This window comes from Fulvia fulva, chromosome 5 (genome assembly GCF_020509005.1).
Source record: "Fulvia fulva chromosome 5, complete sequence".
Lineage (NCBI taxonomy): Eukaryota > Fungi > Ascomycota > Dothideomycetes > Mycosphaerellales > Mycosphaerellaceae > Fulvia > Fulvia fulva.
In genome coordinates, this window is record NC_063016.1 from 425,144 (window position 1) to 945,293 (window position 520,150).

Below are 520,150 nucleotides of genomic sequence, written 5' to 3' on the forward strand. Positions count from 1 at the left end.
CCTACCCTGCTAAGAGACAATCGTCACCACCTCGTAGGAGGTCATCATCACCAAACCTTCGTGATGTCCTCAAGGTGATGACGGACCTTGCAAAGCAGATGAAGGAGAGCCGCAAGCCAAAGGCCTCCTCTAGTAAGAAGCCTGCAAGGGCCCGTGCGACCCAGGAAGACGCATCAGACCCTGAGATACCATCAGAAGATGATGATGTTGATGAGGTTGCCCATTCCACTGTGGAAGCCAAAAGCAAGTACCCCTCCTCAGAGTGGTTGCTTGACTCTTGTGCTTCATCCCATATGACTGACCAGGATTCACTTTTCAGGACCCTGAAACCTCTTCAGAAGAGGAAGTGGATCAAGGTTGGGGGTGGCTACCTACATGCCACACATGAGGGGAGTGCAGTGATGGGTGGTCCTTCTGGGAAGCAGATTGTCTTGAAGAATGTTTTGTTTGTTCCTGGCCTTGGAGTTAGCCTTGTTTCTTGGAATCAGTTCAGCCAACAGTTTGCTGTCCAACCACCCAGTTTCACCCTCAAATCCCTTTCTGGAAAACCTGTTGTCCAGACAAAGCTGAGAGGGGGTGTTCCATTCATTCAAAGTGTTTCAGAGCAGCTTGAAGCTATGCCTCAAGCATATGCCTCAAGCATATGCCTCTCTATAGGAGCATGACTTGGATCTGTCCAAGTTAGGTACACATTTTGAGTGTGAATTGGAACAGGCTATGACTGCCACTGAGCCCCAGGACCAGTGGGAGCTATAGCATAGAAGATGTGCACACCTTAGCAAGGGACTGCTAAGAAACCTGCATAGAGTCACTGACAAGAAAGATCCCATTCCTGTTCCTTCTGAACACCAGAACTGCAAGGTCTGCTCCCTTGCAAACATGAGGAAGTTCAAAGGACCTGCCACAGAGAGGAAAGGAGAGAGGCTGGCCCTCATCTCTATTGACATCTGTGGGCCTTTTCAAGGTGCAGTCTCAAGACTTGGCTTCAAGTACTGGCTTGAGATTGTAGACAACTTCTTAAGGAAGAAGTGGGTAGTCCCTTTGAAGGCTAGGAGTGATGCTCCTACAGCTCTAAAGGAATGGAAGGTTCAGGTAGAGAACAGCTCAAGGTGTTTTCTATCTGCAATCCGTAGTGATGGTGCAAGGGAAATTCTTTCCTTGCTAAAACAGTGGGAGAAGGAGTTTAGCATTCAGATGGACACAACTGATGCCTACAACTCACTTCAGAATGGACCTGTGGAAAGGTCAATCCAAGCCTCTGAGAATACAGTGAGAGCTATGCTTGAGGACTCGAGTATGCCAGTTGAATTCTGGCTAGAGGCCCTTATTGCTCAAACTGTGGTCAGAAATCGACTTCCAAATGGACCAATAATAGATGGTACTACTCTTTTACTAGAAGAAGCCTTCACTGGCCAGGTACCATCAGTTGACCATTTGAGAGTCTAGGGATGTAAAGCAGTGGTCTGTGTAGACCCGAGATCCCAACCTCAAGGCTTGAGAAGTGACGAGCTCATGAATAGGGGTAAAGAAGTTGTCTTTGTTGGCTATGTGGAGGACACCACAAAGCAATGGCTCTTCTGGGAGCCTGACATGAAAGCCATCAAAACACACGGGCAAGTTGACTGGTTTGAGAATGAGAAGGGGGGTGATATGGATCTTGGCATCACCTTCACAAACCAGTTAAGCAGAGCCCTGAAGAGAAACCCCGTTGGAAGACCTCCTGCTCAGGTCTCCAGTTCATCAATGCAGCCACAGCAGCTCCAGGCAAAGCCTCTGTTTGTGCAACTTCCCCAACCTCTAAAAGACATTAGAGTGTACCAGAAGAGTGGAGTAGAGGGGACTCCAAGAAAAGAAAAGGAAGAGGAACTTGTTCAGGAGGATCAACCTCAACAGCCACCTCAGCTTGCAGGCAACAAGAGGTCAAGGGGGATGAAGATGATGGCTTTGCTGAGCATGAAGCCAAGCATCATAGGGCATTGATTGCTCAGATGTTTCATCTTGATCCAACTATGAGCTGGGTTGAGGAAATCCTGAATGATGTGGAGGGATATGCATTTGCTGCTGTTAGGCAGGCCATAGCCTACCGGCAGGAATTGCCAATCCCAAAGTCCTATAAGGAGGCAGTGGGAGACCCCAATTGGGGACATATGTGGAAAGAGGCAATCCAGAAAGAACTTATTGCCTTAGGAAGCAACAACACCTTGGATCCAGTTGTACTACCAAGGGGTGCAAACCTGGTTACATCTAAGTGGGTTTTTGATGTGAAAAGAATGATCAGTGGAGCCATTGAAGAGTTCAAGGCAAGACTGGTTGCAAGAGGGTTTTCACAGAAATATGGTGTTGACTTTGAAGAGACCTTTGCACCTACTGTTAGGCATGATACCCTTAGGGTCTTCATGGCTGTAGTATGTGAGAGAGATCTTGAGATACACCAGGTGGATGTGAACAATGCTTTCACCGAAAGCAGCCTTCTTGAAGACATCTACATGATCCCACCCCCAGGTGTCGAAATTCCACCAAATATGGTCTTCAAGGTCCTTAGAAGCCTGTATGGACTGAAGCAAGCAGCTAGAGATTGGAACAAGCTCTATGTTGCCAAGCTAGAACAGATTGGATCCACCTAGTCCCAGGTGGATCCATGCCTACTCATCTACAGAGGAAGAGACCTCATGGTCCTCACCTATGTGGATGACATCCCCATTGCAGCTCCAAAGCTGTCAGATGTTCAGTGGTTTAAGGCTGAGCTTGGAAAAGTGTTTAAGATTAAAGATCTTGGTGAACCTACGAAGATCCTTGGAATGAGGATTATAAGAGACAGGTCCCAAGGCACTGTAAAGCTTGATCAAGGACACTACATCCAAACTAATCTTGCCAAGATGGGCATCTCTCCAGAGAAGGCCACACCCACACTCTCACCTATAGACAGCTATGAGGATCTGAGACCTTCAGCTACTATGGATGAGAGGTGCAACAAACAGGAGTACCAGGGTTGCAATGGTACCTGGATGTGGCCAATGACAATGACAAGGCCAGACCTTGCTTTCCCCCTTGGAAGAATCAGCTCATATGTTGCTGACCCTCCAAAGCAACATCTTAGAGCTTTGAAGAAACTCTCCAGGTATCTGAGATCATACCCAGACCTGGGCTTGATGTACAGAAGAGGAGGAGGTATTCTCCAGGGATACTCAGATTCTGGTTATGCTATGGACAAGGCAGACAGAGTCTTAATCCTTGGACATATATGGTTCCTTTGTGGATCACCTATGTCCTGGATGAGTAGGAAGCAGAAGTCTGTTGCCACATCAACAATGGAGGCTGAGTTCATGGCCATGAATGCAGCAGCCAAGCAGTCACAGTTTCTTGCTGCAGTCCTTAGGGAGATGAGGTGTCCTGACCTGGTTGGAGAGTGTTCATTCCAACCTAGGATCAAGGCAAGCAGTACTGTTGATGAGCTGAGACCCGTGGAGCTTATAGGTGACAACCAAGCAGCTTTGACCTTTGTCAAAGATGCCCATGTCCATGACAGGTCAAAGCATATTGATGTTGCATACCACTATGTCAGGAATCTCTCGTGGCAAAGGAAGATTGCAGTGGATTACTGCCATATAAAGGACATAGTTGCTGATAGGCTGGCTAAGCCCCTCAATGGCCAGCAGTTTCAAAACTTTGTAAGGCAGCTCCAGCTTGTATAAGGGATTGTTTGAGACCTTCTGACCTGAGTGGGAGTGTTGAGAATATGCAGGTCATAGGGTCAACATTAGGTGCTTAGGGGGATTAGTAATCAGGGCTTGCTAGTCAAGTCCTAAGTACAGCTGTCCCTCCTGAAACACCTACACTAACACCGGCGATACTGTATGTAGATACACGCTATCCTATTGGGTCCTTCTTCGTCTTTCGTGTGATCCGCCGTCTTCCACTGCTACGCAACTCGTACCTGTTTAACAGACTATAAGAACCTCGAATATTTTATAACTACGAAGTAGCTAAATCGCCGATAAGCGCGATAGGCAGAATTTCTATTACAATTTAACTTCTAGATTATATACCGCCTAGGTATATAAGGAACGAAGCTAGATAGCCTAACGAGACGTAGCTAGGACCTTCCGTAGGGGGTGGACGATCCGAGAAATTAGTACTAGTATTAGACATTACTTCCGCTAGAGCGATTCCTTAAGATCGACTCTATATAAGCTACTATCGAAGATACGCCCGAAGAAGAAGAGACGACTCCCCTAAATCCTAAAGTAATCGAGTTTATTCTAGAACTAGAACAGGTACTATAAACATAACTAGTACTAGCTTAGGAAGTATAGACTACGAATAAAGCTAAAGTCGAAGCTGAACTCGAGTACCGTATAACGACTACTTACGCCCTAGACTAAGAACTTAAGGCGGCAATTAAGATACTACGGAAAGATAGTACTATCCCTCTACTCTTATAGAAGGCGAAGATATACCCTATACACTATAAGGTAGATAGTAATATGTTATATATACGAAACTAGTACGATAGTTAGAGCCTATAGGTACCTAATAACTAGCCCCTATAGACTCGGCTTATTAGAATAAATTATAACGCTCTAGTAGTAGGACATCTAGGACGAGCTCGAACCTATAAACTCGTAGCACGAGAATTCTACTGGCCTGGCTTAGTAAGATCAGTACGTAGATATACCGCGAATTGCCGTATATACCGTACGACGAAATCTCTATACTCCTAGCTACCTAGATTATTACACCTACTTTTAGTACCGGACCGACCTTAGAGGTATATCGCGGTAGACTTCGTAGTCGGACTTCCTAATAGCACCCTCGATAGTATGACCTATAACAATATTATGACCGTAATAGATAGGCTAACGAAGGAAGTCGAGCTAATTCCGATCGGAGCGATAACTATATAGAATACGGCAAGACTTTTTTTTAAGTATATATTCTCCCGACGCGGATTTCCTAACACTATTACTTTAGACCGCGGTAAGTAATAGGTTGCTACCTTCTAGAAGAAACTTTATGAGATGCTTCGTATAAGTCGTAAGCTAAGTTCTTTATACTACCTAGAAACTAATAGACAGTCGGAACGTACTAACTAAGTAATAGAATAGTATCTCCGTATATTTACTAACGAGGTATAAGATGACTAGGCAGAATAGCTTTATCTAGCTTAGTTCGCGATCAACAACTACCTTTCTAAAACTACTAGTATGTCGCTATTCTACGCTACTTTAGGCTATAACCCTAAGTTTATAGAGCGCGTAGACCTAAGCGCTAGAAAAGAGGGAGGACTAACTACTCTCTAGCGACTAGATACGCGATCGGCTAAAACCTTTATACGCCGGATTTACGACCTTTATAAGTACCTTTAAGAAAATATACGGATGTTATAAGCTCTCTAAGCTAAAGTAGTAAACCGCTACCGAAGTATCTCGCTAGACTATAAAGTAGGCGACTAGGTATACCTAAGCACTAAGAATATCCGTACGACTCGACTATCTAAGAAGCTCGATAGAAGATACGCTAGCCCGTACTAGATTATAGAAGGTATACTAGCTAAGCTCTTATATAAACTAAGATTGTCGGACGCTATAGTAGGACTCGATAACTACTTTTATACCTTATTACTTTAGCGAGCCGATCATCCCGACTTCCTACTACTCGAAGGCTAGTATCTAGTACTACTACCGCCGATAACTATCGAGCCCGATACTACCGAAGCTAATATAGTCGCTAATATAGTCGTAATACCTATATATATATATATATATATATATAAGGTAGAGAAGATCTTAGATATATATACCTATAAGCGAGTAGGCAAAGTAAAGAAGGGGTAGAAGCGTAAAGTAGACACTTAGTATAAGGTGAAATAGCTTAGATATTATAATAAGGAGGATAGTAAGACCTAGTAACCGGCTAAGAATATATTTGAACACGCGGCCGCCGCTATTATAGACTTTTACTATAACCGGCCGGAGTTGTCTACGCCTATAGGCTTCGTAGCTCTATCTAATTAGGTCCTCCTAAGTAATAGAGTGCTCGGGCTTAATACGATTAGGGTTAATAGTAACACCGTTACGAATAAGTTGTCTCGAGCTATACCTCTAATAGAATCTACTTAGTATATATTTACTACGTACCGCTATACTAGCTAGGTTACGGGAAAGCCTCCTATCTTAACTAAGGACTCCGGTGTTACCTACTACCCTTAGCTCTACGACAGTACTAGTAGTCATACCGATACTCGAGTAAAACCTATAGAGCCTATAATAATACCTAACCTTAGCTATAAGGATTATACGCGAGTACTAGCCGAAGACAGACTTAGGTCTAGGGTAAGCTAGCTAACTAGGTAGTATGTTTCTCGAAGGGAGCCGGTCGCGGATAGGCTAGTTATAGATAGACAGGATATAGATATGTTACTAGACGATAATAAGGCCTTAGAGGATAATTAGACTTTCGTACGGTTATAGAGTAGTACGGGCAAGTAGCCGTATAAGATAGACAACGCTTAGAGGACTAAGACGTGTTTTAGGAGGGGGGGTACTATTACGGGTAGCCCGCGACCCCCTACTATAGCTACGTCGGCCCGGCTGAACCGCGGACCTTCCGTATCGGGTTAGCGCGGCTTAGCTTTGCTTTATAACTTTGCCGCGCCTCGCGCTCCTCTTTCGTAGCTTTATAGAATAATAACTCTCTTATTCGGACCCTATAGTACGCGCGCCCTTATAAGAAGTTAGGTAAGAAGGCGGCCGCTAGAATTAAGAACTTACGTAGTCGTAATATAGATCTAGCTAGTAAACTCGAAGCGACCTAGACTAAGTTAGCTACTAAGTAGAGCTTAGGTAAGCGTACTACCGCGTTTATTACGGATCTATAAGCCTAGCTAAAGGAGCGCGATAACCGTATTACTTAGCTAAAGCCTAAGGAACCGACACCTCTACTACCTCCTACGAGGTAGAAGTCCGCCCTCTAGAAGCTACTTAACGGCGAGGACTCTAGTATTAAGATAGGTATAACGAAGACTAAGAAGGCTACCTCTACCGTAGCTAGCGACAATAATAACGACACTACGGTAGTCTTAGTTAACGCCGCTATCTAGCGTAGTAACGGCGGTACCCGTAACCCGATTAACTCGAGGAAGATTCCTATATTCTTAGCTAATATACCTAATTATAAGGATGAACTAGGATTTATAGAGTAGAAGGAGAAAGTAGAGGACTATATAACTATAGAAGAGTTATATAGCCGATTATCTATAGTATACTTAGTAGTATTTAATAACTTTGCCGTTAGTAATACTAACGCCCGCCTATAGCTATATAAGAAGAAGGTGACCGGTAAGCGTAAGTTTATAACAGTACTAAACGACTCTTACGGCGAGTACTATAAGCTTAAGAAGTATAAGAAGGCTTATAATAACTATATATAAGGTAATCGTATATTTAACGTATTTTATACTAAGTTCCTAGAGTACGGGTACTACCTAGAGAAGATAGATAAGGAACTTATCGACGATATCTAGGACAAGCTAAACGATAAGTTAAAGTAGGTACTAGTATATCGCGACGACTTTAATAACCTCCTAGCCCTTTAGCGATACCTTCGCGATATCGAACTAAAATTAGACAATATTAAGGGTTCCGGCGGAGGCGGTAGCGGCCGTAACAATAGTAGTCGTAGTAACGGTAACGGTAATAATAGTGGCCGTCGCGGTAGTAACGAAGGCAAGCCTAAGTATATCTACTATAACGAGAAGATTTGTAAGGAATATAATCTTAAAGCTACTAAGCGCGATAGTTATACCTTCCGTAATCTTACTAAGGAAGAAGTAGCTAAGCCTAAGGAGGATATATTCTACTACGTATATAAGGCTATAGACTATAAGGGTGCCTAGTCGCCTAAGTGTCTATTTAAGAAGTATAAGAAGACTAGTAGCGACGCTAATAACGCTACGAAGAACGTATTAATCTAGGTCGGCGACGTACTAGTAGAGCTTAAGGCTACCGAGTCGGGGGAAGCCTAGGCTCTAGTCGTATACGTACCGACTAGTAGCCTATACTCGCGCCTAGTACTAATCCTCCGAAGACGGTACTACTAGAACCTCCTAAGGTTACGCCCTTATTATATTACCGTTATAGAAGAAAGAGGAACCCTATATAGTAGGAAATAGTAATTAGTAACATCCCCGTAATCTTTAGTCCGGAGGTTATACTATATACTATAAAGACGATAGACCTTCCGCTAAGAAGCTTATATATTATAGTAGTAGATATAGCGGGTAGTAAGCTAGTATATATTCTAATAGATCCCGGTACCGAGTCGCTATTTTATAATACGAAGTTTGCGAAGAAACATCTATTACGAATACGACTACCTTAGGCTTAGAAGATAGGCCTAGGAGCTAACCCTAAAGTATCTAGTTAAGCTATAGAATATATCAAGACTAAGGTCGACCTAAACGGTTATATCGAGGAAGTTAGTTACTTTGTTACTAACCTCGACTACGACTTTGTATTTAGTATATCCTAGTTCTAGAAGCACTACCCTATACTAGACTAGAGAGCTAATACATTTATATTTACTAAAAAGTACTATACGGATTATTACGATCCTTACCCTACGACTATCGGCGGTATAAAGGTTCGTATATAGTACGCTATCCCTTATCTATAGACTCTAGACCCTAATATCTAGGTGTCTAGTATAACGATTAGTAAAGCCTACGAAGAAAACCTAGATAAAGATTACCTTATTTAGGAAATAGGGACTCTTAACCCTAATAAGCTAGAGCCTACGACTAAGGAACTTATTTACGACATTAGTATACGGCTAAGTGCTATATTAGCTAAAGACAAGGCTATCTATATAAATAAGAAGCAAGCGACTATACGAGAAGTCGAATCCTTACTACCCTAATAGCTAAAGGACCTAAAGTACGGATTTAACCCGTCTATCGCTAGAGGCCTCCCTCCCTATCGCCCCGAATTAGATTTGGCGATTGAATTCGTTAAAGGCGCTAAGCTGCCTTTTAAGCGTCCTTATTCTATATCGAAACTAGAGCTCGATATAACTAAAGCCTACGTAGATAAGGAAGAAGCCGCTAGTAAAATCCGACGCTCTACGTCCTAGATCGCTAGTCCTATTATTATTATTAAGAAGCTAGGTAGAGGACTCCGTGTCTACGTAGACTATAGAGCTATTAACGCTATTACCGTTAAGAATAGGTACCCGATACCTTAAGTCCGTAAGACCCTAGCTTATATAAGCGGTATATAGTAGTTTACTACCTTAGACATTATTATAGTATTTAACGAGCTACGTATCCGTAAAGGCGACAAATAGAAGACAGCCTTTACTACCCGATATAGTACCTACGAATAGCTTATAGTACTATTTAGTCTCTATAACGTACTAAGCGCGTTCTAGGTATATATTAACAAAGTATTATATAGACACCTAGACGACTTCGTGTCTATATACCTAGACGACTACATCGTATTTACGTATAGTTCATTTAAGGAACACGTAAAACACGTACGTACTATTATTAAGTGTCTAATTGACGCTCGACTTCCTATAGACGTCTATAAGTACCGCTTCTTCTAGAAGAGCGTTAAGTTCTTAGGACTAATCATTACTAATAAGAGCATTTAGATAGATAAATCTAAGGTCTAGACTATTGTAGATTAGGCTACTCTATAGAGCTTAAAGGATATACTATCCTTCCTTAGGCTAGCTAACTTCTATAGGAGGTTTATTAATAACTTTTCCGGTATTATTATACCTTCAACCGACCTTATACGCGGTAACGTACTTAAGAATCGTATACCCTTCGTATAGAGCCTAGACTACTAAAGTGCGTTCGAGACCCTAAAGGCAGTATTCTATAAACGCCTAGTATTAGTACATTTTAATATTACTAAGCCCTACATCGTAGAAACTAATTCCTTAGATAGGTATATAGCTAGCGTGTTATCTTAGGTTAGAGAGGACGGTGAAATGTATCCTATTGTATTCTACTCGATAAAGATAAACCTAGTAGAATATAATTACGAGATTTACGATAAGGAGCTAATAGCTATTATTAGAGCGTTCGAGGAATAGAGGCCGGAGCTAATAAGCGCTCCCTCTAAGGTTCTTACCGACTATAAGGGCTTAGAGTAGTTCATAACGACTAAGTAGCTAACCCGCCGACAAGCGCGCTAGAGCGAGTTCTTGTCCGGGTTCGACTTCTAGATAGAATATCGCTCTAGTAAGCTTAGGACAAAGCCCGATAGCCTTATACGCCGTAGACAAGATATAGACGATAAGGATGATATAAAACATAGGTAGTAAGCTATATTAAAGCTACGTAATCTCCCTCCTAATGTACGTAAGCGCTTAAAGCTATTAGCTATAACTACTCCGCGTACTACGGCCGACTAGTATTAGCTAGCACTTTACGTACTTAAAGTAAACGAGGCCTCTATCGAAGAACTTATCGAGGAAGCCTATACTAAAGACGAGCTAGCGTACGGTATTAAGAAGGCCCTAGACGATAATGCTCGTACTTTACTATAAAACCTAGAAGGCTCTAGCTATATCTCGCTTAGCGACTATAAGTTAGACGTTGATTTAATTAAGATCTAAGGACGTATATACGTACCGTATAAGCTTCGTCCGGAGCTAATAGCGAGGCACTATAATATCCTATTAGCTAGGTATCCTAGGCGTAAGAAGACAGTCGACCTACTTAGGCGTACGTACTACTAGCCTAGTCTAGTAGTAGATGTCGCTAAGTACGTTAAGAATTATTACCTATATATACGATCTAAGGCTTTTTATAATACGTACTAAGGTATACTCCGATAGTTACCCGTACCCTCGGGTACCTATAAGGAGGTAGTACTTGATTACGTAGTAGAGCTACTAGATAGTTATAGTACTAAGGGCGTAAAGTATAACGCTATCCTTAACCTAACCTATAGACTTACTAAGAGGAAGTATCTTATACCCGTAGTGGATTTGACCTCTAAGGTAGCGACCGACGCCGTATTAAAGTACGTAATTAAGGATTAGGGCCTATTCGATACGGTAGTATTAGACCGTAGTAGTTAGTAGGTAAGCTAATTCTAGAAGGCTCTAATAGCGCGTCTAGCTATACGTATAAAGATCTCGACTGCCTTTTACCCTTAGACTAATAGGTAGTTAGAACGTACAAACTAAGCTATAGAATAGTACCTACGCGCGTACGTTAACTATATATAGGACGATTAGGTCTAGTAGTTACCTATCGTAGAGCTTGCCCTAAACAATTAATAGAGCGCTACTATAGGTATATTATCGTTCTTTATAACGCTAGACCGTAATCCTCGAATAGAGGTATTACCTTAGGCTACGAGCGGTAACGGTACTAAGCTTCCGAAAGTATAGGCCTTATCGAAGTAGTACGTAGAAGATTTTACGACTTTTATAGAGAACGTTAACGTATACTATATTATATAGCTTAGATATACCTAAGAGCGGTACGTAGATACCGTAGCGAATAAGCGTAAGCCTATACTAAGATACGCGATTAGCGATAAGGTTTAGCTAGATACTAGAAATATCCGTACTCGAAGGCCCTATAAGAAACTTGACTATAAAAATGTAGGTCCCTTTACGATTACCCGTAAGATTAACGTAGACGTATATAGATAGATAGATTTGTTATTCCCCTGTTCTAGGACCCTATCCGGCCTATATAGGTATATATCTATTATTATATATAAAGGGAAACCCGAATAGGTGAAAACCCTTCCCGCCCCCGACTACTCCTTATCTAGATTAGCTTTCCCTCTGAACGTACGTAGTCTATGTCACTACCCCGTTAGCCTCCGCTCCTAGCCGGTCTCGTCGCGCTACGTCGTGTCCTCTCTTCCTACACTACTCCTACTAGGCGGTACTGTTCTAGCCAGCCCTTCTCTAGTATCTAGTTCGTAATGCGCCGTAGGTCTTTAGCGTTGTTAAGAAGTGCCCTAATCGTCCGGTTCCTCGCCTTTGCTATCCACTCCCCCCTTCCTAGCGACTACCTCGGATAGACGAGGAGTGCGTGCCGTACGTTCTAGGAGCGATAGCCGTAGGGGCAGCTAGTATTCGTATATCCTAGAACCTTCCTCTATAATAGGTACCCCTAGAGGCCGATGTGTTCGCTTCGTAGTTAGGTTGCTATGCTACTCTATGCCCTCGTAAGGCGGTAGTAGATAAGCTTCGGGGGGTGCTTAACCGCGGATTTTGTAGCTAACTATTCCTTAGGTTGTCCCGCTAGCTAAGGGCGTCCACTATACCCTACAACCTGGTTGTTCTACCTCTCTTTCTATAGTTGCTCTATAAACGATTTCTTACCTTCCTATTATATTACTAGCTATTCGTCCCTTGCCCGGTAGTTCGGCTCGTTTCCGGGTCGAATGCCCTTATACGCTAGTACTAATTCGCGGGCCCTTACGACTATACTAGCGATAACCTTCTATACTAGGTACTATGCCGACTTGCCTATATAGGAGGTCCGTAGTCCCTAGATGTATAGGTCGATCGGCGGTATAGCGGTCTCGTACTTAAGCATCCTCGTTAGTGTCGACTTATATACCCCGGTGACCTTCCTTAGGCATTAGTTTTAGATCTTCGCTAGCGGCGCGACGAGTCCCTTCGATAGGTAGGCCCTCTCGCCTAAGGACTACACTTGGCTACTATAGGTAAGGACTGGCTATACAATAGCCGTATATAGAAGTCGTGACTACCGGAAGTCCGCCCCCTATATAGACGTAGTGAGCCTCTGGTATAATGCTATATTCTGTTTAGCTTTCCGTAATATTGCCTATACGTGCTTCCTCTACCGTAGCGCCGGGTCTACCTATAGTCCGAGGATCCTAAGCTAATTTGCCGGGTTAGTCGTATGTCCCTATATCTAGATAGAAGCTTATATATTATAGAACCGTGGCCGGCGCGTAAAGTGTATCAGATTGTACTTTTCTAGGGCAAACCGAGCCCCGTGCCTCCTAGCCTAGTCCTCGTAGATCTTGTGCTTCTCTTCTAGTAGCCTATAGTTCTCCTTAGTCGAGGAAGACTACGCTAGAATGTTTATGTCGTCTACGAAGCCGCTCGTAGCGGTGTTCTGGGATTCTAGGGCTGGGAGTAGCGTCGCTATAAAGAAGAGGAACAGAATAGGTACTAGCGTTAAGCCTTACGGGATTCTAGTATAGACTGCTTAAAATAGGCTTCTATACTGGCCGACTAGGATCGACGTACTACGGTTTTAGAGGTAGGACCGTACGAAGTTAACAAGCCACTTAGGGAGTCCTTTCGACCTTAGGATGTAGAGAAGCCGCGGGTATAACACGTAGTCGAAGGCTCCCGATATGTCTAGGCTAAGTAAGGAAGCCACCTTGTCCCTATTCTTATACTAGATAGCCTTTACCTAAGAGGTAATAAGTTCTATCGCGGATAGCGTCGATCGCTATAGGCGCGCACCTATCTAGGTGTCCGGGAGTAGGGAGTGTTCCTCTACCGCCTAGGAGAGTCTCGTTATAACCAGCTTCTTAAGCGCCTTCCTAAGAGTATTAAGGAGCGCAATTAGGCGGTACGACTTCACCTACGTATAGTCTTCCTTCTACGGCTTACGTAGGACCACTGTCGTCGATTGTTTAAAAGCTATCGGGTGGTATCCGGTCTATAGGCAGGCGTTAAAGATCGCTATAACTACTAGGGCTAGTTGATCTCTATACTTCTTTAGTAGCTCGTTTAGGATCCTATCCGGCCCCGGGGCTTTCTTCGCCGGCAACTTCCTTAGCATAGCGGTAACTTCTCCCTCGGACACCTCCTATTAGACCGCGATGCTAGGGGCTAGGGGAGTAGAGCTGTTTATGTCGCTTAGATCAGCCTCGACTAGGGGTGGGAAGAACTTGCTAGCTAGCGTAGACGTATATAAGCTCGACCTTTATAAAAGTATACGTATATACCCGAGGTTCTATACTAGCGTACTACGCCTAGTAAATAACGACCTATTCCCTAATTAAAGCTAAGGTTAACTACTTATCGAGGCCTCCGAAGGCGATAGCGAAGAGCTAGATAAATACGCGGTTAAGGCAATTATAGATAGTAGATAGACTAGTAGAGCTAAGAAGTACGTAAAGTATACCGTCCGTTAGAAAGGTAGTACTATTATAGAAGTACCTTATAGTAAATTAAAAGGTAGTACCGAGGAAGCGATAGTAGATTATTATTATAAGAACCCGTTAGCGGTTAGTCTACTACCTAGATAGCGTAAGCCTAAAGGTTAGATATTAGACGACCTAGACATCGTTACCGATAGTCGACCCTACGATACCCGCGTAATATAGATATAACTTAAGGTAAGTCAAGGCTTAATATATAGTTAGCTTATCTAAGGTATACTACGGTATAATATAGACTCTCGACTTAAGGCTTACTACGGTAAGATATATAGTCTCTCTACGGTTAACCCGACGTAAGCTAGCGCTTCCTAATAGTACGGTTCTTTCTTACAGATATACCCTACGGCGATATATTTCCGCGTACGAGGGCGTACGGCGGTTTAAGAGAGGGGTGATATCACGGTTTACCTCGTAAGGCTATACTTAGTATTACGTAACCTAGTACGCTAGCGCGCCCGGACCCTAGACCCTAACCTCGACGTTTACTTTATCGCGGCTTCGCGACTTTCTTATCTTCTCTTCTTCGTAGAACTTATTCGATTCTAACGTATTAATACGTTTACGCCCTATCTTACGCCTTGTCTATATTAAATAATTAGAGTAGAGGTCGTATTCTAATTAGTAAGATAGTAATATAAGTTAAACGCCTCGAACCTATAAGGGCTTCTTAGCGTTCCTAAATATAAAGGAGACGTTACTATATCTTAGCTCTATAATCGACCGTTCGACTAACCGACCGGTCGTCTAGTCGTCTAGTCGCCTAGCCTTACGTATTCGACTATATAAGCCTACCGTAGTCGTATACGTAATCTATCCGCGTCCGAGGCTAAAGTGATTAGCCCTTGTCTTCCGTTTCCTATATTCCTAGTATATATCCTACGAGACTCTCTCTCTCGTTCTTTAAAAACCGTAATACTCTACGATTACCTCGCCCGCGTCTACGTCCGCCGCGGCCTCTACCGCGTCCTCTACCGCGCGCCGAGCTATCTAAGTCGCTCCGGAGAGCTATAAAGACTTTAGTATCTCCGTCTATAAACTTTTCGACGGCTAATATTATTACGGCTAGCTTCTAGTCTCTTCTATAGCTAAGGTAGAGTCGCTAGTCGGCTATAATAGCCTACTAGAAGTAGACGCGGATATTCGTATTAGTCGCTCGGAAGTTACGATTATCTAGTTTAGCTAGTATATCGGGCTTTAGGCCGGCTAAAAACTTACGTAGGTAGGTAAAGTTATCTAGTAGGGGAGTTATACGGCTTCTAGTTAGCCTAAGCGACCTAATAAAGGTCCTAATACTTCTAGTTTAATAGGTAGTCTCCTACTTACGCTAGATCTACTTCTAATAGTCTAGGTCGACTATAAAGTTATAGATCTACGTAATTATATCGTCGAAATCGCCGTACCTAAGATAAGGGAGCTTTAGGCGCGTTTCTTTAATAGCTTTAAACTATAATTAGTCAAAGTCGCTACTAACAAAGCTACTAACGAGCTCTAGTTTTTCTAGGTCGGAAAGGCGTCGTTTAATAATCTATTTCTTATTTAGGCTAATCTAGGCTCTAATAGACAATATCTAGTTAAGACATTCGTCGTTCTAAGCGTTAGACTTTAGAATAGGGGGATCTCCTATCCTAGGCGCCTTGCCTATACTAGCTAGCTCGTTATATAGGCCGAAGTTATCTTCGTCTAGGTAGTCCGCCCTATCTATCTCCGCGTCGCTATCGCGGTTAGGGCGGCGGTACGACCGAGTAGCTAGGGGTATAGCCTAAGTAGCCCTAAAGGTGTCGTTTAGGCTAGTAGGCTAAGCCGCGTAGTTATTAAGCGTAACGACCTACGAGCGCTAGCTATCTACCGTAGCGACGTATAAGCTTACGAACACTCGAGCGTAGGTAGTAGCGTTAGCGACGAGGGAGTAGAGCTCTATTACTAGCCCTTAACTAGCCTTAGCGCCCGCTCTAATTAGTCAACTTTCAAGTTTTAGGGTTACGTAACCTACCGTACTATACCTATTAGCGAACTCGTAAATATATACTCGTCGCTAACGCCTATATCGTCGTATAATAAGCACTATACGTCGGGTAGCCGTAGCGCGAATTATACGCTACTTTATAGTCTAGAAGGGTTAGTAGAGAGCTCTACTCCGCTACGCTTACCTTTAGAGGTTTATAACCGCGAATAGTACATTTTTGCCTAGGGCGCGACTATAGGCTAGGCCCTCTCCGACTAGATAAGTAGCGGAACCTTGCTAATCCTATAGGTAATAACCGCCTTAATTAGGGTATTAATTAGTGTCCTCTATACTAGAGGTTTAAGTAGCCCGCCCCGTTCGTAGGAGCTACGATAAGGTTAGTAAGGTTACCTCGCTTAGCTTTAGTACTAAGGTCCGACTAAGGCGTAAGTCGGAGACTTATAGCTTAGGAGATTTACTTATAGGCTGATTCAACCTAATAGAAAGGCTGAAAGGAAGGGAAGCTACTAGATGTGAGAACCTTGGCGAGTGTGAATCTGAGATACAGAAAAGCTACCTGAGAAAACTCTAAATATGAAGCTGAGCGCCAAGCCGGCGGTGTGTTCGGATAAGAACGTCACACCCGCCTTGCTGCCTTTCCCGCCCGGTCCGAGCTCCGCGCCGGATGTGAGATGTCTTCTCGCTCGAGTCTAGAGCCTGTTTCTTCCATCAACGTGGCGATACTCTCGTTCTGTCAAGCCAGTTCGATGATAGCCTTGGAGTGGCTGCCGTGGTGCGAGGAAGTTGGCAATAATGGCGGACGAGCTTGCACGGGCATACTTTGAGAAGCTGAAGGCGGCGGAACAACAAATATTCGAGCTGCAGTTAGAGCTTGCGGGAAAGAACAAATCAACAAGCAGTGCGACGACCACCGTGGCCAACAACCATGAGGTGCTTGCGCACAGGATTCAATTGCTTGAGCAGGACAATGCTCGTCTGAGAAATGCTGATGCCTACAACGAGCAGCTGGAAGATGAGGAAGATGAGGATGAAGATGATGATGGGGAACAGGTCATCATGTGCGACTGTGGCATCGACCTTCTTGCGCAACTGCAGGAGAACAAAGCGCTGCAGAATGAGCTCAAGACAGAGAGGCTACAATTTCAGGTCATTCAAGGTCAAGTGAAACATCTTCGCAAGCAGGTATCTGAGCGAGACGAGAGAATCGTCAACTTGACAGCACAAGAGAGTGCCGTGCAGATCAAGAAAGAGCAGACAGGGACTCCTGCTGAAAACCCGTGAGTCACGTTGTACTGATGTCAGTCTTGTGAGCTAACCAGCAGCAGAGCGAAACGGAAGAGGACCGACATGGACATTGATCAACATCCACGGACAGCCAATATTAGCAGCCAAACTGACAGGGCCTTGGCAGCACAAGACTACAGACAGCATCCCGCCCGAGCAGAATGGACTGGACACACTCTTCCACCACGGCCAGGAGGTGGTCTTCCGTTGCCTACACCAGCTCAAACCCCGAACCCTATGGCTCCTGGCAATCCCTTCTACGCCAGCCCTACACCACTGCTGCCTCCTTCTGTCGGTTTGTTTGCCTCCTGTCCAGCGCCAGGGCCGCCATCTCAGTCTGTCCCTATTCAAACCAATGCCGCCCGGGGAACGTCCATTCCCGCGAAAGTGACGAGACCTCCACAGATGTCCCCGTTTGCCAGAGCGCCCAGCAGAGACCCAATTCCAATCACTCATCCTGACCGAGTCAAGTTGGTCCGTGACGAGTCAAGGGTGCTGAGGAAGGTACTGGAGTCGCCCACATCACCACAGGACTCTTCAACCGACTCAGAGTCCGACACCCTGACGGACGTCAAGGTGGACGGCTTTCCCCTGAGTTGGAGACTGCAGAAGATCAAACAATATCTGACAAAGCAAAGACTCTCGCCTTTGTCCGTGCGACGTCCGCAGATGCCATTCGCCCACATGACATTCTCCGACCGACAGGATGCAACACGCGCGATGGATCGTCTCAACGGTCAATCGGTAGGTGGCGATGCAGCTACGACTGGCTTCAAGGCTGACACTTGATAGATTGAAGGCCACATTTTGGCCGGGTCTCTTGCGAACGGCTGAAGGGATGATCGATGGAGGCTTGCACGCATTCAAGGAAGCTGACTGTGTGAGCATTGCGCTCGCCTGCTCGAAATTCAGCGATGCGCTCAGGAGTTTTCAAACCATTGGCTCGTCCGGTGGTCTGTCCAGTCTGGCAAGTCGGATCGCAAGTGCAATCAGCCCTTCTAGTCCAGCTTTGATACAGGGGGAAATAGTTTGCCAAAGTGACTACTGACCACCATCACCCTTTCTGGCCCCGAGATCCAATCTCAAAAGCTCCTCCATAGTCGTAGCCAAGAATATGAAGAACCCAATTGTGCCTGCCAGGATGTTCCTCAGCTTGATTTGGTGTTGCTTTGCATCGTAAGGATCTCTCAGGGGCTGGTGACAAAGTGCGTTGCCGGCTTGGGTCTCGGCTTTGCTTCTTGAAATGCTGTCCAACGAGCATACATGCGGCGACGCGCTGCGAGCTCGACTGCATCGATACGACCTTGCTGCTGAGCTACACGCCAGCGCATTCAAGCAAAGGCCTTGGCCTCAATAGTAAGTCGAAGCGCTCGGCGGCGATCAACTTTGTCACATGCTCTTGTCTGCTTCGACGATAGAGTCGGTACACGGCATGACGCTACGCAGGGTGCCTTCGGGGCAGGCTTGCGAAGCAAAAATGTCGAGCTCTTGTTACAGACAAGGCTGAAGTCCATCGAGCAGGTCGGACCCACATCATGATTGCTGCACCGCAGATCACTAGGGTAAGCACACCATGGTGTTGTTTCCCGCCCGTGTGGTCGAACAGACGGATAACATGGAGGGAAGTCGTGTCATAAGCTCTACCATCAAAGCCGAACGCATGAGCTGTCGTCGGTAGTGCTCATACAACATTTTGATGGCGCTTGCAACAGTCGCCAAACCCAACAGGATCGGCACCGCCAGTGCAAGTCCGCTGTTTGGATCGTGTGTTGTGGAAAGACCATGGCCGACTTCCGACCATTCTCTTGTGGTCTCTCGCAAACAGTGCGCCACGTAGAAGAAGGTCGCCAACGTCAGCATTGTCGACCAGAACACAGCGCCAGGAATGCAAGGTCGATTCTTCATGGTGTGCAACACTGAACGGAGATCTCATCTGGAGAGCTTGTACAGAACAAGGTCCATAAGAGATGAATCAAGGGCTGCGATCATGAATGCTGGTCTGCAGAAAGCCGGCTGTGGCTCCACACAGGAATCAAAGACACCATCTGCGGTTGTGCCTCAGACATGCCAGATCCCAGGGTTCACGGTCCGCCATCTATCATCCGGATCGTACTTCCTCTTGATATTTTTCAGTGTCTTCAGGGTCTGCGGCGTCAAAGACTTGAACGGATTCTGATACCTCGACGCATAATTCGGGTAAATCCAATCTTGAAAGAAACCCAGCTCCGTAAGCTTAACCTCCAGCTCACGTTTGAGCAGTTCCGTCGCTTTGTCGAAGTGATCATCCTTGGAGGGACTGCTCCACCAGAGCTCGACCGAAATCAGTAGGAGAGGTCCATGTGCAGCAGTGAGGTTGGTGAAAATGTTGCCGCCTGTTTCGCGGGACGCTTGTATATGAGGTGTCGTCAGAGGCTGGAGGGATACGCCGAGAGTGCTATCATCGTCGAAGCGGGCTCCTTTCGCAAAGCGGGTGATGATATGGTGCACGGCAGCCATGGCTTTGGTGTCAAGCTTACTGGTATAAGTGAACTTGGACCGACGCAGGCCTGAGGGGTTGCTCTTGTCGATCTCTTTCGCGCTTTCAGATATGTTCATGGTTCTCAAGTTACCGCCCACTCTTGGCAGACTCTCGAAGGCAATGATTCCCTTGCTCTTGGCCTTCCCTTCTGTGTTTAGTAGGTATGCTGTGTAGACGAATTGCTTTTCCGCTTCCACCCACGCAAAGGATAGATAGCCTTGAGTTGCAAGATCGTTCGGTGCATTCAAAGCCATTTCTTCCAGCGCGCCACAGAGCCTTGGGAAATGTCGTGCCTCGTATGACATGGCTCCGCCGTATACTGGAGAGTTGCCAATAACTTTGACCTCGAATTTCGTGACGATACCAAATGCACCAAGCGATCCTTTGAGAGCCCAGAACAGGTCCTCGTGTCTTTTGGCATCAACCCACAACACCTCTGCGGTAGGAGTGACCACCTGAAATTTCAAAACGCTGTCACACGCCCAGCCATATTGATTGGCAAACCAAGAGAAGCCGCCGCCCAGAATATAGCCCCCCGCAGCGACATTCCCGACCCGCCCACCGAACATGGTCAAGCCGTGTCTCTGTTCCAGCGTTTCGTAGACATCCTGCCACCGAGCACCGGGGCCTATCTCAACAGCCAGAGGAACCATACGGACCTGATTCATTTGAGAGAGATCGAAGGTGATGCCTCGATCGATATTCGACGCTCCCTGATTCGACGAGTGACCACCCGATGACACAGCAATGGTTGCATTGCATGGGATGATGATATCAGCCAGCGCCTGCTGGACGTCTCTGGCGTTCCGCGGATAAAAGCGGCATGCTGGCTTCAGTTCTGTTTGCTGAGCTGCCCAGTATCTATGTTGGCTGATGGAGTATTTGTCCTCGCCAGGGAAGAGGACTCTGTTTCGAAAGGTCCCTGCGAGTAAGTGGCATGCTGTGGTCGTTCCAAGAGACTGCGGTAGGCCAGATGTCTGATCGACAAGTTGTGCTGCAGTCAGAGGGGTGAAGATACTGAGGAGGCAGTATACCAGTAGCCATGTCGGCACGTATGCTCCAGCCATGTTGATGTTAGACGGCAGGAGTATTTCTCAAGATCAGGTACCCACGAACATCTGTCCTCGAGGGACACGAGAGATAGCACTCATAGCATGTCGGTAATGATAATGAATGCCGAACACGCCGCACGCGTCCCATGGGGATCGTGAATAATGTCAAAATGTGTAGTGGTCCCGAAGGTTCACGGAGCACGGATACGCAAGGTTGTTGCCGCGCGCCAAGGGCAAGAACGCGCTAGTGACTTAGCTCCGATCGGCCAACGGAGCTCCTTGCTTCTCGTAACGTGGTGCTGCTCAGGTTAGGACATCCACTCCATAGATGGCTATGGACCTGGATTGGAATGACCCGATGGCCATGTTTGGTGGTGGCTTTCCTGCAGAAGCGCAGCAACAGCAACAGTCGCATGACGAAGTAGCAGATGATGACAACGACGACGATTTCTATGGCGAACAGACTCAACAGGACACCTCCATGGGTGGTATGCAACAGCAACAGCAACAGCAACAGCCAACCGCACAAGGAGGTGCGCAGCCAGGTGTACGTATCCTACAATCAGTTGTCGGTGGATGGACTGACTTGGGAGCACGTGTGTAGGCTTCTGACTTTGCCGACCAGAGCAGAACAGCAGTACCCGCTCAGCATGTTCCGACACCAGCACCACCGCCAGCCGCTGCAACACTGTCACCCAAGCAAAAGGCCGACAACGAGCGACAGCTGCAGTTGCTAAAGGCGAAGCTTCTCGCCAAGCGGCAGAACACGCCTTCTCGCCCTGCCTCGACCACGGCACAGGTTGGCACTCCCACACCTGCACTCCCACCGCCCCAGCTTCATACAGCTCCACCAGCTGCTGCGACCAATGTGACTGAGACAAAGGAAGAGGAAGAGGGGAAGATTTCAGATGGCGTGAATGGCATCGACGCGTTGCTTGACCAGGGCAAAGCCATGGCAGAGGCCCGCAGTGCTGCTGAACTGGCCAGTGCCAGCGCGCCTGCACACTCGACACCCAATGGTTTCGCGAGTCAGCATCGCAGCAGCGTCCAGCAGGACAAGCAACCAGTACCGCAACCTCGACCAACACCCCAAGTCGCCCAAACCCCGCAACGTTCTACTAACCTTTCAGATGAGTACTATGCTGATCTCCCAGCTTGGCTGGAGATGACAGGATACCACGACGTCGCTTTCCGCAACTCCAAGTTATCGGTTAACAAGCAGCGCCGTGAACTGGAGCGCCAGGCAGCAGAGATCGCGGAGCAGATTGAGAGGATCAAACAGAAGGAGCAGGAGACTATCATGGAGCTAAGGGCCAGCAGCACACCCATCACCACTAACATGGCTGCACCGCCACTTCCTAAGACGATGCCCACTCCACAGGCCAATGGCACTAAGCGTGGACGTTCGCCGGATCTGTTCGGCTCAGAGAAGGCACGTCGGCAGGAGAACGGTGGCTTCCGCATCAGAGGTGCCAACGAGTCATCGACCGACGCTCGTCCATCTGAGCGACGTTTCTCACGCAGCCCGCCTGGTCTTGATCGTCGCATCAGCTACCCAGACGGTCGCCGCCGCTCGACAGAGGGCAAGAGTCGCGACCCTTCCCTTGAGCGCCGTCAGTCGTACTACCGCCGTGACGACGAAGCAGCACCACCAACACCTCGCTACAACGACCACTGGGCACCACAGTCCCCACGCGATGGTCCACGTCCGAGTCCACGGTACCCTGCTGGACCAGGTAGGCAAAACTCATACACTCGAGCTCCACAGTACAGCGGCAGTGCAAGCTTGAACAATCGTAAGGGAGGTCAGGCGAACGGTCGTCCAAAGCCGAAGTAGCACAGAGGACGAAGACGAAGTGCAAAACACTTGATGTCCTAGAGAGTTTCAGCAATTGTGTAATGAGCAGAACTTGTGCCATACCTGAGCCAGCTTTCCAGCTGACGCCGTTTCTACAACTGTCAGGACTGAGTTCAATCTCCATGTCAGAACAACTCCCGCACCCGTGTGATGTCGACAAGCACACGTCGTCCTCCTGACGAGACACTTCCCCTGGTCAAGGTGGCAAAAGAAACAATATCTGACAGGTGCAGGACATTCTGTTGTTTCCAGCTATGTCGCACTTCACAGGAGTCTTGCTCGACAAGCCTGTGAGACTCCAAATTCTTCACATGCCTCTGACTTTCGAAGCCTGATACATACAGCCCATCCAACTAGACTGTCACCGAGCATATATCCTCCAGTCTACCCAACGTCATCCAAGTACCTCTAAGCACCACACACTCACACCACAGCCACACAGATGGGCTCAAACAACCCCCTCACCCGCATCGACTGGCCGAACCATATAGCTGCAGCTCGACGAGGCTGTGCTGGGAAGAGCAAGAGTGGATCATCAGAGTGGTCTCAGACGGTTCTTGAAGTCAGCTTGGCGAGCGCGAAAGGAAGAGGCTGATTCGGTACCAGTACAATGACATGTGTAGAATGTATAAAGTGTTGACGAAAGCTTTTCCTCAAACCTTCTATACAATCTGCCTCTCCACCCTCTCCACCACCCTCACCAAATCCCTCACAACATGCGGCACTCTCGGCACCTCATGACCCCCTCTATGATCATACACAATCCTCCTCGCTGGATCACTCAGCATCGCGAGCTGTACATGAAACGCACTCATAGGATCCTTGTGCCCGTACACATGCGCCATTGGAATATTCAATCTCGCCTGCTCTGGCAGATTCGACAGATCCAGACCATACACATCCTTCTCGTCCACGGGCGGTAATGTCCAAGGGTCTCGAGTGATGGCTTCCTTCCCGTCCCAGAGGGTAGAGGGCGAGTCCCAGAGGTCGACGCGAGTGCCATTCTGCATCATTGCCTCGATTTTCTTGGCGTTGCGGTCGCTCGCCGTGTCTAGATCCTTGCGTGTTTGCACAACAAGCGCCTTTGCTTTCTCCGAGATGAGCATATACTCCTCCAAGAAACTATACGGCATCCCGCCACATATACATATCGCCGCCTTCCACGGGATTGGGATGCCCTCGTTTTGGCAGTACAGTGTCGTCGCCGCAAGGAGAGCGGTGCCTTGGCTGAAACCTATCACGACGTCGTAGACTTTTCCGCTGTTGGTTATGTGTTGGAGGAGATGTTTGATGGCGAGGATCACGGTTTCTTTGGAGAGGGATTGCCACCAGGAGTAGTAGGGTGGGTCGAAGAAGGGTTTAACGCCGGGACCTGCTGTGGAGGGACAGGGGCCGTCTAGGAAGTCGAAGGTGTGGGAGCCGGGGAGGGAGGATTTGAGGGCGCCTTTGATGTGTTGTTAGTGATGTGGCACTTGTTACAGGATGTTTTGCTGGAGTAGCGTACTGAGTTGGTAGCCTAGGATGTGCCCGCTTGTGCCGGAGCCGTGGAGGCACAGGAATCTCATTGTGCTTGGATAAATTCTCTCAATCGGGAAGAATGTATGTTGAAGAACGTGGGAGATGGTATTCGTGTAGATTGTGAGATCGCTAAGTTCCTGGAATGGGATTACTTCGGAGCCCGGATATGTCGAGAAGGACAGCAATCTTGAAGGCTTCAAGGTGACGTGTCAGCCATACTGGTAAGCATGATGGCGACAGGGAGAGTGGACAGAGTGCACAGCGTCGAACTGCTCGGATGAAGGGCATCTTGTTGGTGAGGTTGAATGTATCTCAGACGCTGACAGCGGCTATGTAATGCACGCTAGACCTATATCATGCCTAAGATCAATGCTTAGCCGGTCTGGGCAGCACGAGATTGTGGAAAGCAGTTCCTCTTTCGTGACCACTTACCTCCTACATTTGACGTCAAGTATCACTTCATTCCTTGTCGCTTCAATGCCCATCTTGTTATGTGGGATAGCATCAGCACTGCCTTCGCGTCATGGACAGCTGCTGTCACATCGATCAGGGTTGAGTATTGTCGCCTTCAGAATCTGCTTGAATACTCCTGGAGTATGACTTGGTTCGCGACTGCATAGCCGCGATCTGAGGACGCCGACTTTGCAACAGAAGCTCCTGCAGATCTGAACGACTGTGCACCTGGCTTGCTGCCCTGCCCTGTGGAAGGCAACACATGCCGCACCTGCTTACCAAAAGACGCAGGACACACTTCGCGACCACTCAGAACGCAGTGCCGTTATGATAGCTCGCCTGAAGCCGCCACACTGTTCATACCTCAGCGGTGTGCTTCTCGAAGATAGCTGCTCCGGCAAATCCTGTAGGATGCTCGTTTTTATGGAGCTGCAGGCACCATTGACATCACGAGACAAATTGGCTCCGCGAGTTGCTATGGTAAGAGCGAGGAGTTGACAGACGCTGGTCCTCGATCAAGCCGAACAACAACAGAAGGTGCACGGCATGCTGAGATGCGACTGCCATTTCACGAACAGCATCAATACTTCCAGACACACCGCCAGCAGGTGCTAGGTCCGACCATGCCCCGCGCTGGCAACATCTTTTCCTCCTTCAACTCAACGACTCAACAGGCATATCAAACAGAACACATTCAATACACTTACCACGATAGGTGACATGGCTGACCAGCTGGAGATATGCTGTTTCAACCTCGAGAGCGCATTGATAGCAGCACGAGAAGGTATACACATGAACGCGTCTTGGCCATTTCCCGGAGCCCGTCATTGACCATGCTTTCTTCCAGGAGCCCACCGTATCGAGCTTTGCCAACACCCTGAATTGCAAGGCACCACACCGCCGAGAGAATGGTTGATAGCAATCAAGGATGAATATCCAGAGATCCCAGTGTTCATCATGATCCGCCCAAGAGGTCGCAACTTCGTCTACGGCCCAAGCGAGATTCAGCAGATGAAGGATTGCATCGAGTCATTCAAAGACATTGCAGACGGCTTCGTCACCGGCTGCTTAACTGAGATGAAGGAAGTCGACATCCCCAAAACGACAGAACTGGTCCAGGCGGCTGCGCCTCTACCTTGCACTTTCCACAAAGCTTTCGATGAGATATATTTCCACCATCGGGCCCTCGAAGATGTCATCTCAACAGGTACGTCTTGGTCCTAAGAGCCCGAGAGCCCACGCTAAGTGACTGCAGGCTGTTCAGCGCTTCTTACCTCAGGAGGGGAAAAGACGGCTGCAGAAGCCACTGACTCGTTGAAAACGCTTGTGGCGAGGGCGATAGGCCGAATCGACATCATTGCTGCAGGAGGTATTCGTGCCGACAATGTCGATCTCATCAAGGACTACAGTGAAGCGCAATGGATTCACTCATCGGCCATTCGCGAGGGCTCCTCGATCGCGGACGCCGATGAAATCAAGGCGATGCTTAAGGTCGTTGATCCGATGGGTCAAGGGGAGAGGGACATGGCGGCGATGGAGAGGGACCTGCTGACATTCCCTAAGAAGGAGTGACGAGTGGTCGAGTCAATGACGTACCGGCGTGTCACGGGGATAAAGCGAATATTGTGAGGTACTCGTTTACATTACTACACATTCGTCCGATATGTAGAAAGCAGCACCAGCAGATTATAATGACACCAGGTCAAGATCGCGAACAGACTTTCTCGCACGGTGTCAGCTTCTCACAAAGTCCAGCCTACGGCGACTCCAACTCTTCAACATGTACCACAGACCGTCCTTGAGCCGACAAGGCTATACAGCTTCTCCCCACGACTCCATGAGGCGGTGCAACAGATATAGTTTCAGACTCCCTAACTGGCACATCGTGGCGACCAAGACAGAGTGCGATGTCTACCCGCAACAGACACCGGCGACGCAAGATGAGCAACACTAGCTGCAGTCGCCAAGCCGGATTCAGAGATGGACTTGCCTCTTAGACTTGCAGGTCCCCCGTCCCTTTGCTTGATACGATGGGCTATTGATTTGTCGTTCTGCTTGTTGTGGTCGCGGAAGAGTATGTGCTGTGTCGAAGCAGTACTAAAAATCGGTATTATTGGGGAGCGTGGCATGATTCGAAACGTCTTCCCTAAAGCTGAGCTCTCGTCGACATTGCATGTGATCAGCTGCAGCCTGAATAAGCGGCGGTCTGATCAAGGAGCATTTCCCGAACATGGATGAAGGCCTTAAAATTCTATTTCTTACACAGAATATGATATCCATACAGCACCATCACAGCTGACTGTGTACATGCTTGCAACGCCAATTCTACTCAGCGACCCAAACCGCCGCCATACCCATACCTGTACCGACACACATGCTCGTCAAGCCAACCTGCTTGCCAGTCCTCTTAAGCTCGTACAGCAACGTGCTAACCTGTCGCGCACCAGTGCAACCAAGAGGGTGTCCAAACGCAATCGCACCACCCTTCGGGTTGATCTTCTCGGACGGAATCTTAAGCTCCTTGGCACACCACAGACATTGCGATGCGAAAGCTTCGTTGATCTCGAAGATGTCGACATCATCGATTGTAATGCCGGACTTCTCCAGCGCGACGGGGATCGCTTTCCATGGTCCGATACCCATCAGAAGCGGCGGCACACCGACGATTGAGGCTTGCACGAACTTGCCGATGATCTGTTGTCCGAGCTTCTCTGCTGTGCTTCTCTTCATGAGCAGCACTGCTGCGGCGCCGTCTGACACTTGCGAGGCATTACCAGCGTGGATTGTGCCGTCCTTGGCGAACGCAGCGCGGATCTTGCCCAGGGACTCCTTCGTCACCTCGCGAACACCATCGTCCCGCGAGACTGTGATTTCGCTGACTTTCTCCGTCTTGGGATCCTCCCACTTGACCTTCAGAGGCGCAATTTCCTGGTCAAAGAGCCCTGCCTTCTGTGCCTTGATGGCTTTCTGGTAGCTGCTAGCCGCAAACTCGTCCTGGTCCGATCTGCTGATGCCGTACTCTTTCGCCATGTCCTCGCTGAGCTTGCCCATGGGCACCTTGCACTCGGCGGCATCCTTGTGGTTCTCAAGAAGCTCGCTGAATTCCGTTACTGCGCCTGGGCCGTATTGTGTGCTCATGCTTTCCACCCCGGCGCCGATGCCGATGTCGATCATGCCGGACTTGATGGCGTTGGCGATTTCGGCACATGCTTGTAGCCCTGAGCTGCATTGTCGGTTCAAGCTCTTGACACCGGTGGTGTTGGGGAATCCAGCTGCCAATGCTGCTGCGCGGAACTCTGTAGCGCCGCCGCCGGGGGCGAGCACACATCCGACGGAGATGTCTTCGACGAGCCTGGGGTCGATGCCAGAACGCTGGATCAGGTTGGTGAAGGCGCCGTGCAGGAGGTCTGCGCCGGCTGTGTCCTTGAAGCCGCCCTTTCCACCTCTTGTGATTGGGGTGCGGAGGGCGCAGGTGACTACGACATCGTCTGGGCGTTTCTCGAGGAGACCTGGTCGGCCTGATGGACCTAGCTGGCCTTGCACTTGGGAAAGGCGAGCCTGAGCGGCCGCGTTGGTTCCTGCTTGGTTGGCCATGATTGTGGTGGGGTGCTAGTGGTGTGGAGGTGGGTTGAGGAAGATGGAGAGATGTTAGTAGTGAAGGAAGTTTTACGTGTGGTTAACCAACCCGAGGCCAGATCCTCGTCAAGTGTCCTTGTGAGCACTGCATCAACAAAGTCACGATCATTGACCGAGGCATGTGAAAGAAGCCATTCCAGCCAGTCAGACGCGAGGGCTGGACCGAGGCGTGAGGTCATGGTTGCTGTGCTGACCTCGCGTTTTCTCTGCTGTGTGTCTGCCTCTGCAGTGCGACGTGATCGAGACCATAGCCCAGTATGTCAATGCATTCGTGTACAGGTCGACGGGGTGAATAGGAGCATGCACTTCGTTCCAACACCGTGAGAGAGAAAGATCAGTGGCCCGTGCTGTCGGGGAAGTGTTCGCCGAATATTCCGCATCGCACTTCACGGTACATCCCGCCATCCTACATTCACATCATGCTGTTGACACCTGCACGTGAGCTTGGCCAGAGCATGGACGTTGCTTCCCTCACAGGGCCCAGCACGCGGATATACCACGGCCGCGCAAACCTGCCCAAGTCCAAGATCGCGGCGCCTGAGCGCCATCATTCACATACGACACCTGTTTGCTCGCTACGTGGCTGCTAGCACATCGTTCTGTTAACATGATCAAGCAGATTTGGAGGACTTTGTTCACGTCGCACACCTTCAAGCTGCTCAGATGGCAGATGGCAGATGGCATTCTCCCGTCAGAGATTGTGAAGTTCTTTCCGTCAGTAGTCACCATGGAGGCGAGGGCGACTTAGCAAGCCATCTGATGGATCAGGCAAGAAGATGTGTTACAAGTGCCTATCTTTTTGAGTCTTCGGTGCATCTTACCTTACTGTTTCCACGCGCAAGGACAGCGTCCCTGCCATCGGGGCAAAGCAGGTACCCCGAGTCTTGCGAGCGAATTCGCATTGGCCTAAGAGCTTTGAGAACCACAAGCCAGGTGAATGGAGATACGACTGGCTCAAAGCATGTGATTCGACGCCTGCATTCACTGCATCTACGTGGAATGCAACTTAGCGGCAAAGACACGCGTGGTGCCATTTCTAACCCCTTCAGGACACATCCGCAAACAAATTATTACAGCCAGTGACTGCATCAGACAACCTCGCACATTACACGCCGCAGCAAAGATGGTCTACCATATGCCAGAGTGCCGGGACTTTTCAAGGTAAGACATCAGGCATTCTCTACGCAGAACAAAATTAATTCTAGTAGTTTTTTGCTCTCGGCCGAGCTCAGCGATGTCACCATCCAATACGAAGACGGTCTATTACCCGTTCACAAGATCATCCTAGCGCAGGCCTCCGAATACTTCAAAACGCTTCTAACGGGTCCGTTCGCTGAAGCAGGTATGTGCTATGATCTTCGGACACACGCTCCGTGAATGCATTCAGGAGATGACTAACGCCTCGCCTTCTGTGAGTTAGGCCAACGCATTGTCGAGCTCATAGATGATCCACCCATGGCTATCGAAGGCATGATAGCATGGATCTACGGCATGCAATTCAACCCACGAGATCGCTACAACAAGTACATCGAAAACTTCCATTTCGTCACAAGCGACGAGACTGGAGTCGAGTTCGTAAAATATCAGGTGGACCTGTTCTTCACGGCTGAGAAGTATCTGCTATCTCGACTTGCGACAAGCGTCGAAGGCTACTTCTTCCACATGCTGTTGGATGTATCGCGACAAGTGGAGTTCTTGCACGTCATCGCCAAGCACGTGTACATCGCTCGTGCTGAGGAAGCAGTGGCACTGCGTGTACACGTGGCTAATGCGTACTTGGAGAGGATACGTTCTATTAAGGATACCGAGGAGTTGAAGCAGCTGCTCTTGGACATCCCGGAGCTGGCGTTCGATATCATTCGAGCGGGCGCTACATTACCTGCTGCTGAGGAGGAAGACGATAAGCCAAGAAAGGTTTCATCTGGAAGCGGTGCGTTTCCACCACTGCCTAGATCGCGTTAAGCGTGTATGCCACTCTCTGCAGCCGAGGAGCGATATCATAAATAGCGATCGCTTCGGGTCTTTCGTGGATTATGGACATTCGATGAAGAGGGGAATAGTCCAGCTACTGGCTGCGCTGCGGAAAGGGTGTGACACATTCGAGTCACTCACGAGTCAGAAGCAACGGCACTTCGAAAGCTTGTGGTGAGATATTGTGTGAAAAGGCTGAGGGCTATCAATGACAGACCAGAATCCAACGACATACTGCTCAGCATGATGGAGATGGTGTATAATACAAGCGGGCGCCTCGACGCTGTCATTCAGTTTTAAGGTCGAAAGATGAGAAAATGGTCTGGCTGCTGAGTCCGTGGTAGAGCCAGTGGAGACTGATCGAGTTGCTTCAATGGCGCGCGAGGATGGGACCAAAGGCTCGTCCACCATCTTCCGCGATCTACACGGCGCAACATGCATTGTACGCCATGAGTGTTGCATTTGACTCCTGCTACAACTCATTCGCCAAATCATCCAAGTCTATCTCAGGCTTACAAGCTCTCTTCCGTATCTTTGCTCCTCGCTTCTAGGCCAGCAATTCCCGGCTGATGGTGTTGATGAAATCGATAGCTTCCTTCCTCCACGTATCATCCTCCACCCAACTTCCATTCGCATTGAGCACCACATTCTTCGGCTCTTCAACGTCGTACTTGGGCCACTCCGGCAGTCCCACTACGCCGTTGGGGTTATGCATCGCCACGAAGTTCGCGTAAGCTCTCCCAATGTCTGTACTCAACTCACGATAATGCTCGTATTGAGGCAAAGGTCCCAATACACCGGAGATATTCTGGAAGGAGAACATTACATTGTCGAAGTGCTTCGCTCCAATCGGAGCACTCGCGTTCCAGAGGGGAGTGTCGAAGCGGTAGCTGTAGACGTCCTGAACACCGGCGGAGACGTATTGCTCGCACATTTTGCGGCGGCCAGAGATCATGACCATGTCTCCGCCAATAGCTGCGCTGCGTCGCCACTGCGAGCCGTAACTGGCGTATGTCGTGTTGGAGGTGTCATTATATGGGACGCCTTCACTTGGGACATTGGGATATAGTTCCAAGAGCTTACGGATTGACGGTGGAGATAGAGCGTAATTCCGCCACGTGAGCAGCGAGTTGAAAAGCGCCGTCTCGTTCTCCAGACCTCGAACACTGAAGCTTATGCCCTCGTCAGTGTTGGCGCCGATCAGGAGTGGTACCTTGACAAAGGAACCCGCAGCCGCGAGCTGAGAAGGATAAGCTGTGAGGAATGTTCCGTCCACAATGGGGTTCCAGGTGAGGCTGTAGCGGCTGTTGTAGAGAGCTTCGCTGCTCAGATCTCGAAGACAGGAGAGGCGGTCGATAGCGGACCAGCAGCCTACTGTGCGGGTCAGGTTCTCGAAAGCGACGTTGTAGAAAGGAAGTGGTTCAAGTTGTGCGCCGACAGTACTGCCACTTTCCAGGATAGCGGCATGATACAGATCATCATTGCGGCCGTCGAATGAATGCATATGGTAGGCTATGCTTTGGGCACCAGCACTTTCGCCCCAGAGGGTTATTCGTGAGGCATCACCGCCGAACGAAGCTATGTTTTCTTTGATCCACTGCATTGCCATCCTTTGATCGAGCAGGCCGGCGTTGGAAGAGCCTTCGACGAGGACTTGAGCGTTCTGGAGGAAACCCCAGACTCCTGGCCTGTAGTTGATCGAGACCCCGATGAAGGGCTGGCCAGAGCTTGATGCCGTGTTGACAATACCGGAGAGGTTGTACTGGGGGTCAGCGCTAGAACCCCAGTAGAGACCGCCACCGTAGATCCAGACAAGGACTGGGAGGGATTGATTGGAGTAGCCTGCAGGTCTCACAACTCGATTGATGTCAGCGCAGTACATGGAATGGGCAACGTGATAGCCTACCGTTGAGTGTCAAGCAGTCTTCACTCATGTTGAAATTGTAGCCATATTGATAACAGCTGTAGCCGTACTTTGTAGCATCTTGCTCCCCACTGTATGGCTGGTCGATGGGCTGTGGCCACCGAAATCGAAGGTTATCCAAGGGCGGCTGAGCGTAAGGTATGCCCAGGAAGAAATCTTGGTCCCATTCTGCGCTGTGTATACCGCGTAGAGTACCATTGTGAACAGTCACTGTCGGCGATGCCGCGACTGTGGCAAGGTACAAAGATACCACCGAAAGGAGTCTGAACGCCATGGCTGGCATGACACGGGACGAAAGCTTGGGCGGACGACATACTTAACAGTCTTTTGCAGGATCTTTGACTGACGTTTGACGACGACGGCTGCGCAGCTACAGGACTGACCACCATTGGAAGGAACAATTCTCCGCAACGAAATTGGCCAGCCAGCATATGTCGGTAGATCTCCTTCGTGCGGAGTGCATGTTAGCGAAGGTCATGTGCCCGCTTGAAGCTCTGATATATCGCTCCGCGTCGTCGTCCGGTGCTCGCAATCAATTGTATCCAGCCGACTTCCAGCGCAGCTCGTCAGTACCAGGCCCGCAGTGCCTTGAATCCTTTTGCCAACTTGCTTAGGATTTCGTGGTGTCTTGAACACGATCCGAGGTTAGCATAGGTGGGTGGTGGACTTCTTCGTTGATATACGTAGCCGCAGCGTTTTTGACCATGATGGTCCTACCGCACACATCGATGCCCTGACCTTGAGCATGGTTGTATCTCTTTTGAGTCGGTAGATGAGGCGCTCAAGGTACTCGGGCAAGACTGTGCGCCAGAGTGGTTTCCTGCGTGGCATTTACCGTTAGTATCATGATAGATAGTCGCAGCTTGATGAAGAGGCCTTTCTCCCTGGGCTCCGGAGACCTTCACTCACGACGTTGATGGGAAAAAGATCGTCTTGCACGAAGTATGAGCTGGCGCGTTGATGATCGGGTTCGGACTCGGGTTCGGCTCGGAATTGCCGCTGTGGTCACTACCAGGAGCCTCGGAGGAATGTTTCCATCTTCTCTTCCTGCATCACATACGGCAACTCGATCTACTTGACACTTTCACTTTCCCTGGCCAATGGATCTCAAGAATGCCCGGGTACTCTACACAAATGGTCAAACCCGGCAGCATACATAGCCTGTAACGAAAGAGGCCGAGGCTGGTTGCGGCAGTCACTGCTTCCATAACAACGAAACGAGATGATTCACCGCAAGTTGCGGCCAACGCCCTCGAAGCCTGGGGAGATGCTCATTCGACTGGCGGTTATACGGAGGTCATGTGCTAATCATGCTCGCCGACACCAGGCTCATTTCAACAGCAGAGGAGTCCTATTCTCGGTCCACTGTTCGAAGGATCGAAGCTCATGATGCACCCACAAGACAGGGTGTCTAGGCAGATATACGCCTCCTCAACATCTGGAACTCGATTACTTCTGCATAATGGGCTGTGTGGATTGCCCAATACTTGAGTGATCTCACGCCGACCCACTGAGCTTGGTTGTCAAGATGGGCATACAATTGCCGGCTGTGGTACTACTGGCGGTCATGATCATGGTGCTTATTCTTGCATGCATGCGATGCTCCCCACCGAAGTAACCGGTCTTGGCACTCGCTGCTTGCGCGGATATGGACCTGCTACATCTCCGCCTGCGCGGAAAAGCTCGTTCGGTCGCTTCGACTTCTGCAGCCAAGCCCGAGTATCTCAGTCAATATCACAACACCACATCGTTGACAACATGTGGCAGGGTGCGGGGAGTGTATGTGGATCGTGCGGGGAGACACGATGGAGATTTATATATAGTGCGGCTTGGACGTACTCATGTCCATCAAGGTAGCCGCTAGGGGTTTCTTGCAAGAGCTCAATATGTTGACCCACTTCCTGTCTGTCGCTACCGCGATCACCACAGTAACAGCACAAAGAGGTCGACCTACCAACTTCTCCGAGCTCTGGAACATCACAACATACCCTGACGCTCAGCCGGCAAATGTCTCGCAGTATCTCAACGAAGCCTCCCACCTCGCCGGCCAGGACTTGGACGACCACTTCCAGCGTCGCTGCATAGTCTCTCAGCTCTACGACGACATCGCCTCGTATGCCCAGGCTCCGGGCTTTGTGCCACCAATTGAGGTCTTCGATGGAGTATACTTCGTTGGGCAGAGCGCTGTCTCCGCTTGGGCAATTGCCACTTCAAAGGGCCTGGTCGTCATCGATGCCCTGAACAATGCGGAGGAAGCGGAGCAGATCTTGATATCAGGCCTGCAAGCCTTTGGCTACAATGGAAGCGACATCGTTGCTGTTGTCATCACGCACGAACACTTCGATCATTATGGGGGTGCGCTCTGGCTGCAAGACACCTACGACGCGCCCGTCTATGCCAGTGAGCTTGCGTGGCAGGCCATGGAGGTGGCAGATGGAGGACCGAGGCGAGATCAGGTTGTAGATGACGGGCAGACTCTGGACTTCGGCAACTTCTCCATGCAATTTGTTGCCACTCCAGGCCACACACCTGGCGCCATGAGCCTTATTTTCCCTGTCCAGGATCATGGTGCCAAGCATCTCGCAGGAATGAACGGCGGGGCTGGTATTGCCTCCAACACTACAGCCAAAGCCAACCAGGTTGAATCGTATGCAAAGCTCGCATCCATCTCAGCGGAAGCTGGTGTGGACACTCTGATGGCGAATCACCAAACACAAGATCGCTCCTTGACAAATTTTGATTTGTTGAATGCTAGAGAGTGTGACGAGTCTGGCTGTAAGCAAGAGAATCCGTATGTGATTGGAACGGATGCCTTCGTCAGATATTTGCAGGTACAATCGCTGTGTGTGCGAGTGGAGGCCGCGAGGGATGGACAGACTCTGTTGTCATGAGGTTCAAGATTCAGGCTACGGCGAATCTGAAGTTCGAACGTGAGTGAAGTGCAATCTCTCTGCCTCGTGGCCGCCTGATTGCTTGACACCCCTTGCGTGGCGCATTTACATATCTATACATGGCAAGAACCTCAATACATATGCATCCAAGTCAATCTGCAACACAAATCTACATCGAATTCCACAACATGTCCTGCGCTACTCGTTGCTGGCAAGCTCCTTTGGCATACCTCGATGAACCGCTCTGGGAGAAGCTACAGTTCGGCATACGGCAGACCTTCGGCCGCCAATTTTCTTTGGACTTCTTCGACGAGCAGCATCTCAGACTTCAGCGTGGCTTACTGTGCTACTGGCTGTGCTCTGAACACGAGCTCGGGTGGTTTGTCCAAAGCAGACGACTCGAGTTGCAAGGAATTTTCGGTATCAACGACATACCTCAGAGCCTACGACTACGATCCAGAAGCCTCCCCGATCACGAACGATCAGCAAAGAGCACCGCTCGAACACACCCTCAGGTACATAGAGCACGTAGCTGCTCAAGGCGGCCGTCCACGAGTAAGCGCGACCAAGCTGGCATATATCAAGCTTCTGGAGAGGGCAGACGACCTGAGGACTTTCCCAACTTTCTCTGCGTTGCCTGCAGTCGTACGCATGAGGATATATGGCCTTGCTATGCAGCCGAATGCGGCTACGGAGGGCATGGATGCCGTGCCGCAGCCACCCATCAGCATGGTCTCGCGTCTTCTGAGGTACGAGACTCTACCACTCTTCTACCAAAACCAAAAGATCGGGGTCCAGCTTCGTCATCAAGGTCCAACGCCTCAACTCCCTAACGGCGGCTTCATCATGGATCAGAGGATCGCTCGCTATCTCGCCAGTCAGGCTAGAGAGAGCCTGATGCGCGCAAATTAGGCGTCTCGCAGTGTCTGCGTCACTGCCAGTCGGACTGAAAGGCTCCAAGCCTTGCAAGGAATGTCCACTCTTCCTATGTTGTGACATTAACCTCGATGCACGTATGGTCGAGCAGCACCTTGTGGTGACTGTCGAGAGCAGGTTGGGACACGACCGCGGCCGCATTCTTGTTGCTGCTCAAGGGGTCCTGCGCACCATCAACAGTCGCATCGATGGTAGACTGCGACCTGAGGATGTCTTCGCTCTGAATCGAGTCTTCGAGGAGGCCTGCTTCTCTGGCGCTCGACCCATGGCTTTGCAGTGTTGCAACAGCTGCCTGAAGGTGCGTATGGGCAAGGAATAGCAGTCGGGAAGCTTTGGATCCGGGCTCGGGCGGTGCATGTGTCCAGACACGCCAAGAGATTTTACTTCGAGCTGAAGGTCGAACACGAGGAAGCAATAGTTGAATGGTACAAGAGTCTTGTGCGGTCACCTACCGAAAATGCTAGCTAGCGTTCTCATCATTTATAAGGATCAAACCCCTCATAGAACCCCTTATCAGTGCCTCCTTGACCTCGAAGCTCATGAGGGCAGGAGGGGACTTTTAGGTACATAAGCAACAAATTTGCTACCTACTGTCGGCGGTCCATAGCGTAGCATTGAAAGGGCTAGGCCAAGGCTGAGATTCCACGATTGTACTGTACTGTCTGGCGGTATGCTGAAAGGGAGATATGGAGCTCCGTAGGCGAATGAACCGCCATGTCTGAAGCCAGTGTCTTTGTCCAATATCGGTTCGCAGACCTCCAGGAGACGGCTTGAGATACGAAGGTGGGTGCCGGGATCCTGTGATACAGGAGTAAAGCGAGTAGCCTCGAGAGTCTTGCGCGTAGGTGCCAATGTCAGTGGCATCGTGACGCGATAGGAGGTCGACCACTAGCTCCTGGGATTGTACAGGGAGACATCATCGGTGTAAGGTGCCGTCTCGGTTGCTCGGAGCTTTCGTGAGTGTGCAGGCTTTTGATGGCGACCGAGCTGAGGTGATCGCATAGCAGGCGTCGCGGAAGAGCTTCCATTTATTGCTAGTCGTGTACTCATGGTATCCAGTCTTGTGCTTATAATATACCCAATTGTACTGTCGGGAAAGCTTGTTGCGCCTCGAAGTGCGGACGAGATGTCGAAGAAACGGCAAGAACGACCGAGACGCGTCGTGCTTGGCATCGAATCTCTGGTATTACGTGAGATCTCTCAATCGATGCTATAACAACATCAAGTCCATCAAATACATCAACATGGAATTGGCTTGAGCGAGACTCACCAACGTCCAACCAACTCAAATCATGAAGTCGCAGCATGAAGAAGCATAAGCAGCCAGAGCTTTCTCCATCCCATTGATCAAGGTTGCTAACACATTGAAACATCCATAAAACAGCAAGGGTATCATCGACCGTCTTCAAGAGGCTCCGCACCGCTCCACCACTATCCTCTCGCGACGCCTCCCGCACCATCCGTCAAAATCTCGAACTCGCCAGCAGCCGCATCCTGCTTCCTCCAACCCCCAGGACCTGTGAAGTACCCCTTCGCGAACCGTTCATTGCCGTAGTAACAGTACGGCTGCGCATGCACCTGCGTCGACTTCTAGACCTTCGCACGACCCGTATGCATTGTCCTGCCGTGCCTTCCCTTGAAGAATATAAGCGTCGCATAAATCGCCGAGACCAACCACAGCAGCATGTTCACCAAATCCACCCACACCGCATTCTTCATCCGCTGCTGTCCATGCTGTTCTGGCGAGGGATCTGCGTGGATGTAGATGCTGCCGAAGAGACCAAACACAGCAGTCCACAAGATAAACAGAACCCAATCCCAGCCGAAGAGTTTCTCAGACAAGGTCGGCATGCAGCAGCCGAGCGAGGCGTAGAGGATGATGGTGAAGGCTGCGAGGCCTGCGACGACTTCGGCGAAGACCCATTTGCTGTCTGCGTAGCCGTTGGGAGCTTGTGAGGCGTGGTGGAGGTCGACGCCGTAGAGGCCGCAGACTGTGAGGGCGAGGACGAATTGGAAGAAGCGTAAGAGGCCGCGAAGGATGCCACCTACGAGACCGCCGTGGGAGTCTGATGCGCGGGAGCGGAGAGTGTCTGTGATGGCCATGGTCGTGAGGTGTGAATGGTGGTCGGTGGGTGGGTATCGATATGGCGCGTGTTGAGGAGCAGTCGGACAATGCCTGATTGTGGATTATGGATTAGAAGGTCGTTGAGTGTGCCAGACACTGTATGTTCTTTGCGCGCGATGTGGAAGGCGGATATGACAATCGTCGCAATCGTGAAGAGTGACCAGCACCCAAAAAAGCAAGCAGTAGCAGTAAGGTAGTGGAAGAATGACCTCTTGCAGTAGCTCCAGCCAGAAACTGGGAAAGCAGGAATGTACTCACCTATTGTACCTTCTCGCTAACGATCACACCACTCTTTCACTTCTGTACCGTTGACATGCTGTGCAACGCAAGAAGCATTGCTGTCGCGCGGTTATGTGCATGCCAGAAATATCTGAGACGAGATAAATGTCTCCTGTCGCAGTTCCGCGACGGTACAGAGTTCATTGGCGTGCGTTGTTCCTGCTTTCGAGCTGCTGCGGGATCCCTGCCGCCGTTGAATCGCGGCTACTTGGACGGCTATATTGATTGGCGGGAGGTGCTTCGATATTTGAAGCTCGACTTCATCCTGTTTTTCTATCAGGGGTCTGCATCTTGCGGCCAGGTCAGGTGTTGGTGAAGGTCGGGTGTGAGGAGATGACCGGCTCAGAGCTGTTGATGGAAATGCCGGACGATATCATCAACGAGCGAGGATGAAGCTGGAACGTTACGGATCTGCGACCATTGCTTTTCTGTCTATCATTGAAACCACCGTGTTCACGATCGCGACTACCTGAGTTTCTTGTACACTGAGTGACAGGGCGTGTCGAAAAAAGCATCGTAATGCCTTCAGTGCGCTCTTGCCCTACAACCTGGAAGGAAGTAACGCATCTGCGCGTTGGCTCGGCCATGCGGGAGGAGGCATGGCGAGGCATCGAGAACGGTGCCTTTGTATCGACCTACATCAGTGAATGATGCGTGGCTGACCTGCGAAAAGTTCACGAGTGCATGTAAGTAGAACTGACTGTTCAAGTGAGATCTCAAGCCTGTTCGAGACGGGAGGAAGGACTACGCCATCAAACGCTCGAAGCCCAACAAGCAACTACGAGATGGGTGCTCCTTCTGCAACATGCAACCACAACAGCCGACTGCGACTACCCTCACACCTTCCCTTGGCAACATCCTCACATCTCGCCTGTAACAATTCCCTGCGAGCACTCCCGCACGCCTTGACAAGGATCAGCCTCAAGCTTACAGCGCCATGGCAGACACCCACATCGCTCTCGTGATCTGCAGCCTCTCTTCAGATTCGATAGCTGTTCTTCAAGAAGACGTACGAATAAGACGCATGCACGTCGCGCAAGGAGAAACGTTCAATATCACGATCGAAGGGTACCGGACCGCCAACAATGGGCCACTGACAGCCACGTTGCGCGCATACAGTGCCGCAAAAACAAGAAAGATGATCAAGGCATACGCTTGTGGTGCAGCTCACCCGATACGTGAGTTGCAAGAAACCCCGTTTGATCTTCACGGGGACCTCGATACCGCACATGTCAAGCTGAGACCGCGCATCATCCACCGCCACAGCAGCTCATCCTTCACACCGTGCTTCGGTGGAGCTTGCAGACTGCTGCACCCCGACCATCGAACTCGCACATGGAGGCAGGGAAACACGCAATACAGGGACAGCTGCTCTTTCCCCGAGGTGTGAGTGCGGCTTCACTGCCGCGTTCTACAGCAGAGTGCGACCGTAGCTGTGTGATCTAGGAATCGACTAACCACCAACTGCAGACATGTCAACACTGAGGCCAGTGCATGGACGGTTGCGGCTGGTCTTTTGGACACAATGGAATACTCCTGTTCCCGGGGAACATGATGGTCTATTGAGTGTGGCCAATTGCTGCGGTATCGAGATATCTGGGAAGGTCGTTCAGTACACTGAGGGTTGCTTCGACCAGACTCTACAACGATATGTGGTTCCCACAGGTGCTTTCCACCAAAACAGACACTGTGTGTGTGGGTCACATGGGTCACAGACGATGCGGCGCGGAGTGTGGAGAATTCCGCGAGAATTCGAAGACCATGAGTATCTCTCATGTGCTGAGGGATATCTGTTCCTGGCATTTGTAAGCCGTTGGACGTGTAAGCTAACCATAAGTCACGAGCGATCATATTCTCTGGCTCTTGTGGTACTGTGGCACTGAGGCACTGAGGCACTGATTATTGGCAGCTTTCAAACCCCAACACAGCTTGGTGGGGACCGAGCTACGGGCACCGTATCATGAGATGTCGACTTTGGAACCTAATAGGGGACTTCAAGTGCAAGTATAAAGTATGGTCTGAGGATGAAGATGTGTCTTCGTTGGCACTGCCTCAAGATGGTGACGAAGATCCGTGCGAGACGTTCCCTTTCAATGCCAAGAAAGCCCATCGTCACATGTTGAGAGTGCTCGGCAAGAGGAGGATCACGCTTGTGTGATGCTCGTCAAGTACAGTAGCAGAGTCGCGAAACGGCAGGATGGTAGCCATTGTTCCCCGGCTATCATTATCTTGCCGGACTGTGCGAATCATGCTCCCTCGTGATGCGACGGATCCTGTTTCTCCAGGTAGTGGAAAGCCGAAGCTGTTGGAGATGGTATCAGCTCCTGTCGCCGTCATAACAGACAAACAGGCTGCATGAGCTTGGGGCATGCTATCAGGCACCTTGAGGATCATCTCGACCGGGGCCGCCACGATGTTCTGATGCGAGCCATACTTTCTGGGTCTGCCTACGCCTGTGGGGGTATAGCAGCGACTATGTCTCCGGCCTTGTAGTTGGTTCCTGATGGTGCTTGGAGTACTCGCCCGCAGAAGTCGTAGCCGAGATGTGTATCCACAACACCTAAAGTTTTGTGCTTGACATCTGCTGGATTGATACCGGAATACAAGACCCCGACAAGAACTTCGTCTTTAGCTGGGACCGGGAGTACCAGTGATCGTTCGACGGTGAGGACATGACCCCGATCTATGGATAGAGCGACGTTCTCTTATGGGCGTTCCATAATGGCTGTTCACTGTCTCGGTTTGTGGGGCTTGTTCGTCCTACATCTGAGGGCTTGCAACATATACTATGACAGCTTGCAGTCTTCATAGCAGGAGACAGAGATCGGATGCTATCAGAAGCCTTGTTCCGCAGAAGGAGTATGGGCGACTGATCCGCGCTGGAGTGTGGTCGGCAGGTGGCATCGGCTTTGCGAACTAGCGCCAGTTCACGCCGAGCACGGAAGTGTGAAGGCATGAGCTCCGGGATAGACGATGCTTCTGAACACGACCGGAAGATAGAAGTGTTGATAGTGCTCTGAGCGCGTCTATATGATGAAGCTGCTTCTTTTTGATCTGTCGGTGGTTTGGCTTTACGTCAATTTTGACCACATCGGTGGTTCCTGCAGCATTAGCATGTCCATACGCTCCAATTAGCAAGAATCAAGCTACATCTTGGACAGCTGACGAACACTCTCAACAGGGCCTCCGTATGGTTGAGTCACCGTTGTTGACCCACCGATTGGCCGTGACAAACATCACATGACCGTAATGTCATGCGCGACATACAATTGCTAGCCCAATGATCGCGTGCTACGTGCCGTAGAACAGCCCAGGCCAGGCGCTGTTGTTCAATCGGCCTTGACTTCCTTGCTCCAGCATTACACACGATTGGCCACAAATAGGAACAGCAGTGCCCCGTCAGCAACCGTCATGGCATATGATGTGGTGGAACGTTCTTTAGACACGTGTTCGGAGTCCAGGTATCTGTGGTTGCACTGTGACGGAGTTTCCTGGTCGATTGTGGCGGAAGGTGAATTCAGGCTTCTTCGAGGTGTGTAGTTCTGTAGCATTTGCATTCATCTGCCGCGGCCGTTGGGCGAAGAGTCGATTGAACGGTGTTGCTTGACCAGTCATCAGTAGTGTCGTTCATAGGCGATAGGCGCGAGACGAGTGGCTGTCCGATATGCATGTCGACCCAATGTTATATCGCACCTATCATGATGGGTCGGCAGAGGTTTGAGCGAACATCATGTCCGGTGTCCCGATCCAAACGTGGTGCCAGCAGTGCCGACCCGACGTATGCTGATCGCCAGCGCATCCTGTATCCTCCGTAGGGATGCACAGTGAGTGCAATATCGTTTCCTGGAAAGTCCAAGTCGCAATATGCATTTAGGTCGTGGTGCGCCGGCAGACGATGGGCAGCCATGCATCGGCAAGTCTAGATTCGGGTTGACAGATCCAAAGGTACTTCGGAGAACCTCGATGCCTTGCGAACGACATGGGTGGACATGCACATGGTAGCTACCACGCTGTCACCTCACGTCCAGGGATGCCCTAGGACAGTCAGTGACAGGAGAGAGACGGAGATTAGCGGACTGCCGTCATCTGGTTGCGGCTGTTACGTGGGGTCGATTCTGACGGCGTGAAGTGGTGATGCTGCAGGGTATATTGCAAGTGGACATGTCGGTTGGTGGTGTTCAAGGTCAAGCTGGTGGGAGCAGGCCAAGTTTCCTGCCGCGTGTTGTTCTCCTCGCAGTCCACGATTACCATGTTGCCAGGGTGGTGCCATCTTGTGCGCGTGATGGTGTGCTGCTGCACGTGTGCTGCTCCTTCTGCTCGGTTGCAGCAGTGGTGATGACGTCGGCCAGTCACTTGTTGCCTGGTGCTGGTCAGCACGAACGACATGTGATCTGGCACTATGAGCTGCGACTTGGTGGCGAGGGAATGGTTCGCATGAGAAGTGGAAGCAGCTGGCGTAGAGGACCACAGAACGAATCTGAAACCCGTCACCGAAGTAGAACTAAAGTTCAAACATCTCTGGAGACTGGCAGTGGGGACGAGCCCCCTGAAAGTGTGTTCACGGCAGCCTCGGTGGACGTGTGGCGAATGAGAGTGTCGCTGCAGCGGAAACAAGTCGCTGAAGTCAGGCACTGTCAGGCTAAATTCTGATTGCGACGTCCGATGAGATCATCTTGCATACGAGGCAGGCCAGACACCAGTTGACGCCAGAGTCGAGCAGCCCCCTCGGCATACTGATACCAGTGCATGCGCCCAATGCAGCCATCTTCGAATCACCGCGCAGCATGACCACGGCAAGTCGTACATTGCATTAGCTGCAGAGCCTGTCGAGAGAACCGCCGCTGCCCACGGAGAGCAAGCCGAAAAACAAGACGGACGCAGATTCTTGGACGCATTGACACTTTACCTGCAGCCGGCCGACCTGGCTGTGGATCTGGCCGTCGAGTGTGGCAGCCCAGCCGGACTGACGATACGGTAGCGAAGTGCTGAGATACGGGGCGCAGGCAAGACACGCCGGATGACATAGTTGGAGCTCTCTTGCTGCTGCGGCTTTGCCTAGCGATATTTCTAGTTGCAGTCTACAGCACTGCACGCACGCACGCACGCACGCACGCACCGGAGAACAATCTGTCAGCCCTATCGAGCAAGCCCACCACACCTCACATACCATACCATACACCGGTCCCGCCCGTCAGCAACAAGTACCGTACCGCGCGATACGATCCCACGATCCTTCGGAAAGAGCTACGACGACAACATTCTTAAGCAAGGCGGCGTGCCTAGCGTCTTTATCGACGGACGGGCCTGGAAGTATTTGACGCCCAAAAAAGGCGCGCTGTTGGCTTGCTCGAAGAATGTGAGCGAGGGTAACCCGGTCCGTCGCGCAGTTATCAGGCATCAAGCACTACACTTCCCAGCACAAAGGCGAGAAAGCGTCTTGGACTCCAGGTAAGAGCCCCACTCCCTCTGGTTGAAGACAGCGGCAGCCCTGTCGGTATAGCCGCAACTTTTGCTGCGCTGTACGGCCTGCCCGCTGTTTTCGCAAGCACCACCTCATTCGCCAGCACTCCCCGATCATGGTTATGCCCACAGCCGGCGAGCAGCGAGACTAAGATCGCCTGCGGTTGACTTGTCCCGCCTGCGAGCCGTGCGAGCGAGTATCACTACCGCACCACTCTACTGCACCTCTGCTACACAGAGCCCTCCCATAGCCACACTGGCCTCGTTACACAGCAGCGGGCATCAATCTGCCGCCAAGAAGGGAAACAGTCACTGACCACCGCCATGGAGCAGTCACAGGCAAACTTGAAGCGACTGCGACCAGTCTCGCTCTCCATACACGTCCCGCGAGTCAAGCCCGTTGCTGAGATCATTCTCCCTCGAGCCATGTCATACAACCACCGTCCACTCTCGCCTGGCGGGCGCCGTGTGCACAACGTTGGCCGCGTGTCCGACCAGGCGCTCAACAACCCATACTACGACCAACGGCACAACTCATATGCTTCACCGCGAAGCAGCGGAACCACCTTCAGCGGCGGCACCAGCGGCGTCATACCGATTTCCACGCAGACATTCGTCAATGTTCCACCACCAACTCAGGCTCGACCAGAGCAGCGATATGACTCCTACTCAGGCCGACCGCTTGACTCTAGTGGCAGACCACGAAAGTCCTCGCTGGTGGACGTGAACCGAGCAAGCAGCTCGACCACACAGCTGCCAAGCCGAAGCCGACCGACCGTCATCCAGCAGGACTATGGTCGTCCGGCCTCCCCCAAGAAACCCGTGCGAGAAACGACTTCCACCACGAGCGACTACTACATCACACCCGCTTCTTCCATATCGCACAACTCTCACAACACCTCTACAGCAACGCACAAGAAGCTTTACGCCGTAGATGATGGGACCGCCAAGCTGGTAGCTGACGTCAACATGCCTGCCCCCGTCCATGCAGGGGGAGAGAGGCACCACAGGAGAAAAGAAAGTGTCGAGCGTGGATACGCAAAGCCTGGTGCGGAGCGTGAGCGTGGTAGGAAGCACTACTATACGAACGGCACGCTCAATCGGCCAAGAGATAAGAGCATTGACGATGAAGGTGCATACGAATACACCGATCCTGCTGCCATGTATAGAGACACAGAGCCACGGTGGAGGCCTGAAGCCCGGCAACGACGAGGCAGCTTGGACCGTGGAGGTGCCGCGAGCCGTGAACGTCCAGTCAGTGTACTCGACCCAACATTTGGCACCCGAACGAGCACCAAGGAAGTCGGCCCGCCGCCAAGCACTCGAGGATGGGATAAGATCAATGACAACCTTGGCCGCACGTCTAGCGTCAGAGACCCTCCTCGAATTGCGCAATCGCCCACCAGAGGGAGGACTCACCAGGATTCGGCGTATGCAGACCCTCGTGACCAATACTACGTGCCGCCAAGGACCAACTCCATCGACCGCAGGCAAACGATCCACAATTACGACAACGCTTACGACTATGAGGACTTTCGAGAGCCAAGGCGGGAACGCAGGCAGAGCATCACGCGCGAAGGTGGTCGTACCGGCGATAGGAGTCTCGAACGCCGAGGCTTTGGAATCAACCGAGCGTTGTATCGCCCAGAGAGCCAGACAAGGTATGGCGGACGAGATGCAAGAGCTAGCGATGAGAGCATCGACTACGCACGACAGCCCCAAGCCTCTGGCTTCGTGGCGCCAGTATATGTTGCACCGGTGGAACCTCATCGCCGCGAGACCGCTCCAGCCTTCCCAAGCCATGATAGTGCTCGCCTAGAGCAGGAGAAGCGGGACCGGGAGTCTTCTTACCTGCAGCCTGAAGGCCATAGAAGGACTCGGGAGCGTGGTAGCTCCGACGTTCGCGATTACTCCAAAATACGTGACCGAGACATCTCCAGAGAGCCTCGACGTCGCGATGACACAGCGTACACGGATGATTACGATCGTCCACGCGATCGAGATTATGAACGTGATCGTGAACGGGAGCGGGAGCGAGCTCGTCAAATGGATCCTCCTTCAAACCGCGAACACGAACGTCACCACGAAAGGAGGTCAACTGCAGATCGTAGAGAGCAAGATCGTGAGAGAGATCGCGACTATGGTCGAAAGGAGAGCTCCCGCAAGGAGGACAGCCCTCGACAAAGCACTGACGCTGGTAACTCGAAGCCTGGTCTTGCACAAGCTGCAACTGGTGGTCTTGCCGGAGCTGCAGCGGCTTTCGGGCTCAAAGGTTTGCTAAACAAGGTGACTGAAAAGCGTGACAAGGATAAAGAAGACGATCGAGACCAGGACAGGGACGACCGCAAAGACCGAAGCGATCGCAAAGAACGCGATGAACGCAGGGAACGTGACGAACGCAAAGAACGTGATGAGCGAAAGGAACGCGATGAGCGAAAAGAGCGCGAGGACCGTCGTAGTGGCGAAGACCGCGACTCCGACACACGCACACGTGAGAGGCGGCCTGCGAAAACGGCCAGTGATGAAGGACGAAATCCCGAACTTGACCGTCAGCGAGACAATGATCGCGGTCTTGGCTTTGCTTTCGAAGCTCCCCCAGAGCCGCCTCGCAGCGCTCCTCCAAATGCGGCTGAATGGAACATGAGCCAGGAACGTCAAAACGAACGTATTCCTGGAGAGTATCCCACGCAAGAGCGCAAGCCAGACAGAGCAGCTGAGTGGAGTCAGCCCTCCAACAATGAGCGCATCCATGACAGCAGGCCGGTCCAGGATCGTGACCAGGATCGTGCTGGAACGCGGGACTTTGCCGATCGCGAGCCATCAAATGCTGGCGCTAAAGTGCAAATGCCTAGCGCACCACTTGATCCTGCAGAGGAAGACTACCGCCGCCGCATGGAACAAGTTCAACGAGAGCTGGGACGTACTAATGCCGAAGATCCACGTGGTTCCGACTCTGATCCCGACCGCGAACGCCGTAGGAGAGAAAGAGAGTCGCGCCAACGAGAGCGCGAGGCACGCAACGGCGGTCCAGGATCCAGCTTGTCCAGTGGTATCACTGACATGCCTCCGTATCCGTCAGCAAAGACAAGCTTCGAGCCAGACAATCAGTCCACAATGACAGGCCAGACTGGCACGAACACAGCCTCATCCTTGGGAGGCGAGTTGAGGAGGAAGCCGAGCATTCTCGACCAGCCTATGACTGATGAGCCAGCGCAAATGGCGCAGATCATCGATAACACCCAAAGTGATCGGCGCGAGAACCGCGTCCGCATTGTTGATCCTCCTACGGATGAGGAAGAGAGAAATAACAAGCCGAAGGGTATCCTCAAGAGGCCAACCCAGAAGTTCCCGGAAGACCCGAACGCCGTTCGTGAAGGTGTTGCACCACTTAAGGATGTAAGCCATTCCACATCATAATTGACAACGACAATAAGCTGACCACAGATGCTATCCAGGCTACAAAGAAGGGCATACCTCCCGGCGCCAGGTGGACCAAGATCGATCGTCGCCTTGTCAACCCTGAGGCATTGGAAGCTGCACATGAACGCTTCGAAGAGCGTCTTGACTGCGTCATTGTACTTCGAGTGTTGACGAAGGAGGAGATCCAGAAACTCGCTGACCGCACGCGCGAGATCAGAGGTAAATATCGCCACCCGTCTCATTTACACACCCCTCAGTCTATAGAGAATCAACAGTACAGCACGGAGGGAACACAACCTGATGATTGGCATCAGAACAGAAGCAGGAGCAGATTGCCGAGCTTAAGCAGGCCCCTACCCTCGCCTCTGCAACGTAACGACTCTGATACTGCAGCTTTCACTGCGCAAGAAGAGCGTACGGCCCAGGGGCGTCGGGAAGGACTGGGAAAGCGTCGTGCGTGGACATATCATCTGGGACAAGGTCTGCGCGATATTCTTGTCCATTCACTAACACAACTTGAAGACAAGCGACACGAGGAAGACAAACATGAGCGAAAGTCATCACGCCGACCCGACCGCAACCGCGAACGACGAGACCGAGGCGAGTACGAGTACAGCGATAGTGAAGACGAATTCAAGGAGAAACAACCCAAGATGCTCGAAGCGCCTTCCACAGTTGGTTCCACGAGCAACGCGGACTTTATCCGTGATAGCCGCGACCGAAGACACGAGCGCGATCGAGAGGCTGAGCCAGCCTACATGAGCGGCGGCAATGGCAGGAAGGACGAGTCACAGAGTCGCTACTGATGAGGCGGCGCAGGAACGTCGGTCGATTGGGTGTGATCAGGCATCGGCATTGCAAGGATTTGGCGTTATCGTGACGTGATTTAGCATACGAAGCGATCAGGCGAGAGGCTTACGCACCAGGTAGTGAGGCGTCCTACTTTTGCTACACAGCGCAAATACCCATTTGATGACTTTACGACTATATCAGTACCTTTACCAGCACAAGTAGACGGAAGAAGGAAGAACAAGCTTACCATATAGACTTCGAGACCGTCTTGGTCCTCTTGATCTGCATTTGACATTGACAAAGCGCGGAACTGAGAACGCGCGGGGTTTCCTGCTGAGCGAGCTCCAACTACACAGCTCAGAAGCGGCGCCAGACATCATGACAAACAGCACCTCGGACCACTACTATAATAAACGCAACGACGTCCTCATCGGCGAAATCTTCCACTCCCAACTCGCCGACCTCCAAAATTTCACATCAAGCTCAAGCTCCCAACGCCCTCACGCAACCGCTACGAAATCTTCACCAGCCGCCCTTGGCCAAACCCCTCCGAGCATGTCCGGCCATACCACCCAACCCGACGGCGAACCTAAACCAGGTTCAGGCGTCCCAACCCACGCCCACGCCGACAAGGACGGCCACTTCCGCCGGAAAGATAGTGCCTTCCGCGACCGCATCTCGAGGGATTCTAACGCCAAGTTTCCCGCGGAGGGGGGGCGGTATGCGTTGTATATGAATTATGGGTGTCCGTGGGCACATCGGGCTGTGCTTGTTAGGGCGTTGAAGGGGTTGGGGGATGGGGCGACGGGGAGGGAGGGGGTGGTGGAGATGATTGCTACGGTATGTATTTGTGCATGTTTGTGGTCGTGGGTTTTTGGGGGAGGGCGTGGATGGAGGGGTGTGGGTTGTGATTTTTTGGGGGGGGGGGGCTGATGATTGAGTTGATAGGATTTCGATTTGACGGAGAATGGATGGTTGTTCACGGGGAAGAATGGGAGTGAGGAGAAGGATCCGTTGTATGGGTTCAAGGGTCTGAGGGAGTTGTAAGTTTGACGGCGAGGTGGTGGGGCGCGGTGATGGGTAGGGCTGACGTGTGGGCTCTGCAGGTATATCAAAGTTGATCCGGAGTATACTGGACGATATACTGTGCCTTGTCTCTTTGACAAGAAGACGGAGACGATTGTGAATAACGAGAGTAGTGAGATTATCAGGATGCTCTATACGGAGTTTGACGATTTGCTGCCGGCGGAGTTAAGGGAGGAGAATAAAGAGGGTGGAGGATTTTATCCGGAGCATTTGAGGAAGGAGATTGATGAGATGAATGAATGGGGTGAGTTGAGAGCATGGTGAAATCTTGCAACGGCCGAGAAGGAAGCTGATTTGTGACAGTCTACAACACCATCAACAACGGCGTCTACAAATGCGGCTTCGCCACAACCCAAGAAGCTTACAACACCAACATCCACCCCCTCTTCGCCTCCCTCGACCGCATCGAATCGCACCTCTCCTCCCCCTCCCATCAACCCTTCCTCTTCGGCCCCTACATAACCGAAGCCGACATCCGCCTCTACACCACCTTGATCCGCTTCGACTCAGCGTACTACACCATCTTCCAATGCAACCTCAGGTCGATCCGACACGATTATCCCAACATTCACCTGTGGCTGAGGAGGTTGTATTGGGATGAGACGGAGAGGACGAAGGGGGTGTTCAGGGAGACGAGCTTTTTGGAGGCGTATCGGTACGGGTATGCTAGGGCCAGGGGGAGGATGTTGAGGGGTGGCAAGGACCTGGAGGATGGGAGGGAGATTGTTGTGCCGGGTGGGCCGGAGGTGGGGGTGGAGGAGTTGAAGGATGGGCAGAGGTTGGAGTAGTGAACGTAGCACCTGGTCCGTGGCGAGGCTGGTAGATAGAATCCATCAGCTCCGAGCATTGCCGGTAAAAAAACTAGGCAGATCCTCCTGTGTCAGAGAATGTACACGAGGCCCCGAGCCTTGCCGCACAAGTATAGTCTCGACCTTCAAACTAGATGTATCGATGGCGGCTGATGCAGGTACCACCATGTCTGGGAGTAATCTTGCGAACTGATTCGTACCGGACAGCAGGCGGATAATATAGATAGCAGCTCGATGAGTAGCACCACCTCGTCCTACCAAGCGACAGTCGAGCAGCCCGAGGTAAATATTGCGAGAGAATTGAATCAATGGCAGGGTAATCTGGAGTCCTTTATTGGTCATTGAATAAGGCTGTGCCTGTGCACAATTTTGAGGACGCGCAGCCATGATGGTTGGAGCAATCGAGCTGAAGTGCGAAGGCTCGTCAGCTAACAGTCCTGAGAGCTGGATTCGGCCCGCGCGCTCTTCTCGTGCGCTGCTGGTCCAGCAGAAGATGGAGGAATCGTCAGACTGGTCTAGTAGTGTCTGCTGGAGTCTGCGAAATGCTTTGCGGCCCTCTCCGTACAACAAAGGCATGTTGACATTAAAGATCCCGAGCAGACTGTACGCAATGTCTTCCTCGCGAGTCGTGATTCTGGTGGCAGCCCAGCTCATACGTGTTGCGATACTTCGCTCGTGAATGACTCCAGGCCCAGCAGCTATGATATCCTCGGCAAAGTTCGTAGCGCTGGTTATCTCAGCCACAAGTGAACGCCGATCATCGTGCGCACTTGTTGTAGAAAAAGGCCACAAAGGTTTCCCAGACGAAACGAAGAATTGAACGCTTCTTGGTACCAACGACTCTTGCAAAGTCCAGCCTCGTGAGAACCATCTGCTGCTGCGAAACTGACAACGGAATATGTCAAAATCCACGTGAGTTGGAGTGTTGACGTCCTTAAGATAGACATAGCATGTTTCGGCTCTGTACATGGAATTGATGGCTTCTTGTAGCTCAGCACTGCTGGACTTATTAATGCAGCAGGTGTCAATCCAGACGTGTTCCGTCTATGCGATCGGGCTTGAGACACTGTGAAGTGAATCTTGCGCAGTCCGTCCCTCGCATGTGCTCTCCCGGATGCGATATCGCTGTACAAAACCTCATCGTGCCCCCAGGTATGGGATAGAATGGCATAGCTCGGCACATCAGATCCGATGAACTCCTCGAGCTCTAGCCGGCCAGACTCGAGCAAGGCTGCAACATGGAGAAGCCTCATGGCTAGGGCCGTCAGCCTCCGGTGTAGCAGTAAGTTGCTCGATATCTCGATGCGGCGGCAGTGCTCATATGCTGTACCACGATACCGCAAGACCAAGCTGGTCATGTTGAGCTTGGTGAAGCTCGTGGGCCCACACCAGCTGGAGACGCAGTAGAACATAGCGCGCAGGACACTACTGCGAACAGCTTGAGTGATCAAGTCCGATTGGTTCGGTAGCCGTTTGGAGTCGCAATACGCGATTGACCATAGACAAGTGAGCCCTCCATGTGCTCCAATGTCCGAGGCAGTAGAGAGTCGCTGGTTGATATCAAACGAATATTTACCAGTCACTAGTCGATCTCGTCGAGGAAAAGACCGCTCCGCTGTTGATCCGTTGAAGTATTCCTCAACAGCTTGTCTATGTCATCAACTGCGGCTTGAGACGCAACATCAGAAGCTGCAGCAGTGTGGTCTCCTGGGTGAAGTTGCATCGTAGGTGGTGCTGGATGCGATGTCGCTGGCACACGCCCTTCTTCATCAGAGCCTGCAGAAGGGTACTTGTCAGAGTCAGAAGCTTGATCATGGTTTTGAGTGCCATTCTCTGATGAGATGGCGTTCTCAGCTCCTGCTGTCGCTTGCTCTGGCTCAAGCTGACCCTCCTCTTGTGCTTTGCGTAGCTGCTCGCCCCACAGCAGAGTGAAGTTGACGTTGAAGTAGATGTCTCCAGTCTCTCTATTTTTGAAGACGTAACGTAGACAATGGGTCTTCTCTCCGATGTACTTGATGACCTTGAGGCTGAAGCCCGGGAGCTTCAAGGCGAAGTTGGCAAAGTCCAGGTAAGGATTATAGAAATCTCCCTGATACAGCCTTCCCTTCTCGAAGACCAGCGACTCGCGGTTTTTGGCGTCTAGGAAGAACTTCCTCCGCTTCTCGTTGTTGTCTGGAATACCAAGCCTCTCCCTCACTGCTGTTCCAGATCCATCGGAGCCATCACTCAGCACGCCGGGGGCCGGAAAATCTTGACCTTCTTGGTACGTATCACCAATGCGAAAAGCAAACCAGCAGCTCAGACTTGGCCCATATAGCCAAGGCTCATCCGCGTACACATCACAACTCAGACCGGGATCAATGAATTCCTTCACGATTCGAAAAGCAGTGTTGAAGCCTGGCGGTATGCGATCTCGAATCGGATGATCTAGATCATTGCCCCAGACAGTATCGACCGAAGGAAGGTCTTGCTTCGGGACGAAGCTGAAGCCCAAAGAGTATTGATCCTTCTGATGCATAGGATGCTCTAAGTAGCTCGCCGTCGATGGACTAGTATCTGGAAGGCCTCGAAATCCCCGAACGCGAACGTTGATCTTCACAGTGAGGAACTCATTTTCGATTGTTGTCGGGGTGTCAGTATTGACATGGATGATCTTGTGTTGCTTCAAGTCATATGATGGTCCAGCTGTAACTAAGAGTCGATATTGCTCGGCCTCTTGGGAGTCAACTGAATCGGTGCCGCCACGGCCTGCTGCACGTGCTATCTTCGACTTCACTGAAGTCATGACTCGGATGTCTCTTTGATACCTGCTGAAATCGTGATGATGATGGTTGCTCATGTCTATCATGCAAGCATTGCTGTTTGCCTTGAAATGCACTAGTACTAGCTCAGATGACGTAGATGTCAAGGTGAAGCCCATTGGCTCTCAACCGTGCAGCAATGCAGCATGTGATGAAGTGGGGTCAAAGCACCAGCTAGGGTTCGGCCCGGTGATAAGCTTGCCTGAGCTGTGATTGAAGTCAAGCACAAAAGCGGTACCGGTAGCTGCCAAAAGATCATACTGGTAGCACGTCTCATCAAGCACAAATGGCTGAGTGGACCTGTACCAGCTCATACCACAAGAACATGGCGTCTCTTGCGCTCAGCGACTCGTTCTGGTTTCGCGCGTTGGGTTCGATAAGAGAGGAGTAGATACATCGAGGCAAGAGTGACTACGTTCGGTTGAATGTAAGCATTGAGATCGTTCGTCTGCATGATACAAACATCGAGTCCAGAGAGTAGGCAATCTTCAGCAATAGAGCGGCATAACCATGTATGCTGAATTTTCCGGTCAGCGTGTGCGTGACCTTACTATGATGTTATCACAGTGTCCTCTGAGCATTGTATGTGTAGTAAGTTCCGCCTTGTTAAGTCTCGTCGTCCTCTTGCGCTTTTGTCCTTTCATCCTGGAGTACATGGAGTCATAATGCGCTTCCGCGGAACCAGCAGAGTTGTCCTCGTGACCAAAGGCGCGTCCTGACTTGTCTTACCTCGATGGCGGAGATCCGACTCCGCAGTTGATCAACATATTGGAAGAACATGAGTACAGCGCGTGGGGTCTACAACTCCGTCCTTCCCTTGGCTGCACTCTGGCCAGCAGCAGAGTCAGACAGGTGATTGCTGTAGCGTCGCCGCTTGTTGAACGCTGTGTGCCCTTTTGCCGGCGGTGCAGGGCAGGCGATAACGCGTAATCGAGCACAGAAAGACATAGGTCCGAAGCTTTCAGTGGCAAGTAGCCAGTACGTTCGCAGGGTAACATGGTCGTCCCTCGCAATGCGCAGCATCAAGGCAAGGTTGGCTGTCACAATACTGTGAGATCTATGAGCTAGATCCGACCTCACAGTCGGATTTACTGGAAAGGTTGGCAACGGCCAAATGGGGTATGTCGTCCGGGAGCATTTGCGTTCTTGTCGAGTCGTTATAACCGACAAAGTATCGTGCACCAGGCCGAGCATTGTTTCGAAGATGCCATGACACACCACGGACCCTGCATGTTTCGATAAGCGAAGGAGTGTGATGCTGGCATACAACCTCCTGCTGGTTGACATGTGTCAGCTCTCTTGGCTAGACCCTGCCAGCTATGCATCTGGTTCCATCGATCTCGCCACGGCTGAGCGACTCATCGTCTTCGAACGGAGTGCGCTGCATAGTTGATCCAAACCGGATGGCTTGATCGGTCCGTGCAGAGAGTGATCCAGCAGGTGATGCAAACTTGCTCCCTAAGTTGAGCAGACAAGGCCAAGCACGATCCTGCGAGCCAGCACTCATCAGCCGAGTCAGTCAATGTACTCGCGTATAACGACATCCGACAGGCATATCTTGCGCAATAAGCGTGCACATCACCAAGGTGGCAAGGCCAGAAGGATGAAGGCAAACATGTGAAGTGTCAGAAAACACGAGGTCTATTTTGGGATGAGCCTGCTGAAACAACGCCGAGGCCCCGGTGGGGGCTTGGCAGTTGCGTGCCTTCCAACAAACTTTTCGGCTCCACCAAGCTGGCAGCGACTTCCTGGTCGACGTTGACAGTCCAACCCTGTGCTGTTGCCAACGACATCTCGTCATGTTAACGGTCGACAATTCATCACGACAACAGCTATATCTCCTTTGATGGTCATCATGCCGTACAACGACAGCAGGACAAAGAACATATGTATCCGCCACGCCTGAAGGAAGGCGTAGCCACTCCACTTTTAGCAGCGCGGCGATTACGAGTACACGAGGCAGGTCCTCAGCACTGCCTGTGTGATGAGAGCCAGTGGACAAGACAAAGCGCTGTAGAAGGCAAGTGCTGATGATGAGTTCTCTTGAGTGTACTTTCACCATCTCTATTTCTTCCAGTACACAGCGATTTCTGTTCCTTCCTGTCCATACTGTTGGTTTGCCTTCACCTTTACCCCGTCGTTCGCTACAACATCGCACCAGCCGAAGAGAAGGGAACGAGGAAGCCATGGCCAGTTTGGCGCCTGAACCATGTTTCGAACGTATTTGAGCAGCTTTCTTGTCCTGGCAGCTGGACTGCAGAGCGTGTTAGCGCAAAGCTCTTCGACTGCATGCAACAATTCTCCGGAACTTTGCAGCCGACAGTACAACAACGTCACCTACCTTGGTGCCCGTAATAGTCCCTTCCTTAGAGATGACACGACCGACTTTTCAACGTCAGGGAATCAGGTATGTATTCGAAGTGCCACCAGTCGTTTGGGTATGGCTGACACGACAAGTTCTACAACACCACCAGACAGCTTGCTTCGGGTGTCCGTCTGTTGACTGGCCAAGTACAGTATCCAAATGGTACTATTGATCCTCATGTCTGCCATACTAGTTGTGAGCTGTTAGATGCTGGCACGCTGAGTAGCTGGCTGTCCGAGATCAAGACCTGGATGGACAGCAACCCGAATGACGTGGTGACGATCCTGCTCGTCAATGGAGCTGGAGCAACAGCCAGCGAACTGGCTTCTGCATACACGAGATCTGGTCTGTCAGACTATGCGTACATGCCAGCCTCTTCAGCAGCTACCACCACGTGGCCTACCCTCCAAGAACTCATCAGCAACGGTACAAGAGCGATGAACTTTGTCGCCACCCTGGCCGACAACACTGGCGCCACTTACCTGATGAACGAGTTCGATTACATCTTCGAGAACGACTATGACAACAGTGAGGTCAGCGATTTCTCCTGCGATGTCAACAGACCTTCGAATCTAGCCAACGACACATCCACGGCAATCTCGTCTGGATACATGCCTCTAATGAACCACTTCCTTTATGAGAATCAGCTTTTTGGAATCCAGTCACCTAATGAGTCGTATGCGAACGTGACGAATGGCGCCAGCGGTGCAGGCAACCTCGCTTCAGCTGCTGCGACGTGTGCTTCGACGTACGGCAAGGCACCGAACTTCTTGCTTGTTGACTTTACCAACATGGGTCCTGCGATAGACACCGTTGACAGCCTCAACGGTGTCTCCAATCCAACCGGGAGGACGACGCTCCCAACGGCGGCTTTGAGCGAGACATCCGCCGCAGCAATCTTGCTTCCTGGGTCATCTTCGCTCTGGATGAGTCTGGGTGCGGCCTTGCTTGTCGTGTTGTCGCTGTGAAACGACACGTTTCGCACCGAGTCGGCCTGACGTTACGATGTTCATGAGAAACGATTGGATCCAATGCACAGCGTGTTTATAGACTACAATAGTCGGTCAGTAAGAAGATATCATCCAAATAGACTCAGACGACGCAAGTGCATTATAACAGTACTCAACCTCGTACCGTACGCGAGCGATTGGCTCCAAAGTCCAGACTTGAGACCGGCACTGTGGTTGATGTTGCCTCGTGAATCCCGCCCGCGCGCCCTTGCGACACCACAACGTAGCATCGCCTTATGCGCATCGCCAAACGTCGAAGGAATGACAAGGCGCTACGTGAGACGACATTGAAGCGACCGGTTGCACAGACAAGGACCGGTGCCGCGCTCATGGGACATGGCAAGCAGGACCAGTCGGAACACGACAATGTCCAAGGCGCCTGGTTCCTGGTAATTTTGTGATCTGGTGACAATGACAACCTGGAGAGGTTCCTCCGAACCAAGATGGACCTCTCGCGGTGCGATGCGAACCACGCAGAAGATGCATGTCAGTTCGGCGCTGCCCGACATTGAATAGATTAAGTCCATTTTCGTGGCACATAATCGCGCAATCGGTCTTGGGCGAAAGTAGAATGTGCACCATTTCTGTTGAGTATTGCTGAGGTAGGCGCGTTGCGGAGCAAGTGTTTGAGCTCCCTGTCGACCGGTGCGCTGCCAATATGTCGCAACCGTGGTGCGCTGTAGGGCAATATGATCGCACATGACGTCCAATCGTTGCCTGCGCGAATAAATTGCCCGGCAGCGAAGCATTTGGCTCGAAATAAGCCACTTTCAGCACAGCATGGCGAAGCTGTAGCATTCTCGTTCCCAGCGAAGTGGAGAGCTATATATGCATCCCGCATCTCGCAGAAGCTCGGTCGAGCGATTGTTGGTCAAGCTTGTTGCGGAATGCAGCTTGTTGTATGGTCTGGTTGGAATCTGTGCTCGTGGGAGTGTGCAAGCGCCGGCCTGGTGACTGGCAGTTGACATGGCCAAGCATCTCACATGCCTTACCAGATGCCCTTGCCACGTTTGCACCGCGCGGCCCAGGGAAGGGATCGCGCAAGTAGCCATGGGTGGTGAGCTCTCTTCATGGTAAGGCCCGATGCAGAGCCCCAGCCGTGCGAAAGATGAGGCCGACCGCAGGACTGGGAGCGCGATTACACATTGATCCTGGTGCGAATCACGGGGTGTGCGATTGATGAGCAAACCAGTGTCACACAACGCAGCACAGAGGCATCCAAGATCGCCACCGACAGGGCCGTGCCATGCCCGCTCCCGCAATGTGCACTCGGTGTGGTAGAGGGTGGCACAAGGATCCAACCACTTTGAGCGACGAGCACTCATGATGCCACTCCCGAGCTGTCAGGCACGCGCTGTGTCCTGTCAACAGCATTAGTGCCGGTCCCGTGGTCTGCGAGGCGTCAACCAAAGGGCGGCAGCTGGCTGATCGACGAGCAATGTCGACGGCGATGGTCGCTCTGCGTGCGTGTGTGCGTGGCTGCCATAGCCAAGCACGTTCTCCGCCTCCTCCTGAGAGAGGTAGATAAAGGACGCGCACAAGTCATTGCTGCGCGGCGGTGATCCCAGCAGACTCCGTTATCCGTGGTCGTGGTCGTGCAAACCCTGGCAACGTGTCAAACCTCTCAGGTTCGGGCATTCCGCAGACGGACGGGATGTGTTGGAGAGAGTCGCTGGGAGTGGGCCCGAGGACGAGGAGGGCACTTGCGTATTTCCTCGAGACGGCAGGGATGCTGCTGCTGGTCGCGCCCCACCCCACCGAGCCGAGCGCCCGGTTTGCCGGTTCTGCGAGCAAGGATGCGGCGGGCCTCCAGGCACTGCAGCCGAATCTGCGGAGTTCGAGTGGACGACCTCACGGTGGGTGGGAGGGTGGAAGCAGCACGGTATGGATGTACATCAATCTGCAACGCACTTCGCGATTGGCAAGGTCTCATGCGCCGTGCAAAAGGCGGGCCATCAACAAGCTTAGATGGCATTTGCAAGACGGGTCCTCAGCGCCGACGCAGCATGCACGCACGAATCATTGCGGGCCGCACCATCTGGCAGACGCGCCAGACACCGTCGACACCCACCGTGACCCAGCCGATGCTGCCCGTCCTGTGGCCTGCTCTGGCGCTGGCACGAGTCGCTGTCAGGTTAGGCCAAGAGAACGGTGCTCAAGGGGGTCTCAAGTGCACGCGACGGAAGGGCGGTAGTAGTAGTCGTCGTCGTCACAGTTCACCGCCGGCACCTGCTACTCACCGCGCGGGGCTCTGCCCCAAGAGGTCGACGACCTGTCAGCGTGTTAAGGTTGGTCTCAGAGACTCTGCTGTCTGCTGGGCACTCCCTGGCAGCCTGCATCGCCCACCACACGTTTATGCTGGCACTGCTAACACGCCGCGCGCGGGCGGTGCATCTGCGCTCTTCGCCGTCGACGCTGTCCGTCGTCCTGCTGGCGCGCGCTCGCCCCAGCCAAGGGATACAAGAGGATTCGCCTCGTCGATGCGCTACATCGATTCTGCAATTTTGCATTACCCCAAACGGGCGTCGAGCCATCGCCACGGGTCTGCAAAGCATGGACGCCCGGAGCGTGTGTCAAAAAGCTCACCAGGCTGCTTTGGGTAATGGTGTATGGCGGTCGCCGCTGCATGGTACAAGCGCTGAACGGGCCGTTGGAGCTGGAAGCTGGGTCTGTTCACCACTGGCATCTGGGCACGCACGGGAACGCAGAGGGGACTTTATCTCGAGCATCCTTGAAAGTCTGCACCCTTGCCTGCATCATCGCGCAGTGTTTCGATGTTGCATAAGTGCAACGAGGTATATCCGTCAAGCAGTCTCTGATCACCTGCAGGACCCGCTTTATTTGAGGCCCATGCAGGACTCTCGACGCCAATATCTCGGGTCTTGGTTCATGCTCAATGGATCTGATTGTCAAGGCTTGCCCCATTGTGTACTCCCAGTCGAGCTATCCTGCACGAGGATCAATCGCTAGTCGCTCGAACCACTACCCTGCTGATTCAGTTCAGCGTCAAAGTATTTCTGTTCTTAATAACAACGTCTGCCAATCTGACGACGATCAGAGCAACCTTAAGGCTGAGAGGATCCAGAGCTAGCGTGCACCAGTCGTCAGTCATAAAGCTATCGTTCTCCTTGCATGCTTAGCCTGCGGGCCTAGGGACTTCATCACTCGACTCTGGGCCGTCTTTCCTCCTCATCACGGCTCTACCGTGTGCAAAGCTGGTGATATCGTCAACTGTCTGAGCTACATCCACGACCATCGACAACACTCTCGCTGTAGGTCACTTCAGCAGCATCTGGATAATGGAGAGCCTCACCTTGGACGATGGTCGGCCATATGCACGGCGCCCAGAACACTATCGGCTGAAAGATCGTCGGAATCGCTCGTCGCGTTTACCCACTCCAGAGGACTCGCAAAGCAGCAACGAAGGACTGGATGGACGGAGCCCTCCCGAGACAGAACCACCCGTTCGGGATCTTAACATGCGATCGCTTCCCGTCGAACGGTATGCTGCATATGGCATGTCCAGCGGAGCGAACCACGATCGTCGAGACAGTCGCAATACCGGAGCGCCATACTCTCCTCCATACCGGTCTTCAGAGTCACAAAAGCCATCTTTGCCTCCGTTGAAGACTGTAAGTAGCCCGAATGGCGTTGTCGGCTCCCGTTAACATGCTATAGGTTCTTGGTACCAGCATTTCAAGTCCACCTCGGACACCCAGCCCTCATGACATGTCAATGCAGCTTTGTGCCCGAGAGCCATCGTACACAGCCTCAACATACAAGCCACCTTCACTGTATCCCAACAAGAAGCAAAGGACAGAACCATTTCCTACGTTGCAGTATGGCAGGCCCGATACTGCTCGTCCTACGTTTGCGCCCTCAGCTGTGCTCGAACCCAGAACGAACGGAAGCTCCATGCGTCCCAGCCTTCAGTTCCCTGCTCTGGCTGCTTCCGTCGATAGTCTCGAGGTACGGCGCAATTCTGTCATGGCCAGTCCACCATGGGACACACAACAGCCGCCAAAGCACGGCACAAGATCCACGAACGACAATCCAGCAAACCACTACCAGACTCCTGAGCAAACTCCCACATCTGCAATTCTTGAACCTTCATTTCCCAGGCCAAACGGCTACCAAGGCTCTGCCACAGATCCCTTTGCTCGCGAAATGCGTGACAGTTTCGGACAGTCAGATGATCGCGCATATTCTCGCAGACCCTCAGTGGGAGCATACGCAGCATACCCTGGACGGCCTTACGAACACAACGATCCTCGCATTCCTCCATTTGCTCGGGACCCGCGCTATGCAGGACACATGAGAGAGCCATACGGCGAGCACAGAGACTATGCGCGATCATCACGAGTAGAGGGTGCATTCGGGCAAGCACCGTACCCTGGTCAGGGAACTGCATTTTTTATGCCCAGTCATTACGAATATCAGCATGGAAAGGCGCGCAAGCGAAGTAATTTGCCCAAGCAATCGACCGAAATAATGAAGACATGGTTTGATCAGGTGTGTTACTGACTCCTGTCGACCCTTCGCCGCCTGCTGTTGCTGATCTGTGCACAGAATATTACGAATCCTTACCCAAGTGAAGAGCAAAAAGCAGTATTTTCCAACGTAAGTGCTCCCATCCAGCTGCCGACGCAATAAGCAGCGCTAACCAGCACCACAGGCGACAGGTATTAGCATGACCCAAGTCAGCAACTGGTTCATCAACCACAGAAGACGCTGCCCGGAGCTGCGCGACAGACGCGAGCGTGGCCGTGGCGGCAGCGAAGCTTAACCACTCATCAGTTTCACAACTCCTTTTGTACAACAACATCTCACAATACGCAACAAAAGTTCGGCAAAAGCGTAGATCAAAGGACAGACAGAGAGCACACGCAACGACGGCAACGAATGATAGATGGGAAGGCTGGCGCCAACTGGACAGGACAGGACAGGACAGGACAGCTGAAACGAAACACGAAGGCATGCTACACACTGTAATTCTTTTGGAGACCGTGCGAGACTTTTGTTGTGTGCGCTATCGATACCAGAATACTTCTAACGAATGTGATGGTGTCGCGTTCGAAGAGTCACTATCACCCCCTTCTCCTTCTCCTCTCACCCCTCGCGCTTTGATACCGAGTGTGCCAGCCAGCACATGACCATGGCTGACGACGTCAAGGAAGATCCAGGCACGCGATGTCTATTCTCGTATGTGAACGTCCCTAAATGGTAGTCACGCCGAGACAGTCGCTGGGCGTTTCATCTTCGTTGATTCAGATATCCGATTGGGCAGCTGGCCGCGCTGTGATACAACGGCAAGTGAGTCGACGCTGCACTGTCAAAAGGCTCGCTGAACATGCGACTAGGTCATGGCAGTTTGCCATGTTTCATAGCGTGTGTAATTGATGCACCATGCATCAGGTCCGTGGAAACGGGCGAATACGGGACGGCAGGGAGATATGCCACGTGGCTCGATGGGATGGCTGGCCTTGTTGACAAGATTCGCGAATCGCAAGTCAAAAAGGTACAGTAGCGCAATCGTATCTTCTGCCGTTGTTAACAGGTGCAAATAATCTCGGGACAGTGCCGATCTTGCTTCCGCCATGGGTTGACTACTTTGCAGACCTTTGCTTTAAGAACCTTTTACGAGCGTGGAATCTGGATTACTGATGATAATACACATCCGCCATCGTCCTTCCCCAATGACACATTCTAGCATGCCAAGCAGCGTGATGCATCACATCCATCTATAGCCCTCGTTCCAGAATCCGTTTTGAACGTGTCGGCGGTATTTTAGGCTCTGTGCTCTATGAGTCAAGCTCCAGTCAGATCTTTGGTCGAAGAAGTCGGGGATCGTGCTTCATCATGGTCATGGCATGGAGTCTTTGACCTGACAGGCATTAGAAGACGCCGCGCCGACGGGCTGAACTCTCGTGTCGCGCGGAGATCCCTGTCAGCACAGAAAAGGTAAAGCGCTGCAAGTCACCTTCCCAGCAGACATTGTCCTTTGAGCCCTAGAAGTTAAAGTCCAGCTTGGGAACATCATCTCGTGGCGGCGATTGGTCTTTCGCCGTATCGTAATAGTGACCACGCCAGGAGAAATCGGTCGTTCGAGCGCAGTCTGGGCCTTGCGAGCGGCAGCTCACCAGCGCAGGGAGGATGCCGGCAGCGAAGAAGGGCTCGGCATGGATCTTGCAGTGTGTTCAAATCCTTCAACACGTGAATGCACTGGTCCTTTTATGCCACAAGCTTCGCCGCACCCCAGCAATCGCCGCACCCCAGCTCGGATTCTCGCGTTCCGACACATGGTGTTGCTGGCTTGTATCAATTGCCACACACGCTCAAAATACACGATATGTAGCTCAAATTGCTCAGAATAGCATCGCGAATACAGAATTTGAGAGCCTGTGGGCACTATAGTGGGCTCCATGGTGTGTTGTTGTATGTGGTGAGGTGGTGAGAAAGCAAGAAACGCGTGAATCTCGACACGGGCGCATGAAGCTTTGGTGGGGCTCTCACCAAAATCCCATGCCGAAGCGTCAACACCAACCTCTCGGCAACACAACGTGTTTTTACGCGATATGAGTATGCAGAATGTGGAAACAGATAGCTGCGAACACATTGGGAAAAGAATCAAGTTGATATGAGCAATATTGGTGGTGTTGATGATAAAAAGTCACTGGGGTGCGGCGATTGCTGGGGTGCGGCGAAGCTTGTGGCTCCTTTTATTGATGGACCGGCACACAGCTTGGCAACGTCGAGAAAGTCCCGCCTCCATGAGAAAGCGATCTGCCACTTTGATGCTAAGACGAGTCAAGAAGCTTTGCCGGCGCTGAATGTGTCCGGTGGGAATGCACAAATGCCGGCGTCTCTCGCATTTTGTCCGGAGGGGGCTTGTAGATGCCCTGGCAGAAACTGTCATGTCATGTCAAGACTCAGAAACCTGGGAGTTGTCAATAATAAATGCATCTCAGTCGTGACTGCGTGGACACATCGCCCCATGTGACATCGACCATCTCATGAGTCATGACCTCGGACATTGCGACAGCTCGAGATCAACACTCCATAATCGAAGAATGCTGAGCAGTTGACCATGCATCACCAAACATTGCAGTGGCGTGCACGCCACGGAGAACCAATTTGAAAGCACTCCTGAAACACAACGTGCTCACCTTGCACAAATTCCGAACGCCACAAGCGCCAGATTGTCTTCAGCCATGGCTGCCATGCTGCTCCAGACGGCAACGGCTACACCACTGTTGTACTAGGCGCTGTTAGCTGCCAACCTCATGTACACTATTCGTGATCACTGTTCACGCATCAATCATGAAAAAGGCGCTGTCTTCCACGTCAGCGCGACGTACGGCCAGATTTCACCGGATAGTGCTGACCAGAATGACATGGTATACTGAACGTGTGCCCATGGCTGAATAGATGACTCTGGTATGTCGGGCGTAACTCATAGTGAAGTGTTATCGGATCATTGGGTTCCCAAGTTCTGCCGATGTAGTAGGCTCGCTCGACGTACCAGAGAAGTCGCCAATGCTCCAGAGGTCATACAGATGGCGTGACCGCAGCCAAGGGTAGTCGTATGTCCATGCACTCCACTGCCAGAGTCGATCGATGGCGTCCGCCCCGCCCAGCCAGCGACTCCGAGAGAAGCGCCGACCAAGACTCCAGATGTTGACATGTTCCCGTCCTGGCATAAATTCTTGGTATTGTCGAGGTCTCATAATCAGTACATACGACCCAAGTCGAAGAGATGTCGACTTTGCTGCATAGTCGAGGCGCTAGAACTATTTGAAATAGCAAATATGCCCAGTCCAGTCATGGATGTACACGATGCAGAAGAAATACTTTTCCATGTCGTGGCTGCAGAGTCCAGCTGGTCCTCCCGTCAACCTGACTTGATAGTTGTTCCCCTAGAATCGACATCGACCTATGTCGACAGTCACAGCGGGCGGTCTGGTGGATGATAAGATGATGGCTAGTGTACGAGTGGCAGTCGTGCAGTCAAATTGCCCATGCTATGGGAAACCATGCTAGCGGCGGATCTATCCGAATGCATGGACATCGCGTCTCGATGACGCGCCGCGAACCATTCGATCGGCGGAGCTCGAAGAGAGCTCCAGATCTTAACAACATCACTTCTTCGGGTACGTACGGGACTATGCCATATCATCCACTTGGCTTCTCACACCATGTCGTCCATCCTGGCAGTGTTTGATGTGTCAAAACTACTCAGCTTCTACAAGACTGACCCATCACAGCAACATTCGCGAGACGAGCTATCGAACACCAACAAAAGTCAGGATATGGCTGCACCGGGAGCCGCGGCGGCAGCGAAGAAGAAGCTCATAGTATGCGGAGGTAATGGCTTCCTTGGGAGTAGGATATGTAAAGCTGCGGTAGCACGAGATTGGGACGTCGTTTCCATAAGGTAGGCACTATGCACCTCAGCCTGATCACAATGCAGTGCACTAACCATGACACAGTCGATCCGGCGAACCGAATTGGCCATCAGTATCCTCCCATCAGACTGCACCTCCCTGGTCGAAATCAGTAACATGGCGATCCGCCAACATCCTCCACCCCGAAACCTACAAAGCCGACCTTGAAGGCGCCAACGCGGTGGTGCACTCAATGGGTATCCTGCTAGAGGCAGACTACAAAGGCGTCCTAACAGGCAAGGAGTCTCCAATATCGGGCTTACGGCGGGCATTCTCAGCAACAAAGCAGGGTGGGAGTACGAATCCAATGGACAGGCAACCTGGCCAACAGATTGAGCCAGGAGAGAAGGACGGACAACTCACATATGAGCTGATGAACCGAGACTCTGCGATTGCTTTGGCGAAAGAGGCGAACAATGCCGGAGTGCAGAGCTTTGCGTACATTTCGGCTGCGGCAGGAGCGCCGGTCTTGCCGGGAAGGTACATCAGCACGAAGCGTGAGGCGGAAAGTACGATCGCGAGTGCGTTCCCGAAGATGCGGAATCTATTCATACGGCCTGGCTTCTTGTATGATTCGTCGAGGACATTCACGATGCCGATGGCCGCCGTAACATATGGAGGCTTCATGGCGAATTCGCTGACTGGAGGTAATTTGACGTGGTTGATGGGTGCAGGTGGAGCAAAGCCGTTGAAGGCGGATCTGGTTGCGGAGGCGGTGGTGGAAGGACTGTCAGATGATGCTGTGAAGGGACCTGTTGAGGTGAAGGAGATCGAAGAACTTGCGAATAGAGCTTGGAGGAGAGGCATGCTGTGAGAAGACACTTTTTTCGTATCTTGAAACGCGTTGCAGCGACATGCCTGCCCGTGCACTTTGGCCTGCGGTGACTACAGATCGCTGGACAATCGCTTGGACAATCGCTCGAAGCCGAGATAGCTCCTCTGGCGCGCTGCAGTCTTAACGCGACATCTCCAAAGATAGGCTACCATCCATGGCGTTGAGGTTGGTGCATGTTCCAGGACCGCACCGGCTCTGGCATGAAGCGTGGTTCCTTGCCCGCCTCCTCCGCCAATGTCACAGCCAGCTCCGCATCTTCTGCGTTGATGCCCGGCAATGGCTTGGTTGCGCGACGGGGCCTCTTCTTGATAGCTTCTCTGAGCAGCTCTTGTGCCTCTGCGACGTCAACATAGCTGGCCAGCTCGGCTACCCATTCTTGCAGTCCCTTTGTCCAGCTCTCGAATTCGACCTGCTCGTACTGTCCCTCTTCATTGCGCATTTTCGGGATCAGCTCCTCATCCAATACATCATTTGCGATATGTCCCCAGAAATTCACGATGATCTTCGCCTGGCGTTTTTCAGGAGTAACCTTAGGACGGGTTGTTAGTCGGGCCGCTAGAATATACGAATGCCGACTTACCCAGTTGGTGGCCGTGCTTGTGAAGTTCGAGCCTATGTCGAAGTCTCGATCATCAGTGTAGAATTCCCCCTCCTCCTCCTCCTCCTCCTCCTCTTCGCTGCTGTCGGCTTCTTCGTCACTGCCTTCCCGAACTTGCTGACCTGTCTCCTCGCCGATGTCGCTCCTGATTCGGCCCTCATCCTCGCTCGAGTCTTCGCCGTCATGGTCAGAGGGCCCAGAGGCCTCTGCAGCGCCGTAGACACTGGTCACTGCATGGATATGGACGGCGCGACACGATGCTGACGCTGTCGTCTTGCGCTTCGACCTCTCTAGCGTCAGGCTCATGTTCTGTGGTACTGGTTACTGGCACTGGAGTATGTCAGCCGTCGTCACCTTCGAAGCAAGTAGAACCTTCATTTTTACCTTCATATGCTGCCCACTCGCTGTCATCTTGCGCTTCGACCACTCCAGCGAAAGTCTCACGTTCTGTGGTACTGGCTTCTTGCACTGTAGTATATGAGCCGTCATCGCCTCTGAAACCAACAGAAGCGTCATTCCTACCATCATATGCTGATACTGACTCACTCTCGCGGTCGTCCAACCTTTGAGTCTTTCCCGCCGATAACTTCGGGTCTGCTGCACTATCGAGTGCACTTGAGCGCCGCTTTCTCGCCATGCTGGCGGTGTCTGCTCAGTGATGGTAATGACTGTTGTGAGGCGCTAATAGCTGCACACGAGAGAGGAACTGAGATTATGCACTAGCACGGATGCAGCGGAAAGTGCCGCCTTCCGACATCCCTGAGGCCAAAAATGAAGTGAATGTGAGGACGAAGCTTGCAGTCAGCTGTCTTTGTTTTCTACACAGGCAGACTGGTCAACCTCACTTGCGCCATCACTTGTGTACGCCGTGATACTCACCAGGCCATGCCAAAAAGCAGATACTTGATACAGAAGTGCCAAAAACCGCCCCCGCAAGGAACAAAAAAAAGGTGGGCCGGGGGGAGGGGGGGGCAAAACTTACGCAGGCCTTGGTCTTGGGCCGATGTAAGAAGCTGGCGAATGCTTTTTTGTACCATGTAGTGAGCATGGTATGGGGTCACATGTGGTGCACCACATGAGGTTCTGGAGTCATCGTAGTCTGGTGGCATTCAGGCCCACGACTTCCTCCGAGCAAAGTGTCCCTACGTGGTCACCCATAGTAGTACGAACTCCGTACAATGTTCCAACATTCCCAACGCGTAACCACTCGACCACGGAGCCACCGGGTCGAGACCGAAGGTGGTCAGAATTCCGCCTATTAATACAATTGGTCTCCAGCGACTGACAGGCGTAGACAGGCCCGAGCTTCACAAGCGGCAAAGTGACGAACACCTCGAATGTTTGATCCCTCACTCGTTGAGGTCGCGTTTGAACACCTTCCCACCAAACAATGGCGCGCGACATCGTCAAGCCGCATCGCACCAACCATGTCAGACGTGCTCGCAAGATCGTGACACGAAGTGCGGCTGCACGTGCTGAGGGCACTGGAGGTAATTTGCCTGATGCACCTCACTCGGAGCCAGATAACATGTCCACGGACAGTGAGGGAGGCGTCCTACTCGAGGTAAGACCCAGACAGAGGTATTATCGGACCATGGTCACTGATGTTTGCTTAGACAGCCACGCACTCACAAGCTTTGAGCGATAGTAAGAGAGGTCCCAGAGTCGTTGAGTCGTCGAGCGATGACATGTCGAAGAATGAAGACCTCGGAAATACGCGCACCATCGAGGGCCAACGCGACTACGCAGATAAATGCTCACGGTGGATGGGGGATCAGCGCAGGAGCGAGAACGCTGCGGAAGCCGCGCAGCCTGCTGTTCCGGTAGATCTCGAGGTTCGTCGTCCAGCATTCCTGGCTGAGCCCTTTCTGACCGTATCTTAGGATGAACGCCGAACGCGATATCTTGACATGATCGAGGCCAGCTGGGGCGCCTCCTGGTCGGGTAAGTTCTGCAAAGCCCAATTCTTGCCGCAATTCGAGAACGACGCCGAAACTTCTCGACACCACCTGGTCAGAGATATGTCACTGACATTGGTCAAGCATTTCGCCGTCGTATCTGCTTGGGCAACTCTGAATGAGACTGCTCGATTGCTCAAGGACCGAGTGGTGCGGCGGCGGCGGGATCAGGTAGCTCGCGCCAGCGGGCAACCTCCCCACATCACACCTGCCGATATCAAAGGTGTCTTGCTCGAGGAGGTCAAGCTACCCGAAGATGGAATGACCTGGGATCGGCTAGCGAGGGACGGCCTTGTAGAGAGACCGTCGAGTGGGGAGGACTGTTGGAAATACCAAAGGACCAGCGATCAGAGCGAGCAGCATAGTCGAGATAGGAGACGAAGCTTGGCACTTTCTGGGAGCATGGCTCGACGCGTTGGCAGCTTCTCGCTGTAGAGGCCTTCAGCATCGTCCAGCACGTATGAAAGACACACATGCGGGCGACCGGTTGCGTAATACCCACCGGCCATTCCTTGTGTGAACGACATCATATGAAGAGTCGTGTGTGAGCTGTCTTTCACTTCCGTCTCTTGTTCCCCGTTGTGGTCTGCTCGGCCACCTGCGGTAAGACTCATCGATCGAATAGAGTGAATGCCATCGTGTTAGTCAGTCGTTCGTCCAGGTGGAGTTCAGCGCGGTAGGAATGTCCACCGGTTGTTGCAATGCAGGACGGAAAGGCCGTGACCACCTGCACTCTTTACGTTTCCCGCGCACGGACTGTTTCGACCTCACCTCGTCTTTCGTCACTGTTAGCTTCCTACATCAACCTCAACATCGACATCCATCCCCTCCAGACTGCGGCATGATGCCAGTAACTACGTGACGACAATAATCTCAACAGCACCTTCGCTCCAATGAAGGGCGCCATGATGGCCACCGCCCCATGAATCGTTACTGAGGAAACCCATCAATTCTGCCGCAGGTCCCCGGAAGACGGTCATGCTTACAAGGAGGACAAACCCACCCCACGAGTTACGCGCGATTCTTGAAATTCTCCAAGTCCTCTAGCGGAACTTGGAAGGCGACGTAGATTTGAGGTGTCTACGGCTACAACATAGTGGAACAAGTCTAACGATTCTAGGGCAACCTTGACCGCTCTTCAAGATACGCTTATTCAATTATCGATACGATACACGGGGAGGACGACAAGTTGTACTTAAGATTAGAGCCCGGACCACCAAGCTTTGTTGGTGCTGAGAAATACGCGTACCAAGTTTGTCCTCCTTACAAACACAACCAAGAAGACACCTAGCGCCCAGCCGGGATTCGCTGCAACATTAACGCGATGTCGCTCGTGGTGCACAATTCCCCGCTCTATAGACTCTGTTCAGTCTAAGTGCAACACAACTAGTAACGATACTGACAATGGCATTGGCATCGAGACTAGCGATATTGGTCGGTGGCATAGGTTCGTTCAAAGTCATCGATCCCACATCCACTCCTTCTCACAGCACATCCCAGGCGGTCTCGGCTCCGTTACAGGCAAACTCCTCCACTCCCAAGGCGCCAAACTCGCCCTCCTATACGCCCCCTTCGAAAAACAAAAAGTCACCCCAACCCTCCAAGAAATCTACAACCAAGACGGCCCCTCCCCTGACATCAGTACCTACGAATGCGACATAACCTCAGCAGACTCCGTCACTGCAGCCTTCGCCTCCATCTCCAAAGACAATCATGCCTTTCCCAGCATCCTCGTCAATACAGCCGGCTATGTGAACCTCCAACCCTTGGAATCATTCCCTGTAGATGATATTCTTAGGCATTACATGGTCAACCTCCATGGCCCAACATTGACAGGTCAAGCCTTTGCGAAGCTCTACTTCGCCGCTTCCAAGATCGCTTCTGATGCCAACCGTCCCGTCCCAGGAGGCCGTATCGTGAACATCGCCTCGCAAGCCGCTCACATTGCCCTCCGCCACCACGGGCCTTACTGTGCCTCGAAAGCTGGCTTGATTGGGCTGACGAAATGTATGGCGTCTGAGTGGGGTCCTAGGGGTATCACTGCGAACTCCATCTCGCCAGGACCTGTAATGACAGAGTTGGGGAAGAAAGCTTGGGGTGATCCGCAAGTCGCTGCTGATTATCTGGCTGCTGTGCCGACAGGACAGTTCGCTGAGCCGGAGGAGGTGGCGAGGATTGTGGACTTTTTGGTCAAGGATGAGGCGAGGAATACCAATGGGGCTGATGTCAGATTAGATGGGGGGTTTACGGTGAGGTAGTGGTTGCTTATGATCGAGAGTGCTATCGATGATTGCGAGTACCACGAAATGAGACATATGTCCGCACTGGCTTCCGTCTCATCAGCGAGCCTCGATGTCGTGAGGTCACGGTGAATGGGTTCCGTCCTGCTCAAGGTACCAAGTCCGCGGTATCACGATACACAGAACGTGCTAGAAGTTCATCGCCCGCCGCTTCGTCATCGTCATGGACAAAAGAACTATGCTCAGCAGCACAGACGTAGATTATTGTCACTTCGATTCTAGTTTCGTACGATCTAAGCGATCGGCCTCTCCAGCGCCTTAACATTAACCCCCTTCTTAACCACAATCCTCGGCTTCGTCATCCTCTGATGCACCTCCTTCGTAGTCCACTCAGGCCCCATAGGCAAGCGTCTCGACCTCTCATACTGCTCCTTCGTCTCATACTGATGAGGCAGAACCGGCGCTAGGTACTTCTTCCCCTTACGATCCGCCTTCTCACTGACGATGACATTGGCCAGCCTAGCATCTTTTCGATCGGCTTGCTTGACGCCATCGAGCTTTGTCTTCCACAAGGGGTTGTGGGCGGCTTTCTTGTTGGCTTTGCGGATTGAGCGAGACAGGCCGTCGCCGGTCCAGGAGCCCCAGCCGGGGAGGTGGGTTGAGACTTCCTTTTCGTCTTCGGAGGCGATTTGGTCGGCTTTTTCGGCTTCGAAGGCGGCTTGGACGTCGTCTCCGGCGAATGCGCGCTGTTGGATGGAGAGTTGTTGCTCTTTGGCGGTGAGGATAGGGTTCGATGGCTCTTCTTCCTCGGCATCGCTGTCGCCATCGTTCTTGTAAGTCACGGTCGTCCAGCCATATGTGTTGCCTGATGTGCTTGCTGAGGTAGGCTGGGGCTCGGCTGCTGCTTTGCCTTTGCTCGGCGCCGCTGGAGATATTGGGTCTGCGTTCGTGATGATGATGCTATCATCATTGGTCGACCTTGGTTTCTTTGACTTGTTCTTCGGGGCTTGCAACCAAGCATTCGTCGCGCTGGAAGGTTGTTGCTTGGCCTCGTCCTCTTTCAGTAGACCTTTTGCTAAAGGTCCACTAGCCGCATTGGCTTTCTTGAGGGTACCTTTCGGTGTAGTCTTCTCAGCAGTCTTTGGCTGTTCTGTCACGATCCTGGCTTCGTCATCATCGTCCTCATCTGAGCCTTCAGGTGCCTCGAACTCAAGCCTCTGCTCCTTCGGAACCGGCTTGTTCTCTTTCGACTGGGGTCCAAAGATGGCACGACCCAGATCTTGGCCTTCGGCATCACTCTCTTCTTCATCGCCGTCGGCGACAGCGAGCTCTCTTCGAAGGCGCTCGACGTCCTCATCGTTCGCTTTTCGTTTTCGTTCCTCAGCATTGCGCATGAACTTGAGCGCAGACAAGCCTTTCTTCTCGGCAGCGCTGTCCTTTGCCGAAGCCAGTTGACGCAGGACATCCGCTTCGTCGTCATCTTCGTCTTCGTCCGCAGACGGAAGACTGCCATCTTCGTCAGACGAAACATCTTGCCCAGCCATGCGCTTCTTGAGCTCTTCATTGCGCCTAGCCTGCTCAACAACACCATCTCTTGCACCTTCATCCCAAGCAGTTCTGTTGGTCTGCTTGAGCGTTTTCGCCCACTTCGAATCTTTGTGCTTCGTACCCATTCGCGCTTCTGCTCTCTTGCGATCGAATTGCTCTTCGGCAGTCTCGTCCATTCCACTCATACCCATACCCTCAAGTTCCAGCCGCTCTTGTTCAGCTTGGCGCTCTCTCTCCTTGCGATGAACACGTCTGTAGCTCTTGCTTTTGATCTTTGCAATGCGCTTCGCCTTGATCTCCTCTCTGAACAGAAGCTCTCGCTGTCTGCGCAATTCAGCTCGCCTAGCCATGACCTCTTCGACAGGCATCTTCTTTTCCGCGAGACCCTCCGCCTTGAGCAATGCAGACTCTTCGCCTCCCAGATGATCACCATCTTGATCCTGCTTCGCAGCCAAGCCCGACTCCTCCATGATCCGCTGGATGCTCTCCTCGAGCTCAGTCTGCGGCTTCTGCTGTGTTGCTGGCTGGAACTTCTCTCTGCCCAAAGTAACTCCCTGATCTGCGGGATCTTGTAATGGAAAGCTCAAGTGCTCTGCTCGGCGATTCCTTGTGACAGTGTCTCGCCACTTATCGAGCTCTTGCTTTGCCTTCTCTGTTGCAATCTCGCGATCAATGCGATCCTGTTGCCGCTTGGGTAGGGGTGCAGCGATCGGTCCTGTCTTCACCTGCTTCTTCTTGCCCTTGGTTGTCGTCTTCTCTGGAGCCAGACCGATGTCCTCCATGAAGTCGTCCAAGGTTACATCTTCAAGAGGTTCAACGGCGGGAGCCTCACGACTCGATCCGCTCATAGCCTCTATCCGATCTCGCATGCGTGCTACTCGCTCCTCGTCGGCCATATCGTCGTCTTCTTCCTCTGACTCTTCCTCCGATTCTTCATCGTCTCCTGCGCTTACGTCGTCCGATTCTTCACCGTCATCATCCTCGCCACCATCCATATCCTCATCTTCATTATCCAGCATTGCAGCCAAATCGACCGCATCGTCTCCAAACCCAAGTCCTTCGTCGTCCTCGCTTTCGCCATCGTCATCTTCGCTTTCCTCTCTCTCGTTCAAGTCTAGTTTCCTCGACGATGCGCTGGGTGTAGGCTTCTTCTTCGACTTGGTTTTTTTGCTAGAGGATCCTCGGAAAGTGAAGCCTTGCTGGAACTCGTCATCTGACTCCCCAAAAGCCTCGTCGGAGTCCAGATCGCTTTCGTCGTCGTCCTCGGCAATAGCACCCATGGTCCACTCATTGCCTGAACTGTCGCTGCCATAGCCGAGGTTGTCGTCCTGGCCAGTCGCACGTCGCTGCTTTGGCTTCCGAGTCCTCTGATCCAAATCCTCCTCTACATCTACTAGCTCGTCTTCCTCCTCGTCATCCTCCGCCCTTCGTCTCTTCTGTCGCGGCTCGTCATCTATGTCTTCACCAAGTCGATGCTTCGGGATAAGGCGCTTTTCAGTGATCTGTTTCTGTGCAGCGGAATATGCGTCGAATGATCGCTTCTTGTTTTTATTGCGCGCAGTCTTCGGTGCCGCTGCAGTGTTCGATCGTGCGACTCGACCCGGCATGATCGTAGACTCGTGTATGTACAGATGCTGATGCTCGTGCTTACTCTCAAATTTCTGGAGGCAACTTCCGAAATCTTGGCTTTCGAGCTTGAAGCTGCCGATCGCTGGTCTGTGCTCATCCCCGAGATCTCCGTCGACATGAACATTGACATCGAGAGCCTCCACCATTTGCCATTGTGGTACCGTGTCGTGACAAGTCGACCAACACATCAAGATGCAGCCAACACCGATCCTACAACGCGCCATCAGGCGACTTGCGCTCACGACGAAGCAAGGACCGCACAACTACTACAAGGGTAACCGCGTGGGAGCAATGGGAAGGCATACAAAGTGGGGAGGATACGTTATGGACTGGAAGAAGGTCCGCACATATGTCTGCCCGGATCTGTCAGAGTTCAACGTAAGAGATACATATCATGTACTCAGCATGTGATGCAGTATGGTCGCTAACGATAGGCAGCTTACACCATTTGTCGCAAAACGAATCGAACCTCGACGAGACAACTTTTCGCATACTGAGACTGGCAGCCCCATGGATCCGAAGGAGTACATCAGGAAGTGGAAGGAAGAGGGTGGGAACATGTGATGAGGATGAGTCAGAGATAAGAATATAATCACTCCAAGCAAGGCAGAACGACCCTCATATTGTCTACGCCCACAGCCCTGAATCGCTCTTGCTCAGAGTACACTCGATGAGGGCCGAGGAATACCTGAATGACCAACGTCGTGGAAGCAAAGCCGCATAGAACATGGTCTCTTTCCAGCTACCGGACATACTCGGATGCGAAGGACGCGGCGGCAATATCAGGAGAAGATGGTATTGGAGTAAAGAGAGACAGAGAGAGAGAGAGAGCTCAAATCAGCTACAGTGAAGGCGGCAGGATCTGAAGCAGAACGATGTAACGCTGCTAGTGAGAGTGAACGTCAAGTATTTAACAGCCTCACTTCTCTCGACAAAAGGATTGCTCTTTTCTCATCCACCACACGCTCCACAATCCGCCAACAGCTCCTTGACTACCAACTACTCGCCGACCAACCACATCTACAACAGCAGCAACACAAATCATTCAAGCACTAGGCCGTGAAAGACGCCTCGAATGACTCCAGCAACCAGGTACGCAACGCAAGATAATGACCCGCCACCCACTTACCAGTGAACAGTCATTCGGCCTCCTCGACCTCGCCCCAGAAATCTGGTCGACAATCGGCAAACTAGCCGTCGACGACCACCCACGACCGCACGAGCTCTTCCATCCCTATCGCGGCCGAGGAGCACCCCATCAGCCACCCATCACCAGAGTCTGCCGCATCCTACGCGGCGAACTCTTACCATACTTCTACCGTACTTGGGGTTCGCACATGATCCACTGGGGCAACGCCGGAAGCACTGGACGATGGCTTCGAGCAATAGGGGTCGAGAATAGACGCCACGTGAGAGGCGCTTTCTTCCTAGCGAGCTCGGCGCACGAGGCTGTTCACGGGAAGAAAGATCTCCAGAGAAGACTCAAGAGAACATGGGCGTTTGATTTGAGGGTACAGGCGAATGACAGCGCCAGTCGGGATAGTAGTGATCGCGTGATTTATTACGATATCGCGTTCATCGGATGGCCGTGGCAGTGGCAAGACCCGTGTGGTGTAGATGGACGGCTTGAGTGATATGGAGTTGGTTGGCTTGGTGTTGAGCATGTTACGACTTTATGCCGACTCACTCGCTATCTTGCACATGGTTGAGGCAGATATTGGCACGAGCAGGAGCCTTTCGAGTTTCATCATTAGTAGATGCGTTGAGGATATTCACAAGACTGGGACGATTCGGAACTCGATGGGACAGCTCCATACGAGGGACTGGCGGGGCTCAGTGATCATGGCGTGTCATTATGTGATCTGGTATCACACTCATGTAAAGAGAAGCACTGTGGCAAACTGCTTCATTCAAATGAGGAGAGGGCTTTGTGAGCACAGCTGCGACACTGTAGTTCTCGGTACTATGCCGTATCATCTACCTGCGCTCTCTGCGGCTGATGTCTTCCATCATCTCCTGTCATTCTGATGACCGGTGTCATGCCTGTATGCGCTTCAGCACCTTGGTCATGTCTCATGTTCTCCCGTCTTTCTACACCCGCCTAGTATCTTCCACGTCCGCCTCCACGGCCTCCTCTGCCACCACCGCCTCGACCACCACCCTGTCCGCCACCACGACCAGCGAAGAAGCTGAACCGACCAAGTCGCGGCTCCTGTGCTCTCATACCCTCCGGACGCTCCACCTGCGGCTCCTTCTTCTGACGGTAGTACAGCGCCTCTGGCTGAGTGAGCGCCCACTTGCTGTACCCCTTGTCCATACTCGCCTTGACAGTATCGCGCAAGAAAGTGGTAAAGTTCGACGCAGATGGAGGTCGGATCCCCATATTTGTCAAGAAGTTCGGGAAGTCATTCACCTTCTGGATCTCCTGGACACGCTTCGCAAGGACCGCAGCAGCACCATTTGGCGGTGCACCATGTCGATCGAAGAGCGCGGTGCGGAGCTCGGCAAGGTTGAGCTTCTTGATAGTGCCGTCCTTCTGCTTCTCGTGGCGGACGGTGTGGACCACCTTGCGCATCAGGTTAAGGAACATGATGAGGCGGTAGCTGGTCTTGCTGGCTTCGAAGGTCTTGGCGAGACGGTACATCGAGATGGTAGACGTCTCCATGAAGCTCAGCTCGACCATGCCGCGACCCTTGGGTTCAGGCTCGAGCATCCAGACCACGTTGCGGGTGATGGCCTCCTTGATGATAGCACGATTGAGCTCCTCAGAATCTTCGGCGTCGCTGATGAGGGTCATGATCAAGAGGTAGCCGAGATTTGGACAGTCCTGTTTGCCGCAGCGACCTGCCAGAAAGTTCTTGATAGCGTCGTTGGCGCGGGTGGCCCAGAGGTTGCGTTCTGTAGCGAGGCAGACAAGCAGGTGGAAGAGGTGAAAGTAGCTCTCGATCGCCTTTTCTGAAGCATGTGTCAAGGTCGATTTGGGTGCTTCTCCGTCACCGAAGAGGCGAACGCGAGGCTGTTCATAGTCTCCAGCAGTGTGTGAGAGGCGCACGACGATGTCGTTCATGAAAGCATAGATGACATTGTCGAGTGTTCCGTTGATGTTCTTTGCTTTCGCGATCGCCTGGAGTCTCTCGTCCACCTCTCCACGCACACGGTTCCAGTGGCTGTGTGCAAGAGGAAGTGGTAGCCAGTAGTCGAAGCGAAGGCCTTGTATCGACTGACGCACTCCATGTTGTTCGTAAGCCATGCGCGAGAGGATGTCGAACTCAGAGGCGATGGGTTGACCTTGACGGGTGTGATCGATGGTGACGCCGATGCCCAAGTCGAGCTCCTGGTAGCCCTGCTTGAAGGTGAAGCACTGCAGCTCTCGATTGCGCATGATGTTGTAAGCGCGCATCAAACGACCAAAGCCGTTCCATGCTCGAGCCGCCAGAAGGAGTGATTGCTCGTCAAGGCGATCGCAGAAAAGGAGGAGGATGTCAGGTGGTAGGTTGACCAGGAAGAGCGTCTGTTCTTTCTTCTTCTCTGCTGGCTCGTCGTTCGCACCCTCCGGCTCGATCCCCGCCACGGCAGCGATCTCGGTAGTAGCATGATCCGCGTCGTCCTGTGGTGGCGTGCTGTTGGGTTGGGGACTCGCGTCATGCCCAAAGCCACACTGGTCGCACTTGAAGTTGTCCTCCTCCTCACGTCGACGGTAGGGATCGCTCTTCCACCCGCCCGCTTGCCACTGCTTCCGATCCACGATTCCGCCGTTCTCACCATACATCTGCTCCACATGGTCGCTGGCGAAGAAGCTCAGCATCTGTATGCAGATTCCCTTCAGTGAGTAAGCAGGTGTGTAAGCTTCTCTGTCATCCAGGATGTTGATGCAAATGAAGTCGTCGAAGACATTCGGGTGAGTGACTGCGCTCTCGATCCTGATACGAGGTGGGCTGAGTGGGTAGGATGCTGGAAAGTGTATTGTGAGGTGAAGTGGCGGTTCGCCTTCTGGAGAGAGCACCAGGCATGCTTTGGTGAGCTGGTCATTTTGGAGGTGGACGGCGATACCTGGGTATGGGCTCTCTTGGATCTCGCGGATATCTTGCAGGAGACGCTTCCGGAGCGCAGGTGTGTCGGCCATCTCTGCGGTGTGTGATGTGGTGGTGGGTTACACAGCAGTACCGGTTGGCGCGGTTTTATGTGCGACGAGGTGGTCAGGCGGTGGTTGTGTCGCGTGCCGTTCAGCAGTTTCGGAGTTGATCTGTCATTGTTTGAAAGTGTTGGCCGTCATGCGCAGTCACTTTGGAGGTGCTGGCGCAAACGCGGGAAGCTGCGCAGTGAGTGCAAGCATTTTATGCAAGAAGCCGTCCGGTGAAGCAGACGCGCTCGAAAGCGGTCGCTGTCTTCTTTCGCTCAATGACTCCAACCAAACCCGCCTGTGACAAGAGAAGAGTGAATTGAGGTAGATGCACGCCGGACGTCTGTCTCGACGACATAGTCGGCATCATCGTCGTCGATGTGGCGTTTCACCACGAGCGCATGTGCCCAGATAGATAGATGAGTCTCACAGCTCTTGTTCATTCATGGCCAATGTTTGCACTGTTGTACATGAGCGTCGTTTCTTCGCAATGGCCACCGTCGTGTCCACGCATGTCTGTCGAGATCGCTTCAAAACCAGGTTCCAAGCAGACTCGTGACTATCCCTTATGGCGGTACATGTGCCCCAGGCAGGAGACATGCCATTGCTTGAAGCGATATGTGTGTGCTCTACAGTCATCGGCAGCCAACGATCACGTTTTGCACTCATGTGTGTACCTTCAAGAGAACTCGAGGGTCGTACCTGATCGGTCTCGGAGGGTGCCCTTGCATCTCAGTGGTACGTGTAAAGCAAAAGCACCTTCTCAGATACCGGTAGGTATGTCGGGAACTAGAGGTCATTTGCGCAGATCAAAGATCAAAGATCCATATGTGAAAGTCGGTGGGATCTTTTTGATGGCAAGACAAAGCACCGACGTCCTTACCACCTGCATATGCGATCCACTTCGACCACCCGACTCGTCCGACCACTATGGATCATACCGGCGAGATGAGCGGATCCTCAAATCTGGTGTCACCTGTCGATATGGTGGCTGTGCGGCGCGCTCCACAACACCGGCCAGAAGCTGTGGGTTTATTACCACATGAAGTTGCGGCATACTTGGATGCGCCAGCCAAGGCGTCTCTCAATGTGTAGCTGCTCCTGTGTTACAGGCCGCCCAGGCGTTCATACTGTATGGCAGGTCTGCCAAGGAGATAACGTCAGGTCCAGATTTACCACGCGATAAAGCAGGCTTCGTGTCTGTTGTGCGCCACTCAGCCAAAGCCTTCGCGAGCATCACAGTCCGATCTAGTGCTTTGCTTGAAGTGAGGAAGGTCGAAGGCAACATTACCTCTACGACTCAGTAGGACCGGCTGAAGGTCCTTGAAACACGCCGACCATGCTGAAGCCTCCACGGGATCTCTGATCCGGATGTCACTCCCCTTTCGAGGTCATGGTAGCGCAGTGGCCAGACAAGTCTTGGAGCTTCATGGCAGGTAGGCAGGTCTTAGTGTGATATTCCTCTAACATGTGCTTAGGCCTGCTCAGGATGTCGGCAAAGGTGGGCCTCGCTTGGAACAGACTGAACCGCCAGAGAGGCCAGATGCTCTGCGTGATGAGTGATCCGAAGCCCTCGCGCCTCCGCGTGTTGCTTAGCCTAAGTCCAGGAGGGCAAGGCCTGCCATATGGCCAGCTTGTTGGCATCAAGAGCTTCGACGGTCCTGAGATTCCGTTGAACCGTCTCCATAACTTTGCGGATCCGTCGTCATGGAGTACGTAGCAGGTGGGACCGAGCCCAAGATCCGGTGAGCGCTCTCCCTTCGCGAAGCTGCAAGGAAGTGCAACGATGCATTGATTAGCACAGCCATTGTGTACCTCATTGACACTGCGAGGTGAAGCTAACAGAAGATTTTGATATCCCGTGACAGAGTGAGGACGCGTGATGACATGAAACACGCACACACATTGGGCAGCAACGAACAAAAGTGGCAAAGCCCTATGCTTCGTCCATTCACAGTTGCAGAACCTCCTGCAGAGCTCAACCGCAACATGAGCTGTGCACGTGTTGCCCCGACGTGATCTTCAATCTTGTCCGTACGGGTTCAGCCGGTGAACGCCTTCTCAGCTCGGCGCGGCACTTTGGTCCTGAAACTCGCGCTCAAAAGGAAGGTATCTCCTGGTGTCCGAGGTATACACGAAACTCGAAGGATATGTTGCTGCCCAGCGGCTGCACTTCCTGGGAATGATGTTTGTTAAGGGTGTCCTTCGTTTTGACAGCTTTGTGCTACAGCCGTTGATACTGGAAACCGTGTTCGATAGAGAGAGGTAGTAGTATTGATTAATGTAGTCGTTTGATACTGATTAATCCGCCTGATGAGATAAGCAGATCTGTCGACTGCGAAAGCGTGATGACTGGCAAACATCTTGTGCCGTACCGACGGCAAGCCTGGTGTTTACTCATCGGCAGGCGAGAAGGCCATGCATCTGAAACTGTCGCTGGTGCGTCGCACAGTCGTAGTCGAGTCACCTGGGCGAGAGCATGCTTCCAGTTGAGTAGTCTTCCAGCAGAAGTTGTGATTGGTACAAGCTGTCCCGACTTGGTCCTGGTGATCTTTGGGCACCAGCCATAAGAGCAGCAAACATGTTTTCCAACATCACAAGTTCCACAATGGCAGCATCTGGGCAGGTCATTCGACCCCGTCGATAGGATCCAGCAATGGCCATTGCGCTCATGTTTGCAGCGGCTCCATATTCTGGTCCTGTGCTGACATCTGCAGGTAGCCATTGCCAGGGGTGCCAGCCCAGTGTAGCACATTGTTGTCGCATCACGGGATGTGCAGCCATCCGTTGCTGTCCTTTCGTCATGTCTCGGACAGAAAGCATACCATTATCCGCCCCGGTGGCACCATCAATCCACTCTCGCTGATCAAGCTGCGGTCCGCGACGTAGAGCTTTGTCGCTTGAAAGTGTCAATCACAGCATGCGACAGAGGACTGCATGGTGGTTCTATCATTTGTATTGCGGGGCCATCCTAGTCCGCTCCGTTGATCGCCGGTATCGACAATGGGCGGGCATCTTGAGCAGCTACCTCGAAGAGCTTGCTGAAGCGTTCGATGGCTTGTTTTCTCTCTTACTCGGCAGCGTCGAAGCCTTCTTCCTGAGTTTTGGGAGACTGTATAACTTCGGCGCTTCCCTGCAGTCGCCTACACATAACAGTCAGAGATCGTGCAGTCACTGGGCATGTATTTAAAAGTCCTTACCGCACTTCTCGTCCAATCGATACTCCACTGCGACGACGTTCGCCGGACAACGTCGATGTGACTCCTGATACTTGATACCTAGCGTTTGTTAGCGACCGAACTTCAAGCCGTAAGAACGTGATTGACCAACACCAGGCGCGCACAGTGTACCGCAGGTGGCCACATGCGTACTCGACTTTGGTGTATTCGCACATATCGACAAGCTGACAAGACCTGATGCTTGATGCTGATCGCTGATGCTTGAGGCTGATCGATGAATCTGATGGCGTACGGAAGGTCGACGGTCTAGTCGAACTGGTACAGGAGTCGTGCGATGCGGTCGAAGGGTCTCGAGGTCGTAGAAGTATGCCATGCATTCAGCAAACTGAATACAGCGATTGTGTACCGGATGTCTGCATGTCGGCACTTCTGAGACGGCCCAGTGGCACGATCGAGGGCCGCGGCTCTAGCTGACACACCCTTGAAGAAGAGCACGTCGGTGTAACCAGGAATGATCTCTACATGAGGTCGATAAGATGCACAAAGTGCTCTCGAGTTGTCGCAATGCAAGTCGGCATTGGAGTAGAGGGTGGTGTGGGGTATGTTCACAATAAGTGATGGCTACGTACTAGGCTTGATAGCCAGTAGTGCCCGCGAATGAGAGCGCAGGAATGGCAATGGAGCCTTCGATTCGCTCGCCGTCGCGCGGCCTGCTGCTTATACGCAGAGCAAACTGACCTGTCCGAAAGATGAGAAGGCCCCACAAGAAGAGGAGCTAGCTAGTGAGTGCCGATATCCTAGACTGCTGATGAAGCTGCAGCTGCGTTGGAGTGAACGTAGCGTCGAAAGCCATCGTGGCCATTTGACATGCGGTGCCTTGTGCAGACGTGTGGATGAGCCCGGCTTACTGGATCTTCTACCGGGAAGGCCGTTTTGGCCTAGGAGCAAGGGTCGGGAGAACGAAGAACGAGATTCGAGTCCGATCAAAGACCCGATTATGGTTCTAGCGTGTCGCCTGGTGGATTGACTCTCGTGCTGCAGCATTGACCACCGTCTCCCTCAGTCGTCGAGCACTTGACATATCCCTCGAACTCATCAAGTCCGAATCATCAGGTCGTTGCGACCATCTCACAATCCTTGTCGATACTGCAGCTCCCATATTATCGGTCAGCACGATCATACCTCGTACCTCCCGATTCGCCCCAACTTGCGAGCCGTAACTTCGTAAGCGGTGGACGACCGTTGCGCAACGCCACAAAGCCTCTCGCACGGTCTTCATGCACTGTCTTCCCGGCCCACCGTTCCGGGTTGGCATCATTGAGTCTAGCGATGAAGGAGTCGATGAGATCACCTATCGCAGCGATGAAAAGCATTGTCCGGAACCGTCTGCCGCCGCCATCGCAGCAACGACATGTTGCGCGAGTCGTTCAAGCCACCTCATAGTCCAGCCTCTCTCCCCCGGCACTGGCGAGTTCCATCCACTATAGACGGTGCAGACCACATGGATGACAAGGCCAGTGGTGAGCGTGGTGGCATTCTCGGTGGCCACTTGCATATGATCAGACTGTCGTGGGCTGTGTATCTCGTACAGCATGAGTGGCCATGCAAGAGGTCCCAGGGTAGTCTACTAAGTCATGCGGATGCGCATGCATATGCATTGTTTGCCTGCAGCTAGCATTGTCGGTCTCAGGAGGCGCGGCAGGCCATGTCCTTGCTGTCGGCAGCTCATGGCAGCATCCGAGTCACCGGGACAGATCTGCGCCACGAGCGGCACGTCGTCGAGCCGACCCTCTACATTGGTCTGTGTTGTTCTATGCATCGGGGTCAGCGCAGTGAGCATGTTAATGGAATATGACTTGGAGAACAGCCTGTTCTGACCGCAGTTCTTTCCCCGCAGAGACACCCTTACAGAGGTGACTGTGCAGGAAGCCACGTAGAAGCTACATTGCCGCAACGTAAAGGCCAGCACAGTCGGGGTGGCAAACTGCAAACAATCATGTACGTGGCAGGGCAGATATTTTACGTGTTGTGCGACCTACTACGACCAGGATGACGACCGAGCGGAGCCGTCGGGAGCAGCCGAGACACCACGAGCACATCTCTCCAAGATCTGGAACAATAAGATTGATCAGATACGCCACGAACAAAGTGATATATTGCAAGGCAGCTATCCGGTGACGGGAGGCGACCGACAGCCTGGTAGACTGGTGGACCTTCAATATAATGTAATCGTCAGCTCGGCGAAGACTGACGTACGCACGACACCTTCAGAGGCGTACTGTGCATCATGCATTTCGTCTTGCACAGTATTAAAATGCTGTCGAGAGAGTCCATCGTCGACATGGTTAGCAGAAACTGATGCTCCGTGGCGACATAGCCCACGGCGATGGCACGGCCGATGCCAGTGATGCCTTCTGTCATTGCCGCAGGCTTGCTTACCAGAAGAGCGGCTATGTTCGCAAAGCATGTAGGAAGTGAGAGAAACTCTAGGTTGATCTTTCACGATCAATACCTAGCTGGGACCTGCAAAGCATAGTCCGGACCGCAAGTTGTGAAAGGGTTATTTTGACGGCAAGTGCATCGCTCTCTGGTGTCTGGCTGTCAGAACCCGACCACTGCCGACGTGAGCTCGATACGAGCGCATCCAATCGAAGCGAATGTCGCTAACATAGCCTAACACCGAAGACGCCGTTCGTCACAATGTCAAAACATCGTTCAAGAGAGGTCGAAAGTAACATACATGCAGGACTCTGACTGTGAAATTCGCTGAAAGACTTGTGCAATGGCAGCAGGAGCACCCGACCTGAGTTCCAACAAGACAGTTCGCATACTGAAAGATGCAGAGGCACGCGGATATGGCGTCCAAGCCTCCATTGTGTAAGTCTTCGAGATACGATAGCGCTTAGCTGGAGATCGCCTGACATACCTCACAGCTACAACATCGAACACATCCTCGGCGTCGTCCGCGCAGCAGAACTCAAGCAGTCTCCCCTGATCATCCAACTCTTTCCCTGGGCCATCACCTTCTCCGACGGACTCCTCGTCCGAACAGCCGCAGAAGCCGCCTCTCGCACATCTGTACCAATAGCAGTGCATCTAGACCACTGCCAGGATGAGAACTTGCTTCGTATAGCAGCCGAAACGCTCCCATTTGACTCGATAATGGTTGACATGTCGCATCACGAGAAATGCGAGAACTTGCGCCTCACGAAGCAGTATGTGGATCTATGCCACTCCCGTGGGATTGCTACAGAGGCAGAGCCTGGACGACTTGAAGGTGGCGAGGACGGCGTAGCTGATCTCGTAGACATAGAGGGCGTTCTCACTACTCCAGAAGAAGTTGATGAGTTTATCGCTACTGGTGTAGACTTTTTGGCTCCAGCGTTCGGCAATTTGCATGGAGAAGATGGGTACACCAATGCTCGTCTCGATTTCGAGAGATTGGAAGCGATCAGGAGGAGAGCAGATGGCAGAGTCAGGATCGTGTTGCATGGCACGAACGGGTACCCGCCGGAGCTTCTCCAGCGATGCATCCAAGCCGGGGTGAGCAAGATCAATGTCAACAAGTTAGTACTGGACGGATACACGAAGCACTTGCATGCAAATGCTGCAAAGATGCCATTGACGGAGCTGATGGAGAAAGGTGTTGCCGAAGTTGCCAGATTGCAGGGAGAGCAAATGGATATATGTGGCTCAAGTGGCAAGGCGAGCGGGATTGCATGATGGCGGTGCAGGATGTCGCATCGGGGTGGTCTTCGCGAGATCACCAAGAAGTCGCGCGTGACCATTTCGAGCAGAGGCATCATGGTGAGCTCGACACGAGATACCTGTTCCCTGGCTACAGAGTCCAGCTGGAATGCTCGAGGGACAAGGGCCAAAGTAGAAGGGCACGTCACGATATGAACACTGCGCTTCGTCCAGTAAACAATACCAGACCCGGAACCTAAAATATTATCATTGTTGGAAGGCTTCACCTAACATCAAGATGAATATCGCCATTCGGCCAGCCCGTCTGCTTCTGATGTGACAGCAACAGCTCATTGACTGCATCCACCTCATGAGACGCATTGAGATGTGGCCGAGCAGCATATAGACATTGAGTAGATGTGAGCATAGCCGCGGACTCCGTGGTGCAGTACGCAATGCCACAGATGGCAGCCACTGACTCACGCACGTTCTCAGCACGCTTCGTTAGCTCCGCTAGACCTCCAATCGCTGGCATCAGGTCTAATAGCAGTAAGCGAGCAAAGTGATGTACTTGCACAGCAAGACTTGCGGCAGGAGGGTTGATCCAGATTGGCGTGAATGGAAAGTTGTTTGTTGGTAGTGTCGGCAGGCGTCGATCGAAGGGAGCGAAGCATGAATTCCACTCCTCCAAGCTCGCCCATAGACTTCGGCCGCGAGCTATGCGTGCTTGGGTATTGACTGCTCCAGCCTGTATCTCTTTGTCGCTGGCATAGTTGACGCATTGACCAAGGAGGAAGACAGATCGATTGACGAGTTCCCAGAAATCTAACTCTGAACATGGCCGCTTCAGCACATAGAAGCTGAGAATTTTGCGTCGTTCTTTGAACGCGGCCCATATATCTTGCCGCAGCCACGCCCACCAGATGCATCGCTTCAAACCTTCTGACTCGCCATGTATGAGCTGGGAACGCTGTATCCAGAAGACACCTTTGAGATGTCGCTCCCAATCGCGACCTTCTGTGTCAAGCATTTCGTATGCTGATATCACCAGAACGGTTGCCAACAGTTCATCGCTCGTTAGATAGGGAGCATGCTGCATGGCGCGTTGAAGGTACTGTAGTGTATGAGAGTAGTACTTGACAGCTAGCGTCTCAGGAGGGGCTTCGCTACCATTGATGCTGGTGTCTGTCGGACAGATTGAGAGGTGACGAGCGGAGAGTGCCAGGATGGCACACATGACACCCCGGTTCCTCAAAGCCATATCAGTGACCACTACTGCGAAAGACCTTTCAGGATCAGTGATATCGAGCCATGTGCTGAGGATAAGGACAAAATGTCGGAAGAGGACAACTTCATCGGGATCGAGAGTGATCGCTTCCTCTGGGAAACTGAGAATGGTCTGACTGCGAATCCCGCCAGACTTTAACGCAGCACCTTCGACCCAATTCTGCGCAACGGCACTGGTAGTTTCGCTGGTTGGCGCACATGTCGCTGCTGCCGAAGGGTCATCACTGAAGTTGCCGGTAGCACTCGTGGTAGCATCATTTGCTAAGAGACCGAACCATAGACGAGAGGCTGTCTCTGCCGTGTATCCAGGTGGGTTGCTCCAGGAAGATTCAGGGCTGGCTGCCCATATTTGCCAACCTTCCGGATCTGACTCAATGTTCTGGTCAAGACTCTGGTACCAGGCTGGCGGTGTAGGCAGTGCTCCCGTTGCGTTATGTTGCAAGACAGGTTGGTCGACCAGTACTACCGTATCTTGGAATCGATCGCTGGGATCAAGCGACAGTGCAGACTTTGGCTGCGAAGGAACTGGTATGTCTGACTCTGCCGACCTTGCAGAACAATCTTCTTGCCCTTCGCCGGTCGTACTTCGTGGCGTGGCAGCACTACGATTACCCGATGCGTTAGAGCCACTGTTGACTTCGATCTTCCGCTCGGGGACAGTTGGTCGACTTGCTGCCGTTTTAGAGGCTCCTCGATTGGACCCATTCTGTCGTTGCGAAGCTGTTTCATCGACGCTCGGATAAACACAATCATCATCCCTCCTCACGCATGCAGCACAAATGGGCTTCGCCTCATCACACTTCACTCTTCGCGTACGACAGCTAGTACACCCAGATCGCGTGCGGAGTCCTTTCCCTCGCGTGGTACGCTGTCGCTTGGCATTGTCGCCATTGGGGGTGCCTTCGAGGCTGCCACTTCGCTGTCGTCGTGGAGCCTGCTGATCCGCGGCATCGCCCATTCCGATCGTTGCGAGCGCGAAGAAAGATGCCTGGTGATGTGACACTCAACTGCACGATGCGAGCATACATACAGTGACGTCGCAACGAGCTCGACAGGGCAAGAGAAGAGGAGAAGCTATCGTTTCGGGTGGTGGGCCGCTCGGGCCGATGATTCCGCTCGTAACGATCAGGGTTGCAGTTGCCCTTCTGACAGCAGAGGCGACGGCCCCCATGACAGGACTGAGGGAAAAGACGCCTGGCCATGGCGGTCGCGAATGCAAGCGTCTACCCCTTTGCGGAAGCGATGGACTGCACAGAAGACAGCCGAGCGAAGGACTATTGCGTGAACTCCAATAGCGTGATGTGGACAGCACAAGAAGTGGGCGCTTTCTCAGCGGCAGCACAGCATGCGATATGACCATACGACTTTTCAAACAAGAGAATCCTCATGATGAATCGATTTTGCGTCCTTATGTGAGCTGATGGAGTTCTGCCTGTGCGTTAGACTCATCTCAGTACATGTATGCTGCTGCTCCTGGGAGTTCTTGAAGTTACGCTCAGCATCCCATGCTCAGGGAGTGTCCGCTGAGAACAGTGCCTTCGTCTCTTCCAGTGTGCGTTGTACGTTGGTCCGACTTTGGGTACATTCCGCATATTACACAATGGTCAGTGAAGTATCCCTTGATGCAGGAACAACAATGTGACTTACCAACAGGGAGGCCGATAACACTACAGGCGTCAACGACGGAACACCAGCATCTCGTTGATTCACACGGCAATGTATAGTAGTGCGAGCGTCAGCTCTTTGCGTGGTAGCAGCTAGCAATGCTATGTCAGATGATGCGCTTCATGCTCTGTCGTTCCAGCAGGCCAATTCTAGGAAGACATATTCGACATTGGCCTGATCGAGGGCAAAGGGTGCTTGTGGTTCTCCAAGGTGGATGCTCAAGCTCCGAGAGCTGATGATAAAGATGGTTGCCGTCGAGCGCTCCGCCTTAACTTCGAAGTACACCCTTTTACTCGAATACGCTGGTGCATGTCTGCGTCGTGCATGCTTGCGTCGTGAAGTTGCTAGCAATACACACGAGGATGAAGCGCTTCACCAGATGCCCGAAAGGTTCGATGTCGCCTTCTCTAGCGACTGTTGGAGACTTTATGTGCAAGAGTTCGAGCAAGCAATACCGCTTCTCAACAGGTAGCAATCGTGCTCTGCTACCCCCAAGGGCTCTTGACAAAAAAAGGTGGCCGCTGTACAATCACAGACTGGCCTCTTGTTAGCGGCGACTAATGTACCGCAGCGCAGCAAACGCCGTAAACATAGAAGCGGAAGCGTTACACGACGCGCCCCTCTACAGAATTGCTTAGGCCGACGGTGCTTAGATCCTTTCGCACACGCTTTAATTACTGTCGCTGCTTAAAGCACGGCGGCCACCTCTTTTGTCAGGGGCCCTCGCCCGTTGCGGAAGACGTGCGCTTGTCCAATGACAATTCCAGCCGAAGATGTGTCTGTGGCCCGTAATACGCAGATAGATCCTAGCACAGCGTAGGCAAAAGTGACCACCGACTTGAGCTTTGCATGGAGTACTTGTGTTCCTCAACAAATAGATGTGTTTATCGACTGGCGTGTCCCAAGCTTCCGTTGTCGTGCCGTGCTCTTTGATTTCTGCAGCGGCTCACTAAGCGTGGGCCTACTGTTGTACCATCTCAGCTTGTTCTTGTCCCTGCAAGAATGGTATTGCTGTGTGCACGTGCTTTATCTTCGTGCTCTGAAGACCGGTCGTTTCTACTCGTTCTCGGTCGCGCAGACGTAGCACAATGGTAAGCCATTGCAACGAGTGCACAGGGTCCCCATGACAGAGAGTCACTTCATCTTGTCAGATCCATACGTGTCGTGGTCCTCGCTGCTTTGTCCATCTCTTCTAGCACCAATTATGGATCGAGAAGCTACCAGGCGGCGCTCGGGGTCAAGGGCTGCTCAGGTCCACAAGCTGAGATCGTCGGCGCGGTAGATGCGATGTCCTGCTGATGTCGCGATGTAGTTTCGATAGGTCACGCTTGGAACATGTTGTGAGAGTGAGAAAGGAGAAGTCACAGATTGCGCCCGTCCTGCATTGGTCGAGAAATTTCCCTTTTCGTCTTAGCGTCATTTCTCAACATCGCTTCTTGAATGCAACTGCCACGATCAATGCACTTACAGAGCGACTGAACGAACATGACTGTCGGGTATTGTAATCAACTGGTTTTATTTGATCAGGTTGTGTGTCGCGGCAAGGGGTGAAATGGCGTCGTGGTTGTGAACTTGGACACCTCCGCTTGTGGGGTGGCACCTCTCTCTGAAGATGTCACAGCAAACAGTGCCATTGTAGCAACGATGGCACGCACAAACTGTATCGTGGTCTTCGAATTCTTGCGTGATATCTAGAGTTAGCGTCAAACATCTGTGTTCTTGCGGCAAGTCCATCTCCAAAAGCATTCATCCAACTTCAACAACTTAAGCAAAAGATTGATCATGAACTTGACCCACGACGATCGACTCACGGCAACGATCGATATACAATACACACTACCAAGAACCTTCTGGCAAGGTAGATAAAAGTGACCTGAACCAAACTCTAGCGTTAGTAACTGAGGAAAAGGCAAAAAGATAGTAGATTGTAGCTGAGCTACAAATTGCAGGGTGTACAACGACACCTGTGTGATTCGAACACTGCGGTATAATTAGGACGAGGGAGGGCTGAAATCGCTGAAGTTGAACTTACCACGCTCCCGACTGAGCCATTGTTAGGTTGAACCATATGCTGCATGGGGATATGAACTAACGGGAACTGGCTATTCAGCTTGCTCGTAAGAGGTAGCAGGCCAGCGCGTTAACTAGTATAATGTTAGAGGCAACTCCCGACGACTTGAAGTCGAAGTTGAACGTACCCACTCCGCTGATGGGAAGTCAGCAACCGTCGTTGAAGCAGTTGGGATTGATTCAACTCACCCAAAGTGCCAATTCATGGGGAATCACTCTAATTAGCCGTAAATGTAGCTCCGCCACAGGTCACCGCAACGAGAGCTTTGCTTTGCAGAGGTGCTGCCTCAAGTGTCGGGCTTACTTTTCCAGATGGGGCTTGGCATGTCACGTGCCAGCCGGGCAGGATCATCACAGGAGCGTGATAAGACTCATCCACACGATACAGAATCCTTTTACACAAACAGTAGTCTTTCGAGAACACTTCGATTGAAGAGGGTCCGTTGATTTCATCACGTTGCGACTCTGCAGCACAGAATCCCTGCGGGGAAGACGGAGCTCATCTCCGCGGACGATAACGATACTTGGCTCTGCATGAAGCTTCCTTTTCTTTCTTCACACATCGACCACGAACGATATCGTACCAGGCATGTGGTCCTTGGGCAGCGAACCGATCGGTTAGTGGAGAGCCTATACCGACACCGAACGCGTCCGCTCTCGAGGCTTCTGATACGGTGAACGCCTGGCCGAAGAAACAACGACAGTGCCTGCATCGCCTGGACCATTTCATCTCTCTTACCGCTGCTGTTCTGGATGTTTTATCAAAGTCCACGGCTATGAATTTGCTTGATGCTGACGATGGACACACAACAAAATGGTCCTCCACGTGTTGGCCGTATCTATGCCCCACAGGAAAGCAACGACAGTGGGGAGTGTGGACCTTTGGCATCAATGTCACCATCCCTCCGATGTTTTAGCACTTCGTCACGCGCCTCTCATGAGCGCTTATGACGGATTCCAGAAAGAGCCTGAAGGCCATTAATTCTTGGAAGACCCTCTCCTGGCTCGCGGGTTACTCACGCTGGTAAGAATCGCCATACTTTTCTTTCGGCCTCTCTCGGCGCAACCATTACCACTTCAACCACTTTCGCAAAGTTGCTTCCTACCGTCAAGTTTTGCCCGAGTATTTGGCTGTTCCTTCCGTCTGCGCATCGCAACGCCCGCTTGGCTTTACACACTCCACTAACTCGGGACCATCGCTCCTGTGAGAATGGTCAACTTTGAGGAAGCATCGAAAGCGCTACCGACGAACATGCCTAGCGCGGATGGCAATATTCTGCAAGATGCCGCAGCCGCGACACAAAAGGTCGAAAGAACACCGTCGATCAGCAGTCGGCCTCAAAGGCCAGGCCTTCCACGATTTACAACCAGCAAGGAAAACGTTCTCGCGCAGTTCTTCATTGGTGCTATCGATCAAGGAACCACCAGTTCCCGATTCATCATTTTTGATGGCACCGGAGTACCGGTCGCAAGCCATCAGCATGAGTTCACGCAACACTACCCCCAATCAGGCTGGCACGAACACGACCCGATCGAGCTTGTGAAGAGCGTGCAAGCATGCATCAAAAGAGGTACTGCATCGTTCATCGAGCAGGGCTACGATATCGATGATATCAGAGCTGTGGGCATCACGAACCAGCGAGAAACGGTCTTGGTGTGGGATGTTGAGACTGGCCAGCCACTGCACAATGCAATCGCGTGGCCCGACACTCGTACGAAAGGACTTGTCAGAGACCTGAAAGAGAAGGAGAAGGCAGAGGGGCTTAACTTGTCGGGGATGACGGGTATGCCACTATCCACATACCCTTCGGCGGTCAAGTTGGTGTGGTTGCTTCAGAATGTGCCAAAGGTGAAAGAGGCATACGATGAGGGTCGTCTGGCATTCGGAACTGTTGACACTTGGTTACTCTACAACCTCAACGGCAAGGACAAGCGCTACTTTGTCACGGACAGCACGAACGCTTCGAGAACCATGTTCATGAATCTACACACTGTCAAGTATGACGAGAAGTTGCTCGAGTTCTTCGATTTGGACATCAATAAACTGCACCTGGCCCGCATCGTCCCGTCTTCTGATCCGGAGGCATACGGCAGGCTTGCGACCGGACCGCTCGGTGGACTCAAGATCGCAGGGTGTCTAGGTGACCAGTCTGCGGCATTGGTCGGACAGCAAGGCTTCACACCTGGAAGCGCAAAGAACACATACGGTACAGGTTGTTTCTTGCTGTACAATGTTGGTGAGAAGCCAGTCATATCTACGCACGGTCTGCTGGCTACCATTGCATACGACTTTGGCGGCAATCGAAAGCCAGTCTATGCACTGGAGGGTTCAATCGCCGTGGCAGGATCTGGTAAGCAGTACATGATCCAACGATAACACAAAAGCTGACAGAATACCAGGTGTCAAGTTCCTCATGAACAACATGGGCTTCATTACCCACTCCCACAAAATCTCGGACTTGGCAGCTTCCGTCGATGACAACGGAGGCCTCGTCTTCGTGACTGCATTCTCCGGTCTCTTCGCTCCCTACTGGATTGACGACGCCAAGGGCACAATCTTCGGTATCACCCAGCACACGCAGCGAGGCCACATCGCACGAGCAACCCTGGAGGCAACCTGCTTCCAGACCAAGGCCATTCTCAACGCCATGGAGAAAGACAGTGGCCACGCCCTTGGCGACTTGGCTGTGGACGGTGGCATGTCGAACTCCGACCTGTGCATGCAAACCCAGGCCAACATTATCGGCATCCCAGTTAACCGACCTGCTATGCGCGAGACGACTGCGCTCGGTGCGGCTATCGCGGCAGGCTTCGCTGTTGATATCTGGAAGGAGTTTAATGAGTTGAAGGCAATCAACCAGAAGGATCGTGCTGTATTTGATCCTGATATCACGCCCGAGCAGTCGCAGAAGATGTACAAGAAGTGGTCGCGTGCTGTGGAGATGTGCCGTGGATGGCTCGACCCAGAGGAAGGTGGTGAGGACTTCTAGACGCTACGGGCTACGTGAGTATGTAAATGCCAATACTCTATCTGCAACTGCATGTTTACTGCATTATTAGTCTGCACTCTGGAGCCGCGCAAGCGGTCATATCTGGGAGCATTTAGCAGCACGCGACTGAACGTGCCTGTCTTGTCATGATTTGTCTCATTGTACATCATCTGTACATCACCATACCCCTATCAAGAAGAGAGGTCACAGCGGCGTCCGAACATCAAAATAGCTAAGCACGATACAATGTCATTGCATTGACAAGACAAGAGAACGCCTAGCTCTGCTCTTAATACAGTACGCTACAACGTGTCGCCCAGACGAGACTAGACAGCCTACAGATTCCATGGGCGCATGCGATTGTTCGACCCCTGCCTAGTAGCCCAGCCATGACGACCATACTCTGGGACGCCGTAGCTCAGTGGCGACATTTGCTGGTATGCGCTCCCAAGGCCCGAACCAAAAGCCCCAGCTTGGAAATTTGGAGTCCAACCTGATCCTCCCCACCCCAAGTTATCAAGAGTCGGGGCGCGATTTCTTGAAGGGTCGTAAGGAATGTACATCCCGCCCCTATTGGCATTCAAGCTCCCATAGGGGTTGAAGGAGGATTGGGGGGATGCCCAGGTGGGGTACATGATTGTCAGGAGTCGAAGGTCAGAAGGATTAGTATGGCCGATCTTGGTGTGCTAGTTGCAAGGAAGGTGTGGGTAGATGTTGTGGTAGGAGTGTGGGTCACTGTTAGAGGATGTGGTCCACGTTTGATATACCTGTCAGCATCGTTGCAGTGCATGTTGCGTCTGTAGTCAGTAGTGAACGAGCGACTACCTTCGGTATGTGACGATCACTAATGCTGGCGCAAAGGCAGTGAGTAAAGGGTACTACATGATCTTGTACTTGCCAGACAGCTACAATGATGCATCAGTGAATGTGGTGAGTCGAGAACGAAACCTTGAAGATAAGCAGATTCTTACATCAAACAGAGGGGACTTCCGGTATCGTCGACAGGCGCCTGCAACATTTTGGTATGCGCACGTAGCTTGACGGACGCGCCAGAACCCTGAAACCAGGGCGAGGAGGAAAGCAGTACGAGAGGGCGGATGTCGACTGGAGATATGAGAGGACAAGTACGCCGCGATGAATGGGGTGTACGAGAGTCAGTCATGATAATAGTACATTCTGTGGTCGCAAGAATAATTTTGCACGAGGTCTCTCGCTCGTGGAAGTAAGCGCCCAACGCCTCGCTAAGTCGTCAAATCCCACATCCAGTGAACCATGTTCGCAGAATCAGACATCCTCAAAGTCCATCTCGTCTTCGTCCTCATCGCTTGCAGCAGGCGTATCAGCAGCAGGCTTAGCCGCTCCATTCGCACCATTCGACACCTGGTCGACCCGCGGCCTCTTCGCATCTCGCTCGTCGTCAGTAGCATTACTACTCTCAGCATTGAGAGGCGTATTCATGCCCGTCGAAGTCGCAGCTGCACCATTCGCAGGCGTAGCATTGCCAGTTGCCAGCGTATCTTCAAACTCAAACTCGTCCTCATCATCGTCGTCTTCCTCTTCCTCTTCACGAGTCTGCTGAGCCTCCTTCTCCTTCTCCGCTGCCAATTGAGCCCAGTAGTCCGCCATGACGTCGTCTTGCTTGCCAGCGTCGGGCTTCTTCTCGCCGCCTTCTTCCTTGATCGCTCCGCCTGCGTGCACCTCACGCGCCCTCCGTTCTGCAGCTTCTTTCGCGCCTACGACTGTCATGTTGTCGGTAATGGTACTCTTAGAGATCCACTCGGGTAGCGCGTTCTGTCTGGCCTCCCGCTCCTTCTTCGCAGCTTCGTCCTTGGCGGCAGCCTCTCTCTTAACGTCCTCATCGTCTTGCACCTGCACTGCAATCTTCTCTGGCTGAATCTCGATACCCTTCGCGCTTTGTAGGCTGCCGCCCTTGGGTACATCGACAGTCTCGGTCCTGGCACCAGGGTTGGCGTCTGTCCGCGCGATCTTGATCTGCTTGCTGAGTGCTGTTTGAAAGTCGTTCTCAGGCACAACTGCAGCATCGATCTGCTGCATGAGGCTGGTGAGTTTCTGCATCTGCAAATTAAGCCGTTTCATGCTCTCGTTCTCGTTGGCGCGCTCCTCCTGGTCGATATCCTCCAGCGTGGCATTGCAGCGCTTGCATATAAATGCGCCGGTCTCTGCATCCAGGGAGTCGGAGGCCTCTAGATATGTATACGCCGACTTGCACCTCAAGCAGGTAAGATCTTTCTTCTCGGTTGTCGGCGCGCCCATGCTCTCGATGTGCTTGTCGAGCCTGTACATGCGATACTTGATGCTGTCTATAGCGCGGTGGTAGTTGAGGTAGTACCAGTCCCTATTCGTCATACGCTCCTTGCCCGGCTGCATCATGTATCCGCTTGTACCGTCGGTCCGCTTCTCCTGCCGTGTCTGAACGCTGAGCAGGCCATCTTCCTTCAGGCGACCACATGACCGTCGCAGCTGCTTGGGCTGTACCCCAAGGATGGAAGCAAGATCTTGGTCGGAGGCGGTGGAGAGAACGGCGAGCGCATCGATGACGAGGACGTGCTCTGTCGGGTAGAAGGCGCGCACGGTGGTGCGGATCAGCTCAAGCGCGAGTTCTGCCATATCTGCGGTATGCGATGTCGAGAAATGTCGGCGCAAGGTGTGCTAAGGATGGGTGCGACGATGCGATGTTGGAGGTGCGGTGGAGGATGCGGCGAGGCGCACTACCAGGGGATGGGTGAGAGGTGTCGTGTGCGGTGCGGTTGTCGAGCACACACAGTGAAGTGGTGCTGATGAAGGAGGACAAAGGCAGTCACAAAGGCAGTGATGCTTATTACAAGCTTGCTCTTTCCTCGACGCCCATGCGCAGATCGGGCGGAGCTGAGTCCGTGACGTGGGGTCGAGATCCAGAAGCTTGAATTTGCATATGACCTTCACTTAGTTACATACACACTTTCATATCAATACACCCTCTCCACACGCATGTCACTGGCAATATGGACCACTCCACCGCGATACTCGATGATGCTGGCAAGAAGATCGACAATGCTGCGAAGGCTTCATCAAGCGACCGGAATGGCGAATCCAGCCGCTCGAACAACGACCGCGGTGAGAAGAGGCACGACAAGCCATATCAGTCACGTCACAACCAGGGCAATGATCGCAAGAGGAAAGGCAACTTCAACGACAGCAGCATGCACCACGGATCGCGACGAGGCGGACGTAACGACAATAAGCGCCATAAGAAAGGCGATATGGGAAGAGGAGAGTACTTGTAAGTGGACATTGATCGCCGGGCTGTGATCACTGAACTGACGTCTGACCAAGTGCCACAAATCCAGACAAGCGTCGACGTAATGAAGAAGCATCCGAGAAACGACTTCGCGAAGGTGCCAAGGGCCAGGGCGTAGAGTTCTCCAAGGACGAAATCGATGCCGAAGAGCGACGACCAAAACGTAAAGTCGCTGTCTTGATCGGATACTCTGGAACTGGCTACAAAGGCATGCAGATATCGGGTACCGAGAAGACCATTGAAGGAGACCTCTTTCAGGCTTTCATCAAAGCTGGTGCAATCAGCAAAGCCAATGCCGAGGATCCCAAAAAGAGCAGCTTGGTACGATGTGCGAGAACGGACAAGGGCGTGCATGCGGCAGGAAACATGATCAGTCTGAAGCTGATTGTGGAGGACGATGACATTGTGGAGAAGATCAACGAAGCATTGAGCCCGCAGATCAGAGTCTGGGGTATCGAGAGGACAATCGGCAGCTTCTCCTGCTATCAAGCTTGCGACAGTCGTTGGTACGAGTATCTGATTCCATCATATGCTTTCCTACCGCCACATCCGAGCAGCTGGCTGGCCAAGCAGATAGAAGCTGCAGCAGATGCCGTAGGCGATCGAGAAGGCTATGAGGCGAGGCAAGCGGAGGTCAAAGGCTTCTGGCAGAATGTGGATGAGACCGACATCAAGCCAATACTGGAGACGATCGACGAGGACATCAGATGGGACGTGATCAGAGCACTGCAAGGTGAAGAAGAGGCTAGCGCGAAGACGGCCAAACCAGAACCCGATGACGAGCAGCCTGAGAAGGAGGGCAAGAAGAAGATCAAGCAGGAGCCCAAGGATGAAAAGACCGAAGAAGCTGCCATAATCATCAATGACCCGAAGCTTAGCGAAGAAGTGAAGATTGAGGCCAACGCGAAGACTGAACCGGACATGAAGGTGGAAGCAGATGTGAAGAGTGGAGCCCAGGACGAAACAGCACCGAAGAAGGTGGTGAACTCCGGAATCGGCCTCCCAGAGATCAAAACAGAAGAAGATGCCGTCAAAACAGAGGTATCAACCACAGAAGCCATCGCAACTGCACAACCAGCCGCAGACCCCGAAATGGAACGCACCCTACGCCTTCGCGCCGCCACAAAGCGACTCCGAAACGCCTACATCCAAGCAAAACGCCGCTACCGCATCCCCCAACAACGCATCGCCCGCATCCAAGACGCCCTAAACCGATATCTCGGCACCCGCAACTACCACAACTACACTATCCAGAAAACCTTCAAAGATCCCAGCGCCAAGCGCCACATCAAATCCTTCCAAGTCAACACCACCCCCGTCCTCATCGGCGACGGCCCCGAAGACGACAAAACCGAATGGCTCAGCATGAAAGTCCACGGCCAATCCTTCATGATGCACCAAATCCGCAAAATGGTCGGCATGGTCACCATCCTCGTCCGCTCCGGCGGCCAACTCGACCAAATGGACAAATCTTTCACAGAAGCGCGCTACAGTATCCCCAAAGTACCAGGTCTCGGCCTACTTCTGGAACGACCCGTCTTCGACAGCTACAACACCCAGCAAGCATCAAAGCACGATCGCCCCACGCTGGAGTTCAGCAAGTATGATGCTAAGCTGCAGGATTTCAAGGAGAGGGAGATTTATCAGAGGATCTTCAGGGAGGAGGAGGAGAAGAATGAGTTTGCGAGGTTTTTCAATCATGTGGATAATTTCAAGGAGTCGTATTTTTTGTTTGTGACGAGTAAGGGGTTGGATGCGACCAAGGATATTGAGAGGAGGTCTTGAAAGCGTCCTGACTGCAGTACATCTCGATCTCCGTAGCAGGTCATCATTACTGAAAGTCTGCAGATCATCCACGACAAATTCCAATTCACCAGATTCTTCATCTTGCCCTATATCGATCGTCACGCTGCACGCCGGGAGGTTGGCACGACAACTTCTCGCGGTGGATGCTTGAAGCGCTCGGCCGGGACGACATGTTGAGAGCCCTCGAGCGTGACGCCACGCAAGTTAGTCAAGGCACGTGTCTGTCTCTTTCATTCCTACACGAGGAAACAAGATCTCATCGATGCAGTGAAGTATTATGCACTATGGTCCTCATCAGACACTATTCCACAAATGCAGCAGCCCAAGCTAAGAGCTAAAAGTAAACTCAACAACAACACTGGTACCGTTTCACTCCAGCCCAATCATTTTACAGCAGATCCCGTTACGGCTTTGGTATATCCTTCCCGTTCCGATCCCCATCTTCTCACAAAACGCCAACGCTAAACGCAAGAAGTGCCTCACCTCACAACTCGGGCAAAATAGTCTTCCCCACAACATATTCACAAAGAACAACCCTCCCCTCTTCAAATCCATCCACCCTGTACAAGTTCCCTCCCAATCAACTCAAGCTGTCCCTGCTCACTCGTCCTCCTCCTCTCAAGCACCCAACGCTCCTTCCCATTCCGCTCCGGATCCGGCTCGCGGACATATGTAACCGAATCCGCCCCGCTGCCTGATCGTGAATGACTTTGTGCATTATGCGCAATCTTCCTCGCCGTGGTTGGTTCCGCCAGCTTCGGGATGGAGTTCTTCCTAGGTGTAGCGTCCAGATCCCCGCCGAACGGCAGGCTGTTGTTCGAAGCCGCGCTTTGCGGGCTATCGCTGAACTGGAAGCCGAGGCCGGAGGCTACGGGTTGGGCGCTGTTTGGGATGCTGGAGTTGCGGGAGGCGTTGGTGCTGTCGGTGTTGTAGCCGTAGTGCATTGGTAGTGGGACACCGAAGTAGCCGGAACCGTGCGGTCCGGGCTTGAGCTCGGCGCTGGGACTGAGAGCTTGCAGGGATTGGAAACTTGAGCGGTTGCTGTCACTCCTGGCGCTGCCGTTGCTACTGCGAGGTCCGCCACCGCCACCGAAGGCTTGACCTCGTAGTCTTCGTAGTTCGTCGAAGGATGTTGGCGCGTGTCCATCTATTGGAGAATGGGGGAAGCGTGCCAAAGCCGGGGACAGAGTTCCAAATTGGCCGGGACCAAAGGAACCCGAGCCTACGAAGCTGTTGCGAGTGCTGAACTCGGACCGCTCTGTAATGGGAGTGAGGCTGGGCTCTTTCAAGCTCTTGTTACGTGTCAAGCCGTCGTCACCATCTTCGCCGAAGTAGCCGCCGTTGATGGCTCGCAGTTCATCGGAATTGCTGCGAGGCCTTCCATAAAAGCCAAACTCTTGTCCGTAGAACCCTCCATCATCGCTAGCAAGTACCTCGGCATTCGCAGCAGCCACGAGATCGTCGTCGTTTTCAAACATGTCATCATCGGTGAATGCATTATCGTTGATGTCGTCCGTAATCGCATCCTGGTCGAAACCAAAGTCGAAGCTGAATTTGGTAGGGCTGTAGCTCGTCAAGTGAGTAGCACGCGAGGCGGTAGAGCCGTTACGATCCGGGCCTTTGCCAGTGCTGAGATATGGCATGTGAATCTCACCGCCGTCTTCGCCGTTCGAGTAGATGCTCCTGTCATCCCCAATGCTGCTTGCGGCATATACGCTTCTGTCATCACTCATCGGGCCATCGTTGATCTGCAGTGACAGGCCGTTGTCCGTGTTGTGCACTGCAGAGATGCTTGGCGCTCGCACAAAGCGACCCTCGGCTGCAGCTTTATTGGCGGCAGCAGCAAGCGCAGAGTGATAGTTTTGCAAACTCTGCTGCATTCGAGTGAAAGCTTTCCTGTCTGTCTCTGGCACGGGTGCTGGCGGCACTCTGCTACCCATGCCTAGTCGCTTTGCATCCTCCGAGGGGTTGCGCTGAGGGACATATCTGGGATCGACTGGTGCTTGCAGTGGCAGATCCTCCAGCATCATCTGCGAATAGCGTTGACTTAATCTTTGCGCATTCGCTATGGGAAATGTGGGATAAGGCCCATCACTTCCAGCGCTGAGTGCAGATAAACCGCTGTGATCGCGACTGTGCATGTAGCGATTCATAAATCCTGGCCGAGAGAGAAACCTGTCGTCATCGAACGCGTCTTCGTCAATGCTGCTACGATCCACCCCATTGATATCTTGATCAAAGTTGCCATCGTCGAAATACATGTCATCCGCAGTGATGTCGACATGAGATCGAACACCTTCCGGAGAGGTAACATCTTGCCGCGTAGGTTGCGTGTCCTGGCTCGTCACGGATTCTCGGGGGTCTGCTTCACCCAGACTTCCATCGCTGCCGCTCGTCTGCATAGTCACAGCTTGAGTGGTAGGGGCAACGATGGTCGGCAACACAGCACTGGCAGAATTAGAACGGGGAGATGTGTGATTCGACAGCGCGCTCGAGTCTGCGCGAGGTGCCGCAGGACTCTGCTGCCCTTGTTCGCTGCCCGCGGCGGGGAGACCAGTGTTGGCAGAAGTCGTGCGAGTGTAGGCAGTGCTCGTCGTCTCTTGGTCGGTTGACGACTGGTCGTCGAAGTCAAATCCTGCGAACATATTCAGGCCAAGGCCAGAAGGCAAAGTCGGGGAGCCAGTGGTCTTGCTCGATGGACTGAGCGCGCCTTTATTACCGTACCCTCGCGTCAGCGCTAGTGATGCTGCTTGACTGGGCATCTTGCCTTGAGCTTGATCAATTTCGTGGCTCGGCAACACTGGACTGGTTGCTTGAGAGAATCCGCCTCTCGCGAACTCCTCGAAGCTCATGCCACTACCATTGGAGTGGTAGCCCAGTCGGCTTTTGTCTGGCGAGTCGCTGAAGCTGAAGCTGAGAGCGCATATCGAGCCATTGCGCCGACCATCACTATACGGACTGCGCTTGGGATATCCAAAATGGAATTGGTCTTCGGCTGTGCTTTGATTCACCTCGGACCTGCCTGAAATATGCTGTCCCTCTGGACCAGCCTGTTCCCGGTCCTCGTCGCTTCCATCGGTATCTGAAGAGCTGGTGCGCGTCCGGCTATTCGCTTCGAGACCGACCAACGCGGCTTCGCGCTGCGGACTCTGCGGAGGAGACGCGAGGCGCCCACTCATGACACGATCGCTGTCGTTGAGCCAGCTGTCATGTTCATCTGGGAACGATGGACTGAAAGGCTCCGAGGCGATATGGGGCGATGACTTCGCAGACTCGGCTTGCTTGTAGAATGTGCTCTGCAATGGTGACTTGACCGATTCGCTGATGCTGGAGTAGCTCATCCCGCTGACAATATGTTCTCGGTCTATCGTTGCAGTGCTTGCACCAGCTGATGCACCTCGCTCGGTACTCGAACCCGTGGTACTCGCTTGACCAAAGCTCATGCCGCTTGCTGCACGATTGCGTTCGCTGTTGCCACTGTCTCTCGCTGGTAGCGTCGGCCTTTTGCCAGATTCAGACAGTATGGGGGAAAGCACAATCTGCGATCGTTCCGTGCCAACCACACTTTGGCCAGAGGTGCTCTCCATCCCGAAGTTGAAGCTATGGCTCGCGGCGGGCGCCTGGTCTGCCTGGCTGCTGTCGTCCTGCATGTAGCTGTCAATGGTGCTATCACGCCAATAGCCTCCAGGACCGCCCTGGGAGACGTATGAGTCGGGTCGTGAACAGTTGTTGAACACTGCTGATAGTGTCCGAAAGGCAGGATGATCCGGATAGGGCAGGTCGCCTTCACCCGTGATTTCAGCAACCTCCTCCCCGTAGTGAGACTCATCATCACTGTCCTGCTGTCGAAGGACCTGTCGCGCTTGCTGCAAATAGTTTGCACTCTGGGCAGCCTTGGGCGGCGGCTCGACGGCTGGTTCGTCCTGGCTATGCTCCAATTCCATTTCATCCATGTCATACATGGCATCCTCATCGAAATCGTCTTCATCATCCTCGTCTGGACTACGCCCTCTGGGCATCGATTGTGCGATCTGGCTACTACGCATTTTGCGGTGCTTCTCTTCCAGCGCTTGCTCCTGAGCTGCACTTTCGTTGCCACCGAACTGGAACGAGAATCTCGACGCCGTGCTCGCATGTCTTGGCACGTTTGAGCATTTTCGTGAATGACCGACAGCAGACGCTCGTTTCTCCACCAACTTCGGTTGTTGCTCGCTGTCTGGCTTGAACTGTATCGACGCCACAGCCTCAGGCTCTGGGGTCATCTCAGGCGTAGGGATGCCATTAGTGCGTTCAATTGATGACTGCTCGCCAGGCGAATTGTCGCCACTGTGCGAGCCTGGCGTTGAAGGTGGTGGCAGAGATGCAATGCCCAGACCTTCACGGCTTTCTGACTGCCGAATGGAGACTCCTCGCATTATGACTTGGGGTTGTTGTTCGCTGAAGTCTTGCGGATGGCCTTGAACCGGGGAGCTCTCGTTCGAGCCTTCGGAAACAGTATATATCGCTGGTGGTGCGATTACCACAGAGTATGGCCGTGAGGTCATTTCGTTAGTGCCCCGCCTTTTCTCACTGGGTGCCTGTGGTGCAAGTTGAGACACGGAATGCGCATGATCACTGGACGGCGGCGTTGGACTAAGCCCGGAGACTGGTCGAAAAGTGTCGCCGGGTCTGCCAGGGCTTGCCGGAGACACTGGACTCTGACTCTGGCGAACATCGGCCTGCTGGAGCTGCTGCACAATCTGGCTGCTTCTCGCAGTCACCGGACTTATTTGATTGATGGAGCCAAGACTGGAGCTACGCTCCTGATCGCTGGAGGTCGATGTTTTGGATGACTCGTCGTTGTAAAAGGCGGCCTGGCCTGGATCCAATATTTGACTTCTCCTAGCAAAAGGCGGCAGAGTCGCGCTTTCCTGCGAGAAGTTCGTCAGCGCGGAATTGTGCTTGCTAGCCCGTTGCAGAAAGTCCTTATTTTCGAGGCTCTCAGCTTGTATCGAGCTGATTCGGTTGGAAGATTCCGGGGCTTCATCCAGGTGCTCTCTGAAAGCCGGCGTGTGCACACTTCGTTGCTCATTCTGCTCGCCGTCGGACCCGCGATGTGGAAGAGAAGTCCGGCGGGGCGGGTGGCTTGAAAGCGTTGGCACAATGGGCGAGCTCTGAGTGCCCTCTGCGACAGGGTCGTCCATCATCGACGCCATCATCACCTCGTCGAACGTATTGCGTTTGCCTCTTGGGGCACTGAAATCATGGATCAACCTACCCTTGATCCGTGGATCAAAATCAGGCGGTGGCTTATTCACTCCAGACACCAAGAGGTCACGTTGCCTCTGCAGTGCCTGCTCTTGCTCCTGACGCTGTTTGAGCAGCTCGTCGGGAAGCTGGCTCGTCTGCCGTCGTTGCAGCAGTGCCATCGGATTGAGTGTCAGCCGCCGTTTCTTTTTGGGTTCTTTCGTTTCCACAGGTCTGGCGCCGTTTGCTGTCCTAGAGGATGAAGTGTGGTGGGTAGGCACAGACACTCCCCCGATTCTCGCAGCTGCGCCTGGAGTCTTAGGTCTTGTCATGACATGCTGTGGTAGAGGGAAAGAGGCGGCAGTATCTTGATACGGAGTACCAATAGTGGTCACCGAAGAAGTCGCCTGTGCAGTCTGCGTAGAAGCTCGTGTGCTTGGTCTCGCAGTGGAGCCACTCAGATTGGTCCGTTGAGATAAGTTCTGCAGGCTCGGCTGCGGACTTATGAAGTTCTTGGAAGAGCTATAGACTGGCGTCGGTCCACGAGCAATGGCGGGCGATTGAGGCTGATACAGGTTGGGCGTGCTATGGTTGTGCTGTGTCATGATCGGCCTCAGCGGCGGCTGACTGTAGGGCTTGTCTCGGCTGTCGATGAACTGTCTGTTCATGGCAGGCACATTCGGCGATATAGAAGACAGCGGTATCTCCTGCTTTGGGGGAATCGATGGGAAGAGCGATGCAGTGGCCTTGGTCGGAAACAGTGAAGCCTCCATTTTTGGTGTGCTGGAGGTAGGTATGCCGCCAGCGGTCTTGGGCCTCGATGCGGAGCTTGGATCCCTCGAGAAGGACGGCAGCATGTCGATTGGGCAATCGAAGCTCAGGCGTGCCTTCATGGCGCTGTCGCTGCCGTTGTGGGCCATAGCCTCCCCGCCTTGTGGTATCTTGCTACTATGCGGTCCATGCTTGAGATTCTCGTTCAGGTGCGAGCTCATGTAGCCACTAGCCACTCTCGGTATGGGAGGCAGCATCGGCGGTGACTGCGATTGCGCTCCAGGAGAACCAAGCCCAGCGTGTCTGCCATGCTGATCCTGATTACGTATACTGCCAAGTCCAGTGCTGGTCTGCGGTCTGGGGGCTGGTGCTGACGGCGAACTTTCGAAGATGGGGGAGAAGGGCGACAGCTGCGGGTAGCCGTCGGCGATGGTGGAGGAGGGCGACGGGAGCTCGAAGTCGAATGTCATCTGGAGCGGGCTCACGAGCGGTGTTTCCACCGCGTTGCTCCTGGGTGGCTCGCGCTCGCGATCAGGCGTGGCATTGGTATCGGTGGAGCGTGAGGCTGCGCGCGGTTGGGGATGGCGTATTCTGGCGAACATGTCGCGCCAGTAGGCTCTTCAGCAGCACTTCGGCGGCGGCAGGCTGTGCTCACGTTGCACATGGACGCCCGCGACTGGGGTGCGCTGCGATGTGCCGTACTTCGACTTCGATTCCTCGACCCCTGCGACTGCGATTGGCCAGGTTATCTTGTTAGTTCTATCTCCTGCGAAACATCCTCTTCGATTGCCTGGTTGGAGTTATGCCCCTCCGTGTACTACAGTGTACACCGACAGAAACACGTCTTCCACGGCTGCGCGCTGTCGTTTCCAGAAGCACAGCTGCTCTCCTGCCTCTCCCACCATTCATGTCCCTCCACAGCTCTCGTTGGAACTATGTCTCCCCTCAATGCGATTGTAGAACTAGCCAGCGTTTCTGTTTCCGAGCTGCCGTCCCGTTCGGTATTGCGACCTCTCGACGTCCAGCTGTAGAACTACGCGTGCTTAACACGAAGAAGGAGGTCTAAGAAAGCGTTGATCGCCAATTTACACTCTGCGCGCCATGCGCTTCTGGCTATTCCTGTCTGGAAACATTATTTTGCACATCAACTTCATCAAGACTAGCATTCTTTGCACAAGGACGACCCATCACGACCATGTCACCTTCTCCTCTACGGACACGTTTTGGACCACACAGACATCTCACTCCCTACGAGCCTCCTCATCAACATCTGCTCACCACGACCCACATACCGGTGTTAATGGACGCCGTTTAGGGGGAGATCGTCCCAAACCATATCTGGAAGGTGGGTTGCTTAATTATAAGCCGAACCAGCAGAACACTGTCACGATCTTCTTCTTCCTCTTTCACATCAGTCTCACTCTCGCAGCATGGAGTCTTCGAGCGAACAGTCACGTTGATGTAAAGACCGCAGGCAACCGTACTGCCGCGCGACAAACTCATGCAGGGCATGCAAAGCCTCGCACAGCTGGCTGCACTCACATCTGAGGAATACTCACAAGAATCTGCTGAAGAGGTCAACGTAGGCAAGGAGTCCAATCACCTCGTAGTTTTTTGAGATGAATGCTAGAGCATCGAACCGTCTATCGAAAAAATCATGATCTTACCATTGCCGACTTCTTCCAATCTTCGTCACCCTGTTAATGTGCCAGAGATGACTCGCGGACACACTCCCGCACATTGAACTCTTATCCTACGCCTTAAATCCTCGTGGCGGATGTGCTACGAAAGAGCACTTCCTTATCGCATAGAACATGACTTACACTTCGCAGGCTGTAATCTCGAGGTGGTTCTTAATGAATTCTGAACTCTCCATGCTGAGTCAGTGGCCCAATATCGACACAACTCTACTTCATATCAACAACTTCCGCAACTACATACCGACGGACATTGGTTTGGGTGAGCCCTTCCGCAGACCTTCGAGGCATGGCAGTAATTAACTCCCACTTGGTTTTTTCGACTTCCGCAACATCGCGCCTTGCGGACTTGTGTCTTTCGCGTAGATTTTACCTTGCAAAACTATACGGGTTGCGACTACCTCGCTACCTCGCGTCGCCGAAGTAACCTATTTTACCTAGGTTGTCGCGTCGCTATTAGACTTACTTCTATATATATAACCAACTTATAACCTATAAAAATTACTATTAGTTATATAAGTGTCTAACTATAAGTTATAGTTAGCGAAAAATTATAAGTTGAATCTAAAATTTTAGGAAAATCTGATAATAAGTTATTCTTTAATTAATGTTCTAACTATATATTACTTCAATACGAAAGTACTCTAGCTAAGTTTTACATCATATCGAAGTTCTAGATTTAGTATTTCGGAACTCTAAGCAATACTTAGGCGGGACTTGCTCAAAGTTTAATAAGCTATTACTTACGTTTATAGAGTTCGATACTTCGAAACACGGAAGAAACTATAAATATATGTCACGGCTACGCAAGCGGCCCGCTGAGACCCGCGCTACCGGCTCACCTAAACAGGCAAAAGACGAGGTCGTGAAGCTCGTAAGCTTCACACTAGCGGATATCACGTTAGAAGTGTGGGAAGTTATTGTACGGGCTCATATAGGGTGTTTCAAAAGCAGGTTGTGTATTGCATGTGTCTATCTAGAATGGACAAGTGTTGCTCTTGAAGAGGCTGCAGGTGACTAATCAGTCACCTGATTCTTAGCGTACGTGGCCTCAAGTTTTGATGATGGGATGTTGCCCATGTGCACGCTCGGATCGCGACAGCGGAGCCTTATCTAGGCTCACTTCGGATAATAGACTACCCTAAGTGCCGCCATGACAATATAGGTACTACGATTAAAAATATATATCGAGGTTACGACATCTTACGATAACTTACGACAATAGCAACCTATACAGCGAACGAAGGCATAAAGTAGACGATTAAACGTTCGAAATTTACGGGAGAAACACAAGTCCGCAGCGTGCGATGTTGCGGAAGTCGAAAAAAACCAAGTAGGAGTTAATTCCTGCCGTCGAGGGCCTGGTACCACTCAGGAGCAATGGAGAGTGACAGGCTGCGTAGCCTGACCACGCCACACACCTTGCAATAATTTCCAACAACCTTCAACCCCTGCGAGCACGAGATGAATCTTGCGCTCCGGATTGGGCAGTCATGGAGGCAAGTTCTGATATGCACAACCGTGTAATAAGTTACGCGCGAGGGAAATAAACGCAGACTGGAGCGCGGGGAAATACACACGAACGTCGTTTTTGTGAGCCATCATGCTCCGACGCCTGAGAAGACGCCTCATCCGCAGCGTCGTAGCGATGAGTCGAAGTTGATCGCCGCCGAGCGCGTGCACCACCTATCGAAGCGGAGGCCGTTGCTTCAACACGCTGGCATGCAGCTAGGTAGCGAGGTCCGACTGATGCATTCGAGGGAACAGCGCGGCATGCGTTCGTTCAGCAGCCCTCTAGAACGCACTTCCGATCGAACTACACGTAGGCTCTCTGGAAACAAGGACTACCAAAGGAGCAATTCATTCTGAGCGTGGAGAAAATGCGAACCACGGTCGTAGGTCACACGATACGCAATACTTGGTCTGGACTGAAAACGATTGTGATCCCTATATGTACAACTTCCCGCTCGTCTATCGCTACTCATACACTAATACCTCCCACTCCAATCGAGTCCCAGATGATATCGTACACCTAGAACCTATGGAATGCTTGTTGCGTGGGTGCCGGCATGCAATCACGTCCGAACAAGCTCCTGCCACCATGAGTACTACCGTAGTCGGTCAGGGGTCTCTTGACACGTGCGAGTCTCGCCTTGAGGTCCTTGATCTCCATCTTGAGCTCTTCTGGGGACTGATTCTCTTCATCGTCGTCAGAGGATTCGTCATCAGAAGAGTGGTCATCGTCAGGATTGTGCTCGTCTACGGTCGGTGGCTGCGTCGCCTTAACGAGTGTGGTGTTGCTGGGACTGATCTGGGTGGGAGTACCTGGAGCCATAGCGAATCCGTTTTTCATGGCTGAGATGGAGAGTGCGGGCTCCGGCATAGCTGGCGGAGCCATTGCAGTGTTCGTTGTCGTTGGCGCTGCCTGTGTCGGGCTTGGTCTTGTCTCGCCGATTTGACCGGTGAAGTGTGACACGTTACGGCCCTGAGCCTTGGTCTCGATCAGGGTTTCGGCCCAGGCCTTGGCTTTCTCGACAGCGTTAACAGGGGAAGCCCGGTGCATTAGCAAGAAGTTCTGGAGCTCGGCAGGTGTGAGCTTGTCCTCCGGAATGCTCGCTGCGAAGGCTTGGGAGAGCTTCGGGATGTCGTACTGTGAGCTGATCGTAGAATCGCCTGGAAGGTCAGCAAAGATCTTTGCAAACATCTGCTGCATGATCTCGTGATTTGCGTTGGCGAAGAGAACGGGCATGTCAATTCTTCCAGGGCAAACAAGAGCGGGGTCTAGGGAGTCTGGTGTGTTAGACGTCATGCAAAGCACTCTATGCTCAGAGCTTGCTACACCGTCGATGCAATTGAGTAGGCCCGCAAGTGTAATGCCCCTTCTTCTTGACTTACCTGACTTCTTGTCTGACTTGCCTTTCGCGTCTGGCGTCGATCGCTCAATGCCAGCACTGTCGACGTCCTCGAGTAGTACTAGACTTCTGTCAGGAAGCTGAGCAAATAGCGCTTCGAGTGCATCATCTGTCAATGCTGGATTGGACACTGCTATACTGAACACTTGAAGTTTGAAGTCGCCTGCGAGAGCTGATGCCACGGAAGATTTGCCACAGCCAGGTGGACCGTAGAAGAGGTACCCTCGGCGATGGGGAATACCGACCGAAGCGTACCAAGCCTTGGACTCCTCGCTGAGGTATGATTTGACGTCCTTCACCAGGTCTTCTTTCGTCTGTGTTGCCATCGCAATTGAGTTCATGCTTCGAGGAACCTTTCCAACAGGCTGTGTCCAGCCCATGCCGTCTTGGTCGACGCGGTGGAAGAGGGTCTCTTTGCTCTTGGTGGAGTTGGAATGTACCATTGCGAGGAATTCCTTGATAGGTGTGATGTTGTTGGTGCCCCAGAATGACGTGTACGAGATCTTCATGTCCTTGGCAGGTCTCACCAGCTTCTCTTCCTCGTAGACCGGCCCTGAACCTCGGGTAACATAGAAAGTCCGGCCATTGAAGCGCAATGAAGTCTCATCCATGTGTGAGATGTATTCGAGAGTGTTCCTGGGACTCGTATGCTCGTAGAGGCTACCTGATGTCTGCAATGCCATCGATTTGGGAGACGCTTTAGAATTGTTCGCCAACCAAGCAAGCACAACGAATCTCATAGGGTGCGAAAATTGGATGGTGACCGACGGGGAGAAAAAGGTCTTGAGTTGGCGCAAGCTCTGGAAAGCTCTGAAGACCGCCCCAAGCTTGTCGTAGATAGCGTACGCAAGTACGGCGAGAGGTATAGTGGTGCCGAGGAAGATAGCAAGCCGTGAATGTCGTTGCTGAAGCAGGGTGATGGCGTTTCGGAAGATTCCTTCTGGGCTTAGATCAAGGATGCTGCTGTCTGCACGTATGCCTGCTGCGATTGCGACAAGACTGCCCGCCATCTGCTGCCATCTGGTGTCAATCTGTGGAGCTGACATGATGTTTCCGGTGCTTGGTGTTGTTGGTGTGTTGATGATCAGTGTGCGTGGTACTTGTGTCAAACCTCTTGTTACTCAATAGTATTCGAACGTCCGGCGTTCTGTGATAGCAATCGAGGTAGTAAACTTGGTCCACTGATGCCCTTCCAAGACGATGCCCCGCGCAGTATATATACGATCGAATAACGCATAACAACACACAATTCGTTCACCCATTTTGGACAATGTGTTTGTTCAGAGTGAATGCCAACCAGAGGCAGCGAACAAATGGATGTTGCGAGTTGAATAACCAAAGGCCCCAGACAAAGAATATCGGACCATCCGGAAGCTCAACGCCTTGATGTCGCTCATTCGATGCCCTATGGGAGCCGCAAGCGCTTCATACCTACGCTACAATCTAGACATCGCTTTAGCACTCCGGACGGTTCAAGTAATACTGTTTTTGACGAAGGTAGCCGACGCGCTCGGCGGCAATCAAGTCTGTGAACAACCCTTGGAGGCCTGTCCGCCGCCAGCAGGCCAAGGATAAGCTGTTGTTGACATAGTCTCCAGTATTTTGCTGACAGCCGTCCCTGAGTCTGCGACCATCGATCGAGCTGCAGTGATGGCTGTGCTTCTCGTGAAAGCAGTCTGCTCGCAAGCCGTCCGTGAGGTCTCATCAAGACTGCAGCTGTGAAGTCTCGCGCGATCGAGACACCGCGAAACAGGCCAGGTGCCTAGGCTTCCTCATGATCAGTCGTCATTTACCATTGTGTCCAAGTGTATTGTTTGGCGGACCGGTCTGAGTGACGAAGGTGGTAGGAAGAAGTTCCAGTCTTGGCGATGTCGTGAAAGAGGAAGTCAAGTCTGGTGGGGCCGTGTTGACCAATCACATCCGAGAGTCGGCGTCAATGCAGCAGAATTGAAAGACCGCGTGTGCAACATGCAGTCAAAGGCAGGTGTCCAGGGACGTGCGGGATGTTCTGTTTCTGTTTGTAAGTGCGAGACTACATGTGGTGTCGTGAAAGTCGCCATAGAGGTCGTGGGCGGTAAAGTGGTTGGCAGACATGGAACTAGATGATTGACTCAAATAAACTCAGTGAGACAAGGGCTTGTACTGTATCAAAGGATGACAGTATACATACAGCTCGTAGTCTTCGATGCTATGGGAAACCACACTTTTCTGATGTCATGCATAATATCCCATTCGGCGTCCTGTCGCTCATGCTATCCATTTCAAAGCAGTTCCCCAACGCCGCGCTAAGATGGACAATTTGCACCCCTTCCGTCGAGCCAAGCACTATGAGCGCCTGGGCTTGTCGAAATTCTTGAGAATACCAGTCATGTGTTTATTAGTCACCTTGGTGCCAACTCTGTTAATGCGCTTCCGCTCCTTCTTCTGGGTGTTGGCCTTTCTGATTTCCTTCACCTGGCTAGTGGGAGTGATGCCTGCAGAAGTGGTCAGTACAAATGTCTACTGAGGAAGGTGCTCGTGACTCGAGGAATCATTCACATACCTGCTCTCTCCAGCTCATTGCGAAGATCGGTCTCAGAAGCAGGAAGCTTGGTCTTAGTCCAGAAGTCGCGGAAATCGTCGTCGATGTGGATGTGATAGGAAGGCGAGTCGGCGTAGACCCGGATAGGAGCGTTGTCCTTCTTGTGGCGAGTAGCCAGCACGAAGCCCTCTTTCTCGAGCTGGTCGATCGCTTGAACGCAGTCTGGCCAGCCATCCTTGAGCGCCTTGACCGTGACTCCTGCCGCGGTAAAGGTGGTGCGACGTGCCAGATACTCCTTCAGCTCTTCAGCATTGGTGACTGGGTGCAGAGGTCTGTACTTGAAGCAGTCCTTGCTGTTGCCGCTTTTCGACTTGGGCACGAATTCAACACGCTCGTCGCCCTTCAACGCTTCCTTAATCCGCGGTATGTTCTTCTCTGCGTCGACTGGTAGAGAGAGGTAGGATATGATGTCGTCGAACGTAAGAAGCGCCGGACTCTTAGACTTGAGGTGGTTGCGGGCGTGATGGACGTGGGCGAAAAGCTCGTTACCACTGCCGCTGCTGTTCGCGGCAAAGGCGGTGTCATGACTGCGCTTTGTGGTGTCGGCGGTGGTTGCTGGCTGAGGTGTGGATACTCGAGCGGGAGTGCTAGACGCTGGTCGCGCATGGCCGATGTTGCGTGTGACTGTGTCGGCGCGCTCTTTCTGGAACTTGGCGAGTTGCGCACTGAGAGACATGTCGGTGGTGGTATCGATCTATCGGATATCGAGAAGGTGCGCGGATGTTGCGACGTTGATGTGTGGCCAAGAGTGTTCAGCAAAGAATTCTGGCTTGGGATCGCGGGTGTGTGGGAAGTGGCCGTGAAGAGTCGGCGACAAAATCCGCCTACTGTGCGAGTCTCGTCAGTGTGTGTCGTGGTGCTCCATGTGACAGTGAATAGCTGCAGGTGGTGAACGGCGGTCGAAGTGTCAGTCTTCCGGGCGAATAAGCTCTCGGGAGCGTCATGCGCTTACTAAGGCTTCCCGCTCCGCATTTGGCAGTCGCGACTCTTTGAAGCTGCTCGCCAAACAAAGCGACTGCCACCAGCATCAACGCGACAACTTCCCGCATTGTCTGTGACCACCCACCACCGCTGCTGTTGGGAGGGAACACACACAACTGGCGATGGTCTAACTAATCACAATACACTTCTACCAGGATGCGGACACGTGCGCAGGCCCACGACCCGTCGGCCCTCGATGTGGCCTACCTCGCAACGACATATGGCGTGGAGGAGGCTGAGCTGCACGCATTGATCGATGCACCTACTACCGAGCTGGTTCGCGACTTCCTCGCAACCATCACCGGGAAGGGGGAAGAGTTCGACAAGCTAAATGCCGACAAGCTTAAGGTCGAGGTGGAACTCGAAAACACCGTCCGCACGTCGGACACTAAAGTGAAGGCGCAGAAGGCGGCAGTGACGAGACAGACCAAAGAGATTGACGATCTGCGAACAAAATTGAACGAGGCGGAGACTGCACGTGAGGCACTTGCATCCGAGTTGGAGAAGCTGCGATCTTCGTCCACTGGATCGTCCGCCGAAACGCAGACCCTACGCCAGCGCCTTGAGACACTCGAAGCTTCCAACCGAGATGCTCTCGCTCTGGTGGAGAGCAAGTCGACGGAGAAAGACCGTGTGGCCACTGAACTCTCAGAGCAACACTCCAAGCTGCTAGCACTCCGCCGCGAGATCAGCCAGCTCGAGGAGCGCAACCAGTCATTGGAGAATGCGACTTCTTCACAAAAGTTCAAAGAGCAATCGCTACAACAGGAGATCGACCTACTCAAGCGCAACAACGAATGGCACTCGAACGAGCTCCAGACACGAAACCAGGAGCACGCCAAATTCCGCAAGGAGCGCAATGCTCGTATCTCGACCCTGGAGCGCGAGCTGCAAGATAGCACGTCGAACGTGGAGGGACTGAAGCGCACCGAATCTACCCTGCGACAGCGACTGGACGAAGTGCAAGGCAAGGCAGATGAGGCTTTTGCACGCATTGCGACCCTGCAAGAGGAAGCAGCCAGAAAGGAGCAGGACTTCAGAACCGAGCTGAGTGGCAGTAAGCGGCTTAGCGAGCTTCAAGCTCAGAATGCTGCTACACACAAGGCTCGCCTTGCCGAGGTGCAGAGTGAACTTGAACAAGTCCGAGAGGATACACACGATGAAGTCTCACGTCTGCAGGCTGAGATTGAGACCGAACGCATGGACAAGCAAGATGCCGAGCAAAAGGTCGCCGAGCTTGAGCTGAAGGTGGAAGACTTGGAACAGCAGGTCCGCACTGCTCGTCCGTCCACGCCTGTTCGAAACGGCTCACCGACACCAGGCACACCAAACGCTTTGTCAGGATCTCTGCGCAAGACTGTCAACGGGCTCAGCTTCACTCAGCTCTACACACGGTACACCGAAGCACAGGAGGAGCTGGCCGCCGAACGTCGACGCACAGATAAACTCTCCACTGCGTTGGACGAGATTGTTCATGACATGGAGACCAGGAAGCCGGAGTTCGAGGACCTGCGCGCTGAGCAAACTCGTCTGGAAGGAGAAGTCCTCAACTACTCTGACATGCTCGAATCCGCCAACAAAGAGCGCGACCAAGCCCGCCAGGAGGTCGAAGTATGGCAGGCCAAGGCCAATGCTGCAGAGGTTGAGGGCGATGTCTTGCGCCAGCAACTTCGCGATCTGTCCGCGCAAGTCAAGGTTCTTCTGGTCGAGGTCAGCTCTCGCGATCAGGGACTTGGGGAGCTCTCAGCCGACGAGCGTCTGGAGTTCGAGCGTGCTGCCCGTGGCGAGCTTGAAGAAGGAGTCCTCGAGTCTATGACAGACACCGGTCGCATCATCCAGGAGCGCTTCGTCATATTCCGTAACGTGGACGAGATGTATTCCAAATACAAAGAACAGCTTCAGGCTACGCGGAATTTGGCTGAGCGAATGGAGGGAGCGGAGGCTCTTGAGAAAGCTCGCCAATTTGAGGCCACTGCTGCGGAGGTGGAAGATCTACGTCGACAGGTCGCTCGATACAAGGATGAACTAGAACAGACTGATAAGTCGGTTCAGAGTTTCATGAAGGAACGAGACATGTTCCGGCGCATGCTTCAACATCGCGGCCAGCTCGCGCCCGATGCCGACCTACAGAGCATGTTTGGACAGAGTGTCGGCCCCGGCACACCTTCACGTAACAGCATGGCGCCGCCAGCCACGCCTCGCAGCAAGGAGACAGAAGACCTCAACAAACTGCTCAAGGAGCAACAAACATTCTTTGATCAGTACCGTAACGAATCGTCCACGGATCGACGCATACTCAAGGAGCAAGTGGACGCTCTGGCCCGCGACAAGAGCACCTTGCAAGCCAACATCGCAAGGGCACAATCGCAGCTCACCCTCGCCACCGAGCGTTATGAGATGCTTCAGTCGAACTTCAACGCACTGCGCAGTGAGAACGGCGAGATGCAGAAGCGCTCACAGCAATTGGCAGAGCAGGCCGCCAAGCAAGACTTGCGCACTCAGCAAGTGGCAGAAGAGTTGGTTGAGGCTAGGTCCATGACTGAATCGCTTCGCAACGAAAACGCGAACGCCAGAGCTGAGAAGGAGCTCTGGAAGCGTATTGAAGCTCGACTCACGGACGACAACAGGACTCTCATGGACGAACGCAGTCGGCTCAACAAGTTGGTCACTGACCTGCAGAACCTACAAAATGAGCGTGAGCTCTCGGAATCAGAATCTAGGCGCAGGCTGCAGAGCCGCGTGGAGAGCCTGGAGAACGAGCTCTCGGAAACGAAGAAGAAGTACGAAGCAGAGGTGGAAGAGAGCCGGAAGGCAGCCTTGCGTCGCGAGTACGATGAGAGTCAGAACAGGACACGCATTGACGACCTGGTCAAGAGCCTTGGGAATACTCGTGAAGAGCTCGCAGCCGCGAAGACGGCCCGTGACAGCCTGCAGGTTAGGGTTGATGAAATGAAGATTGAGCTCCGTTCGGCGGAAGAAAAGGTGACTGCTCTCCAGCCTCGGCCAACGCCGCGCCTTGAGCCAAGCCAGAACGGCGAGCAGCGGCTCAACGGGGACGAGGATGTCCCTGCGGAGCAACGACTTGCCTTGGAGGTTGCCGATCTACGTCGCGAACTGGATCTGACCAAGACTGAGCTCGAGAGTGCGAAGCAGCAAGTTGAGGAATACAAGAAGATTGCGCAGAGCGCCGAGGACGAACTAGCCAGCTTCTCTGAAACAGCCGACAAATACAAGGAGGACACAGAGAGTCACCTCGCAGAGAGGAACACCAAGATACGCGAGCTTGAGAAACGTGTCGACGAGCTGAGCACGGAGCTGTCTCAGTCGAATAGCGAGCTCTCTGACCTGCGTGGCAAGATCGAAGACCACACTCGTGTACTCGAGCAGCACAGAACAGCACACGAGTCTGAGCTCAAGCGAGCTCAAGACTATGCCGATGAACAGCGCGCGGCATACGAAGCTGTGACGGAAAATGTTCAAGCACAAGCAGACATCGCCAAAGACGCGCAGGCCAACTACGATGCGGAGCTGATAAAGCATGCTGAAGCCACGAAAGCGCTCACTGCTGTACGCAAGGAGTACAATGATCTGCGTCTGGAAATAGCTGGACTCAAGGCGGAGGCTGAAGTGGCGAAAGCCAGCCTTGAGCGTGGCGAGGAAAGCTGGGCTGAACAGCGTGAGCGGTTTGAGCAGGAGCTCGAGGAAGCCAAGCGCAAGAGACGGGATCTAGACGAGCAGAACAAGATTCTGCACCAGAACCTTGAATCCTTCTCAAACGAGCTGGCTGCACTTCGCCAAGGTCGCGCCGCCGAAGGTGAGGCCCGTGAGTCTGCCCCAACTGGAAGTGGAGAAGGCAACTTTCAGGAGGTCATCAAATTTCTGCGCCGCGAGAAGGAGATCGTCGACGTGCAGTACGAGCTTGTATCGCAAGAGGCTAAGCGATTGCAACAACAGCTGGATTATGCAAATTCTCAGCTTGACGAATCAAGACAAAAGCTGGCCGACGAGCGTCGGCAGACCGCCGACCGTGCGAACGCCGAGGGCAGCACAAACAAACTGATGCAGACAATCAACGAACTCAACACGTACCGCGAATCCAACAGCGTCTTGCGAAACGACTTGGCACAAGTTCGTAACCAGCTGAAAGAGAAGGCCGAGCAAGCCGAGCAGCTTCTTGCAGAGATGGAACCCCTCAAGGGCCGCGTTGGCGAGCTTGAAGGGGAGCTCGAGAACAAGGAGGGCGAGATGAAACTACTTCTGGATGATCGCGATCATTGGCGAGAGCGTACCCAGAATATCATCAGCAAGTATGATCGTGTCGACCCTGCCGAGATCGAGGCCATGAAGAAGCAGATCGAGGATCTGAATGCCGAGAAACAGCGTCTCGAATCAGAGCAAGCACCTCTGCGTGAGAAGGTCGAAGGGATCGATGCTCTTATCGCGGAAGAGCGAGAGAATGCGCAGAAGGACAAGAAGCAGGCGAGGGAAGGCTTCGTTGCTCAAGCAAAGGAACAAGATCGCAAGCGCCGAGTAGAGATCCAAGAGCTCAGGACGCAGAAAGAGGACCTCAGTACTGAACTCACACAGGTAAAAGCAGACCTGGAGGCTTTGAACACGGAGCTGGCATCCACCAAGACACTGCTGGAGGAATCACAGGAAGCTTCTGCTGCAAAGGCACAAACAGGCGATGCTGAGGAAGGTCAAATACAGGAAGACGGTTCGGCCGCTACTGGCGAAGACCATGCCGCCCTGCACAACCGAATCGCTTCAGCCGAAGCGGCCGCCAGCGAACATGCTAGCCGCGCGGAGTTCTTGAACAACCATGTTCAAACGCTCCAGGCTCGCGTCCAAGAGCTTGAAGGCCAAGTGGCTGACCTCCACAAGCAGCTGAGCGATGCCCAAGTTACTACGACTGGGGCTCCCACGGAGAACGCGGCGGCCCTCGAGCAATTGCAGCAAGAGCTCACGAATGCTCAACATGAGGTGCAGACACTTCGCGCCACTGCCCAAGCCGCACCTGCGCAAACACTTGTCAATGCTGAGCCAGCACCAGGGGAGAAATCTGTCGCCGACCAGGTCGCTGAAGAAGTTGCTCAGCTCCGTACCGACATGGAGAAGCAGCACGAGCTTGCGAAGCAGGAAATGGAGAAGACATGTCAGGAACGCATCAACAAGCAGAGGGAAAGTTTCAGCAAGCAGATGCTTGAGAGAAGCAACAAGATTAAGGCAGATATGCAACAAGAGCACACCGCCGAGATTCAGCGCATCAAGGAGGAGCATAATGCGGCGATCGACAAGCTCAAGGCCGATCATCAAGCAGAGCTTGATAGACTGTCTCAGCAGGGCAGCGCTGCCATCGACAAAGCGGACAGCGAGGCTGTAGTGAAGATTGAAGCCATGGCTGCCGAGTCTGACTTCTCTAAGCTCGAGCTCACAGACAAGCAAGTGAAGGATCTGGTCAGAGTTCACGAGGGTATCAAAGCGCTTGTCACGAGAAGCATCAAGAGTAACGTAGAGAAGCAGACTGCCACATTGAACGAGTCTGTGGAGAGCAAGAAAGCTGAAATTGCGGAGCTCAAGCAGAAGATCGAGGCTCTCTCTCCCGGCGAAACTGGCGAAATTACTGAAAGCGACAAGGTATCTCGAGCCGAATTGGAACAGCAGCTCGAATTGTTGAGGAAGGAGAAGGACGAGGCTGTCGCACAGGCACAAGAGCAAGCACGCATCGATCAGGAGGCTGCCGTCAAACAAGCTCGACAGAATGCGGAGCAGACTGCTGAGAAGAAGTCCGTTTTGCAGAAGAGGTTCCTGGCCACTGCCAGTGCGAAGGTCCAGATCGTCCAGCAAGCTGCAGAGAAGACGCCGACCAAGCCGGTGAAGGAAGTCTGGGACGTCGCGTCGAAGGCCCAAGGAGCTCCGCCCACGCAAGCCAAGCAAGATGTGCCGCCATCGCCATCTCAAGCCAAGCCTGCAGGTACCCTTGGACAGCCACAACAGTCCTCGAGCCCAGCACCAAACCCTCAAGCGGCTGCATTCACGCCTTCTTCGAGTATGACCGCGGCCAGCGCACCAACAGCGTCCGCACCAGCGCCGAAGGCTCCCGCAGCCGCTGGAGCTGGTCCAGCAGCTTTGCGTGCCAACGCTCAGTCAGGCATCCCACAACCAGGCAGTGCTGCCTCGGGGAGCAAGCTTCCCCGTGCGGGCGGTCCACCCAGTCGCCAAGCTAGCATCGGCGGCCCCGGCGGTGTGCAAATTCAAGGCGCAGCTGGTGCACAACGTGGTGGAGGCGCGACAGGTCTTCCTCGAGGTGGAGGTCCCTTCACTCGTGGTGGCCGTGGCGGTTCCCGTGGGGCTGCGACTGCTGCCAACGCAGGCCAGAAGCGTCAGCACGATGGTGCATCTCCTGCTGGCGGAGACAACAAGAGAACGAGAGGTGGTCCGCCATCCGGTGGTGCTTCATAGGTCGAGCAACCGATGGCCTCTGGTGGAATGCCATCTTACTATATGTCTCACGTCGTTCGATATCCGTTATCATGGCATGGGTTTAGCGAATGGAGTACAGCGCGGCGTAATGGAGGGTGTGGTGTAAAATGGTATCGCAGCATAGATGGCTCAGCGTACAGTATTACATTAGGGAGGATTTCTTTCATGTGTTACATACAGCATAGCTATGGACAAGGTTGGAGCGAGATTTCTTCGCTGGCGTTCGTTCTTCTTGAGCAAATTCCAAGATTATGGTCAACAAATCGTTTCTTTCTCGCTTTCCTCCGACATGTCACCTGCGATATCAGACGAACGTGATGCCGTCCATGCCGAATTCCCTGGCGAACCATTCTTGTAGTTCCTCGGGTCCGAGCTCTGTGGAGTCTTCTGCTGGCGCGTCCCCTGTGTTGACCACGTTGTCAAACGTGGTAAGGGCTTGCGAATCACCGACGATATCAGGTTCTGGCACTTGGTCATCAGCCTTCTGCTTCTTCGCTTGATAGCCGTAACTTGGCTCGGCTGGATCGTCCTGCAGGTGATGCTTGGTGCCCGTCAACTGCTCCAGGTCCTGCAGTGCTAAAGGATTGGGATCACTGCTACTGCTTGTACTTGTGACGAATATGCCGCCGTTCTTGGGCTGCGTGGGGAGATTCGATTCGTGCCGAGTGAAATGCGAAGTGGATGTTGCCGGGATGGGCGTTGGCTCGATGTTGTCTGCGAATGAAGAAAGGTCGACCTCGCCGTCACCTTCGCCGTAGCTCGGGGTGAGGGTGTACATATTGTTCTCTGGCAAGTCGAGCATGTCATCATCATCCATGGAATGGCTTAGATCTGGTGGACGACTCATGTGCGTGGCGGGCTGTGTGCTCTCAAGGAAGTCATCGGTATCGAGAGAGTCGAGGCCATAGTCGCTTGTTGAGCCGTCGTCGTCGTCCATAGAAGCGATGGGTCGTATCTTGGCAGCACCGGGCTTTGCGGTAGACCTGTGCAGCTCAGCGACTGGAGTGCTCTTCAGCAGATTCACTCTGGGCTTTGAGCTTGGGATGCTGTCGTGTAGACGTGCAAGATTCTGTGCTTCGCGTGAGCTCGTTCGCTTCCGCACAGGTGTCGCCGACGTCACAGAGTGTGCTTGGCTGGTCGACTCCTGCTGGCTGGTGTCAGATTTCTTCTTCTTGCTTAGATCAAGCTGAGTCTGCTTGGGATCAGACTTCTCGGACTTCTTGGGTTCCTTAGGCTTCGGTGGCTTAGGTTTGTTATCGGTACCTTCGCGACAGCACATATGCTTGCATGCTGTCTTGTCTTGACATCGATGGTTGCAGGCCCACTTCCCATTCTCAAGCCGGACTGGCTCACGATACTCAGCTGGCGCTTTCGCCGTGCGACCAGGCTTCTTCTCTGTTTGCGACTGCTCCTTATCAGAGTCATCGAGGTCGTCAATGTTCGCAAAGCCCTCGCCTTCAGCAGCGGCAAGGTCAGCGTCGTCAATGCCCGCATCTCCGAACTCATCCACCTCCTGAGCTCTAGGTTGCTTGACGGCTTCAGCTCGACGTTTTGACGTGTTCGGCGCTTTGACCTGAGCTGCACGCTGCTTGTCGAGATCTTCAGCACTTTTAGCAGTTGGGAACATAAAAAAAGGGATCTCCGGCTTCAAAGTCGCTGTACGTTGTGTACCGGCAATGTTGTCGCACATAATGTAGCCTCGAACAGTCTGACCAGGTGCAGTGAGAGTCGCACTGAACATGACCTCTTGTCCCTTGTTGAGCTTCTTGGCACCGATGCGAGCAAAATGCACCAGATCGCCGTCGGAAGTGTCCACTAGGAGGCACACGTACACTGCTTGGCGGTTAAAAACCTCCGGTACCTTCGCGTTCATGAAGCCCATCTCGGCATTGACCTTCACGGTGACGCCATGGCCCTTCTTGACAGACGGCTCGCCAATGATTTTCATGGCGATACGGAGACGTGGGAACGCTTTAGCTTTCTCCTGCAACTCTGCACCGAACGGTGGATACTTCTTGAGAACCGTCTCAATTCGATGCGATTCGGTCTGCTCCAAGTCCTCGATCGACATGATCCCAATCGATACAAGCTTGCGTACGTAGACAGGACCGATACCTTCAAGCTGATTGATGTGTAATGGCGAGTCGTCCCAGACTTGGCCCCCAAAGCTGCGAGCCAGCATCAAGGCATTCCTGACCGATATGGCATCCTCGAGGTACAGCTGACAGTCGATGATGCATCGGATCAGACGGTGGATGTGTGAAAAGATGAGTGTCTTGTTCTGGAGGTATTCGATCTGATGCTTTCGGTCCTCGGTTGGAAGCTCGATCGCACCTAGTACCGACTGTATAGTAAGGGAGATCTTCTGCGCGGGCAGCTCGACGTTCACCGGTATTGGAAACTTGATGGAACCATTCTTGTTGAGCGCCTTGTATACGAACTTCTCGCCTGCTCGGAAGCGAATATCTTGAAACTCCGCAGCCTGGGATATAGCCGAAAGAATCTCCGACATCTTTGCTTTCGGCGGTAAGGCGAGACAGTTTTTCATGGTGTCAAACTGCAGACAATATCGTGCCATGGCATCACCAAACTCTGTGCACTCTAGCTTGACAGAACCTCGCACGAGGTCATACTGCTCAAGCCTGCTGACTGCTCTTCGGCAAATGTTTTCGAGGCGCTCATCGAGGTTGCTGCCATCTACGTCGTCGCCGATCTTGTAATGTTCCGGGTTGTCCTTGAGTCTGACGTACAGGAAAGTGCCGGATAGCCACTTCTTCGCAGACGAGGCGTTGGTGACCGTGCCAAGACCAATCTCTGCATTGAGATGATCAATCAGATTGAGATGCAGACAGCTCTCAAGAACTTCTTGGCCTGAAACCATCTTCTCGTAGAAGGGAACGCGTGGTACGCGTGTCATTATGACCGCGACAGCATTGTCATCGAATTGCGGTCGGCCAGCACGTCCGAGCATTTGCATGATCTCCAGATCCGAGTACTCCTTTGCGCCAGCAGCCTCGTACTTAACTGTGCCCTTGATGATGACCATGTGGCATGGCAAGTTGACGCCCACGGCGAGTGTCGATGTACAGCAGATGACATTGATCTCTCCCTTCAGGTAGTTCTGTTCCACTTTGCTGCGATCCTGGCTACTCAAACCAGCATGATGAACAGCAACGCCGGCAGGGACCGTTCTCTGCAGATCCTTGTCGTCAACCACGACAGGGGAGCGTGGTCCAGTCCAATAACGATTTTGCGGACCGTTGTTGGACCACCAGTTGGCGAGCAATTGTGCGGTCTCATTACAACTCTTGCGCGTCCAGCAGAACACCATGAGTGGTTTGCGGTGCGACCACTTTGCAATGATGTCAGTCAACTTGTAGTTCAGAGTCTTGTCGAAAGCGAACGCGTTGTTGTTGCTGTCTGAAGCATAACCACAAACATGCTTCTGTAGTCGTACAGGACGGAACTCTTCGCCAAATTTCTCGCGCGGTGCAGGTATGTCAGGATTCTTCAAGTCCTTGCCAAGCCAGGTTGCGATATCTTGCGAATTCGGAACGGTGGCACTTAGAGCGACGAAGCGAATGCTTGAGCCGATCGACTTCATGCGAGAGACTACAGCCTCGAGGGTAGCACCGCGACGTTCTTTCAGGATGTGCACTTCGTCGATGAGGAAGAGCTTGACCATTTGCATTAGCTTCTGATGGTCTTTCCACTTCCTCGTCATGCTGTCCCACTTTTCTGGCGTGGTGACAATGATGCTGGCATTCTGTACATGGCGCATCTGTGAATTGTCCGTGTCTCCGGTCAGCTCGGCGACTTGCAGGCCAAGTGGACCGAATTTGGCCTGCCAGTCACGTTGTCGCTCGCTGCAGAGGGACTTGGTGGGCGCTTGGTACACAATCTTGAAAGAGCCGCTGGACCAGCCATTGATGAGTCGACAGATGGCAAGCTCGAGTATAGCCGTCTTCCCGCTTCCAGTTGGTGCTGACACGACCAGATTGTCATTGGTCTTGTAGACAACGCTGAAGCACTTTGACTGTACAGCGTTGAGAAGTGGGAATGGGAAGATGGCCCTGAAACGATCAGGAAGCTCTCGAGTGGAGATGAGGTTGATACCTTGCACGATCGGAGGAGCGTCTCTGCTGGAACGTGGTACTATTGCACTTCGCGTGTAGTCTGGTCGAAATGCTGGCGCTGGCGGCTCGATGAGGTCGTCTGGCAACATCCCACCATCGGGATCCGGTTCCTCGTATAAATCGATGCCGTGGTTGGCAAAGCTGCCACCAGCTGCGTGCTGAAATTGGCCAGATTCAGCCTCGTGCGGCTGGAACTGCTCCCATGCTCGGTCTGCATGACGCTTCGAGGCACCAAAGGCTGGACTGGAAATGTGCGTCGGTCGACCAGGCGAGGGGCTAGACGGTCTCTGATGAGTGCTTGTCATCGCGAAGCGGGATAGGTTCGGCGATTGCGGAGCAGTAGGAGCAGGCGTCACTTGGCTGTAACGAGGTACTCGCGACTGAACGTGTGCTGATGGCAAGGACAACCTCGCTCGACCAAGCGTCGCTTGAGCATGTCGGGAGTCGTAGTCGGGCTGGTGAAGTAGCTGTTCATCTGCTCTCGTGTCAGAACCGGCTGCCGATCCTCGGACTGCAACTTACCAAACGCATCAAGCTCTTGGGGGCCGTGCAAGTACTCATCCTCCGGAACACTGTAGTAGTCGTTACTATGCTGGTAGTCGTGGGTGTAGTTGTCGTAAGCGTGATGGCCATTGTCGTGCGCCGGTCGGTGTGCTGGCTCTTGGTAGGCTCGGTCAAGGGCGTCAAGCTGGGTGAACGTGTATTCGTCCATGCCCGCGCACGATGCTTCGCAAGCTGTGTTTCGCGATGATCTGTATTGTGAATGTGGAGGTGAAGGCTCGGGAGAAGAAGCAAAAAGAAACAAAGGTGCAAGATGAAAGCAGGGGTGCAAAAACGTGGCTTCGATAGCGGTCTGCTCATGAGGCAGTCGCGCTCGATGCTCCTTCCACAGCAGCGACGCTCACCAGGCATCCAAGCTCTCCATCCCGGGGACGCGTTCGGGAGCAGCAGTTTACAACTCGCTTCAGACGTGCTGTCTGCGAGCAAGCTGCAGGCCAATGCTGTCGACCGGAGCTCTGGTCTCCCTGAAGAGTGCGGTGATGGACTCCTCGTCACGTTTCGCGGAACATTTCCCATGCCTGTTTGCATGTGCTGCGAGACATCAAGGGCTCTCGACAACAGAGGCGGCCGCCTGTACGCGAACTATGGTGTCTTTTGATCGTCGCGATAGCAGTATCGTAGCGTAGCGACGACTTACAACGTGGAAGCGTTCGAGCGTGCGTATCGCTTCGACAATCGTTACGTTCTCTACGCTGCTCGGAGCACCCTGCGCACGTTTTACTCGCTGTGACTGTTGGAGCGCGCTGGCCATCTTTTCTGTCAGGAGCCCTCGTACGCGACGATTTTCAAGGAGCGCCTTATGCTATGTGCCCTGTACCGAATGCATATCGCGTGTCACATCATGCACATCCTTCCTGCCTGGTATCATCCAAATCCATTCCAAACGCCGTTTCCTTGCTCTTTCTACAAATCACTGCCCTCTCTTTGCGCCCTTAGACCGGAAATGCCGTTCCGAAACTGGTGTGCCCGGCCTGCTCGTGACCAAGGCTTCTCGCATCGGATCTCGCAATGGCGACTTGCCTGCCGTAGCCACAGCTTCGATATCGAAATAGCCTTGGCTGCCGTCCTTCTCGTACTGTGTGACGTTGATTGGTGGCGGCCTCGCTCGCTTGTCGTCCGGACTGGAGTTGTATAGAAACGCTGCACCGGTAGTGGCTATCATGCCTAGTAGATACTGCGTTCAAGTTAGCGGCAATAACTGGAGCGGGTTGCGCGAGCCTTACGAACAAAGTCGTGTGGAACTCCAGGAACACCACACTGGTCAGGAACGTGATTACAGTAGACACGCTCATGGCCAGGCTCTTCGTCAAACTGTCGCTGTATTTCAGTGCCACCGCCACCAATATGCCGCCTGCGGCTTGTAAGAAGATCACCACCCATACGATGAGATTGTATCCAGTAAAGAAGCCGGTCTTCGGCAAATGCTCCCCGTCCATGAAGAATACTCCCAGGAACAACGCCGGCCAGATGGAGTAGAAAGAAAGTTGTACGTTGCGTACCCAGATGGATACGCGCGTGTCTCCCTTGGTCTTCAAAGTCCTTTCAAAGTAGACGCATGCCAGCCCTGACAGCACGCAGGCCAAGACAGCTGCAGCAAGACCAATTGATGCATTCATCTTGGGGTTTGCTGCAGCGACATCATCGTCAATTCCTTCGTACGTCGCAGATCGCTTGTTGAGCTGTCCAGCAGCCACGTTGCCCTCTGCCTCCATGTCCCATATAGACCGTGGGGACTTGAATGAAACTCCATCCCTCAAGTCTTTTATGGACAAAACGTGCCCCTGCCTCGACACGTGGGACAGCTGCACGGCCAAGATGCCCACTGCCATCATTCCGAGACTGAGCCACTTCCTCACATTGAGCACGCGACCCATGAGTAGAATGCCGAACATGGCAGCGCTCACGATCTTGAGCTGGTACGTGATGGCGAATGTAGCCGCGTCCAGATTGCTTGCTGCAACATACTGGAGACTGTTTTGTATCGTGAAAAGCACGGCTGGGACCGCCAACTTCCAGCTATCGCCTGTGAACACGGCTTTTGACAGCGCCTCGGCCAGCTCGCTTACGGTGGATGAATCTGGTGTCGAGGGACTCGTAGCTATTTCGTATAGTGCCATGGATATGAAGAAGGAGAATTTGACGACTTCGGAGAGAAATACGGCGGTGGATGCGAAGTATCGGTCGCCGTTGATGAGAGGCATAACCCTCGAATAATGCATGAAAAGCACGAGGGCGGCATTCTGGACGATGAGCTGTTTCTCAATCAGTATAGAGCATGCTGTGCAGCTCACGCTCTCGCCATACCGCTCCCAAGGTCAGATCTCTGACAGGTATGCCGGCCAAGGTGGCCTGACGGCGGGCAGCATCCGTAGCCATGTCGCGATGCTGCTAGGTTTATAATTCGGTATGCTATGTTTGGGATATCCGGACTTCCATGTGTAGCCTGTAGGAATGCTGTCGCTCTCGAGCTCAGTTGTGAATGCAAGAGGTAGCAGCTCAAAGGAATGTCGTGTGACCTTAGCGCTTCCAAGTCAAAGAGTGTACAGCACAGCGGCGTTGCAAGAGGGCAGCTGACGTTGTGCAGGTGGACGCTCAGCACTGGGCAGCCAGAAGTCTTGATGTAGCCCGCGGTCATCCCCAGATTTCCGGTACATGGAGGCGATCGATGCCAAGTGGGTCATCGATCAGGGGAATAGGAGACCCAGTCCTCTCTTGGCTGGACACGTCCTTGGCCTTTCGTATGGAATGTCATCCTGCTGCTAGACACGATGGGCCCCATCAGCACAGCAGCCGCCTCCCATGGGTTGCTTAAACGATTGATGCGGAATGCCAGTATTCAGCTGGTATCAAGGCAACACCACGATAGAGATTCCCCAGCCCGATAGTCTTCTTTACCTCAACATGTCGCGGGAGGTCGACTACACCGACATATCCGGCACAACACGACAAGCACCCAACATCATCCTCAGCCTTTCGCAGCAGGTGCCCACTGCGATACGGAACGGTCGCGTTAGTCATTCGACTTGACGCTGCCCGAAAGCCAGTTTGGCTGGTGCCACTGCTCCTGCACGGCAAGTTGGCAACAATGTTCCGCCGGGCTTTTCGTTGCACATGCAGCTTGCTCCTGCTGTACCGCTGTGATTGAACGCGCGTGAAACGTGAAGCTGTAGGGCAAAGCAAGCCAACAGGTGCAATATCGCTCAATCGCCGCCAAGGTCGTCAATAGCCCAGTCGACCCTTCTCCAGCACAGCACTGTCTAGCAGGAGCGAGAGTCGTTCGATACTGCATCCGCCATCTGCCGACTCAGCTTGGACATCCAGTTCAAGCTGTCGACAACCAGCTCCACACCTAGAAGCTCACCGCTCAGCGCAGTTTACCCGACCGCCACCTAACAATCCTGACACAGAGACAATTCTCAAGTCCTCCCCACATACTACCTACCAATACAATGGCGGGACGTCCACAGAGCTCTATGAGGAACGCTCTGTCCGGTATCGACACGAAGAATACATCACGACGCTTCTCTTCTTCCAGAGCTTCGACCCAAGGTACGTCTGCATTAGGCCGCTTTCACCGCATCGCTTGGCTCTTGGCACAGCACAAGACTCGCGTGACTCGACAACACGGCCGAGAAAGAGCTTGGCTGTTCAACAATCGCTCCACTTGGGTGAATGCACCGAGACTATGTCGGCAATTTTCTGGTTTGGAAGCTGAGCCGGTGGTGGCACGCTTAAGTATACAGTGCTAACTTTGTGTTCAAAGAACTCAACTCTGCCGTGCATCTGCAGTTTCGTGAGGCTCACGAAGGCCACAAGCCTCATGCGTATGTACTACTCTGCTCGTCGTGATGGGTGCACCACTCCTAACACTACAACAGCGGACTCGACCCTTCTCGTGCCTCGACCGGTGTAGTCTGGACCACCGAGCGAGCCTACGAGCATGGCTTCGCAGAGGAACCTCACCTCTGGGCCAACCTGGGTCAAGGTGCTCCCGAAGTCGACGACGAGATCGAGGGCTGCTTCGAGCGACCACATACCATCGACGTCTCCATGACCGGACGAGAGTACGGACCAACCGCCGGAATCAAGCCTCTACGCGAGGCTGTTGCTCATCTCTACAACGAACACCATCGTCAAGGCCAGGAAAGCAAGTATACGTGGGAGAATGTGTGCATCGTCCCAGGAGGCCGCGCCGGCTTGATCCGTATTGCCGCTGTGCTTGGAAACGCTTACCTGGGCTTCTTCATTCCCGACTACACGGCGTACAACGAGATGTTGTCGTTGTTTAGGAATTTCGCTCCGATCCCCATTCCTCTTGATCGTGGAGATCACTTCCAGATTCACGAGGAAAAGATTGAAGATGAGATTCGCCGTGGCACGTCGGTCATCTTGACGTCCAACCCTCGCAATCCGACTGGCCGTATGGTTAGTGTCCCAGAGCTGGCCAAGATCCAGGATATCTGCAGAGACCGTGCCACCTTGATTATGGACGAATTCTACTCTGGGTACAATTACACCACCGAGTGCGATGGAAAGGTGATCAGCGCAGCCGACAACATCGACGATGTGGACGAGGATGATGTATTGATCATTGATGGCTTGACCAAGCGATTCCGCTTGCCAGGATGGCGTGTAGCCTGGATCCTTGGTCCAAAGGAGTTCATCAAAGCACTTGGCAGCTGCGGCTCTTATCTCGATGGCGGAACCAATGTTCCGTTCCAGGAAGGTGAGTTCCCAGTCATTGCTGTCTGCATTGTCTCAAGCGGTACACGAGCAATTGAGATATTGCTGCGCTGCTTCTGACCATAGCTGACTCTCTGTGCGTGTAGCTGCGGTGCCTATGCTCCAGCCTGACAAGGTAAAACACGAGATGAAAGCCCTTCAGGGTCACTTCAGGATGAAGCGCGACTACGTGATCGGCCGCCTTCAGGCAATGGGCTTTCAATTCGATTACAAGCCTGACAGCACTTTCTACATATGGCTCAACCTTGAGCACCTGCCAAAGAGCATCAACGACGGACTGAACTTCTTCCAGGCTTGTTTGAGAGAAAAGGTATGTACGAACAAGGTCACGAATTATGGGGCGCGCGCCTTATTCTATGCATGGAGGCGGCGTCTACCATACTGGCGCACACTCCGAACCTTGCTAACAACTTCGTGTTTATAGGTCATCGTCGTCCCAGGCATCTTCTTCGACCTCAACCCAGCTCGCAGACGTGATCTCTTCGACAGTCCATGTCATCATTTCGTACGATTGTCGTACGGTCCTCGCATGGATACACTGAAGCAGGGTCTTGACGGCTTTGAGCGCATTCTCAAGAAGTATGTCAATGTCCTCGACAGTAGCTCACGATGATACTAAAGTTTGGCTAGGTATAACTGTCTGCCAAAGGACTACGAGCAACACGCCACGGAATTGCCAGTTTGTGAAGGGCAAGGACAACACCCTTGAGCGTGTGACGGGAAACACAGGTGAGCAAGGACGTTCTTTTGAATGCTCCCAAGCCATGACCAAGGTCCGATAAACTAGATACGAGTACATGAGATGTCATTCATCCTGTCCACTAGACTCCGAGGCTCCTCCATTGCACTTCCGGACCCCACTACAACCACTCCGTTCGCTGACCAGTCCTGACGATGTACTCTCAATACGGAGTGGGAGTCGGTGCCGATGTGGCACAAATAGTGGCCGTAGTTGTGTATGAATCGTCCGTCGTCAAAGGCTGGAGGCAAGGGATGGTGCATCGGATCGGATGATTCCTGAGTGTACAGGCGCCGCAGTCGCGCTCCGACGTTGTAGTGCTGACTGGTAAGACGCAGTCGCAGCGAGGTCGTGCTCGAGTTATTGCACATGTCGTCGCAGCTTGGGGAGCGCCGGAGACGACGCAGGTGAACACGGTCAGAAGGAATAGGTTAAGAGGCCGCATGGTGCTTGGAGTGCTGATTGGTGCTGATACGGGTTGTGACTTGTGCTGTGGATGTTGTGGCGGGTCTGCTGTGATGGAGATGCTGCGTAGGCGATGCTGTGTCTGGGCACAACATATTCTATGGTATGGATGTTTTCGGTCTTATATGCAACTTCCCGACTCACGACTCATGACCAGGACCAGTCACACGAGGCATTTCTGAACCCATGCCATCCTTTTTCCTGTCGAGAGGTAGAAGCTGTGGCTACCTCGTCGTGCTACGATTGTTCAGCCTCCTCGACGATGCTTGGCTGTTCGTCAAGTCACCGCGTCCAGCTCTCTCAAGGCAAGTGCATCAGCTGAAAGAGCTCATACCGTAATGTACCACTGTACTCCACGCTTGTACGACGGTTCCTTTCTCCGGGTGACAGGCAGTGCAATGCACATGCAAGCCACGTGTAGTGCGGCATTGAGGTGCCAGGTCACAAAATGCCACACCAGAAAATCACAGTGAAAGAGAGCGTCAAGCACAACTTCCCGCTACAACGAATTAACTGAGCACTTGCACGCACATGCAGCCTTCAGTTCGTGCAATGAACTTGCGGTTGTCTCGACCGTACCCGGCCAGCTGGCCGAATACTCAGATCTAGTCCAAGGGCTCTCGACAAAAGAGGTGGCCGCTTGCACGACTGCAGAGGTATCTGTTATTAGCGACGACGATTCTACCGCGGCGTAGCGACTGCTATACATCGTAGAAACGAGGGCGTTGCACGACGCGTATCTCTCTACAATATTGCTTAGGTCGACGGTGCTCGGAGCGTTTTGTAGATGCTCTAATCACTCTGGCACCTCGAAGCACGACGGCCAGCTTTTTTGCCAGAAGGCCTCGGTCTGCCGAAGCGGGAACTGAGCACTAAGATCATGTTCAAGTGTGTGGCTCCATGAATTACGCTACTGTCTACGCCGAAACCACACACGTTCATCAACTACATTCTTCGTGAATTCGTCTTCCAAGATTAAGTTTAGGCTAGTGCGCTCGGGACGTCACGCTGCTTCCTGACCGCAGTCGCAGCCGGTGACCGAGCTCTACCCTTGTGGAACACATTTTTCTGCCCTTACAATGCCAAGTATCCGGCACCAGCGAACAAGGCAGCAGCGCCAATAGCACCAGTGATCCTAGCAGCACCAGCTGACGAAGTCTCAGAAGCCGCCTCGGCGTTGGACTGGCTGGCGGAGCTGAGGGCACCAGATGGAGCTGGGGTGTAGCCATCAGCAACGGCATCGGTTGTAGCAACGGCGACGGTGGATGTAGCAGTGACGGCAGTGGTGTATGGAACGTCACCCATCGAAGCACCCTCGTAGACTGGTACGCTCTCGTCCTCGTCTGGGTTTGGCAGTGCGGTGCTGTTGGGGTTGAGGACACCGTCGATGAGGTGAACGACACCGTTCGCGACCAGAACATCAGCAGCGACGACACGAGCGCTGTTGACGAAGACTTCGCCGTCGATGATGGTGATGTTCAAGGGCTGGCCGGTGGAAGACTCGACGCTGGAGCCGTTCTCCAACAGGCTGCTGTAGGCGACAGAGCCGTTGATGACGTGGTAGCCTAGGATAGCGGTGGCTTGCTCGGGGGTCAGCTCGCCGAGAGCGCTGCCAATTTGTTCAAATGCTGAGTTGGTTGGGGCGAAGATGGTAACATCTGGGGTCGTGTCGATGGTCTCTACGAGATCTGTCGCGACCAAGGCGCCGGCGAGACCGGTCAGACCAGCAAGAAGGGCGGTGTCAGACACGCTCTGGGGAATGGTGAGGACTGAGTCGATGATGTGCACAACACCGTTCGAGACGGCGACGTCCTGTTACATACGTTAGTTCCCTGTTGTCGACTCTGCTTGTGCGGATACTCACTGCCGTGGTGACGTTGGACCTGCTGCCCAGACCAGAGATGATGGTCGCAGTGCCATCATCACCGCCGACCAGACGGGCACCGACTCTTTGACCGCCAGTGACGTTCGTGTACGTCTCGTTGCTGAGCAGAGAGGCCACGAAGGTTGGTGTCGATGTAATGTTCATTGACATGACGGTTCCGTTGAGAACGTGGTACGAGAGGAGTGCCATGAGTGTGCCATTGTCCGCCGCCGCCGCCTGGTTCTCTGGAGACTGCAAGAATGTACTGAAGGCATCGTTGCTGGGTGCCAGGATGGTGATGTCGGTTGCATTCGCTAGCATGCTAAGCACTGTTTGTTTGATTAGTCTGGGCACGAGCACTACTTCGCATCCAATGCTCACGATCTGGGAATCCGCCGAGAAGAGTGTTCAGCTGGGAGAGCTCCTCGGTGCTGTTAAGAGCGGCGGCGAGCTCTGGGGGAGCATCTTGGGCAAGAGCAACAGCGAATGTCGCCGCGGCGGCGAGGAACGTCTTGGAGAACATGACTGCGGTGCTTGCGCAAGGTTGATGACGGCAGATGAGAGGTGTGTGTGATGGAAGAGGTTGATGCTGACGAAAGGCTCGTACCAACCGCGAGGACCTTGTGCTTATGAAGTCTACCTCAAGTTCGCCTGACGTGGGCCGTGGTGTTGTGGAGCCATGATTAGTACACCTCGTGGAGCTTGAACCGCATCTGCGCGCCGCGATTCGCTTCATGCAGAAGTGCACAGCCCCTGGACGATGGCTTCCACGATGGACGACGCTAGCGGTGACTACGGACGTCCGCCCGCGGCGTGACTGCAGTTACCACCTCAGTCCATGGTTCGTGATACTGTTCTGCTTGTCGGTGCTGAAGCATTGTGTTCCATGATAGCAGCATGCCGTTGCCAAGACCTGTTGGGATATCTTTGTCAAGGCATGAGCTGTTGATACATTGTTGAAGCATCCGCGGCGGACAGGTTGTCCATCTCGCGTTCGGGGTGTTTATTGATAATCCTTCGTGTAGGATGCCCAGCATGTAGGCTGTAGCTCTGGCAGCGTCTGTGCGCGAGCTCTGGATGCGGCATTGACCATCTTCCCCAGATGCGCGATCTTCACGCGAAATGTAGTCACTGTGTACCCCACACATGGCCTTGGCTACGGAAGAGAGTTGTCTTGGCGAGCGAGAGAAGAGCCATTGTCCTGGCGACACGGCCATGGGTTGACGCGTTCTTTGCTTGTATGCACAATTAGCGCTCACATGGAGTGTTGATTCCTTGATCTATTGCATGATCGTGATCCTCCGCAAACTACCTTCCTTGCCAAGCAGCCTTCGTATTGGGTTAGGACGTAGCAGGACTATTGCGACATTTGTACCGCGTAGTACTGGCCAACACATACTGCACGAGGCTGTAGTGAAGCGCGCTCCGTCCGCGGAGGCTTCGCGCGACCTTCTCGTGTTGCCGACTCACTCGTAAGCCCTATGTCGTAGTCCAAGACCTATGGCGTTCTGTAGACATTTGAAAGCTCGAAGAGTCGATGCTTAGATGCTGGCCACCATTGTTGTGCCAGCAGCTCAACTTCGTAACGTCTCCAAGCTCTTGAGCATGTCCAGATTCGTCGGTCTCCGAACGAACACCTCAAGTCTTTCATCCATGTTTGAAGGCTGAAACACATCGAACTCAGATCGATTTCGAGGGACGGGAGCTTGGCGGTTCACGATGCTAGTGGTGATTTGCTTGGTGCGGCCAAAACACTCCGGTCATCCAGATATGGGCGCTTGCAACCATGGCTTGGTGGTGGGTACTTGCGTTCGCAGACGGCGAGCGCACCGAGCACATCTCTTCGATGTACTCGTCATGGCCTCATGAAATAGCCATGCGGATTGCTAGTCGGTGGCTGCTGCACGTTCTGGTCTGCTGCTGGCATTGTCGAAGGATTAGCTTGATATAGGGTTCAACAGTAGCCCGGACCTGACACAATCACAAAGAGGCAGAAGCGAGGAACGCGATGTTCCTGTGTGACTGGCGCAAAATCGAAGACAAATTTACTGAAGAGTTGCAGAGAGAAGAGGTGGAGTGTGTGATAAGGAAGGCGTTCTTATCGCGGCTTCAGATCCTCCGCGAATCCGCCAACTGGTTCTGCCTCGGCAACAATGCTGTGTGACTATCGCAACGACGATGAAGCGACGGCACATTCACGGCGACAAAATCACGATACCGTCGCTTGCGCCATGGAGCGCTTCCGAGCCAAAATCTATGCTACACCACCAGCGACGCCAGGGCCATCTTCATGCCTCTTGGGCCAGCCAAAGTCGAAATGGACAAAGCTACATGCCCTGTCGCGGCGGACAGCATTGATAGTCCTGGCAGCCGTGTGTGCACGCGATTCTCGTTGCACCCAGATCTCGGCCCTACGCTTCTCGACGTCGTAGATGTCTGCGGCTTGGTTGTCAATCCACCAGAGGCCGAGAGGATCAAGATCTTCTAGATAGCGATCCACAAGCTCGCGGTGGGTATGACTCATGGTCTGACGGGGCAGTGCTCGCAGACCTGCTCCTTTGGGAAGCCAACCTTGGCCACAGCGCAGAACTTTCAGGCCTTTCCAATGGTGGGCGAAGATGCTCGCAACGGCCGAGGAATGCGTCTGCGGTAAGTCGCTGTAGTAATTGGTACGAGACCTTGAGAGGTCTTCGTCTGATTCCTGGTAGGCCAGTGCCGGAAGCCACTCAGCACAGCCTTCCAAATCGAGCCATTGTAGACGGAGTAGGTTGCCGCTCAGCTGTCGCAGTATGCTTGCTGGCTCACTGTAGTCCTCGTCTATACCAAAATAGTAGTGGCTGCCCCCAGCTCGGATCGGCAGGCTGTGCTGGCTGGTGACGGTGGTGGTTGCCAGGTTTGGGGCCAAGGTAGGTCGAGGCCAATATGCCAATGACAGGTGCGTCAGATTTGGTGTAAGTTTCGACAAAGCGAGAAGGTCTCGCCACGATGTGCCGGTAGGCGGATGTGACAACGAGAGATGGGTCAGCTGTGAGAAGCGTGACATAGGCAGGCCCGGCGAAAGAGCAGCTTCCAATGCCTCGTCTTGCTCCCAAGACTCTGCCACAGCAGGCTCGACTTCATGATGGGCCGCTGCAGCTGAGGCTCCCTTCAAGTACTTGACCAGTCGATGCAGCGTCAAGGATCCTTCCCCGAACAGGCCGGCCATATCCAGATACGTGACGGGCTCATTGCCTGCAGTGAGAGCATCGAACACTGATATCCCAATGTTGGGGCCATAAAATGCAAGATAGCTCATCAGCTGCAATCGTAGTCGTAATGGAAGTTCCACCAAAGCAGGCAGATCTTCCTCATCGAACATTTCCCACGATTCGGCAGCCGTTTTCAGAGCCAAGTGCATCAAACCGCCTGGCCGTTCACCGCTGCCTCCAGGCCCAGTTCCAGTGAGTTGAGCAAATCGCATCAAGTCACTCGGCCTACTACGGTCATTGTTAGCACGCGATCGTGACGATCTGCCGGTCCTGAATGGTAATATCGGCGTCCATGTCGTTCGTTTGATCCAGCTCGCAGGTGGGGCCGGTCCTGGCGTACGGTTTGGCAGCCTCGTCCGTGGTGTACGCTTGGGTATGGGAGGCGCGGTGTCCGGGACTCCAATCATGGCTCCAATCTGTGGTGGAAGTGCTAACCTTTGGCTGACAGCCTCAGCAAGCTCTCGCTTCTTCTGCGCTGCATCTCTTCCGACTATCTTCCTTGACTCCGCTAGACGCTCGTTGACAGTGGCTGTCTTCTGACTGCCATCTTGGCTATGATTGCCACCTGATGACGACCCTTGTAGTTGCTTGAAGTTGAAGGTGCGTTTCTTGGGCATGAAGCACAAGAACACGACTGTTGACCAAGAGATCCCAGGGTTCCAAGGCCAGCGTCCAGATCATATATCAGCGGCCAGGTATGACTCAGGTGAGGTTGTTGCTATTGTGATGCGTGGTGCAGGTGGTTGTGGCGAAGCTGCAGCCGAGGAGTGTCTTCGAAGTACGCTAACGTCGAATGCGGACGGTGCAGTGTGGTCTGCACCGTGAGACAGCATCTATGACAATGAGCGTTTGATGCCACACAATGCCGAGAATCACAATGCATACGATGCCATGATGTCTGCCTCCAGGTGTTCAGCAATTGTCAATACTCGAGATGGCGCCTATAACAATGCGCCCACCCACGTTCTCGTCGGCCAAAGCAGCGTCTGAGTTTGATCTACCGGGATTGCCCTGGCTAGAAGAGACATGGGTACGTGCAATGCTGGGAAGGAGTCATCTGGAAATGTCCTCAAGGCATCTCATGCTCAGCATCAATTGCTGAGACAACACCTTCGTAGCATGTGACTCACTCATCGCTGCCCATGTGGCGGAGTAAGCGCAACGTCCGAATCCAGTACACACTCCTCGAGCCCTCATCGCCCGAAATAATAAAGACCAACACCGATCGCCTCGACGATCTTGTCACCTACCAGAGTCTCACAGGAGCCAAGGTCTCGACAGTAAAGGGTGTCGACAAAACATCAGGCTCAGGCAACCGCAGAGGCGAGTGGGACTGGCGAGGGAAAGGATGGCTCAAGATTGCCGGGTCACATTGGGAGATCCTAGGTTGGGGCGAAGAGGAGCACAATGGCAATAAGTGGATGGTGACAATGTTCGTAAAGACAATGTTCACGCCAGCTGGTCTTGACGTGTATTCCAAAGCAAGAGAAGGACTGAATGCGAAGACTCTCGCCGACATCAAGGCTGCTCTGTCCAAGGTGGAGGATGGTGACGTGCAGAAGATGGTGGTAGAGCTGTTCGAGATAACGAGTGATGGATCGAGGACAGACTGACGAGGATGGGCGCATAGCCTACATTTCTTGTGGTCAGTAGTGTATGCTCGGGTCGTCGCCGCGAACAGGTGGACACTGCACTGCAACAGAGGCATCTCGCGAACACGCTTCCGCGACCTTTCTCGACCTACCCCAAGGGTGCTCAACAAAAGAGCTTGACGCCGTGAATTCACACCTGCACATTCATGTCTTTTTAGCGACGAAAATCTACTGCGGCGCAGCGACCGCTTGTAAGGCGAAAGCGTACAAACGCGCCCCTCTCTCCACAAATTTACAGAGGCCGACGGTGCTCAGAGTGTCTCGCGCAGACTCTGATCACTGTCGCGCTTTGAAGCAAGCTGGCTGCCTTATTAACAGCCCTCGCCTGCTGTCTTGGTCGCTCCTGTCACGGCAGCTATCTCTCAGTGCCCGCCTGTTGCGAAGGCAGCGCTCCCCTGCAAAAAGCCCCTATAACACGTTAACATGCTGACAATGATGGTAGATCACACTGCGACACGTCGCTTTGCTAAGGACAAAGCATAGAAAGCACACGAAGCATTCGACAGATGTTTCATGCAGCTAAGGGCAAGCACAACACCTTTGTTGCTGCTGTCTCGTCGCAAGAAGAAGCACATGCTGGTCTCTGGCATCATGCATACTGAAGTTTGCCATGTTCTTTTGTTCGTCGATAATATATATTCGTCTGCGGGCGATACTTTCTGTCTTGTCCTGAAGCCAGTCAGCTTCATTTGACTTTCACACTCAGCAGAATCATGGTCCTGTTCAATGAACAAGACCGAAGACGCATCAATGACTCAGAGGTACGTCCCCGAAGCAAGCATCGAGCAGTGGCCAGACTAGTGTATATATATATATATATATCGCCTCGTGTTGTGCATGTGCCATGCGGTCTACTATGGTCTCGGACACTATGCCAAGCCGTCCTCGAGTATGGCTAACAATCTTCCGTTTGTAGGACTTTGCCATGTCCGAGGGCTTTGCTGCAGCCTTAATGCAGAACATCACACTCGCAGAAAGACTCAACGAAGATTTAGCAGGAAGCTCCGTCGAACCAACTCAAGCGCATGATGTCTTTCCGATCGGTTATCTCTACCTCTTCATCCAATGCTGAAACACAGCAAGCAGCAAACTCAAACGCGGACCAGTATCGCGAAATTGGGCAAGGCTCGGTCGGCAAAATATTCGAGCACCCAGGTACCACCAGATGTTACAAACTCCCGCTGCTCAAGAACTCCGACAAGCTCTACAACAACTACATCATGCAAACACAGGTCCGTTGTCGAAGAGTACTGGGCATCGGGCAGTGGCTTAGACCGTAGTGGAGCGTGAGAGACTTGCGCTGCACGGGACGCTATACTCTGGGTCTTACACCACAGTCTGAGCCACTGCCACTCACTTCTCGGTAGTATGGCTAACACCTTTCTTTTTGTAGGTCCAAGCTGCGTTCGACTCCGTGGCCAAGACCGTTCCTGACGTTGCTGTTCAGGTCAGCATTCCTCGGGCATTCTGGTGGGCCAACAAAGACACTGCATCATTCTGGGATGACAACATCGACAGATTCGCGTGGGAGTCTGACCTTGCCAAAGGGCGGATGGATGTACTATGCATGGAGCGGATCTTTCCAGTTCCTCAGCCGCTTCGCAACCTCCTGATACAGAAGTATTGTCGACCAGAGGATCGAGAAACTGCCAAAGCCAACCCAAAGAATAAGCACTGTCTCGTTCGTCCAATGCTGGGCCGCTCGGCACACAGAATGAGTTCGCTACCGCTCAACCTCCGCAATTTTCCAATGACCGTTGACAGGTTTGAGGAACTAGGTCTACCTGCTGAGGAATATACGACGGCTATGGCCGATGCGATGGCCGTTCTTCACTGGAACGCCAAGCTTGATGGCCTGGACATCGAGTTCGTACTTGGCAGCTCACCAACACTGGAGCAGGAGGTGCGTCGTCCGCTCACATACGAAGACATCAAATCCTTGCCCCAAGGCGCCAGCACTTTCGAGATGGTCACCAACCCAGCGGCCGTTTTCAAGAAGCGTATCATGTCACTGTGGATGATCGATTTTGATTCCTGCTCAGCGATCACTGTTGATGCCGCTGGGGTTAAGAAGGCTGTCAAGACTTTCATGGAAACTTATGCCTACTGCCCGCGACCATCCAAGGGCGGCACATTTCGACAAAATCTGTGGGTACGTTTTGGTAGGAGATACATCGACACCAGCCAAAAGTTTCTCTCGGGCCGCGACAAGGATCTGCCGAAAGACTTCCTCGAAGGTGTCACCAGCAATGTCAACGCCAACAGAGCTCGCGAGCGCACAGACTCTGCCCCTTAAACGCCTAGACGAGAACGGTCATCCACAAGTACTTAGCCACCATCTGTTCGTAAATCGCTGCTTGGCTACCAAGGTCGCCTCCTAACTCTATATATCTCAGCAGTACCCCTATGCACCCCCGCTACGTAATCAACCGTTGAAGGTTAACGAGATTCGACGCGCAAATTTCAGGGTCCAAAGGGGCCCTCAGCTCGTCAACAGTATATACTTTATATAATAAGTTAGCTAGTATCGCTCCGAGTAAGTACTTTATATAAATAGATAGATATTTCATTAAGCTGTTGTAGTGCCCTTTGGCCTATACAGCTATACTATCTTGTTTTCGTATATATAGAGGGGAAACCGTATTAGTAAAAACCCCTCCTCCTTCCCGCCTATCTTTTCCCCCTAGCTATCGTCTTAAATTTCCCTTATTAGGGGTACGCTAGTGTTATAGGCCTACCCTAATAACTACCCTATCTATAACCCCTCTAGCTTCCGCCTCTTATCTATCTACTCCTCCGTCTCGCTAGCGAGGCTAAACTACTAGAGGTATCCCTACTATAGTATCTACCGAGAGATTCGGCAAATGTTACCTTTATCCCTAATAATTAACTTATAGTCTCTCCTTCCCGCTTAGTGCCTCTAATTTCCCCTACCTCTCGCCTACTACGGGTATCGTAGTAGTATATATTCTAGGTTTTACGATAGGTAGCTATACTAGTAGGCTAGGCTATAGATATCTAGTACGCGTCTCCTAAATAGGTAGGTCCTTAATCTAATATATTCGGACCTAATTTAGATCGCTATACTTACTTCGGCCCTTATGAGGTCTATATATAGCTAGTAATTGTGTCTCTAGATGGCTCGGAGTACTATCGGGCCTATTGTCTTAGGGGGCTTCCTTTTCTAGTCCTACTCCTATAGGTAGCTCGCTATCTATTCCGCTAGGCTTTATGTCTTAGCCTTGCTCCCGCCGGCCTAGCGAGTCCTACGCTCCTCCTCTTTTTGTGCTAGCTATTCGGTACTTATCTATACGGCCGTAAAGGTAGTAAGGTCATCCTCTTTTTAGCTTATCCTATATCCGGCCCCTCTCCGGTAGCGGCTTTCTATCTTATTCTTTACCTCCTAGATCGTAGTTTATACTAGGTAATCTGTCGTCTTTACCGCGTATTAAATTCTTATTCCCCGGATGTACTAGCCGATTAGTAGTGTTCCTATCTCTATTTCTACCGTACTTATTAACGTTGTCTTATATACGCCTAGTATCCTACGAAGGTTACCTACCTATTTCCTATTTAGGGATTACTCTATCCGTTTTGGGATCGGCTTACCTACGCCTTCTATTCCCTAAATCTATACCCCGTATAACATAGCTAGTCTAACGATCGCCTTATATATTACTCTTGCCTTATCGAATGTTACTCCCTATATAGATGCCGTAAGCCTCTTTATCGAGACTTCGTTAACTTACGCTCGACTCTAGGATTTCTTAATCTATATATTCTAGCTTAGCTTCGGGTCGAGCTAGATCCCTAGTACTCGTAGCTCCGCTAATAGCTTAGTCTCGTAGCCTTAGATTCTTACCGCCGCCCTTATATTATAGTATATTCTCGCTTTACTAAAGTGTATAAGTTAGTACTTTTTAGGGGCGAACCGGGTACTATACTTCTTTACCTACTCCTCGTATTTCTTGTGCCTATCTTTAAGGAGGCGACAGTTCTCTTCTATCGAGTCTAACTAGGCTAGAATGTTTATATCGTCTATAAACCCTAATACTAAGGTTTACGGAGAGGTAAGTAGGGGGATTAGATTAGATATACATTATAAAGGTTTATAATCGTGTTAATATAAAGTAGCTAGGTACGTAGGAAAGAGGAGCGCGAGGTACGCCGAGGTTATATATAGCCGAGGCGCGCTAGTAACGCGTAGCTACGTGACCTATATACTAGCTAACTATTTACTAGGCCTAGAGCAAAACGGATTTTTTGCCGCGCACCTATAGCGGACGAGGACTATTTATTCGATAGCCCTTATTAAGGCGAGCAATCTACTCAAGTAGTAGCGACCCGCCTACGCTAGCGGCGGCGTAATCGTAGTATAAAGAACCCTAAAACTGAGGTTCCGTTCCCCTAAAGGTAGACCCTAGAGTTACGGAGTTGCGGAGGACAACTGCCTAATTAGGAAGCGCGACCCCGAACAGTAGCGAAGGATAGTAACTAACGAGAGCTATAGCCTTACGAACACTCTATACTAAGAGTCAAACCGGGGAATAGACTAAGGAAAAACCTAGGACATAAGCTAAGGCCTACTATATAGAAAGCAGAGGCTAACGATAAACAACATAGCGTAGACGACCCTATATAAGGAGGCGGAAGACTTACTAGGGGATGGCGAACACCTAGCCCGGACATATAAGAACACTATAGTATAGCTACTAGGAGCGCTAAAAGCGCTATCACACCAAATCCCGAAAACAATCTAATAAGCAATATAGAAAGTAGCCTAGAGACTAACTATATAGGCAACAGTAGTAGTAGGCAAGAATTAACCCCCTCCGAAGGTAAGTAAGGCGGTACGCCTATACATTACTAATCCGGCGGAAAAACAAGAAATCGTAGCCCTAATAAGCAAGGAGATTGTCGACAGAATCGGCCAAAAGGAGGTAGTTAGAGCGAGGGTAGAGGCAACAGGCGTAGTGAGACTCTTTACCGTATAAGAGTCTAATAGACGAAAGCTAGAGACCTATAAGGAGTGGACTACTAAAGTCGCGAAGTCGGCACGAGTCTCCTACTAATAGTATACCGTTATCGCCTACGGGGTCCCTAGGACATTTAAGGTCGAAGACCTTCCCTACCTCTAAGTATAGAACTAGAACACCTCCCTAGGAGTACGACTAACGAAGGCGGTATAGCTATATAAGACAGTAGACCGAGAAAAGACACACTTATCGCTTATTATCTAGGTAGAGACAGCGGAACAAGCTAACTAGATACTAGACAATAGGCTATTCTAGAACTACGAGAGAATGGACACGGAGATCTATTAGAGTAGCTATAGGGTACTACAATGCTTCTAATGCTAACAGTACGGTCATATAGCCCTAAAATACGGGGAGAAGACCCTAAGGTGTCCTTACTACGCAGGCCTATACTAGGGAAGGGAATGCCTAAAAAAGGAGAGTAGGTGTATATACTACGGTAGAAGGCACCTAGCGTATTCAAGCCAATGCCTAACTAGAATAGTAGCATAAGAACGAGCGAGGCAAGCAAGGATTTCTACACTAGCTAGGTACCCCTAACGGTAGTAGGAGGGACCTACCGTATATAAGGGCTTCGAACCGAGCAAAAGGAAGAGGGCAGAAGAGACGAACAAGGGAACCTAACCGTAAACGTATCTACCTCCCGGTAGGCCTCGACACCTTAACCGGGCCGCTAACGAACTAGGCTAAATGCGAATCTTTAGGGCGCCCTAGCGGCCCTAGGGCTAGCCGGATAGCGAGATATAGGCTTAGGAGACATAGTAGGTTAGTACGGAAATAGACCTTACGGATAACAAATAATACTATACGACGACATTACTATCGTATAGTATAACGTAAACAAAAGTAGGGACAAGGTCTAGCGCCACTTTCTATAAGAGCTAGACCCGCTACGGCACTACGTTATCGCGGTATAGGAACTATAGGTCAACCCCTACGAAGGACTCCTAGCCACTTATAATGACCGGAGATACTATACCGTAATCGCGGGCTAACGAGGCGTTATCCCGAGGACATATATATACGTAAGCAAGAATATAGACCTTGAGTCGTAGAAGGTTATACTACCGTAGTAGGGTAACCTAGGAGACATAACATTAATCTAGATCGACACGACACAAGGCCCTATCTAGATCTATAACGTTTATAACCCGCTACCGCGGGGTCGGACGAGTAGGGAACTAGGAACCCTCGCCTACCTAGAGCGGACCCTAAGCTAAGATATAAAGCAAGTACTCCTCGGCGACTTTAACCTCTACTACCTACGGTAGGGACTCGAATTCACTCCCCCGTACGCGTTTCTAGGGGAAAAGCTACTAGATATAACCGCACGCTACGGAATGGCCTTAGTAACACTAAAGGGAACAGAGACGTAGAAGGCCCGTTTAAGTATAAGCACGATCGACCTATACTTTCTATTACGAGAACTTGAAGAGAGACTAGTCTAATGCCGACCGAACTACGCGCTAGAAGCCTCCTTAGACTATATCCCTATCTAAACGACGCTAGGGGTGAAGGCGATAGAGGAGCTAGCAAGCGAACCACGCCGTAACTAGAAGAAGGCACGCTAGGACGATATAAGAGGCTTCCTAATAGCGAACCTACTATAGTATAGAGAACTCGAGACGACAGCTTAGCTAGATCAAGTAGCGGAACAGATTACCTCGGTCATATAGCAAGCAGCGGAACAATATACGCCGTTACTCCGGCTCTTAACGTAGTAGAAGGCCTTCTAGACCCCTAAATACTCTACGAAGGTAAGGGAGGCTAGAAGGGCAAGGCGACAGTAGACGAAGGAGCACACCTAAGAGACGTAGGAGCAATACTGTCGCGCGACATAAGAGAAGAAGGCATAGATAAGACGCGATAAGCTATAGGACTAGAGAGCGACGATCGGGCTCGTTATAGAAAACCCGGAACAGATATAGAGACTTACTAAATAGGCACGACTACCTAAAGAGTAGCAAACCCCTTACTTCCCCCTAATCGTAGACCGCGAAGGGATTGCCTAGGCTACGCCCCGGGGCAAGGCAAAAGCATTAGCCGACTATTTCTTTTCGACGTAAGTAGAGGTAGACCTTACGGATATCGACCCGAGTATATACCCGGAACCCCTAGATATAGATTAGGCGGTTAGCTCTAATATAGTAATAGGAGTTATAAGTAAGCTAAAAGGACGGAAAGCCCTAGGCCTAGATAGGATACTAAACATACTGCTAAAAGAGTGTAGAGAAGAGATCGCGCCGAGCCTAGTAAACCTGTTTACCGCGTGCCTACGGCTAGGGTATCACCCGAAGCCGTATAGAGAGTCTATAACAGTAGTACTACGTAAGCTATAGAAAGAGGACTATACTTAGCCTAAGTCGTATAGACCAATCGTACTTCTAAACACGATAGGGAAGGTCCTAGAAAAGATAGTAGCCTAGAGACTTTCGTAGCTAGCCGAGGACAACTACGTACTCCTAGCAACACAGATAGGGGGAAGAAGCTAGCGATCGATACTAATAGTAATAGAGCTAATTACGGAGCAAATTCAGACCCTCTATGTCAGGGCGAGAGCCTGGCCTGTGAGATGCAAGGGTGAAAGCGAGAATGCAGGTGCGAAGTGCAGATGCAAAAGGGTATGGTATGATTGCTACACAAAACAAAAGACGAAGGAAGCAAGAGAGGCCTGGGGAAGGCCAGATATTTATACGCGACCCTCGCGAGTGCGTGTCCCCGCATCAACAGGGCTAACCCGTGCGAAGCCGCGCTCAGCAGCTTTGCTCAAAACCTCATTCCAACCTGCCCTACGTTCCGAGTCTTCCACGTGCTTCTTCCAGGGTCCAGCGCAGTCGCGGGTGCTCGCGGGAGTGCCGTGAGTCACACAGTCACGAGCCGAAGTGAATCTGTCAAGGTTTGGTAGAGGGGTGAATTTGGAGGGCTGGGTCCCGTAGCGAATGTTGCGGGGCATGTGATTCTTGGCGCTCACACACCAAGCTGGACTGTCACTTCTTGACGACTTCTGAGCACTCTGAGGCTCTTCTGTCCCCACCTTCTGTACACTCTGTGGGGAGACCATGACAGTAGCCCCCCCGAACAAAGCTGAGTTCCTACGAAGCCGTAGTAGTTCCACATATCGAGGATGTTCAGCTTCAGTACCAGGCCTAGGCCTGATGTCATGGTCGATACACCATTGGTAAGCCCCGTCGAAAAGCTCAGATTCGAAGAGCCTGCCGATGTTGACTTCTGGGCCGTCTGCGCGGGCGTGGTATTCTTCGATTGCTTGACGATTGAAGATGATATGTTGGATAGGTTCCCATGAGGTATCCCACTCAGGGCAACCTTGCCATTCGACTTCATACTTGATCGGCGGTAGTCCTTCAACGTCGTTGGGCTCTACGCGGATTCCCCGGATCTTGCGGACGGCATAGTCGTCAGAAGGTAGGTTAACAGGCTCGTCGACTTCTACTTCATCGGGAGGACCTGGCATGTCTTGGTTTTGGTTCGGGAATGGGTCCTCAGCCGACGGCCGAAGGCGTACGGGATGGAAGACGTCGTGGATCTTTATGTTCGCAGGAACAGCTAGACGGTAGGCGTGTGAACTGATACGCTCGGTGATCTCAAAAGGACCTAGGTTCTTCCAGTTCAGCTTCTTGGAGGGGCGGTCTGTCTTGATGTTCTTGGAGTTGAGGTAGACCATATCGCCTACTTGGTAGTCGGGAGCTGGCTGGCGACGACGATTGGCTTGATCCTCGTAGATTGCTTGTGCGTACACCATCTCGTCGTGAACTTCTTCATGGATCTGTGAGAGCATAGTAGCGAACTCGTCTGCTGCTTGCTCGTTTGCGTCTTCGGTAGGCGGGAGAGGTTCTTCTGGTTCCATGCCTGTACGAGGGTGGTAACCTCTCGTAGTATAGAAGGGAGAGTAGCCAGTAGTCTCCGAGTCCCAGTTACGAGTAGCGAACTCCACCGCAGGGATATGCTGAGGCCAATCCTTCTGGTGGTAGTCGACGAAGCAACGAAGGACCTGCTCGAGGATAGCGTTCGTAATTTCGGTCTGGCCGTCGGTCTGTGGCTGAAAACTGGTCGAGAGGTTATGCTTGATGCCCAGGATAGCACACAGACGCTTCCAGAAGTGCGAGATGAACTGGGTGCCTCTGTCAGAGGTGATGCTATCCGGGAGGCCTTGAAAGCGCCAGACGAATTCGTAGAACAAGCGAGCAGTCTCCTTTGCGGTCATGCTCCAGCACGGGATCATGTACCGGTCCTTGGAGTGACGGTCCACGATCACTAGAAGGGCCTTTGCTTTCACGCCGCTGAAGGTCTTGCCGTGAGGAAGATCGGTGATAAAGTCCATAGTGATGTGCTTCCACGGACGATCAGGAGCCGGGAGAGGGTGCAAGAGACCGTGGGGACGGTGGCGGTTAGCTTTGGCTCTTCGGCAAGCAGCGCAGTTCAGCACGTAGCGGCGGACGTCCTTCCAGGAATGCGGCCACCAGTAATACCTAGCGAGGAGCTTGTGGGTCTTGGCTACGCCTGGGTGACCCCCAGAGGCGGAGTCGTGGATGATTTGAAGAATCTCAGCTCGGATATTAGAGCCTTCGGGCTGCGGTACGTAAAGCTTCTTACGGAAGTAGACGACACCTCCCTGGAGCTCGCACTCGGACAGCGAGAAGCCCGGGAATGTCCTCGCGCCAGATTCAAGGGCCTGAACTAACTCTTGGGCGTCTATGTCGGCATCGTACGCTGTTCGTACTCGTGCCATGATGCCTTCGGGCTGCTCCTCATTATCAAACCCCTCAAAGTCTGATTCGGATGAGCCGTCGGTCGTTACTGAGCCCTCTTCATCGTCGTTCAAGTCCTCAGCGTCCGAGGCGTATTCTTCAGGCTCGGATTCATCGTCACTCTCGTCAAGGTAGGCAGGAGCGAGCACGAGAGTAGCAAAGGAAGCGGCGAGCGTAGGCTGGCCGTTCGATAGGTACTCTCGAAGCTCGGAAGAGAGGTTGTGCTCTTTGATGACTTGTTGCCCTGCGATTTGCCGGCCCCCTCTTCGATCAACTGGAGAGTCACCAGGGCGGCGGGTAAGGGCGTCGGCCATCGAGTTGGCCTTGCCGGGCGTGTACGAGATCACGAAGTTGAACCGGGAGAGGAACTCGCTCCAGCGGGCCTGGCGACGATTGAGCAGCTTGCTCTTCATAAAGTAGACGAGGTTCTTATGGTCGGAGCTTACTTGGACGGGCATAGCAGAGCCTTCGAGCTCGGGGCGCCACTCTTCGAAAGCTTTGACGATGGCGAGAAGCTCCTTGTCGTAGATCTCGTAGTTACACTCCGTGGCGGTCATCTTCTTGGAGAGGAAGGCGACAGGTAACCAGGGGGATTCAGGCGAGCGGCGTTGTAGCAGGACACCGCCCACCACGCCGTCGGATGCGTCGGTCTCTACACGGGTCTCCAGTTCGAAATCGAAGTGCCGTAGAAGCGGGTTCTCAACAAACTTCGCTTTGAGCAAGTCAAAAGCCTCCTGGCATTCGTCGGTCCAGGCGAACTTCTCACCCTTGCGCGTGAGCTTCGTCAAAGGGCGTACCACGCCCGAAAATGCGTGGATGAAGCGGCGGTAGAAGTTGGCAAAGCCTAGGAAACCCTGGACCTCTTTGACGTTCGTAGGAGCATCCCATTCGACGATAGCGTCGATCTTCTCTTGGTCCATCTTGATGCCGTCTGCGGTAATGATCAAACCAAGGAACTTGACTTCGGTCTTCTCAAACTCGCACTTGTCGATGTCGAGCTGCAAGCCGGCGTCTGCGAGCTTCTGAAGGACCTTACAGACGTGCTCGCGGTGCTCCTCCTTGGTCTCGCTGTAGACTAGGATGTCGTCGATGTAGGCAGTGCAGAACTGATCGAGGAACTCCTGAAGGATGTCGTTAATGAAGTTCTGGAAGGTACTAGGCCCGTTACAAACGCCGAAGGGCATAACGAGCGACTCGAACAGCCCGTAGCGAGTACGGAAGGCTGTGAGATACTCGTGTCCTTCTGCCATTCGTAACTTGTTGAACGCAGCGATGACATCGAGCTTGGTGAAGTACTTGGCCTTAGAGAGGCGCTCGAGCGTCTCCTGAATCAACGGTATTGGGTAGCGGTTCTTCTTTGTAACAGCGTTCAAGCCTCGGTAGTCTACGCAGAAGCGTAGACCACCGCCGGGCTTCTTGACGAACATGACGGGACTGCCAGCGCTGGAACGGCTCGCTCGAATGAACCCCTTCTTTAGGTTCTCTTCGAGGTATCTCTTGAGGACGATAAGCTCTTCTCGGGACATGGAATATAACGGTCCGAACGGTGTCTCTGCACCTTCTTCTAGCTCAATCTTGTGGTCGTGAGGGCGATGAGGAGGTAGCTCGTCTGCGGCTTTAGCATCGAATACGTGGAGGATGTGGTGTGCCCAAGGAGGGACCTTCGTAGCAGGGTCGGTAGGTGTACGCTTCTTGTCGAGCTTCTCGAGGGCGATGTCGATATCGCGGAGAGAGGCGGCGAAGACTTGAGCTTTGGGCTGCTTAGCAGCAGTGGTGAAGGCAGCGGCGTTCACCTGGAAGATCTTGGTATACTCAGGACCGCGCTGAGGCGGCGGAGAAGGCGGAGGTGCCGGAGGAACTTCTGGAGGGAAGCTGACAGTAAGGGAAGTCCAGTCGATGATAGGTCGGTGTCGTCTGAACCAGGGGAGGCCGAGGATAAACTTCTGATGCGGTAGGGACGTAAGGAAGCTGGTGATCGACATACGCTTGCCTCCGAGGGTGATTGACGTGTGTACAACATGAGTAATCTTACCAGTGGTAGTCTCCGTGCCGTCAAAGAGTTCAAGGGTGCGAGGGTACTTCAGTTCCTGGGGTTCGAGGTTGAGAGAGGTCGCGAGTTTATAGTCCATAAAAGACTCGCCTAGTGCGCCAGTGTCCATGAGAGTGAGATTGGAAGAAGAGAGTTTCTTTGAGCCGATATTTACATTCGTGACGAACGGTTTGCAAGCGTGGTCCTTGCCCGTCTCGTCGTACAGGTCTAGCTGTGCTGTATTGATCCTCAACTTCTTTCCTCTCTTCACTTTCGGTAAACGTTGTTCTTGGTCTTCATCGCGTCGATGAGGAAGACCTAGGCTTTTTCCTGCTCAGCGGGAGCAGCAGGAGCAGGCTCGATAGCGCCGACAGCGCCGCGAACCGGGTTGCGGGCGTTACGGGCAGCGAGCTGCGGACAGTTGGCTGCGATGTGGCCTGGACCGCCGCAGTAGGTGCAGAGTCCGGCCTGGCGACGGCGAAGCTTCTCTTCGGGAGTGAGCTTACCGTTGACGAGGCCCTGGACTCGAGGGACGGCGGCACCAGCGCTGAGATCCATAGCGTCACCTACAGAGACGGGAGGGAGAGCCGTAGGAGCGGCGGCGCCTAGTGGAGCAGCGAAGTGGCTTCCGGGACCACGAGGCTGACGACCTTGAGAACGGGAAGCGAGGAGAGAGGCGGTGTGTTTCATGTTGGAGTCGAGGCGCTGGCAGGTCTCGACGAGCTCACGGAAGCTCATAGCACCGACGTCCTTGTCCTCGAGGGCTCGAAGAAGCTCTGCTGACAAACCACGGCGGAGAGTGCTCTTCTTGGTCTCTTCGTTGTAGCCGGTGAACCCGATGTCGCGGTTGAAGGCCGCGAGGTACTCGGCGAAGCTCTTGTTCTTCTGGAGGAGGTTGTGGATGGCGTTCTGGGCGGTGGCTCTACGGTCTGGATCACCAAAGGCAGCACGGAGGTCCTGCATCAAGGTGAGGACGTCCGGGCAGCCGATAGTCTGCGTGGCGTTGTCGATGTAGTGTTGTACCTGAGCCGCGGCGTCTCCCCGAAGGAGGGAGAAGACGTACGTGACTTTGTCCTTCTCTTGCGGAAAGTGGTCGGCATTAGCCAACAGCTTGATGGTGAGCTGTGTCTCAAATGCCTCAAACTTGCTCTTGTTGCCGTCGAACTCGTCTGGGTCGTTGACCTTCTTGGAGAAGTGCTGGCGGCGGTTGTCGTCGGCGTGCGGGGCGAGGTTCTGGAAGGTGTTCACAATACCTTGAAGGTATGTTGCTTGGTTGTTTGCTTGCTCGACCTGCTGGGCGGTCTCGCGGAAAGAGGAGACGGTGCGGTTGATGAGAGCGTAGGCGGTGTCGGGGTTGGCGTTTGCCCAGGCACCGAAGGCAGCGGCGTTCGAGAAGGGGATGTCAGTCCACTCACTGAAGTGGAATGGAGTGTCTTGGTTGTCGAGGTTGACACCTCCATCGGTGGCGTGGTCACCCATGAGGATGACTCGAGTGGTTGACGGTTTGTTGGTCTTTTGTGATGTCAGGGCGAGAGCCTGGCCTGTGAGATGCAAGGGTGAAAGCGAGAATGCAGGTGCGAAGTGCAGATGCAAAAGGGTATGGTATGATTGCTACACAAAACAAAAGACGAAGGAAGCAAGAGAGGCCTGGGGAAGGCCAGATATTTATACGCGACCCTCGCGAGTGCGTGTCCCCGCATCAACAGGGCTAACCCGTGCGAAGCCGCGCTCAGCAGCTTTGCTCAAAACCTCATTCCAACCTGCCCTACGTTCCGAGTCTTCCACGTGCTTCTTCCAGGGTCCAGCGCAGTCGCGGGTGCTCGCGGGAGTGCCGTGAGTCACACAGTCACGAGCCGAAGTGAATCTGTCAAGGTTTGGTAGAGGGGTGAATTTGGAGGGCTGGGTCCCGTAGTGAATGTTGCGGGGTATGTGATTCTTGGCGCTCACACACCAAGCTGGACTGTCACTTCTTGACGACTTCTGAGCACTCTGAGGCTCTTCTGTCCCCACCTTCTGTACTCTCTGTGGGGAGACCATGACACTCTAGCACTACGGTAGGAACCGAGCGGCGTCCTTACTATCCCTCGACATCGTAGGAGCCTTCGACAACGTCTCACACTAAAGGCTAATACATATCCTATAGCAGAAAGGCATCCCCCTATAGGCAACGACGTTCGTCTACTCCTTTCTCTAGGAACGGACGACATACCTAGTCCTAGGAAGGTACACGTCCGACCCGGTAAAGGCAGAGACTAGAATACCTTAGGGATCTACTCTCTCCCCTATCCTGTTTCTGATATTTATGTCTGATCTAATCCCCCTACTCACCTCTCCGCAAACCTTAGTATCGGGGTTCGTAGACGACATAAACATCCTAGCCTAGTCAGACTCGACAGAAGAGAACTGTCGCCTCCTCGAAGATAGGCACAAGAAATACGAGGAGTAGGCAAAGAAGCATAGTGCCTAGTTCGCCCCTAAAAAGTACTAACTTATACACTTTAGTAAAGCGAGAATATACTATAACATAAAGGCGGCGGTAAGAATCTAAGGCTACGAGACAAAGCTATTAGCGGAGCTACGAGTACTAGGGATCTAGCTCGACCCGAAGCTAAGCTAGAATATATAGGTTAAGAAAGCCTAGAGTCGAGCACAAGTTAACGAAGCCTCGATAAAGAGACTTACGGCATCTATATAGGGAGCAATATTCGATAAGGCAAGAGTAATATATAAGGCGATCGTTAGACTAGCTATACTATACGGGGTACAGATTTAGGGAACAGGAGGCGTAGGCAAGCCGATCCCGAAACGGATAGAGCAACCCCTAAACAGGACATAGGTAGGCAACCTACGTAAGGTACTAGGCGTATATAAGACAACGTTAATAAGTACGGTAGAAATGGAGACAGGAACACTACTAATCGGCTAGTACATCCGGGGAATAAGAATTTAATACGCGGTAAGGACGATAGGTTACCTAGTATAAACTACGATCTAGGAGGCAAAGAATAAGATAGAAAGCTACTACCGGAGAGGGGCCGGACATAGGACAAGCTAAAAAGAGGATGACCTTACTACCTTTACGGCTATATAGATAAGCACCGAATAGCTAGCACGAAAAGAGGAGGAGCGTAGGACTCGCTAGGCCGGCGGGAGCAAGGCTAAGACCTAAAGCCTAGCGGAATAGATAGCGAGCTACCTATAGGAGCAGGACTAGAAAAAGAAGCCCCCTAAGACAATAGGCCCGATAGCGCTCCGAGCCTTCTAGAGACACAATTACTAGCTATATAGGGACCTAACAAGGGCCGAGGTAAGCATAGCGATCTAAATCAGGTCCGAACATATTAGGTTAAGGGCCTACCTATTTAGAAGACGCGTACTAGACATCTATAGCCTAGCCTACTAGTATAGCTACCTATCGTAAAACCTAGAACATATGCTACTACGATGCCCGTAGTAGGCGAGAGGCAGGGGAAATTGGAGGCACTAAGCGGGAAGGAGAGACTACAAGTCAATTATTAGGGACAAAGGCAACATTCGCCGAATCTCTCGGTAGATACTATAGTAGGGATACCTCTAGTAGTTTAGCCTCGCTAGCGAGACGGAGGAGTAGATAGATAAGAGGCGGAAGCTAGGGGGTGGCAGATAGGGTAGTCATTAGGGCAGGCCTATAACACTAGCGTACCCCTAATAAGGGAAAATTAAGACAACAACTAGGAGGAAAAGATAGGCGGGAAGGAGGAGGGGTTTTCACTAATACGGTTTCCCCTCTATATATACGAAAACAAGATAGTATAGCTGTATAGGCCAAAGGGCACTATAACAGCTTAATGAAATGTCTATCTATCTATCTATTTACTAGGCCTAGGACCGTAACACTACCCCCCCCTTCAAAATCGCGCTTAGTCCCTTAAGCTCGTATTATTACTACTACGAAAGTAGTGTTATCCTCTATATCGTTATTTCTATTACTTCTATTATCTATTCTATCCGCTATCGTATCGTCGTTACTACCTCGGTCGGTATTATCGTATCCTCCGCGGTAGCTAACCTAGCCTATATAAGTCGTAATTTCGTACTTACCGTAGCGATTTACGAACTCCGCGAAAGAGTCCGTTATAGCTTCTATTACTTATATTAAGGAAGAGCTATAGTACCTATTACTAACTAATATTAGCGGTAGATCTTTTAGGATCACTATATATATTTCACGGATCGATTAAAAGCGATACCGAGGAAATATACGACGACGAAGTCGCCTATTCTACTACCGAAGGTACCTATCTTCGAGGCTATATCCTACTATTAGGGTAGACAGCTTGAAGTTTTCTTCACCCTATTTCTTTAGCTCTAAACGCCGCGGAGGTGCCTAGCTATATTAGGCAACTCCTAGGTAATAGTAGTCTAGGCTACGGTACTAACGGCGCCTACGGCTCTATAGGCGAAGCTCCCCTAAGATAACTAGTAGCAACTTATAGAGGACGCAAAAAGTATAGAAACTAACGATTAGCTCCTATACCGGTCTCTATAGGTAATGATTACTTAGCTACGTACGGCGCTTATACTATCTTATTACCGAGGGTAATAAGAAATAAGGACGACGTCCTAGGCGATTAGTAAGGCCACCCGGAATTAATACTACTATAGCTAGGTATCGGTCGCGGTATCGGTACTAGGCCCCCGCCTAACGTACGATATAGTCACGATCCGTATTATAGTAAAGGAAGACTAGGCCGAAGTTACGAAGCTATCAAATAAGGAGCTCGCCTAACGAATTAACTAACTAGGGGTAGTCGTAGTGAACTAATAGTCTAACGGTACTCTATAGATCTATACTAGCTCTACTACTACTAGGAGGCACCTAGAGGTATAGCTATAGTTAGTATCTAAGGTTACGGTATTAGCGAAGGTCTTAACGAAGTAATTTACGATCCTAGTCCACGATATACCTAAGGAGTTCGACCTAACTAACTAAGGTCACCTACGTACTCTCTAAGAGGACAACCCGGTCACTCTTAACTCTCTAATTTAGAAGGCGACTTAGCTCTATAGAAAATGGCTAGAAGGTAAGAAGGCCTCGGCGCTAATAGTATAGCTATAAGACGCGAAAGCGGCGGATCTAGTGATAGAACAAGGCCTAATCTAGCAATATAGCCTTAAGATAGTAGAAAAGTACTCCTTACTCTTTCGTGTCCTCTAATACTTCAAATGCTAACAGTATAGACACTAAACTTATACGTATATAAACAAGTAGGCCTACTCGAACTATATAGGAGACTATATGTCTAGGGACTATATATCGGCTACGAGACGGTACGCGAACTGTCCGGGGTACTACCTATCGTATAGCGCGGAATGCCTATAGCGGAAACTAGCGAAAAACAAGGCCATCACAAACAGAACCGTCGCCCTAAGATTCTACGGCGACCGTAAGGCTAGCCTATACTAGAACTAGCTAGCGGCGGTCGGGTATAAGCGCCCTAGGGCCGAGAACGATATAAAGGATGCGCAACCTAGGGCGTACGGGAGGCTACGTGCTCTACTAGCTACGGCGAGGGAATCTAACTAGGCCCGGCTCCCCTTTAGTATATAGCCGATAGGCGTAGACTAGGACGTATAAGGTAGTAGGACATAGGACGCTATAGAGGAAATGATTGTCGATGCCGATAACTAGCCTCGATACGCTTAGTATTATCTAGTATAACGTTAACTATAGTAAGGATATAGTCTAGAACCATTTCCTACACGAGGCGGACCCGTACGTCTACTACGTCCTAGTAATCTAGGAGCTATAGATTAACCCGTACTATTAGAGACTAACGACCTATAAGTTACTAGGCTATACGACATGCCTACTAGGCGACGGTAGACCCCGTATATACTTCTATATTAGCAAGGATATACTAGAATCCGACTAGGAGGTAGTGTACTACGTAGATAAAGAAGGCGGGGGCGATATTACCTCCCTCTACGTAGGTAGTACCTAGATACACAACCTATATATACAACCGCTAGCCTCGAGGTCTAGCCGCGACCTAGGGGTCTATAGACACCTAGACAGTACGCTTAAGAGACAAGGGTGCCACATCGTAGTAGGAGACTTTAATATACACTACCCTTCCTAGGAAAGCCTTATATAGCCGTACCCTATAGCCGACGAAGTACTCGACTTAATAGCGAGTAACGTAATTGCCCTTAATACCCCGAAGGACCTAGGTACCTAGAAGTAAGGGGGACTCTAAGGCACGATCGACCTCTCCTAGATCTTAGATAGCTACTACTATACGGTAACCTACTATAGGATCGAATATATACTCGAGGCGTTATTAGACTATATACTAGTTAGGACCTCTATTACGATATAGATATAACGTATACTAGCGAGAACCCCTAAGCTAAACTAGGGGAAGGCCTACTAGGCTAACATCTAGGCGTACCTCGATAACTCCGAGAGGCTAGTCTAGATCGCGTAGTAGCAATATATTAGTAAAGACGAGATAGACGAGGTAGTCTAAGGGTTAATAGACGAAATAAGAAAAGCGACCTTACTTTACGTTCCGCTTACCTAACTAATAATAAAGTCTAAACTATACTAGACGCTAAAGTATACTACGGTAGTAAGAGAAGTAAGGAGAGCCCGCCGGGTATAGACGAGTAGCTATAGCGAGGAGGCCTAGAACGTATATAGGGAGGCATACTAGGAGAAGAAAGCTATAATACGGAGGGAGAAAGTAGTCGGCTAGAGGGCTATAGTAGAAGAAATCGCCGGCAAGCTAGCGAGGATATAGAAGCTAGCGAGGATATAGAAGCTAGCGAGGATATAGAAGCTAGCGAGGATATAGAAGCTAGCGAAATAGGCCCGATAGGACCCTATATAGGGCCCCTCCTTCTCTATCCTAGCGCTATAATCGCCTAGTAGCCCGGTTAGCGACCCCGAGGCTAAGGCGCGCCTACTAGCTAGTAAGTTCTTCCCGCCCCTAGTCGAGGCTGATCTAAGCGACATAAATAGCTCTACTCCCCTAGCCCCTAGTATCGCGGTCCGATAGGAGGTGTCCGAGGGAGAAGTTGCCGCTATACTAAGGAAGTTACCGGCGAAGAAAGCCCCGGGGCCGGATAGGATCCTAAACGAGCTACTAAAGAAGTATAGAGATCAACTAGCCCTAGTAGTCGTAGCAATCTTTAACGCCTACCTATAGACCGGATACTACCCGATAGCATTTAAACAATCGACGATAGTAGCCCTACGTAAGCCGTAAAAGTAAGACTATACGTAGGTAAAGTCGTACCGCCTAATTACGCTCCTTAACACTCTTAGGAAGGCGCTTAAGAAGCTAGTTATAACGAGACTCTCCGAGGCGGTAGAGGAATACTCCCTACTCCCGGACACCTAGATAGGTACGCGCCTATAGTAATCGACGCTATCCGCGATAGAACTTATCACCTCTTAGGTAAAGGCTATCTAGTATAAGAATAGGGACAAGGTAGCTTCCTTACTTAGCCTAGACATATTAGGAGCCTTCGACTACGTGTTATACCCGCGGCTACTCTATATCCCAAGGTCGAAAGGACTCCCTAAGTAGCTTATTAACTTCGTACGGTCCTACCTCTAAAACCGTAGCACGTCGATCCTAGTCGGCTAGTATAGAAGCCTATTTTAAGTAGTCTATACTAGAATCCCGTAAGGCTTAACGCTAGTACCTATTCTATTCCTCTTCTTTATAGCGACGCTACTCCTAGGCCTAGAATTCTAGAACACCGCTACGAGCGGCTTCGTAGACGACACGAACATCCTAGCGTAGTCTTCCTCGACTAAGGAGAACTATAGGCTACTAGAAGAGAAGTATAAGATCTACGAGGACTAGGCTAGGAGGTATAGGGCTCGGTTTGCCCTAGAAAAGTACAATCTAATACACTTTACGCGCCGGCTACGGTTCTATAATATATAAGCTTCTATCTAGATATAGGGGTACACGACTAACCCGGTAGATCAGCTTACGATCCTCGGACTATAGGTAGACCCGGCGCTACGGTAGAGGAAGTACGTATAGGTAATATTACGGAAAGCTAAATAGAATATAGTATTATGCTAGAGGCTCACTACGTCTATATAGGGGGCGGACTTCCGGTAGTTACGACTCCTATATACGGCTATTATACGGCTAGTCCTTACCTATAGTAGCTAAGTATAGTCCTTAGGCGAGAGGGCCTACCTATCGAAGGGACTCGTCGCGCCGTTAGTAAAGATCTAAAACTAATGCCTAAGGAAGGTTACCGGGGTATATAAGTCGATACTAATAAGGATACTTAAGTACGAGACCGCTATACCGCCGATCGACCTATATATCTAGGGACTACGGACCTCCTACTTAGGTAAGTCGGTATAGTACCTAGTATAGAAGGTCATTGCTAGTATAGTCGTAAGGGCCCGCGGGTTAGTACTAGCGTATAAGGGCATTCGACCCGGAAACGAGCCGTACTACCGGGTAAGAGACGAATAGCTAGTAATATAATAGGAAGGTAAGAAATCGTTTATAGAGTAACTATTGAAAGAGAGGTAGAATAACTAGGGTGTAGGGTATAGTAGAGGCCCTTATCTAGCGGGATAACCTAAGGAATAGTTAGCTACAAAATCCGCGGTTAAGTACCCCCTAAAGCTTATCTACTACCGCCTTACGAGGGTATAGAGTAGTATAGTAATCTAACTACGAAGCGAATATATCGGCCTCTAGGGGTACCTATTATAGAGGAAGGTTCTAGGATATACGAATACTAGCTACCCCTACGGCTATCGCTTCTAGAACGTACGGCACGTACTCCTCGTCTATCCGAGGTAGTCGCTAGGAAGGGGGGAGTAGATAGTAAAGGCGAGGAACCGGACGATTAGGGCACTTCTTAATAACGTTAAGGACCTACGGCGTATTACGAACTAGATACTAGAGAAGGGCTAGCTAGAATAGTACCGCCTAGTAGGAGTAGTATAGGAAGAGAGGGCACGACGTAGCGCGAGAAGACCGGCTAGGAGCGGGGGCTAACGGGGTAGTGATATAGACTACGTACGTTTAGGGGGAAAGCTAATCTAGATAAGGAGTAGTCGGGGGCGGGAAGGGTTTTCACCTATTCGGGTTTCCCTTTGTATATAACAATAGATATATACCTATATAGGCCGGATAGGGTCCTAGAACAGGGGAATGACAAATCTATCTATCTATCTATCTAATATTAGCGGTATAGCTATAGTTACTAAGTTAAGGGAAGATTACTATTCGCGTTAACGCTTATCTTATACTTACCTACTATCGGTCATCTTACTTAAAGTAGCCGCCTACGGGTCTTTACTTATACTAGTCTTAGGCTCGTAGCTCTTAACCGGTAGTAGAGCTATAGGCACCTACGTAATTAGTATATATAGCCCTCCTATAGTTACTAGGTTAGACGTAGCTATTAACGAAGCGTTTATAGTATCGCTAATTATAACGTCTTTAGGTATATCCTCGTTCGGAATCTACCCTAGTAGTAGTATAAAGCCGGCTAGCCTATCCTTCGTAGGATAGTTATAGTAGAAGTCCGTAATAGAGGCGGCGGTAGTATCTATTAGCTCCTTAGCGGGCTCCTAAGTAGGCTTACTATAACTAACCTATTATACTAGATACTCGTATCGTCTCTCCTTCCTTCTACTACGTAGCGCTAGTCCCGGCGGTAGTATACTCTTTATATCTAGTATCGTATCTAGTAACTAATACGTACTTATATCGCTATTGTCGTCTTCTACCTCTATAGGCGCTAGTAGTAGTTATACTTAGCCTAGTATCGGTTCGTATACCGGTATTAGTAGGTTAGCGTAGAAGCCGTTATATAAGTTACTTAGCGATCGCGGTAAATCTAGGCGATACGTATCGTATAGTAGTACTTTAGTAATCGTATAAGGTCCGGTATAGCGGTAGTTAAGTTTCTTTAACGGGCGCTTAGTACGCTAGTTACGAGTACTAAGGTATACTATATTACCTACTTCGTATCGTAGTACGATCGTATAGTGTTTATTTGCGTACTCGGTTTACGACGCTTATACTATCTCTATCGAGTCTCTTAGTTTATAGCGAAGCTCTATTATACGCTATACGAAGGTATTTACTAATTCCGCGTCTAGGCGTTGTTTATATAGATAGATAGATAGATTATTTATTCGCCTGTTTTAGTGCCCTATAGCCTATATAGGTCTCTCGCTATTTAGGTCTATTTATGTAGGTAGGAAACCCGATTAACGGATGAAAACCTCCTCGTCTTTGCCCTCCTCGTTCTTTCCTGTCTTGTCCTTTCGTTCTCCTTCCTTTAGGGTACGCTAGTATTATAGTTGTTACCCTATAACTACCTTGCCCGTAACCCTAGTAATGTCCTCCTCTCGATTCCCTTTCTCCCTTCTGTTTCCCCGGCTCTTCTCTCTCTCTCCCTCCTCTCTATCCACCTTTCCGTTTCTACTACTAGGGAGAATTGCTCTAGGTAGTCCTCGTTAAGGATCTATCTTGTCACTCTCCTTATATCTTGTCTGTCCTAGATGATGGCCTAGTATTGCCTATCTCTTGCCTTCGCCCTCTACTAGCTTCTCCCTTTTACCTACTTAGTACAGTTCAGTACTATGTGCTCCGGGTTTTAGGATAGGTAGCCACAGGGGCAACGTTTAGAATCGTATCCTAGGACTCTTCTTTAGTGCAAGTATGCTCTTAGCCTAATGTGCTCAGAGCGAATCTAGATAGCTATACTTGCTTCCGCCCTCTTTAGGTCTTTGTAGATAAGGTAGTTATACCTCCCGAAGGTCCTAGCCGCTAGTAGGGCTCCTGGCCTCACCGGTTTTTAGTTCTAACGCGTTTCCTATAGGTGACCTACGATCCTTTCTACTTGGCTTTGCTTCTTTTTCCCTTTGTCCCCTATGTTAGCTTGCTCCCTCAGAGCTTCTCTCTGTTCAAGGGCTGCTAGGATTTCCTATGATGTTTTTAGGTCTACTTCCTTCTATAGGATTATGTGTGGCCGGTTAGGTCTTCTCCTCCTCTCCTACTAGGTTCTTATCCTTTAAGTAGCTGCTTAGATAGTTCCCTAGGCTAGGTATGCTGATATCTTCTCTACGTATTAACACCTTATGCCCTAGAGGTACTCCCTAATAGGGGCTGTACCTGATTCCATTTCTATTGTCCTATAAGGGGTTGACTTATATGCCCCTAGTACTCTCTTTAGGTAGGCTACCTACGCTCTGTTAAGGGGGTCCTTAATTCTCTTCGGGATGTGTTTTTCCGCTGCCTAAATTGCTGCTCTATATAGCATTACGGGCTTGATAATAGCCTTATATATAGTCTAGGCCTTTATGAAGGTCGCCCCCTAGGTTAACGTAGTAAGTCTCTCGATTAATTGTCTATTAGTGTCCGCTCTCGCTTACGCCTTCTTTACTTGTGGTCCCTAGCTAAGTTTCGGGTCTAGCTATATCCTAAGGACTCTAAGTTCCCTTATAGGATAGGTCTCGAACCCCTAGATTTTTACTAGTGCTACTAAGTTGTGTTTTGTCTTTACCTTACTAAAATAGATAAGTTAGTACTTATCCGGTACGAATTTTGCCCTATACTCTCTTACCCACTTTTCGTATTGTCTATATCTCTCCTCTAGGAGTGCGCAGTTTTTCTCTATAGACCCCGACTACGCTAGGATATTTGTGTTATCTACGAACCCCGATACTAAGGTGTTTACTGTTTCTAGGAGTAGGGTCAGGTCGGCTATAAAGAGGAGGAACAGAATTAGGGAGAGTGTAGAGCCCTATAGGATGCCCGTGTTCGTAATTAGGGTCTACGGGGCTTTAAAGGACCCTAGGAGGATCTAGGTTGTTCTGTCCTTAAGGAATGACTACATAAAGTATACTATCTAGGCTAGGATGCTTTTTATTCTAAGGATGTGTAGGAGCCTTACGTAGGACACATTGTCGAAAGCCCCTAATATATCTAGTAAAAGTAGTAAGGCTACCTTGTTGTTACTATAGTACTAGATGTGTCTGATTTGCTCTATAATTAGTTCGACTACTATAAGGGTAGATCTCTTTTGTCTCCCCCCTATTTACGTTGCCGGGAGGAGGTTGTGTTCTTCTACTATTCCGGTGAGCCTTATAGCTACGACCTTCTCTAGGAGCTTCCCTAGTATATTTAGTAACGCAATTAGTCTATATAACTTCAACTTGGTATAGTCTTCCTTTTAGGGTTTCCTTAGGACGCAAGTCAGTGATTGCCTAAAGGCCTTTAGGCAATACCCCTGCTTTATACACTAGGTAAAGATTAGCGTAAGCACTAGAGTAATAAGGCTACTGCTAGCTTTTAGGTAATAGTTAGGGATCTTGTCTAGGCCTAGGGCTTTATTGTCCTTCAGTTTCTTGATAATGTTTCCGATCTCTATAGTAGACACTTACTAGTTAGCCTCCCTTAGCGGAGGAATGTATGTTCCTAGGATGTTGCTTAGGTCTGCCTCTACCTAAGTCCCGAAGAAGTAGTCTACGAATGCTTTCGCTTTCCCTATCGGAGTGATTTGCGTTTCCCCGTCTTAGTCCTATATTAAGGGAAACTAGGGCGGGGAGTTTCGTTCCTCGTCTAGTTTCCTAGCCCATTCTGCTAGTCTCTAGATTTGTTCCGGGTGTTCTATAATCATCCCTATAGTTGACCTCTACTCCTACGTCTTGTCTCTTCTGATCTACGCCTTCTTTACTTTGTACGCGTTGTTATAGGCTTCCTAGTTTGCTTAGGTACGTCGTTGCTTCTATCTCCTTCTTGCTCTCCTTACCTCCTTGACTTTGGCTATATACTCTAGTGTCTAGTATAGCTTCTGGTATAGCGACTATCTCTTCTTAGGTATATAGGCCTAGGCTGCCCTTTGTATAGCTTCTATTAGCTGCTCTACTACTTGGTCAATCCTATCCGTTATGTATATATTGTTAATGTTCACCTGTTCTAGTTCGCCTTCTAGCCGCTGCTATACTAGTGTCTACTCGGCCTACTTCTAGCAGAGCCTCCTCTTAGGTTCCCTCTCCTCCTTAACTATGAGTTGGATGTCGGTTTAGATTAGATAGTGGTCTAATAAGGACTCTAGTTAGTTATTGACTATACAGCTTTCTACCCGTCGTGTTAAGGCGTAGGATATGAAGTATAGGTCTAGCGTACTAGAACTGTTGTTTCTAGCCCAAGTTTCTGTTCCCTTTAGCGTGATCAAGTCTATTTAGGCTGTTTCTATCTAACTAATAAGCCTCCCTACTAAGAAGTGGTATACTAGGGTGAAGTCCGATCCCTACTTTAGGTAGTAGAGGTTGAAATCTCCTATTACGATGTTATAGTTTTGTTGGTCTATTACTTCCGGGAGCCTTCCTAGCGTATATAGTTGTGTACTGCTTCTGGACTCTAGAGGTAGGTTGTATACGCTATAGATTAGGACTTGGCCTTAAGTTGTTTTGAGCTATACTATAGTAATATCCCTATCGGTTCTCGGCTAGGCCTACTAGTCCTCTACTAGTACCTTCTTACTAACATAGATACAAGTTCGTGGGACTCCCTCGGTTCTGTTTATTACTACGTAGTATCTCGGGTCTCGTATAGTTAATAGAATCCTAGAGTGTAGGTTGATCTATAGTTCCTATATTGCTATAATGTGGTGTTACTCCGGGTCTAAGGCTTGTAGAAAGCTCCTTTGGACCTTGTCTTTACTTCTGTTTATATTATACTGAATGATTGATAGTCTGTTAGTATAAGGCATTAGGACATGTTTATGTCTAGGTCCGTTTAGTCTTGCTATTAGTCTTGCTATTAGTTTTCCCGTCCCTCCTCCTGTTCTTCCCTTTAGGGTTGGCTCCCTATCATTTGGTTGATTCTTATTTGTCTATTGCTCTACGCTACCTTATACAAGAACGTTAGTCTCCCTATTGCTAGCACTATTTATAGCTCCTCTTATAGCCGGGGTCTCTTATTCGGGTGGGTAGTTCTCTCTAGTTGTTTCTGTTTACCTACTAGGAACCTAGTTAGTATTATTACCCTTGCTTCCCGCGCTCTCTACTAGGCTAATAGTCTAACTAGGCATTAGTTTGACTATGCCGGGTGTTTTCTCCTATATGCTACGCATCTTGTGTCCTCCTTCCGTTTTTAGCACTCTTAGGTCGCGTGATCACTAGCACAGTATAAGCAGACTAGTATAGCTTTGCTACACTTTAGGGCAATATGTCCGTACTATTAACAGTTAAAACATTGAAGGATTCTGTAGTTGCTCTAATAGATTTCTACATCTAGCCTCTTAAAGTCCTAGTACAACCCTTAGTCTAAGACCTTGTTCGCTTGCTCTAGTGTTATAACCTATAAGATTAGCGAGGAGGCCCTCTTGCCCTCCTCTATCTTCTTCTTGACCCACGCTGTCTTTATGATCTATAGTCCTAGTGCTGTTACCTAGTTTTGCCTCTAGAGGTTTAGTGTATCCCTTTATATATCAAAGGTTCGTAGGACCCTATACGTAATTACTATATACTGTTGATAGGAGACTTTCGCTATACTCCCGATCTTTAGTGTCTACTCCTTGTTTATTTCGAGGGCCTTCTTGTCCTGTACGTATACTATAAACAGCTTGACCCCTTTATTGTCTGCCCTTGCCCCTACTATTCCCTTTACTCCGATCTTCTCGACTATCTCCCTCCCGGTCATCTTTCCTATCTCTTCCTTCTCTTTCTAGTCCGTAATATAGACTCGTAGTACTATGCTTTAAGGGGGGGTAGGTTGGCTCGCGATTATTACCTAGGTCGTTAGGCCCTAGGTCTGTCTCGGGTCTCTTTAAGGGTTGTTTCTTGCGTTTCGTATTGCTACCTCGATTGCTATGTTGATCGTAGTGCTTGTTTGTCGTTTAAGCGCCTTTAGTCCCCCGAGCAGTTCGCTTATTACTCCTTTTAGTGCTCTCTCCGGAAACCTCCCTTCTTCTACCGCTACTATCTCTTCCGCCTTCTTGTAGAGCGTCCTCTACTCGTCTCCCCCTTGCTCTCGGTCGTCTACTGCCGTCGTCGTCGCCATTTTTCAATCCGTTAAGTAGGTATTACTAAGATATATCGGTAGGGTATATTATATCGTAGGAATTACTAGATAATACTCGACGAAGATACCTAGTAAGGTATGCTATAGGTATATATAAGACGTAAAAGAGCCTAGTAAGGTACTATTAGACTCCGAGTTAGGGAGCCTATACTAATACCTTAGACAAGTAGGCGAGCTTACTAAGAAGAGTCGCTCTCCGGACATCGCGTTCGTATCGACTAACTGTTTATTCTAAGAGAGCCGTAGTGTCTTAGAAACCCCCTCTACTAAGAGAGTTACGCTATAGTATCTTAGTACTAATACGATCCTTACCGACCGACTTTCCTCCTCTTCCCGGCGGATAGCTATCCTCTCCGCTATTAACCTCGCGTTCGGTTTATCCCACTTCGATCCGATCGCGTACGACCGAATATATCCTTTTACCTAAGGGTAGCCAACCTGTCCCTTAACTTACAAAAAATAGAGAACGAGACTAGGTTTATAAGGAAGAGAGTAGCACCTCTTCTAATAAGAGAGAACTACGAAACATAGTTCAAGCTGATAAGAATACACCTAGTATTAAAGCAGGTTAACTAGGCCCTCGAAGACATTATTACGGACATTCCCGCTACAACCCTATCTATAGCGACACCCTCTATATTATCGGAGTTATCCCTTCCTTTAGATTAAGCGATAAGGAAGGCATCGTATAGACGGCACAATATAACGGCCCTATATAAGATGTATATCTATCTGTCGATAGATAACTAAGAGATAATATACGAGATCCGGTATACGAAGGAGTTATAGGAATAGGCTAAAGCTAAATATAAGAGAAGACTTCTCGCTACTAGAAGAAGTTTGCTTTAGTAATACACCAATTTCGTGATGACAGAGGACTAGTCTATAGATGACGCCTAGTAGGAGCTTAGCTTAATTATAAGGAGGGCTGTTTTAATCTCGCCTTAGTTCTAAGACATTAAGACTAAGGACAGAAAGATCTAGTAACTCTTAGTAGCTCTACTAGACTCATTTGGCTCAATTCGCGATACAATTGATGCCTAGGTAAATCTCTTACTATAGGACATTCTTACAATTCTTAGGGAGAAGCAAGAATCAATAATTTACTAAGGGATAGCTATGTTCGCTAAGAAGGGTTTCTAGGGCAAGCTTACGTACTATCTCTACGGTAGTGACCATTTTATAAGCAAGTGCCTACACCTTTCTACAGCTTAGTAGGCTATTAGGAACAAGGACAAACTAGCTAGGGTTACCTACCCTACTAAGAGACAACCGTCACTACCTCGTAGGAGGTCATTATTACTAAACCTTCGTGATGTCCTTAAGGTGATAACGGACCTTATAAAGTAGATAAAGGAGAGCCGTAAGCCAAAGGCCTCCTCTAGTAAGCCTATAAGGGCCTATACGACCTAGGAAGACGTATCAGACCCTAAGATACTATTAGAAGATAATAATGTTAATAAGGTTGCCTATTCTACTATAGAAGCTAAAGGTAAGTACCCCTCGTCTAAGTGGTTACTTGACTCTTATATATCATTATATATAACTGACTAAGATTTACTATTTAGGACACTAAAGCCTCTTTAAAAGAGGAAGTGGATCAAGGTTAGGGGTAGCTATCTACAAGCTATATATATATATAGATAGATAGATGATTCATTTACCCGTTGTGGTGCCCTCCGGCCCATACGGGTTTATGTCTATATATGTTACTACATAAGGTAGGAAACCTATTCCTAGGTAAAAACCTCCTCTCCTTCTCTAATAGCTTCCTTGCCATGAGTTCTCAGTTTTCCTTCCATTAGGGTGCACTAGTGTCATGGTGGTTAGCCTCTGACTACCTTGTCTGCAACCCTAGAGTTGTCCCCCTCTTCCTGCTCTCCTCCTCCTTCTTTCTCTCCTCAATCCATCTCTCTGTTTCCCTAGTAAGAGAGAACTGCTCCAAAAATCCTTGGTGGATGATCCACCTTGTAATTCTCTGGAGGTCTCCCTTATTGCTGATCATGGCTTGGAAGTTTCTGTTCCTTGCCCTTGCCCTCCATTCACCTCTCCCTGTACTCCATTCTTTGCAAACCAGAAGTCTATGTTCGACATTCTGGGACAGGTAGCCGCATGGGCAACTCTTGTCTTCGATACCTGGGACTTTTCTCTGATGCAGGTATGCCCTGACTCCGATGTGTTCAGAGCGGATTTGTATTGCTATGCTTGCTTCTGACCTGGTCAGGTCTGAGTACAGTAGGTAGTTGTGGCTACCAAACTGTTGGAGTGCCTTTGGGGTTCCTGGCCTCTGTGGGGTTCTTGTCCATTCAGTCTTCCAGAGGAGTCCTGCCATCCTTTCAGCTAGAGACTGTTGCTTCTTCCCTTGGCTGGCTGCTGATCCTCTCCCTTGAGCCCTTCTGTCCTGTTCCTGCTGGGCTAGGTGCAGCTGTTCTGTTAGTTCTTTGAACTTCTGCAGGTCCTGCTGCTTCTGTGGGGCTGGATTGGGTCTTGCTTGTCTGTGCCTTCTTGTGCACTGGCTCCTGATTTTGTTGACTGCCTTCTGGATTACTAGCTGGGCTGGGTATGCAGACGTCTTTCCTGCATACTGGTATCTCAACCCTTGAAGGTAGAGCTTGGCTGGTGGGGAGCCAGACTCCATTTCGACCACCCTTGTTGGAGTTGACTTGTATGCTCCAAGCACCTTTTTCAGACAGGAGGCTTGGGCTCTGCTGATGGGATCTGCAATTCTCTTTGGGATCTTGTCTTGGGCTGACCAGATCTGGGCTCCATATAGCATGGCTGGCTTCACAATGGCCTTGTACATAACCTTTGCTTTCGCAAATGTGGCTCCCCATGTGGAGGCTGTAAGCCTGTCAATTGATTGCCTGTTGTTGTCTGCTCTTGCCTGTGCTTTCTTGACCTGTGGTCCCCAGCTGAGCTTTGGATCCATCCATATTCCTAGCACCCTTAATTCACTTGAGGGTTCTGTTGTGTGTCCCTGAATAGTGATTGGGGCTTGCATATTGTGTCTGTTTCTGGCTCTACTGAAGTGGACGAGTTGATACTTCTCTGGGGCAAATCTGGCTCCATGTTTCCTGGCCCATTCCTCACATTCCTTGTGTTTCTTCTGCAAGATTCTGCAGTTCTCTTCTGTGCTGTCTGACCAGGCTAGGATGTTTGTGTCATCTACAAACCCTGAGGCTGATGTGTTTCTGGAGTTTAGCTTTGCTGGCAGGTCTGCCATAAAGAGGAGAAACAGGATTGGAGACATTGTTGATCCCTGTGGGATTCCTGTCTCTGTAGGCATGCTGTCAGATTTGTATCTGCCCAGTCTTAGTCTTGTGGTTCTGCCTCTAAGGAAGGACTGGATGAACTGGACTGTCCAGTTAGGGATAGCCTTCTGTTTTAGGATGTGGATCAGCCTCTGGTGTGAGACATTGTCAAAGGCTCCTGATATGTCTAGTGAGAGGAGTGTGGCTGCTTTGTTGTTCCCAAAGTGCCATAGGGTCTTGATCTGCTCTGTGATAAGTTCCACAGCTGTTAGTGTTGATCTTTGTTTCCTGCCTCCCATCTGTTCTTCAGGGAGGATTCCATGTTCTTCAGCTAGGTTTGTCAGCCTTTCTGCTATGATCTTTTCCAGGAGTTTGCCTAGTGTGTTGAGCAAGGCAATAGGTCTGTATGCCTTTAGCTTTGTGTAGTCCTCTTTCTGTGGTTTTCTCAAGACCACAGTCAGTGACTCCTTGAATTGTTTAGGGCAGTGTCCTTGGGCCATGCACTGTGAAAAGATGTTTGACAGTGCAGGGGAGATCTGGTCCTTGCATGTCTTAATGAACAAGTTTGGAATCCCATCTGGTCCTGGGGCCTTGTTTCCTGAGAGTGTCTTAATGATGCTCTTGATCTCTCCCTCTCCCACTGTGCAGGATTGCTCTAGTGGTGTTGGATACACACTGCCCTCCAGATCCTGCAGGTCAGCTTCTACCTGTGTGCCAAAGAAATGTTTCCCCAATGCCTGTGCCTTTCCTGGGAGAGTGTGTTGGATTACTCCTTCCTGGTCTTCAATGTTTGGAAACTGGGGCAGCATGTTTCTGTCCTGTGTGGGTTGTCTTGCCCACTTTGCTAGTTTCCACATCTTCTCAGGATTCTGGGTAATGGATCCAACTGTTGACCTCCACTCCAGCATCTTGTCCCTCTTGATCTGGGCCTTCTTGTCTCTGGTTGCCTGGTTGTATCTGTCCCATGCTTCCTGGGAGTGGCTCTGGGTAAGGGCTCTCCTGGCCTGCCTGGCTGCCTTGACCTTCTCTGAGCATTCCTTTGTCCAGAATGGCTGCTGGTACAGTGACTGTTTCTTTTCTCTGGTGTGGGCTGCCGCAGTTTCCTGCATTGTTCTAACCAGTTCTGCCACTGCTTGGTCTATGTCTAAGGCTGTTTCCAGTCTCCTGGTCTCTAGTCCAGCTAGCTTCTGTTCCAGGTCTTGTCTGATCTGTTCCCAGTTGGCTGCCTTCCAGGCCAGCTGAGGTTCTAGGTCTCCTTCCTGCTGTGTCTGTGTTTCAAACTCCACCTGAATTGGGAGGTGATCTGATGAGGACTCCAAGTCCTGGTTAACCCAGCATCTGGTGACCTTCTGCTGCAGGTCATGTGATGCAAAGCACAGGTCAATGGTGCTTGAGCTTGCTCTCTGTGACCAGGTAGTTAGGCCCTTTGGGGTAACTAGGTGCATGTTGTTGCTTTGGGTAGTGGAGAGGAGTCTGTTAGCTAGGAAGTGATGGGCAGGTGCAAAGTCTGATCCCCATGTAGGATGGTGCAAGTTGAAGTCTCCCAGCACGATGTGTTGGGAGTCACTCTGCAGGATGTCTGGCAGCTGTTGTAGTGTGCCCAGCTGGGTGCTGCTTCTGGAGCTGGGGGGTGGGTTGTATACACTGTGGATGTGGATGCTGCCTTGGTTGGTGTTGAGTCTGACTGAGGTGATGTCTCCCCCTTCCTGTTGGATTTGTTCCCAGCTGTCTGTTGCCATCTCTTTGCTGATGTACATGCATGTTCTAGGGGTGCCTTGTTTGGCTAGGAGTGTGTGATACCTTGGGTTGTTAGCAGTAGATGGTCTGTTAGATTTGCTGTTGATCCAAGGTTCCTGGACTGCAATAACTAGGTGTTTCTTTGGGTCCAGTGCTTGGAGAAAGCTTCTCTGGACCTTGTGCTGGCTTTTGTTGACGTTGTACTGGATAGTGGTAAGATTAGGTGTCTCAATCATGACTCATCCATGCTGGTCTCCTGCTGGTCTTCTCGTGCTTCCTGCTGCTGGCTGCTATTTGGGATTGTGGTAAGGTTGAGCCTGCTTTGTGACGGGTCTCTTCCTGCAACCACAATTGATTTTGGTCTACCCATAGCAGGGTGGCCTTGGGCCTGTGTGGTCTCTTCTGTTCTGCCTCTTTTCAGAGGGTTGTAGACAGTCCTTAGGGGTTCTTGGGTGATTGTCCCTGTCTGGAATCTGATAGGGGTGTTGATCCTGGCTTCTCTTGCCCTCCTCTTTGCCTCAATCCTAGCTGTGCAGTCTTGGGACCAGGAAGGGTGTTTCTTTCCACAGCATGCACATCTGGCTTCACTCTTTGGGGCTGTGCAATTCTGTACTTTGTGGCTACCAGCACAGTGGGAACAAGTGTCCTTTTGGCTTGGGCATCTAGTAGAGATATGACCATACTGTTGGCACTTGAAGCATTGCAGTAGTCTGTGGGTGCTTCTATGGATTTCTGTGTCCATTCTTTCGCATTCCCAGAAGATGCCCTTGTCAAGCACGGTGTTTGCCTGTTCTACAGTGCCTATCCAGAGCACTAGAGAAGACTCTCTCTTTGTGTCCTTTGTCTTTCTGTTGACCCATGCTGCTTTTGTGATCTGTAGCCCTGGGCATACAGCCTGGTTCTGGTCCTGCAGCCTCTTAAGGTCTCCTTCAATGTCAAACTTTGTGGTCATCCTATGGGCAATAACCATATTTTGTTGGTGTGAGACCTTAGCCGTCTTGCCTAGTTTGGCTGTCCACTCCTTCTGTGTCTCTAGCCTCTTCCTGTCTTGCTCCTGTGCTGTGAACAGCTTAAGGACACCTCCCTTCTCTTTCCTGGCTCCAATGATGCCTTGTATCCCAATCTTCTGTATGATCTCCTTGCCTGACAGGCCCTCAATCTCTTTCTGCTCTTGCTGGTCGGAAATGTAGACCTTGATAGCTGTTTTCTGGGGGGGAGGGTTTTGGGATGCAACTGCTGCCCAGGTTGGTTGGCTTAGTTTCTGGCCTTCCTGTGTCCTCTTCTTTGCTGCTGCTGCTACTGTCCTGTTAATGATCTGTCCTGTTTGGCTCCTTAGTGCCTTTAGCCCTCCAAGGAGCTCCAAAATCATCCCCTTAAGTGCTCTTTCTGGGTGCTCGCCATCTCCTGCCATTGCCATTGTTTCTGCCTTCCTGCAGACCTCCTTCCACTCGTTACTCTCCTGCTCCTGGTCGTTTCCTGCGATCGCTATCATCGTGTCTCTCTGAACCTTATATAGATAGATAAGCTATATATATAGGAAGTATAGTAATAGGTAGTCCTTCTATAAAGTAAATTGTCTTAGAAAATGTCCTATTTGTTCCTAGCCTTAGAGTTAGTCTTGTTTCGTGGAATTAGTTTAGCTAATAGTTTGCTATCTAACTACCTAGTTTCACCCTAAAATCCTTGTCTAGTAAACCCGTTGTCTAGACCAAACTTCGAGGAGGAGTACCGTTTATCTACTCGATCTCGGAAATTCTTAAGCTATAGTATACTAGTATACTCTCTTAAGAACGTGACGGTACCGCTATAGCTAATACTAAGTCCGAAGATCAGTAGGAGCTATAGTATAGAAGATGTATACACCTTAGTAAGGGACTACTAAGAAACCTATATAGAGTCACTAATAAGAAAGATCCTATTCCTATTCCTTCTAAACACTAGAATTGTAAGGTCTGCTCCCTTATAAATATAAGGAAGTTCAAAGGACCTACTATAGAGAGAAATGGGGAGAGGCTAGCCCTTATCTCTATTAACATCTAAAGGCCTTTTTAGGGCGTAGTCTCTAGGCTAGGATACAAATATTGGCTTAAGATTATAGACAACTTCTCTAGGAAGAAGTGGGTAATCCCTTTGAAGGCTAGGAGCGGCGCTCCTATAGCCCTACGGGATTAGAAGGTCTAGGTAGAACGGTAGTCAAGGTGCTTTCTATCTACGATCCGTAGTAATAGTATAAAGGAAATTCTCGCCTTACTAAAAGAGTAGGAGAAGGAGTTTGGCACTTAGATAGACATAACTAATGCCTACAACTCTCTTTAGAATAGACCTATAGAAAGGTCAATTCAAGCCTCTAAGAATATAGTCCGGGCTATACTTAAAGACTCTAGTATACTAGTTAAGTTCTAGCTAGAAGCTTTGTAAGTATAGACTATAATTAGAAACAGACTACCTAATAGTCCGATCATTAATAGTATTACTCTTTTACTAGAAGAAGCCTTTACTAGCTAAGTACCGTCAGTCGACTATTTCCGCGTCTAGGGATACAAAGCTATAGTCTATATAGACCTAAGAGCCTAACCTTAAGGCTTAAGGAGAGACAAGTTGATAAACCGAGGAAAAGAAGCCGTGTTTATAGGCTACTTAGAAAACACTACAAAATAATAGCTGTTCTAGGATCCCGACATAAAAGCTATAAAAGCGTATAGTCACGTCGACTAGTTTAAGAATAAGAAGGGAGGAGATATAGATCTTGGTATTACCTTTACTAACTAGCCGAGTCGAGCGCTATAGCGCAATCCTATTAGGAGGAAGCCCTTTAGGGCGAAATTTTCCGATAGGGGATTATTAGAAACACCGTTACGAAGGCTAGGAGAAAATATTAAGGCGGTTTTAATACTATCGAAGGCCGATAACGGTGGATCTATACAGAACCTATCCGAGTCATTAACACTATAGCAACCGCTATCTATATAACTTCCCCCTCCCCTAAAGGACATTAGGGAATACTAGAAGTTTAGAGATTAGGGTACTCTAATAAAAGAAAAAGAAGATATCGTTTAGTTCGACCTATCTAAACACCTAGCGCTACCTTAGGTTATAGGCAATAAGAGGTTAAGGGGGGACGGAGATAATAACTCTAAAGAGTATAAGGCTAAACACTATAAGGCTCTTATCGCCTAGATGTTCTATCTAGACCCTATAATGAGCTAGGTAGAGGAGATTCTAAACGACGTAGAAGAATATACATTTGCTACTGTTAGGTAGGCCATAGCCTATTAGTAGGAAGTACTAATCCCAAAGTCCTATAAGGTAGCCGTAGGAGACCCTAAATAGGGACATATATAGAGAGAGGCAATCGAGAACGAACTTATTACCTTAGTAAGCAATAACACCTAGGAAGTAGTTATACCGCTAAAGGGTACGAATCTAATTACTTCTAGGTAGGTCTTTAATATAAAAAGAATGATTAGTAGAGCTATTAAGAAGTTCAAGGTAAGACTAGTTATAAGAGGGTTTTTATAGAAATATAGGGTTGACTTCGAAGAGACCTTTATACCTACTATTAGACATAATAGATAGATAGATTTGTCATTCCCCTGTTCTAGGACCCTATCCGGCCTATGCAGGTGTATATCTATTGTTATGTACAAAGGGAAACCCGAATAGGTGAAAACCCTTCCCGCCCCCGATTACTCCTTGTCTAGATTAGCTTTCCCTCTGAACGTACGTAGTCCATGTCACTACCCCGTTAGCCCCCGCTCCTAGCCGGTCTCGTCGCGCTACGTCGTGTCCTCTCTTCCTGCACTGCTCCTACTAGGCGGTACTGTTCTAGCCAGCCCTTCTCTAGTATCTAGTTCGTAATACGCCGTAGGTCTTCAGCGTTGTTAAGAAGTGCCCTAATCGTCCGGTTCCTCGCCTTTGCCATCCACTCCCCCCTTCCTAGCGACCACCTCGGACAGACGAGGAGTGCGTGCCGTACGTTCTGGGAGCGATAGCCGTAGGGGCAGCTAGTATTCGTGTATCCTGGGACCTTCCTCTATAATAGGTACCCCTAGAGGCCGATGTGTTCGCTTCGCAGTTGGGTTGCTATGCTACTCTGTGCCCTCGTAAGGCGGTAGTGGATGAGCTTCGGGGGGTGCTTGACCGCGGATTTTGTAGCTGACCATTCCTTAGGTTGTCCCGCTGGCTAAGGGCGTCCACTATACCCTACAACCTGGTTGTTCCACCTCTCTTTCCATAGTTGCTCTACAAACGATTTCTCACCTTCCTATTATGTTGCTAGCTGTTCGTCCCTTGCCCGGTAGTTCGGCTCGTTTCCGGGTCGACTGCCCTTATGCGCTAGTACTGATTCGCGGGCCCTTGCGACTGCACTAGCGATGACCTTCTATACTAGGTACTGTGCCGACTTGCCTAAGTAGGAGGTCCGTAGTCCCTAGATGTATAGGTCGATCGGCGGTATAGCGGTCTCGTGCTCAAGCATCCTCGTTAGTGTCGACTTATATGCCCCGGTGACCTTCCTTAGGCATTGGTTTTGGATCTTCGCTAGCGGCGCGACGAGTCCCTTCGATAGGCAGGCCCTCTCGCCTAAGGACCACACTTGGCTGCCATAGGTAAGGACTGGCCGTACAATAGCCGTATATAGAAGTCGTGACTGCCGGAAGTCCGCCCCCTATATGGACGTAGTGAGCCTCTGGCATAATACTATATTCTGTTCAGCTTTCCGTAATATTGCCTATACGTGCTTCCTCCACCGTAGCGCCGGGTCCACCTATAGTCCGAGGATCCTGAGCTGATTTGCCGGGTTAGTCGTGTGCCCCTGTATCTGGATAGAAGCTTACATATTGTGGAACCGTGGCCGGCGCGTAAAGTGTATCAGATTGTACTTTTCTGGGGCAAACCGAGCCCCGTGCCTCCTAGCCCAGTCCTCGCAGATCTTGTGCTTCTCTTCTAGTAGCCTACAGTTCTCCTTAGTCGAGGAAGACCACGCTAGGATGTTTGTGTCGTCTACGAAGCCGCTCGCAGCGGTGTTCTGGGATTCTAGGGCTGGGAGCAGCGTCGCTATAAAGAAGAGGAACAGAATAGGTGCTAGCGTTGAGCCTTACGGGATTCTAGTGTGGACTGCTTGAAATGGGCTTCTGTACTGGCCGACCAGGATCGACGTACTGCGGTTTTGGAGGTAGGACCGTACGAAGTTGACAAGCCACTTAGGGAGTCCTTTCGACCTTAGGATGTAGAGAAGCCGCGGGTGTGACACGTAGTCGAAGGCTCCCGATATGTCTAGGCTAAGTAAGGAAGCCACCTTGTCCCTATTCTTATACCAGATGGCCTTTACCTAAGAGGTGATAAGTTCTATCGCGGATAGCGTCGATCGCTGTAGGCGCGTACCTATCTAGGTGTCCGGGAGTAGGGAGTGTTCCTCTACCGCCTCGGAGAGTCTCGTTATAACTAGCTTCTTAAGCGCCTTCCTAAGAGTGTTAAGGAGCGTAATTAGGCGGTACGACTTTACCTGCGTATAGTCTTCCTTCTGCGGCTTGCGTAGGACCACTGTCGTCGATTGTTTAAAAGCTATCGGGTGGTATCCGGTCTGTAGGCAGGCGTTAAAGATCGCTGCAACTACTAGGGCTAGTTGATCTCTACACTTCTTTAGTAGCTCGTTTGGGATCCCATCCGGCCCCGGGGCTTTCTTCGCCGGCAACTTCCTCAGCACAGCGGTAACTTCTCCCTCGGACACCTCCTATTAGACCGCGATGCTAGGGGCTAGGGGAGTAGAGCTGTTTATGTCGCTTAGATTAGCCTCGACTGGGGGTGGGAAGAACTTGCTAGCCAGTAGACGCGCCTTGGCCTCGGGGTCGCTAACCGGGCCACTAGGCGATTGTAGCGCTAGGATGGAGAAGGAGGGGCCCTGTGTAGGGTCCTGTCGGGCCCATTTCGCTAGCTTCCACATCCTCTCTAGCTTGCCGGCGATTTCTTCCACTGTGGCCCTCTAGCCGACTGCTTTCTCCCTCCGTATTATGGCTTTCTTCTGTTGGCATGCCTCCCTGTATACGTTCTAGGCCTCCTCGCTATAGCTGCTCGTCCACACCCGGCGGGCTCTCCTTGCTTCTCTTACTACCGCAGTGCACTCCGGCGTCCAGTATGGTTTGGACCATGTCGTTAGTTAGGCAAGCGGAACGTGAAGTGAGGTCGCTTTTCTTATTTCGTCTGTCAACCCCTAAGCTGCTTCGTCTATCTCGTCTTTGCTGTTGTATTGCTGCTGCGCGATCTGGACTAGCCTCTTGGAGTCATCGAGGTACGCCTGGATGTTGGCCCAGTGGGCCTTTCCCCAGTTTGGCTTAGGGGTTCTCGCTAGTGTGCGTTGTATCTGTGTCGTAATAGAGGTCCTGACTGGCATGTGGTCTGACGACGCCTCGAGTTCATGTTCGATCCTATAGTAGGTTACCGTGTGGTAGTAGCTATCTGAGATCCAGGAGAGGTCGATCGTGCCTTGGAGTCCCCCTCTCTTCTAGGTGCCCAGGTCCTTCGGGGTATTAAGGGCAATTGCGTTGCTCGCCATCAAGTCGAGTACTTCGTCGGCTATAGGGTGCGGCTGCACAAGGCTTTCCTAGGAAGGGTGGTGTATGTTGAAGTCTCCTACTACGATGTGGCACCCTTGTCTCTTAAGCGCACTGTCTAGGTGTCTGCAGACCCCTAGGTCGCGGCTAGACCTCGAGGCCGGCGGTTGTATGTATAGGTTGTGTATCCAGGTGCTACCCACGTGGAGGGAGGTAATATCGCCCCCGCCTTCTTCGTCTGCGTAGTACACTACCTCCCAGTCGGATTCTAGTATGTCCTTGCTAACATAGAAGCACGTGCGGGGTCTGCCGTCGCCTCGTAGGCATGTCGTGTAGCCTGGTGACTTGTAGGTCGTTGGTCTCTTATGGTGCGGGTTAATCTATGGCTCCTGGATTGCAAGGCAAGGAAGGAATCGTATTTAGCAAGCTAGCTACGAGATAAGGTGACAAGTCTTAACCGCGCTTTCCTACTCATCTAGCACTACCGTGTAGCCTCGTTTCGAGAGGTTAGCCCGGAGCAAAAGCTTCCCTCTACGCCCTCCCTCCCTGTTTGCTCCTTAAGCCAATATCCACCTCCATAGGCCTGAGCCCTTTAGTGCTCTCTATTGACCGACATGCGCATCCGTCCTCTCGGGCTGTATAGACAGTGTCAGCCGTCGCTGCCAGTGTACACCACGCCCTAGGTTTTGACGCCCTTCGCGTTACCGCAGCCTATCTCTAGAAAGCGGCCGTCTATGCCTCGCAGGTCTGCTCGGGGCACACACCACGCCGGGCAGCGTACTCCTTGCGTTTCCACCTACTAACCAATATGAAGTTCCTTATCACCCTGCCCTCGATCCTCCCCGATCACAGAACTAATCCACTTGCATTGTACGTCTTTTCCCCGTCCTAACAGCCGTCTTTTCCTTGCTCAGGCTATCGTCTTTTCCTCGTCGCAATCTACCATGTCAGACTAGGTGCGTTGTGTAGCGGGATAGGCAGTGCCTTAGGCAAAACCCTCGTTCCTATACCGGGTGTTCAACAGGCCCTTACAGGCTTCGTCGCGTGTCCACCTACCCACCGCATTGCCCGCTAGCAAACACCAGATTGTTTCGTAGTCCGCTCGACGCCGTTGCATAGTCCGCTCAGTTGTTGTTCTGTAGTCCGCTCGTCTAATGTTCGTCGCTTAGCCCGCTCGGTTTGCGGTCTCCGGAGGTGAAAATTCTGTACTTATACCAGAGGTGTCCCGTCGAGCGTATAGGCCACGGTTCCGCGCCCTTCTTACACGTAGAAAGAAGAGGGACTCGCTCCCGACACGAGTACACGCTCGTCGGATGGTTTTCATACCCGTTTTGCTAGTAGTCCTCTGTTCGCCGCGGCTTCGCCTACGCTACGCGCCCGTCGCGCCTACGACGCTCCAGCGTGAGAATACTTGGCTCTCTCGTAGCTAGACGAGAGGTTCGTAGCCGACACCACGTACAGGTGATTCTCGTCGTCGACCTGTTAGACATAATACTCTCCGAGTATTTATAGTAGTAGTGTGTAAGAGAGATCTCGAGATACACCTAGTAGATATAAATAATGCTTTTACCTAAAGTAGCCTTCTTAAAGACATCTATATAATCCTACCCCTAGGAGTTAAAGCACCTCTAAACATAGTGTTTAAGGTCCTACGAAGCCTTTATAGGCTTAAGCAAGCAGCTAGAGACTAGAACAAGCTCTGTGTTATAAAGCTAGAGAAGATTAGATTTACCTAGTCCTAGGTAGATCTATGCCTACTTATCTATACGGATAGAGACCTTATAGTCCTTACCTATATAGATGACATACCTATTATAGCTCCGAAGCTATTAGATGTTTAGTGGTTTAAGGCTAAGCTTAGAAAAGTGTTTAAGATTAAAGATCTTAGTAAACCTACGAAGATCCTTAGAATAAGGATTATAAGAGACAGGTCCTAAGGCACTTTAAAGCTTGATTAAGGACACTATGTCTACGCTAACTTAGCTAAGATGAATATAGCTAGAGAGAAGGCTACGCTAACCTACTTACCTATAGAGAGCTACGAGCATTTAGTACCTACGGCACCTATAGATAAGAGGTGTAACAAACAGGATTACTAGAGCTATAATAGTACCTAGATGTAGCTAATGATAATAACAAGGCTAGACTTAGTATTCCCCCTTAGAAGAATTAGCTTATTTGTTACTGATCCCTCGTAGTAGTATATAAAGGCTTTAAAGAAGCTCTCCCGATACCTACGGTCGTACCTAGACCTAGGTCTTATATATAGAAAGGGAGGGGGCAATCTCTAGGGATACTCGGACTCTGACTACGCTATAGACAAAGTGGATAGAGTCTTAATTCTAGGATACGTATAGTTCCTTTATAGATTACCTATGTCCTAGATAAGTAGGAAGTAGAAGTCTATTGTAACATTAACAATAGAAGCTAAGTTTATAGCTATAAACGTAGCCGTAAAGTAGTTACAATTTCTTACTGCTGTCCTTAGGGAAATGGGGTGCCTAGAACTAGTAGGAAAGAGCTCTTTCTAGCCGAGTATAAGGGTAAGCAAGGGCACTATTAACGAGCTAAGGCTAGTCAAGCTTATAGGTAACAACTAAGCCGCTTTGACACTTATTAAAGATGCCTATATATATAAAAGGTCAAAGTATATTAATGTTATATATAACTATATTAGACATCTCTAGTAGTAGAAGAAGATTGTAGTAGACTACTACTATATAAAGGACATAGCTACTAATAGGTTAATAAAGCCCCTTAATAGCTAGTAGTTCCAAAACTTTATAAGGTAGCTCTAGCTTACGTAAAGGGATTGTAGGAGACTATATAGCCTAAGTAGGAGTGTTAAGAATATACAGGCCGTAGGACAAGTATGTAAGTGTGGGTATATTATATAACTAGATCACGTAACTAGGGTTTACTAGCCTAGAGGCTAGTAAACATCCGGATACCTAGCATCTACCTATACTAATACCGGCGATACTATATATAGATATACGCTATCCTATTAGGTCCTTCTTCGTCTTTCGTATAATCCGCCGTCTTCTACTACTACGTAACTCGTACCTATTTAATAGTATAGGTCGATCGTACTTATACTTATATAGGCCTTCTACGTCTCTATTCCCTTTAGTATTACTAAGGCTATTCCGTAGCGTACGGTTATATCTAGTAGCTTTCTCCCTAGAAACGCGTACGGGGGAGTAAATTCGAGTCCCTACTATAGGTAGTAGAGGTTAAAGTCGCCGAGGAGTACTTACTTCGTATCTTAGCTTAGGGTCCGCTCTAGGTAGGTAAGGGTTCCTAGTTCCCTACTCGTCCGACCCCGCGGTAGCGGGTTATAAACGTTATAGATCTAGATAGAGCCTTATATCGTATCGATCTAGATTGATATTATGTCTCCTAGGTTACCCTACTACGGTAGTATAACCTTCTACGACTTAAGGTCTATAGTCTTACTTACGTATATATATATCCTCGGGATAACGACTTATTAGCCCGCGATTACGGTATAGTATCTCCGGTTATTATAAGTAGCTAGGAGTCCTACGTAGGAGTTGATCTATAGTTTCTATACCGTAATAATATAGTACCGTAGCGGGTCTAGCTCTTATAGAAAGTAGCGCTAGACCTTGTCTCTACTTTTGTTTACGTTATACTATACGATAGTAATGTCGTCGTATAGTATTATTTGTTATCCGTAGGGTCCATTTCCGTATTAACCTACTATATCTCCTAAGCCTATATCTCGCTATCCGGCTAGCCCTAGGGCCGCTAGGGCGCCCTAAAGATTCGTATTTAGCCTAGTTTGTTAGCGGCCCGGTTAAGGTATCGAGGCCTACCGGGAGGTAGATACGTTTACGGTTAGGTTTCCTTATTCGTCTCTTCTGCCCTCTTCCTTTTACTCGGCTCGAAGCCCTTATATACGGTAGGTCCCTCCTACTATTATTAGGGGTATTCCCTTCCCTAGTATAGGCCTACGTAGTAAGGACACCTTAGGGTCTTCTTCCCGTATTTAAGGGCTATATGACCGTACTAATAGCATTAGAAGCATTATAGTACTCTATAGCTACTCTAATAGATCTCCGTGTCTATTCTTTCGTAGTTCTAGAATAGCCTATTATCTAGTATCTAGTTAGCTTGTTCCGCTGTCTCTACCTAGATAATAAGCAATAAATACGTCTTCTCTCGGTCTACTATCTTATATAGCTATACCGCCTTGGTTAGTCGTACTCCTAGGGAGGTGTTCTAGTTCTATACTTAGAGGTAGGGAAGATCTTCGACCTTAAATGTCCTAGGGACCCCGTAGGCGATAACGGTATACTATTAGTAGGAGACTCGTACCGACTTCGCGACTTTAGTAGTCTACTCCTTATAGGTCTCTAGCTTTCGTCTATTAGACTCTTATACGGTAAAGAGTCTTACTACGCCTATTGCCTCTACCCTCGCTCTAACTACCTCCTTTTAGCCGATTCTATCGATAATCTCCTTACTTATTAGGGCTACGATTTCTTATTTCTCCGCCGGATTAGTAATATATAGGCGTACCGCCTTACTTACCTTTAGAGGGGGTTAATTCTTACCTACTACTACTATTACCTATATAGTTAGTCTCTAGGCTACCTTCTATATTACTTATTAGATTGTCTTGGGGATTTAGTATAATAGCGCTTTTAGCGCTCCTAGTAGCTATACTATAGTGTTCTTATATATCCGGGCTAGGTGTTCGTTATCTCCTAGTAAGTTTTCCGCCTCTATATATAGGGTCGTCTACGCTATATTATTTGTCGTTAGCCTCTACTTTCTATATAGTAGGCCTTAGCTTATATTCTAGGTTTTTTCTTAGTTTGTTCCCCGGTTTAACTCTTAGTATAGAATGCTCGTAAGGCTATAGCTCTTATTAGTTACTATCCTTCGCTACTATTCGGGGTCGCGCTTTCTAATTAGGTAGTTGTCCTCCGTAACTCCGTAACTCGAGAGTCTGCCTTTAGGGGAATAGAACCTTAGTTTTAGGGTTCTTTATACTACGATTACGCCGCCGCTAGCGTAGGCGGGTCGCTACTACTTAAGTAGATTGCTCGTCTTAATAAGGGCTATCGAATAAATAGTCCTCGTTAATAGAAGGGAAATGTAGTTTTAATAGTAGTTATATAGCTATTCTTAAGTACTTTATACAGTACTATAGTATAAGGGCGCGCGTACTATAGGGTCCGAATAAGAGAGTTATTGTTCTACAAAGCTACGAAAGAGGAGCGCGAGGCGCGGCGAAGTTATAAAGTAAAGCTAAGCCGCGCTAACCTAATACGGAAGGTCCGCGGTCCACCCGGGCTAACGTAGCTATAGTAAGGGGTCGCGGGCTACCCGTAATAGTACCCCCCCTCTTAAAATACGTCTTAGTCCTCTAAGCGTGTCAGGGCGAGAGCCTGGCCTGTGAGATGCAAGGGTGAAAGCGAGAATGCAGGTGCGAAGTGCAGATGCAAAAGGGTATAGTATGATTGCTACACAAAACAAAAGACGAAGAAAGCAAGAGAGGCCTGGGGAAGGCCAGATATTTATACGCGACCCTCGCGAGTGCGTGTCCCCGCATCAACAGGGCTAACCCGTGCGAAGCCGCGCTCAGCAGCTTTGCTCAAAACCTTATTACAACCTGCCCTACGTTCCGAGTCTTCCACGTGCTTCTTCCAGGGTCCAGCGCAGTCGCGGGTGCTCGCGGGAGTGCCGTGAGTCACACAGTCACGAGCCGAAGTGAATCTGTCAAGGTTTGGTAGAGGGGTGAATTTGGAGGGCTGGGTCCCGTAGCGAATGTTGCGGGGCATGTGATTCTTGGCGCTCACACACCAAGCTGGACTGTCACTTCTTGACGACTTCTGAGCACTCTGAGGCTCTTCTGTCCCCACCTTCTGTACACTCTGTGGGGAGACCATGACAGTAGCCCCCCCGAACAAAGCTGAGTTCCTACGAAGCCGTAGTAGTTCCACATATCGAGGATGTTCAGCTTCAGTACCAGGCCTAGGCCTGATGTCATGGTCGATACACCATTGGTAAGCCCCGTCGAAAAGCTCAGATTCGAAGAGCCTGCCGATGTTGACTTCTGGGCCGTCTGCGCGGGCGTGGTATTCTTCGATTGCTTGACGATTGAAGATGATATGTTGGATAGGTTCCCATGAGGTATCCCACTCAGGGCAACCTTGCCATTCGACTTCATACTTGATCGGCGGTAGTCCTTCAACGTCGTTGGGCTCTACGCGGATTCCCCGGATCTTGCGGACGGCATAGTCGTCAGAAGGTAGGTTAACAGGCTCGTCGACTTCTACTTCATCGGGAGGACCTGGCATGTCTTGGTTTTGGTTCGGGAATGGGTCCTCAGCCGACGGCCGAAGGCGTACGGGATGGAAGACGTCGTGGATCTTTATGTTCGCAGGAACAGCTAGACGGTAGGCGTGTGAACTGATACGCTCGGTGATCTCAAAAGGACCTAGGTTCTTCCAGTTCAGCTTCTTGGAGGGGCGGTCTGTCTTGATGTTCTTGGAGTTGAGGTAGACCATATCGCCTACTTGGTAGTCGGGAGCTGGCTGGCGACGACGATTGGCTTGATCCTCGTAGATTGCTTGTGCGTACACCATCTCGTCGTGAACTTCTTCATGGATCTGTGAGAGCATAGTAGCGAACTCGTCTGCTGCTTGCTCGTTTGCGTCTTCGGTAGGCGGGAGAGGTTCTTCTGGTTCCATGCCTGTACGAGGGTGGTAACCTCTCGTAGTATAGAAGGGAGAGTAGCCAGTAGTCTCCGAGTCCCAGTTACGAGTAGCGAACTCCACCGCAGGGATATGCTGAGGCCAATCCTTCTGGTGGTAGTCGACGAAGCAACGAAGGACCTGCTCGAGGATAGCGTTCGTAATTTCGGTCTGGCCGTCGGTCTGTGGCTGAAAACTGGTCGAGAGGTTATGCTTGATGCCCAGGATAGCACACAGACGCTTCCAGAAGTGCGAGATGAACTGGGTGCCTCTGTCAGAGGTGATGCTATCCGGGAGGCCTTGAAAGCGCCAGACGAATTCGTAGAACAAGCGAGCAGTCTCCTTTGCGGTCATGCTCCAGCACGGGATCATGTACCGGTCCTTGGAGTGACGGTCCACGATCACTAGAAGGGCCTTTGCTTTCACGCCGCTGAAGGTCTTGCCGTGAGGAAGATCGGTGATAAAGTCCATAGTGATGTGCTTCCACGGACGATCAGGAGCCGGGAGAGGGTGCAAGAGACCGTGGGGACGGTGGCGGTTAGCTTTGGCTCTTCGGCAAGCAGCGCAGTTCAGCACGTAGCGGCGGACGTCCTTCCAGGAATGCGGCCACCAGTAATACCTAGCGAGGAGCTTGTGGGTCTTGGCTACGCCTGGGTGACCCCCAGAGGCGGAGTCGTGGATGATTTGAAGAATCTCAGCTCGGATATTAGAGCCTTCGGGCTGCGGTACGTAAAGCTTCTTACGGAAGTAGACGACACCTTCCTGGAGCTCGCACTCGGACAGCGAGAAGCCCGGGAATGTCCTCGCGCCAGATTCAAGGGCCTGAACTAACTCTTGGGCGTCTATGTCGGCATCGTACGCTGTTCGTACTCGTGCCATGATGCCTTCGGGCTGCTCCTCATTATCAAACCCCTCAAAGTCTGATTCGGATGAGCCGTCGGTCGTTACTGAGCCCTCTTCATCGTCGTTCAAGTCCTCAGCGTCCGAGGCGTATTCTTCAGGCTCGGATTCATCGTCACTCTCGTCAAGGTAGGCAGGAGCGAGCACGAGAGTAGCAAAGGAAGCGGCGAGCGTAGGCTGGCCATTCGATAGGTACTCTCGAAGCTCGGAAGAGAGGTTGTGCTCTTTGATGACTTGTTGCCCTGCGATTTGCCGGCCCCCTCTTCGATCAACTGGAGAGTCACCAGGGCGGCGGGTAAGGGCGTCGGCCATCGAGTTGGCCTTGCCGGGCGTGTACGAGATCACGAAGTTGAACCGGGAGAGGAACTCGCTCCAGCGGGCCTGGCGACGATTGAGCAGCTTGCTCTTCATAAAGTAGACGAGGTTCTTATGGTCGGAGCTTACTTGGACGGGCATAGCAGAGCCTTCGAGCTCGGGGCGCCACTCTTCGAAAGCTTTGACGATGGCGAGAAGCTCCTTGTCGTAGATCTCGTAGTTACACTCCGTGGCGGTCATCTTCTTGGAGAGGAAGGCGACAGGTAACCAGGGGGATTCAGGCGAGCGGCGTTGTAGCAGGACACCGCCCACCACGCCGTCGGATGCGTCGGTCTCTACACGGGTCTCCAGTTCGAAATCGAAGTGCCGTAGAAGCGGGTTCTCAACAAACTTCGCTTTGAGCAAGTCAAAAGCCTCCTGGCATTCGTCGGTCCAGGCGAACTTCTCACCCTTGCGCGTGAGCTTCGTCAAAGGGCGTACCACGCCCGAAAATGCGTGGATGAAGCGGCGGTAGAAGTTGGCAAAGCCTAGGAAACCCTGGACCTCTTTGACGTTCGTAGGAGCATCCCATTCGACGATAGCGTCGATCTTCTCTTGGTCCATCTTGATGCCGTCTGCGGTAATGATCAAACCAAGGAACTTGACTTCGGTCTTCTCAAACTCGCACTTGTCGATGTCGAGCTGCAAGCCGGCGTCTGCGAGCTTCTGAAGGACCTTACAGACGTGCTCGCGGTGCTCCTCCTTGGTCTCGCTATAGACTAGGATGTCGTCGATGTAGGCAGTGCAGAACTGATCGAGGAACTCCTGAAGGATGTCGTTAATGAAGTTCTGGAAGGTACTAGGCCCGTTACAAACGCCGAAGGGCATAACGAGCGACTCGAACAGCCCGTAGCGAGTACGGAAGGCTGTGAGATACTCGTGTCCTTCTGCCATTCGTAACTTGTTGAACGCAGCGATGACATCGAGCTTGGTGAAGTACTTGGCCTTAGAGAGGCGCTCGAGCGTCTCCTGAATCAACGGTATTGGGTAGCGGTTCTTCTTTGTAACAGCGTTCAAGCCTCGGTAGTCTACGCAGAAGCGTAGACCACCGCCGGGCTTCTTGACGAACATGACGGGACTGCCAGCGCTGGAACGGCTCGCTCGAATGAACCCCTTCTTTAGGTTCTCTTCGAGGTATCTCTTGAGGACGATAAGCTCTTCTCGGGACATAGAATATAACGGTCCGAACGGTGTCTCTGCACCTTCTTCTAGCTCAATCTTGTGGTCGTGAGGGCGATGAGGAGGCAGCTCGTCTGCGGCTTTAGCATCGAATACGTGGAGGATGTGGTGTGCCCAAGGAGGGACCTTCGTAGCAGGGTCGGTAGGTGTACGCTTCTTGTCGAGCTTCTCGAGGGCGATGTCGATATCGCGGAGAGAGGCGGCGAAGACTTGAGCTTTGGGCTGCTTAGCAGCAGTGGTGAAGGCAGCGGCGTTCACCTGGAAGATCTTGGTATACTCAGGACCGCGCTGAGGCGGCGGAGAAGGCGGAGGTGCCGGAGGAACTTCTGGAGGGAAGCTGACAGTAAGGGAAGTCCAGTCGATGATAGGTCGGTGTCGTCTGAACCAGGGGAGGCCGAGGATAAACTTCTGATGCGGTAGGGACGTAAGGAAGCTGGTGATCGACATACGCTTGCCTCCGAGGGTGATTGACGTGTGTACAACATGAGTAATCTTACCAGTGGTAGTCTCCGTGCCGTCAAAGAGTTCAAGGGTGCGAGGGTACTTCAGTTCCTGGGGTTCGAGGTTGAGAGAGGTCGCGAGTTTATAGTCCATAAAAGACTCGCCTAGTGCGCCAGTGTCCATGAGAGTGAGATTGGAAGAAGAGAGTTTCTTTGAGCCGATATTTACATTCGTGACGAACGGTTTGCAAGCGTGGTCCTTGCCCGTCTCGTCGTACAGGTCTAGCTGTGCTGTATTGATCCTCAACTTCTTTCCTCTCTTCACTTTCGGTAAACGTTGTTCTTGGTCTTCATCGCGTCGATGAGGAAGACCTAGGCTTTTTCCTGCTCAGCGGGAGCAGCAGGAGCAGGCTCGATAGCGCCGACAGCGCCGCGAACCGGGTTGCGGGCGTTACGAGCAGCGAGCTGCGGACAGTTGGCTGCGATGTGGCCTGGACCGCCGCAGTAGGTGCAGAGTCCGGCCTGGCGACGGCGAAGCTTCTCTTCGGGAGTGAGCTTACCGTTGACGAGGCCCTGGACTCGAGGGACGGCGGCACCAGCGCTGAGATCCATAGCGTCACCTACAGAGACGGGAGGGAGAGCCGTAGGAGCGGCGGCGCCTAGTGGAGCAGCGAAGTGGCTTCCGGGACCACGAGGCTGACGACCTTGAGAACGGGAAGCGAGGAGAGAGGCGGTGTGTTTCATGTTGGAGTCGAGGCGCTGGCAGGTCTCGACGAGCTCACGGAAGCTCATAGCACCGACGTCCTTGTCCTCGAGGGCTCGAAGAAGCTCTGCTGACAAACCACGGCGGAGAGTGCTCTTCTTGGTCTCTTCGTTGTAGCCGGTGAACCCGATGTCGCGGTTGAAGGCCGCGAGGTACTCGGCGAAGCTCTTGTTCTTCTGGAGGAGGTTGTGGATGGCGTTCTGGGCGGTGGCTCTACGGTCTGGATCACCAAAGGCAGCACGGAGGTCCTGCATCAAGGTGAGGACGTCCGGGCAGCCGATAGTCTGCGTGGCGTTGTCGATGTAGTGTTGTACCTGAGCCGCGGCGTCTCCCCGAAGGAGGGAGAAGACGTACGTGACTTTGTCCTTCTCTTGCGGAAAGTGGTCGGCATTAGCCAACAGCTTGATGGTGAGCTGTGTCTCAAATGCCTCAAACTTGCTCTTGTTGCCGTCGAACTCGTCTGGGTCGTTGACCTTCTTGGAGAAGTGCTGGCGGCGGTTGTCGTCGGCGTGCGGGGCGAGGTTCTGGAAGGTGTTCACAATACCTTGAAGGTATGTTGCTTGGTTGTTTGCTTGCTCGACCTGCTGGGCGGTCTCGCGGAAAGAGGAGACGGTGCGGTTGATGAGAGCGTAGGCGGTGTCGGGGTTGGCGTTTGCCCAGGCACCGAAGGCAGCGGCGTTCGAGAAGGGGATGTCAGTCCACTCACTGAAGTGGAATGGAGTGTCTTGGTTGTCGAGGTTGACACCTCTATCGGTGGCGTGGTCACCCATGAGGATGACTCGAGTGGTTGACGGTTTGTTGGTCTTTTGTGATGTCAGGGCGAGAGCCTGGCCTGTGAGATGCAAGGGTGAAAGCGAGAATGCAGGTGCGAAGTGCAGATGCAAAAGGGTATGGTATGATTGCTACACAAAACAAAAGACGAAGAAAGCAAGAGAGGCCTGGGGAAGGCCAGATATTTATACGCGACCCTCGCGAGTGCGTGTCCCCGCATCAACAGGGCTAACCCGTGCGAAGCCGCGCTCAGCAGCTTTGCTCAAAACCTTATTCCAACCTGCCCTACGTTCCGAGTCTTCCACGTGCTTCTTCCAGGGTCCAGCGCAGTCGCGGGTGCTCGCGGGAGTGCCGTGAGTCACACAGTCACGAGCCGAAGTGAATCTGTCAAGGTTTGGTAGAGGGGTGAATTTGGAGGGCTGGGTCCCGTAGCGAATGTTGCGGGGCATGTGATTCTTGGCGCTCACACACCAAGCTGGACTGTCACTTCTTGACGACTTCTGAGCACTCTGAGGCTCTTCTGTCCCCACCTTCTGTACACTCTGTGGGGAGACCATGACAAAGCGTTATCTATCTTATACGGCTACTTACCCGTACTACTCTATAACCGTACGAAAGTCTAATTATCCTCTAATACCTTATTATCGTCTAGTAACATATCTACATCCTGTCTATCTATAACTAGCCTATCCGCGACCGGCTCCCTTCGAGAAATATACTACCTAGTTAGCTAGTTTGCTCTAGACCTAAGTCTATCTTTGGCTAGTACTCGCGTATAATCCTTATAGCTTAGGTTAGGTATTATTATAGGCTCGATAGTTTTATTACGGGTAGCCCGCGACCCCTTACTATAGCTACGTCGGCCCGGCTAAACCGCGGACCTTCCGTATCGGGTTAGCGCGGCTTAGCTTTACTTTATAACTTCGCCGCGCCTCGTGCTCCTCTTTCGTAGCTTCGTAGAATAATAACTATCTCGTTCGGACCCTATAGTACGCGCGCCCTTATAGTTTGTTCTACTACCCTACCTAGATCGCGGATCTAGGTAAGAGACGCGTAATAATAGGAATAGATAGAACTATAGAACTCGAAGAACGCGTAGAGTCGTATTAGAATATAGAATACGGTAAGGCGTATAGCACGTAAATACCTAGAGAACGTAACGCGGCGATATTATTAGTAGGCAGTCGCGCACTCGTAGACAGTTAGGAAATAGGTATCGTTACGCCTCCTCCGAACCTAGATAATATAACTTTATAGACAAACGGCGGTATACTACCGCTACTAAAGCCTAAGGGTAAAGGTAAGTAGCGTATATCTCTTTTCCCCGACCTCTACTCTTTTCCTTAGAGTTAGATATAGGACGACGACCGGCGGGTTATAGTAGACACCGGTATCGCGCTATAATAGGAAATTAATAAAGCTTACTAGAAAGCCTTCGAGCGAGAAGAAGGTAGTAAGATTGACTTTATAGAACTGTTCGAGTTTAAGCTCGAAGAGAACCTAGGCGGCGACCTAGACGAGGTATACCTATTACTCGACGAGGTAGAGCACATTCTCGTATCCGAATACTAGAATGTTATACTAAATAAACTTACGACCCTCCTATCCTAGTACCTAAAGACTACCTACGACTTCGTACTATAGGTAGTAAATATAGCAATCACTAAAGGTAGATAACTCGATATAATAGAGCGGGCTAACAACCTCTAGAACACCTAGTATACTACGCTATATACCGAGTATAACCGTATCTATAAGATACTACTAAGCGAGGAAGCTATAATATAGAAGATAGCCGTAGACCTAAAGAGTAAGAAGGATTATAACCTAGTAAAGTTATAAGAGGTAGAGAAGAAGTATAGGGAGGCTAATAACCTATATAAGCAATTTAGCGAGATTTACGAAAAGGAGAAGAAGAAGGTATAGGATGCTAAAGCTAAGAACTAGGCTCTATAGAAGGAGGTTAACGATCTAAAGACTCGACTCTAAGCTACTAAAGACACTATATAGAATAGAGGTAAGGGCCGCTCTAGTCGCCGACCCTCCTATTCACCTCTGTTGAGAACATACAGGCCGCAGGACAAGCATGTAGGTGTGGGTGTGTCATGTGATTAGATCACGTGACTAGGGTTTGCCAGCCTATAGGCTGGCAAACATCCGGACACCAAGCATCTACCTACACCAACACCGGCGATACTGTATGTAGATACACGCTATCCCATTGGGTCCTTCTTCGTCTTTGGTGTGATCCGCCGTCTTCCACTGCTGCGCAACTCGTACCTGTTTAACAGGTTATGAGCCCGGGTTAGCAACTCGGTGTTTCACCCTCGACAAAGTCGTATTGGAGTTATTCCTCTTCAGAACAAAAGGAAGGCAGACTGGAGGCCGCACCCGCATTGCACAGGAAGCTACAGCCGCGCTGTAGGTGCATATAAGACGTGAAAGAGCCTAGTGAGGCACTGTCAGACTCCGAGTCAGGGAGCCTGTGCCAATACCTCAGACAAGTGGGCGAGCTTACTGAGAAGAGTCGCTCTCCGGACATCGCGTTCGCATCGACTAACTGTTCCATCTGAGAGAGCCGCAGTGTCTCAGAAACCCCCTCTGCTGAGAGAGTTACGCTACAGTGTCTCAGCACTAACACGATCCTTACCGACCGACTTTCCTCCTCTTCCCGGCGGATAGCCATCCTCTCCGCTATCAACCTCGCGTTCGGTTTATCCCATTTCGATCCGATCGCGTACGACCGAATACATCCTTTTACCTGAGGGCAGCCAACCTGTCCCTCAACTTACAAAAAATGGAGAACGAGACTGGGTTCATAAGAAAGAGAGCAGCACCTCTTCTGACAAGAGAGAACCACGAAACATGGTTCAAGCTGATGAGAATACACCTGGTATCAAAGCAGGTTGACTGGGTCCTCGAAGACATCATCACGGACATTCCCGCTGCAACCCCATCTATAGCGACACCCTCTGCATCATCGGAGTCATCCCTTCCTTTGGATCAAGCGATAAGGAAGGCATCGTACAGACGGCACAATGCAACGGCCCTGTATGAGATGTACATCTGTCTGTCGACAGATGACCAAGAGATGACATACGAGATCCGGCATGCGAAGGAGTTGTGGGAATGGGCTGAAGCTAAATATAAGAGAAGACTTCTCGCTACTGGAAGAAGTTTGCTTCAGCAATACACCAATTTCGTGATGACAGAAGACCAGTCTATAGATGACGCCTGGCAGGAGCTTAGCTCAATTGCAAGGAGGGCTGTTTCAATCTCGCCTCAGTTCCAAGACATCAAGACTGAGGACAGAAAGATCCAGCAACTCTTAGCAGCTCTGCCAGACTCATTTGGCTCAATTCGCGATGCAATTGATGCCCAGGTGAATCTCTCACCACAAGACATTCTTGCAATTCTTGGGGAGAAGCAAGAATCAATGATTCATCAAGGGACAGCCATGTTCGCTAAGAAGGGTTTCCAGGGCAAGCTCACGTGCCATCTCTGCGGTGGTGACCATTTTATGAGCAAGTGCCCACACCTTTCTGCAGCTCAGCAGGCTGTTAGGAACAAGGACAAACTAGCTAGGGTTACCTACCCTGCTAAGAGACAACCGTCACCACCTCGTAGGAGGTCATCATCACCAAACCTTCGTGATGTCCTCAAGGTGATGACGGACCTTGCAAAGCAGATGAAGGAGAGCCGCAAGCCAAAGGCCTCCTCTAGTAAGCCTGCAAGGGCCCATGCGACCCAGGAAGACGCATCAGACCCTGAGATACCATCAGAAGATGATGATGTTGATGAGGTTGCCCATTCCACTGTGGAAGCCAAAGGCAAGTACCCCTCGTCCGAGTGGTTGCTTGACTCTTGTGCATCATCACATATGACTGACCAAGATTCACTATTCAGGACACTGAAGCCTCTTCAAAAGAGGAAGTGGATCAAGGTTGGGGGTGGCTATCTACAAGCTACACATATAGGAAGTGCAGTAATGGGTGGTCCTTCTGGAAAGCAAATTGTCTTAGAAAATGTCCTGTTTGTTCCTGGCCTTGGAGTTAGTCTTGTTTCGTGGAATCAGTTCAGCCAACAGTTTGCTGTCCAACCACCCAGTTTCACCCTAGAATCCTTGTCTGGTAAACCCGTTGTCCAGACCAAACTTCGAGGAGGAGTACCGTTTATCCACTCGATCTCGGAAATTCTTGAGCCACAGCATGCTGGCATACTCTCTCAAGAACGTGACGGTACCGCTATGGCTAACACTGAGTCCGAAGATCAGTGGGAGCTATGGCATAGAAGATGTGCACACCTTGGCAAGGGACTGCTAAGAAACCTGCATAGAGTCACTGACAAGAAAGATCCCATTCCTGTTCCTTCTGAACACCAGAATTGCAAGGTCTGCTCCCTTGCAAACATGAGGAAGTTCAAAGGACCTGCCACAGAGAGGAAAGGGGAGAGGCTGGCCCTCATCTCCATTGACATCTGTGGGCCTTTTCAGGGCGCAGTCTCTAGGCTAGGATACAAATATTGGCTTGAGATTGTAGACAACTTCTCTAGGAAGAAGTGGGTAATCCCTTTGAAGGCCAGGAGCGACGCTCCTGCAGCCCTACGGGATTGGAAGGTCCAGGCAGAACGGCAGTCAAGGTGCTTTCTGTCTGCGATCCGCAGTGATGGTGCAAAGGAAATTCTCGCCTTGCTAAAAGAGTGGGAGAAGGAGTTTGGCACTCAGATGGACACAACTGATGCCTACAACTCTCTTCAAAATGGACCTGTGGAAAGGTCAATTCAAGCCTCTGAGAACACAGTCCGGGCTATGCTTGAAGACTCTGGCATGCCAGTTGAGTTCTGGCCAGAAGCTTTGCAAGCACAGACTGTGATCAGAAACAGACTGCCTAATGGTCCGATCATTGATGGTATTGCTCTTTCACCAGAAGAAGCCTTTACTGGCCAAGTACCGTCAGTCGACCATTTCCGCGTCTGGGGATGCAAAGCTGTGGTCTATGTAGACCCAAGAGCCCAACCTCAAGGCTTGAGGAGAGACAAGTTGATGAACCGAGGAAAAGAAGCCGTGTTTGTGGGCTACTCAGAAAACACCACAAAACAATGGCTGTTCTGGGATCCCGACATGAAAGCAATAAAAGCGCATAGTCACGTCGACTGGTTTGAGAATGAGAAGGGGGGAGATATGGATCTTGGTATCACCTTCACTAACCAGCCGAGTCGAGCGCCACAGCGCAATCCTGTTGGGAGGAAGCCCTTTGGGGCGAAATTTTCCGATAGGGGATTATCAGAGACACCGTTACGAAGGCCAGGAGAAAATATTGAGGCGGTTTCAACACTGTCGAAGGCCGATAACGGTGGATCTATACAGAACCTACCCAAGTCATCAACACCACAGCAACCGCTGTTTGTGCAACTTCCCCCTCCCCCAAAGGACATTGGGGAATACCAGAAGTTTGGAGATCAGGGTACTCCAATGAAAGAAAAAGAAGATGTCGTTCAGTTCGACCCACCCGAACACCCAGCGCCACCTCAGGTTGCAGGCAACAAGAGGTCAAGGGGGGACGGAGATGATAACTCTGAAGAGCATGAGGCTAAACACCATAAGGCTCTTATCGCCCAGATGTTCCATCTAGACCCTACAATGAGCTGGGTAGAGGAGATTCTGAACGACGTGGAAGAACATGCATTTGCTGCTGTTGGGCAGGCCATAGCCTATCAGCAGGAAGTGCCAATCCCAAAGTCCTATAAGGCAGCCGTAGGAGACCCCGAATGGGGACATATGTGGAAAGAGGCAATCGAGAACGAACTTATTGCCTTAGCAAGCAACAACACCTGGGAAGCAGTTGTACCGCCAAAGGGTGCGAATCTAATTACTTCTAGGTGGGTCTTTGATGTGAAAAGAATGATTAGTGGAGCCATTGAGAAGTTCAAGGCAAGACTAGTTGCAAGAGGGTTTTCACAGAAATATGGGGTTGACTTCGAAGAGACCTTTGCACCTACTGTTAGACATGATACTCTCCGAGTATTCATGGCAGTAGTATGTGAGAGAGATCTCGAGATGCACCTAGTGGATGTGAATAATGCTTTTACCCAAAGCAGCCTTCTTGAAGACATCTATATGATCCCACCCCCAGGAGTTGAAGCACCTCCAAACATGGTGTTCAAGGTCCTACGAAGCCTTTATGGGCTTAAGCAAGCAGCTAGAGACTGGAACAAGCTCTGTGTTGCGAAGCTAGAGAAGATTGGATTTACCCAGTCCCAGGTAGATCCATGCCTACTTATCCATACGGATAGAGACCTTATGGTCCTTACCCATGTGGATGACATACCCATTGCAGCTCCGAAGCTGTCAGATGTTCAGTGGTTTAAGGCTGAGCTTGGAAAAGTGTTTAAGATTAAAGATCTTGGTGAACCTACGAAGATCCTTGGAATGAGGATTACAAGAGACAGGTCCCAAGGCACTTTGAAGCTTGATCAAGGACACTATGTCCACGCTAACTTAGCCAAGATGAACATGGCTAGAGAGAAGGCTACGCCAACCCACTCACCTATGGAGAGCTACGAGCATTTAGTGCCTACGGCACCTATGGATGAGAGGTGCAACAAACAGGATTACCAGAGCCACAATGGTACCTGGATGTGGCCAATGACAATGACAAGGCCAGACTTAGCATTCCCCCTTGGAAGAATTAGCTCATTTGTTGCTGATCCCTCGCAGCAGCATATGAAGGCTTTGAAGAAGCTCTCCCGATACCTGCGGTCGTACCCAGACCTAGGTCTTATGTATAGAAAGGGAGGGGGCAATCTCCAGGGATACTCGGACTCTGACTACGCTATGGACAAAGTGGATAGAGTCTCAATTCTGGGATACGTGTGGTTCCTTTGTGGATCACCTGTGTCCTGGATGAGTAGGAAGCAAAAGTCTGTTGCAACATCAACAATGGAAGCTGAGTTCATGGCTATGAACGCAGCCGCAAAGCAGTCACAATTTCTTGCTGCTGTCCTCAGGGAAATGGGGTGCCCAGAACTGGTGGGAAAGAGCTCTTTCCAGCCGAGTGTAAGGGCAAGCAAGGGCACTGTTGACGAGCTAAGGCCAGTCAAGCTCATGGGTGACAACCAAGCCGCTTTGACACTTGTCAAAGATGCCCATGTGCATGAAAGGTCAAAGCATATTGATGTTGCATATAACTATGTCAGACATCTCTGGTGGCAGAAGAAGATTGCAGTGGACTACTGCCATACAAAGGACATGGCTGCTGATGGGTTAACAAAGCCCCTCAATGGCCAGCAGTTCCAAAACTTTGTAAGGCAGCTCCAGCTTGCGTAAAGGGATTGTAGGAGACCATGTGGCCTGAGTGGGAGTGTTGAGAACATACAGGCCGCAGGACAAGCATGTAGGTGTGGGTGTGTCATGTGATTAGATCACGTGACTAGGGTTTGCCAGCCTATAGGCTGGCAAACATCCGGACACCAAGCATCTACCTACACCAACACCGGCGATACTGTATGTAGATACACGCTATCCCATTGGGTCCTTCTTCGTCTTTGGTGTGATCCGCCGTCTTCCACTGCTGCGCAACTCGTACCTGTTTAACAACCTCCGCGCGAGACTTTACTCGAGTAGCTAATACGTAAGTATCGTAAAGCTACTAGTAGAGGCGGCGGCGGCGGAGGCGGTAGTAACGATAATAACGGTAATAGTAATAACGACCGAGGACGTAATAGAAACCGTCTACGACCTAATAATAACAACGGTTGCGACTCTCGAGCGCGTAATACCCGTATATAGACTCCCCTAACCGAACTTCTAGAACGCCTATTTACTATTAACCGTACTCTAATACGCGGTATCGAGGTTAGTAAGGGCGTACCTAACCTAAAGTACTTTAAGAACGATAACGACCCTAACTTCGATAGTTAGTATAGTAGCGTGCTTCTTAAGCTAACTATAACTACTTTCCGCTCCGAGGTAGACGGCCTACGTTTTATATATAGATAGACATAGAGTAACCCTTAGAGAAGTATTAGGCCGAGGATCCCCGTACCTAGACAATAATTATTTAACGAGTTTAAGACTAGTAAAGAACTACTAGATTAGATAACGCGCTAGTACGGTACCCGTAACGAAAGAACTAAGGCTATAGTTAACATTACTACCTATAAGTAGGAGTAGGGCGAGACCTTTATTACCTTCTACGCTCGCTACTCGAAGCTACGTACTTAGATAGAGTAGACCGACGAGACTAAGCTAATACTGTTTCGTAACCGCCTAAACCGTAAGTACTTTATTAAGACTTTCGGCAATAGAGAAGTAGATAGACGCTTATATAATATATAGGATATTATTAAGGAATATACAGTATTAGATAAGAGCAACTATCGATTATCGATCGATCTCTGCGCCAAAACACGACACATTCGAAAGCTCTTATCAAGGCCATTCCAACGATATAAAAAGCAGGCCACTGCCCCTAGGACTGAGGGAGTTCTACCCCATTCAATCTGGACAGCTTGAAGCTCTCTTCACCCTGTTTCTTCAGCTCCAAACGCCGCGGAGGTGCCTAGCTACATTAGGCAACTCCTAGGCAATGGCAGCCTAGGCTACGGTACTAACGGCGCCTACGGCCCTATAGGCGAAGCCCCCCCAAGACAACTGGCAGCAACTTATAGAGGACGCAAAAAGCATGGAAACTAACGATCAGCTCCCTTACCGGTCTCTACAGGTAATGATCACTCAGCTACGCACGGCGCTTGTACTGTCGTATCACCGAGGGCAACAAGAAATGAGGACGACGTCCCAGGCGATTAGCAAGGCCACCCGGAATCAACACCCCCATAGCTGGGCATCGGTCGCGGCATCGATACCAGGCCCCCGCCCAACGCACGATGCAGTTACGATCCGCATTGCAGCAAAGGAAGACCAGGCCGAAGTTGCGAAGCTATCGAACAAGGAGCTCGCCCAACGAATTAACCAACCAGGGGTGGTCGCAGTGAACCAACAGTCTAACGGCACTCTACAGATCTATACTAGCTCTGCTACTGCTAGGAGGCACCTAGAGGCACAGCCACAGTGGGCATCTAAGGTTGCGGCATCAGCGAAGGTCTCAACGAAACAATTCACGATCCTAGTCCACGACATGCCTAAGGAGTTTGACCCAACCAACCAGGGTCACCTACGCGCTCTCCAAGAGGACAACCCGGTCACTCTTAACTCTCCAATCCAGAAGGCGACTTGGCTCCATAGGAAATGGCCAGAAGGCAAGAAGGCCTCGGCGCTAATAGTATGGCTACAAGACGCGAAAGCGGCGGATCTAGCGATAGAACAAGGCCTGGTCTGGCAATACAGCCTCAAGACAGTAGAAAAGCACTCCTCATCCTTTCGTGTCCTCCAATGCTTCAAATGCCAACAGTATGGACACCAAACCTACACGTGCACAAACAAGCAGGCCTGCTCGAACTGTGCAGGAGACCATATGTCTAGGGACTGTACATCGACTACGAGACGGTGCGCGAACTGTCCGGGGCACCACCCATCGTATAGTGCGGAATGCCCACAGCGGAAACTAGCGAAAAACAAGGCAATCACAAACAGAACCGTCGCCCCAAGATTCTACGGCGACCGTGAGGCTAGCCCACACCGGAACCAACTAGCGGCGGTCGGGCACAAGCGCCCTAGGGCCGAGAACGATGTAAAGGATGCGCAGCCTAGGGCGTACGGGAGGCCACGTGCTCTGCTAGCTGCGGCGAGGGAATCTAACCAGGCCCGGCTCCCCTTTAGTACACAGCCGATAGGCGTAGACCAGGACGCACAGGGCAGTAGGACACAGGACGATACAGAGGAAATGATTGTCGATGCCGATGACTAGCCTCGACACGCTTAACATCATCCAGTATAACGTCAACCATAGCAAGGATATAGTCCAGAACCATTTCCTACACGAGGCGGACCCGCGCGTCCACCACGTCCTTGCAATCCAGGAGCCATGGATTAACCCGCACCATAAGAGACCAACGACCTGCAAGTCACCAGGCTACACGACATGCCTACGAGGCGACGGCAGACCCCGCACGTGCTTCTATGTTAGTAAGGACATACTAGAATCCGACTGGGAGGTAGTGTACTACGTAGACGAAGAAGGCGGGGGCGATATTACCTCCCTCCACGTGGGTAGCACCTGGATACACAACCTATATATACAACCGCCAGCCTCGAGGTCTAGCCGCGACCTAGGGGTCTGCAGACACCTAGACAGTGCGCTCAAGAGACAAGGGTGCCACATCGTAGTAGGAGACTTCAACATACACCACCCTTCCTGGGAAAGCCTTATGCAGCCGCACCCTATAGCCGACGAAGTACTCGACTTGATGGCGAGCAACGCAATTGCCCTCAATACCCCGAAGGACCTGGGCACCTGGAAGAGAGGGGGACTCCAAGGCACGATCGACCTCTCCTGGATCTCAGATAGCCACTACCACACGGTAACCTACTGTGGGATCGAACATGAACTCGAGGCGTCGTCAGACCACATGCCAGTCAGGACCTCTATTGCGACACAGATACAACGCACACCAGCGAGAACCCCTAAGCCAAACTGGGGAAAGGCCCACTGGGCCAACATCCAGGCGTACCTCGATGACTCCAAGAGGCTAGTCCAGATCGCGCAGCAGCAATACAACAGTAAAGACGAGATAGACGAAGCAGTCCAGGGGTTGACAGACGAAATAAGAAAAGCGACCTCACTTCACGTTCCGCTTGCCCAACCAACGACATGGTCCAAACTATACTGGACGCCGGAGTGCACTGCGGTAGTAAGAGAAGCAAGGAGAGCCCGCCGGGTGTGGACGAGCAGCCATAGCGAGGAGGCCTGGAACGTATATAGGGAGGCATGCCAACAGAAGAAAGCCATAATACGGAGGGAGAAAGCAGTCGGCTAGAGGGCCACAGTGGAAGAAATCGCCGGCAAGCTAGAGAGGATGTGGAAGCTAGCGAAATGGGCCCGACAGGACCCTACACAGGGCCCCTCCTTCTCCATCCTAGCGCTACAATCGCCTAGTGGCCCGGTTAGCGACCCCGAGGCCAAGGCGCGTCTACTAGCTAGCAAGTTCTTCCTACCCCTAGTCGAGGCTGATCTAAGCGACATAAACAGCTCTACTCCCCTAGCCCCTAGCATCGCGGTCCAACAGGAGGTGTCCGAGGGAGAAGTTACCGCTGTGCTAAGGAAGTTGCCGGCGAAGAAAGCCCCGGGGCCGGATGGGATCCCAAACGAGCTACTAAAGAAGTGTAGAGATCAACTAGCCCTAGCAGTTGCAGCGATCTTCAACGCCTGCCTACAGACCGGATACCACCCGATAGCTTTTAAACAATCGACGACAGTAGTCCTACGCAAGCCGCAGAAGGAAGACTATACGTAGGTGAAGTCGTACCGCCCAATTGCGCTCCTTAACACTCTTGGGAAGGCGCTTAAGAAGCTAGTTGTAACGAGACTCTCCGAGGCGGCAGAGGAACACTCCCTACTCCCGGACACCTAGATAGGTGCGCGCCCATAGCGATCGACGCTATCCGCGATGGAACTTATCACCTCTTAGGTAAAGGCCATCTGGTATAAGAATAGGGACAAGGTGGCTTCCTTACTTAGCCTAGACATATCGGGAGCCTTCGACTACGTGTCACACCCGCGGCTTCTCTACATCCTAAGGTCGAAAGGACTCCCTGAGTGGCTTGTCAACTTCGTACGGTCCTACCTCCGAAACCGTAGTACGTCGATCCTAGTCGGCCAGTACAGAAGCCCATTTCAAGCAGTCTACACTAGAATCCCGCAAGGCTCAACGCTAGCACCTATTCTGTTCCTCTTCTTTATGGCGACGCTGCTCCCAGCCCTAGAATCCCAGAACACCGCTGCGAGCGGCTTCGTAGACGACACAAACATCCTAGCGTGGTCTTCCTCGACTGAGGAGAACTGTAGGCTACTAGAAGAGAAGCACAAGATCTGCGAGGACTGGGCTAGGAGGCACGGGGCTCGGTTTGCCCCAGAAAAGTACAATCTGATACACTTTACGCGCCGGCCACGGTTCTACAATATGCAAGCTTCTATCTAGATACAGGGGCACACGACTAACCCGGCAAATCAGCTCAGGATCCTCGGACTATGGGTGGACCCGGCGCTACGGTAGAGGAAGCACGTACAGGCAATATTACGGAAAGCTGAACAGAATATGGCATCATGCCAGAGGCTCACTGCGTCCACATGGGGGGCGGACTTCCGGCAGTCACGACTTCTATATACGGCTATTGTACGGCCAGTCCTTACCTATGGCAGCCAAGTGTGGTCCTTAGGCGAGAGGGCCTGCCCATCGAAGGGACTCGTCGCGCCGCTAGCGAAGATCCAAAACCAATGCCTAAGGAAGGTCACCGGGGCATATAAGTCGACACCAACGAGGATGCTTGAGCACGAGACCGCTATACCGCCGATCGACCTATACATCCAGGGACTACGGACCTCCTACTTAGGCAAGTCGGCACAGTACCCAGTACAGAAGGTCATCGCCAGTGCAGTCGCAAGGGCCCGCGAATCAGTACCAGCGCATAAGGGCATTCGACCCGGAAACGAGCCGAACTACCGGGCAAGGGACGAACAGCTAGCAACACAATGGGAAGGTGAGAAATCGTTTGTAGAGCAACTATGGAAAGAGAGGTGGAACAACCAGGTTGTAGGGCATAGTGGACGCCCTCAGCCAGCGGGACAACCTAAGGAATGGTCAGCTACAAAATCCGCGGTCAAGCACCCCCCGAAGCTCATCCACTACCGCCTTACGAGGGCACAGAGTAGCATAGCAACCCAACTGCGAAGCGAACACATCGGCCTCCAGGGGTACCTATCATGGAGGAAGGTCCCAGGATACACGAATACTAGCTGCCCCTGCGGCTATCGCTCCCAGAACGTACGGCACGCACTCCTCGTCTGTCCGAGGTGGTCGCTAGGAAGGGGGGAGTGGATGGCAAAGGCGAGGAACCGGACGATTGGGGCACTTCTTAACAACGCTGAAGACCTACGGCGCATTACGAACTGGATACTAGAGAAGGGCTGGCTAGAACAGTACCGCCTAGTAGGAGCAGTGCAGGAAGAGAGGACACGACGCAGCGCGACGAGACCGGCTAGGAGCGGGGGCTAACGGGGTAGTGACATGGACTACGTACGTTCAGAGGGAAAGCTAATCTAGACAAGGAGTAGTCGGGGGCGGGAAGGGTTTTCACCTATTCGGGTTTCCCTTTGTACATAACAATAGATATATACCTGCATAGGCCGGATAGGGTCCTAGAACAGGGGAATGACAAATCTATCTATCTATTAGATAAGAGCTTCTACGAGACCGACCGACTATATCTATAGAAGGAGCGCCTACGTAGTAACCCTAATTCGAACAATAACGGCGTATAGGGCGGTAGTAATACCGTAGGCGCCGTAGCTACTAGTACGACCGCTATAATCGTCTAGCGACTACTATAATACGTAGGTACGAAGAAGAAGGAGGACCTACTAGTTCACTTATAGGACCTACCTTTATTAAACCGTAAGTAGCGGGAGGACCTTAAGATATAGGGTAAGTACTACCGCTACCGTATAGGCTCGTACGTATTAACGAACACTAAATACCTAATATATAGTTATAACGGCGACTACTGCCCTCTACGCCTACGGAATAACGCGAACGCTAACCCGAACCTTAGCTCCCTTACTACCGACCTATAGTAATAGGGAAATAGTACGACCGCTACCTAAGCGTAGTAGATAGCGGTTAGTAACCGAACTTTCTAAGATAGAAAGAGTATAAGATTAAGAGATATAGAATATAAGAGATAGACTATAGTAAGGAGCTTAAGATATTAGTATATATACTAGATAAATAATAACTAGCTATACACCCTTATATAGTATTTGTCACGGCCCTAGGCCTAGCGAATGTCTAGCTAGTACGTAGGTCACGTGACCGCGCGTACTAGCGTAGCACCTCGGCTTATATATAGCCTCGGCGTACCTCGCGCTCCTCTTTCCTACGTACCTAGCTACTTTATATCAATACGACTATAAACCGTTATACTTAGCTAGGTCTCTATATCCGTAGAAGAGCTACGACGGGATCTATAAGAGCGTAGATTATTAATAACAACCGTAATAAGAGATTACGGCGTACGATAAAAAAACGCGCGACTCGGTATAAGAGACTACTATAGGCTAAGTAGTACCTAATATAGTACGACTCTAAGGATAGCGAGGCTCGCTACTAGCTATACGACTAGTAGTATAGCGCGAGTCTATATTTAATATATAGACTAAAGGACAAACGTAAGAAGAGTAGTAGACTACCGACGACGCTATATAGTAGAAACTCGAGAACTTATAGCGCCTAGTTACTAACCTACCTAGCAAGTTCAACTTATACGACCTTCTAAACGACGACGAGATCTAAGACGAGAACGGCGTTACTATAGCGGTAGTCGACTACGGCGACGACGGCGCGACCGAGGAAGGTAAGGGCGAGGATATATAATAAGTCGCGAAAACCCTCCGAATTCCCGCGAACGACCTCCTTTAACTCGATATCGACTAGCTCGTTAAGCTCCTAGTAGAGCCCGAGACCGCCGCGGCTATCTACTTTATCCTACGACGCGCCGAGTAAGAGTATAGGAACGTAATATAGATAGCGACTATCCTCTACGAGCAGTTAGGCAAAGTAGGGTAAGAGCTTAGGAGATAGAAGAGTCACGACTAATAGATACGTAATAAATACGATGCCCTAGTTAAGGAACTCGATAACCTAAAGGCCCGACCTAAGGTATTATCGAATGTAGTAATGTCCGTAGAGATTAGTATACTTACCGCGAAGAACGACACCCTAAAGAAGTAAGCTAAGGAGGCACTTTAGTAGTTATCTAATAATAACTTGAAGATTAAGACCCTCAAATTCGATCTCGATACGTATAAGATAGAAGCTTAAACCTACTAGAACGATATTAAGCATCTTAATAAGTCGTAGTAGACTTAGGTAGATGATCTTAAGAAGTAACTCGAAGACCGCCGAGGCCGCTCTCGAGTACGATCCTTACTATCTCGCGCTATATTATAGCGTCGTGCCCTATAGAACGGCCGAACCCTATCTAAGGACAATAATAAGGATAATAATAGAGCTAGTAACAAGGACGAGGAGGACAAGGCAACTCGCCGTACTACTAGAAAGAAGGCTAAGAAGTCTATACGTAAGGATAATAGTAACGACTCCGATCTATTATCTTAGGAGTTAGAGAAGGACTCGGGGTCGGATAGCGATACTCGTGCTTACCGCCGCTCTTCTAAGAAGAAGAAGCTGGTCTACGACTTCGAGTCTCTAGTTAAGTACGATCTAGACCTTAGCCAGCCCTTTAAGACTTAGCGTAGTATAGATAAGCTAGAGAAGTTCGTCGGTACTATTGATAGTAAGCTATCTAGACCCTTCCTCGAGAAGTTCTTCTCCGAGTAAGAGACTATTATCGACTATACGGTCTTTCGCGATAAGAAGGTAGTACTTAAGTTTATATACGACTTACTAGCCTTACTAGGTAATACTTAGGAACTAGTTAGACTAAAGATCCCTACTATCTCGGGCAGCCTAACTAGTAGTAAGAAGACGTATAAGGGTATTAACGACCTTATCTAGGAACTTACTAAGCGATACGGAGACCGTAACCTAATTAGTAGGGCTCGTAATCGCCTAACTAACCTTAAGATAGACAATAAGGACAGCTTCTAGACCTTCTTCCCTAAGTAGCGCTAGAATACTAATATCCTAGGCCTTAAGGGTAAAGATGCGATAGATAACCTATAACGTAAGCTAACTATCCGCTATCTTAATAAGTATCTTAACTTCCGTCCCGAATCGTTATAAGAGATAATCGACAATCTCTATTAGGTAGATAAGGACTTTAGGATCCTCGACGCTCTCTACCTACGCTCCGAGAAGCTAAAGAACGATAAGAAGGACGGTAATAAGGACAATAAGGACGACAAGCTAGTAGGTTTAGGCTCTAATAAGCCGACCCGTAAGGCTTAGTCTACCCGACCTGAACTACTTAAGAGTAGCCTTAGTAACACTATAGACGAAGCTAAGAACACTCGCTATATACGTAAGAGCCTCTATAAGAAGTGTCGTAAGCCCGGTCACCGCCTATAGTAGCGTACTTACGAGCTATTCGAGTACGAGATACTAGTACGTCTAGGTACTAACGCTAGCGGTACTACCGTTATACTACCGGCGGAAAATGCCTAGTCTACTACTTAAGCGTAATAACTAGTAGACATACAAAGAAGAATATAAGACATAACGAAGAGATACTACTAGTAAAGCCACCCGAAGGGCTTAAGCTATTATTATATATTCTTAGAATAGTAGAAATAGAATATAACTCTATTATCGGCTTATACCTCGTAATACTAGGGATAGCTAATAGGCAAAATGCATTTACTTTCCTTAATGACGGTGCTAATTCTAAGTATATCGACTTCTCCTATACGTAGAAATATAATCTACCCTTAATTAAGCTTGATAACCTACTAGCCCTTAGGTTAGCAAACGGCTCGATAGCCGCGGAAATGATAGAATACCGTATAAGTCTAGAACTTATACTCGGTAATAGTTATAAGGAGACTAGAACCTTCTAGGTTATATATCTAGAGTATAACATCGTGCTAGGTAGGCCCTAGCATAATAAACACTAGCTAGGTATCTACTTTACGTTAGGTACTATAACCCTCGACTCGGAGTACTATAAGGAGTATTACCTATAGGATAGCGAGCTAGTCTAGGTATAGAGTATTAACGATAAGTAGGAACCGGTAATTACTAAGCAGACCTTCGAACCTACCCTAAAGACCCGACTAGCGTATTAAGCCACTGTCGAAGAAGATAACGATAGAGATTTTGTCTAGTCTAAAACCTCTAATATAATTATAAAGAAACGCCCGCGAACCGCTAAACTATTATTCGAAAAGAAACTAGCTACGCCGACACTACCGGATATCGATATCTAGGAAGTTAGCGCGGAGACAATTAAGAAGATAGTAAGGCGGAAAGGAGCAGAGGTATACATAATGTTTATCTTTAATAGGAACGAGCTATAGTAACCTAGCGATATACGTACTATAGACCTACTTACTGCCTACGCTATAAGCGCCCGTAATATACGTAATATAGCGATATGCTCGCCTAATACCGGCTATAGGATACTTTCTGATAACAAGACTATCGAGCGACTTGATATACGTATAGCGGCGTTCGTACTAGTAGAGCAACGCGTTAGTCCGACTCTCTCTACCTATAAGATATATATATAAGCCGATATAGACAAATTTATGCGTAAGAAGGAGGAGACTATCGATCCAAAGGACCACCTTCTCCCTATATATCACGAATTTATATATTACTTCTCTAAATAAGATACGAAGGAGCTTCTACTACATAGGCCTAGTATTGACTACGAGATCAAGCTAAAGCTAGGAACTACACCGCCTTTTAGTAGGCCCTACCGGATTTTAAACTAGGAGGACGAAGTCATCGCGTACTAGGTCTAAGAGTAGTTAGCCTAGAAGGGCATTCGTAGATACGAAGGTAGAGTAGATACTTTATCACCCGTACTTATTATCAAGAAACTAGGAGGTAGATTAAGAGTCTATATTGACTATAGATAAGTTAACGAACGTACGATTAAGTCTAGGTATCCTATACCCTTAATATAAGACATACTCAATCGTATTACTAGTAAGAAGTACTTTACTAAGATAGATGTTATTGCCGCTTTCAATCGTATTAGAATAGTAGAGGGCTCCGAATGGCTAACCGCATTTATAATACGATATAGACAGTTTGAATGCCTAGTAATACTATTTGGGTTATATAATGCCTCTAGTACTTTCTAGTCTTATATTAACGACATACTACGAGAGTTCCTTAACGACTTTACGTCGGTATACCTAGATAATATACTCATCTTCAGCGACACTCTTAAGGAGTATATAGAGTATATTAAGAAGGTACTTCGTAAATGTAGTGAAGCCGGCCTATAACTCGACATCACTAAATGTGAGTTTTATACCTAATCTACTAAATACCTAGGCCTTATTATCGGCAAGGACGGAGTCTTAATAGACCTAGCTAAGGTACAAGCTATAAGGGAATAGGGAACACTAGTAAACGTGAAAGATGTCCTTACGTTCAATAGGTTCTCCGGGTTCTATCGGCGCTTTATTAAGGACTATAGCAAGATAGTATTACCTATAGTAAAGCTAACTAAGAAGGACTGCCCTTAGTAATAGACAGATAAATGTCAGAAGGCATTCGACGGACTGAAGCAAGCTTTTACCGATACTAAAGGCACTATATTAGCGATGTTTGTCCTAGGACGTAGAACAGCACTTAAAACGGATACAAGTAACTTTATTACGGCTACGGTCCTATTGTAATACGATAAGGACAACATCCTAAGGCCAATCGTATACCTGTCTAAGAAGATAAGCCCGTAGGAGTATAATTACGACATTTATAACAAGGAACTACTTACTATCGTTAAAGCATTTAAAGAGTAGAAGCCCGAACTTATAGCTAGCGATATCGACGAACTAGACTTTAAGAACTTTACTAATCTAAGCGGCCACCTAGTACTAGTATATAGCGACTATAAGAACCTCGAATACTTTATAACCTCTAAGTAACTAAATAGACGATAAGTAAGATAGGCCGAGTTCCTCTTACAATTCTTCTTTAAGATTGTGTATTGTCTAGGTGTTTAAGGAGCCAAACTAGATAGCCTTACTAGACGTTTATAGGACGCGATTCTATATAATAAATCAGATCCGCGGTACGTATAGTAGGATCGTGTACTGCTTAAACTAGAACACTTCTTATCTATTAGCGCTAGCCAAATCCTACGGCTAAGCGTATCCGAAGTCGAAGGAGTAGTAATAGACAAAGCGCTATTAGCCGACATTAGTAAGCTATACAAACAGGACGATATAATCGAAGCTACAACCTAGTTAGTAGTAGGCGAACCTATTAAACTACTACGAAAGAACAAGATTGACGATAAGCACGCGATACTAGTCGATAGGATAATCTATATTAAGAACAGATATAGCGGTTATAGTCTCTTTATCCTACCTACCGAAGATAAGGGAAACACTATACGTATACGCGTCGTTAAGGCCTTCTACGATATACCTACTATAGGATACCCCGGTAAGACAACTACGAGCCGGTTAGTGTTGCGTTACTATATATAGCTATAAATAACACGATTTATTAGATCTTTCGTACGAGTATACCGTATATACCGTAATAGCCGTAGCATTAACGAGCCTTAATAGATAGATAGATTTGTTATTCCCCTGTTCTAGGACCCTATCCGGCCTATACAGGTATATATCTATTGTTATATATAAAGGGAAACCCGAATAGGTAAAAGCCCTTCCCGCCCCCGACTACTCCTTATCTAGTTTAGCTTTCCCTCTAAACGTACGTAGTCTAATTTACTACCCCGTTAGCCCCCGCTCCTAGCTAGTCTCGTCGCGCTACGTCGTGTCCTCTCTTCCTATACTACTCCTACTAGGCGGTACTGTTCTAGCTAGCCCTTCTCTAGTATCTAGTTCGTAATACGCTATAGGTCCTTAGCGTTGTTAAGAAGTGCCCTAATCGTCCGGTTCCTCGCCTTTACTATCTACTCCCCCCTTCCTAGCGACTACCTCGGATAGACGAGGAGTACGTGCCGTACGTTCTAGAAGCGATAGCCGTAGGGGTAGCTAGTATTCGTGTATCCTAGAACCTTCCTCTATAATAGGTACCCCTAGAGGCCGATATGTTCGCTTCGTAGTTAGGTTACTATACTACTCTATACCCTCGTAAGGCGGTAGTAGATAAGCTTCGGGGGGTGCTTGACCGCGGATTTTGTAGCTAACTATTCCTTAGGTTGTCCCGCTAGCTAAGGGCGTCCACTATGCCCTACAACCTAGTTGTTCCACCTCTCTTTCTATAGTTACTCTATAAACGATTTCTTACCTTCCTATTATATTACTAGCTATTCGTCCCTTACCCGGTAGTTCGGCTCGTTTCCGGGTCGAATACCCCTATACGCTAGTACTAATTCGCGGGCCCTTACGACTATACTAGCGATGACCTTCTATACTAGGTACTATACCGACTTGCCTAAGTAGGAGGTCCGTAGTCCCTAGATATATAGGTCGATCGGCGGTATAGCGGTCTCGTACTTAAGTATCCTCGTTAGTATCGACTTATATACCCCGGTAACCTTCCTTAGGCATTAGTTTTAGATCTTCGCTAGCGGCGTAACGAGTCCCTTCGATAGGTAGGCCCTCTCGCCTAAGGACTACACTTGGCTACTATAGGTAAGGACTAGCCGTATAATAGCCGTATATAGAAGTCGTAACTACCGGAAGTCCGCCCCCTATATAGACGTAGTAAGCCTCTAGTATGATGCTATATTCTGTTTAGCTTTCCGTAATATTGCCTATACGTGCTTCCTCTACCGTAGCGCCGGGTCTACCTATAGTCCGAGGATCCTAAGCTAATTTGCCGGGTTAGTCGTGTGCCCCTATATCTAGATAGAAGCTTATATATTATAGAACCGTAGCCGGCGCGTAAAGTGTATTAGATTATACTTTTCTAGGGCAAACCGAGCCCCGTGCCTCCTAGCCTAGTCCTCGTAGATCTTATGCTTCTCTTCTAGTAGCCTATAGTTCTCCTTAGTCGAGGAAGACTACGCTAGGATATTTATGTCGTCTACGAAGCCGCTCGTAGCGGTGTTCTAGGATTCTAGGGCTGGGAGCAGCGTCGCTATAAAGAAGAGGAACAGAATAGGTGCTAGCGTTGAGCCTTACGGGATTCTAGTGTGGACTGCTTGAAATGGGCTTCTGTACTGGCCGACCAGGATCGACGTACTGCGGTTTTGGAGGTAGGACCGTACGAAGTTGACAAGCCACTTAGGGAGTCCTTTCGACCTTAGGATGTAGAGAAGCCGCGGGTGTGACACGTAGTCGAAGGCTCCCGATATGTCTAGGCTAAGTAAGGAAGCCACCTTGTCCCTATTCTTATACCAGATGGCCTTTACCTAAGAGGTGATAAGTTCTATCGCGGATAGCGTCGATCGCTGTAGGCGCGTACCTATCTAGGTGTCCGGGAGTAGGGAGTGTTCCTCTACCGCCTCGGAGAGTCTCGTTATAACTAGCTTCTTAAGCGCCTTCCTAAGAGTGTTAAGGAGCGTAATTAGGCGGTACGACTTTACCTACGTATAGTCTTCCTTCTACGGCTTACGTAGGACCACTATCGTCGATTGTTTAAAAGCTATCGGGTAGTACCCGGTCTATAGGCAGGCGTTAAAGATCGCTATAACTACTAGGGCTAGTTAATCTCTACACTTCTTTAGTAGCTCGTTTGGGATCCTATCCGGCCCCGGGGCTTTCTTCGCCGGTAACTTCCTTAGTATAGCGGTAACTTCTCCCTCGGACACCTCCTATTAGACCGCGATACTAGGGGCTAGGGGAGTAGAGCTGTTTATGTCTCTTAGATTAGCCTCGACTAGGGGCGGGAAGAACTTGCTAGCTAGTAGACGCGCCTTGGCCTCGGGGTCGCTAACCGGGCTACTAGGCGATTGTAGCGCTAGGATAGAGAAGGAGGGGCCCTATATAGGGTCCTATCGGGCCTATTTCGCTAGCTTCTATATCCTCTCTAGCTTACCGGCGATTTCTTCTACTATAGCCCTCTAGCCGACTGCTTTCTCCCTTCGTATTATAGCTTTCTTCTATTAGTATGCCTTACTATATACGTTCTAGGCCTCCTCGCTATAGCTACTCGTCTATACCCGGCGGGCTCTCCTTACTTCTCTTACTACCGTAGTATACTCCGGCGTCTAGTATAGTTTAGACTATATCGTTAGTTAGTAAGGAAGGAATCGTATTTAGTAAGCTAGCTACGAGATAAGGTAACAAGTCTTAACCGCGCTTTCCTACTCATCTAGTACTACCGTATAGCCTCGTTTCGAGAGGTTAGCCCGGAGCAAAAGCTTCCCTCTACGCCCTCCCTCCCTATTTGCTCCTTAAGCTAATATCTACCTCTATAGGCCTAAGCCCTTTAGTACTCTCTATTGACCGACATACGTATCCGTCCTCTCGGGCTATATAGACAGTATTAGCCGTCGCTACTAGTGTACACTACGCCCTAGGTTTTGACGCCCTTCGCGTTACCGTAGCCTATCTCTAGAAAGCGGCCGTCTATACCTCGTAGGTTTGCTCGGGGCATACACTACGCCGGGTAGCGTACTCCTTGCGTTTCTACCTACTAACTAATATAAAGTTCCTTATTACCCTACCCTCGATCCTCCCCGATTATTAAACTAATCTACTTATATTATACGTCTTTTCCCCGTCCTAATAGCCGTCTTTTCCTTGCTTAGGCTATCGTCTTTTCCTCGTCGCAATCTACTATATTAGACTAGGTGCGTTATATAGCGGGATAGGTAGTACCTTAGGCAAAACCCTCGTTCCTATACCGGGTATTTAATAGGCCCTTATAGGCTTCGTCGCGTGTCTACCTACCTACCGTATTGCCCGCTAGTAAACACTAGATTGTTTCGTAGTCCGCTCGACGCCGTTATATAGTCCGCTCAGTTGTTGTTCTATAGTCCGCTCGTCTAATATTCGTCGCTTAGCCTACTCGGTTTACGGTCTCCGGAGGTGAAAATTCTATACTTATACTAGAGGTGTCCTATCGAGCGTATAGGCTACGGTTCCGCGCCCTTCTTATACGTAGAAAGAAGAGGGACTCGCTCCCGATACGAGTACACGCTCGTCGGATAGTTTTTATACCCGTTTTACTAGTAGTCCTCTACTCGCCGCGGCTTCGCCTACGTTACGCGCCCGTCGCGCCTACGACGCTCTAGCGTAAGAATACTTGGCTCTCTCGTAGCTAGACGAGAGGTTCGTAGCCGACACTACGTATAGGTGATTCTCGTCGTCGACTAACGAACCTTAATATAGACTACTTACTCTACTACTAGTCCTATTCGACACGTAGGACGACGTTGCCTTAGACTTCGTTATCGAACTACTAAGGGCTAAGTATACGGTAGATAGTTAGTACTATAAGAACGTACTTATAGTTATAGACCGTTTGGGTAAGGAGCGGTATTATATTCTAGTGTTAGAAATAATAGCGGAGTATATCGTATATATCTACGTAAAGTATATCTTCTCCCGACATAGTCTACTAAAGACAATTACGTCGGATCGTAGTCCTTAATAGGTATTAGCCTTCTAGGGACGCCTCTACGAGTTACTACAAATTAAGCGTAAGATCTTAACCGGCTATTACCCTAAGACTAATAGTCAAAGCGAGAATACTAATAAGATAATAGAATAGTACCTACGTACGTTTACTAGTTACGCTTAGGATAACTAGCTAGATTAGCTCCTACTTATAGAGTTTACTATAAACGACTACGTCTCCGAAACGACTAGCGTAAGTCCTTTTATAGCGAACATTAGTAAGAACCTACGTTATGTAGATACTAAACTCAATCTCTCTATATAACTACTTCTATATAAATAGCGATTAGACGTAGAGTCTATAAATGTATTCGTATAACGTATAATAGACCTTAGGTATAAGCTACGAGACTCTATAGTAATAGTATAAGTCTCGTAAGCTGAATATACTAATAAGTATAGAACGATTATACTATAATATAAAGTCGGAGACCTAGTACACCTTAGTATACGTAACTAGCGTACTAAGCGCCTATTAAAGAAGCTTAATTACCGCTATACTAGACTATACGTAGTTACTAAGGTGCTACTATACGACACGTACCGTCTAGACCTCCCTTAATCCCTAAGTAACCTCTATAACGGCTTTTACGCTAACTTACTAATGCCTATACACGTACTAATACTAGGACAAGTATAGCTACCTCCGGCCCCGATCGAGGTAGAAGATAATAACGGAGACATAAACACGTATTAGCTTCTAGATATAGTGCTTAACGTAAAGAGCACATTACCGCTAGGCCTAGCGCTACGCGGTAGGAGGAAGGAACGAAGGTATAAATACCTTATATAATAGGTAGGTTATAGTAAGCCTACCTAGGAGCCCGCTAAGGAGTTAATAGATACTACTACCGCCCCTATCGCGGACTTCTACTATAACTATCCTACGAAGGACAGGCTAGCTAGCTTTACGCCGCTACTAGGGTAGATTCCTAACTAGGATACACCCGAAGACGTTATAATCGGCGAAGTAATAAACGCTTTAGCCGTAAACGCTTCGTTAATAGTTACGTCTAACCCGGTAACTATAGGTAGGCTACGTAAGTTATTTGCGTAGGTGCCTATAGCTCTTCCGGTAGTTACGTATTACGAACCTAACACTAGTACTTATAATAGCCCGTAGGCGGCTACTTTAAGAAGGATGACCGTTAGTAGGTAAGTACCGGATATACGTTAATACGGTATAGAGGATAATATAGAGGATAACGCCGCGTTTATAGCGGCTATACTACGAGCTTAAGGGACTAAGCGCGATTTTGAAGGGGGGGTAGTATTACGGCCCTAGGCCTAGCGAATGTCTAGCTAGTACGTAGGTCACGTAACCGCGCGTACTAGCGTAGTACCTCGGCTTATATATAGCCTCGGCGTACCTCGCGCTCCTCTTTCCTACGTACCTAGCTACTTTATATTAACATAACTATAAACCGTCATAGTATTACCCGTAATAACATAATATAAAAAGGCTCGCGGCCTTATAGATTCTACCTCTACCTCTCTCTTTCTTAATTAGAAATTTATACGTAAATATATAACCCCCTTAATCCCTTTGACGAAGAATAGACAATTAACACTAGGAGATAGATCGGCTATAGCGCGTTAGATCATATATATATAGCCCTTATAGACGTAGTTATCGGCGGTTATTACGAGTAAATGCTATACTACGTTACCGACCTCGAATACGACATCGTTATTAGACTACTATAGCTCTCCGCGTACAACCCGAACATCTTCTAGGAAACTAGCGAGGTGGCGTTTAGATCTAACTACTACTTCGGTCACTATCTATATAATAAGACATCGACAATAGTATAATCTCTAAACTATATTAGTAGAACCTAGTAAATGAAATATAGACTAAAGCCCTTTACTAGCGAGTTAGTAGGATTTATAGCCGGAGGGGCGGAGCTAAATATGTCCGCTCTAGAGGTAGAAAAAGAGGTAGATTACTAGGAAGTCTCGTAGCGTGTATAGGAGATATACGCGTACCGGCCTAGGGCCGAGTACTTCTATATTATACCTACGGGGCGTAAGGATAACGATAATAACAATAATAGCCTAAAACTAAGCGCGATAGTAGCTAATGACCTAGATCAGTTCTTAAATAAGCAGTTTAACTACAATCCTAAAGAGAAGCTCCCGCCTATATACTACGACATTATAGATACTTTCTTAGTAAAGGACTACGAAGGACTCCTACCTTACCGACTAGGTATCGACTACGAGATTTATATTAAACCCGGTAGACCTTAAAAACCGCTATATCGAAAGCTATACGGACTAGCCGAGAAGGAGAATAAAGCCGTTAAGAAATAGTTACTCGAATAGACTTTAGAAGGTAAGGTACGTAAGGCCGGTTAGAAAATAAGCTAGTCACCGGCACCGGTATTAGTAGTAAGAAAGCCTAGAGGAGGGCTACGAGTATATATCAACTACCGTAGGCTAAACGCTATTACTATTAAGAGTCGCTATCCTATTCTATTAATATAGGAAACGCTTGACCGTATATACGGAAAGAAGTACTTTATAAAACTAGATATTATAGTAGCCTTTAATAAGTTACGTATCGCGGAAGGGCACGAGTAGCTAATAGCTTTCGTAATACGCTACGGTATATAGATAGATAGATTTGTCATTCCCCTGTTCTAGGACCCTATCCGGCCTATGCAGGTATATATCTATTGTTATGTACAAAGGGAAACCCGAATAGGTGAAAACCCTTCCCGCCCCCGACTACTCCTTGTCTAGATTAGCTTTCCCTCTGAACGTACGTAGTCCATGTCACTACCCCGTTAGCCCCCGCTCCTAGCCGGTCTCGTCGCGCTGCGTCGTGTCCTCTCTTCCTGCACTGCTCCTACTAGGCGGTACTGTTCTAGCCAGCCCTTCTCTAGTATCCAGTTCGTAATGCGCCGTAGGTCTTCAGCGTTGTTAAGAAGTGCCCTAATCGTCCGGTTCCTCGCCTTTGCCATCCACTCCCCCTTCCTAGCGACTACCTCGGACAGACGAGGAGTGCGTGCCGTACGTTCTGGGAGCGATAGCCGCAGGGGCAGCTAGTATTCGTGTATCCTAGGACCTTCCTCTATGATAGGTACCCCTGGAGGCCGATGTGTTCGCTTCGCAGTTGGGTTGCTATGCTACTCTATGCCCTCGTAAGGCGGTAGTGGATGAGCTTCGGGGGGTGCTTGACCGCGGATTTTGTAGCTGACCATTCCTTAGGTTGTCCCGCTGGCTGAGGGCGTCCACTATGCCCTACAACCTGGTTGTTCCACCTCTCTTTCCATAGTTGCTCTACAAACGATTTCTCACCTTCCCATTGTGTTGCTAGCTGTTCGTCCCTTGCCCGGTAGTTCGGCTCGTTTCCGGGTCGAATGCCCTTATGCGCTGGTACTGATTCGCGGGCCCTTGCGACTGCACTGGCGATGACCTTCTATACTAGGTACTGTGCCGACTTGCCTAAGTAGGAGGTCCGTAGTCCCTGGATGTATAGGTCGATCGGCGGTATAGCGGTCTCGTGCTTAAGCATCCTCGTTGGTGTCGACTTATATGCCCCGGTGACCTTCCTTAGGCATTGGTTTTGGATCTTCGCTAGCGGCGCGACGAGTCCCTTCGATGGGCAGGCCCTCTCGCCTAAGGACCACACTTGGCTGCCATAGGTAAGGACTGGCCGTACAATAGCCGTATATAGAAGTCGTGACTGCCGGAAGTCCGCCCCCTATGTGGACGCAGTGAGCCTCTAGCATGATGCCATATTCTGTTCAGCTTTCCGTAATATTGCCTGTACGTGCTTCCTCTACCGTAGCGCCGGGTCCACCCATAGTCCGAGGATCCTGAGCTGATTTGCCGGGTTAGTCGTGTGCCCCTGTATCTAGATAGAAGCTTGCATATTGTAGAACCGTGGCCGGCGCGTAAAGTGTATCAGATTGTACTTTTCTGGGGCAAACCGAGCCCCGTGCCTCCTAGCCCAGTCCTCGCAGATCTTGTGCTTCTCTTCTAGTAGCCTACAGTTCTCCTCAGTCGAGGAAGACCACGCTAGGATGTTTGTGTCGTCTACGAAGCCGCTCGCAGCGGTGTTCTGGGATTCTAGGGCTGGGAGCAGCGTCGCCATAAAGAAGAGGAACAGAATAGGTGCTAGCGTTGAGCCTTGCGGGATTCTAGTGTAGACTGCTTGAAATGGGCTTCTGTACTGGCCGACTAGGATCGACGTACTACGGTTTCGGAGGTAGGACCGTACGAAGTTGACAAGCCACTCAGGGAGTCCTTTCGACCTTAGGATGTAGAGAAGCCGCGGGTGTGACACGTAGTCGAAGGCTCCCGATATGTCTAGGCTAAGTAAGGAAGCCACCTTGTCCCTATTCTTATACCAGATGGCCTTTACCTAAGAGGTGATAAGTTCCATCGCGGATAGCGTCGATCGCTATGGGCGCGCACCTATCTAGGTGTCCGGGAGTAGGGAGTGTTCCTCTGCCGCCTCGGAGAGTCTCGTTACAACTAGCTTCTTAAGCGCCTTCCCAAGAGTGTTAAGGAGCGCAATTGGGCGGTACGACTTCACCTACGTATAGTCTTCCTTCTGCGGCTTGCGTAGGACTACTGTCGTCGATTGTTTAAAAGCTATCGGGTGGTATCCGGTCTGTAGGCAGGCGTTGAAGATCGCTGCAACTGCTAGGGCTAGTTGATCTCTACACTTCTTTAGTAGCTCGTTTGGGATCCCATCCGGCCCCGGGGCTTTCTTCGCCGGCAACTTCCTTAGCACAGCGGTAACTTCTCCCTCGGACACCTCCTGTTGGACCGCGATGCTAGGGGCTAGGGGAGTAGAGCTGTTTATGTCGCTTAGATCAGCCTCGACTAGGGGTAGGAAGAACTTGCTAGCTAGTAGACGCGCCTTGGCCTCGGGGTCGCTAACCGGGCCACTAGGCGATTGTAGCGCTAGGATAGAGAAGGAGGGGCCCTGTGTAGGGTCCTGTCGGGCCCATTTCGCTAGCTTCCACATCCTCTCTGGCTTGCCGGCGATTTCTTCTACTGTGGCCCTCCAGCCGACTGCTTTCTCCCTCCGTATTATGGCTTTCTTCTGTTGGCATGCCTCCCTATATACGTTCCAGGCCTCCTCGCTATGGCTGCTCGTCCACACCCGGCGGGCTCTCCTTGCTTCTCTTACTACCGCAGTGCACTCCGGCGTCCAGTATAGTTTGGACCATGTCGTTGGTTGGGCAAGCGGAACGTGAAGTGAGGTCGCTTTTCTTATTTCGTCTGTCAACCCCTGGACTGCTTCGTCTATCTCGTCTTTACTGTTGTATTGCTGCTGCGCGATCTGGACTAGCCTCTTGGAGTCATCGAGGTACGCCTAGATGTTGGCCCAGTGGGCCTTTCCCCAGTTTGGCTTAGGGGTTCTCGCTAGTGTGCGTTGTATCTGTGTCGCAATAGAGGTCCTGACTGGCATGTGGTCTGACGACGCCTCGAGTTTATGTTCGATCCTACAGTAGGTTACCGTGTGGTAGTGGCTATCTAAGATCTAGGAGAGGTCGATCGTGCCTTGGAGTCCCCCTCTCTTCTAGGTGCCCAGGTCCTTCGGGGTATTAAGGGCAATTGCGTTGCTCGCCATCAAGTCGAGTACTTCGTCGGCTATAGGGTGCGGCTACATAAGGCTTTCCTAGGAAGGGTGGTATATGTTGAAGTCTCCTACTACGATGTGGCACCCTTGTCTCTTGAGCGTACTGTCTAGGTGTCTGCAGACCCCTAGGTCGCGGCTAGACCTCGAGGCTGGCGGTTGTATATATAGGTTGTGTATCCAGGTGCTACCCACGTGGAGGGAGGTAATATCGCCCCCGCCTTCTTCGTCTACGTAGTACACTACCTCCCAGTCGGATTCTAGTATGTCCTTACTAACATAGAAGCACGTGCGGGGTCTGCCGTCGCCTCGTAGGCATGTCGTGTAGCCTAGTGACTTGCAGGTCGTTGGTCTCTTATGGTGCGGGTTAATCTATAGCTCCTGGATTGTAAGGACGTGGTGGACGCGCGGGTCCGCCTCGTGTAGGAAATGGTTCTGGACTATATCCTTGCTATGGTTGACGTTATACTGGATGATGTTAAGCGTGTCGAGGCTAGTCATCGGCATCGACAATCATTTCCTCTATATCGTCCTGTGTCCTACTGCCCTATGCGTCCTGGTCTACGCCTATCGGCTGTGTACTAAAGGGGAGCCGGGCCTAGTTAGATTCCCTCGCCGCAGCTAGCAGAGCACGTGGCCTCCCGTACGCCCTAGGCTGCGCATCCTTTACATCGTTCTCGGCCCTAGGGCGCTTGTGCCCGACCGCCGCTAGTTGGTTCCGGTGTGGGCTAGCCTCACGGTCGCCGTAGAATCTTAGGGCGACGGTTCTGTTTGTGATTGCCTTGTTTTTCGCTAGTTTCCGCTATAGGCATTCCGCACTATACGATAGGTGGTGCCCCGGACAGTTCGCGCACCGTCTCGTAGTCGATGTACAGTCCCTAGACATATAGTCTCCTGCACAGTTCGAGCAGGCCTGCTTATTTGTGCACGTGTAGGTTTGGTGTCTATACTGTTGGCATTTGAAGCATTAGAGGACACGAAAGGATGAGGAGTGCTTTTCTACTGTCTTGAGGCTGTATTGCCAGACCAGGCCTTGTTCTATCGCTAGATCCGCCGCTTTCGCGTCTTGTAGCTATACTATTAGCGCCGAGGCCTTCTTGCCTTCTAGCCATTTCCTATGGAGCCAAGTCGCCTTCTGGATTGGAGAGTTAAGAGTGACCGGGTTGTCCTCTTAGAGAGCGCGTAGGTGACCCTAGTTAGTTAGGTCAAACTCCTTAGGCATGTCGTGGACTAGGATCGTGAATTGTTTCGTTGAGACCTTCGCTAATGCCGTAACCTTAGATGCCCACTGTGGCTGTGCCTCTAGGTGCCTCCTAGCAGTAGCAGAGCTAGTATAGATCTGTAGAGTGCCGTTAGACTGTTGGTTCACTGCGACCACCCCTAGTTGGTTAATTCGTTAGGCGAGCTCCTTGTTCGATAGCTTCGCAACTTCGGCCTAGTCTTCCTTTGCTGCAATGCGGATCGTAACTGCATCGTGCGTTGGGCGGGGGCCTAGTATCGATGCCGCGACCGATGCCCAGCTATAGGGGTGTTGATTCCGGGTGGCCTTGCTAATCGCCTGGGACGTCGTCCTTATTTCTTGTTGCCCTCGGTGATACGACAGTACAAGCGCCGTGCGTAGCTAAGTGATCATTACCTGTAGAGACCGGTAAGGGAGCTGATCGTTAGTTTCTATGCTTTTTGCGTCCTCTATAAGTTGCTGCCAGTTGTCTTAGGGGGGCTTCGCCTATAGGGCCGTAGGCGCCGTTAGTACCGTAGCCTAGGCTGCCATTGCCTAGGAGTTGCCTAATGTAGCTAGGCACCTCCGCGGCGTTTGGAGCTGAAGAAACAGGGTGAAGAGAGCTTCAAGCTGTCCAGATTGAATAGGGTAGAACTCCCTCAGTCCTAGGGGCAGTGGCCTGCTTTTTATATCGTTAGAATGGCCTTGATAAGAGCTTTCGAATGTGTCGTGTTTTGGCGCAGAGATCGATGATTCCGTCAATGCCCGGGTATATTACTCATTATTAGATATAATACTCTCCGAGTATTCATAGTAGTCGCTACGGTATATACAAATGCCTTATATTACCGTTCGGCCTCTATAACGGACCCGTAACCTTTTAGTTATATATTAATAAGGTTCTATAGGAACATCTAGATGACTTTGTATTAGTATATCTAGATAACGTCCTTATCTTTAGCGACACTCTAGAGGAATATATCGAATACGTACGAAAGGTATTAATTAAGCTACGAGATACCGGGCTTACTATTAATATCGATAAGTCCGAGTTCTACTAGGAACGTATAAAATATCTAGGCCTTATTATTATACCCTAGGGCATCGAGATAGACCCGGGGAAATTGGAATGTATATAGACCTAGGAAGTACTAACTAATCTTAAGGATGTCTAAGCCTTCCTAGGATTCGTAAACTTCTACCGTAGATTTATCGAGGCCTTCTCTCGTATTACATCCCTATTAACTAACCTAACGAAGTTAGATAGGCCTAGTAATCATAAGAACCGTAGAATCAACTAGACTAATAATTACTAGAGGGCATTCGAGGCGTTAAAAGTAGCGTTTAGTAAGGCGGGTATACTAGTATACTATATACCGGGTAGGTAGACCGTCGTTAAGACTAACTCCTTAGACTTTATTAATATAGGTATGCTCTTACAATACGACGAGTAGGGAGTGTTACATCCTATAGCTTTCTATTCGAAGAAGCTAAGCCCCTAGGAGTATAATTTTAAGATCTATAACAAGGAACTCCTCGCGATTATTAAAGCATTTGAAGAGTAGCGCCCGGAGCTTACGTACGAAGTAGACGAGAACGGCGATCTAGTCAAAGCGTTTATAGACTATAAGAACCTCGAGTATTTTATGACTACGAAGTAGCTAAATCGCCGATAAGCGCGATAGGCAGAATTTCTATTACAATTTAACTTCTAGATTATATACCGCCTAGATGTATAAGGAACGAAGCTAGATAGCCTAACGAGACGTAGCTAGGACCTTCCGTAGGGGGTAGACGATCCGAGAAATTAGTACTAGTATTAGACATTGCTTCCGCTAGAGCGATTCCTTAAGATCGACTCTATACGAGCTACTATCGAAGATACGCCCGAGGAAGAAGAGACGACTCCCCTAAATCCTAAAGTAATCGAGTTTATTCTAGAACTAGAATAGGTACTATAAACATAGCTAGTACTAGCTTAGGAAGTATAGACTACAAATAAAGCCGAAGTCGAAGCTAAACTCGAGTACCGTATAACGACTACTTACGCCCTAGACTAAGAACTTAAGGCGGTAATTAAGATACTATAGAAAGATAGTACTATCCCTCTACTCTTATAGAAGGCGAAGATACACCCTACGTACTATAAGGTAGATAGTAACATATTGTATATACGAAACTAGTACGATAGTTAGAGCCTATAGGTACCCGATAACTAGGCCCTACGGACTCGGCTTATTAGAATAAATTATAACGCTCTAGTAGTAGGATATTGAGGACGAGCTCAAACCTATAAACTCGTAGTACGAGAATTCTATTGGCCTAGCTTAGTAAGATTAGTACGTAGATATACCGCAAATTACTATATATACCGTACGACGAAATCTCTATACTCCTAGCCACCTAGATTATTATACCTACTTTTAGTACTAGACCGACCTTAGAGGTATATCGCGGTAGACTTCGTAGTCGGACTTCCTAATAGTACCCTCGATAGTATAACCTATAACAATATTATAACCGTAATAGATAGGCTAACGAAGGAAGTCGAGCTGATTCTAATCGGAGCAATAACTATATAGAATGCGGTAAGACTTTTCCTTAAGTATATATTCTCCCGACGCGGATTTCCTAATACTATTACTTTAGACCGCGGTAAGCAATAGGTTGCTACCTTCTAGAAGAAACTTTATAAGATGCTTCGTATAAGTCGTAAGCTAAGTTCTTTATACTACCTAGAAACTAATAGACAGTCGGAACGTACTAACTAAGTAATAGAACAGTATCTCCGTATATTTACTAACGAGGTATAAGATAACTAGGTAGAATGGCTTTATCTAGCTTAGTTTGCGATTAATAACTACCTTTCTAAAACTACTAGTATGTCGCTATTCTACGTTACTTTAGGCTATAACCCTAAGTTTATAGAGCGCGTAGACCTAAGCGCTAGAAAAGAGGGAGGACTAACTACTCTCTAGCGACTAGATACGCGATCGGCTAAAGCCTTTATACGCCGGATTTACGACCTTTATAAGCACCTTTAAGAAAACATACGGATATTATAAGCTCTCTAAGCTAAAGTAGTAAATCGCTACCGAAGCATCCCGCTAGACTATAAAGTAGGCGACTAGGTATACCTAAGTACTAAGAGTATCCGTACGACTCGACTATCTAAGAAGCTCGATAGAAGATATACTAGCCCGTACTAGATTTTAGAAGTTATACTAGCTAAGCTCTTATATAAACTAAGATTATCGGATGCTATAGTAGGGCTCGATAGCTACTTTTATACCTCGTTACTTTAGCGAGCCGATCATCCCGACTTCCTACTACTCGAAGGCTAGTATCTAGTACTACTACCGCTAATAACTATCGAGCCTAATACTACCGAAGCCGATATAGTCGCTAATATAGTCGTAACACCTATATATATATAAGGTAGAGAAGATCTTAGATATATATACCCGTAAGCGAGTAGGTAAAGTAAATAAGGGGTAGAAGCGTAAAGTAGACACTTAGTATAAGGTGAAATAGCTTAGATATTAGAATAAGGAGGATAGTAAGACCTAGTAACCGGCTAAGAATATGTTTAAATACGCGGCCGCCGCTATTATAGACTTTTACTATAACCGGCCGGAGTTGTCTACGCCTATAGGCTTCGTAGCTCTATCTAATTAGGTCCTCCTAAGTAATAAGGTCCTCGGGCTTAATACGATTAGTGTTAATAGTAACACCGTTACGAATAAGTTGTCTCGAGCTATACCTCTAATAGAATCTACTTAGTATATATTTACTACGTACCGCTATACTAGCTAGGTTACGGAAAAGCCTACTATCTTAACTAAGGACTCCGGTATTACCTACTACCCTTAGCTCTACGATAGTATCGGTAGTTATACCAATACTCGAGTAAAACCTATAGAGCCTATAATAATACCTAACCTTAGCTATAAGGATTATACGCGAGTACTAGCCGAAGACAGACTTAGGTCTAGAGTAAACTAGCTAACTAGGTAGTATATTTCTCGAAGGGAGCCGGTCGCGGATAGGCTAGTTATAGATAGACAGGATATAGATATATTACTAGACGATAATAAGGTATTAGAGGATAATTAGACTTTCGTACGGTTATAGAGTAGTACGGGTAAGTAGCCGTATAAGATAGATAACGCTTAGAGGACTAAGACGTATTTTAAGAGGGGGGGTACTATTACGGGTAGCCCGCGACCCCTTACTATAGCTACGTCGGCCTAGGTGAACCGCGGACCTTCTATATCGGGTTAGCGCGGCTTAGCTTTACTTTATAACTTCGCCGCGCCTCGCGCTTCTCTTTCGTAGCTTTATAGAACAATAACTCTCTTATTCGGACCCTATAGTACGCGCGCCCTTATAAGGTTTTACTTAAGTATTGGTATAACTACCGGTACTATCGTAGAGCTAAGGGTAGTAGGTAATATCAGAGTCCTTAGTTAAGATAGTAGGCTTTCCCGTAACCTAGCTAGTATAGCGGTACTATTATAGTTTACTACTACCGTAACGTCGCGCTACGGCTCTTCCCCGCGTACTAGCGCCTTAGCGCTTCCCTTTATATCTCGCGCGCTTCGCGCTTCTCTTTCGTAGCCTTACTAAATAACGCTTGTTTTACGGTAGCTCTATACTATCGTCTTATAGATTACTACCCGTAATAGTTTATTCGGTCTTATAAGCGGCCTATCTAGTTAGGCTAGTAGTTATAATCAAATCGTACTAGTAAAGTACGCGTTAAGGTAGGTTAAGTTTACTATAGTTACTAACTATCGAGTCGCGCGTATAGGCGTATTAATAATAACTATAGTCGCGTAAATAAGCGTATTAGTTAAGTTAATAGATCACCTCTCTCCTTTGCGTAAAACGCGCGCCTCCCTACTCTTATAGGGCCCTTATATACCTACTAAGAGAGTAGTCTTATCTACTACTTAATAGTATAATATAGCTATACCCGGTAGTACTACTAACGGGGTGCTCTTACCTAAGTAACCTCTTTATCTAGATCTTAGTAAGTATAAGCGTTAGTCGCTCGTACGCGCTAAGCTTTTCCTAACCGTATCTACTAAAACGTAGACACTCGATAACCTAGGTATCGATACCGCCCTAGGTGCCTTCCCTTCTAACGACGACTCGAACGTTTTCGCCGCCGAATAATAAGAGATCGAGAAGGACCTACTACCTAAAGAATAGTAGTTTACCTTAACCCCCGACCCTATTAACTTCGTATAGAGAGACTCACTACGTTAACCTAGGGGGCGACCTTTATAAAGGCCTAGACTATATACAAGGCTAATAATTACTAGCTATATAGGGACCTAGATAGAGGAAAGAGGAACCCTATATAGTAGGAAAGAGAGGCGTGACACGATGATAGCGATCGCAGGAAACGACCAGGAGCAGGAGAGTAACGAGTGGAAGGAGGTCTGCAGGAAGGCAGAAACAATGGCAATGGCAGGAGATGGCGAGCACCTAGAAAGAGCACTTAAGGGGATGATTTTGGAGCTCCTTGGAGGGCTAAAGGCACTAAGGAGCCAAACAGGACAGATCATTAACAGGACAGTAGCAGCATCAGCAAAGAAGAGGACACAGGAAGGCCAGAAACTAAGCCAACCAACCTGGGCAGCAGTTGCATCCCAAAACCCTCCCCCCCAGAAAACAGCTATCAAGGTCTACACTTCCGACCAGCAAGAGCAGAAAGAGATTGAGGGCCTGTCAGGCAAGGAGATCATACAGAAGATTGGGATACAAGGCATCATTGGAGCCAGGAAAGAGAAGGGAGGTGTCCTTAAGCTGTTCACAGCACAGGAGCAAGACAGGAAGAGGCTAGAGACACAGAAGGAGTGGACAGCCAAACTAGGCAAGACGGCTAAGGTCTCACACCAACAAAATATGGTTATTGCCCATAGGATGACCACAAAGTTTGACATTGAAGGAGACCTTAAGAGGCTGCAGGACCAGAACCAGGCTGTATGCCCAGGGCTACAGATCACAAAAGCAGCATGGGTCAACAGAAAGACAAAGGACACAAAGAGAGAGTCTTCTCTAGTGCTCTGGATAGGCACTGTAGAACAGGCAAACACCGTGCTTGACAAGGGCATCTTCTGGGAATGCGAAAGAATGGACACAGAAATCCATAGAAGCACCCACAGACTACTGCAATGCTTCAAGTGCCAACAGTATGGTCATATCTCTACTAGATGCCCAAGCCAAAAGGACACTTGTTCCCACTGTGCTGGTAGCCACAAAGTACAGAATTGCACAGCCCCAAAGAGTGAAGCCAGATGTGCATGCTGTGGAAAGAAACACCCTTCCTGGTCCCAAGACTGCACAGCTAGGATTGAGGCAAAGAGGAGGGCAAGAGAAGCCAGGATCAACACCCCTATCAGATTTCAGACAGGGACAATTACCCAAGAACCCCTAAGGACTGTCTACAACCCTCTGAAAAGAGGCAGAACAGAAGAGACCACACAGGCCCAAGGCCACCCTGCTATGGGTAGACCAAAATCAATTGTGGTTGCAGGAAGAGACCCGTCACAAAGCAGGCTCAACCTTACCACAATCCTAAATAGCAGCCAGTAGCAGGAAGCACGAGAAGACCAGCAGGAGACCAGCATAGATGAGTCATAATTGAGACACCTAATCTTACCACTATCCAGTACAATGTCAACAAAAGCCAGCACAAGGTCCAGAGAAGCTTTCTCCAAGCACTGGACCCAAAGAAACACCTAGTTATTGCAGTCCAGGAACCTTGGATCAACAGCAAATCTAACAGACCATCTACTGCTAACGACCCAAGGTATCACACACTCCTAGCCAAACAAGGCACCCCTAGAACATGCATGTACATCAGCAAAGAGATGGCAACAGACAGCTGGGAACAAATCCAACAGGAAGGGGGAGACATCACCTCAGTCAGACTCAACACCAACCAAGGCAGCATCCACATCCATAGTGTATACAACCCACCCCCCAGCTCCAGAAGCAGCACCCAGCTGGGCACACTACAACAGCTGCCAGACATCCTGCAGAGTGACTCCCAACACATCGTGCTGGGAGACTTCAACTTGCACCATCCTACATGGGGATCAGACTTTGCACCTGCCCATCACTTCCTAGCTAACAGACTCCTCTCCACTACCCAAAGCAACAACATGCACCTAGTTACCCCAAAGGGCCTAACTACCTGGTCACAGAGAGCAAGCTCAAGCACCATTGACCTGTGCTTTGCATCACATGACCTGCAGCAGAAGGTCACCAGATGCTGGGTTAACCAGGACTTGGAGTCCTCATCAGATCACCTCCCAATTCAGGTGGAGTTTGAAACACAGACACAGCAGGAAGGAGACCTAGAACCTCAGCTGGCCTGGAAGGCAGCCAACTGGGAACAGATCAGACAAGACCTGGAACAGAAGCTAGCTGGACTAGAGACCAGGAGACTGGAAACAGCCTTAGACATAGACCAAGCAGTGGCAGAACTGGTTAGAACAATGCAGGAAACTGCGGCAGCCCACACCAGAGAAAAGAAACAGTCACTGTACCAGCAGCCATTCTGGACAAAGGAATGCTCAGAGAAGGTCAAGGCAGCCAGGCAGGCCAGGAGAGCCCTTACCCAGAGCCACTCCCAGGAAGCATGGGACAGATACAACCAGGCAACCAGAGACAAGAAGGCCCAGATCAAGAGGGACAAGATGCTGGAGTGGAGGTCAACAGTTGGATCCATTACCCAGAATCCTGAGAAGATGTGGAAACTAGCAAAGTGGGCAAGACAACCCACACAGGACAGAAACATGCTGCCCCAGTTTCCAAACATTGAAGACCAGGAAGGAGTAATCCAACACACTCTCCCAGGAAAGGCACAGGCATTGGGGAAACATTTCTTTGGCACACAGGTAGAAGCTGACCTGCAGGATCTGGAGGGCAGTGTGTATCCAACACCACTAGAGCAATCCTGCACAGTGGGAGAGGGAGAGATCAAGAGCATCATTAAGACACTCTCAGGAAACAAGGCCCCAGGACCAGATGGGATTCCAAACTTGTTCATTAAGACATGCAAGGACCAGATCTCCCCTGCACTGTCAAACATCTTTTCACAGTGCATGGCCCAAGGACACTGCCCTAAACACTTCAAGGAGTCACTGACTGTGGTCTTGAGAAAACCACAGAAAGAGGACTACACAAAGCTAAAGGCATACAGACCTATTGCCTTGCTCAACACACTAGGCAAACTCCTGGAAAAGATCATAGCAGAAAGGCTGACAAACCTAGCTGAAGAACATGGAATCCTTCCTGAAGAACAGATGGGAGGCAGGAAACAAAGATCAACACTAACAGCTGTGGAACTTAGCACAGAGCAGATCAAGACCCTATGGCACTTTGGGAACAACAAAGCAGCCACACTCCTCTCACTAGACATATCAGGAGCCTTTGACAATGTCTCACACCAGAGGCTGATCCACATCCTGAAACAGAAGGCTATCCCTAACTGGACAGTCCAGTTTATCCAGTCCTTCCTCAGAGGCAGAACCACAAGACTAAGACTGGGCAGATACAAATCTGACAGCATGCCTACAGAGACAGGAATCCCACAGGGATCAACAATGTCTCCAATCCTGTTTCTCCTCTTTATGGCAGACCTGCCAGCAAAGCTAAACTCCAGAAACACATCAGCCTCAGGGTTTGTAGATGACACAAACATCCTAGCCTGGACAGACAGCACAGAAGAGAACTGCAGAATCTTGCAGAAGAAACACAAGGAATGTGAGGAATGGGCCAGGAAACATGGAGCCAGATTTGCCCCAGAGAAGTATCAACTCATCCACTTCAGTAGAGCCAGAAACAGACACAATATGCAAGCCCCAATCACTATTCAGGGACACACAACAGAACCCTCAAGTGAATTAAGGGTGCTAGGAATATGGATGGATCCAAAGCTCAGCTGGGGACCACAGGTCAAGAAAGCACAGGCAAGAGCAGACAACAACAGGCAATCAATTGACAGGCTTACAGCCTCCACATGGGGAGCCACATTTGCGAAAGCAAAGGTTATGTACAAGGCCATTGTGAAGCCAGCCATGCTATATGGAGCCCAGATCTGGTCAGCCCAAGACAAGATCCCAAAGAGAATTGCAGATCCCATCAGCAGAGCCCAAGCCTCCTGTCTGAAAAAGGTGCTTGGAGCATACAAGTCAACTCCAACAAGGGTGGTCGAAATGGAGTCTGGCTCCCCACCAGCCAAGCTCTACCTTCAAGGGTTGAGATACCAGTATGCAGGAAAGACGTCTGCATACCCAGCCCAGCTAGTAATCCAGAAGGCAGTCAACAAAATCAGGAGCCAGTGCACAAGAAGGCACAGACAAGCAAGACCCAATCCAGCCCCACAGAAGCAGCAGGACCTGCAGAAGTTCAAAGAGCTAACAGAACAGCTGCACCTAGCCCAGCAGGAACAGGACAGAAGGGCTCAAGGGAGAGGATCAGCAGCTAGCCAAGGGAAGAAGCAACAGTCTCTAGCTGAAAGGATGGCAGGACTCCTCTGGAAGACTGAATGGACAAGAACCCCACAGAGGCCAGGAACCCCAAAGGCACTCCAACAGTTTGGTAGCCACAACTACCTACTGTACTCAGACCTGACCAGGTCAGAAGCAAGCATAGCAATACAAATCCGCTCTGAACACATCGGAGTCAGGGCATACCTGCATCAGAGAAAAGTCCCAGGTATCGAAGACAAGAGTTGCCCATGCGGCTACCTGTCCCAGAATGTCGAACATAGACTTCTGGTTTGCAAAGAATGGAGTACAGGGAGAGGTGAATGGAGGGCAAGGGCAAGGAACAGAAACTTCCAAGCCATGATCAGCAATAAGGGAGACCTCCAGAGAATTACAAGGTGGATCATCCACCAAGGATTTTTGGAGCAGTTCTCTCTTACTAGGGAAACAGAGAGATGGATTGAGGAGAGAAAGAAGGAGGAGGAGAGCAGGAAGAGGGGGACAACTCTAGGGTTGCAGACAAGGTAGTCAGAGGCTAACCACCATGACACTAGTGCACCCTAATGGAAGGAAAACTGAGAACTCATGGCAAGGAAGCTATTAGAGAAGGAGAGGAGGTTTTTACCTAGGAATAGGTTTCCTACCTTATGCAGTAACATATATAGACATAAACCCGCCTAGGCCGGAGGGCACCACAACGGGTAAATGAATCATCTATCTATCTATCTAATACGCTATCTCTCTACTCCCTTTTATAAGCTAATTTACCCCTTCCTATAACGAGTTTAGCGATGAACCTGCCCGGGCACGCATTTTGTTCGTTACTAGTGTCGATTAAGAGTCGAATTCTTTTGTAGTTCGTAGTGTCTTCGACTCCTAAGGGGTAGAGTCCGGAGCTAGAGGGGTCAGCGTACGTAGCTTGATATTAAGCTTGTCTATTACTACCTATAGATTGAATAGAACCAAACTAGCGCCTCTAAAGCTCGATAGGATGTTCTCCTATCTAAATATAGCGTCATAGGCTACCTGGAAGGCGCGTAGGAACTCTACTTTATCGATATAAGTGATACGCTAGCGTACTAAGCCCGAGAGCTAAGTACCGTATACCTTCTTTAAAGGCGAATAGCAACCTATATCTAATAGCTAGAGTAAGTACGAGGCGTGCGATAGTATATATAGGGCCAAGATCTTGTATTCCTTATATAGATTCTAGAATGCCTTCAAGTTATAGCTCTCGTAGCTATCGATAATAAGTAGTCTCTATACCCTAGTCGTACGAGCTATAGTATACTTCTAGAAATACTCTAGCTACTATATACCGAACTTATTGTTAGTCTAGCCGTTCTCTACTAGCCCGATTGTCTAGTCTAGACCTAAGTTGCCGTCTTAGTACTAGGTACTAATATGCTATTTACCTATAAGGATGACGTAGGGTAGGAGCGCTATTCCGTCTATATAGATAGTCTTAATTACTATTGCCTATTCTCTATTACCCTATTAAACGACCTTCCTCTTCCTACTACGCCTTTCTAAACCCGTAACGACGCTCTAAGACGTAATAATACCTATTATAAACCCTGTCTCGTTGAAGTTATAGGTGTCCTAGTTAAGGATACTATACTTCTCCTTTATATTACGTATAAGTAAGAACTACCTCTCGATAACGTCTAGATCTTCTATTAGGGCTCGCTAACGATCGTATCTACGTATTATACGAACCTTTAGCTTACGATGCCGCCTAATAAACCTGTCTGTCTAATTAAGACTAGCGGGCTTAAGACCCTTCTCTTATAGTAATGAATCGGCTATTGCTCGTATACTAGCCTTTAATAGCGGGAAACCTCTAAGATCTAGCTCGAGTATATACTCAAGTATCACCCTCTCTTCTAGCTCTATAAGCTTCTTCGAATTAGGCTCGTAGTCACCCCGAGGAGGTCGTCTATTTAATCGATACCCTAGTATAGTTCGAGACGCGTCGTATACCTTTCTTTATAGTAAGTCGATTCGTAATTATCGCGTCGCGTTTCGTAGCCTAGATAGCTAAGGTCAGTTTGGCCTCGTTTAAAGACAATATACGCTATAATAGTGATTATATAGCTATATCTATAGAAGTGGTACAGTTCTTAGTAAAAGTGGCCCGCTCGGTAGTATAGCACGCTCGGTAGTAAAGTACGTTAGGTTTAGTATCTATACTATTAGTATTTAAAGTATTAGAGGATATAAAAGAATAAGGAGTACTTTTCGACTATCTTAAGGCTATATTACTAGATTAGGCCTTGTTCTATTACTAGATCTGCCGCTTTCGCGTCTTATAGCTATACGATTAGCGCCGAGGCCTTCTTACCTTCTAGCTATTTCCTATAGAGCTAAGTCGCCTTCTAGATTAGAGAGTTAAGAGTGACCGGATTGTCCTCTTAGAGAGTACGTAGGTGACCTTAGTTAGTTAGGTCGAACTCTTTAGGTATGTCGTAGACTAGGATCGTAAATTACTTCGTTAAGACCTTCGCTAATACCGTAACCTTAGATACCTACTATAGCTATACCTCTAGGTACCTCCTAGTAGTACTAGAGCTAGTATAGATCTATAGAGTACCGTTAGACTATTAGTTTACTACGACTACCCCTAGTTACTTAATTCGCTAGGCGAGCTCTTTATTCGATAGCTTCGTAACTTCGGCCTAGTCTTCCTTTACTATAAAACGGATCGTAACTATATCGTACGTTAGGCGGGGGCCTAGTGTCGATACCGCGACCAATGCCTAGCTATAGGGGTGTTGATTCCGGGTAGCCTTGTTAATTGCCTAAGACGTCGTCCTTATTTCTTATTACCCTTAGTAATATAATAGTACTAGCGCTATACGTAGCTAAGTAATTATTACCTAGAGAGACTAGTATAGGAGCTGATCGTTAGTTTCTATACTTTTTGCGCCCTCTATAAGTTGCTGCCAGTTGTCTTAGGGGAGCTTCGCCTGTACAGCCGTAGGCGCCGGTGGTGCCGTAGCCTGGCCTGCCATTGCCTAGGAGTTGCCTAATGCAGCTAGGCACCTCCGCGGCGTTTGGAGCTGAAGAAACAGGGTGAAGAGAACTTCAAGCTGTCCAAATTGGATGAGGTAGAACTCCCTCAAGTCTAGAGGCAGTAGCCTGCTTTGTAGATCGTTGGAATGGCCTTGATAAGGGCTTTCGAATGTGTCGTGTTTAGCGATGGCGCCAAGGCTCATGCGTCTTTTTACTTGAACTTACGATAATAGCAACCTATATAGCGAACAAAGGCATAAAGTAGACGATCGAACGTTCGAAATCTACGCGAGAAACATAAGTCCGTAGCGTGCGATGTTGCGGAAGTCGAAAAAACCAAGTAGGAGTTAATTCCTGCCGTCGGCATCTCTCGAAGTATTACATGGCTGTGCCCTTTCAACTTTTGCTTCTGACACGCACGTGAGGGAAACTGCCCTCAATGACACCTATTCATTTAGGTTAGATGTCAAGGCCTGAGATACGATTTGATTAATCAGCCTCCACATGCCACTAAAGCTTTATGCCCTCAACTCCATTGAACAACACCTCACCAGCACCTCACCAGCACCACCACACGCGGCAGCCATGTCGTCGAAAGTCATCAGCATCACGTCCCAAGCGCACTTCAAAAGCATAGTCGCCTCATCCACCTACGTGGTCGTCGACTTCTACGCCGACTGGTGTGGCCCTTGCAAGCAGATCAGCCCCATCTTCGAACAACTCGCCGCACAAGAAGCCAAACCCGGTCGCCTCGCCTTCGTCAAAGTCAACGTCGACAACCAGCGCGATGTAGCGGCTACCTATGGCATCTCCGCGTGAGTTGGGACATGCCCTCCAACCGATTGAGTCTATGCTTACGAGCGACTAGCATGCCCACCTTCCTCGTCCTCAAAGGCACTAAAGTCGTCGAAACCGTCCGTGGCGCAAATCCTAATGCCCTTCGATCCGCCATTCTGTCAGCAGCAGCCGATGCCGCGAAAGGTCCCGCTAAGCAGAGCGCTGCATTCGGAGGCAGTGGGCAGAAGTTGGGTGGAGAGTCCAGCGCGAGTGGAGGTCGAACTTTGGGCTCGGGAGCTGGAGCTGGAGCTGGAGGAGGACTGCAGATGCCGAATGTGAACTTTGGACAACTATTCTCTGCACCTGCATCTTTTGCTCAAGGGCGAGGACTGCCGGCGCAGATTGTGAGGTTTCTGGGGCTGTATATCTCGACGCTTTTCAGCTTCGATCCCCTCCGGACCGCGCAGGAGAGCCCATTTGCCGTGCAGGGGAGGACGAATGTCAAGACGAGGTAGAGCATGGATGAGACTATGAGTTACGAGGGTGTTTAGGCGTTGGGAATAGCATGGAAGTGAGAGATACCAGACCAGGAGGCGTTCGAGCAGGATGGAATGACGAATGTTTGATGGACACGTACAAGGCTCTATGACGGTTCAGTGGGCCACGTTCCTTTCGCGACCTGATTCCAAGCCATGCCGATGAACGCGGTTCAAGTGTCACCGATGTTCCTATCGAATCTTGAAAAATCTATCCTGCTCACCACGGCTAACATGTTCTCTGAACGCTTCGCCATACATCACGCCATGCAGGTAACATGCCGCAATGATCTTGAACGTCCCATCGTCCAGTGTTCTCAGTAGCAAAGGCCATGGACATCCTCTGATGACCACAACCACAACGTCCATATCGACCTCGGCCATCAACGAGGAGCCTAAACCAAGTCGACCTTCCTTGGTGCAGAACAGACTCCGTCGGATGCAGTGCCTCGCCAAGCCAACAACGTAGTTCTTTGCTCGGCTCTATCTGCGCTGCAGAGTCTCGGGCGTCAGAAGCTCACCAGCCTCAGTACCTGTATCTTGCAGATATGACATAAGACTGCGAAAGTCTGCCACATGCGCTTCATCAGCAGGCTCAGACAGGTAGTTTGCTCCTGCTGTCAACGTGAAAGCAAGGTCATGGGTGGTGTCGTTCTAGTCGTCGCCCTCCCGAGCAGTTTCTTGCGCGCCGTTCAGCCAGTTGAACAGGTACTCCAGATCAGCCGCAGCGTTCTTCTTCAGCATCTCGGTGACGCAAGTGACACGATCGACGACAAACCCGCCGAGTGAGAGTATACTCTCATCAGTGTCTTCTCCGACCGCAGCAAGCGCTTCTTCGCCGCCAGCAGCAAAGAAGACAGGCAGTTGACCGGGCTGGCGCATGGGTGGGCGGTCCCATCTAGGTACCCACGAAGGCCAGCTTCCGATACCACACCCCTCCTCCATGCTACAAACGGTAAAAATCGTGCTGTTGAAAACATTGGTTTTGGAGTCGTCAAGTAGGGACTGACGTGTGACTCGCTGCATCAGAGCCAAGGCAGAAATGCGATAATCAGGTTTGATGGCTTTTGAGACATCCTCTGGTAGTAGTCCGAGTAACGCGAAAAGCCTGTCGCGAGTATCGGAGGTCTTTCTGATCCTGCTGAAGAATAGAACTTCGAGCACGTTGTCAAACGTGGCCTTCTCGCGAGTCCGCTCCGGGCGTAGCTTGTACCACCAATCAAAAAAGACATTGAACTGTATGTTATCCATCTGCGCCCTCCAGTGTTGGTGTTTGTGAAGCATCCAGACGGCGGCGCGAAGTACGTCCAACAACTCCAGCTCGTGAGGACCGCAAAAGCAGCGATTAGAAGGAGCGACTAAAGTCTCCTGAATGACCCAAAGGCGACTATGATAGGTCAGCATACTATGCTACTAAGGACGCTGGAAACACACCTGAACCAAGCTCTGCTGAAGAAGCGATCCAAAGCCGTGTATGACAGCTTCGTGTCGTCGTCAAACCCCGTGGCCGAAAAGTTGAACCCACCGTTGACAATGACCGCATCCCAGAAGCCGCCTGCGTCGTTCGTATGGCGGTCAACTTCGGGCAGAATGTTGTGTATACTCCTCACGGCACTCACGAGTGATGGATCATCCTCGCCAAGGTATACCAGATTACCCCGAGAGTGACGATATATGCCAGCCATTCGAGTGACCTGGTCTGCCCGCTCATCATAGTCTTCCTGGTCGATACAGATGGCATCGATCCACAAGGTCCTGACTTTTGTAGGAAGACGCATCCGGAGTAGTGCTGCAACTGCCGTTGCTGGTGCGGCCAGAGGAAGATCATCGATTACTAGGTTCTCATAGCTAGTATGGTCGCCCCAGCAGTACGATATCGTCTCGTAGGGCGATATACCACCTGAACCGGGCTTTAAATGCCTGAGACAGCACTGCAGAACATGTTTGCCGGTACCAGGGTAGACGTCGAGGACGCGGAATTCGTGCTGCTCACCGTGGAGCGGCTGGTAAGGGTAATTGCAGGCACTGTCAAGGAGGTTCCCATCCATGACCAGATGTCAGACGAGACTCAGTCAAAGCCATGTTGGAGCTGAACATGTTTCCAGGGTGGGTGTAAACTCTCGAAGGAGTATCCCATGCCCTGCGGCTGAGAGGAAGCGCGACGCCTCCGCCAAGGCGTTCGTACTGATGGAAGCCTCAGCTTGCACGATATGTCTGATGGAACCATCGCCGCTAAAGTGGGATGAAAAATGACAGACGATGCCTTGCTGCTGGTATGAAATTGGACCTTGACGTGAAAAGAGGGAGAAGAGAAGAGGACGTTGAAGACTGGAAGTCGTCGAACTGGATGAGTCAGCATGTTGACAACGGTCAACTTCTCCACTCCAATGTTCCTTCTCCATCACCCTTCCGACCTCGAATACGTCCATTGGCAAGGTCTCACATCCTCTCACGCCAAGACTACACATTCACGCGATCCTGTGATCCTCCGTGTAGCACAAACTTGACAGCTGATCGGGTGGGGCAACTTCTGAGCTTACATCGACCTCACACCGTACTCAAGCAGAGAAGAAACCTGAAGCGGTCTGACATTCCTCATCTGTCTTCGCAAGCGCCTCGGGCGAACAAGCCAATACTTCACACCATGGTCACCACTACCACAGTCACCGATGAGACCTATCGTGAGCTGCCAAGCGCAGAGACACTACGTGAGGCCGGCCACCTCCGTGTCAAGAACGAAGGAGGCATAGAGGTTGACTTCAACACTCTCTACACCGTCTCAAATGCCCAAAAGCGCCAGTTCATCATCTTCATTCGACACTTCTTCTGTGGTGTACTTGTCTCCCAGCTATAGAGGACTTCATTCGTACTGACGCTGTTCCAGGCTTGCGAAGAATACATCAAAGCCATTTCGCGCACCCTGACACCAGAAAAGATTGCCGCTGCTTCGACAAGCATCAGCATAATCGGCTGTGGTGGCTCAGATCTCATCGCCGACTATCGCAAGCGCAATGATATATCTTTCCCGGTGTACGCGGATCTCAGCTTGGAACTTTTTGATAAGCTGGGTATGCCCAAGTCCAGCGCGCCCATTTCGGAAGGATGGAACGCGAAACAACCGGATTACCACAGCCGTAGCTTCTTTGACATAGTGTGGAGGAGTACGTACAATGCGTTGAGCTCAGGTCCCAAGGCAATTAGGGGTGGGCCGCCAGGGCAGAATGGTACGTCTTCCCAGGGTGACCACATCGTAAGCTGGCACTGAAAATTGCTATCGCAGGGGGCGCACTGCTTTTTGAAAGTGGCGAGCTGAAGATTTGCCATCGGATGCGGACCACGAGCGACTATCTCCAGATCGGCGAATTGCAGGAGCTTTTGGACATCGTTGCATAACTCATATCATCAAACGCGACACCGCTGGGAGGCACGAGTGGCTTGGGCTGCAGTACCTACCTCAAGTCGCTCAAATGGGACCCTCATCTCATCCTCCGTTGCTTTTGTGCGATATTGATCTGGACTTGGCTTGGCTCGTAGCTTACCTCATGGTAGTAGTGGTTGCGTAGCAGTGTTTCATGCTCGAGACCGATGCTCTCACCTCACGCTGGGCCGAGAAAGAGATGTGTGCTCATCTCAAACATTGTGGGGTTAGCTGATTATTCATGACCAGATCATTCAGATATGGGTGCGACTTGTCACTTCTCACAAAATGGAGGTGAACGAATGCAAGCTCCCATGTCCGTGCTTTTTGCGTTAGCGCGAATTGTCCTCGGGCTCCTGCATATGAGTCATTACTCTAGTTGGAATGCATGATTCCCAGCCACTGCTCATGAGACGACAACTTGCGATTTTTGTGTACACTCACAAACTTGTCGCATCCCGCATGCATTCTCTACGCTCGCACAACAGAAGATTGTATTGACGGATCATCGACCTTCAGCCCAAGACAAGACACGCCCCAGCAACCTCGCATCACCATGGGTAAACGCGAGAGGCGCGCAGCCAATCATAGATCGAAGGAGAGCAGCTTTCTCGACGACACCAGATCTCCATCGACACACACGATGGCCACAGCAGCCACAGCTCGACAGATCAGACTGCCAACCGCATCTTCTCACCCGACTCGATGGGATACCCACCTGACACGCCTCCGGACCACATCACCCAAGAGCACTTTCCGTTCGTCCATCTCGTGTGTCCAGCACACGTTATGGATAACCCTTGCGATGCCTGTGGACGTCGGGTCCACCACATCGACTGCATTGTCATCGCGGTCGATGGCGTCTGTCCAAACAACGGCAAGAGGAACAATCTCATCTTCTCGCCAGCCGGTGTTCACGTCGGACTTGGCAATGAACTGAGCGGTGGATACACCTTGATACACAAGGGCGCGACACATCAGACGGCGGAGCTGCAAGCCGGGATCAAGGGCCTGGAGATTGCGCTCTGCATCGTGTCAGAGGATCTCCCCGACAACACTGCTCGCATGGGCACTCTCGTAATCAAGACAGACTCGAAGTACGTCTTCGAAGGCATTACCGACCACATCAAGAAGTGGAAGCTCAACGGCTGGCAAACTGCCTCGAAGAAGCCAGTGGCGAACAAGGAGCTGTGGCTGCGTTTGGCGAAGACTGTGGAGAAGGTTGAGAACTAAGGCATTCGCGTACTCTTCTGGTGGGTACCGAGAGAGTACAACAAGGATGCTGACTGGTGGGCAAACGTGGGCTACCACGGCGTCAAGTACTACGATGCCGAGAGATGGCTGGACGAGAACCATGACGGGAACCTCGATGAGAAATATGATGCTGTTCAGTGTTGTATCGAGCAAGCCAATGCGCCTTTCATGTGGAACGGTCGAGAATGGCTCTTCCCGATGAAGGATCAGGACCGCAACACTCTGCTATAAGCGCTTCGATCACCTAGTTAGTGCCTTCACTGGATAACCTCGAACACCATACCATCAGCATATTGGGTGCCGTACGACCAGTACCATGCCCTGCCAAGAGGTACAAACATCATCGCAGACCTTCAGCACGATGCGCAGCACGGATATAACTTCTGATGACCCAACCCACCTCGATTCGGACAGACCCTTCATGGCTGCCATCATCACCGCCACCTTCTTGCTAGCAGTATATCGACATGCCGGAAGCCCTTCGCCATCCCCGAGGGCGATCCTCTTCACCGCTTTCACATGAGCGTCGCATTATGCCGACTTTGAGTCATGCACACGGCGTGTGATTGCTACTCATCTCGTGATCGTGGTAGGTGCCTTCGGTTTGCTTGCACATGTAGCGTAGCATGTGTTCAGCGGTGGTGTCTTTGTTGAAGTAGCAGACCTGCATCGTGGAAATGGCGTGCTGATCTTGGATCTCTCCAGCAGAGATCCCATGAATCGGGCATAACCGAGTGCAAGCGTAGCACATCCCGCCGATAGAGCGAGCAAATGGGCTCGTGGGTCGATCAAGGCTCATAATCTTCCTTCTGATGGAACGCATGGGCCAATAGACCAACAGTGTTTGGAGGCGTGGCTTGCACCTCCTGAGCACGACATCAAGGATAGAGCATCCGGCACCGATCCGGACTCGTTGAAAGAAGGGCCGAGACCACGATAAGACTCCTTCGCATGACCTACAGCTACGCCTGATATGTACAACTTTTAACACAGAAACGCGCACCAACGCTGCAGTCCTCGCACTCATGATGATGTTGACGATCCACAACGCAATGCACCGCTAAACCTCTACTCTCCCTTGAGCTTGTCCTGTCTCACGCTCCAAGCCATGTCCAAAAGGTCCTGTTCCTCCTTCAGATGGCTCGACTTCAAACCAGTAGCGACTGACGCACTAGGGTTGCGACCCGCGTACATGACATGCTTCCTGTTGTGGTGCTCGGTGTGGTTGAGCAGAGTCTCGATTCTAGGTTGCGTGAAAGACCATGCACCAGCGTTGAGAGGCTCCTCCTGACACCAGACGATGGTCTCGGCATTAGGGTAGCTGTCTAGGTTCTCCTTGAGCTGTGCCCATGGGAAGGGATTAAGCTGTTCAATACGGGTAATGGCGGTGTCGGTGAGGTTATTCTGTTGTCGGTACTTGAAGAGTGCCGCAAAGACTTGACCAGAGCAGAGGATGACACGCTTGATGTCCTTGTGCTCGTTGATCTTGAACTCGGCGTCTTGGTTGTGCATTGGGTCAGCAATGATCCACTGGAAGTGGCTCTCACCAGTGAAGTCTTCAATGCCCGAGCGCGCGAGAGGATGGCGGAGCAAGCTCTTGCTGAAGAACGAGATCAAAGGCTTGCGGAATTGCCTGTTCATCTGGCGGCGCAAGATGTGGAATGAGTTGGCAGGTGTAGTACAGGTGACGATCTGCATGTTGCAGTCCTGGTGCTGGCGGTCGAGCTTGTCTGGAGATGGGAAGATTCTAGGGTCTTCGTTGCAGAGCTGCAAGAATCGCTCCATGCGACCAGAAGAGTGCTCTGGACCTTGACCATCGTAACCGTGGGGCAGGTTGACAACAAGACCAGATCGCTGGAGCCACTTGACTTCACCAGACGCGATGAATTGATCGATGATACACTGTGCGTTGTTGGCGAAATCACCAAACTGAGCTTCCCAGATGACAAGTGCTGTAGGTGACGAGAGCGAGTAACCGTATTCGAATCCAAGAGTACCAAATTCACTCAAGCTGGAGTTGGTGATGACAAATGATCCTTGATCCTCGCTGATGTGCTTGAGTGGGGTGTAGGTGGCCTCACTCTCCTGGTCGTGGAGCACAGCGTGTCTCTGTGAGAAAGTACCACGCTCGACATCTTGTCCGGATACACGAACGTGATGACCTTCCAAGACGAGGGTACCGAAAGCCAGTGCCTCACCAGTCGACATGTCGATGTTCTTGCCCTCGTTGACAGTCTTGGATCGGTTAGCCAAGATACGCTTCAAGTTCTTGTGCGCGTGGAAGTCCTTTGGCGGGTTGCCGATGACATCTCCGACGTGCTTCAAGGTATCCACAGCGACAGCAGTAGGCTCGTGAGGCAATATCTCAGTGGCCAGCTCCTTCGGAGACTTGAAGCCGTTCCAAGCACTCGTCAGCCACTCTTTCGAGGTTGGCTGGTAGTCCTTGGACTTGGCGAAAGACTCCTCGAGCATACCCCAGACCCACTTCTTGTGCTCCTCAATGTCTTCCTTGGTGAAAGTGTTGGAGTCCAGCAGTTGCTTGGTGTACTTGTCGAGGACAGGTGGCTGCTCGTTGATGCGCTTGTACATCAGTGGCTGGGTGAAGGATGGCTGATCGGTCTCGTTGTGTCCCTGCTTTCGGTAACAGACTATGTCAATGACAACATCCTTCTTGAACTCAGCACGCCAGTCAGAGGCCAGCTGGCAAACGAAGTTCAAGGCCTCGACATCGTCACCGTTGACGTGGAAGACTGGAGCATCCACAAACTTGGCAATATCCGAGCAGTAAGGAGTAGAACGAGCAAAACGTGGGTCAGTAGTGAAGCCAATCTGGTTGTTGACGACAATGTGGACTGTGCCACCAGTGTGGTAAGCTGGGAGCGCGTAGAAACCCATGGTCTCGTACACGATACCTTGAGCGGCGAAAGCGGCGTCACCGTGCAGCAACACTCCCATGGCGGAGAGTGCCTTTTCCTCGTCGTTGTTGTAATGGAGGATGGCACGGGTCTTGCCAAGCACGACAGGGTCTTCGGCTTCCAGATGAGACGGGTTGGCTACCAGAGACAGCTGTACACGCTTGCCGGATGGAGTTGGACGCTCGAAGTTCATACCAAGATGGTACTTGACGTCTCCAGAGCCCTCGTCGGAAGGCTCAGCAGAACCACCAAACTCGGAGAAGATGGACTCGTTGGGTTTGCGGACGACGTTGGAGAGCACGTTCAGACGACCTCTGTGGGGCATGCCAATGACAATGTCCTTGACACCATAGTCGACTGAGCGATCGATGAGCGCCTTCATACCAGGGATGAGAGATTCTCCACCTTCCAGACCGAAACGCTTGTCATTGGGGTACTTGGTAGCCAAGAACGATTCGAACGACGAAGACCAGATAAGACGATCCAAAATGCGGCGCTTCTCATCAACGGAGTATTTGTAGGGCTGTGGAACCTCAAGACGCTGTCGCAACCAGTCGCACTGATCTCTATCCGGAATGTGAATGTACTCAACGCCGTATGGACCACAGTACAGGCGCTCGCAAGCATCAATGATCTCGCGCAAGGTCATCTTGTCGCGCTTGTCCGTCTTGAACCGTGGCAAGATACCCGGACCAAGCGTGAACTCTGACTCCATATCCGATTCGCTGAAGTTATAGGTCTTCAAGTCCAATTCTCTTGGTACAGATTCGGTCTGTGTTCTGATGCCCAATGGATCGATCTTTGCCTTGTGGTGGCCTCGCGCCTGGTATGCTCTGACAAGAAGCTGGACCTTCAGATGGTTCATGACATCGCTGCTCTCTCCTTCCGCGGAAGATGCGGCGAAGGTTGGCGCGGTGACACCACCGGCTGGCTGTGGAACAATGGTGGGTGGAGGAGTGAAAGCGCGGCTCACGGGCATGTCGCCACTGTCCATGTTCTTGAAGTAGGCCTGCCATGAGACGTGCACGGAGGAAGGATCGCGCTTCCACTCTGCGTACATCTCATCGACATAGTTGGCGGTGTTCCCGGAGAGGAAAGAATCGCTGGAGTCGACGCCCTGATCGGTCTTTTCCGCGGCCTGAGCATAGTGGCGGTGCTGTGATGTGAAGGCGTTGTAGCCAGTGAAACCCAGGTCCCTCCTCTTGGCTACCAGAGCTGTGCGAGGGGCGTTGGGCGAGATGGTGGTGAAGTGTCTAGCAGAAGCCAGCCTTTGGCTGCATCGCGAGAGTTGGGAGAGCAGCATGGCTGCGTGTGATGATCGGCCGTCAGCTCAGGGCGAAGTCCAGGGTCGCTGCGCGCAGTGTAGGTCGGGCGTGCAGGGCGGTCACCAGGTGACTTTGGCGAGGTGAGGTAGAGCTGTGAGCCGCGAGCTGAGAGCTGGTGATGATGGATGGCGTTGGGTGTTTCGAGCTGTTCTTTGCTCCCGATCAGCTGGGCAGCCATCATCCTCTCCACGCGAACCTTCCTGCCGGTGCTACCCGCTGCACGCCGTTAGTCAGCCTGTCTTTGCCACAATCCGGAAGCAATCTCACACGAACATCAACCACAACATCAACAAAGGCCACTTCCCCATGGACTCCTTGGAGCAGTCGGTGCTGTCACTGCTCAACCTCAACGAGGAGGGTCTTCTCTGGATGGTCCAAGGCCTCCTTAGCGGGACGCTATGGATGCTGGGAGAATTTGCAGACGTGCCCATCGATGGAGATGAAGAAGAGATGAACGATCTCATGGAACTACTGGCCTACTAGGGCTTGGGAACCTGGGCAATGCGAATATGCTTACTATGAGGCTATCCGAATCTCCTGTACAAAGACTCTGGAGGATTGCATGATCCCGACGATGGCTAGCAAACACTGCGGTGGAAGCTGCATCCTACGGCGTCACACATATATATGGCCAGCGCACTGCCATCAGGCCCTTGATCACAAGCTGAGTACAGACCACACAATGGAGATGCCACTAGCACTGCAACCACTTGTCAATGGCATCAAAAGGTAATGGATTGCATATTCCCCCTTGTGGACCGCGCTAATGGCTTAGCAGCTACCACAAGTCAGGCCTTCATTCAGACATTGATATCGTCTGCGGGACACAGCAGTGGAAAGTTCACAAAGCTATCGTCTGTCCACAATCAGAGTTCTTCGAGGTGGCCGTGGGAAAATTCAAGGTATACTTGACGTAAAGGTGCCGCTGTTCCAAATGCTGACATGCTCACACAGGAGGGACACGAAGGGAAGGTGGAGCTCGAGGGAGACGAACCACAGACCGTGGATGCTTTCATTCATTACCTCTACAACTTCGACTATGGCGACTTCGGCAATAGTCAAGGCGATGTACCTGCTCTGGTTCTCGATGTTCGCATGTTCATCATTGCCGACAAATACAACGTGGCACCGTTGCTTGAATTGGCAGTCACAAAGTTCAAAGAACGCTGCGAGCAGGAGTGGATGAAGCCGGAGTTTGGTGAGGCTGCTCTCGAGCTGTACTCCATCGGACTGGATCATAACACCTCTCTTCGAGATGTCATCGTCGGAACTATCAACAAGCACGCCTCTGAAGTACTTGACCCAGATCGCAAGTCTGAGTTCAGCAAGCTGCACGAAGTTATGGAGCAAACAGAGCTCGGCGCCCACGTTGCGGCACGACTTGCCAGCAGAGTCTGCACTTACAAGTGCCCCAAAACGAATTGTGGCCGGGTGTTTCAGGTGTCTGTGGCAGCGTACTGTAACTTCAGTTGCCCGAACAAGTGTTACAATCAAGATGAGACGTGGTGGGAGCAGCAGCCGAAGCCGGAGTAAATGAGAAGCGGGTAGTCCAGAGGATGGGGTAGCACGCATAGCCATGCTGTACGTACGTACAGTCAACGGTCAAACGCAGACGTCGGACAAGGCAGTAGCCAGAAAGGCGATAAGCCAGCGCCGATGTGAGTCTTGCATCACTATACAACGTGCAATAAAACCCAACGCCCACCCTTGTGACCCAACCAACGTCCAGACTGTCTTCCTTCATCCCACCAGCTGCTCCGGCTTCAACATCCCCTCTTCAACATCGCCACCAAAGCCGCACTAGGATCACTATAGATCTCCGTCCTCTGCAACTTCACACCACTCCCCTCCTTCTCATACTCAAACCTAAGAGCACTAGGAATAGCACCATCCCATTCTTTCGCTTCGCTATCCTTCCCCTTGGCTCCGTCACCAGGAACAGCAAGGTTCCACCATCTACAGACACACTCGTCAGCTGTGTGCCATTGGCGGCTTGATTGATGATGATCTTACAGTGTCGCCAACCCAAACATTCCCCACCCATGCTCTGTCTCCCAGCAGATCAGGAAAAATGCATCATGCCAATTGGGAGGTGAAAGGTGCGTAGATTTCCTTGACAGATGTGAACGCTGCTTCAGCGCCGGAGATGGTCTCGCCAGTGGACGTTTTTTGGAGGCTAAATATCGGACATGTGCCTGACGAGATTTAGCAGGTCAGCATTGCCACGCAAGATAAGTTTGCGCACCACTTCTCGACTGGCTCGTCCCAGGAACGGGTATCGATGATGCCCGCGGTGTAGTCCTCCATGGACTTCATAGCTGGGTGCTGGCGAGTCTCATCGTCCCATCCACCCCGGTGGATGAAGATGGGTTGAGTCGGATGGGACATTGTCGAGGCTGGGAAACCTGGCGAATATGGTGCCTGAGAAGATGCTACGTGCCCTACAAAGGGTATGTAAGGTTCTGCAGGTAGACCGGAAGAGATGTGAGTCTTGAAAGCAGGCATAGGCGGCACTTGGGAAGAATATTCATGTCGAAGAACTCTCTGCAATGGTGTTGTTGTTGTCTGAACTACCAATGTCACAGCATGGTGGAGCTGAGGTATGCGAGATGCTATCGCGAGCCACGATGTAAGCGAGCAACCTCGTGCGCGTGGTATAGGGCGATGCCTCCATGGCCCCAGGTTAGGCGCACGAAGGCGCGGCAGGTAAGCGAGCACCGGCGCATGATAGGGCATGGCATTGGTGGCACACGCCCACCCAGCCTCAAGCCACTCGACATTGAGGCTGAATGTCAGGCCATCGAGTACTAGACCAATGTATGCACCACATGATGTGGAGGTGTAGGATGAAGATGTGGTCAACATTGACGACCACATTGACTTCTATCTTGTAGCAGCAGATCTGCCCTACAGAGCTCGAACGTGGCCATAGCTCCACGCGAGAGGATTGAGGCGTTCATGTCTTCATTGGTCGCATTTCGCGTTGTACTGCCAAGTGATCCGGAGACGGCGATGGTGGCACAGAGTGACTGCTGGTGTCTCCTTCGACTACCATGACCTGGTTAGACCATGTAATTCATCTACTCTTAGCAGTTCAGCTCTAGTCCAACTCCTCGACCTCCTCAACTCGGCCCTGACCAGGCATCTGGTGGGTTCGCTCAATCTCTTCGATTCTCTTTTTGCCTTCTTCGGTCGTCGCATCAATGACCCCTTCCTCCATACTGAGCATGCCGCCGTTACCGAGCAGCTCTACAACTTGCTCGGCCTCATCGACGCTCATCTTACCGAGCACTTCGTTGACCTTGTCTAGGCTACCGCTCTCAAGAGCCCTCTGCATCCCAGGTGGGAAAGTATCGAATATCTCTCGAGCTTGTTTGTCACCTTCAGACTGGCACTGGTCCATCGGCGGCGGGGTTGCGATGTTGCTCTTGGTGTTCGGGTCCACCGCATGTAACTGGATCTGTTCTCTATCCCCAGCTTCTGCTTCAGCTTCGCGAGCAATCTCCGCAGTTCGCGTTCGAATTCGGTCGTATGTGGTGTTGACATCGTCAAGGAATAGCTTCCGTGCTTGATGTCCTGGTGTCTGGACTCGCTGGAAGAAGAGGCCCACGCCATCCTTGCCTAGCTGACGACAGTACTGTAGTAACAAAGCCTGATGTACACATTGGCGGGCATAATCAGAGTCTTTCTGGTTCTTGGCTGTTGACTGGGCTGTGAAGGCTTCGGCCAGCAGGCCATCGGTCTCCCTCTCGATTAAAATTTCGGGGTGTTGGCCTATGAATTGGAGGCTGGTCTTGTAGTCACCAAACTTTATCTTTCCGAACTGCTTCGCCGTGGGAGATGCTTCAAAGTCGTCCTCGTCTTCGCCAGGTGCCGATATCAGCGAGCTGTCCTCGATGTCGGCCTCTGAGCCGGCAGATCGTGGTCCGCCCCCTCCTATCTGCTCAACGAACGTCTCCTGCTTCTTGCCGGTCTTAGTCACTGCCGCCGTAGGTTGCGACGCTGCCTTCGACACATGAGAGCTGTTGAAACCTTCATGGATTGACTCGCTTGTGATCTTGCCGCTGTCCTCCTTCTCCAGCTTCGCGAGCTCTGTATTGAGATCTTTCTGCAATGACTTGACCTTCTCGTCGTGCTTGCTGACTTCTGTGATGTACGCTGAGTATCTCGCGGAGCCCTCTAATTTCTTCTTCTCAATCTCCTCTTTCACCTGGTCAACCAATGCTCCCATCATCTTGCTGTAGCTCGGCTGCTGTTCCTTGGGGTGTACGACTGGAGGAGCGCCGGGAGGCTGGTCCGCTCCCAGACTCGAGTCTCCCACAACATCTGACAGGCTATCGAAGACGACTTCATCGATATCCGAGGCCTCTTTCTTGCCCTCGATCCCTGCCTTGTGGTTGTCCAGTGCCTTAAGCAGGGCGTCGATACGGCTTAGCAACCCCTCGTTGACGACTCTCTCGTACTTCAGTGTTGTGACCCGGTGTTTTCTGTTGATCCGTTCTTGGTGGATCTGGGTCTGTTTTGCGCGGATGAAGGACTTCTTGTCGACATTTGGGTGCACTTCGATATCGCTGTCGTCGCTGAGCTCCAGGGCATCCCACTTGCTGTAGTCAACGGGCATCTTGGCGGCTTGTGATCAAGCTAGACTGTGCTGTTGGTGGTCTCAGAAGTGCTTCAGCAGTGAATACGACTGATATGTCATGCGGCAATTGTTCCCAGAAATGTTTCGACCATCGTCGAAGGAAGCTTGGTGGGGCACATCTCGGGGCCACTTCCGCCCTCTACTCCGCCACGCCACCGCTTGCTCTCGTGTCACCTACCTTCTTCATCCACGAACATTGCTATCTTCACGTGCGACAGTGGGATTAAAAGGATTCGCGCCGAGCATATGCTTCTCTGTCATTTCAGAAAGTCCCCCCCCCCCATCGCATATCATCGGCTGCTGGAGTACATGGTCCAGCATGTCCTTCCAAGCCCCCTGATTCATGCAACGAAGTGAGGCCGACACAATGGACAACGAAAGCATGGACCAAGTTGAGAGCATCACTCGCCTCATCACGACCGCGATCAACACCAGAAACTTCGATGCCACACATCCCTACCATGCCAAGTCATTGAAAACAGCATCGGATTACATAACTCCGTCCAGGTAAAACCTCGAGGTATAACCTTGAAAGCATGGAGCAGCTAACGAAAGCCAATCCGGAGTATCAACTTACCATAGCCGACATGACCACCTACGTTGACCAGACGACCGTGGGATCGCTGCGCAGCGCCAAGGTCTGGGTCGAAGTGGACGTCACTGGTCAGCCTGTAGGAGTCTCATGGAAAGGCCTAAGCATCGTCGAGTTCAGATGCAGACGTGGAAAGTGGCTCTGTGTCGGCTGGGAAGGCGTACGAGGCCGCATGCAAGACTTCATGCCGGATGTCGCCGGCGTTTGACTTGACGGCAATCAGTTCTCGCACGCTGTCACGAGAGGTTGGCGGAGATTGCGTTCGAAGCAACTGCGAAGGTTCAGAGAGGCGAGTCAAATCTGACTGTCGTAGCACGTGTCAAGCGTTCGACAGCTGTAGACAACATCGTCGCCTCAGCTATGACAATAATCTTTGGGCGCTCTTTAGATCCACGATTGCCTTCTCGAAAGACGACCATCCCTCTCAATGCCATCAAACTCGCGTCAGAGAAGTCAATGCTAAAGCAAGCTGGAATGCACATCTGTGTCTGAGCGAAATAGGCGCATCATGCCAACCATGATAGCGACAGGATGCAGTGGTATGGAACAAAGTCACACCCTCGATACTTCCCCGAGCACCACCTTGCCGACCGAGCAACACTTACCAATCAAATCTCAATCAGATCTCATCAATGTCGTCTATCTTGCACGTCGCCGTTGCGCCTCGGGGAGGGCACATCGGCGGGGCCCCTACCCCTGCCTCGTGAGGGCCCCCCTCCCATTCGTTGCCGGCTCGAGTGCGCGGAAATGATAGATGCTAGGGGGCCTTCGAGGTGCGATATGAACTAAAGCTCATCAAAGTGGGCGGCAAATGATAGTGCTCGGTCGGTGCTCGGGGAAGTATCGAGGAAATTCATACTGGCATGTCTCAAACATGACGATGGACAAACGCCCCAATAATGTCGCAAGCGCATCAGTACGTTCGCAGTCGAAATCGAGCTTTATCTCACAGTTCGTACTTGCGACACCGCTGTTCGAGCCTCTAAATTTGTTCATCTAAGAAGTTGCTTCTCTGCCGATGCAGGAAACAGTCGCCGAGTCGGTAGAATGTAACGACGATTCTATTGCTGGACTGGGTGACTTGCCTCCAAGGGGACTTGGCTGTGCAGAATGCCGGCAACCAAATAAAAAACTGGCCCTTGCCCTGGTGTGGCTGCGGAACGGCAGATGCCTGGAACACGACGTGAAGGACGAAAGTAGCGATGCAAATGTGACCTGATCAAGCATGTTCCTGACCATCACGACGAACTCTCACAATTGTGGGACAATATTCCTCAAGGTTGAAAGAGCTTCGTCGCCAGTCAACAAGTCCGGAGCAGCCGTGCCTGGGATGGGTTGAATATTGACTTTTTCCTTTGACAGGGACGACTAAGATTAGACCTCGACATCCAACTCAACGACGGGTATATAGGAGAAGATGACCTGACTCTCAATCTCCCTCTTCGACACGACTCCCTCAGATTACTTCGCACACTACAAGAGCAGTCACTTCAGCGGACGGAATAACTTCAGCTCTATCCACAACACTATCACCTCTTCCCTGCCATGATGCTTTACCGCTCAGCAGCCGTCGTCGCCCTCCTGCCCACCTATGGTGTGGCTACCAAGTTCCTTGCTGGTTCAGGCAAGGCGCAGGCGATTGATGCCTCTCAGTTGAAGCAGTTTGGCGGCGACCTTGGAAGTCCCAATCTCGCCACCACCCTGATGTCTGCCATCGGCTCTGGCAACGTGCTCCCAGCTAGCAACCAAGATTTCCCAAAGGGTGACAGCCCTCAAGGCAATGGCAATGCAGGCATCGCTGATGGGGTCAACGACTGCGGATTCTCGACCTTTGTCCAATTGAATGAGGATGAGGGCTACGCACAGGCATCTGTCGATGACTGCTACGCCCTCATCGACGAAATCGTGAATGACCAGGAATGGATCATCACCCAGGAACTCCAGACCATTGTCGAGAACGGAACCTGTAAGTTGAACAGACAGCTCCAGCACGACTTGACCACAACATGCTGACCTCACACAGGTGCGTTCCAAGCTGTCGTCTCCAAGGGTCAAGGTGACGGTCTCGTTGGAGCGCTCGGCAACGCCGACATCATCGACCTTATCACAGACGCCATCAAACAACTCGGCGGGGATGGCTACATCGGCTGCCACGGTGGCTTTGGCATGTACACCTCGGCCGCCGGCGCCATGCCCTGCGACAGCCCCAACCTCTCAGACGGTGAGCAGGTCTTTGTCGACTGGTTCCTCACTTCCCCAGGCGGCATCGCTGGTGGCGAGAGCGGTTCAAGTGATGGCGGTGACGGCGGTTCAAGCTATGGCGGTAAGAGCGCTTCAAGCTATGGCGGTAAGAGCGCTTCAAGCTATGGCGGTGACGGCGGTTCAAGCGATGGCGGTAAGAGCGCTTCAAGCTATGGCGGTAAGAGCGCTTCAAGCTATGGCGGTAAGAGCGCTTCAAGCTATGGCGGTGACGGCGGTTCAAACGATGGCGGTGACGGCGGTTCAAGCGATGGCGGTAAGAGCGCTTCAAGCTATGGCGGTAAGACCGCTTCAAGCTATGGCGGTGACGGCGGCTCAAGCGATGGCGGTAAGAGCGCTCAAAGCTATGGCCATGACGGCAGTTCCAGCAATAGCGATGACAGCGACCGCCGTGTAGCAAGCCCTAGCTACTACGAGGACACTGCCACTGGCTACTCGGACGAGACTGCCGACGCCTACTAGCTCCAGACCAACCAACAGGGTGGCAATGGTGGTCGCCGCCAGCGCCAGAACCAGAACAACAAGGTGTAGAGCTGTGTCGATGTTTGGAATGCGTGGGCTGTGTACATGGGGTGCTTGGGTAACGGGACCAGAAGGTTATCACAATAGAAGATTAGCGTAATGAGACATCTTACCGCGACACTCGATGCAGTGGGGTTTGTTCTCGCTTCAAGTTCGTACTGAACATCATGTCCTCTCTTGAACCGAGGTTGAAGCGATAACCTCATTCATGGCACTGCGCGACAGTCGTGTTCGTACCTGAGCATTACGGTCGCGATGTGGTGTGCATGTGAACGGAAAGATATGTTTGGAAAACACGACCTGGCGTCAGTTTCGCGCCTGCCTGTTCACCGCGTCGCGTCTCCCTTCCACTTTCGCCTCGACGTCTCTACCACTCGACGTTCGCATATCCAGATATGCCGCTCATACACACAATGCGGCGATGATGTACAGTCCCACAGCTACTTACATGTACGTATCATGACGGCCGCTGTATTCCGCAATACGCCTCCGCTATCCGTCCCTCCAAGGCAGAACACGGCACCGGTCCTCGACTTCAACTGCCTCTACACACGCGATGTCAAGAAGAAGGCCAAGAAATGGCAAGATGGCTTGCTGCGATACCACACCTTCAACAAGCGTGTCATGGTCTACGATGAGGGCCGGAACTTGGTCGGTGATACCCATTGGGCTGGAGATGAAGCGGTGCAGGAAGGCGACGAACTGCGGCTGGAGCGGAACGGGGTCATGGTGCAAGTGGGAGATAACACCGGACAGACCCAGACCGACTTGACCGAGCTTCGAAAGAGCAGGCAGAAGGACTCGGCCACTGTCAGCGCTGCATCTCTGGGAACAGCTACGTCGACAGCGAGGGCAACGCCAACACCATCTGGGTGGCCACTGAGCACCACGCTATCTCGAGCGAATACACAACTGAAGCATAGGTCTCTCAATGCACTTCTTGGGACACCAAAAGGTCCAATTGGCAAAGCGAGCCTGCCGCAGAAGTCGCCCTTTGAGGAGCGACAAGCAGAAGCAGAGAATGATGGATGGGAGGAAGGCAGGCCGCCAAAACGACAGCGAAATACAGCACCAGCCTGGACATTGACGAGAACAACAAAGACACCGACACCAGCCAGCAAAGCGCAAGAGCCATTGTGGGCACGTACAGCAGACGCAGCGAAGCAGAAGAAGAAGAAGGCACCGACACAGACGGGCCAGCAACAGCTTGGAACGAAAGAGATCATCGATCTGTCAGATGATGCAGAGTCATCGAACAAATTCTTTCCCGGGTTCTCGGACGAAGTGCTGGCTCGATCTTCTTCCCCGCCGAAGAGGCAAGAGTCTGCCGTTGAAGTCAGCAACAAGATCGTCGCAAGGTCTAGCTCTTCTGCTTTTCAGACGCAGCAATCAAAGCCTTCTGGAAGGCCGCCAGCCAGCGGGAAGCAGAACCGATCAGCAGCAGCAGCTCCAGAGCAAATCGCTGCGCCAGGCACCACGTATGTGCGCGTGTCTCCAGAAGTGACAGCGAAAGCACTATGCCTCGAAAGTTCCCCAAGCTCAGAGACGGAAGGTCGGACGAGTCCAAAAGTGCAACGTGCCCCGACTGTGGCCTCGAAACCAACAAGCTCGCGGACGGGTCAAACGCTGAGGTTGGCTGCCAGCGCTCCGAAGAAGCGGACACTACTTTGCCAGAATCAGCTGTCGAAGAAGCCGAGAACAGTGGCTTCGACAAATGCAGAAATTCGTGCAAGGTCTACAGTCGGCGACGATGAAAGTGCTCAAGAGCGACCGGCGGCATCGTTGACCAAGCTTCAAGCTCGACTGGCAAGGATAGAGAAGAAGAAAGGGAGCACCAGTAGCGCGAGGCTTGGCCCAGCAAAAGCCAAGCCAGCTCCTATCGAGCTTGACTGCGACACTGACACGGGCAACGGGGCATTTGGCGACTTCTCTGATGATGAGGACGAGGAGGAGGAGGAGGTGGTGGTGGTGGTGGATGCTGAGTCGCCTAGACATCAGACGACACATGAGACCTCCGCTATCGAACTTCGTTGCCTCGATAGCATGATGCTACCGCCTGCTGTGCCGGCCGCTGATAAAGAGGCCAGGCCACGGGCGAAGCCACCAGCACCAGCGCCGACTAGAACGTCAGCGCAGCCTCAGGAGCGCCAGTTCCGGAGAGTTCTTTCAGAGCCAGATACCGGCAAATCGTCGAGAACGAAGCGAGTACCCGGGGCACCCGTACGGTATACGCCCACGCCATCGCCTACGAAGCGATCTCGTGAGTCTACGCCAGTACTTCCAGCTGGAGAGGAATCGAAGCGATCAGTTGCAGAACCCGCTCCTGCGCCGGGGTTCTGCGCTTCGAGACAGAAGAAGCCACTCCAGAAGTTCGTCAGTCTCAACATGACATCGAATGGCACCTCGAAGGTGATGCTCAGCAAGCCGTTCCAAGCAGCTGGCAAGACACCAAAGGCGAGAGCAAAGGAGCCTGAGACGCCGAAAGACATTGGGCCCTGGACTCGCGAGGCCTTTGATCTCTTCACTTGGCGGCCACCGAACTGGGATGAAGAACAGTGGTGTGAAAAGCGGCCTGAGGAGGCAAGCAATGCCAGTGACAAACAGCCCCGACCACCACCTCCAGGGTTGAGTGGAGGTGCTGCGCTACCCTATACTGTGTAAGAGAAGCATGACAGCGCTGCTTAGCGCTGCATATATAGATAGCTGCATTGCATGATGTATAGTTTGTACAGGTATGCATAATGATTTGACGACCACCACCCTCTCATCGAGTCTGAAGCACCAGCGGGAACAGGCAGCCACTGCAGCGGCGACTTCATTGAAAGCGTGTAGTAGCTGCGTCGCGTCGAGTCGGGGTCCAGAAGACCAAGGGATGTTGATTGAACACAAGGACCAAGCTCTGGCAGACTCGAACTGACGGTCTTTCGGGACCCGTGCTTTGTTTAAGGGTGGGAGATTGTACTCCCGAGATGTTTCGCCGTCAAGATAATAGCCCCTTCGTTATAAAATGTAGGAAAGCGGAGAGAAAATACGAGGAGTGGTGGTGCTGGGTGATGCAGGACAATCTCGGCGTGGCCGACCAAGAATCAGGCAGAAGAAAGGGCTGTCATGAAGAGAAGGATGCACTTTGGCACCTGACACGTGGGACAGTCTATACTACACTCCCCCAACGCCACGCTAAACCCACCATGCTTGTATCGTACAGTCGTGATTCGCCATCCTAGTCGGTCTCCATCTTCGTCTCAAAGTAGCTCGTAACGGCATCGACCATATCCTGCTTCTTCGCTCCTGCCCGCAAATTCTTGGACTGCAGCCATGCCTTCAGCTCAGCATTCTTAAACTTGCCAATTTTGTCTCCATCATAGGCACCACGCATTTGCGCATCTGTGACACCTTCGTCATCGTCTTCTTCTTTCACTTTCTTCGTCTTAGGCGCGGACGATGCCGGCGCCGTGCGCTTCGAACCTCCGTTGGTGGCGGGCTTGATGCTCTTTTGGTTGTTGGTCTGCCACTCTTCGAAGGCTTCGTCGAGAGCGCCGCCCCATTCGATCACATAGCCTCCAGCACGCTTGTGAATCTGCTTCCACTTCGGTAGTGTTTTATCGTCGGGCTGTTCCGGCAGATCTTCCTCGAGCGCCAGCGCTTGCAGGATGCGGTAGAACCACTGCAGTGACGGATTCGGGTACTTGTATGGATCGTAGATTGCTTTGGGGAGCTGAAGCTGTTCCACGATGATGCGCATGGCATCCACGACTTTGTCTGGTGCTCTCACTAGGTTCGTCTCCGGTGCTTCTCGAATGTCATCGGCCCATGGGAGTGGTTTGAGCCATAGCCCGGGTGGCATCTTCTGCTCGCCTTCTTCGTTACGTTCTTCCACGCCTGGGATGATCGCCACCAGTTTTGGCACGGCATTCTTGCGAGGTATGTACCATGCGAGTCCCATCTTGTCATCTTGCAGAAGCTTTTGGTGCAGGGCAGAGAACACTCGGGTAGACCCTACCCAGCCATCTTCCGAAGGATAAATGAAAGTGCATTTGTCAACGCTGGCCCACATTGGCAGCAGACTCATTGGCTTGAAGCCGATGATACGAAGTACCGTGTCGCCAAATTTCTTGACCTCTGCAAGTTCCTCCTCGGTGAGTGAGATTGTCTCTCCGCCGAACTTGAAAGCCTTTCTGATCTCAACCTTCTCCACCGTGCGAGCTGTGTCCTCGTCCACCAGCGTGCTGCTACCGACTGCGATCTGCGCCTTGTCACTGTCAGGTGGCAGGTAGACATACGTGGTTCTCTTCGGCTCTTGTCGCTTGATCAAGATGAAGCCCTTGATGCTGATCTTGAGCCCTGGCCCGATTTCGAAAGGCACACTGCTGAAAATTGCCCGGCGAGGAGCGGCACGAGAATTGACGGAAGAGATTAGCGACTGCAGCAGACTGATCCCGTCTTTTGCGACACTGCTCGCTGCTTTGATGTCATCTGATAGTGGCGCAGGCGCGTCCGGGTCAGATGGCGTTGCAGAGTACACAATGTCGTTGTAGAACTTGTTCCTGTCAAAGATGTAGTCCCGATCCGGATGTGATATTGGGAAAAGCTCGATAGTGACTCCAAGATCGTACATATCCTTCGCACGAACAGCAGCACTGTTCCTCGCATTTCTATCCGAAGCATGCGGGTAGTCGTTGTCTGTCACCAGGAACAATCGTCGGGATGAGAAGTTTGGCGCTTTGGTGGTAAAGATCTGATTCGCGCAGAATAAAACATTGGCCATACTGACTTCCTCCTCACTGCTGGCCTGCAACAGGTCGGCAGCTTCTTCCTCGTCATCTACAAGGGTACGAAGCTGTTTGACGTCTGCTGCTGCTGGAACATCCAGATCTGTTAGTAGGTAACAGTGCGGGTACTGCAATCCAGCGCGGTTACCCTCGTCTTCTCCTTCCCGAAATTTGCTCTTTTTCGTGCCGAACAGTAAGATTCCCATCATATCGTTTGGATTGCTAATGATGCGCTGCTGCATCAACGCGTAGGCGCATTTCAGTGCTGCCAACGTTGGGGACAGTGCTGTGTCTAGCTTCTTTGGGTCCGAATCGGATGGCACTGTGAGCATACTCTCACTGACATCGATGGCGAAGAGCACTGCGTCTTTGACAGTCTTGTAGCCAGACTCGCCGACTTCCTCCTCGTCATCCTCATCCTCCTCCGTGGCGTAGGGGTATTTTGAGTCTTCCGCCATTCTGTAGGGAATGTCTGTCATTGCGTGTGGAGTTGTACTGCGGCTCCAAAAGCACAGTGCTACAGAAAATCCCGATGGAACAGAACGACCATCGCGTCGTGTTTGATGTTGAAGTCGGCGCAGGCAGCAATGACTGTCTGCCTGAACGCGTCGCGAGTTCTCGTGACCGCGATCTCAGACCCCTGTCCGGCAAAGATCCGAAGAGCTTATTTACATGTAGCGTGCCTCGGTCGCGATCTCAAGCATCATCGTCGACGTATCACCGTCTAGCTGGATCGCCTGACAGCAGAAACGTTGTCGCCCTCCACTTTCCCTTCTACACTCCTGTAACGACATACACGACGCAATGAGTGTCCAACAACCCCTCAGATCGCTCACACGGCGAGCTCCTGGGTCGCAATGTCTTTCATTGCAACCCCGAGCTCATCAACACAAGCCACGGTTATGGCAGCAGACGTCCGAACGATCGATGGCCACAGCAGTAGGCGGAGCGATACCACCAGTCACCCAGAACTCGCTCAGCAAGAATGGTCCGACTGCAATGGTCTTCATGAACATGGGCGGACCATCAACGACTGATGAAGTGAGCGGCTTTCTCTCGCGTCTGTTTGCTGACGCCGACCTCATCCCCCTTGGACCACTACAGAACTACTTGGGACCATTGATCAGCAGACGGAGAACGCCGAAGATCAAGAAGCAATATGCAGATATTGGCGGTGGTAGCCCGATTCGCAAGTGGAGCGAGTACCAGGCAGAGGAAATGTGCAAGATTTTGGACAAGACGAATCCCGAAAGTGCGCCACACAAGCCATACGTCGCCTTCCGCTATGCAAACCCTCTGACTGAAGAGATGTACAACAAGTTGTTTGAAGATGGCTTTGGAAAGGGAAGAGGTGGCCGTGCAGTCGCTTTCACACAATACCCGCAGTACTCGTGCAGCACAACTGGCAGCTCTCTGAACGAGTTATGGAAGTGGAGGCAACGATTGGAATCTCCCACTCGAAATGCTGATGCGCCAGAGGAAGGCTCTATCCAGTGGAGCGTCATCGATCGCTGGCCAACACAACCTGGCTTGGTCGCTGCGTTCGCCGAGAACATCACGAAAACACTCGAGACGTACCCCGAAGACATTCGGGATTCAGTTGTCATTCTGTACAGCGCACACAGTTTGCCTATGAGCGTGGTCAACCGCGGAGATCCTTACCCGGCAGAAGTCGCTGCAACAGTATGGGCAGTGCAACAGAAGCTCGGTCACCGCAACCCATACCGTCTGGTCTGGCAGTCGCAAGTCGGTCCATCGGCATGGCTTGGAACTCAAACTGCCGACGCTGTACCAAACTTGATCAAGAAGGGTCAGAAGGACATTGTCCTTGTGCCGATCGCCTTCACGTCTGATCACATCGAAACGCTGTACGAGATCGACCAGGAAGTCATCCACGAAGCGAACGAAGCTGGTGCTGACGGTCGAGTACGCAGAGCAGAGTCCTTGAACGGCAGTCCAACGTTCATCTCAGCACTTGCCGATCTTGCAGGCAACCACTTGAAAGCTGGTGAGATCTGCAGCAGGCAGATGGGTCTCAGATGTCCTGGGTGTACGAGTGAGCGATGCATGGAGCAAAAGCGATTCTTCATGAGCGGCGGGAAGCAGGACAATGCCGCTGTGACTTTGTAATGATATGTGTGACTATACTTCGCTTCATGTACAAACGCCTCGACGTGATCACCTGTTTACAAGTACGATAGCTGCGCTCTACAGCCAGAAGGCGTGTGTACAGTACATCGACTGTTCATGTTCAGCTGACGTTAGCCCCGCCCACCCACCACACCTCCACATCTCATGCTACTTCCACCCACAGCATCAAATCTACAATACAACATTAGTACACTGACAAGACACCATCTCAGAAAAGATGCTCAAAAGATTGCGCCGAAGCAGCAAGGCGGAAGTCCAACAACGACCCGAAGACGCATCCTCAGCCGCCACAGTCGCCACCCAAACCAAGCAGATCAACTTCTTTTCCCTCCCAGCAGAGCTACGAAACGACATCTACGAACTCGCAGCCCACGACTCAACACTCCATCTCTTCAACCCATCCACGGCAAAATCCAAACTCAAACCAATCCCAGCCCTCCTCCTCGCCTCTCGCCAAACCCGTATCGAATATCTTCCCATCCTCCTCTCCACTGCAAGCATCAAAGCCACAGTGACAGACTTCAACTTCAAAACTTTGCAGAGTGTGTTGAGCTCGCTATATAGCACCGAGCAGAAAGCGTTGAGATCAAATAACCATTTGACCATTGTCCTGAGGTTCAAGAAATGCAGCGATGATGCTTATGCGAATTTACGCCGCTGGACGACGGATCGCGCCAGCAGCCTTGATAAAATTGCCTGGCGGTATCGGGCGGATCAGACTGCTGAGCCGAAGGTGCATAGATGGTATGCGGAGAGGTGCCGGGTGCTTTATGGGAGGGTTGAGGTATGTCTCAAGTGACCGCTCTTGTTCTTGGGCGGGATGAAAGACCCGGTCGTTGCATGAAGTGTGATAATTATGATGCTGACGTACTCCATCTTTGACAGGCCGAGGGTGTCAAGTGGGAGGTTCGACGTGTTAGTGAGGCGCTGGAAGCGGACCTTAAGCCTTTCATGAGGACTGTGGTGGCGATGGTTGCGCAGGGAGAGCTTGAGAGGGAGCAGGCGGGAGAGGGGTGGGTTAATGGCTTTGGGGACGACTTCATTATGATGGCGGCTACGAGGAGAAGAAGAGAGTAAGAGAAGGATCGCACTTGCGCAGGTATTGCAGCTGTCCGGATTCTGGTCGCATCGTAGGTTGTGAGACGATGTGCTTCGCGCAAGAGTTTGGATTACGACAGAAACTCTGTGCTGTTGCAGTACTTTCGGTCTGTTGAGCAGCCGTTTCCAATCACAGCCGCGCCTGATAGGCGTGACCACATATGACCCCTTCAATGTCCGACCAAGAGCCTGCAAATACCAGCCACCTCTCCCGCCACCGTAGAGAACGCCAGCGCCACCAGAACATAGACCGCGAACAGCATGACCCAAAAATTCTCAACCACATCGGAGCCTTCCTGTCAGTAGTCGTTTGGCATAAGACCTACGCTGACCGCGATGAGCAGTATTGCGCCCGCGAAGATGTTGATTGCCATCAACATACCCTCCTCGGAGTTTGGCCAGAAGAAGCTGAGGAGGTTCCAGGGAAGAAAAAGCAGGATTTGGACGATGAATTGCAGGGTCACGAATGTCATGCAGATGCCAAGCATGCTGAGGATGTAGATGAGGATGTAGCGAAAGGCGGTCTTGAGGAGTAAGGTCGCGTTGGTGGTTGTGTCGGTGGTCGTGCCAGCGGTGGTGTCGGTGGTCGAGGCGGCAGCCATTTCGGTGGGGATGTCGTTGGTGGTATTGGAGGTCATGCTGGTTGACATTTTAGCTGTTATGTTAATAGTTGGTTGATGTATTTGCAGGTGTGCTCCTGCAGCGTCGCAGTAGTCAAGTTCTGAAATATAAATTTGAGGACAGGTGGATTTTTTTGTTGCATCCACTGAGTCAGCCGACACAGTGGACTCTCTGAGGACACATGCCGCGTTAGTGAATCTGTGGATGCTCACCCGCTGAGGTAAGACCCAGAGTTTAATTAATGGCAGATATGTGTTCCGGCCTCACACGAATTTTTGAGATCCTTGTATTGCGCTATTTAGGCCGAAGCAGCGGATGTGCCTCAGTATTGAACACATACTCATCTAGGCTGATCACACTCGGATCGCTGAAGATGAGGTAAAAGTACTTCAATGTCTCCGCCGTCCAAAACGACTCCATGTTATCGAGTAGTTCCCGCTCCGGCTCAAGCTGAGTGACATCCTTCAGCGCGGCATGTGCAATTGAGGTTCTGGTGGCGTTGCTGATAGACTCGAACATTTGCCAAGCCTTTTCTCGCAGCGACTCGTCTCCAGTAATTCTGTATAGAATGAAGACTGACTCTATGGCCTCTGGTCTGAGTATGTATCGAGCATCGTCGATCTGGGTGAAACCGGGCGGCAGTTTCTTGGCTATTATAATTTGCTGCGCTTCGTCAACGAACTGGTCCGGTACGAAGCCCTTGTTGTTCTTCTCGACTACTGTCCTCTTCCACAGCTCTTCATCCCATGTGCAGTTTGCAAAGTCAGCCTCTTGGCAGGGTAAGAAAGAGCTGATTTCGCCCATGATCCCAGCAGGCATGCTTTCATATGCCCAGATGCAGCCATCAACAAGCTCGCGCGCTGTCTCCAAATCATGGGTCTGGTGGAAGATCTTCGCAGCCAGCGCGACCATGCCTCCAGCAAAGCATCCCAGATGTTCGCCCTGTGGCTGCAGCTTGATGTTGTGAGAGGTATAGCGCTTAGCTGTTCCCGATAACAACACCTTTTTGTTGTCTGGAGTCAATGGCCGGAAGAATAGGTGCTTCTTGGCCTTTGGCAAGGCCGTGAAGTACATGTCACGGTATTGGGTGTTCTGACCACCTAGCATGAGGTGTTGCTTGGGCAAATACTCGTACAGCGAGTCAGCCATGCCGCCCATCGTGAAAGTGGTGTCCTTTTTGAAGTCGGCGTTGCGTGCATTGACGAAGGTAGGCCATAGTCCAGGCAGCTTGGTGTGGTTTTGCTGTTCCTCAAAGAGGTTGGTGATGCGAGCGACTGCATCATACCACTTCGGATCGCCAGTAAGCTGCGACAGCCTGGTGAATTCCAGTGTGAGCGAGCCGACCTCAGCGACCAGAGATTGACTTTTGGCTTCTTGGTCTTTGCCCAATGCCGTCTTCTGCCAGTCCCACCTCGTCACAGGCAACCGATTCGGGGTATCAAAAGCGTGGTAAATCATTTCGCCCAGCTCGACCGCTCTCTGTAGCAGAATGTCGTGCTTATGCCCACTGACATCGTATGCACTCAGCAGTCCACCAAGGTAGCGGATCGTCGTCTCAAATACGTTCACCTCTCTCAATGTAGCTGTCGTAAACTCAATCTTTTTAAGTCCAGAGACGGCACTTTTGAACTCCTTCTTCATGCCCATTATCCAAAGAGTGTCTAATGTGTCAACAAGTGTTGCTCCCCATCCTCCGAACGGATTCCTCGATTCTCCGGTAAGAGGAGACACCTCATCTTGCAACCACGCGTTCCTACTGTATCCCTCCCAGCTGTGTCTGAATGCTGCCTCTACCGCGCTCAGCCGTCGCTTCCGCTCGGCTGCCTGCTGCAAGGTCTCTGGCGCAAAATCATGTTGAACTTGGGGAATCGAAACTTTCGGACCACTAGGCAGTGGTGTGAATTCGTGCAGCGGATGCTGCTGGGGTACGTCTCGCCATCGGAACTTCGGTTTCAGGAGACCTGGGTGTATAATGCGATCGATCGCTTGAGGTGGGATTCGTTGTCCATGGGGCACTAAGTTAAGGAGTGTGTTCCAGAGGAGAAGAAACAAAGAGACCGAGAAAATGGTTCCAAGGATCCATCTTCGTAAGGGTGGCAGCATAATACCGCGGAAAGCAGAACAACGAAACAATTAAGCAGCAAAGGAGTGACACATCGCTCGTGAGTAAGCAACGAATGACTGAACACACAGCGAGACAGACAGAGGAAATCGGGGTGTTCTTGTACTCACAGTGGGAGCACTCAGATGCTGGGACAACTCCTTCCTTTCGCATGGATGCTTCAGCCAAGCCCCTTTCGTGTCAAGGATCTGCAAGGAAGCTCGTGCTCAGCAGCATTCCAGCTTTATTGGAGTCCTCATTCGGTGGCAGACACGTCTCGGCGTTGTCGGTCAGGCCTGTGATGGTGGACATGTTGGCTAACGTTTGTGCTTGCGCTGTAGGAAGACAGTCAACGATATGACGGAGTGAAATGGAGGCCGTTCGTTCGTGGTCACGGTCCTTCCGCCGGACGATCCCGCCGTTAGCGTAGCCGCTCCGGCGGCGCCTGCACTTACCCTTGCCATTGCGTCGCGAAAGATTTCTGGCCACAACACGACAATGAGCTGAACAGAAGGTCTTCCGGGACTGCATAATACCCGACATGACAGAATTGTATCCGACAATCCCACAGTGTGCTGTGGTTGCCACCGCACTCAAGGTCTTGCTCTGGCCAGCGTACAAGTCAACGGACTTCGAGGTCCATCGAAACTGGCTCGCCATCACGAATTCATTACCACTCGACAAATGGTACTATGAAGCCACATCAGAATGGACGCTGGACTATCCACCATTCTTTGCATACTTCGAGTGGGCGATGTCACAGGCTGCCAGGCTCATACACCCTCAAATGCTGGAGATCAATAATTTGGAGTACGGCAGTTGGCAAACCGTCTACTTCCAGCGAGCAACAGTCATCCTGACCGAGTTCGTTCTGATCTGTGCGTTGATGCTGTGAGTACTACCGCCAATCGAGTTTATCTTGCAGCACTGATCGCAAGCAGATTCGTGAGGACATCGCCCATTGGCACAAGGAAGCAGTCACATGCGGCCGCGCTTTCGATCCTGCTTTCGCCTGGTCTATTGATCATTGATCATATCCACTTCCAGTATAATGGCTTCATGTATGGAGTTCTGATCCTCTCCATGGTTCTCGCGCGTCGCCAGCAGGGAGGTCTTCTATTGAGCGGTATACTGTTCGCTACGCTGCTCTGCTTGAAGCACATCTATGTTTACCTCGCACCGGCGTACTTCGTCTACTTGTTGCGAGCGTATTGCCTCGGACCACGATCGATCTTCGACATCAGGATCTTCAACTGCATCAAACTGGGAGTCAGCATCGCAGCAATCGTTGCATTGGCCTTCGGACCTTTCATATATCACCAGCAGATCCCACAGCTGCTGAGCCGATTGTTTCCCTTTTCGAGAGGACTCACACATGCATATTGGGCACCCAATGTATGGGCCATGTACTCTTTCACGGACCGAGTACTAATCCACTGTGAGTGTTGATATTCGATTGCATCTTACAGGTCACTGACAGAGCATGTAGTGGCCCCATACTTGAAGCTTCCCATCAATCGGGACGCAGTGGACAGCGTCACTCGAGGCCTGGTGGGCGACACATCTTTCGCGGTGTTGCCCAATGTGTCGAGTGCCATGACATTCGTACTCACCTTGGCCGCCCAATTGGTAAGCGTCTCTGCACGAGTTGCTTTGGAACAGTACTGACCACGGTGCAGCCAGCGCTCGCGAAGCTCTTCGTGCATCCGACATGGGACAACTTTGTGGCGACCACCACACTTTGCGGATATGCGTCATTCCTTTTCGGATATCACGTTCATGAAAAGGCTATACTACTCGTCATTATACCCTTCAGTCTTCTGGCTCTCAAGGATCGACGCTATCTGGGTGCATTCAGACCTCTAGCAGTCGCCGGTCACGTGAGTCTGTTCCCGCTGCTCTTCACGGCCATGGAGTTCCCAGTGAAGGTGGTGTACACTATGCTTTGGCTCATCACGTTCCTTCTTGCGTTTGATCAACTCGCACCAGCGTAAGTCTATCTCAATGGTTTCAGCGCGATATTGAGTTGAAGCTAACATCAAGACAGATCTGAGAAGCCGCGAGTGTTCTTGTTCGACAGATTCTCCTTGCTTTACATTGCGATATCGATACCCCTGATTGCGTACTGCGCTGGATTGCATGGGCTTGTTTTTGGTGCCAAGTACGAGTTCTTGCCTCTGATGTTCATCAGTTCTTATTCGGCAGTCGGCGTGGCTGGGAGCTGGGTGGGGTTTTTGGTCGTGTTCTTCACGTCCTAGGAACAGACTGCTAGATCTGGGCTACAGCGAGTCGATGGCTTGCTAACAACTGTGTACACTTGCCCACATATTCGAGACCTTGCTCCCTGACATTGCGGAGTTCCACCGAGCTTACCATGGACGACGTGGTAAAGACAATGATCAATAGTAGTGTAGTATTGCAAATGTGCCAAATTATATGAGTGCAGCAGTCCAAACGGCTCTCTGACGATGTCTGATAAACGATTGATGCATAGATACGTCGAAATGACGATTTGGCTGACCATGAAGGATGCTTTGGTCTCGAAATGCACTGCCGAGCATGGGAGAGATTTGGGATCGAGGGTGTTTCAACGTCACGTCGAGATACAGCCGCTCGAAGCAGACTACCGAAGGGCATCAATACATCCGAGTTAGTTCTACAGTTCAGGGCGATTCGAAAGAGTACAAATAGGTAAAGGTTGCGCCTGCGTGCAGAGTAGAGCGAAGACGATGGCAGCGGGAAGATGGGCTTGGACAAGCAGGAGGCCAACGGAGTTCTCTGGCAGACGGACCGATCCACGCTAGACGTCCCTTTGGGGTATAGCGGCCTGAGCTTGACGTCTCTGGCGAAGGCTCTCTCACACAGCAGTGCAGCACTGCCAGAGCCTCTAGGACCCCACAAGTAGCAACCATGTTGTTCTCTAAACCCTTTCCTCGATCACATCTTCCTTTCTCCCTCGCCCCATCCACCACGCCACGTCCGCGCACCGTTTCTGTCGCATTCGCGCGTGAACACTCCCGCACATCACCACCTCCGAGCAAGCTACTTTCTACGCGTCTCGGCGACTCTCCTACCCTCAATCCACTCCCGCCCGGCTGATCCTCCTCCCACGCACGCACTCCCGGCCAACAATACTACCAGAGTCGCAACCATCCACCAGTGACCCAAACCATCACCCAACACATCGCCATTGACCATATCGACCATCGACCATTGTGATCGACACCAGAAGAATACGCGCAAAGCGCTGAGTGACCCAGCTACAGGCTGGGGTGACCGCAAATATGGTGCGCAAGCTTGAACAAGACACAGAAGATACAGAGCACGTGGCCAACAAAGAGTCACAGGTCCTCCTCAAGAGAAAGCCAGTACATCTACTGCCGCCGCCTACGAGCATCCCCGATCACGCTGAAGTAAGCCAACACATGAGACAACCTTGATTCGAATCCACTCTGACGCGAGAAATGCAGGTCTTCGTTATGCGAGGCACCGACGAAGTGTTCACGGACTACGAGAAGTACCTCAAGCGGTATGTCCTGGCGATCCATATGACTACAACATACAACGGCTAACATGATGCAGTTTCGATTGGCTCAACCAAGTACGCGCTACGAAAGTCCTATACTCGAGACTCTACTAATACTATACAGAAAAAGTTTGTCGACGCGGTCAATGGCAAATCAGGCCTCACTTACTGGGATGCGCTAGCGTCTGAGGTAAATAATGTTCTACAATCACATGGCTACGTTCGGGCACTCACAATTACCAGACCAAGAGCTCCGCTGCAGTCGAGAGTGTATTCCCAGATCCTCTACGCGATCCCATCCTGCGAAAAGTGCAATTCTCGATCATCTCACGAATGGACGAGCTTGGTGAGGCCAATCTCAACAGTTACGAGGATCGCGGCTAATTACTTGCTGCAGTCAACACGATATATGCAGAGTTCAAGCATGACTTTTTCCCTGGGGAGGAAGTCATCGTGGCGCTCGGCGACGGCGATCAAACACAGTACACCGGTATCATCCGAGAAAAGGCCAAATTTCCTATGATCAGAGGCGCGGATGGGAGCATTCAACGCGCGCCATTCTCGCGATACTTCGTCAGACTAAACAACACACAAGCCGAGGAAGCTCTGCTGGACGACAAGCACTTACGACGTGACCGGAAAGTCTTCACCAAGCAGAACCTACGCGCTTTTCTGAAGAACTCGTTACAACGCGAAGCCTGGACAGGCGCACCCTGGTTGGTAAAGGAGAATCTGGCCATCCAATACCGATTACCCATGGAGATTCCTGCCCACCTCCTGCAGGACGCTCGACTCCTACACAACAAACAGCATATGCTTATGCAAGGACAACCACCGAGGCAGAAGAAGATGACCTCCGCCGACTACAAGCGGGTGCAAGCAGAAGAGTTGCAAATGCTGCACATGCAACAACAGCAGCAACATCCTGGTGCACCGCCGCAACAGCCACATCTCAGCTACCACAGCCAACAACCTCAACCTCGTATAGGTCGACCACCTCAACCACCTCCGATCAAGTATCCAATTGAGGATCTGGACGTCGCGCCAAAGCGAAATGGAGTTACACGACCTGAACTGAAGTTCTTCACTGAGGAAATGGGCCAGTACATCACCAACAAGCGACATACCCCGCCCACAGACATCGAAATAGAGTCGACGGGAATGCTACTGGAAGTATGGAACACACTGAACGTGCAATGCGAAGTTTACGTGCTTGATAGCTTCACCTTCGACGACTTCATCGATGCTATGAGCTTCCAGTCATTGGACACGACCTGCGAGCTGTTCGACGAAGTGCACTGTGCTGTGCTGTCGCAATTCGTGGACGACAAAGGAAAGATACAAGTCAAGGGCTTGCCGAAACAAGTCGAGGACACCCCAATGGATGACTCTGAGGTGCACGATGAAAGCGAGGTTTCGACACCTATTCCGGATGCACCCGCACGGTCTACCCGCAGTCGGCTGAGCCACATGGAATCTGCAGCAGACATTGAGATGACGACTGAAGCGCCGAATCGTGCGTCAGAAATGATGGCCGATCGAGACTGGGCAGCACAGTGTGCGGCACGCGACTATGCGGATGGAGGCTGGCAATTGATCGTTGTCGGCATACTCCACCAGTTGGCAGCATCGCCATCGTTCAAGAGCAGATGCGAAAAGATCCTTGCGCATCTTGCTCCCATGGACGAAGAGCCCACCCGCGAGACAGCTCGCGTACAGTACGCCACCATGGACATCAACCTGAGGGTATCTGCGCTACAGATACTGACCATCCTCACGATTCAGACGGACGCTGTCAAGGACTTCCTGGAACAATGCAGTGAAGACATGACTGATGTGCGAAAGCGTAAGATCGAACATCAACGCGAGAAGAAGGCTGCTATGGAGGAGTTGGCGATCAAGGATCGGGAACGCAAAATCCTACTGCCCGACAACATGCCACCATCGCCAAAGCCAGAGTCTGTCGAGCCAGAGGCCACAGAGGCTACCTTGGACAGCATCGATCTCAACGCGGCCGGTAGTTCCGACGCCGATGACGACGAGGCACCGACCAATGGACGTTCACTACGGCGAGGCAACGATCGCAAGCGGAAGCGTGAAGAAGACAATGCCCGGCGCGAGAAGGAACGAGCAGAGAAAGCCGAAGCTGCAAAGGCACAGAACAAACAAACGAAGGAGTTTAAGAAGCTTTGCAACGAAGTCGAGGCGCTGCACCAGAAGATCAGACAGCTGGAAGAGGAAATTGCCGATTGTGACGGGGACTTGCGCGAGGCTAACGTCCAACGCACAAAGGTACTCGGCAAGGACCGCTTCTGCAACCGCTACTACTGGTTCGAGCGTAATGGACAGCCTTTCGGTGGACTTCCTTCGTCGAGCACCGCTGCCTACGGATACGCGAACGGCAGAATATGGGTGCAAGGCCCCGACCCAATGGAGCGCGAAGGCTTTATCGAACGTACTAAGGAGGACCAGGCTCACTATCAACAGCGATTCCGAATGACTGTACCCGAGCGCCGCAAGCAAGAAGAAGGCACCACCATCCTGGACAATGCCAACCAGTGGGGCTTCTATGATGATCCAGATCGTCTCGACAACTTGATCAGCTGGCTTGATGAGCGTGGCGAGCGCGAGAAGAAGCTACGCAAGGAGCTCTGCGAATGGCGCGACAAGATTGCCCAGTACATGGAGGCGCACAAAAAGTTCAAGGGGGAAGAGGCCGCGAAGAAGATCGACGTCGAAGAGGAACAGATCGCACGTGTTAATACTCGTCACAAGGCGCACGAGGACCAGACCGCGAGTAAGGAGCGCTGCCTCCGATGGACGAACACCATGGCACTCAACGATATGGGCCATCTCCATTCAGAGCCACCGAAGCCTAAGAAAGCGAAACCCGCAGCCAGGGAGGTGAAGGGTTTGGCTGTCACAGTTACCCGTGGTGCTAAGCCGATGACTCGACAGGGCGAGAAGTACAACTTCAGCAAGTAAGCTCACTCACACTTGTGAGATGGGCGATGGTCATTGGCGCGAGACTGTGTTATGCAAGCGGCATTGTGAGGCGTGTTAGGCGTTTCCCAGATGGAACAGTGGATGGCGCGAATCTGATACACTGCGAGTGGCGTGGGGCGTGGGGCGTGTGGCATAGCGATGGCGTTGCGTTGCGTCAAGGCTAAGCAATGCCTTGCTGTGTATGAATCTCAGCTACAAAAAGCCTGACGACTAGGCTTCCCCATTGTGTTTCTAGCTGTGCGGTGTAGACCTAGATATAAAGCTACAACATGCTTCGTAGCTGACCTCCACCAGCTCAACCGCATCATCTGATATTTGGAGTTCTACGGAGTTGATCTTGACGCAGATGATGAAGGATGGATCTGGCACGCGGCGGTGGACTTCGTCGATGATTTCGAAGATGATGCGACTGCGGTTTGTGAGGTCGCCGCACCTTCTTGAAGGCTGCCACTCTTCCATCATGATCGTCTGGCAGGATTGGGTTGCCATATGCTTCTACAGCATCGTACTTGAGCATCGTATTACCAGATACAATGACTCCGATGTCCCCTTCGCCCCATCGTCGATACAGATGTTCGTACACTGGTGTTGGAAAGCCGCGAGCAGATATGTCGTCCGAATCGTGGTTCCATTTACATGGCCGCTTGGTCATGGGCGCTTTGGGAAAGCGATTCTTGGCCGTTCTGCCTGAGAAAGGAAAGGTGATGGTCTCCTTGAGCCTGCTGGTGTCTACCTGTGGTCCTTTGACACGCAGACGGCCATCCTTGCCTCCGACCTTCTGGCTCTCGTGAGGGTATGCCTTGGATTCTGGTTCCCCAGGTGCTGATACTTTGTCGTACTCGATGGCGAGACCGGCGAGTGTACACTAGATCAATGACAAAAAAGGATGTACCTACCTCGACTAAATGCTACGCATGTCGTTGACGTTGGAGTTTGCACGCCGCTTGGGTATCATGTCATCCGATGGCAGTCGCGGTTGCAGGTGGCCGATGTCGGCATCGTGCCTACTTGCAGATAGCATAAATGCAACGGAGGGTTTTGCATGTCTGACGCGGCCCATGAACTTTCTGAAGGACCGCGCTGTCTTTCTCCTCTGTATCTGAACCGGCTCGGCAGTGGAGATGTCGACAACGATCGATGGCGTCAACCGCGCGGTCCACTTCGGATCATGATGCCTGGACTTTTTGCGCCTTCCCTCACACCAAGGCCAGAACAGCAACATTTCTCATCACGGACCGCCTACCGAGATCAGTGGTGCACGCTGTTGTCCTCTTGCAGCCTTGCTGAAGTGGTGTGTAGAGGAGAAAGTAGGTCCTCATCGAGTGGTCTTGCGATATACGACAATCGATATCGACCTTTGACTTGTAGCCGTTTCGAAACTTGTGGAGGCAATTTCGCTGGCGGCGCTGCCATTGCGACTGTCTGGATTGCTCGAGCGACGATGCGATTTCCAGAAGGCCTGTCCCCTCGTTGACGATCACAGCTCGTTGCATCGAGGCGAGATGCACGACCACGGCATTCTGCTCTTGGCCGTGGCACAAGTCTATTGTCTTCGGACCATGGCAGCTTATATCTCTTCTCGTGCGACCGGCGCGTGCATGACTCGCACCTGAGCCAGCGGGACGCGCCTCTTCACCCCGAAAGTGGCAGACGGAAAGTGTGCTCCAACTTGACTCCCTTCGCTCGGCCTGCTGCCATGCACCTGGAATGCCTCGGAATCATCCTCTGCAGGCATGGGCGTCTCCATGGTATTCAATTGTTTCACCAGACAGGGGTCCCATCGGGTCGTGGTCGTGGTCCGCGCATGCATTGATGATTGGTGACAGCGGATCCTTAGCGCGTCTAACTCAGAATCGCTGTGATCCTATGAACTGCGAGTAATCTCGCCCAGCCCTGCATAATTCACCACGTTGTCGTTAAACAGACCTTCATACGCAGACATGCATGACATCTAACTCCAACACCACGTCGTACGTCACGCACCAGCGCAGCATCTACTGGTGTTGTGTACAGCAACGCAGCCATCCGCAGCAAAGAATCTTGCTATTCTGGCGCCGGGCACGCCAAAGAGCCCATACCCAAAACAGAAGGCTTCCAGAATTATGGGATGCCTCCTATTCGGACATCTCATAATTTCCCTGACATGCCGGCCCATGCTCATGCCCGTGATATTTCCTTAGCCAGACTGTTGTCCTTCTTCCACCTCCAAGCGTTGCGCACTGCTCGCTGCATCGTCACTCATTCCCTTTATCTTTCTTCATACATTGCCATTGGCCTCTTGAGCATTTGCTTCCACCCTATTCTACGCCCATTCTTCTTTTCCATCCGGACGGCTATAATATATCCCGCCAGAACGGAGCCCCTGGACTGGTATTGTCGTGGACATTGAGCGAATCTGGGCAACTCCGATCAGCAAGAGATAGTAGTGTACATACCTTGGACACAACCACGAACGCTTTGCCGCTTTGTGCCACGACTCTTGCAATTCTGCTTGATCTACTGTACGCCGGGGATTTGGCCTAGAGCTGTAAGTCGGCTTGCACGCATTCCTATTGTCATGCAGGATCGAGACGTGGTAGAAGTGCATCGTTTTGGGGACTGACATTCGACGGCAAAGAAACTCGCTCGGACACCTTGCGATCACCCTGCCAACTTTCTAATCAACGACTTTCTCCTGTAGAGCTTGCGTCCGGCTTGCGTAGCACCGGACCTCTAATACCATCCAACACGGCCGTGCTATCAGCAAACCCGCGGGACAGCATTTCGCTGCCGCCGCACATGCTCGGCATGCAGTCTGGCGAGACGATGTCTAATGGTGCCAACTATGGGCATCGCCAGACTCAATCATTCGCCGTAAAGCCATCGATCAACTCCGACCTCAATGGGTACGCGAATGGATCTTTCCACTCCCATCAACCCTCCATGGGCGGGTATGGCGACCGACACCCGCAGCGAAACAACGTTCCGAACATCAACACTGGACGAATCCCGAGTAACAACTACAATGGACAAGACATGCAGACGCCCCAAACAGGCTACGACATGAACTTCACACCTCTGCTTCCATCGCAGTTGTTAATGGGAAGCCCTTTCCAGCCCGGCTCGCCTTCGACCTTTCAATCCCCTCAATTCCAGAGCTTCTCTAGCTTCTCTCAGCAGCAAGGTGGGCCACGTCACCAACAGTATCAGAGCAACAATGCTTTCCAGCATCAGCAGACATCGATCTCACCAAGCGCGTACCAGAGTCTGACCTCTCCTGCAGCCATGGGCCCGGGCTCGTACTTTGGTAGCATTCAGTCGCCGACGACTGGTTTCAATGCCCTGACTGGAGCCAGCATGGCAGGGTACGGTGGACCAATGCAGATGGGACCGGGCATGATGTCTGGAACGAGTCGTACTGTATATCTTGGCAACATTCCTCCCGAGACGTCTGCAGAGGAGATCCTGAGCCACGTCCGCAGTGGGCCGATTGAATCCGTTCGTCTGCTCCCTGACAAGAACTGTGCTTTCATCTCGTTCTTGGACGGAAGCTCCGCAACTCATTTCCATTCGGATGCGATCTTGAAGAAGCTGTCGATCAAGGGCCAGGATATCAAGATTGGCTGGGGCAAGCCCTCATCGGTTCCGACTTCTGTTGCACTCGCTGTGCAGCAGTCGGGCGCTTCTCGAAATGTCTACCTGGGAAACCTGGGCGAGGATATGTCTGAAGAAGAGCTTCGCGAGGAATTAAGCAAGTTCGGACCCATTGACACTGTGAAACTTGTCCGGGAGAAGTCGATTGGATTCGTGCACTTCCTTTCGATCGGAAATGCGATCAAGGCGGTCACTTTGCTTCCACAGGAGCCCAAATGGCAGGCACCACGACGTGTGTACTACGGAAAGGATCGATGTGCCTATGTCTCCAAGACCCAGCAGCAAAACGCGGCGCAATACCTTGGAATCGCCCCTGGGTACGCTCACGTCTTGAATGGCGCAGATCGGGATCTGATCACCAACGCTCTGGCACAGCAGTCTGTAGCTGCAGCGGCCGTGGCCACAACCGCTGGTGGTGTGAACAACTTGGGCAACCGCACAGTCTACCTTGGCAACATCCACCCAGAGACGACGATCGAAGAGATTTGCAACGTGGTCCGTGGTGGACTGCTTCACCACATTCGCTACATCCCCGACAAGCACATCTGCTTCGTGACATTCATCGACCCAACGGCAGCCGCATCGTTCTACGCCCTGAGTAACCTGCAGGGACTGATGATCCACAACCGCCGACTCAAGATCGGTTGGGGTAAGCACTCGGGTGCACTCCCACCAGCTATCGCTCTGGCTGTTTCTGGTGGTGCTTCTCGCAATGTGTATGTCGGCAATCTTGACGAGTCGTGGACGGAGGACCGCCTGAGGCAGGACTTCCAGGAGTATGGCGAGATCGAGCTCGTCAACACCTTGCGCGAGAAGAGTTGTGCTTTCGTCAACTTCACCAACATTGCAAATGCCATCAAAGCGATCGAGGCAGTCAGAGGAAAGGAGGAGTACAAGCGCTTCAAGGTCAACTTTGGAAAAGACCGCTGCGGCAACCCACCTCGACAAGTTGTTAACGCGCAGCAGATGCAACAGCGTGAACAACAGCAGCAACATGAGAACGGCCTGAACTCTTCATCACCAGTGAATGGTCTTGCCCCAAGCAGAACCCATAACTCCATCTCCCCCGCGAGTTCTGGTCCCTCGAATGGTGGTTACAACCCAGCACATGGGCCAACTGCATCAACAATCTTCAACAACGGCGGCAACAACCCTCTAACGCTGTACCTAGCAGCCACGCAACAGAGCGCACAAGCAGCCGCGGAGCAACAAGCACACCAAGCCTTCCTCCAGCGCCAAGACACTCTGAGCCCCTCCGACTTCGAGCAGCTGTCCCTACACCCCTCCGCCTACCAGCAGTCTCAGGGCCAATCCTCCCTAATGTCCAGCCAACAAGCTTTCTACGATACCCCGAACGAAGTAACCGCCCCACGATCCGGCGGTCTCGAACCTCCCTCCCAACACTACAGTCACGGCAGCCACCAGTCGGTGAACATCACCAACGGCGCCCCCATGAACTCCTACTCCAACGCCGCAAGCCAGAGCACCCAACAAGCCCAGCACCGCCGCGGTGTCAGTCTGCCAGCTTTCTCACTGCAGCAGGCACAGCAAGCAGAGCAGAGCGGCAACTTGGCCGGTCTAGGCGGCTACAGCCCCGGCGGCTATGGGCTAGGCGTGTCCGAGGGCACATTACCCGGCTGGGCAGAGGAGGAAGTCGCATAGGCTGTGCTGTTGCGCGTAGTCTCATTCTTGTCTTGCATTACTACTGTCATCAAAACCCCCTCTTAGACTAATATCGCGAAAGCGACGGCGGCCGAGCCAGGCGAATTCCCTAGGTCGTGTGTGAGTGTGTACTGTACTGTACGTTGCGATGGGGAACACAATAGCTGGAGTTGGAGAGATATTCGCGTAGCAAATGCGAGCAGCCCTGATTTTGGATGGGGTCAATGTCGAATTGGATGTATGGAGCAGTCATCAGTCGTGTGCAATCTTGTTTTTTATGGCATAGTTGGCACAAGTCGGTCGCAATCGCGATCGAGCAAGATGGGCCTTTTTGGGCAGAATAGCAAGAATGAAAGTTGACAGTGCGACAGATATCCTGGTTGGGAGTGTATTGCTTCATCTGTTATTGAGTTTGGAGTTTGGATGCGGCTGAAATGTATCTTTTCCGCAGTGTGCATCATATGCTTGTCAGTGGACAGTCGAAGGGCCGCAGTATGGCACTTTCTACCTCTGGGTACGGAAATGTCGTTCTTCGTCCTGTCGTCTTGCGACCAGATCGATCACTGCCTTGTCATACACATCTTCTGGTACTCGGCCTTCTTTCAGCACCATCTTTTCGTGCTTGGTCATCTCATCCTTCGTCATGCATACAAGCTCATCGAGTTGAAGCTTATCAGCCTTTTGACCAGGAGTGCTCATGTCTATCCACGCACCTTCAGGCTTTCGCCACCGGACCAAACTTAGCCTGCTGGCGAGACCCGACACCACGCTGCGACCCCGGTACACTTCTTCGACGAGGTACCCAACGTCATCTGAGGTCAAGGGCATTCGTAGACCGATTGGATCTGTGCCTTGATACCTCACCGCTCGTTCTTCGAGACCTTGGAGCTGGGCAAGAATCCCATCGTACATCTTTTCTCGAGCCTTGCTGGGAAGGTAGTCATGAGGGTATCCGGAGATTGCGAGCATGACGTGGTTCGCGACACACAGCCCGAAGACTGCTGGCATGGTGCCGAGAACCGGAAGAATGCGGACACGGAAGTCAGGCAGTACACCAAGCTCATTCACTTTGCCCTTCTGGAACTCGTCCTCAGGTAGTGGGAGCAGCTGCGCCTTGCCAGGACCTGTCTTCTCTGATGAGAAGACGACTGGTATGCCGTCTTTCACTCCGAGCTTACGCAGCTTTCGTCGTGTAGCGCCTGCCAAGGGATCGTCCGTAGACGCCGAGATGTCGCCAATAAAGACTCTGGTAGGATCAGACTTGCAGCCGGCACCCATTGAAGAAATCACGGGCAGTCCTTTCGTGTGACAGTAGTGCAGTAGCGCCACCTTTGAATCGATATTGTCAATAGCGTCGACGACGAAAGTGGGTGCTTGTCCGTCTGCCCAAGGAGCGAGCTGTGCGGCTGCTGATGCCTCGCCGAAGAGCTGGTTGATGGGGTCAAAATTGGTCCATGGCACAATCTGCTCCAGGCGCTTCTGAAGACAGACTACCTTAGGTGTGCCGACATCTGCAAGGGTAGCGACAGCGTGGCGGTTCAGTGAGCTGAGTGTGACTTGGTCGAAGTCAATGAGGCGAAGACGACCACAACCAGAACGAGCTAGTGCTGCGGCAGCATGTGAGCCCACACCACCGCAGCCTACCACCACCACGAATGCTTTCCTCAATTTCCTGAGGCCATCGTCAGTTAGGAAGACACGATTGCGAGCCAGCTGCTCCAGGATAAGATCTAGGACACGTTAGCTCCATGCTTTATGCCGCAGAGCCGTATAGCACACCTTCATCATAGTCTCCTAGTCGCGCCCTTCTTGCTAATGCTGCGCTTCGCTCATCATCTCTATTTTTAAGTGTCTCTTCTGGTACCGCTCCACCAAAATCGTTTATCTAGATCTTCGTCAGTCAGCGCCGTTCCGTCGAATATCACGTATGTGCCATACCTTCCCAACATCGTGCGGCACGCTCAAGTCCGGTATGGAGTCCTTTAGATCGTGAATATCATATCGCCGTCGTGCTTCTTGCAGTCCAACGACCGCGCTTGCCGCTATGCAGCCAGAGACCACCGCCGTCAACCCAAGCTGCACCCGATGCGATGAGACGATGTCCGACCACCACGATGACATCCTCACATCTACGAAGAAGCCATAGAAAGGTAGACGATGTTGATGCTGAAGATCTCAGCTTCACAAGCAATGACGGCCCGCTTGGACCCCTGCAATATCTGGTGGGCTCTCCCGCGGATAGTAGTGGACAGGTATGGACATCTCGAAATAGCTGTCACGAGAGCGCGCAGTCTCCTTTCTCATACAGCAACAGCACTTCCCCACGACTGCTGCAGGCCCTCCTTGCTGTCAGGTCGCACACTCTCCTTTCTCATCAAGCATTGGACGCGTATGAAACGACGATAGACAGCCCAGCATGGCTTTCCATTCCACCTCATGGATTACAGCCATACTGCTGGCAGTATGGAGCTGTTTCGCAACTGCGCAGGAGTCCGATATCAAGTCGATACGGCTGCGAACGCACAGCCTGCAAACAGTGAGCAAAGATGTGCAAAGTGTCTCACCAATTCACCTTTGCTGACGTGACTTATAGCCATATCTTGATACGGACATGCAGTCACGATGGTGGGACTTTGGCGGAAGCGCAGTCATACGAGCAGACCAATACGTCCGCCTCACAGCACAACAGCCTTCGCAGTCTGGCTGGATCTTCAGCCGAGTGCCCATAACAGCTACGAACTGGGAGATCACGGTCGACTTCAAGATTCATGGCACTGGTAGCCTTTTCGGCGATGGTATGACAATGTGGGTTACGAAAGAGCGTGCGGAACAAGGGAACGTCTTTGGCATGAAGGACAACTTCGAAGGTCTGGGCATCTTCTTCGACACGTACAAGAACAACCGCCCGGGCGTAGTGTTCCCTTATGTCATGGCTATGCTGGGAGATGGCAAGACACCTTACGATCAGGCAAACGACGGCAAGGCGAATGAGCTGGCAGGGTGCTCGGCGCGCGGTCTTCGAAACCCAGACTTTCCGACAAAGGCCAAGATTACATACTTCCAGGACAAGCAGTTGACTTTGGAGTTGATGTACAAGAAGGAGGATGAGTGGACAAAGTGCTTCGAGGTGCCGAATGTCAAGCTGCCACCTATAACCTACCTGGGTTTCAGCGCCGAGACAGGAGAGCTCTCGGACAATCACGATATCATCAAGGTCGAGACGAAGAACCTCTACTCTCCGAGCGGCCAGGCTGGCACGGGTGGTGCCTCGGGCAGCAAAGACTACAGCCGTAATAAGGGCAAGCCACAGAAGGTGAAATCAAGCGGTGGCTGGTTGTGGTTCTTTGGCAAGTTCATCATCTTCGGCCTGGTAGTGGCTGCCGCATACATCGGATACACAGCTTATCGAACGCGGAGAAGGGACAGGTTCTAAGCAAAAGTCATGCATTGTAGCTATGTAGACTTGAATCGACGAAGCGATATGATATCCATCTGCAGCAGTGTGATGTCGCGTGTTGTGTGTCCTCAGATTAGCTCTCAGTATGTGGCCATCAGTGACAACCAGGACCCTCTGCAAGCAGAAGCCGGCTGCCTTCATATTTGGCTTATTTTGTCAATGACAATCATCAACGGACGTACGCGACATCGTCACCACCACAGACTGCTGCCACTGCAGAAATCCATGCCTTCCTCAATGCGCGCAGGAATAGCCAGCAAAGACGGAGCAAGTACCCTGCGATTGAAAACTATCTTTGTGATGTGATCCTCATTACAGCGCGAGTCTGCTGGATTGTTGATATTGTCGGTCATGGGCGTACTGTAGTGCTACACGTCTCCGCGCGGTGTCTTCCTGTCGCAGCTCAGCAATAGGAAATCCGAGGGTTGCATGTCGTGTTGTTGGAAGTGTGCGTGTGATGTTGATGCGAAGTTCTGAACGCGAGCTCGAAAGCCCTTAGATTTCTGTTCATGACTCAGCCATACAGCGCGCGGTCCCACATGTGAGAACAGATTGATTCTTGATCAACTGCTTTCGGCTGCTCGCAAGCAAGCTGCGGCTACATGCGGGCGTCCGTCCTGAGAAGCTCTTGTGATTGGTTATCGTCATTGGGATTCGTGCTGTGCACGACCGTTAGCCATTGCGTTGTACCACATAATACACGTCATTATCGGGTGGCACATGTGGTATACTGACCATCGCGTTTGAACTAGGCATTTGTGCATCATGTGAAAGATGACAGGAGGTGAAGTTCACACATGAAGATTTCATGCCGACCACTCCCGAGAGCCGCTAATACCAAGGGGGCTGGATGAGGAAGGCACTACTAATTCCTTGCATGAAGCACGCAACAAAGTGTAAGCACCTACCATTATTGTTTCGGAGAGACTATCGATTGCAGCATGTCGAGCCTCGAGGGGTGCAGCCAGAACGAACGTTTCTCTCTGGTTGCGGCAGCATTCGACGACTGAACATGATGTAGGAGTATCATCATACGGACATGATAGCAGACTACTGCACGAATACAACACACAGCCGTCAGGCTCTGTATAGTGACATCTTCATGCCCGCTTCGTGGCCGGGTCTGCCTCGCACTTTCCCGATCTGGCCCACCTGGACATGCCGGGCTGCAGCCAGGCCAACCAGCGCGCGCTGTTTCTCCTGCCTCATATGCAACCTTCTCCATCACACTTCGCGACTACGATCATCTGACATTCACTCCTGCGTGTGCGCACGTACATTCCTGCTGCCAACTGGCCCTAGGGCCTGGCGCCAGCCAAAGGCTCCTCCACTGAGGGGCCAGGCACGAGCGCGATTGCGCCGCCTCGGTGCAGCTCGCGTGTTGACGGTGGAGGCGGCATGGCGCTGAGATTGCCTTCTGGATTTAGACTTGCCTTTTGGGGCCAGTAAAGGCTTCTGGCGAGCGTTAGAACTATGCGAACCTCGATAGTTCCATGCCCACTGAGCCGGGTCGCGCGCACAGCATAAGTATCAGCCTTTCCTACCGCCCGTAGAGTGCTCCCGCTTGACCCTCCTTTCGTGATCAGTATTGATACCAAGATGTCTCTCACGCTCACTGTTCCCAGAGATTATGGCTATGTAGTCACGACCACGGCCTTGACATTCTTCGTAAGCATGAACTGTGATATTGATGTAGAACTTGCTGACAGCGACCTCAGCTAGGCCTATGGCACGGCGCTCGGGCACGACCATACAGGACGCGAGCTGAGCTCTGGGCTCCTCGAGCATTCGCGGAGACCACCGACTTCGACAAGGCGGACGACAACATGAAGAAAGCATTGCATCTCTTCAACTGCGCACAACGAGCCCATGCCAACTACGTCGAGAATCAGCCTTCGACCGCGATAGCGCTCCTGCTGGCTGGGCTACACTATCCGCAACTCAGCACGATGCTGGGCGTAGGGTGGATGATAGGTCGCATGATCTTCGCCGTGGGATACTCGAGGCCGGGAAAAGAGCATGGTAGTGGTCGGATAGCTGGATTCGCCCTCCAATTCCCTATGCAGATCTTACTCTGGGCACTAGCTGCGTGGAGTGGCATCAAGATGATACAATGAGTCCCGCATGTCCGCGTGTCTCCAGCAGTGACCCCAACACATGCGACTGTGGTATAGCGGAGGAAGGCAGCATTGTTGCTTGGTTGTTTGGATTTGTTCAGTCTGGGGTACGCGATGGACCCAAGACCCTGGCTCCTGGATATGTGTTTCGGCTCTATTCGACCACAACTGAGGGTTCTGGAGGTAACACTGATGTCAGTAGCTCCGCGCATCGGCACTGCTAGGCGGCGCGGAGAGCGATGAGATGGTGGGGCTGGTGTGGGCGATGGATGACTTTACGTGTGAGGTTGGCCGGAATCCTGAGTTGTGATACCCTGTTGGCTGGTGGCGGCGCTGTCTGGTTTGGTCATAAAGCTATAGCAACGGCAATAGCAATCATGTTGAGTGAGGCGCGATCGCGGCTTCGGCGCATGCGCAAAGCACACAAGTAAGGTACGTGCGCGACATCTTTGTTGCGTCTGCATTCACTGCGATTGCTTTAGTAGCAACTTCACGCTGCATCCGTTAGCACGCAGTTCTCAGGCACCAATCGCCTTTCATTCTCAACTGATCCACATGGCAGTATTCCACATATCACTCCAAGGATACCATCGCTATCATTCAGCCCAAGCCAAAGTCATAGCCATGGCACCACTTAAGGATTGGATGGACAAGCGCAGTGAACGCAAGCAAGCAGCAAAAGCTAACAACGATGGCAAGTCACGACCAGATGAAGAGGCGCACGACCCGAAAGTCACGACAACTGAGCCGGAACGCGTCGCTCTCGATGACTTCAGCAACATCCCACCACCTCCGAAAAGCAGAGCGCGCGGTGATCGGCTTGTCCCGCCTACATCAGGACTTTCGCAGAGGAACAAGGGTGGCTCGCAGACTCAAGCTAGACCATCAAGCTCCGCTTCACCAGCACCGAACAAGACTCGGACGCCATCACCAAAAGGTAGCGCCTTCTCAGGTAAGCTGTGACCAAGACACTGCGCGATCATCAGAAAACGTAGCTAACAAGACGCTGGCAGAACACTTCGACCGCCAGTCCCCTAAGACGGTGACTCGCGTCAACGGTGTCGAATTCGAAATGTCGATCACCTCTGAACACGGCCATCGACCGGGCTCGAACAACGAGGGTGACCGCAGCGACATCAAGCCTCGACGCTCGAGCAGATCGCAGACCCGGCGGCAGGAGCGCGCAGACTCTCACCAGATGCTCGATGAAGATGCCGCCAAAATGAACGGCGACCTTGACCTCACGCTCAACATGCCAGACAGCCTCCAAGTCGGCAGAAAATTCAATGCCGGCACCCCTTCGCCACCCGCACAGGACAACGACTCATTACAGCGACCCACCAGCCCACGCAGCGGCCTCGACGAAGCCCTTCGCCAGCTATCATCCATAACATCAGACCCATCAACCACCAACACCGAGCCCCTCCCCTCAACCAACAATAAGAACATCGCCACCGCCGTCACCACCAGCCCCTCCCGCTTCGGTCCCTCCCCCTTCATGCAACGCCTCCGCGGCTCCCTCTCCAAACCAACCACCAACGTCCCACCCAGCTCGCCCTCTCCACCCCTTTTCACCCCACCCGCCGACACCGAGCCCGACTTCACAAAGTTCATCCCAACAGACCACCCCACCGTCGCCGTCCGGCCTCCCGTCTACGACCTCTCAAAGGCCCCAGCGCAGCAGTGGGAGAGTGAGCTCGGCTCGACGAGTTGTCCAGCCAGAGCCTGGGACTGGACGAAGCGGTGGACGTGCTGTCAGTGTCAGGGTCAGACGATTGTGGAGCAGATTGTATGTGGGAATTTGCAGTGTGTGCATGATCGGTGTCCGGAGAAGTGTAGGGTGATTAAGTGGGCGAGGCCGAAGGGGGATTGGGTTATGAAGCCGTAGTATGTGACGTGTAGGGAGTGGGTGGTTGGATGGGTTTGCGGTGGTGAGTAGAGGGAGAGGTTTTGGAGAGATGATGTGGTTTTGGTTGGAGAGTGCGGTACAAGGCAATGGGAGATTCAGGGTTACGTGCTTGATACATTTTGGTCTTGCACAGGCTAGATCTCTAATAAGACTTTCGTCGTACAATGCAATGGATCAGAAGTTCTCAATCCTCGTCCCGATGCCTCTACTCCACGCCAACCCTAACAGCTCATTACCCACGACCACATCCATCAACCCTAAGCCAACAGACTTATAAATCACATCACCCCTAGTCAACCACTCCTTCAGACCACTATTGTCCTGCAAATGACACCCTTCCTCCGACTTCTCCCCCTTACTATGAGATCGTTGCTCCGCGTCCTTCTTCAACATGAGTAGCTCTCCCAATTCTACTGCTTGATCTGGAGTAAGCTTGGCTTGCACGACTTCACCTGCCTCCTTAAGACAACCCGTGACTGTGTCAACCAGTATGGCACCACCTTCCTTCTGCCGCTTGTGGATGTGCTTTTGTTCGTGGTGGGGTGCCACGGCGTATTTGAGAATGTCGGGATGGAGTTCGACCATGTGCGGCTTGAAGGAGCCGATGCAGGCGATGTAGCGTCCTTTCTTTCGACCTTCGGGGTTGGTGAGGTATGTGGCTGGGAATAAGGGAGAGGTTGATGGAGTGCAGCAGAAGATGATGTTGCTGGCGCGGACGTATTCTTTCAGCAGGCGCTGGTACTCTGTGTGCATTGGTGTGAGGAGGTTGACTTTCGTCTTGCTGTTGTACCTTTGGCCAATGTGGTCGACGAAGTTTGGGTCATCGAGCTGAGGGTTGTAGATTCGCATGATGCATTGGCGGGCGCTCTCGAAGTTTCTTGTGACGATGTTGAGGTGGTGGATCTCTGGTCCTCGCAACAGTAAGGCTAGTCGAATGTGCCAATAGGCTTGTCGGCCAGCACCAAATACTGTCAAATCGTGGACCGAATGCCGCTTCTTCAACAGCATCGTCGAGGCCAAGGCAGCCCGGAAAGCAGTCAGTTCCTCGGCATCGATCAAACCTGTGGTATTGCCCTCATTGTCTAGTAGAGTAAGGGTGCCTTTGACGGTGGCTACAGCACTGTTCTCAGACTGAAGCGGTGCTTTGAGGCTGCGATCACTTTCAGGAGAGGTCGTGGCGTGGAGTGACGAATTTGGAGAGTTGGTGTTAGTGCTAGCCATAGAGTCCTGTCGTCTGGTAGAGCTAATGAAGCTCTTAGAGTCGCCATCGGAGCTGAGGCTCATGTTCTCGGCAAGAGCAGGCAGGCCCCTGGCATCATCTGGGCTCGTGATGTTCAAGACCTTGACGCCCTGTCCATACAAGCCGCTAGCCGGCATGAACAAGGTCGTCGAGCCATCTTTCCGCTTGAGCTGTGTCCGTTCAGGTTGAAAGTCGGAGCAGAAATCATTTTCGTCAGCTGAGGTCGAGTACCAGTGCAGCGCATCTGCCAGGGACTGTTGCACTTCCAATATGTCGTCCTTGTTGAGCGAGTGTAGGATGCGGGTGACATCCTGGTTCCCCAGCACCGTGAGAGGCATTTGGAGCAGTCTTCGAGCTCGAGCGCGCTTGTAGCTCCAGTGACACAGACGTTCGGGTTGGTATGGAGAATTCGCGCAAGGTAAACCGGATGTGATTGGGTTCGGAGAATAGGTATGGACTCAGGAAATGGAAGTGTGGTGCTCACATTCGCTTGTTAGAGTCGGATCCTGCTGCACTTCCACTATCTCCTACATCCGAAAGCTCAACAGAGCGCCACAAAGAGCTTCCAGAAGAAGTTGCGACCTGCATGTTTGGTAATTGTTAGTAAGCGTCATTGCGTCATAGCCTCGGTCTCGGTCTAGCAAGCACGGTGCGAGTAATCAAGTGTAGACAAGCAACATTTAGCAGATTTGTGAGGCGCGACAGTACGGTGCTGATGTTGGACGCGACGCTCTTCAACGGAACCGTCGTCTGTGGCGGTATCAGGCCTGTTGACCATCCAGGTGACGCTTGTCTTGTAAAGACACTTTCTGCCAAAGGGACTCCGGTCCTCGTCTTGGTATCGCTGTGATCTTGTCGTCGTGATCGTCGTCTTTTGTACCTGCTGTTTGGTCGACTCGTGCGAGCGATAGGTAGCAGCCGCCAGCGCGACTATTGATTCACGAACAAGCTTGCTTTGCCAATCCTGAGCATTTCGTTGCACTATAGGTGTTGGCTCGTGTTCTCGCACCCACTCAGTCCTTGCTTCGCTTCCTGGCACTGTGCATCGAGTGCAGGCCAGGGATATGTGTGGTAGCTTTCCCAATCGTTGCCGGTGTCATTCGAGTCCAAGCCGATGATCGTTCTGATCCAATGAAGCAAGTTCTGAAAAGTCTCTAGAGCAAGTAGGATTTTGAGTGCTATCGTCCCGAATACGGTGCCATGACTGTGTTCACAGTGCGTTGTGCTGCGTGCGACGACTACGTGGGAATTGTTAGTGTTATCACTTTCAATGATACCCTACCACGGAAGTGCAGTCGCCGTTTTGCTAGGAAGCCTCGCAATGCTGTCTAACGGATCTTCATTATGTCGCGCGACAATGTTCATACTGCACAGCTCGATGTTCGATCCGAACGAGCCACAGATGGTACATGTTGATGCAGACCAATGATCGCACACGTCGTGGGTGCCTGTGACTTCATTACACACTCGTCAATGGTATGACATGTAATCCGAACACCAGGACTGTTGCCATGCTTTACGGTGGACAGAACATGTAAGGTCGCGGCAGGTACAAAGCATGCGTGGAACAGTCTGCCTTGGTTCAGTCGCGTGCACTGACCAGGAACCGGCACCGTGGAACCAACGGCCGAGATAACCCAGCATCTAATCTGATCGGGAGATTCAGGCGATCTTGCGATGAATGCAGCTCTTTGAATACAGAGCAAAGATTGACAGATGAATTAGACACGCAGCCATGAGTGCTGTAGCGAATCACCGCCCAGTGAGATAAGCCGGAGATGTTTCCTTGTATGCAGATAATACTTCAACACCGGCAGCAGCTTCGGAATCAGTTCGAGAGTGACATGTCCGATCACGGCCACTTTGGGAGTAATGTTGGCCCACGGCGCACCGCAGAGCAGGTCGGTTCGTGATTCTTGTGAGATGCATGTACAGAGTGCTCGCTCAGTAGAGCTACACCGAGGAAAAGAATGTGCTGAAGATTCAATGTTGTTCTGCAGCAGTGCATGTGAAGAACGATGACGCGCCGGTGCAGCCGCTCTGGGATTCAGACTGGGAAGAAGAATCCGGCCTCGGCAGCTGCATGGTTCGATGGAGGCCAGCCGAAGTAAAGTGGTGAAATGCTGCTTGCAGCTTGACATGTAAGTCTCCACTCTCCTGAGATAGTTGACACTTCCACTGAACACCATCAATCAACGATACTGCGACGACCTGCAAAGCACTGCGACCGACGCGCACGATCCTCGACCTTGCAATTGTTTGCTCCATCGCCCGTCCTTTGTTCGGTGGCGTACTTGCGCCCGTCATATTCGGCACAGAGTTATCAGATCCGATATCGATTCTGCTTGGTGAGTGCCCGCCCACATTCCCGCACGCACGCAACTGCACTCCTACACTGCAATGGAGTGAGAGGAGACGGACCGCGCAAGACACTGTTGCTTACTCGCCGTCGCCTACAATGCGTCTCCACGGCTGCATTCAACAAGAGTAGGAGGTAACGCGGCAATTCCATTCGGGCACTATCGTGTCTTTCGAGTTCCGCACTCATGTCGATCTGTCCCCTTCTATTACACACACGTTCGACCTCAGCTGTCCTCACATTACCAATGATCTGACAATTCCTTAGAATGCACAGTCCCACCCAGTAACACTCCATCCTCCTCTAATAACCCGTCGACATGTCGACACTACAAAAGACCGGCGCGAGACGTCACTCGTTCTCGTCGTTCGGCGTACGCCACGAAAAGCACACCAACATACCATACAGCGCCACGAGCCACCCTGACAACCCGATACCCATAGAGCCGCTACGGAGCAACGATATGAGCCTACCCATCGATGCGCAAATCAAGTTGAGCAACCTCAGTGCCATGGCAAAGGCAGGTCCCCGGTCGAGCGGCGATAGCATCGCTGGATATAGCGACGATACCAACACCAGCGACTCCGATGCGCCCTCCACCCCACCGACAGAGGCTACAGACGTTGGCGACGTGCCCGTCGACAGGATGAAGCAACTCACGCTTGAACAACCTGCGAAGCCAACACGAAAGAGGCGAGCCAGCACAACATATGCATCCAACGCCGATGACATTAGAAGACTCATTGGATCGGGCGGAGGCACCAAGTTCTTCCAGAAGTACTGCTGTGGTGAGGGATGTTGCATGATCGAGTCGCTACCGCTACATACCGACGAGGCAACCTTCGCACCCATCATCACACCCAGCACCGACGCCTACCGATTTCTGAACCTCGATCTTCGATCACTATCGCTGGACACAGAACTTACCAAAATCGTCGGGCTACCCGAACAAAAGATATCCTTTGGCATGGTCAGAAGACAGTCCATCCGTGAGAAGTTCCCACGGGAGGCGATGCACAAGCACGATGCTGCCGAGGTGCAAGCATACCCGCCGGAGTACATGAAGCCACACCCTCCATACAACATTTTCAATGCGCCACTGTATGCTGCTCGTGAACTTACAAAGCCGGGCGCAGAAAAGCGGACCTACCACTTCGACATCGACGTCACCGACTATCCCGAGGAAGGCGGCGTGGACTTCAAGGTCGGTGGCGCCGTTGGCGTGTGCCCGCCAAATGATCCTGCCGTGGTCGACGACATTATGGAACAGCTCGGTATTCCTCGATTCTCGCGCGACAGAGCTATCCGATTGCACACCACTGGAGGACGCTGGCCGACCATTTGGGGCGATGAGGGAGCCAGAGAACTCGTCACAACGCGAAGAGAGATCCTCACATGGACGGTCGATATCTCATCGACAGCTCCCACCAAGCCTCTCTTGAGACTCTTGGCGGAATATGCTGGCGATCCTAACGAGAAGAAAATCCTCGAGTACATGTGCAGTGCACAAGGTCAGGCGACGTTCTGCGACCTACGGACTGGTCCACACATTACCCTCCAGCAACTACTTCATGCATTCCCCTCGTCTAAGCCGCCGCTTGAGACGTTGTGCTGTGCCTTGACACAGTTGATGCCACGCTTCTACTCACTTTCAAACGACCCGCATGTGTCTTCTGCTAGGGAAGGACTTGCCGGCCGACGATTGATCGAGGTTGCGGTCACAGTTCACGAGACTGATAACTTCAAGGACAATGTGCGATCTGGTGTCGGATCTGGTTTCCTCGAGCGCCTCGCCAAGAGATTCATCGAAGCCGACGAGAAAGGCCAGAAAGAAGCCGAAGCCAACGGTTTCTGTCTACGACCTGGTGTCGCCGGCAGAAGACTCAACCTTCATGTCCCTATGTTCCGAGGCTTGATGGCAAACCCGCTATCGAAGGAGTTCATCAGCGACGGCCCAATGGTTCTGATCGGCGCCGGTGTGGGCATGGCGCCCTTCCGAGGCTTCATCTTAAACCGCCTGAAGAATGCCAATTGCGCCAACAAGATCTGGCTCATTCAGGGTATTCGCGACAGCATGCTGGACGAGATCTATCGCGGCGAGTTAGGCGACCACGAACAAGACATCAAAAAGGTGGTACAGTCCCGAGCACCCTTGCCTCCTGTTGCCGAAGACGAGGCTGGCGTGGTGGAAAACTCCGACGAAGATGTACCATCCCTCGTGAAAGACCCGAAGAAGCAGGACAAGGTCGCGAAGTACGTTCAGGACGAAGTTCGACACCAAGCAGACATAGTATGGTTTGTCATCAACTCCATCGATGGACGCATCTTCGTCTGTGGCTCTAGTAAAGGCATGGGCGAAGGTGTCGAGGAGGCGCTTATGGACGTCGCCATGGACAAGGGTAACCTCGACCACGAGACTGCCAAGCAGTTCTGGGAGAGCAAGAAGTCAGCTGGGCAATATATCGCCGAGACGTGGTAAGTGCTCTCGAGGCAGGTTTTGCTATTTGTTGATTGTATTCTTCTGCTGGCGACGACTGCACAGATCATTTGGCGGCAACGCAACTAGTTTTTGGGTTCGGCGCAAGACTGCACATGGCATGGTGCAAACTGGGAGGCAAACCGGTTGATTCAACAGCGGATAACCATTGATAGCGTTCGCGCGAGCAGGTCAGAAGATCTATTCCAAGTCATTTTTACATACTTCAGAACACGACTTGGACATGAAATAGCGATGAACATCGCTTCGTGGATTTATATCTTTTCGGTCAGGACATTCATTCTCGCCCTGTTGAACACATCCATTTCACCTCCTGTGCTGAACGTTTGATGTGAAAACGACGTGACATGAGATTGGTTGCTTGGCTCTCGGATACTCATACCCAGGCGAAGAGGCACACGCATTGACTAGCGTCATTATGATCATGCACGTGTGCTACCACGTATCACATTCACAGTCACGGTAGCAAGCCGAGCAAGCAAGCAAGGGCACGAAGGACTCGCAATGTGCCATAGCACGGTTTTCAGTGATCAATGCCTCTAAACTCTCTGACCAGCAGAGTCAATCACTGCTCACTAAACACGCATTGAAACCAACCAAAACCTGTCTATAGATACCAGGCGCCTCAGCCCCCAGACAGGGAAGGTTAACACAACCTCTGACGACACCCCACCACACCCAAGCCTCCAGTCCACAACAACCACCCACCCTGAAAATCATGACCGACGAAATCTCCCACGACCATTACCACGAGCGCGGGGATTCCTGCCCGGGCTTGGAGAAGATTGAATGCAACCACACCCACACGCCCCTCCAAACCTCCGAAAACATCGAAGCACACCTGAAAGATCTCGATGCTCGAGTCCAAGCGCTTCTGAAGGAAGTCCAGGTCGCGCATGTGAGTGCGTCCGCCGCTCTCAACGTCGCTGTGAACTTGCGGGACACGGGGGATGAGAGTGATGGGGAGACTGTGAGGCTACTGAAGAAAGAGGGTCAGAGGTTGGATGAGGAGACGGAGAGGTTCGGGAATGTGTATAAAGCGTTGGTGGAGGAAAGTCTAGAGATTAGGGGGAGGGTTGATATGGGGGATCCGAGCGTTATGAGGCATATTAATGTAGAGGAGGATATGGTGGGGGTGTTGAGGGTTAGGCTTGAGGAGTTGGAGTTGGAGGTGGGGAGGGTTGGGGGTGTTGTGGCGGGGTTGATGGTGTTTGTGAAGGATGGGTGATGTGGATGCGGGAGTGAGGGGCGTTTGGTTTTGCGAGATTGGTTTGGTATATTTGGTCTTCGACCATCTCTCTCGCGATGTGGGAGGATGCTGGGTCATGCATCAGCGGTTGCTCGCGTGGGTGCATTGATGCGATCTCGTTCTCGGAGAAGCCCCAAGCGACATCCGACTCCTTTGCTCTATGATCCTCAAGCAATTTGATGCCCTGTCCAGCAGGCGCCTGGCATGTGTACCCAAAGTCCTGTGCTTCATCCAATAGGTTGCTGCTGCGGCCTATCATTCTCCGCGCTCAACTCTGCCATCAGTCCACCCTTGTCCCTCTCCTTCTCATCCTCTTCTAGCTGCGCCTTGACAAGCTTGTCCAGCATCTTTGCCTTCTCCACTGCCATATTCGTGCAAGTCAAAATGCTCAGACCATCCACAGGTGTGCCGCCTAACTTTGCAATCTGGCAGACCTCGCCGAAGCGGTTGACGCTGATGATGATTTCGCCTTCTCTGCACTGCTCTTCCAGTAAGGTGGCATCATGTATCATGACCTCGCCACCTTCGTAGTACGATGTTGTGATGCAGAAGGGCTGATGCTGCATCTGGAGCTTGACTGGTTCTCGTTCTCGTAGTCCGTAGACTGTGACTTCTTCGCCATGGATCTCGTGGTCCGGTCTGCGGAAGTGCATCAATGCGGCTATCAGCGCGATGCAGCAGACGTCTACGATGTTTCCATCGTGGTCGAGGACGTGGATGTCGGCGCGGATGTGCCAGCACTTGGAGCCTGCGATGATGCACAAGCTCTCCGTGTCGAGGGCACCAGATCGTCGGATCGTCTTCTCCAGGATACGCGAGAGCAGGACCTCAGTCTGGTCTTGTCTGCGATATCAGTCAGTCCATCCACGACCTACCTTGATACCGTGTATTGTCTTCACCTACCGGCCTACTTCGAATGCTGGACTGGCGATGGGACTGAGTTCGGTGGAGATGATGAAGACGCCGTCGAACTTCCGGTCTGGGTAGGGGGTCACAACCTCGGCGGAGATGTTGACCATTACTCTCGTCTTGCCCACCCGCACATCTGCGACGCCGTATTCCTCGCCAAACGCCAGCTGCACGTCGCGGAACTGGTCGAAAGCACGTCCATCCAGTCGCACATTCTCGCGCAGCGCCGCGAGCAGGAACTCGCGCTCGTTGTTGGATGGATCTGCTTCGCGTGGCATTGTGGCTGATGTGCTACCGTGTCGACATGGCAGTCTTGTCTCCAAGGCATGGCATTGAAGCTTTCTTCCACGATGGCGACGCTGATTTCTGCTGACTAAGACCGCGCGCTTAGCCTTCCTCGATCGCTCCTTCTCTTCCTCAAACACCCCTCCTGTCTTGTCAAGCAAACTGCTGCAAGTATTGCCCGAGCACGCTCCCGTGCCGAGCTTATCAGGCGTCTTATACGTGCGAACAACCACGACGCTTGCTTGCTAGCTTGCAACGTGGGCCGCCACTGCGTTTCCAATGCCTGACGATCACTGCACACAGCTTCATGACCATCACAGACCGCGCGTGTCGGCAGTCGTCTTCACTGTCCAGTGTGGGAGCACTACGCTGATGGCTCTTCCCACATGACGAGACTTGCAAGCGCTACTCGTCGACGATACAGCAGGCATCTTCTTGGAGAATCCACCACGATCGAGAACGACGCTGCCTTGACTCGCGTCATGCGATCGCCTGTACTTTCCGCTCTATCTTTCTCCCAAACTCGCACCAGGCACGAGTCAAGGCAGGCAATGCTATGGACTACTGCGTGCCAGATGACGCAGGTCCGGAAGTTTATGCACCTCTCCTCGTGCCTTGCCGTCTTGTAGTAGTCTCTGCCGTGTGTGGCAAGGCCTACACGGCGATGCTTGACTCTGCATAGAGTACAGGTAGAAGTGCTGGAGCGAGAGCTCCCTCGTATGCTTCGTAACTGAAGGCTCGCCAAACTGCTAATTTCCCTACTTGCACTTCAGCATTATAGTACAAGCCAGGCGTGTTCGAGCTTGGGTCGAAATACGGTCTAGCGACATGAGGCTTTGTTTTCTTAACTCTATCCCATTCACTTTACTGCGATCTGCAAACATTCTCTGTGCCAAAGAGGTGGTACCTTTGGCCGCAGTGCAGCATCCACACGGCGTAGTCAACCCGAGGCAGGCAGAGAACGTGTCACCCTGCCTGGTAAGCACGAGGTAGTTCAACTACACTAGATGGACTCACGCTAATACGAATTCCAGACGCAATGCTTCCTCAAAGTGTTCCCACAATTCGACTGTCCAGATTTGACAAAGTGTATATGCACAAACAACCCACTTCAAGATGCACTAGCCGCCTGTGCAATCGAGTCGAAATGCTCGATCGAAGACTTGCTTGCCAGCAAGAAAGTCCAGGCTAGCATGTGCGGAGAGCCTGTCAGGAATCGTTCCACGACCTTCTTCGTCACCGCAACAGTACTCTTCGTACTAGCCATCACCTGTGCAATCATCAGAGCCGTGAGTCGAGGCCGGTCTTTTGGCGGCGCTGGTTATGGGTGGGACGACTGCACGCTCTTCATATGCTGCCTACCAATGATCGGTCTGACCGTCTGCGGCTACATGGAGGCGCACTATGGGTTGGGACGAGACACATGGGACCTTTCCATCGATGCAATCGAGAAGTGTCTAATGGTGAGGAAATACGAGACTGTCGCATTCTGAATGTGCTTGCTAACCGCTTCATATCATACAGCTCTTCTACGTCGGCAACACCTTCTATGCACCAGTTGTATTCGGCACGAAGATCGCGTTCGTCTTGCTATACATGCGCATCTGGAACGACAGCGTCGGCTTCCGGCGCATATGCTATGTCACTCTAGCGCTTCTCATAATCGCGCTGATCGGCTTCGAATTCTCGACTATCTTCCTGTGTACGCCGATTGACTACACGTGGAAAGCCATCCGAGGCAAGCAAGGACATTGCATCCACCGGCAAGTCCAGCTATACACTAGCTCCTCGACTAACATTGCTCTGGACCTGATTGTGCTGCTTCTTCCGCTCCCGAAGATTCTTGGCCTGAAGATGAATTCAAGGAGGAAAATTGGTCTTTTGCTTACGTTCGTGGTCGGTTTTGCTACCACCGCTGCCAGCGCAACACAGCTGTACTTCCTGGTCACGAAGCTCAGCGATACGCAGAATCCCACCTGGGACTTTTTCGACATCGGACTTTGGCGCATCACCGAGATGTACCTATCGATCATCTGCTGTTGCATGCCTATGATGGCTGGGCTAGGGATGCGCGGCTGGAAGAGGGTGTCCAGCTGGTCCAGCATACCATCATCCGTCCACTACTTCTTGGAGAAGAGTTTCGGGAGCAGCAGCAGCAAGAGCAAGACAGGGAACACGAGCACTGCAAGAAGTGGTAGCATAAGCGCAGGTCTTGACGATGGCCGCTGGCGCCAACTATCAGCTCAGGAAACAGGACTCGGCGTTGTCGACGTCAAGCGACCTGCGTATGCGCAGCTACAGACATCGAAGGGGTATCTGCAGGTCGCTGACCGGAAGAGGGAAATTGCAGCCGCGAAGATACAGGAGAACGCGATGCTGGATAGGGAATCCTTTGCTGAGCGCGATTTCCAGCAACAACAACCCGATCATCTCATCAAACCCGCCATGATGCGAAGCGGATCCGACAAGTCTGATTCTTGGTTTAAGGGAAGCAGAACCAGAGCGCCTCGACCACCACAGCTGCGGAACTTACGAACGACAATGACCTCACTGTCGCCACCATTGTCGCCGACGAACGAAGATCCACCAGAGATCCAACGCCAGAAAGTCTCACCCAAGTCATGGTACCCTCCCGAATCGCGCACGAGCAGCGACGATTCAGACACCTTGCAGACATCACCTAGCGAGGATACTGGGTCATGCAGTGAAGCAGATGCGTCCCGTAAGCGATGGTCGCCTCCGGACAGTGGCATGGAGCGGCCGCCAGCAATGCGACAAACGAGCTATCCCCTTCGCTCAAACGGCATGTCGGGCGCGTTCGACACAGACTACGAATTGCCGATGCAAGGACAGCGCAGGCTGTACGAGCGAAGAGCTCTGCCTGGTATACCGGCCAAAGCGATGGCGAGGCTGGGGATATGAGATATGTGAGATAGATAGTATGAAGTTATGTATGGATGTGTTAACCACGATTTGTGTTTAGGGTGTTTTTAAGGGAAGTGATAGAACTGCTTTTGAGTGGGTAATCAAGGGCCCAGGACATCGCTCCATGTCGTCACTCACAAGTCTATGCTAAGGATATGTTGATCCTGAGGAGCAATATGCAATCGCATCTGAACATGTGAGATATGGCAAACACCTTGAGACAACCCACTGCCAAGCATACAGCTACAGCTCCACCTGCTTGGAAGCGATATGCGCTAAGAAGATCTACGTTCCACAACGCGCAAGCGGACGCCTCGGCATCCTCAGCGGGATGAGGCGCTCTTCCCCATCCCAAAAAATGGCTCTCCTGTCTTCCTGTTGCATTGTGAAGCACAGGGTATGACAACTTGCTGTCAAGATGGACTCGCTATTGCCATGGCAGAAGGAGTCGAAAGTGCCATCGAAGAAATGGATTTATCTGGTTGTCGCAGTTTTGGCGGTCGGACTCATGGTCCTCGGCATGAGAAGTGGCCCACCACTTGGACCTGCGAGTTTCACAGGCGATGAAGAGTCTACCAAGACGAAGAACAAGGACGCCGGTGGCGATGCAAGACCGACCACTACTCCTCTAACGACGAAGCCTACGAACGCCTCACTGCCCATCGATCTCGATGGCTTCCTATTTGACTCGTTGAGCATTGGTCAATGCAAGGAGGAATTCCCCAAGCTGTTCCACGACATCGGTCAACGCGTGGCATACTGGCATGGAAAGCAACATACGATCTCGTCAGAGGACACAGATGTTTCATGGCGCAACCACGAGTCTAAGGATGGCGGTGGAGGAGCAATGCGTTTGCTCATACACAACAATGAGCTGCGGATCTTGCAGAGCACAAAAGACAACATGGGCCACATGGGAATGCGGCCGCGCTCGATTGCAGTCTTGGGTCTCATGCAGCGAGCTATCGACAGTGCCATTGCAGCGGGAGAGCAGTTACCAACCATTGAATTCGCTACATGTGTTGAAGATATATGCAATGGTGCACCAGCAGGCAGCATGAAGTCGTTCTGGGCCTTTGCGTCAAAGCACTCGGACGAAGATCACAAGAAACGCTGGCTTATGCCGAACTACGACTTCTGGTTTGATCATGGTTCTGGATCATGGAAGGATGCAAGGAGGAGGGCCATTCAGCGCGACTCGCCATTTGCGAGCAAGATACCGAAGATTGTCTGGCGTGGAAATACTGGTTTCAATTCCATCCGACCTGCTTTGCTCGAGGCGACAGCAGGCAAGGACTGGGCAGATATGAAGAATGTGGACTGGTCTGCTGAGAGCCAGGTGAACCGAATCCATCAAGACACGTACTGCAACTATGCCATGACCATCAACACCGAAGGCATCACCTACTCTGGACGCCTAAAGTACCTACTCAATTGCAACTCCCTGACCTTTGCTCACGACATGGAATGGATCACGTACTGGTACCACCTGCTTGAAGCGGAAGGCGAGCATCAGAACTACGTCCAAGTCTCTCGCGACTGGCATGATCTTGAGGAGAAAGTTCTCTATTATCTTGGTCACCCGGACGAAGCCGAGAAGGTCATCAACAACAGCGTATCCACCTTTCGCAGCAAATACTTGACGCGCGCCGCGGAATCATGCTACACGAGACATCTCATCGAAAGCTACGCCTCTGTTGCGTATACACCTGAGATCTACAAGTCTGAGAAGGAAGGGAGTGTCAGCAGGCTTCGTGGTGTTCCATTTGAGCAGTACATGTCGGACTTCAAGGACTTCAATGAAGAGGACTTGAAGGATGGAGAAGATTGATGGTAGCAAGCAACAGCTGGAGATAAAGTATGCCGCCGCTATACGTGTTGGTCTCACTTTCGGAGAGCTTCCAGAGGAACGCATTTCCTGGACTAGACACACGGCGACGCACAACACCCTCGACTGCATTGATCCGGTCCTCGCTACCCAGCTATTACCAGCCTGTTCAAGCGACAGCTTTCGCTTCTGACAGAATCCGAAGCGCTCTGCGGAAATCAAATTTGTCGCCTGCCCTCGACGTTGCGAGACGGCCGTGGAGGGATCGAGGGCAAATCACTCTTAAGAAGAGCCTCCTCCCCGGCTTGATTTCGCTGCGGATGCGGTTGAACAAGTGGTGTAGGGCTGTCTGACTTTCTAGCAGCAAGCCATGTTAGCTACTGGTCCGCGCTGAGGCTTTGCACCGACCACTAGCCCTATGCACATTCCTATTGCTGCTTCTACTGAATGCCACATCGCATCGAGGACATCGAGCGTTCTGTGATCCACGTTCTCGGATGTGGCGCAGATAGTTCTCTCGGCATGAAAATGCTCGACCGTTGCATCCATGTTCAAAGCATCGAAACCTCTGATCGCTGGGACTGGCTTCGACACCAGTTCCAAGGCCTCGTATGACGATGCTGCTTCCTGGATCGAGGCTCGAAGCTCCAGTATTCTGTGATCCACGCTCTCGGATGTGGCGCAGATAGTTCTCTCGGCATGGAAATGCTCGCCCGTTGCATCCATGTTCAAAGCATCGAAACCTTCGATCGCTGGGGCTGGCTTCGCCACCAGTCCCGAGGCCTCGTATGGCGATGCTGCTTCCTGGATCGAGGCCCAAAGCTCCAGCATTCGCTTCCATTGACCTCTGGTAAGATTCGTGCGTTGCCAGATTGCGAGAATTGCAATCGAAGGTGGCCCATTCGAGCTGTTGTTCTAAGTGCAGATCCAGAAGCTCTTCGATATCGGCCATAGACATACTTGAAAAGTCTGTGCTGAATCCTGTACTCCAGGGTGGACTGGCAAGGCTGATGGAATCTCTGCTGTAGCACGACTCTGCTGGCGGTTGCCGTCTATGGGCATACGCCGTGTTTAGGATGGCTGCTGGTCCAGGGTATACGACTTGTCGACCTTGTGAGGCGCCCAAGGGCTGACCATGGTCGTTCGATGCTGGTAGGTGTGCGACTGACCTGGCATCGGACTGGGCTGAGGAGACACCCGGTTGCCTCGATGCATTGTTCATGATCACGACTGAACACTCCAGCATGAATGCGGTGCAGGGCTGGACATTCGGCGCAGATATACAACGCTGTTAACAATCTACCTGCTACCGGACTGCCTCACAACCTCGTGGCACAGCATGGTCTATTCTTGCCATGGCACCTTGGCCTAACCATGCACACGGAGAGCGTGGAGAAAGTAAATGCTTCGAAGCGTGTATCATGCGGCACAGCCTCTGCAAAAGACTCACTGCCTGAATCACGAGCTGTGCCGCAGCAGAGCCACAGCTCGACGTGCCCAGTGTTGTTCTCGCCGACGACGTCTTTTGGTTCAGCGATGCTCGGTAGCGCGTTGTTGTTCATGCGCATGGGATATACGTTTGAACCTCCACCTCTAGGTGTGGTCGTGGACGGAACGGCTTCAAGGCAGTCATATTGAATGCATTAGTACCGAGCGGAAGGTCGCTCGAGCCGCCCGTAAAGACAACGCTCTTGTCTTGGCGGTCAGATACCCACAGCAACTCCTTGAGCTTCACGCGTTCGTGAAGTGGCACAGTCTCATAGAGACGTCCGTTGCAAATCAACTCAGGGTGTCAACTTTCTGTGGATGAGGTGCAGTGAGTCCTTGCAGATCTGTATTCATCTGGGATGGTCGATGTCCTTCGTGTCACAAGCCAGACTAATCTTGACTTAGCCATGATCCGGCGGATGTGGTTCCTTATACGCTGCGCTCGAGGGATCATCAAGCACCACCGGCTGCCGGCAAGAGCTTCTCTTGCCTGTGAGGCTGTGCCTCAGCAAGTCTCTTGGCGAGGCATTTTGTGGACAACAAGGTTGCGGTGCGTCCCGCGGCTGTCTTCATTGCTACGAGCTCGTGTTGGACCTCGACACTTCCCCGAGCCCCAGCTGTCAATCAAGTTTTAATCAAATCTCATCAATATCGACTATCTTGCACGTCACCGTTGCGCCTCGGGGAGGGCACATCGGCGCGGCCCCTACCCCTGCCTCGTGAGGGCCCCCCCTCCCACTCGTTGCCGGCTCGAGTGCGCGCAAACCAATAGATGCTAGGGGGTCTTCGAGGTGCAATGTGCATTGAAGTCAATCAAAGCTCATCAAAGTGGGCGGCAAACGATGGGGCTCGGTCGGCTTACTGGGGCTCGGGGAAGTGTCGAGGTTGGTGGAGCACTCCCCCTACGGAGCATCGCGCCTACAAAAGCTTGATATTCTGATCATCGAGCGGCGGCTAGATGATCAGTGAGCGCATCTTGCATCCTAGAGGATCGTTGGCATGAATGTACTCTGCGAGTTTGGACCATGTTTGCTTCACCATGAGGGAGTGACGACAACCACTTCGAGCGCCACAATAAATGCCAGCGTGACTTCCAACCACAAACGGGGGAAGTTGCAACAAGTACACTCATGGTTTCCGGGGTGGTTAGGCGGCTGTGCCATCGATGGTGCTTCCTGAAAGCACAGTCTTCCCAAATACATAAACTTGACACAACACAAAGACGACGACGAGGACAACGACGACAACGACAACGACAACGGCAACGACAACGACAACGACAACAGCAGCAGCAGCAGCAGCAGAAGAAGAAGAAGACAGCATCACCACCGCCGCCACCACCACCGCACCACCGCACCACCACCATGCCCGAATGGGTGCCTACGGGCGTTCCCGAGAGCGTCATGCTCAAGGCGATCGATCTCGCCTTCAACCTGGTCTTGGACCAAGGTGCTTGCGCTGCTTGGTTTGCCTGGGGCAAAGATGCCACAAAATTGCTTATGTTCACCACCTTGTCGCTCTTCGTGCTCTATATGGGCTTTGTGGATGCGGCCCGTGGCGACCACCGGTAGATTGCATAGCCCTGAAGATGAATTCATGAGTCTCTGTGAGCATAGCTGACATCGCAGGCCGTAGCACGAAGCGCGCCCTCTTCTTCCTCAACACCCTCCCTCTCTTCCTCGACACCCTCTTAGAGGGCTTGTCTTTCCACTGCGCCTCCTCCGCTCCTGGCCCTCTGCAATGGGTCGCGCTCGTGGTTGTGGCCTTGGTGAAGGCCCTTGGCCTGACCCTCGGTTGGCACAGTTGGGTCAAGCGACGACCCTCTTGCTTCCGTTCAATGTGGGCCCGCAAGACCATCCTTATTGGCGACAATTAATTCATTAATACGACTATTCTTCCTGGAGATCTCATGGGACCGCTATTCTTTCCGGGCATGGTCTTCCATATCAATCCAGGGCATGGTCTTCCATATCAATTCAGGGCATGGTCTTCCATATCAATCCAGGGCATGGTCTTCCAGATCAATCCAAGGCATGGGCTCCATATCAATCCAGGGCATGGGGTACGCATCACTCCACGACATCTTCTGCCTTATCGAGCCACCAAGCGTGTACGAACTTCCTCCTGCCACAGCGCTACAAGCATTGCTGTGCGTCAATCAATCACCACAGGAATCCCTCGTTAATTACGGCACCGCGAACAAGGGTACCGCCCATCGGTCAACAAGATACTCATCAGCACAACCTTTGGCAGTCTACCTCACTGCAAGCGTTCGTGACTACAACACTTCACGCACAGAGACCTCTCATGCTTTCGGATCACACCGTCACCAAATGCGATACGAATCTAGACGTGTAAGAGTGTAACCCGAGATGATCTCAGTCCATCCCAGCGTTGTGTGAGCTCTAGGGCCGCTTCCTGGTCAGTGACAAGGTCGACTTCATCACCTTGGACATGAAGTCTTAGCAAATCTGAATACAACGATGCAAGGCCTCGACTGCTGCACACACACACACACACACACACACTACATGGATTTCTGGCGAAGTTGCTTGGCCTCACATGACGTGCGCGAGTTGCAGTCTCCTGAAAGGCACGACCGAGCTTCTTCGGGCTGCTGTTCACCGCCACTCACTTACCCACCGAATCATCGCCGACATGAACGACAAGCATATAACACCCTGGTCAATGTTTTCGAAGGCGCTCGGAACTGAATGCAGCTGCTCAGCGGTGCTTTCAGGCATCGCCCCACGAAGTCGTGCAGCTTCAAGCTATGCACACACCCTTTGCATTCTTGGCCCTGACCGAGCAGACCTTGCTGACTGAATGATGCGGACGTCATGCGTGCTCTCCTTGAGGTCGAAGTCAGTCACGCGCACAAAGCGTGGAAGTCTTGTCGCGCAAAGGAAGATGATGTGACAAAACTGGGGCTGTCTTGTTCCGGCCGCCAAGAAGCAGATGGCCACCCGAGAAGACCAAGGTCTACGCAGCTTGCGGCTTCGTGTAGTGTCAAGGACAGGTAGACAACTCTGGCGTGTGAATGCCACAGATACGGTGCCGTTACTGAAACCAATCTTTGCTCCAACCTTTGCCCAAACTCCACCCTCGACAAAGGCACTTTGTGTGGAATCACCCACGGCGTGATCCTCCTTGACATACCGCAGCCCTACATGCCGTCTCTTCTTATCCAAAGGATGTTGACAAAGAAGGTGGCCGCCTACACAACAGCAGGGACAATTCTTATTGACTACGACAGCAACACCTCAGCCTAGCGACTGCGTGTCTAAGAGAAGCGCCGGATCGCGCGCCTCGCTTAATAACATCCAATACGTCGAGGCTGCTTAGAGCATACTACGTATGTTCCAACCACCGTCGTCTATAGAGTCAGACAGCACCTTATTTTATCAGGAGCCCTCGGTCTGCCTTCTTGTGGCACGTCAGGCTCATGCTTCGTGTCATTCCTGGCCGATCGTAAGGGTCGGACGGATCCACTTGACTCTGAAAGCAGCCTCCGATGCCTGCTGCCCACGGCTGCGTCGGAACATTCGCCTACATCTCGTTAGCTCCGTCACCAGGCCAGCTTGGTGCTTGGATCACATACGTGATCGATGCCCCCGAGGTACCTTCCCGTACAGAATGGGCCTTCATAGCTGTGGATGATACAACGTCCTACACCGGGTTAGCGGCAGAATCAACTCGGGCGCAAGCAGGAAGCGTAGTGGGCTTACCGTATTCTTCCTGCGAGCGACACTGGTCAGTCTCTATATTTGATGTTTTGGACGATTGATTTCGTGGGATCTACTGACTGGCTTAGGTGCTTTCCATTCGCTATACCCTGCCACTCCGTAGGCAAAGCCGTTGAAGACCTCGTGTTCTTTCCAGGTGTAGCAATTGTGGCCTTCTTTGGAGTTGATGACCACCCGCTTTCCTGTCTTTCCCTCAGGGCAGAGAGAGTTGGGCTTCATCCGCTGTACATTGATCTGAAAGTGGTATCCAGCACTAACCAGCCGAGCGAATAGTGTCAAGAGAGCTAGTGGTATCAAGAGGCCTAGTATCTTGAGGCGCATGGTCGATCAATGTCGTCGAACAGAGTGATGATACGGAGTGCAGGAACAACGGCGACTTTGATCATCAAGACACCCATACTTCAAATTGATACCCAGTGTGCCAAGAACATCCGGGAGGAAACGCCTGACCAATTCTTTCCGACCACTTGAAGAGCTCCCATCATAAACATAAGTGCCAAGCCTCATGTCACTAGCAACAGCCGGGGGTGGATATACATAATACAAACTGGCGGGCTCCCGATTACGTTCGTTCGACGCTTTCGATGCTGTCCGGCCTAGCGATAGCATGCTCAACGTAAGCAAACTCCTCGACGCGTTAGAGCGCGTACTGACGAGTCAGACGCAGCTATCCTGTCGTTTTGCGACGCCTGCGAGTTGACCCTTTGCGGCACCAAGCAGAAGGCTGCTGTTCAGCAACCCGCCACTTTGACTTATATTCGCCCTTGAGCTTCCAGATAGTTACGCTGGGTTGGGTTCGAGCACTTTAAGGAAGCTGTAATATCGATATTCCTGATTACACGCCCTGGATCTTGTACTGGATCCTTTTGCTATCCACACTGTCTCTGATCCAACGGTGCTGTCCTGATAGGGGTTCGAACTACGAATGGTAACTCCGCGTGAAGTGACGCATGCTTCATCACTTCATGTCTGATCGACGGCGATGCGTGAGCGCAATGTACCTTCGGATGCCTTCGGATGTCTGACGGAGAACTCGTTGTCGCATAGGATAACCAGCAGACATGTTGGCGTGTTGGTGGCCAGGATAACATTCCATGTCGTTGTTCACGGGACAGTGCCAAGGATACGGATGTGATGACTACACAGCGACACCAATTCCACCTGCTTGGCCGAGGGCATAGCTGCTGGCGGGAAGGGAGTGTTACTTTCTTCAGACGATGCCTGCTCCAAAAGTGTTACTGGACGCATCGACGAAGATGGTTGTCACATAACTCCGGAAAATGTAAGTCATCTGTGATGCGAATCTTGCGAGTTAACACTCATCAAGATTTGACTGCAAGCTCCGATCGCTGCCATTACTGTACAGGATACGTCAACTTTCGAGATCGCGCCGCACGAAGGACAGACACTAGTGAACATGAGCACAGACGGCTGATCGGCCCTAACCTTGATCAAGCTTGATCTTCAAGTGCCATAGTGGTCGTGTCCCAACAGCTAATCGGCATACCTTGAGCGACATTGACACTCGTTGTAGGCTGGTATGGTCCCGGAGCTGGATTGTCTCCTGGTCCAAAGCTAGCTGCAGCCTGCAGACACAGAATTTACAGCGCAAGAGCTTGAACTGCCACAAAAGTCCACCCACCCACTCTCTTCATCCATCTGATACGCACAGCTTCTCATCTCACTGCCCTACGTGCGAATTGTGATCGTGGTAGTTCACCATGCAGTCCGCTGTCCTTGCCTTAGCAGCAGCTATCTATAGCACTCAGGTCGCTGCCCAGTCTTTGAACTATTACCCACAGTCAGGCACGAACCACACTGCACCCAACGAAGGTTATGCCACTTTCATGGAAGCCGATCAGAGCCCAAACGCCTCCCACTCGGTCCAGTTCGCGCACTACGACACGATATTGGGAGACCCAATGAACGACACAATCTTGAAGAACTGGACGTGGACTGTCAAGGTCAGCGATGTTTACATGCCAAATGCATCGATCTATAATGGAAGTCTGACGAATGTTGCCTACACCACATATGACTTCTCCTGGCCAGAGCAGGGCTCCTTAAACAGTGCTCTGCGCGCAGAAGTCAATGCCAGCCTCGGTGAATACTACCCTTCATGCGCCTTTCTTATCACTGCGCACTTCCCGGAGCATGTATCGAAGAGATGGGACGGCACCTCAGATTGTTCTTCTGCACTGGGTTCGAAGTGCGTCGAGGCCTTGACGAACAGAATTCATGCTTCCGAAAACTGTGTCAGCTCCTTCCCATCAGGCAACCCTGACTTTATGACGGCCTGCGAGGACTCCTTTGGCTCTGTGAACAATGATGGATGGGGCATAGGAGGCACAGGTGCTGCGCCCTGAGGAACCGCTTGTATGTTCTCAATATCGACATTCTGCCTAGTCTTTGGTGATGGCTCGGTCTTTACTACGAACCAGACCTCTTTGCAGAAGGTCCAGACCTATGCGTACTATCTCAGTCGGCCATACGCTGCTGGCAATTCGTCTGCGTTCGAAACTGTGGCAAACAATGTCCAAGTACTGGCCTTGGCAGGTTCGCGCACGAAACTGCTATGCAACCGTGCTGGTGATGGAAAGCGTTTAACAAGTGCTGCGCCGAGTGGCAGAGACACAAGCCACAGTATGACAGCCGTGTTAGCCGTCACCATCGCCATGGTGATATTGCTGTAAAGAGAGCAGCTTGGCCAAGCGCGCTATGCCAGCAGCACCAAAATGCTCATGGTGATCTCGGAGATGTACACATTAGAGTGCCAGAATACAAGTCGCAAGGGAATCTGAGCCCAAAGCACGAAGGTCGGCACGACTCTCGCAGCTGCACGGCTCCTTAAGGTATCGCTAGGCCCGAGCGCTGCATTCAAGCCGAAGACCAAAGCGTGTAAATAGCTCGACCACGATGCGTTGTTGGTATTGGACCGATAGCCGCCACCGATAAAATGATATATTGAAAGGCCTCCGTCCTTATTGAACTGAGCGAAGGGTAGCACCTGCAGCTCGAGGAAGCAGTTGTCCGCTGTCGTCGCGATGCCGCATGTCGTCGCAACGTGTATATGCATTGTTTCTTACGTGCTCGGAGGGGGATTCACCGCGCCGGGGCTAAGAAGCGAGCTAATTAAATAATTGTAAGTTCTTTTTTAGCCAATTAGACGATAGCTCGAATTCGTTAGCGATGGCCTTTATCCTGAGACCCACCCCTACTGAGCACGGATCTTCCCCTTCCCCTTCCCCTTCTATCCCTTTACCTTCCCGTTCGCAGCGCTTCGAGGGTGACAGAGTCTGATTGTTATTCTCGCTACGGGAGCTTTACGGACATGCTGCGTTCACTCCGGCTCGCAAGCTCGCCTCGTTCACTTACGCATGCCCTCCAAGCTACCCTTCGCTCAATCATGACAGCAAATCATAGCTGATAGCTGACACTCCCTAGGCAAAGTATTCTGTAACGGTGTCCTATTTACAGATTCTACGTAGTGGGTGGCGACCATACCTCACTGTCGGCGAACTAGAGTCAGTACTTACCCATGGCTGCATGTCTTTGAGGAGACTAACATTTGAAACAGCCCGAAATGTCAAGTTTTGATCAAGACACCCGCTGATACTGACCTCCCCGGATGCGGCGACCTCATCGGACATTTCAACAAGCCGGTCTGTGCTAAAGTGGACCTAGACACAACATTCATGGTCCAGTTCTGCTGTGGCGATGGGGATTGTGGGGCGGCTGGGGCGGCCAACGGCAAGCGCTCAGAGCTATTCCCTGGTTGCAGTGGAGATGACTGGCTTTCTCCGTCGCAATCTTGGGCTCGAGATCAGTATGGTGGAGCTCGCGGGTCCGAATACGATGGAAGCATTTGCTCAGCTTGCTTTGAAAAGGCTATATGAGAGGAAGATGTGTGCTTGAGCGGATGAAAAGACGAAGCAGCCTGTGCAGATTGACCCGCGATGTTGGCGATGCTCCATGCACTGCTACAGTCCTGGGCATAGTTTTTACAACCCCTGTTCTTCCACCTTTCCCCATTAGGAAGGATGTATCCACTGCTTGGCGTAGCTCACCACCTGGTGTGTCCTCCATTGTTGGCTATTACTGCCTCGCAGCGTTCTCGCATACTCTTGCATATACGTTGTATGTCCTTAGGTGTGAGATTGGCCCATTCTTGATAGTGAGATTGAAGGTAGCAACACCTTCTGAGATGGACATGGATAGCCGGAAGTGGTTAGCGTAAATACAGGGGTTGTAAAAACTATGCCCAGGACTGTACAGCGTACCCGCAGGTTCAAGCAACGACGTTTGCTGGGAAGACGACGGCGCGCTCGGCGTCAACGACGTTTGTTTGTAACTGATATTGTATCACGCTGGCTGCTCGTGTGCCTCTCCTGTCATTGACACGTGGCAGCATTGGTACAGTATAATAAGGCGTGACAAGCGTGATGCACGTGAAAGGACAAGCATTTTCTCAGCGAGCCAATCACTGCGACACAACATCGTCATTCCATGCTATTTCCGGTCGATCACGGCAGTCGCAGCCAGAATCTGAAACCAGGGTCTCTGTCCGCCTCGTGCCGCGCGTCAGCAGACTCAGCACAGTGTCTCGACCTCAGTCCAATGTAACGTTAAGCCCCAAGGCTGGCACCACTACCACAACATCTTCACTTCTTCAACCATCGACCAACATTCCTACTCGCCTTTATCGAACACGACTTACTTTCCTTACTGATCGCAGTCAACATGGTGGGCCGCTCTGCCGGCGTTCTCACAGCCTGCGCGCTGGGCGCCAGTGCCTTCCTAATCCCCGCCGACGTATCCGCAGACGCCTTCACCGAAAAGCGCAGCGACCTCATTGTCCACTCGTTGAATGCCAAGAGCTTGATGCTGAAGCTGTCTTGTTCCGAGTGTGCCTTCTCCTACAACAACGATGAGAAGGTCAAAGATGTGGACGATGATGGCTGGTTCACCATCCAGGGCGGTGCAAACAGCGTCCTTGTCAACTTCACCATTTCTGAAGATGGCCAGAGGTTGGAAGCCAACGGCGAGCCAGTATACCCTATAGTGTCCGCCATGGCAGACATGTTCAACGCTCCGAGGCACTACGTCAAGCAGGTGCCGGAGTCGGCCACTCTTCTGGACATCGCAGACGGCGAGGTCAAGTCTGCCGATCTTGAAGTCACCGCACACGGAGTCTCTATCATGAGCGAAGAGAAAGTGTCGCAGAACGGCGACAACCTAATCCCAATCAAGTACACCATCTTCGAGTTAAACAACCAGCCAGTCTCCGTTGACGAGGTGACTATCCAGCTTCTCAGCACCAAGGAACATGACCTCTTGATTGCTCATGATAAGATCTCCAAGCGTCCAACTCCAAGGCCAGATGACTCCTTTGGACACATGCCAGAGGAGTTGCTTCTCCCAGCACCTTCCTCCGAGGACAGCCCTCCAAAGGAGTGCAAGAACCTTCCAGCTGCCATCTGCAAGCTTCGTAACATGATCGAGGACAAGATCGTGGGAATGCAAAACGGCGTTAAGAAGGGCAAGCCTGGCTGCCATGGCCGAAAGGGCAAGCACGGGCCACCAGGATTTGTTCTTCCAAACCACATCAGGCCCCACTTCCACAAGGATGGCGAGGATGGCGAGAAACATCACGGACGTCCTCACCATATGGGTCACCATGGACACTACCACAACAGCTTCTACCACGCTTTCACTCGTGGACTCAGCGCTGTACTCGTCCCGACCATGGCCGGTATCGCCGTTGGCATGGCCGTCAGCCTCATTGGCCTAATCGTCGGTCGTCTTATCGGGTTCTTCTGGATCAGATACTACCGTGGTGGACGCCGCGGATACTCTAGCGTCGCGCGCGACGAGCTGAACGCTGAGAACTTCGAGGCTGCCAAAGAGTTTGAGGTCTCGTCTACCAGGACTTCCATGGAGTCTGCTCCACCACTCTACGAGCACGCACCGGCGTATGAGGTCATCGAGAAGGAGGAGGAGTAGGTAGCTGAGTCCCACGACTTACGGCGTCTGTGGCCACCTTATGTATGGAAGGCGGGTTTGGGAGGATATAGGCAATCGGGAACCTGGAATACAATGCTTCGGCGTCTTGTGGTCGTGAATTTTGTATGTTGTCTCTTACTAGTCAACAATGCCACACTGTGATTTCTCCTACGATATGAGTACATTGGGTTGCAGCGCGTGGCGGGCTGCAGTCTCACTACCTCTTTGCTTATATGGCTAATTTCGCTGCTCTCACGCCACACGTTCATACATTCGCTATAGCTGAGCATGCCCAATGGTATCCGTCGTTGTCGTCGTTTTCGCCGCATTGCGCGCGTGGCGACGACATGGCGTGGTCCACCACGCGACTGCGATCCCCGTAGAACGGCCATTCTACGGCGCTGGGAAGACAGTCAAGCTGCCCACATCAGCAAGAAGCGTAGAATTATTGAAGCGCGATGGTCTTTACTTTGTGGGAACGTAGGACTATGATCGGACATTTCTGTTCGTTTGATTCGGTCCGGTGACGACGATGTCGTAGGATGGCTGCTGGTTTGACAAAGGACCATGTGATTTCCATCGTGCGTATCGAGTCATGGCAGCATGTTGGCATGCCAAAGGCCAATGAGCGGAGTATCATCCTCCACAATCATTTGATGAATCTTCTGCTGCTTCTGTACAAAAGGTAGTATCAAACGTGTTCAAACAATCACGAGTTGCCATATCCCTTCCCTCTGGTCATAGCTCCTCCATCTCGTAGCCCGGTCTTCTCCATCGGCGTCTCAGCAGCTTGCTGGTCCCCGTCCTTTACCTTGACCGTTTCCCATTGCGTCTCCTCTTCCAGAGCCTGCTCTACTGCCTCTTCCTGCTCTTGCGGGTCTAGACCGGCAAGTCTATCGTGCTCTTGCAACTTCTTCCTCATTCGTTCCTCCTCGGTGAGCTCGTTATGATCCTCATCATGGTGCTCTCGTCTCCTTGGCGCCGCCTCTTGGGCTCCACTCATCTGCCACTCCATCAACTTCGCAAAAGCGCCTTCCTTGTCGGCGATCAGCTCCCGGTAAGGACCCATCTGGGCCACCTTGCCATCAGTACCAATGCAGATGATGGTATCGCTACGTTGAATAGTGCTCAGACGATGGGCGATCGAGATGGTGGTGTTGTCACCACGAAGGAGAGCTTGTAGGGCCTGGTTCACAAGGGTTTCGGACTCAGCATCGAGGGCGGAGGTGGCTTCGTCCAGAATGAGGATGTCTGGTTGCTTCAGCAGTGCACGCGCGATTGCGATTCGCTGCTTCTGGCCTCCGGAAAGCTGTGTTCCGCGAGCACCAACGAATGTTTCGAGGCCGTCGGGCTGTATCTGATGTTAGCATGGGGTCAAAGCGCGATTGTCAGACAACTTACAAAGTCACTGATGAACTGGCAATTTGCTTGCCGTGCAGCCGCTACAATCTCACTCCTTGATGCTAGCGGTCGACCGTACGCGATGTTCTCTGCAATGGAGCCCGAGAACAAGACAGGCTCCTGCCCGACATAACCAATCTTTCTGCGCAGTTGCTTCGCGTTCATCGTGTTGATATCCTTATCAGCGATCGATATTGTGCCGGCTGTCGGTGTGTAGAAGCGCATGAGCAAACTCGCCACAGTTGACTTGCCAGCTCCAGAAGGTGCAACAATAGCAACATTGCTACCCTGCGGAATCTTGAACGTCAAGTTGTTAAAGATAGGGACTGCTGGGCGGGTCGGGTACGCAAAGGCAACATCCTTGAACTCGATCGTTCCGCGAGCTGTCTTGACCATGTCTCCCTTCGTAGGACTGATCGTTGGCTCGCGATCCTGAAGCTCAAACAATCTGCTGGCTGCTCCAACACCCTTCATCAGTTCGGAGTAGAAGCTAGACAGACCAAAGAGACTGCTTCCGGCATATCCAGTATACATCAGGAACGTAGTAAGGTCGCCAACGGAGATCGCACCCGATGAAACCATGCCACTGCCGACGTAGAGCAGCCCAAGGAAAGTTGAGTTGCCCATGAAACCAGATGCCGAGAAGAAAGCAGCGCTAATGTATGCCTCTCGCTTGCCCAGACCAAAGATCTTGCGCACCTGCGTGTTGTATCGGTGCACCTCTTGCAGTTCTCCAGCAAAGGCCTGGCTTGTCCTGACATTGCCAAGCCGTTCTTCCGCAATCTTGGTCAAGGTTCCTAGATTCTTCTGAATGCGTCTCGAAAGGTTTCGGATCGCACGACCATACAGGAAAGCAGCGATCGCGACTGGCGGCAACGCAATAGCAAGAACACCAGTGAGCTTAACACTGATGTAAGCCATGAGCGAGAGACCAGCGGTTGCTGAGACTAAAGAACGCAAACCATCTGACACGTTCTGGGTGATGCTCTTGCCGACAATGATCGTGTCGCTTCCCAGCCTGCTGATCAGGTCTCCAACACGATTGGCGTCGAAGAACTCGGCGTTCTGCACGAACGTCCGCTTGAACAGATTGCTCCTGAGCTTCGTAACAATGCGCTCGCCCACGATCCTGAGCAGAATGATTCGGCCATAGTTCGCGAGGGCGCCAGTGGCCAGAAGCGCAGCAAAGCCGACGTAGAAGTATTCCTGTTTCATACCGAACATTGTCCCAGAGCTTTCCGTAGCACCGTCTATGATCTTCCCGATGCTGAATGGCAGAGACATGGTGACGCCACTGCTGATGAGCAGAAAAAGAAATGCCCAGCTGAGAGATGGAAGCTCTGGGCGAGCAATCTTCAGTAATCTCCCGACTTCTCTGAAGCCTCCGCCTGTTTTGCCTTCGCCTTCTCTGCCATGACTTGACAACTTCGCGCTCAGATTGACCTGCGATGCTGCTGCAGCCTTGTCTGACTTCTTGAACTGGAACTCGTTGTCCTCGTCCTCCTCTGCCGGATCTGACAATTTCTTGACCTGGTCCCTGTACGACTGCTCCTTGTTTCCCGTGCTCTTTGCTAACTGCGCCTCTTTTTGCGTTTGTGAGGTCTGCAGTACTCGCCTTTGAGCGACGCTACCAGATGTAGACTGCTTCATGAGAGCAGCAGTCGGTCGTGACTGTTGCACTCTCCGTGCTGTTGAGAGACATTGTATCTGGCTCGCAAGGGTTCGTGATTGTGGTAGTGAAATGGGTGCGTTGCTTGATCGCGCGCTCAATCGCTGCGCAGCGGACTGCTGTATTCTGTGTGTAAAAAGAGCTCCGTTCCCTAAGCTGTCCCACGCCCTGTGCGCAAATATGTTGGGGCCGCGCATGGCCATCGTGATGATACGTCGCCGTCTCCAGCGTTCGGCGTTTCGTATAAGGTCTCTACTATCGTCGTTGGCTCATGAAAGTCGACATTGTTTGGGTCGATGACACGGTGAATAATGCACTCAGCAGCCGCAATTGCTGGTGTTGCCCGGTGTCTTGGAAGGTATCGGTGGCAATGTCCAAGCAAATGAGGTCCAGGGATACGAGGGAAATGAATTGGGTAATGTCGTGTGAAAGAGTGTTTGTATGTTTCTGTACCTGAGCATATGTCCCTGTAGCTCTTGCCTGCATGACCCGAAGTACCGATGCCGCTAGAAAGTAGCTCGGCATCTCATCGCCGTATCACGTGAAGAGGCGACGGTGACCGATAGAACGAATAGCAATTGGTATACGACGCTTGTCAAGCTGTAAGATGTGAACGGTATTACACGTTCTGGTTGCGGTACGTTACATGGTATCTATGGCTCCGGTAGCACTCTCGGTCCACATCCGAAGCCTATGCAACGCCTCGAACTCCCTGGAGCGACAAGAGCTCAGCGACGGGCCCTCAACATCCTGTTCATGCCAATTTTTGCCTTCCTGAGGTATGAGTGACTCTTACACGCCAGTAGCACCTGGGGCATTCTCGTCCTTCCGCAGGCTGACAAGGAGCTCCCGCATCTTGGCCTTACCACTACCTGCAGCACCACCAGCCTGTCCCTTGCCGGTCAAGTCGACCAGCTTGGCAATACGCTCCCAACTAGTACCGCCGGCAGTGGTATCTTCCCGGCTCTTGAGGTATTCCTCAGCCTCTTGCCGTGTCTGGGCAATGTTCTTGTCCTTCTTGTTGTTGTAGTTCTCGTAGAACTCGTCGATAGCTTCTTGCGCCGCCTTGACAGTCTCCGCCTTCTTGCTGGCTGCAACCTCATCGCGATGCTGGATTTGTAAATCTCGCCTCTCCCTCCATTCTCTCAGCACCTCTGGCTCGTCCTCGTAATCTTGGTATTCGGAGGACTGTGGTGCGCGATATGGCAAGCTCGAGCCTGTGATAGTGCCACCTGGCGCGACCGCCTCATTCTGCGTGTCGACTGCTGGGAAGGAGCTCTCGAAGTCACCCATCATGTCGTTTGCTGAGTCGCCGTTAGTTGCGGCGGCGTTCATGGGCGCGGATCCTCCGCCAAGCAGGTCATCATCATCGCCGTCCGCCACCTGAGCTGTCCGGTCTGCGTCGGTTGTGAATTGTTCTGCGTCCTCTCCTAGTGCTGCGCGCTCACGAGCCAAGAAGTCCGATGGCTCCTCCGACTCGAGGTTGTTGAGTGCTGATGAGCCTTGTGCTTCGGTCTGGCCTGGCCACTGTAAGCATGTGGTCACATATATGCTGTGTGTTATCCTTACCGGCATCGAACTCATCTAACGAAGGGAATCGGTCGGCCATGTTGGGGTGTCTGGGTGGTTGCCTATTGTCGATGGTGGTGGTCTCCTTTCGCGTGCGCCGCAGTTCTAGATGCTGGTCTGTCGCACAGTCTCAAGGCTTGCGTGTGTCGTCGTGGCAGTACGAAAGATAAGGCGATGACGGAGCGTGTATATAGTGATCGTGGTCGGTCGTGGGTGTTGTTGTATGAGAAAGTCACGTACAAGTTGTCCTCCAGGTGATCGTCAATGCATCCGCCGAGCAGAGCCACCGCTTTGACGCAACACCTTCAAGGTCAAGCCGCCGGCCAAACTCCACCTTCAACAACTTCACTCTGTGCAGCACCCACATCGTCCCACAACCGCAACAAACGCCCGTTCGTATGCGCAAGTGAGGGGTCGGCGGCATCGTGGCTCTCCGCAGCATACAGTGATCTCGTCCGTAATCTGTACCAGCAATCCCACAACATCATGAGTTATTCAGACGACGCGGTTCGCGCAAAGCTCGCGGCCCTGAACGAGACGCAGGACAGCATCGTGACCAACGCGCAATGGATCATGTTCCATCGCCGTCATGCAGATCGCACCGCGCAACTATGGCTGCAGCGACTCCAGGAGAGCACGAGCGCGTCCAAAAGGCTGGTCCTGCTATACTTGGCAAACGAGGTGGTGCAACAGTCGCGTGCACGCTCGAAGACCGACTTCCTGGTCGCATTCGAGCCGCTCATCGGCGAAGGCATCGCGCTGGCATATAAAGGCGCATCGCAAGAAGTCCAGGGAAAGCTGCGAAGAGTGTCGGAAGTGTGGAAAGAGCGACGCATCTTCGACCCCCGCATTCAGGAGCAGATTGAGAACAGACTGACGGAGATCGATAAAGCAAAGGGTGGGAAGAGTCTGGGTGGTGGAGCAAGGCTAGGCGGCAGTCTGTTTGGCGGAAGTGGTGGAGGTGTTGCGACGGAGCTGGAGGGCGTCAACAAAAGCCAGACGGCCTTGAGCAAAGCAGAAGCAGCACTCGGTGGTGTTGTGAACAAAGCGGATACCGAGTATGAGAAGATGACGGACCCGAATGCGCCTATACCATCAGCGCCAGTCCGCGCTGCGAAGCTTCGTGGCCTGGTCAAAGATCTGATGGCTTCGCAAAGAGCCATCGAGACTAGCCTGAGCGCACGAAAAGACTTGATCGCAGGGCTGGAGAAGCTGTTGGAGGCGAATCGTGCCAAGGTGTCAGACGAAGAATCGAAGGCTGCAGATCTTACTGCAAAGATCGACGAACAGGAAGCTACTATCCGGCTGGTCGAAGATGCCATCATGCGTGGTGCCAGCGAGACTCCAGCCCTCGGTACGAATGGCATGTCGAATGGCGCAGAACCTCAGCGACCAGAAACAGAAAGCTTCACGCCTCCACCGCCAGATGTCGAAGCTTTCACTCCACCACCACAAGCCGAACCAGAAAGCACAATCTTGGGCGACACCGCAGAAGACGGCACTGTCGATCAAGCATACACGAACCCAACAGGCGCGGACCCCATTGAAGAACAGCCAACGAACTTCAACGAGCCCCCGCCGTCCTATGTACCACCGCCAGCCTTACCCGCGAACGATGCTGAAGATCAAAGCGCGCAAGCCGACGCCTTCCTGAAAAGTCTAATGGCACCTCTGCAACAAGCTACAGGAATATCTTCGTCGTCTCCCAATGGCGGTGCATCCGGTGACCCTCGTCTCAAACGCAGAAAGCTGAGCCACCCCAGCAAGGACGTTGACGACGAGATATTTGGAGCTGGAGTTGCTGGGATTGATGAGCAAGGCATCAGTGCTATGCTGGGCCAGTAGGGCTCATGGGATCGACCTGACTCGGAGAAAGGTCTGCTATCGCTACCTAAGCTGTATTGGACTACTTGCGCCTCGCAGCGAACAACGAAGAGAAGTGGAGATGAGTGCTTTGAAGGTTAGACAAAGGCCCGGGCGGCTGATCAGCTCATTCGGCATGTATAATATGACACGAAATCGACAAACTAAGATCTACTGCCCCCGAACACCTCTTATCGACTCACAACCTCCAGTATTTCCTCAAGCGAGTCGATGCCGATAGCTTGCATTTCGAGCTTCGGGCAGTCGCCGAACAAGTTTGTGGCTATCGCACTGGCGGCTCTACACGTGCGCCGCAGCAGTGCTGAAGCTGACGTTTCAGAAGCTGCTATGTCTTTGTATGTTGCCGGCGGCTAACCTGAATGACCCTGGGCTGATCGACATCAACCAACTTACTCAAGCACCGCAACAAGTGGCTGTGGGAGTTGCGGCACAGTACTTCGTCTGCCAGCCGCCATTCCGTCTGCACTCCGATCACAGTCCTCCTTACAATCGCTGTCAAGTTCTTAGGGCCACGTCGTCCAGAACTTCAGACTCACATACTTGCTCCGACGGCAGACTTGCGCCAGACAGTAAGAACTCATAACCATTTAGTGGTGACCCACCAACCCGCTTCCAGAACACAGTCAGCATAAACAGCATCGGACCAAACCGTCTTCGGCTCATCGTCCTGATCGCTGCAATGGCCAACCAGCTAGTTCTTCATGGCCTCGATCGACCACTGTCGAACAGGATGGAACCCTGGGAGGGCACTGCCTGTGTTGTCACCTGATGCTTGATGGGACCCGCAACCCACTGGTGTGGCCAGGCCGTCTTCTCGCTGTCATCGCGATCTTTGCTCTAGTTGAGGCGTTCAGGTGGATCGAACTGCCGGCAGTGTTTCACCTGGTGTGCTATGGGATTGTCGTGGTATTCTATGCTGTTGATCCAGATATTGGTGAGCTTCAGTGGGAGTGAGCTCAGCTGTGTGCTATGCGTCGGTTCATAGATGCGGTACATAGCAGGTCAGGCCAGTCTGGTTCGTTCGCCTTGCTATCGATACTGCACCCGTTGCCCACCTCTCTTCTCCATCTTCGCTTGCCTCTTGCTCTGTCCACCACTCGCAGCTCCTCCAGCAGCAGCGTCCTCTTGCCCGCCCATCATGCCTTCCATTCCCTTTCTCATGCCCGTATACGTTGAGAAAGCCAGGTATCCACTATACCCGACCGGCGTCAGCATCAACCACCATGCCCAATCTCCCGCCAGCGCGACCAATACGACATTGCCCCATGTCCAGTACAGCACGTCCCACATCCACTCCGTCAGTCCCTTGGCCTCGAGGTCTTCGCCTGCTTGCTTGACAGACCCATCTTCGTTGATAGCCGGGCGGCCAATGCGCTCGAACCAGAACTCTATGACCAGGGCGGGGAAGTTGAGCAGAATGTAGCGGGTGATAGAGCGGCGCCGGAAGACTACGAGGGAGAGGAGGAGGTAGAGAATGTTGATGCCGAGGGATATGGAGTGGGTTTTGGCGAGGGTGGCTGCGTTTTGCTGGGCGAGAGTTTTGAGGGCTTTCTGTATGGTTGTCAGTAATGCAGATGTTGATACAATGGATCACACTACGTACCTTCGCCATCGTGTCGGCGTGTTGCAGTGATGTGAAGGATCAATGCTTTAGCAGCGTTCCTGCTTGAGTCTATGGCTGAGGTAAGCGATCGCCAAGAACAGCGATCGCCCGTGCTCGATCAACGTCGGTGGTCGCTACCAAACAAGCGAGCAAAACAGCCCGCCAACAACGACAACAGACGCCACGCGACCACGAACTCACGAACATCCAACACATACACAATCAGTCGTATGAGACTGCAAACACGCCTCACAAACATGGACGACTCTCCATGACCGGCTACACGTCCCGGCCACCTTACACCGCGAGCACGACCGGATCGAGTTCATGCCCGCGAGCGCATGAACATCAATGCTGTACTGCGTGGACAGCATCTTCACTTCTTGCTCAGCTTGCCCACCTTTCACGACACCTACATAATCATAATCACGATCGCCCGACATGTCACCTACCGGACTGCAGGCTGGCCACCTCCGGCAGCAGGTCTACTACAACCTCGACAATGACATGCTCGACAATGCCAACTTCCTCGCTGGTCGCCTCGTTGCTCTCGAGCCTCGGAACCGGGACAATCATCATCTTCTTGCCCTCGCATACCTACGCGCACAACGGTACAAGGCGGCACACGACTTCAGCCACAAATATGGCTACAATGGGGCGCATCTGGGCTGCGCATACGTGCTTGCACAAGCATGTCTGCAGCTGGGTCTACACAAAGAGGGCATAGACGCACTTAAGAAGTGCGAAACTGCGTGGCGGGGCAAGAGCGAGTGGAAGGCGCATTCAGAGACGTCGCGACGGCATATCCCAGATGCGCCTGCTGTCTGGACGTTATTAGGAAAGCTTCACAATGCGAGGGGAGATGCTCGCCACGCGGGAGACTGCTGGATCGAGGCGCATAAGAGCAACCCGCTTACGTGGGATGCCTTCGAGGGTTTATGCAAGATACGGGCTGATCTTAAGGTGCCGAACATGTTCAAGGCCCTCATGCTCATGCCTGATATGGCAGATCAGAAGCGGGGCGAGCCGCAGATCTACGTCGATGAGGATACACGGCAGCCGCCTGTGACTCAGCCGATGTTCGGATCGCGAAATGCACTTCAGCCTGCGGATGATCCTTTTACCACCAGGACAGACTCAGGACTGGACGTGCAAGAGCCGTTGGCGAGGATGAAGGGCAGGTCTGCTCTCAACACCACATACAGACCTATCATGTCAGAACTTGACACACCTGTAACAGGAGGAGGAAGCGTGCACGATGATGTGACAATGGCCGAGAACCAAGACGACACCTTTCACGAGCCTCCGGCCGCGCCGTCTAGGAGACAGCGACCAGGACAGCAGTTTGAGACGTCAGACCGGCCCCGGCCGCCTATGCTTAGAGGAGGTTCTGAGGTTCCAGATGATGTTCAGCAAGCACCACGGAAGATGATTGCAGGAGGGCAGAAACGGACGATATCTGGTGCCGCGTCGCAGCCTGCGGGTGATTCAAGCCAGCCACGGAGAAGTGGGCGATTGGGAACACAGACATCTACTACACGAACGACACGATCATCCGCAGAAGTGTCAGCATCGACAGTAGGCCGGGCTGATAGGCTGGCTCGGACAGCCAAACCCGCGACCGGCGCGAAAGGTAGGACCGGTGCGAGTGAGCGGGGTGCAGGACGGGTGGTCAGTGGCAACAGAAAAGTCCTACCCCCCGCCGACGACAAAGAGAAAGAGAAGCGCACCACAAGCCGCGCCAATGAGAGGACTGCCGCACCAGGAGTCACATCTGCCATTGCGCTGGCGCAGAAGCACATCCAGGCCCAGCCATCTGTGCCCAGCGAAGACTTACGAGCACAACATGATGCCATGAGTGGCCTGCTGGACAACTTCAGGAAACTTGCAGTCGGCTCGTATGCCATCTTCCCAAGATTCAGGTCCGATGAAGCGATCGAAGTCTTCAATTCGCTAGAAGGTTCGCAGAAGGACACGCCTTGGGTCTTGTCACAGCTTGGCAAAGCTTACTACGAAGCTGCACAGTATTCGGATGCCGAGGACTGCTATGGACGCCTTCTGAAGCTGCAGCCATCTCGGATCGAGGATATGGAGATCTATTCGACAGTACTCTGGCACCAGAAGAAGGAGGTATCACTGGCATTCCTCTCACGCGCACTTCATGATACTCATTTCGATGCACCACAGACGTGGGTCGCACTTGGCAACTCATATTCGCTTGCTCGCGAGCACGATATGGCCATTTCCGCTTTCAAACGTGCGACACAACTGGACGAGGGCTTTACCTACGCTCACACTCTGGTGGGTCACGAATACATGGCGAACGAAGACTACAGCGCCGCACAGGAGTCCTTCCGCATCGCTATCAGACAGGAGCCAAAGGGCTACGGTGGCTGGTATGGTCTTGGAAAGTGTTACGAGAAGATGGGTGTGCTCGAAAAAGCCGAGCAGCACTACAAGCAGGCAGCAGTCATCAACTCCTCGAACAGCACATTACAAGTGTGCATCGGCGTGGTCTTGGAACGCCTTCGTAACAAGGAAGCTGCATTGCTTGCGTACGACAAGGCATTGGACATGGCACCTGGCAGTGCGTTGGCACGATTCAAGAAAGCGAGGGTTCTTATGCATCTTCGCGATTACGAGTCTGCTTTGGGCGAGTTAATATACTTGAGCGAGGTGGCGAGTGATGAGGCGAATGTGCATTTCTTGCTTGGAAAATGCTACAAGGCGATGGGCCATCGAGCACTGGCGCTGAAGTCTTTCACTGAGGCGCTCAATCTGGACGTAAAGGTAAGAAAACATTACCTTGCTGCTGACCAGGCACATACTGACTTATAATAGGCTGCGCCATTCATCAAAGAAGAGATCGAGAAACTCGAAGAAAACGTCGATGAGAGCGACGATGAGGATTGAGCCAGCGGTGGGCTCACAGTACTGGTATGGAGCATGGGCGGCGTTACTGGCATTATACAAGCACATGGCGCTTGTGACATGGGCATTCTGATGGCGCTCTGCATTGATTCATCACGGGAGACGGCGTTCTGAGCGAGGCACACAAAAGGCTTGCCATGCGATTGACGAACATTCAACGCTTTAGAGAGCGGGACACGACTGTTACTTCTTGGACACTCTGGTATGGGGTGTATGTTTACTACTAGAGAGCGAATCGGTCTGCTTTGGAGGGGCTTGACGATGCTCCATCTGAACTTTGGCTTTCACCGTCTGTTTGCCGCCTTCACACCCTCACTTGTCGTATTGTCATGCCGCTGTTACTAGTCGGCTGACAAACGTCGTGGGCCACTGGCTTCGCACGTGTCCCCAAACACAGCTGACTGAAACAAAAGATGACTCCCGCCACAGGGCATATCGGCTGACTAAAAATGGGAGCCTAGCATTCTCGCACATGTCCTCACGACCGGCTCCTCTCAAGCTGAGAGGGAACAGCAGGCACAGGATCTGCCGCCTGAGCTGCGCAGCGTCCGTCATATCGGAGAAGGACAATGCGGCACTGTGTTCGCCTTGACCGGGACGAACTACGTGCTCAAACTCGCCAAGAATCACAAGCGCGATGCCCTATATAATGACGTCGTTGCCCACCTCACAGTCACGGAAGCCTTCGACCGCCTTGCTATTGAACATCGTCCCGATATCACAGTGCCTCGCTTTGGCGAGTACGTTCACCCGTCCAATGAGCTCTTCTGGAACCTGAAGATTGGGAATTTCCCTCACGGTTTTACCAAAACCTATGCGCTCATGAGTGAGCGTATATTCCCCGTCCCGCCGCCCATACGAGAAGCATTGTTCTATCTTTTTGCTCCACAGCAGTACAGAAACTCTGGAGAACGAGCCCGGCAGCTGGCCGATTCGAAGAATAAAGATTGCCTGGTGCGCATCTATCTTGGCAGAAGACAGAAAAGGCAGGCTTCACCCAACTTCAAGCTGCGAAATTTCGAAATGACTGTCAACGAAATCGAGGACTTGAACCTAGATGCAGGCAAATTTGCCCAAAGTATGGCACAAACATTGTCAATCTTGCACTGGGGTGCTCAGCTCGATGCTAACGATGTCGAGTTCGTTTTGGGAAGCGCGCCACTTGTGAAAGTCGCTCCCACAGCGGCAGACTTCAAGAAGCGAGGTCCTGAGGATGCGAAGCATATTGGTCAGAATTTCAACTTCCAGGCACGTGCTGTGGGACTCTGGCTCCTCGATTTCAATGAATGCAAAACATACCCTGACAGCGCAGAAGGACTGGCCCAGCTTGTGAAAGGCTTCTTTTGGAATGATCCGTATTACCCAAGGCCGTACAGTGGCAATGCCAAGGACGAGCAGCTGTGGCAAACTTTCAAGCAGATGTATTTGGAGACGACTGAGGAGCTATACAAGGCTCAGCTTGCTAAGGCTGCAAGTTTCATCAAGGAGGTTGAGAAGGAAGGCAAGAAGCGGTCCAAAAGCGGTTCCCTATTTGGATGAGCGACACAACACGAGGAAGTTGTAATGAGTTTTGCTTGGGATAGTTCTGGGCAATCATGGCCACATGCGATGGAGTTAGACATCTTGGCGTGCGATGTCATTGTTGCTAGTCCTTGTCTGAGGGAGAAAGTCCCGGCCATCTTGCAACTCCTTTTTAAGCCTTGACCTGGGCTGCATAAATCACAACTTCGCTTTCTCATCCCTCAACTCAGCCGCAGCATTCGAGATGCACAACTTCCCAGTCTCCTTCACCTTAGCACGATAAATAACCTTCCCTCCCTCCTTCCACATCTCCGTAAAAATCGTCTGACCAGGAAGCACAACACCAGCGAACCTGACCTTGATACTCTTCACCGGCCCATAGCTCTGGAAGACGTGCTTGCCCGTAATGCCGAAAGAAGCCAGACCATGCAAGATAGGTGTTTCGAAGCCGCCGACTTTGCTGAATTCGGGGTCAATGTGAAGGGGGTTGCGATCCCCCATGAGGCGATAGATCGCGGCGAGGTCTTCAGATGTCTTCTCCTCGACGATGCGATCGGCATTTCGTGAGGGGGGGTTGTTGTCAGCAGTCGCCGCGCCGCGATCGGATGGTTTCTTCTGTCCGCCGAAGTTGCCAGCTTTGCGGATGAAGGTGACGCCCTCGTTGACGAACAGTAGTTTGCCACTGGCGTCAGTAGTCTCGTTGCGGCTACGGACGACCGCGGCATTGCCTTTGTCAACGACTTCGATCAGCTTGGGGGTCGTTGTGAGGGTTGCTTCGGTTGGGATCGGCCATTGCAGGATCTCAAGGTATTGCTCGCCGTGTAATAGCTGTCGCATGTCGAAGTTTGGGACGATGTCTTTGTACGACCAGGCTGCCTTCGAGAAGTAGGTTGGGATTACGCCGAAGGTAGGCAGCACGCCGAAATTGTTAGCGCCCTCGAAGACTAGGTTGAGGTCGTTACGCTTTGCGCCAACGCCCAGGTTGTACAAGATTACATCTCGCTCATCGTAGGAGTAGGTCGATGGGGAGGACTTGGATTCCATAGCCTTCTGCTGAGCTGAGAGCCACTTCCGGTTGGTGCGTTCTTCTTGTGAGATGTCTTTGATCATCCCGCTATTGATGGCATTGCCAGAAGTGTACGTGACGCCGTCTGCGGGCGATTCCGGATAGTCCGCTTTGTTGTCGAATGCGATGATCTTTGGGAACGCCTCGGCGACCATTTCCACGGTTAGAGCATCGATGCCTTTCTTGAAGTCGAAGTCGACGCCTCTTGCACGTTGCCACCTGGTCGATGCGAACCACCCACCGCCGGCTTCGAAGATGATCCCGTTGGCAGGAGGCTTCTCGCTGAGCAGGACAGCCACCAATGGGGCCACGTAGTCGGGCTTGAGGGATTGAACAGCGGCCTCCGGCCAGATTGTGCGTGTCATATCCGTGCCTGCCGAGGGCGCAACAACGTTGACAAAGACATTATACTTTGCGCCTTCGCGGGCAGTCGACTTCGTGAAGCCAAGCACGGCAGCTTTTGCAGCGGAGTACTGTAGCATTGACATATCAGCAAGTATCATGGACAAGCCCGATCTGTGCTACTCACGTTCGCTTGGCCAAAGTTGCCATAGATGCCAGACGTAGAGGTGATGTTCACGATACGTCCATACTTCTGCTTCACCATGTATGGAAATGCTGCTCGCGTGATCTTGTATGTGCCTCGCAAGTGACAATTGATGACCTGATGCCACTGTGTATCTGTCATGTTTGCAAAAGCCTTATCACGCAGGATTCCTGCATTGTTGACGACCTAAACATATTTCAGTAAGCACTTCACATATCGTCAAGGCTGCAGACGTACCAAGTCAATGCGGCCAAACGCATCGATTACTGCCTTGACGACAACATCTCCTCGTTCCACAGAAATGTCGCAAGCTTGGGCCTCCAAGCCTTGAGCCTTGATCTCTTCGGCAACAGCATGTGCATTTTGCACGTCGTTGACCATGACCTTTGCACCAAGCTTAGCAAGCTGAAAGGCATAAGCTCTTCCGAGTCCGGCTCCTCCACCTGTCACAAGTGCAACGCGGCCTTTGATACCGAGATCCGTCGTTAATGGCTTGTTGGGTGACTGGCGCTCTGCTGCACTCAACATGGCATTGAGATCAGCGGGATCTTGAGGGTGCTCATTGAGCGTGAAGTCGGTGATCTTACTCCAGCCGGCAAGGACATGTTCCGGGTGCAGATTCTCATCCGGCTTGAGAAGCAGTCCTTTTGATCTCTCCCAGCGGATCTTGGAGAAGTGCCCAGCGCCGCCTTCGAAGATGCTGCCGGACTCTTTGCAGTCGCTGTGCGTGAGGTAGCCAACCAGTGGCACTACCCATTCTGGGCCCATCAAATCCATCATCTCCTTGGGCCATACAGTCTGCGTAAGTCTGCTCGCAGCCGCGGGGGTCAAGACGTTGCTGTGGATGTTGTATTTTGCGCCTTCTTTGGCGAGGGTCTCAGTGAGGCCAACCAGGCCGAACTTGGCTGCTGCGTAATTTGATTGACCAAAGTTGCCGAAAAGCCCTGATGAGGATGTGGTATGTACGACCCGTCCGTACTTCTGCTTCTTGAAGTACGGCCAAGCGGCACGGGTCGTCTTGTATGCGCCATGAAGATGAACGTCCTGACTCTCGTGGTAAGTGTCATGGTCAGTGCGCATGTCAAAGGCCGGATACTCACCGCAATAGCGTCCCAATCGCCATCGTTCATTTTCCTAAGGGTGATGTCTCGTAAGATGCCTGCATTGTTAACGAGAATATCGACTCTGCCATAGTTCTTGATGGCAGTCTCGATGATCTTGTCGCCCTGCTGCACTGCATTGTAATCGGCCACAGCTTCACCGCCAGCTTTGACCAGTTCTTCAACGACTTGATCCGCAACTTTGGAGCTTCGATCGTTGCCACGAGCATTGAACGTTCCGCCGAGATCGTTCACAACCACTCTAGCACCTCTAGCCGCGAAGAATCTGGCGTATGCTCGGCCAAGGCCAGCACCAGCACCGGTGATGACAGCCACCTGTCCGTCGTATCTGAGTTGAGTCATATTGATCTGCTTTGTGATGCTACATCTGTTGTTGCGTCCAGGCGTCTTCTATAGCGGAAATAAGGAAGTCGAGTCGATCACCTCGACGGAGTGGGGTCGTGCAGGAGCCGCGGATAGAACTACATGACCGGTATTGCCGAAGGGTTATTCTAACTGAAGTGTTATAGACACTACTTCAGGAGGTCAATCGAGCCTGCGACGTTTCCGCCTTACCGTGAAGGAATCTATTGGTTCTGTTCAGCAGAGCGCAGCTGCTATGTTGGACGCGCGTGTTCTCGGCTGGGCCATTTCGACGCTCAGACAATGACCCGACGCATCAGAATGTTGTCGAAGTGTCCACATGCTTGCTTATAGCTGCTGTAGGATTACCAAGTCTTCTTCTTGTGGCTGACTATGTCGAAGAGACGCCTCGGACGCGCTGAAACGTCCATGTCGCGGTCTGTTGTGGGTGGTCTGAACTGTGACCACTCATGAGCTATATAGCGCATCTTGGGGGTGTGATATTCTATTCTACCTCGTACTCGAGACACAGGTCCTCGCAGAGTCGCAGTTGTGCCAAGGTGCCTTCCTCTCGACATCAGCACATCGCGACCCTCATCGAGTCCAACCCTGCAAGACATGCATCGTGAAGGCGTAGCAACATCTCAATCATGCACGGGGCCGCCGTCGTCTTCACGTTCGCCGACTGCCTGTCGCAGCACTCTTGACCACGCCCGTACAGAGGACCGGTACTGTGGGATGGGTCGTGAGTACAGGTGGTGATCCATCACACGCCGTGCTCGCAGGTCATCCTTCGTCACAGAGAATATTGCGTAGAAGAAAGCAACTCCTGTTCGCAGGCAAACATAGCGGAAATGACCTGCTCGTACTCGTCATAGGGCGTGAGCGGCGAGTACATGTACGCCTGCCCCTCCGGACATGTCGCTCGATCGTCGTCTCATAGAGCGGGAGAGCGAGCCATGGGAATTCGAGCCACTTTGTGTCTAATGAATCATGTCCGCAACCTGGACCGCTGAACAGTCCACGCAAGAAGGTTAGCCAACTCGCTCTCGCTCTCAACATGCCTGTCATGGACGCACAGAAGCAGAAAGATTGCGCTCGAGCATGAACGCGCTTTCAGCTTCGCCCGCCAACCAGACGTCAGAGACCAGATCACTGTGGTTTCATTCACGATACGACGTACACCGCCGCGATCACACAGCATTTCAGCTGTGTGCGACCACACCTGATCGACTTCAAGATGGTTCATCACTGTGCCATGGCCCCAGGAAACTCCTCCGGGTACTAGAGACTATGGATCGACACGATAGCGACAAAATGCTACACCTTGGGCCTCGCGAGAACTATGCACCAGAAGTGGCACCTTCTGATCAGCCTGTGCTACATCACCACGACTCCGAAGGACTTCAAGCCAAAGAGGATGATTCCAAGGTCGTCGTTGAGCAAGTAGAGACTACAGAAGATAAAGAAGTCCTCGCTCCGGCTGCCCCTCGACGACGGAAGAGATGGATTTTGGCTGGTCTATTCACGATCGTCCTCGTGGTCGGGCTATCGACCGGTCTGGGCGTGGGACTGAGGAGCGGTATCGACAACAACGTGAACAATGCTCCGCGAGCAGAGTAAGTCGGTCTGGCTGCAGCGTTGTCCAACAGTCACTGACCCGTGGAAGCCTTGCTACCACTTCAGCTCCCAATAATACCAGCACTTCGGCGACAATCGAGACTGCTCTGGCCACGGTGGTAGGACGCTCGACGGGCTGCTTTGAGCAAGCAAATGGAAACCAGTCAGCCATCTGTGCGGAGCCTGGGGCGCCATGTCCCGAGGGCTACAGGAGTGTTCGCTGGAATGGTGGCTGCCCTCATGTTGAGACCGGAGCTGATTGGCGGTGCTGTATTTGATGCCGTCTTGATGCAATGGGTGAAGACATGCAGCAAAACTCCATAGTTAGCTTGTGGGTATGCGATTGTTGCTTGTGATGCGCTCTTTCCTTCAGCGTGTTCTTGCCTTCCTTCGTCAGCCGTTCGCGTAGCACATGACTAACGACGCCACACCGTTTACTCACCGGTGAAGGATGGGTACATGTAAGCTGTACACCTCAGGCTTCAAACTCTTCTCAGCCCACAAAAATTTTGACCCGTAAACACAACCGAAATGGGTGCATATATCTTGGACCAACTCGCGGATCCATCCCGACTGGACATCGTGCATGACTTCAGGAACATGAGGCAAGCCGCTTCAATGTTACACGACACTACAACCTTCGCTAACCAACAATGACAGGATCACTCCGTCAGAACAAGACTCCCTAGACCCTCACGAAAACACACTGCCCAACAAATCCAGTCTCCTACTATCACTACCACCAGAACTCCGCTCCTGCATCTACTCCCATCTCCTCCCAACCGGTACAGCCCTGGAGTACGACCACACCTGGTTCTACGACATCTCCACCGGCCAAGGACTAGCAACCGTAACATCGCACGCCACAGACGACGCACCTCACCTCCCAAACGTGGCAACTTTGAACAACATCTGCCACCTCATCCGCCACGAAGTCATCGACCACTACTTCAGCCGCAACACTTTCGTCCTCGCTGAGGACAACCAGACAGACCGTCTGGAGAGGTGGTTACACTGCAAGTCAGAAGCGGCGTTTCGCTCGTTGCGGCGGGTCGTCATTGAACACTGGGCCGTTTGTGGTGGGACGCTTGAGCATGGACGGGATGAGTGTTTGAGGCGCATGTTTGTGGATCTGGAGACGTTGGAGATGAAGCCTATGCGTGATGTGGGTGGACATGAGGAGGAGTGGAGTTGTGCGCAGTGCGCGGTAAGGGCTGAAGGCTGGCCGGCGGAGGTGCAGAAGGATGTAATGTTTGAGGAGTTGAGGAAAGGGTGGGAGTTTGGAACAATCGGAGCGGGAGATGTGGAGCGGTTGATTGCTGTGGTGAAGGATGTTGGGAATAGTGCGAGGAGTGCTTGAGGTGTGTTGAGGAGAATCATTTGTTACTGCGGTTGCTGGGGAGTGCGTGGTGGAAGGAGAGTGATGAGAGCGATGTTCATTATTGCTTTGGAATAACAGTTTGCTACTGCAGTGGCATGCTGTCGATGTCTTGATATAAACGTGCTAATCATGCACCTGTCCTCTTGCGCCTCCCATGTGCCAATCGCGGTCAACATCCAGCCGTGCCTGCTCGCGAACATAGGCTGCAGCTCGTCTCTGACGTTCCTCGTCTTCGGAGTCAGTGTCGGACTCATACGCTGGTCGACATCCAGATCCATCCCCTCTTCGACCGCGATGTGATCGCGAGTGGTGCCTCCCACGAGTGTCTCCTGCTTGTTGCGGATTGTCAACAATAACCACATCCGGGCTGGCTCTTGTCTGCGATCCTTCGCCAAACTTCTTGTGTGCCATCCATATGCACAGAGAGCCACCAATGATGTCAAATGCGCCGAGAAGCATACCAAGACGTAATGGTGTGATGATGCCTTCAACGCCATCTTGCTGTTGAACACGGTCTCTGAGATTTTGCAGGTAGCCAGATTTTCTTCTGGGACGATCTGCCTGATCGTTTCGGGATCGTACTCCATGGCCCCGGCCTCGCTCTCTTGAGCGGAGGGCCCTGCGCGGACTGTTTGACGCGTGAGATGGATTGCCTCTATATCGTCCCATCTCGCGCTGACGGCCTCGCTGTTCACATGGTTGACCAGCCATACGGTCGTCGTTCATGCGTGGGACTGGATCGACCGGAACGCCTTGTCTGTTTCCACGGCTGCGATCGCTGTTGCTGCTATTTGAAGACTTGTGTTTTCCTGAGTCATTGTTGTACACTCTACGGTGCATGCGGACTTCATCGATTTTGATGTCGTGGCCTGAGTCGTAACGTGGTCTCCTGAACACATCTTCGTGATACGGTAGATCCTGGTGCCCAGACTTTCGCCACCCATCGTGGTGGTCGTAATGCTCCGCGTAGGGGACGTATGCTGGATCGGGAAGTCGGTCCAAATCTGCGATGGGTACCTCTGTTTTTGGTTTCTGAGGACTAAGCCGTGGGCTCTCGACCTCTGACATTGGTGGTGGATACTTTGTGTGAGGTGGATGCTGCGACTGAAAGTATCTTTTGTCTGTCGGACACACTACTTCGACTTGAGTTGTGTTGGCCATGGCTGATAAGACACTGAAAGTAAATAGACAGACGTGGAACCTAGAACATGAAGTAAGTTAAGTTGTGGCAGAACAAAGAAGTGGCGCGACCCTTTGCGTCGCTCTGGCAAACTGTAGGTGAGTACGCCAATGCAGTAACTCGCAATGCAATGCAGGTGCACGCTTCCACAAGTGCTGCAAGGCGCACTGTCAGGAAGACCGGCCACTGCATCAAGCTCCAACCTGGTTGTCTTGATGCCGCGACAATGGTTGCATTTCTAGAGACGGCACCAGGCCAGCAAAGCCTACCTCATTGACCCAATGGCATTGGCTACCAACTGAGCTGTTCCGCGACTCGTGCCGTCGCGCGTCCAGAATCTGTACTTATTGATGCACTCAATCCTGGGGTATGTGGTTGGAGCATGGCAGACCTTTTCCAACCACATGCGTTACTTTCGCTGGCCGCCGAATCGTGGGACGCGAGGTAGTCAGCAACCGTACATTCTGGTTACCGCTCTGCCAGGCAGTCTCATAGGCAGTCACGAGCTCTCTATTGACCAGTCAGGCGTGCATATGACTATGTGATTGTCTGCAGGATATGCAGCGACCTCACAGCGCCCGTTCATGGACGATTTGGAGGATACTTTCCGCCCAGAGCTGTGTCAAGCCTGATCGCGAGCTCTGCATTAACGATTGATAGTTGTGCGGGAACGATGTATCGTCTGAAAGTTGTTCGGACAAATGATAGACCACATGCCGCCGATCGTGCCGTGTAGAAAGCTGAATTTCTCCACAGCACAAGCGTGATTCAGAGACAAAGCTGCTACGTGAGGTAGGTGCAATATGCAGGCGTATTCCCTGTAAATCACGTCTCGTCTGGCCGAGCATGGGCCAAGCTCCAGCTCCGCGGCGTCGATGGATCATCCGTAGGCTTGGAAGCATGTCCGATGTGGCGGCCCGCTCTTGTTTGACCACTTTGGCCGGGCAGTTCACTTGTTATCGATGGGATAGAGGCGGCGGTCAGCGTCTGAAAACGACGGCATAGTATGACACCACGGCTGCTCTCTTGTGTGGACCGTTGCAGCACATCGCCACATTTTCCCGTTGCCCTGTCGTTAATGGGCGCCACGCTGCACTCGGTGTGCGAAAGCAAGTCATCCATGCACGACGAGGATTCGGTGAAGACTTCGGAAGGCGCGAGTCCTCACGTGATTGTCGGCACGAGGTGGTGAATGTTCGGAATGGAGCGGTCTTGATGGGGTGTTCGGCGATCCTCTTCGTGTATTGCAGGACGGTGCAGGACGGAAGTGAGGTCGTTGTCGATGGCAAGGACTGAGGCAACATGGGACGGTCGGGAAGCTCCAGCGTAAAATGTGCTGTTGGCGGTTGTGAACCTCCAAAGGTAAGCGTAGCGGAGTGGAGCTCTCTACCAACCCTTCTAGACTGCAAAGTAGCGTGCGATCCACGCTACCGCTACCCGACGTACAGTGCTTATTATACGACGACATAGGCGTTAGCGACGAGTATATGTTTGCGAGTTCGCCAACAGGCACAGTGCGGTAGGTCACGTGACCCTAAAACTTGAAAGTTGACCAATCAGAGCGGGCGCCAAGGCTAGTTGAGGGCTGGTATAGAGCTTCACTCCCTCGCTGACGCCTCACCTACGTACTCGCAAGCTCGTACTCCGGTGTGGCTAGCGCTCGGTCGCTACGCTTAACAACAACATTCACTCGCAACTTTCCAGACCTCTGCCTCATCAAAATCATATGTGCTGCTCACTTTGTGGCCCCGCTCGCATGGCAGAAGAAATCTCTGCATTGCATCGTGTCAATCGATCAGGCTAGACATGAGCTGAATACGACCAGATATGTAGCAGTGCACATCGACCCAGCAGGAGACATCCAACTATACTCTGCTTGATCAGTATGGAGACAGTCCAGGCATTCGTCCAGTCCCAGGCTATGACTTTCCATTCGGCACCGTTACCCCCGGAAGGCACCATCATCCGCCAAGCCATGGACAATGGGCCATCCTCGGCGACATGCGAGGTTGTCGTTCTGGCTAGTGAGTCTCACCATTCGCCTATATCGCGGCTAGTACCCAACGGCCGAGGGAATGCGGCTAGTAGATCTCGTTGATGGTGTTATGGTGAGACATTCGTATGCGGACCAGTGTTGGCGCAGGCCAGGCTGTTAGTACAAAAGCGCCATGAGCCCTTGGAGATTCTTTCCATCCCTCGAAACCGCCTCAATCACCAACATCACAAGAAACATGAAGTTCTTTTCAGCTATTGCTGGCATGTGCCTTGTGGGCATGGCGACTGCGGTCGACATGGCAAAGTACTCTGCCGAGAAAGGCGTGGAGCCGGAGTTCCAGACCTACCTCAAGGAGTGCGCAGTTTCCTAAACCTTTTACATGTGACACTAGGCAGGAGTGAAGCTTACCATGTGTGTCTAGACTCTATGCATCAGCCGAGGATCCTGCATCCACGACAGGCTTCACCGACCGCTTCACACCTGCTGGCCAGCTCATCGTCCTCGCAAATACCGCCAAAGGTGCAAAGGAGATCTTGGCTCTCAAGCGACAGCTTCTGCCAACTGAAGGAAACAAGCACTGGAATCACTTCCCTAACGTCACATCGGTTGACTCGGAGTCAAGTGCGCAGAAAGTGTACCAAGTGCTTGGAGTCATCGAGACCACCTACGATCAAGGGAATTGCTCAGCTGCTTAGTATGTTCACTGGAAAGCTAATACCCTGTTCAGAGCTGCCACTGACTACGATGCGAAGTTATTCGAGCCGGTTCACTGTTACAAAGGACAACAGCGGTGCAGTACAGCTCAACACTTACAAGGGTACTCTAGTTGCATACGACGACTTCGTCGTTCACCCTGATGTCACCCCGACTGCCATTGAGTGTGGGATCTGAGTACGTCGGTAGCGCGGAAATATAGGCCTTTCGAGCAAAGAATATCTTTCGAAAATACTCTACCAAACTTGGCCTAGCCATCGACTCAACAGTACGCCCGAAGCCTTGACACGGCATGCTCGTGGACTTTCGCTCTTTACGCAAGCTATGATGAGCGCTATACACCGTCAGGGCTTACGGCGGCTAGCTTTGAGATGTTGGTGAATAATATTCAAACACCAGGCGCCGCCGTATATCCTTAAGCGACTTGTGTGGCATAGTGGGGCCAAATTCCCGCAGGATCATTGTATCTGGTGCTGATTGGTCTGTCGTCTCACTCACTTGAGGCACAGCACTTGCCACTTCAATCGACAGCACGGTGTGTACAGAACCATGCGATTGACCAGATAGGCGCCGAAAGTTCGATGTCTAGCCTGACTGGTCTGCCTAGCCATTCTATCAGCCGCTGCACAGTCGCCAGTGTTCGACTCGCTGAGAGCCACTCCATCAAGACCACCCAGCTACCTCCTGGGGGCCCTCGCAAACATGCTCACTTTGTTTCGGCGCATACCTGACTTACCACTCTTTCGGTCTCCTTGGACTTCAAGGTCTCGCACCTCGTCTGCGATCACATCCGGGCATCATGTACCCCGGCTCGCCACTGAGCAGTGCGTTGCTCTTCTTCATTCTCGTTATACAAGCCCTGGGAGACCGATACTGGGTAACTCCGCCGGACGCATCCGGTGCCTGGCCGAATCCCATCGTGTACGGCGACGGTTGGTGGATTGAAGCATGGTGGAGTGAAGAGCCGGCGGAGTGGGCTTCACAGAACGTTGTCCTATTTCAACACCCATCGGTGGCGCTCCTTCTCTTTGGGCTGGGATTCCTGCTTGCAAGACGTCGAAAACGACCTGATGGCTCGATAACGAGGCAAGAAGTACAAATCCGGGACCCGAAGCTGTGGCATGAGGATCAGGTTTATGCTCCGCCAGCATTTCCAGAGTTGGAGTACAAGGAACCCGTGGTATACTCACAAGAGCTGAACACTACACGCAGTGCTGTTGAGCTGGAGGGCAGTCATTATTGTAGGTGAAAGAGGTCGCATCAAAATATTTGGCTTGATATTGCTTGCGTTCGTGCGAGGTCTGATGCCGGGCCAAAATCTCCCAGCACGCCCCAAGCAAGCAGTGCTCATATGCCGCGTCAGTACCTACCGTACCTCGTTGAAATCCGTGCAACTTAAATGGGAGTGCGATTGCCATGTCTGACGTCGTCGACTCCAGCTTCCGGCACACTCATCGAAGGAACGAGGCGGCCACTGCATAATGTCCACCACTCTTACCCACGCCCGGTCGCGAAGTGCCGCACTCAGCATTGCAGTCGACAGATGTGGCCTCCACTTCTTGGCCAGTTCACCATCTCCGCCGCGGGTCTCGAGTCTCAGCGTACGAAAGCCCTGCCAGCACATCAGCTCCAGCTCTGCTTCGGCATGCAAGAAATGCACACCACTCGATCCAAGGTCCACACACCTCGTTTCTGGCCGACCTATTCATCAACGTACAGCATCATCAATCTGGCGGGATTCTGCCACCATGCCACCGTCGGGTGAAATTCTCCGAGCTACTGTATGCAGTATCTCTGGAGGTGCAGTGAGATGCGTCGGTGCTCTGGCTACACGGACTCGCAGTTGACATGGGCGTTCACACGAGCGCAGACGACCTCGGTGTTCACATCTCGGCCGGCGTATCCTTCGCACATCATTTACACTCTCCGCTGGTTGAGATGATATCGTCTGCCTTTCTACTCACTCATTGCCATTCGAGATGTGTCGAAGGCCACAATCAGAACATGGTCTCATTCATGATTTACGACTCGCAGATTCTCTATGGTTCTCTGCATCAGATACAGCAGTACTCCGTCCACTCAGATACTCCTCGCAATTCCATCAGAAACCGGGCATGACTATCGTTCAAACATGGTACTCTTCTCCACATCCGCATCCGTACTCTTCACGCTCGCCGCGCTCGAAGCAGACGCTTTTGGCTCCGCCGTGATACCTTCACCCAGCAGATCCATTTCCTTGCCCTTGCCACTGTCTGTCTTGAGCGTAGAGTCCGTACTCTGCTTCTCCGTCACACCAGCATCAGCTTCGGCGGCATCGAGGAGATCATCCCTGCCATGGTCCTCGCCGTCATCGTCTTCGTCGTCATCCCCGGTGCCTCTGGTAGATGCGCCTCGATCAAGCTCCTTCTGTGCTTCGTCCATACGCCTCTTGACTTCTTGCGCGACACGCATACCGTCGGTAACGATGTTGTCCAGCATACCTCGCAGACCCTTGCCCGGCGCAACGACGCCTGCTGCAGATCCTCCGACCATAGCGCTGCCCTCGCTGAGTTGTGGTATGGGTGCGCCTGAACCTGGCGGTGCGCTATGTAGGCCGAGGAATGATGGCGAGGTCAGCGTTGATGATGGAAGAGGTGCATCAGCAAGATGGAAGGAATTCGCGAAGCCTGAATCAAAGAAGGATTCGAGGGTCTCGTCGGCCAGAATGAGCATGCGGAAGGTCGGTAAGGTGATGTGCACTGGGCTTGAAGGATCCAGTGCGGCATTCGCCTCCACGTGTTTTGAGCTTTGTCCAAAGGTGTTCGTGCTTGGGCGTGAAAGTATGCTGTCGTCTTGGGCTGACGAGGAAGCGGCACCGTCTGTTCCTAGTGGGTTATCGTCCGTCGGCTTGAGCTCTTTGTCGCCATCAAGATCCAGAAGATCGTCTTCCTTCTCCCCACTGATGTCGACCTTATCAAGTCCGTCTGTGATTTCCTTCTCGCCTTGTCTCGACGAGTGATCTGGATCAGCATATTCGAAGCACCTCCTGATGAAGGCAGAGACTGCCGACAGGAACTGCTCGTCTTTTGATAAAGGTATACCGTCTTGGAGAACCTCGGCGGCGCCGCTCTCAACACCTCGTCTTGACAAGAATAGTAGTGCTTCCGAGATGCGTAGTATACCCTCGCGATCCACTTTGCCATCGTCATCGTCGTCGTACAGCTCGAAGAAGTACGATATGGAAGACATGATGTCGCGATTCCCTTTGACGGGTGCCAGCCCGTAGACAACGTTCTGTAAGGTCAAAAAGCCATTGTCATCTCGATCACACTTCTTGAACAGCCGAAGTAGGAACTCATGCTCAGCTGGCTCCGGTCCTGCTCCCCACGGTGAGAGATTCATGTTCTTCATTCCACGTAAGGTGTTTGCAAAGTATCCGCCAGGGCCGCTTGCATTCTCTTTGCTCGGCGATGAGGGCGAATCCGTTATAGCCCACTTCGCAATGCCAGCCAGAAACTCACGGAATGCATCGTAATCCATAGCTGTGGCACTGCCGGCAAGGCCAATTCTGCCCATCTCGGGTGCGTTGCCAGGTACTCCAGTGGCAAGCTCGGTGGCTTTCAGCTTTGCTTGCCTGGCCTTCCTGTCCGTTTCTGCTTGGATGTACTGTGCTCGTTGCTGTCGCTCGTACAAGACGGTGTAGAATCGATCGTACAGGAATCCGAGGTCATTAGTCGAAAGCTTCTTGCTTTCAGGTCCAAGGTTTCGAATTGATGTCCGCTTGGCGAAGGACTCAATGTTGTCCAATACAGCTGCTTTATGCTTGGAGCGCTGTTCAGAGATGGTATGCTGGGTGATACCCTCGAATTCCTTGAAGGCAACTACCATGAGCGCCTGGAAGTTAGTGATCGCTCGGTGCTTCGGGTTCTCACTCTTAGGATGAGCCGATTCACCAAGACGAGCAAAATAGTTCTTCAGAACAGAAATAAAGGTTCCATCATCCGTGGCATCGAGAAGCTCCTCGCCATTGACCCGCAATATGGCTAGACCGACCTGAAAGAGGACCTTTGGGCCTTCCAAGAAGAATACATCCAGTACCCGGAACGCAAATATAAGTGGCATGCTGTTGATGTACAGGCTCAAGAACCACGGAAGACTGACAACACTAAGCTGTACGTCATTCTTGACGAGATGGTCCCATATTATTGGCATGGTCTTTTCGACCAGGCTTTCGAATACTCGTTGGTCGAGTAAGGTGCCGTACATGGTGGTAGAGTAGTAGCCCGGGAGCAAGCGGTCACAAAGTATCGAAAGAAGATAGAAAGCTTGTGTCTCGGAGAGATAGCTGAGAAAGGACTTACATTAGCTTCTCTTACATTTATGAGGAAAAGTGGGCTTACATACATCAGCAATGCTGCCACGACGATGTTCATGGCCTGGCAATATCCGACCTCGGCGTTAGTCCAACTGTAGGCGGTCAATACTCGTCGAAGGCGGCCAATGCCCTCTTCACTCTGGAAGCCAGCATATTCCGGCAGACTTCGATTGAGATCCTTCTCGATCTCGTCAATGGCGAGCGAGCCTTGGCCTTCGTGCTTTGCGAGGGTCTCCTGGTACAGCTTTGGCTTCTGCAGACGTAGGTAGAACGACCCAGAGGTCAACTCCCAAATCTCCCCTCGCAGCAGATTGGGCAGACCAACTCGTATCAGCCGATGGAAGTCCGGCTGTCGCACTAGCGTTGTGTTGCGCCCGTTCTCTTTCAAGTATTCGTGCCATAGCCTCATCTTGCTCCGGTCTCGCAGTCTTCTTGCATTGCCGGGGTACTTGAAGATGGTCCCAAGACCGGTATCTGGTGCTGCCCGTGGGGTCCCATCAGGCTTGTTCTCCGCTGGGGTTGCCTCAAACTCGTCGTAAAGGAAGTATTCAGAACAGCACTCTTGCGCGACAGTCCTCATATTGTCCACTTCCTTGATGCCCTGTCTGAGACCTCTCTTAAGACCATCGCAGAAGCGCTCGCATTGTTGTCTGCTGCCTTCAAGCTGAACCGTGAGTTTCGGCGGAGCCGGAGCACCTGGCTTGTCGTCGCCGTTGCCTGGTTCGAAGCCGTTCCATGTCGCTATCGACAGAGCAAACATGTAGCTCTGGGTGTGCAGCCTCTCCACGCGCCGCACAGCGCATAGTGGCAGTGTGAAGCCATTACCAGCTGGGCCGGTGCCATGCGTCCTGCCCGTGAAAGTGCTGCTTGCACTGGTGCTGGCGGTGTTAACGAAGGATGTCTGAACGGTGGAGAAGCAGAGGAACTGCTCGCTTAAGTGTAGTTGACCGACATAGTGTGTCCCTCGCTCTCTGTCCCAATTGCTCTTGTCCCAGTTCTTTGACGGAGCCGACTTGTCCCGCTTCTTGGTAGGTAGTGTAAGCTCGGCTGTGATCTCGTAGAGCGGGTTCTGCGAGTCTGGCAGGCGAAACTGGTGGCGGAAGAGTTGTGCTTTTGATGGTCTGCCAGAACTCGAATTACCCAAGGGACCGGGGAGTACAGCAGGATCGATGAGTGACTGCGCCTTCTGCACGAGGTTCTGGAGGAACATCCTCACTGCTTAGTTTCCGGTGGGAGCAGCGACTTCATGTCGCGGTAGAACGGAGGCGCGTCTATCGCATAGCTTTGGAACAGTCGTGAATCAGTATTCAGGCCCTTCAATTTGTACAATGTCTCATCAATGTACAGGCAAGGTGTCGCAAACAATGTATGCAAGGTCGTCGGCACGCCAGGCAGACGTAAGATCCTTGTCACCAGTGGCTTGGCGAGTCGCGCTTTCCTTGACTCCACCTCCACCGTTCCCCTCCGACCTCCAAGATACACTTAGATGTCCCCATACTCTATACATCGCTCAAACTCGCTGGCAGGTCATAGCAACCTCGTTTGTCGTGACAACAACGGCACGCTCCGAGGGCCAACGCACCTGGCCCACAGCCCTTGCTCACATCTACCTCCTGCCCCATCATGGATCTGCACTGCCAGACCATGCTGACTGGTACTGGGACACGAGGAAGCTGCTAACTCCACTGATGGACCGTTGTTAGTCGATGCCTTGAAAGACTCGCGCGGCTTCCGTAATCACACGATGCGCTCTTGTCTGTCCATGATGGGAGGTGCGCATAGCTTGTTGACAAGGTAGGGGCAACAGCCAACAACCACAACCCGACACTCCTGACTTCAGATGAACACCAAAGCACCCAAACACACAACATCGATATCTTCGCATGCACAACCTTCATCATCGTTTGAACCAAGTTGAACGCCATTCTTATCGTATCTGGACACGAACAGCTTACAACAACAATCCAAGACCATGGCGCGTGCAGCCCCAGGCGGCAGGTACCAGCTGTCGATTCCCGATCGCTTCATAAGGTGGTCGCTGCGCAAGTCGTACAAAAAGCAGCATCGTCTATGGATCGATTCACGTATGCGACGCACATGCGGCAGACATGTCATAAGCTCCTTCGTGGAGCAGCTTCGCGATTTTGCTGACCGACTCTTCTCATAGCATGCCGAACACGCCTGCTGACACAGCTAGATGAGCACTGCCCCGAGGGAGGATGGAAAATCACGGACTGTTTCTTGCTGGCTCTCGGGTCGCTATACAAAGGAGCTGGGACCTGGAAGAATTGGCTGGTGAGCACAAAGAGCAAAGTCTCTCTACCAGACTGTGGGCACCATGCGCACATTCCTCAATCCACACTGGTCGTCGGACACGCTATCAGTATGACTAACGCTTTTTTCTCCAGGGCATACCAAATAAGCGTAGACTTACACAGCTTGCCATCTTCATGGACATCGCGGCACACATCGAATCGGGCTTTGCAGTCATGGTCCCCCCAATGACCGTCGATCTCTACGCGCAAGATCCCGCATTCAACCCGGTCGACGAAGACTTTCTCAGATCCCTCAATTTCACGGTACTCAACAGTCCCGTTGCTCAGAGTATCATCGCACCAAACAGTCTCGTCTTCGCACCATTCTTTGGCGACGACCACGAAATTATCGGCGCTGAAAGCAGCCGTCGGCCGGCGATATACATCGGCCTACCACTTGAGGAGGCGTTGACCAAGTGTAGAGAAGGTCAAAGGTGCGGTCTATTCGGGTCGATCTCGTTCTAGCAGTGAATGAACACTAATTGTACTTCTTCAGAACACCTGGTCGGAGCTTTCATACGGAAAAGGCGCTGGAACTACGCATGATGACTGAGGTTGGCCCGGGTTACAGTCGTTTCCCGCTCTGTGAGGCTCACTGCGAGCATGAAGGGGATCGACCCCATGATCCTTACCTGAATCGCTTGGAAGTAAACTGCCGCAAATAACGGAGCTCCAGGCAGAACGGGATGAGAAGACAGAAGGAGACATTACATCACCATCTTTGAGACACCAGTGAGTCGCTGGAGGGCCGGCTAGCTGGTCAACGAAAGCGCAAATAGCAAGGCATCGGCGTAATGCACGACGCGATATACACATTCTCTGTCACTTCTCGGAGCGCACTGGCGCAAATGATGTTGTACCCAGATGCCAACACCATTCGCATGCCGTGAAGTCTTCAGCGCATTTCCCAGTGCACCTACATATCTACCCCCATACGGTACGTCACACGACAACCACCCCTGGGCGAGCGAGGCGATGTAGCTCTTCATGCCCACAACAACGTCGAGCGATCGAGATTCGTCGCTTGCTGTTAATCTTTCTGGATGCGATGCTTCAGTTTTCGCCCGCCCCAGCATTCTCTTGCGGGACTAGGGATCATACTGATATATCGACGTGAGGACTTCGTGTCCTTCGACAGTCACCATTGGTCGAGTGGCAAGGCGCGAGATGTCAGCTTGCGCTCTGAAGGCTACGGGTGGAGGACGGACTCGAGGGAGTCTTGTGATTCATTCTCTCCAGTGTAGCAGCCGTTCGAGCAATGGTGATTGTATTGCTTTTTTTGCTTCGATGTCATACTCCGTTGCTCTGGTCGTGTGCCACGTGCTTTCATTGTAGGAAGTTTTGATGGGACTCAACGACTACCGGTATTCGAGCGGTGTGACCTAATGTGATGTGGATTGATTGTCCTGGAGGCGCGTTTCTTTGCCAGATCATGTTGATGTTCTGATGAGATATTCACGAAGGGCCCACTGCTTAATCGCCGGTGATTGTTTCTTTTTGAACTTGATTGACTGCCTGGATCAGTACGACCACACTTCTATTTCCAAATATCATTTCCAACGATCTCATCCTCATCGTGCCTCGTCTACATCCTAAACACCCCAAACTTCGTCTCCTTCTTCTCGACACTCCCTTCCAACGCGGCCTGTAGACCCATGCCTAGCACTCGCCTGGTATGTTCAGGTGGAATGACTCCGTCATCCCAGAGTCTCGCAGTTCCAAAGTACACTTCCGACTCTCTTGCAATTCTGGCTTTCAGCTCGGGATCCACCTTCTTCCCCACCGCCTCCATAACACTCGAGAGTTGTTCAGCGCCCATGACTGACGTCTTCGCACTGGGCCAACTCCACAAGAACCTCGGAGAGTACGCTCTGCCACACATTCCATAGTTACCGGCACCTGCCGATGATCCGACGAGGACGGTGAACTTCGGCACAGAAGCACAAGCCACGGCTGTGACGAGCTTCGCACCATTCTTCGCGATACCGCCAGCTTCTGCATCTGCACCGACCATGAAACCAGAAATGTTTTGGAGGAAGATGAGGGGAATGTTGCGTTGGCAGCAGAGTTGGATGAAATGCGCTCCCTTCAGCGAAGACTCCGAGAAGAGAATTCCCTGATTCGCGATGATGCCGACGGGGTGGCCGTAGATTGTCGCGAAGCCGGTGAGGAGGGTCTTGCCGTATGAGGGTTTGAACTCGCTGAACTCGGAGCCATCCACGATGCGGGCGATGACTTCGTGCATGGGTATGCTTTGCTTTAAGTTTGTGCCGACTATGCCAGGAAGTTCTGATGGGTCGTGGACGGGCTCTTTCCAGTCTTGTTTGCGGCTTGGGTTGGGAGTCGTGGGGTAGTTGAGGTTGGAGATGCAGCGGCGAGCGATGATGAGGGCGTGGGCGTCGTCTACAGCAAGGTAGTCCGTGACGCCTGACGTTTCGGTGTGCAGTTTGCCACCTCCAAGCTCTTCTGCGCTGACTTCTTCGCCTGTTGCGGCTTTGACTAGAGGTGGACCCGCAAGGAAGATGGTGCCTTGCTCTTGGACGATGATTGATTCATCGGACATGCTAGGGACGTAAGCACCGCCCGCTGTGCAGGAACCCATGACGACTGAAATTTGTGGGATGCCCTGGGCGGACATGTTGGCCTGGTTGTAGAAGAAGCGACCAAAGTGATCCCGATCTGGGAAGACATCGGCCTGCTTTGGAAGATTGGCGCCTCCAGAGTCGACAAGGTATATGCATGGTAGGCGGTTCTGTTGGGCGATTTCCTGGGCGCGAATGTGCTTCTTAATGGTGATCGGGTAGTAGGAGCCACCTTTGACACTACGCCGCATGATAAGCAAGGGCAAGATGGACAGCATGAGGGCATACGTACGTGCTATCGTTTCCCAATATCATACACTGCACACCTTCGACTGTCCCGACACCCGTCACGATGCCTCCAGCCGGCACGTCTTCACCAGGATATAGATCATGCCCGGCCAATGCACTTAGCTCGAGAAAGCTCGTGCCTGGATCGATCAGAGCTGTGATGCGATCTCTTACAAGCAGCTTGCCCCTCTCTACATGTTTCGACCGGGACTTCTCGGGCCCTCCCTTGGCTGCCGCTTCGTGCAATGCCGTCAGGTTGTCCATGTACACCTTCATCGCCGCGGCATTCTCTTGGTAGCCATGACTGTTCTGATCTACTGCAGTCTGTATGATCGAGATCTGTGACGCTTGGTGTGGGCTGGTGTATGTGGCTACCCGTCGTCGCTGGTGGAGGCATTGGAGCTGCGGGACGATTCGCCGGCGTGGAACATGTTGTAGGCTGCGCGTGAAGACGCGAGGAGCGATGGCGATGATGCAGGCCATGGGGAGCTTCACATCTTCTGCTGGGCACGAGACAGATCAAATACATGTAAAGGTCCAAGCCTCCATGGATGGACGTCGTGGTCCTCGGGTGTTGTTTGAGGGGCTACCATTGGCACAAGGACCAAAGGAACCAGCATCTTTCTCCACACAATCCTCGTCCCCTCGGCTTAACCTCCACGCCTCCACAAAACACCACCTGCCATTGTCCCACTCCATCGTTCACTTCACTTTTGCTATTCACGTACAATGGCTCTCCTTGCACCTTGCCGAGCAGCTCTACTGCAGACATCCAGATTGGCCTCCCGAAACGCTTTGCGCCCGGCGTTCGCCGCCGCCCAGCAAGAACGATATGCCTCCTCTCGAAAGCATCCTCAAGGCTTCGCCCCACCGACACAAGCAGATCTTGAAGAGCTGCGTGAACGGACCATCGAGTTCTGTAGACGAGAGATCACGCCCGAAATAGCACAGAAGACCGACCACGTCAACGAGTTCCCGAACGATCTGTGGCCCAAGCTAGGCGAGGCGGGCTTCCTAGGCATAACAGCAGACGAGGACCATGGCGGTCTCGCTCTCGGTTACCAAGCCCATTGCGTCGTCCTGGAAGAGCTATCCCGCGCATCAGGATCAATAGGACTATCATATGCCGCCCATAGTCAGCTATGCGTGAATCAACTCCAGTTGCATGGCACGGCCGAGCAGAAAGAGAAGTGGCTACCAGGTCTTATTTCCGGGACCAAAATTGGAGCGTTGGCGATGAGTGAGCACACTGCTGGAAGCGATGTTGTGTCGATGAAGACGACGGCGAAAAAGGTTGATGGTGGCTATGTCTTGAAGGGCGGTAAGATGTGGATCACGAATGGACCAGATGCACACGTTGTCGTGGTGTACGCAAAGACAGAACCTGAAGCCGGCTCAAAGGGCATCACCGCCTTCCTAGTCGACACCACCACCACCAAAGGCTTCTCCGTTGCTCGCAAGCTTGACAAGCTGGGCATGCGTGGGTCTAACACTGGTGAACTTCTCTTCGACGATGTCTTCGTCCCCGAAGACGCAATGCTTGGACCACTGAACAAGGGTGTGAAAGTCCTCATGGAAGGTCTTGACCTGGAACGACTCGTCCTCTCCGCTGGCCCGCTGGGACTCATGAAAGCCGCCCTCGACGTAACGCTCCCATATGTTCACGAACGAAAGCAATTCGGCCAACCACTGGCACACAATCAGCTCATACAGGGCAAACTGACAGATATGTACACCAAATATCGCGCTTCCGCAGCTTTCACGTACACCGTCGCTCGTGAGATCGACGAGAATCACGATGCCATCGCGGACGGGACAGCAACGATCAAGACACAGGATTGTGCCGGCGCCATTCTGTATGCGAGTGAGAGGGCGACAGAGTGCGGTATGGATGCGATCCAGTGTCTTGGTGGGATGGGATACATGAACGAGATGGCTGCTGGACGCATTATGCGGGACGCCAAGCTTTACGAGATTGGGGCGGGCACTACGGAGGTCAGGAAAATGGTGATTGGAAGGGCCTTCAACAAGGAGTATGCCCAGTGATGATGCACAGAGCTGCTTCTTGGAGTTTTGGCCCCCTCGAGCATGTGACGCACCAATTTGAGCACGCCCAGGTCCGAGTGAAAGACCAGTGACCCTGTGTTTGAGCGCTCGATGTGCAGGGACAGGCAACAGTGTACGCTTATACCATAGATCCGTCCAAGCACCCAGCTGACCGCTACCCAGCACCCTCCCTGGCTCCAACGACACCGAGATCGGCGTTGGCGCCACTGATCTCCTCCAAGCCTTCCACGACATCGGTAATCAGCTCACTCTCTTCTATAACTTTCGAAGACGAGATTCGTGGTAGTCCAGGCGAGTTCATCGCTAGAACTCTCGCGATCTCTGGGGTTGCACCGGGCTGTGCCATGGATGATTTGCTGCGAACTACTAGGCCTCGATTCCAACCATAATCTCATGGTGTACTCGTGCAACGGAGCTCTGACAGAGTTCTCGCCGGAGTAAGACAAGAAGATCAGGTGTGCTTATAAGATGCTGCAGGAAGGGGCGTATTAGACGTGGCCTGTGGGGTTGTGGTATGTCGCGGAGCGGAGGGTTACTACCGGCGAAGTAGTGTCGTAGACGAGATGTATCGATCAACGAAGCGGTACCCAGTGGGTAGCGCTTCGGTTCAAGATGTATCTCACGGACTCCAATATTCGACTGTTGACCAGGGTATTGGCGAAGCATTCGTCCTGTTTAGGTGGAAGCGACCGAGGAAGTAGCGTTCTGATACCTCAAGCCACTATGCGGCCCACGTGACGATGGCAGGCTCATATTACTGCTTCGACTCCAAGATGAACAGCTCTCATAGACCGTTGCCAGCCTGCTATTACCGCTTCGGCTTCCTAGCAATATGGCACCATAGATCATACCAGATGAGGGAACCGCCAGCCTCAATCTCATCGTCGACTTCTTTCCTTAATCTCTCAACTTCTTCGCTGCCCACGCTTTCAGCTGTTTCCAACTGCCTCAATGCTCCATGCGCAATATTCCTCGTCAATCCAACGTCAGGCGGAAGAGGATACATATCACTGTCTTCTTGTCCCAATCCAGTATCAGTGAGCGATGAAGAGATTCTGTAGGTTGTCCCGACTTGCTTCTCCTTGAGAAAGTCAGAGTACCGCTGCAATAAGTCTCGCAAAGCCTTGTCCTCGGCACCGGGCTTCACGCCTGCTATTCTTGCGGTTCGAGGATCCCAGTCCGTCCATTGGATCCAGCCTCCGGGACGGAGGAGGGAGGTCAGATTATGTATAGCAGTATTCCAATGGGTATTGCCGATAGAAAGGTGGGCAAGCCTCACGGCAACAACGTGGAATGTCCCTGCGGACTCGTGGAGGCCATCTGGCTTGATCACATCTCGGATTGAAATTCTGGTAACCTCTATCGGGCACTTCGGCCATCTGAAGTCATTGTCCGATGGGAACTGTAGTCCTTCGGAAACGTCTGCTATCCTTATGGGCCCTTCGCAGTCCTTGATGTGGTGCTCGATGACCGGGTGAATCAGGAAGCCGAGGCCGGATGTTATGTACTCGTGTTGCTCGGCTATTCGGGTTGCCTCTGCAACTCGAGCGTCAGCTGAAGACATGCTGCATTGCTCTCAATTGAAGCAGGGAGGTGTTGCGGTGATTCGGAAGGAGTGATTGCTGGGAGATGTGAACCCGGTTATCCGGGACAATTCCGGGCCAGCGAAGCCGAAGCTACCCGGCATTTTGAAGACGACCGGCAGGCGCAGCTTCGACCTCACCTCTACACACCTCCCAGCGCTGGAAGAGTTGGGTCATCCTCAGCCTCTGATCAGAGATACGAGTATCGGCAATTGCCTGTCTCAGTCACGCTCAAACGAGCGAAGCGAGACCACTCCGATGCTTCGCGAGGCTGTATTGTCGGTCCCTCCTTGCTGACCAGGCTTTCTTCCTGCGGGCCCTCAGATGGGGCGTTTATCCACTTTTCAGCTTGGCTTAACTCAGATGAAGAATAGCTACGGGCAACGACCGCTATCCCGACTGCCTCGATGCAATGGAGGCTCAGGGGATTCACGACAATTCTGTCATGGCTGCAGAATTGAACAATGGACTTCGCTACATGACATATCGCCTTTGAGATATCGTTCAAAGACTCATACTTCACGAAATTGAGCTCGCCTGCGCTGAAGTGGTTAGATGGAGTAGATCCGTTCAGCAGGGCACTTGTCGACTAGGTGATCGCCTCTCTTCTGCTCTCCTCTTTCTTGACCAAGGCGGTCCCCTGGCTTTCTGTGGTCTGGACTACTCCACCTGGAACATGCCAGTCGCCAACCGTGCGATCCTCAGTGGTGCTAATTGTATATGGCGCCTCGTTTAGCCACACAGTGACCCTTGTTAGGACAAGAAAGCTGGTGCGCTCGCCTCCAAACTTGCTGACTTTCGCTAATAGCGTTCAGCAATGCTACACCAAATGGTTAAAAGGGATTCTCAGCAGAGCCATGCATATGTTTCGGCTTCTTTCAATGCAGTGCAACGACTTAGTAATTACCTTCCAGAGATGCCAAGTATGCCACTTCGCTTGCCCCTGTGTGGTGGTGTGAGGATGACTGCTGCAAATACAAGCGAAGTCAAGCATGTCTCGCTGCAAGCCAGACTCGAAGTTCTGAGGTGATGTATATCAAGCCATCATGTTCTCTTGAGCATCGAACCTGGGAGCTCAGCCACAAGTAGGGTCATTGCTACAGTTATGCCTCGCCTTACCATCACTATCTTGGCCAGGAACGAACCTCTACGTCGATATTATGTAGAGCACATCTGGAAACTTGCTGGCTTCATCGGAGGGCCGATCGCTACATACATCACTGACGATAAGGGTGAATTCGAATTCGACTCTTCCACCCACGAAGCAGACATTCGCATGCTCGGACAAAAGTCTGTGACGCGTATTGTCGAGGGCGGAGGAGCGTTGTTCACTGCCGACTTGTGGGTCGACAGGCGAGTGGAAGCTGGGACTACAATTCGCCTGGATAATCGACAGGAGAAAGTCAAACACTTTGAGATCTTGAATAAGACCATCGAGCTCTACGATGCAGTCCATCGCAACTTTGCGCCATTCTCGGCCTTGAGTGATACAGCATTCCCGTTGGGTAAGAAGGCGACCCTACAGAAGACGAAAGATCAAGTTACGCGTATCGAGACAGTGTACCCCGATAACCTGGGACAGGAGCTTGCCTTCGTAGAGCCAAAGTCGGTCAGAACTGGCTATCCTCTCATTCATCTCAAAGGGCCTGGTCAAGGTGCTGAAGATGGAAGCAAGCCACTCTCTCGCGAGCTCGCCCACGCACTTCATTCTGCTCAGCTGGACGACGATGCACGTGATAAGGTCGAGGTTGACTATAAGAAATGACTTTCTCGGCGACATGTTCGGTGGTGGCCGTGGTCATCACGGCTTCAACATCCAAACAACTCCCATGGTCGCTTACATCGAAGCCTTCGGCCTCTTTGCAGAGCGCTTCGCCCTGTTTATCACACGGTCTGAGCGTCACGGAGCAGAGTTGCACAAAGCTTTCGTCGATGCTGATTCGCGGCGGTCGGGAACATCACGGGTTGTGGAAAGGATCGATCCAATAGCGCCGGCCTTTGGCAGAGGCGATGTCGAAGGTGCGGTGTATGGCGCTGTCTTTGTTCATTTCGCTTCCCTCGTCACCTTGGCAACTGCTGTTGAAGCGGACTATCGCAGCGATGCTCTGAACTTTTCTCAGTATCGTGCTTGGATTCTTTCGAACAAACCTGCCCATATATCTGCTATCAACCAGGTCAAAGAAATATGGGGTATGTAGTGACCATATCCTCGATTGAGAGAAGCTCCTATAGAGACATCTTCCAACGACAGTCACATGGATCGTTTCTCAATGTCAGCGAAGTCTGAAACGAGGAATTCCCACATGGGTGCTCGACCAATCTCCGAGGGTTTAGATGTGGTAGTACTATGTAGTAAGACTAAGATCAACAGTCACAGAGCCGGACGAGCAGCGGCTCGGGACTTTCCGGACATCACCTTAGCTCCAATTCACTGGCGCCTGTCTGCTCCTTGCCCTGTAAAGGTAAGCGGTGCATCGATTCGTCTGGTTGATCTCTGGAAGAGTGTGGCTCAAGCTGGAAGGCGGCCTTATGCACGAATCGATTGGGTCCGGTTTGCTTGTCGTCTTCCACAGCAAACACAATGCCACAGCGGTGGAAACAGCGCTGCAATTGTGGTGGTGTCAAGACATGTATATAGAACACAGTGACATGGTACATGTAGCGATATGTATCAAAGCAATTGTATAGCCGGGTCAGAGAGTATTCCCATATTCGAAATGCGGGACTTGCCTCGCTGTTGCGTGGGTGCTTGGCATTCATGTGACAACTCTAGGTTCTTGGGCGAGTCGCAATTGCTCGCTCTGTAATCGAGTCCGTGCACTCATTCATTGACCTTGAAGTGCGCCTTCGAGAACCTACCTGTTTTATGAAGAACATATCTTACGTTGGATCTCCCTTCACATCCTTCACACTCGCGAGGTCTTTTTCCCTACATCTTCAACTATGTCTCCTCGCCGTACAGAGTACTCACTCATTCCAGGACATGACTACAAGCAGGGGGCGAAGGAGTAGGCCGGCACGCCAATTATACGCGATCGCATCTGACAGCTTTGACTAGGCTACACGATTCGGCTTTATTCAGCGATCTCACCATTACCTGCAAGGGTACGGTGTTCAAGGTTCATAAGATGGTGCTCTACGTTCAGTCTAGCTTTTTCATACCCTACTCGGTGGCAAGTTCAAGGTATGCGCCGGTCCCTTACCAAGCCATGATACCGCTGACACATGACAGGAGAGCAACGAGTCCTCCATCGACCTCGATGAGGACCCTATCGTCTTCGAAGCCATGCTTTACTACCTCTACAACTTCTCTTGCTCCTGGAGTGGAGAGATGACTGCTCCAGTTCAGGCTGTCTCCCTCTATCAGCTAGGCGACAAGTACGACATCCCTCCTCTTCGTGCCACTGCCGCACGCCGTCTCAGCAAGAGTCTCCAGCCACTCTCCGATGTCGAGGCGTTCGTTGACGTAGTCTACGCTATCGACAAGAATACAAATCCGAAGGACTCGACGCTTCTGGACATCGTCATGCCGATGATGAAGGAGGACTTGCTCGAGTTGGTCAAGGTGAAAGCGTTTTCGGCCATGCTCAGCGCGCTCCCAGACGTCAACATCCGTCTCTTGACTGACCTCCACCAAGTTAAGCACGAGAAGTTGGACTCGAAGAGCTTCAAGAGTCATTCCTACAGGTGAGCTGGGAGATGGAAGTTTCGTGTTGGGAGATGGAAGCTTCGTCTTGGGAGACGCTAAAGGGGCGACTGCTACTCCAGGAACGACAAGCAGATCTACTCAGACAATTCGGGCGGTCGCGCGGTTTGCGTAAGGTGTTCAGAAGTGGCGAGAACATGGCCTTAAAAGCCACATCTGCTGGCTGCCTGCAGATTTTGGTACATGGACGACAATGCGCACCATTTTGACAGAGTGCTCGGCTTCCTTGTAGCATGTACAGTAGTTGCGAGAATCCGGCCCAATATTTGTCACGATCAGTCACGACATTGGCACAATGTGTCCTCGTGAGTAAGCTCAATATGAGCTCTCGGAAGAAGCTTTGGTCGTCTGTACGAGAGATCGTGGGTCTCTTCATAGCTGGGATGGCAAGATCGTGGCATAGCGACTACTTACATAGTAGCAGCGTTCGAGCGTGCGTATCACTTCGATAATATGTGCTCTGTCTACCTACTCGAATGACACTAAGCCGGCCAAAAGTGCTGTTGCTACCAAAAAGCGGCGGCTGCCTCTTCTGCGGAAAGCACTCGCACTGTTCCATACCGAGTACCTCACGCTCCCACTCTCACCCCTTGAACCCCAACCCCAAATCTCTCCCCAATCACTACCCTCTTTTCCTCTGTCAAGCTCCACAACGGATCCCAATACTCAGCAGATCCTCCATGTGCCTCCGGCAATCTAAACTTCGAAAGGCCAAGCCCCTCATCCGCATAATGCGCAAACAACGTCGGTCGTTTCCCGCTCGCAGGGACATCATACACAAATCTCGGCATCAAAAAACCTGCATTCTGGTTCCGAATCTCGCTCTCGATGTGATGGCTCTCTCGAATCGGAGTGCGGAGGTCTTCGGCACCGGGGATCATGTCGGATTGGTAGACGTAGTACTGGAAATGGGGAGTTAGGATTCATTGGGAGAGGGCATCGGTGTGACATACTGGCTCGATGTGCATATCCGACAGAGCGTGGATCAGGTTCATCATGGCAGGGACAGTGTTATTAACACCGTTCAGCAGGACAGACTGGTTGCGTACCGTCACGCCTTCTTCGTAGAGTCGCTTCGCGCCTCTTCTAGTAACCCAGGTAATCTCCTGTGTGCTGTTAATGTGTGTATGCACACAGACATGCTTACTCATCTTCCTGGCCTCTTGCGCGAGGTCAATGATGACTTTCGTCCAAGCATCGTCTGGATCGACGAGTCTGGAAGGAGAAACGCCAACGCCCTTGGTTGCGAATCGCAAGATTCTGATATGGGGGATCTTGAGGAGTTCCTTTCCGAGCCATTCGACTTGTTCGGGCTCGAGGAGGTAGGTATCGCCACCGGAGAGGACGATGTCTCGAAGGTGAGGCGTGTTGGCAATGTACTCCAGGCGCGGCTTCCAGCGTTTCAACAGTGGTAGGAAGCGTAGCTTCTTGACTGTCTCAGTCTCGGTTCCGACGGTGTACGATCTGAAGCAGAATCGACAGTAGACTGGGCAGACGGAGGTTGCTTTGAGAAAGTCTCGTCAGCGTTTCGCGTTGTGCTTCATCTTCGGGATGTATGTACTCATAAACAAAGCTTTCGTGGGATACCGATGGATTAAACCCTCCACAGGCGAGCTGTTGACTTCGGCCACAGGATCAAGGGAGGCGGCTGGGTGGGTGACATTGATCGTAGATTTCATAGGAATGAATTGTCGTCGAACAGGGTCGTTCAGAGGATCTTGCCAATTGATGGTACTGAGGATATGCGGCGACAGTCGAACGGGCATCGGAGCAATCTTGATGCCTTCCTCCACCTTGGCAAGCAGATCCTCAGGTGTATGGATGTCTGGGTACTCATCGATGCCAGAGGTTGGGCGCTGAGGCGGGATGTCAGAGGGCAGAATCTGGCTCATGAAATCCAAGAGGGCGCCTGGTTTGTTGATTGTATTTCTCGTCTGTATTATATTTTGGCCTGGAAGGTTAGTAGGAGAAAAAACGCTCATCGATCTCTGCGCCAAAACAAGACACATTCGAAAGCTCTCATCCAGGCCATTCCAACGATATACAAAGCAGGCCACTGCCCCTAGGACTGAGGGAGTTCTACCTCATTCAATCTGGACAGCTTGAAGCTCTCTTCACCCTGTTTCTTCAGCTCCAAACGCCGCGGAGGTGCCTAGCTACATTAGGCAACTCCTAGGCAATGGCAGCCCAGGCTACGGCACTAACGGCGCCTACGGCCCTACAGGCGAAGCCCCCCCAAGACAACTGGCAGCAACTTATAGAGGACGCAAAAAGTATGGAAACTAACGATCAGCTCCCTTACCGGTCTCTATAGGTAATGATCACTTAGCTACGTACGGCGCTTGTACTGTCGTATTACCGAGGGCAACAAGAAATAAGGACGACGTCCTAGGCGATTAGCAAGGCCACCCGGAATCAACACCCCTATAGCTAGGCATCGGTCGCGGCATCGATACCAGGCCCCCGCCTAACGCACGATGCAGTTACGATCCGCATTGTAGCAAAGGAAGACTAGGCCGAAGTTGCGAAGCTATCGAACAAGGAGCTCGCCTAACGAATCAACCAACTAGGGGTGGTCGTAGTGAACCAACAGTCTAACGGCACTCTATAGATCTATACTAGCTCTGCTACTGCTAGGAGGCACCTAGAGGCACAGCTATAGTGGGCATCTAAGGTTGCGGCATTAGCGAAGGTCTTAACGAAACAATTCACGATCCTAGTCTACGATATGCCTAAGGAGTTTGACCTAACTAACCAGGGTCACCTACGCGCTCTCTAAGAGGACAACCCGGTCACTCTTAACTCTCTAATCCAGAAGGCGACTTGGCTCTATAGGAAATGGCTAGAAGGCAAGAAGGCCTCGGCGCTAATAGTATGGCTACAAGACGCGAAAGCGGCGGATCTAGCGATAGAACAAGGCCTGGTCTGGCAATACAGCCTCAAGACAGTAGAAAAGCACTCCTCATCCTTTCGTGTCCTCTAATGCTTCAAATGCTAACAGTATAGACACCAAACCTACACGTGTACAAACAAGTAGGCCTGCTCGAACTGTGTAGGAGACTATATGTCTAGGGACTATACATCGACTACGAGACGGTACGCGAACTGTCCGGGGCACCACCTATCGTATAGTGCGGAATGCCTATAGCGGAAACTAGCGAAAAACAAGGCAATCACAAATAGAACCGTCGCCCTAAGATTCTACGGCGACCGTAAGGCTAGCCTACACCGGAACTAACTAGCGGCGGTCGGGCACAAGCGCCCTAGGGCCGAGAACGATGTAAAGGATGCGCAACCTAGGGCGTACGGGAGGCCACGTGCTCTGCTAGCTACGGCGAGGGAATCTAACTAGGCCCGGCTCCCCTTTAGTATATAGCCGATAGGCGTAGACCAGGACGTACAGGGCAGTAGGACATAGGACGATATAGAGGAAATGATTGTCGATGCCGATAACTAGCCTCGACACGCTTAGCATCATCTAGTATAACGTTAACTATAGCAAGGATATAGTCTAGAACCATTTCCTACACGAGGCGGACCCGCGCGTCTACCACGTCCTTACAATCCAGGAGCTATAGATTAACCCGCACTATAAGAGACTAACGACCTGCAAGTCACTAGGCTATACGACATGCCTACGAGGCGACGGTAGACCCCGCACGTGCTTCTATATCAGCAAGGACATACTAGAATCCGACTAGGAGGTAGTATACTACGCAGACGAAGAAGGCGGGGGCGATATTACCTCCCTCCACGTGGGTAGCACCTAGATACACAACCTATATATACAACCGCTAGCCTCGAGGTCTAGCCGCGACCTAGGGGTCTACAGACACCTAGACAGTGCGCTTAAGAGACAAGGGTGCCATATCGTAGTAGGAGACTTCAATATACACCACCCTTCCTAGGAAAGCCTTATGCAGCCGCACCCTATAGCCGACGAAGTACTCGACTTAATAGCGAGCAACGTAATTGCCCTCAATACCCCGAAGGACCTAGGCACCTAGAAGAGAGGGGGACTCCAAGGCACGATCGACCTCTCCTAGATCTTAGATAGCTACTACTACACGGTAACCTACTATAGGATCGAACATGAACTCGAGGCGTCGTTAGACCATATGCTAGTCAGGACCTCTATTACGACACAGATATAACGTATACTAGCGAGAACCCCTAAGCTAAACTAGGGAAAGGCCTACTAGGCCAACATCTAGGCGTACCTCGATAACTCTAAGAGGCTAGTCCAGATCGCGTAGCAGCAATACAACAGTAAAGACGAGATAGACGAAGCAGTCTAGGGGTTGACAGACGAAATAAGAAAAGCGACCTCACTTTACGTTCCGCTTGCCTAACTAACGACATAGTCCAAACTATACTAGACGCCGGAGTGCACTACGGTAGTAAGAGAAGCAAGGAGAGCCCGCCGGGTATAGACGAGCAGCTATAGCGAGGAGGCCTAGAACGTATATAGGGAGGTATACTAACAGAAGAAAGCTATAATACGAAGGGAGAAAGCAGTCGGCTAGAGGGCTATAGTAGAAGAAATCGCCGGCAAGCTAGAGAGGATGTGGAAGCTAGCGAAATGGGCCCGACAGGACCCTACACAGGGCCCCTCCTTCTCTATCCTAGCGCTACAATCGCCTAGTGGCCCGGTTAGCGACCCCGAGGCCAAGGCGCGTCTACTAGCTAGCAAGTTCTTCCCGCCCCTAGTCGAGGCTGATCTAAGCGACATAAACAGCTCTACTCCCCTAGCCCCTAGCATCGCGGTCCAATAGGAGGTGTCCGAGGGAGAAGTTGCCGCTGTGCTAAGGAAGTTGCCGGCGAAGAAAGCCCCGGGGCCGGATAGGATCCCAAACGAGCTACTAAAGAAGTGTAGAGATCAACTAGCCCTAGCAGTTGTAGCGATCTTTAACGCCTGCCTATAGACCGGGTACTACCCGATAGCTTTTAAACAATCGACGACAGTGGTCCTACGTAAGCCGTAGAAGGAAGACTATACGTAGGTGAAGTCGTACCGCCCAGTTGCGCTCCTTAACACTCTTGGGAAGGCGCTTGAGAAGCTAGTTGTAACGAGACTCTCCGAGGCGGCAGAGGAACACTCCCTACTCCCGGACACCTAGATAGGTACGCGCCTATAGCGATCGACGCTATCCGCGATAGAACTTATCACCTCTTAGGTAAAGGCCATCTGGTATAAGAATAGGGACAAGGTGGCTTCCTTACTTAGCCTAGACATATCGGGAGCCTTCGACTACGTGTCATACCCGCGGCTACTCTATATCCTAAGGTCGAAGGGACTCCCTGAGTGGCTTGTCAACTTCGTACGGTCCTACCTCCAAAACCGTAGTACGTCGATCCTGGTCGGCTAGTATAGAAGCCTATTTTAAGTAGTCCACACTAGAATCCCGTAAGGCTCAACGCTAGCACCTATTCTGTTCCTCTTCTTTATAGCGACGCTGCTCCTAGCCCTAGAATCCCAGAACACCGCTGCGAGCGGCTTCGTAGACGACACAAACATCCTAGCGTGGTCTTCCTCGACTAAGGAGAACTGTAGGCTACTAGAAGAGAAGCACAAGATCTGCGAGGACTAGGCTAGGAGGCACGGGGCTCGGTTTGCCCTAGAAAAGTACAATCTGATACACTTTACGCGCCGGCCACGGTTCTATAATATGCAAGCTTCTATCTAGATATAGGGGCACACGACTAACCCGGCAAATCAGCTCAGGATCCTCGGACTATAGGTGGACCCGGCGCTACGGTAGAGGAAGCACGTACAGGCAATATTACGGAAAGCTGAACAGAATATGGCATCATGCCAGAGGCTCACTACGTCTATATAGGGGGCGGACTTCCGGCAGTCACGACTTCTATATACGGCTATTGTACGGCCAGTCCTTACCTATAGCAGCCAAGTGTAGTCCTTAGGCGAGAGGGCCTGCCTATCGAAGGGACTCGTCGCGCCGCTAGCGAAGATCCAAAACCAATGCCTAAGGAAGGTCACCGGGGCATATAAGTCGACACTAACGAGGATGCTTGAGCACGAGACCGCTATACCGCCGATCGACCTATACATCTAGGGACTACGGACCTCCTACTTAGGCAAGTCGGCACAGTACCTAGTATAGAAGGTCATCGCTAGTGCAGTCGCAAGGGCCCGCGAATCAGTACTAGCGTATAGGGGCATTCGACCCGGAAACGAGCCGAACTACCGGGCAAGGGACGAACAGCTAGCAACACAATAGGAAGGTGAGAAATCGTTTGTAGAGCAACTATGGAAAGAGAGGTGGAACAACTAGGTTGTAGGGCATAGTGGACGCCCTTAGCTAGCGGGACAACCTAAGGAATGGTCAGCTACAAAATCCGCGGTCAAGCACCCCCCGAAGCTCATCCACTACCGCCTTACGAGGGTACAGAGTAGCATAGCAACCCAACTGCGAAGCGAACACATCGGCCTCTAGGGGTACCTATCATGGAGGAAGGTTCCAGGATACACGAATACTAGCTGCCCCTACGGCTATCGCTCCCAGAACGTACGGCACGCACTCCTCGTCTGTCCGAGGTGGTCGCTAGGAAGGGGGGAGTGGATGGCAAAGGCGAGGAACCGGACGATTGGGGCACTTCTTAACAACGCTGAGGACCTACGGCGCATTACGAACTGGATACTAGAGAAGGGCTGGCTAGAACAGTACCGCCTAGTAGGAGCAGTGCAGGAAGAGAGGACACGACGCAGCGCGACGAGACCGGCTGGGAGCGGGGGCTAACGGGGTAGTGACATGGACTACGTACGTTCAGAGGGAAAGCTAAACTAGACAAGGAGTAGTCGGGGGCGGGAAGGGTTTTCACCTATTCGGGTTTCCCTTTGTACATAACAATAGATATATACCTGCATAGGCCGGATAGGGTCCTAGAACAGGGGAATGACAAATCTATCTATCTATTTCTCGTCTGTTGATATGAGGTCAAAATATGTTCCGAACCACAAAATTCGCTCGACTGACCTGCCAGCGATGGCTCAAAAACTTCTCTGTCGACAGATCCTTCCATCGAGGTATATGCGTCCAGTATTGCTCGCCGTCGACGTTCGCTGCATTCTCCGTTGGCGGGAGGTCCTGCACTTGAGCGAAGCCTCTCGTGTGGCCATAGGTCACGCCAGCTTGTCGCGCTCTTCGGCAAAGTTGCAAGGACCTGCGCGTTGTAAAAAGCGCCATTCTGTCTAATGGTGAGACCTGTCGCTGGAGTCAGCAGTCATGAGAATTGGGAAGGAACATCAGTGGCTCGGCAGGTGCCCATGTTTAGAGCTCGGCGCCTGCAAACCACTAACTGCAGGTGGATATCGTGGAACTTCCGTTTTGAGAAGATCGTGAAGCTTTCTTGCATGCGTTAAGTTTCGAGCTTCATACCGTGCATACATGATTTTACGCAATCGATTGCACCTGTGCTACGGTTCGTTTTCTTGCACTCTCCACGATCGTTTCGATTAATTCATGGTGCTTCATTCCCACATGCTCGGCAGTTTCGGGAAGCTGGGAGTAATTAGGCGTCAGTCCTGCCAAAGCGTTGATCTATATTTTCGTCAGTGCCATGTTGGCGGATGAAGTCGCTCGTGCTGACAAACCTCAATGATGTATGGCTTTGCATCAGCTCCCGAGCCTTTGCATCGTACATCTACGCGACCTGCATCCCGACACCCAATCAGCTTCCAAGCTTGCAGGGCCACGCTCTCGACTTGCGCAACCAAGGGATCGTCTGTACTTCTAACCAGGGGCTGCGTATAGCCCTGACCGTTTACAGTCTCATTCTTCAAGTGGCAGCTCCAGAAGCCGATGCTAGAGGCATGCCAGACCGCCTCCATCGTACCCAGCACCTGGGCATTGGCTTGACCTCCCAGCAAAGAGACAGTGAACTCTCGCCCACCAAGCCATTCTTCCACAAGTATGTCCGTTTTTGGCGACATCGACCTGAGCCTTTTGACGGAAGCATTGGCCTCCTCAGGCGTACTGACTCTCGAGAAGTCATACACACCCTTCGAAGAGCCTTCTGAATTAGGCTTGAGAAACAGGACCGGGAATGTTTGATGGTCTCGAAATCCTCGAAGTTTCGACAGCCATTCCGATGCCGACCAGCCTGGAAAGTGCTCGTTCGCCGGTATCACCGTGAAAGCTGCTGTGGGTAGATCATGCTGCTGTAGAACTGTCTTGGTGAGGGCTTTGTCGTGTATGATACCAAGCACGCGAGCATCTGAGAAAGTGCATGGTATCTGGTATGCTTCGAGCAGTGTCGGTACTTGGGCTTCTCGAGCACTCCCGTGCATGCCTTCGCACATATTGAAGACCAGATCCCAGTTTTTGTGCTCATTTTTGGACAAAGCAGCCACCAGGAGTGTCAGGTTACCGACACGGACGGTCTTGTGCCCGCAGTTTTGCAAAGCGCTCTCAATGGCGGAGATGCCTTCTTCGGTGTCGAGCTCTGCGAGGTCCTCTTTCGTGAACGCATGACAATCGTAGTCTGACTTCAGGTCGTAAGTCAACGCTATGGTCAGTGGAATGCTCATGGTGTTGGCTCGCTGGCTGGCAATGTGACGGCGCAGTTGTTGTCAGCTAAATGTGAATCACTGTCTGAAGCTTGCTTGTGATTGAAGCGACTACGACAAAGCAACCACAAGCGCAGATGCTCTGCAGCGATCTCACCATGTGTCCCTGCATTAGTGGCGGTACAGTTCGAAGGTAAAACCTCTAAGCCGTAAGGTGTACTGACCGTATCTGGATAAGTCCAAATGGCGGTGCGTCGAATACCTCTTGCCACGTTGCCCCGATAAGCTCGATAAACCGCTGGAGTGTACAGCGTCTGCCAGCGTGAGAACGCTATGTTCAACCCCAATGTTTGGACTAAGACCAAGGTACAGGCGAGTCACTGGTGCTATGCAAGCGTGATCCAGCGAGGCGATACTACCTGCCGCTTCAGGGCGCTGTACAGGTATATGTCATCAGCGAAAACATTTCTCTGAGTGCAGACCAAAGCCTGATCTTGCCACGTAGTTGTCACCGCAAGGTACGATACACGATGCATCTCTTTTTGGCGTCGGGAGGGTGGGGTCGGCGTGCAGCATGGTGTGGCTGATCTGGGCGTTCGCTTGGTTGAGATGGGCATGCTCACACATGCAGCAGCTAGTCCATTCACTGCGGCTGCTGAAAAGGCTCTGATGGTGTCGAGGTCTCACTGCGAGAGAGGCATTACGGAGCAATATCTGCAGCTGTCTCGTAAGATCAGACCACTCGGCGCTAGACCGCTGCTGGCCTGAGCCGCCTGACGCATCCGCACGAATACAATGTCACCACGTCAGCAACAACACATTGCAATGCTCTCCACGACGCGGCAACAGCCCAAAGCTCAACCGCCTCACTATCCACATGCTCTGCTCACTGTTCTGAGGACCCCTGCGAATCCCTCGTGGAGCCAGTGCTTCTGCCAGGCCTGACATGACCCTCCGAAACCCATGATGGAGCATTGTGTCGACTATTTACGATGCAAGTCCCGACGTGGTCTTCAGTCTGCGAGCTCGAGCTCTCCCGCTTCAACGATCGCGACAGAGATCTACTCACGCCTCTGAAGCAGCAGACACCCAGGCTGACACGACTGTCATTCCACGAGCTCACGCATACCAACGACGAACGATGGGATAATATCTTGTCGGTCATGGAAGCGCGACTAAGGCTTGAGAACGTGAAGCTCAGCGGGTCGCGCTGTGACGATGTTCCCGAGCGCATGAATCAACTCATTTTTAGCGTGATGTCTCCCAGCAGAGAAGAGGATGACGATACAGGCCAAGAACGCCCAGACGGTGCCGAGTAATCTGTAATAACGCAATAAGTCAGCTTCGAAGGCGTCGGTCGCGTGAGCAACGGCCTGCGAATGCTGAGGCTGCATGGGGTTCATTAAGCTTGACTCCGACCGCCGTAATATATTGACGACCGTGTTTAGACAGCAGAATCCAGCCGGCCAGTTGATCAGTCAAGGGCGACAGGCGCACAGCTTTGCTCCCGTATATGAGTAGGTTCCATGCAATGAATCAGTCTGCCCGCGGTCATGGACACCTAGGCTCAACAAAAGACATCATGAGGCGATGGCCTTCGTCGCAGGGAAGCAATGCCCTGCTTAAGCTCTCACGACCTCGTCCATTCGGGCCAGTAGAACTATTAATCTCGAACTCTGATTGAAACCTACGAATCTTATCATGACTTGGCCAGATACAATGTCCACAAGAGGTGGCGGGATGTCTGCGGCGATGGCAACGAGCAATGCGATGATATTTCGTAGTAGCCAGCTCGTTCGATCGGTACGCCGGGATGCTCGTTGCCAGAGACATTAGTGTCGTGCTTTGCAGTGAAGAGGAACTTGATCCTTACAAGTCAGTCGGAGAAGCCGTTAGCCGCTTCCTTGCTCGTCTTGATGGGACCTTCTCTCGATTTTGATTAGCATGTTTACACGTAAACTGTTGAGTTTGGAGACATGTCAGCCATAGTTTTGGGTTACATAGCCTTTGAGGCAAACAACGATGCGACGGAATGACCGAATGGGAGAAAGCGAAGCGAGACATGCCATTTACCGATCGACTTCACAACGGGGTCAGATTCTTCAACAAGTCTTTAACACAGGCCAAGCAGGCTGTAGCCTGTAGGATACCAGAGCGAACGGGTGGTATGTGCTCTGGTTGTGAGGGCTGAATCCAAGACTGTAGCAGCCGGCCGCAAAGAACAGCTGAAGCGGATTTGATTCGACAGCCAAAACTCCGATGCTCCACCATTAATGGACTTTGGAGGGTTCAGAACTCCGTAGAGACAGCATAAATGCCCTGGCTTCGCTGCGCGCGGGGCCCGAGTTTGTGTTCTCTCACTACTCGCCGACTGCCAAGTACGACAATGGCTGACCACAGCTCGCGCATCGATGGTTCGAATCGTCTCAAGTCTGCAGTCGCATCACAGAAAGCGGTGCGTGTTATCTTCAATGTCGACATTGCGTTCAGAAGGTCAACGAGCGCCTGTGCAGCCTCGTCACGCAGTCTACTGCCGTGAAGGGGGTGCACATTCTCGATCTTTGTCTGTTGCTTTTGATCGACCGGGGGCCGCGCGCCATGCAGACGGCAGGAGCAGTCGCAGCTTCGTGCAGGCCCACCATACCATCCCATCTGCTGCCACTGACCCTGAAATCTAGTGCGAGGAGTGCCGAGCTCGCAAAATACGCTGCGACCGAAAGAGACCATGCTCGCACTGCAAGTCGGCGAACTTAGGTATGTTTGGAATGTCAATCCTGGGCCAAAGAAGGCTCCTAACACTTCTGCAGTATGTCGCGACAACGTGCAGCCAGCTGAACCACGGGCCAGAGTGACGATATCGAAACAATAGTCAGTGACCAGGTTCTGTGTGATCCGCGTGGAGGCTGACGGATCCAGTGAGAACAAGATTGACCGCATCGAAAAGTCCTTACAGAACATTGAGCACCTACTGAGAAATCGCCCCGAGGACACATCGCCTTTCCAGACGCCGTCCTCGACAGAGTCACACAGTGGCGGCAGAGACGTAAGAGGTGACTACCTCTCGGTCGAACAACTCGAAGACAGTTCAGGAGCGACGACGCCATTCGCTGGTTTCACTGGTCACCAGAGAGACTCCCTGGCAGCAAAGGATGTTCTTGAGCAGACAGTCGAGAGCAACCTCGTGGTAAGACAGGATCAGCAGTTCAGCGAAGCTCTGTCGTCGTTGTGGGCAATACTTGGAAGGCTGAGGTAGATACGTTCTCGCTGAACAAGGTGGTGTGATGGTATAGCTCACGATCGCAGGGACGATGTTGCTGGTCCTTCCGTACCACCATCCGAAGGTCGAGGCGCAGCAAAGCAAGCAGCTGAGGCATCGCTGCCCAGCTGGGAGGGTGTAGAGGAGATTCTTCACAAGACAGAAGGCAAGCCTATGAGTATGCTCAGCCATGTCACAGCTGACGATGGACAGTGTGCGTACCTTCAATGTTTCTCCTGTGCTTGCCATGCGTCAAGCTACCTACTTTTGTACGAAAGGCTAGAGCGCTGTACACTAGTGGCCACGTCGCAGCGCCTTGCGACCAATTGCTAGTATTTTCGGGACTTTACTGCTTGTGCGAAGAGTTCAGTGCGACAGCAGAAGAGCAGGCTTCCGCAGAAAAGTATGATCGCATGGCGCGTGATCTTAAGGTACCATAAGCTTCCAAGTCCGACTGCATGGGCTGACGCTCGTTAGTACTGGGTTCTTCGCGCGGTATCTAGCTTCGCCCTCCTGGCGCTGCCCACAAGGGATAACATCGAAGCATTGGTAGCTGGGGTGAGCTATTGTCAGTGAGCCCATATCCATCCCTCTCATGCTGATTGATCAAGGCATCTGTGATGGTCGACATGTGCAAACCAAGCCTGTCATGGACACTATCTGCGACGGCAAGCAGACTATGCCAAATTGCTGGCTGGAACCGACTGTCAGCCCTGGCACACGACTCGAAGATCGAGCGGAATGAGAAAGTGGCTCTGTTCTGGTGTGCGTATGGCCTGGACAGGAACGCTTCACTCCGACTCGGGCGTGCCCCTTGCATCCAAGACTTCGATATCGACGTGCCGAGACCACAGCCATTAGATCAGTTCGACGAAGCCTCCTTGTTTCTGCTCAACTTCTGGATCGACGTCGCGAAGGTCCAAGGTCAAGTCTGTTCCAGCTTGTTCAGTCCAGGCGCCTTGAGACAGCCTCAAGATACGCGGACTCGTTTGGCCGAGACGTTGGCCATTGAGCTCAACAAGATCTGGACGGCTAGGGAGGAGGTCAGTCTTAAGCGCCGCAATGTGTCGCATCACTGTACTGACCATCGCAGAACAACCATGTCTCAGCGCCGTTGTTCACCACCCAAAATCAAGCTTCATTGTTTTGCAATGCTGATATTTGCCTAGCGGGCGACCGAGTGATGTACTACAGCACGCTGTAAGTGAGGTTGTAGATGTATGCTGCATCGACTCAAACTGACATGCCCTAGAACCACCATACTGCACGCTGTTCCTCCAACAGATGGATCTGCGTCGCCAGCACTCGAAGCTGCACGAGCATGTCTGCAAGCATGTCATTCCCTAGCGAGAGGGCAGGTGTCCAACATATACTCTTGGACAGCGTACTGTCATTGGTACGTGGATCGGTTCAAGCGGTTAATCAGTGTTGACCATTGACAGGATAATCTTGCACACCCCTCTTACGCCCTTTACCGTCGTCTTCTGCCACATCATTGCGAATCACAACAGTTCTCAACAGGATCTCAAGCTCCTGGACGACTTCCTGGACAGCCTAAGGCCTGCAGCAGGCTTGTCTGAGGGTGTCGAGAAGTTCTTGAGTCTATGTTCGGTGTTCGTCAAAGTGGCGAAGGCTTACGTCCGCGCGAAAGCTCAGGAAGAGATTTCTTACTCACAGAGTGCGGACATGCAATTCAGCCAACCACAGCCTATGCAGCCTGTCCTGGGCCAGTTCGATGGATATCTGTCAGCGTTGGGGTTTGCTCCTCATAACACCGCCGATCAGATCGATCTCGACTGGTATAACGGCAATGTCAATTTGCTCAATATGATGGAGCAGGATATCAACGACCCCAATGATCCGATGTGGGATTACAACTATATGCCAGGCCCGCAGCAGTCGTGATGATATATATCCTGTTCGGTGTATAATAGCAGAATGTAGTCATAGTTCTTCGTCCATCTTAGCAGCCGATGGCAACCTTGGTCTTGCAGGTGCTCGATGGTTTGATGCCGGGGTTTGTAGTGCTCGCCAGTAAGTCCAGCTCAGCATATCGTGAGGGAGGCCTGGGCGTGAGGTGATACCCGCGAGATGCTGTGGTGACGCGTTGCCCATTCACGCCCAACACGACGTACTACGCGAGGCATCCACACCAGTGTCTCCAAGCAGAGATGTGCATGTGCATGTTCATGTTCATGTTCATACCACACGAAGCGCTCGAAAGTGCACCGGTCTTCGCTGTCGAACATTGAGAGTCCGTGTCAGGGATGGTGGATTCCCGGGGCAAGGATGATGCACGGCATGCCAATTTTGGATCCCGATCGGAAGCTTTTGACAAGCATCCCGATCGTCGTCCACAACGCGCCTTCTTCTCTTCACCTCTGCTCTTCCACATCATCTTATTCATCATGCCAGCGCATCTGGCACAGTCCTCGTGGACATGCGCGACGCCTGCTCACATCGAATAACTGGTCCGGAGCAGATGGCATTTGTGAGAGTCGTCTCTTGGCCTTGCGCGACACACGAGCACCGAATGTCCGTGAGCCTCCTCAAGTGGACCTCATTACTGTCGATCATGTCTACCGGGCCAGCGAATCCACTATCTGTGCTATGGCCCTGAAGAATGGCCCACAGCATGAATCAGCGTGCATCATTGTTGTTCAAGTCTTTCCTTCTTCGTCTCCGTTGTCTTGTCCGGTTCAAATCCATTCTTTTCCCGTCTTCATCAACACCCAGTCTTTACCTCCAACATGCGTGCATTTTCAGCCATTGCTGCATTAGCAACCGTCATTCCTTCTGCTGTTGCATACTACCAAGGGTTCAACGTTGGTGCTAACAACCCAGATGGCTCGTGCAAGACCCAGGAACAGTGGACCACTGCCTTCAACAAACTGAAAGGCCTCCCACAGCAAATCCAGTCTGTCCGCCTTTACGCTTCAAGCGACTGCAACACCCTCGCCAACGCCGTTCCCGCAGCCCTGAACACGGGAACTAAGATCCTGGTCGGAGTTTGGACGGAGGACAGCGCTCACTACACCGCCGAGAAGAACGCACTTGAGACTGCCATCAACCAACACGGCACTGGCTGGATCCTTGCCGTCTCCGTGGGCTCGGAGGACTTGTATCGCGGTGACACGACTGCCAGCGCATTGGCTTCGCAGATCTATGATGTTCGTGGCATGGTCCACCAGTGGGCTCCAGCTGTTGAGGTTGGGCATGTTGACACCTGGAATGCATGGGTCGACAGCGCGAACGACGATGTAATTCGAGCATGCGACTTCGTGGGCTTCGATGGGTACCCATACTGGCAGGACGCATCTATCGATAATGCATACGACGTCTTCTTCGAGTCTTACCAGAACACTCTTGACCACGTCAACTCTGTGAAGAGCGGGACTTGGGTTTGGTAAGTCTTCGCTAGTCGTGTTGGACAGCTCCAGTGTAATATGCTGACGATCCCATAGGATCACTGAGACTGGGTGGCCTATCACTGGCGATACGCAAGGTGCGGCGGTGCCATCAGTCCAAAACGCCCAAAAGTTCTGGCGTTCTGTGGCTTGCCAGCTCTTCCAGCAGGTACACGTAGGTAACATACTTTGCCTTATGATCAGACAAATGCTAACGTGTATGTGTTCGCCAACAGGTCTTCTGGTACGCATACCAAGATTACAACGACAAACCATCCTTTGGCGTATTCGACAGCAATGGCAATGCCATCTACGATTTGTACGGGTGCTAAAAGTCAGTCCGAGTCTGCAGCATGAAGTACATCGTCGTAGGTTGACAATATGGCTAGATTAATCGCACTTACCCTCGCGAGCATGGACTCATCAGTGGTGAATGATGCGACAACACACCTTTACTTTGCGTCGTTTGACATAATTCACGTATCGCCTCAATACGCCCGCGGCCTTGGAGCTGATAGATGTAGATGGGAGTGAATGAACTTTTCGAATCAACTCTTCACCTCGAGAAGGCCCGAGCGCATGCACAAGCTGGCACGTCACTTCGCGTGCGAGAGTATAAGAATCTCTTCTGCAACTTCCCAGCACTCATTTCACACCACCCGATAACTTCCTTTCCACTTTCCGCCGACACCGCGCCTCGAGTTCTAATCTCCGCCCCGCAACCTCCAAGCCCACAACATCACGGACGTTTGAGCCTCAGTCAGACCAAACCGGCCTGTATCAACACCCACTGCGATACGAGGCTGACACCTCGTCCCACGCACTCATCATGTCGACATCCAGCGCGCCAGCCAAGAAGAAGAAGGTTTGCTACATCATCGAGAAGCTCTCAGCTGAGACTCGCATCAACATCTACAAACACATCTTTGGATCCGACAGCCACGCCTCTTTCGCGCCTCTTGACAGCAGCGAGGGCGTTGCGACCTCAGACTCGCCAACTGCTATACCTACCGCGATCTTCGCTGTGAACAGACAGTTACACGATGAGGCACTCGAGACGTTCTTCAACAACAAGGTCATCCAAGTGACCTTCTCCCAACTCGAAGATCTTCTCCAGCAGACCTCATTCCAAGCTTTCGTGCGCGACATCGAGGTCATGGCATGCGACCAAGCTCACGAGGCTCGGGCGGTACAGAATGTCTTGATCAAGGTCCAGGGTCTTCCACGTCTGAGGTCAATCACGATCCTGAGCGACTACCTCGCATTCACTGGAGCACCTGACAAACATGTCACGGTGCGGCAATGGACGTCAGCTGTGGGGCTTGGAATTCCGACCTGCACAGACATCGGACGCTACCAGCTACATGGCGCATACAGCAAGGTCCAGTTCCACCACTCCAAGATACTGGCAATGTGGCCGAATGTCCGTACAACGCCAGACGACTACGATGCCCTTGGCGAGGCGGAGGAGATCCAACACCATTGGTCTATAGCAGAGTATGTCAGCAACTTGATGGCATGGTCATCTCACAGCTCTCTTCGCTTATGGGTTGGCCTCTACGAGAGTGCCAAGGCGCACGCAGCCTCCGAAGATGCCGCCGATCTTGACGACAATGAGGCATTACACAAGGGAATGTCCTTTGGCAGCTGGCTACGGATTATAACACATCGCCGACCAGACGTGCCCTTCACACTACGTGGTCAAGATAGCGCTGTACCGCTGCGCGATCTAGGCGCTCAGCACGACCCGATCACTCTGGAGAGCGCCACGGAGCTTCTTGCCATGAACATTGCCACATACACGAAGACCGGGGACCTTGAGTACGGTCCGGGCGATGAATATACCAAGCCGCGTTGGTCAGAGCTAGGCGAGAAATCGGAAGGCGAGATCAAAGCAGAGTGGTACCCCATCGCCATGCGTGCGCTCGAAGAGCAGCGCTTCGTCAAAGACCCACTCGACCAGCATCGCATGTGGGAGATCGACACTGTGCGGAAGATGATCCTGAGTAACGAAGGCTGGACAAACGCATTCGGTGGCACGGATAAGATCGACAGCGCTACGAAGCCTGTCCTTCAGCAGATCATGTACCTGATACTTGCCACTGGAGGAGTCGAGATATCAGATGAGGCTAGTCAGGAATCCGAGTCTTGGTCAAAGGCGCTGCTAGTGAAGTACTTGCGCCATTGCTTGCCGGATACTGAATCATCGGACTGGGACGACGTTGAACTCAAGACTTTGCGCCAGGTCTTCTTCCTTGCTTTGGCGTTGATGCTTGTGTCGAGTCGTCAGAAAGCTGGGGCAGGCGCAGCAGGCGGGCTCAATAACACAGAAGATATCAGCAGCGACTCGAAAGACAAGACAAGTACAGAAGATCAGCAGGCTGAGACTGGGGGAGAAGACGCAGAGAACAGGATTCAGAAGACTGACGACACCAAGGCCGTCCAAGAAGAGGACTCAGACATATCCCAGTACTTTCTGGCGAAGGCGGAGCCAGCTTTGATAGCTGCGATGCAGCTGCAGTTCGAGGACAAGTTCCTAGATGAGGACGAGGGCACCACAGCCACCACAATGGATAGCTAGGCTAATTGTCGGGTACGATGGAGGGGTGACTGATGTCAGTCGAGAACGGAAACATGCCACGCAGCATATCGCTTCTGTGATGGTCAAGAATGAGATGGCGCTGTTGGTGTTAAAATGTCATAAGCATAGTGATCTGCGGAGTGTCGTGGCCGACATGCAATTGTACGCGATCAGATTTCTTGATCCGATGCGATTCGGGTCACAGTAGCTATCATTAGATAGAGCAGCATAAGAACTTCAGTGCTGCGAACCTCGTGTTGATGCGTCGATACCTCCATAACATCCTGCGCTCCTTACCAACGAATGGCAGACCCATACAAAAGAGCGGGCATGTGTATGGAGCTTTTGATATAGCTGTATCGCCTTGTGGCTTCCGTGCTCTGTCTATGTCTAAGTCTATCAAATTCTATATGCAAAGATCAACCGTACGCTACACCTCACAACCTCGCTCTTATCTGATGTTCATGATTCTGCTTCCGCAACGGCTCCGCCTCGCCATAGCGATCCACACCATCATCCTTCCCAGGCTGCGCAGGCTTCTTCGGTGCAGCATGATAACCTCCAAGGACATTATCGGTATTGACGACCTTCCCACTCGCGTCTCTTCTGATGCCAAGCTCGATCAATTTTGCGAACACTTTCGAGAAGTCTGCGGAGAATCGATCCTTGTCCTTGGCGTATAGCTCCACCCATGGACGGAAGCTCTTGTCTCCAAGCAGCGCGAGGTCGGTAGGTAACATCATGAGTTCCTCCTCGGCGTCTTCGTCGTAGTAGACAAATTGCCGCACGCCGTTGTCCAGGATCTTTTCGCGCCAGTCGCGGTCGAGGATGAGTTTGAAGTATGTGTTGCTGAAGCTGTCGATGAATGAGTTACGACATACCTCGTGGCAGTCAGGAGGTTTAGGACTTACCGAGTTGGATTATTGACCCATGCGCCATCGAAGCCACTACGATCTGCATGGCATCTCCCGAGGTTGTGCGCACCACTGAGCGCGACAATTTCCTGGTCGTTGAAGCCCATCCGGTAGAAGATGTGCCTGAGATGATCTCCTCCTAGAGCACCATCCGGCAGCCTTCCTCGACTCGGCAACTTGCTATCATCAACATAGTCTGTCCTCCCAGGCTGCCACGGCATCGCAGGCCCTCCCATCTGCTTGATAGCTTCGACTCCTGCCAGGGTCCACAGGTCCGCGTAGGTTATCCATGAGTGCTTGTCCTTCAGCGGCTCGAGGAAGACACGCGCATGTTGTAGACCTGCGTTGGCTGGATCGCCTCCTTCTGCTTCATATCCCATGCCTGCGCCATTGCTACCGCCCGTGTCTGTTTCCGCATCGTAAGTGCCAGCGCTGTGCCAAGCTAGACGAACGAGTACTGGACCTGCAGAACCATTGTCGCATTCGGGTTGCTTGAGGAGGGAGGCGATGTCTTTGCGGACGGAGGCGTAGTCACCAGGCTGGGACATGATGGGTAGTGTTGGTGGGTGTAGTGTAGGTCCGAGCGAAGGTGCTATGTGAGTAGTGTGGCCAGCAACAGCCAAGAATAGTACCCCAGGGGATATGTGAACAGAGAGAGCAGGCTTACCGGTGGCGACGAGGAGCGCTCCTACCTATGTACTAGACCACTACAATGCTCGTTATCGCCATCGATGCCAATATGGTTGCCGTCATCACCCTCGTCGTGCTGTGTTGTGGCCGACGGAAATAATTGCCTCGGTTCGCGTCTCGATCACAAGCCGTGTGCTGTCCTTGGGCCTGACTCCTGATAGCGAGGTGGATCACGAAATTGATGGGACGAGAATGCTCCGGGCCTGTGAAGTCAGACAAGATGGCCATGACACCAAGAGTCAATCAGGCTAGCAGCAGCGACGAAGTGCAGGGAATGATTAGATCCGTGTACCGTGTACGGCGTACGATATCAAACGTTTCCTTCGAGGCAACATTCTCCGACATCGCTCTCCAGCACACCTTGCACTCATGGCCAGAACTTCGTCGACATTCACCTCGACATGTCTCTGCATCATCATGTGATACATGTCTTGACCCAAGGCATCTACTGAACGACAGGCTTGGCAGTATCACGATACATCATGCATTCCCAGATTTGCTGGCGAGCATCGCGCACCAATGGCAGAACTTCGTACAGTGTGTAAGGTTCCGGCCGCTCTCTGAGCCATCACCAGTCGGCATGTCTCATTCGACCTCAGCTTCATCGCGTTCTGGCAACTTCGAGCAGCAAACACAATTTTCTATGGTCATGGCGGCAGCATCCGTACCTACACCGCAAACATTCAAGGACAGGCGAAGAGCTGAGAATCTGTTTCGCGATGATCAGCAAGAATGAGTGCTTCGAGCTCATCGTTAATGGCACTGTCGTCAAGCCGGATGCCGATATCAGTGGACCTGGAGTACTCATTGCCTTCGTCTTCAGTGCTGGCGCGACCCTTCTAGCCACCCTTATCGCGTACGCCTTTGGGTTAGTGGATGATGGCCTACTACGTCCAGTTGACCGATTAGTGCTACGAGCACCATCTCGAGCTTCGAAGCACCTCCAACTCCATGTCGCGCTTCGTAAGGCTGTCCTCGCCCTCAGCGACCAGCAGATCGTGACTGGTATTGCTATCCTGGGAGCTGGATTCAATGGACTTCGATCTGGAACCATATCCGTCTATCACTTTCAGACAGTCATATACTTGGCCTGGATGTCGAGCAGCGTGCATCTGTCTGCGTTGACGCTACTACGGCCATACTTACACTCTCACAAAGGTGTCATGTGGTGGAGAGTGGCCGGCATGTTGACACTACTTGTCATGCTCCTGGTGGCCTTGGTGCCAACTGTGTCTAACGACTGGATGATCTTGTCAAACAACGATGCTGGTACCTACGGTAGCACGAAGTCTGCTCTGGGAGTGCCTGCGATATGCTATTGGGGCGAGACGTGGGGAGTGGGCAGAAATCCAGACTCGATCATGTCATTCGTGGTGCTCATCGTCAGCTACATCTGGAAGATGGGTGGCTTGTTCATGCCCGTGCGATCAAGATTGGAGACATGGTTTCGTAATCCCTGCGATCACGTTCTGGAGAGGTTGCTGACTGCCGTGGCACGCAAGCATGAGCGACACGGCGGCGTTGTTTGGCGCTGGGTATTCCGATCTGGCCTTGCTATTTACTTACCATTGACTGCGTTCCTTGAGACACTGGGCTCTTTCTCCGCGGCACTCTGGCTTTCCGTGCTGGGCTTCATTTATGGCGGGCTGCAGATCTTGGTTCCTCGTGCTCTGGTACAGCAGCTCGATTCTAACGTACAAGCGAATGAAGATTCATTCGGCTTTGGCCAGCTGATGCCACTGATATTGCTGGTACAACCGCTTGGTGCTATCTCCGAGCACTTTGGTCTCAAGAAAGGCACCGAAGATGAGGCTCTCTACAACGACCGGGGCACCTCCGATCGGTACACTGCCGCGGTGGCTAGCCTTTCCAGCAGTCCACACGCTATCGGCATACCAGAACAGCCTTTCTTACATTTCATGGCCTCATATCGGGCGGCTCCCATAAAGGAGCAGACACCTGAGCGTATGCAACTGAAAGCTCTGCTCTACACATCGACGCTCTTCCACTTGCTCATATGGCTGACACACGCTGGAGTTCTGGGGACTGCTATCATAGTCTTCTACGTCGACTATTTCACAATCGGATATCAGTCTGCGGGCAATTGGCAATACATCGGTTTTGGGGTCGTAGCATGGCTCGCATTCACTCCCCTTGTCACTTTGGTGTTATCGCCCTTCAGCAGACTTGGTCGACGCATGAAATGCGGTCTACATGGAAATGCGAACGAGGTCCAGATGCAGGCCATGGAGGCATGTCAAAAAGACGATGCCAGTTCTTGCTCGCCTTTGACGGGAGACCTCGAGCAACGGACAGGCTTTGGGAAAAGATGGACACCACCAAATCTGCAAGTCAATACGCAAACTGGCCAGGTCGATACAAACAGTCTCACCATCACACCGACACGACCAGTCAATGGAAGCAAAGAAGGTGAAGTATGGGCATCAGAATGGAGACGCAGATCCATCGCACAGGGTAATTCTCCTAGAAGTCCCAAAACCGCTTAATTATCGATCACAGAGATGTACAAATCATCATCACACATCATCAGAATCAGACTCCGTCCCAACCGCCATGCCAGGTAAAGTCTTGCACCAAGAGCACAACCACCGCCCCCCAGTCTTCCTTCACCCCGTCGTCGTCACTATCCGCCTCAGCACGCCAGGCGGACACCCCGCCACCTCACCATTCCAAACCACTTCCGCAACCCTTCCATCCGCATCAGCGTTCGTCCACACATCTATCGAGCGAAACCTAAGCCTCCCCTCTATCAGTACCTCTCAGGAGCATCTCCGTCTCGGACAATGTCTAACTCACTCCGGGTTCTGCTACACCAACCCTTTCTGCACAGCCAGAAATTGCGCAAAATTCAACGCATCAGACGGCCCATCGGCCAGTGTCACGCCGAGATGTTTAAAGTCTTTGCCAATCATATTGCTATAGACAGGAGAGTTCGGGTCGAAATTACGGCTGGTGAAGGCGTTGACGAAAACGCGGGTCTGGGCTTGGAGATGTGCTGATACGTCTGGATCTAAGAAAAGGTCTATGGCCATGTCGCTTGGGTGTGCGATGCACTGTGCTTTGCTTGCTTGGAGGTGCCCTTGCTTTGGCAGGATCACGACTACCTGTAGCGCATCAAAGTAGGGTCGCGGTAGTAGTGTTGTGATCCGATATGCAGATCGATGTAGCAGTAAGAAGTCGAAGCGGCTGAGTAACGAGTGGAGACGAAGGATCGGGTTCAGCTGCCAAGGCATTGATGTGCTTCCGAGCTTACGCTAGGGCTAAAGCACGCGATGACTTGCATATTAGGAAGGAACGATCACTGTAGTGCAGCATATCATAGGTAGCGGAGCTGAGCTGCATGTTCTTGAGCACACTCTCGCTAGATTCGGTCAAAGGACGCAATGAGACCTTGTACAGGTCTCTGTTGAATTTGATCGAAGGCGAGAGAGGTGCGCCCCAGCATTGAGCGACGCGCTCAGTTAATACCACCTGAGCTCTCACCTATCGGTTTCACACCAGTCTTGACATCTCCTTGCTTTCCGGTGTCCTCCCGCCAGTCACCAGTCGAAAGACCCAGCGAAGTGTCAACAAGCTGCTCGTCGTCCAGTCGCTCCACCCTCCCCAATTCCGAGGAGTTTCGTTCGCCATCTTCCAGCACGCCGGCCTCCCTCTTGCGATCGATTCTCCTCCTCCACGGCTTATACAGTAACACCGACAACAGCCCGAACACAACGAAACTGCCACATATGCTGCCACCGATGATATCATAGTTGTCACCAGCAACATCGACACCGTCCCAGAAAGGTCCTGTAAAATCCGGACGAACGTTGTGGATCATGGTCAGAAGCTGCAGGACACCAATCGCAATCGCTACCGTCACTGTGACTGCGGTCAATACGCATTGGTAGTACAGCACGGCGATGGCGTCCTTGGCAAGTCGGGCAGAGGTGTACAACGACATCATTGCTGCGCCATCAAAAGTGTCCAGCAGACACATGCCCGAAGTGAAGAGAATCGGGAAGATGAGGATGAGCCAGATGGAGGTTCCTTGTGCTGCCTGGATGGAGGAGATGCCGAGTAGAGCGACCTCAGATGATGTATCGAATCCCAGACCGAATAGTACGCCCAAAGGATACATCTTCCAAGGCTTGTCTACCAGCTTGAATGTCCGGCGAAGCAGCATCGTCATGCAACCACCACCCTCAAACGAAAAGTCGAGGCTTTCCTGGCCGATGGGCGAGGCAATGGCCTTGTGAAGCTGCTGATACAGCTTATACAGAATCCACGCATTCATCGCTCCGAGTATAATCAGAAATGCCGCTGATACGGATGAACCAATAATACCGCCGACCTCGGAGAAAGACCCGAAGCGGTCCTGAATTGCTGCAGAGCTGGCAGCTACAACAATTGATGTGACGATAACAATGGTCGAGTGTCCTAGTGAGAAGAACGTTCCCACAGTGACCGGTCGTTGGCCGGAAGCTACCAGACGCCGAGTCATGAGGTCAATTGCTGATATGTGATCCGCGTCCAATGCATGTCGTAGTCCCAGAGTGTATGAGAGCACTGCAGTTGATATGAGCGCAGTGTGAAAGTGCAATACGATGCCGACCGCTATCCAGACAACGACCTGGACCACTGCAAGAAGTACGATTATGCCCACTGCAGGAGCTGGAAGCCGGCGAATCCATGGTATGCGTTCGTGGTATTGCCCCGCTGTCTTCTTCAGCCTTGCCAGCATCGGCGACCATTCCCGTCCAGACTCCATTCGGCACGCTCAAGCCCTCACGATACGCCGTGCAGACGATGCAGTCAAACAGAGAAGATGATTTTCCTGCATCGTGGAGCTGCAGCTACTGCGTGCGGATACGGCCGATGAAGCTGCTGTCCTGTTGGTGGGGTGGACGGCCGGCGGGGTATCTGATCTCTGCTGTCACGCGAAAGATAAGAACGAGCCCTCGAGATCAGGTGCCGGTATACTTCACGAAACATAGACTGGCATTTGTGCCACCAAAGCCAAAGCTGTTGGTCAAAGCAACGTTGACAGTCTGCTGCTGGGCTTGCTTTGCGACATAGTTGCAGATAAAATCCCCGGCTGGATCTCCTGGACTGTCAAGGTTCAATGTCGGCGGCAGCGTGTTCTAAAAGTGTCAGCCAGCATCTTGACTGTGTTTGATCTCCAATTGACATACTTCGTAAACAGATAGTGCACTGAAAATCGCCTCGACCGCGCCTGCCGCTCCGAGTAGATGGCCAATGGCTCCTTTAGTGCTGCTAACGTTGATTTGCGATGCTCTGTGCTTGCCATACTCACCAAGCAGCAAAGTCTTGACCGCGCGGTTCTCAGCAGCATCGCCCAAGCGTGTTGAAGTTGCATGAGCATTGATGTAATCAACTTGCTCGGGCTTGATTTGAGCATGCTTCAAGGCTTGTTTCATGGCCAGGTAAGCGCCAGAGCCGTCCACTTTCGGAGCTGTCATATGGTAGGCATCTGAAGAAAGTCCATAGCCCTTGATCTCGGCATAGATCTTAGCATCACGAGCCTTTGCGTGCTCCAGTTCCTGTTCGGCGTCAGCAGGCGCCGTTTCACAGCTCACTCACAGCACATTACCTCCAGGATCATCACTCCAGCGCCTTCTCCAATTACGAAGCCAGCTCTGGCTCTATCGAAAGGTCGCGAAGATGCCGCCGGATTGTCATTCCAGTCTGTTGCCAAGCTTCTTGCTCTGGCGAATCCAGCGATGGCCAGAGGATGGATGCACGACTCGGCCCCTCCAGCAACCATCACATTGGCATCTCCAAAAGCTATAAGTCTTGACGCATCTCCAACGGCGTGCAGACCAGTGGTACATGCTGTGGTCGCGGCGTGGTTCGGTCCTCTGAAGCCATACTTGATGGAGACATGGCCCGCAGCAAGATTGATGAGCAGTCTTGGTACGAATAGAGGCGACACTTTGCGGTAGCCACCCTCGTGGAAGGCTACAGAAGTGCTGTAAGCTTCGTCGAGGTTGCCAATGCCTGAGCCCATAGTGACACCAGTGGCTTCGAGATCGTCTTGCTTCGTCGGATGCCATCCAGCGTCGTCGAGTGCCTCTTGGGCACAAGCTAGGGCATACTGAGCGAACAGGGCCATCTGCCGTTCTTCACTTGCTGGTAGCCAGTCTTTCGCCTGCCATGCTCCATCCTCGCGGCTTCCGGCCGGCACGAGACCAGCAACGCGACTGGGCAGTGCTTCAAACTGTGGCCCTCGGGAGCATGTCGACACAATGCCGCTTTGCGAGTCCAAGAGGCGACGCCATGTCTGTTCGATACCAGCTCCAAGCGGCGTGATGGCGCCCAGTCCAGTGACAACGACTCTTCTCATCTGTGTTGTCAATAATATCGCGTGCAAGGAAAGGGCGTTCGATCGGATCGGGCAAACAATAGAGTTGCGCCACGTGCACTGCCGAGGACGGCTACGCAGATCACCCGCGTCTTGTCCATTTCAAGGTTCCAAGCTCATCCCAACAACTTCCTCAAATCTTCCTTCTTCCACCTGCTCACTAGGTCTATGGGCAGCTCCTGTTTTCGACTACGGGCAACTCCTATGCTTAGTCATTGTTCAAAGTTGATTAACCCTCTGTCACTCCAAACTGCGTATGCCCGCCCGGCGAGGGCTAATAGCATCTATGTTTCTCGCAGTCGCAGCAAACCTGGGAGGGACCTAAGGTAGGAGGGGCCCCCCCGAAGGGAGGGAGGATCTCTTGGGAGGCCCCAGGTGCAGCGGAGGGCTGGGGGTAGGTATTCGTCGTTTTGTTGATTTGATGAGAATTGATTAATTACATAAGACAGGAGCTGCCTGTAGTCGAAAACAGGAGCTGCCCATAGACTCGGTGCCACCTGCTTGTGCTGTCGTCGCTTCGGACATGTAGGACACACTCCTTCGTTGGTCAAGCGGCTGTGATGCGCAAGTCCAGCTTCCGTCCAGCCGATATGCAATCCTCAGCTGAAGCAGATCATCGGCTTACCTTTTCCGTGCTTACAGCCCTGGGCATAGTTTTTACAACCCCTGTTCTTTCACCTTTCCTCATTAGGAAGGATGTATCCACTGCTTGGCGTAGCTCACCACCTGGTGTGTCCTCCATTGTTGGCTATTACTGCCTCGCAGCGTTCTCGCATACTCTTGTATATACGTTGTATGTCCTCAGGTGTGAGCTTGGCCCATTCAATCTTGATAGCAGCTATTACCTCATCTCGTGTTGTAGGAAAATGAGCACCTACCCTATGCTTAAGAAGAGCCCATAGATTCTCAATAGGGTTGAGATCTGGTGAATTGGCTGGCCATTCCATAAGGTGTAGGCCCTTTTCCTTAAATAGACTCACCGTTGCCTTCGCCTTGTAGATTGAGGCGTTGTCTTACATAACAATGCAGTCCTGCGAGCCTGTTGACACTCGCTGCTTCTCAATTGCCGTGTGGATAAGAGGGACAATCTGGCTACGATACACCTCACCGTCGACAGAGCCCTTCTCGAATATATGGACTTCTATAGGTCCATCTACAGAGATACAGCCCCATATCATACAGGCTAAGAACTTGCGGAAGCGTGCTGTAAGACAGTGTTCGTGATAAGCCTCATCTGCCCTGCGTGTCACATAGACCTGTCCGAATATTCCACACCTGAATGAAGCTTTATCTGTCCAAAGGACCTGAGCCCACTGTTCCACTGTCCGTTTGATATGAGCCCTTGCCCATCGAAGCCGTGCCTCCTTGTGTTTCTCAGTCAACAACGGCTTGCGTGTTGCGACCTATCGTGAGAAGCCCTCCTTCTCAAACGCAGCTCTTACTATCCGGACGTCGCTGAAGATGCCCTCTATCGCGGCAATCTGTTCGTATCGCAGGCGGCGGCTGTTGGCATCAGTGGTGGCTCGATGGACAAGTCGCTGACGCTTGGAGGTGTTGATTACAGGTGGTGGGCCTCTCTTCTTCGGTGTGGAAGGTGGCACTCTTTCAAGCCGTGAGATTACTGAAGAGACAGAGCCTTTGTTAGTGTGAAGGGCGTCTGCAATCTGCTGCAGCGGCCAGTGGGCGTGTTTGTGAAGAGACCACATCTCGCCCTTCTCGAATTCGGTAAAGACGCGTCCCTTCGGCATGGTGGCGATAGATAGCGCGTGTGTGAGTGTGTGGATAATGAGATTGAAGGTAGCAACACCTTCTGAGATGGACATGGATAGCCGGAAGGGGTTAGCGTAAATACAGGGGTTGTAAAAACTATGCCCAGGACTGTACTTTGCAACACCGGCAACACCACTCATGAAGTGCCGGCAAACTCGCACGAGCGTTGGTCTGTGGCGCGACATGCGAGACGGTGTTGGGATGTCCCTTGCCTGGTCTCCATGGTACTTTTGGTTGCTTCGCAAAGGAGTAACGCATCGACGCGATCGAGCGTAAACTGCCAATACGAAGAGGCGAGGGGATTGCGACCATCACATCCGTCTGTATACTAATGACCTGCTGACCAAAGAAAGCGCAGAGTAACACTTGCAGCTGTTGGTCAGATCTCGGAGCAGTCATCGGTGACGTTCAGAACCAGACCCGGACCTTACCGCTAGGTGCGATGTAGGATGCAACACTCACGACATGCCCAGTCGCTGAGAATTATCGACATGCCATCTTCTTCATTCCGCGGGAGTCAACGAAGTATTCGAGCCTCACCTCAGGCCTTTGCTGAAAGGTTGCACGAGCCCATCAGTGCTGAAGGTAAAGCACCAAGCAGGTCTAGCCGGCCATGATCCTACCATCACAGCTACCTCGTAGCGAACCCTGGTGCGACAATCGCTACCTCAAGCATTTGGAGCGCTTCCCGCGAGCACAGAAGTGTCCTGGCCGCTTCCCCGAGCCCCAGCTCGCCGCTCGAGCCCCGTCAATAGCCGGCACTTTGATTGAACTTTTTACTGTTACAACTCCAAACTGCACCTTGAAGACCCCTAGCATCCTTGTTTTCCGCGCACTCGAGCCGGCAACGAGTAGGAGGGGGGGCCCTTACGAGGCAGGGGTAGGGGCCCCGCCGATATGCCCTCCCCGAGGCGCAACGGCGACGTACAAGACAAGTTGATATTGATAGAAATTGGTTAGAATTTGCTTAGGTGACTGGGGCTCGGGCGGCGGACTGGGGCTCGGGGAAGTGGCCGGCTTCTCTCGATCATAGGAATGCCATGGATTGAAAGTCTGATATCGACAGGTCTTCCTCGCAGATACAGGCTATCCTTCTGTATCTTGTGAGTTACCAAACTTCCTCGCTATTGGCTACATTGGCTGCTTACTTTCCCTCGGACAGGCCTGTATGTTCGTTGCGACGACAACACCGTCTCTAGAACGCTGGAAGAACGCTTGAAGTCGCAACCGCTGACCGTGAGGAGCCTCGATCTTTGAATCCTTACAATTTTGATTTTCCTATGACAGGAAATAAGGCGATGTATGTGTGCGAGAATAGCTACCGTACAACCCGCGCCACAAACCTCAAGCTTCCTTCGCTGCAGGACCGTGCATCACATAAGCACCAGGCCAGTCCTTACGTGCACATCCGACCCTCCCATTCGTGGCCGGCATCCTGTCAGAAACACAGCTGAAGTCTCCGTGCAACTTTGTCATGCCACCTGAAGGAAGCCACGGTAGCGCAGTGTCGACGGGCCACCATGCAGGCCACTCATGGGTGCACTGCAGCCGGAGGGTGACAAGTCAGCGGGGATATACTGCGAGAGGGTATACGCATCTTGTTCTGTCCGACTTCTGCATCCGCCCTACACGATCGAGTGATCCATAGTTTTGGTTTCATGCCTGCACTGTGTTCATTGTTCGAGCGATATTCCGATCATACTGCCACGAGGCTGGTCCTCACACGATTGCTTGACTTCTAAAATGGACCGAACGGATAGTCTCTCGCCTAGATTCTCAGACAACGGCAGCCCTCGGTTTACAGAACATTTGTGAGTTTCGACTATCGCTTCGAGTCATCCGTACGAGCAATGCCATTGGATGGGCATTGCACACTGCGAGCAAGAACATGCTGATAGGATGGTAGTAATGCGTCGCCGCCTTATCAACCCTTCCAACCCTTCCAAGGAGATAACGACCCTCCAACACCGCAATATGTTACAGCGCAAGAAAGTCCCATACAACACAGACCTTCCGACAAAAGGCCTCCGCCTTTGTCTCCTTCAGAAATAGTTGCACCGTATCCGGAGTTCTACGAATCGAACGATGAAGGCAAGGAGGTCGTCGTTCCGTCGGTCATGCCAGAGGCCTATGAAAGACCTCCAGACGCGAGACCACAAAGGAGACAGATATGCGGCTTGCCTCTGTTATGGGTCTTGATTATTGCAGGAGTGGTTGTGGCGCTGGCCATTGGTCTTGGCCTTGGAGTAGGCTTGTCCAACGGCAAAAGGTAAGCGCGTGGATTCGGATGTGGTGGGACACAGACTGACTGTCATGAAAGCTCGAGCAACTCCGCTTCGCCTTCACAAAGTGCCAACACCGATTACATGATCGGCGGCGCCATCGATCCCAGTTTCTACTCCACGGAAGGCGCATTCAATGGCTCCGGCATTGCTTTAGCATCCCAAAGTTTCAGCCGAGATCTTGCAGATGGCACTCAAGGAAGTATTGTGATGTACTTCCAGCATCATACTGGCCAGATTAGATGGAAACAGTTGAGTACCAGTGGTGACTGGCTGGGTGGCGACATTTCCGAGGTCGTGGCAAGTAATGCCAAAAACAACACGCCTCTCTCCGCGGTAGCATACGATATCAATGGCTCCAGCACGTGGCATGTGTTCTACATTGCCAAGGACAACACGATCAAGCAACGTACCAATAGCAACGTCACGAATGTATGGGTGGACGGGCCTATCAACGCCATGAACCTCCAGGCGATGGATGCAGATATGGTCGGCCTGCAAGCTTGTTGGTACGGAAACAACTACGGGGACAGCGACTACGACCATACTCCACTCCCGAACGAAAATCCTTCGGCGAACACCTCATCTGAGGTCGGTATGCATATGTGGTATGCAAAGGACAGTTCGACCTTCCAGCAGCTTGGTTGGAGACAGGGCGACGATCAGTGGGAGTTCCAGCAGGAGTTTACCGAGAAGAACGGACACGCCGGAGTCGGTTGCTACAGTTGGTAAGTTTTCGCAATGGCCGTTTGTGATGTGCTCGCGCGATGCACCTCGGGCGGGTCATCAGCTACTGAGGCAGGACCAGCGCCTTTCGAGCACTTGACTAATACTCCATTCTCACATAGGGGCCCTGGAACTGTGACATATGTCATGATGGTCAACCTCGAGCACAGTAAGATCTGTGATGATGTTATCGAGTGAACGCCCTGTTTGCTGACACCATATAGCCGTGGAGATCTGGTGGAAGGACACCAACACGAATCTGACCAACACGACAGCTCACCCGATCAACACGTGGACGAATTGTACGTTGTTACGAAAGTCGTACCAAATCCATAATACTGACTCCGCCTAGCCTCAATAGCTATCAACAACGTGCATCCCTCGACTTCTCTAGGCTACACTCGCTTCTTATACGCCCAAGACGACGCAAGCCTGATGTTCAAGGGCTACAACATCGCCTTCGCAGCGGAGAACAGCACAATAGATGAGAAGACATCGTTCACGGTGCAGGGCGAGCGTGCACTGCCTGGCTCGCACCTGAGCGTCTCTGCGATTCCGAACGTAAGTGGAGGCGACGATGTTATAGTATTTTATCAGTCGAATGGGTCGGACATCTCCGAGTACACTCGAGATCTTTACGCCGGCCAGTGGGCGAAGGTGCAGATTGAGATACCGCAGTGAGGTGTTGGACAAGCGGTGTTGCTGTGAGTTATAAAGCGTGAGGACGAGGTGATGGACCTACAGTACACACCAGATGCGTGTAGTTGTAGAGTGATACCCTTTCTCAGTGGCTCATGTATCTTTTTCGATTCACCTTCTGTCCACGTGCCATGATGCAGGTGTCTGAGTGCTGTGAGTGTGCGGGACAAAGACCCACTTTTCCCGCGACGCGTCTCGTGCCACGCGACCGCAGACACGGCTAGGAGCCTCGACCTTGATGCATTCGTAGAAACGACTGCAGGCTGCAGCTCACTCGCACTTTCCTGCAACTCAACTTGCGCATACACCGCGCCACCTGGGCGCATGCAGGTGGTCGCCAACAGGTCGTCTTGAACACCGTGCACTGTACCACCGTCGCAATGCCGCGCGCACGCAGAAACAAGGAGCCCAGCCCGCGACCCGAGGAGTCGGAGGTCGAGGTGGAGGTGGACGAGAACGGAAATGACGATGGAGTCGACGACGAGATGGACGTCGACCAGTCTTCAGCTGCACACACTCTACAGTTCGACGAGGCGGTTACATGGCGTGCTGGTCGCCCGATACCGGTGGCGGATCTGCTGCGGCGACTCCAGACACTCTATGAAGAGCTCAAGGACGTCGACCAGGAAGATGCCGACCGAAAGACGATATCACCCAAAGCACAAGAGCTGGCTAGTCCTCTGCTGTTGGGCCACAAAGATGGCGGAGTCAAGGCATGGACACTGCTGTGCATCGTTGAGATGTTCAGATTGCTCGCACCCGATGCGCCATACAAGTCCAGCCAGCTCAAGGACATCTTCAACCTGGTCGTGTCGACCTTCGTTCCGGCACTCGCGAACCCTACCGATGCGTACAACGCGCAGCATCTCAAGATTGTCGAGTCTCTCAACAGTATCAAGAGCATCGTCCTGCTGGTTGACGTGCCGGGAGCTGACCAACTGATGCTCAACCTCTTCACCAACTGCTTCGATGTGCTGGCAGGCACTATGAAGGGCAGCAGTGGCGAGCAGCTCTCGAAGAACGTCGAGTTCAATCTGACAGGCATGCTGGTGACATTGATCGATGAGGCTACGGTCTTGCCTCCTGGCGTGCTCGAAGTCATGTTGGCGCAATTCCTGCGAGCGGATCCCAGTCTGCAAGCAAGCAAGAAAGGCGAGGCGCAGAAAGATGTCACGCTGCGCGAAGTGCCTGCGCCTTACAACATGGCCCGGTCAGTATGCAACAGCTGTCACGAGAAAATGGGTCGCTACATTGGCAGCTACTTCAATACTGTCATGATCGATGCAACAGAGGCCATATCGACCGCGAAGCCGACCAAGACTAAGACCAAAAAGCGAGCTCATGATGACAGCGACAACGAGTCTGATTCTGGTCTTATTAGTCGTCCGTCAGAGAAGGACATGGAAGAAGTTGCAAAAGCGCATCGTTTGTTGCGCGAGCTGTGGAGATCATGTCCGGACGTGGTGCGCAATGTCATCCCGCAGATTGAAGCCGAGCTAGGGGCGGAAAGCATATCGCTTCGCACTTTGGCGGTTCAGACGGTTGGCGACATGGTGTCTGGCATTGGAGCAGCTGGACCTCCGCCACCAGCACCTCTCGAGCCTGCAGCATATCCATCCCAGAGCTTGGCTGTTAGCAGCCCTGTGGTCCAGAATGTGTTGCTCAGACCTGCAGCTCCCCAGTCTTTCTCTTCAGTCTACTCTACGGCATACGAATTGTTCTTCAGCCGCGGTCGAGACAAGTCTGCGCAGGTTCGAAGCGCATGGGCTACAGAAGTCGGTAGGATCTTGGTCACCTCTGGCGGAGGTAAGGGTCTCGACAGGGATCAAGAAGCAGGCCTAGTCAAAGGCTTATCGGACATGCTGATGGACCAAGACGACAAAGTACGACTTGCTGCAGTTCAAGCCGTGGCAACCTTCGACTATCACACAATCATACAAAAGCTTGGAAGCGCTGGCGGAACCACAACCGAAGGGTCCGTGCTGGCGAACCTGACGGATCGCATCAAGGATCAGAAGCAGCCAGTCCGTAGCGCTGCGATTCAGCTTGCAGGCCGGATATGGGGCGTCGCTGCCGGAGCCATTGTCGAGGGCAACGAGCGAGCACGAGAGCTCGTCGGTACCATACCGTCCCGAATCCTCGATGCCTTCTACGTCAACGACCGCACACTCAATGCAGATGTACAGCTAGCATTGCACGAGTCACTGCTGCCGGTGGGGTTTCCCGGCTTCAAGCCAAAGGCTGCTGCGAGCAGCGACTCACAACGCGTGAATGACAGCCAAGGCGAAGACACACCTGATCCTGACAGGATTCGTGTCGAGCGAACACTGGCGTTGGTGCGTGATCTCGAGTCCAAAGCCCAGCAAGTCTTTTTTGCCTTGCAAGTACATCAAGCATCGAAAGCGACATACCTGGTGAAGATTCTAGACGAAGCCGAAACCATCAAGGGCGACTTTGACAAGAAAAGCAACAAGGATTCCACAAAGCAGATCGATGCCTGGATCACTGCTCTGTCGGCTTTCTTCCCAGATCCCTCAATTGCTCACCTCCATCTTGAATCATTCGCGAGACATTACGACCGCCGGAACTACACACTTGCAAAGTTCGCCACGTCGCAGGAAAGCGAGTACCGAAAGGTCACCAACGCCATGAAAGAGCTGAGTAAGAGACTTGAAGGCAATGTGAACACTGCGAAATGCCTCGAGACAGTGATACCATTCCTACGGTCCGCTGCAGTACTCGTCTACAACAGAAGTCACGTACCCGCCATCATCGAGATCTCGCGAACCGACGACAAAGGCCTTGCCTCCGCAGCGCAATCCGTGATCGCTCAGATCGCGGAGAAGGCACCACAAGTCTTCAAGGTCCACGTCAAAGACCTATGCGATACCTTGAAGAAGGGAGCACCCACACCTACGTCGCCGAATGATCCGGCAGCTGCAGATTCGCTGAAGGCTTGTGCTGGCTTCGCGAGGAAATTCCCCAAAGAGCTTGGTCAGGACAGAGAGTTCTACCAAGCAATGACCAAGTTCGCGTCTCAAGGAACACCGCCAAGGGCTGCAAAACATGCGGTCACGGTGGTGATCTCAGCTGCCGACAAAAAGGACATGTACATCAAGGAAATCGTCAAAACCTGTACGAAGAACTTCAAGGTGGGCAGCGATGGCTACTTGGCCAAGCTGGCGTCCCTTGGCCAACTACGTTTGCTTGCGGCGCACGAGACAGAAGATCAGCATGAAGCCATCGACGAGATTGCTACCGACGTCATTGGCGAGACAATTGCTGGAGACCAAGAAGATGCACCGCAGCTAGATGATGACGACAAACTTACCGCCAAACTGTTGTCCCTGAAGATCCTTGTGAACTCCCTGCGCGGTCAGATGAGTGAGTCGCAAGACGAGCCTTGGGATGACGAGGTTAAAGCCCATGCTGGTCGAGTGTTCCGGCTGCTGAACACCCTGGTCGAGAAAGAAGGAGAGCTTTCAAAAGACGGCAACTCGACGCCCAAGCACTATCGCATACAGCTGCGCTTGGCCGCTGCCAAACTCATTCTCAAGCTCTGCTGCCATAGGGCCTTGGAGAAGCTTTTTAAGTATCGAGACTACAACCGTCTGGCCAAGGTTGCCCAGGACGTGAAGTCGGAAGTCCGAGCAGGTTTCAACGATACCTTGAAGAAGTATCTAAGCCAAGGGAAGCTGGGGCGGAAGTATTACGGCCTTCTGTTCCTGTACGCACACGAACCTTCGAAATCTCTCAAGGAGCGCACCACAACTTTCCTCAAGTCTCGAGTTGCGACCCTAGCCAAGGCCGATGCACATGGGCTCGAAGGAGTGCTTTCCTACTTCTTCAGTCTCCTCGCACATCACCAGGACTTCTCAATCGCTATCGAAACAGATCAAGAAGAGCTTGCCGCGTATGTCCTGTTCTATCTCAAGATCGTTGCAAATGAGCAGAACCTGCCCCAGCTTTACAACGTTGCGCTCCGGCTCAAAAGCATCCAGGATGGCATCGACCCCGAGAAGAGCGAGAATCTCTACATCCTGGGAGAAATGTCCGAAGCCATGATGCGTTACTACGCCGAAAACAAAGGCTGGTCATTACAGATAACTCCAGCCAAGGTCAAAATGCCAAGCGGCATTTACGCTGCAATGCCAAATCATGCTGTGGCCCAGGAGATCTCAGACAAGACATTCCTGCCTGAGCAGTTGGTAGACAGCCTGGAAGACATCGTCAAAGAGTATTTGCACCCTCGTAAGAAACGCAAAACTGCTGATAGCTCGACCCAGAGAGTTTCGAAGAAAGCAAAGGTATCGAATGGCCACGCAGTGAAGCAGGAGAAAGTGCGCAAGACCCCGAAAGCACCAAAAGCGCCTAAGCCTGCAAAGGTATCCAAGATGCCGAAGAAGCGACCGCTTGATGACATCCCCGCATCAGAGCGGCGCAAGAGCGCTCGCGTATCCAACGCGAAGAGCTATGCCGATGGCGGCAGCAGCGACGATGATGATGAGCTTGAGCATTGGCAAGAAGAAAGCGGGGACGACGAAGCCAACAAGGAGAATCTCACGTCGACACCGCCTACGAGCGATCCGACACCAGCTGCTGCACCTGAGAAGGACGCAACGCCAAAAGCATCGAAGGTAACCCAAAAGAAGAAAGCTGCCCCGATAGCGAAGCAGCTGCCATCGAGGGGACGGTCAGCCCGGGCAGCAAAGAAGAAGGATGAGTTCGATATGCCGAGCGATAGCGAAGAGCTATCTGAGGCTCCCAGCGAGATGGAGGCTTGAGCTTCATGAGGGAACCCGGTGGTCAGCGCGATACCCATTGCTATCATAGAGAGCGTTGCGTACGACATATGCGGAACTGGATCAGGAGATTAGAATCTCAGCAGATCTTCCACTCGCAGAGCCTTCGAAGTATGTAGCATAGCTGAACAGGATCAGGAATCAATATGATGTGCATATGCCGTAGCGCAATACGCTCAACTATTCGCCGTATAATCCCGTCCTTGTTCCCAATTTGAGGTGCTATTGGGTCGTATTGCACCGCATGCCAGGATGTGTGGAGCCCTGGCTGCGTGGAGATATCTGTTCTCCCTATCACCACGTCTTCAATCCTGTTCCACTAGCCTGGCATTCGGTGATGAAAAGTCGAATCACTGCGACCTGAGGTCTTTCACATCCTGGTGGCCACTCAACTCACTAATGCCTATGCCTCCGCCAACGCCTTGCCGGAAGCGCAGCACAGGTAGCAAAAGACCGCAACTGTACCTGCATAATTACCATCCTCGTGGCCCCGTCTCTTTAGTCTTCTTGGGCGCCAGCTATCGCACCAGCATCCATACTCGAAGCATGATCGAGTAGACCATCTATGCCAGCGTTCTCCCTACGCTCCGAGACTACGAAGTTCATGTTCTGGTGGACGTAGAATCCAACGACCATCTCGTCGAATGGCTTCGCAAGGCTACACGGCTGCAGGTTGAAGCGTAGTAGAGTCTTTTATCCGTCAGTATCAGTATCTTCACACCAGCCCATGCGTGCTGACTTACCTCGATGATCGCCTTGTTCAATTCCATCGTGGCCACGCCATGTCCCAGGCACCCGAACCTTCCGTAGCCAAAGCACAACGACACCGTCTCGGTCATTCTGCCGATGCGGTCGCGCTCCTTCTCGCTCGAGTTGCGAGGCAACCATCGCTCGGGTCTATAGATTTCGACATCTGGGCCGAAGATGCTCTCGTGTCGCATCATGCCCCAGCTGTTCCAGCCTATCTGTGTCCCGCCCGGTGCGTACTTCTCCACGCCGTCTACCTCAATGTTTGCGCCACCATCTGGTACTCGTTTCGCGAGGAGACCGGTGACTGGGGGATACATTCTGAGACCCTCTTTGATGCAGGCTTGCAGATATGGGAGCTGTCGTGCTTCGGAGTCCTTGATGATGGGACGAGTAATGCGGCCGGCTTCGATGCCGGCCTTCGTTTCGTCTAGCACTCTCTCGAGGATCGGTGGACTTGTTGAGATAAAGTGTAGTGTCAAGCGTAGAGAGGAAGCAGTGCTGTCGGAGCCGGCAGTGATCTGTGTCAATGTCTCGCTCTCCAGTTCCCCTTGAGTGAGGCCTTTGCTGATGAATGAGCCTAGCATGTCGCGACGCACGACAGGCTTATTGCCGAAGCGCTCTCGAACACGCTCTGCGGCAAAGCCCATAACCCGTCCAAGTCCACGCTTGTCCGTGGACTTGGGCAATGCAGACTTCAGGATGGGCACTTTCAAAATATTAGTCAATTCAGTGTACACGCCAAAGACGATGATTGCAGGCAAGAATTGCGCAAGGTTTGCGAGATAGCCAAAGGGGTCCTCGTCTTGATCGAGAAAGCCAAATGGTTCGCCGAACGCGATCTTCGAGATCACGTCGAGTGTGAAGAACGAAGTTACTCTTCCAAGATCGAGGATGCGGAAAACGCCTTCTTCTGGTCTGTTGAGGTACTTTTCGCGGATGAGCTCGTGCATCTGTAAGAGCTTCTCGTCGACTTCTTGTTCCAAGTGATGATTCTCCTTGCCGGAATAGCCTGGCGCCATTCGCGCTCGAATGTCGGCATGTTTGCGTTCGTCGATGTAGGAAGTAATGTTGTCGCGCTCAGGGTGGAGCTTGAGTGCTGCGTACCATGGACCTCTGGTGAAAGTAGAGCGGACTGCATTCATACGACGCATGAGATCTGGGTCTGACGTGATGAGCATGCCGGGGCCGATACGGGCGGTGGATCCTGTGTAACATGTGAGCCATTGCTCTGGTGTCCGACGTGAAACATCGTCTTCGAAGCACCATGACAGCAGCACAAGGTGGGAAGCCGCCTCATGTGACGATATGGCGATGAGGGCTACACCCCGCCTTAATCAAAGCCTTTCGCCAAAGCAGTGAGAAGCAGACATGCGCAGTGTTGGTGCGACGTGATCGTCGAATCAGAGCTTCCGCGAATGTGGCGTCAGTCGCTCGCATGAGGGATTGCACTCACCATATGTTCTGTTGATGTCGGTGAACCTTTTGTTCATCTCACCGCTGCTTTGGGTCTTCAGCAGCCACAGCCGCGACCAGCCCGCCGACCAGTGGCCGCCGAAGTCCTTGAGTGCAAAGTACTGGCGGGCTTTTCGTACCACCCATACGGCGGTAAGAAGTGCAAATACCACAAGCGTTGCGGGCACCATCGTGGTGGATCCGGCGTTGAGTCTGAGCTGTTGCTTTGGGCGTCGTGCAGCACGGGGGACAGGAGCTGCTTACGGTAACCAGATCGCTGGGTCAATGGCGTAGCAATTGCTCTGATTGCTCCAGAGACTGCTGTTCCGTTGGTCGCAAACGCCGACTGTGTCTCAAGCGTTGCTTCTTGGGTTGGGCAAGCTTGCGTTGATGAAGGTCGCGCAAGGGTAGCGGCAGATCGGCTCGCACGTGGAGACCTGGTCGCCGGTTATGTAAGTGCAGTGGATGTGAATGTGAATGATGAATCGCGGTGTTTCGCTTCAGCAAATGAGGAAGGCGCTGATGACAGTCTTGAAATGAGAACAGCAGTCGCGGGTGCAGACTTAGCCCACTCACACCATGGACGATTCCGAGGTGTCTATCCATGCTGCACTGCTCCTGCTGAATCGTGGCCCGGCGCGCGGCTCGTGTGTAGACCGGCATAAAACGCATAAAGTAAACGCAGTGATAGCAGTGATAGCCTACGACCTTGCACCTTGACTGCATGACAGGCACATGTCAATTTGGCGGCGCAGCATAGCTTCCGACGGCTGCTATCGATCCATGCTCTCGAAAGCGTGCTGCGTAGAATGGCTGAGTGGCACGCTCGCCACAAGCTTCGCCGCACCCCAGCTTGGATTCTCGCGTTCCGACACATGGTGTTGCTGGCTTGTATCAATTGCCACACACGCTCAAAATACACGATATGTAGCTCAAATTGCTCAGAATAGCATCGCGAATACAGAATTTGAGAGCCTGTGGGCACTATCGTGGGCTCCATGGTGTGTTGTTGTATGTGGTGAGGTGGTGAGAAAGCAAGAAACGCGTGAATCTCGACACGGGCGCATGAAGCTTTGGTGGGGCTCTCACCAAAATCCCATGCCGAAGCGTCAACACCAACCTCTCGGCAACACAACGTGTTTTTACGCGATCTGAGTATGCAGGATGTGGAAACAGATAGCTGCAAACACATTGGGAAAAGAATCAAGTTGATATGAGCAACATTGGTGGTGTTGATGATAAAAAGTCACTGGGGTGCGGCGATTGCTGGGGTGCGGCGAAGCTTGTGGCGGCACGCTCACACAGACTCCACAAAGCCAGCAGGGGTTCTTCCTTGCAGCGTCGCGTGGTGGTCCGTACGAATTCGCTTGCTTGCAGCTCTCCCGCTTGGCCACCACAACCGTACTGTGCCACCTAGAAGCAAGCAATTCCTTTTGCTAGAAAGTGCAACGCTTGGAGGGCGGGGAGCGCTGCGCCGGTTTGTTGACCTCGCCATTCATGTCCGCTGCCCAACACCACGCCGCAACGATGCAGCGAACCGATCATCATCCCGCGGACAAGCACAGCAGGATTACTTGACCAGCAGCAGAAGTGCATCATGTACCTCTGCAGCTCACAGAACGACTTTCTCCTTGACATCTGTCTCTGGTTACAGCCGCGTTTGCGTACTTGGTTCGTCCTTGGGCCGCCACCTTTTACACTTGCAGCTTCTCAAACAAGTGGGTGCTCAGCCGGTGGAACGGCACCGATTTTGCCCACACCAGTCGCTCCAATTCCCCTCTCAGAGTTGCGTGCACGCTTTGTTTGACGATACAGCCACGTGCAAGCGAAGCACATTGCGAAGAGAACGAGACAGACAGCGAACGACGACTTTCGGCCTTGCCGTGGAACTAGCGCGCCATTTAGCCTCAACCCAAATTTGGCACAGTTCGCTTGCTGGGGATGGCTGATGAGAAGCCAGCGGAACCTCATGGCGACACCCTCCGTCAGGCGGTCCAGCAAGAATTGGCAGACAAGCTGCGCTCTCATCAAGATCACGTTGCCGCTATCACCGGGCAGCAGTATGGTGTTCGGCGTGCTAGTCATGCGTCTGCTGCCACCGCCTTGGGATCGATAGACAGCGGGTTTGCTTCGGAATCACCTGGCGGTCGTCGTGATGCTATTTCTTCGCCAGCGCAGGACAACTTGTCGCCATACACGGCAGCTCCAATGGCAACTGCTGCGGCGCCTCCGCTGGCCATAAATCCTGACAATAACATGGCAGAGGAGCAGGATCTGGAACCTGATGTGCGTACTCCTCTCTCTCCAGCATCTCGCTATGCTGGGCGGCTCCTTAGATTGATCTGGTTCTGATACTTGCATGCCTGTAGGAGATTGATAGCGACTCTGCTTTGGGAAGCGATACGTGGGTCTCTCCGGATTGCTCCTGACCCAAGCTCGTGCACTAACTTGTGGTGCAGAACAAGCATTACGACCAGCTTATCGGAAAGCATATACAACTATCGCAAGGAACATGGCCGAACATATCATGGTAGGACACAAGCTTTAGCGGATCTTGGCACGGGCTTCTGGCTGACTGTTTTCATCAGCTTACAAAGATGGCAAATACATCTTCCCCAACGACGAAAGGGAGAACGATCGACTCGATCTGCAACATCATCTGTTGCGGATAACCTACGCCAACCGACTTTTCTTCTCGCCTCTGGGCAAGCCGAAGCGATGTCTCGATGTCGGCACAGGGACTGGAATCTGGGCGATTGACTTTGCTGATGAGTTCCCTGAATGTGAAGTCCTCGGCATTGATTTGAGTCCTGGCCAGCCTACGTTGGTGCCTCCGAACGTCAAGTTTGTGGTGGACGATGCAGAGGATTTGTGGCTGTACGATGAGAAATTCGACTTTGTCCATGTTCGTTTGATGTCGGGCTGTTTTTCGGATTGGCCCAACTTTATACGACAAGCCTATGAGTGAGACCTCGCACGAAAACAGCTGGATCGAGGCTGACTATCGTGTAGGAATATCGAACCAGGAACCGGATGGCTTGAACTGCAAGATTATGGTACGTCAATGAAGGGTACTAGGCATCCGGTAGTGGCTTAGACCACAGTGGGCGTGCGAGACATGCGCTGCACGACGTGGTTTCTCCACCATTTACGCTCCAGTCTGAGGCACTGTCACATGCTTCCCGAAGATGGCTAACACACCCTTCTGTTTGTAGGCCTTCCCGTAAGATCGTTCGACAACACCCACCAAGGCACCGATCTTCTTCGATGGGGCCAATTGCTATGTGAAGCCTCCATGAAGATGGGCCGGCCACTAGGCTCCGACGCAAGTGAGATGTTCGAGCAATGGATGGCGGAGGCCGGTTTCGTGGACATACAGACCAAAATGTTTATGTGGCCTTCAAATAGCTGGCCAAAAGATCCAGTCATGAAAGAGCTGGGCAGGTGGAATCAGGTCAATATCATTGAAGGTTTAGAAGGCTTTTGTCTTGCACTCCTGACAAGAGCACTGGGGTGGACGAAGGAGGAGGTCGAGATCTTTGTGGCGAAGATCACGGCGGATCTGAGGAACAAGAAGATACATGCCTACTTTCAAATGCCGGTGGTGTTTGGAAGAAAGCCTTTTCCGGGAGAGGTGACACTCCAGTAATGCTCAGAAGACTTCGGTATCATCTGGCTCATGGACATAGCAATAAGAACCATGAAGATTGGATGCGGACCAGTCCGTAGTCTATGTTCCACACCGAGAGCTCCTAACCAAAAAGATGGCCGCCAAGTAGAGACCATGATTAGAACCTGTGCGAAACGCTCCGAGCACCGTTGGCCTAAGTTGTAGAGAGAGGCGCGTCGTGCAACACTTCCGCTTCCACGTCTACGGCGGTCGCTGCGCTGCAATACGTTCGTCGCCGCTAAGAAGAAATAAGTCTGCAGTTGTGCAAGCGGCCACCTTTTCTGTCAAGAGCCCTCGTGCGGTCTGATCGAATGGCTTTGATGTGTAGCAATTGTTGCGCGGCGCATTCGCACCCAGCGCACCGGTCCGCGCATTCCTCCGAGTGACCAGCAGCTTCAAGCAACATTCCTCATGTTGCAGCGCAGGAAGCGCTCGGTGGTAGCGACGAGTTTCTGAAAAGCTCAAGATGCGTCGCACAGGCACGTGTCGCTGGTGGAACAAGTCCACGTGGTTAGTGGCGCCATGACAATGGGTTGGTGGCTTCTCCAGTTCTGTGGTCGGTCCAGTAGAGCTGCTGCTGCTCAGCAATAGTAAGCAGTCACAACGCAGCAAGAAGATTGCAGACTCTTCCTTCTTGCTTATCGCGTAACTTCCGGACGGTGCAACATGGTAGTCATGCTGCGAGGTTCAGTACCGTGGGTTGCCGATGTATCATGTTGTATCTCCGCATTGTAGCTTTGTAGCGTCCGTAGCGTGATGCGATAAGCTGCTTGCAGCAGCTGAAAGCGACCGGCATGCCGATATGCTCATCATGGTGACAGATGGCGATATCATCAAGGTCTCTGGGAAGCCGCGACTGAGCCGGTGAACGCAGCGACTAGTGTGCAGTGAATGAAGGCAAGAGCGACCATGTGTTGTGGCGAAACAGTGGCTGCGTGAAGCAAGAACGAGCCAGAACCCTGTCGAAAGTGACGCGCTGCTCCGCTTGTGGCACGTGCGTAGGCAGCCTCCGCGCTTGCTGCTCTTAAGACTCCAACCTCCAAAAACAACTTGAACTTCTTCCTCTACACTACATTCTTGCACACACACCACCTGCAACCACCGTCCACGACCACCACATCACATCACATCTCAACATCAGTAATCACACTCAAAACAAACCACACACCACACCGCAGCCATGCAGATCTTCGTCAAGACTCGTGAGTATCACCCCGCTTACCGCCACCTGTTGGCAGGCGGTCGCATTCCAACACCACACATACTGACATGACTCATAGTGACTGGCAAGACCATCACCCTCGAGGTTGAGTCCTCCGACACCATCGACAATGTGAAGAGCAAGATCCAGGACAAGGAAGGCATCCCACCCGACCAGCAGCGCTTGATCTTCGCAGGCAAGCAGCTTGAGGATGGCCGCACCCTTTCCGACTACAACATCCAGAAGGAGAGCACCCTTCACCTCGTCCTCCGTCTTCGTGGTGGTATGCAGATCTTCGTCAAGACCCTCACCGGCAAGACCATCACCCTTGAGGTCGAGTCGAGCGACACCATCGACAACGTCAAGTCCAAGATCCAGGACAAGGAGGGCATCCCACCTGACCAGCAGCGCCTGATCTTCGCTGGCAAGCAGCTTGAAGATGGCCGCACTCTCTCCGACTACAACATCCAGAAAGAATCGACTCTCCACTTGGTGCTCCGTCTCCGTGGTGGTATGCAAATCTTCGTCAAGACACTCACCGGCAAGACAATCACACTCGAAGTGGAATCATCAGACACGATCGACAACGTCAAGTCGAAGATCCAAGACAAGGAGGGTATCCCACCGGACCAGCAGCGTCTCATCTTCGCCGGTAAGCAGCTCGAGGACGGTCGGACACTTTCGGATTACAACATCCAGAAGGAGTCCACTCTGCACTTGGTGTTGCGCCTACGTGGTGGCCAGTAGATGGGATGGGATATGAGGAGTTTGGAACGAAATGTGATTTACCACTTGATACGACTTTACGAGCATTGAGGCAAACCGTCGGCGAGCGGGAGCCTATGGGAAAACATGCGACTTAGCATAACATGACTTGAATTCAGCGACTCCTCTGGAGTTTTGTGAGCTGCTACCTATCTACGTGTGTTTGATATTGCCTCTCTCATGTCAGTAACGTCGTGACACCTGACGGTCGGTGATGATCGTCATGGAACTGGATGAATGCCGACATGTGCCGAGATCGGCGCGCCTCCAAACCGCAGCGTGCCACGCCACGCCTCTTGCCGCGAAGTGCACTTTTGCACAAAGCCACCACGATTGCGACAGTTACCATGCAGCCTTGAAGACGTCTCGTATTGCAAAACTGTTGCCTATAGGAGCAACATCGACTTTCTGCCAGAATCGCAGCTACCCGTGCTTTCCTCTCGGCAGTGACCGCAGGGAGCTCTTGTCCGCAGAGCGTGTGACTGGATGCAATTCCTTCAAAGCGCGAGCATCAATAGACATACGCACCGCGATGCATGACATGACTTGTAGGTGCTTGAGCTGTTACTGATGTCTTCATTCTTCTTCCACTTGAAGCTTGAGCTCTACTCGACGCCCGCAGAGAACAAACGCCGCAAGCTGCAACATCATCACCACCACCGACGGAGCGACATCTTTACACCTCCATCTGGCGCAGACATCTTCAAGACCGACTTTCCTGCCCACCGCAAGGGCCAGTGGACGAGCTACAGCTTCTCCAAGCGATACCGCGAAAGCATTGCAGAGCCTACAACACCACTCGGACACATATCAGGTTCAGACCGATCACGTTCACCCCATCAACCATTGTCACCACCGAGTGGAAATCACGAGTCACATGGTGACGCTCTACTGCTGCCAGAGCGTAGTCTGAGACTCAGGAAAGAGGCGCCTCCATCACCGAGATTGCATTCAACAGCGCGGCATTCGAACCAGGCGGCAGCAAGAGACTGGCGATACGACGCCGTAGAAATCGAGAGCATCGACATGGAGATCAGCAAAGCTAAGAGCACTGCGAATGGCGGCTTACATACCAAGGCCGTGTACATACCATCGGAACCGAAGACCACCGATGTAGGTTTTGGTGTGGTGCACCTGTATCGAGATGCAGAGGAATCTTCAGCCTTGGATGAGACTGCGGTGCCCCGAAAAAGCCTGGACAGGATCGCCAAGACAGTAGATGACGGGTCCGATACATTCAGCCGGGATGATTGCACCACACTCTGCATACTTGCGGTGCCGTCGTGGATGATGCCCTCTGATTTGCTGGGCTTTGTGGGCGATCAAGCGAGAGAAGATGTGTCGCACTTTCGTCTGATCAGGACCGGAAGGGCCAACAAGTATATGGTTCTGCTGAAGTTCAGGTCAGCGAAGAAGGCTCGCGACTGGCAGAAGCTGTGGAATGGGAGGCTCTTCAGCGCTGCAGAGCCGGAGAACTGTCACGTCGTCTTCATCAAAAGCGTCGAATTCTTGAGTCCAGGCCCAGACGTTGTCGCAGGAAGCAAGTTCCCGCATAACACCAACGATCCATTCACTGCCGTTGCGAGCACAAACGGGTCTGGCAAGGGCATGCTAAGTAAGCCTCTCGCGCCTCCACCACCAAATCTGCTGGAACTGCCCACCTGCCCAGTCTGCTTGGAGCGCATGGACGAGACGACTGGTCTACTGACGATCTTGTGTCAACACGTCTTTCACTGTGCTTGTCTCGAAAAATGGCGAGGGTCAGGTTGCCCGGTATGCCGATACACGCACTCCCCTTCGTATACGTTCCCGTATCCGCGACCCACGGATGATGTCGATGGCGAGCGCGAAGATGCGGACCCTCTGTGCTCAACCTGCGCAGGCACTGACAATCTCTGGGTCTGTCTCATATGCGGCAACATAGGCTGCGGCCGCTACGATGAAGCACATGCTTACGCTCACTATGAAGCCACCAGCCACTGCTACGCCATGGACATCAACACACAGCATGTTTGGGACTACGCGGGTGATGGCTACGTGCATCGGTTGATCCAGAGCAAGCCAGCTCCAGAGTCAAGTGGTAGAAGCATGATCGATCTGCCGACTCGGCAACGACACGAGAATGAAGCATTTCGCGCGGAAGGTGGCGATAGTGTGCCAAGAGAGAAGATGGAGAGCATGGCGTCAGAGTACACCTACCTCTTGACGTCCCAGCTCGAAGGCCAACGCCGTTACTTTGAGGAGCAAGTAGAACGTGCCGTCGACAAAGCGTCCCGGGCATCAGCGCGTGCAGAAGAAGCTGCCGCATCTGCAAGCAAAGCCTTCGCTCAGCTCGAGGAAGCACGCTCGGACCGCCAAACTATGAGCGAGACACTGGCACGAGTAGAGAAAGCCCTCGAAAAGTCCGAGAAGACTCGAGGGAAATTCGAGCAAATGGCGCGAGACATGTCGTCTCAGCTGCGAGAGGAGAAGACGATGAATGAAGGGCTGTTGCAGAGGATCAAAGCGGCGGACCAGCAGGCGGAAGAGGCGAAACATGCTGCGGCTAAAGCTGTCGAGGAGAAGAAGGAGTTGGAGGAGATGAATCACGATTTGTCCATGTTCATCTCGAGCTCGCAGAAGGTACAGGAGTTGCAAGCTGCGGGGGAGGAAGTGGTGGATGGGAGTGTGAGTGTGCCGGACCCACCGCCCGCGAAGAAGGGGAAGGGGAAGGGGAGGAAGAAGTGATTGGCGACGTCGTATTGGTACTGTGACTGCAAGTCGCGTGGTGTGTCACTTCTTCGAGGCGTCCGTTATTGATAGCGAGGATACCCAGCATTGCAATGGAAAGTGAGGAGACCCGAGATATACAGTCAGTGGCGAGCATGTCGTGACTCTCATCGTGCTGGAATCTACGTAGTGCACGCCGGCACCGGCTTCGTGGTCACCGGGAGGCGGCTTTGGAGGATCCTGCTGATGCTTGAGGTGTCATATCTCGCTATTGCTTGGACCTGGGCTTCTGTGCATATATACACGCGGCTTGCTCCCTCGTAGACCGTATACACGGGCTGTGGACAAAGATCATTACCGCCGAGCGCGTCGTTTACCTTCGTCCTAAAACATCATTGTGTGAACCGTCCGGCGTGCCCGTCTTCTTCGTGGTCCAACGATTACACTTTCTACCCAATTCAACGTACACAGTCTCTCGATCTCACACCTCTGCATGTGCCAGAAACAAAAACGCCAGTAGCCTCTTCGTGAAACTCTATTAGCTGGTTGCCAACACTTGGGCCAGCCATTTCTTCGCCCTGCCGCTCTACCCAACTCTTGATGTATGGATGCTCTTAAGTGACGGTGTAACCACCGTCGACACGGAGATCGGCTCCGGTGACGTATCCAGCGGCGTCACTGAGGAGGAAGGTGACTGCTCCCATGAGGTCCTCTGGTCGGCCCATCTTACCCTGGGGGATCAAGCTGGTCCACTTCTGGGCGAGCTCTGGGTTGTCGTCGAGGATTTTCTTGGTTCTGTACATGTGTCAGTTCTGCAGCAGGCCACGTGTCATGGCGATCGGAACTTACAGTGCAGTGAGCATGTATCCTGGCGAGATGCAGTTCACGCGGATACCTGCATGGGCCCACTCGACCGCAAACGAGCTGGCCAAGTGTCTGACTGCAGCCTTTGCAGCGTTGTACGGAGCTTGTGGCTGTGGCACGTTGACAATGGCACCACTCATGCTACCGATCATGACGACACTTCCAGGCGCCTTTCGTGCCATCAGGTGCTTGGCGACAGTGCAAGCCCAGATGTAAGTGCCGTCAACGTTGACACCCCAGAGCTTCTGCAGGCGGTCGTGTGGGTATTCGATGGCGTCGAAGTTCTCGGTGAAGCCCGCTGAGGTGACCAGGTGGTCGACCTTGCCGTGCGATGCGAGAATCTCCTCCATGGCAGCGTCGACGGATTGTGGAGAGGAGACATCGCAGTAGTGGGCGGTGACCTCTGGAACGTTGGTCGCTCCTGGGTTCTCCTTCTTGAAGGTTTCCATCAAAAGCTGTGCTTGCTTCTCACCTTCCTCCTCTGCAAAATGTGTTAGCTCGAGCCAAGATACATGTATCATCATCGTTCGAAGCACATGCACTTACTGTTGAGATCAACAATCGCCACACGGCAGCCGCTAAGCAGGAGTGCCTGGCTCATGACGAGACCGAGACCTCGAGCACCACCCGTCACGACACCGACTCTGTCCTCCAAGGTGAAGCTCGCCAGCGTTCGCTTGAAGTGGAAGCCACCGCGGCCTTGCACTGGCTTGGAGCTGGGCAGATCGCCCTCCTCTGGGTACTCTACCACGATGGTCTTGTCTGTTCGTGAGAACTCACCCTCGTGCTTGAAGGCACCGGGCTTGCCTGCTGTACTGTATTCGTCATGCTTGTCCTTCTCTTCCTCGCGGACGTTGGGGGTCACGCGAATGCCACGAGTGGCTGTGCGGGAGAGGAAGGCAGATGTGGGTGGTCGGGCGGCGGTTGTGGAGGCTCTCGAGACTTGCCTCAGCAGGTTGTGCTTGAACATGATGCTGGCGGTGGGAGTGATGGTAATGGTGTTTCTTGGAGATGTCAGTCGTTGGAGCTGTTGTTTCAAGCTCGATGCTTTTCGCCGAGAGCTTCTGCTCAATGCTAGTGTTACCCGAGGAGTGAATGTCAGGTGGATAGTGTACAGTACACAAGTTGACGTGGGTGGTGTGAGGGTGAGTATCCTCAAAACAGGCAGCACGTACTCTGGCAGAAATTGTCGAGTCCGAGTGTCGTAAGATGTACAGGGTCTTTCGGGGATGATGTCAAAACGTGGGAGCAAAGACGGAGGATCTTTCAGATGCGTTGATGATTGGAACAAATGTCACGACAGCACATTCAACACTTCGCTTCTCAGCATTTTCTCAGCACGTGCAGCGATGCAGGTCCAGAAGCTACGTCAAGGCTCGCAAGGCCACAGCCCACATCTGCTCCGCCAACCTTGGAACTCCCCGACACAGCTGGCCTTGGCCTTGCTATTCTCGGCCTAGTTCTCTCCGCATCTCGCGAACCTGCAGGCCTGTTTCATTGGTGGAAGAGGCGATTCGTGACGCGTGGCGATCTTCTTGAGACTTGAGGATAGATTGAAATCTCAACCGCTTTACAGATCAGCGTCTCGACCACTTCAACAGGCAGTCAGCTCGGGTCCAGAAGGGCTCGTGCAGCTCCAAAAGAAACAACCATGCGCTCAGCTCCTCGCAACCCTGGCGGTACTTCAAGCGGTGCATAGACGCCTCAACGGACTTGATCAACTGTCGAGATGCATCAAACGCTTGATGGCAGGAGTCCTTCGTGCCGTTGATGTTTAGACGACAAGAACCAGGACCTAACACGACAGGCACAAACTTCACGCCGAGCACTACACCTCCTCCGGCCATGGAAGATCCTGCTTCAGCTACCCGAGCCTCTGCCCTTCGAATGCCGCTACTGTAACAACCCGATCGCTGAACGATACGGTCCTCACTGCCTGTAGTGGCTCTCGGTCAGCACAGGTCGACCATTACGAAGGGCACTGCCTCGCGAGTCTTCGCAAATCGGAGAATAAATGTTGTCTGCGTCGGTGACGACGGATACGAAGCGATTACGGCGCAAGGGTTCAAAGACAGATGGAGCCGAAGGGTCAAAGGACGAGGAATCGCTACACTGCCACCTATTACAGCATCGTACATGATCGCAGCCAGCAACAAGACCGGCGGCTGCATCGTTGCTTTGATCCCTACCACGCGACGCACCTAAGCTTTCAAGCTGCCGCGTATCCGCACGGCAAATGTCTTGAGGTCATCACCAAGAAGGTGGCGCTGCGAGTGCTATACAGAAAGTGTTTCTCGTTGCAACCATTCTGTTCATGTGTGTCGTAACACCAGCCAAGTAAGTTCCCTTCGCTACAAGACAAACATCTTTCATCGTCTATATTTCGTTCGTACTCAATTATTTGCCACCGAGAATTCAGCTCGCTATTAATGGTGCACAATGGCTCGCAAAGATAGACGTCCAAGAGCAGCGGGATGGACAGTACAAAAGCGCGACCATCCCGGGTCGACAGCCGAGGACATCAAAGACGAACCGGACTGGAGCACTACCAAGCACGTTACGAATGGCACGAAAGCTGGCACAATCGGAGGCGAGTACGACATAAAGCATTCAGCGGATGTGCAGTCTGCGAATGGTGATCTGCAACGGACGAAGGAAGCTTCAAAACAGGGTGCCTTGATCAACTTTCAGCAAGTTCTGAAAAACGACAAGGACTTTGGCTCGTCGCAATCAGAGGAGCACTGGGTTGGGTGGCGGTACATGCTGGATTACACAGAGGCCGGCATTAAAGACCAGGACTGGCCGATCAACGCCAGCAAACGAGAAGATGAATGGAGAAAGGATGGCGAGGAGAAAGAACAGAACGAGGAGGGCTCAAAGGATAATGCAGATGGTGAACAGGACGAGCAAAGAGCAAATGAGGAGGAAACCGAATACGATCGACTTACTCCTCAGAAACGAGCCTGCCTACGAGCGATCAAGGAGGAGAGCAAGTACATTCCCTACCTTGCGAACAACAACGGCAAGGGGCGTTCGAACGTACCAAATCATTCGTACACTTCGATCGACGAAGCGGACCAGCTGACACCCGATAGTTGGATACCAAGGTCACCAGAGCTGATTCGCCTCGTTGGCAAACATCCCCTCAACGCAGAAGCTCCACTATCGCGCATCTTCGACTCCGGCTTCACAACACCCAACGAACTATTCTATGTCCGAAGCCACGCAGCGGTGCCGCGACTGGTCTGGGAGACACACCTACTCGAGATCGTGACCTATGGTGGCAAGACTACCAAGCTTTCCATGAACGACATCAAGAAGAACTTTGACGCCCTCAATCTACCAATTTTCATGGCCTGCGACAACGGGCGTCGCCGCGAAATGAAGATGATGAAACAAACCAAGGGCTTCAATTGGGGTCCTGGCGCCGTAGGCTGTGCCTATTGGAAAGGACCACTTCTCCGCGACGTTCTTCTCGCTGCAGGCGTTCCCGAGCGCATGCCTGACCAGGATGAACAGCGATATTTTGTGCACTTCCGTGGAGCGGATGAGCCGAATGAGCATTATGAGACGAGTATCCCGTTTGAGTACATCATGGATGAGTACAATGATGTGTTGCTGGCGTATGAGATGAATGATGTCCCTTTGCCGCCGGACCACGGCTACCCGATTCGGTTGATGGTACCCGGGTATGTAGGTGGGCGGAATGTAAAGTGGTTGGAGAAGATCTGGATAGATAGCAAGGATAATAGTTGTTATATGCACATCTGGGACGATAGGGTGGTGGGTTATGCCTTTGGAGCTCGATGAATAATGTATGCTCACAGCACGGCAGGTTCCTAGCTTCATCGTAGACATGGATTCGGAGCTGGCGAGCCATTTCTTCCACCTGCCGGACACCACTGCCTACGAACAGATGCTCAACTCCGTCATCACTATCCCGCAGCAAGGCGAGACGATCGATCTCAAGAACATCACAAAGGCCAAAGAATACCGCATCCAAGGCTACGCATACAACAGCCACGGCGACGAAGTCCAAAGAGTCGAAGTCTCCCTAGACGACGGCAAGACCTGGATGTACTGTATCCGCACCTTTCCCGAAGCTCCCATTCGACACGGGAACAAGTTCTGGACCTGGTGCTTCTGGCACATCGACGTTACGGTCGCGGATCTGGTCAGGTCTCCCGGAATCACCGTCCGATGCTTCGACGTGAAGAAGATGACACAACCAGAGAAGCCCATCTGGAACATTCTCGGCTCGATGAATAACGCTCAGTACATCGTCCGTCCCGAGATGGTCACTGATGGAGATACGCCGCACATCATATTCCGCCACCCGGTCGAGTCTGGTAATGGCGAGGGTGGATGGATGAAGAATAGTGCAGAGAATGAGATTGCACAAGCTGGACAAAAGACTGATGTGCCGTCGAAGCAGTTTACGAAGGAGGAGATCGAGAAGCATAGTACAGAGCAAGACTGCTGGATCGTGGTGAACAACTGCGTCTACGATGCAACGAGTGTGCTGCCATGGCATCCAGGAGGTGCGGCGGCCGTCATGCCAGACAAGCCCAAGAATCCTCATCCTCATCCCAAGCCCCCTCCGACCAAGCCCTCCAAAAGCACCGCTGGGTCGCCGCAAAGCTCGTCAACAAGAAATGCGTCTCCCATGACACATCACAATACACCTTCCAACTCCCCGCGGGCACGCAATACCTCGGCATAGGCACCTGCCAACACATCCAATTCGGCTTCCACATGCGCGACAGAATGTTGATGCGGCCATACACACCCACCAAGCCCGTCGTGGACCGCGATGGGAACGTCCAGCCCAGCGATAAAGACCTCCGCGACGGGACAGGAACGTTCCAGCTCACGGTCAAGACGTACTTTCCCGATGAGGGGCAGCCTGGAGGTGCGTTTTCGAATATTCTGGATGCGCTGCCTGTTGGTGGGGAGGTGGAGATGAAGGGGCCTGATGGGGATGCTGTGTATCAGGGGAATGGGAAGTTTAAGATCCGGGGTGAGGAGAAGACGTTTAAGAGGATCTCTCTCGTTCTCGGAGGAACGGGGTTGACGCCTGGGTACTCTCTTATCGCGCGGATCTGTCTAACGCCGGAGGATGAGACAGAGCTGAGGGTGACTGATGCGAATAAGAGTGAGGCTGACATCTTACTGCGGGAGGAGCTGGAGCAGTATGAGGAGAACAGCGATGGTCAGCTCAAGGTGACGCATGTTTTGAGTGAGCCGAGTGAGGAGTGGGAGGGGCTAAGAGGGTACGTGACGGGGGAGATCATGAAGAAGCATCTCTTTGGGCCAGATGAGGGAAATGTCACGCTGCTTTGTGGGCCGCCTGCGATGATTGAGAAAGCTGCTCTGCCGGCTCTGGAGGAGTGGGGATTTGCGCAGGACGACAATATGTTCGGACTGTAGAGTGTCGATGACAGGGGCGCAAGGACTGTTGCCGTTGAGGTCATTGCAACGACTCATCTATGTGACTCGCTTTAGATGGTATCAAAGTCGATGAAGGTGTAGCAACGCGGGGGCAGGAGACTGCCGAGAAGAGGACCGGGAGGGGCGACATCGATGGTAACAAGCATGAGCGCAGGACGGGGATGTGTAGCAATCGTTATAGCCAGCAGGGTCCTTGCGAGGTTCCAGGAGACCGGAGAAATTGTCTTACATGGCCATGGGTAGCAACGTGTGTCCCTGGTAGGCAGGATAGCAATGGCCACCAACATGGCCGTGGAGGTGCATCTTCATGGAGTCAAGAGTCAAGCATGGACATTGGGTTTCCTGGAATCAACTCAGTAATATTGTCCCGGTGCATGAACACCTACCGCGGGTGATGGTGAATATTCTGCGAGCTGTCCTGACGTGCTGACTGGTGAAGAGCACAGTGAGCAAGTATTATGGATTCTAGACTTTGACCCTGTGGATGAGCTTGCAAATGAGCATTCAATGACGCTGTATCTCGTGAAAGCTTGCGTGAGCAGGTGGATCAAGAGTGAGCAGCTGAAGAGACGCAAAAGTATGTGCTCCGTAAAACACTGTGTTGGAGGTGAGATGGTAGTCATCCATGTGGTCCGGCTGGCCAGCAATAAGATCTAAGGCTGCGTCTGACGTTTGCTTGCACAGCCTCAGGAGGGTGTTGTGAAGAGCGGCTCGTGTGAAGTCGAGAGGCGCATGGTGAAACAGCCTCCTCCACCAGATGATGTGTTGTGGCTCGTCGTGAGCGTGCGGAGGCCCAGACGTGCAAGCAGCAACGCGTGCTTGTTGACGATGTTTTTGTCATCGATCCGATGTGCACTGGTGTCGGGAAAAACAGCGTGGAGGAAAATACTCGGGGTTTTGTTTCAGGTCACGTTCTGGACTCAGTGGACCACGGCCCTTGTACCGAAGCTATGCGAGGAACATGGTTGACTGTGAGCACTATTTTGCAACCACTCGTTGCTATCGCTGCAGTGCAGCCTCCAGCAATCTCGATGGGGAGTGCTGATGGCCTGCGGTGTGAGCTCGTGCAATGGGAGCACCGCAATACGTGGTCGATGGTGTGCAGCACGTGTGTCATAGTGTGCCAATGGGAACGGCGGGCGGAGAGAGGTCCATTGTGGTTCGTGGACGACGACTTCTTTCTCGGCGGAACAGCCGCCATGGTGGGTCAGCTCGTGTCAATGGATGGGAGACGGTGGTTCGAAGGTGTTTGGTGGTTCCTGGACGTCGCAGACCGAGATGCCTGACACCGTGAGGTGCCCCTGACGGAGTGCTTGCCATGCGAAGCCGTGATTGCCAACAGCCAAAGTCAATACATGTAATTACGACCTGAATGAAGCAACAATGATGGAATGGCACACGACGAGGACCATGTCTCGGTGAGAGGGTGATCGGTGAAGTTGTATGTGTTGTGCTTCGCTAGTGTGCTGCCGAGTCAAGGGCATTTTTGGAGGATCTGGATGAAAGAGAAAGAGGAACACGCGTTGTCGCGATCGACGGATGCCACGGCGGGAAAACTTGCATGTACAATACTCACCGCGGGCGCTATATGAATGATATGATAATATGATGATTCTTCGCTTAGTGCTCCAATTGATGGCAGTGTTGTGCCGCCGCCAGCGCTTCCCAAGCTTTGGCGTTGCAGAGCATCTGACATGGACCAACACTCCCCTCGCTCGTGCTGTTGTGTTTGGCCGTCGACAGCAGGCTCCACTTGCTGCTTCCCTCCACAACTCCTGTACATACTCCCAACCATCAGAGACCCACAGGCGCCAGCTCGTCGTCGGCATGGCTTGTTATGGCTGCGCGTCCAAGGTTCTCTGCGATGCCGCTATAGGACGCCATCCTCGCGCCATACTGCGACCGCATGCCATTGCTTGCACCTGGCTCCACAACTGCCACACGCATGTGTTGCACCATTCCACCGCATCGCCCTCATTCTTCTCTCTACAATACCCTCGTTAGCCGCTGCTCTGCTGGCACACTCTTTGTTCTCACACACCGAATCTAACCACGTTAGCCACCACCGCTCCCGTACATTCACCCGACGCTCATAGATAACGATCCATCGCCGCTTATCTTGGCTGCTTGATAACGAATCGCTCTTTGACGGGACATCACAGTCATACAAGAGCACTCCTGTCCTGGTACGTGGTGGCCCGCTGTGATAACGACGCACACTGCTCACTGCTGACTCTGCTACACCAGAAACTTCCCTACACTCGTTGATCATTGTCTTTGTCCATCAAAGCCCAACAGCTCAATCTCCAGCAGCTACGCTCGGCCACTATAGCCTGCCACCCTGCCATATCGTGCACCTAGTCACGCTGGACGTTCGGATGTGCCTGCAAGATCGCTGATACCCGACTCCGGTTCCACACTTATCGCCCAATGAACAAGCACCAGCAACATGCGCGCACCGCCTCCCAGGGCCGCAAGCTGCTCCCACCGCACGCAAGACCCAACAAACCTGCGCCACTGAAGAGAGGAGCCAGCTATAACAATGCTCACTCTCACGTCTCAAGCCCAAAGAGCCCGTCATTCAACAAGACGCAGTGGAGGAGAAGCGTTGGAGGTGGAGAGGAAGTGCAGCCCATTGAGGAGGAAGAAAGTGGCATGGCTAGTTTCCTGCAGTTCTGGTATGTCAACCTGCAAAGCCTGGTCTGCGTCTTGGCAGATCCATCCATGGATGACTCTGTGCTAACTCTTTGCAAGCACAACCTGTGAGCGGCAGATAGTGACACCAGGCGCTGTCCTATACTGCTCGGAGGCGTAAGTCACATCCCACCTTGCTTATAGAAGCAATATCTAACATTATTCCAGGTGTCGCAGAAAGGATGTTTCTCGACCAACGTCCCTACAATCACTAGAGAGCGTAACATCTCCCTCGATCGTACGGAATACATCCTCCTACTTCGACCAACCCCCCAGCGACATCGTACCTCAGCGCTCGCCCACAGTCCTGCGTCCACTCTCCCAAACATTCTCCGACCTCTCGCTCTACGACTCCCACTCCAGCGACTCTTCCAGCGATCTAGAAGCCCGCCAAGACAGCCATGCAGCGCACTACCTCGATCAGTTCTACTCCGGCTTCGCAGCCGCTGAGCAAGCAACATCTCGCTCCGGCCGCCCTCGCATGAACCGCTCCTCGACCACCAACGACAGCCATGCAATACCTTCTCTTGTGCACTCCCCCAGCTCCTCGTACGGCACTGTCGCTTCGAACGCATCATACAGACCGGTAGCGAATCGACATCATCCTTGGAACTGCAACTGCTCTACTTCGAAATCGATCGATCTGGTCATACCTTATCCGACTGCATCCACGAGTCCGACACAGCTGCTGGAAGATGCGAGTCTGAAGAGTGGAGCGAGCACGGAGACGTCGTTCCGCGTGGTTGAGGCTGGGGACGTCTCGTATGAGCAGAGAACGCTGCGGGGAAGTAAGAGCGGTTCAGAGAGGAAGACGAGTGCGGATAGAACGCTGAAACAGTTGTTCAGCCATGATGCCATGAAGGCGTCGCCAAAGTAGGCAAGCGTTGGAAGAGAATGTACAGAGACGTGAGGTAGTCTTTGGATTTGAAGAGGAGGTTTTATACTATAGATTGGCGTCAGGAAAGACTGATGGGTTGGCGTTAATGAAGGCGGCGATCTCAAAAAAGTGTTTTGGTAACAGCGATCGGCGTTGGGGGGAGGAACAAGCGGAAATCTAGTACGCTCAAAGGATATCACTGGCGTTGTGGGATCTGGTAATGGTATCTTTTGAGTATCAACGGTTCGGTTTGATAGAGAGATCTAGACTATACTGTACTGCTGTGCAGCTGCCCTCTCGTGGCTTGCGCCAAACTTGATCATCGACTATGAGTCAAGGATGCATAGTCCCTACTACAACTTGCACATGATTGATCATGGGAGCACCAACCCAGCCAATTCCGCTGTACACCACCGTCAGGTAAGCCGGTATGATCATCGGATGCATTCCCGTAACACAGCATCATGCGAGTCAGACACGCGAGGTCATATCCGGCAACCATGGACGAACTCGCATCCTCCGCATGTAGGTTTCAGCTCAAATGGACCGCGGGAACTTCAAAACATCGGTAGGCCATGTCGGCCATCATCTCGAGGCATCGCAGTGGCCATGGCTCGCGAACAACATTGCGTCTACTACCGCCATGACGACCTTGTCGGGACTTCAGACTGCACTCTTAAGCGATGTAATCTTTCATGTCAGCCGCAACCTTCATGTTCGTGCTACATAGTGCCTTCTATATGACTCTTCTACCGACTACGGCTCTGATCTTGGTTCCCACCTCCCTGCTTGGTTGGCCTTGGCCCCGAATCTTGTTTCATCTTCCATCAAGAACTGAGAGCTATGGTTGCCAAAACCTGCCGATGCCTGACCTGTCGAGCGCGGAAAGTGAAGGCAAGTCCCACGCCTCAAAGATTGAGATGTATTCTGTGGGTAAGGCTAACGACCTCGTCTTGGTAATGTGATCAGGACTGGCCGGTATGCGGACAATGCAAGCGCGCCAAACGACAGTGCCCAGGTCCACCATCGACAGTAAAGTTCGTTCCATCCTGGAGTGCGAATGCTACAAAGCACTCCTCGGCTCCAGCCATCACGACAGAGAAGCGTGATGTTCAGTGGACTGAGCCAGAGAAGCCAGATAGACTATTAGGGGCCCGGAGGACGAAAAGGCTATCCCACGTTGGGGCGATTGTCCCAGGCCCAGAGCTTTACTCATCACCTCCAGCGACCCCAGCTCTTCGAGTCGCAATGGCATTAGTGCATACAGTCTCTATCGAGACCGCGACGACGAACCCGGCACTTCTTGGCGCCTTCGTCCGATACGTTCCGCCCATACTCGACTCCAGCCCCTCCTTAACCGCCACCGTCGCCTGCTGTCTCGAAGCATGCAAGCAGAAAGAGCTGCATCCTACACAACGCAAGGTCTTGGACATTGGACTATATGGTCATGCTCTCAAGAGCATTCATATCGCACTACAAGACCGGGGGCAAAGGGACAGCGACGCGACATTTCTCGCAGTAGTTCTGATGCAGCGTCTGGAGACGGCGTTGGTCACCAAAGGCATAGCGCGAATTCCTTGTTGGTCTGTGCACGCAGGAGGTGTGAGCGATCTGTTACGATATAGGGGTGCGTTCGACCCAAAGAATAAGTTGATCTTTGAGGCGATGCTGGAGAATATTGGACCCATTGTTGCGCATTGGATAGAAAAGGAGGAAGATTGCTTTCTGGAGGCGCCAGAGTGGCAGGTCGTTCTTCAATGTAGAGAAGACACGAAATTGGCCGATCGAATTCTACTTGGGGTTGTAGGACAGCTGATATTTCTTCCGCGCTTGTTGAGGATGTTCCGCGAGGCGCGTGATGATCACGGAAGCGTAGAGGGTGCGATGGATCTGGCCATGAGCATGGCGGTTGCGCTACGCAACGTCGACAATATGCTCGAAGACAAGTTATTCCAAGATGTATCGATTGTTTCTAGAAGCAACGCCGGTTGGGATGCTCCAGTGAACTGCTTCTACGAGGATGTCAAGCAGAAAGATGCCCGAGCAATCTGCTGGCACGTCATCCTGAGCATAATCATCAACAACGCTCTCGTTGCACTGATTGGATTGAAAGCTCGTAGCGGCTGCTCCAAAGACTTCTCTGGCTGTGTTGAGGAGCTGAAGAGGTATAACTTGATTCTGAGCCGTAGAGCATGGATGCTCGCCACGGAAGCCAGGCAATGCGGCCTGATGGTGTATTACTTCTACACCGGCGCTCTTGTTACTTCATACAAAAGCGCTCAGTCGGCAGACCACCAGAACTGGATCATCAGCTTGTTGAACGAGCTTCATCGAAGCGACGAGTCCGACGCCTTATGGACGCATGAGATTGTGGAACGCTCAAGTCGAGCGTTTACGGCATCAGTGTAACTGGGCTCAGGTCATAGCAGTGTCGGTTTGAGAGCGATCCACGGGGCTGTTCATGTCGGAAGTCGGTTCGAGGCCATTCTGTAGTTGTCGTATTGGCCAGGCGATCCAGGGTCGATAGTCCTCGTGAAGCTGGGTCACGATAGCATCGAGTGTCCAGCGACTCCAGCCTTTCCAGAACCAGGTCTTCTCGTGAAGCCGCATCAAGACAGCGAAGTGAGCGACGATGATTAGTGCCACCGGATCTCTTTCTTCCACCAGATTGACCCAAGTGTCCTCCAGACATGCCACCCAGCTCATGGTAATGGCCACTGAGTTGAGCTCGCCAGAACGCAGATAGTAGTGAGTATTCTTGAAGACAACATGTAGTCTCTCAATAGCCTTGAAATGAGCGTCATAAGCAGGCGAATCCTTTGGGCACATCTGACCGATCAAGGTCTCGAGATCCATGATCTCCTGGATGTCTCCACCAGATGTCTTGCTCCAGTCTACGCTGAACACGATGGGCGCCATGTCGGATGTAATCAGTCTGATCCAGTTCTGCTGCACTGTTGCCTTGGAGCCATGCACAAGGCGGATCCAGTGGCACATCTCGCCTAGCGGATCTTTTGGAGGATTGGCTTGGCACAAGCCAAGACTGTGCATAACCACAAGGCCAGCGCAACCAAACACTGCACTGCACGCGACAGGATCGGGGAATGCGATCTGTCTTCGAAGTTCGCTGACTGCTACATCCATGTGGCAAGTTGAGCGGTACACGAGGTCCTCGTTGTTGGCAGGCCCAAGTACAGCTTTGTGTATTGCCGATACAGCAAGGATGGCGTGAAGAAGGAAGGGGTATTTGAAGCCGAGCTCGACCATGACAGTCTGGTAGATTATCTGTTCGGCTTTGACTGCCGGAGTAAAAGAGGTGTGCGTTGTCCAGAAGTGCAAGAGTTTGAGTGACTCCATGTCCAGCTCCCAAGGGCCGGCCGGGGTCGAGGCGCCTGCCTGAGCACCTGCAGCGCTTCCAGGTGTGCTTGGCGGAGGTGTTAGGCTTGTTGTCGATGTCTTCGGTGCAGCCCAGGTGCATACAATGTCTAGCCTTGAGCACGCTGCACATCTGGGCTGGGTCTCGTCGCACTGCCAGAGGTGAGAAGCGAAGAAATCTAAAGTGCTCAACCATGGGGAGCTGGTGATGACATGACGTGTCCGAGTGTGACTTACCTTTACATGTCGTCGCTTGCATTGTTGACAGCCTTTGCGACTCTTGGTGTGTGTCTTACGAACCATGCTTGCTGACGGTGACTTGGGGTCAGATGAGCCGCTCGGAGAGGCACTCATACGAGCGGTGGTATATGGGAGGTGGGCACGTTGACGGCTACCGCGGCGCAGGCCGACATGGGTGTGTTTGGAATGCTGCTGCCTCCATGATCGCAGCGTTCGCACGAGCAGGCAGTGTTTTCGGGAAGGGACGATCTTGCATGCACGAAGTGGACATTCGACCCGGCAGTTTGGCGCCACGATTCGAGAATAGTGGGGGGACTTCGCTTAGGGTGCGAAGCCACATCCTCCAGTAAATTTTGATGGAAAGGTCGGCTGACGCTGGCCCGAGAACCGACCGACCGCCACGTGCAAGAGCTGTTGACAAAAGTCTTGAACCTGCCAACGTGTCACGTGCGTGGACATTTCCCTCTCGCCGTGCACCTGGCCGCCACCACGATTGAAACAGACCCAGGACTGCTGGGCCTCGTGCAAACCAAAATCGAGTGACATGATAGACTTGCTTGAGGAGTTAGCGGATCTGTATCGAATGCTTGGGGACTTGGTATGGGCAGAAGAGTGCTCACCGGCTCATCTCCGTGAGCAGACTGCCAGACTAGGAAGATCTCATGAGGCCACACTCAAGTCACTTGCAAGACTTCTTGAGATTCTTGGCCGACAAGTCATGTACGACGAGGCAGAGCACGAGATCTTCACGTTTGTAAGGGACGCCTCAGATCGGACGGCCGTGCTGGCGGCCATGTCAGGGGATCAGCTCTCCTTTCTCGAAAGCGCTTTTCTGAGGCCCCCCGAAGCAGGCAACGCAGTGCCGCCGACATGGGATGCACTGTCGATCACACAACCACCTACATCTAACACCACGCTCACAGCATTCATCGTCCCAGGTCACTCTTTGCAGAAGTTCACGCCACAAGCACCTCGCGAAGGAGTGCATGATCTGCACCAACAAGCGCCAGGTCTCCACGGCCAGATACGCGCGCAGATGGGCAGACGCGAACGGGATCTTCGAGACGCAGCGGGGAACGAACCCGACCTGGTGACGTTGTTTGAGGTGATGGCCACTGGGTCAACAGCTCTGATATCTGATTACAGCCGATACATCGATGCCGACACGACTCGATTTCGGGATCCGGTGAATGCGCGGACGATTTTGCATTATGCGGCAGCATTTGGAGAACCACACGTTGTCCAAAAGTGTATTGATGTCGATCCGAGCCTAGTCAATGCTAGAGATATCTTCGGCGCAACACCTCTGCATCTTGCTGATGTGAATGGACGTTCGAAATCGTTTCGAGCTTTGGTGGCAGCACAAAGTGCTGTCAATCTCAGAAGCAATACTGGAATGACAGCTATAGGGTACGCACGCCAGCGTATGTACCTGACAGCATCCATGGACAAAGAAGAAGGGGGACCCAGATATGCGAAACCTAGTCGGCAGTCTTCCTGAGCGAGGAGTTGTCAAGGCCCCTGGGAAAGTCAGGCCTATGCTAAGTCATGACGCGAACAGTACTGACCTCCGGGCCTACGTTGAGAGTGATGATGAGAACGACGACGGCGCATCAAGTTCCATATCCAGCGACGACAGCGATAGTGGATCGGACGACTCCGGTCAGAGTGATCCTGTACTGTCCGTTCGGAAAAGACCAGCCGATCATAAACATTCAAGGAATACGGCAGACATGCCGCATAGTCTTTTTGCACTGTCAAGGCCACCTGTTTTGGAAAGCTGTTCGACATCAAGCTTGTCAAGTATACGCTCAGCACTGCAGAACCAAAGCAGCGTTGTACATGATCGATCGGCCTTCTCCGAAAGTTCAGGCGCACAATCTCAAACGCCTGATCCCAAGAAGAGACCAGTCAGAGAGTCGTTGCTGCCAACGAGACCTACAACACCTGTCTCCGAGCTTCATCTAGCAGCTGGCGTCGCTGGAGCTCATCTGAGGCACAAGTGCTCTGGTCAATATCTGACAGTAGACATAGCAGAGGAATACTTGCGCTCGGATCACGACACAAACAGGAAGGCTAACTCAGTCACATCAATCATGGACGTTTCCGCTACCGATGATGGCGTTGAGTCTTCGAGTGACGACTATCATCTCGGAGCAGCTGAAGCTACTGTTGATGGCGGGCAACCGTGCCTCGATCCAGATGATGACTGTGAACAACATTTTGGAACACCTCGAGATACACCACTGGAACAGACGATACCTGCGGATGCGCCGCAAATCCCATCGGATCTGGAAGCTCAGATCGATACACAGCAACACGAAAAGATAGCCGCGAAGTCTGGGCCCATCGTTCCTCAGCCAGTGCTACCATGCTTCTCACATAACAGTAAGTCGGACAGAGCTGAGCTTGAACCTGCGCCGGGCGATGAGAAAGCCCAGCGACACGTATCACATACTCATACAAACGATACCATCAATGACCGGCATCGTTTGGCAGTACAGGAGATACGCGGCCAGAAACATCACGCACCGCCATCCGACCTAGCTATCGAGCTTTCTCGGTCTAAGGCCAGTGCACACTTACCTCCGTACGAAGCAGAGGCTGGAGACAACATAGTAACCGAACGCTAGAGAACAATATTATCTGCTCCTCGTACCTCTGAAGTATAGATCGAGAATCCAAGGCGCAAGCATCGGAGGGTCTATCGTCCTCGAGATCGTTCTAACGATCGCTAAACTAAGACTAGACGAAGCGAAGGTATCAAAGGGAGTTCTAGCACGGTACAACAGTTATCGAATGACCGACACAAGCATCGTCGCAGGAGTGACTCTGACACTGCTCTTACTAAATCCAGCACAAACGAATCCCGAGGCTAGAGGCGTAAGAGGCCACGGGTGCAAGAGCCATTAGTCTTAAGGTCTCTGTGGAGGGCCATAGCAGGGGAACCTGAGGCACCCGCGCAAAGGAGTAGAAAGAAGCGTCCTAGTACATAAAGTCCACGATCGAACTATCGATACTGCGTGCTGCAGCTGAGCTCTGGATGGATGCCGAGCCAGACACAGCGGATGCCCCCCGATGATCATATGTTTATATAACGTTGTGATGGTGGTGTTGGCACAACAGATCAACGCTTTCGTCATCAACGTGTCGATGACTTGTAGTCGTCCGGCTGAGCATCGGCATTCTCATCACGACAGGGACCACATCGGCGGAGAGTTGGTATACCATGACGCGGCGGGTACGTGCTGTCGCAACGATCCCGGAGCATGACGAAATGATCTAGATCGTATTACAGGCAAGTGTACAACCACATCTTGTTCATTTCTGTACATCTTGAGTTCTCCTCTATACATAGTATGTTCTGATTCGAACCCACTGCTTCTTACAACATTGGTACCCTTTAGCTCGGAACATCGGAAACGACACTATGGGCTTACTTCAGAAGATCGAACACAAAGTCGAAGAGCAATTACTCCATAAGAAGCAACACCCTCAACAACAGCAGCAATACCCTTCACAACAAAGCTATGCATCTCAGCAACAACCGATGAGTGGAGGAAACTACCAACAAAGTCATCATTCTGGAGGTCACAACCATCAACAGGGACCATCACCTGGCTTCGGAGGACACCAACAACACCATAGTGGTGGCTTGATTCAGCCCGCCGGAGGACCAGCACAAAGCGGCTTCAGCCAGCAACAAGGTGGCTTCGGCCAAGGCGAGTTCGGCGGTGGCCACTACGGAGGCCCCTCGGGGGGAGGAAGCCATCACGGAGGACATGGTCAAAGCGGACCAGGAGCGAGCTTTGGTGGAGGTGAGGATTTGAGAGGGCATGCTGGGTTTGATGGACCGGGAGGGCCGCAGGGAGGGCCGCCGGGTGGGTTTGGAGGTGGCGGTGGTTTTGGACCTCAGGGAGGGCATGGTGGAGGGCATGGAGGACTTGGAGGACCTGGAGGGCCGGGTGGTGGACCGTGGTGAACGGTTTTTCGCGGAGTGACACATAGTCATACTGACGAAAATCGTGGGGAGCAGGGCCAGTGAAACAAAGGCGTCGAAGAACCATGTCATTCAGCGACAGACAACTACGCTACTATTCCGTCTTCTTGTTCCAAATCCTCCAGCTAAAGTATGCCGCTGCTCTAATTCCATATCTCCGGCTGCTCTCGCCTACAATGCTGCCCAGACATAGCTGTCGTGTGGTATTTCAGAACCAGGCGCAGAGCAAACGCCGGTGCCTCCAAGTCGCTGCTGCGACAATACAAGTCGGTACAGCAGCGGAAGGCGAGAGCGTCGCAGCAGCCGCCTAGCCATCCTTGCCATCATCGATGTCTATTACTGCAAGCGGAGAACTTACATCAAGGTTGTCGGACTGCGCCACGATCCTCTAAGGACTGCTTGGCATGAGCATTAGGCACCCCATCAATACCGCATCATCCCTCTCCCCTCAAGGCGAAGGATAACTTTTCGCAAAGACATCCTCAATCTCCTGTAAATCATAGCCCTTGGCGAGAGTAAATTGCAACAATAAACTCGCTTTCTGAGGATTGTTCCGCCGAAGGCGGTCTATAAGAAGCAGCCAGGAGCCGGACAGCGCAGCGTTGATTGGACGAGCGTTAGCGAGCTTCAATCACGCTAGCTGTCCGGCCAGTGGCTGCGATTGGCTGAATCTATAGGGGTGGGACTCGCCGAGCTGGCGAGGCGTGCGAGGCTACACCACCCCGTAGATGAAGACACACCGCGCAGCGCCGTAGCGACGTGTAAGCCTGCGAACACTCGAGCGGAGGTCGCTAAGCCTAGCGGAGCGGTAGAAACACCTCGCGCAGCCCGCCCGGCGAGGGCAAAGGGGGGTCTAGGGCGTCTTCCCCGGAAATAAAGAGGCGGAATTGCACTATAAAATGTTGAAGAGAGGCAGAGACCTGCCTCAAATACGAGCGAAGGCGCCGCCGGGCAACGGCAATATTCCAGGTCAACGCCAGGGCTGACGCTGCTAACTTGTCGTATATACGCATATGTACATATACAGTCCTGGGCATAGTTTTTACAACCCCTGTTCTTCCAACTTTTCTCATTAGGAAGGATGTATCCACTGCTTGGCGTAGCTCACCACCTGGTGTGTCCTCCATTGTTGGCTATTACTGCCTCGCAGCGTTCTCGCATACTCTTGCATATACGTTGTATGTCCTCAGGTGTGAGCTTGGCCCATTCAATCTTGATAGCAGCTATTACCTCATCTCGTGTTGTAGGAAAATGAGCACCTACCCTATGCTTAAGAAGAGCCCATAGATTCTCAATAGGGTTGAGATCTGGTGAATTGGCTGGCCATTCCATAAGGTGTAGGCCCTTTTCCTTAAATAGACTCACCGTTGCCTTCGCCTTGTGGATTGAGGCGTTGTCTTACATAACAATGCAGTCCTGCGAGCCTATCGACACTCGCTACTTCTCAATTGCCGTATAGACAAGAGGGACAATCTGGCTACGATACACCTCACCGTCGACAGAGCCCTTCTCGAATATATAGACTTCTATAGGTCTATCTACAGAGATACAGCCCTATATTATATAGGCTAAGAACTTACGGAAGCGTGCTATAAGACAGTGTTCGTGATAAGCCTTATCTGCCCTACGTGTCATATAGACCTGTCCGAATATTCCACACCTAAATGAAGCTTTATCTGTCTAAAGGACCTGAGCCCACTGTTCCACTGTCTATTTAATATAAGCCCTTGCCTATCGAAGCCGTGCCTCCTTATGTTTCTCAGTCAATAACGGCTTACGTGTTACGACATATCGTAAGAAGCCCTCCTTCTTAAACGTAGCTCTTACTGTCCGGACGTCGCTAAAGATGCCCTCTATCGCGGCAATCTGTTCGTATCGTAGGCGGCGGCTATTAGCATCAGTGGTGGCTCGATAGACAAGTCGCTAACGCTTAGAGGTGTTAATTATAGGTGGTGGGCCTCTCTTCTTCGGTGTGGAAGGTAGCACTCTTTTAAGCCGTAAGATTACTGAAGAGACAGAGCCTTTATTAGTGTAAAGGGCGTCTACAATCTGCTGCAGCGGCCAGTGGGCGTGTTTGTGAAGAGACCACATCTCGCCCTTCTCGAATTCGATAAAGACGCGTCCCTTCGGCATGATGGCGATAGATAGCGCGTGTGTGAGTGTGTGGATAATGAGATTGAAGGTAGCAACACCTTCTGAGATGGACATGGATAGCCGGAAGGGGTTAGCGTAAATACAGGGGTTGTAAAAACTATGCCCAGGACTGTACTTAAAGTCGTTGTTCGGCTCGGAGAAATATTTACCCCGTAGCGCAAAGCCTTAGCCACTCACAGCGCTGCGCTGTTCGAGTTTTAACCAATCAAAAGTGTCGCTATCTGCATCGCTAAGGCGGAGATACAGCACGGGCGCAATCTTTCAACATTCACCGACCGCGACGCAATTGGTATTCGAATGCATGTAATTATCGCTCGGCAGCCCCTACACTCACCCGCCTATCGTGGCCCTCCGCAAGCTTCGGGACGACGGCGAGTTCGTTTCGGGTGCCTTCGCTCAACTAGGTTAAGAAACAGATTACGCCCGAGCAGTCGATACGGCGGTAGATGCTATAGTCGATGCGGCAGTAGATAGATTAAACAAAGAGCCTTCGTCGGACTCTACGAGGCTTGGCTCTGCCGCCTCGCAGCACATTTTAAAAGCCACTCCCGACCATGAAACTCGTATCATCATTGGGCACGAAGCCATCGGCACTCCTGTGACTCGCCACGATTGGCACACCAGTAGCGTTGAGCAAGTTCTCTGCAGCGGTCTGCGCCACTGAAGAGACGCCGCCAGCACCTACGCCAGCGAAGACGATCCCCTCCGCACCCCCTGCGACGGCTATGGTAGCGAGTTCCGGGTCCATATCTTCATGTGCATATAGTACATCAACTTTTGGCAGGCCTGTAGCGTTGCCGAGCGAGGAATATGGCTTTCCGACTGGTCTTGCAGGGGCATAGTAGAAGTACGGCACTTGATTGGTGAAGAAGCCGAGCTGGCCGGCTTCTGTGCTGGAAAACGTGTCTAGAGAGTTGGCGTTGTTCTTCGTGGTGTAAAAGGCGCTACCGATGCGGTCGTTGAGGGTAATCATGGTACCCCTATCCTGCGCATTCGACGCCGTAGCAAGGACCACGGCTTGGAAGAGGTTGAGGGGACCGTCGGCGCTGAGGGCTGTGGCTGGTCGCATGGCGCCGGCAACGACGATGGGCTTCGAGGAGTTGACGACTAAATCGAGGAAGAAAGCTGTCTCTTCCAACGTATCTGTTCCGTGTGTGACCACCACTCCTGAGACGTCGTCCTTGGCGAGCTCGGCGTTGGTCTTGGAGGCTAGTTCCAGCAGGATGGTCTGGTTGATGCTGTCGCTTCCAACGTTGGAGACTTGCTAGCCACGAATGTTGGAGATGTTGAGGATCTCTGGAACGGCATTGACGAGGTCTAAGATTCCCAAGCCGACGGAATACCAAACTGTCTGCGTGCTGGTAGTTCCCTGACTGGCGATGGTGCCTCCAGTACCAAAAGTTGTGATATTGGGAAGAGTGGCGTTGACTGGCGTGGTCAGATCATACTCAATTGCCCTGGGAACGTGCCATGATAACGGTGATGCTGCTGCGATTGCAGCGAATGCAAAGCAGACACGGGCAGCCATATTGAATAATGGCTGTTTGACGACAACTGATTTAGAATCGAGTCAACGACAAACATCGTTTCTTGTAGATATTTCTATAGTCGCTAGAACAAACGATATCGGTCGAATCCGCGATAGACCATTCATTCTCTCGTAATGTCCACTGAGTATTCCCACGTCGGCGAAGTCAGAATGTGAAGTTCATGTCGCCGGCTGCACAATACATAGCATTGGTAGATGATAGGCACGGCATTTCTTCGGTCGGGCGAATCAAGACCCATCCCAAGAGGTCTTGTTTCTTCTCCGAGGCGTTGGTATTGCTAAAAAATGCAAAGTATCTTAGCATTGTGGTCATTGCAGACTGGGAGACTTAGGTGTGTGTTGCCCAAAGTGCATCTGCAATTGGCTGCCGATGTCTAGCTTTGAAGCAGCACAGCGTCTTGAAGCATTGGAACGACATTGCTTCGCTTGATTCGGCCCGTACAGAAAATGTGAATCGTCCACGGCCTGTTCTCCATGCCAATACTGGGCATGAGTATAGCAGTCTGGTGCTGTCAGATGTTGTAGATCAAGCTGCAAGACAGCGTCATTTTGTCCGTGTTTTTGCCCTACCCAAAGGTAGGGAACTGGTCATTGGACCAGGCAGCTTTTGGGTTTCCTACTCTGCTCGGGGAGTAAGGTCCTGAGCAAAGCTGTCGAGACGAATCGCCATTCTTCTGGATCTCGCCGGCACTGACCAAGTCATGATTTTGCCGTTAGACGACGTGGCAACGATGGCATTGTTCCAACAAGGCATGGCAAGCCGGTTTCACAGTTTCATCCTTGCGATGCACTCAGCGTGGATGTATTCAAGAGCGTGACCAGTTGCGTTCTTGGATCAGCAGGTGGTCCAAGCCATAGATTTTGAAGCTTCGAATTTCCGATTTCCGCGCTCAAGACCACGGTACCGAGATAAATGTCTGAGGCCAAAGATCGCCTTCGAGATCCGAGATGGAAAAATCTGGAACTTCAGGCTGCGCTGCTTCATCGGAGGAATCTCTAGAAAGTAAGGCAGGTGCGAGGCAACCTGCTTCGATAGGAGTCGACGATGCACGAGTCTGCGGAAGTACATCTGGCTCAGTCCACACACTCTGTCGTTCTTGATGGCGAGTCCATGCTTCCGAGATGCTGGCCTCGCCAGTGACTGACTTGGACCTGGACTTGCTGCGATTCCACTTGGTCCTGTCGATAGCTCGGCGTTGCTGCTTCGAGACTCTGTGTTGTTCAGAACGTACTGGTTGCGTGATCAGAGTATACCGTTCTGGCTCGCTGGGTCGTTGATCTTGCGGCGAGTCGGCTGGTGTGTCACGATCGCTGCTGGTGGTAAACGCTCGTCGCACGCTTTTGATCACGTCCGCCAGCATGGACGCCTCTGCTGTCGTGAACTGGAGGCCCCCAATGGTGTCAGCGTACTCCATGAAGGAGTCGTTCCAGTAAGCCGGTCCTTCGTAAGCAGGTGCTGTAGTTCTCAAATACTGTGCTTCCATGTTGCTCAGAGTTGGAATTCAGCAGGCAGGTGGACGGCGAGCAAGTGGACCGCGCATGCAATAATATAGATGGGTGATGCAGTGGTGTCGCCGGCGCGCTAGCTAACGGTCCCTGCCAACGGCTGCGGAGAAGGCAGGCTTCATGCTGATTTGCCGCATTTGCCGCGCTCAAGGAAGTCAAACAGGATCTAGACCATCACTTTCCCACTGTCCACTATCCCTGTATAGGCGCCTTAGGCACCATCTTTGGCTTGTATAAGGTTGCATAAATATACCTACACTACACTTAATAGCTCCGGCAGCGATAGGTAAGTATTGTTTAAAGCGAGAGCTTATAGACTAGATTTACGCTTTAACCTCTAAAGAAGCGTAGGTGTTTTCTAAAGGGTATTATTAGCTTAAATACTAGCTAAGTTAGTTATTTGTTAATCTTATATTAACTAACTTACTACAGTCCTAAATTTAATCTAACCGGCTTTATACTATAAGGGCGCGCGTATTATAGGGTCCGAACGAGATAGTTGTTATTCTACGAAGCTACGAAAGAGGAGCGCGAGGCGCGGCGAAGTTATAAAGCAAAGCCAAGCCGCGCTAACCCGATGCGGAAGGTCCGCGGTTCAGCCGGGCCGACGTAGCTATAGTAGGGGGTCGCGGGCTACCCGTAATAGTATCCCCCCTCCTAAAACACGCCTTAGTCCTCTAAGCGTTATCCACCTTATGAGGCCACTTGCCTATGGAGCTCTATAATCGCGCGAACGCCTAATTATCCTCTAGTGCCCTATCGTTATCCGATAATATCGCATTCGCTCTATTAAGACTATCCTCGACCGGCTTCCTTCGAGAAACATGTTGCCTAGTTAGCTAGCTTGCCCTAGACCTACGTCTGTCTTCGGCTAGTACTCGCGTATAATCTTATAACCAAAGTTAGGTATTATTATAGGCTCTATAGGCTCTACTCGAGTATCGAATATATACGGAGTAGATTCTATTAGAGATAAGGCTCGAGGCGACTTATTCGTAACGGTGTCTTTCGGAATGACCCTAATCGTGTTGAGCCCGAGCACCTTAGTAGCTAGTAGGGACTAGTTAGATAGAGCTACGAAGCCTATAGGCGTAGACAACTCCGGCCGGTTATAGTAAAAGTCTATAATAGCGGCGGCCGCGTGTTTAAGTATATCCTCTATAGGTTACTAGGTCTTACTATCCTCCTCGTTCTAATATCTAGCCCATTTTACCTTATACTATATATCTACCTTACGCTTATACCCCTTCTTTACCTTGCCTACCCGCTTACGGGTATATATATTAAGGATCTTTCCTACCTCGTATATATACGTAGGTGCTACTACTATATCGGCTACTATATTAGCCTCGGTAGTGTTAGGTTCGATAGTTATCGGTGGTAGCGGCGCTAGATACTACCCTTTAAGTAGTAGGAAATCGGGGTGGTCGGCTCGTTATAGTAATAAGGTATAGAAGCAGTTATTAAGTCCTACTAGAGCGTCTAATAGTTTTAGTCGATAAGAGAGTCTAGCCGACATAACTTCCGTAATCTAGTAAGGGCCGGCATATTTCCTGTCTAGCTTCTTAGATAGTCGAGTCGTACGGATGTTCTTAGTACTAAGATACACCTAATCACCTACCTTATAGTCTAGAGGAATGCTTTAGTAGCGGTTTGCTACTTCTACTTAGAGAGCTTATAACATTCGTATATTCTCTTAAAGGTGCTTATAAAGCTCGCAAATTCGACGTACAAAGGTTTCTACTAATCGCGTATCTAGTCGCTAGAGAGTAGTTAGTCCTCCCTCCTTTCTAGCGTTTAGGTCAACTCGCTCTATAAACTTAGGGTTATAGCCTAAGGTAGCGTAGAACGGCGACACACTAGTAGTCTCGGATAGGTAATTATTGATCGTAAACTAAGCAAGGCATAGCTATTCTGCCTAGTTATCCTGTGCCTTATTAGTGAATATACGAAGATACTGTTCTATCGCCTAGTTAGTACGTTCTAACTGTCTATTAGTTTCTAGGTGATATAAAGAACTTAGCTTACGATTTATACGGAGTATCTTATAGTGTTTCTTCTAGAAGGTAGTAACCTACTACTTGCTACGGTCTAATATAATAGTATTAGGAAACCCGCGCCGATAGAATATATATTTAAGGAAAAGCCTTACCGTATTCTATACTATTATTACGCTAATAGGGATTAGCTCGACTTCCTTAGTAAGCCTATTAGTAACTGTAAGGGCGCGCGTACTATAGGGTCCGAATGAGATAGTTATTGTTCTACGAAGCTACGAAAGAGGAGCGCGAGGCGCGGCGAAGTTATAAAGCAAAGCCAAGCCGCGCTAACCCGATGCGGAAGGTCCGCGGTTCAGCCGGGCCGACGTAGCTATAGTAGGGGGTCGCGGGCTACCCGTAATAGTATCCCCCCTCCTAAAACACGCCTTAGTCCTCTAAGCGTTATCCACCTTATAAGGCCACTTGCCTATCGAGCTCTATAATCGCGCGAACGCCTAATTATCCTCTAGTGCCCTATCGTTATCCGATAACATCGCATTCGCTCTATTAAGACTATCCTCGACCGGCTTCCTTCGAGAAATATGTTACCTAGTTAGCTAGCTTACCCTAGATCTAAGTCTGTCTTCGGCTCGTACTCGCGTATAATCCTTATAACCAAAGTTAGGTATTATTGTAGGCTCTATAGGCTCTACTCGAGTATCGAATATGTACGGAGCAGATTCTATTAGAGGCAAGGCTCGAGGCGACTTATTCGTAACGGTGTCTTTCGGAATGACCCTAATCGAGTTGAGCCCGAGCACCTTAGTAGCTAGTAGGGACTAGTTAGATAGAGCTACGAAGCCTATAGGCGTAGACAACTCCGGCCGGTTATAGTAAAAGTCTATAATAGCGGCGGCCGCGTGTTTAAGTATATCCTCTATAGGTTACTAGGTCTCACTATCCTCCTCGTTCTAATATCTAGCCTATTTCACCTTGTACTATATATCTACTTTACGCTTATGCCCCTTCTTTACCTTGCCTACCCGCTTACGGGTATACATATTAAGGATCTTTTCTACCTCGTATATATACGTAGGTGCTACTACTATATCGGCTACTACATTAGCCTCGGTAGTGTCAGGTTCGATAGTTATCGGTAGTAGCGGCGCTAGATGCTACCCTTTAAGTAGTAGGAAATCGGGGTGGTCGGCTCGTTATAGTAGTAAGGTATAGAAGTAGTTATTAAGTCCTACTAGAGCGTCTAATAGTTTTAGTCGATAAGAGAGTCTAGCCGGCATAACTTCCGTAATCTAGTAAGGGCCGGTATATCTCCTGTCTAGCTTCTTAGATAGTCGAGTCGTACGGATGTTCTTAGTACTAAGATATACCTAATTACCTACCTTATAGTCTAGAGGAATGCTTCGGTAGCGGTTTGCTACCTCTACTTAGAGAGCTTATAACATTCGTATATTCTCTTAAAGGTGTTTATAAAGCTCGTAAATTCGACGTATAAAGGTTTCTACTAATCGCGCGTCTAGTCGCTAGAGAGTAGTTAGTCCTCCCTCCTTTCTAGCGTTTAGGTCAACTCGCTCTATAAACTTAGGGTTATATCCTAAGGTAGCGTAGAACGGCGACATACTAGTAGTCTTAGACCGGTGATTGTTAATCGCGAACTAAGCAAGGCATAGCTATTCTACCTAGTCATCCTATACCTCGTTAGTAAACATACGGAGATACTATTCTATCGCCTAGTTAGTACGTTCTGACTGTCTATTAGTTTCTAGGTGATACGAAGAACTTAGCTTACGATTTGTACGGAGCATCTTATAGAGTTTCTTCTAGAAGGTAGCAACCTACTGCTTGCTACGGTCTAATATAATAGTATTAGGAAACCCGCGCCGACAGAATATATGTTTAAGGAAAAGCCTTGCCGTATTCTATGCTGTTATTACGCTAATAGGGATCAGCTCGACTTCCTTAGTAAGCCTATTAGTAACGGTCATAATGTTGTTATAGACTATACCGTTAAGAGTACTATCTAGGAGTCCGATAACGAAGTCGACTAGAATATGTTTCTAAGGCCGATCTAGAACAGGAAGTGGCTATAGTAATCCTAGTAGCTAGGAGTATAGAGATTTTGTTGTACGGTAGGTGCGGCAATTCGCGGTGTATCTACGTACGGATCTCGCTAATCTAGGCTAGTAGAATTCACGTGCTACGAGTTTATAAGTACGAGCTCGTCCTAGATAGCCTACTACTAGAGCGTTATAGTTTATCTTAATTATCCTGGTCTATAAAGCTTAGTCATTTGGTACCTATAAGCTCTAGCCGTCGTATTAGTTTCGAATATATAGTAGGTCGCTATCTACTTTATAGTGTGCTAGGTGAATCTTCGCTCTCTATAGCAGTATAGGAGTACGGTCTTTCTATAGGTCCTTAATCGCGGTCTTAAGCTCGTTATCGGTTACGTACGCCGTCGACATTCGATACTCGAGTTCGGCTTCCCGCTAACTTTTACGCGTCGCCGGTTATTTAGTAGGCGTATCTCGTTCTATAGGTATAAACTCTTTAGCTTTAGGGTTTAGCGGTACTAGTTCCTCTTCTTCCGGCGCATCTTCTACTATTGCCTATAGTGAGGCGATCTTAAGGAATCGCTTAGGAGGCAGCAATATCTGATACTAATGCTAGTTCCGAGGGTCGTCCACCCCCTACGGAAGGTCCTAGCTACGTCTCGTTAGGCTGTCTAGCTTTATACCTTAAAGTCCTAGACAGTATATTATCTTAAAGTTGAACTGTGATAAGAACTTAGCCTAACGCGCTTGTCGCCGATTTAGCTACTTTGTCGTTATAAAGTATTCTAGGTTCTTGTGGTCGGTGTAAATCTTGACTAGCTATAAGTCCTTATTATCTACCTCGTAGGCGAGCTCGGGTCTCTATTCCTTAAAAGCCTTAATGATAGCTAACAGTTCCTTATTATAGATTTCATAATTGCACTCCTATAGACTCAACTTCTTCGAGTAGAAGGCTATAGGATGTAGTATACTATTCTCGTTATACTACGAAAGTACGCCGGCGTTTACAAAATCTAAAGAATCTGTCTCTATTACTATTTCCCTATATAGTACGTAATGTACGAGTATACCGGCTTTGCTAAACGTAGCTTTCAAATTGTCAAAGGCTCGTTAGTAATCTAGTGACTATTGAATCCTTCTGTTCTTGTGATTGCTTAGTCCGTCCGACTTAGTTAGGTTTATAAGAGGAGTAGCTATACGCGAAAATGCTTCGATAAATCGCCTATAGAAGTTAGCAAATCTAAGGAAGGCCTAGACATCCTTCAGGTTCTTAGGAGCTTCCTATATCTGAATATATTCGAGTTTCTCGGGGTCTATCTCGATACCGTTAGGGGTTATAATTAGCCTAAGATACTTCACCTTCTATTAGTAGAATTCGCTTTTGTCGATGTCCACTATAAGTCCTATATCGCGTAGCTTAGTAAGAACCTTCCGTACGTATTCAATATACTCCTCTAAGGTATTACTAAAGATAAGTACGTCATCTAGGTAGGCCGACACAAAGTCGTCTAGGTGTTCTTATAAGACCTTATTAATATATAATTAGAACGATACTAGTCCGTTATATAAGCCGAATAGTAGCACTAGACACTCGTAGATGCCGTATCGTGTCGTAAACGCCGTTAACTACTCGTGCCCTTTAGCTATCCGTAACTTGTTAAAGGCTACTATAATGTCTAGCTTCGTAAAGTACTTCTTACCGTATATACGGTTAAGCGTCTCTTATATTAAGGGAATCGGATACCGGTTCTTAATAGTAATCGCATTTAATCCTCTATAGTCGATATAAACACGTAGCCTACCTCTAGGCTTACGTACTACTAGTACTAGTATAGGAGACTAGTTCGTCTTTTGCCCTACTTTCCGTACCTTCCCTTTAGATGTTTACTCGTCTAGCTATTTCTTAACTGCCTCGTTCTCCTTCTTAGCTAGGCCGTAGGGCTTACGGTATAGTGGCTCTTATAGACTATTAGGCTTAATATAAATCTCATGATCTACGCCTAGTCGGTAAGGTAGGAGTCCTTTATAATCCTTAGCTAAGAAAGCGTCCGTAATATCGTAGTACATTAGCGGTAACTTCTCCTTCGGGTTATAATTGAACTGCTTGTTCAAGAATTAGTCTAGATCATTAGCAGCTATTATACTTAGCTTAAGCTCTCCGCCGTCGCTCTCACGCCTAGTAGGCATAATGTAGAAGCACTTAGCCCTAGGCCGGTGCGCGTATATCCCCTACGCGCGTTAAGAAACGCCCTAGTAGTCTACTTCTTTATCGTCTATATCTTCTAGGTTATATAATAAGACATTTAGCTCTGCTCCTCCTGCTATAAAGCTCGCTACATCTCTAGTAAAGGGCTCTAGTCTATACCGTACTAGTGCCTACTTCTTCTTCTCGCGGTAGTTTAGGGATTGTACTATTATCGGTGTCTTATTCTATAGATAGTGACCAAAGCAGTAATCCGACCTAAATGCTACCTCGCCTATCTCCTAGAAGATGTTTAGGTTGTGCGCTATAAGCTACGGTAGGCTAAAGACGATGTCGTATTCGAGGTCGGTGACGTAGTATAATATTTGCTCGTAATAATCGCCTATAACTACGTCTATAGGGGCCGCGTATGTAATCTACCGCGTAGTAGCCGTTCTATCTCCTAGTATTAGTCGTCGGCTTTATGTCAAAGGGATCAGGGGTATTGTATATTTGCGTATAAATTTCTAGTTAAGAAAGAGAGAGGTGGAAGCAGAATCTATAAGGCCTCAAGCCTTTCTCTATTATATCATTACGGGTAATACTATATAAGGGTATATAGCTAGCTATTGCTTATCTAGTACGTATACCGATATCTTAAGCTCCTTACTATAGTCTATTACCGTCTCTTACGTTCCGTGTCTCTCAATCTTATACTCTTTCTATCCTAGGAAGTTCGGGTGACCGCTATCTACTACGCTTAGGTAGCGGTCGTACTATTTCCCTACCGCGGATCGGCGGCTAGGGAACTAAGGTTCGCGTTCGGATTCGGCGTAGTATTACGTAGACGCGGTAGGCGATAGTCGCTATCGTACCTATATATTAGGCATTTAGGGTTAGTCGACACGTAAGAACCTATACGGTAGCGGTAGTACTTACCCTACTTCTTAAGGTCTTCGCGCTACTTACGGTTAAGCGTAGGTAGGTTCTATAGATATGTCGGCAGATCCTCCTTCTTCTTAGTACTAGCGTACTGTAGTAGGCGCTATACTAAGGCACCTACTATACCGGTAGCGGTACTAGTAACTACGTTACCGTTATTCTAGTTGTTCTAGCCGCTATTACTGTTCGAGTTGCTATTACCCCGGGGGCGCTCCTTCTACGGGTATAGTCGATCTGTCTCGTAGAAACTCTCGTCTAGTACGGTATACTCCTCGATAACGTCTTATATACTATCTAGGCGGCGGTCGACTTCGCGGTCGCCGAAGGTCTTAATAAAGTACTTACGGTTTAGTCGGTTACGGAATAGTATAAGCTCGGTCTTATCGGTCTATAACATCTAGGCGCGTAACTTCGAGTAGCGGGTATAGAAGGCTATAAAGGTTTCGCCTTATTCTTACTTATAGGTAGCAATATTAACTATAGCCTTAGTTCCCTTATTACGTATACTATATTAGCGTGTTTGGTCGACGACGAGAATTACCTATACGTAGTGTCGGCTACGAACCTCTCGTCTAGCTACGAGAGAGCTAAGTATTCTTACGCTAGAGCGTCGTAGGCGCGACGGGCGCGTAGCGTAGGCGAAGCCGCGGCGAATAGAGGACTACTAGCAAAACGGGTATAAAAACTATCCGACGAGCGTATACTCGTGTCGGGAGCGAGTCCCTCTTCTTTCTACGTATAAGAAGGGCGCGGAACCGTAGCCTATACGCTCGATAGGACACCTCTAGTATAAGTACAGAATTTTCACCTCCGGAGACCGTAAACCGAGCGGGCTAAGCGACGAATATTAGACGAGCGGACTATAGAACAACAACTAAGCGGACTATATAACGGCGTCGAGCGGACTACGAAACAATCTAGTGTTTGCTAGCGGGCAATACGGTAGGTAGGTAGACACGCGACGAAGCCTATAAGGGCCTATTAAACACCCGGTATAGGAACGAGGGTTTTGCCTAAGGTACTGCCTATCCCGCTACACAACGCACCTAGTCTAATATAGTAGATTACGACGAGGAAAAGACGATAGCCTAAGTAAGGAAAAGACGGCTATTAGGACGGGGAAAAGACGTACAATACAAGTGGATTAGTTCTATGATCGGGGAGGATCGAGGGCAGGGTAATAAGGAGCTTTATATTAGTTAGTAGGTAGAAACGTAAGGAGTACGCTGCCCGGCGTAGTGTGTGCCCCGAGCAAACCTACGAGGTATAGACGGCCGCTTTCTAGAGATAGGCTACGGTAACGCGAAGGGCGTCAAAACCTAGGGCGTAGTATACACTAGTAGCGACGGCTAATACTGTCTATATAGCCCGAGAGGACGGATACGCATGTCGGTCAATAGAGAGCACTAAAGGGCTTAGGCCTATAGAGGTAGATATTAGCTTAAGGAGTAAATAGGGAGGGAGGGCGTAGAGGGAAGCTTTTGCTCCGGGCTAACCTCTCGAAACGAGGCTACACGGTAGTACTAGATAAGTAGGAAAGCGCGGTTAAGACTTGTTACCTTATCTCGTAGCTAGCTTACTAAATACGATTCCTTCCTTAATCGACTACGAGACGGTACGCGAACTGTCCGGGGTACTATCTATCGTATAGTACGGAATGCCTATAGCGGAAACTAGCGAAAAACAAGGCAATCACAAACAGAACCGTCGCCCTAAGATTCTACGGCGACCGTAAGGCTAGCCTATACCGGAACTAACTAGCGGCGGTCGGGTATAAGCGCCCTAGGGCCGAGAACGATATAAAGGATACGTAGCCTAGGGCGTACGGGAGGCCACGTACTCTACTAGCTACGGCGAGGGAATCTAACTAGGCCCGGCTCCCCTTTAGTATATAGCCGATAGGCGTAGACTAGGACGTATAGGGTAGTAGGACATAGGACGATATAGAGGAAATAATTGTCGATACCGATGACTAGCCTCGATACGCTTAGCATCATCTAGTATAACGTCAACTATAGCAAGGATATAGTCTAGAATCATTTCCTATACGAGGCGGACCCGCGCGTCCACTACGTCCTTACAATCTAGGAGCTATAGATTAACCCGTACTATAAGAGACTAACGACCTATAAGTCACTAGGCTATACGACATGCCTACGAGGCGACGGTAGACCCCGCACGTGCTTCTATATTAGTAAGGATATACTAGAATCCGACTAGGAGGTAGTATACTACGTAGACGAAGAAGGCGGGGGCGATATTACCTCCCTCTACGTAGGTAGCACCTAGATACACAACCTATATATATAACCGCTAGCCTCGAGGTCTAGCCGCGACCTAGAGGTCTATAGACACCTAGACAGTACGCTCAAGAGACAAGGGTGCTATATCGTAGTAGGAGACTTTAACATATACTACCCTTCCTAGGAAAGCCTTATATAGCCGTACCCTATAGCCGACGAAGTACTCGACTTGATAGCGAGTAACGCAATTGCCCTTAATACCCCGAAGGACCTAGGCACCTAGAAGAGAGGGGGACTCTAAGGCACAATCGACCTCTCCTAGATCTTAGATAGCTACTACTATACGGTAACCTACTATAGGATCGAACATGAACTCGAGGCGTCGTCAGACTATATACTAGTTAGGACCTCTATTACGATATAGATATAACGTACACTAGCGAGAACCCCTAAGCTAAACTAGGGAAAGGCCTACTAGGCCAACATCTAGGCGTACCTCGATAACTCTAAGAGGCTAGTCTAGATCGCGTAGTAGTAATACAATAGTAAAGACGAGATAGACGAAGTAGTCTAGGGGTTAACAGACGAAATAAGAAAAGCGACCTTACTTCACGTTCCGCTTGCCTAACTAACGACATAGTCTAAACTATACTAGACGCCGGAGTGCACTACGGTAGTAAGAGAAGTAAGGAGAGCCCGCCGGGTATAGACGAGCAGCTATAGCGAGAAGGCCTAGAACGTATATAGGGAGGCATACTAACAGAAGAAAGCTATAATACGGAGGGAGAAAGTAGTTGGCTAGAGGGCTATAGTAGAAGAAATCGCCGGTAAGCTAGAGAGGATATAGAAGCTAGCGAAATGGGCCCGACAGGACCCTATATAGGGCCCCTCCTTCTCTATCCTAGCGCTATAATCGCCTAGTAGCCCGGTTAGCGACCCCGAGGCTAAGGCGCGTCTACTAGCTAGTAAGTTCTTCCTACCCCTAGTCGAGGCTGATCTAAGCGACATAAACAGCTCTACTCCCCTAGCCCCTAGTATCGCGGTCTAATAGGAGGTGTCCGAGGGAGAAGTTACCGCTATACTAAGGAAGTTACCGGCGAAGAAAGCCCCGGGGCCGGATAGGATCCTAAACGAGCTACTAAAGAAGTGTAGAGATCAACTAGCCCTAGTAGTTATAGCGATCTTTAACGCCTACCTACAGACCGGATACCACCCGATAGCTTTTAAAAAATCGACGATAGTGGTCCTACGTAAGCCGTAGAAGGAAGACTATACGTAGGTAAAGTCGTACCGCCTAATTGCGCTCCTTAACACTCTTAGGAAGGCGCTTAAGAAGCTAGTTATAACGAGACTCTCCGAGGCGGTAGAGGAACACTCCCTACTCCCGGACACCTAGATAGGTGCACGCCTATAGCGATCGACGCTATCCGCGATAGAACTTATCACCTCTTAGGTAAAGGCTATCTAGTATAAGAATAGGGACAAGGTGGCTTCCTTACTTAGCCTAGACATATCGGGAGCCTTCGACTACGTGTTATACCCGCGGCTTCTCTATATCCTAAGGTCGAAAGGACTCCCTAAGTAGCTTATTAACTTCGTACGGTACTACCTCCAAAACCGTAGTACGTCGATCCTAGTCGGCTAGTATAGAAGCCCATTTTAAGCAGTCTATACTAGAATCCCGTAAGGCTTAACGCTAGTACCTATTCTGTTCCTCTTCTTTATAGCGACGCTACTCCTAGCCCTAGAATCCCAGAACACCGCTACGAGCGGCTTCGTAGACGACATAAACATCCTAGCGTGGTCTTCCTCGACTAAGGAGAACTATAGGCTACTAGAAGAGAAGCACAAGATCTACGAGGACTAGGCTAGGAGGCACGGGGCTCGGTTTGCCCTAGAAAAGTACAATCTGATACACTTTACGCGCCGGCCACGGTTCTATAATATATAAGCTTCTATCTAGATATAGGGGCATACGACTAACCCGGCAAATTAGCTTAGGATCCTCGGACTATAGGTAGACCCGGCGCTACGGTAGAGGAAGTACGTATAGGCAATATTACGGAAAGCTAAACAGAATATAGCATCATGCTAGAGGCTCACTACGTCTATATAGGGGGCGGACTTCCGGTAGTTACGACTTCTATATACGGCTATTATACGGCCAGTCCTTACCTATAGTAGCTAAGTGTAGTCCTTAGGCGAGAGGGCCTACCTATCGAAGGGACTCGTCGCGCCGCTAGCGAAGATCCAAAACTAATGCCTAAGGAAGGTTACCGGGGCATATAAGTCGATACTAACGAGGATACTTAAGCACGAGACCGCTATACCGCCGATCGACCTATACATCTAGGGACTACGGACCTCCTACTTAGGCAAGTCGGCACAGTACCTAGTATAGAAGGTCATCGCTAGTGCAGTCGCAAGGGCCCGCGAATCAGTACTAGCGTATAGGGGCATTCGACCCGGAAACGAGCCGAACTACCGGGTAAGGGACGAATAGCTAGCAATATAATAGGAAGGTGAGAAATCGTTTATAGAGTAACTATAGAAAGAGAGGTAGAACAACTAGGTTATAGGGCATAGTGGACGCCCTTAGCTAGCGGGACAACCTAAGGAATAGTTAGCTATAAAATCCGCGGTCAAGTACCCCCCGAAGCTTATCTACTACCGCCTTACGAGGGTATAGAGTAGTATAGTAACCTAACTACGAAGCGAACACATCGGCCTCTAGGGGTACCTATTATAGAGGAAGGTCCTAGGATACACGAATACTAGCTGCCCCTACGGCTATCGCTCCTAGAACGTACGGCACGTACTCCTCGTCTGTCCGAGGTAGTCGCTAGGAAGGGGGGAGTAGATAGTAAAGGCGAGGAACCGGACGATTAGGGCACTTCTTAATAACGCTGAAGACCTACGGCGTATTACGAACTAGATACTAGAGAAGGGCTAGCTAGAACAGTACCGCCTAGTAGGAGCAGTATAGGAAGAGAGGACACGACGTAGCGCGACGAGACCGGCTAGGAGCGGGGGCTAACGGGGTAGTGATATAGACTACGTACGTTTAGAGGGAAAGCTAATCTAGATAAGGAGTAGTCGGGGGCGGGAAGGGTTTTCACCTATTCGGGTTTCCCTTTATATATAACAATAGATATATACCTATATAGGCCGGATAGGGTCCTAGAATAGGGGAATGACAAATCTATCTATCTATATTAGCGTGTTATCTAGTCTAACAACTCTTCTCTAGTCTTGAACTCGTTAAAGGACTACTATCTAGGCATAGGGATCCTCGGCTTAATACTTCGCTAAGGATCACCTTATGTCTACCTATATACGAAGCGTAGACTATCTACCTTAGTACGGAAGGTTACTATAGTTAGCTTTAGGAGAATACTGCTATACTAGCTATCGAAATTAGGGTCGTTATCGTTCTTGAAGTACTTAGGGTCGGGTATACCCTTACCGATCTCTATGCCGCGAGTAAGGGTGCGGTCAATAGTGAAGAGACGTTCTAGAAGGTCAACTAGTAGTGTCTAGGTACGGGTATTACGTATTCTCGAGTCACGACTATTATTAGGTCCTAGTCGCGGACGGTCGTTATTACGTCCTCGGCTATTATCGCTACGGTCATCGTCGTCTCTATCGTTATCGTTATTACTACTACCGCTACCGCCCCCTCCACTAGTAGCTTCGCGATACCTACGTAATAGCTGCTCGAGTAAGGTCTCGCGTAGGCGGGAACGAGAGGGTCGGCGGCCTAAGCGGCCCCTACCTCCGTTCTATATAGTATCTCCTACCTTAAGCCGAGCCTTTAGGTCATCGACTTCTTGTTATAGGGCCTAGTTCTTCGCCTTAGCATCTTGTGCCTTCTTCTTCTCCTTCTCGTAGATCTCGCTAAACTGCTTATATAGGTTGTTAGCTTCCTTATATTTCTTCCCTAGCTCTTATAACTTAGCTAGGTCGTAATCCTTCTTACTCTTGAGATCTGCTACTATTTTCTATATAACAAGCTCTTTACTTCGTAGCATCTTGTAGATACGGTCGTATTCGGTATATAGCGTAGTATACTAGGTGTTCTAGAGGTCGTTAGCTCGCTCTATTATATCGAGTTGTCTACCCTTAGTAATTGCCGTGTTAACTACTTATAGTACAAAGTCGTAGGTAGTCTTCGGGTGTTAGGATATAAGGGTCGTAAGGTTGTCTAGGGTGACATTCTAGTATTCGGATACGAGAATGTGTTCTGCCTCGTCGAGTAATAGATACACCTCGTCTAGGTCGCCGCCTAGGTTCTCTTCGAGCTTAAACTCGAACAGTTCTATAAAGTCAATCTTACTACCCTCTTCTCGCTCGAAGGCCTTCTAGTAAGCTTTATTAATCTCTTGTTATAGCGCGACACCGGTGTCTACTATAACCCGCCGGTTGTCGTCCTATGTCTAACTCTAAGGGAAAGAGGAGAGGTCGGGGAAAAGAGATGTACGCTACTTACTTTTGCCCTTAGGCTTAGGTAGCGGTAGTATACCGCCGTTCGCTATTTATAAAGTTATATTATCTAGGTTCGGGAGAGGCGTAACGGTGCCTATATCCTGACTGTCTACGAGCGCGCGACTACCTACTAATAATGTCGCTACATTACGTTCTCTAGGTATCTACGCGCTATACGCCTTACCGTATTCTATATTCTAATATAACTCTACGCGTTCTCGAGTTCTACGGTTCTGTCTATTCCTATTGTTACGCGTCCCTTACCTAGATCCGCGATCTAGGTAGGGTAGTAGAACAAACTATAAGGGCGCGCGTACTATAGGGTCCGAATAAGATAGTTGTTATTCTACGAAGCTACGAAAGAGGAGCGCGAGGCGCGGCGAAGTTATAAAGTAAAGCTAAGCCGCGCTAACCCGATATAGAAGGTCCGCGGTGTAGCCGGGCCGACGTAGCTATAGTAAGGGGTCGCGGGCTGCCCGTAATAGTAACGGTCATAATATTGTTATAGACTATACCGTTAAGAGTACTATCTAGGAGTCCGATAACGAAGTCGACTACAATATGTTTCTAAGGCCGATCTAGAATAGGAAGTAGCTATAATAATCCTAGTAGCTAGGAGTATAGAGATTTTGTTATACGGTAGGTACGGCAATTCGCGGTATATCTACGTACGGATCTCGCTAATCTAGGCTAGTAGAATTTACGTGCTACGAGTTTATAAGTACGAGCTCGTCCTAGATAGCCTACTACTAGAGCGTTATAGTTTATCTTGATTATCCTAGTCTATAAGGCTTAGTCATTTGGTACCTATAAGCTCTAGCCGTCGTATTAATTTCGAATATATAGTAGGTCGCTATCTACTTTATAGTATACTAGGTGAATCTTCGCTCTCTATAGTAGTATAGAAGTACGGTCTTTCTATAGGTCCTTAATCGCGGTCTTAAGCTCGTTATTGGTTACGTACGCCGTCGACATTCGATACTCGAGTTCGGCTTCCCGTTAACTTTTACGCGTCGCCGGTTATTTAGTAGGCGTATCTCGTTCTATAGGTATAAACTCTTTAGCTTTAGGGTTTAGCGGTACTAGTTCCTCTTCTTCCGGCGCATCTTCTACTATTGCCTATAGTGAGGCGATCTTAAGGAATCGCTTAGGAGGCAGCAATATCTGATACTAATGCTAGTTCCGAGGGTCGTCCACCCCCTACGGAAGGTCCTAGCTACGTCTCGTTAGGCTATCTAGCTTTGTACCTTAAAGTCCTAGACGGTATATTATCTTAAAGTTGAACTATAAAAAGAACTTAGCCTAACGCGCTTGTCGCCGATTTAGCTACTTTGTCTTTATAAAGTATTCTAGGTTCTTATAGTCGGTATAAATCTTGACTAGCTATAAGTCCTTATTATCTACTTCGTAGGCGAGCTCGGGTCTCTATTCCTCAAAAGCCTTAATAATAGCTAATAGTTCCTTGTTATAGATTTCATAATTGCACTCCTATAGACTCAACTTCTTTGAGTAGAAGGCTATAGGATGTAGTATACCCTTCTCGTTATACTACGAAAGCACGCCGGCGTTTACAAAATCTAAAGAATCTGTCTCTACTACCGTTTCCCTACCTAGTATATAATGTACGAGTATACCGGCTTTACTCAACGTAGCTTTCAAATTGTCAAAGGCTCGTTAGTAATCTAGTAACTATTGAATCCTTCTGTTCTTATGATTGCTTAGTCCGTCCGACTTAGTCAGGTTTATAAGAGGAGTAGCTATACGCGAAAATGCTTCGATAAACCGCCTATAGAAGTTGGCAAATCTAAGGAAGGCCTAGACATCCTTTAGGTTCTTAGGAGCTTCCTATATCTAAATACATTCGAGTTTCTCGGGGTCTATCTCGATGCCGTTAGGGGTTATAATTAGCCTAAGATACCTTACCTTCTATTAGTAGAATTCGCTTTTGTCGATGTCTACTATAAGTCCTATATCGCGTAGCTTAGTAAGAACCTTCCGCACGTGTTCAATGTGCTCCTCTAAGGTGTTACTAAAGATAAGTACGTTATCTAGGTAGGCCGACACAAAGTCGTCTAGGTGTTCTTATAAGACCTTATTAATATATAATTAGAACGATACTAGTCCGTTATATAAGCCGAATAGTAGCACTAGACACTCGTAGATGCCGTATCGTGTCGTAAACGCCGTTAACTACTCGTGCCCTTTAGCTATCCGTAACTTGTTAAAGGCTACTATAATGTCTAGCTTCGTAAAGTACTTCTTACCGTATATACGGTTAAGCGTCTCTTATATCAAGGGAATCGGATACCGGTTCTTGATAGTAATCGTATTCAACCCTCTATAGTCGATATAAACACGTAGCCTACCTCTAGGCTTACGTACTACTAGTACTAGTATAGGAGACTAGCTCGTCTTTTGCCCTACTTTCCGTACCTTCCCTTTAGATGTTTGCTCGTCTAGCTATTTCTTGACTACCTCGTTCTCCTTCTTAGCTAGGCCGTAGGGCTTACGGTATAGTGGCTCTTATAGACTATTAGGCTTAATGTGAATCTCATAATCTACGCCTAGTCGGTAAGGTAGGAGTCCTTTATAATCCTTAGCTAAGAAAGCGTCCGTAATATCGTAGTATATTAGCGGTAACTTCTCCTTCGGGTTGTGATTAAACTGCTTATTTAAGAATTGGTCTAGATCATTAGCAGCTATTGCACTTAGCTTAAGCTCTCCGTCGTCGCTCTTACGCCTAGTAGGTATGATGTAGAAGCACTTAGCCCTAGGCCGGTACGCGTACATTCCCTACGCGCGTTAAGAAACGCCCTAGTAGTCTACTTCTTTATCGTCTATGTCTTCTAGGTTATATAATAAGACGTTCAGCTCCGCCCCTCCTACTATAAAGCTCGCTACTTCTCTAGTAAAGGGCTCTAGTCTATACCGTACTAGTGCCTACTTCTTCTTCTCGCGATAGTTTAGGGATTGTACTATTATCGATGTCTTATTCTATAGATAGTGACCAAAGTAGTAATTCGATCTAAATACCACCTCGCCTGTCTCCTAGAAGATGTTTAGGTTGTACGCTACAAGCTACGGTAGGCTAAAGACGATGTTATATTCGAGGTCGGTGACGTAGTATAACATTTGCTCGTAATAATCGCCGATAACTACGTCTATAAGGGCCGCGTGTGTAATCTACCGTATAGTAGCCGTTCTATCTCCTAGTATTAGTCGTCGGCTTTACGTCAAAGGGATCAGGGGTATTATATATTTACGTATGAATTTCTAGTTAAGAAAGAGAGAGGTAGAAGCAGAATCTATAAGGCCTCGAGCCTTTCTATATTATATTATTACGGGTAACAATATATTAGGGTGTATAGCTAGCTATTGTTTATCTAGTGCGTATACTAATATCTTAAGCTCCTTACTATAGTCTATTACCGTCTCTTACGTTCCGTGTCTCTCAATCTTATACTCTTTCTATCCTAGGAAGTTCGGGTGACCGCTATCTACTACGCTTAGGTAGCGGTCGTGCCATTTCCCTACTACGGATCGGCGGCTAGGGAACTGAGGTTCGCGTTCGGATTCGGCGTAGTATTACGTAGATCCTCCTTCTTCTTAGTACTAGCGTACTGTAGTAGGCGCTATACTAAGGTACCTACTATACCGGTAGCGGTACTAGTAACTACGTTACCGTTATTCTAGTTATTCTAGCCGCTATTACCGTTCGAGTTACTATTACTACGGGGGCGCTCCTTCTACGGGTATAGTCGATCTGTCTCGTAGAAGCTCTCGTCTAGTACGGTATACTCCTCGATAACGTCTTATATACTATCTAGGCGGCGGTCGACTTCGCGGTCGCCGAAGGTCTTAATAAAGTACTTACGGTTTAGTCGGTTACGGAATAGTATAAGTGTCAGGGCGAGAGCCTGGCCTGTGAGATGCAAGGGTGAAAGCGAGAATGCAGGTGCGAAGTGCAGATGCAAAAGGGTATGGTATGATTGCTACACAAAACAAAAGACGAAGGAAGCAAGAGAGGCCTGGGGAAGGCCAGATATTTATATGCGACCCTCGCGAGTGCGTGTCCCCGCATCAACAGGGCTAACCCGTGCGAAGCCGCGCTCAGCAGCTTTGCTCAAAACCTTATTCCAACCTGCCCTACGATCCGAGTCTTCCACGTGCTTCAAGGTTTGGTAGAGGGGTGAATTTGGAGGGCTGGGTCCCGTAGTGAATGTTGCGGGGCATGTGATTCTTGGCGCTCACACACCAAGCTGGACTGTCACTAATCTGGAGGGCTGGGTCCCGTAGTGAATGTTGCGGGGCATGTGATTCTTGGCGTTCACACACCAAGCTGGACTGTCACTTCTTGACGACTTCTGAGCGCTCTGAGACTCTTCTGTCCCCACCTTCTGTACACTCTGTGGGGAGACCATGACAGTAGCCCCCCCGAACAAAGCTGAGTTCCTACGAAGCCGTAGTAGTTCCACATATCGAGGATGTTCAGCTTCAGTACCAGGCCTAGGCCTGATGTCATGGTCGATACACCATTGGTAAGCCCCGTCGAAGAGCTCAGATTCGAAGAGCCTGCCGATGTTGACTTCTGGGCCGTCTGCGCGGGCGTGGTATTCTTCGATTGCTTGACGATTGAAGATGATATGTTGGATAGGTTCCCATGAGGTATCCCACTCAGGGCAACCTTGCCATTCGACTTCATACTTGATCGGCGGTAGTCCTTCAACGTCGTTGGGCTCTACGCGGATTCCCCGGATCTTGCGGACGGCATAGTCGTCAGAAGGTAGGTTAACAGGCTCGTCGACTTCTACTTCATCGGGAGGACCTGGCATGTCTTGGTTTTGGTTCGGGAATGGGTCCTCAGCCGACGGCCGAAGGCGTACGGGATGGAAGACGTCGTGGATCTTTATGTTCGCAGGAAGAGCTAGACGGTAGGCGTGTGAACTGATACGCTCGGTGATCTCAAAAGGACCTAGGTTCTTCCAGTTCAGCTTCTTGGAGGGGCGGTCTGTCTTGATGTTCTTGGAGTTGAGGTAGACCATATCGCCTACTTGGTAGTCGGGAGCTGGCTGGCGACGACGATTGGCTTGATCCTCGTAGATTGCTTGTGCGTACACCATCTCGTCGTGAACTTCTTCATGGATCTGTGAGAGCATAGTAGCGAACTCGTCTGCTGCTTGCTCGTTTGCGTCTTCGGTAGGCGGGAGAGGTTCTTCTGGTTCCATGCCTGTACGAGGGTGGTAACCTCTCGTAGTATAGAAGGGAGAGTAGCCAGTAGTCTCCGAGTCCCAGTTACGAGTAGCGAACTCCACCGCAGGGATATGCTGAGGCCAATCCTTCTGGTGGTAGTCGACGAAGCAACGAAGGACCTGCTCGAGGATAGCGTTCGTAATTTCGGTCTGGCCGTCGGTCTGTGGCTGAAAACTGGTCGAGAGGTTATGCTTGATGCCTAGGATAGCACACAGACGCTTCCAGAAGTGCGAGATGAACTGGGTGCCTCTGTCAGAGGTGATGCTATCCGGGAGGCCTTGAAAGCGCCAGACGAATTCGTAGAACAAGCGAGCAGTCTCCTTTGCGGTCATGCTCCAGCACGGGATCATGTACCGGTCCTTGGAGTGACGGTCCACGATCACTAGAAGGGCCTTTGCTTTCACGCCGCTGAAGGTCTTGCCGTGAGGAAGATCGGTGATAAAGTCCATAGTGATGTGCTTCCACGGACGATCAGGAGCCGGGAGAGGGTGCAAGAGACCGTGGGGACGGTGGCGGTTAGCTTTGGCTCTTCGGCAAGCAGCGCAGTTCAGCACGTAGCGGCGGACGTCCTTCCAGGAATGCGGCCACCAGTAATACCTAGCGAGGAGCTTGTGGGTCTTGGCTACGCCTGGGTGACCCCCAGAGGCGGAGTCGTGGATGATTTGAAGAATCTCAGCTCGGATATTAGAGCCTTCGGGCTGCGGTACGTAAAGCTTCTTACGGAAGTAGACGACACCTCCCTGGAGCTCGCACTCGGACAGCGAGAAGCCCGGGAATGTCCTCGCGCCAGATTCAAGGGCCTGAACTAACTCTTGGGCGTCTATGTCGGCATCGTACGCTGTTCGTACTCGTGCCATGATGCCTTCGGGCTGCTCCTCATTATCAAACCCCTCAAAGTCTGATTCGGATGAGCCGTCGGTCGTTACTGAGCCCTCTTCATCGTCGTTCAAGTCCTCAGCGTCCGAGGCGTATTCTTCAGGCTCGGATTCATCGTCACTCTCGTCAAGGTAGGCAGGAGCGAGCACGAGAGTAGCAAAGGAAGCGGCGAGCGTAGGCTGGCCGTTCGATAGGTACTCTCGAAGCTCGGAAGAGAGGTTGTGCTCTTTGATGACTTGTTGCCCTGCGATTTGCCGGCCCCCTCTTCGATCAACTGGAGAGTCACCAGGGCGGCGGGTAAGGGCGTCGGCCATCGAGTTGGCCTTGCCGGGCGTGTACGAGATCACGAAGTTGAACCGGGAGAGGAACTCGCTCCAGCGGGCCTGGCGACGATTGAGCAGCTTGCTCTTCATAAAGTAGACGAGGTTCTTATGGTCGGAGCTTACTTGGACGGGCATAGCAGAGCCTTCGAGCTCGGGGCGCCACTCTTCGAAAGCTTTGACGATGGCGAGAAGCTCCTTGTCGTAGATCTCGTAGTTACACTCCGTGGCGGTCATCTTCTTGGAGAGGAAGGCGACAGGTAACCAGGGGGATTCAGGCGAGCGGCGTTGTAGCAGGACACCGCCCACCACGCCGTCGGATGCGTCGGTCTCTACACGGGTCTCCAGTTCGAAATCGAAGTGCCGTAGAAGCGGGTTCTCAACAAACTTCGCTTTGAGCAAGTCAAAAGCCTCCTGGCATTCGTCGGTCCAGGCGAACTTCTCACCCTTGCGCGTGAGCTTCGTCAAAGGGCGTACCACGCCCGAAAATGCGTGGATGAAGCGGCGGTAGAAGTTGGCAAAGCCTAGGAAACCCTGGACCTCTTTGACGTTCGTAGGAGCATCCCATTCGACGATAGCGTCGATCTTCTCTTGGTCCATCTTGATGCCGTCTGCGGTAATGATCAAACCAAGGAACTTGACTTCGGTCTTCTCAAACTCGCACTTGTCGATGTCGAGCTGCAAGCCGGCGTCTGCGAGCTTCTGAAGGACCTTACAGACGTGCTCGCGGTGCTCCTCCTTGGTCTCGCTGTAGACTAGGATGTCGTCGATGTAGGCAGTGCAGAACTGATCGAGGAACTCCTGAAGGATGTCGTTAATGAAGTTCTGGAAGGTACTAGGCCCGTTACAAACGCCGAAGGGCATAACGAGCGACTCGAACAGCCCGTAGCGAGTACGGAAGGCTGTGAGATACTCGTGTCCTTCTGCCATTCGTAACTTGTTGAACGCAGCGATGACATCGAGCTTGGTGAAGTACTTGGCCTTAGAGAGGCGCTCGAGCGTCTCCTGAATCAACGGTATTGGGTAGCGGTTCTTCTTTGTAACAGCGTTCAAGCCTCGGTAGTCTACGCAGAAGCGTAGACCACCGCCGGGCTTCTTGACGAACATGACGGGACTGCCAGCGCTGGAACGGCTCGCTCGAATGAACCCCTTCTTTAGGTTCTCTTCGAGGTATCTCTTGAGGACGATAAGCTCTTCTCGGGACATGGAATATAACGGTCCGAACGGTGTCTCTGCACCTTCTTCTAGCTCAATCTTGTGGTCGTGAGGGCGATGAGGAGGCAGCTCGTCTGCGGCTTTAGCATCGAATACGTGGAGGATGTGGTGTGCCCAAGGAGGGACCTTCGTAGCAGGGTCGGTAGGTGTACGCTTCTTGTCGAGCTTCTCGAGGGCGATGTCGATATCGCGGAGAGAGGCGGCGAAGACTTGAGCTTTGGGCTGCTTAGCAGCAGTGGTGAAGGCAGCGGCGTTCACCTGGAAGATCTTGGTATACTCAGGACCGCGCTGAGGCGGCGGAGAAGGCGGAGGTGCCGGAGGAACTTCTGGAGGGAAGCTGACAGTAAGGGAAGTCCAGTCGATGATAGGTCGGTGTCGTCTGAACCAGGGGAGGCCGAGGATAAACTTCTGATGCGGTAGGGACGTAAGGAAGCTGGTGATCGACATACGCTTGCCTCCGAGGGTGATTGACGTGTGTACAACATGAGTAATCTTACCAGTGGTAGTCTCCGTGCCGTCAAAGAGTTCAAGGGTGCGAGGGTACTTCAGTTCCTGGGGTTCGAGGTTGAGAGAGGTCGCGAGTTTATAGTCCATAAAAGACTCGCCTAGTGCGCCAGTGTCCATGAGAGTGAGATTGGAAGAAGAGAGTTTCTTTGAGCCGATATTTACATTCGTGACGAACGGTTTGCAAGCGTGGTCCTTGCCCGTCTCGTCGTACAGGTCTAGCTGTGCTGTATTGATCCTCAACTTCTTTCCTCTCTTCACTTTCGGTAAACGTTGTTCTTGGTCTTCATCGCGTCGATGAGGAAGACCTAGGCTTTTTCCTGCTCAGCGGGAGCAGCAGGAGCAGGCTCGATAGCGCCGACAGCGCCGCGAACCGGGTTGCGGGCGTTACGGGCAGCGAGCTGCGGACAGTTGGCTGCGATGTGGCCTGGACCGCCGCAGTAGGTGCAGAGTCCGGCCTGGCGACGGCGAAGCTTCTCTTCGGGAGTGAGCTTACCGTTGACGAGGCCCTGGACTCGAGGGACGGCGGCACCAGCGCTGAGATCCATAGCGTCACCTACAGAGACGGGAGGGAGAGCCGTAGGAGCGGCGGCGCCTAGTGGAGCAGCGAAGTGGCTTCCGGGACCACGAGGCTGACGACCTTGAGAACGGGAAGCGAGGAGAGAGGCGGTGTGTTTCATGTTGGAGTCGAGGCGCTGGCAGGTCTCGACGAGCTCACGGAAGCTCATAGCACCGACGTCCTTGTCCTCGAGGGCTCGAAGAAGCTCTGCTGACAAACCACGGCGGAGAGTGCTCTTCTTGGTCTCTTCGTTGTAGCCGGTGAACCCGATGTCGCGGTTGAAGGCCGCGAGGTACTCGGCGAAGCTCTTGTTCTTCTGGAGGAGGTTGTGGATGGCGTTCTGGGCGGTGGCTCTACGGTCTGGATCACCAAAGGCAGCACGGAGGTCCTGCATCAAGGTGAGGACGTCCGGGCAGCCGATAGTCTGCGTGGCGTTGTCGATGTAGTGTTGTACCTGAGCCGCGGCGTCTCCCCGAAGGAGGGAGAAGACGTACGTGACTTTGTCCTTCTCTTGCGGAAAGTGGTCGGCATTAGCCAACAGCTTGATGGTGAGCTGTGTCTCAAATGCCTCAAACTTGCTCTTGTTGCCGTCGAACTCGTCTGGGTCGTTGACCTTCTTGGAGAAGTGCTGGCGGCGGTTGTCGTCGGCGTGCGGGGCGAGGTTCTGGAAGGTGTTCACAATACCTTGAAGGTATGTTGCTTGGTTGTTTGCTTGCTCGACCTGCTGGGCGGTCTCGCGGAAAGAGGAGACGGTGCGGTTGATGAGAGCGTAGGCGGTGTCGGGGTTGGCGTTTGCCCAGGCACCGAAGGCAGCGGCGTTCGAGAAGGGGATGTCAGTCCACTCACTGAAGTGGAATGGAGTGTCTTGGTTGTCGAGGTTGACACCTCTATCGGTGGCGTGGTCACCCATGAGGATGACTCGAGTGGTTGACGGTTTGTTGGTCTTTTGTGATGTCAGGGCGAGAGCCTGGCCTGTGAGATGCAAGGGTGAAAGCGAGAATGCAGGTGCGAAGTGCAGATGCAAAAGGGTATGGTATGATTGCTACACAAAACAAAAGACGAAGGAAGCAAGAGAGGCCTGGGGAAGGCCAGATATTTATATGCGACCCTCGCGAGTGCGTGTCCCCGCATCAACAGGGCTAACCCGTGCGAAGCCGCGCTCAGCAGCTTTGCTCAAAACCTTATTCCAACCTGCCCTACGATCCGAGTCTTCCACGTGCTTCAAGGTTTGGTAGAGGGGTGAATTTGGAGGGCTGGGTCCCGTAGTGAATGTTGCGGGGCATGTGATTCTTGGCGCTCACACACCAAGCTGGACTGTCACTAATCTGGAGGGCTGGGTCCCGTAGTGAATGTTGCGGGGCATGTGATTCTTGGCGTTCACACACCAAGCTGGACTGTCACTTCTTGACGACTTCTGAGCGCTCTGAGACTCTTCTGTCCCCACCTTCTGTACACTCTGTGGGGAGACCATGACAATAAGCTCGGTCTTATCGGTCTATAATATCTAGGCGCGTAACTTCGAGTAGCGTATATAGAAGGCTATAAAGGTTTCGCCTTGTTCTTACTTATAGGTAGCAATATTAACTATAGCCTTAGTTCCTTTATTACGTGTACTATATTAGCGTGTTATCTAATCTAATAACTCTTCTCTAGTCTTAAACTCGTTAAAGGACTACTGTCTAGGTATAGGGATCCTCGGCTTAATGCTTCGCTAAGGATCACCTTATGTCTACCTATACACGAAGCGTAGACTATCTACCTTAGTACGGAAGGTTACTATAGTTAGCTTTAGGAGAATACTGCTATACTAGCTATCGAAATTAGGGTCGTTATCGTTCTTGAAGTACTTAGGGTCGGGTATACCCTTACCGATCTCTATGCCGCGAGTAAGGGTGCGGTCAATAGTGAAGAGACGTTCTAGAAGGTTAACTAGTAGTGTCTAGGTACGGGTGTTACGTATTCTCGAGTTACGACTATTATTAGGTCCTAGTCGCGGACGGTTATTATTACGTCCTCGGCTATTATTACTACGGTTATAGTCGTCTCTATCGTTATTACTACTACCGCTACCGCTACCTCTACTAGTAGCTTCGCGATACCTACGTAATAGCTGCTCGAGTAAGGTCTCGCGTAGGCGGGAACGAGAGGGTCGGCGGCCTAAGCGGCCCCTACCTCCGTTCTATATAGTGTCTCCTACCTTAAGCCGAGCCTTTAGGTTATCGACTTCTTGTTATAGGGCCTAGTTCTTTACCTTAGCATCTTATGCCTTCTTCTTCTCCTTCTCGTAGATCTCGCTAAACTGCTTATATAGGTTATTAGCTTCCTTATATTTCTTCTCTAGCTCTTATAACTTAGCTAGGTCGTAATCCTTCTTACTCTTAAGATCTGCTACTATTTTCTATATAACAAGCTCTTTACTTCGTAGCATCTTATAGATACGGTCGTATTCGGTGTATAGCGTAGTATACTAGGTGTTCTAGAGGTCGTTAGCTCGCTCTATTATATCGAGTTGTCTACCCTTAGTAATCGCCGTATTAACTACTTATAGTACAAAGTCGTAGGTAGTCTTCGGGTGTTAGGATATAAGGGTCGTAAGGTTGTCTAGGGTGATATTCTAGTATTCGGATACGAGAATGTGTTCTGCCTCGTCGAGTGATAGATACACCTCGTCTAGGTCGCCGCCTAGGTTCTCTTCGAGCTTGAACTCGAACAGTTCTATAAAGTCAATCTTACTACCTTCTTCTCGCTCAAAGGCCTTCTAGTAAGCTTAATTAATCTCTTGTTATAGCGCGATACCGGTATCTACTATAACCCGCCGGTTGTCGTCCTGTGTCTAACTCTAAGGGAAAGAGGAGAGGTCGGGGAAAAGAGATGTACGCTACTTACTTTTGCCCTTAGGCTTAGGTAGCGGTAGTATACCGCCGTTCGCTATTTATAAAGTTATATTATCTAGGTTCGGGAGAGGCGTAACGGTGCCTATATCCTGACTGTCTACGAGCGCGCGACTACCTACTAATAATGTCGCTATATTACGTTCTCTAGGTATCTACGCGCTATACGCCTTACCGTATTCTATATTCTAATATAACTCTACGCGTTCTCGAGTTCTACGGTTCTGTCTATTCCTATTGTTACGCGTCCCTTACCTAGATCCGCGATCTAGGTAGGGTAGTAGAACAAACTATAAGGGCGCGCGTATTATAGGGTCTAAACGAGATAGTTATTATTCTACGAAGCTACGAAAGAGGAGCGTAAGGCGCGGCGAAGTTATAAAGCAAAGCCAAGCCGCGCTAACCCGATGCGAAAGGTCCGCGGTTTAGCCGGGCCGACGTAGCTATAGTAGGGGGTCGCGGGCTACCCGTAATATATACTAATATATAACTAGTTATAGTTATATAACTTAGTTAGCTTATATATAATAGAGCTATAGTTACTACTACTACGATAGCTTTTATGTATCTATATCGAGAAATAGCGTAGTTGTAGTGTTGTTCTATGGGTGGCTAGGGTTATGCAAGCTTACATAAGGGGGATAGTGGATAGTGAGAACCCAGGTGACAGTCCGGATCGTGTTTGAAGGAAGTCACGGGAGTACAACTTCATCTCGTCGCTGCACAATCGCCTCGATGTCCACCTTTGCAGCGGATTCTCGGCTCCGCGACTACCGCGAGCGCCGTTGCCGTTTCGTCCACACCGCATGAGGCTGCACAAAAAGAGATGGCACCATCGCCAGCAGGAGGAAGATAGGAAGAGTCAAAAAAGAGGAAGCGACAGAGATTGAAACATCGGACCGTGCACTTTGACGACCTGCCACGAATGCTGTGCGCTCAGTCTTGAGTTGGAGTGATACGCTACACTATTCTTTGCGGTGACTGTAAAAGGACGAGACAACCTACTCCAGCCCTGAATGCACGATGCATGGACGGAAGCGCGAGCAGCATTGCCTGTCGCGGGGATGCTGCTTCAAAGCTACGGTCATGACTGCGTGGACGGTATAGGTGACATGTTTCACCAGTCGCCAGAGCTGGTCAGCGCAAGAAGCTGGAAAAACACGCTGTAAGGTAAGTCGCTCCTTGTGGTAAGAGGTGGCGCGATATACTTGGAGACACTGAAAACTTCTGCTCTCGACTTTCTCCCTATCGCGGCTGATACTTCATCTGTGATCCTGCGATTTTCGCAACGCATCAACGACCATGCACTTGTCCAAGATCCTTATTGCAGCTTGCACGCTGGTGCCTATGGTTTTTTGCCAAGCGGTGCAACCCGCTGATCGAGTATTCGAACGAGGTATGTGCTAAAGGTCATCGAATAGCGGTGGTTGTTCAAAAGAGACGGGCTGCTTGACGCACCGTGCTCCACGATCTAAACTGCTTGCTGAGGCCCTCAAATCTCCTTTCAATGAGGATAGCTGACGATTTGGCCACAGCAGCGAATGCAACATGCACCGGCGCACCGATAGATGGCTACCACCCTCCGAAGATCGGATGGCCTCCTTATCAGTGGTACGTATGAGTGTCGGAGCGGCGTGCACTGGATGTGCAAGCGCTTGTACTCGAAGCTCCCGCCGGCGACTGTGACACCGGCACGTACGACTCAAGAAGCATGGCTAACTTCCATGCAGGGGCTGTCACCTGAAGCATCGTCCTAAGAGACCCGTCTTTGAGCTCATCCACTACCACGACTGCCAGGACTGCTACCAACCGGCTGATCGATTCGACGAACTGGGCGGCTGGGAAGGGCACCAAGACGCAGACTCACTCTGCAAGCCGCTACCACCTGGTCCTCTTTGGCCACAGCGGGCAAGTCATATTCCCAACCCGCACTGTAGACACGCTCTGACAATCCCGCAGGTCCGCTACACATACCACGAATTGAAGGATGGCAAAGCCAGCTGTCAAACAATGCGCCTGTATGATAGCAAGTTCACTACTGGCGGAGGCTGGATAGGCGACGACGATGCACGATTCCACAAGATCATCTTCCAGCGGGTGAGGGAGTATGACAAAGACGGGATTGAGAAGGAATTTTCGCCGCGCGCGTGGTCGTGTAAAGTCTCAGTGTATGAGCTCGGCAACTACGATTGTCAGGGAGAGCCTGTCGCTGGTGAGTGCATGCAGGTGACCGATAAGGTGTGGTATCATCGAGTGCTAACCATACGTGTAGTCTTTGGTGACGAGGACGACAGAAAGTGCTTGGATGTGACGGGGCAGAATGTGAAGGTGGAGTGTGAGGTGAGGAACTATGGAGTCATCAATGGACCGGGGCCGAATGGACCAGATGGGCCATGATGTACACCTCCTTCGTGTTGCATGCGAGCGTTGGGATTTACACGCGTGCCTTCCACGTTGTTGCAACGTGCGGCTCAAGCCGCAGGCAGAGGCGTTGCTTTGGCGGCATCCACAGACGTACTTTTCTGACTTCGACTTTCTCCCAAGTCTACACCAGACACAAATCTTTACGTTGACAAAGTGCAGTCTTCTTCGCCGGCATTCACGCACGAGACATTGCACGCCGTCGCAAAGGGTAAACTCCCACTCCCTCTCACTATCAGTCAACACCGCCGGCTGAATACACACAGAACTTCACCATGAACCCCATCCAGGAGCGCTTCATGGCCTACCAGCGTCCTCCGCACCCGTACACGGGCAGCTGGAATGACCTTCTCTTCGGCAACGATAACGATCTCGACGTTGTTGCCAAGTTCGACCGTGCCGCCGGCCTGAAGGAGCTCGAGGACGCCGCCAATGCCACTGAAGACCTGCCAGTCAAGTACTCCATCTATGCCAAGAAGTGCTCCAGCCCAGCCGCGATCGAGGCAGTTCGCAAGCATCTCGACTCTGGTGTTCTGGCCAAGCTCGCAGCGAAGCAGGTGGCCAACTACTTCAACCCTATCAAGTCCAGCGACTTCACCAACAACGTAAGTACAGAAGCGTGGAAGGCACGACCACGTGTCTATGAAGCATAGCTAACGTTCTCTCCTTTGACAGGGCTACACCTGCGTCATTCTCGGAGCCTGCGCTATGTCGCTTGGCTGCACGGCCTTCGAGTCGCTGGAGGGATATCACATGTTCTTCGACACCTACAAGAAGTTCATGCTAGGCATCTTTGAAACAGCACCCTTCACCGACGAAGCCATGGGCCAGATCGAGAAGGCTCTCAAGGGCAACAAGAGCTTCCGGTCTGGCGTGCCATACGACTTCAACTCCCCAACCTGGGAGGAGTACCGCGACCAGAAGATGGCTGAAGGCTACACTCCAGCCAATGCCTCACCATGTTGGACAATGAACAACGGCGGTCGACCAGATCAGTACAAGAGCACTCGCAAGCCAGCCGCCAAAGCCATCAGCGTGGTAGGGCCTGCCATGAAGGAGAACATGGGTTACGAAGGAGATGAAGGTTGCGGCTCGTGCAACAAGAAGGACGCCAAGCTCCGCTGCGCTCGTTGTACGGAGCAAACATACTGCGACAAGGACTGCAAGAAGAAGGACTGGTTCCGTCACAAGGCGTGCTGCCGAACGCCATCTGATGCTCAAGCGATGCGGCTCAACGCGGACAGGTGGATGAACGTCTTCGATATGGGCACTGGCGCTTGAGCCTCATACCCATGCCAGCCTGCACATCAACCAGGCAGGTCTTGGAGTGGTTGTCAAAGAGCAGGTACTGCAATGCAAGACAAGAGAATGTCGAACAAAACAAGAGAGTACGAAGATCTGCTATTATGCGAGGGTGTCGGCGCTGCCAAGGAGGGCTCTGTATTCAGTAGCTTTTCATGAGAACTGTTGCGATGCTCTCTGTCACGAATTCGCCACCCGAAACATCCGAGAAACTCCTCGGATCTAAGGGGGCAGATTTGCAGGACATTGATGGTCAGCATGATTAGCGCCGAAGGCGCGTTACAGAAGGGCGAAGCTGCACCGACCAAGCGAAGCGTTGATTGGACGAGCGTAAGCGAGTCTCAATCAACGCTAGCTTGTCGGTGCAGCGAGCGATTGGCTGAATCCGTGTAGTTGGAGACTGCGGCATGCGCCGAGCTTGCGAGGCCGTGCGCAGTCACCACTACAACACGGATTCAGACATCTACCGCGCAATACCATAGCGACGTGTGAGCCTGCGAACACTCGAGCGGAGGTCATTGAGCCTAGCGGAGCGACATTCACCACAAGCCAGCGCCGCAGGCAGGGGGCCCTAGGGGGTCTCCCCCGGAAACAAGGGGACGGATCTTAACTGCAGCGATGTTGGATCTAATGTAAACCACAGCGATGTTGGATCTCAACTATAGCGATAATGAACCTAAGCAATAGCGATGCTAGTGCTAGCAACAGGAAACAGATTGCGCCCGAGCCAAATAGACGAGCACAACCTCTAGCAGTAGAAAAGAGCTTCGGCGCTTTACGAGGACTGGCTCTGCCGCCTCGCAACACATTTTTGTATATCAACATCAGTTCACGGCCCTTCTCGTACCGCTTCTTGCACAACCAGCTCACTACAAAGCAGCCAACGTGAAGTAATTCCAGACAACACCACAATGCGGCTGCATCTTGCCAAGATCACGCGGCACTGTTGAGATGACGTCTACGGCCCCGAAAATATTTCTAAAAGACGCAAGGCAACTCGTTGTACATTTGAGATCGACCCAAAGCACACAAGTCTGCGGGATGGACACCCGCGACAATGGGTCGCTTAACTTCGCTATCGCCGTTGTAACGGCTATCTCCATGACTTTTGCAGTGGTCGACCAACGTCACCGCCGCACTAATACTTTGCCTCATAGGACTCGTGCCTGCGACGGTAGGAGCACATCCTTCATCCTGCAACACCAAATCCTTCTCTACAAGACACACATCCAACACTGCACATCATGACTGACTACAAGTTCGAGGGCTGGCTTGGCGAGGATGAGTCTTCGGTCAAGGGTAACATGAAATGGGGCGGCTTCGAGCCCAAGAAGTGGGAGGAGGACGATGTCGACATTCAGATCTCTCACTGCGGTGTTTGTGGCTCTGATCTGCACACCCTCTCTTCTGGATGGGGACCTACACCTTATCGTGAGTTGCAAACGGCACACTTCAGTTCTTCACATGCTAATACGAGATTGCAGCTTGCGTTGTTGGCCACGAGATCGTGGGCAACGCCGTCAAAGTGGGCACCAACGTGAAGGACATCAAGGTCGGCGACCGCGTCGGTGTAGGCGCTCAAGCGCGAAGCTGTCTGTCCAAGGACTGCCCAGACTGCTCAGCCGGCCTCGAGAACCACTGTGCGCTCGGCGGCGTCAACACATACGGCTCAATCTATCCCAAAGGCGAGGGCAAGTCCTATGGTGGTTACGCAGACTACAATCGCACGAATTCGCACTTCGTGTTCAAGATCCCGGACGCGCTCCCATCGGCTGAAGCGGCACCAATGCTGTGCGGAGGCATCACTGTCTACTCGCCTCTCAAGAACTATGGAGCTGGACCAGGCAAGACTGTCGGAATTGTTGGTGTCGGCGGTCTCGGTCACTTCGGACTGCTGTTCGCCAAGGTAAGCACTGAAGGGTAGAAGGCATCGTCTGTCTCAGACATGCCTGGCACCATCCGCCAAGACAATACCACGTGGTTCTCGAGTGTAGCTAATACCTTTCTGTTTGGCAGGCTCTGGGTGCCGACCGTGTCATTGGTATCTCACGCAAAGCCGACAAGCGAGCGGATGCTCTGCAGCTCGGTGCCGATGAATACATCGCGACCGATGAGGACAAGGACTGGGAGACCAAGTACAAGCGCAGCATCGATCTGATCGTCTGCACAGTCAGCTCGGAGAAGATGCCGCTCACTGGGTACCTTGGTACGCTCAAGACAAAGGGAACGGTGAGTAAGGTCAGGTACAGAAGCCTTGATGAAACTCCTAAGACACTTATGCGCTCATGGCTTCTGTCGCCCAAGTTTCGAGACTGAGACTAACATACCTTACCTTTTAGTTCATTCAGGTCGGCGCACCAGATGGTGGAAACCTCCCACCGATCAACGCGTTCACCTTGCTCAGCAACGGGATCAAAGTAGGCGGAAGCGGTATTGGAAGCCCTAACGAGATCGGCGACATGTTGAAAGTCGCGGCTGAGTGGAAGGTCAAGCCTTGGATCCAGGAGAGACCTCTGGATGAGGCGAACCAGGTGGTGCAGGACCTGACGGCGGGCAAAGCAAGATACCGATATGTGCTTTTGAACAAGAAGCATGCATAGATGCAGACGACAGTGGGAGAAAAGTGGCGTGCTATTCCATACTTCCGTACATGTACATGTGTATTGAATGTCGCAGTGATATCTTGCTTACGTCAGCACTCTTGAGGTCAGAGCGTCGTTCCGAGCTCCGAGCGCCGCATCTTCCCTTGTTGCACGTTCGGCCTCGACGACAGCATCACATTTCACGTGTTTGGGTATGTGATGACTACGGCCATGGCGACTACCGCAACGCAGACTCTTGATCTGCTAGAGGCAAGACTCCAGCGGTTGAGCTTCCTCCTGAGCGGCGATGGCAATGGCGACGACGAGCATCCATCGACCTCGACCTCGACCTCGACCTCGACCACCCCAGCGAAAGTCCGTCTGGCAGGCATAGAGCGCAACCTCAAATCGCTCGCCGCCAGGTCTCCAGCTGTAGCAGATGTCTTACAGCTCCATCGAGCACATCCGGATCTCTTCAATGCCTCCTCCACCAGTACTCCACCAAGCACGTTACCCACCGCATCTCTGGCGCAGCTCGTCCTTGCACACGAGCAGCTCTACAAGACGACCAACTCGCAGCTGACGACGGCCAACGACAGCAAGAACATCCCAGATCCATCATCTCTCACCAAGCTGATCGGCCTGACAAGTCGGATCGACGCAGCCGAAGCAAAGCAGGTGGAACAGGCACGAGAGTTTGCAGAGCTGCGAGGCAGGAGCGCTAAGATTGTGGAAAAGTGGTACGAGGAAGGCGTGCTGGATATGGGCGAGAGATGGGCCGATTGGGAGGAGAGACTGCGCGACGCCGAGATTCTGGTCAGAAGGAGAGAGGCTGCGAAGAGACGGGAAGAGGCGGGCGTGTGAGGCCAGCACTGGGCATACTAACGGTACATGACATACACGACATAACGCTTTGATGAGAATGCATCCTCCCAGACGTCTACACCGAATGACTGTCAAAGCGGTGACACCGGGCAGCCAGCTATCTCGAACACGTTATGCGGTTCAGGCACCATTGAGACGACTCTGGAGACCCGATCGAGATGCTGAACGTCAGACGAGTCCTAGATCTCGTCTTCGATCTTTCTACATCCCAGAGTTGGTGCGCCCCACGCGACTGGAACTGGAACGTCACACACAGAAGCCTGCCAGTTGTTCTCACCCAAGGCCCCCACAAAGCGCTAGATACATTCCGAGGGTGGAACAGCATGCCCGCAGACTACGAACATGTACGCGCCGCCAGATGTGTTCATTGCATTACTTGCCAGGGACGTGCGAACCAAATGTTATTCACAGCTCAATGTTCATACAGCGCTCATGAAGCAGCTCCTCCTGCATACAGAACGTACAGGGTTACACGGCCTTCGTTCCATGAGTAATCTAGACCAAGGAGGACTAAGCGGACCACCTTGCCGAACTCCAGTCATCATCCTTTCCCTGCTTGGCAGCTAATCTTACACCAACACCACATTACCTTGGAGAACCACTATGTACCTGATACCACGTCGTCCGATCTCCCGTTCTTGGTTCATGCACCCTCAAAAGGCTGTTGACCACAAAGGTGGCCGCCTACCCAACTACAGGGACAATCCTTATTAGCTACGACAGCAACACCGCAGCTTAGCTACTGTGTCAAGAAGAGAAGCATCGAAGCGCGCGCTTCTCTCCAATGGAATCCAATACGTCGCAGCTGCTGAGCGCGTTCTACGTACGTTCTGCCCACTGTTTCCTACGGAGTGAGGCGGCCACCTCTTCCGTCAGGAGCTCTCCTTCCCTTCTCAGCGTCCATGCCTTGGTTCTGCTTGCTTGCTGATCCAACATGACGCCCTCGACGCTCACGAGCCCGTCAGGCGCAGCAATGACTGCAACCTCTCCTTTTCCTGAACGATTTGTTCCAACGCTGCTGATTTGTCTTTCAGACATGTCTGTGCGGAGCGCAAGTTCTCGGAAAGCTGGTAGACTTCCTTCTCGGCGAGTTGAAGCGCTTCGGTATCTTCCTCGCGCTCCTCTTTCGCCTTCTGCAATAGTTTCTGCAGCCTAGCAACTTTGTCATCTGCAACGTCAATCCTGCGCTGGAGGCCGATGTTGCACTGCTGAACCTTCTCGAGCTGCGCTACTTTCTTGTCGTGGTTATTGGCGAGGATGTTGTTGCGGTCGCTGGTCTCCATCAGGCGGCGCTTGAGATATGTGCTGCCACGCCAGCGGGAAGTGAGCAGGGTATCGATTCGCTCTTGAAGGCCTAGTTCACGCTGAGTGCAGTGGCTGTGGGCTTCTTCGAGGTTGCGGATTTGTTGCTCCATGGCGTTGTTGGCGCGAAGAAGTGATTCTACGCCGCTGTAAATGTTGTTGTACTTCTCCCTCCACATTACGCGCCCCTTTTCAGCTTGCAGACGCAGCTCGTTGCATCTCACGAGCATACGACGAGTCACGTCGCGAGTGCACGTCATGTTCTCGAGATCCTGTATTGTCTGCTCGAGACGCGTCGCGAACAGATCATTCTGGATCTCTAAGATAGAAGCTTGACGCCGCAAGTTGGTATTCTTTCGTGCACATGTCTTTGCGAGGTCTGGTGGCCCAGCCCCTTCGATCTTGGGCGGCGAGGAGTAGCGTTGAAAGGGTGGCGGATTGTCAAGAATTGCCGGGTGGCATTGGATCGTGATGGAGTCGTGGAGTTTGCTGTCGCGCTGACGCAAGTTGTTATTACTGATGCGAGATACAGCGCCTGGGCGGAGGTCTGAAGACGAGAGGGATTCGTTGCAAGGGAAGGTCCCGGAAAAGTCCCGGAAAAGTTCTTGTGCTGTGGTGCTGGAGGCTGAGGCTGAGGAGCTTGGAGAGCGCGAGCGTGATGGAACGTAGAAATGCATCATGCTTGGTGCTCGATCTGCGTTAGGCCAGAAGAGAGGACGGTATGATGGATGGCGGCAGGTCAGAGTCTTGTCGGTGAGGTTGGTGTCTTCGTCCTCGAAAAAGGAGCTTCCGGGCGACGGGAGGGGTTGAAGCGGTCTTTCTGTGTGCTCTCCAACGACTACAGCGTTGCCATGCTGCTGAGAGTCGTCTTCGCCGTCCTGGGTCGTCTGAGGAGATTGAGCGATGGTGGCCTTGCGGTGGAACAGGCTGCGAAGCTTGGCGAAGTGCATCCTGCTTAGATGGTGCTGGTGTTGGAAACTGAGTGAGTGAATGGGAAACTTCAGTGTTCTGCATTGAGTGCCTACTAATATGTCCAGCGCCTTCATTGTATGCTATCGCACAGCGGGAAAGACTTGCGCAAGATGTACATGCAGAGTGTCTCAGATGTATGCGTGTGCCAGGCCACAGCTTTCTGAGACATGGTAGCTTCGGTTCTGAGATCATCGAACAAAGACACATTCACAAAATTGATTGCACCCACGCGAGTATGCCATCGGACTCGATGTGAAAGCTCGTGGTGGGTCTCAAACGCTGACTGAATTTCTCTAAGAATCACTATCTACGTGCTGACGGCTTGGCAGGTTCAGCTCAAGTGAATGGTCGGGTAAACGGTCCTGTCTGGACCATCGTCTGACTGACTCGCAACATCATGCTTTCTTCTCGCAACTCCAAGATCTCCTCTCTCATCTACCCCATCAGCTCCTCTTTAGCTGCCAGGATTCCAGCAAGATGGCATATTCTCTGCTTCATGCTTCGAACATCATGGCTGTGACGAGCTTGAAGCTGTTCGTTCTCTTGGCCGTAATCCTGTATCACGCTGGACAACTCTTGCTGGCTGTAAACGAAAGAGTCGGACTGTCTTCTGCAGCGGATTGCTGGTGCTGTTAGGAGGAATGTGGGTAAGTTTCTGATGCGAGCTGCTGTAATGGTGGACGATTGGTGCGTTATATGCTTCCTCTCTGGATGATCGTCGGCGCCATTGGATCCCATGAAGTACGGCTTTTCAACCGATACCTTGCTAGTTGAGTCGATCTCCGTGGAGGAGCAGTCGGAAGGTGGTGGGTACGATACAAGAAGCTCATTGTCTTCATAAATGATGCTGAGATCATGATCAGCGAAGGCATTTCGCTGGATTACCCCCTTCTTTCGGCGACATGATCTGTCCTTGCGCAGCTTGCGGATATGCTTGCAGCTGATTGCGGTCCTCAGCTTGGCGTTGAGACGACGCAGGATCTCTTTCATAATCTTGGTGATCTGCTCAGTCAGTTTCGAATTTGCAGAGGCCCATTCGACATATGTACTGTCAAGATGTGTTGCCTAGACATGAGACATTGGCAAGCATCATTCGATGTCGTGAAATGGCTGTACAGAGAGTCGGAGGCTCATGTAGATGCTTCCAGGCTCCAAAGAATGCTTGTGCCCGACAAAGAAGTCTGAGGTCACATCGAACTTTCGGTGCCAATTGAGGATTATGCGTGCTCTAGATATAAGGATGGTTCGTGTCCGCTCAAGGCTTGAAGTCAAACATCTCGACCAATACTTTCAATGGGCGACGAACAGCCTCGTCTCCGGGACCTCATGCGAGGATGCACAGATTCGCAGCCTAGACTCGGGTCCACGCCTGTCGCAAGACCAGAGGGCAATACTGTCCAGCAAAATCCTATGGAGAGCTTCGTTCCGCCCCTGACCCGCCACAACACTTGGGAAAACTTCGACTCTGCGCATGACGAACCATTCAACGGACAACGAGCGAGCGACCTGAGGATGACGATTCAGCAATCTGCAGAGCCATGGAGTATACAAAGACCTCATTTTGTCCCGCCAAGAATGCCACCAAGCAAGCGCTTATCGTCTCAACAGTTCAAACTCTGCGTTCACCTTGCTACAGCTATCATCCTGAGGGTCAAGGTGGGTGATAATGCAACGGTGGACGCTCTGAGACCACAGCTGGTACGCTTTCAGGGAGAGCTCCACGACGAGGACCATGAAGCTTTCCAAGACAGAGCTGAGAAGCGGTGTCGAGTCGATCGTGCGCTGCAAGGAAGCGACCAAAAGCTGAAGAAAGTGTCTCTGAGGAAGATCGGCGCGGCAATCGCGATAATCCCGCTGTGCCCTGAGAATCGTGGGGACGCGGCCTATACATTTACGCGTGATCTAGAGAAGATCTTTGATGGCGTGTATGAGCGAGATCTTGAGGCGTATTTTGAGGACAACTTCATTGATAGGATGTACGACTACATCCGCAGCAGGGGCTTCCTCCAGCATTTCCACGACAGGGTCGAGGTGTTTCGACGTAGGTGGTTGGAAAATAGATGAGTATCGAGATGAGCAGACTGAGTTTCAGATTCATGTGAGCATTTCGACGTTGCACAGCGATGTGATAAGGCTATTGTAGAATGCTCAGATGAAGGAAGACGTGCCAGGGAACCATATCGCGCTGTTCTCGAGCACGTCTCTTTGTAGTAAGCCGTTCGAACTTCCATTGGGAAAATTTGTTGCTCCAATGCATTTGAAAGAGATGATCATCCACTACCGGAGGACTGCAAACATTCAACGAGCCTTTGTGTAACAGAGTCACTGCTAATAAGGTAGCTATTCACATACTCACCTGCTCTATTCACCTCACCGGTTGCTTAGATGACATTCATTCACCGACTTCACGTGCCAGGCGAAGCTTAGCGTTGGCACTTGGCGCACGAGCCACTCGGCCATTTATATATACCTGACACTCCCTCTCTTGATCACATGGCACTCGCACCCGAGCACCCATCGATACCCTGCGCGCTTTTGGCACCGCATCCCTGGATTCCATCATTCGTCTACTTCTTGTCTGCACCAGCTACCAGCATCGCAGTGACCCGAGCGATCATCAGTAGTGCTTCAACTCTATCACTCGCAACATAGAGATCGTGAGTGCCTTCCCGTGATCAGAATAATACTCCGCTTACGTCGCACAGGCTCCGACAGCATGTCTCCAAACTCGGGCAATGATGAAGGTTCCAATGCCAACAAGACCCCGAAGACACCTAGGACTACTCACGACACTACACCAAATATCAACTCGATGACAGGCACAGCGGGTCCACCGCGCTCATGCTTCATCCCGGGCACGTATTACTGGCCTGACAAGCTACCAGGCTACAAGCCACCTCCGCTCATCGAGTCCTCGCTCAACCGACCTCCATTGCCACCGTGGACCAAGACAGAGGAGAATCAGAAGCAGCATGGTTGTCCGAGGTTTTGCACCTGCAGCACATGTCACGTCAGAAAGGAGAACGGCTGTGCTTACCTGTACTCAGCCAATCGCTCTGAAGGCGGCAGGCTCCCTGAGTTCAACACCGACACGAACTGCGGCATCGATTGTCCGAACATCTGCATCTATTCTTGCTACTGCGATACATGCAAGACCAAGGGCATCAACGGCTACCGTCCAAGCCCAAAGCAGATCCGCGAGGCGGAAAGGGAGGCCGAGGAGGCGCGCTTGAGCACGCGAGCGGGTCGACGAGAGCAGCGCTTGAAGGAGAGAGCTGAGCGCAAAGCATACGAGGCGTACGAAGCATCTATGCGCACACGCCGCCAGCCAACGGAGGCCGAGCGTGAGGCTGAGCGTGAGGCAGATGCCATGATGCGGGAAGGCTAATTGCCAGCTGCTCGAACCTGGCTTTATTATGTCGATAACATCCGTATGGCTTTGCTACCAGCACCGAGACTTTTCACGCACAACTTGACTTCATCCACTTCAACCTCCTGGCAGGCCTTACAGCTAGCTCGGGGATGGGCACATCGAATGACGCGCGTCTTACTTCCGGTTCGTATTGACACGAAATGGCCCAGTGTGGCCGGGTTCTCGAGAGGTTGGCAGAAGAAGAAGTACTGTCACCTAAACAGAAGGGCGTTAGGCATACTCAGACACCATGTCGCAATGCCTCAGCAACCACGACTAAGCTGGGGATGCCGCGCGCATGTTCCAGACAGATGATGCCCTCTGCCCTTCAGATCTACTCATAGGCATGATAGACTGTATGAATGTACTCTCCGGGAGGAATTTGTTCATTTCCAAGATTGGGTGCACCCACTCTCACTTCCCCAAACCCTCTGCAAACCCCGGCGGTGGCGCCACATGCACTTCCCAAAACTTCGTAATATCCTTCTCCATCCTCTCCTTCTGTTCGTCGCTCCTAGTATCATTACCATACTGCTCATGCGTAACACCCACATCGAGAACACCCGCTCTGCTCCCATCTTTCAAATACCTCAAAAACTCCATGCTAACTCTGACATACTCCCTCAAACCTTCATGCACATCGATAGTCGCTCCAGTCGTCCAAGAAAGTAACAATGGCTCAATCAAAGGCGCATCAGTCACGCTCGGATGCGAAGTCTTCAAGCTGGTCATGAACCACGTCGCACCACATCGCGTAAGGACGTCCAGTGCGATATCCCGGACTGTGTCGAAATGTGGACGGCCGTAGAAGATTGTGAGCGCCTTCGACCATGAGTTGGAGTGGATGATGAGGAGAGGGACGTCAATATCTGTGTTCAGCTTGCCGGAGGACTTGCCCGGATCGAGAATGATACCTCCAATAGCGGGATTGCTGTTTGCTTTTGATTCTGGTGACGTCTTGTTCGCACTCCCGAGTGCTTGCAATGCGCCCGTGGCACCGAAAGAGTGGCCAGCTATCGCCAAGTGCGAGAAGTCCAGGCGATCTTTCCAAAGCTCCAGGTCCTTGCCTTCCTTGCGGTAGTTTTGAGTGAAGACTTCTTGTCCGTTTCCCCTGCCGAGGCGCTGCAGGACAGATATGGTCTCCGATATCTCGGCATCGCGAAATGCGAGCTTCTGGAACCGCCAGTCATCGTTAGAAAGTTCCTCGCTAGGCTTCTCTGGTTTCAGCTGATCTGCTCGGAAGAGGAGAACGTTCCTCTTCTTGCCATCGGGCAAGTGTACTACCGATCCTGGACAACTTCCATCCCGATGTTCGATCGCTGCAACCACGACACCACGACTGGCAAGCTCACCACAGTATGCTGTGTAGTCAGTGCGAGAGCTGACGTCGCCGTGCGACATGACGACGACTGGGTACTTCTCAGAAGGCCTTCCATCATCCTGAGGTTGTCCTAACAGAGGCACATCCACCTTCGCAGGGATATCGATCGAACTAGCCAAGCCCCACAACGCAAATGTGAACAAAGGTCTTGAAAAGAAGTTGTTAAAATGTGCTGCTGTAGCATAACCCTCCGCAATCAAACCGATTGGCTTCGGAAACCACTTGTGCTTTGGCTTCGAGCTTCTGGCCCCCTTCGTGGCGGGATAGTACAATGTGAAAAGGACCGTATCCAGCTGGAAGGCATGTTTTCCATCTTTGCGAAAGACAGTATCAACAATCTTCCGTGGTTCTCCGACAGGCACCTCGACATCGATTGCGCCCACCTCATGGGGTCCCGTACTCTGCGGTAGCCTTGAGGCAAAAAGTGGCGACCAGACGATGTAGCAATAAAGGACGTATACCGCTATTATGGCACAGACAATGTACCCAACCGTCAGTCTCGGTTTAAGGATATTCGTAACCTTCTCCAGCCACGAAGACTGCCGGCCATCAAGCCATCTCGGCCGAAGGTCATCCATTCTGTCGTTGGCTCTCTGCAACCACGATCTGGACCAAGTTGGCCTATTCCGAAGCCACCTGGGCCGGGCACTCTCTATGTCGTCGTCCTCTCTCCTTGGCTGAAGGTCGTCACTTTCTGGCAGTGGGAGGGGCGAGTCCGGCTCTTCCCAGGTGCTGATGTTGTCGTCCTCGTAAGGGACTAGCTCGAAATCATCGTGGTACTCGGATGTCCTGGGCATGCTGTGCCAGTGCTATTGTCGTAACATGCTCATTGTGATGATGTTAGTGAAGATAATAAGTGAACAATATTGAATCTGATGAGATGCGCATAAGATGGTCATCGTCTTACGTCATCGAGGTCCGTGCAGCAAGATCACGGCAGATAGTACATTCACTTCTTTCACGACCTTCCATGTATATCACAGACTGGGTGGCAGACAGTGGAAGTGCCCGGGGCTATGCGATGAGTGAGCCGAGTCTCGATTCGTATGTGTGATTGAATCGTGTGTTCACGTCATTTGCAAGGATCCATTCAACTACTGCTTGCTATTCGCATTTCCATTTCTTTCTCGACTATCACCTGAATTTGAATCTCTGCTGCTTGAACAGCTTCCCATGACCATGCGCCAGACTCGCGTACTCAGAGCTGTGGCCCTCGGCTCAAAGTGCTGTTCACCCTGCCAGACCCTGTCGCCTTCAGCAGAACCCTGCATCTTGGAAGACCCTTAAGACCCTCATTCTTTTCTGTTCATCTCCAATCAAAATGTTGCTGGACCCTGCAATCGACGACCCTGAGCGACATCCAGTAGCGTCCGCTTCGTTTTGACCATTTGCGTACCGATTACTGTTCCCTTGTCGTCGCTAGGCTGCGTACAAGCCTTTCAAATTCGACAGGCTTGATTCAGGCCGGCGACGACTCCATTGGTCATTTCGGCGAGGAAGTTCTCCAGCGCATGCGACTCATGGCGGCGAAGGACAACCAATAGTGTGGTGCGCGGCGTTGTCGAAGAATCGTGTCGTGGCTTCCTTGTCGCTCGAGGACGATATGTGGTCGAAAGTGCTTATACTGTTTCGGCTTGTCCGACGGCCCCGTCTTACCGTAGCCTATGTGCTGTACCTGCCTGAAATGGCGGCTGAAGAAATACACACTGTGGTTCTGATATGGTATCTAGATGTTGATCTCAAGACTATACAAGAAGCCTGCCATCCCTTCAATCTGACTGGTATGCTGCGTGCACCCATCTCAACAGCCTCTTATGCTCCGAACGCCGTGATATGCATGCTAAGATCAAATAGTGCAGCACTTCTAGCACGAGCAGCCGGACTGCTCCTCGCCTATGTTGATCGGGATGGTTTCGGGGAAATCCTGGTTAAAGTCCTGAGATTCTTCTTGTGCGAGAGCGTTCCGAGCGATGACTGTATACTGTGGTTAGCCAATAGTCGGTGTAAGGGAGTCCTGGGAGTAACTTACCCTCGAAGGCTTGCTCCACGTTCACTGCTTCCTTGGCGCTCGTCTCAAAGTACGGGATGCCACCTTTCGCCTGACAGAAGGCCATTGCCCGTTTCGAGCTGATTGCCCGCTTGCTTTCCTCGACGTCGACCTTGTTGCCGAGGACTACGAACGGAAAACTGTCTGGGTCCATCGGGCTAGCTTGGATCAGAAACTCGTCTCGCCAGGAGTCTAATGTGTCGAATGACTTCGAGTTGTTGACGTCGTAGACCAGCACGCAGCAGTCGGCACCTCTGTAGAAGGCGACTCCGAGCGACTGGAAGCGTTCCTGTCCTGCTGTGTCCCAAAGCTGCATGGTCACCAGTCGGTCGTCGACAAGGACTTCCTTGGTCAGAAAGTCGGCGCCGATCGTCGCCTTGTATGATGCGCTGAACTTCTTGTTGACCTATGTCCGTATCATCAGTGCTAGACTATGGCGAGTTGCTGTGACTGTGGCGTACATATTGGTTCATCAAGCTCGTCTTTCCTACTCCACTGTCTCCCAGAATTATGACCTGTGCCGGTCAGTGCTTTGCCCTCTTTCAATCACACTCCCCACGAGGATTGCTCTTTCACCTTCAGCAGAATCTTCTTTCGGGAGGCCATGGCGGAAGTTGGTCGTCTTGAAGGAGAGCTGGAGCTGTAGTTTAGGTCGTTTCGGTCGCGGCTGTGGCTCGGTAACGGTTTCGTCAGGTTGCGGTGGTGTACTTTCGGAGGCAGCACCGGCTTCTATTCCAGCGACTGTATGAAGGCGTCCCGCGAGGATGTCAGGTGCGCGCGCAGGTGGTGGTGTTGCGGGCTTCCTCGAGGAACAACGCTCGTGATCTGCTGTCTGGTCTGGTAAACGGCAAGTGGCTGGCAGCGTCATCGGCAGCAGGTACAAACAACCGCTCGGAGCATCATCCGGCCCAAGCTCTTTGACTTTCCACTTTCCATCTATGCGGCTCAAGTTTCAACTCAAGGAGCAACAACGAACATACACGACAATCTTGTCATCGTTACACGTCGCCCACGCGAATAATACGTCGACCACAGGACCTGTGCACGTGTGCATGCGCGATCATCCGCCGACTAATGGCTGGCAAGCGACTACGTCAATGTTCAACAAAGGACACGCGCCTTGAAGGGCTCACCGTAGAATCGCAAGCAGAGAACCCTTCTCCCGCATGGCAAACTAGCTTTCAGCTCGACCCATGCAGCAGCGCATGTTCCTCAAGCAACGAAAGATCGGCAACAACGCTACTCTCTACCGTGTCCTACCGGTAAGGTGCTCACTCAGACCTCATGGCTGCTGGTCTGTCACGGTGGATATATACATGTAAGGCCATCACGGTCGAGCATCACATTCGCAACACATTCGCAACACATCTGCCAGCCCAACCATCAAGTCTGACCAGTATCGATCAATCCTGGCCGTTACCTCGCTCCCAAACAACTCCGAATACCTCCACAATGCATTTGATCCAGGCTATCGCTGTTGCCGTCATGGCTCACGCAACCTGCTTTACCATTGCAGCACCCCTACCATTGCCTCAATTGGCCGGCGAGAAAATCCTTGTGGTCTATACCTTTGCTCTATTTGCTTTGTGCAAGAGGAAGATTTTGGTCTTGTGAAAGGTCCGTGCAGAATAACGCACGGACGGCCCTCACGCTCGACGAATCGCTCTGGCTATCTCATTCAACCTCTTCATCTCCCGCTCATGCGCATTGACTGCCTGCGACAACAAACTCACTTCGTTACTGATCTGTTGCAGAATACCTGCTGTATTGGCCGCCATCTGCTGCGCGTCTCCAGTACTGCCCTCTTCCAGCACCTTCTCGGCATCGTCCACGCTTTCTAGCAACGCCTCAAGCATTCCACCGTACATTGTGTCACCATCTGAAAGAAAAGCGCTGCAAGATGTGCGATGCTCATCGGACATCTCTTTGCTTTCATGGACGACTTTTGGCAGTCTCCGATAGCGTATTACTGATCTCTCGAGACTCTCGACGGACAGCTCGCATTGGCTCCTGAGGTTGTTGATGGTCCGCTTCACATATTCTTTGTCTGGAGGCCGCAGGTAGTTGCTGGTACGAACTTTTCCGTGGTTTGGACTCGTCATGCCTGGTGATGTGATGATGTGGTGGGACTTTGGTTGGCTGGAAGTAGTATTGAGGGCGTCAATTGCACGATGAGCAGGTATTCGCGGCGACTTTCAGGTCTCTGTCTTGAAGACTAGCTGTAGGGCTTTGCAGCGGCCGAGTGAGCCGTAGTGGAGCGCACACTGGCCTTGAAGACTCATCAGAAGGACTTGGAACTCTATATGGGACTACAAGGATGATGATCGCAGTCAATCGGGTTCTCACGTCCATCGTGAGGAACAGCCAGATGATTCCACAACTACCCAGATCCTAAAAGGCCCAGCATGACCTCGCGACGGCCAGGACGACTTCTTACTGATCTCTTGCCCTTGATGTGTCCATACTCTTGCAGCTATCGCTGCTGCAGGCAAAGACGCTTCCGTGGCATGGCCGAGTCCGTCGAATGGTACACGACATCAGGAATCTTCCGGGCTACTACGGCGACGTACTGCACGGCGTACTTTCTTCTCACTCCGATCCATGTTCTCCTTGGACCTCTTCACCACCCTGCTGGATCGCCTGGAGGATAGCCCCTTTCGAGGAGATGGGTGACTATTGTCGTCCGCATATAACACCGCTCCTTTACCACTTCGTCCATTGGGAAACTCCATGCGTTGCAGCCAGCGGGAGTGCAGCATCTTCATATGCAACTTGGCTCTCGGACACTCATGCTTCCTTGGCTTGCTGATCCCTAGGGTCGAGAACATTGGTTCACTGCTCCTTTGCAAGGCGGTGACTTTGGCTTTCTCCGGCTTCTACGCAACGCTTTCGCATCGCTCTCTGTCGGCTCTGGACTTGGCGGCGGCAGAGTCAGCTCGAAAAGTCGCCTCATTTCTTCTATGCACTCTTTGAGCTCTTTGATTTGGTGCGAGAAGCCGTATGTCAGCTGCTTTGCCCACTGGAGATCCTGAAAGACACGCATCACCAGGATGCTATCTTCAGCAAGCTCCAGGTCTCGAGCAGCCAGGGAGAGAAGTCTGGTCCCTGTTCTGTACACTGCGAAGAAAGGATCTTCCTCCCACGGTTTTGTTTCGATGGCGAATTGCTCGTGTGCGAGCCGAACGGCGTTGGCTTCTGCGGTTCCTGATCGGACGACCAGTCGCCACTCATGGTACCTGAACACTGTTAGCAAACACCAGATGATCGTGGACTGAAGGCAATGCACTCACTCCTCTCCAATTAGACGATATTGTCTCATCAAATCCTCGTATTTCCGTTGACACTCATCGATCGCTTGTTGCGCTTTGACCTTCCGGGCCTCAAAACTGACTCGATCAGTATCTTGACACTCCAAGCAATCCCTGCATATAACGACACGCTGGGTGACAGTATCGCGCGGGCCTTCCGTAACACCGATAGGATCGTTCTGGAGCGGAAACCTGGAGGGTGTGCGTATCACGCAGCCGCATAGATAATACTGCGAACGGAGATCCTGCTCCGTGGGCTGGACAGATTTGGTAGGCAATGGTTCTTGAGGCGAGTCCCCATCGTCGCTGCTGGTGAGATCGATAACTTCCACTGGCCGCTCAACGGCTTCACCTCCTGTCATGTTGTCTGCTGGAATTGAGTTACAAAAAGTCAAGGTCCAGATTATTCTCACTTGGTGCCGCCAGGGCTAGTCGATATCGGACTGTTGTGCTCTCTAGCCATAGGGTAGTTTTTGCTATATGAGCGACGTCCTTGGATCTATTCTTGGGTGCGGATGGACAAAGCGAAGTCCAAAACAATGCTAGCTTTGTTGCTTGACAATGCACCTCATCTCCCCTCCTGGACAACAAAGGGCGAATTGCGTGTCTCTGCTTTGCATCAGACAAGAAGAACATGTGGCCAACACCTGCAGTGGCGGAGGTTCCCCTCGGATTCGCTGAATTACGGCGTCCGTGGAGCGCGTCACTGGAGGCCATGATCGACGCGGCGGCTCTGTTGCCAATGTTCTCAGCTCGGGTAGAACGTCGAGGATACTACTGGCTTTGGTATAGATTGGATGGCACGATCCGGCAGGTGTTGGACGTCTCTATGCAAGCCCCATTATCTCGATCTGGGCCTCCAGATGCCGTTTGTTAGCCTCCAGCGCAGGATCAGGTATCGCAGCAAGTGTGCGCTGCAGTCTATCGATCAGGAACTGCCTCGGATTGCATCCGCTATGGTCATCGCCCTTCTTCTCCGGCTGACCGATGTCGTGGATGACGATACCCACAAGCTCGCGGTACAGATGCGTTCTGAATGTGTTGTGCTTCGGGAATGGGCCATAAGCCAGCTCTGGTCAAGCAGAACACGATCGAACCCAGGATCATAGATTCGCATCGATGTGGTCTCATGTACGAGGCATGGCGACACCATCGTGGCTGCTCATCGAGAACGACAAGAATGTTCGACAACTCGCGAAAGAGGTTTAGCATGGCTTGGATCGTCTGTGTGCGAATGGCTCCGATGCGCTGTGTAAGGTCAGGGAAGACGCCAAGTTGCTCGTCTAGATCTTCTTGGCTGAGCAGTCCCGGCGATTCCATCACCAATGTCCTTGCAGTCGTGTGGAACAGGCCTTTCTGACCCAGCTCCAGACTGATCCATAAAATCTTGTCCAGATCGAGCTCGTCATGCGTGCGCGCGTCTCGAATGTTGTTTGTCCAGCGATCCGTCCAGGGTGCCAGAGTCTCCGTTGCATCGTAGTAATGTGTGAGCATGGTGAGATGGAAGAGCTCATCGATGGTCAGAGATTGGGGAACCTTAGTCAAAAGTCCGTGACAAATGTTCGCGAAAAGCTCCAGTGCCCATGGGTCGTCCTCTGGCAAATCTATAGACCATCGTTCTGCATGCTTAGCTCGGGACTCTGCAAGTGAGCCGTATAGCATGCGTTCAAAGAGTGGTGACACGCGCGAGAGTGCTCTTGAGCAGACTCTGAGGGTCTTTGAGGGAACCTCTTCGTCTCCCGGGACTACGAGAAGCAAGTCTCCTCGACTGTCAATCTCGACAGTTCCGTGGCCGGATGTATGGGTGTCAAGAAGTTTTGCGTCGCCCAGTACCATTCTGGAAAGAGTCTTGCTGGTCTGGTCAATCGACATGGTAGCTGATTCGTAGAAAGGTGCAGAGCATAACCTAGAAGACATGAGGACCTATCTTGTATCTACCAGTGTCATTCGTTCAGCAGTGCAAAAATGTGAAATCAGCCACGCTTGGCGACCTTGCCTCACTCGGCAGTGCCGATGCTCCGCTCTCAACGAGATCTGTGTGCAGCCGACATGTGCGCGGTGCAGAACATGATACCTACATTCAAGAATGAGCATGTCGGTGAAAGGAGATGTAGGAAATAGAAGATGAAACGGCTTTCACGTCGGCACAAGCGCGGGCCGACGTTCTTGCCAAGCCGACCCTCGATACGTTCTTTACGGCCAACAAGTGTGCAAGGGGTGGTCTTCCGCCTCTCTCTACATCAACATCGAGGCAACGTCAGTCGATGCGCCCAAGGAAGTATCCCTCAAAAGGAGCAGAAATCAATATTCACTACCACTGTATGAGAGAACGGTCATAGGGAACCCGTCGAACGGCATTATATCCATCCTTGGTTATGATCTACTTTCACGCAAAACAAGCGGAAAATAATTATCCAGCGGAGGAGCGCCAGTACACAGAGCATGGTCCCAGTAAAGCATGATCCGCAGAAAAAGCCGTGGCCGCCTCGAAACGAGATTCGCCCAGTCAAGCTTGACCTTAGTGTGCTCAGATGAGCTCTGTGAATTCGTATCGCGTGCAGTGCCATTCCGACCATCTCTCCAGTTTGCCATTGAGCTCTGGAACTTCTCGTCATTCTGCGCATAAGCGACAATGTTCGACAGCACATCCGCACAGAAATCGGAACCGTCAAAATGCTCTTGCTGGGCTTGCAATGTCCTTGTGAAAATTTGCAGACGCCGGTTCTCGGCTGCTTCTGTTTTCGATCCGTGAGCGGCGGCTACGTTGATGGCTTGGAGCACCAGTGGGATCCCGATGAATGCAGATGCACTGATAGGAAGGAACTTGACGAGCTGTACCTGTACGAACTCTTGCACACGCTGTCCAATGTCTCGATTTCAGCTCTCTAGTGCCTCACGGGCTTGTTCCACGGAAAACAGCGACCGTGCTGCTGGGAAGGCTTCTGTCAGCAGAATTAAGTGTTGATTGAGTGCGAAGATTGCGCTCGAGTAGTAGCAAAATGCCATGTTGGCATAGATGCAGACAGCTGGTGTCTCATCTGCATCATCCAGGCCGATAGGGAATGGGGACTCAGCACTTGATCTTTCATGCCAGTGTAGCAAGGTGGCTAGCGCGGTCTGGATCTTGGCTACATTTGCAGGAAGCGACTCTCCGGCGTGCTCAAGACGTGACTGCAAGTCTTCGTGCCTGTATAGATCCAGTGCGTCTGTAAGATGCTGTACCAAGCTGCAGGTCATGGAGATCACCTTGATGTTGCGATGTTGAGCATCAAGCTGGTATACGTGAGATTTGCCAAGCTCCAGTTCAAAGTCACCGGAATCTAGAACAGAGGACGCACTGGTCCACGGCGACTCCAAAGGGACCTGTCCAGCACGCCGAAGTAGCAGTGACAGGATGCGGTCCCTCAAGATGACGCCCCACCAGATGCGTTTCAGTAATACCGACCGAGCTCTGTCCTGTCCACACCCGCCAGTGCTGACCAGCATTGGCAATCTTTGCATAGTGGGCTGCCGTCCTTAGCCAGTACGAGTTGACCCGCAATGTGTTATACGTGGGTGCGTAGTAAGTGAGTAGAAGACAGCTTTGCGTTAGTGCAACGGGATCCTTTTCGACACCAATATCGAAGCAGGCCTTTGCTTGCTTGTAGAAGGCGACTCTAGCATCTCTCTTACTGCTGAAACCCAGCGTGCTGAGCACTCCGGGCTCGACAAAGTTGGTCGCAGCAAAGACCATGGCTCTAACGAGGAGGAATGAGAAAGTTCCTAGCTTGAATTCCGAACCATCCCAGAGTGACCAGACCTCAGTTTCTGACACTACAGGCAAATTTGGGTGCACCATCTGGAAATAAGACCATATCATTTGCCGTAAAACATTGACGGGCGGCAGCTGGAAACATCCTTGTGTGCGTAAGTAGTCGTCTTCGGAAGCCGGTAGACCTGGCACATTAACTATAATTGGTCTCTCCTTCTCTATCGCATCGATGTCGGGGGCTGAAGGATGGTTGGATGGAGTCAATTATTGCTCGACAGAAGCTCCAGGCCACGACAAGCCGTTGTAGGCAGGGTCGTGCTCCGAAAAGGCCGCTTCTCGTGTGTGAGCAAATACAGCGTCTGTCCGCATAAGAGTCACAAGTGCCTTTAGTTGCCGCGCTCGGAGCATAAACCAATTCGCTGCGATCCTGGATTTGGCTGGGATGTTCGGCAACGCTTGTGACTCTTATGCGGACAGACGCTGTATATCGTCAATGTCCGTCAAGTGGCTGAAGTCGAAATTGTGAGTACTGGCAGATCCCGGATCGAAGGTAAAGGTCTGTGCCGATGCTGGTCCATCGGTGTTCCACAACGCATCGGACGCTGCAAAAGCAGGAGCACTTTCAGGCATGGGGACGGGAGAAGACTGCGTTGCTAGATTGAAAGCAGGCCCGTCGTCAAAAGACGGATGTCGATCCATAGAGGTTCGACTGTGATCGACGACCTGGAAGCTGTGGCATTGATCAAGGAACCCATGATGCTCGGTGGCCGGGGCACGCAGCCTGACATCTGTCAGCTATGGCGCGGCAAGGGCATTTGAACGAGCTCACCTTTGGTCAACAGATCCTTTCCTGCGCCGGAGCACACAATGTTCTCCAACGTCTATGCAATTGGAGCAAGGCGTGCCACGCTCGGTCACGTTGCAGCGGATCTTTCGGGTGTGGCATTCTCGACATGCATTTCTTGATCTTTTGTGTTTGATCCTAGTCCGCAATGTGGGCTGGTCCAAAGGTCTGACGGTCTGTTCTTTTGACATCTCTGACTGTTAATCTGGTATGGGTGTGCCCGCGGTTACGAAAGGAGATGCAACTTCACTTCCCATGCAGAATGTAGCCGCGGCAACGTCTTGATACTGATAAATGTGCAGGAGCAACAACGTTTGCTTTCCCCGCATTTGCCATGCTGGTCTGCCACGAGGCATCACCTGATGCTCTAGAGTCCAGATGTCGGGGAAGTCGTAGCATCAGTAATATATGCGTCCCTTCAAGGAGCGAATCGGACTGTCAAGCCGTCCGTGGCACCTGCAGCAGTTCGTGATATCGACATGAGCCCTGTTGCGAAATGCGGCAGTCGGGAAAGCACCATGGGAAGGCTCCGAGCTCATTAAGCGTAGCGACCGAGCGCGTCCGCGAGGGAGTGAAGCTCTATACCAGCCCTTAACTAGCCTTGGCGCCCGCTCTGATTGGTCAACTTTCAAGTTTTAGGGTCACGTGACCTACCGCACTGTGCCTATTGGCGAACTCGCAAACATATACTCGTCGCTAACGCCTATGTCGTCGTATAATAAGTACTATACGTCGGGTAGCGGTAGCGTAGATCGTACGCTACTTTATAGTCTAGAAGGGTTAGTAGAGAGCTCTACTCCGCTACGCTTACCTTTAGAGGTTTATAACCGCTAATAGTACATTTTACTAAAGCGACGGATAGTACAATTTACGAACAATATTATATATAGCCTATTACGACGGCTAGGTCCGAGATATACTCGAGGCTAATGTTTAATTAATAGCTAAATTAATAGAGTTATACTTATAAGAATATAGAAGGAAGATATTACGGGTAGTAATCTATAAGATAGTATAGGGTTACCGTAAAACAAGCGTTATTTAGTAAGGCTACGAAAGAGAAGCGCGAAGCGCGCGAGATATATAGGGAAGCGCTAAGGCGCTAGTACGCGGGGAAGAGCCGCGGCGCGACGTTACGGTAGTAGTAAACCGTAATAGTACCCCCCCTTTAGATCGCTATTCGTCCTCGGACGGCTCTATCTCTATAGTAGTATATCTACGGAAACTAATTATCCTCTAGTCTACCTTATTTAGCTTAATATCGATTACTATATCCGTCGGGCTACTAAGCTAGTACGGCTATATAGAGGCTTAGGGTTTATTTCGATAAGATACTAACGGCGACTCCTTAGAGAAGCCCGATCCTTATAGAAGTAGGTATACGCGGTTCTATAGTAGCCCTAGCGTATTAAGTATCCTAGGATAAAACTCTATCGTACTCGTATTAAGTCTTATCGAGCGGCGTAACGTCCTTACTTATAGCTTAGACGCTATTACGGGAGTATTAGTTTACGGTATAACTACCGGTATAGACGTACTCGCGTTCTCCGTAGGTACCTAGCTAGACTTAGTATAAGATCGTAGTATACTAGTAACTCGGTCCTTATTAGGTACCTAGTCGTACGGCGGCTTAAAGTCGGCGGGTATAGACTTCGTCGGAAAGTTATAGTAGAAGTCTATAATAGAGGCGGCTACTCCTACTAATACTTCTAGTAGCTCCTAGCTCGGCTCGCGGTATCCTTTCTACTTTACTAGGTACTTATACTCGTCTTACTTCTATAGTAAGTGTTTTAGTAGTCTTCTCTTTAGCTTAAAATATTTCCTATCGAGTATATCCTCTAGGAAGTACTCTTCGGATGTTTCGCCGTCGTCGTCGCGGGTAATCTCGATTAGGGGCGGCGGTACTAGGATCTGTCTAGGTTCGGGATTATTAGTAGCTAGTTATAGGAGCGAGGCGTAGAAAGTGTTATAGAGATTACCTAACTAATCGGGTATTATAACGCGGTAAGTATTTTAATACGGGAGTACTACGGTAATCTCGTACGGCCCTACGTTCTTAATATCGAGCTTCTTAGACGGTGTTACGGTTTACCTCGTAAGGCTATACTTAGTATTACGTGACCTAGTACGCTAGCGCGCCCGGACCCTAGACCCTAACCTCGGGGTTTACTTTATCGCGGCTTCGCGACTTTCTTATCTTCTCTTCTTCGTAGAACTTATTCGATTCTAAGGTATTGATACATTTACGCCCTATCTTACGCCTTGTCCGTATTATTAAGTTCTACTGCCCTTAGATCGCCGAGCCGTACGATTATAGACTACGTATCGCTACTACGACCGCGTACGACTAAGACTCGAATAGCCGTAGGTACTAATACGACTATTAGACTAGACGAATTATCCTTTATCCTAAGACTTAACCTAAACCCTCTTACGAAGGCGTTCCTCCGAGAAGCCCGATAAAAGCGGAACGGCGTACTTAGCGTAGCGTAGTAAGAGGTAGAAGACGAGTCGTAGTAGGATCCGGATTTCGACGATACCGTAGGTATAGAACGACTACGTAATATAGCGTAAGAGATATAGAACGAGACTAAGAGTCGCGGAGACACTAAGTAGGCTCGTTAGTAAGAGGAAGAACGTCGGCGCTAGAAGTACTAAGAGCTACTACGTAATAAGTATAACCGACGCTAGTCTAAGAAGGAAACTCGACTCCGTATAGGTAGAGAGAATAAGACCTTATAATAGGGTATACGTACGCGGAAGGAGGAACATCTTAGCTACCGCTATACGATACCGATTGACTTTACCTAGAAGGGCGAAGAGGTAGAATATAGGCTACGGTATAACCCTACCGAGTTCTAGATCGCTATAGCCGAGGAGCTTTCTCGCTCGGTTACTAAGAACCTAGAACCCTAGCTAGATGTCCTAGACGAACACCCTCTCGCCTACCTCGGCCTTAAGGAGGTACGGGAGGTGTTAACTACTTAGAAGAGTCGGCTATAGGCTAAGGCCAATCAGTATAAAGATAAGTTAGTATCGCTCTAAGTAATACTCGACGAGCTTAGGGACGATAAGGACTTAGTAGCTAAGATCGCTTACCTAAAGAAGTTAGGTAAGAAGGCGGCCGCTAAGATTAAGAACTTACGTAGTCGTAATATAGATCTAGCTAGCGAACTCGAAGCGACCTAGACTAAGTTAGCTACTAAGTAGAGCTTAGGTAAGCGTACTACCGCGTTTATTACGGATCTATAAGCCTAGCTAAAGGAGCGCGATGACTATATCGCTTAGCTAAAGCCTAAGGAACCGACACCTCTACTACCTCCTACGAGGTAGAAGTCCGCCCTCGAGAAGCTACTCGACGGCGAGGACCCTAGCGTTAAGATAGGTATAATAAAGACTAAGAAGGCTATCTCTACCGTAGCTAGCGACAATAATAACACTACGGTAGTCTTAGTTAACGCCGCTATCTAGCGTAGTAACGGCGGTACCCGTAACCCGATTAACTCGAGGAAGATTCCTATATTCTTAGCTAATATACCTAATTATAAGGATGAACTAGGATTTGTAGAGTAGAAGGAGAAAGTAGAGGACTATATAACTATAGAAGAGTTATATAGCCGATTATCTATAGTATACTTAGTAGTGTTTAATAAATTCGTCGTCGGTAATACTAACGCCCGCCTACGGCTATATAAGAAGAAGGTGACCGGTTAGCGTAAGTTAATAATAGTACTGAACGACTCTTATAGCGAGTACTATAAGCTTAAGAAGCACAAGAAGGCTTATAATAACTACACCTAAGGTAATCGTATATTTGACGCATTTTATACTAAGTTCCTAGAGTACGGGTACTACCTAGAGAAGATAGATAAGGAACTTATCGACGATATCTAGGACAAGCTAAACGACAAGTTAAAGTAGGCACTAGTATATCGCGACGACTTTGATGACCTCCTAGCCCTTTAGTAATACCTTCGCGATATCGAACTAAAATTAGACGATATTAAGGGTTCCGGCGGAGGCGGTAGCGGCCGTAATAGTAGTAGCCGTCGCGGTAGCGACGAAGGTAAGCCTAAGCATATCTACTATAACGAGAAGATTCGTAAGGAATATAATCTTAAAGCCGCTAAGTACGATAGTTATACCTTCCGTAATCTTACTAAGGAAGAAGTAGCTAAGCCTAAGGAGGATATATTCTACTACGTATATAAGGCTATAGACTATAAGGGTACCTAGTCGCCTAAGTATCCCTTTAAGAAGTATAAGAAGACTAGTAGCGACGCTAATAACGCTACGAAGAACGTATCGATCTAGGTCGGCGACGTACTAGTAGAGCTTAAGGCTACCGAGTCGGGGGAAGCCTAGGCTCTAGTCGTATACGTACCGACTAGTAGCCTATACTCGCGCCTAGTACTAATCCTCCGAAGACGGTACTACTAGAACCTCCTAAGGTTACGCCCTTATTATATTACCGTTATAGAGGAAAGAGGAACCCTATATAGTAGGAAATAGTAATTAGTAACATCCCTATAATCTTTAGTCCGGAGGTTATACTATATACTATAAAGACGATAGACCTTCCGCTAAGAAGCTCGTATATTATAGTAGTAGGCGTAGCGGGTAGTAAGCTAGTACGTATTCTAATAGATCCCGGTACCGAGTCGCTATTTTATAATACAAAGTTTACGAAGAAACATCTATTACGAACACGACTACCTTAGGCTTAGAAGATAGGCCTAGGAGCTAACCCTAAAGTATCTAGTTAAGCTACGGAATGTGTTAAGACTAAGGTCGACCTAAACGGTTATATCGAGGAAGTTAGTTACTTCGTTACTAACCTCGACTACGACTTCGTGTTTAGTATACCCTAGTTCTAGAAGCACTGCCCTATACTAGACTAGAGAGCTAATACATTTATATTTACTAAAAAGTACTATACGGATCATTACGATTCTTACCCTACGACTATCGGTAGTACGAAGGTTCGTATATAGTATACTATCCCTTATTTATAGACTCTAGAACCTAACATCTAGGTGTCTAGTATAACGATTGGCGAAGCCTTCGAAGAAAACCTAGACGAAGGTTACCTTATTTAGGAAATAGGGACTCTTAACCCTAATAAGCTAGAGCCTACGAGTAAGGAACTTATTCACGACATTAGTATACGGCTAAGTACTATATTAGCTAAAGACAAGGCCATCTATATAAACAAGAAGCAAGCGACTATACGAGAAGTCGAATCCTTACTACCCTAATAGCTAAAGGACCTAAAGTACGGATTTGACCCGTCTATCGCTAAAGGTCTACCTCCCTATTGCCCCGAATTAGATTTGGCGATTAAATTCGTTAAAGGCGCTAAGCTGCCTTTTAAGCGTCCTTATTCTATATCGAAACTAGAGCTCGACGTAACTAAAGCCTACGTCGATAAGGAAGAAGCTACTAGTAAAATCCGACGCTCTACGTCCTAGATCGCTAGTCCTATTATTATTGTTAAGAAGCTAGGTAGAGGACTCCGTGTCTACGTATACTATAGAGCTATTAACGCTATTACCGTTAAGAATAGGTATCCGATACCTTAAGTCCGTAAGACCCTAGCTTATATAAGCGGCGTATAGTAGTTTACTACCTTAGACATTATTATAGCATTTAACGAGCTACGTATCCGTAAAGGCGACGAATAGAAGACAGCCTTTACCACCCGATATAGCACCTACGAATAGCTTACAGTGCTATTTAGTCTCTTTAACGTACTAAGCGCGTTCTAGGTATATATTAATAAAGTATTATATAGACACCTAGACGACTTCGTGTCTATATACCTAGACGACTATATCGTGTTCACGTATAGTTTATTTAAGGAACACGTGAAACACGTACGCACTATTATTAGGTGTCTAATTGACGCTTAACTTCCTATAGACGTCTATAAGTACCGCTTCTTCTAGAAGAGCGTTAAGTTCTTAGGACTAATTATTACTAATAAGAGTATTTAGATAGATAAATCTAAGGTCTAGACTATTATAGATTAGGCTACTCTATAGAGCTTAAAGGATGTACTATCCTTCCTTAGGCTAGCTAACTTCTATAGGAGGTTCGTTAATAACTTTTCCGGTATCGTTATACCTTTAACCGACCTTATACGCGGTAACGTACTTAAGAATCGTACACCCTTCGTATAGAGCCTAGACTACTAAAGTTCGTTCGAGACCCTAAAGGTAGCATTCTATAAACGCCTAGTATTAGCACATTTTGATATTACTAAGCCCTATGTCGTAGAAACTAATTCCTTAGACAGGTGTATAGCTAGCGTATTATCTTAGGTTAGAGAGGACGGTAAATTATATCCTATCGCATTCTACTCGACAAAGATAAACCTAGTAGAATGTAATTACGAGATTTACGATAAGGAGCTAATAGCTATTATTAAAGCGTTCGAGGAATAGAGGCCGGAGCTAATAAGCGCTCCCTCTAAGGTTCTTACCGACTATAAGGGCTTAGAGTAGTTCATAACAACTAAGTAGCTAACCCGCCGATAAGCGCGCTAGAGCGAGTTCCTATCCGGGTTCGACTTCTAGATAGAATATCGCCCTAGTAAGCTTAGGATAAAGCCCGACAGCCTTACGCGCCGTAGATAAGATATAGACGATAAGGATGATATGAAATATAGGTAGTAAGCTATATTAAAGCTACGTAATCTCCCTCCTAATATACGTAAGCGCTTAAAGCTATTAGCTATAACTACTCCGCGTACTACGGCCGACTAGTATTAATTAGTACTTTACGTACTCGAAGTAAATGAGGCCTCTATCGAAGAACTTATCGAGGAAGCCTATACTAAAGACGAGCTAGCGTACGGTATTAAGAAGGCCCTAGACGATAATACTCGTACTTTACTACGAAACCTAGAAGGCTCTAGCTATATCTCGCTTAGCGACTATAAGTTAGACGGTGACCTAATTAAGATCTAAGGACGTATATATATACCGTATAAGCTTCGTCCGGAGCTAATAGCGAGGCACTACGATGCTCTATTAGCTAGGCATCCTAGGCGTAAGAAGACAGTCGACCTACTTACGCGTACGTACTACTAGCCTAGTCTAGTAGTAGATATCGCTAAGTACGTCAAGAATTGTTACCTATATATACGATCTAAGGCTTTTTATAATACGTACTAAGGTATACTCCGATAGTTACCCGTACCCTCGGGTACCTATAAGGAGGTAGTACTCGATTACGTAGTAGAGCTACCGGATAGTTATAGTACTAAGGGCGTAAAGTATAACGCTATCCTTACCCTAACCTATAGACTTACTAAGAGGAAGCATCTTATGCCCGTAGTAGATTTAACCCCTAAGGTAGCGGCCGACGCCGTATTAAAGTACGTAATTAAGGATTAGGGCCTATTCGATACGGTAGTATTAGACCGTAGTAGCTAGTAGGTAAGCTAATTCTAGAAGGCTCTAATAGCGCGTCTAGCTATACGTATAAAGATCTCGACTGCCTTTTACCCTTAGACTAATAGGTAGTTAGAACGTACGAACTAAGCTATAGAATAGTACCCACGCGCGTACGTTAACTATACGTAGGACGATTAGGTCTAGTAGTTACCTATTATAGAGTTTGCCCTAAACAATTAATAGAGCGCTACTATAGGTATATTACCGTTCTTCGTAACGCTAGGCCGTAATCCTCGAATAGAGGTATTACCTTAGGCTACGAGCGGTAACGGTACTAAGCTTCCGAAAGTATAGGCCTTATCGAAGTAGTACGTAGAAGATTTCGCGACTTTTATAGAGAACGTTAACGTATACTATATTATATAGCTTAGATATACCTAAGAGCGGTACGTAGAGACCGTAGCGAATAAGCGTAAGCCTATACTAAGATACGCGATCGGCAATAAGGTTTAGCTAGATACTAGAAATATCCGTACTCGAAGGCCCTATAAGAAACTTAACTATAAGAATATAGGTCCCTTTACGATTACCCGTAAGATTAACGTAGACGTGTACGAGCTCGACCTTTAGGAAAGTATACGTATATACCCGAGGTTCTATACTAGTATACTACGCCTAGTAAACGACGACCTATTTCCTAATTAAAGCTAAGGTCAACTACTTATCGAGGCCTCCGAAGGCGATAGCGAGGAGCTAGATAAATACGTAGTTAAGGCAATTATAGACAGTAGATAGACTAGTAGAGCTAAGAAGTATATAAAGTATACCGTCCGTTAGGAAGGTAGTGCTATTATAGAAGTACCTTATAGTAAATTGAAAGGTAGTACCGAGGAAGCGATAGTAGATTATTATTATAAGAACCCGTTAGCGGCCGGTCTACTACCTAGATAGCGTAAGCCTAAAGGTTAGATATTAGACGATCTAGACATCGTTACCGATAGTCGACTCTACGACGCCCGCGTAATATAGATATAACTTAAGGCAAGCTAAGGCTTAATATATAGTTAGCTTATCTAAGGTATACTACGGTATAATATAGACTCGACTTACGGCTTACTACGGTAAGATATATAGTCTCTCTACGGTTAACCCGACGTAAGCTAGCGCTTCCTAATAGTACGGTCCTTCCTTACGGATATATCCTACGGCGATATATTTCCGCGTACGAGGGCGTACGGCGGTTTAAGAAGGGGGGTAGTGTTACGGTTCACCTCGTAAGGCTATACTTAGTATTACGTGACCTAGTATGCTAGCGCGCCCGGACTCTAACCTCGGCGTTTACTTTATCGCGGCTTCGCGACTTTCTTATCTTCTCTTCTTCGTAGAACTTATTCGATTCTAAGGTATTAATACGTTCACGCCCTGTCTTACGCCTTATCCGTATTAGTATTACGGCCCTAGGCCTAGCGAATGTCTAGCTAGTACGTAGGTCACGTGACCGCGCGTACTAGCGTAGTACCTTAGTTTATATATAGCCTCGGCGTACCTTACGCTCCTCTTTCCTACGTACCTAGCTACTTTATATTAATACGACTATAAACCGTTATACTTAGCTAGGTCTCTATATCCGTAGAAGAGCTACGACGGTATCTATAAGAGCGTAGATTATTAATAATAACCGTAATAAGAGATTACGGCGTACGATAAAAAACGCGCGACTCGGTATAAGAGACTACTATAGGCTAAGTAGTACCTAATATAGTACGACCCTAAGGATAGCGAGGCTCGCTACTAGCTATACGACTAGTAGTATAGCGCGAGTCTATATTTAATATATAGACCTAAGGATAAACGTAAGAGTAGTAGTAGACTACCGACGACACTATATAGTAGAAACTCGAGAACTTATAGCGCCTAGTTACTAACCTACCTAGCAAGTTTAACTTATACGACCTTCTAAACGACGACGAGATCTAAGACGAGAACGGCGTTACTATAGCGGTAGTCGACTACGACGACGACGGCGCGACCGAGGAAGGTAAGGGCGAGGATATATAATAAGTCGCGAAAACCCTCCGAATTCCCGCGAACGACCTCCTTTAACTCGATATCGACTAGCTCGTCAAGCTCCTAGTAGAGCCCGAGACCGCTACGGCTATCTACTTTATCCTACGACGCGCTAAGTAAGAGTATAGGAACGTAATATAGATAGTAACTATCCTCTACGAGTAGTTAGGTAAAGTAGGGTAAGAGCTTAGGAGATAGAAGAGCTACGACTAATAGATACGTAATAAATACGACACCCTAGTTAAGGAACTCGATAACCTAAAGGCCCGACCTAAGGTATTTTCGAATATAGTAATGTCCGTAGAGATTAGTATACTTACCGCGAAGAACGATACCCTAAAGAAGTAAGCTAAGGAGGTACTTTAGTAGTTATCTAATAATAACTCGAAGATTAAGACCCTCGAATTCGATCTCGATACGTATAAGATAGAAGCCTAAACCTACTAGAACGACATTAAGCATCTTAATAAGTCGTAGTAGACTTAGGTAGATGATCTTAAGAAGTAACTCGAAGACCGCCGAGGCCGCTCTCGAGTACGATCCTTACTATCTCGCGCTATATTATAGCGTCGTGCCCTATAGAACGGCCGAACTCTATCTAAGGACAACAATAAGGATAATAATAGAGCTAGTAATAAGGACGAGGAGGACAAGGTAGCTCGCCGTACTACTAGAAAGAAGGCTAAGAAGTCTATACGTAAGGATAATAGTAACGACTCCGATCCGTTATCTAAGGAGTTAGAGAAGGACTCGGAGTCGGATAGCGATACTCGTACTTATCGCCGCTCTTCTAAGAAGAAGAAGCTGGTCTACGACTTCGAGTCTCTAGTTAAGTACGATCTAGACCTTAGCCAGCCCTTTAAGACTTAGCGTAGTATAGATAAGCTAGAGAAGTTCGTTAGTACTATCGATAGTAAGCTATCTAGACCCTCCCTCGAGAAGTTCTTCTCCGAGTTAGAGACTATTATCGACTATACGGTCTTTCGCGATAAGAAGGTAGTACTTAAGTTCGTATACGACTTACTAGCCTTACTAGGTAATGTTTAGGAACTAGTTAGACTAAAGATCTCTACTATCTCGGGTAGCCTAACTAGTAGTAAGAAGACGTATAAGGGTATTAACGACCTTATCTAGGAACTCGCTAAGCGATACGGAGACCGTAACCTAATTAGTAGGGCTCGTGATCGCCTAACTAACCTTAAGATAGACAATAAGGATAGCTTCTAGACCTTCTTCCCTAAGTAGCGCTAGAATACTAATATCCTAGGCCTTAAGGGTAAAGATGCGATAGATAACCTATAATGTAAGCTAACTATCCGCTATCTTAATAAGTATCTTAACTTCCGTCCCGATCCGTTATAAGAGATAATCGATAATCTCTATTAGGTAGATAAGGACTTTAGGATCCTCGACGCTCTCTACCTACGCTCCGAGAAGCTAAAGAACGATAAGAAGGACGGTAATAAGGATAATAAGGACGATAAGCTAGTAGGTTTAGGCTCTAACAAGCCGACCCGTAAGGCTTAGTCTACCCGACCTAAACTATTTAAGAGTAGCCTTAGTAAGACTATAGACGAAGCTAAGAACACTCGCTATATACGTAAGAGCCTCTATAAGAAGTGTCGTAAGCCCGGTTACCGCCTATAGTAGCGTACTTACGAGCTATTCGAGTACGAGATACTAGTACGTCTAGGTACTAACGCTAGCGGTACTACCGTTATACTACCGGCGGAAAATACCTAGTCTACTACTTAAGCGTAATAACTAGTAGATATAAAAAGGAGAATATAAGACATAACGAAGAGGTACTACTAGTAAAGCCACCCGAAGGGCTTAAGCTATTATTATATATTCTTAGAATAGTAGAAATATAATATAGCCCTATTATTAGCTTATAACTTCCTATTAATCGGGTTCATCGCGATCAAAAAACGCTCATCGATCTCTACGCCAAAACAAGACACATTCGAAAGCTCTTATTAAGGCTATTCTAACGATATATAAAGTAGGCCACTACCCCTAGGACTAAGGGAGTTCTACCTTATTTAATCTAGATAGCTTAAAGCTCTCTTCACCCTGTTTCTTTAGCTCTAAACGCCGCGGAGGTGCCTAGCTACATTAGGCAACTCCTAGGTAATAGTAGCCTAGGCTACGGCACTAACGGCGCCTACGGCCCTATAGGCGAAGCCCCCCTAAGACAACTAGTAGCAACTTATAGAGGACGTAAAAAGTATAGAAACTAACGATTAGCTCCCTTACCGGTCTCTATAGGTAATGATCACTTAGCTACGTACGGCGCTTATACTATCGTATTACCGAGGGCAATAAGAAATAAGGACGACGTCCTAGGCGATTAGCAAGGCCACCCGGAATTAACACCCCTATAGCTAGGCATCGGTCGCGGTATCGATACTAGGCCCCCGCCTAACGTACGATATAGTTACGATCCGTATTGTAGTAAAGGAAGACTAGGCCGAAGTTACGAAGCTATCGAACAAGGAGCTCGCCTAACGAATTAACTAACTAGGGGTGGTCGTAGTAAACTAATAGTCTAACGGTACTCTACAGATCTATACTAGCTCTACTACTACTAGGAGGTACCTAGAGGCATAGCTATAGTAGGCATCTAAGGTTACGGCATTAGCGAAGGTCTTAACGAAACAATTTACGATCCTAGTCTACGATATGCCTAAGGAGTTCGACCTAACTAACTAGGGTCACCTACGCGCTCTCTAAGAGGACAACCCGGTCACTCTTAACTCTCTAATCTAGAAGGCGACTTGGCTCTATAGGAAATGGCTAGAAGGTAAGAAGGCCTCGGCGCTAATAGTATAGCTATAAGACGCGAAAGCGGCGGATCTAGCGATAGAACAAGGCCTAGTCTAGTAATATAGCCTTAAGATAGTAGAAAAGCACTCCTTATCCTTTCGTGTCCTCTAATACTTTAAATGCTAACAGTATAGACACTAAACCTATACGTATATAAACAAGTAGGCCTGCTCGAACTATATAGGAGACTATATATCTAGGGACTATATATCGACTACGAGACGGTACGCGAACTGTCCGGGGTACTACCTATCGTATAGTACGGAATGCCTATAGCGGAAACTAGCGAAAAACAAGGCAATTACAAACAGAACCGTCGCCCTAAGATTCTACGGCGACCGTAAGGCTAGCCTATACCGGAACTAACTAGCGGCGGTCGGGTATAAGCGCCCTAGGACCGAGAACGATATAAAGGATACGTAACCTAGGGCGTACGGGAGGCCACGTACTCTACTAGCTACGGCGAGGGAATCTAACTAGGCCCGGCTCCCCTTTAGTATATAGCCGATAGGCGTAGACTAGAACGTATAGGGTAGTAGGATATAGGACGCTATAGAGGAAATAATTGTCGATACCGATAACTAGCCTCGACACGCTTAGTATTATCTAGTATAACGTTAACTATAGTAAGGATATAGTCTAGAACCATTTCCTATACGAGGCGGACCCGCGCGTCTACTACGTCCTTATAATCTAGGAGCTATAGATTAACCCGTACTATAAGAGACTAACGACCTATAAGTCACTAGGCTATACGATATACCTACGAGGCGACGGTAGACCCCGTACGTGCTTCTATATTAGTAAGGACATACTAGAATCCGACTAGGAGGTAGTGTACTACGTAGACAAAGAAGCCGGGGGCGATATTACCTCCCTCTATATAGGTAGTACCTAGATATATAACCTATATATATAACCGCTAGCCTCGAGGTCTAGCCGCGACCTTAGGGTCTATAGACACCTAGACAGTGCGCTTAAGAGACAAGGGTGCTATATCGTAGTAGGAGACTTTAATATATACTACCCTTCCTAGGAAAGCCTTATATAGCCGTACCCTATAGCCGACGAAGTACTCGACTTAATAGCGAGTAACGTAATTGCCCTTAATACCTCGAAGGACCTAGGCACCTAGAAGAGAGGGGGACTCTAAGGCACGATCGACCTCTCCTAGATCTTAGATAGCTACTACTATACGGTAACCTACTATAGGATCGAATATAAACTCGAGGCGTCGTTAGACTATATACTAGTTAGGACCTCTATTACGATATAGATATAATATATACTAGCGAGAACCCCTAAGCTGAACTAGGGAAAGGCCTACTAGGCTAATATCTAGGCGTACCTCGATGACTCTAAGAGGCTAGTCTAGATCGCGTAGTAGCAATACAATAGTAAAGACGAGATAGACGAGGCAGTCTAGGGGTTAATAGACGAAATAAGAAAAGCGACGTTACTTTACGTTCCGCTTACCTAACTAACGATATAGTCTAAACTATACTAGACGCCGAAGTGTACTACGGTAGTAAGAGAAGTAGGGAGAGCCCGCCGGGTATAGACGAGTAGCTATAGCGAGGAGGCCTAGAACGTATATAGGGAGGCATACTAATAGAAGAAAGCTATAATACGGAGGGAGAAAGTAGTCGGCTAGAGGGCTATAGTAGAAGAAATCGCCGGCAAGCTAGAGAGGATGTAGAAGCTAGCGAAATAGGCCCGATAGGACCCTATATAGGGCCCCTCCTTCTCTGTCCTAGCGCTATAATCGCCTAGTAGCCCCGTTAGCGACCCCGAGGCTAAGGCGCGTCTACTAGCTAGTAAGTTCTTCCCGCCCCTAGTCGAGGCTAATCTAAGCGATATAAATAGCTTTACTCCCCTAGCCTCTAGCATTACGGTCTAATAGGAGGTGTCCGAGGGAGAAGTTACCGCTATACTAAGGAAGTTACCGGCGAAGAAAGCCCCGGGGCCGGATAGGATCCTAAACGAGCTACTAAAGAAGTATAGAGATCAACTAGCCCTAGTAGTTATAGCGATCTTTAACGCCTACCTATAGACCGGATACTACCCGATAGTATTTAAATAATTAACGATAGTGGTCCTACGTAAGCCGTAAAAGCAAGACTATACGTAGGTAAAGTCGTACCGCCTAATTACGCTCCTTAACACTCTTAGGAAGGCGCTAAAGAAGCTAGTTATAACGAGACTCTCCGAGGCGGTAGAGGAACACTCCCTACTCCCGGACACCTAGATAGGTACGCGCCTATAGCGATCGACGCTATCCGCGATAGAACTTATCACCTCTTAGGTAAAGGCTATCTAGTATAAGAATAGGGACAAGGTAGCTTCCTTACTTAGCCTAGACATATCGGGAGCCTTCGACTACGTGTTATACCCGCGGCTACTCTATATCCTAAGGTCGAAAGGACTCCCTAAGTGGCTTGTTAACTTCGTACGGTCCTACCTCCAAAACCGTAGTACGTCGATCCGAGTCGGCTAGTATAGAAGCCTATTTCAAGTAGTCTATACTAGAATCCCGTAAGGCTTAACGCTAGTACCTATTCTGTTCCTCTTCTTTATAGCGACGCTACTCCTAGCCCTAGAATCCTAGAACACCGCTACGAGCGGCTTCGTAGACGATATAAACATCCTAGCGTAGTCTTCCTCGACTAAGGAGAACTATAGGCTACTAGAAGAGAAGTATAAGATCTACGAGGACTAGGCTAGGAGGCACGGGGCTCGGTTTACCCTAGAAAAGTACAATCTAATACACTTTACGCGCCGGCCACGGTTCTACAATATATAAGCTTCTATCTAGATATAGAGGTATACGACTAACCCGGTAAATTAGCTTAGGATCCTCGGACTATAGGTAGACCCGGCGCTACGGTAGAGGAAGCACGTATAGGCAATATTACGGAAAGCTAAACAGAATATAGTATTATGCTAGAGACTCACTACGTCTATATAGGGGGCGGACTTCCGGTAGTCACGACTTCTATATACGGCTATTATACGGCCAGTCCTTACCTATAGTAGCTAAGTATAGTCCTTAGGCGAGAGGGCCTACCTATCGAAGGGACTCGTCGCGCCGCTAGCGAAGATCTAAAACCAATGCCTAAGGAAGGTCACCGGGGTATATAAGTCGATACTAACGAGGATACTTAAGTACGAGACCGCTATACCGCCGATCGACCTATATATCTAGGGACTACGGACCTCCTACTTAGTCAAGTCGGTATAGTACCTAGTATAGAAGGTTATCGCTAGTATAGTCGTAAGGGCCCGCGAATTAGTACTAGCGTATAGGGCTATTCGACCCGGAAACGAGCCGAACTACCGGGTAAGGGACGAATAGCTAGTAATATAATAGGAAGGTAAGAAATCGTTTATAGAGCAACTATAGAAAGAGAGGTAGAACAACTAGGTTGTAGGGTATAGTGGACGCCCTTAGCTAGCGGGACAACCTAAGGAATAGTTAGCTACAAAATCCGCGGTCAAGTACCCCCCGAAGCTTATCTACTACCGCCTTACGAGGGTATAGAGTAGTATAGTAACCCAACTACGAAGCGAACACATCGGCCTCTAGGGGTACCTATTATAGAGGAAGGTTCTAGGATACACGAATACTAGCTGCCCCTACGGCTATCGCTCCTAGAACGTACGGTACGTACTCCTCGTCTATCCGAGGTAGTCGCTAGGAAGGGGGGAGTAGATAGTAAAGGCGAGGAACCGGACGATTAGGGCACTTCTTAACAACGCTAAGGACCTACGGCGTATTACGAACTAGATACTAGAGAAGGGCTGGCTAGAATAGTACCGCCTAGTAGGAGCAGTATAGGAAGAGAGGATACGACGTAGCGCGACAAGACCGGCTAGGAGCGGGGGCTAACGGGGTAGTGATATAGACTACGTACGTTTAGAGGGAAAGCTAATCTAGATAAGGAGTAGTTAGGGGCGGGAAGGGTTTTCACCTATTCGGGTTTCCCTTTGTATATAACAATAGATATATACCTATATAGGCCGGATAGGGTCCTAGAATAGGGGAATAACAAATCTATCTATCTATTATTAGCTTATACCTCGTAATACTAGGGATAGCTAATAGGCAAAATGCATTTACTTTCCTTAATAACGGTGCTAATTCTAAGTATATCGACTTCTCCTATACGTAAAAACATAATCTGCCCTTGATTAAGCTTAATAACCTACTAGCCCTTAGGTTAGCAAACAGCTCGACGGCCGCGGAAATAATAGAATACTATATAAGTCTAGAACTTATACTCGGCAATAGTTATAAGGAGACTAGAACCTTCTAGGTTATATATCTAGAGTATAATATCGTACTAGGCAAGCCCTAGTATAATAAACACTAGCTAGGTATCTACTTTACGTTAGGCACTATAACCCTCGACTCGGAGCACTATAAGGAGTATTACCTATAGGATAGCAAGCTAGTCTAGGTATAGAGTATTAAGGATAAGTAGGAACCGGTAATTACTAAGCAGACCTTCGAACCTACCCTAAAGACCCGACTAGCGTATTAAGCTACTATCGAAGAAGATAACGATAGAGATTTTGTCTAGACTATAACCTCTAATATAATTATAAAGGAACGCCCCCAAACCGCTAAACTATTATTCGAAAAGAAACTAGCTACGCCGATACTACCGGATATTAATATCTAGGAAATTAGCGCGGAGGCAATTAAGAAGATAGTAAGGCGGAAAGGAGTAGAGGTATATATAATGTTTATTTTTAATAGAAACGAGCTATAGCAACCTAGCGATATACGTACTATAGACCTACTTACTACCTACGCTATAAGCGCCCGTAATATACGTAATATAGTAACATACTCGCCTAATACCGGCTATAGGATGCTTTCTAATGACAAGACTATCGAGCGACTTGATATACGTATAGCGGCGTTCGTACTAGTAGCGTAACGCGTTAGCCCGACTCTCTCTACCTATAAGATGTATATATAAGCCGATGTAGACAAATTTATACGTAAGAAGGAGGAGACTATCGATCTAAAGGACTACCTTCTCCCTATATATCACGAATTCGTATATTGCTTCTCTAAATAAGATGCGAAGGAGCTTCTACTATATAGGCCTAGTATTAACTACGAGATTAAGCTGAAGCTAGGAACTATACCGCCTTTTAGTAGGCCCTACCGGATGTCAAACTAGGAGGACAAAGTCATCGCGTACTAGGTCTAAGAGTAGCTAGTCTAGAAGGGTATTCGTAGATACGAAGGTAGAGCAGATGCTTTATTACCCGTGCTTATTATTAAGAAACTAGGAGGTAGATTAAGAGTCTATATTAACTATAGACAAGTTAACGAACGCACGATTAAGTCTAGGTATCCTATACCCTTAATATAAGACACACTCAATCGTATTGCTAGTAAGAAGTACTTTACTAAGCTAGATATCATTACCGCTTTCAATCGTATTAGAATAGTAGAGGGCTCCGAATGGCTAACCGCATTTATAATACGATATAGACAGTTTAAATACCTAGTAATGCTATTCGGGTTATGTAATGCCCCTAGTACTTTCTAGTCTTATATTAACGACACACTACGAGAGTTCCTTAACGACTTTACGTCGGCATACCTAGATAATATACTTATCTTTAGCGATACTCTTAAGGAGTATATAGAGTATATTAAGAAGGTACTTTGTAAATGTAGTAAAGCCGGCCTATAACTCGACATTACTAAATGTAAGTTTTATACCTAATCTACTAAATACCTAGGCCTTATTATTAGCAAGGACGGAGTCTTAATAGACCTAGCTAAGGTATAAGCTATAAGGGAATAGGAAACACTAGTAAACGTAAAAGATGTCCTTACGTTTAATAGGTTCTCCGGGTTCTATCGGCGCTTTATTAAGGACTATAGCAAGATAGTATTACCTATAGTGAAGCTAACTAAGAAGGACTGCCCTTAGTAATAGACAGAGGAATGTTAGAAGGTATTCGACGGGCTAAAGTAAGCTTTTACCGATACTAAAGGTACTATATTAGCGATGTTTGTCCTAGGACGTAAAATAGTACTTAAAACGGATACGAGTGACTTTGTCACGGCTACGGTCCTATCGTAATACGATAAGGATAACATCCTAGGGCCAATCGTATACCTATCTAAGAAGATAAGCCCGTAGGAGTACAATTACGACATTTATAACAAGGAACTACTTACTATCGTCAAAGTATTTAAAGAGTAGAAGCCCGAACTTATAGCTAGCGATATCGACGAACTAGACTTTAAGAACTTTACTAATCTACGCGGCTACCTAGTACTAGTATATAGCGACTATAAGAACCTCGAATACTTTATAACCTCTAAGTAACTAAATAGACGACAAGTAAGATAGGCCGAGTTCCTCTCACAATTTTTCTTTAAGATTATATATCGTCTAGGTGTTTAAGGAGCTAAACTAGACAGCCTTACTAGACGTTTATAGGACGCGATTCTATATAACAAAGCAGATCCGCAGTACGTATAGTAGGATCGTATACTACTTAACCTAGAACACTTCCTATCTATTAGCGCTAGCTAAATCCTACGGCTAAGCGTATCCGAAGTCGAAGGAGTAGTAATAGACGAAGCGCTATTAGCTAACATTAGTAAGCTATACGAACAGGACGATATAATCGAAGCTACGACCTAGTTAGTAGTAGGCGAACCTATTAAACTACTACGAAAGAACAAGATTGACGATAAGTACGCGATACTAGTCGATAGGATAATCTATATTAAGAACAGATATAGCGGTTATAGTCTCTTTATCCTACCTACCGAAGATAAGGGAAACACTATACGTATACGTATCGTTAAGGCCTTCTATAATATACCTACTATAGGACACCCCGGTAAGACAACTACGAGCCGGTTAGTATTACGTTACTATATATAGCTACGGAAAAGCTAGCCTAACAGAGCGATTTTTGCCCCCCCTAAAATACGACACATTCGAAAGCTCTTATCGAGGCTATTCTAACGATATATAAAGTAGGCCACTGCCCCTAGGATTAAGGGAGTTCTACCTTATTTAATATAGATAGCTTGAAGCTCTCTTCACCCTATTTCTTTAGCTCTAAACGCCGCTACGGTGCCTAGCTACATTAGGCAACTCCTAGGCGATAGTAGCCTAGGCTACGGTACTAACGGCGCCTACGGCTCTATAGGCGAAGCTCCCCTAAGATAACTAGTAGCAACTTATAGAGGACGCGAAAAGTATAGAAACTAACGATCAGCTCCCTTACCGGTCTCTATAGGTGATACTCACTTAGCTACGTACGGCGCTTATACTATCGTATTACCGAGGGTAATAAGAAATAAGGACGACGTCCTAGGCGATTAGTAAGGCCACCCGGGATCAATACCCCTATAGCTAGGTATTAGTCGCGGCATCGATACTAGGCCCCCGCCTAACGTACGATATAGTTACGATCCGTATTGTAGTAAAGGAAGACTAGGCCGAAGTTACGAAGCTATCGAACAAGGAGCTCGCCTAACGAATTAACTAACTAGGGGTGGTCGTAGTAAACTAATAGTCTAACGGTACTCTACAGATCTATACTAGCTCTACTACTACTAGGAGGTACCTAGAGGCATAGCTATAGTAGGCATCTAAGGTTACGGCATTAGCGAAGGTCTTAACGAAACAATTTACGATCCTAGTCTACGATATGCCTAAGGAGTTCGACCTAACTAACTAAGGTCACCTACACGCTCTCTAAGAGGACAACCCGGTCACTCTTAACTCTCTAATCTAGAAGGCGACTTGGCTCTATAGGAAATGGCTAGAAGGTAAGAAGGCCTCGGCGCTAATAGTATAGCTATAAGACGCGAAAGCGGCGGATCTAGCGATAGAACAAGGCCTAGTCTAGTAATATAGCCTTAAGATAGTAGAAAAGCACTCCTTATCCTTTCGTGTCCTCTAATACTTTAAATGCTAACAGTATAGACACCAAACCTATACGTATATAAACAAGTAGGCCTGCTCGAACTATATAGGAGACTATATATCTAGGGACTATATATCGACTACGAGACGGTACGCGAACTGTCCGGGGTACTACCTATCGTATAGTACGGAATGCCTATAGCGGAAACTAGCGAAAAACAAGGCAATTACAAACAGAACCGTCGCCCTAAGATTCTACGGCGACCGTAAGGCTAGCCTATACCGGAACTAACTAGCGGCGGTCGGGTATAAGCGCCCTAGGACCGAGAACGATATAAAGGATACGTAACCTAGGGCGTACGGGAGGCCACGTACTCTACTAGCTACGGCGAGGGAATCTAACTAGGCCCGGCTCCCCTTTAGTATATAGCCGATAGGCGTAGACTAGAACGTATAGGGTAGTAGGATATAGGACGCTATAGAGGAAATAATTGTCGATACCGATAACTAGCCTCGACACGCTTAGTATTATCTAGTATAACGTTAACTATAGTAAGGATATAGTCTAGAACCATTTCCTATACGAGGCGGACCCGCGCGTCTACTACGTCCTTATAATCTAGGAGCTATAGATTAACCCGTACTATAAGAGACTAACGACCTATAAGTCACTAGGCTATACGATATACCTACGAGGCGACGGTAGACCCCGTACGTGCTTCTATATTAGTAAGGACATACTAGAATCCGACTAGGAGGTAGTGTACTACGTAGACAAAGAAGCCGGGGGCGATATTACCTCCCTCTATATAGGTAGTACCTAGATATATAACCTATATATATAACCGCTAGCCTCGAGGTCTAGCCGCGACCTTAGGGTCTATAGACACCTAGACAGTGCGCTTAAGAGACAAGGGTGCTATATCGTAGTAGGAGACTTTAATATATACTACCCTTCCTAGGAAAGCCTTATATAGCCGTACCCTATAGCCGACGAAGTACTCGACTTAATAGCGAGTAACGTAATTGCCCTTAATACCTCGAAGGACCTAGGCACCTAGAAGAGAGGGGGACTCTAAGGCACGATCGACCTCTCCTAGATCTTAGATAGCTACTACTATACGGTAACCTACTATAGGATCGAATATAAACTCGAGGCGTCGTTAGACTATATACTAGTTAGGACCTCTATTACGATATAGATATAATATATACTAGCGAGAACCCCTAAGCTGAACTAGGGAAAGGCCTACTAGGCTAATATCTAGGCGTACCTCGATGACTCTAAGAGGCTAGTCTAGATCGCGTAGTAGCAATACAATAGTAAAGACGAGATAGACGAGGCAGTCTAGGGGTTAATAGACGAAATAAGAAAAGCGACGTTACTTTACGTTCCGCTTACCTAACTAACGATATAGTCTAAACTATACTAGACGCCGAAGTGTACTACGGTAGTAAGAGAAGTAGGGAGAGCCCGCCGGGTATAGACGAGTAGCTATAGCGAGGAGGCCTAGAACGTATATAGGGAGGCATACTAATAGAAGAAAGCTATAATACGGAGGGAGAAAGTAGTCGGCTAGAGGGCTATAGTAGAAGAAATCGCCGGCAAGCTAGAGAGGATGTAGAAGCTAGCGAAATAGGCCCGATAGGACCCTATATAGGGCCCCTCCTTCTCTGTCCTAGCGCTATAATCGCCTAGTAGCCCCGTTAGCGACCCCGAGGCTAAGGCGCGTCTACTAGCTAGTAAGTTCTTCCCGCCCCTAGTCGAGGCTAATCTAAGCGATATAAATAGCTTTACTCCCCTAGCCTCTAGCATTACGGTCTAATAGGAGGTGTCCGAGGGAGAAGTTACCGCTATACTAAGGAAGTTACCGGCGAAGAAAGCCCCGGGGCCGGATAGGATCCTAAACGAGCTACTAAAGAAGTATAGAGATCAACTAGCCCTAGTAGTTATAGCGATCTTTAACGCCTACCTATAGACCGGATACTACCCGATAGTATTTAAATAATTAACGATAGTGGTCCTACGTAAGCCGTAAAAGCAAGACTATACGTAGGTAAAGTCGTACCGCCTAATTACGCTCCTTAACACTCTTAGGAAGGCGCTAAAGAAGCTAGTTATAACGAGACTCTCCGAGGCGGTAGAGGAACACTCCCTACTCCCGGACACCTAGATAGGTACGCGCCTATAGCGATCGACGCTATCCGCGATAGAACTTATCACCTCTTAGGTAAAGGCTATCTAGTATAAGAATAGGGACAAGGTAGCTTCCTTACTTAGCCTAGACATATCGGGAGCCTTCGACTACGTGTTATACCCGCGGCTACTCTATATCCTAAGGTCGAAAGGACTCCCTAAGTGGCTTATTAACTTCGTACGGTCCTACCTCTAAAACCGTAGTACGTCGATCCGAGTCGGCTAGTATAGAAGCCTATTTCAAGTAGTCTATACTAGAATCCCGTAAGGCTTAACGCTAGTACCTATTCTGTTCCTCTTCTTTATAGCGACGCTACTCCTAGCCCTAGAATCCTAGAACACCGCTACGAGCGGCTTCGTAGACGATATAAACATCCTAGCGTAGTCTTCCTCGACTAAGGAGAACTATAGGCTACTAGAAGAGAAGTATAAGATCTACGAGGACTAGGCTAGGAGGCACGGGGCTCGGTTTACCCTAGAAAAGTACAATCTAATACACTTTACGCGCCGGCCACGGTTCTACAATATATAAGCTTCTATCTAGATATAGAGGTATACGACTAACCCGGTAAATTAGCTTAGGATCCTCGGACTATAGGTAGACCCGGCGCTACGGTAGAGGAAGTACGTATAGGCAATATTACGGAAAGCTAAACAGAATATAGCATTATACTAGAGGCTCACTACGTCTATATAGGGGGCGGACTTCCGGTAGTTACGACTTCTATATACGGCTATTATACGGCCAGTCCTTACCTATAGTAGCTAAGTATAGTTCTTAGGTAAGAGGACCTACCTATCGAAGGGACTCGTCGCGCCGCTAGCGAAGATCTAAAACTAATACCTAAGGAAGGTTACCGGGGTATATAAGTCGATACTAATAAGGATGCTTAAGTACGAGACCGCTATACCGCCGATCGACCTATATATCTAGGGACTACGGACCTCCTACTTAGGCAAGTCGGCACAGTACCTAGTATAGAAGGTCATCGCTAGTACAGTCGTAAGGGCCCGCGAATTAGTACTAGCGTATAAGGGCATTCGACCCGGAAACGAGCCGAACTACCGGGTAAGGGATAAATAGCTAGTAATATAATAGGAAGGTAAGAAATCGTTTATAGAGTAACTATAGAAAGAGAGGTAGAACAACTAGGTTATAGGGTATAGTAGACGCCCTTAGCTAGCGGGACAACCTAAGGAATAGTTAGCTACGAAATCCGCGGTTAAGCACCCCCCGAAGCTTATCTACTACCGCCTTACGAGGGTATAGAGTAGTATAGTAACCTAACTACGAAGCGAATATATCGGCCTCTAGGGGTACCTATTATAGAGGAAGGTTCTAGGATATATAAATACTAGCTACCCCTACGGCTATCGCTCCTAGAACGTACGGTACGTACTCCTCGTCTATCCGAGGTAGTCGCTAGGAAGGGGGGAGTGGATAGCAAAGGCGAGGAACCGGACGATTAGGGTACTTCTTAACGACGCTAAGGACCTACGGCGTATTACGAACTAGATACTAGAGAAGGGCTAGCTAGAATAGTACCGCCTAGTAGGAGCAGTATAGGAAGAGAGGATACGACGTAGCGCGACGAGACCGGCTAGGAGCGGGGGCTAACGGGGTAGTGATATAGACTACGTACGTTTAGAGGGAAAGCTAATCTAGATAAGGAGTAGTTAGGGGCGGGAAGGGTTTTCACCTATTCGGGTTTCCCTTTGTATATAATAATAGATATATACCTATATAGGCCGGATAGGGTCCTAGAATAGGGGAATAACAAATCTATCTATCTATATATAGCTACGAATGACACGGTTTAGTAGATCTTTCGTACGAGTATACCGTATATACCGTAATAGCCGTAGTATTAACGAACCTTAATATAGACTACTTGCTCTACTACTAGTCCTATTCGATACGTAGGACGACGTTACCTTAGACTTCGTTATCGAACTACTAAGGGCCAAGTGTATAGTAGATAGTTAGTACTATAAGAACGTACTTATAGTTATAGACCGTTTAGGTAAGGAGCGGTATTGTATTCTAGTATTAGAAATGATAGCGGAGTATATCGTATATATCTACGTAAAGTACATCTTCTCCCGATATAGTCTACTAAAGACAATCACGTCGGATCGTAGTCCTTAATAGATATTAGCCTTCTAGGGACGCCTCTACAAGTTACTATAAATTAAGCGTAAGATCTTAACCGGCTATCACCCTAAGACTAATAGTCAAAGCGAGAATACTAACAAGATAATAGAATAGTACCTACGTACGTTTACTAGTTACGCTTAGGATAACTAGCTAGATTAGCTCCTACTTATAGAGTTTACTACAAACGACTACGTCTCCGAAACGACTAGCGTAAGTCCTTTTATAGCGAACATTAGTAAGAATCTACGTTATATAGATACTAAACTCAATCTCCCTATATAACTACTTCCGTATAAATAGCGATTAGACGTAGAGTCTACAAATATATTCGTATAACGTATAATAGACCTTAGGTATAAGCTACGAGACTCTATAGTAATAGTATAAGTATCGTAAGCTAAATATAGATAGATAGATTTGTTATTCCCCTGTTCTAGGACCCTATCCGGCCTATATAGGTATATATCTATTGTTATGTACAAAGGGAAACCCGAATAGGTGAAAACCCTTCCCGCCCCCGACTACTCCTTATCTAGATTAGCTTTCCCTCTGAACGTACGTAGTCTATGTCACTACCCCGTTAGCCCCCGCTCCTAGCCGGTCTCGTCGCGCTACGTCGTGTCCTCTCTTCCTATACTGCTCCTACTAGGCGGTACTATTCTAGCCAGCCCTTCTCTAGTATCTAGTTCGTAATACGCCGTAGGTCCTTAGCGTTGTTAAGAAGTGCCCTAATCGTCCGGTTCCTCGCCTTTACTATCTACTCCCCCCTTCCTAGCGACTACCTCGGATAGACGAGGAGTACGTACCGTACGTTCTAGGAGCGATAGCCGTAGGGGCAGCTAGTATTCGTGTATCCTAGGACCTTCCTCTATAATAGGTACCCCTAGAGGCCGATGTGTTCGCTTCGTAGTTAGGTTGCTATACTACTCTATACCCTCGTAAGGCGGTAGTAGATAAGCTTCGGGGGGTACTTGACCGCGGATTTTGTAGCTAACTATTCCTTAGGTTGTCCCGCTAGCTAAGGGCGTCTACTATGCCCTACAACCTAGTTGTTCCACCTCTCTTTCTATAGTTGCTCTACAAACGATTTCTTACCTTCCTATTATGTTACTAGCTATTCGTCCCTTACCCGGTAGTTCGGCTCGTTTCCGGGTCGAATGCCCTTATACGCTAGTACTGATTCGCGGGCCCTTACGACTACACTAGCGATGACCTTCTATACTAGGTACTGTGCCGACTTGCCTAAGTAGGAGGTCCGTAGTCCCTAGATATATAGGTCGATCGGCGGTATAGCGGTCTCGTACTTAAGCATCCTCGTTAGTATCGACTTATATACCCCGGTGACCTTCCTTAGGTATTGGTTTTAGATCTTCGCTAGCGGCGCGACGAGTCCCTTCGATAGGTAGGCCCTCTCGCCTAAGGACTACACTTAGCTACTATAGGTAAGGACTGGCCGTATAATAGCCGTATATAGAAGTCGTGACTACCGGAAGTCCGCCCCCTATATAGACGTAGTGAGCCTCTAGTATGATGCTATATTCTGTTTAGCTTTCCGTAATATTACCTATACGTACTTCCTCTACCGTAGCGCCGGGTCTACCTATAGTCCGAGGATCCTAAGCTAATTTGCCGGGTTAGTCGTATGCCCCTATATCTAGATAGAAGCTTGTATATTATAGAACCGTGGCCGGCGCGTAAAGTGTATCAGATTGTACTTTTCTAGGGCAAACCGAGCCCCGTGCCTCCTAGCCTAGTCCTCGTAGATCTTGTGCTTCTCTTCTAGTAGCCTACAGTTCTCCTTAGTCGAGGAAGACTACGCTAGGATGTTTATATCGTCTACGAAGCCGCTCGTAGCGGTGTTCTAGGATTCTAGGGCTAGGAGTAGCGTCGCTATAAAGAAGAGGAATAGAATAGGTACTAGCGTTAAGCCTTACGGGATTCTAGTATAGACTGCTTAAAATAGGCTTCTATACTAGCCGACTAGGATCGACGTACTACGGTTTTAGAGGTAGGACCGTACGAAGTTGACAAGCCACTTAGGGAGTCCTTTCGACCTTAGGATATAGAGAAGCCGCGGGTATGACACGTAGTCGAAGGCTCCCGATATGTCTAGGCTAAGTAAGGAAGCCACCTTGTCCCTATTCTTATACTAGATAGCCTTTACCTAAGAGGTGATAAGTTCTATCGCGGATAGCGTCGATCGCTATAGGCGCGCACCTATCTAGGTGTCCGGGAGTAGGGAGTGTTCCTCTACCGCCTCGGAGAGTCTCGTTATAACTAGCTTCTTAAGCGCCTTCCTAAGAGTGTTAAGGAGCGCAATTGGGCGGTACGACTTCACCTACGTATAGTCTTTCTTCTACGGCTTACGTAGGACTACTGTCGTCGATTGTTTAAAAGCTATCGGGTAGTATCCGGTCTATAGGTAGGCGTTAAAGATCGCTATAACTACTAGGGCTAGTTGATCTCTACACTTCTTTAGTAGCTCGTTTGGGATCCTATCCGGCCCCGGGGCTTTCTTCGCCGGTAACTTCCTTAGTATAGCGGTAACTTCTCCCTCGGACACCTCCTATTAGACCGCGATACTAGGGGCTAGGGGAGTAGAGCTGTTTATGTCGCTTAGATTAGCCTCGACTAGGGGTGGGAAGAACTTGCTAGCTAGTAGACGCGCCTTGGCCTCGGGGTCGCTAACCGGGCCACTAGGCGATTGTAGCGCTAGGATAGAGAAGGAGGGGCCCTATATAGGGTCCTGTCGGGCCCATTTCGCTAGCTTCTACATCCTCTCTAGCTTGCCGGCGATTTCTTCTACTATAGCCCTCTAGCCGACTGCTTTCTCCCTCCGTATTATAGCTTTCTTCTATTAGTATACCTCCCTATATACGTTCTAGGCCTCCTCGCTATAGCTGCTCGTCCACACCCGGCGGGCTCTCCTTGCTTCTCTTACTACCGTAGTGCACTCCGGCGTCTAGTATAGTTTAGACTATGTCGTTAGTTAGGTAAGCGGAACGTGAAGTAAGGTCGCTTTTCTTATTTCGTCTGTTAACCCCTAGACTACTTCGTCTATCTCGTCTTTACTATTGTATTACTACTACGCGATCTAGACTAGCCTCTTAGAGTCATCGAGGTACGCCTAGATGTTGGCCTAGTAGGCCTTTCCCTAGTTTAGCTTAGGGGTTCTCGCTAGTGTGCGTTATATCTATATCGTAATAGAGGTCCTAACTAGTATGTAGTCTAACGACGCCTCGAGTTTATGTTCGATCCTATAGTAGGTTACCGTGTAGTAGTAGCTATCTAAGATCTAGGAGAGGTCGATCGTGCCTTAGAGTCCCCCTCTCTTCTAGGTGCCTAGGTCCTTCGGGGTATTAAGGGCAATTGCGTTACTCGCTATTAAGTCGAGTACTTCGTCGGCTATAGGGTACGGCTACATAAGGCTTTGCTAGGAAGGGTAGTGTATATTAAAGTCTCCTACTACGATGTGGCACCCTTGTCTCTTAAGCGCACTGTCTAGGTATCTATAGACCCCTAGGTCGCGGCTAGACCTCGAGGCTAGCGGTTGTATATATAGGTTATATATCTAGGTGCTACCTACGTAGAGGGAGGTAATATCGCCCCCGCCTTCTTCGTCTACGTAGTACACTACCTCCTAGTCGGATTCTAGTATGTCCTTACTAACATAGAAGCACGTGCGGGGTCTGCCGTCGCCTCGTAGGCATGTCGTATAGCCTAGTGACTTGTAGGTCGTTAGTCTCTTATAGTACGGGTTAATCTATAGCTCCTAGATTATAAGGACGTAGTAGACGCGCGGGTCCGCCTCGTGTAGGAAATGGTTCTAGACTATATCCTTGCTATAGTTAACGTTATACTAGATGATGCTAAGCGTATCGAGGCTAGTTATCGGTATCGACAATCATTTCCTCTATATCGTCCTATGTCCTACTGCCCTATACGTCCTAGTCTACGCCTATCGGCTATATACTAAAGGGGAGCCGGGCCTAGTTAGATTCCCTCGCCGTAGCTAGTAGAGCACGTAGCCTCCCGTACGCCCTAGGCTACGTATCCTTTATATCGTTCTCGGCCCTAGGGCGCTTATGCCCGACCGCCGCTAGTTAGTTCCGGTGTAGGCTAGCCTTACGGTCGCCGTAGAATCTTAGGGCGACGGTTCTATTTGTGATTGCCTTGTTTTTCGCTAGTTTCCGCTATAGGCATTCCGTACTATACGATAGGTAGTGCCCCGGACAGTTCGCGTACCGTCTCGTAGTCGGCGTAAGCTAAATATACTAATAAGTATAGAACGATTATACTACGGTACGAAGTCGGAGACCTAGTACACCTTAGTATACGTAACTAGCGTACTAAGCGCCTATTAAAGAAGCTTAATTACCGCTATACTAGACTATACGTAGTTACTAAGGTGCTACTACACGATACGTACCGTCTAGACCTCTCTTAATCCCTAAGTAACCTCTATAACGGCTTTTACGCTAACTTACTAATACCTATATACGTACTAATACTAGGACAAGTATAGCTACCTCCGGCCCCGATCGAGGTAGAAGATAATAACGGAGATATAAACACGTATTAGCTTCTAGATATAGTACTTAACGTAAAGAGCATATTGCCGCTAGGCCTAGCGCTACGCGGTAGGAGGAAGGAACGAAGGTATAAATACCTTATATAATAGGTAGGTTATAGTAAGCCTACCTAGGAGCCCGCTAAGGAGTTAATAGATACTACTACCGCCTCTATCGTAGACTTCTACTATAACTATCTAACGAAGGACAGACTAGCTAACTTTACGCCGCTACTAGGGTAGATTCCTAATAAGGATATACCCGAAGATGTTATAATCGGCGAAGTAATAAACGCTTTAGCCGTAAACGCTTCGTTAATAGTTATATCTAACCCGGTAACTATAGGTAGGCTACGTAAGTTATTCGCGTAGGTGCCTATAGCTCTTCCGGTAGTTACGTATTACGAACCTAATACTAGTACTTATAATAGCCCGTAGGTAGCTACTTTAAGAAAGATAACCGTTAGTAGGTAAGTACCGGATATACGTTAATACGGTATAGAGGATAATATATAGGATAACGCCGCGTTTATAGCGGCTATACTACGAGCTTAAGGGACTAAGCGCGATTTTGAAGGGGGGGTAGTGTCACGGCCCTAGGCCTAGCGAATGTCTAGCTAGTACGTAGGTTACGTAACCGCGCGTACTAGCGTAGTACTTCGGCTTATATATAGCCTCGGCGTACCTCGCGCTCCTCTTTTCTACGTACCTAGCTACTTTATATTAATACGACTATAAACCGTTATAGTTAGGTTCCGTAAGCTCCTTAGCTATAGGTAGTTTACGAGATAGTATATCCGGTCCGGAGTACTTCTTCCTATCAATATGCCTTACTTTAAAGGTAAATAGCCGGATCTAAGTAACCTACCTTACTATTATAGAGTTTAGAATGTCGGATACTAGCCGATTCAACTACTATACTAGCGTTTTAGTATTAACTTCGAGGATAAAGTCTACTCCTACGAGGTAGCGCTATACCTTCTTAAGGCCCTTTACTACTCTAAGGCACTCCCGCTTTCCTATATCGTACTTAGCCTCGTTTACGTTCTAGGTACCGCTCTTATACCTTACTAGGTGTCTTTATCGAGTGTTGTCTAGTAATTCCTACGATATTATATAACCCTACCTAATGCTACTCGTATTAATAGAAACGAAGATCCTACTAGCTCCTAGGGCGTAGGAGATAGTTACTAACGCTAGTACTATTACTAAGAATCTTACTAGGTTCTCTTTCGAGAACTGCTTATTCTTAGTCTAGATAAACTCGACGTCCTTCCTTAAAAGCTTATATATTAGCCGAGCGACGATTACGAACTAGGGGACCTAAATCCGGAAGTATATATAGATCCTAATATAAACTCGAACGTCCTTTACGTACTTTAGGGTTAGCTAGTTCAAGATCTTAGCTACTACCTTAGGATCTAGATAGCGGCCGCTCGGGCTAGTAATATAGCCTACGATCTTTAGGGTCTTATAAAGCCACTACGACTTCTCTCCTACGACTACCGCTCCGGCCCTCTCTAGGTCCGTAAGAACAAGATTAAGGGACATAATATATTCTACGACCTATCGTCGAAGGCTAGGCTCTACCTTAGCGTTACTATAGTCCTTAGTAGGACCTTTTACGCCGATATCGTTAAGAAATAGTCTTACTCGGTAAGAAATATAGTCTATTAACACCTTAGTTACTACCCGTACGAACTAAGTAACTAAGTTCGTCGTACCCTATAGTAACGTTATGTGCCGTATAAGCCTAAGAGGCGTTATAAAGGCCGTTAAGTCTCGGCTGCTTTCGTTAAGCGTAATCTAGTCGTACCCCGAAAATAAGTCTACTAAAGAGGCTACTCTACACCTAGTAAAGTCTTCCGAGAACCCGTCCGTATCTAGGGGAATGTTCGTATCCCTTATCGTTACCTCGTTTAAGAGTATAGCGGAGTTAATCAACCTATATAGTATAGCTTTGCTATTTAGCTCGACCGCAACTTATAGAGGACGCAAAAAGCATAGAAACTAACGATCAGCTCCCTTACCGGTCTCTATAGGTAATGATTACTTAGCTACGTACGGCGCTTGTACTGTCGTATCACCGAGGGCAACAAGAAATGAGGACGACGTCCTAGGCGATTAGTAAGGCCACCCGGAATCAACACCCCTATAGCTAGGCATCGGTCGCGGCATCGATACTAGGCCCCCGCCCAACGCACGATGTAGTTACGATCCGCATTGTAGCAAAGGAAGACTAGGCCGAAGTTGCGAAGCTATCGAACAAGGAGCTCGCCTAACGAATTAACCAACCAGGGGTAGTCGTAGTGAACTAACAGTCTAACGGCACTCTACAGATCTATACTAGCTCTGCTACTGCTAGGAGGCACCTAGAGGCACAGCTACAGTAGGCATCTAAGGTTGCGGCATTAGCGAAGGTCTTAACGAAACAATTCACGATCCTAGTCTACGACATGCCTAAGGAGTTTGACCTAACTAACCAGGGTCACCTACGCGCTCTCTAAGAGGACAACCCGGTCACTCTTAACTCTCTAATCCAGAAGGCGACTTGGCTCTATAGGAAATGGCCAGAAGGCAAGAAGGCCTCGGCGCTAATAGTATAGCTACAAGACGCGAAAGCGGCGGATCTAGCGATAGAACAAGGCCTAGTCTAGCAATATAGCCTCAAGATAGTAGAAAAGCACTCCTCATCCTTTCGTGTCCTCTAATGCTTCAAATGCCAACAGTATAGACACCAAACCTATACGTGCATAAACAAGTAGGCCTGCTCGAACTATGTAGGAGACCATATGTCTAGGGACTGTACATCGACTACGAGACGGTGCGCGAACTGTCCGGGGCACCACCTATCGTATAGTGCGGAATGCCTATAGCGGAAACTAGCGAAAAACAAGGCAATCACAAACAGAACCGTCGCCCTAAGATTCTACGGCGACCGTAAGGCTAGCCTATACCGGAACCAACTAGCGGCGGTCGGGCACAAGCGCCCTAGGGCCGAGAACGATATAAAGGATGCGTAGCCTAGGGCGTACGGGAGGCCACGTGCTCTGCTAGCTACGGCGAGGGAATCTAACCAGGCCCGGCTCCCCTTTAGTATACAGCCGATAGGCGTAGACTAGGACGTACAGGGCAGTAGGACACAGGACGATATAGAGGAAATGATTGTCGATGCCGATGACTAGCCTCGACACGCTTAACATCATCTAGTATAACGTCAACCATAGCAAGGATATAGTCCAGAACCATTTCCTACACGAGGCGGACCCGCGCGTCCACCACGTCCTTACAATCCAGGAGCCATAGATTAACCCGCACCATAAGAGACCAACGACCTGCAAGTCACTAGGCTATACGACATGCCTACGAGGCGACGGCAGACCCCGCACGTGCTTCTATGTCAGCAAGGACATACTAGAATCCGACTGGGAGGTAGTGTACTACGCAGACGAAGAAGGCGGGGGCGATATTACCTCCCTCTACGTAGGTAGCACCTAGATACATAACCTATATATGCAACCGCTAGCCTCGAGGTCTAGCCGCGACCTAGGGGTCTGCAGACACCTAGACAGTGCGCTTAAGAGACAAGGGTGCCACATCGTAGTAGGAGACTTCAACATATACCACCCTTCCTAGGAAAGCCTTATGCAGCCGCACCCTATAGCCGACGAAGTACTCGACTTGATGGCGAGCAACGCAATTGCCCTTAATACCCCGAAGGACCTAGGCACCTAGAAGAGAGGGGGACTCTAAGGCACGATCGACCTCTCCTAGATCTTAGATAGCCACTACTACACGGTAACCTACTATAGGATCGAACATGAACTCGAGGCGTCGTCAGACCACATGCTAGTCAGGACCTCTATTGCGACACAGATACAACGCACACTAGCGAGAACCCCTAAGCCAAACTGGGGAAAGGCCTACTAGGCCAACATCTAGGCGTACCTCGATGACTCTAAGAGGCTAGTCCAGATCGCGTAGTAGCAATACAACAGTAAAGACGAGATAGACGAAGCAGTCTAGGGGTTGACAGACGAAATAAGAAAAGCGACCTCACTTCACGTTCCGCTTGCCTAACCAACGATATAGTCCAAACCATACTAGACGCCGGAGTGCACTACGGTAGTAAGAGAAGCAAGGAGAGCCCGCCGGGTGTGGACGAGCAGCTATAGCGAGGAGGCCTAGAACGTATACAGGGAGGCATGCCAACAGAAGAAAGCCATAATACGGAGGGAGAAAGCAGTCGGCTGGAGGGCCATAGTAGAAGAAATCGCCGGCAAGCCAGAGAGGATGTAGAAGCTAGCGAAATGGGCCCGACAGGACCCTACACAGGGCCCCTCCTTCTCTATCCCAGCGCTACAATCGCCTAGTGGCCCGGTTAGCGACCCCGAGGCCAAGGCGCGTCTACTAGCTAGCAAGTTCTTCCCACCCCTAGTCGAGGCTGATCTAAGCGACATAAACAGCTCTACTCCCCTAGCCCCTAGCATCGCGGTCTAATAGGAGGTGTCCGAGGGAGAAGTTACCGCTGTACTAAGGAAGTTGCCGGCGAAGAAAGCCCCGGGGCCGGATGGGATCCCAAACGAGCTACTAAAGAAGTGTAGAGATCAACTAGCCCTAGCAGTTGTAGCGATCTTCAACGCCTACCTACAGACCGGATACTACCCGATAGCTTTTAAACAATCGACGACAGTGGTCCTACGTAAGCCGCAGAAGGAAGACTATACGCAGGTGAAGTCGTACCGCCCAATTGCGCTCCTTAACACTCTTGGGAAGGCGCTTAAGAAGCTGGTTGCAACGAGACTCTCCGAGGCGGTAGAGGAACACTCCCTACTCCCGGACACCTAGATAGGTGCGCGCCTATAGCGATCGACGCTATCCGCGATGGAACTTATCACCTCTTAGGTAAAGGCTATCTGGTATAAGAATAGGGACAAGGTGGCTTCCTTACTTAGCCTAGACATATCGGGAGCCTTCGACTACGTGTCACACCCGCGGCTTCTCTACATCCTAAGGTCGAAAGGACTCCCTAAGTGGCTTGTCAACTTCGTACGGTCCTACCTCCAAAACCGCAGTACGTCGATCCTAGTCGGCCAGTACAGAAGCCCATTTCAAGCAGTCCACACTAGAATCCCGCAAGGCTTAACGCTAGCACCTATTCTGTTCCTCTTCTTTATAGCGACGCTGCTCCTAGCCCTAGAATCCTAGAACACCGCTGCGAGCGGCTTCGTAGACGACACAAACATCCTAGCGTAGTCTTCCTCGACTAAGGAGAACTATAGGCTACTAGAAGAGAAGCACAAGATCTGCGAGGACTGGGCTAGGAGGCACGGGGCTCGGTTTGCCCTAGAAAAGTACAATCTGATACACTTTACGCGCCGGCCACGGTTCCACAATATGTAAGCTTCTATCTAGATACAGGGGCACACGACTAACCCGGCAAATCAGCTCAGGATCCTCGGACTATAGGTGGACCCGGCGCTACGGTAGAGGAAGCACGTATAGGCAATATTACGGAAAGCTGAACAGAATATAGCATTATACTAGAGGCTCACTACGTCTATATAGGGGGCGGACTTCCGGCAGTCACGACTTCTATATACGGCTATTGTACGGCCAGTCCTTACCTATAGTAGCCAAGTGTGGTCCTTAGGCGAGAGGGCCTGCCTATCGAAGGGACTCGTCGCGCCGCTAGCGAAGATCTAAAACTAATGCCTAAGGAAGGTCACCGGGGCATATAAGTCGACACTAACGAGGATGCTTAAGCACGAGACCGCTATACCGCCGATCGACCTATACATCCAGGGACTACGGACCTCCTACTTAGGCAAGTCGGCACAGTACCTAGTACAGAAGGTCATCGCTAGTGTAGTCGTAAGGGCCCGCGAATCAGTACTAGCGTATAAGGGCATTCGACCCGGAAACGAGCCGAACTACCGGGCAAGGGACGAATAGCTAGCAACACAATGGGAAGGTGAGAAATCGTTTGTAGAGCAACTATAGAAAGAGAGGTGGAACAACCAGGTTGTAGGGCATAGTGGACGCCCTTAGCTAGCGGGACAACCTAAGGAATGGTCAGCTACAAAATCCGCGGTCAAGCACCCCCCGAAGCTCATCCACTACCGCCTTACGAGGGCATAGAGTAGCATAGCAACCCAACTGCGAAGCGAACACATCGGCCTCTAGGGGTACCTATTATAGAGGAAGGTCCTAGGATACACGAATACTAGCTGCCCCTACGGCTATCGCTCCTAGAACGTACGGCACGCACTCCTCGTCTGTCCGAGGTGGTCGCTAGGAAGGGGGGAGTGGATGGCAAAGGCGAGGAACCGGACGATTGGGGCACTTCTTAACAACGCTGAAGACCTACGGCGTATTACGAACTGGATACTAGAGAAGGGCTGGCTAGAACAGTACCGCCTAGTAGGAGCAGTGTAGGAAGAGAGGACACGACGCAGCGCGACGAGACCGGCTAGGAGCGGGGGCTAACGGGGTAGTGACATAGACTACGTACGTTCAGAGGGAAAGCTAATCTAGACAAGGAGTAGTCGGGGGCGGGAAGGGTTTTCACCTATTCGGGTTTCCCTTTGTACATAACAATAGATATATACCTACATAGGCCGGATAGGGTCCTAGAACAGGGGAATGACAAATCTATCTATCTATCTATTTAGCTCGACCTTCTTCGCTACTAAGAACTAAGCATTCGTATAAGCACCTTGACTATACTTAAGAATTCTGTTCTTAATTCGAGCGCGGATTATCTATTCTATAATCGCTCGTAAGCTTAGGTATAACCGAATGTTCCGCGCCTACTACGGTTTATACGTAATCGTTATAATCTTCTAAGGAGGCATAACATTATGTCTAATCTGCCGTATATAGCTAAAATCCTACGCTAGGACACCTTCTTAGTTAAAGAGTAGGACAGTATCCTTACTATATAATATCGTTAAGAACATACCTATAAAGCGAGCTTAATAATTATCCCGAAAGACTTCTTTATTAGCGCCTTCTTTCTCGTCTTTATAGGTAGCGACATAACTCGTACGGACTTTAGTCCCTTCTTAGCTAGCTAACTTACGGACGGTAGTAAGCTTAGACTATAGATTAGGTGTATTTACTACTCTTCTAAACAAGGTAGTTTTAAACTAGCGACTATACCGAAACTAGTCCCGGGTATTAACGTTTAGAAACGTAGTCTAAAGAATTTGATTAATCTAATAGGTCACTCCCTCCTCCTTAGTAACGGGCCTATCTCCTATACCGTACTATCGGACGTAGTTATTAATCCTTATCGTCTTTGTATTCTATAACCGTTTACGCTATACGAATAGGGCATTAATAGGCCCTACCGGCTGTTCCGAGGGCGTAGGCCTTAACTTAGCTCGAGGCTTAGGTGTCCTTCTAAGAGTCTCCCCTAACGCTACCGTTAACTAGCTTCTACTAGCCCTAGAACCGGCGTCTCTAATTATCTCTACCTCCTACTAACCGAGTTCTTCCTACCGGATCTCCTCTTCGAGTTCTTATTGTATAGCTTTAGCGGCCTCGGCTCGTACCCTTAATACCTATATACTAGACCTAGTTCGAGGGTTCGGGTTCTTTATGATTCCTACTAGAGCTTTGCCTCGAGATTTGTTACTCTAGATTAGGTAGGCCTTAACCTTAAACTCGTCGTAGTTTATAATCCTATACCCTTTTAGAGCCGGTTTATCTTCTTCCTTAAACTAGATCTAGTAACTAATAATATAGACGACTAACCACCCTAGTAAGCAAGGGCGCGCCTAGTGACCTTAGGATAGCTTACGCGTAGGCATATATACTTGCCGGTCCGCGGGCCGTAAAATATATATAGTGATCCTAAAAGATAATAAATCTGAAATTTTCAGATTCCTGTATTTTCGCCTTATAGAGAGATTCTTCGTAAATCCTAGCTTCCTACTAAGGTCGCCTCCTAGCTATATATATCTTAGTAGTACCCCTATATACCCCTACTACGCAATTAACCGTTAAAGGTTAACGAGATTCGACGCGTAAATTTTAGGGTCTAAAGGGGCCCTTAGCTCGTTTATAATATCTAAGATCTTCTCTACCTTATATATATATATAGGTGTTACGACTATGTTAGCGACTATATCGGCTTCGGTAGTATCGGGCTCGATAGTTATCGGCGGTAGTAGTACTAGATACTAGCCTTCGAGTAGTAGGAAGTCGGGATGATCGGCTCGCTAAAGTAACGAGGTATAAAAGTAGTTATCGAGTCCTACTATAGCGTTAGACAATCTTAGTTTATATAAGAGCTTAGCTAGTATAACTTCTATAATCTAGTACGGACTAGCGTATCTTCTATTAAGCTTCTTAGATAGTCGAGTCGTACGGATGTTCTTAGTACTTAGGTATACCTAGTCGCCTACTTTATAGTCTAGCGGGATACTTCGGTAGCGGTTTACTACTTTAGCTTAGAGAGCTTATAACATCCGTATATTTTCTTAAAGGTGCTTATAAAGGTCGTAAATCTAGCGTACAAAGGCTTTAGCCGATCGTATATCTAGTCGCTAGAGAGTAGTTAGTCCTCTATCTTTTCTAGCGCTTAGGTCTACGCGCTCTATAAACTTAGGGTTATAGCCTAAAGTAGCGTAGAATAGTGACATACTAGTAGTTTTAGAAAGGTAGTTATTAATCGCGAACTAAGCTAGACAAAGCTATCCTACCTAGTTATCTTATACCTCGTTAATACGGACAAGGCGTAAGATAGGGCGTAAACGTATTAATACCTTAGAATCGAATAAGTTCTATAAAGAAGAGAAGATAAGAAAGTCGCGAAGCCGCGATAAAGTAAACGTCGAGGTTAGGGTCTAGGGTCCGGGCGCGCTAGCGCACTAGGTCACGTGATACTAAGTATAGCCTTACGAGGTGAACCGTAACACTACCCCCCTTCTTAAACCGCCGTACGCCCTCGTACGCGGAAACATATCGCCGTAGGATATATCCGTAAGGAAGGACCGTACTATTAGGAAGCGCTAGCTTACGTCGGGTTAACCGTAGAGAGACTATATATCTTACCGTAGTAAGCCGTAAGTCGAGTCTATATTATACCGTAGTATACCTTAGATAAGCTAACTATATATTAAGCCTTAGCTTGCCTTAAGTTATATCTATATTACGCGGGCGTCGTAGAGTCGACTATCGGTAACGATGTCTAGATCGTCTAATATCTAACCTTAAGCTCGGCCCATTCTACTATAGAAGCCAAAGGACGAGGACCATTCAATCGATAGCCCTTATCAAGACGAGCAATCTACTCAAGCAGTAGCGACCCGCCTGCGCTGGCGGCGGCGCAATTGTGATACAAAAAAAAACCCCAAAACCGAGGTCCCCTTCCCCTGAAGGCAGACCCTAGAATTGCGGAGTTGCGGAGGACAACTGCCCAATTAGGAAGCGCGACCCCGAACAACAGCGAAGGATGGCAACCAACGAGAGCCATAGCCTTGCGAACATTCTGCACCAAGAGTCAAACCGGGGAACAAACCAAGAAAAAACCCAGGACACAAGCCAAGGCCCACTATACAGAAAGCAGAGGCCAACGACAAACAACACAGCGTGGACGACCCTATATACGGAGGCGGAGAACTTACTAGGGGATGACGAACACCCAGCCCGGGCATATAAGAACACCATAGCACAGCTACTAGGAGCGCTAAAAGCGCTATCATACCAAATCCCGAAGACAATCCAACAAGTAACACAGAAGGCAGCCCAGAAACCAACTACATGGGCAACAGTAGCAGCAGGCAAGAATCAACCCCCTCCGAAGGAAAGTAAGGCGGTACGCCTATACATTACTGATCCGGCGGAGAAACAAGAAATCGCAGCCCTAACAAGCAAGGAGATTGTCGACAGAATCGGCCAAAAGGAGGTAGTTGGGGCGAGGGTAGAAGCAACAGGCGTAGTAAGACTCTTTACCGCACAAGAGTCTGATAGACGAAAGCTGGAGACCTATAAGGAGTGGACTACTAAAGTCGCGAAGTCGGCACGAGTCTCCCACCAACAGTATACCGTCATCGCCCACGGGGTCCCTAGGACATTCAAGGTCGAAGACCTTCCCCACCTCCAAGTACAGAACCAGAACACCTCCCCAGGAGTACGACTAACGAAGGCGGCATGGCTGCACAAGACAGTAGACCGAGAAAAGACGCATTCATCGCTTATTATTTGGGTAGAGACAGCGGAACAAGCTAACCAGATATTAGACAATGGGCTATTCTGGAACTGCGAGAGAATGGACACGGAGATCCATCAGAGCAGCCACAGGGTACTACAATGCTTCCAATGCCAACAGTACGGTCACATAGCCTCAAAATGCGGGGAGAAGACCCCAAGGTGTCCTCACTGCGCAGGCCCACACCAGGGAAGGGAATGCCCAAAAAAGGAGAGCAGGTGCGCATGCTGCGGCAGAAGGCACCCAGCGTATTCAAGCCAATGCCCGGCTAGAATAGCAGCACAAGAACGAGCGAGACAAGCAAGGATCTCTACACCAGCTAGGTACCCCCAACGACAACAGGAGGGACCTACCGTGTACAAGGGCTTCGAGCCGAGCAAAAGGAAGAGGGCAGAAGAGACGAACAAGGGAACCCAACCGCAAACGCATCCACCTCCCGGTCGGCCTCGACACCTTAACCGGGCAGCCAACGAACTAGGCCAAATGCGAATCTTTGGGGCGCCCCAGCGGCCCCAGGGCCAGCCGGACAGCGAGATACAGGCTCAGGAGACACAGCAGGTCAGCACGGAAATGGACCTCACGGATAACGAATGATACTATACGACGACATCACTATCGTACAGTACAACGTAAACAAAAGTAGGGACAAGGTCCAGCGCCACTTTCTACAAGAGCTAGACCCGCTACGGCACCACGTTATTGCGGTACAGGAACCATGGATCAACCCCTACGTAGGACTCCCAGCCACTTGTAATGACCGGAGATACCACACCGTAATCGCGGGCCAACGAGGCGTCATCCCGAGGACATGTATATACGTAAGCAAGACTATAGACCTTGAGTCGTGGAAGGTTATACTACCGCAGCAGGGCAACCTAGGAGACATAACATCAATCCAGATCGACACGACACAAGGCCCTATCCAGATCCATAACGTTTACAACCCGCCACCGCGGGGTCGGACGAGTAGGGAACTAGGAACCCTCGCCCACCTAGAGCGGACCCTAAGCCAAGACACGAAGCAAGTACTCCTCGGCGACTTCAACCTCCACCACCCACAGTGGGGACTCGAATTCACTCCCCCGCACGCATTTCTAGGGGGGAAGCTACTGGACATAACCGCACGCTACGGAATGGCCTTAGTAACACCAAAGGGAACAGAGACGTGGAAGGCCCGTACTAGTGCAAGCACGATCGACCTATGCTTTCTATCACGAGAACTTGAAGAGAGACTAGTCCAATGCCGACCGAACTACGCGCTAGAAGCCTCCTCAGACCATATCCCTATCCAAACGACGCTAGGGGTGAAGGCGATAGAGGAGCCAGCAAACGAAACACGCCGTAACTGGAAGAAGGCACGCTGGGACGACATAAGAGGCTTCCTAATAGCGAACCTACCACAGCATAGAGAACTCGAGACGACAGCTCAGCTAGATCAAGCAGCGGAACAGATTACCTCGGTCATATGGCAAGCAGCGGAACAATACACGCCGTTACTCCGGCCCTCAACGCAGCAGAAGGCCTTCTGGACCCCTGAATGCTCTACGAAGGTAAGGGAGGCTAGAAGGGCAAGGCGACAGTGGACGAAGGAGCACACCCAAGAGACGTGGGAGCAATACTGCCACGCGACACAAGAGAAGAAGGCACAGATAAGACGCGATAAGCTGCAGGACTGGAGAGCGACGATCGGGCTCGTTACAGAAAACCCGGAACAGATGTGGAGACTTGCTAAATGGGCACGACTACCTGAAGAGCAACAAGCCCCTCACTTCCCCCCAATCGTAGACCGCGAAGGGATTGCCCAGGCTACGCCCCGGGGCAAGGCAAAAGCGTTAGCCGACCATTTCTTTTCGACGCAAGTAGAGGCAGACCTTACGGACATCGACCCGAGCACATACCCGGAACCCCTGGACATGGATTGGGCGGTTAGCCCTAACACAGTAACAGGAGTCATAAGTAAGCTAAAGGGACGAAAAGCCCCAGGCCCAGACAGGATACCAAACGTACTGCTAAAAGAGTGTAGAGAAGAGATCGCGCCGAGCCTTGCAAACCTATTTACCGCGTGCCTACGGCTAGGGTATCACCCGAAGCCGTACAGAGAGTCTATGACAGTAGTGCTACGCAAGCCACAGAAGGAAGACTATACTCAGCCCAAGTCGTACAGACCAATAGCACTTCTAAATACGATAGGGAAGGTCCTAGAAAAGATAGTAGCCCAGAGACTTACGCAGCTTGCCGAGGACAACCACGTACTCCCAGCAACACAGATGGGGGGAAGAAGCCAGCGATCGACACTAACAGCAATGGAGCTAATTACGGAGCAAATCCAGACCCTCTGGCACTACGGCAGGAACCGAGCGGCGTCCTTACTATCCCTCGACATCGCAGGGGCCTTCGACAACGTCTCACACCAAAGGCTAATACATATCCTACAGCAGAAAGGCATCCCCCAGTGGGCAACGTCGTTCGTCTTCTCCTTTCTCCAGGAACGGACGACATACCTAGTCCTAGGAAGGTACACGTCCGACCCGGTGAAGGCAGAGACTGGAATACCTCAGGGATCTACTCTCTCCCCTATCCTGTTTCTAATATTTATGTCGGATCTAATCCCCCTACTCACCTCTCCGCAAACCTCAGCATCGGGGTTCGTAGACGATACAAACATCCTAGCCTGGTCAGACTCGACAGAAGAGAACTGTCGCCTCCTTGAAGATAGGCACAAGAAATGCGAGGAGTGGGCAAAGAAGCATGGTGCCCGGTTCGCCCCTGAAAAGTACCAACTTATACACTTCAGTAAAGCGAGAACACACCATAATATGAAGGCGGCGGTAAGAATCCAAGGCTACGAGACCAAGCCATCAGCGGAGCTACGAGTACTAGGGATCTGGCTCGACCCGAAGCTAAGCTGGAATGTACAGATTAAGAAAGCCCAGAGTCGAGCGCAAGTCAATGAAGCCTCGATAAAGAGGCTTACGGCATCTACATGGGGAGCAACATTCGACAAGGCAAGAGTAATGTATAAGGCGATCGTCAGACCAGCTATGTTGTACGGGGCACAGATTTGGGGAACAGGAGGCGCAGGCAAGCCGATCCCGAAACGGATAGAGCAACCCCTAAACAGGACACAGGCAGGCAACCTACGTAGGGTACTAGGCGCATACAAGACAACGTCAACAAGCACGGTAGAAATGGAGACAGGAATACCACCAATCGGCCAGTACATCCGGGGAATGAGAATTCAATACGCGGCAAAGACGACAGGTTACCTAGCACAAACCACGATCCAGGAGGCAAAGAATAAGATAGAAAGCCGCTACCGGAGAGGGGCAGGATATAGGACAAGCCAAAAAGAGGATGACCTTACGACCTTTACGGCCGTACAGACAAGCACCGAATGGCTAGCACGAAAGGAGGAGGAGCGTAGGACTCGCCAGGCCGGCGGGAGCAAGGCTAAGACCCAAAACCTAGCGGAACAGATAGCGAGCTGCCTATGGGAGCAGGACTGGAAAAGGAAGCCCCCTAAGACAACAGGCCCGATAGCGCTCCGAGCCTTCCAGAGACACAATTACCAGCTATATAGGGACCTGACAAGGGCCGAAGCAAGCATAGCGATCCAAATCAGGTCCGAACACATTGGATTAAGGGCCTACCTGTTCAGAAGACGCGCACTAGACATCTATAGCCCAGCCTGCCAGTGTGGCTACCCATCGCAAAACCCAGAACATATGCTACTACGATGCCCGCAGTGGGCGAGAGGCAGGGGAAATTGGAGGCACCAAGCGGGAAGGAGAGACTACAAGTCAATTATTAGGGACAAAGGCAACATTCGCCGAATCTCTCGGTGGATACTACAGCAGGGATACCTCCAGCAGTTTAGCCTCGCGAGCGAGACGGAGGAGTGGATAGACAAGAGGCGGAAGCGAGGGGGGTTGCAGATAGGGTAGTCATCAGGGCAGGCCCATGACACTAGCGTACCCCTAACAAGGGAAATTTAAGACGACAACGAGGAGGAAAAGACAGGCGGGAAGGAGGAGGGGTTTTCACCAACACGGTTTCCCCTCTATATATACAAAAACAAGATAGCATAGCTGCATAGGCCAAAGGGCACTACAACAGCTTAATGAAATATCTATCTATCTATCTATCTAACCTTTAGGCTTACGCTATCTAGGTAGTAGACCGGCCGCTAACGGGTTCTTATAATAATAATCTACTATCGCTTCCTCGGTACTACCTTTCAATTTGCTATAAGGTACTTCTATAATAGTACTACCTTCCTAACGGACGGTATACTTTATATACTTCTTAGCTCTACTAGTCTATCTACTGTCTATAATTGCCTTAACTACGTATTTATCTAGCTCCTCGCTATCGCCTTCGGAGGCCTCGATAAGTAGTTGACCTTAGCTTTAATTAGGAAATAGGTCGTCGTTTACTAGGCGTAGTATACTAGTATAGAACCTCGGGTATATACGTATACTTTCCTAAAGGTCGAGCTCGTATACGTCTACGTTAATCTTACGGGTAATCGTAAAGGGACCTATATTCTTATAGTTAAGTTTCTTATAGGGCCTTCGAGTACGGATATTTCTAGTATCTAGCTAAACCTTATTGCCGATCGCGTATCTTAGTATAGGCTTACGCTTATTCGCTACGGTCTCTACGTACCGCTCTTAGGTATATCTAAGCTATATAATATAGTATACGTTAACGTTCTCTATAAAAGTCGCGAAATCTTCTACGTACTACTTCGATAAGGCCTATACTTTCGGAAGCTTAGTACCGTTACCGCTCGTAGCCTAAGGTAATACCTCTATTCGAGGATTACGGCCTAGCGTTACGAAGAACGGTAATATACCTATAGTAGCGCTCTATTAATTGTTTAGGGCAAACTCTACAATAGGTAACTACTAGACCTAATCGTCCTACGTATAGTTAACGTACGCGCGTAGGTACTATTCTATAGCTTAGTTCGTACGTTCTAACTACCTATTAGTCTAAGGGTAAAAGGCAGTCGAGATCTTTATACGTATAGCTAGACGCGCTATTAGAGCCTTCTAGAATTAGCTTACCTACTAGCTACTACGGTCTAATACTACCGTATCGAATAGGGCCTAATCCTTAATTACGTACTTTAATACGGCGTCGGCCGCTACCTTAGGGGTCAAATCTACTACGGGTATAAGATACTTCCTCTATTATAGTCTCCCTATAGAGTGTATAGAAGGTGGGGACAGAAGAGCCTTAGAGTACTTAGAAGTCGTTAAGAAGTAAAAGTCTAGCTTAGTATATAAGCGCTAAGAATTATATACCCCGTAATATTTACTACGGGACCTAGCCCTCTACATTCACTACTCTACTAAACCTTAATAGATTCACTTCGGCTCGTAGCTATATAACTTACGGCACTCCCGCGAGCACCCGCGACTACGCTAGACTATAGAAGAAGCACGTAGAAGACTCGGAACGTAGGGTAGGTTAGAATAAGGTTTTAAGCAAAGCTACTAAGCGCGGCTTCGTATAGGTTAGCCCTATTAATACGGGGATACGTACTCGCGAGGGTCGCGTATAAGTATCCGGCCTTCCCTAGGCCTCTCTTACTTTCTTCGTCTTTCGTTTTGTGTAGCAATCATACTATACCCTTTATATCTATACTTCGTACCTATATTCTCGCTTTTATTCTTATATCTTATAGGCTAGGCTCTCGCCCTAACATTACGAAAGACTAATAAACTATTAACTACTCGAGTTATCCTTATAGGTGACTACGCTACCGATGAAGGTGTTAACCTCGACAACTAAGATACCCTATTCTACTTTAGTAAGTAGGCTAATATCCCCTTCTTGAACGCCGCTACCTTCGGTGCCTAGGTAAACGCTAACCCCGATACCGCCTACGCTCTTATTAACCGTACCGTCTCCTCTTTCCGCGAGACCGCCTAGTAGGTCGAGCAAGTAAATAACTAAGTAATATACCTTTAAGATATTATAAATACCTTCTAGAACCTCGTACCGTACGCCGACGATAACCGCCGCTAGTACTTCTCTAAGAAGGTTAATGACCTAGACGAGTTCGACGGTAATAAGAGCAAGTTCGAGGCATTTAAGACATAGCTCACTTTCAAGCTGTTAGCTAATACCGACCACTTTCCGTAAGAGAAGGATAAGGTTACGTACGTCTTCTCCCTCCTTCGGGGAGACGCCGCGGCTTAGGTATAGTACTATATCGATAACGCTACGTAGACTATCGGCTACCCGGACGTCCTTACCTTAATATAGGACCTCCGTACTACCTTTAGTAATCTAGACCGTAGAGCTACCGCCTAGAACGCTATCTATAATCTCCTCTAGAAGAATAAGAGCTTCGCCGAGTACCTCGCGGCCTTTAACCGCGACATCGGGTTTACCGGCTATAATAAAGAGACTAAGAAGAGTACTCTCCGCCGTAGCTTATTAGTAGAGCTTCTTCGAGCCCTCGAGGATAAGGACGTCGGTACTATAAGCTTCCGTAAGCTCGTCGAGGCCTACTAGCGCCTCGACTCTAATATAAAACATACCGCCTCTCTCCTCGCTTCCCGTTCTTAAGGTCGTTAGCCTCGTAGTCCCGGAAGCCACTTCGCTACTCTACTAGGCGCCGCCGCTCCTACGGCTCTCCCTCCCGTCTCTATAGGTAATACTATAGATCTTAGCGCTAGTACCGCCGTCCCTCGAGTCTAGGGCCTCGTTAACGGTAAGCTTACTCCCGAAGAGAAGCTTCGCCGTCGCTAGGCCGGACTCTATACCTACTACGGCGGTCTAGACTATATCGTAGTTAACTATCCGTAGCTCGCTACCCGTAACGCCCGCAACCCGGTTCGCGGCGCTATCGGCGCTATCGAGCCTACTCCTACTACTCCCGCTAAGTAGGGAAAAGCCTAGGTCTTCCTTATCGACGCGGTAAAGACTAAGAATAACGTTTACCGAAAGTGAAGAGAGGAAAGAAGTTAAGGATCAATATAGTATAGCTAGACCTATACGACGAGACGGGTAAGGACTACGCTTATAAACCGTTCGTTACGAATATAAATATCGGCTTAAAGAAACTCTCTTCTTCCAATCTTACTCTTATAGACACTAGCGCACTAGGCGAGTCTTTTATAGACTATAAACTCGCGACCTCTCTTAACCTCGAACCCTAGGAACTAAAGTACCCTCGTACCCTTAAACTCTTTAATAGCACGGAGACTACTACTAGTAAGATTACTTATATTATACACACGTTAATCACTCTCGGAAGAAAGCGTATATCGATTACTAGCTTCCTTACGTCCCTACCGTATTAGAAGTTTATCCTCGGCCTTCTCTAGTTTAGACGACACTAGCCTAATATCGACTAGACTTCCCTTACTATCAGTTTCCCTCTAGAAGCTCCTCCGGCGCCTCCGCCTTCTCCGCCGCCTTAGCGCGGTCCTAAGTATACTAAGATCTTCTAGGTAAACGCCGCTACCTTCACTACTACTACTAAGTAGCCTAAAGCTTAAGTCTTCGCCGCCTCTCTCCGCGATATCGACATCGCCCTCGAGAAGCTCGATAAGAAGCGTATACCTACCGACCCTACTACGAAGGTCCCTCCTTAGGCACACTATATCCTCTACGTATTCGATACTAAAGCCGTAGACGAGCTACCTCCTTATCGCCCTTACGACTACAAGATTAAGCTAGAAGAAGGTATAGAGGTACCGTTCGGACCGCTATATTCTATGTCCCGAGAAGAGCTTATCGTCCTTAAGAGATACCTCGAAGAAAACCTAAAGAAGGGGTTTATTCGAGCGAGCCGTTCTAGCGCTAGTAGTCCCGTTATATTCGTTAAGAAGCCCGGCGGTAGCCTACGCTTCTACGTAGACTACCGAGGCTTAAACGCTATTATAAAGAAGAACCGCTACCTAATACCGTTAATTTAGGAGACGCTCGAACGCCTCTCTAAGGCTAAGTACTTCACTAAGCTCGATGTCATCGCTACGTTTAACAAGTTACGAATAGTAGAAGGATATAAGTATCTTATAGCCTTCCGTACTTACTACGGGCTATTCGAGTCGCTCGTTATGCCCTTCGGCGTTTATAACGGGCCTAGTACCTTCTAGAACTTTATTAACGACATCCTTTAGGAGTTCCTCGATTAGTTCTATACTACCTATATCGACGATATCCTAGTCTATAGCGAGACTAAAGAGGAGTACCGCGAGCACGTCTATAAGGTCCTTTAGAAGCTCGTAGACGCCGGCTTATAGCTCGATATCGACAAGTACGAGTTTAAGAAGATCGAAGTCAAGTTCCTTAGTTTGATTATTACCGTAGACGGTATTAAGATAGACTAAGAGAAGATCGACGCTATCGTCGAATAGGATGCTCCTACGAACGTTAAGGAGGTCTAGGGTTTTCTAGGCTTTACTAACTTCTACCGCCGCTTTATCTACGTATTCTTAGGCGTAGTACGCCCTTTAACGAAGCTTACGTATAAGGGTGAGAAGTTTGCCTAGACTAACGAGTACTAGGAGGCTTTTGACTTACTTAAAGCAAAGTTTGTTAAGAACCCGCTTCTATAGTACTTCGATTTCGAACTAGAGACCCGTATAGAGACTAATGTATCCGACGGCGTAGTAGGCGGTATCCTACTATAACGCCGCTCGCCTAAATCTCCCTAGCTACCTATCGCCTTCCTCTCTAAGAAGATGACCGCTACGGAGTATAACTACGAGATCTACGACAAGGAGCTTCTCGCTATCGTTAAGGCTTTTAAAGAGTAGCGCCCCGAGCTCGAAGGCTCTACTATACCCGTCTAAGTAAGCTCCGACTACAAGAACCTCGTCTACTTTATAAAGAGCAAGCTACTTAATCGTCGCTAGGCCCGCTAGAGCGAGTTCCTCTCCCGCTTCAACTTTATAATCTCGTATACGCCCGGTAAGGCCAACTCGATAGCCGACGCCCTTACCCGCCGCCCTAGCGACTCTCTAGTTAATCGAAGAGGGGGCTAGTAAATCGTAGAGTAACAAGTTATTAAAGAGCATAACCTCTCTTCCGAGCTTCGAGAGTACCTATCGAACGGCTAGCCTACGCTCGCCGCTTCCTTTACTACTCTCGTGCTCGCTCCTACCTACCTTAACGAGAGTGACAATGAATCCGAGCCTAAAGAATACGCCTTAGACGCTAAGGACTTAAACGACGATAAAGAGGGCTTAATAACAACCGACGGCTCATCCGAATTAGACTTTAAGGGGTTTAATAATAAGGAGCAACCTAAGGGTATTATAGTACGAGTACGAATAGCGTACGATACCGACCTAGACGCCTAAGAGTTAGTTTAGGCCCTTAAATCTAGCGCGAGGACATTCCCGGGCTTCTCGCTATCTAAGTACGAGCTCTAGGAAGGTGTCGTCTACTTCCGTAAGAAGCTTTACGTACCGTAGCCCGAAGGCTCTAATATCCGAGCTAAGATTCTTCAAATCGTCTACGACTCCGCCTCTAGGGGTTACCTAGGCGTAGCTAAGACCTATAAGCTCCTCGTAAGGTATTACTAGTGGCCGCATTCCTAGAAGGACGTCCGCCGCTACGTACTAAACTACGCTACTTATCGAAGAGCTAAAGCTAACCGCTACCGCCCCTACGGTCTCTTATACCCTCTCCCGGCTCCTAATCGTCCGTAGAAGTACATTACTATAGACTTTATTACCGATCTTCCTTACGGTAAGACCTTTAGCGGCGTGAAGGTAAAGGCCCTTCTAGTAATCGTAGACCGTTACTCTAAGGACCGGTATATAATCCCGTACTAGAGTATAACCGTAAAGGAGACTACTCGCTTGTTCTACGAATTCGTCTAGCGCTTTCAAGGCCTCCCGGATAGTATCACCTCTAATAGAGGCTCCCTGTTCATCTCGTACTTCTAGAAGCGTCTATATACTATCCTAGGCATTAAGTATAACCTCTCGACTAGTTTTTAGCTACAGACCGACGGCTAGACCGAAATTACGAACGCTATCCTCGAATAGGTCTGTTAAACAGGTACGAGTTACGCAGCAGTGGAAGACGGCGGATCACACGAAAGACGAAGAAGGACCCAATGGGATAGCGTGTATCTATATACAGTATCGCCGGTGTTGGTGTAGGTGTTTCAGGAGGGACAGCTGTACTCAGGACTTGACTAGCAAGCCCTGATTACTAATCCCCCTAAGCACCTAATGTTGACCCTATGACCTGCATATTCTCAACACTCCCACTCAGGTCAGAAGGTCTCAAACAATCCCTTATACAAGCTGGAGCTGCCTTACAAAGTTTTGAAACTGCTGGCCATTAAGGGGCTTAGCCAGCCTATCAGCAATTATGTCCTTTATGTGGCAGTAATCCACTGCAATCTTCCTTTGCCACGAGAGATTCCTGACATAGTGGTATGCAACATCAATATGCTTTGACCTGTCATGGACATGGGCATCTTTGACAAAGGTCAAAGCTGCTTGGTTGTCACCTATAAGCTCTACGGGTCTCAGCTCATCAACAGTACTGCTTGCCTTGATCCTAGGTTGGAATGAACACTCTCCAACCAGGTCAGGACACCTCATCTCCCTAAGGACTGCAGCAAGAAACTGTGACTGCTTGGCTGCTGCATTCATGGCCATGAACTCAGCCTCCATTGTTGATGTGGCAACAGACTTCTGCTTCCTACTCATCCAGGACACAGGTGATCCACAAAGGAACCACATATGTCCAAGGATTGAGACTCTGTCTGCCTTGTCTATGGCATAACCAGAATCTGAGTATCCCTGGAGAATACCTCCTCCTCTTCTGTACATCAAGCCCAGGTCCGGGTATGATCTCAGATACCTGGAGAGTTTCTTCAAAGCTCTAAGATGTTGCTTTGGAGGGTCAGCAACATATGAGCTGATTCTTCTAAGGGGGAAAGCAAGGTCTGGCCTTGTCATTGTCATTGGCCACATCTAGGTACCATTGCAACCCTGGTACTCCTGTTTGTTGCACCTCTCATCCATAGTAGCTGAAGGTCTCAGATCCTCATAGCTGTCTATAGGTGAGAGTGTGGGTGTGGCCTTCTCTGGAGAGATGCCCATCTTGGCAAGGTTAGTTTGGATGTAGTGTCCTTGATCAAGCTTTACAGTGCCTTAGGACCTGTCTCTTGTAATCCTCATTCCAAGGATCTTCGTAGGCTCACCAAGATCTTTAATCTTAAACACTTTTCCAAGCTCAGCCTTAAACCACTGAACATCTGACAGCTTTGGAGCTGCAATGGGGATGTCATCCACATAGGTGAGGACCATGAGGTCTCTTCCTCTGTAGATGAGTAGGCATGGATCCACCTGGGACTAGGTGGATCCAATCTGTTCTAGCTTGGCAACACAGAGCTTGTTCTAATCTCTAGCTGCTTGCTTCAGTCCATACAGGCTTCTAAGGACCTTGAAGACCATATTTGGTGGAATTTCAACACCTAGGGGTGGGATCATATAGATGTCTTCAAGAAGGCTGCTTTCGGTGAAAGCATTGTTCACATCCACCTGGTGCATCTCAAGATCTCTCTCACATACTACAGCCATGAAGACCCTAAGGGTATCATGCCTAACAGTAGGTGCAAAGGTCTCTTCAAAGTCAACACCATATTTCTGTGAAAACCCTCTTGCAACCAGTCTTGCCTTGAACTCTTCAATGGCTCCACTGATCATTCTTTTCACATCAAAAACCCACTTAGATGTAACCAGGCTTGCACCCCTTGGTGGTACAACTGGATCCAATGTGTTGTTGCTTCCTAAGGCAATAAGTTCTTTCTGGATTGCCTCTTTCCACATATGTCCCCAATTGGGGTCTCCCACTGCCTCCTTATAGGACTTTAGGATTGGCACTTCCTGCTGGTAGGCTATGGCCTGCCTAACAGCAGCAAATGCATATCCCTCCACATCATTCAGGATTTCCTCAACCCAGCTCATAGTTGGATCAAGATGAAACATCTGAGCAATCAATGCCCTATGATGCTTGGCTTCATGCTCAGCAAAGCCATCATCTTCATCCCCCCTTGACCTCTTGTTGCCTGCAAGCTGAGGTGGCTGTTGAGGTTGATCCTCCTGAACAAGTTCCTCTTCCTTTTCTTTTCTTGGAGTCCCCTCTACTCCACTCTTCTGGTACACTCTAATGTCTTTTGGAGGTTGGGGAAGTTGCACAAACAGAGGCTTTGCCTGGAGCTGCTGTGGCTGCATTGATGAACTGGAGACCTGAGCAGGAGGTCTTCCAACGGGGTTTCTCTTCAGGGCTCTGCTTGACTGGTTTGTGAAGGTGATGCCAAGATCCATATCACCCCCCTTCTCATTCTCAAACCAGTCAACTTGCCCGTGTGTTTTGATGGCTTTCATGTCAGGCTCCCAGAAGAGCCATTGCTTTGTGGTGTCCTCCACATAGCCAACAAAGACAACTTCTTTACCCCTATTCATGAGCTCGTCACTTCTCAAGCCTTGAGGTTGGGATCTCGGGTCTACACAGACCACTGCTTTACATCCCTAGACTCTCAAATGGTCAACTGATGGTACCTGGCCAGTGAAGGCTTCTTCTGGTAAAAGAGTAGTACCATCTATTATTGGTCCATTTGGAAGTCTGTTTCTGACCACAGTTTGAGCAATAAGGGCCTCTAGCCAGAATTCAACTGGCATACTCGAGTCCTCAAGCATAGCTCTCACTGTATCCTCAGAGGCTTGGATTGACCTTTCCACAGGTCCATTCTGAAGTGAGTTGTAGGCATCAGTTGTGTCCATCTGAATGCCAAACTCCTTCTCCCACTGTTTTAGTAAGGAAAGAATTTCCCTTGCACCATCACTACGGATTGCAGATAGAAAACACCTTGAGCTGTTCTCTACCTGAACCTCCCATTCCTTTAGAGCTGTAGGAGCATCACTCCTAGCCTTCAAAGGGATTACCCACTTCTTCCTCAAGAAGTTGTCTACAATCTCAAGCCAGTACTTGAAGCCAAGTCTTGAGACTGCCCCTTGAAAAGGCCCACAGATGTCAATAGAGATGAGGGCCAGCCTCTCTCCTTTCCTCTCTGTGGCAGGTCCTTTGAACTTCCTCATGTTTGCAAGGGAGCAGACCTTGCAGTTCTGGTGTTCAGAAGGAACAGGAATGGGATCTTTCTTGTCAGTGACTCTATGTAGGTTTCTTGGCAGTCCCTTGCTAAGGTGTGCACATCTTCTATGCTATAGCTCCCACTGGTCCTGGGACTCAGTGGCAGTCATAGCCTGTTCCAATTCACACTCAAAATGTGTACCTAACTTGGACAGATCCAAGTCATGCTCCTGTAGAGAGGCATATGCTTGAGGCATAGCTTCAAGCTGCTCTGAAACACTTTGAATGAATGGAACACCCCCTCTCAGCTTTGTCTGGACAACAGGTTTTCCAGAAAGGGATTTAAGGGTGAAACTGGGTGGTTGGACAGCAAATTGTTGGCTGAACTGATTCCAAGAAACAAGACTAACTCCAAGGCCAGGAACAAACAAGACATTTTCTAAGACAATTTGCTTTCCAGAAGGACCACCCATTACTGCACTTCCCATATGTGTAGCTTGTAGATAGCCACCCCCAACCTTGATCCACTTCCTCTTTTGAAGAGGCTTCAGTGTCCTGAATAGTGAATCTTGGTCAGTCATATGTGATGAAGCACAAGAGTCAAGTAACCACTCGGACGAGGGGTACTTGCCCTTGGCTTCCACAGTGGAATGGGCAACCTCATCAACATCATCATCTTCTGATGGTATCTCAGAGTCTGATGCGTCTTCCTGGGTCGCACGGGCCCTTGCAGGCTTCTTACTAGAGGAGGCCTTTGGCTTGCGGCTCTCCTTCATCTGCTTTGCAAGGTCCGTCATCACCTTGAGGACATCACGAAGGTTTGGTGATGATGACCTACGAGGTGGTGACGGTTGTCTCTTAGCAGGGTAGGTAACCCTAGCTAGTTTGTCCTTGTTCCTAACAGCCTGCTGAGCTGCAGAAAGGTGTGGGCACTTGCTCATAAAATGGTCACCATTGCAGAGATGGCACGTGAGCTTGCCCTGGAAACCCTTCTTAGCGAACATGGCTGTCCCTTGATGAATCATTGATTCTTGCTTCTCCCTAAGAATTGCAAGAATGTCTTGTGGTGAGAGATTCACCTGGGCATCAATTGCATCACGAATTGAGCCAAATGAGTCTGGCAGAGCTACTAAGAGTTGCTGGATCTTTCTGTCCTCAGTCTTGATGTCTTGGAACTGAGGCGAGATTGAAACAGCCCTCCTTGCAATTGAGCTAAGCTCCTGCCAGGCGTCATCTATTGACTGGTACTCTGTCATCACGAAATTGGTGTATTGCTGAAGCAAACTTCTTCCAGTAGCCAGAAGTCTTCTCTTATATTTGGCTTCAGCCCATTCCTACAACTCCTTCGCATGCCGGATCTCGTATGTCATCTCTTGATCATCTGTCGACAGACAGATGTACATCTTATATAGGGCCGTTGCATTGTGCCGTCTGTACGATGCCTTCCTTATCGCTTGATCCAAAGGAAGGGATGACTCCGATGATGCAGAGGGTGTCGCTATAGATAGGGTTGCAGCGGGAATGTCCGTAATGATGTCTTCGAGGACCCAGTCAACCTGCTTTGATACCAGGTGTATTCCCATCAGCTTGAACCATGTTTCGTGGTTCTCTCTTGTCAGAAGAGGTGCTGCTCTCTTTCTTGTGAACCCAGTCTCGTTCTCCATTTTTGTAAGTTGAGGGACAGGTTGGCTGCCCTTAGGTAACAGGATGTATTCGGTCGTACGCGATTGGATCGATAGGAGGTGAACCGAACGCGAGGTTGATGGTAGAGAGAATGGCTGTCCACTAGAAAGCGAGGAAAGTCGGTCGTAAGGATAGTGTTAGTGCTGAGACACTGTAGCGTAACTCTCTTAGCAGAGGGGGTTTCTGAGACACTGCGGCTCTCTTAGAATGAACAGTTAGTCGATGCGAACGCGATGTCCGGAGAGCGACTCTTCTCAGTAAGCTCGCCCACTTGTCTGAGGTATTGGCACAGGCTCCCTGACTCGGAGTCTGATAGTGCCTCACTAGGCTCTTTTACGTCTTATATGCACCTACAGCACGGCTGTAGCTTCCTGTGCAAGGCGGGTGCGGCCTCCAGTCTGCCTTCCTTTTGTTCTGAAGAGGAATAACTCCAATACGACTTTGTCGAGGGTGAAACACCGAGTTGCTAACCCGGGCTCATAACCTGTTAAACAGGTACGAGTTACGCAGTAGTGGAAGACGGCGGATCACACGAAAGACGAAGAAGGACCCAATGGGATAGCGTGTATCTATATACAGTATCGCCGGTGTTGGTATAGGTGTTTCAGGAGGGACAGCTGTACTCAGGACTTGACTAGTAAGCCCTGATTACTAATCCCCCTAAGCACCTAATGTTGACCCTATGACCTGCATATTCTCAACAAGGTCCTTCGTTACTTCGTCGACTACTACTAGAAGGATTGGCCTTAGTATATCCCTACGGTAGAGTTCGCTACTTATAACTAGGACTCGGAGACTACTAGCTACTCTTATCACGTTAGAAGTGTAGGAAGTTATTATACGGGCTTATATAGGGTGTTTCAAAAGCAGGTTGTATATTGCATATGTCTATCTAGAATAGACAAGTGTTGCTCTTAAAGAGGCTATAGGTGACTAATCAGTCACCTGATTCTTAGCGTACGTGGCCTCAAGTTTTAATAATAGGATGTTACCTATATATACGCTCGGATCGCGACAACTCTCCCTTCTATACTACGAGAGGTTACTACCCTCGTATAGGTATAGAACTAGAAGAGCCTCTCCCGCCTACCGAAGACGTAAACGAGTAAGTAGTAGACGAGTTCGCTACTATACTCTTATAGATCTATAAAGAAGTCTACGACGAGATAGTATATATATAAGTAATCTACGAGGATTAAGCTAATCGTCGTCGCTAGCTAGCTCCCGACTACTAAGTAGGCGATATAGTATACCTTAACTCTAAGAACATTAAGACGGACCGCCCCTCTAAGAAGCTAAGCTAGAAGAACCTAGGTCCTTTTAAGATTACCGAGCGTATTAGTTTATACGCCTACCGTCTAGCTCTTCCCGCGAACATAAAGATATACGACGTCTTCTATCCCGTACGCCTTTAGCCGTCGGCTAAGGACCTATTCCTAAACTAGAACTAAGACATACTAGGTCCTCCCGATAAAGTAGAAGTCGACGAGCCGGTTAACCTACCTTCTAACGACTATACCGTCCGTAAGATCCGGGGAATCCGCGTAGAGCCTAACGACGTTAAAGGGCTACCGCCGATTAAGTATAAAGTCGAATAGTAAGGTTGTTCTAAGTAAGATACCTTATAGGAACCTATCTAATATATTATCTTTAATCGTTAAGTAATCGAAGAATACTACGCCCGCGTAGACGGCCTAGAGGTCAATATTAGTAGGCTTTTTGAATCTAAGCTCTTCGACGGGGCTTACTAATAGTATATCGACTATAATATTAGGCCTAAGCCTAGTACTAAAGCTAAACATCCTCGATATATAGAACTACTACGGCTTCGTAGGAACTTAGCTTTATTCGGGGGGGCTACTATTATAGTCTCCCTATAGAGTATATAGAAGGTAGGGACAGAAGAGCCTTAGAGTGCTTAGAAGTCGTTAAGAAGTAAAAGTCTAGCTTAGTATATAAGCGCTAAGAATTATATACCCCGTAACATTCACTACGGGACCTAGCCCTCTAAATTCACTAGTCTACTAAACCTTAATAGATTTACTTCGGCTTGTAGCTATATAACTCACGGTACTCCCGCGAGTACCCGCGACTACGCTAGACCCTAGAAGAAGCACGTAGAAGACTCGGAACGTAGGGTAGGTTAGAACAAGGTTTTAAGCAAAGCTACTAAGCGCGGCTTCGTATAGATTAGCCCTATTAATACGGGGACACGTACTCGCGAGGGTCGCGTATAAGTATCCGGCCTTCCCTAGGCCTCTCTTACTTTCTTCGTCTTTCGTTTTGTGTAGCAATTATACTATACCCTTTATATCTATACTTCGTACCTATATTCTCGCTTTTATTCTTATATCTTATAGGCTAGGCTCTCGCCCTAACATCCTCTTAGTAAGTCTATAGGTCAGGGTAAGGATAGCGTTATACTTTACGCCCTTAGTACTATAACTATCCGGTAGCTCTACTACGTAATCGAGTACTACCTCCTTATAGGTACCCGAGGGCACGGGTAACTATCGGAGTGTACCTTAGTACGTATTATAAAAAGCCTTAGATTGTATATATAGGTAATAATTCTTGACGTACTTAGCGATATCTACTACTAGACTAGGCTAGTAGTACGTACGCGTAAGTAGGTCGACTATCTTCTTACGCCTAGGATGCCTAGCTAATAGAGTATCGTAGTGCCTCGCTATTAGCTCCGGACGAAGCTTATACGGTACGTATATACGTCCTTAGATCTTAATTAGGTCACCGTCTAACTTATAGTCGCTAAGTAAGATATAGCTAGAGCCTTCTAGGTTTCGTAGTAAAGTACGAGTATTGTCGTCTAGGGCCTTCTTAATGCCGTACGCTAGCTCGTCTTTAGTATAGGCTTCCTCGATAAGTTCTTCGATAGAGGCCTCGCTTACTTCGAGTACGTAAAGTACTAATTAATACTAGTCGGCCGTAGTACGCGGAGTAGTTATAGCTAATAGCTTTAAGCGCTTACGTATATTAGGAGGGAGATTACGTAGCTTTAATATAGCTTACTACCTATGTTTTATATCATCCTTATCGTCTATATCTTGTCTACGGCGCGTGAGGCTATCGGGCTTTGTCCTAAGCTTACTAGGGCGATATTCTATCTAGAAGTCGAACCCGGACAGGAACTCGCTCTAGCGCGCTTATCGGAGGTTTAGCTACTTAGTCGTTATAAACTACTCTAAGCCCTTATAGTCGGTAAGAACCTTAGAGGGAGCGCTTATTAGCTCCGGCCTCTATTCCTCGAACGCTCTAATAATAGCTATTAGCTCCTTATCGTAAATCTCGTAATTACATTCTACTAGGTTCATCTTTATCGAGTAGAGCGCGATAGGATATAATTCACCGTCCTCTCTAACCTAAGATAATACGCTAGCTATATACCTATCTAAGGAATTAGTTTCTACGACGTAGAGCTTAGTAATATCAAAATGTACTAATACTAGGCGTTTATAGAATGCTACCTTTAGGCTCTCGAACGCACTTTAATAGTCTAGGCTCTATACAAAGGGTATACGATTCTTAAGTACGTTACCGCGTATAAGGTCGGTTAAAGGCATAACGATACCGGAAAAGTTATTAACGAACCTCCTATAGAAGTTAGCTAGCCTAAGGAAGGATAGCACATCCTTTAAGCTCTATAGAGTAGCCTAATCTATAATAGTCTAGACCTTAGATTTATCTATCTAAATGCCCTTATTAGTAATGATTAGTACTAAGGACTTGACGCTCTTCTAGAAGAAGCGGTACTTATAGACGTCTATAGGAAGTCGAGCGTCGATTAGACACCTAATAATAGTACGTACGTGTTTTACGTATTCCTTAAATAAACTATCCGTAAACACGATATAGTCGTCTAGGTATATAGACACAAAGTCGTCTAGGTGTCTATATAACACTTTGTTAATATATACCTAGGACGCGCTTAGTACGTTATAGAGACCAAATAGTACTATATGTTAAATAGGTATAGTATATATATATACGGAAGTTAGGATACGTAAGAGGGAAGTAGGAAGGACTAATGTAGTATACGAAGGTATATAGTAGAATAGTGTTCAGTACTAAAGGTGTCTCTACTATTAGTATAGAGACTACGTCTCTTATACCTATATAGAGGGATATTGCTCTAGTCCTAGTTCTGTTTCACTACGCCTTATCGGTTTTACCTATATCTTATCCTACGACGGCAGTTCCTCTAAGTCGCTCCTACTATTCGTACGGTGTTATAATAGTATTACCGTACTATTGTCTCGACTAGCTTAGTATATACTAAGTTAGTCTTAGTACCGTACGATATACCTACTAACCTATATTCGTAACACTCCTACTTAGGTCGTAAGGTAAGGAACGATTGTTCCTACTATACTAGCTATAGCTATCGTACAAAGGTCTAGAACTAGGGACCGGCTAGCGGCTTAGTCAAACTATCTGCTACTATCTCCTTAGTATAGTAGTACTCTACTTTAATCATCCTCTACTACTAGAGGTGCCTAATATAGTTATAGGTAACATTAATATATTTAGATCTTTCGTAGATATAGGCGTCCTTAACTAAGGTCAGAGCCGCCTAGTTATCCCCTATAAGGCGTACTAGTCTCAGTTCGTCGACGGTGCTCTTATCGGCTAGGACTATTAGTTAGAAAGAGCAGTCTCCTACTAGCCCCGGGTAGTTCATCTCTCGGAGGATAGCCGCTAGGAACTAGGATTGTTTCGCGGCGGCGTTTATCGCTATAAACTCTACCTCTATAGTAGAGGTTACTATAGACTTTTACTTCTTACTTATCTAGGATATAGGCGTACCGTATACTAGCTAGATATGTCCTAGAACTAAGACCCTATCTACTCGATCTATCGCGTAGTCGGAGTCTAAGTATCCGGTTAGGGCACCGCTACTACGTCTAAATATTAACCCTAGGTCGGGGAACGACCTTAGGTATCTCGAGACCTTCTTTAGTACTTTTATATACCGCTTTGTTAGATCCGCGACATATATACTAGTTCTCCCGAGTAGGAAGGCTAGGTCCGGTCTCGTTTTAGTTATTAGCTATATCTAGGTTATATTATCGCTCTAGTAGTTATCCTTACTATATCTCTCGTCGTTTAGGGCTATAGGACGGAGATTATCGTAACTATCTATTAGCGAGAGTGTTAGGCTTACCGTTTCTTTTGCTATATCTATTTTAGTAAGGGCCTTACGGATATAATAGCCCTAGTCGAGTTTTAGGGTACCGTTACGCCTATCGCGAGTAATCTTTAGTCCTAGTAGTTTCTCCGGTTCCCCGAGATCCTTAATCTTAAAGTATTACGCGAACTGCTTCTTAAACTATTAGATATTGGCTAACCTTAGTACTATAATAGATATATCGTCTATATAGATAAGTAGTATAATGTCTCTCTTAGTATAAGTTAGGAGATATAGGTCTACCTCGGACTAGTAGAATCCTATTTTAACTAACGTAGCGATATAGAGCTTGTTCTAGTCTCTAGCTACCTACTTTAGGCCGTAGAGACTCCGGAGTACCTTAAGGACCGTGTTCGGTAGGGTTTCGACTCCTAGTAGGGGTTTTATATAGATGTCTTCGGCTAGGTAGCTTTAGGTAAACGTATTGTTAACGTCGACCTAGTATATCTCGAGATCCCGCTCGTAAACTACTACTAAAAAGACCCTTAGGGTGTTATAGCGTACTATAGGTACGAATGTCTCTTCGAAGTTAACGCCGAATTTCTATAAAAACCCTCTTACGACAAGTCTTGCCTTAAACTTTTCGATTGCTCCGCTAATAAGTCTCTTTACGTTAAAGACCTACTTAGAGGTAATTATATTCGCCCCCCTTAGAGCGATAGCCGTTTCCTAGGTATTATTACTTAATAACGAGAGTAGCTCGGTGTCATGGTCTCCCCACAGAGTGTACAGAAGGTGGGGACAGAAGAGCCTCAGAGTGCTCAGAAGTCGTCAAGAAGTGACAGTCCAGCTTGGTGTGTGAGCGCTAAGAATCACATGCCCCGCAACATTCGCTACGGGACCCAGCCCTCCAAATTCACCCCTCTACCAAACCTTGACAGATTCACTTCGGCTCGTGACTGTGTGACTCACGGCACTTCCGCGAGCACCCGCGACTACGCTGGACCCTAGAAGAAGCACGTGGAAGACTCGGAACGTAGGGCAGGTTGGAATAAGGTTTTGAGCAAAGCTGCTGAGCGCGGCTTCGCACGGGTTAGCCCTGTTGATGCGGGGACACGCACTCGCGAGGGTCGCGTATAAATATCTGGCCTTCCCCAGGCCTCTCTTACTTTCTTCGTCTTTTGTTTTGTGTAGCAATCATACCATACCCTTTTGCATCTACACTTCGCACCTGCATTCTCGCTTTCACCTTTGCATCTCACAGGCCAGGCTCTCGCCCTGACACTCGGTATCGATAGCGTCCTTCTATAAGTAGCCCTATTTAGGATCCCCTACCGTAGCCTTATATATCTTCGGTATAGGTACTTCCTATTAGTAGGCGATACCGGGTCCGAATATAGTAAAGGCGTATTCTTAGACTTCGTTAAACAGTTCCTCTACCGTAGCTATAAATATACGTTCGTCGGTATCGGTAAGTCTATTATTTACCTATAGTAGTTAGTAGAACAAAGCTATTATAGCTTTATAGTACTTAGCCTTATAGTCCTAGTCCTAGCCGTAGT

The 520,150-nt window shown here is 50.9% G+C and overlaps 141 protein-coding genes across 141 annotated transcripts; 79 read left to right on the top strand and 62 right to left on the bottom strand.

Moving 5' to 3' along the window:
* Window positions 1-16,944: 16,944 nt before the first annotated feature.
* CLAFUR5_05463 (uncharacterized protein) lies at window positions 16,945-18,270 on the top strand (the record flags this gene model as incomplete). The annotated part of the gene is made up of 3 exons (XM_047904611.1): window positions 16,945-17,429; window positions 17,478-18,180; window positions 18,229-18,270. 3 exons carry the CDS (start codon window positions 16,945-16,947, stop codon window positions 18,268-18,270), a joined length of 1,230 nt encoding a protein of 409 aa, XP_047762655.1.
* A 1,224-nt stretch (window positions 18,271-19,494) lies between these two features.
* On the bottom strand, window positions 19,495-21,021 carry CLAFUR5_05464 (FAD-dependent monooxygenase sdcF; the record flags this gene model as incomplete). The annotated part of the gene is made up of 1 exon (XM_047904612.1): window positions 19,495-21,021. One exon carries the CDS (start codon window positions 21,019-21,021, stop codon window positions 19,495-19,497), a length of 1,527 nt encoding a protein of 508 aa, XP_047762660.1.
* A 313-nt stretch (window positions 21,022-21,334) lies between these two features.
* Window positions 21,335-22,843, top strand: CLAFUR5_05465 (uncharacterized protein; the record flags this gene model as incomplete). Its single annotated transcript, XM_047904613.1, has 2 exons — window positions 21,335-21,553; window positions 21,611-22,843. The coding sequence occupies 2 exons, from the start codon at window positions 21,335-21,337 to the stop codon at window positions 22,841-22,843; spliced, it is 1,452 nt and encodes a 483-aa protein (XP_047762659.1).
* A 683-nt stretch (window positions 22,844-23,526) lies between these two features.
* On the bottom strand, window positions 23,527-24,429 carry CLAFUR5_05466 (Hydrolase FUB4; the record flags this gene model as incomplete). The annotated part of the gene is made up of 2 exons (XM_047904614.1): window positions 23,527-24,308; window positions 24,369-24,429. The coding sequence occupies 2 exons, from the start codon at window positions 24,427-24,429 to the stop codon at window positions 23,527-23,529; spliced, it is 843 nt and encodes a 280-aa protein (XP_047762058.1).
* Window positions 24,430-25,555: 1,126 nt separating this feature from the next.
* On the top strand, window positions 25,556-26,407 carry CLAFUR5_05467 (Copper homeostasis protein CutC; the record flags this gene model as incomplete). Its single annotated transcript, XM_047904615.1, has 3 exons — window positions 25,556-25,619; window positions 25,683-26,042; window positions 26,091-26,407. The coding sequence occupies 3 exons, from the start codon at window positions 25,556-25,558 to the stop codon at window positions 26,405-26,407; spliced, it is 741 nt and encodes a 246-aa protein (XP_047762658.1).
* Window positions 26,408-27,160: 753 nt separating this feature from the next.
* CLAFUR5_05468 (3-ketoacyl-CoA thiolase, peroxisomal) lies at window positions 27,161-28,429 on the bottom strand (the record flags this gene model as incomplete). Its single annotated transcript, XM_047904616.1, has 1 exon — window positions 27,161-28,429. The coding sequence occupies one exon, from the start codon at window positions 28,427-28,429 to the stop codon at window positions 27,161-27,163; it is 1,269 nt and encodes a 422-aa protein (XP_047762471.1).
* A 1,165-nt stretch (window positions 28,430-29,594) lies between these two features.
* On the top strand, window positions 29,595-30,433 carry CLAFUR5_05469 (uncharacterized protein; the record flags this gene model as incomplete). Its single annotated transcript, XM_047904617.1, has 3 exons — window positions 29,595-29,632; window positions 29,680-29,813; window positions 29,892-30,433. The coding sequence occupies 3 exons, from the start codon at window positions 29,595-29,597 to the stop codon at window positions 30,431-30,433; spliced, it is 714 nt and encodes a 237-aa protein (XP_047762661.1).
* A 556-nt stretch (window positions 30,434-30,989) lies between these two features.
* Window positions 30,990-32,649, bottom strand: CLAFUR5_05470 (Lipase 4; the record flags this gene model as incomplete). The annotated part of the gene is made up of 2 exons (XM_047904618.1): window positions 30,990-32,299; window positions 32,349-32,649. The coding sequence occupies 2 exons, from the start codon at window positions 32,647-32,649 to the stop codon at window positions 30,990-30,992; spliced, it is 1,611 nt and encodes a 536-aa protein (XP_047762074.1).
* A 1,558-nt stretch (window positions 32,650-34,207) lies between these two features.
* Window positions 34,208-35,257, top strand: CLAFUR5_05471 (uncharacterized protein; the record flags this gene model as incomplete). Its single annotated transcript, XM_047904619.1, has 1 exon — window positions 34,208-35,257. The coding sequence occupies one exon, from the start codon at window positions 34,208-34,210 to the stop codon at window positions 35,255-35,257; it is 1,050 nt and encodes a 349-aa protein (XP_047762252.1).
* A 234-nt stretch (window positions 35,258-35,491) lies between these two features.
* Window positions 35,492-36,169, top strand: CLAFUR5_05472 (uncharacterized protein; the record flags this gene model as incomplete). Its single annotated transcript, XM_047904620.1, has 1 exon — window positions 35,492-36,169. One exon carries the CDS (start codon window positions 35,492-35,494, stop codon window positions 36,167-36,169), a length of 678 nt encoding a protein of 225 aa, XP_047762075.1.
* A 1,614-nt stretch (window positions 36,170-37,783) lies between these two features.
* CLAFUR5_05473 (uncharacterized protein) lies at window positions 37,784-38,296 on the bottom strand (the record flags this gene model as incomplete). Its single annotated transcript, XM_047904621.1, has 1 exon — window positions 37,784-38,296. The coding sequence occupies one exon, from the start codon at window positions 38,294-38,296 to the stop codon at window positions 37,784-37,786; it is 513 nt and encodes a 170-aa protein (XP_047762076.1).
* Window positions 38,297-44,483: 6,187 nt separating this feature from the next.
* CLAFUR5_05474 (uncharacterized protein) lies at window positions 44,484-48,283 on the top strand (the record flags this gene model as incomplete). Its single annotated transcript, XM_047904622.1, has 3 exons — window positions 44,484-47,453; window positions 47,513-47,696; window positions 48,000-48,283. 3 exons carry the CDS (start codon window positions 44,484-44,486, stop codon window positions 48,281-48,283), a joined length of 3,438 nt encoding a protein of 1,145 aa, XP_047762070.1.
* A 364-nt stretch (window positions 48,284-48,647) lies between these two features.
* CLAFUR5_05475 (Glutathione S-transferase omega-like 2) lies at window positions 48,648-50,143 on the top strand (the record flags this gene model as incomplete). The annotated part of the gene is made up of 4 exons (XM_047904623.1): window positions 48,648-49,109; window positions 49,218-49,312; window positions 49,376-49,599; window positions 49,659-50,143. 4 exons carry the CDS (start codon window positions 48,648-48,650, stop codon window positions 50,141-50,143), a joined length of 1,266 nt encoding a protein of 421 aa, XP_047762071.1.
* A 45-nt stretch (window positions 50,144-50,188) lies between these two features.
* CLAFUR5_05476 (Vegetative incompatibility protein HET-E-1) lies at window positions 50,189-51,417 on the bottom strand (the record flags this gene model as incomplete). The annotated part of the gene is made up of 2 exons (XM_047904624.1): window positions 50,189-51,208; window positions 51,265-51,417. 2 exons carry the CDS (start codon window positions 51,415-51,417, stop codon window positions 50,189-50,191), a joined length of 1,173 nt encoding a protein of 390 aa, XP_047762072.1.
* A 329-nt stretch (window positions 51,418-51,746) lies between these two features.
* CLAFUR5_05477 (uncharacterized protein) lies at window positions 51,747-52,949 on the bottom strand (the record flags this gene model as incomplete). Its single annotated transcript, XM_047904625.1, has 1 exon — window positions 51,747-52,949. The coding sequence occupies one exon, from the start codon at window positions 52,947-52,949 to the stop codon at window positions 51,747-51,749; it is 1,203 nt and encodes a 400-aa protein (XP_047762073.1).
* A 2,225-nt stretch (window positions 52,950-55,174) lies between these two features.
* CLAFUR5_05478 (PI-PLC X domain-containing protein 1) lies at window positions 55,175-56,298 on the top strand (the record flags this gene model as incomplete). The annotated part of the gene is made up of 2 exons (XM_047904626.1): window positions 55,175-55,372; window positions 55,423-56,298. The coding sequence occupies 2 exons, from the start codon at window positions 55,175-55,177 to the stop codon at window positions 56,296-56,298; spliced, it is 1,074 nt and encodes a 357-aa protein (XP_047762068.1).
* Window positions 56,299-59,639: 3,341 nt separating this feature from the next.
* On the top strand, window positions 59,640-61,126 carry CLAFUR5_05479 (Homeobox protein meis3-A; the record flags this gene model as incomplete). Its single annotated transcript, XM_047904627.1, has 4 exons — window positions 59,640-59,972; window positions 60,019-60,852; window positions 60,910-60,960; window positions 61,016-61,126. 4 exons carry the CDS (start codon window positions 59,640-59,642, stop codon window positions 61,124-61,126), a joined length of 1,329 nt encoding a protein of 442 aa, XP_047762069.1.
* A 3,523-nt stretch (window positions 61,127-64,649) lies between these two features.
* Window positions 64,650-65,598, top strand: CLAFUR5_05480 (uncharacterized protein; the record flags this gene model as incomplete). The annotated part of the gene is made up of 2 exons (XM_047904628.1): window positions 64,650-64,774; window positions 64,830-65,598. The coding sequence occupies 2 exons, from the start codon at window positions 64,650-64,652 to the stop codon at window positions 65,596-65,598; spliced, it is 894 nt and encodes a 297-aa protein (XP_047762531.1).
* Window positions 65,599-65,764: 166 nt separating this feature from the next.
* Window positions 65,765-66,854, bottom strand: CLAFUR5_05481 (uncharacterized protein; the record flags this gene model as incomplete). The annotated part of the gene is made up of 3 exons (XM_047904629.1): window positions 65,765-66,148; window positions 66,200-66,534; window positions 66,602-66,854. The coding sequence occupies 3 exons, from the start codon at window positions 66,852-66,854 to the stop codon at window positions 65,765-65,767; spliced, it is 972 nt and encodes a 323-aa protein (XP_047762530.1).
* A 753-nt stretch (window positions 66,855-67,607) lies between these two features.
* Window positions 67,608-68,610, top strand: CLAFUR5_05482 (uncharacterized protein; the record flags this gene model as incomplete). Its single annotated transcript, XM_047904630.1, has 3 exons — window positions 67,608-67,781; window positions 67,834-68,052; window positions 68,101-68,610. The coding sequence occupies 3 exons, from the start codon at window positions 67,608-67,610 to the stop codon at window positions 68,608-68,610; spliced, it is 903 nt and encodes a 300-aa protein (XP_047762502.1).
* A 969-nt stretch (window positions 68,611-69,579) lies between these two features.
* Window positions 69,580-70,433, top strand: CLAFUR5_05483 (NAD-dependent glycerol dehydrogenase; the record flags this gene model as incomplete). Its single annotated transcript, XM_047904631.1, has 2 exons — window positions 69,580-69,622; window positions 69,676-70,433. 2 exons carry the CDS (start codon window positions 69,580-69,582, stop codon window positions 70,431-70,433), a joined length of 801 nt encoding a protein of 266 aa, XP_047762532.1.
* Window positions 70,434-70,708: 275 nt separating this feature from the next.
* On the bottom strand, window positions 70,709-73,570 carry CLAFUR5_05484 (U3 small nucleolar RNA-associated protein 14; the record flags this gene model as incomplete). The annotated part of the gene is made up of 1 exon (XM_047904632.1): window positions 70,709-73,570. The coding sequence occupies one exon, from the start codon at window positions 73,568-73,570 to the stop codon at window positions 70,709-70,711; it is 2,862 nt and encodes a 953-aa protein (XP_047762534.1).
* A 214-nt stretch (window positions 73,571-73,784) lies between these two features.
* CLAFUR5_05485 (54S ribosomal protein L27, mitochondrial) lies at window positions 73,785-74,156 on the top strand (the record flags this gene model as incomplete). Its single annotated transcript, XM_047904633.1, has 2 exons — window positions 73,785-73,970; window positions 74,031-74,156. 2 exons carry the CDS (start codon window positions 73,785-73,787, stop codon window positions 74,154-74,156), a joined length of 312 nt encoding a protein of 103 aa, XP_047762533.1.
* Window positions 74,157-75,693: 1,537 nt separating this feature from the next.
* CLAFUR5_05487 (Ubiquitin-conjugating enzyme E2 A) lies at window positions 75,694-77,715 on the bottom strand (the record flags this gene model as incomplete). Its single annotated transcript, XM_047904635.1, has 1 exon — window positions 75,694-77,715. One exon carries the CDS (start codon window positions 77,713-77,715, stop codon window positions 75,694-75,696), a length of 2,022 nt encoding a protein of 673 aa, XP_047762535.1.
* Window positions 77,716-79,105: 1,390 nt separating this feature from the next.
* CLAFUR5_05488 (uncharacterized protein) lies at window positions 79,106-79,432 on the top strand (the record flags this gene model as incomplete). Its single annotated transcript, XM_047904636.1, has 2 exons — window positions 79,106-79,148; window positions 79,191-79,432. The coding sequence occupies 2 exons, from the start codon at window positions 79,106-79,108 to the stop codon at window positions 79,430-79,432; spliced, it is 285 nt and encodes a 94-aa protein (XP_047762504.1).
* A 1,466-nt stretch (window positions 79,433-80,898) lies between these two features.
* CLAFUR5_05489 (uncharacterized protein) lies at window positions 80,899-81,264 on the bottom strand (the record flags this gene model as incomplete). The annotated part of the gene is made up of 2 exons (XM_047904637.1): window positions 80,899-80,990; window positions 81,039-81,264. The coding sequence occupies 2 exons, from the start codon at window positions 81,262-81,264 to the stop codon at window positions 80,899-80,901; spliced, it is 318 nt and encodes a 105-aa protein (XP_047762537.1).
* Window positions 81,265-83,673: 2,409 nt separating this feature from the next.
* Window positions 83,674-84,614, top strand: CLAFUR5_05490 (Putative fructose-bisphosphate aldolase; the record flags this gene model as incomplete). The annotated part of the gene is made up of 2 exons (XM_047904638.1): window positions 83,674-83,768; window positions 83,825-84,614. 2 exons carry the CDS (start codon window positions 83,674-83,676, stop codon window positions 84,612-84,614), a joined length of 885 nt encoding a protein of 294 aa, XP_047761929.1.
* Window positions 84,615-84,861: 247 nt separating this feature from the next.
* On the bottom strand, window positions 84,862-86,823 carry CLAFUR5_05491 (uncharacterized protein; the record flags this gene model as incomplete). The annotated part of the gene is made up of 1 exon (XM_047904639.1): window positions 84,862-86,823. One exon carries the CDS (start codon window positions 86,821-86,823, stop codon window positions 84,862-84,864), a length of 1,962 nt encoding a protein of 653 aa, XP_047761930.1.
* Window positions 86,824-90,810: 3,987 nt separating this feature from the next.
* CLAFUR5_05492 (putative glycerol kinase) lies at window positions 90,811-92,590 on the top strand (the record flags this gene model as incomplete). The annotated part of the gene is made up of 2 exons (XM_047904640.1): window positions 90,811-91,951; window positions 92,001-92,590. 2 exons carry the CDS (start codon window positions 90,811-90,813, stop codon window positions 92,588-92,590), a joined length of 1,731 nt encoding a protein of 576 aa, XP_047761927.1.
* Window positions 92,591-93,874: 1,284 nt separating this feature from the next.
* On the bottom strand, window positions 93,875-95,218 carry CLAFUR5_05493 (Transcription initiation factor IIE subunit alpha; the record flags this gene model as incomplete). Its single annotated transcript, XM_047904641.1, has 1 exon — window positions 93,875-95,218. One exon carries the CDS (start codon window positions 95,216-95,218, stop codon window positions 93,875-93,877), a length of 1,344 nt encoding a protein of 447 aa, XP_047761928.1.
* Window positions 95,219-95,592: 374 nt separating this feature from the next.
* Window positions 95,593-97,673, top strand: CLAFUR5_05494 (tRNA pseudouridine synthase 1; the record flags this gene model as incomplete). The annotated part of the gene is made up of 2 exons (XM_047904642.1): window positions 95,593-95,870; window positions 95,924-97,673. 2 exons carry the CDS (start codon window positions 95,593-95,595, stop codon window positions 97,671-97,673), a joined length of 2,028 nt encoding a protein of 675 aa, XP_047761933.1.
* A 566-nt stretch (window positions 97,674-98,239) lies between these two features.
* CLAFUR5_05495 (uncharacterized protein) lies at window positions 98,240-104,293 on the bottom strand (the record flags this gene model as incomplete). The annotated part of the gene is made up of 1 exon (XM_047904643.1): window positions 98,240-104,293. The coding sequence occupies one exon, from the start codon at window positions 104,291-104,293 to the stop codon at window positions 98,240-98,242; it is 6,054 nt and encodes a 2,017-aa protein (XP_047761934.1).
* A 3,127-nt stretch (window positions 104,294-107,420) lies between these two features.
* CLAFUR5_05496 (putative mitochondrial chaperone bcs1) lies at window positions 107,421-109,346 on the bottom strand (the record flags this gene model as incomplete). Its single annotated transcript, XM_047904644.1, has 2 exons — window positions 107,421-108,169; window positions 108,284-109,346. 2 exons carry the CDS (start codon window positions 109,344-109,346, stop codon window positions 107,421-107,423), a joined length of 1,812 nt encoding a protein of 603 aa, XP_047761931.1.
* Window positions 109,347-110,625: 1,279 nt separating this feature from the next.
* CLAFUR5_05497 (Transcription initiation factor IIE subunit beta) lies at window positions 110,626-111,557 on the bottom strand (the record flags this gene model as incomplete). Its single annotated transcript, XM_047904645.1, has 2 exons — window positions 110,626-110,774; window positions 110,843-111,557. 2 exons carry the CDS (start codon window positions 111,555-111,557, stop codon window positions 110,626-110,628), a joined length of 864 nt encoding a protein of 287 aa, XP_047761932.1.
* A 461-nt stretch (window positions 111,558-112,018) lies between these two features.
* On the top strand, window positions 112,019-118,324 carry CLAFUR5_05498 (uncharacterized protein; the record flags this gene model as incomplete). Its single annotated transcript, XM_047904646.1, has 1 exon — window positions 112,019-118,324. The coding sequence occupies one exon, from the start codon at window positions 112,019-112,021 to the stop codon at window positions 118,322-118,324; it is 6,306 nt and encodes a 2,101-aa protein (XP_047761935.1).
* Window positions 118,325-118,649: 325 nt separating this feature from the next.
* Window positions 118,650-123,193, bottom strand: CLAFUR5_05499 (ATP-dependent DNA helicase MER3; the record flags this gene model as incomplete). Its single annotated transcript, XM_047904647.1, has 2 exons — window positions 118,650-122,956; window positions 123,004-123,193. The coding sequence occupies 2 exons, from the start codon at window positions 123,191-123,193 to the stop codon at window positions 118,650-118,652; spliced, it is 4,497 nt and encodes a 1,498-aa protein (XP_047761936.1).
* Window positions 123,194-123,952: 759 nt separating this feature from the next.
* CLAFUR5_05500 (UDP-galactose transporter) lies at window positions 123,953-125,418 on the bottom strand (the record flags this gene model as incomplete). Its single annotated transcript, XM_047904648.1, has 3 exons — window positions 123,953-124,216; window positions 124,266-125,294; window positions 125,347-125,418. The coding sequence occupies 3 exons, from the start codon at window positions 125,416-125,418 to the stop codon at window positions 123,953-123,955; spliced, it is 1,365 nt and encodes a 454-aa protein (XP_047761778.1).
* Window positions 125,419-125,943: 525 nt separating this feature from the next.
* Window positions 125,944-128,494, top strand: CLAFUR5_05501 (putative aspartate/prephenate aminotransferase; the record flags this gene model as incomplete). The annotated part of the gene is made up of 7 exons (XM_047904649.1): window positions 125,944-126,051; window positions 126,416-126,591; window positions 126,786-126,866; window positions 126,921-127,768; window positions 127,872-128,095; window positions 128,210-128,364; window positions 128,416-128,494. 7 exons carry the CDS (start codon window positions 125,944-125,946, stop codon window positions 128,492-128,494), a joined length of 1,671 nt encoding a protein of 556 aa, XP_047761779.1.
* A 193-nt stretch (window positions 128,495-128,687) lies between these two features.
* CLAFUR5_20044 (uncharacterized protein) lies at window positions 128,688-128,969 on the bottom strand (the record flags this gene model as incomplete). Its single annotated transcript, XM_059462895.1, has 1 exon — window positions 128,688-128,969. The coding sequence occupies one exon, from the start codon at window positions 128,967-128,969 to the stop codon at window positions 128,688-128,690; it is 282 nt and encodes a 93-aa protein (XP_059318994.1).
* Window positions 128,970-130,063: 1,094 nt separating this feature from the next.
* On the bottom strand, window positions 130,064-131,589 carry CLAFUR5_05502 (Fasciclin-like arabinogalactan protein; the record flags this gene model as incomplete). Its single annotated transcript, XM_047904650.1, has 3 exons — window positions 130,064-130,801; window positions 130,854-131,182; window positions 131,235-131,589. 3 exons carry the CDS (start codon window positions 131,587-131,589, stop codon window positions 130,064-130,066), a joined length of 1,422 nt encoding a protein of 473 aa, XP_047761780.1.
* Window positions 131,590-133,107: 1,518 nt separating this feature from the next.
* CLAFUR5_05503 (uncharacterized protein) lies at window positions 133,108-134,718 on the bottom strand (the record flags this gene model as incomplete). The annotated part of the gene is made up of 2 exons (XM_047904651.1): window positions 133,108-134,326; window positions 134,537-134,718. The coding sequence occupies 2 exons, from the start codon at window positions 134,716-134,718 to the stop codon at window positions 133,108-133,110; spliced, it is 1,401 nt and encodes a 466-aa protein (XP_047761781.1).
* A 317-nt stretch (window positions 134,719-135,035) lies between these two features.
* CLAFUR5_05504 (uncharacterized protein) lies at window positions 135,036-135,714 on the top strand (the record flags this gene model as incomplete). Its single annotated transcript, XM_047904652.1, has 2 exons — window positions 135,036-135,131; window positions 135,220-135,714. The coding sequence occupies 2 exons, from the start codon at window positions 135,036-135,038 to the stop codon at window positions 135,712-135,714; spliced, it is 591 nt and encodes a 196-aa protein (XP_047761782.1).
* A 1,064-nt stretch (window positions 135,715-136,778) lies between these two features.
* CLAFUR5_05505 (uncharacterized protein) lies at window positions 136,779-138,049 on the top strand (the record flags this gene model as incomplete). The annotated part of the gene is made up of 2 exons (XM_047904653.1): window positions 136,779-136,985; window positions 137,147-138,049. 2 exons carry the CDS (start codon window positions 136,779-136,781, stop codon window positions 138,047-138,049), a joined length of 1,110 nt encoding a protein of 369 aa, XP_047762476.1.
* A 90,567-nt stretch (window positions 138,050-228,616) lies between these two features.
* Window positions 228,617-229,323, top strand: CLAFUR5_05506 (Thioredoxin-like protein; the record flags this gene model as incomplete). The annotated part of the gene is made up of 2 exons (XM_047904654.1): window positions 228,617-228,846; window positions 228,900-229,323. 2 exons carry the CDS (start codon window positions 228,617-228,619, stop codon window positions 229,321-229,323), a joined length of 654 nt encoding a protein of 217 aa, XP_047761925.1.
* A 675-nt stretch (window positions 229,324-229,998) lies between these two features.
* Window positions 229,999-231,392, bottom strand: CLAFUR5_05507 (Heterokaryon incompatibility protein 6, OR allele; the record flags this gene model as incomplete). The annotated part of the gene is made up of 2 exons (XM_047904655.1): window positions 229,999-230,731; window positions 230,779-231,392. 2 exons carry the CDS (start codon window positions 231,390-231,392, stop codon window positions 229,999-230,001), a joined length of 1,347 nt encoding a protein of 448 aa, XP_047761783.1.
* Window positions 231,393-231,586: 194 nt separating this feature from the next.
* CLAFUR5_05508 (uncharacterized protein) lies at window positions 231,587-232,737 on the top strand (the record flags this gene model as incomplete). Its single annotated transcript, XM_047904656.1, has 3 exons — window positions 231,587-232,177; window positions 232,229-232,568; window positions 232,625-232,737. 3 exons carry the CDS (start codon window positions 231,587-231,589, stop codon window positions 232,735-232,737), a joined length of 1,044 nt encoding a protein of 347 aa, XP_047761784.1.
* A 730-nt stretch (window positions 232,738-233,467) lies between these two features.
* On the top strand, window positions 233,468-234,247 carry CLAFUR5_05509 (Ribonuclease H1; the record flags this gene model as incomplete). Its single annotated transcript, XM_047904657.1, has 2 exons — window positions 233,468-233,983; window positions 234,041-234,247. The coding sequence occupies 2 exons, from the start codon at window positions 233,468-233,470 to the stop codon at window positions 234,245-234,247; spliced, it is 723 nt and encodes a 240-aa protein (XP_047761785.1).
* An 837-nt stretch (window positions 234,248-235,084) lies between these two features.
* CLAFUR5_05510 (2-oxoglutarate dehydrogenase, mitochondrial) lies at window positions 235,085-238,234 on the bottom strand (the record flags this gene model as incomplete). Its single annotated transcript, XM_047904658.1, has 1 exon — window positions 235,085-238,234. The coding sequence occupies one exon, from the start codon at window positions 238,232-238,234 to the stop codon at window positions 235,085-235,087; it is 3,150 nt and encodes a 1,049-aa protein (XP_047762402.1).
* Window positions 238,235-238,818: 584 nt separating this feature from the next.
* On the top strand, window positions 238,819-239,789 carry CLAFUR5_05511 (uncharacterized protein; the record flags this gene model as incomplete). Its single annotated transcript, XM_047904659.1, has 3 exons — window positions 238,819-238,985; window positions 239,035-239,158; window positions 239,211-239,789. The coding sequence occupies 3 exons, from the start codon at window positions 238,819-238,821 to the stop codon at window positions 239,787-239,789; spliced, it is 870 nt and encodes a 289-aa protein (XP_047762401.1).
* A 543-nt stretch (window positions 239,790-240,332) lies between these two features.
* CLAFUR5_05512 (uncharacterized protein) lies at window positions 240,333-241,133 on the bottom strand (the record flags this gene model as incomplete). Its single annotated transcript, XM_047904660.1, has 2 exons — window positions 240,333-240,432; window positions 240,502-241,133. The coding sequence occupies 2 exons, from the start codon at window positions 241,131-241,133 to the stop codon at window positions 240,333-240,335; spliced, it is 732 nt and encodes a 243-aa protein (XP_047762683.1).
* A 223-nt stretch (window positions 241,134-241,356) lies between these two features.
* CLAFUR5_05513 (Hsp90 co-chaperone Cdc37) lies at window positions 241,357-242,877 on the bottom strand (the record flags this gene model as incomplete). The annotated part of the gene is made up of 1 exon (XM_047904661.1): window positions 241,357-242,877. The coding sequence occupies one exon, from the start codon at window positions 242,875-242,877 to the stop codon at window positions 241,357-241,359; it is 1,521 nt and encodes a 506-aa protein (XP_047762400.1).
* A 557-nt stretch (window positions 242,878-243,434) lies between these two features.
* On the top strand, window positions 243,435-243,698 carry CLAFUR5_05514 (uncharacterized protein; the record flags this gene model as incomplete). The annotated part of the gene is made up of 1 exon (XM_047904662.1): window positions 243,435-243,698. The coding sequence occupies one exon, from the start codon at window positions 243,435-243,437 to the stop codon at window positions 243,696-243,698; it is 264 nt and encodes an 87-aa protein (XP_047762682.1).
* A 1,337-nt stretch (window positions 243,699-245,035) lies between these two features.
* Window positions 245,036-246,211, top strand: CLAFUR5_05515 (Ecp2-3; the record flags this gene model as incomplete). The annotated part of the gene is made up of 2 exons (XM_047904663.1): window positions 245,036-245,456; window positions 245,514-246,211. The coding sequence occupies 2 exons, from the start codon at window positions 245,036-245,038 to the stop codon at window positions 246,209-246,211; spliced, it is 1,119 nt and encodes a 372-aa protein (XP_047762399.1).
* A 519-nt stretch (window positions 246,212-246,730) lies between these two features.
* Window positions 246,731-248,932, top strand: CLAFUR5_05516 (uncharacterized protein; the record flags this gene model as incomplete). The annotated part of the gene is made up of 1 exon (XM_047904664.1): window positions 246,731-248,932. The coding sequence occupies one exon, from the start codon at window positions 246,731-246,733 to the stop codon at window positions 248,930-248,932; it is 2,202 nt and encodes a 733-aa protein (XP_047762757.1).
* Window positions 248,933-249,491: 559 nt separating this feature from the next.
* On the bottom strand, window positions 249,492-251,519 carry CLAFUR5_05517 (ATP-dependent DNA helicase II subunit 1; the record flags this gene model as incomplete). The annotated part of the gene is made up of 1 exon (XM_047904665.1): window positions 249,492-251,519. One exon carries the CDS (start codon window positions 251,517-251,519, stop codon window positions 249,492-249,494), a length of 2,028 nt encoding a protein of 675 aa, XP_047762398.1.
* Window positions 251,520-251,844: 325 nt separating this feature from the next.
* Window positions 251,845-253,170, top strand: CLAFUR5_05518 (Ferrochelatase, mitochondrial; the record flags this gene model as incomplete). The annotated part of the gene is made up of 1 exon (XM_047904666.1): window positions 251,845-253,170. The coding sequence occupies one exon, from the start codon at window positions 251,845-251,847 to the stop codon at window positions 253,168-253,170; it is 1,326 nt and encodes a 441-aa protein (XP_047761889.1).
* Window positions 253,171-253,408: 238 nt separating this feature from the next.
* Window positions 253,409-254,268, top strand: CLAFUR5_05519 (uncharacterized protein; the record flags this gene model as incomplete). The annotated part of the gene is made up of 2 exons (XM_047904667.1): window positions 253,409-253,975; window positions 254,077-254,268. The coding sequence occupies 2 exons, from the start codon at window positions 253,409-253,411 to the stop codon at window positions 254,266-254,268; spliced, it is 759 nt and encodes a 252-aa protein (XP_047762403.1).
* A 320-nt stretch (window positions 254,269-254,588) lies between these two features.
* Window positions 254,589-254,939, bottom strand: CLAFUR5_05520 (uncharacterized protein; the record flags this gene model as incomplete). The annotated part of the gene is made up of 1 exon (XM_047904668.1): window positions 254,589-254,939. One exon carries the CDS (start codon window positions 254,937-254,939, stop codon window positions 254,589-254,591), a length of 351 nt encoding a protein of 116 aa, XP_047761720.1.
* A 265-nt stretch (window positions 254,940-255,204) lies between these two features.
* CLAFUR5_05521 (Endoplasmic reticulum mannosyl-oligosaccharide 1,2-alpha-mannosidase) lies at window positions 255,205-257,013 on the bottom strand (the record flags this gene model as incomplete). Its single annotated transcript, XM_047904669.1, has 1 exon — window positions 255,205-257,013. One exon carries the CDS (start codon window positions 257,011-257,013, stop codon window positions 255,205-255,207), a length of 1,809 nt encoding a protein of 602 aa, XP_047762508.1.
* A 539-nt stretch (window positions 257,014-257,552) lies between these two features.
* Window positions 257,553-259,269, top strand: CLAFUR5_05522 (Dolichyl pyrophosphate Glc1Man9GlcNAc2 alpha-1,3-glucosyltransferase; the record flags this gene model as incomplete). Its single annotated transcript, XM_047904670.1, has 5 exons — window positions 257,553-257,902; window positions 257,953-258,449; window positions 258,501-258,640; window positions 258,691-259,001; window positions 259,059-259,269. The coding sequence occupies 5 exons, from the start codon at window positions 257,553-257,555 to the stop codon at window positions 259,267-259,269; spliced, it is 1,509 nt and encodes a 502-aa protein (XP_047761718.1).
* A 1,026-nt stretch (window positions 259,270-260,295) lies between these two features.
* On the top strand, window positions 260,296-263,522 carry CLAFUR5_05523 (Imitation switch two complex protein 1; the record flags this gene model as incomplete). Its single annotated transcript, XM_047904671.1, has 7 exons — window positions 260,296-260,298; window positions 260,359-260,424; window positions 260,482-260,540; window positions 260,594-260,612; window positions 260,662-260,727; window positions 260,781-260,883; window positions 260,935-263,522. 7 exons carry the CDS (start codon window positions 260,296-260,298, stop codon window positions 263,520-263,522), a joined length of 2,904 nt encoding a protein of 967 aa, XP_047761719.1.
* Window positions 263,523-266,321: 2,799 nt separating this feature from the next.
* Window positions 266,322-268,838, top strand: CLAFUR5_05524 (Negative regulator of differentiation 1; the record flags this gene model as incomplete). The annotated part of the gene is made up of 1 exon (XM_047904672.1): window positions 266,322-268,838. One exon carries the CDS (start codon window positions 266,322-266,324, stop codon window positions 268,836-268,838), a length of 2,517 nt encoding a protein of 838 aa, XP_047761723.1.
* Window positions 268,839-269,342: 504 nt separating this feature from the next.
* Window positions 269,343-270,959, bottom strand: CLAFUR5_05525 (tRNA threonylcarbamoyladenosine dehydratase 2; the record flags this gene model as incomplete). The annotated part of the gene is made up of 3 exons (XM_047904673.1): window positions 269,343-270,568; window positions 270,618-270,723; window positions 270,777-270,959. The coding sequence occupies 3 exons, from the start codon at window positions 270,957-270,959 to the stop codon at window positions 269,343-269,345; spliced, it is 1,515 nt and encodes a 504-aa protein (XP_047761724.1).
* Window positions 270,960-271,254: 295 nt separating this feature from the next.
* On the top strand, window positions 271,255-272,271 carry CLAFUR5_05526 (L-type lectin-like domain-containing protein; the record flags this gene model as incomplete). Its single annotated transcript, XM_047904674.1, has 2 exons — window positions 271,255-271,374; window positions 271,432-272,271. 2 exons carry the CDS (start codon window positions 271,255-271,257, stop codon window positions 272,269-272,271), a joined length of 960 nt encoding a protein of 319 aa, XP_047761721.1.
* A 1,623-nt stretch (window positions 272,272-273,894) lies between these two features.
* On the top strand, window positions 273,895-274,412 carry CLAFUR5_05527 (Microsomal glutathione S-transferase 3; the record flags this gene model as incomplete). The annotated part of the gene is made up of 2 exons (XM_047904675.1): window positions 273,895-273,963; window positions 274,014-274,412. The coding sequence occupies 2 exons, from the start codon at window positions 273,895-273,897 to the stop codon at window positions 274,410-274,412; spliced, it is 468 nt and encodes a 155-aa protein (XP_047761722.1).
* Window positions 274,413-275,036: 624 nt separating this feature from the next.
* On the top strand, window positions 275,037-276,300 carry CLAFUR5_05528 (uncharacterized protein; the record flags this gene model as incomplete). Its single annotated transcript, XM_047904676.1, has 2 exons — window positions 275,037-275,364; window positions 275,426-276,300. 2 exons carry the CDS (start codon window positions 275,037-275,039, stop codon window positions 276,298-276,300), a joined length of 1,203 nt encoding a protein of 400 aa, XP_047761716.1.
* A 195-nt stretch (window positions 276,301-276,495) lies between these two features.
* On the bottom strand, window positions 276,496-277,899 carry CLAFUR5_05529 (uncharacterized protein; the record flags this gene model as incomplete). Its single annotated transcript, XM_047904677.1, has 1 exon — window positions 276,496-277,899. One exon carries the CDS (start codon window positions 277,897-277,899, stop codon window positions 276,496-276,498), a length of 1,404 nt encoding a protein of 467 aa, XP_047761717.1.
* Window positions 277,900-280,239: 2,340 nt separating this feature from the next.
* Window positions 280,240-282,399, top strand: CLAFUR5_05530 (uncharacterized protein; the record flags this gene model as incomplete). The annotated part of the gene is made up of 1 exon (XM_047904678.1): window positions 280,240-282,399. One exon carries the CDS (start codon window positions 280,240-280,242, stop codon window positions 282,397-282,399), a length of 2,160 nt encoding a protein of 719 aa, XP_047762346.1.
* A 736-nt stretch (window positions 282,400-283,135) lies between these two features.
* CLAFUR5_05531 (uncharacterized protein) lies at window positions 283,136-283,645 on the top strand (the record flags this gene model as incomplete). Its single annotated transcript, XM_047904679.1, has 1 exon — window positions 283,136-283,645. The coding sequence occupies one exon, from the start codon at window positions 283,136-283,138 to the stop codon at window positions 283,643-283,645; it is 510 nt and encodes a 169-aa protein (XP_047762345.1).
* A 248-nt stretch (window positions 283,646-283,893) lies between these two features.
* Window positions 283,894-284,853, bottom strand: CLAFUR5_05532 (Exosome complex component rrp45; the record flags this gene model as incomplete). The annotated part of the gene is made up of 2 exons (XM_047904680.1): window positions 283,894-284,509; window positions 284,570-284,853. The coding sequence occupies 2 exons, from the start codon at window positions 284,851-284,853 to the stop codon at window positions 283,894-283,896; spliced, it is 900 nt and encodes a 299-aa protein (XP_047762348.1).
* An 835-nt stretch (window positions 284,854-285,688) lies between these two features.
* CLAFUR5_05533 (uncharacterized protein) lies at window positions 285,689-287,782 on the top strand (the record flags this gene model as incomplete). Its single annotated transcript, XM_047904681.1, has 3 exons — window positions 285,689-285,838; window positions 285,895-286,323; window positions 286,385-287,782. 3 exons carry the CDS (start codon window positions 285,689-285,691, stop codon window positions 287,780-287,782), a joined length of 1,977 nt encoding a protein of 658 aa, XP_047762347.1.
* A 421-nt stretch (window positions 287,783-288,203) lies between these two features.
* Window positions 288,204-289,616, top strand: CLAFUR5_05534 (uncharacterized protein; the record flags this gene model as incomplete). The annotated part of the gene is made up of 1 exon (XM_047904682.1): window positions 288,204-289,616. One exon carries the CDS (start codon window positions 288,204-288,206, stop codon window positions 289,614-289,616), a length of 1,413 nt encoding a protein of 470 aa, XP_047762350.1.
* A 354-nt stretch (window positions 289,617-289,970) lies between these two features.
* CLAFUR5_05535 (uncharacterized protein) lies at window positions 289,971-290,675 on the bottom strand (the record flags this gene model as incomplete). Its single annotated transcript, XM_047904683.1, has 2 exons — window positions 289,971-290,528; window positions 290,574-290,675. 2 exons carry the CDS (start codon window positions 290,673-290,675, stop codon window positions 289,971-289,973), a joined length of 660 nt encoding a protein of 219 aa, XP_047762349.1.
* A 1,790-nt stretch (window positions 290,676-292,465) lies between these two features.
* Window positions 292,466-292,977, top strand: CLAFUR5_05536 (uncharacterized protein; the record flags this gene model as incomplete). The annotated part of the gene is made up of 2 exons (XM_047904684.1): window positions 292,466-292,668; window positions 292,737-292,977. The coding sequence occupies 2 exons, from the start codon at window positions 292,466-292,468 to the stop codon at window positions 292,975-292,977; spliced, it is 444 nt and encodes a 147-aa protein (XP_047762352.1).
* Window positions 292,978-294,497: 1,520 nt separating this feature from the next.
* On the bottom strand, window positions 294,498-295,168 carry CLAFUR5_05537 (uncharacterized protein; the record flags this gene model as incomplete). The annotated part of the gene is made up of 4 exons (XM_047904685.1): window positions 294,498-294,650; window positions 294,703-294,770; window positions 294,830-294,839; window positions 294,908-295,168. The coding sequence occupies 4 exons, from the start codon at window positions 295,166-295,168 to the stop codon at window positions 294,498-294,500; spliced, it is 492 nt and encodes a 163-aa protein (XP_047762351.1).
* Window positions 295,169-296,568: 1,400 nt separating this feature from the next.
* Window positions 296,569-297,540, top strand: CLAFUR5_05538 (uncharacterized protein; the record flags this gene model as incomplete). Its single annotated transcript, XM_047904686.1, has 2 exons — window positions 296,569-297,199; window positions 297,254-297,540. The coding sequence occupies 2 exons, from the start codon at window positions 296,569-296,571 to the stop codon at window positions 297,538-297,540; spliced, it is 918 nt and encodes a 305-aa protein (XP_047762344.1).
* Window positions 297,541-298,287: 747 nt separating this feature from the next.
* On the bottom strand, window positions 298,288-298,497 carry CLAFUR5_20199 (uncharacterized protein; the record flags this gene model as incomplete). The annotated part of the gene is made up of 2 exons (XM_059463036.1): window positions 298,288-298,314; window positions 298,384-298,497. 2 exons carry the CDS (start codon window positions 298,495-298,497, stop codon window positions 298,288-298,290), a joined length of 141 nt encoding a protein of 46 aa, XP_059318995.1.
* Window positions 298,498-299,587: 1,090 nt separating this feature from the next.
* On the top strand, window positions 299,588-300,850 carry CLAFUR5_05539 (uncharacterized protein; the record flags this gene model as incomplete). The annotated part of the gene is made up of 1 exon (XM_047904687.1): window positions 299,588-300,850. One exon carries the CDS (start codon window positions 299,588-299,590, stop codon window positions 300,848-300,850), a length of 1,263 nt encoding a protein of 420 aa, XP_047762343.1.
* A 709-nt stretch (window positions 300,851-301,559) lies between these two features.
* Window positions 301,560-304,123, bottom strand: CLAFUR5_05540 (ABC multidrug transporter mdr2; the record flags this gene model as incomplete). The annotated part of the gene is made up of 2 exons (XM_047904688.1): window positions 301,560-302,201; window positions 302,252-304,123. The coding sequence occupies 2 exons, from the start codon at window positions 304,121-304,123 to the stop codon at window positions 301,560-301,562; spliced, it is 2,514 nt and encodes an 837-aa protein (XP_047761675.1).
* Window positions 304,124-304,712: 589 nt separating this feature from the next.
* Window positions 304,713-305,529, bottom strand: CLAFUR5_05541 (Clathrin light chain; the record flags this gene model as incomplete). Its single annotated transcript, XM_047904689.1, has 2 exons — window positions 304,713-305,440; window positions 305,490-305,529. 2 exons carry the CDS (start codon window positions 305,527-305,529, stop codon window positions 304,713-304,715), a joined length of 768 nt encoding a protein of 255 aa, XP_047761676.1.
* Window positions 305,530-305,975: 446 nt separating this feature from the next.
* CLAFUR5_05542 (UPF0400 protein) lies at window positions 305,976-307,334 on the top strand (the record flags this gene model as incomplete). Its single annotated transcript, XM_047904690.1, has 1 exon — window positions 305,976-307,334. The coding sequence occupies one exon, from the start codon at window positions 305,976-305,978 to the stop codon at window positions 307,332-307,334; it is 1,359 nt and encodes a 452-aa protein (XP_047761677.1).
* Window positions 307,335-308,402: 1,068 nt separating this feature from the next.
* On the bottom strand, window positions 308,403-308,985 carry CLAFUR5_05543 (uncharacterized protein; the record flags this gene model as incomplete). Its single annotated transcript, XM_047904691.1, has 2 exons — window positions 308,403-308,924; window positions 308,977-308,985. The coding sequence occupies 2 exons, from the start codon at window positions 308,983-308,985 to the stop codon at window positions 308,403-308,405; spliced, it is 531 nt and encodes a 176-aa protein (XP_047761678.1).
* Window positions 308,986-309,417: 432 nt separating this feature from the next.
* Window positions 309,418-311,889, top strand: CLAFUR5_05544 (uncharacterized protein; the record flags this gene model as incomplete). Its single annotated transcript, XM_047904692.1, has 2 exons — window positions 309,418-311,766; window positions 311,818-311,889. The coding sequence occupies 2 exons, from the start codon at window positions 309,418-309,420 to the stop codon at window positions 311,887-311,889; spliced, it is 2,421 nt and encodes an 806-aa protein (XP_047761672.1).
* An 840-nt stretch (window positions 311,890-312,729) lies between these two features.
* Window positions 312,730-313,446, top strand: CLAFUR5_05545 (uncharacterized protein; the record flags this gene model as incomplete). The annotated part of the gene is made up of 1 exon (XM_047904693.1): window positions 312,730-313,446. The coding sequence occupies one exon, from the start codon at window positions 312,730-312,732 to the stop codon at window positions 313,444-313,446; it is 717 nt and encodes a 238-aa protein (XP_047761673.1).
* Window positions 313,447-313,626: 180 nt separating this feature from the next.
* Window positions 313,627-316,504, bottom strand: CLAFUR5_05546 (Peroxisomal hydratase-dehydrogenase-epimerase; the record flags this gene model as incomplete). Its single annotated transcript, XM_047904694.1, has 4 exons — window positions 313,627-314,967; window positions 315,024-315,227; window positions 315,279-316,085; window positions 316,142-316,504. 4 exons carry the CDS (start codon window positions 316,502-316,504, stop codon window positions 313,627-313,629), a joined length of 2,715 nt encoding a protein of 904 aa, XP_047761674.1.
* A 1,104-nt stretch (window positions 316,505-317,608) lies between these two features.
* Window positions 317,609-319,484, top strand: CLAFUR5_05547 (uncharacterized protein; the record flags this gene model as incomplete). The annotated part of the gene is made up of 2 exons (XM_047904695.1): window positions 317,609-318,123; window positions 318,785-319,484. 2 exons carry the CDS (start codon window positions 317,609-317,611, stop codon window positions 319,482-319,484), a joined length of 1,215 nt encoding a protein of 404 aa, XP_047762330.1.
* Window positions 319,485-319,628: 144 nt separating this feature from the next.
* Window positions 319,629-320,666, bottom strand: CLAFUR5_05548 (uncharacterized protein; the record flags this gene model as incomplete). The annotated part of the gene is made up of 1 exon (XM_047904696.1): window positions 319,629-320,666. The coding sequence occupies one exon, from the start codon at window positions 320,664-320,666 to the stop codon at window positions 319,629-319,631; it is 1,038 nt and encodes a 345-aa protein (XP_047761670.1).
* A 2,250-nt stretch (window positions 320,667-322,916) lies between these two features.
* Window positions 322,917-323,572, top strand: CLAFUR5_05549 (Ecp53-1; the record flags this gene model as incomplete). Its single annotated transcript, XM_047904697.1, has 3 exons — window positions 322,917-323,035; window positions 323,103-323,375; window positions 323,434-323,572. 3 exons carry the CDS (start codon window positions 322,917-322,919, stop codon window positions 323,570-323,572), a joined length of 531 nt encoding a protein of 176 aa, XP_047761671.1.
* Window positions 323,573-324,194: 622 nt separating this feature from the next.
* CLAFUR5_05550 (uncharacterized protein) lies at window positions 324,195-324,644 on the top strand (the record flags this gene model as incomplete). The annotated part of the gene is made up of 1 exon (XM_047904698.1): window positions 324,195-324,644. One exon carries the CDS (start codon window positions 324,195-324,197, stop codon window positions 324,642-324,644), a length of 450 nt encoding a protein of 149 aa, XP_047762295.1.
* Window positions 324,645-325,513: 869 nt separating this feature from the next.
* On the bottom strand, window positions 325,514-328,959 carry CLAFUR5_05551 (Putative GTPase-activating protein; the record flags this gene model as incomplete). Its single annotated transcript, XM_047904699.1, has 2 exons — window positions 325,514-327,719; window positions 327,779-328,959. The coding sequence occupies 2 exons, from the start codon at window positions 328,957-328,959 to the stop codon at window positions 325,514-325,516; spliced, it is 3,387 nt and encodes a 1,128-aa protein (XP_047762294.1).
* A 762-nt stretch (window positions 328,960-329,721) lies between these two features.
* CLAFUR5_05552 (uncharacterized protein) lies at window positions 329,722-330,529 on the top strand (the record flags this gene model as incomplete). Its single annotated transcript, XM_047904700.1, has 3 exons — window positions 329,722-329,833; window positions 329,917-330,044; window positions 330,158-330,529. 3 exons carry the CDS (start codon window positions 329,722-329,724, stop codon window positions 330,527-330,529), a joined length of 612 nt encoding a protein of 203 aa, XP_047762293.1.
* A 1,120-nt stretch (window positions 330,530-331,649) lies between these two features.
* Window positions 331,650-333,417, bottom strand: CLAFUR5_05553 (putative methylcrotonoyl-CoA carboxylase beta chain, mitochondrial; the record flags this gene model as incomplete). The annotated part of the gene is made up of 2 exons (XM_047904701.1): window positions 331,650-332,886; window positions 332,939-333,417. The coding sequence occupies 2 exons, from the start codon at window positions 333,415-333,417 to the stop codon at window positions 331,650-331,652; spliced, it is 1,716 nt and encodes a 571-aa protein (XP_047762292.1).
* A 246-nt stretch (window positions 333,418-333,663) lies between these two features.
* On the top strand, window positions 333,664-334,980 carry CLAFUR5_05554 (Isovaleryl-CoA dehydrogenase, mitochondrial; the record flags this gene model as incomplete). Its single annotated transcript, XM_047904702.1, has 1 exon — window positions 333,664-334,980. The coding sequence occupies one exon, from the start codon at window positions 333,664-333,666 to the stop codon at window positions 334,978-334,980; it is 1,317 nt and encodes a 438-aa protein (XP_047762299.1).
* A 175-nt stretch (window positions 334,981-335,155) lies between these two features.
* Window positions 335,156-335,347, bottom strand: CLAFUR5_05555 (uncharacterized protein; the record flags this gene model as incomplete). The annotated part of the gene is made up of 1 exon (XM_047904703.1): window positions 335,156-335,347. One exon carries the CDS (start codon window positions 335,345-335,347, stop codon window positions 335,156-335,158), a length of 192 nt encoding a protein of 63 aa, XP_047762298.1.
* A 462-nt stretch (window positions 335,348-335,809) lies between these two features.
* CLAFUR5_05556 (uncharacterized protein) lies at window positions 335,810-336,565 on the bottom strand (the record flags this gene model as incomplete). Its single annotated transcript, XM_047904704.1, has 1 exon — window positions 335,810-336,565. One exon carries the CDS (start codon window positions 336,563-336,565, stop codon window positions 335,810-335,812), a length of 756 nt encoding a protein of 251 aa, XP_047762297.1.
* A 1,124-nt stretch (window positions 336,566-337,689) lies between these two features.
* On the top strand, window positions 337,690-338,349 carry CLAFUR5_05557 (uncharacterized protein; the record flags this gene model as incomplete). The annotated part of the gene is made up of 1 exon (XM_047904705.1): window positions 337,690-338,349. The coding sequence occupies one exon, from the start codon at window positions 337,690-337,692 to the stop codon at window positions 338,347-338,349; it is 660 nt and encodes a 219-aa protein (XP_047762296.1).
* Window positions 338,350-338,362: 13 nt separating this feature from the next.
* On the top strand, window positions 338,363-338,782 carry CLAFUR5_05558 (uncharacterized protein; the record flags this gene model as incomplete). Its single annotated transcript, XM_047904706.1, has 1 exon — window positions 338,363-338,782. One exon carries the CDS (start codon window positions 338,363-338,365, stop codon window positions 338,780-338,782), a length of 420 nt encoding a protein of 139 aa, XP_047762301.1.
* A 745-nt stretch (window positions 338,783-339,527) lies between these two features.
* On the top strand, window positions 339,528-340,221 carry CLAFUR5_05559 (uncharacterized protein; the record flags this gene model as incomplete). The annotated part of the gene is made up of 3 exons (XM_047904707.1): window positions 339,528-339,592; window positions 339,643-339,778; window positions 339,817-340,221. Coding segments are annotated over 3 exons (606 nt in total), but the record flags the coding sequence as incomplete, so codon positions are not given.
* Window positions 340,222-340,859: 638 nt separating this feature from the next.
* Window positions 340,860-342,299, bottom strand: CLAFUR5_05560 (L-lysine 2,3-aminomutase; the record flags this gene model as incomplete). The annotated part of the gene is made up of 3 exons (XM_047904708.1): window positions 340,860-341,192; window positions 341,244-341,794; window positions 341,852-342,299. 3 exons carry the CDS (start codon window positions 342,297-342,299, stop codon window positions 340,860-340,862), a joined length of 1,332 nt encoding a protein of 443 aa, XP_047761613.1.
* A 5,406-nt stretch (window positions 342,300-347,705) lies between these two features.
* On the bottom strand, window positions 347,706-348,841 carry CLAFUR5_05561 (uncharacterized protein; the record flags this gene model as incomplete). The annotated part of the gene is made up of 2 exons (XM_047904709.1): window positions 347,706-347,852; window positions 347,906-348,841. 2 exons carry the CDS (start codon window positions 348,839-348,841, stop codon window positions 347,706-347,708), a joined length of 1,083 nt encoding a protein of 360 aa, XP_047761614.1.
* Window positions 348,842-349,812: 971 nt separating this feature from the next.
* Window positions 349,813-350,139, top strand: CLAFUR5_05562 (uncharacterized protein; the record flags this gene model as incomplete). The annotated part of the gene is made up of 1 exon (XM_047904710.1): window positions 349,813-350,139. The coding sequence occupies one exon, from the start codon at window positions 349,813-349,815 to the stop codon at window positions 350,137-350,139; it is 327 nt and encodes a 108-aa protein (XP_047761611.1).
* Window positions 350,140-351,545: 1,406 nt separating this feature from the next.
* On the top strand, window positions 351,546-353,981 carry CLAFUR5_05563 (uncharacterized protein; the record flags this gene model as incomplete). Its single annotated transcript, XM_047904711.1, has 9 exons — window positions 351,546-351,574; window positions 351,737-352,069; window positions 352,124-352,254; window positions 352,290-352,507; window positions 352,554-352,634; window positions 352,688-353,119; window positions 353,170-353,276; window positions 353,329-353,472; window positions 353,519-353,981. The coding sequence occupies 9 exons, from the start codon at window positions 351,546-351,548 to the stop codon at window positions 353,979-353,981; spliced, it is 1,938 nt and encodes a 645-aa protein (XP_047761612.1).
* An 845-nt stretch (window positions 353,982-354,826) lies between these two features.
* On the top strand, window positions 354,827-355,815 carry CLAFUR5_05564 (putative glucan endo-1,3-beta-glucosidase eglC; the record flags this gene model as incomplete). The annotated part of the gene is made up of 3 exons (XM_047904712.1): window positions 354,827-355,482; window positions 355,541-355,658; window positions 355,720-355,815. 3 exons carry the CDS (start codon window positions 354,827-354,829, stop codon window positions 355,813-355,815), a joined length of 870 nt encoding a protein of 289 aa, XP_047761609.1.
* A 497-nt stretch (window positions 355,816-356,312) lies between these two features.
* On the top strand, window positions 356,313-358,064 carry CLAFUR5_05565 (uncharacterized protein; the record flags this gene model as incomplete). The annotated part of the gene is made up of 1 exon (XM_047904713.1): window positions 356,313-358,064. The coding sequence occupies one exon, from the start codon at window positions 356,313-356,315 to the stop codon at window positions 358,062-358,064; it is 1,752 nt and encodes a 583-aa protein (XP_047761610.1).
* A 437-nt stretch (window positions 358,065-358,501) lies between these two features.
* On the bottom strand, window positions 358,502-359,526 carry CLAFUR5_05566 (Putative heme-binding peroxidase; the record flags this gene model as incomplete). The annotated part of the gene is made up of 2 exons (XM_047904714.1): window positions 358,502-358,919; window positions 358,976-359,526. 2 exons carry the CDS (start codon window positions 359,524-359,526, stop codon window positions 358,502-358,504), a joined length of 969 nt encoding a protein of 322 aa, XP_047761607.1.
* Window positions 359,527-360,387: 861 nt separating this feature from the next.
* CLAFUR5_05567 (Elsinochromes biosynthesis cluster protein HP1) lies at window positions 360,388-362,175 on the top strand (the record flags this gene model as incomplete). The annotated part of the gene is made up of 1 exon (XM_047904715.1): window positions 360,388-362,175. The coding sequence occupies one exon, from the start codon at window positions 360,388-360,390 to the stop codon at window positions 362,173-362,175; it is 1,788 nt and encodes a 595-aa protein (XP_047761608.1).
* Window positions 362,176-362,496: 321 nt separating this feature from the next.
* On the bottom strand, window positions 362,497-362,922 carry CLAFUR5_05568 (uncharacterized protein; the record flags this gene model as incomplete). Its single annotated transcript, XM_047904716.1, has 1 exon — window positions 362,497-362,922. The coding sequence occupies one exon, from the start codon at window positions 362,920-362,922 to the stop codon at window positions 362,497-362,499; it is 426 nt and encodes a 141-aa protein (XP_047761615.1).
* Window positions 362,923-363,146: 224 nt separating this feature from the next.
* CLAFUR5_05569 (High-affinity nickel transport protein nic1) lies at window positions 363,147-364,439 on the bottom strand (the record flags this gene model as incomplete). The annotated part of the gene is made up of 1 exon (XM_047904717.1): window positions 363,147-364,439. One exon carries the CDS (start codon window positions 364,437-364,439, stop codon window positions 363,147-363,149), a length of 1,293 nt encoding a protein of 430 aa, XP_047761996.1.
* Window positions 364,440-364,635: 196 nt separating this feature from the next.
* CLAFUR5_05570 (Putative 3-oxoacyl-[acyl-carrier-protein] synthase, mitochondrial) lies at window positions 364,636-366,035 on the bottom strand (the record flags this gene model as incomplete). The annotated part of the gene is made up of 3 exons (XM_047904718.1): window positions 364,636-364,812; window positions 364,864-365,232; window positions 365,283-366,035. The coding sequence occupies 3 exons, from the start codon at window positions 366,033-366,035 to the stop codon at window positions 364,636-364,638; spliced, it is 1,299 nt and encodes a 432-aa protein (XP_047762258.1).
* A 2,009-nt stretch (window positions 366,036-368,044) lies between these two features.
* Window positions 368,045-368,271, top strand: CLAFUR5_20200 (uncharacterized protein; the record flags this gene model as incomplete). Its single annotated transcript, XM_059463037.1, has 2 exons — window positions 368,045-368,095; window positions 368,173-368,271. The coding sequence occupies 2 exons, from the start codon at window positions 368,045-368,047 to the stop codon at window positions 368,269-368,271; spliced, it is 150 nt and encodes a 49-aa protein (XP_059318996.1).
* Window positions 368,272-369,566: 1,295 nt separating this feature from the next.
* On the top strand, window positions 369,567-370,096 carry CLAFUR5_05571 (uncharacterized protein; the record flags this gene model as incomplete). Its single annotated transcript, XM_047904719.1, has 2 exons — window positions 369,567-369,634; window positions 369,730-370,096. 2 exons carry the CDS (start codon window positions 369,567-369,569, stop codon window positions 370,094-370,096), a joined length of 435 nt encoding a protein of 144 aa, XP_047762257.1.
* Window positions 370,097-370,189: 93 nt separating this feature from the next.
* CLAFUR5_20201 (uncharacterized protein) lies at window positions 370,190-371,512 on the top strand (the record flags this gene model as incomplete). Its single annotated transcript, XM_059463038.1, has 4 exons — window positions 370,190-370,833; window positions 370,954-371,000; window positions 371,056-371,133; window positions 371,184-371,512. The coding sequence occupies 4 exons, from the start codon at window positions 370,190-370,192 to the stop codon at window positions 371,510-371,512; spliced, it is 1,098 nt and encodes a 365-aa protein (XP_059318997.1).
* A 398-nt stretch (window positions 371,513-371,910) lies between these two features.
* On the top strand, window positions 371,911-376,314 carry CLAFUR5_05572 (Sister chromatid cohesion protein pds5; the record flags this gene model as incomplete). Its single annotated transcript, XM_047904720.1, has 1 exon — window positions 371,911-376,314. The coding sequence occupies one exon, from the start codon at window positions 371,911-371,913 to the stop codon at window positions 376,312-376,314; it is 4,404 nt and encodes a 1,467-aa protein (XP_047762260.1).
* Window positions 376,315-376,830: 516 nt separating this feature from the next.
* Window positions 376,831-378,725, bottom strand: CLAFUR5_05573 (Cytochrome P450 monooxygenase aba1; the record flags this gene model as incomplete). Its single annotated transcript, XM_047904721.1, has 3 exons — window positions 376,831-377,022; window positions 377,076-378,286; window positions 378,536-378,725. The coding sequence occupies 3 exons, from the start codon at window positions 378,723-378,725 to the stop codon at window positions 376,831-376,833; spliced, it is 1,593 nt and encodes a 530-aa protein (XP_047762259.1).
* A 1,750-nt stretch (window positions 378,726-380,475) lies between these two features.
* CLAFUR5_05574 (Methyltransferase pytC) lies at window positions 380,476-381,502 on the top strand (the record flags this gene model as incomplete). The annotated part of the gene is made up of 4 exons (XM_047904722.1): window positions 380,476-380,820; window positions 380,904-380,938; window positions 380,994-381,064; window positions 381,123-381,502. The coding sequence occupies 4 exons, from the start codon at window positions 380,476-380,478 to the stop codon at window positions 381,500-381,502; spliced, it is 831 nt and encodes a 276-aa protein (XP_047762254.1).
* A 327-nt stretch (window positions 381,503-381,829) lies between these two features.
* CLAFUR5_05575 (putative methyltransferase tdiE) lies at window positions 381,830-382,183 on the top strand (the record flags this gene model as incomplete). The annotated part of the gene is made up of 1 exon (XM_047904723.1): window positions 381,830-382,183. One exon carries the CDS (start codon window positions 381,830-381,832, stop codon window positions 382,181-382,183), a length of 354 nt encoding a protein of 117 aa, XP_047762253.1.
* Window positions 382,184-383,384: 1,201 nt separating this feature from the next.
* Window positions 383,385-384,152, top strand: CLAFUR5_05576 (Polyubiquitin; the record flags this gene model as incomplete). The annotated part of the gene is made up of 2 exons (XM_047904724.1): window positions 383,385-383,406; window positions 383,485-384,152. The coding sequence occupies 2 exons, from the start codon at window positions 383,385-383,387 to the stop codon at window positions 384,150-384,152; spliced, it is 690 nt and encodes a 229-aa protein (XP_047762256.1).
* A 588-nt stretch (window positions 384,153-384,740) lies between these two features.
* On the top strand, window positions 384,741-386,897 carry CLAFUR5_05577 (RING finger protein ETP1; the record flags this gene model as incomplete). The annotated part of the gene is made up of 1 exon (XM_047904725.1): window positions 384,741-386,897. One exon carries the CDS (start codon window positions 384,741-384,743, stop codon window positions 386,895-386,897), a length of 2,157 nt encoding a protein of 718 aa, XP_047762255.1.
* A 596-nt stretch (window positions 386,898-387,493) lies between these two features.
* On the bottom strand, window positions 387,494-389,031 carry CLAFUR5_05578 (D-arabinitol 2-dehydrogenase [ribulose-forming]; the record flags this gene model as incomplete). The annotated part of the gene is made up of 3 exons (XM_047904726.1): window positions 387,494-387,674; window positions 387,729-388,224; window positions 388,290-389,031. Coding segments are annotated over 3 exons (1,419 nt in total), but the record flags the coding sequence as incomplete, so codon positions are not given.
* Window positions 389,032-390,182: 1,151 nt separating this feature from the next.
* On the top strand, window positions 390,183-393,173 carry CLAFUR5_05579 (Nitrate reductase [NADH]; the record flags this gene model as incomplete). Its single annotated transcript, XM_047904727.1, has 3 exons — window positions 390,183-391,526; window positions 391,579-392,284; window positions 392,338-393,173. The coding sequence occupies 3 exons, from the start codon at window positions 390,183-390,185 to the stop codon at window positions 393,171-393,173; spliced, it is 2,886 nt and encodes a 961-aa protein (XP_047762261.1).
* A 2,451-nt stretch (window positions 393,174-395,624) lies between these two features.
* CLAFUR5_05580 (uncharacterized protein) lies at window positions 395,625-396,765 on the top strand (the record flags this gene model as incomplete). The annotated part of the gene is made up of 3 exons (XM_047904728.1): window positions 395,625-395,872; window positions 395,949-396,005; window positions 396,057-396,765. 3 exons carry the CDS (start codon window positions 395,625-395,627, stop codon window positions 396,763-396,765), a joined length of 1,014 nt encoding a protein of 337 aa, XP_047761560.1.
* A 1,248-nt stretch (window positions 396,766-398,013) lies between these two features.
* On the top strand, window positions 398,014-399,174 carry CLAFUR5_05581 (uncharacterized protein; the record flags this gene model as incomplete). The annotated part of the gene is made up of 1 exon (XM_047904729.1): window positions 398,014-399,174. One exon carries the CDS (start codon window positions 398,014-398,016, stop codon window positions 399,172-399,174), a length of 1,161 nt encoding a protein of 386 aa, XP_047761561.1.
* Window positions 399,175-399,180: 6 nt separating this feature from the next.
* On the bottom strand, window positions 399,181-400,494 carry CLAFUR5_05582 (Zn(2)-C6 fungal-type transcription factor afumD; the record flags this gene model as incomplete). Its single annotated transcript, XM_047904730.1, has 2 exons — window positions 399,181-400,293; window positions 400,378-400,494. The coding sequence occupies 2 exons, from the start codon at window positions 400,492-400,494 to the stop codon at window positions 399,181-399,183; spliced, it is 1,230 nt and encodes a 409-aa protein (XP_047761562.1).
* A 430-nt stretch (window positions 400,495-400,924) lies between these two features.
* On the top strand, window positions 400,925-401,881 carry CLAFUR5_05583 (uncharacterized protein; the record flags this gene model as incomplete). The annotated part of the gene is made up of 1 exon (XM_047904731.1): window positions 400,925-401,881. One exon carries the CDS (start codon window positions 400,925-400,927, stop codon window positions 401,879-401,881), a length of 957 nt encoding a protein of 318 aa, XP_047761563.1.
* Window positions 401,882-402,476: 595 nt separating this feature from the next.
* Window positions 402,477-403,013, top strand: CLAFUR5_05584 (uncharacterized protein; the record flags this gene model as incomplete). Its single annotated transcript, XM_047904732.1, has 1 exon — window positions 402,477-403,013. One exon carries the CDS (start codon window positions 402,477-402,479, stop codon window positions 403,011-403,013), a length of 537 nt encoding a protein of 178 aa, XP_047761564.1.
* A 797-nt stretch (window positions 403,014-403,810) lies between these two features.
* On the top strand, window positions 403,811-404,362 carry CLAFUR5_05585 (uncharacterized protein; the record flags this gene model as incomplete). Its single annotated transcript, XM_047904733.1, has 1 exon — window positions 403,811-404,362. One exon carries the CDS (start codon window positions 403,811-403,813, stop codon window positions 404,360-404,362), a length of 552 nt encoding a protein of 183 aa, XP_047761565.1.
* A 2,707-nt stretch (window positions 404,363-407,069) lies between these two features.
* Window positions 407,070-408,062, bottom strand: CLAFUR5_05586 (L-asparaginase 2-4; the record flags this gene model as incomplete). Its single annotated transcript, XM_047904734.1, has 2 exons — window positions 407,070-407,798; window positions 407,838-408,062. 2 exons carry the CDS (start codon window positions 408,060-408,062, stop codon window positions 407,070-407,072), a joined length of 954 nt encoding a protein of 317 aa, XP_047761566.1.
* Window positions 408,063-408,973: 911 nt separating this feature from the next.
* CLAFUR5_05587 (uncharacterized protein) lies at window positions 408,974-409,567 on the bottom strand (the record flags this gene model as incomplete). The annotated part of the gene is made up of 1 exon (XM_047904735.1): window positions 408,974-409,567. One exon carries the CDS (start codon window positions 409,565-409,567, stop codon window positions 408,974-408,976), a length of 594 nt encoding a protein of 197 aa, XP_047761567.1.
* A 26,842-nt stretch (window positions 409,568-436,409) lies between these two features.
* Window positions 436,410-437,504, top strand: CLAFUR5_05588 (uncharacterized protein; the record flags this gene model as incomplete). The annotated part of the gene is made up of 5 exons (XM_047904736.1): window positions 436,410-436,503; window positions 436,643-436,718; window positions 436,838-437,015; window positions 437,067-437,319; window positions 437,380-437,504. 5 exons carry the CDS (start codon window positions 436,410-436,412, stop codon window positions 437,502-437,504), a joined length of 726 nt encoding a protein of 241 aa, XP_047761558.1.
* Window positions 437,505-437,803: 299 nt separating this feature from the next.
* On the top strand, window positions 437,804-438,809 carry CLAFUR5_20202 (uncharacterized protein; the record flags this gene model as incomplete). Its single annotated transcript, XM_059463039.1, has 2 exons — window positions 437,804-438,133; window positions 438,204-438,809. 2 exons carry the CDS (start codon window positions 437,804-437,806, stop codon window positions 438,807-438,809), a joined length of 936 nt encoding a protein of 311 aa, XP_059318998.1.
* A 1,265-nt stretch (window positions 438,810-440,074) lies between these two features.
* CLAFUR5_05589 (NADP-dependent alcohol dehydrogenase 7) lies at window positions 440,075-441,430 on the top strand (the record flags this gene model as incomplete). The annotated part of the gene is made up of 4 exons (XM_047904737.1): window positions 440,075-440,261; window positions 440,315-440,736; window positions 440,847-441,059; window positions 441,170-441,430. The coding sequence occupies 4 exons, from the start codon at window positions 440,075-440,077 to the stop codon at window positions 441,428-441,430; spliced, it is 1,083 nt and encodes a 360-aa protein (XP_047761559.1).
* A 201-nt stretch (window positions 441,431-441,631) lies between these two features.
* On the top strand, window positions 441,632-442,276 carry CLAFUR5_05590 (uncharacterized protein; the record flags this gene model as incomplete). The annotated part of the gene is made up of 1 exon (XM_047904738.1): window positions 441,632-442,276. One exon carries the CDS (start codon window positions 441,632-441,634, stop codon window positions 442,274-442,276), a length of 645 nt encoding a protein of 214 aa, XP_047762195.1.
* Window positions 442,277-443,247: 971 nt separating this feature from the next.
* Window positions 443,248-444,549, bottom strand: CLAFUR5_05591 (uncharacterized protein; the record flags this gene model as incomplete). Its single annotated transcript, XM_047904739.1, has 1 exon — window positions 443,248-444,549. The coding sequence occupies one exon, from the start codon at window positions 444,547-444,549 to the stop codon at window positions 443,248-443,250; it is 1,302 nt and encodes a 433-aa protein (XP_047762194.1).
* A 457-nt stretch (window positions 444,550-445,006) lies between these two features.
* On the bottom strand, window positions 445,007-445,561 carry CLAFUR5_05592 (uncharacterized protein; the record flags this gene model as incomplete). Its single annotated transcript, XM_047904740.1, has 1 exon — window positions 445,007-445,561. The coding sequence occupies one exon, from the start codon at window positions 445,559-445,561 to the stop codon at window positions 445,007-445,009; it is 555 nt and encodes a 184-aa protein (XP_047762193.1).
* A 303-nt stretch (window positions 445,562-445,864) lies between these two features.
* Window positions 445,865-447,959, top strand: CLAFUR5_05593 (uncharacterized protein; the record flags this gene model as incomplete). Its single annotated transcript, XM_047904741.1, has 2 exons — window positions 445,865-446,612; window positions 447,277-447,959. The coding sequence occupies 2 exons, from the start codon at window positions 445,865-445,867 to the stop codon at window positions 447,957-447,959; spliced, it is 1,431 nt and encodes a 476-aa protein (XP_047762192.1).
* Window positions 447,960-448,397: 438 nt separating this feature from the next.
* On the bottom strand, window positions 448,398-450,161 carry CLAFUR5_05594 (Platelet-activating factor acetylhydrolase 2, cytoplasmic; the record flags this gene model as incomplete). The annotated part of the gene is made up of 1 exon (XM_047904742.1): window positions 448,398-450,161. One exon carries the CDS (start codon window positions 450,159-450,161, stop codon window positions 448,398-448,400), a length of 1,764 nt encoding a protein of 587 aa, XP_047762191.1.
* A 1,067-nt stretch (window positions 450,162-451,228) lies between these two features.
* Window positions 451,229-452,017, bottom strand: CLAFUR5_05595 (Ypt/Rab-type GTPase ypt7; the record flags this gene model as incomplete). The annotated part of the gene is made up of 4 exons (XM_047904743.1): window positions 451,229-451,338; window positions 451,394-451,817; window positions 451,873-451,926; window positions 451,988-452,017. The coding sequence occupies 4 exons, from the start codon at window positions 452,015-452,017 to the stop codon at window positions 451,229-451,231; spliced, it is 618 nt and encodes a 205-aa protein (XP_047762190.1).
* Window positions 452,018-453,057: 1,040 nt separating this feature from the next.
* CLAFUR5_05596 (uncharacterized protein) lies at window positions 453,058-453,279 on the bottom strand (the record flags this gene model as incomplete). The annotated part of the gene is made up of 1 exon (XM_047904744.1): window positions 453,058-453,279. The coding sequence occupies one exon, from the start codon at window positions 453,277-453,279 to the stop codon at window positions 453,058-453,060; it is 222 nt and encodes a 73-aa protein (XP_047762189.1).
* Window positions 453,280-454,223: 944 nt separating this feature from the next.
* On the bottom strand, window positions 454,224-455,081 carry CLAFUR5_05597 (uncharacterized protein; the record flags this gene model as incomplete). Its single annotated transcript, XM_047904745.1, has 2 exons — window positions 454,224-454,647; window positions 454,702-455,081. 2 exons carry the CDS (start codon window positions 455,079-455,081, stop codon window positions 454,224-454,226), a joined length of 804 nt encoding a protein of 267 aa, XP_047762188.1.
* A 465-nt stretch (window positions 455,082-455,546) lies between these two features.
* On the bottom strand, window positions 455,547-456,591 carry CLAFUR5_20203 (uncharacterized protein; the record flags this gene model as incomplete). Its single annotated transcript, XM_059463040.1, has 2 exons — window positions 455,547-455,751; window positions 455,855-456,591. The coding sequence occupies 2 exons, from the start codon at window positions 456,589-456,591 to the stop codon at window positions 455,547-455,549; spliced, it is 942 nt and encodes a 313-aa protein (XP_059318999.1).
* Window positions 456,592-457,092: 501 nt separating this feature from the next.
* Window positions 457,093-459,425, bottom strand: CLAFUR5_05598 (Cutinase transcription factor 1 beta; the record flags this gene model as incomplete). Its single annotated transcript, XM_047904746.1, has 5 exons — window positions 457,093-457,578; window positions 457,630-458,168; window positions 458,200-458,709; window positions 458,965-459,251; window positions 459,394-459,425. The coding sequence occupies 5 exons, from the start codon at window positions 459,423-459,425 to the stop codon at window positions 457,093-457,095; spliced, it is 1,854 nt and encodes a 617-aa protein (XP_047762187.1).
* Window positions 459,426-520,150: the final 60,725 nt, after the last annotated feature.